Genomic DNA, 576,716 nt, shown 5'->3' with positions numbered 1-576,716 from the left:
CTGTGCACCTGAAGCTGTCACCCACTCTTCTTCAGCTATACTCAAATATAAAGTAAAAGGTTTAAAAATTTTTTATAAAAGGTAATCCTGAACAGCAGTGGAGTGTGGGGAGCTGAGCCCTCTGCTCCAGCGTGTGACTCAGGGATTCAGAATGACTGCCTCTCCACCGTCTTCATCACCAGGCTTCCACGGTTACCGTGGAGATCAACATCCAGGAGGCAGATATAAGAAGGCAGAGCTGTTTGACGGGTCAGGGCTGGAAGTGGCACACACCACTCTGCCCGTGTCGCATGGGCCAGAACTCAGTTTCATGGCCCAGTTCACTGCAATGGAGGCTGAGAAATGTGGATGTCTATGTGCTCTCCGCAGGAAGAGGAAAAAGCCAGCCAACCTCAGCACATTTATGTTTTAAAGTATGCATCCATGGAGTCACCTGCCAGATAAAGCATCAAGCAAACTTGTGTTCCTTCCCTATCACATGCCCTCCCTCTCCCTCCAAAGTAACCAGTCTTCTGATTCTCCAGGTAATCCTGTTTTTCCTTTGTAGTTTCTACCTATATACTCATTCCTGGGTCTTTCATTTGGAAAAGAAAAAAATCAAACTACTTCGATATTTTAGGTTTCTCATTAAAACACAAACAAACAAAAAAAAAACTTTCCGTTGATGACAAGATTCTACCTAGATGCAAACTAATGCATGATAGTTGTAGTTGTTACTAATATCATTTAAAGGGCACTATGCTGAATATTCTACCTGGATTCTCAATTAATCCTCACCACCCCAGGACAGAGGTACTGCTCTTACCTTTGGTTTCCAAATGAAACTCCCAAGCTTGGAAAAGTCACATGGCTAACAATGTCAGGGTATGGATTGTATCCCAGACAGCAATCCAGACTTTCAATCTACATCTTCTTTATCTTGTCACCCCACACCTGTTCTCCCCTCTCCTAGTAAATATACAACAATTTTTCTCTAAAGAATTACTCCATTGCCCCTGCGCATCCACATGGTTAATATGGGATATCACTGTTACTCCAAAAATGGACACATAATGCAGGCCTAGCCAATTTTAACGTTGCATTTGCCTGGACATGGTAACTGATTCAGGAGTGAGTATATGATCCAGCCAGGATCAATGAGTTGCAACAAGACTCTTTGCAGAGCCAAGAAATGGAGAAAAAAAATAACTGGAGCCTGGTGATCTTTCTTGATACTCTGGATCGAGCCATGATCTGAAGCCTGAAGTCTGAACTGCTTTAGTTTACATGAGCCAGTAAACTCCTTATAAGTGCATTTGAGTTGGGCTTCAGACATTTAACTAGAGATAGCCCAAACAATGGCACCCCACTCCAGTACTCTTGCCTGGAAAATCCCATGGACGGAGGAGCCGGTAGGCTGCAGTCCATGGGGTCGCTGAGAGTTGGACATGACTGAATGACTTCACTTTCACGCATTGGAGAAGGAAATGGCAACCCACTCCAGTGCTCTTGCCTGGAGAATCCCAGGGACAGGGGAGCCTGGTGGGCTGCCGTCTATGGGGTCGCACAGAGTCGGACACGACTGAAGCAACTTAGCAGCAGCAGCAGCAGCCCAAACACATACACGGATGCCTGTTCAGAATGTTTCAGGAAATATTATTGAGGAGAAGGCATTCTCAAAATGCCTTAATAGTTTATCATGCTTATCATTTGAAGACTTAGATAATTCCTCCATGAGGGATCTTTCCATATTCTCCTCTCCTAATGGGAAAACACAAGAAAGGTCCCTGTCCAGCTGTAAAATAAGACTTCTCACTGTTCTCCTACTTTCTAAAGAAGGGTTAAGTGAGAAGAGCTTCCCTGGGTGAGAGTGGGCCAGTGTGGTAATTGATCCAGGAGATTCAAGGCTTTCAGTTTAAAGCGAAAATTATTCTGAACTAATATATTTCTTAAGATCAAATATAGATCAAGAAGGACCCCAGTTATAAAAAGAGTAGCTTCCATTCTGTCACTTCAAATCATTTCGATGATCTTTCTCAGCTGCTAAATTCAGAATACGGGAACTGTTTCCCTCTTCAGTTGAGGCCACACCACCCCTTGTCTCTCCTGGAGCTAGGAAAGAAAACATTTCCACTTCCAGTCCCTGGTTACCCACGCGGGAGTCTGCCTATTGGCCCCACCCTACACTCATTGTTACCCTGGGAGCCTCCAGGCCATAAATCTACCCTTCAGCATGAGTGGCCTCAGGCTTAGAGGGGCTCCCTGTGCTCCCTGAGCCAGCCCTGGCCAACTCCTCTGTGCAGTGAGCCTCTGGCCCAGGGTCCAGATGCAGGGAGGAACAGCTTAGCAGCTAGAGATTCCAAGTCCCTGGGCCGGCAGAGCCCAGCTGGCAGAGGGCAGAGGCAAATAATTTAACTCAGTTTTTTAAAAAATATTTTTAATCGAAATGTACTCCCCATACCATAAAATGCACTCGGTTAGAAGCATGCAGTGGTTTTGAGTATACCCACAAGGCTGTGCAACTATCACCATTATCTAATTTCTGGATATTTTCATCACCCCAAAAGAGACCTTGTACCCATTAGCAAGTCAACCCTGAAGGAGAACATGCCACTCACACATGTCTAACTTCGGGGTTTTCCCCTTCCGCTACACGGTAGGGGATATTGAAGAGGATTAGACAAGACACAGAAACTGATGGCTAATTATTCCCTTTCCCTGGCACCCTGGCTTTCAAGCGCAAGAAAAAGAGTCCCAGAGGGCCAAGGCTTTCTAGGGACCAAGGAGACACCTATGACACCCCGCAGGCACAGGAGAGAAATTTCATCCTTAGATAAACTGGGATGGTGCCTGGGAATGCCTTTTTGCCTTTTGAGTGTGGGGACTAGTGGGAGGCAAGCAAGGGGCAGGGTGAAAGTTAAGGAGGTCCTTGCTCTCAGAGTTGTGCCAGGGCAAGATTTATTACAAGATGGCTTGACTTTTATTTCTGACCGTATAAAAACCCCTGGAGATCGTGGGCAGTTCAGGTGGAGGGAGGTTTCCCCAGAGAAAGATCTTGGGCTTCCTGCACATCTATCTTTGAGGACTCAAATTGGTCTTAATTTGAGTTAAAAAATAAAGGTCAAAGCCCAGGTTTGAGAATTCAATCATAATCACTACTCCAGGGAAATGTGAATTGTCTTCTGTGTTCCAAGATATAAATTCCAGGTGTCTGGATGGGGAACTGGGTAGAGTCTAGGGTAGAGGGGAGTGATTTAATGATGGAGTGTGACATTAGCAGAAAAATGGGGTCTACATCTTCCTGATTAAACGTGCTTTCGTTGCCATGACTCAACTTTATAAATTCATTGACCTTTTCCTCTGATACATCGTAAAGCTGACTTTCCTTTTCTGACCTCATTTCCTCATTCATCCAACATTCACTGAATGCCTTCCATGATCCAGGCAGAGAGTCAGGCAATGGGCGTACAAAGGAAAATAAGATTTTTTTGTTTTGTCTTCTTGAAGAAGACAATCTTAGAAACTGACCTTTACAGCCCCAGGTCTATGACAGATGAGTGTACAAAGATGGATGAATGTAAAGAACCAACTTTTTAAAAGTTCATCTCAACACCAGGGTAATAAAAACCTCTTACTTCTTACAGATTTCATGTAGAAGCCTTAGATCCATGGCAGTCCATGGATCAGTGCCCATAGAATGCATACATTGGATTTATCAACATTTTTGAAAGAGTTCATATTTTTTAAAACATAAAATGACCTTCTGGCATCTTTTAAAGCACAAAAAGATGTGACAATGGGCCACCATCCACACAGCAATGCTTGGCCAGAGCTATGTGGAGGGTTGCCCTTGGGGTGGGTCATGTGCTAGCCACCCTGCCCTGTCCCCACCCGCCTGCATCTCCCAACAGAGAAACTGTGGACTTACCGTCCTGTAACCGCTGCACTGGGCTCACTGAGGTCATTTCATGACTGCTGAGTGCATTTTAAATTTGACCTCTTTGAAGAAGAAAGAATTGTCTCTGAGAAAGAAGGTTTGGTGCAGGTAGACAGTGTGTGTGTGTGTGAGAGGGAGAGAGGGCAGGGGTCGATTAGAAGAGAGAGAGAAGAGAGGAAGCAACACACACAGAGGTTCAGCACTTGGCCTATGAATGAGCAGTTGGAAGTAGGTGGGAGAGAAACATGGACACTTGGGTCATGTCCAACTGCTTCTCTCTTGGGAAACAGACTCTTGCATTGAGGGTCACTTTTGTAATAACAAAATAATGGGAAAGAGAGAGACTGAAATACATAGACAGGTAGAGACACTGAGAAAGACAGAGAGGCTCACAATGATGTCCAGAAGGACCCTTGGGAAAAGCCTGTCAAAGATGTTCATGAAGGTGAGTGGGTCTCACGACCACTGAGCCCAGCCAGGATCTGCCTGAGGGGCCGAAGACATGCCTGTCCCCACACAGGAAGATGGACAGGGAGGGCGGAGAAGGCCGGCCGGTGGGGTGCTACATGAGTGGTCCTGAGACTCCGGATATGGCGCGTTGACAATGATGACACAACCCAAATTCCTAGTCATCGCTACAGCTGAAAGTAGTGGAAGCGGGAGCAGTGGGCGGGGCCTGAGTACACTCCCAAGCCCTGTGAGAGTGTGTGTGTGTGAGAGAGAGACAGAGAGAGTGTGTGTGTGCACGCGTACCTCATCCAGGGCTGCCTGGTTGTAGAAGACCAAACTCCAAGCCTTGCGCGCAAGCTCTGCAGATGCCTGCTGACTAGAGGCCCCAGTTACGTGCCGGACACCCCTGGGACACTAGGAATAAAGCAGCGAGGCGGTCAGACACGTACCTGCCCTCACGGAGCTCACATTCTAGTGGGGGAGAGACAACAACCAAGTAAATCATCCAGCGTATGAGGAAATACATCAGGTGGTAACAAAACAGAATCAGGGGGTGTGACAGCTAGCTGTAGGGCTGGGAGATATTTCCAACTGCAGGGCCAGGATGGGCTGGCCAGATGACCGGTGTGAAGAGCTTCAAGCAGAGACACCTGCTGCCACGGAGGACCTGGGGTGTCTGGGGATGGCCAGGGGGCCCGAGTGGGGGGAGCAGTGTGTGAGGTGGAGGGCCCAGGTGAGACTGGAGGAGGAGGCAGGAGCCAGGCCAGCAAGGCCCTTGTGGAAAGTTCCGAGTTCACTCTCAGGGCTGTGGGAAGCCGTTGGAAGGTTGTAAACAGGGGAGGGACATGATCAGAATTATTTTTCTTAAGCTCCCCTGGCTGCTCTGTGGCAAGTGGATCACAGAGGGCAGGAGTGGAAAGCTGAGGGCCAGGGTGGGGCCAGCCCAGCCATGCAGGCAGCGAAGGTGGAGGGCGGAGGTCAGCCTCGTTCCCAGCCCTGCCCCAGGCTCCCCGGGTGCCTGTGGCTTACCCCGCTTTGCACCTCTGGTAAGGCATGGCACAAGCCTGGGCACACACTCGGTTATCCTGTGAGTTAGAACGCTGGGCTTCGGTGTCAGACACTGGCCAGCTCTGGGGCCTTGGGTTAGTGATACACGTTCTCTGAGCCTCTGTTTTCTCACCTGTAAAATGGGGAAAACAAACTTTCCTCAGAGTAGGCTGTAGCTCCATGTTCTCCCTCCCAAGTCCAGGGCCCCACTTGATGCTTCAAGGCTTTGGTGAGCCCCAGAGGAAACCAGAGCCTGTGTCCCTGCCTAAGGAGGGGCGAGCTGCAGGGCCCATTGGATTACCCAGGCTGAACCTCAAGGTCCCCTGGGCCACCTGGAGGTCTCACCAGACCTCTTTCTCTGAGCAAGGAAACAGGAGAAAGCGGGCAGGACCCGGGTGAGGACCAGCCCCTCTCTGAGCGACTATGAGAGGGCCAGGTTAGGGGGAGGCGGAGGACATGACTCACTGGGTCGGACACAGAAGATCCCAGGAGGAGACGTTCAGGAAGTGGACCCACCCTCCCCAACCCGCCTGCTGTTTCAGGGAGCACATCTCACTCACATCCCCAAGCTCCTGGACAGGAGGCAGGAGGGAGGGGAGTGGAGCAAAGGGAACAGGGGTCATTGGAAGGTTAAATGGGGACATAAAGGATCCTGGGGAGTCAGGGGGTAGGGTGGACAAGTATTCCAGGGTTGATGGGCCAGCGAACAGCCATCACCAGGGATTCATGAGAGGTCCTTGGGACGAGGGGGCCGTGGACAATCAGTGGGAGCCCTAGGGGTGGTAGGAGAGACCACCAAGGGGGCTGGGGTGGTGGGTGGAGTAGCAGATGCCCTGCCAACAAGCCCTCAGCACTGACCATTCCCCTGAGCACTGGCCCAAAGAGGGCAAACCAGAAGCTCCTACAAGGCAGACTGAGGGCTCCCTGCAGACAGGCCAGGCCAGAGGGCTGGGAGTTCACACTCACTGCGGGACCCCTCAGCCAACGGCTTCCGTCCCTCTGGTGGGCTCAACACCACCTCACAGGGCCGGAGCCAGAGAGATCCTTCACTATTAACGTACCCACTCTGGGGCCCCTGCCCCCACCTGTCTCATGGCCCCATTCCCCTTGCCAGCACTTTCGGGAATCACTTTCCAAATAAACCACTTGTATTCACATCCTCATTTCAAGGTCTTCAGGGAGGGAGCCAGCTGACAAGAAAGGAGACAGAGGAGGGTTTCTAGGAAGTTGCAGGAGGTCAGTGAGGGAGGAGAATGGCCAAGAATGGGGAAGAAAATGATGGGAAGTAGGGTCAGCCTTTGTGCAGGGGCAGAAACCAAGACACGCCCCTGGCCAGGCCCTGCCCTTATTAGCCCTCTCCATTTCTCTGTCAGGGCTCATCACCCTGAGAATGAGGACGATGAAGAGGGTGAGGCGAAGCCTTTGCTCAGGCCCTGAGGAGACATCTCTCCCAGGACAAGTACAGAAGTCTGGGGACAGAGCTAGACCTCTAAGCCCAAGCCCGTTCCCCCTTCCAACTTAATAGACCTGGTTGGAAGAGTCTCGGACGATAGGATGGTTGAGGTCCCACCCGAGTTTTCCAGGTACTGTAGGTCTGAGTGGTGGCCGGCTCACCACAGCCTTTGAACTGGGCTATGGGAGGGGTTCTCATCAGGGGGCTCAGGATTCAGGCAGCTGCCAAGTGACAGTGCTCAACCTCAGCAAATTGTCTGAGAACAATTCGTTCTGAGGTCTGTCAGAGAGCAAACCTCAGACACTGTCCGAGAAGTCCACCCCTCTGGTGTGAGACTGCCACGACTTCCCTTCTGCACGTCTGCATCCTCTCATCCCCTGATGCAGCAGATACTGGTGATTGTCTACTGGGTACCAGATACCCTGCATATCAGGAGGGTGCATCAGAGAACAAAACAGGCACACTCCTTTGCCCTTTCAGCCGTGGGCAAAACCAGACTGTAAACGAGAAGACAAGAGGAGAGACGTTGTTTACAAACTTTCAAAGAGTCCTAAATACGTCCTAGAGAGCTCAGGAATGGTAGAGTGAATATAGACGGCAACATTGTATTGGAATCATCAAACTTGCTAAGAGATTGGTGCTGCTGCTGCTGCTGCTAAGTCGCTTCAGTCGTGTCTGACTCTGTGCGACCCCATAGACGGCTAAGAAACTAGATCTTAATTATTCCAACCCCTAAAAAAATGATTATGGGGCATGATCCAGGTCTTAACCAACACTACAGTGTTGATCTTGTTGCAATATAGGAATGTATCAAATTAACATGTTGTACACCTTAAATTTACACAATGTTAAATGTCAAGTATATTTCAATTTCAATAAGAAAGACAAACCAAATAACTGCAAATTGAGAAAAGTTCTGTGAGGGAAATAAGATGATATATTAGCAGTCAAAGGCAAACCCAGGGCTTCCCTGATAGCTCAGCTGGTAAAGAATCCACCTGCAATGCAGGAGACCCCAGTTAGATTCCTGGGTTGGGAAGATCTGCTGGAGAAAGGATAGGCTCCAATACTCTTGGACTTTACTTGTGGCTCAGCTGGTAAAGAATCCACCTTCAATGCAGAAGACTTGGGTTTGATCCCTGGGTTGGGAAGATCCCCTAGAGAAGGGAAAGGCTACCCACTCCAGTATTCTGGCCTGGAGAACTCCATGGACTGTATAGTCCATTGGGTCGCAAAGAGTCAGACACGACTGAGAGACTTTCACTTTCACTTTCAAAGGCAAGCCCACTTGGAAGAATGATTAGGGAGGGCCTCTTGAATGAGAAGAGTCAACTGACACACACTGAGCAACGCTCATGACCGGCATTACTTAAGACATAGTCTCACTCAATCCTCATAGTTTTCTAGGATTCCCATCTACAGATGAGAAGCTGAGGCTCAGAGAGTGACACGACTTGCCCAAGTCCAGCGCAGCTGGGAATGGCAGTTCCAGGCCTCTACCCCAGGAGACCTGGGTCTTGCCTTGAAGTCTTTGCCTGTTCCAATCTCTTAACAACCTTCTCCATCCTTCCTTCTCACATCCTGGCTAAATCTCATTCACCCAGCATGGAGCTCACCTCTTCCAGGAAGACTTCCCTAACTTGTGGTGCCTGGGTCAAGGTCTTTTCTTTGTTTCCACAGGCCACTAGCAGAGCCACAGTTGCAAAGTGTTAAAACTATACCTTTACCTCTGGGAACATCTCGTCCTCCTGCTGTTCACATTGCTACAGCAGAGTTCACCATGCTAGTAAACGGCCCTTCCCTAGATGGCATTGATTTGTTGAAGAGTGGGCACCTGGTGCAAGCTAGGACAACCAGAAGCCTTCCCTGGGACTTTGGAGTTGGAGCCCAGAAAGAGGAGTCTCTGTGCACATGGCTGGAACCGTATGCAACAGTAGTCATGTTCTGCCACATGGCCCGAGCAGCAGAAAGGCCAGTAGGCAGTGAGCGAAGAGTGGACATTGTTGCTGGGAGAGAAGTAGAGGCGAGAGACAGAGAGAAAGCACTTCCTGGGCTCCCCATCACCATGCTCAGTCTGAATCAGCTAGTCCATGGCACATATCCAGCTCTCGGCGGCCAAGTGTGCCCGCAGTGTCCTTCTCCTTACGGTTCCTCACAACCGAGAGGCTCCAAATACAAGCTGCTCAATAAGCATTTATTAAGTGAATGAATTGGTCCAAACGTCGTGCTGATTCCACCAAGTCTCTCCTTGATGGTATATTAACACGTGTGTGTCGGTTGCTCAGTCATGTCTGACTCTTTGTAACCCCATGGACTGTAGCCCTCCAGGATCCTCTGTCCATGGGATTTCCCAGGCAAGAATATTGGAGCCGGTTGCCAATTCCTACTCCAGGGGATCTTCCTAACTCAGGGATTGAAATCACATCTCTTGCATCTTCTGCATTGGCAGGCAGGCTCCCCACCACTGTGCCACCTGGGAAGCCCCATACTAATGTGGAGAATAATAATAACAAAACTATTTTTGTCCAAGACGGAAAGTCCTGAATGGGAGGTTCCTTGAGTCTAGAGAAGAGAGAAACAGTAGGACACATCCCAGCAAGAAGTCCCATCACAGGGCTGGGGTGACACTCCTCTTCCCAGGCTGCCTTTCCTCTCTGGGGTATCACCCTCAGACAGAAGGTTCCGGGTCTGAAATGGGTCCCTCCCAGTGACCTGACCAGCTCTCGGGTGTGAGCTGGAGGAGGAGGCATGGGTTTGCCTGGGAAGCAGAGGTCACCAGTCAGAGCGGATGCTTTGAATTTAGACCCGGGTTTATGAGCCGCAGCAGCCGCCAGCCGAGGACAGGGCCCAGCCCTTCCCAGGCCAGGGGCCGCTGGGAGGAAGGCTCACTTTTAATGGTGTGCCTGTTTCTCCCAAATATTACGCTAGGCAGGGAGTTTGGACCAGAATGAAAGCGGAGGGTCTAATTTTAGACAGTACCTATGAATGAAACTTGACCCAAGCTGGGGAGGAAATACCTTCCACCAGCCCATGCCAGGACCAGTGTGTGTGATTTTCTGCTAAATTAGGCAGCTCCGGCAAACAGGTTACTGCAGGGCTTGGGACGTTTTTCTCTTTTCTCTCCACTAAGTTGGTCAGACTCTTTGTTTCTAAATATACATCCCTCCTCCCCTCAGCCCCCTTCTTTTACGAAAGCTCCTGGTCACCACGTCCCTGCATGTTCTGGCTGGTTAACTATCTGTTCTTCCTCTTTTTTTTTCCTGCCCTGCCCTTCCTGGTGTGGCCCTGCTTAAGACCAGCAGTTCATGACATTAGGTCAAGTGCATGGGACTCCAGAGTCCTGGATATCACACTACCAGAGGCAAGCGTCAGCTTGATTTGGGGTCAGACAGAAGCCAGACCTAGACCGTGGGATGGATGAAGGCGGGCATCTGGTCTGTCCCAAGTGCCTGGCAGGAATCTAGGCTCAGTCAACACCCGGCAACTCTCTGTCCTCTCGGTGGCTACATTTGAGCCCACTTTGATTAGAGCAGAGTTCATTTCTTTTTGCTTTTTTTCTCAGAAATGATTCAGCAGTATCACTCAGGAACAAAAGAAGAATATGACCTGCCGTCACCGTAGGCATTACAGTGGCAGAGAGGGAAAAGGCAGCGCTTAGGAGCCAATGGGTCAGGACACCCATGCAGCCCCATCTCTTCCTGCCTGTGTGATCTTTGGGGAGCCTCTTGTGCTGATAAACCTCGGTTTCCTTATCTGTGAAATGGAGATGGCCATCCCTACTTTAAGAGTGGCCCGTGCCGGTGACTCTCTCCTCGGGACATTCCCAGCTCCAGCCCCACCCAGGGCCTGGCCAGACTTGGGGGCGAAGGCGGAACCGAGTCAGCCAAGCAGGACAGAGGCTGGAGCAGGACAGCGGCTGGAACGCAGCTCCGTTCCCAGTCTGGGGCGCGGCCCTGGCCCCGCTCAGGATCCGGTTCATCTGTAGCTGGGCTCTGTGGCTTTGGAGCAAAGCTCTGTGGGGCGTCCTAGGAAGCCTTGCCAACTGAGCAGGTCTGGGGGGTGGGAGAGTATGCAAGTTTCTTGGTGGAGACCATGGTCCTTGCCGAGATAAGCTGGGACCTGTGGGCTCCCTCCCCAGCAGACCCTGACCATTTGCTTGGCATATGTCAAATGACTCAGCCATTTGGGACCCATTTTTCCTTCTCTAGAATTCTTCCCACAATGTTCCTGGGAAGAGGAAAAGAAACTTCCCTAGGAGATGTGTTTATCCCTGAGCATTTATTTTCTTTGGGGGTTTGGGTTGGGTGCTTAGTGGGGAAAAGGGAACCATTAGCAGAATCTTCGTCTCTCTTGGCCACTCTTCTCAAAACACCTACCCTAATAAACCATTTCTCTGTGAACAGAGATTCTTGATTTTTTTTTTCATTTTCTTCCTTATTTCTCCTTTTTCCCCTTCCCTTTCTCTCCTTCCTTCCTTAAATGTTTCTTTCAAGAGCAATCCAGCAGACCCGGTTTGCTAACTGTGGGTAGAGATGGAGTGGAGTGGTTACACGTGGGTGGAGTGGTCTTGGCGGGCTCCCCCTGCTAGTACAAATCCACTTAACCACCGTTAGTGGGTTCACACAGCACCCGCAGGGTATCCTAAGGACTATTGTAGGTGCACGCCCATGGGAGAGGGGAGAAGAAGCATGGATGCAAAGGAGGACAGAGGAGGCTGTGATTTGCTCTGCTGACGTGGTCAAGAAAGGGGTCCTCAGGGAAATGATGTCTGGGCAAGGCTTTGCAGGTTGAAGAGGAGTTTGCCAGGTGGACAGGAGGGGTCTAAGCACCCCAAGCAGGGCACAGAGTGCACAGTGGCAGGGAGTGTGACCAAGTCTGGCATGCAGCAAGTCACATAGGGGAATCAGGGTGGACACTGGGCTTTACAGCCTCTGAGGACACAAGACACAGGGGAGTCCAACACAATATAGGCTGAATCGAGGCCTCTAAGGGCAGTTCAGGGAGTCACAGAGGGCTAGAGGTGGCTTTGAGGGGCTCTCGGGGAAGACAGTCTAAAGGAAGGGCTTCTGAGGGGTCCATCAGTAATGACAGCATCTCCCCAGTAAGGGAAGAGGACACTATAGCACAGAGCTCACTGGGGTCACCCCAGGGCACTTTTAAAATACAGACTCAGCGCCTCACTCCAAGAGAGTCTGATTCCATTGACTGGGGTGTGGCCTGAGAAATCTGTAGTTTTTTAAGCTCCCTGGGAATTTCATTGCACTCAGCATTGAGATCCGCTGCTCCCAAGGGAGGAGACAATATGAACAGAGGGGGCAGAATGAGGCAGGGAAATAGGGAGGCATTTTAGAAGAAGGGCAGCCAGACCTGCATGTGGAAAGAACCAGGACGGCACACTGACTTACTCACAAAGGGCCACAAATCTCAGGTTCAGAGGCCTGATCTCCACTCTGTCTGTAGATGGAAGACACTGAAATTTTAAACAGGGGTGTAATCAAACCAAAGACTGGAAGCAGGGGGAGGCTGGAGTCGGGGCAGCTGTTATGGACTGTTGGTCAAGGGAGAGCTACTCAGCCATGAGACCAAGTGCATTTCTGAGCATCTGTCTGCTGGGTGCCTATCAAGTTCACTCTTGTTATTATAGTAGATGCGATGGTTAATTTCATGTGTCAACTTGGTTTGGTCCCAGTACCAAGATAGGTAGTCAAACATTTCTCTGGATACACTTATGAGGATGTTTTGTGTTTGTCTTTTTAAACATTTCTTTGTGTACTTGGCTCCAACAGATCTCAGCTGTGGCGTGTGAGCTCTTGGTCACGGTGCCCAGGCTTCTCCAGCTGTGGCAGCCGGCCTCTCTAGTTGTGCTGCACAGGCTTAGTTGCCATGTGGCATGAGGAATCCTAGCTCCCCACCAGGGATTGAACCCACATCACCTGCATTGGAAGGTGGATTCTTAATCACTGAACCACCAGGGAAGTCCCATGGGATGTCTTTGAATGAATTTAACGGTTTAAGTCAGTGAACTCCGAGCAAAGCAGATTGACCTCCGCAATGTGGGTGGGCCTTATTCAATCCATTGAAGACCTGAATAAAACCAAAAGACTGACTTCCTCTGAGCAACAAGGAATTCTACAGCAAATGGCTTTCATATCTGAACTGAAACACTGGCTGTCTTCTGGGACTTAAGCCTAACTGATAACTGATAGCCTAACTGATAGCCTTTCAAACTATAATGTCAGCTTGTCCCTTGGTGTGCAGTTTGCCAGACCACTCTGCAAATTTTCAACTTGCCAATTTCTACAATCGTGTGAGCTAGTTCCATAAAATGCATCTCTCTCTTTCTCTACCTCTTGTTTTTCTGGAGAGCCCTGACTAATACCTCAATTCCCTTACCAGTCTGCAGCGTCAGCAGAGCTGAACTCTCTTGCTAGCAGGGGCACAGGGATGCCTCTTGGCCAATCCATAACAATCAATGTAGCACAACCTTCCTCACTTCCTGCAAGAGCTTGCTTCTGTAAAATTGGGCGTACATCTGGGTTTTCTTTGTGTAAACTAAAATCTCTTAAACTCAGAGTATCAGGCAAGATGCTTTCAGCAACAAAACCCCAAAACCTCAACTCATAAACCATAAGTAAATATTTAGCTCATGTTTAGCTCATGAAAAGTCCAGGTGCAGGGCAGTTTCCAGAACTGGCTAGCTTAGCAGTTCAGGGCTGTCATCAGAGTGGACTCCTTCCAGTCATCCTCTGGGTCTTCGTGTTGGTTTCATCCTCAGCTGGGTAGTAACAGCCACAGTGGTTCCAGATGTCTCAACCCCACACCGCAGCATCAGGGGAAAGTAGGAGACCCTCACTTTCTGTGGCTTTCTCTTAAAAGAGAGGAAACTCTTCTGGAGAGCCTCCCGCAGCTTCCTCTCTCATCTAATAAGCCAGAATTGCTCTTCATGGCCACTCCTGAACCTAGGTGGGTGACATCATATTAACTGACTCAGACTAACCCCCTTGGGGGCTTCCCAGGTGTGTGCGTGCATGCTAAGTCACTCCGGTCACGTCTGACTCTTTGAGACCCTATGGACTGTAGCCTTCCAGGTTTCTCTGTCCATGGGATTCTCCAAGGAAGAATTCTGGAGTGGGTTTCCATGCCCTCCTCCAGGGGATCTTCCCCACCCAGGGATCAAAACCGTGTCTCTTACCCGCTCCTGCATTGGCAGGCAGGTTCTTTACCACTAGCAACACCTGGGAATCCCAGTGGTAAAGAATCCACCTGCCAATGCAAGAGGCATAAGAGATGAGGGTTCGATCCCTGGGTCAGGAAGATCCCCTGAAGTAGGAAATGGCAACGCACTCCAGTATTATTGCCTGGAAAATTTTATGGACAGAGGAGCCTGGTGGGGTCACAAAAGAGTCAGACATGACTTAGTAACCCACCAAACCCCCTTGGATGCACTGGACGTTGGAATGAATGATGACACCTACTTGAGTGTGCCCCACACCTGCAGAAGCCTCTATTAAAAGAACCCCTCTGAATTACACATCTGTTTGGTAAATGTGCCGTTAAAGAGGTGGGTTCTGACAGGTCTAAAGGTGACGCACATTGACAGTTATTCTGAATTATATTTTACTGTATTTTCCCCCTCTGAGTGTTTCTAGAGGCCATCAATTGTCCACATACGACACTGCCAACAGGTCACTCTCTTCCAAGGTGGCTTTCTCAAGGCTTGTGTAAGAGATCACACTGTATATAATGAGGATCTGGGAAGAGAATGATGACAATATGCCAAGAGCAGTACATACAATATGTCATTTAATTCCTGTAGGAACTCTGGAAAATAGCTCTCATTATCTCTTGTGTCAGTTAAGGATGCTTCAGGTTCGAGTAACAGAGAACCTGAAGACTAACATTGACTTAATTACCTTCTGTAACAATGAGTCCCAAATGCAATAGTTCAGTGTCATCATCAAGGAACTTTCTATCCTTCCCCTGATTATCCCCAGTGCCTGGGCTTTTATTTATAGGCTCATCATATCATGGTTGTAAAATGATTACTTCGGCTACAATCAGCACACCTTTGCACAAAGGAATTCAAGGCAGGAAAGAAAGGGAAGGAAAATGTTTTGCATAAACCTCCAATCAGATTTCCGTTTGGTCAGACTTGGTCACATGCCCTCTCCCCAGCCAATCACTAGCTTAGATCAAATATGTTGTATCCACATGGTAAGCACATTCCCACATGGATGAATTCTCTGATAGCAAAGAAAATGGGTAAATAGCTATGTGGTGGGTTATTAGCAGTGTTTTATTGTTCAGTCTCCAAGTCATGTCTGACTCTTCTCAACCCCATGAATTGCAGCACGCCAGGCTTCCCTGTCCTTCACCATCTCCCAGAGTTTGCCCAAGTTCATATCCAATGGATTGGTGATGCTATCCAACCATCTCATCCGCTGCCACCCTCTTACCCTTTGGCCGTCAATCTTTCCCACCACCAGGGTCTTTTCCAATGAGTTGGCTATTTGCATCAGGTGGCCAAAGTATTGGAGCTTTTCACCTATTTGTCACATGCCTATTTTACAAATGGGCTCCCCTGATAGCTCAGTTGGTAAAGAATCTGCCTGTAATGCAGTAGACCCTGGTTCAATTCCTGGGTCAGGAAGATGCACTGGAAAAGGGATAGGCTACCCACTCCAGTATTCTTGGGCTTTCCTTGTGGCTCAACTGGTAAAGAATCCACCTGCAATACAGGAGACCTGGGTTCAATCCCTGGGTTAGGAAGATCCCCTGGAGAGGGGAACAGCTACCCACTCCAGTACTCTGGTCTAGAGGATTCCATGGACTGTGTAGTCCAAGGGGTCACAAAGAGTCAGACACGACTGAGCGACTTTTACTTTCACTTTATTTTACAAATGATGAAACAGCAGTTCCAGGAGGTTAAGCAAAATGCCCAAAGTCACCCAGGCTTCAAGAGGCAGAAGTAAGATTTAAATTCAGGTCAAGGTATTCCAGATCAAGGGTCTTTCCATAGTCAGATGATAGCAGGTGAGGATATATGTCCTGAAGTTCTTGTTATTCACATTCCTGAACCTTCCATTGGCCAATTGCACTTCATGCTGGCTGTCCACGATCACCCCAAGTGTGGATGGTACCCCATGCTCACCGACCACTGGCCCCATCACATATGCAACCAATCCAACAAGGACTTCCAGTTTGTTATTTGGAGGGTATTAAGACACAGCTCTGCTGGCAAGTACAGTCATTAACATCCAGCTGTTAAAGGCAATGGTTCCGTTTGTGCTGAGACATTTTTATGACATCCAGTGAACATGAGAGAACTGTGAGCAGAACCATTTATAGACTTAATCCTAAGGCCGGCAATGATATAAATGTAATGCTTTTTCCAGGTGTGGATGGGGGGAAGCTGCATGCATAAACTTTGAGTTGACAAAGGACTTATGTAGAAAAGGAGAGGGTCACAGGAAAACACAGCGTACAAAACTCTGGTTAGAAATCAGGACGTCTCCTTCTCCTTCTAGTCCCATCTCTGACGTTTGCCAGCTGTGGGACCCTGGGCTGGCTACCTCTTCTCTTTGGTTGAACCTTCTTCCCATCCTTGTTTTTGCCCACACACACACACACACACACAAACCTAATTCCAGAGAAGAACTAATTCTTATTCACCTTTGTTTTCTTTTTATTGTCTAAGGTCTAGCCCATGATAGGTCCTCAGAAAGTGTTTGAATCAGTGAATGAATGAGTAAATAAATGAAGTTAAAAGATGACTCTCTCCCTTGAGGGAGGAGTAGTAACTGATTTCCACATTCTTATCTACAATAGAGGAGGAACTCAATCCAAGCTAAGTGAACATGTGAATGAATGAAATGTTCCCAGTCATCTATTATGTTTACCGACTCCACCTGGCCTTTGCACTTGCTGGTTCTTCTGCCTAGAACTTTCCTCACCTTATTCATTCTCATCACAGCTCAAATATCTCCTTCTCAGAGATGCTGGACCCGCTCACCTTGTCCAAGATTCACACTCCCACTTCTGGCACCTCTGTGTGTTTCACCACATTGCCTTATTCATTTTCCTTCCTAGTACTTTTCTCAATGTGCGACGGTTTTATTTATTTGTGATCTTCCCGCTCCCCCAGCCTACAATACAACGAGTTGCAGCCAGAGACTCAAGGTTCCTCTCGAGTTTCGGCGGAGGACTTGGGGTTCCTCTCAAGTTGTGTTGGGGCAACTCCTCTCTACCAGTGATGTGCAGGGTGGCTCCTGTCCAGTTGCCACGTGTGGGTGGCTACTCGATAGTTGCAGCATGGGGCTCCTCACTAACTCCTTGAAAGTCAGGCAATTCAAGAGTCTATCTTGTTCACTGTGGTATCACCATCAGAATGTCTGGCACAATTCAGAAGCTAAATAAATAATTATTGAGTGAATGAGCAAATGACTATGACTTCCAACCTCTTATAAGCCTTCCAATCTGGTTCCCTTTCCAGAGCCAGAGGCTCTTTCTCATCCACCCAAATCCCTCCAGGACCTCTCACAATATAAAGCATCTCAAAAGTTTTTCCAACTGAAGCCCACATGCCCTAGACGCTGCGCTCTGCAACAAGAGAAGCCACTGCGATGACAGAGTACCCCTGCTTGCTGCAACTAGAGAAAGTCCATGCTCAGCAATGAAGACCCAGCACAACCACACATTAAATAAATAAATATTTTTTTAAGTCTTTCCAGCCTTGGTGTCAGTAATTTCATACCGCCTTGGACCTCCTACTCCAACCTTCTCCTATCCCCAGCCCTACCCTTCATCCTTGGCATTACTGGCTATGTTTAATTATGGTCCAACCACGCAATGGAAAATGATAAAGCTACTAAAAATAATTTGCACGTCATCCTTGTGCAGGGGCCATGCTAATCTTCTCGGCATTGTTCCAATTTTAGTATATGTGCTGCTGAAGCCAGGGAAGCCTGGTGTGCTGCAGTCCATGGGGTCGCAGAGAGTCAGACATGACTGAGCAACTGAACATCAACAACTAAAAATAATAAAGAAGTGCTTTATTGACATGGGAAGTTGCTCATAATACATTGTTAATTAGATTAAGATGTTTCATATAGATTCTATTTCTATTTCTACTAAATCTCTGTGTGTAGGAGTACTTATATGTGCATGAACCATATGGAAGCAATTGGAAGATTATGCAACAAAATATTACCAGGGATAGTATTTGTGTATTTCCTTTATGTTTTCCAATTTTCTTATCATGTTTCTATATCCCTTATATAATTTCTGAAAATATTAAAATGAACCATGTGACATTGCTATTTTGATAAACTAAAAACGGCCAATTGTCTTCTGTTTCATACGACTGGATGAAACAAACTATAAGATCACCTAGCATTTAGGCTGAGTTGAATTTTAGAAAGCATTAGAAAGAATATAAAGACTTAAGAAATCCCAATGGGATTAAGTGATACAAACTGCCATGTATAAAACAGATAAGCTATATTTTGTATAGCATGGGGAATTATACCCATTATCTAGTAATAACTTTTAATGGAATTTAATCTGTAAAAATACTAAATCACAGTGCTGTACACCTGAAACTAATATAATGTTAAAAATCAACTCTACTTTCACTAAAACTAAGAGCCCCAAAATTGTGTGCTGGGTGGGACCGCCATGTAAAGAACCACCCCATCAGGAGAACCAGGTTTAAGGACCAGGTCTTTTAAAGCTAAAAGGCTGTGACCCATCTATGTCCCATAATAGGGCACTAAAGTCCCCATCACTGCAGACCGACAGGTGACACCTGACAGAACTGATCAGGTAAGAACTGGGAGGTGATTTCTGTTGTGGTTGTGGATTTCAGGCTACCTTGCCTGGGCTCCATACATAGAGTGCCTGATTTGAGAATCATTTCGCCTGTTATCACTTGAGCAGAAGTCAGCTCTGCACCCTGGGAGGCTGTCAAGATTCACCAAAGGAAGGACAGGAGGAGGGAGGAGAGGAGAAAGGGAAGGAAGAGAGGATATTTATGTTTCCCAAGCGCAAAAGTCAGCAGCTGGAGCTTTCCCTAATGTGCTAAGCATAGTTTCTGAAAGGGGAAGTGACGTCCATATCTATGACGATCATTTGTAAAAACTCAATGGTCAACACTGAAGGAAAATCCCTAATTTAGACACTCAAAAGAACCTTTTGTGAAGTAATGACCCTGATGGGCTGTGGCATTTGTCAAAAGGTTTTGTCATAGATAAGCACCTAGCTCAGAAGCAGGAAGTCAGAGTAAGGGAGATGGCAAGAGCTGTGGAAGGTTCTGGGAAAGGTCATAACCAGCCTTAGTCACTGTGCTCAAACCACAAATCAATAGGCTTTGAATATTTAGTGTAGACATTCACCCTTGGCAAGAAAGGGAGCTTCACCCAGTCTCTGGAAGGCAAGGACGGTGTATGCTTAAATGCATTTGAGGAAATAACAGCAGGAAAGGCAAATATAATATAACTACATGAAAAAAAAAAAAAGGCAAGTATCAGAATTTGAAAAAAAAATTCACCCAAAAATGACAAATAGCTAAAAAATTTCTATTTATTTAAAAATAAACAACAGTGGGAATTCCACTTTACTGGAAATCAAACAAAGGCAAATTAAAGCAAGAAGATGTCTATTCTCTGTTGTAAAACTAACAGCAGTTTTAAAGGTTAAAAGTATATAAGATCCCACGCTGATGAGCATAATATGAGTGTCCTCAATAACTAGATGTGGAACTGTGAATTTTTATATATATATATATATATATATACACATATATGTATGTATGTATATATGCATATATATAATATATACATGAGATTTGGGCTTCCCTGGTGGCTGAGACAGTAAAGAATCTGCCTGCAATACAGGAGACCTGGGTTCAATCCCTGGATAGGGAGATCCCCTGGAGAATGGAATGGCAACCCACTCCAGTATTCTTGCCTGGAGAATCCCCTGGACAGAGGAGCCTGGAGGGCTACAGTCCATGGGACTGCAGAGTCAGACACAACTGAGCAACTAACACATTCATTCATTCAACAATATGTAACAGAAATTTCAAGAGCTTTGGCCTAGTAATTCTATTTCTGAACATCTATCTTAGAAAAACAATCCTTAAATTTTTAACTTTGATTTAATTATTTATAATAGTTTGAAAGTTGAAACAACTTAAACCTTCAATAATATTGGGATGATTAGGTAGATGATTAGTAACATATTTACTTAATATAGTACTATAAACATTTACAATAGTATTTATAAAAACCTTATTAATAAGGACAATCAGTTCAGTTCAGTTTAGTCATTCAGTTGTGTCCAACTCTTTGCAACCCTATGGACTGCAGCATGCCAGGCATCCCTGTCCATCACCAACTCCCAGAGTTTACTTAAACTCATCTCCATTGAGTCAGTGATACCATCCAACCATCTCATCTTCTGTCATCCCCTTCTCCTCCTGCCTTCAATCCTTCCCAGCATCAGGGTGTTTTCCAATGAGTCATCTGTTCGCATCAGGTGGCCAAAGTATTGGAGTTTCAGCTTCAACATCAGTCCTTCAAATGAACACTCAGGACTAATATCCTTTCCTTAAAAAACTGGAAATAGAACTGCCACGCTGCTAAGTTGCTTCAGTCGTGTCCAACTCTGTGTGACCACATAGACGGCAGCCCATCAGGCTCCCCCGTCCCTGGGATTCTCCAGGCATGAACACTGGAGTGGGTTGCCATTTCCTTCTCCAATGCATGAAAGTGAAAAGTGAAAGTGAAGTCATGCAGTCGTGTCCAACCCTCAGCAACCCCATGGACTTCAGCCTTCCAGGCTCCTCCATCCATGAGATTTTCCAGGCAAGAGTACTGGAGTGGGGTGCCATTGCCTTCTCTGAGAACTGCCATACAACCCAGCAATCCCACTGCTGGGCATACACACTGAAGAAACCAGAATTCAAAGAGACATGTGTACCCCAATGTTCATTGCAGCACTGTTTACAATGGCCAGAACATGGAAGCAACCTTGATGTCCATCGGCAGACGAATGGATAAGAAAGCTGTGGTACATATACACAATGGAATATTACTCAGCCATTAAAAAGAATGCATCTGAATCAGTTCTAATGAGGTGGATGAAACTGGAGCCTATTATACAGAGTGAAGTAAGCCAGAAAGAAAAACACCAATACAGTATACATGCATATATATGGAATTTAGAAAGATAGTAACAATGACCCTATATGTGAGATAGCAAAAGAGACACAGATGTAAAGAACAGTCTTTTGGATTCTATGGGAGAAAGCTAGGGTGGGATGATTTGAAAAAATATCATTGAAACATGTATATTACCATATGTGAAATAGATTGCCAGCCCAGGTTCGATGAGACATGATGCTCAGGGCTGTTTCACTGGGATGACCCTGAGGGATAGGATGAGGAGGGGCAGATGGGAAGGGGTTCAGGATGGGGAACACATGTACACCCATGCTGATTCATGTCAATGTACGGCAAAACCCACTACAATATTGTAATCAGCCTCCAATCAAAATAGATAAATTAATTTTAAAAAAGAATAAAAAGGACTTCTTTCCTTTAGGATGGACTGGTTGGATCTCCTTGAAGTTCAAAGGACTCTCAAGAGTCTTCTCCAACACCACAGTTCAAAAGCATCAATTCTTTGGTGCTCAGCTTTCTTTATGATCCAACTCTCACATCCATACATGACTACTGGAAAAACTATAGCCTTGACAAGATGGACCTTTGTTGGCAAAGTAATGTCTTTGCTTTTTAATATGCTGTCTAGGTTGGTCATAGCTTTTCTTCCAAGGAACAAGTGTCTTTCAATTTCATGACTGCAGTCACCATCTGCAGTGATTTTGGAGCCCCAAAATGTAAAGTCTCTCACTGTTTCCACTGTTTCCCCATCTATTTGCCATGAAGTGATGGGACCAGATGCCATGATCTTTGTTTTCTGAATGTTGAGTTTTAAGTCAGCTTTTTCACTCTCCTTGTCCACTTTCATCAAAAGACTCTTTAGTTCTTCTTCACTTTCTTCCATAAAGGTGGTGTCATCTGAGTATCTGAAGTTATTGATATTTCTCCTGGCAATCTTGATTCCAGCTTGTGCTTCATCCAGCCTGGCATTTCACATGATGTACTCTGCATATAAGTTAAATAAACAGGATGACAATATACAGCCTTAACATACTCCCATTCCCAATTTGGAACCAGTCTGTTGTTCCATGTCCAGTTCTAACTGTTGCTTTAGTCTTAGTCTGTTTTAAATGCTAGTATTGGCTTCGGTATTAGGATCAGAATTAGCTTTAGGATTAGGAATGAAAGTGAACGAAGATCATGGCATCTGGTCCCATCACTTCATGGGAAATAGATGGGGAAACAGTGGAAACAGTGTCAGACTTTATTTTTCTGGGCTCCAAAATCACTGCAGATGGTGACTGCAGCCATGAAATTTAGAGACGCTTACTCCTTGGAAGGAAAGTTATGACCAACCTAGATAGCATATTCAAAAGCAGAGACATTACTTTGCCAACAAAGGTTCGTCTAGTCAAGGCTATGGTTTTTCCTGTGGTCATGTATGGATGTGAGAGTTGGACTGTGAAGAAGGCTGAGCGCCGAAGAATTGATGCTTTTGAACTGTGGTGTTGGAAAAGACTCTTAAGAGTCCCTTGGACTGCAAGGAGATCCAACCAGTCCATTCTGAAGGAGATCAGCCCTGGGATTTCTTTGGAAGGAATGATGCTAAAGCTGAAACTCCAGTACTTTGGCCACCTGATGCAAAGAGTTGACTCATTGGAAAAGACTCTGATGCTGGGAGAGATTGGGGGCAAGAGGAGAAGGGGACGACAGAGGATGAGATGGCTGGATGGCATCACTGACTAGATGGATGTGAGTCTGAGTGAACTCTGGGAGTTGGTGATGGACAGGGAGGCCTGGCGTGCTGCGATTCATGGGGTCACAAAGAGTCAGACATGACTGAGCAACTGAACTGATCTGATGAAAGTGAAAGTGTTAGTTGCTCAGTCATGTTGGACTCTTTGTGATCCCAGGGACTGTAGCCTGCCAGGCTCCTCTGTCCATGGGATTCTCCAGGCAAGAATACTGGAGTGGATTGCCATTTCCTTCTCCAGGGGATCTTCCTGACCTAGGGATCGAACTCAGGTCTTCAACACTGCAGGCACATTCTTTATCATCTGAGCCACACTGTAAACTAAACACTGGAGATACAGAATAAAGACACCTAATCCAGCAGATGGGAGTGGGTGTGGAAGACTTCCTGAAGGAACTGGCATTTAAGCTGAGCCCTGAGGAATAACTAGGAGTTCACTTGGTGAATGCGACGGTGGAGACATATTCTAGGAAGGGAGAACCATGTGTGCAAAGGCCCAGAGCTGAGAGAAAGCAGAGGGCACACAGTTAAGTTAAAGACTTCCGGCATAGAGGACACACTCAGGTGGAGAGAAACTTATGAGATCAAGTTGTTGAGGGCAAGAGCAGAGGCCAAAAGGCCTCTGAGCCAGCATGGGACGCTAGGACGCCATCGTGAGGTCACAAGGGCTTTCGGCAGGGAAGCTGCAGGAGCAGATTTGTGTTTTAGAAAGCCCTTTCAGCAGGCCCTGCGCAGAAGAACTGAAGGAGGCTGGAGGCAGGGAGTCCGGGAGGAGGCGGTGGGCATCATCCATGGATGGGAAAATGGTGACCCAAACTGGTAGCCAGGTGGAGACGGAGCGGGGCCGAGAAGGGGGCGGGGCGGCAGGCTCCTGGCTTGAGTGACAAGCACTTGGGCTGAAGGTCTGTTTTTAGCTTCTCCTGTTTCGAGTTTGTATCCATAATAAGATAATGAGATTCTTGGAGGGCAGGGACAGTTTTAAGCATCTGTGACTCCCTGGGGCCTGGTACACAGTGGGCGCTCAATGAATGTCTCCTCCATCCGGGCCCCTCCCAGCCACCAGCCGTTCCACTGGGCTGAGCCCCTGCCAAGGCCTTTACCACAGCAAACCAAACCGCAGTGGGTTTCCAGAAATGTGGAAAACATCCCCTCAGGAATCCAGACGTCCCCACGGCTCTCCTGTGCAGCAGAGGGAGGGAGGAGCTGGGCTCCGGGGGAAGGCTGGGGGCTGAAGGCCACTGCTGCCCAGGGCTGGCATAAGTGGCCCATGGGGACTGCCCGCAAGAGGAGTCAGGAAGGGAAAGGCATCCTTCAGGGCAAGTGTGAGGGGCACACGGGCCCTCCAGCACTCAGCGGCTACTGAGTAAAGCCAAGACAGGCAATAAAATCTCACCCAACCCCACCCCCAACATACACACACAGACCATCTCCTCACCGCCTGTCATGGAGCATCTGCGAGGACCCAATAGTGGCCTAGGCACCCTGTACACAGTGTCTCCCGGGACCCCCCACAACCCGACTCAGCGATGACTGATGGAGGCGGAAATGAAAAGCCAGAGAGGTGAACTGTCTTGCTCAAGATCACACAGCCCGTAAGGGAGGGTTTGGAGATTTCAACCCAGGCCCTTGTGGTCCTAAAGCCCTTACTTTTCAGCCACCCAGTCAGAAAGGCCAAAGCTTGGAGCCGGTGGCCCATGAGGTCAACTCAGCATGCAGACATGTTTTGCTTGGACCCAAGTCTGCTTTAAAAAGTGGGAAATTTCACATAAAAGACGAGGTTTCCGGCTTCTGGTTAGAAATCAGATCTGGCAACCCTGGACCCACCTTTCCATGGGACCACAACTGGCTGAGCTGAGGAGTGGCTGCCCCTCAGTCCAGGCTTGTGGTTGCCACACCCCGCCCCAGCCCACATTCCTCATAGATGTCCCCTGCCTGGCCCCTGAGAGTACCTGCCTTTGCATCCTGGCAGGCCTGCAGGCACCCTCTCAGGAGAGAGACCCAGACCATAGTGTGAAGGTTCTGAGCCCCTTCCTCAGCATCCATCTCTGTGTGTTAAGTGCATATTCTTTAAAGTCAGGCCTGGGGCCCATGGGATTTCTCTTTCTGAGCTTCAGTTTTCTCATCTTTAAAACAAGGATGTTAGTACTTATCTAGGACTATGGAGAGAATGACTTGCATTTTCAATCCCTGGGTTTGGGCCACTCACAACTCCTCGTTCCCCCTTTTGTGGAACAGGATAAGTTCAGGGGGTCTAGCAATCACTCAGGCCCAGGCAACACCCATCAGAGTGGAATGAGAACAGGCCAGGTTTGTGGGTGTTCCATGGGCTAGATGAGGCACTGCCTCTAGGCTGTCACAGACCTTGGGCCCTTTCCTAAACCAAATTGAGTGGACCCGCTGATTCCTTCTGTGTCTGTTGCCCTCTTTAGAATGCACACTCTGCAAGGCCTATAACCACATTTTATTCCCATCTGTATCCTGCAAGCTCACCATGTACTAATAAAATCTCTTAGTGATGGAGGCCCCAAGGCTCAGTCCTTGGTCCTTTTCTCTCCTCTGTCTCTTCTCTTTGCTTTGTGATCTTTCCAATCTTAAGGCTTTAAACATCATTCATACACCAATGACTCCCAGATCTATACCTCCACCCAGACCTGCTCCTGACCCAGAGGTGTACCTAACTGCCTATTCAACATCGACACTTAGATAACTACTGCTCATCTCAGACTCAGCATGTCCAGGCATGAACTCCTGATCTCCCCGCAAGTGACTCCACCTGTCACCTCTCAGGTGATGGCAACTCCATCCTTCCAGCTGTTCAGCCATAAAGCCACAATGCCATCCATCCTCTCTTGCCTAGATTATTACAATAGCTTCCTAGCTCGTCATCACCCTGCTTGGACTCTTACCTTTGCCAGGGTATTCTGTACACAAGAGTCACAGCAGTCCTTTTAAAACTGAAATTAACTGTGTCTCTACCTTGGTCAAAACCCTGCAATGATGCCCTCTTCCTTGCAGTAGATGCTAGAGTTCTTAACAATGGCCTACAAAACCTTGCATAACCTGGAGCCCTCTCTGACCTCACTTACTGCTCTCCTCTGCACTCAGAGTTTCAGTTACTTGCACAAAATCAAGTTCTAGCAGGGCAAAGAGGACTAGAACTCAAGTCTGCTTTGTCTTCAAGGTTCTCAAGCTTCTGCTGCAAAGCACAAGTTCCTGGCAAGTCTCATTGTTTTCCCTGGACTGCGGTTTCCTCATCTATAAAATAAAGATATTCCTTCCTATCTGAATTACAGAGAAGATGGGATTAGATACTTTCTAAAGTTATATTCCACCTCCAATATTTGATAAACTTGAATGGGACTTGAGCAGGAGCTGTGTTCTAATCATTTCTATATCTCCGGTGCCTGGCACTTAACAAACGTGAGATGGATGAGTGCATAAATATATGGGTAGAAGGATGGACGGATGGGTGGATGGATGGAAAGTGGGTTGATGGATGGAAGAGTATAGAATGTGGGTGGATGGATAGATAAACAGATGATTGAATACCGGAATAAATTCTTTGGTCACCTGATGCAAAGAGCTGACTCATTTGAAAAGACCCCGATAATGGGAGGGATTGAGGGCAGGAGGAGAAGGGGACAACAGAGGATGAGATGGTTGGATGGCATCACCTACTCGGTGGACATGAGTTTGGGTGGACTCTGGGAGTTGGTGATGGACAGGGAGGCCTGGCGTGCTGCGGTTCATGGGGTCGCAAAGAGTCGGACACAACTGAGTGACTCAGCTGAACTGAAGGGAAATACAGAGAGTTGAGAAGAGGAGAAAATATGGCTGACAGGCTGCTCCCTAGACTTCTGATTTGGTGTTGGAAGACTGCGATAATACCAAACACAGGAGAGCCTCACTTCCTTACCAAATACTCGATAGAAGAACAAATCTGGGGATGCCAAGGGGATGGAAGCCAATGAACCATCAAGAGACAGGTTGTGACAGAGGACAGAGCACAGACCATAGGATTGGAAGGATCTGGCTTCCAATTTTGTCCCTGCAGCCTAATTGCTGTGTGACACCAAGCCCAGTTTTCTCAGGGGCGCTGGGGACACAGTAATCCCCGGCCCTCTTGTATTCATTGTGAGGACTAAAGGAGGTACTGTATTGATATATATGTTACAGTGCCTGACACATAAGAGGTGTGCAGAAATGGTGGTGCCATCACGGTTAGGAAAGGCCTCAGCCAAGGAGAGGGGCCAGGCCAGACCTGGCCCTCCAGAGTAGACTCCCTGTCTTGACGCTGCCTGAGACGCTTAGCTGAGAGATGCCAGAGGCAGAGGCCAAGCGCTCTGTCTGTATCTGCCCATCTTAGCTCCGTAGTCCAACTGGCCGGGCTTGGTAGGTTACAGGTCTACCTCGATGCCCGGCAGTCCTGGCCGCATCCCTCCCTGACAGGTTCTTAAGGGGCCAGCCACCTGCCCTGTCCCACCTGACATAGGGGGAGAACTCAGCCTCAGGACCCAGGGCCCCAACTTCTCAGGGAGCGCTCAGACATGAGGAACTTTCCATCCACATTGCAGGAATTTTTTTTGCAGGAAAAAAAAAAAAAAAACTAAAAACCTTCATCCTTTGGCCTCTGGGAGAATATTCCTTTTATGTGAAACTGGCTGGGAGGAAAATTCAAGATTCCTTCTCCTTTGCCTAATTGATATCAACATGAAATATTCTGGTGTTGTTTTAATAAGACTTTGGTTTTCCAGCAAGAGTAGGGGAAAAAAAGAAAAAAGATCTTCTCCTGGACCAGAATATTTTTAGCGAAAATATTTTGCTTGCATCCTCCGCGCCCCCTCCCCTCCCTGTTCCTGCCCTGGCTTCAAAGGCACAGCAGTGCCGTTCTGGGGTGCTGAGCGGCCCACACTCAGCAGCCCCTCCGCCCCTCGCATGGCAGGCAGGCCGGCCAGAGAGTGCCAAGCCAGGAAGATATTTTTTCCAGAAGCGGCATCTGGCTCCTTGGCAGGCGCACAACAGTTGTGCTGGCAGCCGGGGCTGGCCGGGGTCTGCCGTGTGTTTAGGCTGCTGCCTCTTCGGACTCTCTCCCGCAGACACGGCGTTCTCTCTGCTGGGCCGGCCCCTCCCTCCTCACCCCTCAAGAGGGCGAGGGCGGGGCTGGGGGGACCTCAGAGCTCCTGAGGGCTCTGCCCCCTGCCTCTCACTGGGGTCTGACGCTGCAGACCCACCTGGGCACCATCTCTTGCCAACTTGCATTTGGGCAGGTGGGTTAACCTTTCCGAGTCCTCAGTTTCCTCAGTTGGGAAATATGAGTCATCACCATCTCCATAAACTTTTCTGCCGTCTGATCTGGCCTGGATCTGACTTTCCAGCTGAGTATCTTACCCTCTTCCCTTCATGCATGAACCCTCCACCCCTCTCCATGGGCACGGCCTCCTTTGCATTCTCAAACCTCCAAAATCTTTGCAACCCTAGAGCTTTGGCACTTGTTCTAGCCTCTTTGTCCAACTTTTGAACAGCTGGTTCCTCCTTGCCCTTCTAGTCGCTACTCAAAGGCCTCCTCCTCTGAGAGGCTTTCCCTGACTTCTCCATCTCAAGCAGCCACTTGAACTGCCAGCACGTCTCCCCGGAGCTTTCCCTCAGATCAATTCCCGCAGCCTGCTCTGTATATTTGGTATTGTTCACCCCTCTCCCACCCCCAGCCTAGGGGCTCCGTGAGAACTAGAATCTGGTCTGTTCCATCCATTCCTCCATCCTGACTGTGCCACTCAGGGATTTCCCAGGAGCTTTTCAGGGACTCCCGGCCCCACTGGAGACGCCTCCTGATTCTCTCTTCAACAGCCCTCAGGACTCATAACACCCCCAGCCCAGCCCATCGGAGATGAGCAACGGGAAGGAGGCTAGCCTTCATTATTTGCCCCCAACTTAATGCATCAAGACTGCCCATCGTGTCCTGTTCCTCTTCATCCCAACCCTGCAAGGTAGGACTGATTATCACTGATTTACAAATGAGGATTCTGATAAGCTGAAGGGCCGACCCGCTGTGACACAGCTAGGAGATGCCCAGCTCAGCCTAACCCCATTGCCCCCTTTCTTCCAGTCCCCACAGCTGGTCCTGCCACCATGCTAGCTGGAGGCTCAGGCAGGAGGCCACAGTCAGTCTAAGGACAGTTCCACCGTGCTAGCTGGGGGCTCAGGCATGAGGCCACATCAATCTAAGGACAGCTCCACCGTGCTAGCTGGGGGCTCGGGCAGGAGGCCACATCAGTCTAAGGACAGCCCCCACGCAGAGTCCCTTGTGCCCTGCCCAGGTGTTCTCCAGCCTTCACCTTGTGAAACTCACAATGGCACTGTGGGTGGGGATTGTGAAACCCCACCACGTAGAGGAGGACACTGAGGCTCATGGGATTGAAGGGGCTCCCCTGAGTGCACACAGGAAGCAAGGAGTTCCCGAGGTGCTCAGTGGAATGGCCCCACTGCCAGAGAGAGATCCTTCTAGCATTGGCGCCGTGATTTCTAAGCATCTTCAGTGACCATTATTGACCACACAGTTGGAATGGGTCTGTGCTCAGTCACTGAATGCATGGATGGGCGGATGAATGGATCCCAGAGCGAAATGTGAATTTTGGTCTCCCTGGATAACAGGACCCAAGGTCCACAGCCTGCGTCTGTTCCCTATCCCAGGCCTAGTGTTGTTGTTCAGTCACTAAGTCATGTCCAACACTTTGTGACCCCGTGGACTGCAGCACGCCAGGCTCCTCTGTCCTCCACTATCTCCCTCAGTGTTCTCAAATCCATGTTCATTGAGTCAATGACGCTACCTAATCATTTCATCCTCTGCTGCCCCCTTCTCCTTTTGCCTCCAGTCTTTCCCAGCATCAGGGTCTTTTCCAATGAGCTGACACTTCACATCAGGAGGCCAAAGTATTGGAGCTTCAGCTTTAGCATCAGTCCTTCCAACGAATACTCAGGGTCTAAACATCATGGATGTCCAGGTGTCAGCTTCAAGCTGCATGGCTTTCCTCAGGGGCTGGGCCCACAGTGAAACCATTACAACCAGCCCTCAGGGCTCTCAATCTCCCTCCCCTCCCCACCCTCACCCCCCATAGGAGCTAGAGATGAGAAACGACAGCCACAATTAATTAAATTAGTTCTGCAGCAACCTTCTATGCGGCCACCCAACTCTACCTGCTTTGGGACATCAGAATGACGATGTTGAAGGGCACTCCTGAGCCTGCAGAGAACCTGAGGCACAGACAGGGGAAGAAACGTGTTGAGGTTACTCAGTCTTGGTCCTGGGGCTAAGCTGTCTGGGTAGGGAGGGCTTCAGGGGCAGCTTTGTGCCCAAGCAGGTGTGACCCAGCAGCCACCTGGACGCCCTGCCACAGGCACGTTATTATAGCTTCCTTTTTACAGGTGGTGGTGTTTGTGGCCTAGACTCAACCCTAGTGTCGATGGAGGGGCAGGCAGGTCAGCTTCAAGACCTCGTCCTTCATCGTGGGCAGCCCTGATCTGTTCACCAGACACAAGAAGACACATGTGAATGGTTGCCTGGGTGGGGGCCAAGGCTGGACTATTCCTCGAGTCAAGCAGAGAGTGTCCTTGCTTGGCCACACCCACCTCCCCCCTGAGTTTAGGCCCACCTTCCAACCTCAGGTGCCCTGCCTGCATTCCAGTGGTGCTATAGCACCCTGCCAGGCTTTCAAAGCTGCCATTCCTTTACCCAAAAGGCCCTGCTCTGCTTTATCCCTTGAGGAATACTTACTCCTCCTCCAATGCCCAGTTCCCACCTCTGACCCTTTTCCTACCTGACCCCTCCCTGCTCCTGCTCCTTGACAACCTGGCTGTGAGCTCTGTGCTGCAGAAACCTTGTCCAGCAATCTTGAAACCTGCCTGCTCCCTGCACCAGTCCCAGGAACTGGCACATCTGAGAGCCCCGATGTCCCAGTTCTCTGGAGGTTTATTTCTCCTGAAGTTGCAGGGGTCCATCTTGAGATGTGATTCATTTATAAACGCTCTTGCTAATTTGGAGGAGTCTTCTGAACTGTAGAGGAACACAGCCTTGACCAGCCTTTTCAGATGAACCACTGGGGTCAGAGATGACTAAGGAGCATTGTTTCACATCAGATGATTCTTTTCCTCTCCGGTCCCAAAAACCTCCCCTGCCTGCTCACAGCTGAATCCTCCGCACCCAACACCAGCCTGGCACATACATCTTTGCAGGATAAAGAAATGAACAAATGCAGCTCTCAGCTCAGCAGCCTCTGAGCTGTCCAAATTTGCAGTTCCTCCATCCCCTACAGCAACAGAGAGTAAATATCACAGATTTGGAGCTGAAGACGACAGGAGTGGAATCTCAGTTCAGCCTCTTCCCAGAGTGGGAAAGCAGACTCCGGGAGTTTGTTTGAGATTTTGAGGTGTGACTGGGGCCTTGGGAGGGTCTGTCCCGCCCCAGGTTGCCCTGCCTGCCGGGGCAGGTGGGTCTGGGAGAGCCTGGCAGGCCTTTCCTCCCTTCCCACCCCACCCGGCCTCTGCAGCCAGCTGTGTGGCAGACATTCCTGGGCCAGCTCATTGATATTCAGGAATGGAACTTGAGCTGCTTTGGAGAGCGGGCAGGCACTAGGCCCTCTGCCTGGGCCCTTCTGCCCCATATTGGGAGGGTCTGAACACCCTCACCAGCCAGAGGGAGCATCCCAAGCCCTGGACACCCGAAGCTGGATGGCCAGGGAAACTGAGGCCTCCAGTGGGGACCGCTCACCCCAGGGTGCTCAGGGGTGGCGGGGGTCTGCGGCACCCCGCACAGAGCTCATTCTCAGGCCGCCCTCTGCTGAGAATCCCAAGCTGCCTGCTCTTCCAGGTGCTTCCGAGGCCCTCCCAGCTCCACGCTGCTCTCCAGAGGCCCTGCGAGGCCCCACGGAGGGAGGGGCGCCAGGTTGCAGGCTGGAGGCTGGCCGGCCTTCCCACACCGTCTCAGCGGGAGCACTGACGGGGAGCCTCCTCATTCACAGCCTGTTTGCCAAGCCCCCAGCTCACACCTCTGGGTTTTTGCAGATGGGCCTTGTTTTTCCTTGGGGTATAAAAGAGCCGGTCATTGCAGGGGCCTCCTCCCTTTCAGGCAGCTGGCTCAGGCTGGCCACTAACTCCCAGCTCCCAAGGAGATGGGCCCCTGACCCAGGGGTCAGAGGCTGACAAGGGGGTGGCACCCTTTCAGAGACAGCTGGGACTGGTCCTAGCGGACCCAGCCCTGGGACACAAGCCCTCTGCCCAGAAGGAGGCATAAAAGTCCCTCTTCCTCCTCTCTGGAGCACCACTAAGCTACCCACCACCACCGTCACCAGCACCCTGGAGCTTCTGGTCCCACCTCCGGGCCTCAGTCGAATCCCTCTGAGCCCAGGTGTCCACCCTTCTCCAAGACACCTGAGGGCAAAGCGCCACGTCCTGAAGGATGGCCCGTCCCTCTGAATCCTCACCCCCGTAGGCTGCACAGTCTCTCCCCGGGCCCAGCGTGCCAGCTGTCCTCCGTTTAGAGCCTTTTTGGGGTGCCCTCCAGATCGAGCGCTCCGTTAGCAGCGCACTCCCTCACACCCGGAGAGCCTCAGGCCCCTCACTCCGGCAGAGCTGGCCCTTCCTTGAGGGTGTCCTCCCACCACGCCCCCCAGGGGAGGCTGGGTTTCCTTTCACACCTCAGAGAAAGGAAGTGGAGGTGGCGCCGCCTTGCTCCCCATGGCCATTTTCTGAACTTCCTGCTCCCTCCTTCCTCAATCACCCACTCCTTGGGGTTCAGGCTGATAGGTTACACCTCACCCCCATCACGATAGTCCACCAGCCTCTCCTTTGCTCTTCACTCACTGAGGGCTCCCTTCTCAACCTGTGTCTTGCTCCTGCCCTGGTCCCTTGGACACCCCCACAGACGTCCCAACCGAGTCCTTGGCCTCCCTGACCATGGACATCCTCGTCACCAATGCCCCTCTGCTCCAAATCAGCTGTCATAATTTGTTACCAGAAATACAAGAAGTCAAACCTTGCATTCTCCAACTACATCCGTCTGTCTTTGAGGTTCATTTGCCCCCCGTCTGCTCCCTCTGAGCAGTTCTCAACTCATCCATTGATTCTAGCAGCTCTGTCCCCCACTTAGCTGAGTTCCTGCACCTCTTCTCCAGCCCAGATCCCACGGCACATCTGTGTCATCACGACATACTCTCCCCTTCCAGCCTTCTCCGCCTCCATCACCCTGAGCCATGAGCCTGGATTAGGTCCACCCACCCTACACACCCCACTGCTCCTGCTTTGAACTCATCTGAAGGAGCTCACCCAGCCAGGCAGATGGTCTCTGGAGCCACAGTCCCTCCCCTGCACCAGGTGCCCCGCTGCCAGCAGGCTGACCCTCCACTCCAGCCTGCTTGCCCTCCCTCCTTCCACAACAGCTATTTCATCACTCCTTCCTGCTCCTCCACCCTCTGATCACCCTTCCTCCTTCAGCCTCACCCTTGCCCAAGCCCTATCCTGTTTCCCGCAAGATATGAGAGTGTCTTGATCTTCATAAGGGAGATGGAAGCCTACAGATGGGAGTCCCTGCCTCCCCCAGCCACGCCCCTGTATTCCTCACTCTCCTTCTCTCCCCTCACCATGGAGATGATGGTCCAGCTGCTCCCAAAGGCTGGTCTCCCCAGCTGGGCTCTCCCATCCCGTCTCCCCTGGTGATCTGACACCCATCAATGCACTGTGTCCTGAATCTCTATTTTCTCCTTTGCTGGGTTCTTTGTTGTCAGCATTTTTAAATGTTCCTGTCTTGGATTTCATTCCCTTTCTCAACTAACTGTTTCAGAAATTTTCAGTTGTCTATCCTCTCACCTCCACACCACGCTTTCACTCTCAACTTGCTTCAACCAAACTTTCAGCCCTGGCTTCCCAGCAGCTGCTCTCATTTAGTCCCCTGATGATGACTGCGTCACCAAATCCAGGGGGCTCACAGCATAAGTGCTGGTCACCCATCTCCCTCTCACTGTCCTGGTTTTCTCCTACCTCTGGCCACAGCTTCGGTCTCCTCTGGGGCTAGGGTGACCAGATGTCCTAGTTTGCCTGCGACTGCAGGATAGTTGGTCATTTTATTTGGGGTGCTGTCTTCTCTGCCTGGATTGAACTCCATGAGCTTGATCATCCACAGCTTTTCTTCCTACTCTGCTCTCTTGCCCCAAGTGTTGTCTCACATCCGTGTAAATTAAATAGAATCCACCTGCCAGGGCTCCTCAGTGGTAAAGAATCTGCCTGTTATTGCAGGAGACACGGGTTCAAACCCTGATATAGAAAGATCCCACATGTTGTGAAGCAACTGAGCCTGTGTGCCACAACCACTGAGCCTCTGCTCTAGAGCCCAGGAGCCACGACCACTGAGCCTCTGCTCTAGAGCCCAGGAGCCACAACCACTGAGCCTCTGCTCTAGAGCCCAGGAGCCACAACCACTGAGCCTCTGCTCTAGAGCCCAGGAGCCACAACCACTGAGCCTCTGCTCTAGAGCCCAGGAGCCACAACCACTGAGCCTCTCTCTAGAGCCCAGGAACCACAACCACTGAGCCTCTGTTCTAGAGCCCAGGAGCCACAACCACTGAGCCTCTGCTCTAGAGCCCAGGAGCCACAACCACTGAGCCTCTCTCTAGAGCCCAGGAGCCACAACCACTGAGCCTCTCTCTAGAGCCCAGGAACCACAACCACTGAGCCTCTGTTCTAGAGCCCAGGAGCCACAACCACTGAGCCTCTCTCTAGAGCCCAGGAACCACAACCACTGAGCCTCTGTTCTAGAGCCCAGGAGCCACGACCACTGAGCCTGTGCTCTAGAGCCCAGGAGCCACGACCACTGAGCCTGTGCTCTAGAGCCCAGGAGCCTCAACCACTGAGCCTCTCTCTAGAGCCCAGGAACCACAACCACTGAGCCTCTGCTCTAGAGCCCAGGAGCCTCAACCACTGAGCCTCTGCTCTAGAGCCCAGGAGCCTCAACCACTGAGCCCACGTGTTGCCATTACTGAAGCCTGTGTACCTGAAAGCCTGTGCTCTACAGCACTAGAAGCCACCACAGTGAGAAACTTGATGTGGCAACTGGAGAGTAGCCCCGGATCTCTGCAACTAGAGAAAAGCCCAAGCAGCAATGAAGGCCCAGCACAGCCAAAAATAAATACATAAATAAATAAAAATTTTAAAGAAAAGCACACCTGCCATTGACTCCTAAAGGTGGGTCCTCCACTTCTCTGAGCTGTTGTTCCTGTCCCCTGAGCTCCTCCAGGGCAGGGTCACATGTTATTCCATCCTGTGTCCATGCTGTCTGATGCCCACATGGGATCTGGGGCTCTGCAATGATAAGTGAAGTGAAAGTCATTCAGTCGTGTCCGACTCTTGGCGACCCCATGGACTATACAGTCCACGGAATTCTCCAGGCAAGAATACTGGAGGGGGTAGCCTTTCCCTTCTCCAGGAGATCTTTCCTACTCAGAGATCAAACCCAGGTCTCCCGGATTGCAGGCAGATTCTTTACCAGCTGAGCCACCAGGAAGCCTATAATGATAAAATTTGCTATAAGAACAGCTAGCATACCCTGAGGGCTCACCACGTGCCCTGACTGCTCCAAGTGCCTTATATGAGCCAACTCACTTAATCCCCCATTGTGGAGGAGGGGAAACCGAGGCTACAGAGGATCAGTGGCAAGCCCAGGGCCACACTGCCAGGAAGCATGGAGCCAGGGTGGGAACACAAGCAGCCTGGCTGTACCGCTTACCTGTCTTCCCAGTGCAAGGCCGCCCAGTGGAGCAGGGAGCGACTCTTGTTTATTGAGTTGAGCTGAGCAGAGGTAGCTCCCCACCAGAGTAAATGCAGAGATCCCAGAGTTCAGCCAACCTCCTCCTGTTCTTAGAACTGGAGCCAGAGATGCCATTTGCCAAATGCTAAAGAAATATGTAAGGGAGCGGTTAAAGCTTAACCAGGGGGCAGGGGAGGGGGCAGACACTCCTTGGTTTTAAATGCCCGCATTTCACCTACCAGCTCTTGGACCTTGTTCAAGCAACGTGTTTATTTCATACCTCAATTTCCTCATCTTTAAAATGGGAGATAGTCAAAGTAAAGATTTTTAAAGTGATGTTTTTGTTCATTTGAAATAGTTATTTTAAATAGTTTTAACTTATTTATTTGACTGTGCGGGGTCTTAGTTGCAGTGTGTGGGATCTCCCAGTTAGAGGCATGCAGGGTTTTTTTTTAAGTTGCAGCAAAAGGGATCTTTCATTGCAGCATGAAGGATCTTTCGTTGAGGCATGTGAACTCTTAGTTGCGGCATGGGGGATCTAGTTTCCTGACAAGGGATCGAACCGGGGGTCCCTGCATTGGGAGTGCAGAATCTTAGCCACCGGACCACCAGGGATGTCCCCGAAGTAAAGATTAAATGAGAAGAATACACACGATGCCCTTAACACAGCAGCAGGTACAAAGCCGACGAGCAGTAAGTATTTGCTGCACACATCCTATATACCAGGTGCTGCGTCGCCTGCTGGGGCACCCATTGGAGAAGGCCAGGCAGGGGGAGGCCCATCTGCAGCCGTGGGCGGAGGAGAATCTCTGCAGAAACCGATCTCTGCGGGATTTGGTTGCTTTGGTAACAGAGTTGCTGAGCTGTGTCTAAACAGCTTGTGCCTGGGGTGAAACAACTTGCTTGGTTGCTCTCACACCTCTGTGCCTTTGCACAGGCTACTCTGCTGGCATTCTTTCCCTCACCCTTGTTTAACTGGAAAACTCCTGCCCAACCTGTGATACCCAGCCTGCACACTACCTTCGCTGTGAGGCTGCCTCTGATTCCTGCTAAATAGAATCAGTCTGCCTTTCACTGGGCTTCCCCAAATGTGTTGTGTACACTCTTGCATTCACTTACAAATTAAGTAAATAGAAGATCAATCGATCCATAGATAGATAGACCAATCAAACAAACATTCGCTGAGTACCTACTTGGGGCACTAATGTTACAAATTATTCCCAAATACTAGCATCTATTGAGTATTTATTATTAGTCGGGCAGTTTTTAGTGCTCTATGTATAATTTTCACAACAACACTAAGAGATAGGAACTGTAATTATCTCCATTGTACAGATGGATGCACTGAGAAACTGTTAGCCAGGTCTCACAGCTAGGAATCGCTGATGTCAGGGCTGCGGCTGGGCTCTTAGTCACTCTCATACTGCCTCTTCTGGGCTGAGTAAGTCAGTCCTTGCCCTTGACTTTCAGCCGCATCCACTGTTTATTTCTACAGTGGTTTGCCTGGGACTGAAGGGTTTCACAGGATGTCAGACTCTCAGTGCTAAATGTAGGAAAATCCTGCCTAACCCTGGACAAGTCAGTCGCCTTGGTCTTCCCTCAGAAATCTCCTAGAATCAGGTTCACACCATCTGTAGACTCCACACCCACCTTCCCGAGCAGTCTCCGAAGGAAAGAAAAAGCTGTGTCCAAGTGAGATCTTGTCCAAAGACAGGGAAGCCCCCCGCCCTGGCTGCTTGTCCAGACCCTCCCAGTCCCCAAGGCCTGCAGGCTGGCGGAAGCGGACTTGAGGAGGGGCTGGCCCGAGGCCTGTGGGCAGGGCGGTGACCTCAGAGCAGGTGCCGGGCTCGCTTCATCCCCGGAGTGAGGCCGAGTGACCGCAGAGGGGCTCGCTTCCTGCCTCAGCCCATTCCCAGGCCCAGGCCTCCCTCAGCAGGGCCGAGGGGATGCTTTTCCCAGTTCAGCCAGGAGCTGGGGAGACTTGGCCTGCACTCTCCTTGGTGCCAGCAGGCCCTTCCGAGGTGAAGGAGGAGAAAGCCATCCAGGCAAGCGGGGATCTTTCCCCTCTGCCCATCTCCTCTTCTTCCCAGCCCACGCTCTGGCCCTTGGGATCCACTCAGACACCCCTCTCCTCCATATAAAGCAGTTACTTAAAACTGAGGGAGGGACAACATTCTAGAAAAAATTGAGAAAAATAGGGTATGTAGCATCAGGCCTGAAAAGAAAAAGTCTTCAGTAAATAGCAACTCCATTCATTAGTGTAAAACTATGTCACATAGTCCCTAGCTTAAAAACAATAAACTCGTTGACTCCCACAGCCCCAGCAGCGATCACCCTACTTTCCTTCTCCCCTCCCGGTAGAATGCCTCAAAAGACTGTGCTTACTCTTTCCATCTCCTCGCGTCCCTTTCTCCCAACCCTGCCTGCACCATCCCCACCTTCCATGAGCACTGCATTTCGGTAACACAAAGGCCTCCCGTGGGCAACGTGCAGCCCCCCTTTCCTCCACCTCTTCCCCCTGCTTCTCCTCCCCCTCCTCCTCCACCTCAATCCCCCAGCTGCCCTGTGCCCAAGGGATGCTCTCTCTCCTTCTTCACACCTCCTTTGCACTTAGCTTTTGGACTCACTTTCCCTGGTTCCACTCCTGCCCTCTGGCCACTCTTTGTCTGCTGCCTCGGCTGATTACCCTTCATCCTGCTGCCTCTAAATATCAGAGCACCTCGAGTTTCTGTCTTCTCTCTACAAAACTTTCTTTGGGGTGGATCTCATCAGTGTCCCTCCTCTAAATATGCTCTCTGGATGTCAACTACTTCCAACACCGGTCTTTGGTCCAGACAGTAGATTTGCTTCTCTTTAATATCCCAGATACGTATGTATGCAAACACCTCTGCCCTTCTGACTCCCCTTCTCCATATCCCCAAATCTACAGAGCTGCCTCCAAAGCAGCTGCTCCAACCACTTTACGAAAAGTAGCTCACACCTCCGTAAACACCTGCCTCCAAAACTTGCTTTGTTTCTCTTCATATCATTTACCACAGCCTGTTGTTTTGTATATTTATTTGCTTATATTAAAAAATATAATCTCCTTCTCTCAGTACAGGTCCTCTCTGCTGTAGCTCCAATTCCTCTAATAAATATACATTGTAATTATAAGTATATATAATAGATACCTTTAACATAGACACATTCTATTAATATGCTCCCGTGCTATACCAGAGGAACACCTGGCACGGAGTAGGCACACTGTACATATTTGTGGAATGAATTAATGAATGAATGGACAAAGTAGTAGTAATAAATAAGCATTTGAATGAGTGAGTAAATTAATTAAACATTAAGTAATTAAAACATTAACATAATTAAAACATTATGTTAATGACAAATAAAAAGTGGCATACTATGGAGAACAAGTCAACAATGTAAAGGAATGGATTACTGATATATGCAACTACGTGGACACACCCCCAAATCATTAATCAAAGTGAAAGGAGTCAGACATACAGAGGACACATGTGGGGTTCCATTTATATAAAATCCTAGAGAATGCAAGTTAATCCACAGAAGCAGAAAGCAGACCCGCGGTTGCCTGGGAATGGAGCTGGGGGAGGCACGGGCTGCAGAGGCGGTTATGAAGGTGTTTCGTGTTTTGATTGTGGCGAAGGTTTCACTTGTGCATGTGTGTGTGCTAAGTCGCTCTGTCGTGTCCGGCTCTTTGTGACCTTGTGGACTGTAGCCCTCCAGGCTCCTCTGTCCATGGGATTCTCTAGGCAAGAGTACTGGAGCGGGTTGCCATGCCCTCGTCCAGGGGATCTTCCCGACCCAGGGATTGAACCTGTGTCTCTTAAGTCTCCTGCATCGGCAAGTGGGTTATTTGCCACTAGCACCACCTGGGAAGGCCTCACTGGTGCACATATTTGTCAAAACTCAAATTATTCACTTTAAATGGATGCAGTTTATGGTACATAAATTACACCTAGGGCTCTAAATACACAGATGGAACTCAAATCGGCACAACTTAGGTCTTTCTTTCCCAACCAGACTTTTCCCAGTGAGGATGGAAATGGGAACTTGTGTTTATGTAATGCTTATTATATTCCAGACAACTTGTCATAATTATTTCACTGCTTTACACAAAGGACTTGAGCAATATTATTCCCATTTTATAGAGAAGGGCTCTGAGTTTCAATAAAGGAAAGTGACATCTCCAAAATCATACAGCCCAAAAGATGGCAGAGCCAAGATTCAAACCTGGGTTTCTCAGACTCCCAAGCTATATCCTGAACTTCATCCCACCCCGATAGAAACTTGGTGTGTTTGTGTGTGCGTGTGTGTGACTGTGTGTGTGGCCTTGGACATGCCTCTCATCTGTCCTGAAGAAAGCATGGATTGCCACTGCAAGGGGACCAAATGTGTTTCTCATCATTTTGAAGTATCATGAGAAGATTCAGGGAGAAGCAGTAGCCAGGCCCAGATGTTGTCTTGGTCCATTGAGGACAAAGAAATCATTCCAGTTGGAGCAAGAGACTCAGCCAGGGGTGTCCCTTTTGAGCCGAGAGAGGTCGAAGTCTATTCAGTGCCTCAGTGTGGGGCTCAGGGGGTCACATCAGCAGTGTCAGGGAGGTGTGTATGTTGAAGCTGGGGTGGGAGGATTCGGAAGAGACCCCAGTATGAATCTGCCCTGTAAATCATAACCTACCACCCATAAGGGAGAAAGACGGGGAGAAGCAGAGGAATGCATTAAACTGACACATTTGAAAGCTTAACAATATTCAGGGCACTGTGCCAGACACTTGCACACACACCTCACTTGAGCCTCACAGCACCCTGCCAGGTAGATAGAATTTTATTTCTCTTTTTTAAGATAAAGAAACAGAGGCTCAGAGGAATGAAGGAGCTCATATAAATCACACAAATGGCACGTGATATGTTGCTTTCCTTCTACCAAGTCTTTCTTCCATAATAAAGGTCTTGTCACCTCTAGATTTTCCCAATTTAACATTTGCCCAAAGAACCCTACTGTCCAATACATCTATTCACATATACATCCACTCACTTATCCACCCTTCCACCCATTTATACTTATATCTAATCTATATACTTTACCATTCAATTATCCGTTAATTCAATCATCCGTTCATACATGCATTCACCCAGCCGTCCATCAGTGCATGTATATATGCGTCCAGCGACAGATTCACTATATAACGTCCAACTAGTCAATCAACCATTTGACCACCTATGGCCCACACCCAGACTCAGTCAATTACACATCCACCTGTCTGTCTGTCCCCTACCTATTAATTTAACCAACCACCCCATTATTCATTCATTAATTCATCCTCCCATCCAAACACATAACAAACCACATACTATCCATCATCTCATCCACATGTCCAATCACCCACTCTCAGCCACCCACTTTCCACATATACAAAACTATATACATGCTGCAATGGTTAATTTCATGTGTCAAGTTGGCTAGGCCATGGTGCCCAGGTATTTTGTCAAACAGTAGTCAAGATGCAGTGTGAAGATGTTTTTAAATGAGATTAACATTTAGATTAATGGTAAATTTTCAGTAAAGCAGGTTACCTTCCATAATATGGGTGAGCCTCATCCAATGAGTTCCTTAAGAGGAAAAAATGTTGAGCTCCCTGAGGAAGAGGGGATTCTGAAGCTTATGGATTTGAGAGATGTTTTAAAGCAGCATTGGCAGAACTTGGTGACTGAAAGATAATGGCATCAGAGAGAACCCCATGTTTCTGGCTTGAGAGCAGAGATAAGCGGAGGTATCACGGCTGAGAACAAGGAGATGGGAGACGGGGAAGGGAAGTCGACAGTTCAAGCTTGGTTACCGTGGCTTGGTGGTTCCGGGGGCCTCTGTGGGGCACAGTGAGAAGAAGGGGAGATAGGATCAGCTGAAGATTAAGGAACCAAAAACCGAGGGTAGAGGATTGAGTCGGAAGGACTGAGCAGGTGACAATTGCTTTGAACTGAGGGGTCTCAGGGCCATAAACAGACTTCTATCAGGGAACAGCAAGGGGATCCCAAAAGACTCGTTTCTCCCCTGGCTGGGATCCTGACCTCCCCCTACTCTGAGCTCCTGGGTGGAGTTTGGCTCTGACCAGGGGACCCTCCAAGCCGCTCCTTCTTTCCCTGGGGTTCATGGAGGGTTCACAGGAGCAGACAGACCCCATAGGGCTCCTGCACAGATGGGAAATGGGGCCATCTCAGGCTCCAGCCCAGGGGTGGGCCCCAGAGCTCCAGCTGGAAACCCCATTTGGGGGCTGCAGGGATGTGTGTAAAACTGCTCCCTGGGTGGCTCAGGCTGTGCAGCTCAGAGAACAAACTGTTGTCTCTGCCATAAATCCCCTCAGCCATAAAGCCCCTTCCCCCCTGACCCCTTGGTTGGGGTGAGCAACTGAGGGCAGGGCAGGGCAGGGTGATGACCTCCTGACTCCAGGGCCACTGGCCTCCCGGCCCACCAGGCCGCTCCTTTCAAGGCCTCCTGAGCCCGCACAGGGCCCTGACTCTGTGGGACGCAGGCCTGGCCTGGGAGTCAGAAACGCTGGTTCAAGGCCCGGCTGTACCTTGGCTTCCCCTCAGGTCATTCTCCCCGTTCATATCTCAGTCTCCTCTTAGCAAATCGTCTTTGAGAACCCCAGTCTAGCCTCTGGAGGGGACAGTGGGGACAGATGAAGGGGCAGTTTCATTAGCAAGCTCCACCGTCACTGAACCTCTCTGGGCCTCAGGCTCCCTACCTAGAAAACCGGGGTAAGGTTAAGACCTACGTCACGGTGTTGCGTGGACAAAACGAGACACTAAACTAGGTCCTGCCAGCAAAGTACAGAATCCGAGGCTTTTGAGCAAAGTCTTTTGAAAGAAAAGAGTATCCTTTGGTAAAAATATTAAAGGAGCTAGAATTGTTATTTAACACTTTGACGACTAGGAAAAATGTGATTCATGATGATTTTGTGAACTGCCTTGGAAATGACATCATATGTTTTGTAGTGCTTCATTTTCCTAGGATTTTTATTAATTTATTTCATAAATGTGTGTACTATATAAAAATTAATGCATGTGGTACAACACTAAGAATGTATACATGAGAAGTCAACCATCTTCACACCCAAATTTCCCAGTGACCTAGATCCCAACCACTATTACAATTTTCTTTATTCTTCCAGAGAACTTCATCTATCTATATCTATATCTATCTATATATATATGGCGGAAGGGGCTTGCCAGGTGGTACTAGTGGTAAAGAACCCACCTGACAATGCAGGAAACATAAAAAGACATGGGTTCGATCTCTGGGTGGGGAAGATCCCCTGGAGGAGGGCATGGCAAACCACTCCAGTATTCTTGCCTGGAGAATCCCATGGCCAGAGGAGCCTAGTGGGCTACGGTCTGTGGGGTCACAGAGTCCGACACGACTGAAGTGACTTAGCATGCACATACATATATAGAAAGATAAGGGAGGAAGCCAAACACACTGAGGAATAACGTGAACGGCAGGGACCTTGAGAAGCGTGGAAGGTTGAGAATGCTCAGAGGAATCCGTGATGCACCGTGGAGATCTCCCCCTTCAGCCCCACGGTGCTCACTCCCCAGCTGCCCACAGGGCCACCTGAGGAGGGCACAGAACCGAGCCCCTCCCCAGGACCAGCCCTCAGACTCGCCAAAGGCTACACTCCTCTCGGGGCAGCCCCCATCCAAACACCGGCCTCCTTGGTTCAATTCCAAGTGCCCCAGAGATGGCCATGGGATTGGGAGGCCTTCGAGTCCAGTGCAAGGCCACCCGTTTCCCCTCTGCCCAGGCCCGCTCTCACCCCCTCAGAGGACTCCCAGCCACGCAGCAGTGGGGCGAGCCCAGAAACCTCACTGGTGTTTTGAGAGGTTGGGGAAAGCAGTCACTACAGCAACCCTGACGCAGATGGCGTGGCCAAGCATCAGACCATGGTATCAGAAAGTTACCGGCCATTCATCAGACCAGGCAAAGGAGAAGTGGTGAGTATACTGGAGACTTTGGTGAGAAACCTGCTAAACAGAGAGCGGAAGAGAAACTGTATGAAGATGTGGGGACCCGCCATGTGAGTGCTAGTTTAAGGGCCCAGTCGTCTGGGAGCATGCTGAGTCAACGCCCTTGAGACTAAAGAACCACTTATGCATCTCACAGCTCCCACCGTGAAGATGGGAGTTCAGCGCCTGGTAAGACCCTTTAGGTTCTAGAGGCAGCAGGTTTCACGCTGGGAAATACTGTTCTGATCCATTTACCAAGTGAACACGGAAGCTGGGCTGTGTGGGGGGTGGGCAAGGAAGCAAATTAATTAATACAATTATTTTTTTTTAAGTGGGGGAAAGGACAATATAGGTGTAGGGGAGTAAGCAGTACAAACTATTAGGTATAAAATAAGCTACAAGTATGTATTGTGCAACTCGGGGAATATAACCAATATTTTACAATAACCACAAATGAAGTATAACTTTAAAAAATAATGGCTCACTCTATGGTATACCTGTACATGTAATATTGTGTGGCAACTATACTTCAGGAAAAATAATAAAATAAAATTTAAAATAAAAATAACACATAAAAAGCCCCCAAATGGCCTATGGCTTAACCAAAGACAAACTTATTTCTCATGCACGTTAAGTCCCATGATAGTGAGGGGTTGATGGTTCTGCTTCACGGAGTCACCCAGGGACCCAGGATTTTCCATCCTGTGGCTCTAGCATCTCCTAGGGCTTGAGTCTTTTGAGTCATCTGCAAATGGCCAGGAAATAAAAGAAGCCAGAGACACAAAGGATCCTGCAGGGCGCTGCACGGCTGTGGCCCCGTCTCCCACACGCTCCAGGACCTGCACCTCTTCACGGCCTCACTTAGCTGCAAGGGAGTGTGGAAATGTAGTCCAGCTGTGAGTTCGGGGGACAAGAGGAGACAGATTTGGAGCACACTTCACCAGTCTCTGCCCCAGGCTTTGAGCAGGGAGGCCACCACTATGCTTGGCACACAGCTAAGGGCTTGGAAGGCCTCACTGGTGCCTGCCTCCCTGTAGAGCTAATATTTAGCTAGGACTTCCAGTTCAGGGGGCTGTTGGCACCCAATGGCTGCTCTGCTAGGCCAGACTCTGTCCTGTCACTCACCGTACTGAACACCGCCCTGCATCCCCTGGCTTAGACTGCTTCCCATAATCGCTCAGCATCTGATGTCAGAATCAGACCCTCAGAGGTGAACCCAGGCTCTGCCCTTTGCTGGGTGACTTTGCCCAAGTCACTTAACCTTGATTTTGTCTTGCTTAGCCAGGCGCTGTGAATCAGTGGAATCCGAGAGGAGACCATGCGTGTTGAGCCAGTGCCTGGTGCGTACCAAGGACTCAATTTGGTGTCATTCTCCCTTTTTTCTACAAAACCAGTGTTTACTCTTGGAGTCTTTCTGAGTTAAGATGTATTTGGATATTAATTTAGTCCTGATATAAGTACACTAGGTTGAATTTCACAATAGGGAGACCAGTAAAAGTCTTCCAGGATATGGACTAGCTCAAAGCTGTGTGTAGAATCACCTGGGGGGCTTTTAACTTGGCATCTCCCTTCTTCTAACTCTGGCCAACCAGTTCAGGCATCCTAACCCAGAAATATCAGCAAAGGAAAGATCTGGAAAGAATCTGAGGCAGAGCTGAGGGGCAGGCAGGGAAATGGGATCTGGAACCATTACCTGTTCTATCAAAGGAGTGAGAGTGTGTTGCTCAAGCCTCAGCAGAGAGAAGGGGGTCAGTAGGGCTTGAGGAAGCTCCCTCTTGACCTCCACTCAGCTCCTCCCAGGCATGGGGCGGGAGGCTTGCTCTGCCCCTTCCTCTGGAAGCCCCACTCCCTAGTTGTCCTGCTTCCAACCAGCCCCCTGTGATCCATTCTTCACAATTCCTGTCCAGGGGGAATCCTTCTAAAGCGCAGCCTTGACTTTCGACCCTACCTGCAGTCCTGCCGTGGCCCTCACCATGTTCGGAGTGGACCTAAGCCCTTGCAGGCCTGCACAATTCACCTTGACCTTGAGCCCTGTCTCCCTCTGTACCCCTCAGTACACTCCTCGCCTCCCACACACACACACCACTCGCTGTTTATGCTCCACTCTGAGCTTCTTTGGGTTTCCAGAAAACACCAGGCATTCGCTTTCTCTCTCACTCTGAGGTTTAGCACATCCTGGTCCTTTGGGCTGAAATGCTGTTTCCCCACCCCCACCCAGTTAATTCCGACTCATTCTGCAGAGCCCGACCTTAAATTTCATCTCTGCCAGGAAGTATATCCATGCTTACCAGAGATTTTGTGTTAAGTGACCTCCACTCATCAACTTCTACAGCCCTCTGTCCCCTTCCCAATTCCACATTCCAGTTTATTCTGAATGAATGCAGTGGTACTATAATGGTACTCTGTGTTATAATTTGAGATGCCTCAACATTCAACTTCGGCCTCAGAATTCAACCCAAATGTACTATTTGGCTTCAGCCTTGGTCTCTGCTTTGTAAAGCCAGTAACCAAATGCCAACTTCACGGTCACTTTTGGCATCCCTAAATTGTGTGTGACAAATGGTCATGTAATCATGTAGGTTTCCCAACGTGTCCAATCACTGTAACGACATCAGTAATACTTAGAAGACACACCATTGTTAATATCTAAACCTTTGCTTCCGAACATAGGCAATGATTCTAAATATAACTCCGAGTGAAAATTGCCTTGGAGGATTAATGTCTTATTGGTCAAAGAGCGATGTATTATTACCAGCTTAAAAGCCTGCAATAACTCGTGACAGTTATGAGCACTGTTCATTTTATGCACAAAAGCAATCATTAGGAAAGCTCACATAGTTAGTTAGGGTTAACAAATTGGCAGCAGATGGGAATCAACTCCCACTTTTCTGCATATCTTGGGAGGCGAGGCTCTGAACTATGTTTTCAGTCCTGGAAGATAGATGGTCCCTCCACAGCAGTGGACGCTTGTCTACTATCCAGTAGAACAAAGAAAATGTCTTCCTCCAGGGCAAAAGTCAGGCAAGATTTCTGCCCACTAAAACAATCTAATTCCCCCTACTTCAGGCTGCTCAGCTGTGGCACAAACCGACTGCATGTACAGCATTCGCCTGGCCTTTCCACATCTGCCCACATCAGTGAAATTCACGCTGCCTGCTGCATCAATGTACTTTGATTGTTCTTTGACCCGGGAGGCCTGTGTCTTCTGCCAGCCTCCATGAAGCCCTGCAGGCCAATCTGTTAACTTACAAGTAGGTAACATCTCAGACCCTTTACAGGTCTTGACAACGGTTTATTTGAATTTTTTTATAATGTCAGATTTTTAAAATTCTATTTATTTATTTATTTTTGGTGGTGCTGAGTCTTCGTTGCTGCACTCAGGCTCTCCTCTCCTTGCAGCGAGTGGGGTCTCCTCTGTCGTGGTGTGTGGGCTTCTCACTGCCTGCTTCTCTTGTCGCACAGGCTCCACAGCTGTGCTGCACAAGCTTAGCTGCTCTGAGGCATGTGCGATCTTTCCAGACCAGAGAGGGGATCTGTGTCCCCCACATTGGCAAGATTCCTACCCACTGTACCGCCAGGGAAGTCCTATTTGAATATGAAGATAGAGTTTGTCTTTGGTCAATGTCCCTGGGAAACTGGCTCTGAGATGGACACATGGATGGAGAGATGGAGGAAGAAAGGAAGAATTCCTCTCAGGTGTTCAGACAGGAGAGGTGACTTATCGTCCCTGCAGGTCTGGGGAAGAGAGGCAGGTATGAAGCAGTAGACAGTGGATGAACTCTCACATGCGGCTGCCGGACCCAGCACTTCTCCTGTTTCCAATCTGGCACTGGCCCTCTCCAAAGAGGGCTGCGATTAAACCCAGCTGAACCCTAAGCCCCGAGGATGCGAACTTGACAAATTCTGCACCCCAACTGACAGGCAGATGGGGTTGTCAACCATAGAGAAGGAGGGCTGCAAAAAATCAGGGTACAGACCTCCCCCCTGGGCTGAACACTTGAATCAGGGGATTAGGCACATGACTATTTTTGGCCAGGTGAAATTTGTGAAAAGCAGACAGGGCTCAAAATGCAGAAGAAACCTGCTTTGAATTTGCAGAGCAGACCTCCATGAGAGTGGAGGGGGGCTTACTAGGGAGCTCCCTTTCTAAGAGAAGGAGGTGGAGGAAATTTGAGGGAAAAGGTGGGGGAGGGCTCACCCCCACTGGACTCCCACCATGGGTCAGGCAAGATGTCGAGAGGCTCAGAAATGACATCTCCAAACTCCAGTCACCCCTCCACCGCCTCCACATGCAAGGACCACCTGTATGTTGCTCCTGCTGAGGATGCAAACTCTCAATAGGAATAATAACAGCAAAGGGATCAGCAAATTTCTATAAAGGGGCAGATAATGATGTATGGCAAAACCAATACAATATTGTAAAGTAAAAAAATAATAATAATAATAAAAAATGTAAAAATAAATAAATAAATATCTTGGGTTTGTGGCCCTATGGTCTTGTCCCATAGTTCTGCTCTGCCATTGCGGTGTGACAATAGACAATCTGTAAACAAATGCATGGGGTTGTGTGCCAATAAAACTTTATTTGTATAAATAAAATATATTTTATTTTGGACTGGTTTTGGCACACAGGCCGTAGTTTGCCCACCCAAATATCAACTTAAGTTTACAAAATATTGCGTAGCATGTTTTATTCTTTATGTGCTTTATTGAAGTATAATTGACTTAAATGTGTTAATTTCTGTACAAGAAAGTGATTCAGATATACATATGTTATATGTATGTTACATATGTTCTTTTTCATATTCTTTTGCATTATGGTTTATCACAGCATATTGAATATAGCTCCCTGTTATTCAGTAGGACCTTATTGTTAATCTGTAGGCTGCTTTAAATATAAGCATTGAACAAACTGAAGATTTTTAAGCCCACAAAATGCAAGATAGCCTCAAGATAATTTAAGGACTTTTAAAAATTATCAGTCCATATAGTATTATAGGCAAGGCAGTGCAATAAATGGTGAGATGAAACCTCTTTTCTTTTAATCCCATCAGGGTGGTTCTGGGGCAGTATATAGGGTGACCAGATTGAATACAGGATACCCAGTAAAATTCAAGTTTCAGATAAACAGCAAACAACGTTTTAGTATAGATATATCCATGCTTAACAGTTAGAAGAAACTAGAATATTTGGAACATATTTACACTAAAAAAATATTTGTTGTGTTTCTTTTTTTGTGGGTGTGTGTGTTTCTAAAGACATCTTTATTTCCTAAATCTGGCAATCCTAACAGTATGTGTAATCATATTTGAAGAGACTGTTGAACCTCTGTCTATGTTTAAGGCCCTACACGATTACGAGGCCAAGGCCAAATGGAACTGATGTCTCCAAATTGCCAGCACCACCCTGCAGAAACTCTGAAGTCAGAATAGAGAAGCCACCTCTGAAGCCAGCAGATCTAGATCTGTGCACAAATTGCCTGGCGCCTAGAAGGGGCCCTGTAAACTGTAGTTGCAGTCTCCGCTCATTTGCAGTATCCTGCTGTGTTTTACTCTTCCTTCATAGACAAGATCACAGTTCTGTGATCTTGACCAAGTTCCCCAACTTTTCCTGAGCTTTTGTCTCCCCATCTGTAACATGGGGATAACAAAGGCACCTTTTGCAGGAGTTTGTGATGTGGAATTAAATGAACTTGTCAAATAGTACAAGCTGGAAACTAATATGCTGTCAAGAGATTTTTAGTAAAATATGATAACAGCTCATTCATTCTCCCTTCAAATCCTCAAAAACAGAGAGGTGGCTATTAAGGTCTCCATTTCATAAATCAGGTAAACTGAGGCTCCATGAAGTGAGGTCATTCACAGGAAATAAACACCAGAGATAGATTTGAACCAGTGGCCTGACTCCAGTCATCTCAACAATAGGCAGGACTAGGCCAGATCCACCAGCCAGGCCATAAGAGGCAGGCCCGACTATGCTTCGGCCTCCATAGACCTCAGACACCAGTCCCCACCCCTGGTCTGCTGAGCAAGCTCCCAGCTGCAGGCAGCTGATGCTTGCCTGTAGAACTGGGACATTTTCAGCTGGGTCAGTTTGAACTTCTAGAACCAGACCACCCAGGGCTTACCTGACTGCTGCAGAGAAGCTGGAGGAGAATCCCTCTGCCCCTCCAGTATTCTCTCTGCTCAACCCTGAGGACTTTTGTAGTGCCCTGGGGCATAGAGACTTCCCGACCTTAGTTGCCCAGGCGTCGTCCTCCTGCATTTCCAGGCCTTACCTGATGCGTTTCTCTGGCAGCACGGGGCACACTTGAAATCATCTCATCAATTATGTGTCGTGATTTGCTTACTGCTTGTCTTCACCACAGACCTCGCAGCTCCAGAAAGCAGCAAGACTTCACCTGTGTGTTCCTGGCTCAGGTAGGAACCCACTCAACACTTGTTGAAGGACTGACAAATTGAGGCAACTATCTTTTGGGCACCCCTTATGTTTTAAATGGGCTTCCCAGGTGGCTCAGTGGTAAAGAATCTGCCTGCCAATGCAAGAGACACAGGTTCAATCCCTGGGTCAGAAAGACCCCCTGGAAAAGAAAATGGCAACCCACATCAGTATTCTTGCATGGGAAATCCCATGGACAGGGGAGCCTGACAGGCTACAGTCCACAGGGTCGCAAAGAGTTGGACACACTTAGCAACTAAACAAAAACAGCAAAATACATATCCTAAACATTTTGCCTTAATTTGCTCATTGCATCATCACACCAGTTCTTTAAGATTGGAATTGGCAGACCCATTTTACAGATGAAGGAACTGAGGCTAAGAGCCAAAGTCCTAGAAAGCACTATGACAGGGCCATTAAGAATGGGGCCTCTGCCACTTGCTGGCTGTGTAATTTGTAATGACAAATCCCAAATCTGTATGATGGGAACAATAATCTTGGCTACTTCAAAGGACCATTTGAGAATTCTCAGAGAGTAGCAGAAAGTATTCAGCCATCTGTGAACATAATAAATATCCTGCAATTACTAGTTATGCTTTTTTCTGAGTTATTAGAGCAATTTTGAGGTTTAGTGGCTTAGTCATGTCCAACTCTTTGTGACCTCATGGACTGTAGCCTGCCAGGCTCCCCTGTCCATAGGATTTTCCCAGCAAGAATACCATAGTGGGTTGCCATTTCCTTCCCCAGGGGGTCTTCCTGACCCAGGGATTGAACCAGAGTATCTGGTGTATCCTGCATTGGCAGGCAGGCTCTTTACCAAGGAGCCATGAGGAAGCCCGTTAGCACAATACCACATACTTGTTAGAGTTATAATTGTGCAGCTAGAACACACAGTGCTATGATCTGACTTCACTGTCCATCCCGCTACTTCAGAGAGAAGCCAGACAAGAGGGGCAGAGGCGGGGGCCTGGAGATCAGAGTCCTTTCACGGCTTCAGCTAGGCACGGTTCCACACTGGACCTTTCCCTAAAAAGGGACACCTGGCTTTGCAGTTCCTGACTCAGTAGGCCCTGAGGGGCTGGCAGGCAGCAGGCTGGCTGAAAGCTCCACCTTTAACTGCACGGCTGAGTCATGCCACCACCCCAGGCTGAGGAGGGGGCAGACTGCTAAGGAGAGAATGGGAAAGGGGAAGAAAGGGCCAGCTCAAGGTCTGGGCTTTCCTGCCCTGAGCATAGTCATTCATCTCTATTCTCCCCTGAACCTGGAGTGAAAGCTTGCTCGGCCCCTGGAAAAGGTGAGTCCTCCCGAGCAAGCAGCATTTCCGGGTGCAAGCATCCTGGGAAAGACCCAGGCGCTGGGGCAGGACCCAGCCGAGGTGAAATCCAGGCTCACCCACCCTGGATGTGTGACCTTGGACAGGTAGCTTCAGACATTGGGCCTCAGTTTTATGCACAGAATGAGCACAGAAAACACACCATACTGGGAGGCTGTGGAAATCAACTAAAACTAATGTTAAAAATACTCTTGGTAAACCGTAGGAGCTCCCTAAATGTCAGGTGGCTTTCCCTCCCCTCTCTGCTCCTACATCTGTCTCCCAGCCCCCCATCTCCCTCTAGGTCTCTTTCTCTCTCTTCCCTGCTCATTTCAGGGCAGGAGTTGGAAGGAACTTGAAGACCATCTTGGAGTCAAGCCTTAGGCCCTGCAGAAGGGATCTAGGGCCAAGTATAACATCAGATTATTAAAAATGTGGATTGTAAACACCAGCATAACTGGCCAGAACACAGTGGCCACCAGACCACAGCCCAGCTGCTCCCCATGCCCAAGGCCACACCTCCTGCTGCCCCTGGATCTGGGATGGATCCAGCTCCACAGGCACCAGCACAGGCTGGTGTGTTTTCCCTGAGCTGAGCCCAGGGGCCCTGGCCAAACACTGTCCTCCTAGTCAGAAGGCCTGGAGAACAGCTGCAGGGTCTGTCCTCAGAGGGGTGAGGGCCTCCCACCCCGGCCTCTGAGCCTGGCCATCCATCAGGCCTGGAGGAGGTAGCCAGAGACCAGGCCCACGGGGACTCTGCCCAACAGCGTGGTGCTTGGTGCAACCCACAGACCAGGATGGAACCCCATACCCCCACAGAGCAGCTGTGTGAGACTGAGTGAGTCACTTTACTTACTTCTCTGAGCCCCAGGGTCCTCATCTAAAAAACTGAGGACGTTCAGGGTGACCCCATCTCCAAATTGTGGAGTGAAGATTAAATGAGACCGTGCTTCTTAAACTCAGGATCTGGGGACTTCCCTACTGGTCCAGTGGTTAAGGCTCTGCTTTCAACGCAGGGGTGCAGGTTCGATTCCTGATCAGGGGGACTAAGATTCCATATGCCATGTGGCCTGGCCAACACAATAAATAAATAAAGCACAGTGTCTGACAGAATTAAAGCATACCCTTGGTTAAGCCCCAGGCTCAACAAGATTGAGGCTGGAGATAAAGATGCCATCATAACTGGGGGCCCTGTGGTTACTAGAGTGGTCACTTTCATTAGCGTCCAAAGGTGAGCAGCCTGTGTGGGAGTGAGTGAATGGGCTATGGAGCCAAACAGCTGCACTGGAACCCCAGCCCCGTGATATTATGGTTGTCACCGTCCCAGCCGAGCTCCAGGAACCCCACCTACAAACAGCGATGCGACCTAGCTTCCTGCCCTCACTTGCTCATCTGGGAAATTACTGAAATGTTTACTGAGCACCTGCTGTGTGTGCACACTTCTAGAGCCCATGGGAGCACCAGGCTGGGTTCTCATCCTCCAGGTTACTGTAAAGACTCAGGGAGATACTGTATGGACAATGCCTGGCCTTCAGCAAATGCCCATCTGTCCTACACTGATGCCTGCCTGCCCCTTCCCTCTTTTTCTCCCTCCTCCCCTCTCCCTCCCTCCTTCCTTCTGTCCTTCCTTCTTTCCCTCCTTCCTACCAGTAAGACGTGAGTCAGACATTGGCCCTCTGGGAATAATTACACCAACTATAGGGGCAGGGGGTCCAACCCTCCCTTCCCCAAACAGGTGCCAAGACCTCCCTGGCAGGTGCAGACCATGGGGGCTGGAAGGAAAAGACAGAGTCGGTGGCTGCACCAGGAGAGAAGGTTTAGGAAAACAACCCACTTGAGTTACCTTCTAAATGATTAAAGCCTTGGCCCGGAGCTTCCTCGTCGTGCAGAAGCTCTCTGACCCTCTGGTCTGGGAGGGAAGGAGAGCGGCACCGGATGCCTCAGCGGCCCTCTCAGCACTCCGGTCCAGCCCAGGCGCCCGGGGAAGCCCCTTTCGGGGAGGAGACGATGTGGCTCATGCACAGGGACTGGCCCGAGGACTCCCACAGTCACGCCAGGGTCGTGACCCCACGGAGAACGGGGCTGCGGGGTCTTCCACGGCCAAGGCCTCGCGGGCCTGCGGGCCTGTCTCATCACCGCCCAGCCTGGCTGAAACCCGAGCCCGAGAGATAGAGCCCCAGCGGAGCCAGCCAGCTCTGTCCTAACGTAATTTAGCTGTAATCGCAGCGTGTTTTCCTTCGCTATAATTAGTAAAATGTGGTTGTTTTCTGTGTTCCTGGAAGATGTCTGAACTGGAGCCAGCTCCCCGTAGTTTTTCTGACAAGCTCTCCCCAATGGGCCCATCAGCACCACCATGGATTTCCTGACACTTTAACCCCTTCACCTGAGTCCTCCTGATTCCTCAGTCGGAGCCTCTCCCTCCTGGGGCCCCCAAGGACAGGCCCCTGGCTCAGCACAGTGCAGGGCACACCGTAGGTACCCAGTAAATGTGAGTGGGCGACCAGGCCATCACACCATCAACAATAACAAAAGGCATGTAGGAATGCATTCCTTGTTTAGGAATTCTACAGGATCCTCAAAGAAGTGTGTGTTGTATGTGCAGCTGTCCACATATGGGTGTATCCATGACAACCAGCGGAGCCAGCTCTGTGTGGGACACCGGCTGTGATTCTAGGTTCCTGTGCCCACCTGATGGAGCTGGAGCCCCTGTATGTAAATATGAGCCCCCTCTGTCTTGGGGCCACCCAGAGGGTACCAGAACTGATCCTGAACGTTTTGAAGACCATGTGGGAGGTGGGGACAGGCCAAACGATGTGGCATGCCCAAGTCCTACAGTCCCCCAATCCATTTATCACGTCTTCTGCCTTGGATTATAATTAGGCACAGTCCTCGTTTGTCCTTTCCTTCAGGCATCCAGCCAATGTTTATCTGATCCTACTGTGCCTTGTCATCTATCATTCTTGGTGGCTCTCCGTTGGGTCTTCTGTAATTGGGTCTCGGTCCCCCACTTATTCATTCCGTCAATGAACATTTGTTAAGTAATTACATGGACTAGACTTTGGGTTTGGGCTTTTGGTTTTTTGGTTTAATTTTTACACAAAGAATTCAGATTCACATTTTCCACCTTTGTCAAAGTCTCTCCCAACAGGAGATGTATTTAAGATAGGTTTGAGATTTTTTTTATTATTATTTGATCAGTCATACAGAAAATGAAGTGGTAAGAGTACCCATCTCATAGAGTTCTTCTGTGCATTTCACGTCTAAAGGCTCAATAGGTGGCACACAGGAAGTAATCATTAAATATCAGCGATGATAATTATTATTGCACAGAGTGGTGGAGCAGTCAGGGACACAGACTTAACACTACTTCCTGACCTTAGGCAGGCTACTTAACCTCCCTGAGGGCATTTTGAACCTGACTGATGTGTAAGGGCTCAGTAAATGTTAATTATTATGTGAGTAATTATGTGGACTTTACTTTTTCAATTGACTTGTAATTCTTGAAAATTTCCCCCCACCCCATCAACCACTTCTCCAGTCAGACGGCTAAATTTCTGTCACTGGCAGAAATCAACTAGCTGGGCCCCCGGACACTGCATCAGAGAATGCTGCTCTCTGGTTGGCTGAATTAGCCTGGACCCTGAACATTCTGAATGGCTTGAACACTAGTGGGTGTGGCCTATTCTCCATACCGCTGCTGCTGCTGCTAAGTCATTTCAGTTGTGTCCAACTCTGTGCAACCCCATAGACGGCAGCCCACCAGGCTCCCCCGTCCCTGGGATTCTCTAGGCAAGAATATTGGAGTGGGTTGCCATTTCCTTCTCCAATGCATGAAAGTGAAAAGTGAAAGTGAAGTCGCTCAGTCGTGTCCGACTTTTAGCGACCCCATGGACTGCAGCCTACCAGGCTCCTCCATCCATGGGATTTTCCAGGCAAGAGTACTGGAGTGGGGTGCCATTGCCTTCTCCATACCGCACCCAGCAGTAATTGGAGAGTAATATCCAACCCAACTCAGTCGTGTCCGACTCTTTGCGACCCCATGAATCACAGCACGCCAGGCCTCCCTGTCCATCACCAACTCCCAGAGTTCACCCAGACCCACGTCCGTCGAGTCAGTGATGCCATCCAGCCATCTCATCCTCTGTCGTCCCCTTCTCCTCCTGCCCTCAATCCCTCCCAGCATCAGAGTCTTTTCCAATGAGTCAACTCTTCGCATGAGGTGGCCAAAGTACTGGAGTTTCAGCTTTAGCATCATTCCTTCCAAAGAAATCCCAGGGCTGATCTTCTTCAGAATGGACTGGTTGGATCTCCTTGCAGACATAGTAAATGTATATATAATATAGACAGACATTTTGTAAAATACTCCAAAAGGATATGTTGCTCTTGATAGTTGTTCTTTTCATGGGATGATTTTTTTTTAATCAACAAACTTTATTTTAATAGCAATTTTAGGTTTACAGCAAAACTGAGTGGAAAATACAGAGTTCTTATATGTGCCTGTGCCCACACAGGCACAAGCTCCCCCACTACTAACATCCTACTCTAGAGCCACCAATTTGTTAAAATAACGGACCTATATTGACACATCATTACCACCCAAAGTCCATAATTTACATTAGGTTCACTTTTGGTGAACTCTATGGGTTTGTATGTATAATGACATGTCCTGGAGGAGGGCATGGCAACCCACTCCAGTATTCTTGCCTGGAGAATCCCCATGGACAGAGGAGCCTGGTGGGCTACAGTCCATGGGGTCGCAAAGAGTCAGACACGACTGAGTGACTAAGCACAACACAGCCCATAATGACATGTAGTGGCTCAGCTGGTAAAGAACCCGCCTGCCATTGCAGGAGATGCAAGAGACGTGGGTTCAATCCCTGGGTCGGGAAGACTTGAGGAAGGAAATGGCAACTTGCACCAGTATTCTTGCCTGGAAAATTCCACGGACAGAGGAGCCTGGCGGGCTACAGTCCATGGGGTTGCAAAGAGTTGGACACAACTGATCATAAACACACACACACAATGACACGTATCCACCACTATAGCATCATAAAAAATAGCTTCACTGCCCTGAAAATCCTCTGTGCTCCACCTATTCATCCCTCTCATCCTAACTCATGGAAATCACTAAGTTTTTTATTGTTTTATTAGTTTTGCCTTTCCGGTATGCCATATAGTTGGGATAACACGGTGTATAGCCTTTTCAGATTAACTCCTTTCATCTAGTAATATACGTGTAAGGTTCCTCCCTGTCTTTTCATGGCCTGATAGCCCATTTCTCTTTAGAAAGTGTCTGGATGTAGCACAGTGTATTCATTCATCCATTCACCTACTGAAGGACATCTCGGTCACCTTCAAGTCTCGGCCATCACAAATCAAGTTTCTGTAAACATCCATATGCAGGTTTACACGTGAGCACAGTTTTCCATTCGTTTGGGTAAATATCAAGGAGCAGGACTGCTGGCTCACATGGGAAGAGTACGGTTAGTTTTATAAGAAACTGCCAAACTGTGTCCCACTGCGGCTGTACCAGTTTGCATTCTTACCAGCGATGAAATAGGTTTCCTGCTGCATTACATCCTCAGCGGTATTTGGTAATGTCAGTATTTTGGACTCTGCCATTCTCATAGGTGTGTAGCGTTATCTCATTGTCATCTTAATTTGCAATATGTGATGTTGAACATGCATTCATGTTCAACAGCATGTGATGCTGAATATCTTTTCATCTGCTTTCATATGTTTACTTGCCATCTGTATATCCTCCATGGTGAGATGTCTGTTCAGTAGGTCTTTTGCTCATTTTTTAATTAGGTTGTTCATTTTCTTGTCATTGACTTTGAAGAGTCCTTCATTCACTGGGTTGGCCAAAGAGTTCATTTGATTTTTCCAGGAGATGGCTCAAATAGCACTTAGTTATCTTTAACTTCATTCAGAACAATTTTGTTAGATTGTATTGTGGCAGCTGTCATAGCAGCGTGAATTTTTTTAAAAACTTGCCAAAACCAGTAAATTTTTGTATATTGAAGATGGAAGAAAAAAGCAACATTTTCAACATATTATTCTTCATTATTTCAAGAAAGGTAAAAATGCAACTGAAATGCAAAAAAAAAAAAAAAAAGATTTGTGTGTTGTGTGGAGAAAGTGCCGTGACTGATTGAACATGTCAAAAGTTTGTGAAGTTCCCTGCTGGAGATTTCTCGCTGGACGATGCGCCACAGTTGGGTAGACCAGCTGAAGCTGATAGCCATCAAATTGAGACATTAATTGAGAACAAACAACATTATACCACATGGGCGATAGCCAACATACCCAAAATATCCAAAGGAAGCACTGAAAATCATTTGCACCAGCTTGGATATGCTAATTGCTTGATGTTTGGGTTTCACATAAGTTAAGTGAAAAAAAACCTTCTTGACCATATTTCTGTATGTGATTCTCTACTGAAACAAAATAAAAATGTTCTATTTTAAAAACAAATTGTGACAGGCAGTGAAAAGTGGATACTGTGCAATAATGTGGAACAGAAGAATTTGTGGGGCAAGTGAATCGAACCACCAGCAACCACACCAAAGGCCAGCTTTCATCCAAAGAAGGTGATGTTGTGTATACAGTGGGATTGGAAGGGAATCCTCTATTATGAGCTCCTTCTGGAAAACAAGTGATCAATTCCAACAAGTACTGCTCCCAATTAGACCAATTGAAGGTAGCACTCGACTGATGAAAAGCATCCAGAATTAGTCAACAGAAAATGTATAATCATTAGGATAGCGCAAGACTACATGTTTCTTTGATGACCAGGCAAAAACTGCTGCAGCTTGGCTGGGAAGTTCTGATTCATCTACCATATTCACCAGACATTGCACCTTCAGATTTCCATTTATTTTGGTCTTTATAAAATTCTCTTAATGGAAAAAATTTCCATTCTCTAGAAGACTGTAAAAGGCACCTGGAATAGTTCTTTGCTCAAAAAGATAGAACGTTTTGGAAAGAATTATGAAGTTGCCTGAAAAATGGCAGAAGGTAGTGGAACAAAACGATGAATATGTTGTTCAATAAAGTGCTTGGTGGAAATGAAAAATGTGTTTTTATTTCTACTTAAAAACCAAAGGAACTTTTTGACCAACCCGGTATTTTGGCTAACAGTCCTTTATCAGATGTGGTTTTACAAAGATTTTCTCCCAGACTGTGACTTGTCTTCTCATTCTGTTGACATTGTCCCATAGCAGAAGTTCTTAATTTTAATGAAGTTGAACTTAACAATTATTTCTATCATACATCATACATTGGTGTTGTACCTAAAAAGACATCACCCTGTCCAAGGTCATCTATGTATCCTCAAAATCTGCAGGATGGGACAGCAGGCTGGAGGCCCAGATAAGAGCAAATGTCACAGTTCAAGCCCAAAGGCCATTTACTGCAGAATTCCCTCTTGCTCTGGATAGGTCAGTCTTTTCAGACCTATTCAGCCCTTCAAATGATTGAGTGAGGCTCACCTGCATTACGGAGGGCACTCTGCTTTACTCAAAGTCCACCAATTTAAAAGGACAAAGAGGGAAGGACATTCACTACACAATGAAAAAGGGGTCAGTACTCCAAAAATAAATAACAATCCTTAATGTGTATGTGCCTCAGAATATAACACCAAAGTATGTGAGACAAAAGCGGATAGGATGGCAAGAGAACTAGATGAATTCACCACTGCAGTTGGGAGCTTTAGCAATCCTCTATCAGCACCACACGGATCCTGCGGGCAGAAAGTCAGAAGGGACAGAGTGGAACTCAAGACCACCATCAATCACCTGGATATAATTTAAATGCTAACCTCCAAAACACCCTCAAAGAAACATCCAAAATAATATTTGGCACTGTGGCCAAACCAAGTTGACAAAATTAACCATCTCATCATCTTTTACAAGTCTGCATTTTCTCAGAATATTTACAGTGTGTCTGTTGTGTTTAAAATCAGAAAAAATAACAATACGAAAAAATAAATGAAGAGCATAAAATGTGGTAAATGGTGAGTAATGATATATTAAAATTCTAGGAGGCACTAGTAATGTGTTGCTTCAAAATGTGATATTAGGAAACTTGGTAAGGAATAATGTTGGAATCATGTGTAAAGGAAGAGTTCAGCACTCAGTGAGAATCCCGAGTGGGCAGAATCACCAGCGTGTAGGGACGATGACCTTGATGACTTCTATTTTGGCTGCTCAGATGTCTTTTGTTTTTGCCTCCATCCAAGTTGTCCTCATGTGTCCAAATACATGAGGTGGCGTTTTTAAGGGAAAATGAAGCTGGAAAATGTTGTTGGTGAAGCTTTGTCAGGACCAGGCAACAGGACCCAAAAGGGGGGAGGGTGGTGTAAACGGGAGGCAGAAAGCAAGAGAAGGAGCGAGGAGGGAGGAGGGGCCGAGGGGAGAAGGAGGCGGAGCAGATGAGCGGCCGCAGAGAGGACCCCAAGGCTGGTGCGGAAGCGGGCCGCGCCAAAGGGCGTCCAGAGGGAGTTTCCGCAAGGGTCTCCCTAAAGGTCTCGTTTCCCCAACACAGCTCTCACCAGGTGTCAGCCTCCCTCTGTGCCTTTTATGACTTTTTTACTGACTCCCCATTACCCTCAGAATAAGCCCTAAGTCACCTAGCCTGACGCTCCAAGTGTACATGTGTACAGGGGTCCCCAAACTTGTCTTCGGATGCAGCTGCTCTGGCCACGCCCAACTTCTGGAATGCACTCAGCTTTCTCATCACCTCCTTCTGCCTGGAAGTCTTGCCAGCGCTCTGGCCACCCTGCAGGGTGTCATCCGTCTGTCTGAACAGACGGAACCTTCTACCAGTCTGTACAGTGACTAGGGTGTTGTGTCCGCCTCCTCCTGACACTGTGGCCCCAGAAATCAGAGACATATGTCATTTATTCTGATGTCCTAGATGGCAGCCTGTGCCACAGACCTGTGCTGTGTAGTCTGGAGTCAGTCACCAGCTCCTGGCTTCTCCAGGTACCACCTGCACACGAGCCCCACCCTTGGCCATCGTCACCACACATGGACCACAGCAGGCTTGGGCAGGTGGCAGAGGGGAAAGGCCACAGCCGATGACAGGAACGCTAGCTCTCGGCTACTGCATGCTTGCCACAGGCCGGGCGATACTGCCCACGGACTATTTAATCATCGGTAAAAACTGATGAAGTTGGTACCACTATGAGCCCCATTCACAAATGACGACATGGAAGCTAGACAGGATAAGTCTTTGCCCCAAATCGCCAAACATGAGGCCAGGATTTGCACCCCAACTGTTAGCTTTCACAGCCCACACACTCTTAAGCATCAGACTCCATAAAAATTATAGAAAAACCGAAGACAATCTTACCTCTTATCACAACTTTATGAAATGATCCTAGAGTTTGTTTGGAAGGGTAATGGTGAGAGAAAAGCCATGAAATAGTTGGCAAAAGAAAAAAATAATCGGGGGAACTTTTATGGCAGTACAGTGGTTAAGACTCCACAGTTCAATACGGGAGGTGCAGGTCCAATCCCTGGTTGGGGAACTAAGAGCTCACACGCGGCATAGCATGAAAAAAAATTAAAAAGAAATGATTAGGATAAGAGAGGTCTTACTCTACCAGATATTAAAATGCATTATAAAGTCACAATACTTAAAACTGGGGAATTGAGTCTAACCTCGTAGACAAGGATTTACGAGAATGAAATCATATAACGAAGAGGTTGTTTCACTTTTACAGCATCTTGCAAGATCCGTAGGGTGGGTACTGTTACCACTACCCGCATTGCATTGCCCTCTTACAGACATGGAAGCCAGGTTCCAGAGGGGAGGAAGTCACATGAGACCATCTGAGCAGAAGTGCCTCAAGCCATGAAGGGAGGGGAACAGAGTCAAGAAAACAAAGATAAGAACTTTTTCTCCTTTGGAAGTGCATGAGCAACAAGCCAGGAATAGAAACTGTTCCCTCTTCTGAACCCTGGACAGGCATCATTAATCTATCTTCGTATTCTTCCTGGCGGAACCAACACAGCCTGAAATTCTTATTAATGCAAAGCCGCAGCCAATCAGTGAGGATTGACTCATGAGATGAAAATATTTGCCATCTTAATCTGGGTCAAACCACTTCCTTGCAGATGTTGGACTGGGGCATAGAGTGGCGCTCTGTTGCAGCACACTGTTTGGAGCCCTTCCAACAGCTTCAACCAAATCCCATTCTCACCGTGTGTGACCTGGGTCAGGGGCGCCCCTCCCCACGATCTCAGATGCCGTCAGCCCAGCCCCACCCCAGGCGCGGCTGCCGGAAACACGGTGCCCTTCCGATGGCTTCAGAGGAGATCCCCCCTCAATGTTTTCTGTCTCCTCCTCCAAAAGCCCGCCGCCAGCTGTCCTGTGGCCCCTCTCCACCCTATTTTCCCCAAGTGTGGACACAGTCCCCTCTCCTTTGTTCCCCAAAGTGCCTCGAATATAGGGCTTCGACCCATGCCTGAAGGATATCCCTTCAAAGAACAAAACTCAGTTTAAATATAAGGACAGGGACTTCCCTGGTGGCCCAGTGGTTAAGACTTCAAGCTCCCAATGCAGGGGACCCGGGTTGGATCCCTGGTTGGGGAACTAAGATCCCTCATGCCACACAGCATGGCCCCCCAAAATAAATAGGATGACAGGAAATCTTGTATCCTTAGGGTTTGTTGACCCTGTGCCCCAATGAAAGTAATCTCTTGCATGCTTCTCCTTCTGCTTTTGGGAGCTGCAGAGATGGCAGCTTCCCTCGGAAGATGTGTGGAGTGGCTCAGCACACGGTGGCGACTCTCGGCGTCTCCTTCCTCCACCCTTTCTCGGGCCATCCCACTGCCCAAGTTTCCCTTTCTCCTCGACTGTTACCCTTCCCTGATCTCTCCTCACCCTCAGTTCAGCTTTTCTTTCTGTAGGGGACATCCTGGGCTGACTTAGGGGTCCTGCCTCAAGGATCCCACAGACCCCTCTAACATTTTACCAGGTTGGATTTGATCTCCAGGCTTGTTTGGCCTGCCCAGGTTTTTTTAAAACACACACACAAACTTTTAACAATCTGATTCATGCTTTCCCCCCTCCCCAGATGTGTAAAAATTAGTTTTAAAACATTTTTCCAAGTTTGAGAAAATGGAAGAATTGACACACATATCAAAATATCTGCTTTGGTTTTAAAAACTAGGGACTGTGACCACATCGGGTCCACATGGCAACAAGTGACTCGTGCTGAGAGCAGCCACCACCACCCCACTCGGGTGTGTCTCTGAAGTTCACCACAGTCCCCACCATTCCCTATTGCCTCACCCTTGGCCCCATCACGGATTAACCCTGCCCATCTGGCCTGCGTGACGTGGATTGGTGACCCCTGCGCTGCTCTGCATTGTTCTTCCCTGATCTGCCTTCGCATCTCTAACTAGACTGAGCTCTACATTCTCATCTGCATAAACGGGGTGAAAGCGCAACTGTTCCTCCCTCCCAGGGTTGCTGTAAGGGTTCACTGTGATCATGCTCAGCACCAGCCTGGTCCCCAGCAGTGCACACATGATTAGTTCTGATGCCCACAGCCCCAGCCTGACCCACCAAACAAGTACCCCCAGCTGCAGGGAGGTGAGGTCCACACTGCAGCTGAACTTGGTTACTCCAGCATCACGGCAGAAGTCAGAAAGTTCCAAAGGTCCAATTCGTACATGTAATAAGGTGGACCAAGGTGGGGCCTGGTATTGGGAAGTTATCCCATTATGCAGAAAGAAAGCCTCACACACAGCAGGGACCATATCCCACCCTGGTGCTTTTGTGCTGGACAAACTGCTGTAAGACCATTAAGTCGACGCACATGACCACAAGTTGCTCCAGCATCTTACCCAGGAGAACTTCCAGGCTGCACTCAGGTTAGAGGTGGGATGGGGGCTGCTTGTTTGGGATGGCTTAGGGGAAAACTGCTGGAGCTTATAGGGGCCCAGTATCTACCTTACAAGCCACCTCTTGGCTGCCATGACCTATAACAGCCTATGGGACCCAGAGGTCTCTACCAGGGCCGGGGTCTCCTCACCAGGAGGAAGACCCATTGATTGCCCAGTCACTGGGGTCAAGGTCGGAAGCACCACCCCCAGTCATCCCAGGCCTGGACCTACACAGATTCTTCTACTTGTCTTAACGTCAGGGCAGCGCATAGAATGAGAATTGGACTGGGGCCCAGGAGGCCTGAAGTCTTCTCTTCATCTGCCCTTAACCAGCTCTCTGCCCTCAGCCACCCCTGCTCCTCTTTGGGACCAGAAAGGGATCCATCTGACCAGGATCTTCCAGCTGTGACCTGGGGGGCCTCAGGCTTCTGGGTCCTTGCTTCCTCTGTTTCTACTCACTTATATCTCTTAAATATTGAGATTCTGGGTAAAATTCATTCTAGACAAATTTCTAAACTACACTTTTACAGCACTGTGTGGAAGCTGAGTCACAAACTCGGCCAAGAGGTCTGAGTTCAAATGAGTAAGCTTGGGCAAGACAGTTGCTTTCATCAAGCCTCAGTTTCCCCATCCATAAAATGGGAATCACACTAGAACACATCCCATGGGATAATTTTAAGTACTGGGCAAGCTTATGTATGTAGAACACTTGACACTTGTGTCTGGCTCATGGCAGACGCTTCAAAGATGTTGTCTCTGCTGCTGCTCCTGCTGCTGCTAAGTCGCTTCAGTTGTGTCCAACTCTGTGTGACCCCACAGACGGCAGCCCACCAGGCTCCCTGTCCCTGGGATTCTTCAGGCAAGAACACTGGAGTGGGTTGCCATTTCCTTCTCCAATGCATAAAAGTGAAAAGTGAAAGTGAAGTCGCTCAGTCGTCTCCAACTCTTCGCGACCCCGTGGACTGCAGCCTACCAGGCTCTTCCGTCCATGGGATTTTCCAGGCAAGAGTACTGGAGTGGGGTGCCATGGCCTTCTCCGTGTTATCTCTAGTACAATTATTAAAAGATCTGCTGGATGTTTTTTTCTTCAAGTTTCTTCAAACCATTCCTTTTGGTGGTCTCTGAGCACCTCATCCTAGCTCCCATCTCTAGTTCCCATTCCAGTCATCATCCTTCACCCTGGACTGACTCTAAGGGTTACTGAGCCTTCAGCTTTGGGCCTGAGATCGATGCCAGTTGGATATGGATACAGGTCCTAGTTTCGTTGGGGCTTCCAAGGTGGTGCAGGGGCAAAGACTCTGCTTGCCAATTCAGGAAATGCAAGAGATGTAGGTTTAATCTCGGTCCAAAAGGTTACCAGGAGTAGAGAATGGCCGCCCAGTCCAGTATTCTTCCCTGGAAAATTCCATGGGCAGAGGAGCCTGGCGGGCTACAGTCCACGGGGTCTCAAAGAGTTGGACACAGCTGAGCTGGGTGACCTTGGGTCAGTCACTCTACTTTTCCAGAGCACAGTTCACCATCTGTTAAGTGGTGATGATGGCACTATCCGCCTCCTAGGGGTCTGTCGGGACTGGCGCAACACCTGACACGGGTAAATCCTCAATGAGCATTGGCTGTTATCGTTACGTTCCATTGGGGTAAGCATTTTGGTTTGGTTTTAATCGGTTTGGGGAGTGGTGGGCGCCCTCTAGCGGTGGAGCCCCACATGGAGGGGTGCCTTAGCCTCTAGCCTGGGGGTTGGAGGGTAAGGAAGGCAGGACAGTTGGGACCTAGATCTTAGATGTGTACCTTCTTGGGACTGCAGATGAGTCTCAACCCAACGCTGCCATAGCTGGGCCTGGGACCTGTAAGCTACTTTGGTGGGGAGGGCAGAGTAGAGAAGTCCAACTTGGACCCCTGCGTAAACCTCTCTACAAAGAAAGCACAGTGCCCGCCAGGGTGCCAGGGGACAGACAGGGGAGGGCACAAAGGCAGTTCTTCTGTGGCTAGATTCACCCTCACCACCATCCTCCAGGCCCATTTTACAGATGGAAACATTGAGGTTCGCAGAAGGGAAGGGACTCTCCCAAGGCCACACAGGGCAGCCAAGGCAGAACAGACCAGAGCTCAGACTCCAGATCCAGGGCTCTCTACCCTACGAGGTCAACTGGCCAAGCCAGGCAGTGGGGAGCAGAGGACATTTTCACTGAATCAGAGAGGGAAGTTTCGAAGGAGAAGGAAGAAAAAAAGAAGCAGCAGGCAAAGTTTCCAGGGCTGGAGCCCTGCCCAGCCAGTCCCAGGGCTCAGGGAGGGTGGGAATGACGCAGCCTGGGCCCGTGGCAGTCTCAGGAGCACCATTCACCGGGAATCTGCCTGCGGGGGCAGCCAGGACTGCAGAGGCTCCGGGAAGGATGGCTGAGCTGATGGCCCAGGCTGACTCCGCAGGAGCTGTGTGCATGGAGCCAAGCATGAGCTCAGGAGCGGGTCCATCTCAGCACCTGCGAGAACCCGGCCACGTTCACACACAGGCACCCAGGCATGGCAGTTCCTGGGTGGGCAGCAGAGGCGTTCTCAGCCGGGAAGGGGTCAGCCTGGAGCAGGGAAATCCCTCAAGGCCAGTGAGAGGGGGTGGCCACGAGCAGGCGTCCAAGCCCAGCTGCCGGCTGAGGCCAAGGCCCGAGGCTGTGGACCCAGCCAGCTCACTTTCCTGGCTCCGAAGGCCTGCTTCTTGTCCTCCAACCTGGGGAGGCCTCACCCACTGTGCGTCCTAAAGCCTTTCTCATACATTAGAGCTCAACTGAGACTCATGCTGTCTTGTCACCTGCAGACAGGGACGCTGAGCCCTGGGGAGGGGAAGGGGCCGTGGGGTTTCAGGGTCATTCTACCCCGCATGGCTGTCCATCATTCTTGGAATCCATGAAGTCAGACTAGAGGGATGGAGGAGGAGACTAGCCCCGAGCCCAGCTCTCCCCAGCCACAGGCTCCCAGGGAGCGTGAGACCCCGAGGCACACGGTGACAGAGAGAAAGCAGGCTTTGACACCTGCTGAACCCAAGTTCAGTCCTGGCTACTATCTGTTGTACCTGTTCTCATCCCTTTAGCTGTGTTAACTGAGCGAATCCTTTCCACAGGCCTCTGACACAGTGCTACTGATGGTTCCACTTATGGATGAAGAACCTGAGAGCTGGGAATGGACAGAGTGCAGATTTGCACTCAGCCTGTCTGGGCCCTTAAACACTGAGCTATGATATCCACTTAGGAAGCATGGAAAGCACATCATGGACATTAGATGTGCTGTGGGGCTGGGAGCTTAGGAGTTGAGTGGAGGTGACATCACCAGAAGGGAAGGAGCTCTCGGGGTGGGGGGCGCGGGGAGATGCTGGAATCTCTTTGGACCACGTGGATAAAGTGGGCCTGGGAGACGCAGAAGAAACTGAGTCAGGGACGGGCCCTAGTGGGCCTCTGGGGTCCCAGCTCACAGCTCCCTTCGCGGAGTCGTCTGCTCCTTACTGATTGCTGAGGCATTTCTCTGGACCTGGCCCAGGACTGGCTTCAAAGGGCAAGGTAAATGAGGGCCCCAGGCCCCTGGCCCCTCAAATGGGAACAGGCCCAGCTGGACGCCATTACAGGGAGGAAGCAGGAAGCCAAGACATCTCTAAGAGGACGTCACTGCCCAAGGGAGGACACTGCGCTCTGACCCCAGGGCTGAGGCCTCCCGTCGACCCTGCCCAGCCCAGCATGCTGCTTTAAGAGATCTGGCCCCTTTAAGAAGAGAGCCAGGGGCAAGGCAATTTCCCACTGTGTGCCCCTCTGGCTACAAGACTCCTGAGTCTCATGCCAAGGCTGAGCTGGGGATAGAGAGCCCCCCTGCTTCCCCCTTGACCTCCAGGCCACCCACCCCCACTCCCGGCTGCAGCCCCAGGCCCCCTGTGCCTTGGTCCCGGCCCCTCGGCGGCCCCAGCCATCCCCTCCGCTCTTGACCCCGTTCCCTGGCTGGGACTCCTGGCTGGGCTGCCGCAGCTCGGCCCTTCCCATTCCGTGTTTGGCAGAGAGGTGTCTGTTCTCAAGCCGGGGCCCAGGGGGCCAGCCAGGGCCAGTGATGGAGGGGGAGATGGAGGGCAGGGTTGTCTAGAGGGAACCCCCTTTCCGGAGGAGCTGGCTCCACACACCGCAGGGCTGGAGGGCCAAAGCAGGCAGAAGGGAGACCGGCCCAAACGCGTGGGCTGGAGAGCATCTATCTCCATGGAAGACCAAAGACAGTGCTTAAGCTTCTGGAGGAACTGATCGAGCAAGGAGAGTCCAAACCCGTGCAAGAAGAGAAAGAATCCATCTGCCTGGGCAAGCTTGGCCTTCAGTCACAGGAAAGCATGACGCCAGGAGCTGGGTGAGCCCTGCTCTGGGCCTAGCACTCTGTAGTCCACACCGGTACCTGTCCCCCTTCCCACCTCAAGCTCTCACCCAACCAGGAGCACACGTTAGACCCTGGCTTTGGGGTCTGACAAATGCTGGGTTCAAATCCTGTCTCCACCACTTCCCCCTGCATTATCTGGGACAAGGCATGTCACTTCTATGGCCTTGGTTTCCTCACCTGCAGAATGGTGATAATCATACCCAGGGTGTGTGTGCTGAGTCACTTCAGTCTTGTCTGACTCTTTGCGGCCCTATGGACCATAGCCCGCTAGGATCTTCTGTCCATGGGATTCTCCAGGCAAGAATACTGGAGCAGGTTGCCATTTCCTTCTCCAGGGGATCTTCGCGACCCAGGGATTCAAACCTGTGTCTCTTACATCTCCAGTACTGGCAGGTGGATTCTTCACCACCAGCGCCACCTGGGAAGGCCCACCCAGCATACGGCCTACTATAATAAACGCCTGGCATAGCAAGTGTGCTAAGTCAATTTGCATTCCTCCCCATGGGTCTGCCTGCCCCACGCACCCACCCAGGTCTCATCCATCCTTGTGGAACCCCAGGTGGGATTCCCAGCCCACGTCTCAGTCAGTCCTGCCACCCTCCTGCCTGTGTGGGGCAGACGTTCAGCAGGGATGCCCAGAGCTACGTGGCAGCCTCTTGCAGAGAGAACTGCGGACCCTCAGTGCAGAAGATGCCTAGCACCCAGCCAGCTGACATCGCTGGAATCAAAGTGAGACAGAGGTGGCTGCCTGAGAGGGGGATGACTCTCCCCTGAGCTGAGTCATAAGGTTCCAGGTCAAGTCTCCGCAAGCTGCTCTTGATCCTTCTGAGCCTTGCTTTCCCATCTGGGAAGTGGAGTGCATGGGAGGGTCCCCAGAGACTCCAGCGTGGAGGTGGTTTGCGAGCCCGGGCCGAGCGAAGCCAAGGGTTGCAGATTCAGGGCTCAAGGCTGCTCTCGCCTTTGTTTGTTTTATTGAGTAAAAGAAAATACTTTGAACATTTTATGGGGACTTGGGGAGGGGAGGAGGGGCCAGAGAGAGGCTTCATCCAAAAGAAACAGCCTCCAAGGAGGATCTTGCCAAGAAAACACAAGGGCGGGGGCCAGGAGGGTTCTCCTCTGAGCGTGGCCAGAGATGGGAGCCTAAGGGGGCATCACAGCCCGGAGAGAAGACAGAGGGCTGTGCGAGGGGAAGGGACTTCTTGGCCAACTGGGTCCTCCCTGGATACTGAACAGCGGCAGCCCCCTTCCCTGGCCATCAAGGCTTCCTTCCCTGTAACTGCTGCCTCTTCCCCTGGGGTCACGCCAGAAACCCCTAGCTCCCCACTCACTCCCACTGGGGCAAGTTCATTCAGCCCTTGGTGATCTCACTGACTCATTCATTCAGTAGCACAGGCAGCCATTTTCTGTTCATTCATTCATTCCTTTGTTCTCACTCATTCATTCATCCATCCTCACTGATTCATTCATTCACTGATATACTCGCTTGAAGGTGAAGAGTCACAGATGCTGTCTAGAGGCATTCTGGGGTTAGGACAAGACACGCTCCCCACAGGCAGTCGCTGAGAGAGAGCCCACATAAGGCTGTCGGAGGCCAATGGGTCAGCTGTGAGAACCTCACAGACAAGAGGGGGATCTGCAAAGGCAAGTAGAGGGCACCAGGTGGTAAAAGGAAGGCAAATGGCAGAGGTGAGCAAGAGCATGGTGCATCAGACGGGGGAGGGAGACCAGGAAAGGGACTGAGCTCAGCACACACAGCACAGGCCGCCTCTGGCCCCGCAGCCCCCAGGACAGCCGGGGGCCCGCACCCCTGGGGGCCAGGCTCCCCTGGAACTCCTCAGCCTTCCACGTGGGCCTTCTCGCTCCAGCTGGGCCAGGCCGGGCCTCCAGCTGGGGCCCCTCCCGTTCAGCCCGGGGAAACCCTGGCGTGCCCCTCCCCCGCCCCGCCCTCAGGAAACCCCCGCGCTTCCTGCCGTCTGGGTCTCACAGAGCTAAAAACCTTCCTCTGGGCTCCCATCCTCGGAGGCCGCAGGTCTTGAAATTCAAGCTCAGAGACTGCCAAAGCAGCTCGAAAACTGCTGAGTATTTTTCTGGAGGAGGAGAGAGAGAAGTTGAAAGGAGAAGGGCGAAGGGCCTGGAAAATGGAGGAAGCTGGCGGCCGGTCGGCTCCGGAGTAAACCCATGCCTGTCTCTCGCAATAAGGGACGCCCAGGTGCACCCCGGCTCCTCCAGTAGGGGCCCTGGTCCCAGGCCACATCTCCACCCTGAGGGGTCTTTCATCCAAGGGCATGATTCTCTCCAGGGAAGTCACTCAGGCCCTTTGCCTGAAGATGTTAAAACCCCCCAGGTCACCACTCCTGTTGGGGACACTGGCTGCCACCCAAGACTTCAGGAGAAAAGCCCAAGATGACAGGCAAGCTCCCCACTTACTCCTCAAAGCATAGCAGAAAGAGGAATGTCTGAATGCAAGGACCATTTCTGCCCCTCACTTGGGTCGCTCAAACCACCTTTCTGAATTTCAATGTCATTGGGGGTAATAGCTATGGTAATACTTACGGCCTGCTTACTACTTGCCAGGCTCTGGCTAAACACATGCCCACATTTAATCCTCATGACAATTCTGTGAAGTAGGTACTAATATTACCACCACTTTACGGATTAGGAAGCTAAGATCCAAGAGGGTATCGCCCAAGGTGATCCAAGCAACAAAAGGGAGGATTCCAACCCAGCCGCTGTGACTCTGGATTCTACAGACTAGACTTATGCTTCATGCAGTCATTGGACAAACACATCTGGAAACTCTTCTTGTCCTGGGCACTGTGGATGGAGAGGTGAATCTTGTATCTGCTCTCAAGGAGCTTCCAACCCATTCAGTGAGACAGATAAGCAGTCGGTTATAAGATAGCATGATTGTTGTCACAAGAGATGAGTTACAGGAGGCTGGGTGAATTAGTCAGGACGTTCAATGCAAGCTGCTTTAACAAACAATCCCTGCATCTTAGTGACTTAAAAAGACATCACATGTTGCAATACATTGGCAGGGGCTTCTGCTCCGTGTAATTATTAGGAGAGCCAGGCCTCCTTGGAGCCTTCTACTGGAATCCTCTACTGGATGTTAGCCAATAAGCAGGAGAGAGGCGTTGTGGAGGACTGCATGGAACATTTTATGACCTGGCCCGGAATTCATGTACCTGGCTTGTCCTTGTTCCATCGGCTAGAACTAGTCACACTGCCCCACTTAACTGCACGAGAGGCTGGAAAGTGAGGAGCCAGGATTGATGTGTATCTAGCGGGTCTCCGCCACAGGGGAGACAAAGGAGAACATCACCCCATGCAGCTGAGCAGAGAAGCTTCCTAGAGAAAATGAGGACCAAACTGGGTCCAGCAATGAAGTGGGCAGTGGGAGGGCATTCCAGGCAGAGAGAACTATGTAAGATCATCTCTCAAAAATGCTTTGCAATGAATTCTATAAATCTCAGTTATGATGATTGAGTAATATCCTAAGAAATGGAGGGAAGGAAGGTATCTGAGGTCAGGTTGCCCAAAGCAGACTTTGAGTTGAGTATTTGAAAGCAAGTGATTTATTAAAGCACTACTTTCAGTCAGAGAGTTGGAGAAGGTCAACAGGGAAGGGAAGGCAGCCAAGCAAGGGTGCAAGCTGGTGCAATGGTGTGGCTGAGGCTTCAGCCTGATCCTGCAGTGAGACTCTGGGGTGGACATTACCCCTCTGAGTTTGCACAGATTTCAGACATGGGCACTGGGCTTTCAGACTGCAATATCAGCCAGTCACTGGCCAAAAGGCAGAGTGGAAGGAGAATGGAAGTCCTCAGGCATGGCCCTCCCTGGGCACCTCTGTGGAGCTTCTCCAGTTCTGGGCAGCCCTCCAGAGAGAGTGCAGACATAGGCCAATAGGCCCAGGGAACACGACGCCAGGAGAGATGGGGAGCTGGGCAGAGCGCCAGCACTGGGTGCACAGACAGAGTGCCCCCCAGGGGAGCCGGACCAGGGTGGGTGCTGGGCCTGGCAAAGCCCCCAAAGGACTACAAATCACACCCTTAGGGCCTCTCCAGCTGGAAGAAGGTGGAACTGGTGAAAGAGCAATGGACACAGAACCTGAGCTCTAATCCTGACTTTGCCACTGGGGGAGTGTGTTACTCTCAGAGATCAGCACTCTTGACTGTAAGATAAGAATGACAATATATTAAAAAAAAAAAAAAATCCAATCAGAAAGTGGGCAGAGGACATTTCTCCATAAAAGACACAGATAATGGCCAATCAGCACATGAAAAAATTCTCAACATGGCTAATTATTAAAGAAATGCAAATCAAAACCACAGTAAGGTATCATGTCACACAATGGTCAGAATGGCCCATCATCACAAAGTCTACAAACAAAGAAAGGATGTGGATTCCCACCTATGTTGTTGGTGATTAGTGCAGCCACTATGGAGAATAATAGCATGAAGGGCCCTTAAAAAACTAAAAACAGACCTACCATATGATCCTACAATCCAAATTCTGGGCATTTATCTGGAGAAAAGCTCTAATTTGAAAATATACACACACCTTAATGTTCATAGCAACACTATTTACAATGGCTAAGACATGGAAACAACCCAAGTGCCCATCAACAGAAGAGTGACCTAAGAAGATGTGGGATGCAACGTTCCTCAGTCCAAAAAAGAATAAACTAGGGCCATTTGCAGCAACACAGATGGGCCTAAAGAATATTATACTTAGTGAAGCAAGTCAGACAAATGTTATATGACATATAAATCGATCTAAACAACACAAATCAATCCATTTATAAAATAAAGGGCTCACCACCACAGATACAAACTACTATACATAACATAGATAAGCACGACGATTTACTCTATAATACAGGGAACAATATTCAGTATCTTGTAAAAACCTATAATGGAAATAATCTGAAAAAAAAAATGAATTGCTTTGCTGTACAGCTGAAACAAACACAGCATTGTAGATCAACTACACGCTAGTAAAAACTAAAATAAAAAAGAGGGATAACATTAACTCGGAAGGCTGTGCTGGAAATTAGAGGTGGGGCCAGGAATACACAGTAGGTGCTCAATAAATGGTGACCATTCTTGCCGATTTGCTCCTTGACTCCACATCCCTGAGTCTCAGGTGTTCTCCAGCAGCATTACATGCATCGACCGTGAGGGAAATCTTTAGTCTGTGTCCCAGCACATGATATGATTCTCACTCGCTTCTCAGTCCTGAAGGTGCCAGGAGGATGAGGAAAGAGAGGGGCGAACTTCACCTGGAGCCTGGAGGCCTGCCCTATGGAAATGACTCCCCACTGGGAAGAACTCCCACCCCTCGCTGTCAGAATCGGGAGGCACCTGACAGTCATTGAAACAGATGGGGAAACTGAGGTGCCGGGAAAGGGATTTTCCCGAGGTCCCATAGTCTCCAAAACAGGACTGGCAGATAGGTGTCACCACATGACTCTGGTCAGTTGGTTGTGGGTACAGTAAGATTCCTGGGGTTTATCTAGCTAGGCTCAGTGAGAAAGAATGCCAGGCTCAATTAGTCATGTCTGCCTTGGGTTGAGAAAGTACATAGGAGGTATTTACATTACGGCAGAAGAAGATTTTAAAAATGCATTGGCCCTGCTCACCAACCTCTACCTTCTCCCTACAGGGCTTAACAACACTTTTATTCATAGAAGATGGTTCCAAAATAAGTCAAAAGAACTTAAGGGGAAAAAAACCCTAGTGTCCCAAATTGGGAAATCACTTACTAAAAGCCAGGACATGGCAATGGTAACTCTTGACCATCACTCAGGCACCTTGGAATCCAGTGACTCAAGCGTCCTGAATTTTAGCAGACATTTCTTGTTCCTATTTCCCCTTCCTTTTAGTGTCTCAGTTTTCTCTTGCAGAATCGCCTGTTCCCCATTGTACACAGTCTATTGTGTCTCTTCTACCCGACTCCATCTAAGCCTGGAGTTTGAACTTTACCCAGGGAAACAAAGAGATTGGATATGATAGAGGCTTGTCCCCTCCAGTGGTGGCTTGTTGATCAGCCATTCAGGCTCAGAATAGAGAGGTGCCCCATCACAGATCACTGCTACCGTCTGTGTCTCTTGCTAGTCAGGAAGTTCCTCAAGGACAAGGACCCTGTCTCGTTCACTGGTGTATTTCCAAAGTCTAGCACAATCTCTGACATAGTCATTTTTGATCTGATGTCTGGCATTCAGTGATTTTTGTTGTTCTTGAATGAATGAATGAATGAACAGGTATAAGAAAACATGCAAGTTCTGAATCAGCGGACAAGATTTTAAAGCTAGCCCTGCTTCTCACTAACCATGTGAGCTTGGACGAGCCTGTTACTTCTCTGAACCTCAGTTCTCTCATCTGTAAATTGGATACATATGGTAAACAATCTGCCTGCCATGCAGGAGACCCAGGTTCAGTCCCCATGTTGGGAAGATCCCCTGGAGAAGGGAATGGCTACCCATTCCAGTATTCTTGCCTGTAAAATCCCATGGACAGAGGAGCCTGGCAGGCTACAGTTCAAGGGGTCGCAAAGAGTCGGACATGACTGAGTGATTAACACTTTCTTTCACTCTCACACACATACCTCCCAGGATCGTGGGCATGTTTAAATGAGACAATGGACGTGAAAATGCTTTACAAACTGTAAGTGATGTGCAGAGGGTAATCACACCAAGGAAGAAAAGAGACTGATAATAGGCCTGGCTAATACAAAGTCCACCTAGCAAATAATGAGAGTCGGGATGAAGCAGGCATCATCCCGTCCAAAAATAGCTTGTAATTCAATGTCTGTGTCAAGTTGAAAGCTACGGAAATTTTGATTCAAATATAAGGAGAATCTGTTGACTAAAAAACTAAGAGCGGAATTCCCCTGTGGTCCAGTGGTTGGGAATCAGCACTTTCACTGTCTGGCCTGAGTTCAATCCCTGGTGTGGGAACTAAGATCCTGCAAGCTGCATGGCATGGCCAAAACAAAACAAAAACAAAACTGGGAAATGTTTGGCACCGGCTTCAGGTCAGGTTCAATCCAGTAGTTTAAATGATGTCATTAAAAATTTAGTTGCTAAATACCAATCAGAGGCCCAGTTACGGAGCACATGGTAAGGACAGAGAACATTTTTGTTGAAAAAATATTAACAAAATTGCCCTTCATCTGACATACAGAACAAATATAAACTTTGATGATTCAGGAGTCCTGGTCTGTGGTTGCGTACAGAAGAAATTAACTTAGGCCAAAAAAAGCTTACTGGAAGAACTTTAGAGAGGCTGGAGAATAAGGCTTGAAAATAGTCAGGAGTCAGTGATTGGCAGGGCCAGGTCAGGAAAGGCCTTGTAAGCCATCACAAAGAATCCCAAGGTCAATGAGAAGCGTGGAGGAATGGGAACAGAGGAGTGATATGCTATGTACATCATAGAAACTCCCTCTGGCTGCAGCCTGCAGTAAAGATGGAAGCAAGAGACAGGGAAAAAGGAAGCAGAGACAGGGCTGTTGCTGTGGTCCCAATGAGAGGTGATGGGAGCCCAGATGGAGCAGTGGTGAGATAGTGCTGAAGCCCAGGGACCTGAGAAGGGGAATAAAGGGAATGAACAGGATGTGGGGGGAGACTGGATATGGCAGAAGAGTCAGGAATTATCTGCAAGTTCTGAGCCTGGCAGCTGGCACTTGCTGAAATGGGGGACATGGAGAAAGGACATCTTCCCCCACCATGCCTTAAGTGGGGGTGGTATGCCCGGTACCCTTTGTCCTGCAGAAGGCTTAGCGCAGGCAGCCTGCCTAGAGAACTGGCCAGAGAGGGGTGGGCTAGCAGAGGGTGCCCAATCTGGTATCGGACATCAGGGTAATACCAGACTCCTTTTGGGTACAGAGATGGGCCTCCAGAGCCAAGTTCTGGGATGCTCTCTGCCTCTGGCTTCCCGCCATGGGCATCATCTGCAGAGAATATTCAAAGATGTAAACATGATGATTTCATCAAGGTCCGCGTGTCAGGGGACACATGTGCAGGCGATGGCAGCCCATCAAACCGTGGAAATTCTGACCCGGGAGGTTCAGACACAACAATGTGGAGGCCTCCCTCCCCTGCATCCCCTCTGGCCTGTGCCCAGTTCTCAAACGTGGTTAATTAATGTAATGAATTATGACAAACGTGTATGGCGCCTCTGATTTGCTGACAGCTGATACAAACAGAGGCTGTGGCCAAGAATCCCAATGCGTACATTATACACACACACACACACACCACAACTCCACCAAAAATAGCTTGCAACTGGGTTTGTAATTCGGTGACTTTTCCATCTGTACTGGAACATGGCAAGAAGTGACTGCTGCTGGTAGGGATAAAGGGAAGAGCTGGAAATATGTCACTCTCAATTTTTTGTTATTATTATAAAGCCTTTTTTTCTTAACCACTGTTGCTCCCTACGACATACACTCATTGGTTACCTTTAGTCAACCCTGTATTCCATGAGGGAAGGACTCACATTCACTGAGGACCTACTATGTGCCAAGAGCTTTATATACTAACTCTGAACTCTTGGTTGGAAGCAACAGAACTCCAACTGCATCAGCTTCAGTTAAAACAAAAAGGGGGGGAGGATATAGAAAGGATCCCGAAATATCTCATTGTTATTACTGCTGCTGTTTAGTCACTAAGTCATGCCTGACTCTTTTGTGACCCCATGGACTGTAGCCCACCAAGCTCCTCTGTCCATGGGATTTCCCAGGCAAGAATACTGGAATGGGTTGCCATTTCCTTCTCCAAGGGATCTTCATGACCAAGGGATCAAATTCATGTCTCCTGCATTGGCAGGCGGGTTCTTTACCCCTGAACCACCAGGGAAGCTTGAAATATCTCACACAAACAAAACTGAACATTCAAACCATAAGAAGAGCAGAGAAGGAGCTAAAGCCTGTGACTCAAATCCCAGCAGAGAAAGAAAAGCAGTCTCTCTCTCCCCCACTCTCCCTCCCCCTCTCTCTCATCTCTGTCTCTCTCTGTCTCTCTCTCTCTCTGTGTGTTATAGTAAATCTCATTTTTCATGGGTTCTGTGTTTGAAAATTTGTTTACTTGTTAAATTTATTTGCAACCCAGATCAATATTTGTAGCATTTCATAGTCATTTGTGGACATGCACAGAGTGGTGAGAAATTTGAGTCATGTGTTCCTAAGGTTTGCTAAGGTCAAACTAGATGACATTCTGCCTTCTGGTCTCAGCTCTCATATTATGAAAAATCATCTTTCTTTTAAGTCTATTTAATGCCATATTTTTTCTCATTTTAGTGATTTTTGTTGACGATTTCACTGTTGAAAATGACTCCAAGCACATGAAGTGCTCTCTAGGGATCCTAAGTGCAAGAACGCTGTGATGTGTCTTATGGAGAAAACATGTGTGTTAGATAAGGTTCCTTCAGAAGTGAGTTAGAGCGTTGCTGGCTGTGAGCTTAATGTTAGTGAGTCAACAATGTACGTTAAGTAAATTGTCTTTAAACAGGAACACAAGTAACACAAGGTCCAGATCACCTTATCTGTCTCCTCAGAAACCTGCATACAGGACAAGAAGCAACAGTTAGACCTTACGTGGAACAATGGACCGGTTCCAGATTGGGAAAGGCGTACGTCAAGGCTGTGTACTGTCATCCTGCTTATTTAACTTACATGCAGAATATATCATGTGAAATACAGGGGTGGTGAATCACAAGCTGGAATCAAGATTGTTGGGAGAAATATCAACAACCTCAGATACATAGATGATACCACCCTAAAAGCAGAAAGTGAAGAAGAACTAAAGAGTCTCTTGATGAAGGTGAAAGAGGAGAGTGAAATAGTTGGCTTAAAACTCAACATTCAAAAAACTAAGATCATGGCATCCGGGTCCATCACTTTCATAGCAAATAGATGAGGAAAAAGTGGAACGAGTGACAAGTTTACTTCCTTGGCTCCAAACACTGCAGATGGTGCCTGCAGCCATGAAATTAGAGGACACTTGCTCCTTGGAAGAAAAGCTATGACCAACCTAGACAGCATATTCAAAAGCAGAGACATTACTTTGCCAACAAAGGTCCATCTAGTCAAAGCTATGTTTTTTCCAGTAGTCATGTACGGATGTGAGAATTGGACCGTAAAGAAGGCTGAGTGTGAAGAATTGATGCTTTTGAACTGTGGTGCTGGAGAAGACTCTTGAGAGTCCCTTGGACTGCAAAGAGATCCAACCAGTCCATCCTAAAGGAAATCAGTCCTGACTGTTCATTGGAGGGACTGATGCTGAAGCTGAATCTCTAATACTCTGGCCACCTGATTCGAAGAGATGACTCATTGGAAAAGACCGTGATGCTGGGAAACATTGAGGGCAGGAGGAGAAGGGGATGACAGAGAATCAGATGGTTGGCTGGCATTACTGACTCAATGGACATGAATTTGATCCAACTCCAGGAGATGGTGAGGGGCAGCAAAGCCTGGCATGCCTCAGTTCATGGGATCTCAAAGACTTGGACATGACTGAGTGACTGAACAACAACACTGCATTGATCAGTTGATGAGAATGTGACCAGGGGCTCACAGGAACCTAAACCTGTATTTCCCCGAGGAGCAATAGTTGGATATTTACTAGTTCAGTTTGTGGTTACTTACAGAACATAACTACCATGAACAATAAGAATGAACTGTATCTCCTATTTCTCCTTCTCTTTGCCTGCCTCCCTCACTCCAGGTCAGGGTCCTTGGCAGGGCAAGGAATAGCCAACAGTTCTCAAGTCACACGCCTCATAACTTCTGCCACTATAGAGAGGCTTTTCTTGCTTTGACAAATTCTCAGAGAAGATACTGGACTAATTGAATATGGTATGGTACAAATAGGGATACATGTCATACATGTATATGGCATCTCCCAGTAGAACTACATAAATTACAGAAACAGAAGTTTCTGAAAGAATAAAAGTCTATTCTCAAATGACTGGGGAAAAAACTGAGCAGACGAACACATGCACATGCACACACACATACAGGTTTTATCCCTGCACAAGTTTTATCAGAGGCACGTACCACCTATAACATCACCAACTAGCTTTCCTTAAATGAACTCTTTTTCCCTATGCTTAGATACATTTGAAAGGAAAATGTAAATTTCTGCCATGTATAGAATTTGATCATTAAAATAAACTCATAGCTGTTCAAATAAAAAACAAACATTAGCCCACAAATCATCTAAAACTAACCACATGTTTAGAAACAGGTTTACATTTTTGTCTCTATCCCAAGACTAGATACCTGTTTCAGAGGGAACCATTCAGCCCAGCACAAGGTCTGGGGCAGAGTGAATACTCAGTAAACTTTGTATATAGGCTAAGATTACAGCTACCTGCATCTCACTCCTATGTACCTTTGGAGAGAAGACTAGCTGAAGAAGAGGAAGGAAGCATGAGGGAACAGAGGGAGGCAGAGAGAGGGAAATGTGCTGCTGCCTAACCTGGCTAAACCCTATCTGACTTTACCTCTCAGAACTGGGCCATCCGTGCACTTACAATGTACGTTTCCTATTTTCTCAGTATCTTTGTCTGGGCAGTGTCACCTTCCTGAAATGCTTTTTTCTTTCTCATGACCCGTTCTTCAAATTCTACCTTCTCTTCTGTGTTATTAGTTGGGAAACTTTCAGCAACACATAACAGAAGACCCAACTGAAAGAGACTTATATGTAAGAAAATTTTGTTATCTCAGACAGTGAGAATCTCAAGGCAGAAAGGACTCATGTTGCTTTATTTAGGAGCTTAACTGGCATTGAGGATCCAGGTTCCTTTCTTCTTTGTTCTATTGCCCTCAGTATAACAACTGGTTCTCCTCATGGTTGCAAAAAGGCTACAATTGCTCCAACCATCACGTCCTCACCAAAATCTAGACCCAGAGAGGGGATTATGATTTCCCTGTGTCTGTTTTTAAGGTTAAGAAACTTCCATAGAAATATGTCCAACCACCACCACCACCGCCGCCGCCACCACAGACCATCCCTCATAGCTCATTGGTCAGAATAGAATCATATACCCCTGTCTTAAGCCAATCACTGGATAGGGGAATATGATTAGTATGACAAGCATTGATGAATCAAGACTCACCCCATTGAGGATAAGACTGGCATAAGACTTCTGTGAAGTACGTGACCCCATAGGCAAGCAGGGAACCCAAACCAAATCTGTGATCTGTAATGAGAAATCTGCCACATTCTATTAAATAACTACCTTCAAATCACTTGGATAAAATCCCTCTTGGGTCCATGGAAGCCTCATGTCTAATGATTCAGATGTCTCTAGTCTCGTCTCCCTTCTCAACTCTTCTGCACAAGGTCCCCTCCACATCATCTATCTTCCTTGTCTAGACTTGCTGAATTAATTTAAAGTTACCATACCAGAGTATAATTTATAATTTATCTGTTTATGTGTCTGTCTTTGCCAATAGGCTGTCAGATCCATCTGGGGTGGCCCAGACCCGGACTGAGATCTAAGGGCCTGGCCTGTCTAATGCCTAAATCTAAGTGTGAATGCTAGTTACATTGAATTTACTCAATTGAATTGTGAGGGACAAGGGGAGGAGCAGGGGAGAGAAGCAAGAAAGCAGGAGGAAAGAAGACAAAGCCATCAGTGAAATACAGGCTTTGGTTGCAGACAAAACATAGGCTGCCTAGAAGAGCCAATTCACTAACTAGCATGGAGGTTCTATTGTGGGAAATAATCATTTGTTAGCTTAAATAAGCCCCTTCGCCTCAATTACATGTAATGGAATACAAAGGTATTGACTCAGCCTGAGGAGGGAGGCAGAAGTTCAAACCTACCACCACTCTCTTGCAGGCACTAATTGCCCCAAGGCTTAGGTCAAAGGTTATGGCAGGATTACAATTGACAGTGAAAACAAAAGCCAGGGCTTGACTCCTTGAATTAGCTAATTTGCCCCTCTCTTCTGCCCATTTGCCCTAGCTTCTAATCGACGTGCTCTCTTGGCTGGCAAGTCCCTCTGCCCAACAAAGCCACTGTTTGCAACCCTCTCTGGCTAACCTGAATCTTCATCACACTCAGGACCTGCCCCAAACTGCCTGGAGGTACAGAAAGCAAGTGTTAGAAATCACTGGGGGTTGTGAGGAAGCAATTTGGAGGAACTGATTTCTGTCCTTACAATAATCACTGAGCTAGATGAACACTCACAAGTCCCAGGCACTGTTCTAAGAACTTAAAAATGTACGAGATAACCCAGGGACACCTTGTCATACCCAGAAGCAAAACAGCGATCAGAACAGTAAGGCAATGACAGAAAGACGCAGGAGTCACCCCAAGGAGTCCTCACTGGCCAAAGATGAAGGGATCTGCCCTTCACAAAGACTGATCATGGCCATGCATTGAAAGACATTCAGTTTCTTGGGACTTTCCTGGTGATGCGGTGGCTAAGACTCCATGCTCCCAATGCAGGGGGTCTGGATTCGATCCCCGGTCAGGAAACTAGATCCCACATGCTGCAACTGAGTTCACATGTTGCAACTAAGACACAGCACAGCCAAATAATAAATATTTTTTAAAAACAAGGAAAGAAAGACATTAAGTTTCTTAAAATTCTCACAGCGGTACTGAAAAAAAAATGCTTTGGTCATCTTTGGAGAATGCTAGTTAATGAAGTATTCTGAAAGCTGGTAAATGAAAAATCAGGTACTTGTCTTTCTGTGTGAATCTCTTGGGGTAACTGAATAGCTGATGGAGAAAAGTTCCTGTTTACAGAAGAATCCCAGTCAATCACTGCAGAAGAATTGATAGCACTAGAAAAATAACCATTTTGCCACTTTCCTGAAAAAAATGGATCTGGGCCAAGGTTTTCCAATCTCAGTACAACTGACATTTTGTCCAGATGACTCTTCGTTGTGGGGTCTGTTCTGTACATTGTATGATGTTTAGCAACATCCTTGGTCTCTACCCACTAGAGGCCCATAGCTGCCGTCCAATTGTGACAACCAAAAGTGTCCCCACACACTTGTCCTGAAGTCACCCTGGTTGGGAATGATCCTCAGTGACTGCTTTCCCATGAGGAACAGAATCATATGTGAATCTAAAGCAGCCCCCTGGGGGTTCTTGAGGAAGGTGTGGTACCCAACACCTTCATCCTTGTCCATCAGCCCAGGGCCCCGCCTCCCCAGCAAAACAGAAACCTGAGGAGAGTCCTGGAGTAACATCCCCTCCCCCATTTTTTCCAACCAAGTTGAAATAACGAATCCTCCCTGGGGATCCTCTCTGTGTTTTCCTGGAGGCTTTGCTCTCTTAGCCAGATCTTTGCACATGCTGCTTCTTCTACCTAGAAGGTTCCACCCCTCCCACCCCCTTCTATTCTTGCCGGCGCTTCCTCCTTTTTTCAGCTCTCAGCTTCCAGGCCTCCTCCTCCAGGACATCCTCGCTGACTGACTCCCTCTTTGTACTCTCCTCGCCTGTTGTGTCCTAACCACAGTGTGTGGTCACTGTTAACTGTCTCCTCAATAAGACTGGGGGCAGAGATCACAGTTCTCATCTCCAAGGAGCCCAGTATAGAGTAGGTACTCAGAAAAGGAAGGAAGCGGGAAGGAAGAAGCGGGGAAGGCAGCAGGGAGGCATGGCCTTGTGCCAACTTAGTGGTGTGCATTTGGCAGAGTGTTGGAGTGTGACTGTTCCTGTGTGTACAGACCAGGGTGTGTGTGAACTTGGAGACACGCGCACCGTGCAAGAGTGCTGTGCCAAATGGGGGCTGTGGGGCTGTCCCCGGTGATCCAGTGGTTAAGAATCTGCCTGCCAATGCAGGGGACACCAGCTCAGCCCCCGTCGGGGATCTAAGATTCCACAAGCCATGGACAACTAAGTCCCCACACCACAGCTAAGGAGCTCTTGCGCCACAACCAAAGATCCTGCAGGATGCAACTGAGACCCGAGGCAGCCAAATAGAGAAACCTTTTATATATATACATATATATGCACACACATAGACACGCACATGTGTATATACATAGATACACACACAGATACATATATATATACATGTACATATATATAGCTTCCCAGGTGGTGCTAGTGGTAAAGAACCCACCTGCCGATGCAGGAGACACAAAAGTCATGGGTTCAATCCCTGGGTCCGGAAGAGCACAGCAACCCACTCCAGTTTCCTTGCTGGCAGAATCCTATTGACAGAGGAGCTTGGTGGGCTACAGTCAATAGAGTTGCAAAGAGTCGGACACAACTGAAGTGCCTTAGTATACATGCATATATGTGTATATATATATATGAGTGGACATTTTTTTTAATGGGGGCTATGAAAGCCATGGCCTTGACTGTCTCTCCCCTTCCCAGCTGCATCTCCCATCACTCTACCTCACACTCCCTAGTTTCGGCCAGGTTATATTCCATATATCTTTATATCTTTTTGCTTCTCTCTGCTGTCACATTGATGTTCCTTTTGCCTGGACTGCCCTTCCCCACTTTCTCCTTGCAGTTAAATCTCCATTTACTGTTTTAGAGTCCAGCTGTTCACTTCAACTGTGAGCTCCCCAAAGGTTGCCTGTTGAGGTCCCCCCTCATGAGACCATGCTGAGGCACCTTTGTGCTCCCAGCTGCAGAAGGCAAGCAGGCAACCAGTGTCCTGGGGAGTTTTCAGAATGAGACTATACACCTATGCCTCAGTATAGCAAGCACAGATGCACAAATTGAACTGGATCAGGGTCTTCACACTTTTTTGTTATGAATTCCCTTAAATAACTTTGAGAAGATATCTTTTCAGTAAAAACCATGTCTTACAAATTACATTCATCTAATTCTAATAAATACACAAGAAGAATGAATAAATGAGTAGTGACAAGTGACAGCAAATAGAAGATTTACACCCAAGTGAACAAGTGAAAAATGATGGGTTTATGGTAGCCAGTCATCTTTATTCAAAAGTTAAATGAAAATATTTCCCCTGCAAGTCTTAGTAAATGTTCAAGAAAGACAAAACACTAACTTTCCTCTGCTGCATTTTACTCAGATATGACCTGTAGGAAGTAATTTTGGAACATTTCGGCTACTTCGTCTTGAAATTGGCAAAACATCCCACAGAAACGTGAACCAAAGGAGAAGATGAGAAACGTTCCTGGCTCCTTCTCATCTCAGAGAATGGTGACGATGCAGCAGGACCCAGACTGGCATTTCAAAGAACGTTCTTTTCAAAGACTTGAATATTGCCATTCCAAGACGGTTTGATAGGTAGGTAGGTAGGTAGACAGATGGAGAGGTAAAGCACGGAATTTAGCTGTGAGCTGGTGTCCCTTAAGTCAAATAAATTACTCTCACCACCACTGATACATCTTTTGTTTTCAGAAGACCATCGCTTAGTAGTGAATGCATTATAGATAATATTTGGGGAATAAAAGAAGCAAGGTAATTGAAGAAAATTGTCAGTACTCCCACCACCCCACAGTACCTGAATTCAGAATAATCCAATCTGGACCGAAACAGGATACACATTTTGCCCTTACAGAATAGGGCAAAGACAAGGGAAAGCCGGAGGCCTTAGATTCACGGCACCATGATTAAGGGGAGCTCCCCACACTGATGGCATCCCTTCATTCCATGAGCTGGAACTTTCTACACCCCAGGCAACGCCTGCAATGCCGGGAGGGTGAGAGGTGCACCTCTCTACAGTAAAGTTGAGGAGGGGCAGGAAGGGAGCCAGGGACCGTGGGGAAGTTCTCCGGCAGATCAGTTTAGGAAAGAGCACTTGGGAAAGTTGCGTGTTGTGTGTGCTAAGCTGCGTCAGTCGTGTCTGACTCTGTGCGACCCCATGGACTGTAGCCCGCCAGGCTCCTCTGTCCAGGGATTCTCCAGGCAAGAATACTGGAGCGGGTTGCCATTTCCTCCTCCAGGGGAGATGCCAACTCAGGGATCGAACCTTCACTTCCTCCATCTCTGCATTGGTAGGTGGGTTGTTTACCACTAGCTCCACCTGGGAGAGTTGATTCCCATAAGATTATTGTACCCATGGGCCTCTCAGAAAGCCTTCACATAGCACAGTTGTATACATCCCCATTCTGAAGGCCTGGATGGGTACACACGCCCTTACGCACTCGGATAAGACGGGATCAGAGCGAGGGTAAGAGAAAGGTGCAGACCAGTGATTCCCTAAGTGCAGCTCCAAGACCAGCAGCAGTGCCAGCTGGGAACTTGCCCGTTCTTGGGCCTACCCCGCACCTCTCACAGCAGAACACGTAGGGGTGAAGACTGGCTGAACAAGCCCTTCTGCGGACTCTGATGCACACCCAAACAGAGAACACTGGAGCAAACCGTTCTTGCTTTTGCCCCTTTCTTCTGATATTAATAACAACATTTCCATATTCCTTTGGGAAACCACCCCTCTGCTCCTTTCAGATGATACTGTTGATAGAACTGGCCGATGGCTTCCCCACCCCAGGTCCAAGGACTTGCCCATGACTAGACCTTGTCACTCAAATATTCTCTCTCCCTGATCACAGTGGTTGGTTCAAGAACATGCAAGAGAGAGAACTGATCCAGAATCAACCCTGGGACTTTTACAAAGCCCCTGAAAAAGGTAGGGCTTCCCAGGTGGCTCAGCGGTAAAGAACCTGCCTGCAACGGAGGAGATGCAGAGTTCGATCCCTGGTTACTGTGTGGACTGGAAGGGCTGGAGTGAAGCAGGGAGAAGAACCTGGAGGGGGACGTGGCAACCGACTCCAGTATTTTCGCCTGGCGAACCCCATGGACTGAGGGGCCTGGAGGGCTACAGTCAATAGGGTAGCAAAGAGTCAGACATGACTGAGTGACTGAGCATGCGCACACACAAAAAGGTATGTTCCCTCTTCCCTGAAGTCATTAAGCCAATTAGATATAAGTAACTACAGGAAAAATCTTCTTGAGAATGAAGCCAACGTTGCAGAAACTGGGAAAGGAGACTGAGCACCAGCTTTACCTGAAGCCAGTCCCTGTGCATTTTTCTGTTACACCAGCCAAGAAATTTCCTTATAAGCTTAAGTCAGATTTCATGTGTTTCTGTCAGTTCTAGCCAAAGAACCCAGAATAACACAGAGACAGAAGTAGAGATTCAGCAGGAGAGAGAGGTAAGATTCTAAAACCCAGTGGACCTACTTTCAAACCCTGGCTTCACTGCTTAATAACTGAGTGACTTTGAGCATGTCACTTTGCCTCTTTGATTTGCTGTCTGTGGATAGAACAGGTTAAGACCAGCTCCCTGGGGGACTGTTATATGGTAACAAGAGTCATGTGCAGGATTCCAGCAGTCTGATGGATGACCTTAACCAAGCTTTGACTTCCTGACCTTGACCTTCTCAGGGTCTCAGTTTTCTCATCTGTAGGAAGCAGATAAAATTAACTATCTCAGAGGACTCGGATGAGACTTAAGAGAATTGGGGTAATCAATAGGTGATCAATATTGGTGATCAGTAGGTGACAATCAGCCCCATATGATTGAAACATCAGTCTATGAGAGTCATTTAAAATCAGCAGCACCTCTGATCCACCCTAGGGGCCACAGTGGGGCCTGCAGCTGCAGTGGTCAGTCTGGTAGATTGGAATATTCACTGAGTGGAGGAGCTGGGGAGAAATTCTTACAGGTGCTCATTAGGTCCGTGAAGCTGCCCTCAGGAGGGGAGGAATGCCTGGTTCATTACTGGCCCACTCTGCAGGAGGCCAGTCACCAGCAGGCTACCTGCCGTCTCCTCTCCTTGCCAGAGCTGGGAGTTTCAGCCAGGGGCCAGGCTGTCCCGGGGCAGGGTGGCAAGGGTGAGCCTCGCCGCCGTCTGGTCCCCAACTCCTCACCTAATGCTTGTAACAGACCCACTGCTAATTGCATGGTTGGGGGGCAGCCTTCACATCTTTGGCATTAGACTCACTACTGTTTCTTTGGAAGCCCCAATCTTGGGGCTGTGCAGGAAGGGCTCTGCCTGTTCACGGGCTTTCGAGCCCCCAGCATCCTAACCCAGGTTTGTTAGGCTCCATCCTGGACAGGTAGTCAGGAGAGCATCTCATTCCTGTGCTCAGCTGGGGCTTCACCCCCTGCCCCCTCCTCAGCCCACCTGGGCGGCAGGAAGACTCCAGACCCAGCCTCTCCTGTGTTCATGTCGTCCCCACTCACCCAGTAGGAACACTTTACTTTTCTTGCCCCAAGTTTTGGTGCCTTATTCCCCTCTCCATCCCCAACAAAAGCAAGGAGAGGAGGAATGGTGGGGAAGTGGAAAGTAGGAACAGAGAAGCCTGGATTCAAATCTGGCTCTGTCACTTTCTACCATTAAACTTGAGGCCAATGGCATTTTTCTAGGGGCCTCAGTTTCCCTATCTACAAAAGGGGCCTCCTAATATCTGTCTTGCAAGGTCTTTGTGCCAGTCAAATGTGATGATAGTAACAGCTAAGGTACCAAGAGCTTACTCTGCACCAGGAACCATCCTGAACAGTCTGTGTGCACGTCACTGTGATCATAAGCACTGGTCCAGAGTAGGTGCCTGACAGACATCACTTCCCCCTCCCATCCCAGTAGTCAGGGGAGGGGTGGCCACAGGGGGAGGAGACTGAATCCAAACAATGCCTAGCGTGGTTTTTCCAGCAGTCATGCATGGATGGAGAGTTGGACCATACAGAAAGCTGAGCACCAAAGAACTGATGCGTTCAAATGGTGATGCTGGAGAGGACTCTTGACTGTCCCTTGGACTGCAACAAGATCAAACCAGTCAATCCTAAAGGAAATCAGTCCTGAATATTCATTGGAAGGACTGATGCTAAAGCTGAAGCTCCAATACTTTGGCCACCTGATGCAAAGAGCTGACTCACTGGAAAAGACCCTGATGCTAGGAAAAGATTGAAGGCAAAAGGAGAAGAGGGCAGCAGAGGATGGGATGGTTAAGATAGCATCACCGACTCAATGGGCATGAATTTGAGCAAACTCTGGGAGACAGTGGAGGACAGAGGAGCCTGGTGTGCTACATCCATGGGGTTGCAAAGAGCTGGACATGACTTCAGAGACTGAACAACAACAAAAATCAAAGGGTGGGGCCGGCAGGCAGAGAGCACACTGCCATCCCCAAACCCGCTTCCCTCCCTATGTGGGGACTGAGCCCACTGTTACTGCCCCTACCGGCCTCCTGAAACACCAGGCAAGGGTCCATCTGTATTCACTTCTGGTGCTCAGGTGCACAGTACCACTGGAGGGGTGAGGACCAGAGGGTGAGGGTCTGGGATCAAGAGACCTCAGCCCTTTCCTTCTGCCCTCTTCTTCTCTGGGTCAGAGAAGCAAATTTTGAAAGGATGCTAAGGGGGACCTGACTGGCCACTGAAGGAGCCCTTGAGCGTCAAGCTCCCTGGAAGAGCTCTGACTCACGTCCCTTTGCTACAACTCATGAGGTTCACCATCAGCATCATCACTATTCTAATGGGCTCTCTCATTAACTTGTTGGGTGCTCTGGAGCAAGTCACTTCCTCTGCCTGAGTCATGGTTCTTTCCTCTCTAAAGTGATGAGGTTGGGACTTTGCAGACGGTTCAGTGGTTAAAACTCCATCCTTCCACTGGGGGCACAGGTTTGATTCCCGGTCAGGGAACTAAGATCCCACATATTCCCTGGGTCTTGACCAAAGGGAAAAACAGTGGTGATGAGGCTGAAGAGAGACAGAGAGAAAAGACTGAGGATAAAGCACTTGCATGGGTGCCTTCCAGCTCTTATTACAGGAATAATCCCCAATTATTTGCTCTCCTATCTCTTTTGAACATCACATGGGCCCTGCCAGGTAAGAACGGTTGGATTAATGAAGGACACTGCTCATGGAAGACATGACATGCCCAGGATCACACAGCTGGCAAAGTAGCCAAGTGAAAACCAACTCTGGTACCTTAGGTCCCCCACCCTCGTGACCTCTGGGACACTGGCATCCTGGGGAGGATCCAGAGGGCCAGGGACAGGCTGTCATTAGGCACCTGGAAATGTTGTTTATATCTGCCTCCACCCTCTGGGAGCTGGAAGATGATGGACACCCAGGCAGGATCAGGGAGCTGAGAGGAGAGTGCTCCAGCCACTCAGGCTGTCATCAAACCATAGAAACAGATGGCCCTGGGTTCAAATCCTAGCTCCTCTACTCACTGTCTGTGTGCCCTCAGGCAAGTGACTTCACCTCTCTGAGCCTGCTTTATAAAGTGAGGCTAAAAATGCCCACCCCAAAGGCTGGTTGGGTAGATTCAATAAGCTCGTGCTTGGTACATAGACGATGCTTCAGAAGTGGTGGTTATTATTACTCAGAAGTGGTGGGCTCTGTGCAGCTGGACTGTGGAAATACTCATTCAACGCTTTCCTCAGGGAAGCATCCTAAGACATCCTCTTTGGCTGAGGAATCTTCTCAGCAGCCCTCTGCACTGATTAGCATGTTTCTCACAGCTCGGGAAATATCCAGAAATCTCTGTCTGCATCTTCCAAAGTCAGGCCCAGACAGGGGGTGTGACTCAATCCAGGGCTCCAGATCCTCCAAGTCTCTGGAGGACTAAGGAGGGGAAATCACCACCAGCCCTGGGCAACTGGGATGGAGTCAAGGCAAGTTGGTGGATGTGGGTGGTGTGGGCAGCCTGTGGGATGAGGATGGAGGCCTGAGGATGCGCTGGGAGGGCAGACAGGCCACAGTCAGCAGCAGAAGGATGCGCTTGGGGGGAGGCAGGCCACAGTCAGCAGCAGAAGGCAGTGCAGTGCAGGGTCATCCTGGCCTCAGGCACCCCTGGCTGCAGTCTGCCTGTCCTTCCCCACACAGGAGCCAGAGCAGACCCTTGACAGTGTCAGACACATCACACGTCGCTCCCCATCTCACGCCAAATAAAAAAGCCCAAGGGGCGGTTTTGTTGTTGCTGTTCAGTTGCTGAGTCATGTCCGACTCTTTTGTGACCTGCAGTCCACCAGACTCCTCTGTCCATGGGATTTCCCAGGCAAGAATACTGGAGTGGGATCTTCCCAACCTAGAGATCGAACCCAGGTCTCCTGCATTGGCAGGTAGATTCTTCATTGCTGAGCCACCAGGGAAGGAGTGGTGGTTTAGCCCCTGCAACACTCAGCTTCTCCCCTCCATTGATTCTGCAATGAGCCCACGGGCCCCTCAAATTATTTCCCTGACAGGCTTCTAGCCCTGAGCCCTCTCTGTTGCCTCTGCCTGGCTCGTTCTTACCCTCGGTGCCTGCACGGGACTCCTCCGCCAGAGACCTTCCCTTCCCTTTCCTTTCTATCTAAAATAGCAGCTCCATCACATCTATCTCCTCACCCTATTCTCTTTTTCCTTATGTTTTACTATCACCTGAAATCGTTTATATTTATTCAGTTTGCTGTATCTTCCCCCAAGGGACCGTAAGCTCTGTGAGGCGGGGACTCTGCTCAGCTAACTACGGTATCTCCAGACCCTGAGACAGCATCTGGCTCACAGTAAACAGTATGTATTTATCAGATGCATGAGTGATTGATTCAATGGACTGATTGAATACCCATGGCACTATTTTCTAGCTTGGATTGCTTTGGGCAGGTCATTTCACTTCTCTGAAACTTCCGACACAAAAGACAGGACATGTTCAACTCACAGGGTTATGGCTTCAGTGAAATAAAATAGTAGAGGGTGAAGGGAACTGGCACATAATAGGTGCCCAATAAATGACCACCACAGTCACCATTATCATCATCAAGGATCTCAGATTCATCACTTGCTCACGGAGGCCTTGGGCATGTCAAGAGTTCTCTCTGAGCCCCAGTCTGTTCATCAGTCCAATTGTCCAACACAAGATTTTGCTGGATGCCAGGGAAGTGGACACGAAGCACCCAGCAGGGGGTCTGACATCCAGTAAGCTCTCACCAAGTAGCAAGTACTGCAATCGAAGAGTGTCTAGGGTTTGGATACCCACTCCACCTCTTATTCTGTGACCTTGGGAAAGCAGCTAAACTTCTCTGAGTCTCCTCACCCGTACCCTGAGGATAATGATAGTCCCTTCCTCACAAATCATCCTGAAGTCACAGTGCGATAAGGCCCCTGAAAGGGCTTCACAAAGCCCTCAGGAAGATGCACTGTGAAGGGCAGGAAGGCGAGGGCGCAGGGGTGAAGAGACAGAACCAAGAGCGGTGTTTGGCCTGAGTTCTGAGGGGGTCACAGAGGGAGCTAAAAGAAGCCTGGCTCCCTCTGTCCAGGAGGCCTCTGCAGGTGGTGCTCCCCGCACCCACCTCACCCCCTGCCCCTGCCCCTGCCCTCTCCGTAGGGCCTCACTGGGGACCTCTTCTGGCCGTTCCTGGCAAGGGGCATTTTCAACGGAGGCAGGTGACAGCAGCAGGACCCTAGAAGAGACCCTCAGTCAACCTGAAGCCCAATCCACTTTCCACCCCAGGACCAAGGCGGCCTCTCCCCCACATCCTAGGGCAGGCCCTGGGGAAAAAAGACCTTGAAGCCAAAGTCCCCAGAGGTTTCTTAGGCCAGACACACTCCTCACGCTCCAGCCCGTGAGGGTCTGCGGAAGAAACACCAGGTCCCCTCCCAACCTGGGCATCTGACCCCCTCCACCACCGAAAGGAGAGTAGGGACCACCCGTGCCTTGTTTAGTCTGTGCCTGGCAAAACCCAGGGGTCAGCTCCCCAAATGACTCAATCAATAAGCCTTACTGCATATTCATGATTTTTTTTTTTTTTTTTTTTGGATCTGTTTTGATGAATTCTCAGTACCTAAGAGTGGCTGGCACTTAGTAAGGGTTTAATAAATATATGTTGAATCAGTGATTCAATTAATCAATGCATGAAGCAATGAATCATTGCTATCAAGAGAATTACTGTAAGTGAAGTTACCAGCAGGCTGTGATTTTTTTATGTTTTTTTATAAATCCCCAGGGCCTTGAAAAAAGACCCTGATGCTGGGGAAGATTGAGGGCAGGAGGAGAAGGGGGTGACAGAGGATGAGATGGTTGAATGGCATCACCAATTCAATGGTCATGAGTTTGCACAAACTCTGGGAGACAGGGAAGGACAGGGAAGTCTGGCATGCTGCAGTCCATGGGTCGCAAAGAGTCCAACATGACTTAGTGCCTGAACAACAACAAGGCCTTGAATACCCTTGGGACATAAATGTGCGTGAGAGCACATGTATGTGAACGTATGACTGAGTCAACCACTGAATCATGACTCACTAGAATGTAATCTTTCTGGAAGCAAGGGTTACCATCTGCTTTGTTTAAGGCTGCATCCTCAGTGCTTAGACCAGTGCCTGGAGCACGGCCGTGTGGAATGAATGAATGATAAATGAATGAGCAAGGCCCCAGCTCTCAGCCCAACGACCTCAGACCAAGAACAAACATGGAAGGGCACCTGAGCCCTGCCCCCGGCCACCACTCGCCTCTTGATTTTTTAAATAATTTGTCAATTGTTTTTAATTGTTGAGGCAGTAATACTTGGTTCATGAAACTGCAATATACAGAGAGGTGAAATAAATAGCTTATATATATATAATATATATAATATAGCTGGTTTTAAAATATTCCCTTATTCATTGGTGTACTAGGTCACGTGAGTCACGGAAGGTCGATAGCAGCATCCTCCAGAACTGTGAGTAATGCAGGGTCACCGTGATTGGACGAGGCCGTCTGTCGTCGAAAGTCGAGGCGCCGAGAATTCTGAGGGGCACGCCTTCCCTGCGCGGTGTCTCAGGGCAGCTTGCAGCGGACAATAAATAAATGACTGCAAACCAGAGAGCGATTTTTGTTGGACTCTGGGGCAGGGACAGGGGATTGGGAAAGAGGGGGAGTTGGCTGGGTGGGGGGAACACTACTTTCTCTTTGTTTTTCTTTTTTGTGTTTTTGCCTTTTTTTTTTTTTTTTTTTTTGCTTTAAGAACCTTTGGGAAAAAGGACTTTGGTTTCTCAGAGTGTCGTTTTCCTCATTCAAGTCCTCCTCTGGGGACGAGTTTCGAGTTGTCTGTTCCTAGAGAGACACAAGCACCTGTGCATTGACAACAGTCCCTTGGCGTGAGTCTTTTGTCAGCGGGTTTCAAGTCAACAATAAAATCCTTATCGCTCCCCTTCCCCCAAGAATTTTGGTTCAGTTTTTGTCTTCTCTTAAACACAATGTACAAAAATAGAAATTCTTCCTTATTTTTCATGTAAAAATATTCCTCTGATTGCAGTTCTCCGTGAGTGTGAGTGTGGGCTGGGGCGGCCTGGGGGGGCGCGGCAGGGCCGCCTAGCCGGGGTGCGTGGGGCGGATCCGCCGGGACCGCTTGGTCACCGTGGTGTACTTGAAGGGCTTCTGCAGTTCGGCCTGTCCCTTGGGGTAGCGTTTCATGAAGTGCACATCCTGCTGGTTCTCGCGGGTCTTGGGGCCCTTCCGCGGCCGCCCCTTCTTGGTGAAGCCCACGTACCAGCCGGAGTACTTGGCCGACATCAGGGCTGTGTAGTTGTTCTCCAGGACCTTCTCAATGAACACACACTCTTTGCTGGTGCCATCAGGCTGCAGGAAGAGAGGGAAGGAGCAGGTGAGAGAGGAAGGGCAGATGCAAGGGGCAGAGCTGTGTAGAGAAGGCAGGGACGGGGGCCAAGGCTTGAGACGGCAAAGTAGAAAGGGCCTGGCCCCAGGCATTGGCCTCAGCAGTTTCACTCCCCGGATCCCTAGAGTGGACTTGACTTGGCGGCCCCTGCATCCTTCCCTGCTCACCAATTAGGTACCAGCCTCCCATTACCATTCAGGGATCCCTTTCTTTTCCACTCCCACGATGGAGCCAGGGGCTTCCACCTCAGCTCTACTAGAACAAAAGATTCAGATCTGACCAATCAAAATATAATTTCCTGTGATTGGTGCAGAGCACAGCACATGGCCTGAGTCATCCAATCAGCAGCCCTCAAGATCCTGTTATAAATAATCCCCCCAAACATAGGCCAGTTTAAACTTGGGAAATAGGTAAGGCTGAAGCAAAGGCAGTCACTGTACCCCCATGAGGGGAAATGCTGCCTAACAACAAGGTCAGCTTGGAGGAAGAAAGCCAAGAGGAAGAGAATGAAAGAAACCAAGTCCTCCTCACATCTTTCAGTTTTTGGACCTACCCAGCTATATCTGAAGCTCAAGTTACCTCACTGTTATGTGGGCCAATAATATCTCATTTCCTTTAAAACAGTTGAGACTGTGTTCTATCACATGCAACAGAAAGAAGTCCCAACTCATGTGCACGAAACCGGGGACCAAGTTAACTGCCTACTCAACAGCCATTCAACTCCACTGTTACAGAGTTAAACATAAATTACATTTAATGTGGTACATCTTAATGTTTGTTGTGAAGAGGGGTGGAAGCCTCTGAAAATAAGGGCTTTGGCATGACCAAACTTCAAAGCCTATACCCATGGTTCTAAGATTTTAGGGTCCCAGGTGAACTCCCTGGGAGACTATGCCAGGCAAGGAGCACTAGATTCATAGTCAGACGCTGAATCAACTCACACTTCCTTATGTGACCTCAGGCTAGTTAATTTCATTCTCTAAACTTTGGATTCCTTGCCTAGACCAAACACGGAAAATGACTCCTGCGTCATAGAGATGTTATGAGGAATGATGCTTATAAATGAGCCAGGCACACAGTAGGAACTTTTCACATTATTTCTGAAGAGCAGGTGGTTCCGAAGGTCTGACCTCCCTCCTTGGATCTGAACAAAAGGTGGTGGAAAGCGGACTTTGAATCTCCTCCTTGAAAAAGCCGAATTGCTCGGTGTGGCAGAGTGGGAAACACACAGAGTTGGAAGGCCTGAATTAGCAGCACTCGAGTTTCCAACTAACATCTCCAAATTTAGGCCGGGCCCACTCCTCGTTACAGACGGGTGCCCAGCCAAGTTGGAAGCCCAGCGGTCTGGCTGTGTGTGGAGACTGAGGTGCAAGTTCCAGCCTTTTGTTTGAAGTGGAAAACGGGCTGGAGCTTCCAGGAACGTTCACCTTTGAGCGGAGGGCAAGCTTGGGCCCTGCAGACAAAGTGCTGAACTTTGCAGAAAGGGACAGGCAGGGTAAGAAAACATTCTCTGGAGGAGAGATCTTTCGAGGAGGCTGCAGAGTATACAGGGGGTGGGCCTGGGAGAAGCACGCAGGACCCAGAGGACATTATGGGTTGAGTGAGCAGAGAGGGCCTATTGTGAGGGAAGCTGGGGCATATGTGCAAGGGAGATAAAAAGGAGTGGGCTCTGGGCTCCCCATGGATAATTCTAGAAGCTGCCTATCCAACTTGAATCCAGGTCCCTTGGATGGTTTTGATGGAACAGTCAGAGAAAACTGAATAAAGCCTATACCATGGCTGGTTCCCCATCTTAGAATATCTGCCTAGAAAACTGCTTTCAACATTCAAGAGTCAGTTCAGTAACCACCTCCTCCAGGAAGCCTTCCCTGACTGCCGTCTAGCTCCCTGGGTATTTCCTCCTCTTCCTTCAAGACTCCATTTGAGCATTGTGTGTGTTCGTTGCTCAGTTGTGTCCAACTCTTTGCGACCCCATGTAGCCTACCAGGCTGCTCTGTCCATGGGATTTTCCAGGCAAGAATACTGGAGAGGGTTGCCATTCCTTTCTCCCATTTAGCAGCATGCTTTATTCAACTCACATACTCCATCTTCTGAATCCCCTCCACACCCACTCCTTCTCCTGCCTGCCCAACAGAGTAGTTCTGTATCTGCCTGCTCCTCATCAGCCCAGGAGCTTCAGGAGGTCAAGACTGCTTCTCGCTTGCTCTCATGGCTTCGACATAGGTCTTAGCCCAGGACAGGGGCACCTGGAGAATTTGTGGTTAAATGGATGAGAGTTCTGCTGGGACACAGATGGAGGGAGTGACACATTAATTGGTTTTCCTCCAAAAGAAAATGGACTCTGCCTCCTGGATCCCTTACGAATGTCCCAGAGGCAGCTGTGAGTTGTGAGAGGCCCCTCCTGGGGGATGTGCTGAGAACAGTGAGGGCCCAAGCTCTCAGCCTGCCCACCTTGGTGTCCCTACTCATCCATCTACTCATTCATTCAGCATTTACTGATTGCCAACTAGAGCCCACATATTTCCACATCCACTGTCTCATTTAATCCTCTTAACTTGCCAAGGGAGACTACCTGGTAGGAGAAAACAATTCAAATACACAAGAATGGCTTTCCCAAGATCATGGAGCTGTTAGGCGGCAAAGCCAGGATTTGAAGCTGCACTTGCCACTGCAGCTCACTTCTCTGCTGTCTAATCCCAGACAGGCCCATGGGAGAAAGGGTATGGAAGAGTGGGTGCTGCCCATCAAAACACCTCAGGTCCCCCAGGACCACAGAGCTGCCATGCTCAGGAAGCAGTGATTGGAGGTTCAAGGGCCAGCACAGGGCCTGGCACATATGCTCTTGCCTGGGTTGAGGATCTGGGGTTCAGGCTGAGGTTCTGACACCCCAGAGGTCAGGAGCCCTTGGGAGGAGCCATAGGCCCTATAACCATCACGAGTTCCCACCTGAACTCAGACTCCGTGGATAAGAAGCTCACAGGTAGGCCACCCTGGAGCCTGACCCTTGCCTTTCTCCTCACCACCTCTATGACCCTGCTTATGGCCTGCAGAGATTTTTTAAAAAACACATGTGCATGGGCCTCACCCCCCAAAATGCTGACTCAATTGGTTCAGGCAAGGCAGATCACCAATATTTAGAGAGTAACGGAACAGCCCATCCCAGAACCTTGGTGATTTAGTAGAATTTGATCATCTCTGGAAATCTACCACCTCCAACCTCCTTCTTTCCAAACTGGAGTCCTATTCCTTCTGTTTGATCTGAAGACTGAATCCTGATGACATCACTTGGCCCCTAGATCTAGTCTTCCTTGAAATCAGAACTACCCCCTGGATGTTTTTAGTGACCTAGACAAAAAAAAAAAAACAAGACTTTTGCTTAAAGGCATTTTGAATTAGGTTTCAGTCACATTCAACCAAAGCAGTCTTCATAAACATGCAGTGTACAAGGGACCCCCTGCTCTGAATGGGTTTGGGGCCCCATGTTGCCCCAAAGGGGACACACCAATGATCACACAGGAGGAGACAGATGAGAAAAATCCACCTGGGTTGAATCTCCAGAGATGGGGAACAACTGCTTAGCACATAGTGCTTGACATTCAACAACTCTTTTATGGAATGAAAGGAAGTACTATCTCCTGGGTCAGGTGGAGGTGGGGTCCAGAGAGGTGGCAAGGACAAGGGGGCTTCTTCTCTCTCAGGGGCTTGGGAGAAGAGCTCTGGCATGCGATCAGTACGATGCAGCAGAGAGGAGCAAGGCCAAGGGTCTGGAGCATCAGCAGAGGCTCTCTTGGGGGTTCAGTGATGTGTCCAGCTGTGGCCAGATACGTAGAAGATTGACACCCAGGGTCAAAGCCATCCAAGTAAGCTATCCTGTTGAGCCAAAGGAGCCAGAGCCTGAACTGAGGTCAAGTGTTCCCACAGGTGAAGAACCTGACTTTCAAGGGGAATGTAGCTCATGTTTAACAAGTAAGTGCCTACTCAGTGTCAGGATTATCTTCCCATTTTACAGGAGAGGACACTGAGGCTCAGTGTGGTCACAGCACTTAAGATTCCCAGGCCTGACGTGGCTAATTCTGGCTGTAGGTTGAGTCAATTCTCAAAAGGTAAGCACCACATTTCTGTTTCTTTGGTATCCTTTGAGCAGGTATAAGAAGCATGATGGATGGATCCAGAATTGGCCCTCAGAGCCATTAGCCTGGTGGGGGATGCAAGCAGGAAAACAGCCAGTGCCAACCCAGGTGAGCAGACTGCAGAGACAGGGCTGTGTGAGTAGCCGTGGGCTCCAGGGTGGGTGTGCTGACTGGGCAGTCAGGGAAGCCAGAGATCATGAAGGGAGGAGCCAAGACTCAGGGTGGATGGTCGAGGGAAAGGGTGTCCTGGCAGAGGGAACCGCATGCACACAGCCTGAAGGCCGCATCCAAGGAGTGGAGGCTGGCAGTGCCGTGTGTCTGGGACATAGCAACACGAGGGCAGGCAGGCTCTCTCCAAGGAGTGTAGCCTTTCTTGGGTAGAAGGTGAGGGCCTGAGGACTGGTTCTGGTTGAGCTGCCGGTGGAGAGGAGCGGCGAGCTTTAGAAAAAGCTGAGAGTGGGCAGAGGGGAAAGGCCTGGAGGTGGAGCCTGAGGCAGCGGAGGAGCACTATTCTGGAGAAGGTACGAGGGCAGAACAGAGGCAGGAGTTAGGGCAGGACCAGACACAGACCAGCCATCAAGAGTAACCCCAGGTCGGGGTCTGATCGGCTGCCGACCTGTGACAGAACTGCCAGCCAAGGACCCGGGGCTCCCAACTGCAGGACCCAGAGAGTGGGCGCTGGGCTGGGTAGGGGCCAAGAGGGGGACCCGCCCGGCCGAGTCGGGATAGGTGGATGGGTAGCCGGACGCCCGTGGAGCCTCCGTGGCCAGCCCGGGAGCCGGGAGGGGAAACTTGGGGGTGGGGGTGGGGGGGTGGACCCTGCAGCAAGGTGGAGGGACACCTTGCCTGTAGCAAGGGTGGAGGGAAGTGGAGCGCGGGGCGGGCCTCGCCGCCAGCTGAACCGTCCCCAATATTAATGACGGGAGAGAGGGCGAGGGGGCAGGAAATCGGAGCCGGCTCCTGTGGAAGCGGTGACTCAGCGGCCAGCCGGCGGGCGGGCGGGCGGGCGGCGGGCAGCGGTCCGAGGGGACGGGGCTGTTCTTTTGACCCCAGGACGGCCCTCCTGGGGTCAAGATGCCGGGAACCACGCAGACGGGGAGGGAGGGGCACGCGGGCACTGGGCACGGCCCCTCCTTTAAACAGGGGGAAAAAGGGGGTGAGGGGAGAAAGGCGAGCCCACAACTGCAAGCAGGTTCGGCCTGGGAGGCGGCCCAGGCGGGCAGGAGAACAAAGCGCCCGACGCGGGGCTGGCCGCGCCGCCGCGGGAAACGCACAGCCAGGCCAGGGGACCCGGCGCCCGGCCCGCCTGCCGCCCCTGCCCCGGACCCCTCGCTGGCCGGCCGCGGACAGACGCGGTGAGTGAGTCCGCGGAAAGTGAATCACTAATTAAAACCACTCCTAGGCATCCCGGGGCGCGCTACGGATTACTATTCTGTTGCTCTTTGAGAAGCTCCAGCTGGAATCCTTGCCTTCTAAATTGGGCTTTGAAGCCCGCCAAGCTCTAGCCCGTGACCTGGGAAGAGTGCCCGGACACGGCCAAGCCTCAGCTTTTTCATCTATGAAATGGGAATGGTGGAAGTCTGTTCTTCCCCGACCCACCTTATGGTATTATTTTGAAGCATTTTTTGCTTAGTGCCTGGCAGAAAGTAGGTGCTCAATTAACAGAGGCTATTGGTACCCTTGTTATTAACAAATAATCAGAGACACTCTCCTGGCTCAGGTCTCTGGCCTGTCATCCTCTCCCCAGGATATGGAGGGGAGGGGGGAAGAGGGATAAGAATTGGGGGATTCTGGGAGTCAAAGCCATGGCTTAAACAGAAACTGAAGTCATGCTTCCTTCCCCCACCCTAACAAGGTGTAATAAATGCAGGTCGTCACAGAGGGCCTTGCCTCAAGGAGAAGAAGCCATCCTCTTTGGAATCTGGGTCTACCCTCTACCCTCCACTCCAACTGACCAGCAGAAGCCACCCCCTCATTATACAAGTTGGACAGGGGGTGAGTAGGGTCCCTGCAGAGAGAAGGGAACTTGGAGCATGAATCCACTATAGAGCTACTGCCTGTAACACCTTCCACAGGAGCACCCAAAGGAAGCAAGTGTGTGAACTTCACAAACAAGGACACTCCGGCCAAAAGGGGCAGCAGCATCAAAATGCAGCATCAGTGGAGGCTCAGAATCCCTGGCACGTGGGTCCACCCCACCCATATCCTACCCCCGCCCTAATATGTTACATGCCTGTTCCAAAGTAATAAAACCTTTCTGAAATGCTAGAATCACAAGGCCGAAGAGGCTGCTGGGTTCCAGAGGTGTGGCTGTGGGGAGTCATAAACCCCCTGTGATTATTAAAACAGCGCTGCAGCCCCAGGCCCTGGCCCGCTGGTTCCCTGCTGCCAGACGTCAGGTACATTCAGACTGGGAGCCTCAGACCCCCTGGGGGCTCTCCCACTGCCAAGCAAGCCAGAGCTCCACGTCCACTAGGAGAGATCGGGGCCCCATGTGCTCCCCAAAGTCACAGCCGCAATCTGGCAGGCTACAGGTGAGGGGACAGAGAAGTGGGGGTGATGAAGAGATCTCACAATGGGAATCTCTGTCTCACACACACATACACATTCATGGGACCTCTTTCCCGTTTAGGGCTGATGGGGCCCAGGAGGCACTGCTCCAGCTGCCCTGGGTTGCTGGGGGACCCACCCAAGTCCCAGACCACCACTTACCTTCCCCACAAGCTTGCCTTTCCGGTTCATACACAGGTAGAACTCCGTCTCCTTGCCCTTGATCCGGACTTGACTACCGAAGGTATCTGTCTCCACTAGGAGCTGGGCTTCGAAAGGCAGAAGGAGAACAAGACACATTTTTTTACCAGGGCAGTGGCTGGCCTGGAGACTCAGCAACATGACCCCTGACCCTGACCTTGCCCTTGGACCTCCCACTGCCCCCAGAATCAAGTATGGGGGCGGGGGGTGCTTCCCACAGGTCTCTCTGGAGCATGTGCCCCTCAGGCAGGGAGAAAGGCTCTCTGACACCTGTTCCCAACTTCTGGACTCTCTGGACTCCACTGGGGACCCAGATCGCTCCTGGTGCTAAATACCAGTGTGACTTCTCCTGCCCTCCTCACCCACCTTCCCCTGCCCCTCAATTCCCTTCCCCAATTCAGGACACACAACCACACAAATAACCCCAAAGAAGAGCAGTCTCTGGACTGAAGGGTCAGACATTCAGATGCCTATGAGCTCACACAGGCATTACAATGTGCACGTGCACGCGCGCACACACACACACACACACACACACACACACAATACATACACATGCGTCTTGCCTTGTGGAATGCTAAGCTACTTCCTCCAAAATTTAGGTCAGAAGCCCCTTCCTCCAGGGCAAGCATCTGGGTGTCCCCTTCCTGATGGGGATATGAGAGAGGGAGTGCCCTGGCCACTTGAAATGGGGAAACGTCTGGAAAGGGTAATTCAAGGCCCCAGGGAAAGGAGGCTATCAATATAATATTTCACTTTCCTCAGTCAAAGCCATTAAGACTTGGGGACTTCCCTAGCGGTTCGGTGGTTAACACTCCATGCTTCCAATGAGGGGGCTACGGGTTCAATCCCTGGTTGGGGAACTAAGATCCCACATGTCACATGCCACACAGTGTGGATAGGAAAAAAAAGGCCACCAAGGCTAAAGGATAACTAACTCTCAGGAGCCCGGAAGTCCCAATCAGAACCCAGTACCCTCTGGTCTGGAATGGGAGACCTCATGTTAAATCCCCATACTCCACAAAAACATGGGGTGTCCAGATGATCCTGGATGGGGTAGTCAGAGCTGACCCCCAAAGCCTGACTGAACAAGAACATCTAGTGGCCGAAGGGTGACTGTCTCTTGATTAGGCATACTGTAAGACCCCTCCCTGTCCCTTGGCCACTTCACATTTTCTCCCTGGTAGGATGCTGTGTGACTTTGGCAGGTCACATGCCCTCTCTGAATTTGAATCCCAGAGCCTGGATTTCCCTACCACCTCCATCCCCCTTCTTTGCCTCTGACTCCCTATTCTCACCCTCCCTCCCCTGACCCTTTGCTTCCCAACACCTGCCCCTCCCTCACCCACAAAATTTTAATTTCAGTGACAAGGGACTTGCTTCTCCATAACAAAATCATAGTTCTAAATACAGTATCCTTGGAGCCACAAACAGTGTACCTCAGTGCCCCTAAAATACAAGAGGTATGATTTTAATAAAAAAAATTTTTAAATATATACCCTGGTGCCCTGCTGTGAAAATTAAAACCATCTGGAACTCAGGATTTCCAATAATTAATCTAGCCCTCCTTTGACACCACTACTAATTAAAATGTGATACCCACCTTTCCAAGGAAAAAAAGAAGAATTTACATAAAATTTAAAGATCTAACAAGAATTTAGTAATTCTAGGAACAAAGGTGGGGGCACATTCTTCTCTCTACCTTCCCCCATCCCTAGTAAACACTGAGTTGAGAATATTAGTGAACACTCTTCATGCTCCCTGCTTCCCTAAATCCAAACTCCCTGTAACTCTCTTGTTAGCTTAGTCCCTGGGAACCAAGGGTCAATCACCACAGCACTTCTGAGACTTGCTTTCAGCATCTCCTCACAAACTCAGGCCCCACCTGGGATGGGGGTTGTTAGGGGTCAGGAGAGTCCCCGACCCCCAGGAGCTTCTGACAAAGGCAGCGTGTGTAAGGGGAAAGGTGAGAGCTTTGAAATGCACATGTATGGATAGGACTCCCTAGCTCCACTTGCCAGTGTGTGACCCTGGGCCTCAGTTTCTTAATCTGTAAAATGGGGGTGGTTACCCCTCATCTTTAACAGCCAATGTGAGGGTTAAATAAAATGATGCTGTTCTCAGAGGCTGGGTAGGAGAAACTCAGTAACTGTTCCTTAAGTTTTTTGATAACTGCAAAATAAACCCATTTACCCAAAAAAAAACCCCAAAAAGTAGTGGAAAAGAAATCTGGTATGGCTCTTTCCGCCATCTTTCCGTGCCACCAGAATGGTGCGCATGAATGTCCTGGCCGATGCTCTCAAGAGTATCAACAATACCGAAAAGAGAGGCAAACGCCGGGTCCTTATTAGGCCGTGCTCCAAAGTCATCGTCAGGTTTCTAACAGTGATGATGAAGCATGGTTACATTGGCGAATTTGAAATCATTGATGATCACAGGGCTGGGAAAATTGTTGTGAACCTCACAGGCAGGCTAAATAATTGTGGAGTGATCAGCCCTAGATTTGATGTGCAACTCAAAGATCTAGAAAAATGGCAGAATAACCTGCTCCCATCCCGTCAGTTTGGTTTCATTGTACTGACAACCTCAGCTGGCATCATGGACCATGAAGAAGCAAGACGAAAACATACAGGAGGGAAAATCCTTGGATTCTTTTTCTAGGGATGTAATACATACAAATAAAATGCCTCAGAGGACTCTGATGCTTCCTTAAAAAAAAAAAAAAAAGAAATCTGGTATGTATAAAAGGGCACAGGGGAAGCAGAACTTGCTTCCCCAAGGCAGGCCTTCTGTCCTGAACTTTCTCAGCATCCTCCAGGGTCTCCGGTACCCCACACTGTGAGTGCATCAGAAAATGCCCTAGGCAGGGATTTACAGAGCCTTACCATCCTGGAGGGGTGACCTGGAGTAAGCCACACACCTATCTGAGCCCCTAGTTTCCTTACCTATGCAATAGGAGTGGGGCCTGACTGTTCTGATTGTCTCTGGGATTGGAGAGGGGTAGGGATTGGAAATCATAAAAAGCGGGTGAGGCCACAGGGCTGAGGCCAGGCAGCCCCAAGCACATCCGAGAGGACTCTGTCTGCCCTCTCCCGGCTCCAGCCTGGGGCCCTGTCTTCAGAACACCTCTGCACCCTGGATCCAACTCCCCTGTGACCCTGCCAAAGTCACACATCCCCCGTAAGGTTAGGTACCTTCATCCCCCTTTTACAGGGTAGGAAACTGAGGTTCAGAGAAGCAACCCTTCCCAGGTTGGGGGGGTGGGGGCGGGCTGACATCCAGTCTGGCTGGCTCTCTTCCTGTTGGGGCCTGGGTCCCAGAGGAGGGCCCCCAGCTCCAGGGAGACTTGGCTTAAAACACAGCCCCCGCTTCTCATTAGCCACAGCCCATCTGAGGAAGCCCTGGCCTCTGCGTGAGCCATCCAGGGGCCTGGGGCTGGGGCTGGATGGCACCCCACCCCCGCCAGCCCAGCTGCCCCCACCCCAGCAAGGGGATGGTCTGCACCAGCCGCTGCGCCCTGGGGAGCCAGAAGTCTGTTCTTCCCCGACCGTAGCAAGCCACGGAGTGACCTAGACTCCACTCAGCACATGACATAATGAGGAGGGAGCCGGGCCAAGATTATGTAAAGTCTTTGGGGAGTAATAGCAGCAGCAGTTCTCAGAAAAAGAGAAAGAGAGACTCCACCCACCCAGACCAGGTTTGCCCCAGAGCCTGCCTGGTCCTCAGCATCACACTTCCCCGTCTCATGACCCAAGACCTAAGCCCACAAGACGCACCTCTCAGGAGCCAGAAAACTCGTCTCCACTCAGTTTGATTCTCAGGTCGGTCCCAGGCCAGGCAGGAGGCATCAATGATATCATCTTGCCACTCACCAGCCTGGCATCCCCTCCTCCACTCTCTGCTACGCTTGCCCCCAGCAGTCTCTCCTCTACAGATCAGCCAGAAGGATACTTACAAAATGCACAGAGAACTGTGCCTCTCCCCTGCTAAAGCCTCCTATGGAACTCCATGCGTGCGTGCTCAGTCGTGTCCCACTCTTTGCAGCCCCAGGGACTGCAGCCCACCAGGCTCCTCTCTCCATGGGATTTTCCAGGCAAGAATACTAGAATGGATTGTCATTTCCTCCTCCAGGGGCTCTTCCCGACCCAGGGATCAAAACCGTGTCTCTCGCATTGCCAGGCGGATTCTTCACCACTGTGCCACCTCACTAACAATCCAGACTCTGCAAGGGGACCCCTAAGAGGCACCCGGTCTGGCCGCTACTGTCCGCCCCCGTCTCCCACTCTCCCTCACAGTCCTCCAGCCACAAAAGCCTCCTTGCTCCTCCTGCTCTGACTCACCCAGCACACTCCTGCCTCAGGGCCTTCTGCCTGGTGATCGCTTTGCCCAGAGTTTCCCACAGCGGCTCCTCATCTCCTAGATTGACATCTCAACTCAGAGGTCACCTCCTCAGAGAGGAGGCTACAGTCCATGGGGTCACAAAAAGCCAGACATGACTGAGCGACTAACACTCTCACACACTATTCATACTTACCTCATCAAGCCCTTTATATACTTACTAAAGTTAACTTATTGGTCATTTACCATAAGCCAAGTGTAGGCTAGGTGCCGGAAACCACAGTGGTGGATGAGACTGGTAAGGGCCTGCCCTCATGGAGCTTACCTTCTGGTGGACAGAGACAGACACAGAAAAGGTAGCAAATATGAGGAGACCACTTGGAGGAGAGCTTGGAGGAGAATGGAGCAGGGGATGGCAGGAGCTGGACTGGGAGGGTGGTGTGACCAGGGAAGGAGGTGACATCTCAGGTCCTGTGCAGTGCAAGCAGATTCTTTACCATCTGGGCCCCAGGGAAGCCCCAAGTATGCATAATGCCATTTAAAAGTTAAAGCAAACAAGATTCAGGGTGGTAAAGAGACTTGCTCAAGGGCATACAGCTGGTAAAAGCAGAGTAGAAGTTCAAATTCAGTGTCTGATCCCACGATCAATGCCTTTAGCAACTCTGCTCCCCACCAGTGTTACTCCTGCCTCTCACTAGAACTCTGAGCTCCCCCACTAACCCACCCCCAGCCTCAGAGTTACTATCAGATATTTTGACAAAGGGAGAACGTCCTATCCCTCTCTGGGCCAGGACTAGATGACTTCCTTTCAGTACTGCCCCTCTGGGAAGCAACGGTAACTTATATTTATTTACAGCCTATCAGATGTTGGTCACCATTCTACCCTATACACGTTATCTCAGTCCTTATGACAATCCCAGGAGATTAGAACTATTTTTTTTATTTCCCCATTTTACAGGTGAGAAAATGGAGCCCCAAGATCACACAGTGGTGGAGTTAAAACCCAGGCAGGCTAACCTAGAAGTCTGGGTCTTAGCCTGTCTCCCCCTTAGGTCAAACTTTTCCTCCATGGCAGTCCCTTTCCTGGGGAAGTTAGTGAACGAACAAGGAGGGTCTCTGCCTTGACTTCACCTTCCTGGGGCAGAAGTCTGTGGGTCGAGACGCCCAAAGAGCCAAAGGTTGGGGCCCATCCCTCGGCAGCTCCATTTCCAAATGACCTCGAGGCAGGGAAGGGTACCAGCAGTCACCCTGAGGAAGATAGCTTCTAGCTGATTCTGGGAGATGGCCCATAGGAGCACCCAAGTCTGGGTTCAAGCCACAGCCAGAGAGGCAGCAAATGGCTTCTGACCTCATTCTGACCAGAAGGAGAGTCTGTATGCGCCAGGAGCCAAGCGACTGAGGGATCTCTCCTGCAGAGGAGGCCACAGAGTCAGTCTCGGCTCAGAGCAGGAGCCCAGCGCCTGCCCATACAGGCCAGGAGCTTGAAGAGCCCAATCCCTTCTCCAGCATCCAGATAGGAACGCAGAAAAGGAAAAAGAGAAAGTGGAATAAAAAGGAGCTGGAGAGAAAGCCCTTTCTATTAAAAAAAAAACAAAAAGCTGTCTTTTTCTCCCAGTTTTGTTGAAATGCATGGAGTAACAATGATGGTTTTAAAAAGCTAATACTTATTTGAGCATTTACCATCCATCAGGCACTGTGCTTAGAGTCTGAATATGGAAAGTCTCATTAGATCCTCACAACAACCTTATGAGGTAGGAACTATTACACCCATTTTACTGATGAAGAAACTGAGGCTCTGAGCAGAGCTTCAGAGGTTACTTGCCAAAGTCATTCAGTAGGACCAGGATTTGAACACAGGCAGAGTAACTCCGGAGCTGGTCTGACACAGACAGAGAAATTCTGATTCAGGCAGAGCAGACAGACACCAGGCAGGCTGGCGACGGCAGAGAGATGAGAAGTGACTTTGGTAGGTGGATGGATTGACTGATTCCAGAGTGATTTCCCAGCTGGGCTTCCCTGCGGGCGATCCAGGACCTCTTTTGGAAGCCTTTTGTTTGGAAGGGTTGGAAACAGCAGGGAAAGACAGAGATCCAGAGAGACATACACAGAGGGACACAGGAGACCCAGAAAAATGTAACTGGAGGACACCAGGCAGGAGACTTGGTTTCCTTCCCCCTCTCCCACAGGTTTCAGAGTTAAACCTCCAAGACCTGAGAAAGCAAGCAGGGAGCCGGGAGCCGATGAGAGGCTGGGCAGAGCAGCGCCCCCGGGCCTGCACAGGTTGACCCGCCGCCGCTGGCTGCTGCAGTGCCAGGGCAGGTGCCACGGGCCCCTCTCCAGGAATCACCCTCCGGCAAGGAAACATCCTTGCCACAGAAGGCGCTGGGAGGTCACACTGAACCAGTACCCCCTTCCTCCCCTCTGAACCAGGTGGAGGGGAAGGGAAAGAAGCGGGGCAGGAGGAAGGATTCCTCTCTGGAGAGGTTTCAGTATCGCTATTCACACACACACACGCGCGCACACACGCACACACGTTATGGTTTTTCTCCAAAGGTGCCCATGGCTCCCCTTCTCCTAAAGTCACCCAAGGAGGCTCGCAGGCCATGTGGGTTTGCCAGAAAGGAAGAGGGAGAGAATCAATAGGATCGATCAGGAGCTATATTTAATCCTAGCTGTAGCTCTCATGTGGCTGGTTGAGATGCAGAGTCACCAAGGTGTGGGTGGCCACTCCTCACTGAGGACAGAAGTCGTGGGACATAAGCTCAGAGGGCAGGGGTATTAGACGGATATATTAATGCTCCTTCCAGCTGGGAACATCTCTCAGAAAAGCTGGTTCTGTTGCTCATGGTATCCTGGCTGCAAGATGCAAGGCTGGCTGGAAGGGAGGACAGGAGAGGAGAATGAGGGGACCACCGATTCCCCAAGTACCTACACTGTGCCAGGCGCTTGCCCCAGAGGAGTGGTCTCATCCACACTCCTGGAGGCTCACGGGTCACCCATGCACTCACTGGCTCAAACATGTATTGCACACTGGTTTGTGGTTGGCTGTGTGCAAGGGGGATGCTTCCCAGGTGGGTCTGTGGTAAAGCATCCGCCTGCAATGTGGGAGACGTGGCTTCCATTCCTGGGTCGGGAAGATCCCCTGGAGAAGGAAATGGCAACCCACTCCAGTATTCTTGCCTGGAGAATCCCATGGACAGAGGAGCCTGGCGGGCTACAGTCCATGGGGTTGCAAAGAGTCTGACATGACGGAGCGACTAACACAGTTTCACTGCGCAAGGGGATACAGTGAGGACAGTAGACAGAAGCCACCTGGCCTCAGAGTGTGCACTGGAGCAGGGGACATGGAGAGCGAATAACTACACACGCAGCAGAACCACAGGCAGCAATAAGTGCTAGGAAGAGAAATACAGGCACACGAGGACACAGACAGGAATTCTCTGATAAGGTGACGACTGAATGAACGAGGTGAGGGAGCAAACGCCATGGGAACATCTGGAAGAAGGGCAGCCCCAGGCTGAGGGCCCAGCAAAGGCCCTTAAATGCAGACACGCGTGGCACATGCGAGGGGCAGCAGGAAGCTGGGGCTGGAGCGGAGCCAGCAAGGACTGGGGTGATGGAGCCTGCGGTCAGGGAGGAGCCAGGTCAGGCCTTCCTGCTGAGGGTGTGGATTTCTAAACAACATGACCACCTTTGAATGAGTGACCGAGGCTCACATTTTGGACCACAGTATGGAGAATGGACTATGAGGTGTCAAACTCAGAGAGAAGGGGGTCACTGCTGCCTTGCCCACACCAGCCAGGCCAAAGGACCTGGATCCTCGCTCAAGCCCAGCCCTGCAGCAGGTACCAGGAGGAGGGAAACGGGGACCAGAGGGCCCCCGCCCACTTCCATCACCCACTCGGCAAAAGTCCTGCAAGACCCCACATGCTTTCCCAGATGAGTCACGCATGTCAGCCCCTGACTGGGCTCTGTGCTGCCCCGTAATTATTTTAGTCACTCATCCAGGAACCTTTAAAGGGGGCCTGCTTTCTGCCAGGCCATGTAGTAGACACGAGGACAGGAAGAAAGGTCACTGCTTTCAAGGAGCTCACATTCTTGGAGGGGAGTAGGGGAACTCAGGAAGGCTGCCCAGTGGGGCAGAACCCGTGCTGAGCAGGCTGAGCCCCCGTGACCCTGGGCAGCGGTGACACAGCTGGAAGCACTGATCCATGCCAAGCTGGAACCAATCCACAGCGTACCAACTCCATGCCCTGCCCTCTGCCACCCTGCAATGCAGGGAGGGGGTGGGAAGGGCCTGAGGGACACAGAGAGCAAGAGGCCCCGGCTCTTAGAGCCCCTAGGAAGGAGCAGGGGCTTTGGAGCTCGTTGAAGGCTAAGACCAGGTAGTCTCACTCACGGCCGTACTGCCACCCAAGTGAGGGAGGGGCCCAGGTGTGAACCGAGAGACCAGACCACACCCAACAGAAGGGTCCAAATACGCTTCCACCTGAGACAACCAGCAGAGCACGGCCAGCCCCCGCTGCTGCTTGGAGCCACACTGCGGGAGCCTCTTCTATCTGCAGCAGACATGCCAGGGCCCACTGAGGGGAGAGAGGCAGCACCCCTTCCGGAAGCCCATGAACCGTTCCCCGGAGGGGAGCCTTCACCCGAGCCCACAACGGCATCCCCCTGCCCCCAGACAACCATACTGAGTGTTCTGGCTTAAATAATTGTGACATCTTTGAGCAGAAGATACCCTTTCATTTCAACAACCCCATTTTACAAAAGAATAAATGGGCTCAGAAAGGCTTACTCCCACCTAAGGCCTCCAGCTCCTAAGTGGTGGCGCTGAGATTCCAGTTCCCTCCGATTCCAGAGTCCACATGCTCACCCTCTCAGAAGACCACCTCCCTGGCTTTCACAGGCCCTCCAGAGGCCTTCTCAGGGCTGCTCTGAGTACTGTCTGTCCTGGGAGTCTGGCCTCCTGCAAAGCCTACGGCTGATTCGTGGTGATGTATGGCAGACACCAACACACTATTGTAAAGCAATTAACCTCCAATTAAAAACAAATTTTAAAAAAGAAAACTTGGGCGTTTGAGGTGTTTTTTCTTAATCAGGTGGAAAAGCCACCTTTATCACAGGAAAGTAGGCAACCACAAGCCTTACAGAAGCAGAGTGGCTCCTATACCACCGTAACCAACGCTGGGGCTCCTACCCTTCCCTGCGGGCTGGCTCAGCTGACCCCGGGTGCTCCTCTGCGAAGTCTCAGGTCGCACCACCCAGCAGTCCTGCTTCCTGCAGCTAGTGTGCCTTGACGCCTCCACGTTCCAGCTTAAGGGCATCGACCTTGGAGGCAGCGGGGCCTTCTCATCTTTGCTTGGCTGGTGAAGGAACTCAGCCCAGAGCCAGCCAGACATGCTTGCCCCGGGCACTGGAGGCTGCTCAGTGACAGAGCTGCCACTAGAACCCAGGGGTCCTGTCTCCTGACGACTGGCCGGACTGAGGTGACCAGGACCAAAGGCAGGAAGGGTTGGGACTGACACAATAACCCTAGGTGGGCAGGACGGCGCTTGCCCAGTTCCTGGCTGGCCAGGCGTCACCACACGACCTATGTCACTAGCCCCCGGCCCACATACTTCTCCCTCCAGAGCGGAACCCAAAGCTATGAAAGCCCCGCATTCCTGGAACAGCCACGCTTGGGGCCTCCGGTGCTCTGGGAGAGTTTCAGGGAGCCATGGGGAGACCCTCCTGCAGAACAGCCTGGTGTAGAAGCCCGGGTCATCTGTGAGGATTTCACCAAAGACTGCTCACTGTGGTAAAGCTGCCCAAGAGCTCTGGGGTAGGCGTCCACGCAAAGGGAGGCCAGCGTCTTGACCTGCCTAAGGGGTCTAGCACCTCAGGATGCCATCGAATCTGAGATTCTGAGTGTTTCAGAGACTCCAATCTGAGATTCCGAGGGTCTGCAGGGATCCCAGATTCCACGCATTTATAGGGATTGTTTATAATTGGTGTTTGCTGGAACTCCCAGACTCTATTCTAACTGTGTATGAATGCAAGTCTCAGAAGACACCATCCTTTCAGCTGGACGGAGCCCTGAGGAGGAGAGAGCAGGTTCTGTGACATCCTGGGCCGCCTAGCCTGACTGAGGACCACTGGCTACCCCTCCCCCACAGGCAGGACAGGCTAATGTAGCCCCATCCTCCTCCTCGACCTGGCCACATAAATCACCCTCCCAATAATATTTGTATTGATTATCTAGATTGGAAGCCTCAATTGGCTCCATTGTCTCACTTCCTCTCTCAGGGCTCACAGATGGGGTCCCAGCCCCTCATCTGCGTTACTAATGCGACATTTAAATGGAGCAGTCTCGGCGGCCAGCAAGGCCCCTTGCTGCCCTGGGTGCTGGGAGACTGCAGGAGTGATAAACATGTTCCTTGACAGAATCATTAAATCTAGACTTTGTGGAGCTGGAGGAGAAGCCAGGATGGGCAAGGCCCTGTGTGCACCAGGTGTGGCCCCCCAGCACCTCCAGGCTACTTGTCAGACACCCAGAGTTCAGGCCAGACCCTCCACATCAACACGAGCCTTTCAACAAGACCTCTCAGCGATTCGGGTGCACACGAATGTTTAAGAGGCGAGGCGAGTCCATCCCTTGTAATGCACAGAAGGGAGACCGCTGAGCCCCACAGATGCTCAGGCCACACTGGTGAGACCACTGAGCCTCAGGTTCAGGCGGAGGAAACAAGAGGGCAAGTGGCTTCTGGAGAGAGGGGCCGGCCATTGCCTACCTCCTCTCCCTCCCGAGCTCCGGACCCCGATCTCAGAGCCTGGACAGATGGCTCAGACCAGAGTCTGACCCCCCTGTACTCTCCCAGCCTGGAGGGGCCAGAGAGAACTCCGGGGACTCCCCAGGAGGACACCTCCCTCCCGCCCCAGCCAGCCAGCTGCCCCTTCCCTGGCAGCAACTGGACGGCAGATCCCAGGGAAAACCAGCACCTGGGTCTGCCCAGCACAGCCAGGCGTCCACAGAGTGGGGGGGAGCAGAGAGCCGAGGCTGCAGAGAGGCGGCCAGCAGAGGGCCTGGGAGAGGTGGGGAGGAGGGCGAGGACCCTGGTCAGAGGGAGGGAAGCAGGGAGAGAGCCTGAAATGGTGGGGATGGGGGAGACAGAGTGATGGACAGGAGCAGCCAGGGGGAGGGGGGTGGACTCAAGAGACAGAGATGCCAGATGAAAGGAGAAGCAGCCAGACCGAGAAAGGAAGCAGGGGGAAGAGAGAGGAGGGAGACGAGGCAGTAACGAGCGATGGGGCAGGAGAGGGAGGAGGCAGCTGGCCTGGAGGAGCCGGAGCCCAGCACGGCCCAGCCCGGCCGGCCAGCCCAGCCCCCAGTGACAGCGCAGCTGCCAGACTCGGGCCCACCACGAGGTCAGTCCTGCCCCGGGGCACAGGGAGAATAAATGGTGTCCAAGATAAAGAGATCCAAGAAATTATTTGTCTTGTTGTCATGTCTTGACTGCAATGGGCAGGGACCGGCGGGCAGGCAGAGCCTCGTCTCAGAACAGCCCAGGCTGGCAGGCGCGGCCGCCCACAGCCCCCGGGCCCGTGGCTGGGACCTGGGACACCTTCCAGAACCCAGGCCCGGGAAGGTAGGAAGCGGTGAGGGCGCGGTCGGCACTCGCTCAGGGGCCGGGTGGGAGCAGTCTTGGGTGCCTCCCTCACGGCTGAGGATCTCTGCGGGCTAGGGGCCTGTGGACGGAAGGGAGTCGGGGTGCTTCACTCCTTCCGGCCCCCTGCAGAGGCAGCCTGGGGCAGGTGACGGTTTCTGAACACCTCAGGGGAGCTGGGTCGTTCCAGGGTCAAAGGCAGGTCAAGGGCAGCCCCAGGTGGTATGAGCATCCATGTTTCATAAGAGAGCAAACTTGAGCCCACAGAGCACACACGCACATACCTCTCCACGCAAATACGTACACTCTCACACACATATGCACACACACGCTCGCACCAGGCCGATGTCCATCACCACCACAAACCTCCAAAAAGCATTCCCCAGAGGCTCCCACCCAAGCATCTGAACGTGGACAGGTGAAATGACACTTGGGGAGCAGCAGCAACCTGTTAGACGCCAGCCCCAGGCAAGCCACAGTCACCCATGACAGCTCATATCTATGGGGCATTGACCAGCAAGAGTAGGCTTTACTCATGTCTTCAGTTACTACTCCCAACAAGGCTCTCAGGGATGTGCTTCTGCATCCCTGTTCCACAGATGAGAAAACTGAGGCCCAGAAAGACTCAGCACTGGGGGCAGGACCACACAGCCAGGATCTGGGAGCGCTGGGATTCGAACCTGAGGTCTCGGCGAGCAGGAAGGATGTGCACACAGTGGGACAGGAAGGGGCCGACACTTACCATACTTGTCCCCGTCCTCGCCGCGGGCACTGATCCTGCGGCCCAGGACCTGGATGTGCTTCCCGCTGGTCCGGCTGTAGAGCTGGTACAGCCGCAGCTGCTTGCGGCTCACATCGTCCCGAGCCCGCGTCTGGTTCTCCACGTGGATGCGGAAGTCCACGTTCTCCTCGGCCGCCAGCACCTGGGCGGGGAAAGGGGTGACAGTGAGCCACCCTGGAAGCCCAGACCCCCTGCGTGCAGGAGCCAGTTCACAGCAGAGAGCGAGGGCCTCCGTGATGGCAGCTGTGGGCCGCGCCAGCACATGCTCGTAACTGCCCTGTTTGTCGTCGCTCCGTCGCTCCGTCGTGGCTGACTCTTTGCGACCCCAAGGACTATAATCCATCAGGCTCCTCTGTCCATGGGATTTCCCAGGCAGGAATAGTGGAGTGGGTTGCCATTTCCTTCTCCAGGGGATCTTCCTGACCCAGGAAATCAAACCTGTGTCTCCTACGTTGGCAGGTGGATTCTTTATTGCTGAGCCACCAGAGAAGCTCAGTTGCCCTGTTATCCCCCATTTCATAGATGGGGCAACTGAGGCTCAGAGAGCTGAGGCAAGTTGTCCGAGGTGGCCCAGCCAGGAAGTTGCAAACCTAAGAATCAGGTCTAGGTCTATTTGAAAACACATTTGTTTGACAGCAAGCAAAGTTTGCTTTCTTTCTGCCACAGCCCCAAATTAAAGTAAGAAATATTGACCAGAGTTGCCCATGTGACCTTGAGAACACAGTTTGTTCTGCCTCAGATATCTCCCCAGTAAAAGAGTGGAGCAGAGCCCCCATCCTGACTGCAACCCAGGATGGCCGTGAGGGTAAAGTGAGCCAACGGGAAGAAAAGTACCAAAATGACCACAGAGATGGGACAGGGATTAGGGGCATGTCATTGCTGTTTAGGTCCTCAGTGGGAAAGGAGAGAGACCTGGCAAGTGGCTTCCCGGGAATGAATGAGCTACACCCCACTGCCACTTCTCCCCCCAGGAGCTGATGCGGGAGGGGTTCTCCTCTTCACACTGTAATGGTCCTTATGCTTGGCCCTACCACCAAGCATTTGCCCACACCCCGAACCCCCGTAGAGAAGCTTTTGCTTAGCATCTCCCATCAAATTCCCTGTACCCTAGAAGTTTAGGGCTTCCCTGTTAGCTCAGATGATAAAGAATCTGCCTGCAATGCAGGAGACCCCAGTTTGATCCTTGGGTCGGGAAGATCCCCAGGAGAAGCAAATGGCAACCCACTCCAGAAGTCTTGCCTGGAGAATTCCATGGACAGACCATGGGGTCACAGAGTCAGACAAGACTGAACGACTGATACTTTGCAGAGATAGCCTATGCATACACACACACATAAAAAAATCCATCCACTTTTATAGGCTTCCCTGGTGGCTCAGTGGTAAAGAATGCTCCTGCCAATGCAGGAGACATGCATTCGATCCCTGGGTCAGGAAGATCTCCTGGAAGAGAAAATGGCCACCCACTCCAGAATTCTTGCCTGAGAAATACGATAGACAGAGGAGCCCAGTGAGTTGCAAACAGTCAGACGTGATTTAGCAACTAAACAACAACTAGAAGTTTAGTTCACGTCTGACCACACTCTCCAGGAATCCACCTCTGGCTGAGCCAACAGTGTCTCTCCCGTCTTCCTTTCCTGAACGTGGTCCAGGTGAGACCTGAACAACTTGCACCCACCTCCTCACCAGCTTTCTGCTTCCACTCTCTCCCGCCTGAAGTCCATCTCCCAGCAAATCCAATCACCTTGTGTAATCCTCTCCTAAACTCTCCAGGGCTTCCCATCAAGCTTAGATTTTTTTTTTTTGGACTATTTTTTAAAAGCCTTTCATTGAATTTGTTATAATATTGCTTCTGTTTTATGTTTTTATTTTTTTGGCTATGAGGCATAGAGGATCTTAGCTCCCTAACTAGGGATGGAACGCTCACCCTCTGCCTTGGAAGGCAAAGCCTTAACCACTGGGCTGCCAGGGAAGTCCCTTCCCATCACATTTTTATAAAGGTCCCCATCGTGGCCTCAAGGCCCTGCAAGATGAGCCCCTGACCACTTTTCCACCTCCATCATCCCCCCAGTTACACTGGCTGCCTGAGTTTGCCTCTGAGCATTCCACACAGAAAACCCAACAGGTGCCTCAGGGCCTTTGCACTTGCTCTTCCCTCTGCTTCACTGCTCTCGCCCAGATTTTTGTCCTCTGGTTCCTCTAATTCACTGGAGTCTCTGCTCAAATGTCACAGCCTGAGACAGGACTTCCGTGACTGCTTCTGGGGCAGCCCCCACTTTAGCCGCTCTTCATCTTTCTATCATGCTTCGTTTTTCTTTCTATTCATCAACCTGACATGACATCTACTTCTCTGGTTTTTGTCTGTCTCCCTGACTTGTTTGCTGCCATATCCCCAGCACTCAGCACAGTAGAAACTCAAACATTTGTCAAATGAATGAATGAATGAACAAGTTAACACTGAAAAGATCTGGGGTCCTGTCATCCCACGTAACATTGAATGAGGTTTCCGTGCATGCCTGCTAAGTGACTTCAGCCATGTCCGACTCTTTGTGACCCTATGAACTGTAGCCCATCAGGCTCCCCTGTCCACGGGATTCTCCGGGCAAGAATACTGGAATGGGTTGCCATGCCCTTCTCCAGGGATTTTCCCAACCCAGGGATCAAGCTTACATTCTCTTACATCTGCATCGGCAGGCAGGTTTTTTTTTACCACCAGCGCCATTAGATTTCCCTGTGCCCTGATAATTGTATGCCTGTCCCAGCCCATTAACCAGAAAGCTGAGTAATTCTTAAAGTCCAGACAGCATTCCAGGTTTGTTCTAGGCATGCTAGGCTTTCAGGATCCCATTCCTATGTGAGCAGGACGCCATTCAGCCCATGGAAGAGCTCTTGGAGTCAGGACTGCATGAGCGTGTCCTCAGCTGTGGAGCTCCTCAGGGCAGGAGCTGGGTTTTCCTTATCTCTACACCCCAGCCCAGGCTCCCCAGGTGGCTCAGATGGTAAAGAATTTGTCTGCAATGCAGGAGACCTGGGTTCAATCGCTGAGTCAGGAAGATGCCTGGAGAAGGGAATGGCTACCCACTCCAGTATTCTTGCCTGGAGAACTCCATGGACAGAGGAATTCTGTGGGCTACATTCCATGGGGTCGCAAAGAGTCAGACACGACTGAGTGACTAACACACTTACTTGCTCGTGCCCAAGCCAAGGTCTCTGTGCCCTGGCTAACCTGTACTCGTCCTCCCACCCCAGCCTGAGCCTCGCACGCACTTCAGCTGAACCACGTCATTTAACCTTCACTATCCTCCTCATGGTGGAAACACTATCCCACATGACACGTGAGGACACTGAGGCTCTGAAGCTGGACCAACACGGGCACAGAGCAGGCCTTGGCAGAGGCAGCCCCAAGTTGTACGGTCCCCAGACTGCTGCTTTCAGCTCCCCCTTACTGGGCCCCGCCTGCCCCACCAGTGCCGTCGGGAGCAGGACCCAGGTTCAAAACGCAGGGCTAACCACTCCTGAGCTAGGGGTCCCCAGGCAAGTTACTGAGAGGTGCCAACGATACCCACCTCATGGGCTGCCATGAATAGTTGCCTGGTACAGAGTAAAGTGCTCAGCAGGCATAGATAATTACTGAGGGGGGCCTCCCTGGTGGCCTAGTGGCTGAGACTCACGTTCCCAATACAGGAGGCCTGAGTTTGATCCCTGCTCAGGGAACTAGACCCCACAAGCCGTAACTAAAGATGCCATATGCTGCAGTGAAGACCAAAGATCACCTGTGCCACAACTAAGACCCAGCATAGCCCAGGAAATAGATATTAGAATAAAAAACTACTGGGAGGATACCAGGGATACCTTCAAGAGGCTCTTGGTGAAACCCCGCAGACACAAGAAGGTCACACTCTCATGTCCTTAGGGACAAGGCACTTGAGCTGCTCAGATGACAGTCTGGGAAGATGTCAGTGCTTTTGATCGTCCCTTCAGCCCTAGGACACGGGAATGCTTATCACCCCATTTAGCACATGTGGAAACCAAGGCTCAGAAAACGTGAGTTGGTTGCTCTGAACTGCACTGCCCAGGGGCGCAGGGTCTGTTCGCCGGCACACCACGCGTGCACACGATTCACTTGCACAACCTTCAGTGGCCAGCCCATTCAGAGCCAGTTCTCATACCTGGGACCCGCTTCCTGTGACACCCTGGTGCTCAGGGAGGACAGAGCTTGTGTGCCCCCGAGGCCCACACCTGAGGGGCCTGCGGAATGACGTTCCAAGGTGGGCCGGCCCTGTCCCCTCCCCCAGGGCCAGGCCTCCTCCCCTCTTCTCCAGATCTCCTCCTGCTCACAGGAGACCTTATTGACCAGAGGTCAAACCAATCTCCTCACCCCCGGTCCCTGAGGGGCGCTGTCCCGCCCGGAAGCAGCCTCCAGTTAACGATTTTCCTCCTGGCCCACTGGGCAGAGGCGGCCGGCTGACCCAGGGTCAGCAAGGCTATGCGGGGGCCATTCCCAGGGTGTGGGGACAATCCATCTTGCCCAGCTCCCACCATTTGCACCGCACTCTGGGGCCAGGTCAATCCCGAGGGAGGTCACCGGGTGGCCTCCGACATGGAGACAGAGTCCGTCCGTTTGGAAAGGTGGGGAGCGCCCTGGGCTTCCTGGGTGGGACCTCTGGGGGCTGCAGGTCTTTGCACGGGCCAGATCCTTCATGGCTGAGTCCCTTTGCTGTCCACCCGAAACTATCACAGCGCTGTCAATCAGATACACTCCAACACAAAACAAAAGCCCTGGATAAAGCCTTGTGTGTGCGCTCAGTCGTGTCCGACTCTTTCGCGATCCCATGGACTGTAGCCCACCAGGCTCTTCTGTCCATGGGATTCTCCAGGCAAGAATACTAGAGGGGGTTGCCATTTCCTTTTCCAGAGGATCTTCCCGACCCATGGATCCAACCTGTGTCTCCTGCATTGCAGGCAGATTCTCTACCGCTGTGCCACCTGGGTCTACAATACAAAATAAAAAGTAAAAAAAAAAAGGCACCCAGTGCCCTCTGCCTGGCTGGCCCCTGCCCTCAGGTACCTCCTCTGGAAGGTACCGGTTTCCTCTCCTCTGGCCTCAGGTTGGGTTATGGCCTGTGGGCACTACTATAACGCACTGTTCATCGTCCTCAGAGTCCAGTTTACCAGGTGTACCCCTGAATCTCCACCTTTGCACCTGGCAAACGTTTGCCATACAACTGCGGCTAGGATGAGGGGGTCCTGGCAGCCAAAATCAGCCCACCACTTACTAACCAGATGAGCTGAGTGCCAAGAGAAGGTTTTTGAAGCCATCAATTGCTAAGCTCTCCTCTGTTCCAGGCTCTTTGCTAAGAAGACCTCAAGACACGGTACCTCATCACACTTCTTCAGCCTCCTGTGGAGGAGGGCCCAGCACCTGTCCACCTCTCCGGGTCTCCCTGGGAGCTCAGCAGAGCAGCATGGCTCAGGAGCGTCCTCTCCCTCCCCTTTCCTGCTACTTGGCCTCACCGCCCAAGGGGGGCCCATCTTCCAGGCCTTCCTAGAGCAGTCCGAGCTGCTCTCTGCCTGGCTAACACCTGTCCAGGTGCATAACCGCCAGGGGTGCTGAAAGGCTGCAGTGTGACAGGAATCAAAAGGCCACAGCTCTCACGAGGTGAGCAGGGCTGGACAGGCAGGGGTCTCCTGGAGCAGAGAATGGTGCCTTACAAGAGACTCTCCTTCTCCCGCCCACCACATACCTGCCTTCTGGGTCAAGGCGGCTTTTCCCACAACAGGGGAGCCTGCGGTGGGGGTCCCCCTGAAGCCTGACCGAGACCACGATTGCCTCCTGGGGGCCCCCTCACTCACCTGAGGGCTTGGGCTGTGATGGGAATACTCACGCCCAGACCCAAGAACTGCATGGGGCAGCAATGGCCAAATGGGTTCAATTGTCCCCCCGCGGCTGTGCCCCAGAACCTGGCATGGACACGGGGGTGCTTGGTGGAACAGAGCTTGCTATCTGTGCCTGCAGTCTCACGGTGGGCAGCTCCCCTATTCCAGAATCCACCTGGCTCCCCCCTACCCATAGCACAGCACCCACACGTAGTCCTTCACCATCCAGCCCCCACCCACCTTCCAAGCCTCCTCCCTTAGGCACCTTGGAGGGAAAGTAACATGCGTGAACAGATGTTGGCGTGAGCCCCCCACACCAGGCCAGCTTCCGGGTTTCCATCTCCCCAATCCCTCATGGCTCTGAAGGCATGTTTGCAGCAATGTCCTATTTTTTCCTGGGCCCACCTCCCACCCATATCGGCCACGTGTCCTATATACACATGTGACATCTGGACACCCACACCATACACGTTTACCAAGGAAACTAACACTCACTGACCTCAAGTGTGACCTGGCTCCATCGCAAATCACCAACTTATTCCATTTCTTTAACCCTCAGTTTTCTCATCAGCAGAATGAGACTGCTTATAATTATTTATCTCAGAAAAACACCAGTAATCATTAGGTACCTTTTTTCTTTTTCTTTTGTCTAAACAGCCACAACTTATGGAGCATGTCCTCTGTGCTAAGAACAACTTTAAGTAAATTATCTCATGTTGTCCCCAGAGCAGCCCTATGAGTTGGTATGATCATTATCCCCATTTCCCAGATTAGGAAACTGAGGCTCACATAGGTTACGTTGCACAGAATTGGTGCAAAAAAGGATCAAGATTTGGATCCAGCTCAGCTTAGGATGCACGCTCCCCTCCTCTTCAGCCTGGCCTGCTTCTCTCTGCTTTTCCCTTCTCTCTGTCACCCACCTCTCCCCCATTCAAGAAAGCAGTTGACTCTTGCCACAAGCCAGTGGGGCAGGGACTGAGGTGGAGGATTAAACATGGAAGCACCGAAGGCCTTGAGCTCCCCATCCTACCTAAGAGAGGAGGATGGGCTCAGACTGCCCCCTCCCGCCCAGGTCCCCATTCCTGAGGCCTCACAAAACCCATGCCCCTGTCTCCAGGCAGCCTGCCCAGAAAGGGAGGGTCTCCCCGGTCCCAGGAGAGGCAGCCCCCAGACTTCCGGCCACATTCCACCACCGCCTGCCTCCTGCTCTAGGAGCAGTGTCGGGCCGGCCGTGCTGAGGGCTTTCAGAGCTTCTCCAAATTCTGGATTCAACCCCAAGCCCTGCACTCCCCTCCAGGAGTGGTCCCTGGTAGAGTCAGCACCCTCTCCAAGCTGAAAGGCAGCTCCCAAACTCTTCCTCGAGAGCAAGCCAGGCCTCCTGCCCAGGATCTGATGCCAGTCATAGAGCTCTGTGGATTATTGTTGTCCTTGAGAGCGAAGCAAATGCTGGCACCCACCTAGTGGGCACATGCCCAGGGCCAGGGCCTGAGCTAAGCACTTTGCAGGTCCCGCTTCCTCACTGCTCACAGGACCTGAGCCGGTTAGCGTGATCACCATCCCCATGATGCAGGGAGACACAGAGAGGCCGAGGGATCTGCCCCAGGTGGACCAACACGGACGTGCCAAGACCAGGTCCTGTCTCTGCTTCAGAGCCCATCAGGTTCCCCGGTGGCCACCCCTGGACAGGAAGCGGAGGAGAAAGGCCGGGCCACCCCTGAAGCTCAGCGTGGCTCACTCAGACCCAGGCCCCACCCACCCTGCAGCTCTGGGCTCCTCCCTCTCTGCCGTCACACTCACCACATCCATCCCAGTCAGGACAGAGTGACCCTCCAAAGGGTACTTCCCCACCCCCAGCCTGTCCATTAAGCTCCCGGGGTTGTCAATGTATTGATTGGCAGGGCTGAGCATCACCACGGGAGGGGGTGCTGCCACCCAAGGCGCTGACCGGGGGCGCCTCCTCCCCATACATCAGCCTCTCTGTACAGATCATCAATATGGGTGCCACAGCCAGTCAACCCTGGAGCCAGCTTGTGGGAGGGGGCAGGACTCCTACGGACCCACGCTCTCTTCTTTCCTCCCTTTCTCGTTCCTTCCAGTCCCTTTTCCTGGAAGCCCTTGGGTGGGGAGAATGGTCCTGCATGTCAAAGAGGTAATAAATAAGCCCTTTATTCCGGCATTCAAGGCCCATCATGGCCTTTTCCATCAGCCCCATTCCTGAACTTGATGCACCAGCCACTCCAACCAGTGTGGAGTCCCCTGAGCACAGCAGGCTGTTCCCTGCCCCTTGCAGAAATGCTCCACGTTCCTGCAAAGGCTGTTCTGTGTGTACACGGATGCACACACACACACACACACACACACACACACACATACACAGGCAGGCTCAGACTCTTCACCCAGCTTGTTCTTTTTTCAAGATTCAAATGGAATTCCTTCCCTGGCCAGATTATCCCTTTACCCTGAGTCTAGTTTCAAGGCCCTTCATCAGAACACCCTCTGCACAGATTTCGCTCAAGTCCCTGAGTGTTGGGACAGGTCCTGAATACCCTGTGGCCCCCAGCTGGTACAGGGTTGAGGGGTTCAATCCAGGTGCCCGGCCCTCAGGGAAGCTGCTCCCCACAGCCCTCTACTCGCTGACCTGACTTAGTGCCACATGGTCGGTCTGTGCCAGGCCTCCTCTGCCTTCGGGAACCAGGGCTGGCAGACAGGCAGGACTCGGGGCACACCAGAGTCAAACGCGTCACCGCAGCTCGCAGTCACTGAGCGCTGGCAACAAGCTGGGTGCTGCAGCAAGAGCTTCCCCCAGGGGACCACAATGCACCCGACAGCAACCCCAGGGAGGCTCCCACCCTGATGCTCATATTTAAGCTGAGCCACAAAGAAGCCAAGAATTCCCTCAATCATGCAGCTTCCAAGTGGCCAAGGTGGGGTATGACCCAGGTAGGTTGAGTCCAGAGCCTGAGCTCCTATTCATCCCTGTGAGCCCCCGCAGAGAATGCACTGGTCATAGAGCAGGGACAAAGCGCGAAGGGGTTCTGGGGCAGAGGTGGGACGGCAAGAGTGGTAAAAAGCCACTCTGCCCAAGGCACCTGCCGTCTCTTCACAGAGAACATTCAGGAAAAATGCCGAAGCCTTAGATATCTTCTTCATCCTGCTCAAAACCCAGTCCAGGGTCAGCCATGATTGCTAATGAGAAGCACCATAATTGAATGCCCACTGCATACCAGGTTCATGATATGGCTTCAATGACTATTCCCAAGGAGTGGTATTACTATTCCTATTTCTCAACTGAGGAGATAAGAGCCTCCAGTGAGAGATGCAATGAGGATACAATTCAGACCTAAACAAGAGGGGGCCTGATATCACCGATGCAAGGAGCAGGTCCTTCTGGCTTTCTCCAGCACTGTGCAGCATGTCAGCACACACAGAGCATATAATCCATGGAACAATTACAATGACTCAGTTATTTACTGAGTGTAGCTGCTCTGTGTGCACTGTCCTAGTTAGTCCTCCTCACCATGACCCTTAGGAAGCAGGTACCTTCCATGGCTCCATTACACAGATGGGGAAAACTGAGTGCCAAGGGTGGAAGGCTAAGAAATTCGCCAAAGAGCTGCTCAGCAGCACAGATAGGATTCAAACCAAGACTTCTCCTATGTCAAGGCCCACATATTCAAGCTTCACAGAAGCTGCCTAGCTCAATTCACTGACACCCAGGTGGATAAACTGAGGCACAGTGAGGGAGGTCCGCCAGTGAGCCAGGGACGGAGCCAGGACTGCAATCCAAGCATCCTCAGCACGTTTCTGCTCTGTGGCCCATGGGGGGCTTTTCTCTGGTCCCATCCTCAGCAAAGCAGTATTTTAAATGGACTTGAGGCCTTATGCCATTTGGATGTCAGAGCAAACAAGAGCCAGTCACCTCCCAGCCACAATCAGCAAGTCTGCCTAAAGCCTGAGTGCCCGCTTACCCTTCGATGTTCCCGAACAAATCCCAGTGCTCAGACCCAAGGAGGCTCTCCTCAGCCTCACTGGCAGGGCCCGTGGCGTTACCCTCCTCTAAGTGCTTGGCCATGGGTTCCTGTGAGTGAGGGGCAAGCGCAACCCAGCACAAGATAGGGAGCACACAGATGTCCATCAGACAACTCCTGCCCTCAGAAAGAAAACAATCAACCCCTTCCTTCTCCCCAGTCACCAGGAGCTAGAGTGACGTGGGCAAGTGGAGCTTACGCCACTCACAGGGCAGTGGAGGGAGTCCTCCAGAGCAAAGTTGTGAAATGCAGGTAAGATTTCAGAGCCCTGGGCTCTGCACTACCCCCTGCTCCACATCCTTAGGGAGGAGGAACTGTTTTACTGGTTGTTTCCTTCCCATTTTATGCACGCAAAAGCTGAGACCCAGAGAGGTTAAGTAACTTGCCCAAGAGCACACAGCAAAGACAAGGCAGAGCGACTCTCTGAACCTGGCAGACTCGGAGCCTCTAAAGTGCTGTTTCATAAGCCTGGGTCCTAGAGTGGCCAAGCTAGAGGTGAATCCCACTCTGCCTCACTCTCCTACCATGCAACCGAGGGCAGGTTACTTCATGCCCCTGAGCCTCACTCCCTTCATCTGAGAATTCCTAATCTCAGGCTACCTGTGAGGCACAGCCTAGGTGCTGTGAGAAACCGTCCTTCACATAACGAGTCCGTAGCTCCCAGTCAGGTGTCAGCCTGACGTGCCTGCACCCTGCTTTCCCACACCAAGAACATCTCTGATCAGGGCCAGCTGAGGGCAGAAAGTCTCCTCCCTGTCCCCTCCCACCTCCTTCTGGGGCCCCACTGTGCCCTCACAGTCTCCAGGGCAGGGAAGAGGCAATGCTGTGGCCCTGACATGCTACCCAGAGCTTGCTGGACCCTGGCGGTGCCAACCACAGGAAATTTTAAAAATCCACCTCCTTGCCTCAGAGCAGGTGACACTCCTGGGCTGCAGGAAGGCTGGCAGGGTGCCCCTCTCCCCTTCCATGTGGGGAAAGGGCTGAACCCACCAGCCCTGTGCCCCCTACAAAACTCCCACCTCTAGCTTAGAAACCCTTTCAGACCAGAACATTCCAGGACAAACAGGGCCTGAAGACACCAGATCAGATGCTCTCAACCACAGACAGCCCCCAGGCCCCCACCAGCTCTGATCCCAACTACAGGGATCCTATCATGGAGATCCAACCCATCACCAGATCTCTCATTAAGGACCCCTAGCATGTCTTTGGAGACTCAGTGTCCCCATCAGCATTCTTTCAGTATTTCTCGAAAAGTCTGCCTGGTATGCTGGAAAGAATATGAGATCCTGATTTCAGAGAGTTGAAGCTTAGCCGTGGCCTTGAACAAACTGCTTCCCCACTCTGGGCCTCAGTTTCTCCATCTGGGAGATGGGAATATCATTCTCACCTACTTCGGTCTCCCTTGTCACATGGTAGCAAGAATGAAACAAACTTCCTGATGCAAGAGCCACTTGGAAATTCTTATAAGCAAAACTTGCTCAACAAAGGCAGGTCATTTCTCCCCCGCCTTGGTTTCCCCCTCTGTCAGCCAGGAGGCCACTCCCTGACTCTCAGCACTTCACATCCTAGAAAGGAGGGCGCTGAAGGAGCTCCTATGAATCTGGTACACTCCCTCTCTAGACCAGGGGCTCCATGAGGCCAGGAAGCGACTGGTCTTGCTCCAGGGCCAGCAAGAACCAGGCTTGCGGCCAACATGTGAGGAAGGGACACCTGACTGGTCAGACGAACGGATGCATGAGGCTGCTTCTTGAGAAATTGAAAGTGCAACCCAACAGGACTGCTTTCCATTCTTTCGAGGTTCCAGAGAACTCTGTCTCTGGCTTCGCCATCCTAGTGAACTGGAAGAAAGCTTCTAAACCGCACTGAGGGGGCCAGGTGTAGGGGTGGTCAGGCCAAGGCCTGGAAGGACACTTCCAGACTTGAACGAGCGTGGTGAGGGAGGAAGCAGCGCTGTGGGAGGCGGGACCGGGGGCTCCGGCCTCACGGCCTGTCTGGGGAAGGCCAGGACCTAGCGGAGCCCAGCGGCAGGAACAATGTCAGGCAGGTGCCAGCCGAGCTGCGTGAAAGGCCCAGCCCGGTGTCATTGTCAGCGCTCAGCCAAGTGCAGAAAAGCAATTTACTGGTCACGCCGCTTGCTCCCCTTGGAAATTTTTAAAATTCTTCCGATTTGAGCTATCCATGGTGTCCCAAGTCGTGTGGAGAAAGGATTTTATTAAATTCCCAGCTTCTAGCTCCTGGGGGTTGCCGGTGGGGGAGGGTGGGGCTCACCACGTCGCAGGGTGGGGGCAGTGTCTGGCATTGACTGTGCTCACGGAAATGTGGCTGGGGGCAGGGGGCCCGCTGGGGGCTTGGTGGCTAATAGATGGGAAGAGGCAGGAGCCCAGAAACTCCATTGCTAATAAAGGACCAGTTCTCCAAAACACTAGGGCTGGGAGGGAAGGGCGTTAAGTATATAGAGTTTCCGACAGAGCCACGTGCCCTCCTGGGTGATGAGAATTTGCAAAACCTCTTCCACGCCTTATCATAGGCCATCTCATCCTCAGGGCCCCCCACGATAAAACTAAGTCTCACAAAGGTCCATGTGTAGGGAAAGATGGAGCTGGGGTTCAGGCCCATCCACAGGGTGGCAGATTCCTGAGCCTTCCCACCATGCGGGGAGCCTCACTGGGTCCTGCTCACCAAGGGTACACTCACAACCACCCTCCAAATGCCCACTGTCCAGGAAATAGCTGCTCTCTTGGTGGTGGCCAACACTGCAGCGGGGAGCAGCCTCCAGACTCCTGCAGGCTCCTGTGGGGGACCCACCCTCAACTTCACCTCTAAGACCACTCCGTCTTGGCCCTAGAGCATACAGGAGGATTTGCACCTGCCAACCTTGTCTGTAACTCCCTAGGGTAGTGTTGCTTTATCTTTCAGCCATCATGGGTGCTTTCCAAAATCCATGGGGAGCTGAGAACACTCTCTCAGACACTGCATATTTGGGCACCATTTTGAACACTGTTTCAAACCCCTTCCCCATAATCCCATCCTTAGACATCCCAAGGGTACATGGACCACGAGTTAAAAACATTAGTCAGACCTAAGGCAGTTTAGAAAGGGAAAGACTGCAAAGGGGAGAGGTAGGGCAGTGAGGGGAGGGGAGAGGAGGAAGGCTCCCTCACCTGCTTGAAGACTTAACCCAGACGGGCCACCCCAGCTTCTTCCCCGCAAAGGCTGGCTCTAGCTCTAGCCAGGACGTGAAGGCGGGATGCAGAGTACAGCTTCCCTCCCTTACATTCTCCCAGCAAACACAAAGACCACAGAGCATCCCCTCCTGGACCCCGCTTCAAGGACCAAGAGGCAGCAGACAAGAGGCTTGGGCAACAAGGTCTGAAACCATCTCTCTCTACTTCACGCCCATTTCATTGTCCCCGCCCCCAGGCTCAGGACACTGGGGAAGGGCTCTCACCCAGGTCGGACAAGCAGTTCCCTGCAGTGACCCTGGGGCTTGCCCTCTGCCTGGGGACTCAGCTGCAAACCAGGCAGGCCATGCCAGGCACTGGCCTCTCTCTCTGACACCAGCTATTCCCCACCCCGCCCCCGCCACCACATAGGGTCACATCTGCTTGGCAAACAGCCAGTCTTAAGTTACTGACTCCAGTTGTATTGATTCAAAGAGTCACCGGGGACCCCAGCCTGGCCAACAGAAGGAAAGAACCCATCAGTCTGTCCATCCATGCTTCCTGCCTGCAGTCCCAACTAGCTGCCCGCAGCTCAAAGTCCATCTTGATGGTAACAACTCTCTCCTGGGGGGGAGGGGAGACAAGCAGACCCTTCACCACAGCCACTACAGCTACGGCCACCACCCTCTGCAAGAGACCGCTGGCCCAAGGGCACAGAACACCCACACCTGGAAGAACCACCGTTTTCCCTGCTCGGGGCTTCCCCAGGGCACCTCAAGAATCCAGAAAACCACGGCCTAAGCATACTCTCTAGCCCTAGGAGGACACCTGCCTTCAGGCCAGAGGGGACAGGGGCAGACAGTCTCTTCTGGCCCCAGGCCAGCTCCTTCGAGGGCTCCTCCCTCAGAGCTCAGGTGGGTGGGGGGCTAGGGCAGCTGGCACTTCCTAGTCCCTTTTCCTCCGCGCACCCCCACCCCAAGCTAAAGCAGCCTGGTCTGGTTCTAATCGGCTGAAGTCGGCTCCTTCAGTCCCTCTTCTCTTTCCCTCCCGCCACCCCCCCACCCCAACCCTCTTCCTTCATTTCCACGGCTTTGGAAGCACCAGCGTTCCAACTGTCTGCGTGCCAAGACCTTCCCGAGTCTGAAAGCTGCTGAAGTAACAGATCAGATTTTAGCAAGTGCTTTCCAGGCTGAGCGCCAAGCCCTCTTCTGATTCAGGAGAGTGAGCGAGCGGGGAGCGAGGCGAGGAAGCAGCCGAGGGCTGCACCACCTTGGGCGAGGGTGTGCGAAGCGCGGCCCGTTCCGGAGCCGCCTAGCAGGCAAGGGTCCCTCGGCTCAGGTGCCCCGCTCTGCGCCCTCTCCCCCGTCTCCCCTCCTAGCTCCACATCTCTCTCTCTCAATGCTGCAAACGCCTCTGAAACCACAGAGTAATTTACAACTGAAGCTTTCTCCCTGGACTCGGAATCTACTCGGTTGAAAGGAGGCTTTTTGTTTGGAAGAGCGAGCGGAGATGGTGAAGGGACGGTTGGCAGAGAAAATCCCTCCGTCCTAACTCCTCACCGGGGCCGAGGGGCTCGGAGCCCGGCACACTGTGGCGACTAAGCCCTCCGGCTACGAGGGTCTCCTCCCAGCCGAAGCGGACTGGGTCCGCGCCAGCCTGAGTCCAGCAACAGAACCCCTTGCCCTTGGCCGGTTCCCCGCCCGCGCTGGGCGCACGCGGAGCCGCCCTTCGGGGCCCTGGGAACAGGTGCACCGTTCCACGCCCAGGAGGGGTGGGGCCCAGGGAGGGGGCGCGGCCCGGGGGAAGGGGACCGACGCGTACCGAGACGCAGGGGCAGGTGGGTGCAGAGGGAAGGTCAGAGTCAGGAGCCCACGTACCTGTACCTGGAAGCACAGCAGCAGGAAGTGTAAACACCTGCGGGGGAGAGAGAGGGAGAGGAGGTCATTGGGACTGGAGGGAGGGAAACGCGCGCACAGACAGACAGATACGCAGCCGCAAAGTCAAAAGAACGGCGGGGCGGGCAGAGCCACAGGCACACGGACAGACGTCCGGTCAGGGTGGGCAGCCCCGAGCGCGGGCGCTTACAGGCAAGTGCAGGCGGAGGGCGCTGAATACATCGCTGGGCGGGGGGGGAGGCGGCGGCTCCTAGCCCAGCCTGCACATGTCCCCTTCGCGCGGCCGGGACCGGGCGCCTCCGCCGCCGCCGCCGCCGCCGCCGCCGCTGCTGCTGCTCCCTCCTCGCCGGCTGCTGCTGCTGCAGACTCTGCTGCTCCGGGGCGCTCCGCGGCGCGCCCTGCGGCATCAGCGCCCCGCGCGGCTCCTCCCGAGCGCTGCGCCCTCCGGGCTGGCGCGGGGGCTGCGAGGCGGCCGCCGCTGGGCAGGAGGCACCCGCCGGTGCGAGGAACCTGGCTCTCTGCCGGCCGGCCGGCCGTCCGGGCGTCCGCGGGAGGCTGGCTGCCCGACTCACTCCGGGGGCAGCATGCGCGGAGGGTCTGGAAGCTGGGGCGCACTCTCCAGGCGGGGCGTGGGGCTGCGCGGGGCCAGGGGTCAGCGCTCCGGGGCCGGGGCGCGCGGCGGCAGCACGAACGCGTCACGGCCGCTCCGTCTGGGCGCCTGCCGGCTCATGTCTCCTCCTCCGCGTCTCTCCGGCCGTGCGCATCGCCGCCTCCCACCACTGGCGGCGGCCGGGGCGTTTTCTACGCGCGGGCGGCGAGGGGGCGGGGGGCCGGGGGCGGGCCCGGGCCCGAGCCGGCACAATGAGGATGCGGGGCCCAGGGGCTCCCCCCTCGGGGCGCGGCCGGACGGGCGCTCAGCTCGCCTGGGTGCGCCGCGCCCACATCAAAGGCGGCCCTGCCGGCTTGCGGGCCTGCCGCGGCCTCTCCACTGCCGCCTCCTCTTCTCCTGGCGCTCCGGCTTGGAGGGAGGCGCTCAGACTCTCGGCGACGGCACCAGCAGCTCCGAAGGGGCAGAGCCCGCGAGGCTGGAGCTGATGAGCGCTGGGAGCCGTCGAAATTCCGCGCCTGGGCGCAATGACCCGCGCCACGGGGCAAAGGCTGCCAGAACTGCCAGGGCTGCGGTCCCCCAGAACTCAGTTAGGTGCAGAATGTCCTTCCTCACCCACATTCGTCCTACCACTCAAACCCACCAGCGCCTGAGTGGGGAGCAGGGAGAGGGCGGGTCAGGCCCAACCCTCGGGGCGGCTCCACGTAAGGGGGGGTCTCTTTTACCCACCCTGTGAGTCCACAGAGGATCGTGGCGTGTCCCAGATCCCTCTGGGAAGGCTGGCCATCCTGAGTGAACTCCCTTCTAATCTCCGTCCCTGCCGTTGAAAGGGAGGGGGCATTGAGGGTTTCTCTTACGCCCCCCACCCACCCCCTTCCAGGGCTCCGGGGTTGGTTCGGAGCTGGGCTCTCTGATGGGCGAGCCACCTTTGGAAACACACGGCTGCCACCTAGCGTCCCCAAGGCTTCACTGCAGCCCAGCCCGGGCAGGCTATACAGGCCCGGGAGGAGCCAGCAGGACTCTGGTCAGCGACCACTCCAGGCCCTCTTCTGGCCTCTAGGCTGAGATTTGCTATTCTTTGCATACTAAGCAGTTTGACTCTCTTAACCAGGTCCCTTCTGAGAGCATCTCTTCTTAGCCCCTCTGCTTCCTCAGAGGCATCACTCATGTCCTTCCCAACCTCAGAAAGTAGATGTTCTTATCACACACAAGTGCCTCGCACGGTCTGAAGCTCCAGACAGCCAGGCTCTACTAAGTCATAGTAGGAAAGCAACTGAATAAGCCCAAAAATCCAGACTATTTGGTTAAAAATTTCCTTGTGTCATTGATTATGTGCCATGGTTGATGGTTTTCTATGTTCACTGTGGTTTTCACTTACAGTGAAACTGAGGTGTGCTAATCACTCAGTAATGTCCTACTCTTTGCAACCCCATGGACTGTAGCCTGCCAAGCTCCTCTGTCCAAGGGATTCTCCAGGCAATAACACTGGAGGGGGTTGCCACAGGTGCTGTCCAACAGTAATACTTCCTATATAAATATCAACAGTTGTTCTGGCTATCAGGCCTCCCTGCCTCCCTGCAAGCTGCTTTAAGTTCCCTTTCAAAGCTGAGGCTTTTTTTTTTTTTTAAGATACTCTGTTTTTTTTTTTATATGGGTTTCTTTTTGGCTCAGCTGGGTCTTTGCTGCTGCTGCGGCTTTCTCTTGTAGCAGCACACAGGGGCTACTCTCTAGTTGAGGTGTGCAGGCTCCTCACAGCAGCGTCTTCTCTTGTTGCAGAGCTCAGGGTCTAGGCACACAGGCTCAGCAGCTGCAGCTCCCCAGCTCTAGAGCACAGGCTCAGTCGTTGTGGCACAAGGGCTTAATTGCTCCAAAACATCTGGGATCTTCCCAGATCAGGGATCAAACCCGTGTCTCCTACACTGGCAGGCGGATTCTTCACCACTGAGCCACCAGGGAAGCCCAAAGCTGAGGCTATCTTAAACAGCCTCTGCTTCAGCACTGAACACAAGTGCAGAAAACCCTTTCAAAGCCAGATGATGAGTGATGCAGAAAGTTCTTGTTTGAAGCACTGGGCTGAATTTACTTAAGACATTCTCATTGCTAGAGCTGGTAAATCCCAAGATAGCATGCGATGACCAACCACAAAAGAGACGGACAGAAATGGGTCCTGTGACATCACCATGTGCTTGATCTTACTTTATTAAGACCTCTGAGAGACCAGTTAAGAGGTAGTTTTGGCCTACTGCCTGTTGAAGTGGGGTGTTTGAAGCATCTCCTGGCTAAGAATCGACACTTCGATACTATTTTCTATTACTTTTGAATGAAATGAGTACATCATCACTCATATTCTAAAATGCTTGCAGTTTTTTTTTAAGGCTCACATAGTGTTTGTTGATTTCACAAAGTTGTCACCCAAATAGGATTGGGCTTCCCTTGTGGCTCAGTCAGTAAAGAATCTGCCTGCAGTGCAGATCTGGGTTCGATCCCTGGGTTGGGACGATCCCCTGGAGGAAATGGAAACCCACCCCAGTATGTCCTTACCTGGAAAATCTCATGGACAGAGGAGCCTGGTGGGCTGCAGTCCATGGGGTCGGAAAGAGCCAGGCACGACTGAGCAACTAACACTTACAAATAGGACTGACTTGAAGAGACGTTCTGAGTAAGAGCATAAACTCAAGAGTTAGAGGTCCTGGCTTTGAGTATTGCCTCCAACACTTATAAATTCCTACAAGCTTCCTCATCTACAAGCCACATCTTCCACATCTAAGAACAGCAACAAGTGTTGGGTTGCTGTGAGTTACCAAATGAGATCACTTGGTCTGGCTCACAATGAAGGTTTCAAAGGTTTTAGTTATTATTTAATAATCCTGATCAGGGTTTTCAGGTTACTATCTCATTATTTTTTGTTCACGAAGCAGGAAAGCAGGATCATTCTCAATTTATTGAAAAGAATTTTCCTACTCCAGATCATATTTTTACATTCTTCCCTTTCCCCATCATTCACACCTTCAAACCTACTGATTTACCATACAAATGAATCTTAAATGAGCTTTTTCTATTCAAATTTGACATGTTCATGTAGCAATATGGGTCACTAGTTAGGTAGTCACTTCTCTCCAATTTATTCAATCACTATTTATTGCATCAGGCCCTGGGAGAAGGCAGACAAAGCCTTTGCTTTAAAAAGGACTTCACTTCTACCAAGACAAGCAATAAGCAAATAAGCCAAGAGATAAATTCAAGCTTAACAGCACTTTGAAGGAAAACAATGGGATAGAGAGCACCAATTAGCAATACTTCGGCTAAGACCCAAAGGTGGGAAAGCCAGCCATGCAAAGTATTCCAGGGAAACTTCAAGTGGGAAAAGGATGGGTGCAAGTTAGCCAAGAGTTCCAAGAGGGTGAAAAGGGGGTAGGTACCTATCAGAAGCCTGAGAAGTGGAGTATTTCCTGCCCGATCAGTAAACCAGGATGTCACAGTGATGAGCGACTTTGGCCCTCCAAATGTGAATTTGAGCCCCTTAAGCAACCACGAAGAACAACACTTACGATCCAGCAGCCATCAGGCTGTAGCCAACTCCCTACAGTGAGCTTGAAAAAGGCAGGTTACTGGCCCCAGATAGCCCAGATGTGTATGTAAGGCATGATTTCAATGAGCCCAGACTCTTGCATTTCCCCATATATAGAAAAGCGCTAAATTCCTTGAGGTATCTGGTTTTAATTCACAGAAACACTTTTGACTTTCAGACTACCTGCTTTGTTGCAAACTTCTGTATAACCTGACTCCTCCACCCACCTCCTCCTAACAGTTCTGTCACTTGAGACGCTGTCTCCCAGGCTTGAAGTCCTAAAAATTCCCAACGAATGTAACATCTCTCAACTTTTAGGCAGTGGCTTTAAGTCGACAAGCCTTCAAAAGGCCTTTTAAGGCACTATTTATGTACAACTTTTAAATGCTTGGAGTTCAACAGATGTTTATACATCTGTAAACACCTTTCTTGAGCAATCTCCCCACACCCATCCCTAGTCTCAAGTTACCATTCATCTGCTGGCACTAGATTCCAGTTTCACATAAATGCATCCATACACAGTACCTGCTCTTCTGTGTCTGGCTGTCTGGCTTCTTTTGCTCAGCATGCCTGAGATTCATCCTCACTCCTGTCTTTTTTGGCTGCACCGTGCAGCTGTGGTACCCCAGTTCCCTGACCAGTCATCAAACCCGGGCCCTCTGCATTGCAAAGTAGAGTCTTAGCCTCTGAACTACTTGCAAGTCCCATCTGGTCGCTGTTATTAGTACTGTTCCTTTTTATTGCCAGCTAGGACTCGGTGGCTTCCCTGGTGGCTCAGATGGTAAAGAATCTGCCTGCAATGTGGGGGACCAGGGTTCAATCCCTGGGTCAGTAAGATCCCCTGGAGAAGAAAAGGGCATCCCACTCCAGTTTCTTGCCTGGAGAACTCCATGGACAGAGAAGCCTGGCAGGCTACAGTCCATAAAGTTGCAGAGTTGGACACAACTAACATTTTCAGTACTCAATGTGGATATGCCCATTTGTTTGTCAATTTAACAAAGGCTTGGTAAGTAAGGGCCAAAGTCCAGTCTGTTCTTAACAAGCTTAATGCAGCACGGATACATCGTAATGACAGTGGCCTTAAGGAGGCCAATGAAAGTGCTGTTACTAGTCCAGCTAGTTACGGTAGCTGAGACCAGGTGGCCGTGTGCTGGTTTGGTGTTGGGGAGTTGGACACACACACGTACATTCAAATTCCCAGCTCTAGGCTAGCAAGTTTGCAACTTTCTGAGCAGATCTCATCGGCAAAACTTCACTGGTTGTCTCAAGGGTAGCTGATGGAAAGGAACCCCTGGAGGGCAGTTAAGTGTTCTGCCTGCTGTTTAATCGTAAGCACTTAGATGCTTTGGGACAGAGAATTCATTTTCCACCTTTCCAAACCTAAGAATCAAAAAATTCAGGGAGTCTATAGAATATATTTTGGAGACAAAGATGAGAGAACTTTCAGCCTAAGAAAATAGGACAAATACAGCCTCAAGTCTTCAAGAGGATCAAGTAGCTCAGTGAGAAAAGTAGACCCTTAGCACAGATGCAGCTGTAAAATTTTCTCTAGATCAGCTCTTGGAACTTTCACAGCATTAAAATGGGATGTCTACTGCCAAGTTCATGAGTCAGGGAGCAACTGGTTCTTTTGTTAAGATCTGGCTAGAAGGTAGCCTTAGACTTTCTGCAGTAACTTTAACCCTGTATCTCCACAGCCCAGACCACTAACCTTTAATTTTGTGACTCTTAACCTTTTCTTAGATAATTTCAAACAAAAACAGCCCTATCCTGACAATGTATACACAACCCCCTCCCCATTAACGAAATAGCTTTTGTAAGTTTTACACAGGACTATAAACCTCATTTTATTATCATATGTATGATCCAGTAATTTGGACAGGTCTTGAATAGCCTCCCTTATTAACCTATTTTGTCCTCTGGTTCAGGTTTGAAGGTAACTGTAGAGTTCTCACCCATGACCTAAAGATATAAAAATGAAAAGGTATCAAAAAGAGAAGCTTCCTGCAGACAAGTGTTATCTTTGCCCTCCTAATACTCAAAAATGTTCTTTTTGCAAAGGGTCTGATCTGATCATCCAGGTTAGGTCTGCTATACAATATCAGCTCAGTATTAATGAACCATCAACTCCCACCCAGGCTGTGATCTCTAAATGCCACTTTTAAGATAAGGAACCAAAGCTCTGTGGAAGAGATAAAGGTCTGAGATAAAGAAAAAGTATTTAAACCTGAATTCAGTAGACATCATTAAAGTCTATAAACACTGGAGAGGGTGAGGAGAGAATTGGGCATTACTCAGCCATTTAAAAAAAAGAATGAAATAATGCCATTTGCACTAACATGGACCCAACTACAGATTACCATACTAAGTCAGAAAGAGAAAGACAAATGCCATGTAGCACTTCTATGTGGAATCTAAAATACAGCACAAATGGTCCTATCTGTGAAACAGAAGCAGAACAGCCGTGGTTGCTTGGAAGGCAGGTAGGGGAGGGATGGACTAGGAATTTGGTGTTAGAAAATGCAAAATACACATAGAATGTATAAACAAGGTCCTATATTTACTATATTCCTGGGATTAATCATAATGGAAACATGTTTTAAAAGAATTGTCTATATGTGTATAAACGCAATCATTCTGCTGTACAGCAGAGTAACAACATTCTAAATCAACTATACGTCAACAAAACATTTTTTTAAAGTTTTTCAAAATACTCAAGTTACAAAAAATTTGAATTCAGAACACTTGTTACTTTCAGGTACACTAAGACATCAACCATCATTCTCCAAATTGATAAATGAAAACATTAAATGTTTTTCAAAATTAGGTAGAGGCAGTACAATAGAGATTTAAAAGTAAAAAAATTAAGTTGTTTTCTATAGTTGGCTGCATGTACTCAGCTGTGTCTGACTCTGCGACCCCATGGACAAAGGAGCCCACCAAACTCTTGTCCATAGGATTTCCCTCAACTATACTTATTTTTAGCATTTATACCAATAATGATTTATGACCAATTTCACTGAGTAGTTTATACAGAACAAAGGGAAGTCAGTGTCTTTAAAAGAGATTTCCTAAGCCTGGGAGGAGCAGTAATTTAACTTCCAGATTACTATTATGTTTAATTGGCTGATATCTAATAGCACTATCAGACTTCTGAGGCACAGGGAATCTTTAATTCCTGTCCTTTCAAAAAAAAGCAGCCTTCTAGATCTGATTAGCTGTATTTAATAAGCTAAGAACAGAACAATAAGGCCAACTGCTTTCCCTCAGAATAAGCTAAGAACAGAACAATCAGTAAGGCCAATCGCTTTCCCTCAGAATGGCGGGAAGTTCTTTAGGTTCCCTGCCACAGAAGTGCCCATCAGGTAAACCAAATGTTCAACTTCTACACAACATAACTCAATAAAAATTTCAGACATTACTATCAGCAAGCATACTTCTACTTCTGAACATGTTAACTAATACCAGTAATTACCTAACACTCCTATAAACAGTAATAAAAAAACACTACACCAGCAATTTTTCAACATAGGATGGCTAAGTGATTTGGGATTTTACTATCAATTTAAAGCAGACCATCTTTTAAATCTGAAGTACCTAAACATCTTTTAAAATGGATGTGACTTCAGTAGAGAACACTGAACACTTACCATCTCATGCCTCCATTAAAATAAAGACAGAGAGGAGCTACAAGGGCAGACACGGCTTATTCGGATATAATTGAATAACTGATGAAGAAAATCACAACGTAAATGACTAGAAGAGAAACCTAACACTTGGAAACAGATTAGACAAGACAGTACTACCCCAGTATTTTTTCCCACCCTCCAAAATTAATCTACTCTGGAAAACTACCAAAAGCTAGTATCTTCAGACCTCCACCAAAATAATCTGGAACTAGAACCCAGTCATCAAGTACCACCCTTCTAATCAATATAAAATATAAAATTAATAGGCTGGGAGTGAGCGGGGTAATGAGTAAACAATGCATGGATAAGAAAGGTCTTTTTCAGACTCTAGATACTACATCGCAAGAACCAAGGAAGAACATTTGGAAATTAAAAAAAGAAAACACAAATTTGAAGACAGAAAATAAAGTCTCTCTCCAAGTTTAAACAAAAAGGAATGAGGATAAACAAAGAATCATACGGAAGGCCTAAGAATGGATGGGAGTTTAGTAGGAGGCTTAAACCTCCCAAGAAAACACCTGAGTCTCGAGACTAGACCCACAGTCCACCCAGGGTCCAGAAGACTGCAAGACATAAAACTCCAGAACAGCATCAATAAAGCAATCTTAGAAGCTATTGGAGGATACACGACGGCAAAACAGGTAGAAGGGGAATCCCGCCCTGTCATGCAACTGAATCTTGCTAAGACAGTTAAAGGGGTTCTAAGGATTAGTCCCAAAATGCTCTAGTGTAACCACTACATGCAATAAATTATCCTCCCCCAAGAATCTCAAATATGTTATGTACTATTTTGGATAAACTGAAAAGATAGCCACAGAAAGCATTTTCTGTTCCGGTTCACACAGGAGAAGCCAGGCTGAGAAGGCCGCTGCAGGCTATTTAACATGCCAGATTTTCTTTGGGAGTGAAAGGCTAGGTTGGGTGGTAGGAAGGTCTGAGGAACATTTGATTATGTAAATGTATTTCTTTAACAAAGTATAAAGAGGATAATAGAAAGAGAAACAGGGCTACTTTATTAAAATACTGAGTTTATTTCACATGTATATTTTTGTCTCCCCACCATTTCCATCTGTCTGACCACCACTACTACTATTCCTATCATAACATTCCATACATACTTAAAACCAAGCAAAGGGTGGAGTTCCATCTTTAAAAACTAAACAGGCATTTTGGACAACACATTCTTGGCAATGGAACGTGGACAACATTTATCAGACACGGTAGGGAAAGTTCTCACTCTGCATTATAAAAAGGACAGCCAGATATCAACTGTTACAGAAATGAAATAAGACGGAAAATTTTTAACAAACTGTTTAAACTATTTTCTTAAAGAGACTTCCTCCACTGCCAGAGATCTTGAATAGCCTGGAAAAAAAAAAAAAGAAATGTGGTTGAAAAACCACAACACTTCATAGACACCAATAAATTAAACTTCGTCTCTTTGTACAATTCAAAATAGCTATTTTTCATTCCACCACCAAAAAGGTTCACTCTAGTTAATTAATAACTGATTTCAAGGAAACTTATAATTTAATTTCAAATACTTCAATTTGAACATAAAATCTTATGATTCTTGTAGGCAAAGTCACTTTCATACTAATATACACTTAACAGCTTAGACATTTAGCTAAGGAAATCAAGACTAGTTTGGTCAATGTTGCCTCAATGCCACCTGCTTTAGAGCCAAATTCAGAGAAAAACATGCACCCATACATGGGACACATACTAAAAAATTACATTTACCTGAAATAAGCTATATAAATATACCAATTATAGCCTCCTTTATCTCTATGTATCTTAATAGTTCCTTGTTTTACAGAATTTGCTTACAAATTCCTTAGTTAGGCTTTTATCTTGGTACACTGGAAGTTTCTAGAGTGGTCACATCCAATTTTATTAATGAGAAGGCATATGAGGCAGTATATATAACATGTTCTGCCTTATTAGTTACTCAGACAAGCTCTTCCAGTTTAAACACATAAAACCATCTTCCATGACTTGTCTTTCCATTCCTAAAAACTAATACTGCAGTGCTTCAAATCAACAGGAACTGAATATCATGTCATTCTCTAATCATTAAGTTAAACACAAATATCAAACTATTTCATAGTATTTGAAAAAGTCAAAAGGTTATCAGATGTTCCCTGACCTGCTTTATAGAGAATACTGACCTCTGAATAATTCATGCTTCAACTTTGACCAAACATTGTTTGCACCTTTATACAAACATTCAGCAAAACTTTTATCTGCAATTATTTCCTCAAAAGGTAGTACATTTTCTTAAGTCTAATTCAAGAGTTTCTGCAAAAGGTTGCTATTTCTCAGGTCCCATCTAGATTTTATTAGCTTAATTCTCACAAACAACTCGAAAGAAAAACTGCACAAGCAATGGAAGGTATTTTATACACTGATTATTCGTATCTGCAACTATGCAATAAAAATGTGATGCCATCAGTGTTTTGGTAATTTCCATTAATAGTGAAGTGAGTTATATTTTTCATTATTACAGGATTTCATCTTGGCACTTCAAAATATGCTTTCAGTTTTGAAGTCAGAAAATACTTCTGATAGCAGTGAGTTCAGTCATTTCAGCTACAAGACTGGTATTATACTATTTGGAAGGCCTTTGCGATTTCAACTCTTATCTTCATGTGCATTTTTCTTAATCAAAAATTGTATTTTACCACTTCCTTTGGTATTAAATTATGTATTTCTTATGCTTACCAGTTACAGATGATAATTTATATATCTCACTTGCCATGATTTTCAACACTGAATTAATAATTATCTACTGCACCATTTTAAAAGGGCTTTTATTTTTACTAAAATGCCCGCTATTCAGAATATACACTGGCATTCTGGAATTCAAATATACATAAAGACAGAATAGCAACCAAAAGAATCAAAAAGATTCAATCTGATTATCTCAAGGCCATGGCAATGAAGGCTCAACTCACGTAAAGTGTTGCCATTAAGTGATCTAAGTACTAAATATTATGGCAGAAAAAGAGCTCTATTAACAAATTTCTTAATTTACCGAATAAAGCTGAACACAGGAGATTTAGGGAGTCCTGACAAAAACAACACAGACCATGTCCTGTATGTACACAATGCCTAGCAACCCTAACAGCTTTTACATTTTCCTTTACAACCTGAGTCGTCAACCAGATGACAGTAAAAATAAATGCATGATTTTTCTTTTACTGAGAAAATACCTTTATATTAAGAAATACAAAATCTAAATCAATATATTGAGTACAATTTGGCTTCCTGCTTCCAGATTTTACACTTAGGTCTATTTCAGCAACATGTACTTCCCATAACATCTATGGAGAAAATCATCTCTGCCAACTCGTAAGAAAGCAAAAAGACCAGACTGCCCCAAGGAGCCAAACGGAGCAGCAAGGAAAACCACAGCTCATTCCTTAGCCAACACAGTACCAAAAGCAAACCGAGTTCAGTAACCAAGAAATAATTTACCAACTATATAAAAGCTGGGAAAAATGCACTAAAAAAGTTATCTTTTCAGTTTTTGCCAACTAAATTCTTAAGAGTTTCCATGTATTTAATCTGAAGTGTTGTCTGTGGTTAGGAACCTTTTAAAAGAAGCCAATACCTAAAGAGACTAAACAACCATAATAAATCACAATAAAAATTCTGGATTTGGTCATGTCTCCAGAAAGTTCAGTTACCTCCTGGTCAGTCATCCGGAAACAATTCTTCACATAATTGATAAACTTGGCTTCCACTTTGGGAAGGGAACCACCCTATGGAGACAAAAGCATTAAGGCTAAGTATAGAAGCATTTTTTGAGGGAGATCATTATGAAATTCCTCAAAGATTTGCGTGCTATTTATTACATGGGATTATTTGTGATCATTCCTTGTCCTTTCAAATCTTTTAATACTGAATAAATCCTTTTTTAAAAAAGCCTAGAAAGACACTTGCAGAGCGTATTAGGACCTAGGTCTTCCATACAGAATAAGTTTCGGACTTCCACCCACCCACTCCCAGCCACTCTAAAAACATACAGCCCCTGTGAGTATCATACACAAGTGACAACAGCTGTTAACCTGAAATCTTCTGTGCAGTTTAGAAAGATAAAGGAGTTTCAGGTGCGGTGAATTCTTAACTGCCTCATCACCTATAAAATAAACCTCACTTTAATTTACACTTTTAAATTACTGCCACATCTGTTATTTGATTCAAATATTTATTGAGCAGCTAGGGAAATACATGGTCAGAGGTGAGGCAACTGCACAAATAGAAAGCAAAGTATAAGGTTCACTGAATCACAGCAGGCAAAGTGTTTTAGGAGATCAATTGATTGCTTCCAGCCTGGAAGGGGTGTTGGAAGGGGTGTGGGTGGGCGGCCAATCAGGAAAGGGGATTGAGATTAAAATAGAAGACTTCAGTCTGGATTGTTGATGATACTCAGTTTGGACTATATGTGTCTCTCCTTTTCCTCTCCCCATCTTTGGGCTTAATTTATCAGTAGTGCCCAGGGCTGTTCAATGAGCCTGCAATTAAACCAAGGAGATAGGACCATATTAAAATTGAGGGGGAGGATATCTAAATTGTCAGTCTAGCACTGTATGCAAAGGATAAAAACACAGCAGTGATACCAGGAAGGCTAAAAGGTTTACAGCAGTACTGAAACAAAGTCAAGAAATACATTCTGGTTCTAAAATGTTAGTTTTCCAACTGACTCATAACTGCATAAGGAAAGGAAATCTACCGAAGCCTTGCAGAACCTAGAAGGCATAGAGAAATCAAGGGAAAAGGAGTCATTAACTTTTCCTCTCAATTCTACATTTATTTTCAATAACTGAGGTCTAAGAATATTAATATTGTTCATAGAATTTTAAAGGTTCCTCTCAAATGTTTCAAGGCATTTAAATCAATTACGCCATACTCCAGAGTTCACTAAACTCCATGAAATGTAGATTCGCCCAACTCCAAATCAAGCAAGTAGAACAAAAGCTAATCTTTTTCTCACATGTGGCCACTATTTAAGACAAAAGATAACTAAATGTAAACATGTTTGTCATTCAAATATTCAAGTATCATATGTACTGACTGGTGACACCTTGGTGCAAAAGGCAAAAAGAAATAATTCATTTGTTGAAGAATGTTTCTGACTAGTCAAAAGTGAGTAATTGAAAAAAAAAAAAAAAAAACAGTAACAGCCAGACTACATTCCCAGCTGTTCGCAATTTTAGAAGACTCATACGCCCTCTGCTGGTACTGTGGCATGTTATGAACAGAACAGGAATGGGACATGGTCTAATTTAACATCTAAAGTCAGAATATATCTTACAATCAACTTACTTGTATTTCTTTTATAATGGAAAATAAAGCATATGTAAATTTAAATATACAAAAAAAAAAATCACCAGAGATTATAAACTAGTAAGCCATTTTTGAGAAAATTTCACACCACAAAAGGGCAGGTATATTAGGATTAAAAAATGAGAAACAGTTGTGTTCGAATCCCCAGAAAGTTTAAGGAATATTATTTTACTCACTTTTTCTATACTTGCTTGCATTTTTGCTTTAATGTCTTCTACAGAGCTAGGTCCTTTAGGTGTTTTCGGTGTTTTTTCCTGTTTTTTGAAGGATTCTTGACCCTGGAAGAAAAAGTAAATTTCAACACAGTATCTGGATTTTCTCAATAAATAAAATTCTTAAATCCTTTACTGTAAAAAAGTGTGTATACACCAGAGTTGAGTTACCAGTATAAATTATTTCATCTGAACAATTATTTTTGCCCTTAAATTATTCCTTACGAAACGAATAAGAAACTAGAAGGCACCCAAGAATGAATAGAAGGTATTACAGTTTTATGCCTGGGGCCCATTCCACAGAACTTAAGAGAAAATCTCCCAATATGCAGCCAGCTGTGAGAAACTGCCTTATGTGATAAATATACCTTTTATATATAAGCAAGAACCCTTAAAAAACACAGTATCACAGAAATCTTTGTTGGCTTTCTCCCTTCTGAGAAAGCCAGCCGCAATATACAGTTGACCTGTGAATGTCAACAGATGACCCCAGCACTCAGCACGGTCAGAAATATGCGTATTACTAGCTTACTGTCAGCCCTCCACACCTGCGATCCCTCTGCGTCCAGGCTGAACCAACCACGGGTGTGCACTACTGTAGTGTTTACCACTTAAATCCGTGATAAATGGACCCATGCGGTTTAAAACTGTTGTTCAAGGGTCAACTGTCCAGTATAGGATGAATGCCAACAAAATAAGCACATTTTAGCTCTCTTGACACCCTAAAGTCCTTCTCCAAAGACCTACCAAATTTTATGAGAGCAGTAGAACCTAACTACTTCAATGAAGCTTGCATCAGTATGTATGTTACCACTTACTTTTGATCTTGGTGTTGACGGTTTTGAGTCTTTTCCATTTTGGTTCGATTTTTGTGCATTTTTGGCTGGAGTATCTCGTACAGACTGCAATTAATTAAATTCATCACATTAATCTTAATCAATGCCCCTCCCTTCAGAACAAACTTACTGCAAATTAAACTGCCCAAACCATGTAAAAGCAGCAGTCGGGTTAAGATAAAATAATCATTTTCACAAAAGGGCTAATGGGGAGAAGGCTACTATTACACAAAGAAAACAAGTTAATTCTTCACTATTAGGAATGTTTCCAAAATAGCCCTACTCAAGAGCAATTTTAAGTAGGAGATCAACATCTTCTATGACAACTTTTGATAACCATCAAACAATGGCATCAAAAAATCCCCACCTTTTGTTATTAACTATTTCAAACAATCTTAAATTACTGTATCTTACTTACTTTCTTTACTGGAGCTTTTTCTTCAACTTCCTCATCAAAATCGTCATCATCATCACTACAAATGAAGTAAGTGCTTATTACTTATTCAATGTACTCAACAAATCTAGAAAGCTTATCTAGAAAGTGGATGAACCTACAAGTTTAGTCAATCAAAGCAAATCAAACTTTTGAGGGTCGACAAAAGAACTAAAAGCACAATCCTTAAGGCAAATCCTGTCAAACGCAGCACATGGATGAACCTTACGGACATTACACTCAGTGAGACAGTCAAGACAGTCACAAGACAAATACTCTGTGATTCCACTAATTTGAGGTTTACCTAAAGCAATCACTCTACAGAAACCAAAAGATGGGTGGCTGCCAGGGGAAAGGTGGAAATGGGGACTTTTTATTCAGCGGTTACAGTTTTTAGTATTACAAGATGAGCTGAAGCTGTTAAACAAAATGTCATTGTGATTAAAACTACTAAACTGCACACTTAAAATAGTTAAGATGGTAGAGTGTTATTTTTTACAACTGAAAACAGATTTTGAAAAATGAAAATAGGGTTAAAGAAATTAAAATAGCAACATCCCACATTCATGGACCAGTAAATACTAAGATGGCAACTCCCCAAATTAATTTACAGATTTAACACAATCCCTAAAAGAATCCTAGGTGGCTTCTCCATAGAAACTGATCTTAAAACTAACATTGAAGCTCAAGGAAGCCAAAATGAACCTGACAAAGAACAATGTTGAAGCATTCATGTTAAGTAATTACAAACTAAGGTATAAAAAGCACAAAGCAACAGAAATCAGAATGTTTTACTAGTGGTAGGACAGACATGGAGCTGAAGGGTCCAGAAGCAAAACTATGTAAGCACAGTTAACTATTTTCAAAAAGGGGGGAAAGACCAGTCAGTGGGGTAAGACCTTTCACGAATGGTGCTAGGACTGCTGGGTATTCACAGTAACTGGCCCCTGCCTTACAGTACATACAAAATTCAAAATGGATAAAAGATCAAACATGGGCCAAAACTATAAAACTGGAATGGTTTCTTAGGTTTGACACCAAAATCACAAATAATAAAATTAACTGGACTTCATGAAAGTAAAAAACTTGTCTGTAAAGGACTGTCACACAGAGAAGACAATACATGGGATGGGAGAAAACATTTGTAAATTCTAAGGGATTGTTTCCAAAACATACAAAAGTTCTTATAGCTCAATAATATAAAACAAGTACTGGCACAGCTACAAAGGTGAATCTTAAAAATATTGAGGCTCAGTGAAACCAACCAGCAGAAAAGGGCACATATTATGATTCTACTTATATGAAATATCCAAAACAGACAAATCTAAAAAAAAAAAAGTGTATTAGTGGTTGACTAGAGCTGGAGAAAATGAGGGGTTATACCATCCTGAGGTGATGAAATGTTCTGAAACTGGCTGCCCAACTGGGCATATACCATAAACTACCGAATTGTACACTCTAAATGTGCAAACTAGGGGGTGGGGGGTGGAATCCAATTATTAGAGAAGTCCACAAGTCTGAAACAGGAAATAGTGGAATTGCTTGAAATTTTAATTACCTCACAAACTGCGTATTATATATATAGTCTCAAAAATAAGACTACTTTATCTACGTTCAACCAAAGAAACACCTCTTTTCCAATACCAGAGAAAAACATCTGCTGTGTTAACTGCATGAAGTACCATTTTACACTAAAAGCATATAAAATCTTTTAAGTGACTTTTATCAGTGATTTTTATCAATTTAGGCCCTAGCACACAAAAACTACATGGGCTACCCCATAATGAAAAGTAAGATGACAATGATTTGTCTACAGCTACTACCAGTACTGTAAGCAGTTTCACTTATCAGAATATTGCCTAATAAAACAGGTGGAGACAGTGTTTTTTTCTGGAGAACCCCACTTTTCCCATTGCCACCTCAATGCAGAACCAGAACAGTCTCCACCACCCGCTCACTTGACCTGGCTCCTGTGGGAAAACCCAAAACTTGGAAGTACAGCCCAAGGAGCATCAGGACCCAGCCCTAAGCACGGGCCACTTGGAGAATGGCCACTCTTGCCCAACCTGGGCCCCTGGTTGACCAGGCTTGAGTACCTAACACTTTCCGGGCCCCAAAAACTGTCCTTAGAGTAGTGTTACCCGTTACAGTTCCCTGGGCCTTTAAAAGTTTAACTTTTAAACTTTTTATACTGGAATATAGTTAACAGTGTTGTGTTGGCCATATTAAACTTTTAATGTACTAAATGGTCTTCAGCTTTTCTTGCTTACATCAACAGCAAGTCAACCAACCCCACACCATACCCTTTCCACCCCCAAAACAGGACCCATTGATCACTGTCTCCTAACCAACAGAATCTAAAACTTAGTACCCTCAATGGATCTATTAACTGCCTCTACTTACTCATGTATCTGACTATATACTTTTTCCCCCTTTTACTAAAAATCTTCCTGATTTGGACCTGGTTACCATCTACACTATTCATTCCTCCCTGATCAACTAACTAAGGAAAACTTAAAGGAGACATGGAAGACAAGAAGACCAACTACTTACACGGTAGTTACATCAGGAATTACCCCTTTTAAAGACAGGAAGTCCTGAAAGCCCAAGAATAATCAAGTAACAACAAACACCAACTATACTGTGTTTGTTGTGTGATATGCAGGTAACTTAGAACTTAAGCATTTAATTTAAAATTTCCTATTTTCTGCTTTCATTATCATGCTCAAAGACCTTTTTAAATAACTACCAGCTTGGCTAGTTGAGGTTACTGAAAATCTGATTTGCAGATATAATTTTTCATTAGTGCATGTTCTCTCAGGGTCTGTCTTAGATTCCAATTTCAGTTGGTTTCAGTATATATGCATCAACATGAGAACTCAAGAACAAAGCTGACAGGCAATTAAACATACAATAGTAACAAGTTTTTATATTGCTATTAGGAAAGACTGATTATGACTAGCATTTTATTCCATAGCATGTTTGTAACTTTACCATAGTCCAACCTAGTTAACAAACATATCAAATGTTTACAATCATTAAACTCTCCAATAAAACCCTTCTCCCTTTTAGAATCTAATTCTCTCCTAAGGACCAGACAACCATGGGCCAAAATACTTTATGGAGAAAAAAAATCATCATGTGACAACTTACAAAATGTATACAGCTGGAGCTATTCAGATTCTTTTTAGGCCTAACCCATTTATTACTGTACAATAATAAAATACAGCAGACTCAGCATATAGTAATGTATCCACTAAATCCTCCTCAGGGAAAAAAAAGGAACCTAGTCAAATATATTTAGAAAATGCTACATACCTCATCCTTTAACACAAACTGACAACCACTGACCATTCACCTCTTGTGTAGAACAGTTACTTAATCCCACATGATTTTGATAAATGGTTTTCATAACCACTCCCATACGACTAGGTCAAGTTTCTAAGGGCTTACTACTTACTCTTCATCATCATCATCATCGTCATCGTCGTCATCATCTTCATCTTCATCAGCAGCAAGCTTCACTTTTTTCTTTAAAAAACAATTGGACATACACTCATAAGTGTTTATCCAAACTACTGAACTAAAGGAAAGAATACATTCTGTGTAGTAAATTACATCCATACCTGGGGAACCTTGCTACCACTTCCAGGGGCAGAACGCTTTCCAGATATACTCAGGAGTTTCACCTCCTCCTCCTCCTCTTCTTCTGACTCTGCATCTTCCTCCACGGCTAAAATAAATTTCTTTATTAGCCACTACTAAAACTCAACAGCAAGAACTCAGGGAAAAAAACACTGCTTTTCTAGTTATAAATTACTAGGTTCCCACTTGAACCTATTACAGACAGTAGCACCAGAACTAAACATACTTTATAAAGTCCAAATTGGGAACAAAGCAACTGCATTAAAAAGAATAAATAGTGTAACATACCTACTAAGTGCTGTCCACTGATATGCACAGGCCCTGAACCACACTTCAACCGTAAGACCACAGGTGGTGTAATTTCAAAGCCCCCAAGAGAAACCTAAAAAGAAATTATAAACCATTAAATATTGTGGGAAAAAAATAAAAGGTTACATGTTTGGTATGAAATCTGTTCATAACTTTAAAATGTTTCTGAACAAGCAAACCCATCAGCCAAATGAACAAATCAATGAGCCTGTTTTTTCATGAACAAGCAGCTACCATCATGTTCAAGAGTTATCAGTCACCCCAGTGACAGAAGAGTAACCTAAATGATATCCACCTTAATGTGGCAGAATTGGAATAAAATCTAATCAGACAAAATTAGACTAAAAGTCCTAACGCGCCCTTACCGTTGGCTGTACAGACATTTTCAAAGTTGCCAGTGTTACTTTAATTGGACTGCCTTCATAATTCATCGCCTCTGCTTCAACAACGTGTAACTCATCCTTTGCTCCAGCCCCTAAACTGACCTGTAAAGAGAAAAACAGTGCTTCAGCTTTCTATAAGCCCCTCAAGCTAGTTGTTTTTAAAAGCAGACAATTACAACCTTTCATTATTACCACTGACCAGAGAAACTGACTTGGGCACAATGCTGTCTTCAAGTTTTATGTGACTAAGATTCAGTAAATCTAAACAGAAAAACACATTTGATAACACAGATATTTATGTCATCACACATGCAAAGTATAAGTCACCTAACACTTACTAGACACTTACAAGTTAGGTTTAGGCTGTCTGTGGGGAACAAAGTAATATCTGTATCTATCACTCTCTTAAAAGGCTTTTTAATCCAACTGAAGAAGCGAAGTACACAAATAAGCAAAGCTGAACAGTGTGACTGGACTTTACAATTGCCAAGTAAGTGGTAAATAGGCCAAGTTTCCTGTCACACACATTTAGAAAATCAAGTATGTACAATAACTCAGAAAAACACTATTATAAAGTATTAAGGCACACTTAAGTAATAACAACTAAGAGGCTGAAATCAAGAAAGGTTATGTAATTTATTTTTAAAAGTTTAAGTACCGTTCTTAAAGATAACTGGTGCTCATTTTCATCATTATCCACCTTGAAGTGATAATCTCTGTCAGCCTTTAGTTCACAACCTGTAAATTAAGAACAAAACCAACTGTAACAAGGAGAAAAATAACACTGAAACTTCAGTGTGTGTAACTAAAGAATTAACTTATAAAGGAATTTTTACTATTCTAGCTACCAAAAGGGAAGAGGTACCACTCCCTGGATTTCTTGAACACAAGTTTATCAACATCAAACAAAATCCATACAGAGCGTTATAAATTTCACTTTCCCCCTACACTATTTAATTCTCAACTACATAGTCTCAGAAATAGGATCAAAAATTTAGTAAAGCTGGAATTGAAACCCATCCTAACAATGCTGATAAAATCCCACTATTTAAAAAAGTTGATTACCTACCAAAATTCCCAAGAAAAGTGCCAACCAAATTTAGAAGTGCCAAGAGTTACACAAACACCTACATCCACAGCTTGTATTTGTAGCATAAAAACTACAAATGTAGAATTAAACTCCTTATAGGGGTCAACATTCCACTTTTGAGGTGTCAGAAATTATGTACATTAAATTCTGCTTAGAAGTTAAAACATGGAAATATGTTAAGGATATTTCCAATAGAGTTTACATAAAAATTTTGATAGAAATAGATCCGAAAAGCTAGTTTTTCAAAATGCTAGGAATAAAAGCCTTAACGTATATAGTGCATGTTACTACTACCATTCATGAATAGGCAGTTATTTGAAATACCATCAGAATTAAATAATTACCATCTAATAGTTACTGGAAGAGATGCCTCAAAGCCTGACACAAGGAAATGGCTTCAACAATTAAGTTTAGTGAGACTGAAAAACCAAGACCCTTAGTATGCTACACTGTGCATGAGAGGGAAATACCCAAAACCTTACAGAAGGCTGCCTTCGCTGGTCTCCCTCTACCGCCCCAAATCATTTGTAATGCAATAGTTCTGGAAGCAAGGGTCGTCTAATTTTCCTTAAGCCGCTTCTAAGTTCAGTACCACATCTGTAAAGTGGGCGCGGTGAAATTAGAAAAATGATTCTCTCAACGAGTACTACCAACATAGATGTTAAGCACTGAACAAAGACCTCCAGAGTCCTGGCGGTACCAACCACTTCACCTAACATTTCCCGCCCACCAGCCTCAATTAAGCCCTGAGTCGCCTGGCTCGGGGGCGACAAGACACCAGAAAGCCCCGGATGTAGCTCCCACACCCCCTCCTCCCAACCACGTGGCAACCACGTGCTCCCCGCGGTCGCGGCCTCCTCAAGCCCGGCCGGGCCGCGCCTCCCCTCCCCGTGCAACCGGCCGAGGCAACGGGACCGAGTCTTGGCCCCACAGCTCCTGACCCTGAGGCCCGATGACAACGCCATGCTCAATCCATCTTCTCGTTAGGAAAGGAGGCTCAGGCCTCACACCCCGAAAGCACACAACCTCCTGCACCACAAACCCGGAGACCAGCATCAGGCACCCGCCCGGAATCAGAAGCCTATCAACTCACAAAGCCCCCAGAATAACTGTAGCCGGAGTTCTACCATGCCAGCTAACGCCAAACTCTCAACCGGTCGCTCCCAAGTTACTTCAGGCCCTAGGCCCCGACCGCTCATGCCCCAGCCTTCAGGCCGCTCCTCCTTCCCACCCTCTCCGTGCTGCCGGCTCGACTCTCCTGGATCCCCATCCCTCAGGCTGAAGGATCCTGGCAGCTCGCTTCCGACTCCCTCAGACCTCCAGCCTGCTTAATTTTCTCCGCCAACCCAGGCCTCAACATGATTCCACCCCCCCATCAAAGCCTCCAGGCCCTCCGCGGCCTCGCTCCAAGCCCCCAGCAGTTACCGAAAAGATAGTTCTGGGGCCTCAAGGGGCTCATGTCCATGTCCATTGAATCCTCCATGGGTTGGCTGCACGCACTTATGTGGGAGAGAAGCCGGACGGAATTAAACGACTACTATTGGAACCAGCAGCCGCGCAGGACGGAATCACACCAGGGAAAGGACGCGGGCTCCCCGCGTACATATATAGCACCCAGGAGATCTCGCGAGAGTTCCTCAAGTCCCGTTTCCGCGCGCGTGCTCCGATGCACCCGCCCCTCCCGGTCGCTCTCGCGCGCAAGCGCTCTTCAACTTCACTCCTTTCTACCTCGCCCCCCACCTCCTTCAGGTACTCCGCGGGCTCCCACCGAGCAGGCGCACTTGTACCCCGGCCCCACCCCTCCGCAGCAGCTGCGGCCGGTGCGCAGGCGTGCTTCCCCGGGTAGTGCGCGATCCCCTCCTTCAAGCCTTCCACGTCCTCTCCCGCTCTGGCGCGCGGGCCTTGCGCCAAAAGCCTGCGCAGCCCACCCAGCAAAATGGCGCCGGCAACGCTGAGCTGTGTTAGGTACTGGAGGGCGAGAAGTATTGGACGGCTAGCTGGTTGTGGGTCGGAGAGCGGCTCCATTCACCTTTCTCCATCCCCTCGTGCCTCGTAGGCCTCCACACAGGCATAACCACTGCGGGTTTTTATTTGACTTGCCTGAAGACCTGGGCTCAGAATTCATTGTTTCCCCAAAGTTAAAGCTTGCGGTTCCACATACAGTAAACTATGGAATATTATCTGTTGGAGAGAAAAGATGTAGCTGCTGGTCACTCTTATTCAACTGTTTTTAATCGCCCTGTCCTTTCTGAAGAAACATCTCCTTAGTTGTCCTTCCTCATTATGTCCTTTGGAGGCAAAAAGGGACAAATCGGCCTATTCCTCACGAGCAGGGCAGGAACCAAGCCTGAGTGATTTCTCCAGATGGAAGGTTTTAAACTGCTATTCCCTGAAGGCCCAGGGTTAAGAATCTGCCTGCAACTCAGGAGACGCCGGAACGATCCCTTGGCGTAGGAAATGGAAACCCATTCTAGTGCTTTTCTGTGGGAAATCCCAGGGATAAAGGAGCCTGGCGAGCTGCAGTCCAAAGGGTCGCAAAGACTCGGACACGTCGAGTCTGTAAGGTTCTGTGAGATATGTGTGACTATCCCCACTTCTCAAACAAGGAAACCAGCCGGTGCCCAAACAAGTGAGGGTTCTCTAGCTCCAAGTTCGATAGTAACATCCATCTAAAACAGCTCGCAAGATTATATGAGGGTGCATATATGAGACCCTCATTGTATGAGGGTCTGAGGCAGTGCACTTGTTAGTCTTTAACATTCCTGAGAAGATTCTGACCTGTAAAGAAGGCATCAGACTTGTAAGAAATGCCTATTAATTAGTCTCTTTGGAAGTAAGCCTGGATATGAGCATCTCAAGCTACGCTTTGACAAACTGAGGACCACCACTCCCGCAACCGCAGCCCCTGGACACTTGCCTAGGATTCCCCTAGTTATCTTTTTTATGTCAACAGATCAAATAATAAAGAAGTGCTGTAAGGAATAAAAGCAGTGGCAGTAATTCCCTACCCTCTTTTTTTCTGAATACAATCTACTTGAGATAAACTATGATGCACATAAACCAATTACTAACAGAAGAACATTTCTAAATTTGGAGAAATCAATGCTTACACTATGTGAATGGACTAAGCTGTTCCCCTCCTTTTCCCTGCCCCCACTTGAAGAAAAGTCTTTGCCAGCCTGCTTCTTGGGTCTTTTAAAATGCAGAGTGTGAGCAATTGCTAGAGAAAAAACTGAGAAAGGCTGATAAAAGAGAGGACAGGCCTGTGACTGAGGAGGATTTAGACGTTTAGAATGAGGACTTCTCAAAAGAGGAGCTACAGGATGGTGGAGAAGGGATTAATGTCTTTTAAGCCTTCGAAAATAAAAGTTGGAACCACTTCGTAATTTCTTTCTGGATTCTGGACCATGATTATTCAATACACCTCTGGACAGAGCCCATACATTTGGGAGCCATAGCTCATGTTATATAAATACATTTTCTCTTTCAATATTGTAGGCGCTTAGTCTAGATATGATCTCATGGAATCAACTGAATTTAAAAAAAAAAACACTTTTTGCATTTCTCAGACTTAAAAATGTAATGAATACTCATTATCTTTTAAATAAATTAGAAGTATTTAAACTTAAGCAAGTGAAAAACTAAACTGCCCTTCTTCTCATATCCCCATTCCTAGTCCCTAAGGGTTAATCAGTGTTAGTAGTTGAGTGACTGTACTTCCAGACTATATCTGGGGAGAAGGGAAGGATTACATAGTTGTGTGTGTTGGGGGGGGGGGAGGGATTTGGTATATTTTAACATATATGATCCATATATTGCTCAACTTGGTTTTTTTAATATTTATTTTTGGCTGTGCTGGGTCTTTGTAACTGTGCTGACTTCTCTCTCTTGTGGCGAGTGGGAGACACTCTAGCTGAGATGCATGGTCTTCTCATTGCCGTGACTTCTCTTGTTGCAAGGAATGGGCTCTTAGGGCACAGGGGCTTCTGTAGCTGCAGCCCGTGGGCTTGGTAGTTTTGGATCCCAGGTTCTAGAACACAGGCTTAATAGAGTGCGTGGGCTTAGTTGCTCCATAGCACATGGGCTGTTTGCAGGTGTATTCTTTACCACTGAGCCACCAGGGGTTTCCCATATATATTCTTACGGATATCTGAAAAGAACATGGGGTGGATACTGGGGAGGCCACTGCAGAGTACGTCTTGTCTCAGTGCACGTGTGCCTGCTAAATTGCTTTAATCGTGTCTGACTCTTTGCAACCCTATGGATCGTTGCCTGCCAGGCTCCTCTGTCCATGGGATTCTCCAGGCAAGAATACTGGAGTGGGTTGCCATGCCCTCCTCCTGGGGATCTTCCCTACCCAGGAACCTGCATCTATTAAGATACACTCATTGTTGGCTGAGTCTATTAATCTAAACAATAACAATAGCAACCAGTTTTTAAGTACTTTCTATGTTCCAATCACCATATTAAACACTTCCTGTGCATCATATAATGCATATGATCTTACAGTTCTTTGAGGCTGTAACTATTTTAATCTATGTATTCGTTTGTAAGGAGTGCTTTAACAATACAACGCAGACTGGGTGCTTCAACAAGAAAAATTCAGTGTCTCAAGGTTCTGGAGGCTGAGATCAGGGTGTTGGCAGAGCTGGTCCCTTGGTTTTTATAAGCATCATTCTGATCTCTGCCTTCATCTTCACATGGTATTCTCCCTTTGTATTCTCTTTGTTTCTATGTCCAAATTTCCCCTTTTAATAAGACTACTGTTTGTACTGGATTAGAGACCCACCCTACTCCAGTATGACCTCATTTTAACTTAATTTACTATATCTGCAACAATTATATTCCCAAACAAGGTCCCATTCTGAAGTACTGGGGGCTAACACTTGGACATGTGAGTTCTGGGAGGACACAATTCAACTCATAACTCTTCTCATTTTGCAGATGTGAAAACAGGGTTAAATATGTTAAGTAACTTTTCCAAAACCCAAAACTAATGAAAGGGAGAGAGAAACCTCTGCTTGCCTCCTATGTCTGTGTGTTTACCTCTCCACTGGACAAATAATCATCGCCCAAGAGACTATGCTTTCTATGTAGGAAGTGGGACTGTTTAACTCAGCACATATTTCTTTATACATTCACCTGTTAGACATGAAGACAGATGATTTCTTATAAATTCACAGAGTAGAGATACATATAATTGAGTTATTGGCATTCACTGCCTCTCTCCCACCTTCCTCCTATGGTCCTAGTCCACCTGCCCAAAGATTTTGAGAAATTTGTCTTTGAACTAAGAAATTTACTTCTTACTATGTCACTCTAGCATTATCTGAAAACTTAATAAAGATTTGACTTCCCTGGTGGCTCAGATGGTAAAGCGTCTGTCTACAATGCAGGAGACCTGGGTTCGATCCCTGGGTCGGGAAGATTCCCTGGAGAAGGAAATGGCAACCCACTCCAGTACTCTTGCCCAGAAAATCCCATGGACGGAGGAGCCTGGTGCACCTACTGTCCATGGGATCTCAAAGAGTCGGACACGACTGAGCGACTTCACTTTCATTTATATATTTTGTTGAACTGCTGCTGCTGCTGCTGCTAAGTCGCTTCAGTCGTGTTCAACTCTGTGCGACCCCAGAGATGGCAGCCCACCAGGCTCCCCCGTCCCTGGGATTCTCCAGGCAAGAACACTGGAGTGGGTTGCCATTTCCTTCTCCAATGCATGAAAGTGAAAAGTGAAAGTGAAGTCGCTCAGTCGTTTCCAGCTCTTTGGGACCCCATAGTCTGCAGCCCACCAGGCTCCCCCATCCCTGGGATTCTCCAGGCAAGAACACTGGAATGGGTTGTCATTTCCTTCTCCAATGCATGAAAGTGAAAAGTGAAAGTGAAGTCGCTCAGTCGTTTCCAGCTCTTTGGGACCCCATAGTCTGCAGCCTACCAGGCTCCCCATCCCTGGGATTTTCCAGGCAAGAACACTGGAATGGGTTGTCATTTCCTTCTCCAATGGGAAAAGTGAAAGTCTGCAGCTCTTTGGGACCCCATAGTCTGCAGCCTACCAGGCTCCTCCGTCCATGGGATTTTCCAGGCAAGAGTACTGGAGTGGGGTGCCATTGCCTTCTCCATTTGTTGAACTATGTTTCATCAAAAAAGACACCATGCAAAAACTGCAATATAAAATTGGAGACTGATCTAGGAATGGGCCTAAACTGCCATCTCTCCCTCTAACTTTCTATTATCAGATATTTTAAATCCATCCTCTCATTATGTCCTCAGAGAAGGCAATGGCACCCCACTCCAGTGCTCTTGCCTGGAAAATCCCATGGACGGAGGAGCCATGGGGTCGCACAGAGTCAGACACAACTGAAGCGACTTAGCAGCAGTAGCAGCAGCATTATGTCCTTACTTGAAACACCCACCTTTGGAGAGGAGAGGGGCAGAGTTTCATCATAGATAATGTAAGAACCGTTCCAGGTAGGGATGATGATAGCACCAAACTGTGCTACGGGTTTCAAGATGTGCCCAAACAGTCCTGAATGAGGAAATTTTGCTGCAGCCGAGGCTCATGTGCTTTAGAAGAAGGGATTTTCCTTTCACTGACTGCCACTATTAAACGTTACCATGTTTCATTGTGTTTACATGTGAGTTCCTTGTAGGTAGGGAATTAATTTTAATTTTGTGTGCACCCCCAATCTAATGGCTAAAATGAAGGAAGAGAAGGAAGGACTAGGAAATACTAATGCCGCTACCCTAAGGTTGCCCTAAAGCAGCTCATGATATTTGAGTCCTCTATCTGTTTCCTAGGTATGATTATTTTTTCCTGGTTTTTTTTTTCCTTTTTCCTGGCATATCATATGACAATAATTAGAATTATTAATAATAACATCCACAAACTAATCCCTTTTCAAGAATGTTGTTGTTGTTGAGTCACTAAGTCCTTCCTGTCCAACTCTTATCAGATCTTCCTGTCTCTGGTCTTTTAATCCTGTTCCTTCTAGTTCCTGGGCAATCAGCCTGTGAGTATTTGTATTTCCTTGCATGAGACCTTTTTGTTGTCCACATAAATTGGGTGACTAAAAGCACCATCCAGAGATCTGCCCATTGGGAGGATTCTCCCTCCCCACTGTCTTTCAGGGTCACCTCTGAGTGGAGGTGTTGTGTGACAGCCATCCATTTCCAGCTTGCACTAACATTCTGACTTGACCCATCTATAAACCAGCCCAGGGTTTTCTCTCTTAGTCAGCTGGTTTTAGGGAGCCTCCCAAGAAACCACAGTTACAAGCACTGGTGCACTGGAAGTAGGTGGTATGGAGTCTGGGCCATCTGTTCAAATAACTTGCTTGTGCGCCTTGAACCCACTTCACCCCAATCCTGGATGTATTAACTTTCATTGTGCAGTGGAGTGCGGTGGCTCAGATGATAAAAAATCCACCTGCAATGCAGGATGCCTGGGTTCGATCCCTGGGTTGGGAAGATCCCCTGGAGGAGGGCATGGCAACCCACTCCAGTATTCTTGCCTGGAGAATCCCCATGGACAGTGGAGCCTGGCAGGCTACAGTCCATGGGGTCGCAAAGAGTCAGACACGACTGAATGACTAAGCACACAGCAAGCTGTGTCTCCCAAGTTTTATGGTTTGGTGGGTCTAACAGTGATTTGACCCTGCAATCAGATGTTGTTCAGACACTCAGTTGTGTCTCACTCTTTGCAACCCCATGGACTGCAGCACAACAGGCTTCCCTATCCTTCACCATGTTCCCATAATGGGACTTCACCATCATGGGAGTTTGCTTAAATTCATGTCCATTGGGTCAGTGATGCCACCCAGCCATCCCATCCTCTGTCATCGCCTCTCCTCCTGCCTTCAATCTTTCCCAGCATCAAGGGCTTTTCCAATGAGTCAGTTCTTCACATCAGGTGCCCAAAGTATTGGAGCTTCAGCTTCAGCATCAGTCCTTCAAATGAATATTCAGAACTGATTTCCTTTAGGGCCGATTAGTTTTATCTCCTTGCAGTCCAAGGGACTCTCAAGAGTCTTCTCCAACACCACAGTTCAAAAGCATCAGTTCTTCAGCCCTCAGCTTTCTTTATAGCCCAACTCTCACATCCATACATGACGACTGGAAAAACCATAGGTTGACTATGTAGACCTTTGTCGGCCAAGTAATGTCTCTGCTTTTTAATACCCTGTCTAGGTTGATCATAGCTTTTCTTCCAAGGAATAAGCGTCTTTTAATTTCATGGCTGCTGTCACCATCTGCAGTGATATTGGAGCCCAAGAAAAGAAAGTCTGTCACTGTTTCCATTGTTTCCCCATCTATTTGCCACGATGATGGTGAAAAAGGATAGTGAAAAAGCTGGCTTAAAACTCAACATTCAGATACTCAGTCTTTACCAGGACACAGTAACACTGCAGATGCCATTCTTTGAGTGGTTCTCTACTGCAGACTGCTTGCCCTTGCTCCAGCACCCTAGGGGTCTGCACCATGGTTCTCCCATAAAGCTTGTCAGAAACTTCTCATCTGTACCACAGATGATACTCCAGGCTTAGTGCCCATTCGGGTAATTCCATCCACCTTGCCTTTGCATCACCACCTGGTCCAGGAAAAGAGCCAGTCCTGAGTTTCTTAGTGATTACAATGTCTCCCTTACTAATACATCTGTGTCACCTAATGAAAGGAAGAACCTCTGCCCTCCCTTTCATCTGATCATCTGGTGTCTTACATAATGAGTTTTGCTATCTCTTCCTCAGTATCATCCTTTAACACAACTGCATTTATGTAAGCCATAATTTTTTCCCCCAAAGTTTCAGGAGTCACCCCAGCTGGAGCTGCTCCAGGAACCTTGCTGAGGTACTGATTTCTAGGCTGTGAAAAGATCCTCTTTATCAACAAACTTTATATTCACCTCTCATTCCTTAAAATCCATTGCCAGTGCGTTTTTCTTCCCAGTTCTAGGCCATGTAACTTCTTCAGGGAATAATCCCTTTTCTTTCCTATCAGATCTGGACCATGCTGTGACTTGACTCTAGTCACTGGTCTATTAGCCAGTGGGGGAGCTGAAGACAGATGTTGGGGAGGGCAAGTATCACCTTGAAAGGCATCCACCTTGGTCAGAACCCATGTAATCTTCAGGCAAGGGGATTCCAGCAAGGGGCAGTGGGCTACTCCTGCACACCCATGGCTTCAGAGGAAGCTGGAGTTCCTATGAGGTCAAACATAGTCCCCTCAGATATCACCACTCCAGGTCTTGGAGGCCCATTTTCTCCCTCTCATGACTCAAGAGATTTAGAGAGTCTACAAATATGGGCTCCTCATAGTTCTGTTACTACTAAGGCCTAGACCCAGTTTTTTAGCATGGTATGCCCATGGTTGAAGTTGCATTTAAACCTCACCACGAAGGCTTCTGGCTCTCCCCATGTCCTTAATCGGTAATTGGCCAACCTGAGGTTGTCATCTTCTTCCTTCAGAGTGCATAACTGGCATAGACATATTCATCAGCTGACAGAGTCCCCCGACTGGTTCTCTAATCTGTGGAACGAAAGCTATTATGGAAGAAAAAGCCAAGTGGAAGTCACCAAAACTGCCTCTACTTAGGGTGACCTACAAAAATAGCAAACCAAAAGCAAAACCACGTTCCTGGAGGGATTGTAGAGATTAGTGCCACTATCAAGGACTTGGAAGAAGATGAAGAGGTGGTGATTCCTACTCCATCCCCCTTCATCTTGCCTTTTGGGACTTGCAGAAGACAGATGGGTCTTGGACAATGACAGTGGCTTATCATAAACTTATTCAGTAGCGACTTCTATTGCATTATTGTTCCAGATAGAGTTTAATTCTAGAGTAAATCAACACAGCCCCAGGACCTGCTATTAAGCTGTTGATCTAGAGAATGCTTCTTCGTCCCCATATCTATTAATTAGGATCATCAGACACAGTTTATTTTCAGCTGATAAGGCACCTTCAGTGTCCTACCTCAGGGCTATATCAACTTTCAGGACCTCTGTCATGATCTAGTCTGAAAGGACCTTGATTACCTTTCCACAGGATATTAAGCTGATTTGTTACATTGGTGATATCATGCTAACTGGGTCTGGTGAATAGGAAATAGAAACTACTATAGATATTTTGGTGAAATTTTTAGGGGTCCAGTGGTCTGGGACATCTTGATATGTACATTCCAGGATGAAAGACACGTTTCAGTCCCTTTCTACCATTAAGAAAGAAGCACAGTGCTTAGTGAGCCTCTTTGGATCTGGGAGGCAAGGTATATCTCATTTGGCCATGAGTTACCAGTTAACTCTAGCAACTAGTGTTCTAACTTATTTACTGAGTGACCCAAAAGGCTACCAGGTTTCAGTAGGTCCTGGAAAAGTGAAAGCTCTGTAGGAAGTCCAGGTACCGATGCTGTTCCACCATTTGGGCCATGTGACCCAGAAGATCCAGTGGGTCTTGACGTGTCTGTGGAACATAGGGATCTATGTGGAGACTTTGGCAGGCCCCCACAGATGATTCTCTGCTCAGACAAATAGGATCTAAGTTATATCATCCTCTGCTGATATAACTCCTCTTGAGTCTCCTTTTGAGTCTGACTCCTTTTGAGTCTCCCTTTGAGATGACTTCCTAATGGACACAGGTGGTAACTACACGCCTGACTATGGGTCATCAAGTTACTGTGTGAATTGAGCGGCCATCATGAGCTGAATGTTGTCCTACTCATCCAGTGATAAAGTTAGGCATGCACAGCAGCACTTTGTTTTCAGGTGGAAGTGATCTATATCTGAAATTAGGTTCAGATAAATCCAGAAGACACAAGTAAGTCTCTTGGGCAAGGGGCTTGGGTGCCTATGGTCCCTAACGCCACTTTCTTGTTCCTTTCTCTCAATCTGCTTTATGGACACTATATTTCTGAAGAAGACCACAGTCATATCTCTTGCCCCATCTGTTCTTCTATAACCTTGACACTCCCTCATGAAGAAGCAGAATCTATGTACTCTGCCCCTTTTTGAACCTTGACCAATAGAGTAAGGCAGAGTGATGTTATGTGACTTCCAAGGCTCTTGAGGCTCTCACTCTTGGAATCTGCCACCTTACTTTGGGAAAGCTCAGGGGCCTGTGGAATGGCCTACATGGAGAAGAGCAGAGAACTGGATATGCTCCAGCCAACAGCCAGCACCAACTTGCCAGCCATGTGAATGAACCAAACTGAAAGTTCCTCCTTCAGGCCCCAGTCAAGTTTCTCAACTGACTCTTCCAACATGAGACGAGCCATTGTTACTGAGCCTGGCCCAAAGAGTAAATCATGAGCAAAATAAAGTTATTGTTATTCTAAGCCATGAAGTTTTGGTGTGGTTAGTTACATAGCAGTAGATAACTGCTCTACTCATCCATGGCCCTGAAAGGTCATGGAGAAGAGACATCCTCTTAGCACACACAAGTCTAAGTAGTGTACCTGGTTGTACATTCTGCCTAGAAAAAGAAATGGTCAGGAGTACAGACCTGCAATGATTCGTGATTTGGACTTGGAGTGGGGGCAACTAGAAAATTGGTGCTAAGGAAATCTGAGGAATAGATATGTGGTCAGCCCTCTCTGAACAGGCACAGGATATGACGATAATTGTATTTTAGGTGAATACTTACTACCGAGCAACCTAAGGAAGAAAGAATCTTAATTATCATATGAGTCTGCCAAAGTCAGTCAGCCTCTTTCTCCAGTGACCCCATCCCTGCCGGAAAAGCTCATTAAAAAAACAAAAAAGGCCAAACTGGCAGAAACAGAGGCTGTGCCTGGGCTTGGCAACATGGAATTCTACACCCCAAACTGCCAATAGCAAAGATCAGCAATGAGCTTCTTACAACTTATTCCCCAGAGGAATGAACAAGATATATGATGTTAGAAATAATTTACATTGTTTTTATGGGTCACTCCATATTGCAAGGGATAGCACTTTTTTCTCACTGGACTGGACTCTTAACTTTCTATGTAGATTTGCCTTCCTTGCCCACAATGCTTCTTCCCCAATCAAACTCGGACTTACCCCAATCAAATTAGGACTTCCCTGGTGGCTCAGACAGTAAAGCATCAGCCTACAATGTGGGAGACCAGGGTTCAATCCAGGAAGATCTCCTGGAGAAGGAAATGGCAACCCACTCCAGTAGTCTTGCCTGGGAAATCCCATGGACAGAGGAGCCTGGTAGGCTACAGTCCATGGGGTTGCAAAGAGTTGGACACGACTGAGTGACTTCACTTGCCTTCCCTGCCCACAATGCTTCTGCCCCAATCAAATTCAATAAATGTAATAGACATTTTCACTGTCATAGCATTCCACAGTGCATTGCTTCAGACCAAGGAACTTACATTATAGCAAATGAAGTGTGACAGTCGATTCATGTACCTAGAACTCATTGGTCACTCATCTGGTCTTGTGAAGATTCAGTTACATCCTCAGTAGATGGTAACATCTTGTGGGGCTGGAGTAGTGTCCTCCATGATGTGTCCAATGAGTGGTTAACGTGTAGCCAGGATTCATGGAAATCCAGAGTGAAAATGATAATCACAAGAAAAGCTACTGCCTGGACTTCCCTTGTAGTCCAGTGGCTAAGACTCTGGTCTCTGAAGGCAGGGGGCCTGGGTTCGATCCCTGATCAGGGAACTAGATTCCACATGCTGCAACTGTGCATTTGCAAGCTGCAGCTAGAAGATCGTCCATGCCATGAGGAAGAGCGAAGGGCCCAAGTGCTGCAATGAAGACTGGTGTGGTCAAATAAATAAATATTTTTAAACATTATAAAAGATTTAAAGAAAAGAAAAAACCACTCCTATTTCTACCCCTAGGGCTTCCCTGGTAGCTCGATGGTAATGAATCCGACTGCAAATGCAGGAGATGCAGATTCAATCCTGGGTCAGGAAGATCACCTGAAGAAGGAAATGGCAACCCATGCTAGTATTCTTGCCTGGGAAATGCCATGAAGAGAGGAACCTGGCGTGCTGCAGTCTATGAGGCTGCAAAAGAGTTGGACGTGACTTAGTGATTGAACAACAACAAATTTCTACCCCTAGTGATCTCTAATAATAAAGGACAGAAATGGTATGGATCTAACAGAAGCAGAAGATATTAAGAAAAGGTGGAAAGAATACACAGAAGAATTATACAAAAAAAAAAATCTTCATGACCTGGATAATCACAATGGTATGATCACTCACCTAGAGCCAGAAATCTTGAAGTCTGAAGTCAAGTGGGGTTAGAAAGCATCACCACGAACAAAGCTAGAGGGGGTGATGGAATTCCAGTTGAGCTATTTCAAATCCTGAAAGATGATGCTGTGAAAGTGCTGCACTCAATATGCCAGCAAATTTGGAAAACTCAGCAGTGGCCACAGAACTGGAAAAGGTCAGTGTTCATTCCAATCCCAAAGAAAGACAATGCCAAAGAATGTTCAAACTACTGCACAATTGCACTCATCTCACACGCTAGCAAAGTAATGCTCAAAATTCTCCAAGAGAGGCTTCAACAGTACGTGAACTGAGAACGTCCAGATGTTCAAGCTGTATTCAGAAAAGGCAGAGGAATCAGAGGTCAAATTGCCAACATCCATTGGATCATAGAAAAAGCAAGAGAGTTCCAGAAAAACATCTACTTCTGCTTTATTGACTATACCAAAGCCTTTGACTGTGTGGATGACAATAAACTGTGGAAAATTCTTCAAGAGATAGGAATACCAGACCACCTGACCTGCCTCCTGAGAAATCTGTCTGCAGGTCAAGAAGCAACATTTAGAGCTGGACATGGAACAACAGAATGGTTTCAAATTGGGGAAAGAAGTACATCAAGGATGTATATTGTTACCCTACTTATTTAACTTATATGCTTATTTAACTTAACTTATATGTGAAATGCTATGTTGGATGAAGTACAAGCTGGAATCAAGATTGCAGAGAGAAATATCAATAACCTCAGATACGCAGATGACACCGCCCTTACGGCAGAAAGTGAAGAACTAAAAAGCCTCTTGATAAGAGTGAAAGAGGAAAGTGAAAAAGCTGGCTTAAAATTTAACATTCAAAAAACTAAGATCATGGCATCCAGTCCCATTACTTCATGGCAAATAGATGGGGAAACAATGGAAACAGTGACAGGCTTTCTTTTCTTGGGCTCCAAAATCACTGCAGATGGTGACAGCAGCCATGAAATAAAAAGACGCTTGTTCCTTGGAAGACAGGTTATGACCAACCTAGACAGCATATCAAAAAGCAGAGACATAACTTTGCCAACAAGGGTCCATCTAGTCAAAGCTATGATTTTTCCATTAGTCATGTATGGATGTGAGAGTTGGGCTATAAAGAAAGCTGAGCACCGAAGAATTGATGCTTTTAAACTGTGGTGTTGGAGAAGACTCTTGAGAGTCCTTTGGACTTCTAGAAGATCAAACCAATCAGTCCTAAAGGAATCAGTTCTGAATATTCATTTGAAGGACTGATGCTGAAGCTGAAGCTCCAACACTTTGGCCACTTGATGCAAAGAACTGACTCATTGGAAAAGCCAATGCTGGGAAAGATTGAAGGCAGGAGGAGAAGGGGATGACAGAGGATGAGATGATTGGATGGCATCACAGACTTGATGGACATGAGTTTGAGCAAGCTCTGGGAGTTAGTGATGGACAGGGAAGCCCATTGGCTATAGTCCATGGGGTCTCAAAGAGTCAGACAGGACTGAGTGACTGAACTAAACTGAACTGAGTGATCCCTAACAAATTTTTTGCTTCTCATTCCCTTAACTTTGGGTTTTGCTGGTCTAGAGTTCTCAGTTCCTAAGGAAGGAATGCTTCCCCCAGGGTTTATAGCAGTGATTCCATTAAACTGGAAATTGAGACTGCTGCCTGGCCACTGAGGGCTCTTCAGGCAAAACAGGATTTTCTGTACTGGCTAGGGTGATTGATCTGGACTATCAAAGCGAAATTGGGTTGCTGGTACACAATAAAGTAAGGAGGACTATGTCTGGAATGCAGTCATTCCCCTGGGAAGCATCTTAGTTCTCTCATGTCCTGTGAAAACTACCTCAACTCAGGAACTCAGTACCTACATTACAGGATATCAAAGGCAGAGCATGACTTAGCTGGTAACCCAAAATATGGGCCTTGGTATCTCCTTTTTGATGGAGGGTTGCTGCTGCTGCCGCTAAGTCGCTTCAGTCGTGTCCGACTCTGTGCGACCCCATAGACGGCAGCCCACCAGGCCCCAACGTCCCTGGGATTCTCCAGGCAAGAACACTGGAGTGGGTTGCCATTTCCTCCTCCAATGCATGAAAGTGAAAAGTGAAAGTGAAGTCGCCCAGTCGTGTCCGACTCTTAGCCACCCCATGGACTGCAGCCTACCAGGCTCCTCCATCCATGGGATTTTCTAGGCAAGAGTACTGGAGTGGGGTGCCATTGCCTTCTCCGGATTGAGGGTTACCGTGCTTTTATTGTCTAAGGGGTAATTGCGATATGTTAGCCAGAAGTATGGTTTTACTGTTGTCTTTACTCGGATGGTGAATATGGTTAATAGACATCGGTGAGCTGCAGTAGTTTTTAATATGATTCAGTTTATCTTTTACTATTTCAAGCACACACATTAAAAAATTTATTTAGTGTTTCTGAAATTTAAATTTAACTGGATGTCCTGGAAATTCCCCTGGCAGTCCATTGGTTAGAACTCTGTGTTCCCATTACACGGGGCCTGGGTTCAATCCCTGGTCAGGGAACAAAGATCCCATAAACCACAAGGGGTGGCCTAAAAAAACAACCAAGAAACCAAAACCAAAGAAAAAAAATGTATTTCCTGTATTTTTATTTGCAAAATCTGGCAGTTTTAATTGAGGAATAACAAATAGTGATGTCAATTAGATTAGATATTGTAAGTAACTGGTCGTTCATCCTGCCTAGAGAAAGACATGACCTGGGATACAGACCTACAGGGATTCGTGGATAGCTAATTGTTTAGTAGAATTAGAAAAGTCATCAATTTTGATCTCTAATGAAATAACAGGTCCAGATCATGATCTCAAGGGCCGCTTAAATCATTAGGTGAAATGTTAGTGAGAATCTTTATAATGGAGGGACCAGGGCTGCATCACCTGAACGCACTGATCTATCTTAGAGTCTCTGAAAGTAGACAGCGGACGCTCGATGCATCACCGTGTGATGCAACAGAAGTGCATGAAGAGGCCCATGAGCTCCCTCCCGTTGCCAGCACACAAGCAGAACCTGAATCTAACCAGGTCTTTAGAATACCTACTGGTTTTCAGGAAATACTGGAGAGGGAATAATAGGACAAGTCAGAGAATTTCAAAGGAAGGCAATCAAGCAAATCCATAATGTGAAGCATTTTACACTTAAAAAATAATTTGGTTTCTCCAATAAATCAAAGCATGAAAAAGAAAAGTAGGGGCTGTATTGAAATAAAATAAGAGACTTGTGAGACCAAAGAACCAAACATGTGGGCTTTGTTTGGATTCTGAATCAAATAAACCAGCTCTAAAAGAGCATCTCTGACTACTGATTAGTATTGGCTACCTGATGACCAATTGAAGAAATGAGGTCTGTAATCACAAGTTTTATGCATATTACTATTTCTTTTTTTCTCCTTCTCTTTTTTACTTACTATATTACATAGAGCAAGTTAAGATATCTGATACAGAGCTATCGTAAACTTTATAATTTAGCCCTTAGATAACAGGATACCAATACGTGGTTATACCAGAAGAAGAATAAACATCACTTAGAGATGAATGCAGTGAGATTTGGCTTTTCTTTTTAGGATAAGCTGAGTTTTGTTTGTATGGGTGTAAGTCCATTGGGAGAGTATATTGGTTTTCATTATTATTTTTGTTTGGATGCTGTATTACCAAAGGGGTGGACTGTAGCAGGTATTAGAGTGTGGCCCATTCAGCTCCATTCTAATCACTTTGTGTTATGTCTTGCTGCCGGGTGAAAGCTGGAAAGTAAAACACTACATTTCCCAGACTCCCTGACAATTGGAATGTTTCAGATGACCAATCTTCTATCTAGCAGCATGTCCATATGAAATTTGAACTGTAGAAATATTATGAGGCACAAGTCATAATTCTGCTGTTTCTGCTAGCAAGCAAAGTCATAGAGGCATTGGAGTTTCCATGGCATTTGTAGTACAAGACCAGGATCCAGTCCCAGTTTCCTGGGGAGTAGGAGGCATCCATTTTGGCAGTGTAAGTCACGAAAAAGGCACTGTGAGCTTAGAGCATGTAATTATGGTGGCAGCTTTCTTATTCCCAGCTTTCCCACTGTGCCAGAGGCTGCTCCCTTTGTGAGCCAGCTCTGAAGTGTGTTCAGAATTCATTCCTGGGAGCTCAAACAGCTCTTTCAAATATTCTAGTGGTTTCATAATCAGTTCAGTTCAGTTCAGTCGCTCAGTTGTGTCCCACTCTTTGCGACCCCATGAATCACAGAACGCCAGGCCTCCCTGTCCATCACCACCTCCCGGAGTTCACTCAGAGTCATGTCCATCGAGTCAGTGATGCCGTCCAGCCATCTCATCCTCTGTCGTCCCCTTCTCCTCCTGCCCTCAATCCTTCCCAGCATCAGAGTCTTTTCCAATGAGTCATAATAACTGGTAATAAATCTGCTGCTTCCAGCTAGAGTAGATTCTGTTATCTGCAATGGAAGCTTGACCCATACAATTGGTAATACCCAGAGTCAGTGAAGTTTCAAAGAAACAGACCCTTTCACATCCTCCTGATGGAGTATAAATAGATTAATGATTTATGATTGTTTTTGTATCTTTAAAATTCTTATCCTTTGATCCTATAATTTACTTCTAGAGATGTTTCCTAAGGAAATAATCAGAGATGCACTCAGGGGGTTATAGTAAACATAAACAATGACAATATTTGGCAGTTGTTAAAAACAATGTTTCAAACCATAGTGAATGATATGGAAAGTATTCATGATGTCATGTTAATTGAAAAAGTCAGTTTATATGCATGCATATTTCTGTATTATTGATGAAAAGACATGATACCTTGAATTTGTTGAAGATACTTCAGCCAAAAAAAAAAAAAAGAGTAGTTGGAGGAGATAGATGATGAAACACAATTGGCAAAAATGTTGGTAATTACTGAAGCCAGATGTTGGGTACATGGAGATTCATTATAGTTTTCTCTCTACTTCTTATGTATATTTGAGAATTTCTGTAAAATGAACATTTTAATCTTTAAAAAGAAAACAAAACAAAATTATGTGTATAGTATGTTCCAAGTTTTATAATATTAATATACATATACATAGACTAGAGACTAAGAAATACATCAGTATGAAAAGATTAGTGGTTTCTAGGCATTAGTAGGGAGGCAGGGATCACTAGGCTGACCACAGAGGGTTTTAGGGTAGTGAAACCATTCTGTCTGGGATAGAATAATGGCAGACACTTGGCATTATACATTTGTCCAAACTTATACAAGGTACGACACCAAGAGTGAGCCATAATGTAAATTGTGGATGTGCCAGTGTAGGGTCATTGATTATAGAAATACCCAACTCTGGACGTGATGATGGGGGAGGCTGTGGTGTTGGACTGGGTATATTGGGGGCAGGGTATACACGGGACGTCTCTACATTTCTCAATTTTGCTGTGAACCTAAAACTTTTCAAAAAAATAAATTCTAGTTTACTTATTTATTTGGCTGTGCCATGTAGCATGTGGAATCTTAGTTCCCTGACCAGAGATCAAACCTGTGCTCCCTGTGGTGAAAGTGCAGAGTCTTAACCATTAGACTGACAGGGATATCCCAATAAACCTTATTTTAAAAATACATCTAAATGTTAATAGAAGATACTTCTGGACTGCGGTATTAGCCTGATGTTAATTTTTTGAATTGTATGAAGGTGAAAGTCGCTCCGTCATGTCTGACTCTTTGCAACCCCATGGTAGCCTACCAGGCTCCTCTGTCCATGGGATTCTCCAGGCCAGTATACTGGAGTGGGTAGCCATTCGCTTCTCCAGGGGATCTTCCCAACCCAGAGATCGAACCTCGGTCTTCGGCATTGCTGGTGGATTTTCTACTGTCTGAGCCACCAGGGAAGTCTTATGTGTTATTAAATTGTGTATTATGAGTGTATTTTTTAAAATAAAAGGTGTCAATTTAAATCCAACTAACTAACTTGGTTGCTTCTAGGAAGGAAAGCTACAACAAACCTGGATAGTGTATTGAAAAGCGAAGACATCACTTTGCTGACAAAGGTCCATATAGTCAAAGCTATGGTCTTTCCAGTAGTCGTGTACAGATGTGAGAGTTGAACAATAAGCAGAACACTGAAGAACTAATACTTTTAAACTGTGGTGCTGGAGGAGACTCTCAAGCGTCCCTTGGACAGCAAGGAGATCAAACCCGTCAATCCTAAAGGAAATCAATCCTGAAAACTCATTGGAAGGACAGATGATGAAGCTGAAGCTCCAATATTTTGGCCACCTGATGAGAAGAGCTGACTCATTGGAAAAGATGCTGGTGCTGGAAAAGACTGAAGGCAGAAGAAGGGAGTGACAGAGGATGAAATGTGTGGATGGCACCACTGATTCAGTGGATATAAACTTGGGCAAACTCCGGGAGATGGTGGGGGACAGGGAGGCCTGGCGTGCTGCCGTCCATGGTGTTGCAAAGAGGTGGACACGACTTAGCAACTGAACAATAACAACAACTAAGATAATTTAGAAAATTGACTGATAAAGATCAGTGGTCAAAGGAGCCACACCAGGTGTCCAGAACAACAAAAAAGTTATTCTCAGCAAGTGATTCCACACATCATGGTGCAGATGAGTTATCTAAGGATGAGAAACCCATGAAATCGAGTGTTAACAGATTGGCAGATTTAGCAGCAATCCAGTTCCACTCTGATGAAACTATAACCTTATTCAGAGAATAAGGAAGGAATGTGATTATAACCTAGAGACGTAAAGTCAGATCCTTTGTTCCCTGCCCTACCTGATGGGTGCTATGGGAATCAAAAAGTGTCTTATCATGGCCACGTAGGGATGACCAGGACATATAAACTGGCGTCAGCCTCTCTCCATATAGGGAGACCAGGAAATAACATGTTGATCCTATTCCTGTTTTCACAGATGCTTTTCTCTAAATTAATATGTTGAAATTTTGCTTCCTTATTCAATTAATTCAGCAGATATTTATGAAGGGCTTACTATGGTCTACGTGCTGGGTGAGAAGGAGAGAGAAATAACAGACAACTCCTATGTTTGAGGGCTGAGTGACTTGTGGTCCACAGGCAGAGATGAGAAGATCTGGGGGTAAGTCACGTTTTGACTGAGAGTGCTGCAACAAGAGCTCTGTTTGGAGGTGCAAAATGTGCAATGCCTATTTGATGTTGTCCAGAGGCAACCAGATAAAGGAGCCTCGGAGCTTGGGGGAGAAGATGGGGATGCAAAGAGAATTCCTGGGGGTTCAGGAATTGCTAGGGCACATTAGTCCCCCACGTTTGCTTGGATTTGGGTTCACCATCAATATACACTTTTTAAAACCCAAAGACTGAGGCTGTGACTCGGACCTGCAATGACCCTTCTGCTCTCAGTGAGTTAGAAGACTGATAAACTGACAGTAACAGCAGAGGGTGCTGTGAAATTAAACTGCTCCCTAAGCCCAGGAAATGCTTATCCACGGGTCAATTTCAGCTTACAACATACTAACATAACTGAGAAAGGGTCTCTGCCATTTCTTGGCTTGTAAACTAAAATAAATCAGAATATGTAATTGTTAACTTTGAAACAGCACCAGCTCTGTCCTGAAATGCAAATACAATTAACAAATATTAAAGAACAAATTGATATACATGATGTAGTTTATCTTAGATTTCTTTAAATTCACCATGATTAGTAAAGAGCTGGTATTTCAGGAAGGATCCATTTTATGCCTAACTGTACACAGAGTAAAATTCTGATCAACTATTCTGATGAGAGCTGAGAAGAAAATATGGGCACTAATTGCAGTAAACATGTTCATTGACAAGTAATATTAGCAACCTTTCCCTCCCAACCTAGAGGTTAGGTTGTTCTGATGATACAAGTTACCTGCAGGGCTTCAGTGACATTAAGCCAAAGGAAAACAAAGGACAAATAGCAAATACATGTGCAATTCAAAATTTAAAAATAAACTTATTTCTTATTCATTGTAGCTTTTGGTAGAATTAAATGAGATAGCCTGCTAATATTTGTGAAACACTTAACACAGAGCCTGGCACACAGCAGGCACTCAGTAAATCCTAGTTCCTTCTTCCTTTGCTCCCTTTATTGATTCTCTTCTCGATGTACTTCTTATAAAAATATTGTTTCCCACATAGATTACTAACATTGAATATGCTCTTTATTGATCTGGTATGTTAGGGATGCAAAAGATAAGGTGCGGTGGCTCATGGCAGACAGAAAGGAAAGTCACAGTTGAGAAATCATTCTGCGGGTTTGTTGTTGCTGCGTGTTTTTATAATGTGCAATTTACCAAGACCCTTTCACGCGGGCAATGTCCTGCTTTCAGAGCCAGTTTGCTCAGGCATAGATCAACTCAGAGACTGACTATCGCCTTGTTATTGAATTAGAGCTATGTTTTTGACAAGTATGGCAGCCACATCATCACTTTAATCACCCGATAATCCACTGTGTCTCTTTATGCTAATAAATAAAACATCTTTCGTTAAATATTTCCTAGTAAGCAATAGCAGACCTGTAATCTCCACTCCTATATGTTACAAAGTAAAATGATAAAACAGTAATCAAATCAAATCCTGTCTAGGAGTTTTATAGACAACTAATAGCTGCAATTGCAAAGTGCACATCAGATAGCATTGCGGTGTGCTTTTTTCTTTAATATAATGGACTATGCATATTTCACTAACTGTCTCATGATATCAAATGAATTTAACAAGATGATTATGTAGGTCAAATTACTTAGTAAGTTCTTTTAAGAATGGCTTTTAGACCCTATTATGACTTTTAATGGTGCAATTTGTTAGATGATTGGAATTTCTAGAATCCTGCCTGCAAGTGCCTGTCACAGACACTTGCTCTGCCCTGGTGATGTATTTTTAAAACCTACTTCTCGCTTGTGGCGATTGAAACAAAAATGACCACCAAAGAGCGACTTCCTACCAGCTCTATTCCTCAATTTCAATTATTTAAACTACTTCCTTATTGCCAACTTATAATTTGAATATTCTACTTTCAAATAGCCTTCTGACCGAATTTCTTTAGACTTCATATGAAGATGTCCTGAGAGTTCTTTTCCCCTTCAAATATTAAATGTGACTCTGCTTAATTTATGTCAGGAACTATAGACCAACTGCCAAGGTTTAAACTTTTTAAAATGGTGGGTTAGTTCTTTAATTGTACATCTGTGATGATAAACTGAAAGGGAAAACTAATAAAATATGATGGAAATATTCAGTCTTTGCACTGGGAGTATTGTCTTTGTAGGTATTTCTATTTTACTCAGTTTAAGAAAGCTTGCTATTCAAGTTAAGTTTTAGAAAATGGCTGACCAGAAGTCACATAGTATTCTTTTAATTTCCTCTCTTTAAAAATTATTTTATAAAATAATTTGGAAATGCCTTCATGTAATAATTAGTCTTAGACGTCACCATCCTTTTAAAACTGGTTTTCCATGTCTGATTCCTTCACACTTTACATTGATATTCCCCTATAACTTCAAGCAGCCTTTAAGACCTTGGTGCTTTCTCATACTTCTGCCAATATCGGAAGCTTCCACATTCCGAAGTTTGATATTCTTCTTGCTATACAGCAGAGAGTATTCTGGGGTGGAAGAAGTTCTGGATGCAGGTGGAAGATGGCGATTCTGCTCTTTCTCCACCCCTGGACTTGCAAGATGACCCTGTGAGAGTCCCTCAGCCCCTCAGAGCCTCCAGTTGCAGCTTGGAAATGAGGCTAACAACCCTTGATTCCTGCACCTTGGGGTCATTACAAGGCTTAGTGAGCTCAGGGCGCACATTCTCATTTTCTTTTTCATGTTGTCAGTGAGTCCTAGGTAGGGGGCAGAGTAAAAGTGGAATATGGAAGTCTGCTCGTATGTCTGGGTGAAAGTCACTATAGAACAGTGTTACTTAATTTTTCTACTTCTTTCAGTTCAATGGATGCAACATTCACAATCCTCTCTAAGCCCATCAACCACAAAAACTTAATTAGATATTATATCTCCTTGGTTTAAAATAGTATTTAATTTTACATAATGTGTTCAGCCAAAATATTAGGATTCCCTAAACAGAAATGTTCCCTCTATTTTTTCCCCTCGGGCTTTTATTTCAATTTTTTGGTAGCTTTTAAAAAAAAACTATTCTCCTTAAAGTATGATTTCGGCAGTTTCCCTCTGTGAAACATCACAAACTCCCCCGCTAGCACTGCTTAATTGAAGATGTAATCCCCACTTAGTGGCTGTGGAGCCTCGCAGATACCAAGTGCGGCAACGGGTAAATATTAACATTCCGGTTAAGTGTGCGCTGCCTCTTATTCCTTTCCCCCACAAATTGTCTTCCTGCTCCTCTGAGTGTCATCTAAAGTGAGATGATATTAACTGAGACTTACATGGTGCTTGGAGTCCTGGAGTTGAAATTAATGGGCAAATATCCTTCTCGCTTTACAGAGTAAATGAACATTCAATCTTTGGGCCATAGGCAGGTGTTACAGAGAGGCTCAGAAAAGAGGGGGCACCGCCAATGAATAATGCCACATTTCAGGCCAAATTCAAGTCCTTTCCTTGCTTGATGGACACAAAATACAAGTAGAGGGAACTTTTAAAGGAATAAACAACCCTCAGAACACAACAGCCTGGGGCTGCGTCATCCGGTGCATATTGGCCCCTTACTGATCCCTCCAAAACTCTTTAGCTCTCTGTTTTACTCCCTGGGAATCCTTGTGTTTGGTCAGTTTGCTTTTCAGGTCCAATTTTGCTTTCCGAGTTCCAGCTTTGGAGTGAACACCCGAGGCTGGCGGAATAAGACACCCCGGGCTCCGTGGGGGGCCTCGCCTCCAACGCAAACAACTCTTAGAGTCAAATTCAGGAGGAAACTTTTGACCAGGCAAGAGCAGCTGGTCTTCCTTCCTTGTGGTAGGCACGGATGGCTCCCTGAAGAAACCTTCGTTTCCCGAATGACAGCAGAGGGCACCAGAGTCTACCACAAGGCCGAGTCAGCCTGTCTCACCATCCTGAAGGTGAGAAATCTAGTTAAGAAAAAAAAAAATTTTTTTTATTTTTTAAGAGATTTTTGTTCCCATTTTGTCTGTGAAACCTGGTGCTATGAGGGAGCCTGGCTGGGGGACAGCCCCCTGCATTCTGATCAGTGTGAAGGGAACCTGGGTTTGCGTGTCCCATTAGCACCTGACACATTTGTGTACATGATACACATGTATCATTTTTTAATCAAAACTAGAAGGAAAAATTATTACATAACAGCAACCTCAATTCTACTGAGGGCCCTATCCCGCGATCCTAAGGGGCTTTGTAAACATCTGCTCAGCATCAGTTTCCCACCAAGAAATAATTCTTACGCTCATTCAAAAGACAAGTAAACTAACGGTCAGACTGCCAAGACGACTTACTCCAGATGACAAAAGCAGTCTCCATCAGCTCAATAATACAGCAAGGGAGCACACTTAGAAAAGGCTTTCAGAATCAGACAAGCATCCATTTGTTATTCCGAACAGCATTTAAGGGTGACATTAGTTATGAAGGCCAAAAACCGTGGTTAAAAGGCCGCTTCTTTCCTGAAGCACCTGGAAGCTTCCAGGCCATTAACCGTGCTCAGTGGCAGCTCCAGTTCATTCCGAAAGCATTTGTTATGGAGGAAGACATGGGAAGTGAGTCAGATCCCTTCCTGGTCCATCAAAATGTGGGAGATGGATCTAGTTCTGTCCCAAGCATGAAAACTCTATCCTTATCAAAAGGGTCATTCCAGGGCTCCTGACAGTCTGTCCTGGGGTTCCTCTTATAGAAGGGTCTGGAAAGAATTAACTTTAGGATAAGGTTCTTTACTGCTTTCTTCATTTGTTTCTCCTTTGCATTCCACTGAGGGGCTTGGAGTATGGACATTTTGCTAACTCAGGTTTCAAAGGGAAAGTGAAGTCTCTCAGTTGTGTCTGACTTTGCAAGCCCATCGACTGTAGCCTACTAGGCTTCTCTGTCCGTGGGATTCTCCAGGCAAGAATACCAGAGTGGGTTGCCATTTCCTTCTCCAGGGGATCTTCCCGACCCAAGGATCGAACCCGGGTCTCCTGCATTGCAGGCAGACGCTTACCTTCTGAGCCACCAGGGAAGCCCAACTCAGGTTTATAAGATGTATAACTGTTTCTTTATAAGGCAACTCCATTTCTTTTATAAGCAACATTTTGCCATAAGGCAGAAAGTCCATCTCAGTCAAGTCAAGGTTTCTGTGGGTGGATCTCAATTTGGGGATGCTGTAGAGCATCAAGGCAAGGAGGACACTGTCCTCAGCCACTGTCCATGCATGCTGGCACCTGCATGATGACCCTCACCTGACTTTAGTCCTGGGTCCATGACGGATGCCACCACAGCATCATTCTCAACCCCAGGCCCCTCGGGATATCTCTCTGAGCTCTGCCAGACGCGCCCCCTCCCGCGGTGTACGGGAGTCACCTTACATGAGTCCTGTGCCCTCTGGGGGCAGCACACTCTGGGAGGTGGTCTCCGGCCCATCTATCTACTACACGGCCGCTGCCGCCACAGGGCTTGTAGTCTCTCTACCCTTTGAACGGGCAGCAGGGCACAAGTTTCCCCCGGGAGTTTTCTCCAGCAATCTGGCTTTTCTGCTGTCCCCTTCTTGTCAATTTCCTCCGGCTCCCTTCTTCTCCAGCCTGAGAACCTTCAGCCAGCTTTGCTCTGTGTGACTGGTCATTGCTTCTCCCAAATTACTACTCAGGCCCATTGTCCCTCAGAGTCTGGGCTCTGAAAGTTGAAAAAGTCTTTTCATCCTTCTACTGTGACATCCCTCCTCTGAGGTGAGGATGCCACCTGGTCTTGTTGACTGAATGAAGGAGACAGTGGGGGGAAGACAGGGTACAAAGAAATACAGGGAGGAAGAAAAACCTCAGTTGAAAATTCAAATTATTCAATATTATCTTAGCTCATGTGCAATAAAATCATTAAAATATAAATAGAGAATAAAGGACAAAGAAAATGTAATAGATGTAGAAAATCAAGTCCAGAGGAAAGAAAGAATTTAGCCTGCAGCTCACATGGATAATATATTGTTGAGCTTAGAATTTGTCTCTGAGCTTCCTGGCAGCAAAAGGGGAAAAAAAGAAGACATAGTCACTTTATATATTCTTATTTTCAAAACAGAAACAATATGCAAATTCATCAAGAAAATAAAGAGGTTTTCTGGGACTTCCCTGGTAGTCCAGGGAATCCACCTTCCAACACAGGGGACATGGGTTCGATCTCTGATGGAGGAATTATTAATAAGATCCAATTGCCAAGGGGCAGCCAAGGCCACACGCCACCAACCACTGACCTGCTTGGTCTGGAGCCTGCACTCCGCAGCAGGAGGAGCCTGAATGCCGCAGTGAAGAGGGTCCACGCTCTGCAAGGAAAACCCAGCATGGCCAAGGATTTTTAAAAATACATAAAATAATTTTTAAAAATTTTTTAAAGAAAAGAGGTTTTCTTTTGCTTCAGATTTTAAAAGAATTGTTACTTGGGACCTTGCAATGGTAGCCCGAGGAAAAAGATGAGGAAGTTGACATCTGGGCAATCCAGAGACCAGCTGCAGACTTTTCTGTAGTCCTGGTTGCTCCAGACCTGAAGTTGGAATCAGAGCAGAAGGGCTGCGTGACTAGGTTGGCACTCTGTCAGCTAGCTTGTTCTTCTTCCCTTCCTACCTCCCTCCCTCCCTCCCTTCTTTTGTTTGTTTCTTTCTCTTTCTTCCTTTCTTTCTCTCTACTGATTCCCTTTTAAAGAAATATTTTAAAGTATTAAATGTTTGGAATTGATTTTAAAATATATATATACAGGGGAAGAAAAAAAAGTCAAACACCAAAAGAGTATGGCGGTGAGAAACCGTCGCCCCCATCCTCGTCTCAGCTCAGCTCAGCCGCTCAGTCGTGACCGACTCTTTGCAACCCCATGGACTGCAGCATGCCCAGCCTCCCTGTCCATCACCAACCATCATCCTTGTCTCCCAACCTCCACCTCCACTCCCTAACTCCAGCTCCCCTCCCTACAGCAGTCTTGAAGTCAGTTCTTCCATTCCCTCTCCCAGAATTGATCTGTGCATAAGTCAAGAGTATTTATATAGAGTGAAGTAAGCCAGAAAGAAAAACACCAATACAGTATACTAACGCATATATATGGAATTTAGAAAGATGGTAACAATAACCCTGTATACGAGACAGCAAAAGAGTCACTGATGTATAGAAGAGTCTTTTGGACTCTGTGGGAGAGGGAGAGGGTGGGATGATTTGGGAGAAAGGCACTGAAACATGTATAATATCATATATGAAACGAGTTGCCAGTCCACGTTCGATGCACGATACTGGATACTTGGGGCTGGTGCACTGGGACGACCCAGAGGGATGGTATGGGGAGGGAGGAGGGAGGAGGGTTCAGGATGGGGAACACATGTATACCTGTGGCGGATTCATGTTGATATATGGCAAAACCAATAAAATATTGTAAAGTTAAAAATAAAATTTTATATATATATATATAAACAAAAACAAAAAAAAGAGTATTTAGCCCATCTCATTTTTTTTTAATTTTATAGAAATGCACCTTGTTTTTCACTTTGCAATCCATATGAAGATTGTTACCTATCAGTCTATTTTTAGTATTCCATGACATAGTTATTCTCTACATTATTGAAGGTCCCCTATTGACTAGGTTATTCATTTAGGTTATTTAAAATTGGTTGTTTTTTTAAGTGGTACTGAAATGAATTACCTTGATGGCAACAGCAGATCATTAAGCCAAGTGCAGGACTCTTTCGAATGTGGGGCCCTGTGCCCCACAAGTTACACACCCACAGACCGGGTCCTACATGTAGACAGAACAGAGCAATGGAATACAGGTGATCACTGAAAAGCAACAAGCCTGAGACATCCATCAGGACAGGGGAGCTTACATGAAAATAAAATATCCAACTGTTCCTGCACGTAGCCTGCCGCTTCAGACATGGATATGCCTGAGTTTACAGAGACCAGAGATATGTTGTTTTGGCATCTTAGGAAATAGAGTTAAACCATATGAACTTGCTCCGGTTATAGATGGCGATTTCATAGGGTTCTGTGCAGCTAAGCCCACCTCGTTCTTTCCAGGTTTCTCCAAACAGCAGACACTGAGACTAGGATTTGGGCAGAAGTGGTTATTTGGCAGTGATCCCAGGAGGCAATGGCTTGAGGGTAGGTGAGGGAGACAGGAAGAGAAAGCAGCCAATAAAAGGTGTGTTTCCAAGCTAGTTCCCCTGTGGGCAGCTGGAGTTCATTGTCAAGGAGATGTGAGAACACACCCCCCACCCAGGACCGGAGTGGAGTACTGACCCGCCGCTCCCTGCCTGTCAGGCATCGAGGGCAATGAGCAATACCTCTCTGCTTGGAGGGCAGGGGCATGGGCTGGGAGGCACAGGTGTGGACCGCAGAGGAGGAGCCTGCGGGAGCGCCGCTGTCGGGCTCCCCACGCCATGTCCAGTCTCCTGGGTACTCACCACCCTGCGCCCACAGCCAGTCACCTGCAAGGGTGGGCCACTGTGGGTACAGACGATCTCACACGGGCGACAGCTCCCACGTCAGCACTGACACAAGCAACAGAAGCTATCACGCGTTGTTAATCAACTCCGCTTCAATACAAAAGAAAACGTTCAGTTACGAAAATGAAGAAGCGCAGTGCCGTAAGGCATCACAGTAAGCATCCTAGACCTCTCTGGCTGCAACTACTGAGCCCTTGTGCCCTAGAGGCCGTGCTCCAAAACCAGAGAAGCGCGCTGGCCGCAACTGGAGAAAGCCCACTACGGCAGCGAAGACCCAACACAGCCAAAGATAAATAAATGAATAAATTGAAAAAGGGAAGAAACTTACAGAATGAGCATCCTTTGGGTTGGCTGCTCCCGAAGCTAAGTTTATGGTAAACACAGCTGGCCCTGCTTTATGAAGGGAACACTCAGAACGTGCCTGTTGCTGGCTGAGGCAGTAGAAACTCGTGCTGGATGTGACTGTACACAGGACCAAGGAAGGCAGGAGCATCTTGGGGACCGGGGGCTCTGGGCGTCTTGGCCAGATTTCTTGCAGGGTATTTTGCAAGTAGGCCAACACACAACTTGGTAGGTGCAGACAGGAAGGTTTCCCCCTTTCTAACTGTTAAGTTAAAACAAGGTGCCTTAGTCTCTCACTCACTCAGAGCCCCTGTTTCTCAGAGTGTTAGTCAACTGACCTCCCCGTGAGTATTCTGCCCGTAACAGTGGACTCTCCACCGTGCCTGCAGGCTTACCCAGGGGTAGTGTATCAGCCCTCCACAAGCCCCCACAACTCCCCACTTCTGGCAGAAAGCAAGAAATTCTTTGGCTTTTTTCCTCAAAGGAAGTATCAGATTCTGGAATTTTTTTTTTAATTGGGAAAAAATCTTTCTAAGAACCTTTGAACATTGAGCCGTGTTTTAAATAAATCAAATGGAGACACATCTTTAAGGAGTCAGCAGTGCTGCTTAAAAAAATTTTTTTTTAAAGTTTGGATCCACGTTAGCCCTCTTTGTTCTTGGGAGCTGAGAACTTGCTACCTTTCAAGAATGGGTGCCCTTTTCCCGAGTTATCCACTGGCTCCCTCCCCAATGGCGACCTGCTCCTGGTGTCCTGTGGCCTCTCTGGAGTCAGCTGGCAGTATCCAAGCCAAGACGGTACGAAGGAGGCCAGAGGGAGGCAGACAGAGGGAACAGCGGGGGCAGGCGGGCACATACATCTGTGGTCTTGGGTGTTCCTGCCAGGACCCACACTCTGCCACCTTTTTTTTTTTCCTTGACAAGAGTCTGCTTGGAAATGAATGCACCGGCACGGGTCTGTGGCTCGCTTCTCCTTGTTTAAAGGCGTCCTCGTTCGGGGGGCTCAGTGATGAACCCCCAGGGCCCCCGCCCACATCAGCTCTTGTGCCCAGGGGTGTGTGTGGGTGCACCTCCGGGTGGGGTCCTCTTGTGAGGACACTTGTGGACGGCCCATTCCACCCCCAGCTAATCGTCAGCCCCGCTATTACTGAGCAGCTAGGATGTGGAGTGTAGATAAACGAGTGAACCAGGTACCACCATGTCCAAACTGCAGGGACGGCGTCTGTCTCAGAAAGGTTGAGCAACTGACCCAAGGTCAAGGGCTGCCAGCAGGCACACAGGGACTTGAGCTTGCCAGGTCTCATTCTCCCCTCTGCCCCCCGTCAGGGGGTGACTGTGGCATCCTGGGTGGCACAGCGGCCTCTTCAGCCCTCCGGTCTCTGTCACCCAGGCCCGCTGCCCCTCCCTTTTCCCTGCCTTGCTTTGGAGGAGTTTCCTAAAGCCCAGGCCCAGCCTCTCCTCACCCTTCTGGGAGCCCCCTTTTATACCTTGAGTCTTTAGTCCCACTGCTTTCTGTCCCACTCAGGCCCCTCTTCCTTCCTGACCACCGGTGGGCCTCCCGAAAATTCAGCCTCACCCCACCACTGGCTTGTGTAAAGCCTCTCAGTTCCTGGCCTCATCACAGGATGACGGCTGAGCTCCTGGACAAGGAATTGCGCCCTTAGGAAGTGGGCCCTCCTCCACGTGGCTGCTCTGCCATCTGCTGAGCCTCTCATGCGCTGTGCTCCCCGCCACCCCGGCGTCCATCCCTCTCCCCACGCTCCTCCCAGCCCTTACCCAGCCCCGTCTTCAAGTCAGCACAGGCCCCCAACAGGGGCCGTTCTGCCCCGCCCCAGCCCCCAGTGCCCAGGCCCTGCCCCTGCCTCCCTGCTGGTAGGTGCCCAACCCACTCTGTGAGCTCCTCCAGGACGGGCGGCCTTTTACTACAGTGCCCACAGCACCAGCCCTGGAGTAGGGCCCATGGTAGGTGGCGAGGACAAGTCTGCTGAACCCAAAGGTGAGTGAACTGACTCTGAGGTTTGTAAGAAGGTCACCCCACCTGGAAGCATTCCAATGACCCCTCTCCCCCGGGCAGGAAAGGCTTCGACAGTCGGTTTTCATCAAGGAAAGAAGCATCTGGGAGATGGTGAAAGACTGAGAGGGCATGAGGGCTGGAAGAAAAGACAAAGGGCACCAAGGATGTCCGGATGCCCAGACTGCCTCCCTATGTTGACCTCTGTGGTTGGCTCACCTGTTTGTCTGGGGTCCACCTCGGGGCTTTGGTGCAGGTAACCCCCAGGCTTCTGTCCTTCCTGATCTCTCGTCACCTCCAGTGAGAGAGGCCTGTGTCTCCTGCCAGCCCCCAGTCACCCCATCCACACACTCTGCACTGCAACCTGTCCAGGGGTGGGGGTGGGTTGGTAAATATAGCCTGTACTTAACGTGTATCTAAATTCACTCATTACTGGAAAAGCTATCAGTGTTGACATGTCAGGACATCCATTTTAATTACGGAAAGGGACCTCCTTATCAATTATTTAGAACCCACAGAAAATAATCCACTGAAAATAAGAAAGAAAAATTATCTCTGTCTTCCACCTTGAAAATTTGACACAGAGCCTATCACAGAACATGCACACTCACACACAAATACAAAATCACATGCATACTCATAAACACACATACACACATACTCACAAACACTCAGGTCCACTCATCACTTTGATTCCATCCTTCCAGTTCTAAGAATGCTCCCTTTTGAAAAGGGATGCAACAGCAGAAATTTAAATGTTGGCTGTGTTTGAGAAAAACTAACATACAACAAATAAAAATCTCATGGGTTGACATTATGAATTTGAAAGAATATTTAGTTGAAGTAACTGATACCCCTCCTGAACTCAAACCAGTCTGCAGAGCTAGTCAAAACAAAGTGAAAGATTGAGATAATTATCCAGATCATTCAGGCTAAAAATACCTTCCAAAGCATCTCAATAATCGAGATCAAAAAGTTTCCCTGAGCATTAGCCCTCCAGAGTCGCTTAGCCAAAAAGGGCCGTGATAGTTTGCACATAAACAGCCATTTTGTCTGCAAATCTATTAGGTTCAGTGTTTCCACACTGGATACTGAAAACTACAGAAAAATGCAGTAAGTTTAATAATTAATCTGTAAGAAAGTAGGGGTGAAACAGTGTGTGTGCTAAGTTGTTTCACTCCTGCGACCCCACAGACTGCAGCCTGCCAGGCTCCTCTGTCCCTGGAATTCTGCAGGCACAAATACTGGAGTGGGTTGCCATGCCCTCCTCCAGATCTTCCCAACCCAGGGATCGAACTCGCATTTCCTGCATGGGCAGGTAGGTTCTTTATCACTAGCACCAGCTGGGAAACTCTGAAACTTAGTGAGCTCCTGTCATTTTCAAGGTATGGTGCTCAGCATCAGAAGAAACAGAAGGCAGTCCAAGCAAGGACCTGCTTAGTCTAAAGCGTAATCTTTTGATGTCCCTCGGAGTATTTTAGTGTTGTTTCCTTTTAATCTTGCTGTCCAATGTGTTTTAAAAAATTTTTTGAGCCATTTAAACTAAATTGGTGATAGGACTGTGGATCACTACCACTCCCTACCACATCTTAAATGATATTATAACTTTTGACTTAATTCAAAACATATCCATTTATTTTCAAAAGATCTTTAATTTTTGCCAATGACCACACGGCACAGTAAAAAGTGAAAGCCTCCATCCACTCCAGGATTCTTCCGCAGTAGTAACCTGAGCAAGTCATTTGGTTGGTGTCTGTTGTTTCCATGTCTTGTCCTACGACAATACAAGGCACACCTGTGTGTGTGTGTGTGTGTGTGTGTGTTTAAATGGGCTATGATAAATATATATTATTTTGCAAGTAAATTATTTTACTCACTAATGCATCAGGGACATCTTTCCATGTCATTATCTATCAGCTTCCCCCTTTCTTTTTTATTTTCCATATCATGAAGGCAATGGCACCCCACTCCAGTACTCTTGCCTGGAAAATTCCATGAACGGAGGAGCCTGGTGGGCTGCAGTCCATGGGGTCGCGAAGAGTCAGACACGACTGAGCTACCTCACTTTCACTTTTCACTTTCATGCATTGGAAGGAAATGGCAACCCACTCCAGTGTTCTTGCCTGGAGAATCCCAGGGACGGGGGAGCCTGGTGGGCTGCCGTCTATGAGGTTGCACAGAGTCGGACACGACTGAAGCGACTTAGCAGCAGCAGCATGCAGCTTGAAGGATCTCAGTTCCCTGACCAGGGATTGAACCTGGGAGTCAGCAGTAAAAGTGCTGAGTCCTGCCACTGGACCCCCAGGGAATCCCCACCTCCATTCTTTGTATTTATTTATTTTTACTGGAGTATACTTGCTTTACAGTGTCGTGCTAGTCTCTGCTGCGCAGCACAGTGAATCAGCTGCGTGTACACTATACCCCTCCCTATTGAGCCTCCTGCCACCAGCCCCATCCCGCCCGCTAGGTCATCACAGAGCACTGAGGTGAGTTCCGTGTGCTGCACAGCGACTTCCCACCTTTCTTTTGATGGTACCTTTCATTCCACTGTATGAATGGTTTTGCTTTCTGTGATCAATCTCTAAATGTTGTTTAGATAATTATTTCCAATTTCTCTTTCTTACACCTACTGCTGTGATGAACACCCAGGTACATGTAGGTTTGGACACTTATACTTGTATTCCTAAAAGGCCTTTTTAAAAAATTGAGGTGAAATTCACATAACATATAATTAATTAGCTGTTTGTTTTAATGTATACAACTCAGTGACATTCAGTGCATTCACGATGTACAACCACCAGATCTCTCTAGTTTTGAAACTTTTTCATCACCCCAGAAAAACATCCCCTACTTATTAACTAATCACTCCAAATTCCTCCTTTCCCTTGTTCCTTGGGACCACTGATCTCTCTTGCATCTCTATAGATTTACCTTTCCTGGATATTTCATATAAATGGAATCAAAACACTCTGTGGCCTTTCGGCCTGGCTCCTCTCACTTAGCATAATGTTTCTGAGGCTCATCCAAGTTGTGTGTAGGTGTGGGTACTTCCTTTTTATGGCTGAGTAATATTCCATTGTATGTACAGACCACAATTTGTTCATCCATTCATCCACTGAAGAACTAAAATTCCTCTGCAGAGGGCATCAGTCAGGAAGAGCACAGTTTTCAGAGAGCCTCAAAGGCGACCCTGGTCTCAGGCTCTACTTTTCTTTAAGAAGCACCCTTGCCATTCTGTCATATCCTGGAGAACTTTGGTCCAAGAACTTTTGTTAGTTTTATTTTCTTTCTTTTATCTTTTAATCAAGGGTAGGATAAAAGAGTCATCAGCCCTCAAGTGCCTCATGATATGGAGTTTCTCAAATTGGAGAGAAATTGAGAAAGTAACTGGCTTGGTCAGCTTTTATTACACATGCCAGGAGAGAATAAACTCATGTTACGAAGGGTTCCTGCTGCTCCTAAGACCTGGCCCTTGGGGGCTAGAAAAGATGGCAACAATAATAACCCTTATACTTCAGCCAGGGTTGTGTAGCCTTGGTGGTGGGGAGGGAGATGACTTCCTACAAACAAAATATACCCACCTAGGGTCAGTATTTCTTGCAAACGCTGCAAATGTAAGCGGTGTTTGTCTTTCCTTTTCACTTCCTTTTTCCTTGGCCCTTTAAGTCGTTTCGAAAGGGCCTACTATTTGTCAAGTGGGCTTCCCTCGTGGCTCAGGGGTAAAGAATCTGCCTGCCAATGCAGGCAGATGTGATTTGATCCCTGGTCTAGGAAGATCCCTTGGAAAAGGAAATGGCAACCCACTCCAGTGTTCTTGCCTAGAGAATCCCAAGGACAGGGGAGCCTAGAGGACTATAGTCCATGGGGTAGCAAAGAGTTAGACATGACTTAGCAACAGACCACCACCAACAATGTGCCAAGCACATTATTACATTATTATTACACTATTTCTAAAGAAATAGTCCCTGCCCTTGTGAGCTCATGTCACAGAGGAGAGATGGACACAGAAAGAAAGAACACTGCCCCTTTGGGGCAAGCAGGACAGTGGGAAGGCACCAACCCATCCAGATGAGAATGGAAGCACCCAAAGGCTTGTCTGGAGGCCTACTTGGCTGACATCATGGACAAGGGTGCAGGTCAACAACAGGGTTGCTGGCTTTCTCCCCACAGTGGATGCCACTTTGCAGGAGACAATGCTCTGAGGTTTCTACTGACCTGGGTTCAAATTCTGCTTCTTTCACTAGCTGCATAACCTCAGGGGAGGGCTTCACCCTCCCAAGGGCTTCACTTCCCAAAAGGAAGATACTGCTAGCTCTCAGCTGTGCAAATTAAAATAAGCGTGCATAAGCAAAGGGCTTCCCTGGTGGCTCAGTGGTAAAGAATTCGCCTGCTAATGCAGGAGACTTAGGTTCTATCCCTGGCTTGGGAAGATCCTCTGGAGAAGGAAATGGCAACCTACTCCAGTATTCTTGCCTGAAAAGTTCCATGGATAGAGTAGGCTGGAGGTCTACAGTCCATGGGGTCACAAAGAGTTGGACCTGACTTAGTGACTGAGCACGTACACATGTGTAAACAAATGGCACATAATAAATACTCAGTGAATATGCATTCTTTTCCCAGCTCCCTGCCAATTCATTGTCCCCATAGCTTTTGAGCTTACAGCAGTGGAGACTCTCAAAAGTCTTGTTCGCAGCTGGGGCTGAAGACTAGTGTTGCCTCCAGAAACATCTCGGGGAGGAGGGGGCCGGTGTTCCTCTCCTACTTTGCAGAAACCTTGGTATCTTTCGAGTTAGATTTGGCATTCTACATCCACGTTCCAAATTCCTCTTCCCTGTTGTGAACGCTCTATTCCCAAACTTCTCCTAGAGGCAGAGCCTCTGACCTCCAGCCTGTGCTCCTCGAGCCCCAGCAGCTCCTGAGAATCACCTCACTCTGGCCTCCCACAAAAGGCACAGCCACGGACGTCCCCTCCTGAAAAACCGAGCCTGAAGCTGTTAAGATCTCTTCTGTTAGAACTTTTTAACGGTGTCATAAATCTTTTATTAACATTCAGTATTATACTAATTAAAACTGTTCTCTGTATGTATTATTAATTTCCCTAGCACTTCTTGCTGGGGTGACGTTTTTAGCCAGCTAAGCAGAATGTAGCACAGTAAATAAGAAGAAACTCATTTCCAGACAATTAGCCTTGCAGAAAAATAAGTTGGTTAATGGAAGGCATGATGATTACAAATTTTACCTAAATAAACAGGGTATCTTAATGGTAACTCTTCAAGCTAAGTAAACAGATTGGGGTGATAATGTCCTAAGCAATACTTAAATGTAACTGTTTAATAAATTGGTAAATTACTCATTTCATCTTAGAACAAAATGGTAATACTGTAGTAATAACCTAGTATATATTCCGTAAATATGAAGCATTATCACTTTAGCTCTGTAGAAATCACCACAGTGATATGTCAGCATTGATCTAAAACTGCAGCATTTTATCTCAAGTTTATTACCCATTTTTGAGAATCGCTGAGATTTTCAGAGCATAATGGCAATAAAAGAAGAATTTAAAAAGCGCTTTAATGTGCATAAGTTAATCAGAGGTATCCTCCGGGGAAAAAGGAAATTTGGTAAAACATGAATTATAAGCATCATTTAAACTTACTTTGGACACTAGAGATAATAAATGGCACCATAATTTAGAAATAGCTTTTAACATCAATGACGGTAAGTACCACTTTACTGTTCATAAGAATTGCAGAGCAATGGTGCTGAGGCCAATTTTATTAGCCATTTTTTTCTTTATAAAAGCAATCCAGCCCTTTCCACAACTGAGGAGACAGGAACAAGAGTTACGTGCTAATATGCAAAATGCATTTAAGTTTTTTGAAATAGAGAATAATAAATTGTGCCAAAAGATAGAGTCTGGAGACAAATGAATGATCATTTAAAAAGAATAAGGCGCTCTCAGACTTTACATATTTGGGGAAACTTGATAAAAAAAAAAAAGAAGCCAACAAATCGTTCATACATTTTCTCATTTGCCAGAGCATGCGGATGCGCTTTCAAATCCGAGAGATGAAGCCATAAATCCCAGCGATTGGAAGATGCCGCAACAGAAATATGTTTTTGTAAACTGTCGCCATTGACAAATCATTTATAAACTATACAGAGCACAGGTTCAATCTGCTCTTCAGGGTGTCCAAGCAACCTGCCTACAGAGAAGCCTCAGACTCTGACCTCTACTCGGCGAGCACAGCCCGACAGGCAGGGCGGCTGGCAGCTGCACTGTTCAAGCGGAGCAGCCCAAGCTGTAGGTAGGACCATCGCCAGGACTCACTGAGCCACCTACTAAGCACCCAGCGTGCTGAGCATCACGGGCCCCCGCAGAAGGTTGTCTGGTGCAGCGCGTGGCCAGGCTGGCAAAACCTGGCTTCCGTGGAGGAAACAAATCCAAGACGTCATCCCCCACTCTGCCCTTCAGGATTCAGTAGCTCCAGGTTCAAGGTCTTTTGCTTTTCATCTGATGGATTTGAGGCCAAACCAGACAATCTACCTTACTTCATCTTGATGTCTTCAATGCAGCTGAGTAACACAGAGGTCCACCCTCTTTTATTTTTGAACGTGAATGTATAATAGGTGTAGGGTTTTCGTCTAAAGCACTACCTCTGCCGGTGGGTGGGGACGGTGGGTGGGGACGGACTCACCCAGCCCAGAGGGAAGCGAGGGGAGATGTCTCCTGGGCTCTCCAGAGGAGGGAGGTGAGGCTCCTTCCCGTGTGCTTGCCGGCAGGCCTTCGGACCATCTCGACCCTGTTTTTCTCTTTGTGTTCATCTTACCTCCAGTCCCTAAGTATCACTGATATTCCCTGCCTCACAGAGACCAGGAGCGATCAATGTTGCCTGGCCTACTTGTGGGCAGGTCACACTCTGTGTGAGAACTTACCTCCCGTAACCTGAATGTCCCACTGCCATAGAGCAGCCCCCAGCCCCACCCTGGCTGAAGAGCTCAGCACTGGAGATAGATGGGAACAGCCGGGCCGGCAGATTGAGAACTGTTGCCTTCAGGCAGCTAGGCCATCTTGGGCGAATACACTTTAAAGTGGCCAAGGCTTAGTGTTTTCATCTGTAAAATGGGTTTCAAAACAGTTTTATAAGGTGGAGAGGACTGAGTGAGAGAGTATACATAATGTCTCAAGTACCGTGTTCAGCTCCTATAGGTTTTCCCCTCTCTGGAGTCAGAAATCTAGGTTCCAATTCATACTGTGTTGCTATTATTTAACATCCCGAAACCTCAAATTTCTCATCATCAAAATGAGATCTACTTCCTAGGATTGTTTTAGGGTTAAACGCAATCTCTTGAGTAAAATGCTTCGTCCACTGTCACTGTCTAGCCCAGAGCAGCTGTTCCAGGAACACTACTTACCATTATTTTTATTTAATAAGCAGATACTTAGCAGTTGCAGTGTGCAACCAAGGTAAATGGAAGCCCTAGAAGGCAGCAGAGCACCTGGTGCCTTTGACTTAGAAAAATCTAGATTTTCCACAACCAGTCCACAACCAGTTCTAGAAGATTCTGTACTGGGGAGACTTTGCAGACTGAGGTAAGTCAGGACTCTGAACTCTGACATAACTGGGTTTGAATTTCTGCTCCACCGTTTAACGTCTGACCATGAGCAACTTACTCATATTCTCCGGGTTTGCTTCCTACTCTCTCTGAGGAGAACAAGAACAATCTATCTTGTGAGAATTAATCTACCACTAATAACAACATAAACGTATCACAGAGCTTCTCTTGCGTCAGGCTCCTGGTGAAGTGCACGGTGAGTTCTGTCATTAAATCCTTCAACAATCCTGTAGGAAGACCTATCCTTACCGAGTACAAAAGAGGACAGGCTCAGAGAGGCAAAGTGACTTTTCCACGGCCACATAGCTGGTGGGTGGTGCAGCTGGATTTTAACCCAGGCCTCTTTACGCTCCATGCACGCTGTGGGCATTTTGGCAAGGAGACAAGCAGCATTTAGGTACTATTTTCCTTCCCTGAGCTGAAAATACTCAGGGTCCAGCGGCTGAGGGCTGCACGATGGCTCATCAGTACCCACTGGGGCTCACTAACCTACTCGTAAGCTTGGGCTGGGAGAGAGGGCAGTAGAAGACCCCTAAATCCATTAGATATAAGAACACAAGACCGAGTGCCTCCTGACCACCTTCAGGAGGCTCAGAAGAGAAGTAACAGGGGTTAGTAAGGGTAGCAGCACCAAGAGCAAGACCGCCGTAAACACAACCCAGGCTGTTCTGGCTTGTGTGTGAGGTTGTTAGAGAATGACAATCTCCAGGGTATTCAGCAAACATGCAAAGACATTGACTTTAATAATAAGGCAGTTCGAGGAGCCGCAGTGGGTAAAAACCCACGAGGCAGTCAGTGCCCTTGGGTTGATGTCCTGGTCTTTCAAGTTAGATGGCCTTAGGGATGTTGTGTCACTTCTCAGAGCCTCAGTTTCCTCATCTGTAAGATAGGGGGAAATGCAACGGTACCTGTCTCGGAGCTGTTGGGAGGGTTACATAGATTGTGCAGATGCTCTCAACACCCGGTGGCCAGAGCTGCGCTCCAGACCCCCTGGGAGCTGGGGGCTGGGGGTCCAGCCCCATCCCTGCTCATGAGGCTCCTCCAGCAAACAAACTGGAAACTGTAGGTGCCAATAAGCAGGATACCCTCCCAGGGCCCTCTCCCTCTGGCTTCTCGGGGTTGGGTTCCCCTCTGCTCCCCTCACTCCCCTCCTCCACGGTCCCAGTACTTCTGAAGAACAAAAGTGTCCCAGCTGTGGCAGCCCAGACAGCAGATGCACATGCGCTGTTTAGCATGCAGGCTATTCACCGGCTCCCCTCTGCGCCCAGCACCACCTTCTCTAGCCCCAGGGTCTCAGCGGGCCTCGCCCACTGGTGCCACCGAGGGCAGGCCTTCCTGAGAGAGCGTCTTTTGCTTCAGCACAGCTCAGCGCCTCCTCCAGCAGGCTAAGTTTCCCTGGGGCAGTCTATGCAAGCCGGAGGGAGTGGACTTTTCCTGGATGAGGGATGAAGCAGGGGCAAAGGGTGTGCTGCCAAGCCAGGTTGCAGGCCTTAGAGAGTTTCAGCGCGTCCCAGATAAATCCATCCGTCAATAGGGCTTGATAGCAAAGCCCGGACATTCCAGGTAGCCGACCAGCACAGGAGCTGGGCAGGGTCTGCAGGCTTTTAAAGCCAATCTAAGACTCTGCTCCATTTAAAGATTTGGTTTCTTTGAAATTGGGTGAGTCTGGGTCAGCACAAATCTCTCTAATGACCCAGAGGTCGGTAGAGCTTTTCCAGTCTGCACTCTGTGGTCAGGTGGGGACACAGCCCAGCTTGGACCCGACGGCCAGCCGAGCCAGCAGACCCGGAGTTTGAGTCGAGCCCTTTTAAGGCATAGGTTGAACCTCGGCAGGTCAGCTGCCTTTTCTGCTCCTCAACCTTGTCATTTAGAACGGGAACGTGAGACTGTTCCGGGATTCAGTGGGACGGGGGACTGTGTGAAAGCCTCTGAACAAAAATTCAGTTTGAATACGGGTTTTCTCTCCCCTGCCCCTTATCTCCTCTCCATACCAGCTGGGAACACATTAAAAGGGTTTAATAAGCAACTCATTAATTGGCAGCCAGTCTGACGCTTCTAAGAAGGACTTTGTCCAATCATTTCAACCACGGATCTCAGGGCAACACCAATATACTGCAGCCTCTGACCAGATCAACCCAGACCCAGTCTACCAGATGACTTCTCCAGGGTCTCTCCACCTTCAGTGACTGCAGGAGAACTGACCTCAGTGGGGGACACTGCCCTGTTCCTGCCCTTTCCTCCCAAAGAGCAATACCTCTGATTGAGCCTCTATGCAATTAGTCATTTAATTAGATTTCTCGTCCATAAGTACATTTTTTAATGCTTCTATTCTCACAATAAATTAAAGATCGGCTGTACCGTAAGCCATACTTTATTTTTCACTTTCCCTGGAAGACTCCTTAATGACTATGTGGCCCTAATTGTATAGATGCAGAAACCAAAGCCACTCTCGCAGGGCCACACGGCAAGAGAGTGACAAAACTGAGCAGAGAACTCCCTGCCACAGCGGGCGGGTGGCACGAGGGAAAGCACGGATCACTGTGGCGATTCCGGGAGGATTTTGCGAGCGTCTGAACCAAGAAAGTGCGTGACCTGTCTAGGCTTCGCTGAGAGGAGACGCTCACAACCTAGCAGGTGCTTGGAAACCTAGGGAGTCTCGCCGCCGCCGCAAGCCCGAAGATTTCGTAAAAGGGAAATCGCCTTCGGCGTTGAGAAACCCTCGCTCTCCAGAAAGCGGGCGCTTGGGCCACGCCGGCCTTTCTCCGGCCTCGTTCAGTTTGCTTTTCAGTTGCGCTGAGGCTGAGACTGGGATTTTGGCGAAAGTCCCCTTTAGAGCTCTGGAAACCTAGGCTCGGCCCGAGGCTCCTTACCCTGGAGGTCTCGACGGACAGTCCGAGGCCACGCTCCTCACCCGGAGCGCCCAGCCGGACGGCGAACAGGTGCGCATCGCTTGCTGCAGCCCGGGCCCGGCCGCTGACAACGAGCAGCTGGTGGCCGGATCTTCCTGGGCCAGGCCGCGCGGCCTTAGGCCGCGAGTCCGAGAGAAGGGCCCCAACTGCTGGACGGACTGCTGAGGCGGCCGGGCTCGGCTGCCCCGCCCGAGGGTGCAGTGTGGCCTCCGAATGAGCTGGAGCGGCGGCTCCTCTTCCCACTCCCGCACCGACGGCAAACGCGGGGAAGCTCTCAAGCCTGGGAAGCAATAGGTGTTGGCGATCTTGGAACTCAGAGCCCGAGTCCACCACCCAAGCTGGAGCAGGAAGGCCCTTCCGCCTCACTCTGACCACCGGCCTGGTGTCAGATGGCTGCAGGTGTCCCCTAGCCTCCTCCCTAGCCTCCCCTAGACAAAGTCCCCCTTTTCTCCCAAGCATTAGAGCGCTTTGCTGGGGCGGTGGGGTGGTGCTGTTAAAGCTGGTCCACTGGTGATGGCGATTCAGAATTAATTTCTGAATTTTCAACTGCAAAACGAGGAAGGGCATTCAAACCTTGCAGAGACTTGGCGCGAGTCATTATAAACCGCACGCTGCGCGCAAAGCTCGTGGTCCACGGCCGGTTTGTACTGGGAACTGCTGAAGGGGAAATCACTCAAGCGAGCGGCCAGTCCCCTCTCCCCGCCCCCCAAGTTTGTCTCTCTCTCTCTGGCTCCGATCCTCCTGGGTCCCCCCTGCATCGCCCAACCCCGGACTCCCCGGCCGCGGAGCCTGCCAGAAAGAGCTGAGCTTCGGCCTAACTGCGAGGCCTTGGGCGGGGCGCCTCGCCCTTCTCAGGGTAGCCGGGCGCCCAACCTGCACCGGCGGAGCCCAGAAACCAGCGCTCAGGGAGAGCTCCTGAGACCAGTCCGCCTGGGTCACAAGGCTGCCTCTTGCCTCATTGTCCTGAATCTGTAAAATGGGCGCGGCTTCAGACAATCTCCAAACGAGATTAGGGAAGGCCGCGCGGAAGGGCGAGGAGGCGAAATGTTCAGCCCTTGCCCAGAGTTCGGCTGCTGCTTGTTCTCAACTCCGTCTGGAGACTAGGCCTGCTGAGCGTCCACACTCACCTGCCTGCCTCTAGAGCCTCGGCCGTTTCCTAGGGCCGAGGTGGGGCCTAATGGGAGACGATCCAGAGAGAGGAGCCCAGACTACTGCAGATTCTCTTTCCCCTAAATTCAGCTTCAGGGGCGCCCGCCTGATCCGGAAATCTCCACGCCCCAGCTCTGCCTCACAGCCCTCCTGGGGTGGGGACTCAGAGTGTGTTCCTTAACCCGGCGCTCTCGGTTCTCATCCGGCGCAGCCACCGGACAGGGCGGCGGCCTCCAGGCTTTGTACAGCGGGAGGAGGGCGTCAGGCTCTGAATGCCCAGCCGCGGCTCAGCGATCCCCGCCGCCCGCCGAAGGCGCCCACACTGCCTTGGGTGAGCGCGGCTCGGAGAGAGTCGCCACCCGGCCCCACACTAGTGGGTTCAGGCCCCCTAACTTGAAGAGACTTCTAGCAGTTTGGTCTCTGGCTAGACAAGGTTTGACTGGGACAAAGCGCTTAGAGAGAGCAAACAACATGGAGTCACTGGTGGGGGAAAAACTGCCCTCTTTCCCCACCAGTGACTCCGTGGCGTTTGCTCTCTCTAAGCGTTCTTCCCACCGAGGGTCGCAGCGGGACTAGGCCCCTTTCCCTGGGCCTGCCTAAAAGCCCACCCTGGTGGGCTTCTTCTTCAGAGACCTTCTGCACAAAGTGAGACACCAGAAGGGGAAAAAGATGTGTGTGTGTGTCCTCCAAAAGCCCCGAGAATCGAGGGTCATCCTAACAAAACAACAAAAATCATTTAGAAGAAACAAAAACCATTTAGCCTTGTTATGGAGGAATAGAATAAAAGAGAGAAAATAGAAAGCGACCCCAGTGCCCGAGGGAGGAGCTGCTGGGTCATCGAAGGCAAAGAAAGTCATTCTGGTTTTTAGATATTCAAGTTCCCAACCGAAGAGCCCTCATTTCCTATCCCGAGGAGGGCATTCTCTATGCTTTTGTGGCAGAGAAAATAGAAGCATTTCAGGAAAACATCCAAGGAAGAGACCCAAAGCTCTGAGTCACCCTAGTTCTTCTCTGGGATGTCTTTAAATTCCCAGGGCTTGGAGGTGGGGCTGAGGGCACAAATGCTGGAGCTCCAGCTCTTGCTTAGACTCCCTCCCTTTCCTAGAGGCCTGCCAGTGCAGCCAATTCCTCATCCCGCCTACAACGAAGGCACCCGAATACACGAGCCGGCAGGGTGGCCGGCGGCAGGCGGGGCTGCTACAGGGCCTCTGGGACCGCGCCCAGAAGGGTTCTCCTTAAGGAGCTCTTGGGAGCCCCACTTGGAGGAGGGAAGAGAGAGACAGAGATCGAGATGGAGAGAAGCGAAGGCTACGAGAATGCAAGAAAGGGAAAACAATAAGGACAAAACCAGAAGAGGAAAGTAGGAGAGAGGGCGGACTGGAGAGAGGAGTCGGAAATGGGCCGAAGAGAATACTACAAAGAAAGACGAGAAAATAAATGCAACAGAGAATGAAGCATATGAGAAACACAGAACTGTACAGGAAGGGATAAAAGGTATATATAACTGCACGCAGATTCTCTACCATCTGAGATACCTGGGAATCCCCGAAGACAGAGACCCCGAGTTACCAAGAGAGGAAGAAACAGAACATTGTAGAAGAAAGAAATGGAGAGTCTGGAAAATAAGTTTTTAAAAGACTGAAAAGGAGAATGTATTCAAGGGGGAAAAAATCAACCAGCCAGACGAAATGTTCACCGACTCTGCGAGTGTTATCCTAAGGAGCCAGTCGCTCCAGAGCTCGTGGTCCCGAAACCTCCAGCTTCTGAGCCGAGGTGAAGCCGGGGGGCGGGGGGTGGGGGGGCTGGGCCACACCGCTTCCACACCTGGTCTTGGGGTCCGGGGCCTTCCGGGCGCCCCGCCCCCTCCTATCTAGTGACGACACCTGGGCTGCAGTGAAGTCACGTGACATCACGCTCCGTCCGCGGCCCCACGCGACGCAGAAGGGCGAGGGTGTCCCGGGGCAGTGCGCTACGCTCGCACCCCAGACGCGGAGAGTCTGGAGAACCGGGAAGCGCGCCTGCTCCCTGCTCTGCGCTCACAGCCCGCGCACACTGCGCCCAGACCCCGGAGCCAGCTGGAGCGGCCGCCCCGGCCTCTCTGGGGCCTCGCTGGAGGAAGACAGAGGCCTGTGGGTGTGGGCGGAGGGTGAGGGGAGCGAGTTTCGCGTCCCGGGAAGTTCGAGGTCACGGTGCCGCCCGCCCCCTGGGTGGGTTAGACTCGGGACAGCCTAAGTACCCTCCTAGGCAGGCCCTTTCACGCCCCCTCCTCTTCCTGGCGCTGCTCTGCGACCTCTGAGCCTAGGGTGCCCTTCCCACGTCCACCCACCCCGCCGGCACCCGGTCTGGGGGCGGCCGGCGCGCACTGACCTGCACCGCGGATCCTCCGCGGGGCCCCTGGCCAGGCTTCGAGCTGAGGCGAATGCCGACGAGGCTCGGAGAAGTGGGCGCTGGCCCTCATGCCGCCGCTCGGCCTCTACTGCCGCAGGGGTGGGGCACAGGGTCGGGGGTCGCCGAGCATTATTGGAAACGAAAACGAAATAAAAGCGGCGTTAAGTGAAATAGCTAACTTTTTATTAAATAAAACGACTTAAATAAACGGAACGGAAAAGGAGAAGGGTGGACCCAGCCTCCAAGCAGGGTGCCCCAGCCCCTGGCGCTTCCCCCAGGCGCCTAGTCGGCCGCCCCTCCTCCAGCGGCCCCCGCGGGGGAAGCAGGTGGCCGGTTTCTAAAGAAAAAAGCCAAAACTTTTATTATGTACACGTTTGGGCAAAAGTACAAAGTATAATACAGGCGCCCGGCCCGGGGGAGGGGGGCTGCGGGCGAGGGGCGGAGAAACGTAAGGCGCTTTCTTTGTCAGGCCCCGGCCTGGGGCGGGACTGGGCGCGGGGCGGGGGCTCGGATTGTCCAGCCGCGCGGAGCCCGGGCCCAGCCCCCTCCGCAGACGGCGGGGATGCAGCCGCGCCCCGGGGCCTACTTGAGCTTGGCCGGCCCTTCCCCTCTCGGCCACGACTCCCCCCCACCCCCAGCCCGGCTGGGGGCCTGGGGCGCCCCGCCGGGTCGGGGCGGAGATGCTCGGCGACGGTGCGCGCTGGTGGTTCACACCAGAGAGGTGACTGCAGGGACCTTGGAGCTATCCTCCTCCCAGGGCTGCAGATTCTGCAGAGCAAAGAGCGACGAGTTGTGCAGACAGAGCGGGTCGGGCTGGATAGAGTCGTTGAGGCTCTTTTGGAAGGCGTCGTGTTGCAGCTGCAGCATGAGCCGGCTCGCCTGCTGCCGCTCCGCCTCCCGCTCCTCCGCCGTCTGCCGCCTGCACCGGGGGAGGGAGAGGGACAGCACCGTCAGGCACCCGGCACCGCGGGGCCGCCGGCGGGGCCCTAACCCGCCCTGGAGCCGAGGCCAGCCGAGAGCCTTGAGGCGCGGAGTCCGTCCGCCTCCCGGCCCGCGCTGTGCGCCAGGCACTCGCGGGTTCGAGGAGTGGGTTGGGATCGCTTGTTTTTGTTATGCGCCAGGAGATCGCCGGGAGGGGACTCCGCCGGCCTCCCACTTGCACACCCGGGTATTGTGGCTTCGCCAACAACAAAGATTGTTTCTTTGTGGGGTAACAAGGACAGGGAGTGTGTGGAACTGACTAGGCCCTGCAGGCAGCCGGGTCACTGGGGTCCGCGGGTGGGCGGGCTGGCTCTGCACCTCGCGGGGTCCCCCGGCCGGGTCAGCCTCATCCACTTCTCCCAGGTTGTCTCAAACCCTTCTTGCAGGAGGCGATCGCTTCGCAGTTAGCGGGTTAGATGGAAACAGGGATCGGATTAAGACAGGGCTGAAGTCGGGATGGGGAACTAGAGGCGGAACCTGGAGCTCCGCGCGCATTGTTGGGAATCCGAGAGAACAGGGGGCAAGCCAGACGGTTTAGGGGAGCGCGAGAGACCCGGGTAGTGTGGGGTGTTGGCGGGGCGGGGGTGGGCAGGTGAGAGGAAACCAAGCAGTGCAGGAGATGGAATAAAACAACGAGAGAGTTGGAGAGGCTCAGGAAAGTGACACAGGGATGGGAATGGAGAAGTCCAGGAGGCGAGGGAGAGTGAGGACAGGCGGACGCGAGGGCGAGCTGGGAGATAAAACCTGGGAAGCCTGGGAAGAAGGGAGAGGCGCAGCCCTAGGAGGGCGGTAGTGGGTAGCACAGGGTAGGGGGAACGCGAGGCTGCGGCACGAGGCGGGCAAAGGGCCGGTGCAAGGTGGGCCGGGCCGGGCCTCTCTCACCGCCACTTGGTCCTCCGGTTTTGGAACCAGGTCTTGACCTGCGCGTCCGTCATTTTGAGGGACTTAGCGAGCGCCGCCCTCTCGGCCGAAGCCAGGTACTTCTGGCGGTGGAAGCGCTTTTCCAGCTCGCAAATCTGCACCCGAGAAAAGGACGTGCGCGGCTTCTTACGCTTGGGCGGCGTCCTGTTCTGGTAAGGGTGGCCGATGCGCCGGGTCACGGTGAAGGGCGTGAGCGCCGCCGCCGCTGCGGAGACACACGAGGCCCCCTGAAGCCCAGCCCAGCTCTACTGCCGTTCAGGCCCCATGCGGACCCCGTGCCGCCCGGTGGGGCGCAGAATACTACGCTATTTTCGTTGGTTCCGCGCGTCCCCAGCAGCACCAAGCCGTTTGGGGGATGCCCCCCTCTTCCCCCGGGCACAGGCTTATTTTCCCCAAACTCCCTGATTTTCCTCCCATCTGTGGTTGCCCGGGGCCCTGGGTACTCAGGCCTCTACCGCACTTGGGCCTCGGAAATCTTTTCCCGGAGTGGAGCACGTAGGGCGCGGCGCCTCTGGCCCCGGGAGGCCCGAGGCCCGGCGCCTGTTTGGACACCCTGCTCACCTGTGAAACGGTCTTTTACGAAGCGGCGGCTGCTCTCCATCCAGGGGAAATTGAGGCCGCCCAGGCTGGAGACCGTGGGCACGGAGGGCATGGCAGGCAGCGCGCTAGGCAGAGGCGGCGGCACGGCCCCGGGCAGCGGCCTGTGCGCTGGCACCCGAATCACGCCGGCGGGCGCCAGGCTCAGGTTGACACTGTAAGATCCCGCGTCCTCGAAGGGCGCGCCGAGGCCGGCAAAGGAGGTGGGCAGAGACGGGTATGTGGCGCCCGGGCGGCCCCCGGGGGGCCCTCCTAGGTAGCTGGCGCCGTCGGGGCCCCGTGGGGCCGATGCGCTGTCCTGGTCGGGGCTGTTGAGGATCTGGTCGATGCCGAAGCTGATGGGCTCGTGCGGGTGCGGGGTCTGCGCGCTGGCGGACGCCTCCATCCTGGGCGGGCGGAAGGGCTGGGCTGGGCTGGGCGGGGAGGCGGCTGGGTCCCCGTTACGGCGCGGCCATGGAGTGCCCGGCGCCTCTCGTCGCACTGAAACTTTGCCAAGAGTGCGCGGGCCCGACAGGCTCTGTGTCATCTTTCTTGAACCGAACCTGGAGTTTCCGCTGCTAATTCCTCTCCCGCTGCAGCCATTGGCTGCGATCAACAAGCCTCTCTCCTCCCATTGGTTCCTGGCTTTCAATAGAGGCCTAATTCATGGAAATAGGAGCTTAGGGACTGTTCCAAGGTGACATCATTTTAACAAACGAACAATAGGTCAAATTTATTAGCCGGGATAATGGGCGGCGGATATTAGCGCCCGAACCGCAGCCTCCCAAACCCGAAATCTAACGAAGCTGCAATTAGCAGACGTTCCCCTCTCCTCCCGGCCGGGGCTGCTTCCCTGCAGCCGAGCGGGGCTGTGAGGGCGCGCTGCTGGTGAAACTGTCATTTGCCGAGGGGCTTGGGGGGGGGGGGTTCGTTTTCTTCCAAATTTTCTGCATCTGAACAAAACCCAAACCATGTGAATCCTTTCTATTACAATGGAGTTGCAACCGCGGGACGAACCTGCGGGATCCTGGACACCCCACCGCCGCGGGAGCAACGAAAGGGGTGCACAGTGGGGCGCAAGCTCTGCGCTACCTGAGCACTGGGTGAGGACAGCACCGGAGCGGACCCCGCGCTCCCAAGAACCACGACCCGCGTGGGGAGAATCCGCCCCGCCTGGGCTTCGGCCGCAGCGTCGCGGCCACTTTGGAGACACTCCCTGGCACCGGCCAGAAGGACCGAGGCGCGACTCTCAGGTGCCCATGCGTGCCGGGCCGGGCTGAACGGGACCCGAGGTTGCCCGGTGAGGAGCGAGATCTGGTCCCTCGAAATTCGTTGCAGGATGGACTGGACTGTGGACCCGCGGGGGAACCTGCCCTTGGTGCGGCAGGTGTTGGTGTCCTTGCGTTCCCGAGGGCCGAGGGGCGAGGGGCAAGGGCAGAGGGCGTGGGGGGTGGGGTGCGGGTTCCTATTTAGAGCAAATAGAGTAACGCTGGGCGCTGAGATCACTGCCTGTTCTGGCTGCGCCCTCGGAGGTTGTGTAGGCGGGCCGAGCGGCACCGATGACAGGACGACTCGAAGGGTGGTCAGCGTCCCCCAAGCCCGCCAGCCTCAGCTGTCTCTCCAGGGGATGCTTACAGATCGTTTTTCACCTGCTGATTCTAAAATCGTTAGGTGCTAACTGACTGCTGCCCCCTTGGCTGGGCCTCTTCCTGGGCTCCCGGTCTTGCCAACGCGGTCGGAGCTGGGACGCTCCATTGGCCAGAAGGGTGTTTCTGTTTGGGCCAGGTCACATCCTAGCTGGGTGACCTTGAGCAAGGGACTCGGTATTTTCAGGCTTTGGTTTCCTTATTTGTAAAACGGAATGTGTGAATTGCGGGACGGTTGTGCGCTGTGAGTGAAGTGTAGAGAGGGCACGGTGTCAGGGCCTGCAGTGATGTAGGCAAGGAGAAGCCTTGGCTGCCTCGCACACCCGCTCCCCAGCCTGACAGCTGATGTATTATTCTTACGATTCCTGTTTATTTGTTTGCTGTTTTATTTGTGGAGGTTCAGTATCTTGGAGGGAAATGTGTATTTGTCTACCATAGGGTCAGTCCCAGAGGGCCAGGAAGGGCAGGGGGTGGCAAGTAGGAGGTTCTTTCTGGGAGTCTGCCCCCCAGAATGAGAGGCCTCAGGAATTACAATCTTAAGGCCTGGGTCCCTGGGTTAACACCTGCTCTATGACCTTGCAAGTTTCTTGCCCTGGCAGAATCCCAGTGTTGGTGGGGAGAATGAGGTAGGCAGAGAGGGGTGAAGCAAGCAGGATGCCTGGGCCCTGGGCAAGCCCTCCTCCACTGCTCTCTGCAGACCACAACGTTCAGATGGCATATTGCCATTGCTCTGGGCCTGGGGCCTCCTGCTTCTAATTCAGGCTCTGCCATTGGAGGAGGGGGTTGGGGGTTATAGGGTCTCTCATTGCCTCTCCTGGAACCTCATTTTCCTTATTTGTAAAACAGAAAGGGTAATAGCTACCCCCAGGGTGGCTGTGAGAAGTAAATGAGAGAAGGTCTGTGGAATTGCCTATGAGAAACTCTGGTGGTTACATAATAATAACTTTTAACTGCAACAGTGAAGCAACTGTGAGTTGAGAACTTAGTGTGTGCCAGGCAAGGGTGGGGGCATTTATTTATTCCTCACGACAACCCTCTGCGGAAAGAGACTCACACCGACTCAGAGGCTAGCTAAGGCTCTACACCAGCAGCTCCACTTCCTTCCTGGTTTCCAGAGCCCTGGATCCAGGCCTGTCTTCGCCACTTCCTGGCTCTGTTACACTGAGTAGCAAGGTCCACTCTGCACAGATATGTGGGCATGGAGTTAGGGAGGTGTGGGTGATGTGGCCAACATTGCCCCCAGGGCATGGTGAGTGGCCCAGTGCCTAAGAATCGGATTCCCACCTCTGTTTGTCGGCTGTGGACTCATGGAGCCCTCTTTGTGCCTCAGTTTCCTCATCTGGTCAAGCACCCATACCAATCTTGTGTGATTGAATGAGGTTGTCTGGGTAAGCATTCAGCACAGTGCCCCACTGCTTAGGACCCCGGACTTCTCAGGCAACGGGTGCTTTGGGCCACTGAGCACAAACTCCTTGTCATTCTCAACCCAGACAGAACAGAGCTGGTAGGCAGCTCAAGAAGAGGAGTAAATGGAGAGGGTGGTAGTCCCTGGACAGCGTTCTCCAAGTCTGTTTTCCCCGACCTGCGGCAGCATCAGCATCACCTGGGAATTTGTTAGGAATGTGCATTCTTTGACCCTAGCGCAGACCTGCAGAATTCAAAACCCTGGGGTTGGGTTCAGCATTCTGTGTTTAAGAATCCCTTCAGGTGATTCAGAGGCCTGCTCAAATTCCGAAGCCAGTGTCTAGAGTATTGCCCAGTTCATCCAAGTTTTCAAAGTCACAGTTACATTAATGACATTATGGGAAGATTCCCTCCTGTTTTGAAGCGCTCATGTTGGATCTGTGTTAACATCCTTTGCGTTTCATCCTCAGTGTTACTCAGTTGTGACTTTTCATCATGTTTGCCATCAGTTTATCTGAAAGAAGAGGATATTTCATTATCCTTTTTTAAAATGTCATCTCCTTCAGGAATGGTTTGTTTTATTTTTATTAATTCATTTCTGCTTTGATTGTTGAGGTGAAATTTTAGTTCACTTTGGTCAATCTTCCCTGTTTTTTATTAAATACATCTAAGGCCAAACATTTTCCTCTGGGCACTGTTTTTGGCCAAATATTGTTTGATGTGTATTTTGTGTTCCTGAAATTGTAATTTTTTTTTTACTGTCCATTCTTACCTTTTATCAACTGAACAGTGACAGATGGACAGACACACACACACACACACACACACACACACACACACAGAATCTCTAAGAACTGGGAGCTGGTGACCTGGACTCCTGAGGCCAGAAAGACTTCCCGGTTGCAGTGCATTCTCTCCTTGTCCTGATGGAGAAGCTGGGAGAAGGCATAGGGCTGCTGGGCCTTGCTGGGTGTTATATAGGAGAGAGAGGGGCTTCAGGGATGAGAGGCAGGATGTTGGTATTTCTAGGGGCCCTTCTATTTCTCATGATGGAAAGCTTTAGACACCTGCCCAAACTTATTCACTCATTCATTAAGTATTTACTGAGCACCTATTCAAATCTTCTGGACCACGTCCCGACTTTGGGCTTCCGTTTCCCCAGCTGATAGTGGGAGTAATGCAGTTTGAGCTCTTCATCACCGCCCTCCCCACTCCCCGGCCCCCCTCCATCAATGGGGAGGACTAGGGAAGAACCTTCCTCAGGAGGCCTGAAAGACCTCTGCCAGCAGGAGGAAGGCAGAAGCCACCTGGTGCTGCTCAGGAACCGTTGAACACCCCCTTGCTTCCCTGTCGTGGGACTTATAAAACATTTGGCTTAGGATATGACATCCCTTGCCCAGGGGCATGTGGGGGGAAGGGCTGGAGCTGGGGTTTGAACCCAGGAGTCTCTTGACTACAAAGCCCTTTCCTGTATACCCCGTGTTTCCTCTGCGAGCAGGTAGTCAAGATTCTAAGCCATAGGAAAGGAATGGGCAGTCTAGGAAAGGAGCCCAGGAGCAGGGTGAGAGCTGCTGTGGTGGCTCACTTCTGTCTCCCCCACTGGCCCGGGAGTGCTTCCACAGCAGAGTGGTGTTGGCGTTCAAGTTCATGTTGCAGGGCTGGCCCAGGGCCCACTGGAGGGTCATGACGAGTTTGTGGTATTAAACCGAATAGCACACTGCAAGGTCAGATGAGGGGTGAGGACGGAGGGGTCAGAGTGTGTGCAGGAGCTCGCATGCACTCAGTTCAGCGCCCTCTCTCCCAGCCCCGCCCACGCCCGCTGCCTTTCCACCTCTGAGGACCCAGGTCCCCTACTGCCTCTCTGCCCATCCTTTAAAGCAGCTCCCTCCCCCAGCCATCATTTATCCGTGCTTATTTTCATCATTGCCTCGTTGTCTTTGGAACTGATCTTATTCACCCTGCTCCCCAGCCTCATTCGCTGCTTTACCTGTGGAAGGTGAATGAGTGAGTGAACGAATGCTCCAGGAGCCTTGTGCTGAGTCAGACTGAGAGCCTGGCAGGGAGGCTGGGCGGCCTGAGGGCGCTGCCGACGCGCGGGGTTGGGAGAGGGGGGTAAGGCCGAGCGGGGGAGGGGAGGGGAGCGTCCTTCCCGCTGCGGGTCCGGCGGCGGGGTGTGCGGCCGGGGGTGAGGGCAGGCGGCGGCGGGAGCCTTCAGAGGCGCCTCCACACCTCCTCTCATGCCCTTGTTTCCTCCCTGCCCCCCGTCAGCCATTTTTCCCATTTTGTGTTTTACAACTTTCCTTTCTTCCTGACAGATTTCTCTACTAAATTTGACTCCGTTTCAACACTTTTGTTGGGCAAATTACATTAAGATGGATGTTGCAGGTACCCTTTATGGTTTATTTATCGTGATACTGTTTGTATCTCACGCTTATAAATAACTTATGTTATAGCTTTTGTTTGTGGAAATGTAACTTACATATTTTATTACGCTTTCTGTAAACCTCAAAGAGAATCTTGTCAGGGAAGCGCTCTTATCAGCAATCCCAACTATGGGACATAAAAACCGACGCTGACATTATTTTTTAATATGCCAAGGAGGCAGGTTACTCTTGCTGTAGTTTGAAAGGTTTGCTGTCATCGTAAACTTACACCTCAATAAAACATTAAAAAGTCTCAAGAATGATTTTATAAAGGAGGGAGGAGGCTGAATTGGTGGCAGAACCCATAGACACAGCACTGGGAGGCCCAGGTATTGGACTGGGCTTTCTTGGGGAGTGACCAGCCCATCTGGGGGTCCCAGTGGGTCAGTGTTCACCTCCCCACCCAACTGTCTCCAAAGCCTGGTGGTGAAGAATCTAGCTTAAGGGACATTAGTGGAAAAGAAACATGAGTTTTGGAGTCAGGCTGACCCGACTTTGATCCCGGCTCGTCAACTTTTTGGCTGTGTGGCCAGGTTAGGCTTTTGGTCTCAGTTTTGTCACCTCTAAAATGGGGATAATGCTTACTTGACTCTCTTACCGGAAGGCATTACCTTTAAATGAGATCTTGATTTGCAGCGCGTGGTGGCTGCTCATTAAATGATAGTGGTTCCCGTTATTTAGTGTCCATCTTGCGATCTTCACTCTCTCCCTCGCTGCTCTGCCTCGCTCTGCTCTTCAGGCGCTCTTTCCCTCCTCACCGTAAGGTGCCGGCTCTCTCAAATGCTGCCGCCTCTACGCTGCTGCACTGCTCCGTCTCTCACTTTGCCCAGTTTCTCTCACCGCACCACCCCGCTTTATCCTCGCACTCAGCTCTCCAGCTCACTCCGTCCCTGAGCGCAGCTTGCAGCTATGCCAGCTCAGCTGCATGTGTTGAAAGGGGCTCCCAGCACCGTAACACAAAGGCCCGTCTAGGTTGCAGGGCCAGTGGGAGGCCCTGGGGAGGGGCCAAGAGGGCTTTTCTGGCTGCTCCCATCACCAGACAGTGCAGCACCCGCATCCCCTGTTCTAGAGAAGCCTGATGGGGAAGCACGGAAAAGACAGAACACCTAGAACACAAGCAGGACACAGCTGTCAGGGGGCAGGCTCTCAAGGCAGTGCAGAAAGCGAAAGCCTTGCAGTCATGACAGCGTCAAACTCTTTCCTGCTTGGCTATCAGCTGAAGCTGCTGGCTTGACCTAGCGCCCCACGCTGCATGCACAAGACATATTAGCCCCCTAGGAGCTCATCAGAAGGGCCAGGTATGCCGCAGTGGCTCACGCCTTCCTTGCCTCCTCACTCTGGGTGAGGCTGGTTGGATGGTAGACCCTGAGGACCTGCTGGAGTCATTTGTTTTTTTCCTGTTGCTGAGTGTGAGTTAGGTATACCTGTGACCTGATTAGAGCAGGTAACATATCAACTGTAATAGTTCTCTTTTGTGTGGGCTCTGCAAGATGGGGTGTGCCCTTGAGTGCTGGCTTCATGGATGGGATGACCCTGCAGAACTCCCACATGGAACTCCAAGTGGCCTCAAGAGTCCTCCCTATGATCCCTGACCAAGGCTGACTTGGCAAGGCTCGGGGAAGGGGTGGGTGGTGCGGTTCCTGGGGAATGTGTGTGTGGAAACATCTGGAAACGTCCCAGCTTCCCCACTCTCCTTTCCTCCCTCAGAAAGGGCACAGAATGGAACTTAGCCTTCCTAGGAAGATCAGGATTCTGTTCCAGATTTCTGGGGAGAAACCTTTAGCCAAACCTTTCCAGTGAAGGCCAGGTAAGAGCCGAGGCTGGAAGATCCCTGCCTGTGTATAACTCCTCCCCCTGGGCGTGGTCTGGTCCTGGTGACTGGACTTCAATGAAGAGAATACAGAAGTGACTGGTGCCCCTCTGCGGTTAGGTTATGAGAGGCTGTGACTTCCAGGGTGCTGTGTTCTTCCTTGCTCTGGTAAAACAAGATGCTGTGCTGTGAGCCACCCTATGGAGAGGCCATTTGGCTAGGAGCTGAGGCTCAGTCCACCAACCCATGAGGGGCGGACTCCTGCCCACAGCCACGAGGACGTGTGGAAGCAGGTCCTTCCCAGCGAGCCTCGTGGTGAACAGGGCCTATGAGACCCACCACAGCCTGGGAGACCCAGAGGCAGAGCATCCGCAGGAACTGAGAGATAAGCAGTGCTGTTTAAGCCACTGTGAAAGCACTAGTTGCTCAGCTGTGTCTGACTCTTTGCCACCGTATGGACTGTCGTCCGCCAGGCTCCTCTTTCCATGGAATTCTCCAGGCAGTAATACTGGAGTGGGTTGCCATTCCCTTCTCCAGGGGATCTTCCCTACCCAGGGATCGAACGTGGGTCTTCTGCATTGCAGGCAGTTTCTTTACCATTTGAGCCACTGGAGAAGCCTCTATGTTTTGGGGTAATTTGTTATCTAGCAATAGAGTTCTGAAAAACACATGGAAATTGATACAAACATTAACTGGTTTCAACTTACCATTCTCAAATATAGGTTTTGGAAGAGATCTCAAGAATGCCTGTGAGGTGACACAGACCTGGGATCAAATATTGCCTGTGTAACCTGGTACCACCTCTGAGCCTCAGTTTCCTCATCTGACACGGGGGCTGAGGGCACAGTCCCCTAGCTGAGTGTGCCTGCCTGGCACAGGTGCTCTGCACACCCAGCGCTGTGAGCAGGCCCTGCTGAGGTGGGGTGGGCGGGCCTGACAAGTCCTCCTCCCCAGCGGGCCTCCAAGGCTGTGACAGAGCCCCGGGCTGCTGAGAAGCCACCAGGCAGCCTCTGGGGGCGTGGTCAAGAAAAGCAAGCGCACACGGTGATTCTCTTGTGACCGTTTTAATGCAAATGACATGGTGCTTTTAGGTCTTGGAACATTTTATTGTTTATTTATTTAGGCCACGCCCCACAGCTTGTGGGATCACAGCTCCCTGACCAGGGATTGAACCTGGGCCATGGCAGTGGAAGCCCAGAATCCTAACAACTAGGCCACCAGGGAACTCCCAGGTCTTGAACTTAAAAAAAAAAAGTCCCAGAATGGGACAGGCTTTCTATGAAGGATTTTTTTGGGATGGGTAGTATGCAGTAATTAGCCCCCGAGAAAGAGAAAATTCTCAAATCAGATTTCTCTAAAAAGTTAAGTTTTATGAAGTTCAGAATTTGCCTTCTCATGGAAAATTATTTATCCTACTGATAATGAAACACAGTGTAAGGCTGAGGCTTACTTCTCTCTTAGATACCAGAAATAACCCTACTTAGAACACACTTTTCCCTGACTTCCTGAGTTCACATATGGAAGACAAATTTTTAGATACACTTGGGTAACTTTGCTTTTATGTGACAAGCCTGTTATAAAACTCAACTATCAAGAAAAATTTCAAGAAATAACTAGTCTGAGAAATGAGATTATAAAAGGAGCCTGCGGATTTACCTCTTCAACAGTAAGGCCAACCTTTCATGTCTTATCAGAAATAAAGGGAATAATATTTATTATAAGCCTGAACCATGAAGACAGAGCAGTGAGATACCAAAGCCATCTGACAGTGACAATCTCAAATTAATAGCCTAGTTACCATCCATCACAAGTTGCAAAGGCCTTCTCCTTGTCCTGAGTTTGCGTTGAGTTGCAGCCCCCACAGTAAAAGGAGTTTCTATGGCAAGATGAAAACCAGCTGCTCCTCACCCTCTGAAAATCTATAGTTTAGCATCTAGAACCGTTTTGGGTGGCTCAAGAAGGCAAGTGGCTTTGAATCTACATTTTAATTGGATGCCTCTGCTTCTCTTAACGGAGAAGGCAATGGCACCCCACTCCAGTACTTTTGCCTGGAAATCCCATGGATGGAGGAGGCTGGTGGGCTGTAGTCCATGGGGTTGTGAAGAGTTGAAAACGACTGAGCGACTTCACTTTCACTCTTCACTTTCATGCATTGGAGAAGGAAATGGCAACCCACTCCAGTGTTCTTGCCTGGAGGATCCCAGGGACGGGGGAGCCTGGTGGGCTGCCGTCTATGGGGTCGCACAGAGTTGGACATGACCGAAGCGACTTAGCAGCAGCAGCAGCAGCAGCAGCTTCTCTTAAAAATTAAACGGAGGCAGAAGGACTGGGTGCTAGCAGCGCCCGGAACTGCTTGCTGGGGCTACCTACTCCTTCTGAAGGAATAGCTCTGCAGGCAGTAATTGCACAGCTTAATTCTTCTAGACTAAACCACTTCAGATTTATGCCAGTGAAAAGCAAACGTTGTTTGTAAGTCATTTAATTGTGTTACTGTCTCTCAACTTTATCAGACGCTGCTGAGGCAGAGAGGTCTATGTGCAGTCCTGTGGGATGCTTCACAGAGCTCCCAGGCTCGTTTGAAATGCCCACAGCTCAGAGCTCCAACACTGCTTTTCCAGACAAGACTAATAACAAACTACTAATTTAACAGGTTCAAATGGTATTTGTCTCAATCCGGGATCCACATTGAAGGCTGCATCTCCCACAAATTCACCACCTTGATCGCAGAGCCATTAACTAGTCAACACTGAGCCGCAAACCTGGTTTATTATGTTCTTTGGTTAAATATTGTTTCTACACCCTTTCAGAGCATTATAAGAACAAAGATAATAATATTATATAGAAAGACTGAAAACACATCTTTTGCTTTTTTCAGTGAAAAGGCTGAATTTACATTGTTTGTGCACTATTATAAATTCTTATAATTAGGCCAGACTTATAAAAAGGTAGGGTTTTTGTTGTTGTTTGTTTGTTTTGAAAAATAGATTCTCCTGGGCTAGCCAACATCACTCTCCTGGGATCCAGACCCACGAGTCTCTGGATGAAGGCCTCTCGGCACTTGGGCAGAAGTCCAGTCAGCTCATCATGTCCAGCGGCTCGGTGCTGCCGTCACTACGCAGGGCCTCGGCCATGTCTCTTCTGAAGACGGAGAGGTTCTGGGTGAACCTGTGGGAAGAGGAAGAAGGGCTTGAGTGCAGTGGCAAAGCTGAAGCTGTGTGAGCCCCTGGTGGCGGGGTTCAGGACCCAGGAGGGGCCCTGGCTGAGCTCCCTCCTCCCATGCCACGGCCACTATAGCTCCTCCCCTTCCCCTTCCAGAGAACGAGGGCTATCAGCAAAGACACTAATCATTCTGAGGGGTGTGTTCTGCGGTTATACCATTTAAGAATTGTTTTTAAAAGTTGAATTACACATAGGTAGTAACGAATATAAAGAAAAGAACCAAAGCTTATGTTGTGTTTACATATAAATTCATTTAATCATCATAAGACTTCCCCAGAGCAAGTGATTAGGATCGTCATTTGTGGGTGAGAAAACCAAACTCAGTGCTGCCAAAAGAGGGGGCACTGGGTAAGACCGCCTGGGCTCAGATCCTGACTCTATTACTTCTTAACTGGGTGGTCTCAGACGAACACTTAACCTCGGTCTTGGTACCCCATGTGACAGCTACCTTATGGGACTGTGAGAAGTAAGAATTGACTGAGTTAAGAGAGACAGTGCCTAAGCACTCAGCATCCTGCCTGGCATGTGGAGAACACCGTCCTTGCTGGCTAGTACTCTCACTAAACAAGGGACTCACAGAGCCGCTCAGGAGGTGGTACTCAAACTCCCAAGCCTCGGGCGAAACAACTTCCCCCTTGGGGCATCTAGCAAGGCACCTCCCCTTCCTTCACTAAGTCTCTTCTCCTCCTAACCTGGAGGCTGCCCCTATTTGCCTGACAGAGGATCTTGGCGCAGAACAAGCAGTGAAGGGAACATGTCCACAGAGTCCATCTGACTTGGCCTTGTATTATCAAAGCCCAGGTTCTGGCCTGTGGCTATGGGGCAATTAATAATTTGCATTTCAATTGCATACCATTTGAATGCTACCACATTTTATAAAAGGATGGGGCAAGAATTTTTTTTTCCCCTGAAAACATTTTTCTCTCTCCATCATTCATTATGTCTGTCTCTGCCACTAGAAGCTCCATGAGGGCAAAAAAACCTGGAACTGTTAGTTCCCCACTGGTATCCCCAGTGCCTGGCACATAGCAGATTCGCAACAAACTTTTGTGAACAAATGAATGAATGAATGAATTCAAGCACAGGTGACATCTGTGTTCCTCATCAAGACCTCACGGGCAGCCTACCTGTCTCTGTTCTTGCCAAACCAACCGCATAACTAAAGGTCAGACAGAGGAAGGAACTACTTACTCACTCACTGTTTATTCTATGTCCTAGGCACCACGTTGACTATATTCTGTCATTTAAATGTCACAACCAATTATCACCATCTTTCTTTTACTGGTGAGAAAACTGAGGATCAGAGAAGTCGACTGCCTTACTCACTGCCACACAGCTTATAAAGGAATAAAATTTAAATTGGAATCTGTCTGACCTCAAAGTCCATGTTTGTTCAAATGTCAGGAAGCCTTTCTTTGTCCTTCATAGCAGTTATAACTCTTTCTTTCTTTTAACCTTTCAATAAGTTATTTTTTCTGTGGGATTATAAAATGCTTAAGGGCAAAAGTTGCACTTTATTCCCCAGTGGCTCAGTGGTGAAGAATCTGCCTGCAATGCAGGAGACACAGGAGATGTGGTTCAATCCCTTGGTCGGGAGGATTCCCTGGAGGAGGGCATGGCAACCCACTCCAGTATTCTTGCCTGGAGAATCCCATGGACAGAGGAGCCTGGCGGGCTATCGTCCATGGGGTGGCAAAGAGTTGGACACGACTGAAACAACTTAGCACGGACGCGTGCATGCACCCTTTACAGTGCCTAGCATGCTGCTTGGAAGAAAGCAAATACCCATACTGGATGGAACTAAACTGAGCCGAGGATTACAAGGTGTAATAGAAAAGCCACATCAGTGCGTGAGCTGTGTTCAGTGCAATCCTGGAACATCCATCTCCCTGAGACGCTGACTACTGGGCGTCGCTCACCTGTCTCTGTTCTTGACAGACAGGTTCTGCTCCACTCCTTCCATCAGGTTCCTGAAGCACTGGGCAAGGACCTCCTGCTTGGGGAGAGGCTGGCTGTTTATCAGACCTGCCCTCAGTTCACCGAAATACTGTTGGGAGACAGAACAAGTGTCAGAGGTCTGGCTCCAAACTGGGCCTGAAGAAAGCTGTGGGGGCGGGGCCAGACCAGCTCTGAAGGGCTCAGGGCTCCTAACTCTCAAACGGGCTTTGGTCTGGGTCCACTGTGAACATTAAGCCTCGAGAGAAAACCAGAGCAATAGAGATGCTCCTGACTATAAACTGTATTATCCCCTCTCATAAAATCTCTTGCTATAATTGTTTTATTGCCACAGAACAATTTAGGCTGATGGAGTCCTCGCCTCCTGGGTGGGGGATCAAGCACATAAAGGCCTTCCTCTTCTCAACACTCAGAAAGGCTGAAAGAGGAACGGCCTCTTAGGGTGAGGAAAGAACTTAGCCAGGGAGCACCTGGGTAGCTGAGGCCAGGCCCCAGGTCCTGCCTCCTGCTTCTCCGCCCCCCAAGGCTTCAGTGAGCTGCCTCTCAAACCGCCTCAGGCTCTGTGCACCCAAGCTTCTGTACTCCTGGGTCAGGGCGGGTCTGTTCGGCTGAGGAAGGGCACCTCAGGTGCTCACTTAGTTCTGGGAGAGCTGTCTGCCACCAAGAAAAACCCGTCACGCCTGGCCACAAAGAACCGCACAGCCCTTTTCTCTCCGCTGACGACTGTGGGCTTTTACACACACACTCTCACACTAACAGCAGCCCCTAATCATCGGAAACAGCCTAATTTCAGCACAAAGACGACATTTTGCTAGTCATGTGTTTATCCTTCCAGGCCCAAACAGCATGATATTTAATTTTCATCATACATTAAAACAGCTCACATCAAAAACACACATAATTAATATGTAGTCAGACTAATACTTAAATACTATATATCAGAAGCATTATACTTAAACCACAATGTCTTCCTGAACAAGATTGGGAATGCACAAAACTACTTATTTTTCCCTTTTATAATGATGCAGTGACTCACACCAAATAGAAAATTATTAGTTTTTCATCCCAAACCATGAAATATTGCCTCCATCAGTAAAGTATAATATTGTGATGTCATAAGCTTTTTCTAAACACTGAATTTGCCCTTATTCCCTCTCAATCATTTTAAAAGAACTGCTCTCTTTTATAGAGCTTGGATTTAAATCACAATAACACCGAGGGAAGATGAATGACAGTGCTATTGAATGTGGCTAAAATTGGATACTTCAGCACAGGTGAATGATGAGACAGCTCTTCTCTTTTTGATATATTTTCTTCTTCTATTAGTTTCCTTCCAAGGCTGGGATTTCAGTTTGAATTTTAATGTATGCGGCTGTCTCTAATCTCACTGTCTTTTCCCCAGTACTCTCTGATTGTATAGACAATTCATTCTCCCGAGCAGTAATGCACTGTTCCTACTGACTGCTGGGGAGCCAGGGGTGGGTTCAAGGGGAAGCTGGAGAACCTGGGAGGCAGCCCAGAGTGGTGCGTGCACTCAAGGGCTAGAGACGCACGTCCTGGATAGAGGGTGCTGCCTCTGTATTCGGGGGACTGCTACCATTGAGGGCAGTGGTCAATGGGCATCAGGAAGGAGGCCCAGGAAAGGGCAAAAGAGATTGTTGCCCAGCATCTCCTGGAGCAGGGAAGGGAGTGAGGGTGAGCTGGAAGCACTGCTGAGCTAACCACCTGCCCAGTGTGGGGGCTCTGGGTTCCAGAAAAGCTAGCCTGAGGTGTCCACTTAGCTGAAGGAGATCTGAGGGCCCTGGGGAAGGGCCTTCTGGGGGAATACGGCCTTGTCCTGGGTGCTCAAGGTGCCCGCTCACGCTCAGCTGGCCCCCGTCTCTCTCACAGCCTGGCCTGGTGTCTGGCTGCACCCTCCTCCTGCGGTTGCCTCCTGGGGACCTCCCGGCAGCCACACTCACCTTCTCATTGAGCAGGATGAGCCCCAGGAGAGGCCTGGACACTGACCACTGGTTCCGACAGTCTTCAAAGACAATGGTGTTCATGAGGACGGACATCATCTATAAGAGAGTCACATGATGACACTGGCGCCCTGGCTTGAGATCGCCCCAACCCCAGGCCTTCTGTGTGCTCACCTGCTGCCCACCACATCCGGCCACCAGCCATGAGGGCACTTGCTGGACAAACAGCTTTGACTCTGGAAGCCTATACTGCTGCCTATGGGAACTCTTGGCAAAGACTCTCAGCTCCCTGAGGAAGAGTTGCCCCTACTGAAACATGTGGTGAGAACCTTCTGGGTGGGAGAAGTCAGAGGCCACAGGCCCAAGGGGATCAGTTCCTGCCTCTCAACCCAGACGTGCTTTCCTCTCTACTGGGTCACCAAGCAAGAAGCTCAGCTCACTGTTGAGGCTCCCATTTCACCAAAGACACGGTCAAATTATAGAGGGGCCACATCTCTCCATGACCCCTTCACGCAGATGGAGAAAGGGAACCCAGCCCATGTCACCCTGGGAGTCACGGTTCCTGCTGGCTCAGGCTGTTAAAAATCTTTTCATTCGTTCCTCATACACTAAACTTACTCATTTACTCACTTCACTCCTACATCGCTTATTTTTTTAAAATCTTTATTGAATTTGTTACAATATTATTTGTTTGCTGTTTTGGTTTTAGGCCACAAGGCACGAGGGATTTAGCTCCCTGACCAGGGATTGAACCTACACCCTCTATATTGGAAGGCGAAGTCTTAACCACTGAACCACCAAGAAAGTCCTACTCCTGTATGTCATACTCATCCATTTTCTTAAATTCCAAGTCTGCAAGATGCCTGGGAGGAGGTAAGAGAACACAGACATCTACCACAACCTCTGTTCTTGAGGAGCTAAAAGCTTCCTGGGACAGACTACTCCTTAGAGGTAACAGGAACCAGGGCTGGGCAAAGATGCTGTGGGTCAGCGGCGGGAAGATGGACACTTCTGGGTCCTTGAGAATCAGGGAAGACTCCATAGAGAAGGCCACGGTTATGGAGTTCATCATAAATGTGTTCTAAGCAGAGACAGCAGCAAAAAGGGAGACTGGGCAAGAACACAGAGGGTTTTGCAGTGGTAAGGAATGCAGTGTGGTAGAGAGAAGAGAGGTGGGCCAGAAGCAAGACCTCAGTACAGGCTGGGAGACCTCGATGGAGAATCTGGCCATTTGCACCTAAAGAGAGACATGCTCAGATCTGTACTTAGGAAAGCTCCCTCTGGGACACATGGACTGTGCAGGTGAAAGAACAGGAGGGAGGCCAGAGATGAGGCTGCTGCAGCAGTCCTGGCAGAGAGCGATGAAGCAAGCTCTGGTCGCCCATGTGAAGCGGATGCTACAGGTCCTGCTTCTTGGACACTAGACCCCTCATCTCCAGTCCTTCCTGTTTCACTGCTTCAGAGCTCCTTTCCCTGAAGGAAGGCAGGGGAGACAGCAATTATGTGGCAGAGTCTACTACACACAACACCCCTGACTAGGCTTTGGTGACATCTGGCTTTGTCCTCTGGCCTTTTTGCAACCCAGTTTACCCTGTGATCTTGGGCAAGGCACGGAACCTCTCTCTCTCTGTGTCTTAGTTTCATTACCCATAAAGAGGGAAATGATAATCCAGTACAAGGAAGCTCAGGGAATCAAATGAGATGGTAGATATAAAAAGTGCTGCAAAGAGTGAAAAGTGTTATAAACATTTAAGGTGTGTGTGAGTGTGTGCTCAGTCATGTCTGACTCTTTGTGACTCCATGGACTGTAGCCTGCCAGGCTCCTCTGTCTATAGGGATTCTCCAGGCAAGAATACTGGAGTGGGTTGCCATGCCCTCCTCCAGGGAATCTTCTCAACCCAGGAATCGAACCCAGGAGTCTCCTGCAATACAGGAGGATTCTTTACCGCCTGAGCCACCAGGGAAGCCCATTTAAGGTATATATGTACAAACAACACTGATGGGCTCTAAGCAGCTGCTGTCCCACACGTCATCGTCATCATCCTGACAGGCCGACTGTGAATGAAAGCTGCCATTGCACATTTATGGTGTGTCCAGTGTCCTGAGGAGAGGCTGGGTCTTATGCTGGCATGTTGGACATCATTTGCAGATCACGTGTTTCTGTATACAATCTAACAAGCCACCCAAAGTCATAGAGCCACAAATTAAATTGACAAGCAAAACTAACAGATCTGCGGAGACAGCCTAAAATATTACGGGCTTCACAATCTGAAGGCGGAATGGGTATGTTAATGGAAAAGATGGAAGTTAGAGGCACCAAAGTCCTCCGGTAACTGACAAAGCATGCTGAAGTGATGTGCCAATTACTTTATACGGTTCTCCCGTGGATTCATTTGTCTGAATGCATGTATTTATGTCTGTAATAAGTAAGGGGATGTTTGAATAAAATACTTTTCTAAAAATAAAGTTGGCTAAAACAGATGACTTTTTTTTCTTTTTTACTCTTCTGGAAAAATGGAAATTAGTGAGCAAATCCACTCAAAGGGTATTGACATGGCAACTCATTTCCACAGTTCTTTTTTCTAATAATCTGAGAGGATATGGGGAAACAATTCAATCAGTGTAGCAAATCCCTTTGGAGAAAGGTCCCCCACCCCCATATGGAAGAGTCCTGGGTGAAATGCTTAAGTACCTGCTCCAGGTACTGTGGAATCTCTCATGGTTATGGATGGAACAAGTCAAGACTGAAAGGACAGAGCTCTTGCCTGCTCTGCCGCAGCCCACCCCAGCCTGCGCTGAGTCCAAAGCACCATCAGCGCTGAGTATGTGGAGGCCGCAGGAGCGGGCCTCACTCTGCCAGCCTCTGCTCACCACCTACAGGCATGGCTGGAATGGCCATCTCAAACTGGCCCATCCCAGGCTACATTCTCCAGAGCCTGTGTCCAAAGAGCATACACATTGTCCACTGTATTATCCTAAGCAGCTAGTCTGCCCAACCAGGGAATGGACCACTTGGGAAAAGCAGACAACTCACTGTCTCAGGTGCTGCCCTTCCCAAGAGGCTTGGGCTAAGTTTGTAGAAAATTTCTATCAGTGAAGCAAAACCAACATTGGTTTGGTAGGGACAGACAGGAGCCAGTCAGAACTAAGGCCAAATCTGGCCTGCCACGTATGTAACCTGGGATGCTGGTCAAGTTGTTTGTCTTTTCTGAGGCTTTATTTCTTTACATATAAAACGAGAGATTATGACAACTGCTTTGCAGGGCCACGGTGAAGACTGACTTCCTTCACAGGTTCTCAGTCATCGCTGGTGCTCCTTCGCTCCCACCATGGTTGCCCCGCCCGGCCTGACCCAGTGGAATCTCATGGCTCCAGGAAGCACCCAATTTCATGTCTTGATTATGGACAGATAACCCAGATTATATTCTCCTCACAATTATCTGACCTCACTGGGAGTTGCAATAAAAGTAAAAACAATATCCTCTACCTCCTGCAGCCAAAAAAAAGCTAAAATAGAAAACAGTACAAAAATCAGTTCTGTTTGGTCTGGCACATGTATTAGTATGGATTTTGAGTGATAGTGCTTCTGAAAACTTGTAACCTTCTAAATAAAACATGAAGCTACTCGACGAATATCTGACCTGGAAAAATAAAACAAAGCAGTGCTGTGTTACCTGGACCTCTGTTCACCCCTCAGCTCTCCTACGTTTCTGCCCTAAAACAGGAAGTAAAGCACAAGCGCAAGGCACAGTGGACTTGCCTGTTCACACGCGCGGGCCCACTCTCCCCCTCCAGCAGGCTCTCACTGCAGACGCTGACGAGGTGTCAGCACAGATGTGGCTTGTGCTGGACGTACTCTAAGGACATTGGAGGTTCAATGGGTCTAGAAGCTAGGAGGAGAAGGATGGCTGAGAGCTGTGGCTCGAGTGGGTACTGGGTGATGACTGCAAGGGGGTGTTAGGGAGATTGGTCTGCGACCTCCTACCATTCTGGGACCATGGGGGACATTTCTCTGTACCCCTCCTGCTTTGTGTGGCATCTGGCACCTACCAGAAGCTCAGGAAAATAGCTACTGGGTGACAGAATGAATGCACAGATGAATAAATGAAAGAATGGGAAAGGATGAGTGAAATATCAACTAAAATATAAAGAGCTAAAGAGCTGAAAGGGAACTGTACAGAAAACAGAGAAGTTCTGGCCTCAGCCCATGGCTAAAACTGAAATTGGTGTATATCTAAATCAATACACTGTTCGTCTCCAAGGCTCTTCTTTTGTGTGCAGAGCCTGAGAGTGCTTCTAAGTCACTGTTGCTTCTCTAGCCAGCGGCTGCCTGGACGAGATCTCTAGGGCCTTTTAGGTCACCGAGGCTAAAGGCTGAGGCACCATCTTTCTTACTGACAGCCATTTCCACCTAAGAGTAAGCTGTGCCTGATGAGGTTTCTCTCTGCCCGACAGGAACAGATATGTTTGCAGAAAGCCCCTGGGTGCTCAGCACTCTGTGAGGCACAGGTACACACTGTCTGCAACCCCCAGCTAACCCTGAGGGAGACATTATCCCCGTTTCATAGTCTAAGGAGCTGAAGTCCTGAGCAAGTCAGGGACTTGCTCCAGGCATCACAGCTATCAGCTGCCATGATGTGACGTGGAACCAGGGCCCGTGCACAGGTCTGCCCAAGTCCAGAGGCTGCTGCCTGCCACTCTGAGGCTGCCCGTGGGCAGGGCCAGGCCTGTATGAGTGGCCATGGCTCCTTCGCCCACCCTCAGAGGGCCTCCCAGACGTGCTGCCCACGTGTGTGTCCTGTTTGGCCACTCGACCACTTGCTCAGGAGTCAGACAGCTACTGAAGCCCCTGTGATTAGAATCCAGGGAAGGGGTTCCTGGTGAGTCGGCAGGAGACCTTCTTGCCTCCCACCTAGCGTTTTTATAAGTCTGGATACCATAACTTCAGCCTCTCAAGATGAACAGCAGTAGACATAATTAATAGATTGTCTCTGGAAAATGGTCCATTGAACCATTGGTTTCACTCCTACCCAGGTATATAGCAATTTAAATAAACATAGGAGAAAGGATTAGGAAATTAAACTAATTTTCTTCAATTTAAAATACTCTCTATAGAGTGAACATTTTTCATTGTTAATATTCTTTGGGTATATTGATAAAACTAAAAAATATTCCACAAAATCTAAGAAACTCCTCTCAAACTCCTCTCTCTTACTCCCCATCCAATTCAGAAAGAGCACTGAACGTGCAGTGATGATAGGAACTCTGACCGACAGGGATCAAATCCTTCTGTATTCAGGGAGCCTCAGCTTTCCCCCTCTCTCTTGGTTCAGGGCTGCATGACATTTTACTTACACTGCAACTTTGCTGCCTGTTGATCAGGGAAATGGGAATGGGACAAGAGTAATTTATTTGTCTTTTCCAAAAGGTGGTGGAAGGAGGGCCTGAGAAGGCAGCTTTGGTTTAGACAAAAGAAAGTGAAAGTGTTGTGTCTGACTCTTTGCGACCCCATGGACTGTAGCCCTCCGGGCTCTCTGTCCATGGGGATTTCCCAGGCAAGAATGCTCAAGTGGGTTGCCCTTCCCTTCCCCAAGGGATCTTCCCTACCCAGGGATGGAACCCGAGTCTCCCGCATTGCAGGCAGATTCTTTACCATCTGAGCCACCAGGGAAGCCCTTAAGACAAAAGGACAGACCAAAGGAAAGAGAGAGCAAGACGAAGCATCTCTGTACTGAGACTAGGCAGGGCCAGAGAGAGGAGGACAAGGCCAGGCTGATCAGGGCTGTGCCCAGGAGGGTGTGTCTGTAGAACAGGGTGCCTTAATCTGCTGGGTGGGGGGCAATAATAAGCAGGGGGGTAGGATATGAAATTACGTGTACTGCAGGCCAAGCTAGGTTGCCTTTGATTTTGAGGTAATGAGTTGCTGACATTTTGAGGAACACCTGATAAATGCAGCGAACACTTGAGGGAAGCTCCTGACTCTCGGGAATCCTCCGGCACCTGTAACTTCGGGAAGGCCAGGTGGGAGAGGAGGAGGACGGCTGGCCGCAGCAACAGCAATAACCACAGAACAAAAACGACAGTGCAGCAGAACCGGAAAAAGCAGAGAAGCCCTTGGCCTCTCTCCCACAGCCCCATGCCCTGGCTGAAGACCCAGGGTCTGGAAGAATCTGAATGTTCTGAAGGGGGAAACGCTTCCAGTTTTTCAGGGCTTGTGGAAGTAAGGGAGTTGCTGTCATTACCAAGTGCTGTTATTGAGGCCATGTGCGCAGCAAATATTGAAATGTGATCCTCCTCAAATTAGATACTAGTCATCTTTAGGGAAAAGGAATCAATTGTTTCTTCATTTGCTGTCTACCAATGTGACATTAGTGGAATGTTATGAGAAATGAAAGTAATGGACAAACAAGCAAATGTTCTTCTGCCTGGATTAACGAAGCCCAACCACCCAAAGATTTACATTAAATCTTTTAGTATGTGTACACATTAAGCACGTTCCTAAGTTCTCTTAGGGTCTTTGCAGCCTCATAATAGAAACAACTGTTGAGCACTTTAAATGAAAAAAAAAAAAAAAAAAGCAAATGAAATGTATGAGCTAAGTCTCTTTTTCAAAGCAACAAGATTGCAATCAATTACATAGGTGACCCATTCTCCTCTGAAAAATCATTTGGGAGTTCTGCCTCTTGGCCTTTGTACAATGCTAGCTTGCCTTTTTTTTTTTTTTTTTTTAACTACAGGACTGGTTAGCTCAGCTGGCTTTGGTCACATTAGCATTGCATGGTTCTGAATCCAAATGCAGAGCACCTCCTCCTCCACCCCCTCCTTACAGAAAGTTCAGGGATGTATTTTCTCCAAGTGATAAATTGCCTAGAATATTAAAAAACCCCTTCCGTCCACAGTAAAATCTAAGGACATACACAACCTAGTTTTGCTGTTGTTTCCATTTTCCCCATTACCAACATCACCCTTGGTTCTCAAAACATTCGTTTTAATCATAGTTTATTGGGGAAAGAATTATCTGCCAGTCTCCTAGCTTATAAGAAAGAAGATAAAGTTGGAATCAAACTTCAGGATGAATTAATTGAGAGTACTGCCTGCGATGTGTCTATTCTGAATGTTACAGTGCACATCACAATGAAAAGAGTTTTATTTTCCATGGTTGAAATAAATTACAATAAATAATTCAGTTCAATGGCAGAGATGTACTGGAGAGCAAGAGCAACAAAATTGACTACACTACACTGTGAGTCTCATTCTTGAATCTTCATTATCCATTTGAAACTTTTTACTGGTAGTAAATCATATTTCAAGTAGCTGCAGATCTCATAAAGCAGCTTGCTGCATTAAAATAAAACCAGAAAACCTGGGGCACTGGGAGGCTGCAGGGTTTGCCACTCAGCACTATTTGGGAAACTCTTTCTCACTCTTCTCTTGCCAACATCAAACAGAAAATTTTTTGATTTGATGTAAAAATTAAGCATCATTTGTCAAAAACATCCTCTAGGTAGGAATGCTTGGAGGATCTGTATGGAGAGGAATAGCTTTCAAATCCAGAGCCATTTTCCTCTAGTTTTTTCCAAGTGCCACTGTCATTTCCAGTTCATGGTATACTGTTTGAATGACTGCCTTACAATCATAGAACCTCAAACGTCCTACACAAGCCTCTGGGGGTCTCCAAATGAGCAAACGTGTAAGCTCAAGAGAGACTAACAAAGGCGTACGTGCTATGTTTCCTGTCTAAAAAGATGAGCCTGTCTTCACAGGAGAGCTAATTATTTAACTGGACTCTTAAAAGATACATATAGCATCATTGGGAAAGAAGGATACCTCAGGAAGAGAAAATAAAACGAGCAAAGGCAGAGGAGACAGGGCTTGGTGTATCTGAGGAATAATCAGGCTCTGTGTAGCAGGCTTTTCAGAGAGACCTTCTTTCGAGTGGAAAGGAACACAACTGGGGGTAGGAGAAGACTGGGCTGAGTCCAGGCTGCGAAAGGCCTTCGGTGTCATGCTGCATGAAGAAGCCAGTTTGGGCCAGTATGAACAGGGTAGTCTTCAAAGGACTTCTGAATAATGCTTAGGTCTGTGATTTAGAACAAAACTGATGGGAAACTGCGGGACAGCAATGCTGGGGAGCTGCTGGAGGCAGGGCAACGTGTTTAGACACTACTGCGCAAGCCCAGAGGAGAAAGGAGGAGGGCCTCGGAGATGGAGAGAAGCGGTCAGAATCCTCGACTGCTTATCCCATTTTCTGCCCAGCTAAAGAAATCTTTCCAAGAAATACAACCTGATACTGAAGCCACAGGTTGATTCAGAGCTTTGAGAACATGGCCTCGGATTCCAGACTGCCTGTGAGAGAAGGGGCTGGACACTGGAGTGCCCCGGCAGGGCTGTGTGTGGTGCAGGGTGGCAGACCCATGGTCCCACAGGGAGCTCGTGGGGTTAGGAGCAGTGACACGAACTCCACCCAGCGCCCACACCACACGGCAGAGATGACAACAAGCACGTTTATATTTAATATTCAGTGGTAAAATACTCTAACTGAGGCCATGCAAAATCAAAAAAAAGGGAGCGGGAAACAGCATGCTGCTTTATTGAACAGTCATCACAACATTTCCCAATGAATATCATATTTCACAACAGAACAGCATAAGGCATAATGACATGAGGGCATCTCAAGCCGTCCTCCAAGCAGAGTGCAGGGAATATTGTGCTTCATAATGAACACACTGTCCTTACAGGACAGTGCACAGTGTGAACAGTGTTCACAGTTGCATTGCCTTTCATCTGCCACTATATCCTCCCTGACTTCCTGAAGGGATCTGGTTACATGGACCTAAGAATCTCTATAACCAACAGTGGAGGGTTATTTTACCAACATGTTCAAATGATTTTGTGTGAGGAGAAAACAGTCTTTTTTGGGAAAATTCACTTGGCCCACAGAAGCATTTTCCATTAGAGTTTAATGTTTAAACCATCGAGGATGGCATGCTGTCTTTCAGATTTGAAGTTTTTATTTATAGATGTTGAACTGGCATAGAGACTGCTGGCCAAGCGTTTGGAGAGATGATTTAGAGATGTTACTGAAATTTGGAAGCTCTTTTATCCTAATAATTACACAGGGAGGCTAAAGGACGACAGTGACTGACAGTGCTGGGAAGAGAACCTCGTTCCTTGATGCAGTCAGACTTCACTGCCACCGGCTTCATGCCAGGCTCTGTCAGACCCTGAGGACGCACAGGTGAACGAGGCACAGTCCTAGCCTCCAAAGGGCCCAGGGAGGCGAGGCAACATGCTGTTTGTGACAGCGCAGTATAGCAAGTGCCACAGACAGACGCCTGCACAGGAGGCTCTCAGAGGCCAGAAGAGGGGGCGAACCCTGCCGAGGCAGGGAAGGCTTCACCGAGGACATTTCAACCTGCTGTAGAGAATAAGGTAGTCAAGCGGGAAGAAGGGCGAGCAGGTGCAAAGGCTTGCAGAAGTGTCTGGGGAATGACGAGCAGCTCTGTGGGAGGGCCACTGAGAGGGTGTGTGTGGAGTGGTGGTGGCAGAGGAGGCTGGTGAGGTAGGCAGGGGTCTGATGTGAAGGGCCTTGTCCTGTGTGCTAGAGAATGTGGGCTTTAGCTTGCAGGAAATGGGGTACTCTTTAAGTTGACTGACCCTTCCACGCACTCATGTGGAAGGGAAAATGGTGCGGCCCTTTAGGAGGCTGAGCCATCTGAGGTCTCCCAAGAAGATGCAGTTCTTTCCTCTTCTAGGATCGGGGGGCCACAGACACAGAAGGCTACCTGCTTGGCCCCAGTAAGGACACATCTCGGCCCCAGTCCTGTTGGCTCTGTTGCCAGCATCCTGAGAAATGGCACTGCCATTACTTCCCTTGGCCCACAGCACATAACTTAATAGTGTCCCCTGTCAGGAATGGTTCTCCTTGTCAGGAAGCTTTTTATTGATGTTCAGCCTTCATCTTCTCTTTCTTAATATTATCCCATTATGCCAATACTCCATTGTGCCATGCTAAGTAATTCCCTTTCCTCCTTGGCATTTACATCTTCCGAGTATTTATAGACTTATCAAATGCCCCATTTAGTTGTCACTTAGGCAGGCTATACATATTTAGCTTCTTTAATCTGGCCCCATAAGCCAGACTTTCCATTCTCCTAAATCACTTGAGTTACTTTCCTTCAGGTTTCTGTCAATTTGCTTCCAGCCTCTTGGTAATGCAGGGGGCTTGGGAGGAAGACGGGGTCGGGGAGGGAGGGCTTGCTCCCTTGGTGGGATAAGAACAGTTCACCATCTGCTGAGGGTGGAACTTCTCCCTTAAAGTACAAACTCCAAAACAAGCCAGGCCTCTAGAGAAGCTCTAAATGCCTCGTTATCTGCTTGTTTCACCTGCATACATTTCCAGCCAGGAACATTCTATTATTGACTCTTACGTGCTAGGTGCCCACATGCAACACATCTGTGAGGGGTACTTATTATGTGTCAGGTACTGTGCTGGAGACCTCTCCTTCCTTCTTTTCTCCCCTCCTCTTCATTTCTTAGACTTATTCATTGCTCAAAGAATTACTGAACTCCTACTGTGTGTCAAGCACTGTGGTACAGAACTGAATAAAACGTGGTCCCTGTGGCCGTAGAGAGCTCATGCAGCCTAAGTATTTATTCATCTCGTATTGCCCACCCATCAAGTTGTTTCCTTCCCATCTTAAGGGTCACAGAGAAATCAGTGCACTCAGCTCTCACTGGCGCTCTTGGTTGCCTGAGAGGATCCTCCTTGTCCTGTCTAAGCGAGCTGCCACATGACACACGGGCGTCAACGGAGCCCCTGCTTAGTGCTCTCCTGTGCTGGGTCTCTCTGGGGCCTAAGAGATTCCTCTTCAGGCCTGGTACTTCTATCACTCCTCCTTCTTGGCATTCGATATTCACGTGACTGCAACTAAATATGTGCTTGAATGTTTTTGTTTTTCCTTTCCATGATACTGATGTTCCAGGTTATGGAGTAACAGATGGCTGAAGGAGCGATGCAGTGGGAGACATCTGAGTTCTGGGGAGTCTGGGGAGTCTGGGCATGAGACCACAGCAAGGAGCACTTCAGCCACTTGATCCAGGGGCTACTCCACACAAGGTATAGAATCCCCCTGGCTGCGGTGCTGCTATCCTCAAAGAGGTGAGGAAGCTATTGCAAGGACACAGTTCAGTTCAGTTCAGTTCAGTCACTCAGTCGTGTCCGACTCCTTGCAACCCCATGAATCACAGCACACCAGGCCTCCCTGTCCATCACCAACTCCTGGAGTTCACTCAGACTCACGTCCATCGAGTCAGTGATGCCATCCAGCCATCTCATCCTCTGTCGTCCCCTTCTCCTCCTGCCCCCAATCTCTCCCAGCATCAGAGTCTTTTCCAAGACTCTTCGCAAGAGATGGCCAAAGTACTGGAGTTTCAGCTTCAGCATCATTCCTTCCAAAGAAATCCCAGGGCTGATCTCCTTCAGAATGGACTGGCTGGATCTCCTTGCAGTCCAAGGGACTCTCAAGAGTCTTCTCCAACAACACAGTTCAAAAGCATCAATTCTTCAGCGCTCAGCTTTCTTCACAGTCCAACTTTCACATCCATACATGACCACTGGAAAAACCATAGCCTTGCCTAGGCAAAGTAATGTCTCTGCTTTTGAATATGCTATCTAGGTTGGTCATAACTTTTCTTCCAAGGAGTAAGCATCTTTTAATTTCATGGCTGCAGTCACCACCTGCAGTGATTTTGGAGCCCCTCAAAATAAAATCTGACACTGTTTCCACTGTTTCCCCATCTATTTCCTATGAAGTGATGGGACCAGATGCCATGATCTTCGTTTTCTGAATGTTGAGTTTTAAGCCAACTTTTTCACTCTCTTCTTTCACTTTCATCAAGAGACTTTTTATAGTTCCTCTTCACTTTCTGCCATAAGGGTGGTGTCATCTGCATATCTGAGGTTATTGATATTTCTCCTGGCAATCTTGATTTCAGCTTGTGCTTCTTCCAGCCCAGGATTTCTCATGATATACTCTGCATAGAAGTTGAATAAGCAGGGTGACAATATATAGCCTTGAGGTACTCCTTTTCCTATTTGGAACCAGTCTGTTGTTCCATGTCCAGTTCTAACTGTTGCTTCCTGACCTGCATACAGATTTCTCAAGAGGCAGGTCAGGTGGTCTGGTATTCCCATCTCTTTCAGAATTTTCCACAGTTTATTGTGATCCACACAGTCAAAGGCTATGGCATAGTAAATAAAGCAGAAATAGATGTTTTTCTGGAACGCTCTTGCTTTTTTTTAGGAAGTAGGAAAACTGATATTCAAAACCAGGTCTACTGACTACAAAATCTTTCTGCTTTGATTGTTGTAAAGTAGAAAGTCCTCAACAAATACAGAATTTACAATTAAACAGCTCTGAAAGGAGGATGGATTTTCATTGGTCTGAAAGCAGTTACATCTGTATTTTCCTAAGCATGGCAAGGGATACAGAATTAACATGCAAGAGTTCTTCTGGGTTGCAAAGCACACAAAGCCACATTATCTCATGAAGGGCCAGAGAAGCAGGTTACCTTTACCTTGTTCTTCAAGTCAACCAAATAAGTCTTCCTTGACATACCATATGAACTCACTGCTGCAAAAATGGCCACTGATAGTTAAAAGTTTCCAAGAGTTAAAGACAAATGAATACGAAGGTTGAAGTCACCGCTCCAGCACATTAATATACTTTGAGAAAATTTCACATAATTTACCCTTCAAGTGCTATGTGAAAAATCGGCAATAACTGTAAAATGAATAAATTATGCCATCATTAAACATCATACTGTGCCATTCTTTCAAGAAATTCAAAAGAGTTTCTCGTAGCATGCACAGTGCCACTAAGAGGAATGAAGGCGGGGGAAGCTCTGTTACCCTTGAATAAGGCTGAAGGAGTAACAAGAAATGCCAGGGATGAGAGGAGGTTAAGGCCCCGGGAGGTTCTCGTACGGCGGAAACCGTAAAACCTAGAGACAAAAAAGCCTTGTGTTCTGTGTGTGCGTGAGTGCTACGTGGCTTCAGTCAGGGCCAACCCTTTGAGACCCTATAGACTATAGCCCTCCAGGCTCCTCTATCCATGGGGATTCTCCAGGCAAGAATACTGGAGTGGGTTGCCATGCCCTCCTTCAGGGGGTCTTCCTGACCCAGGGATCAAACCTATGTCTCTTACATCTCCTGTATTGGTAGTTGGGTTCTTTACTACCAGAGCCAGTGGGAAGCCCCAAGTTATATTCCAAGCACTGTTATTTAGTGGCTCTGTCTTTGGGCAAGTTATTTTGTCCCTCTGTTTTGTTATGTTCGTACTTTTTGTCCACATCCCATGGCATGTGGGTCCCTGACTAGGGACCAAACCCGTACCCCCTGCATTGAAAGGTGGAGTCTTAACCACTGGACTGATGGGGATGACTCCATTTCACCTCTCTGAACCAATGCATACTTTATCCATACAGGTACTGTGGGATTGAATTTGTTCATGTATCTATCCCTCTCAAATTAAAAAGTATTCGTATTGGCCCTATCTACCCATTAGTCCATCCTAAAGGAAATCAGTCCTGAATACTCACTGGAAGGACTGATGCTGAAGCTGAAACTCCAATACTTTGGCCACCTGATGCGAAGAGCTGACTCATTGGAAAAGACCCTGATGCTGGGAAAGACTGGAGGCGGGAGGAGAAGGGGACGACAGAGGATGAGATGGTTGGATGGCATCACTGATGCAATGGACATGAGTTTGAGCAAACTCTGGGAGTTGGTGATGGACAGGGAAGCCTGGCGTGCTGCTGTCCATGGGGTTGCAAAGAGTCGGACACAACTGAGTGACTGAACTGAACTGAACACATTAGGGTTGTTGTGAGAATCCGGAGAGACATTAGGTATGAAGACAATATACACATGGAAAGAGTTACGGAGTTTCTTTTCATTCTTGCCATTGCAAGGTAAGGCTTGGAGCTTACAGAAAGAACAAGTGAGAAAAAGTCAGATTGGACCCATGAGTAAAATCCACATCACACCATGCCCCCATCCAGTCCAGTGAGTCTGGAACTCTCATTCACAGAAAGAACTCTAACAAAAGCAGAACACAGATGGGACTAGGAAGATGCAGGTACTCTGGCTTAAGTCATGGCCTTAAAATCAAATCATCTTGTGAAATGAAGTCTTGGGCTTGGGATTTCTTGGAAAGGATATTTTTCACATTTATAATTATGAACACTAGGGAAATGGACAAGGATGGGAACATTAAAAAGTAGTATCTATGTATTATTTTTCAAAATGAAGCTACTTTTACACATTTATTGAATACCTTCTCTGTGCTAGGTGAGTCTGTACTCATGGGTTCATTCTGCCCTCACAACTTCCAAGTCAAGGGCCCTTTCACTATGCAGATAGTGACTACTTCAGATAAAAGGGGTGACTTCCGGGCCCTACACTAGGCAGTGCAGTCAGGCCTCTCAAGGGCTTGGGACTGGGACAAGCACTCTGGGGGGTTCTCTCTCAGTCTCTCTCTGTGGGCCTGCCTGGCTTCTGCAGATCCTTCCGTCATGTTGGCGGCTCTTTTCTCTTGCTGCAGACTGGCTACCTCCATGAGCATACGGCAGGGAATGGCTGCCCCACGGCTCTTGAATTTTCAAGTTTTCAATTCAGCTGAGGCTGACCATTATCTTTTAAATGCTAGTTTCTAAATCCAGGGAAGATGAGCCAGTTTGGGTCAAGTGTTTCCCTCTCGTCCAATCAGTACTCAAAGAAAGGAGCCCTTGGCTCAGTTAAGAATTTATGAATGAACGTGTGTGCCTCCCCTTGCTTATCCTACATCCCTCTCAAGCCTGTTTCCAGGCCATTTAAAAGTTATATGGTATAGTGGTTAAGAGCAGAGGTTCTGCTACTTATTCGTTGTGTGGTATTGGGTGAACTGCTAGAGCTGCAATTACAGTATTTTGAACATAAAGTGGAGATAAAAATATACGCCTCACAGAGTAATGAGACAAACAGAAACACACACACACACACACTGGAATATATATGTGTATATATGTGTGTGTGTATATATTAATATATATATAAAGCACTTAACATAAAAACCAAGCATATAAAAAAAAAAAAACCAAGCATATAATAATTATTTCTACTTCTTTTTCATCATAATCATTAAACTTTTCTTTGAATCTGAGGTTGCCCTTCTATGGTGACCTCTCTGGTTCTAGCAACCCTGCAGTAAATAAGACTTCTGTTACATGATGGAGGAGAAGGCTAAATCTTTAAGGAGTGGGTGTAAAGATTCTTCTGCTTTGGAGTGGAAGGATGTGGAAATAATCCTAACCCAATCTTTTTTGGCCAAGGGAGTCTGCTCCTCTGTGATGCCCATACAAGTTTAGGATCCTTCTGGTGAGCCCTGGGTTGGCCTGGATGTGACACAGTAAGACGACCTCAGGTGTCATCTTCACATGTCATAGAAACACAGCTCAGAGCAGGAAGATTGAACTTGTGTCAAAACTTGGGAGTTACAAATGAAATCCAAAATTTCTTCCATTTGTGAAATATGGATAAATGTTACTACCTGTGCTGTATTCGCATAAAAAAGACAGATGTCATCTGCTATGCTCTCTTTTCCTATGAATTCTTCAAAATACAAAACAAAACAAAAAATCACTGAGAGTTAGAAGAAAAAGAATCATCCTTTTAGAAATAGATTGTTAAACGCTTTTCCAGAGTTAGTGTCAGTATTTAATCTATGAATTAAGAAATTTTCCTTGGAGAGGCTTTAAAAAAGAATGCATTTCAGTGAACTCTTTTTTGTGTTAATTTACAATAAGAGATAATTATGCCAATCACTATTAATGGAGGGGCTAAAAACTATCTTGTCTGCCATTTGCCATGCCGAGTGAGAGATCTTACAAAGCATATCTAATAATCACTGGGCTAAACCTGTTTTCCTCATGAAATGCTATCTGCTTTCCATGGGTGTGAAGGAAAAGGAATGGTGGTTGTTCATTTTTTACTACATTTCTGCTATTCTGAGAACATTTGCTGCAGAATACTAGTAAAACTGCACTAAACTGTAGATAAAAGAACACTGACAGATTGCAGTCACTTCAATTCATAAAGAAAACACTTGGAGCCCCTGGGAATGCCAAATCAAGCCACTGGCACCCAATGACTCTATGTTAAGTCACAAAGTACATCATATTTTTTTCAGTTTAAACACAAAGGCTAATGGATGTGTAACTTATTTATTTCAAATTCTTCTTTGTGAAGCTGGCTCTTCTTTTTTTAGCTCCTTGGAAAACACTGTAATTCCCCTATTCTATAAACACACAAATATAATTGTAAAATGACATCGTTCTGTTTTCATTTAATTACCCCTGAAAATGCTTTCTATTTAATATTCATTACTCAAAAGCTAATTTAAAAGAGAAAGAGATGCGACTTATTCAAAAAGATGTACTGTCATTCATAGCAATAGTTATCTAATATACAGAAGTTAATAAAGCAGATTAATCTGCAAGTCCCCTCAAGCCATTCTTGAGTTTTGGGCAACTGCCTCCTTGACCTTTCACCTTCCCGCTGCGCACCAGCAGCAGGTGCCAGCTGTGCAGCAAGCGCGGCCGGCACTGAACGCACAGTCTGCCCTTACTCTGCTTCTGACCAGCAGCTGACCCTGCAGGAGTGATTGTCTCTGGTGCCGGCCTAAAGGCTACATAAACCAGCAGCAGATAAACAAAAGACTACACACACCAGCTGCCTCGCCTAAGGGTACCATCCTGGGCGGACACCTCCACTCCTTCTCCAGCGTACCAAATCGCTCCTTGTTTGTTTCCATACATGCATTTCACCCTTGTTATTTTGTGCAAGAGGCAGGCATAGGAGAAAACCCCCCAAAACAACGACGACAAAAAAACCCCATCCCTTCCCTCGAACTTGACTTTTGAGTACTCCATGTCAAACTGTGCCATTATGATGCTAATCCAGGCCTGATTTAGCAACTTTAATAAGAGGCTAAACCCTCTTGTAATTAGATAATAAAATTTTATTATGTATTTTAATATTAAAAGTCTTAAAATCAAACTCTTCAAATCATACACTGGTACAGAACTAAGGTACTTAAATATCACAGCCCCAGAAAATGGGAGCTTGAAAAAGCACATTGTAGCTAATTTTTCATTCTCAGAAATGTAAACATGGAATTCCTATGTGGTAGCAGTGAAGCTCCAACACTCTTAATTACGTGCAGGGAAGAATGAATCTATTCAAGTATGAAGCACACTGTACCATTTCCAGCAACAGCATGAGATGGTTTTGACAGTTATTTCTTGGATACAAATTACACAAGTATAAAAACAATCCCCATAATGATTAAATGCGGTTATGTACATAGGAGAATACCAGTGCAAATGGTAACATATTTAAATGGTTTTCCTTCATTAAAAAAATTATATATGATATTAAACCATCAATCACTGCTGAAGCACTGGAGTTTAGACGCATTGTCACTGGTTGAAATAAATGACCTGGAGACAGAATTCTGGCTCACTCAATATGGTGTCTTTGCCGTTGCTTAGTCACCCAACTCTCTGCTGGTTTGGCTACATCTGGTGGATTCTATCCTTTTCAATTAATAAGGCAAGTTACGCTATCAGTGGGTTACATCTTTGAACTGTGCTTAGAGGTAGACAAACACATGTCCTAGAGAAAAAAACAAACCCACAAATGCTCTCTGTTCTGTCAGCCATTTAGAACAATATTTGAAGTACCTTTTTTTTAAACCCATGTTTAAAATTTTCCTATGTAATTTCAGCAGTTATTATATAGTATACAACAATATACTCTTAGCATTACTATTTATTTTGTTAAGTAGTAGTTTATAACCATATTAGATTTGATGTCTAAAGTCACTGTCTGCAGACTGCACTTCTAAACATATTTTTTTGGGTTTGCTGTGCAGACATTCACTGACCATCACAAGGCTTCAGGCTCTGCCAGGTGTGAGGTCAAGTATCAGGACAGAGGTGATTTGGGGGAAAAAAGGTACTGTGTAAAGGCAACAGGATTATAAGCAGGTTTCTATTTTAAAATACCATTTTTTTGTTACAGGTGAAATAGTCATTCAACAAATATTTCTATAACAAAGATTACACAAAAAAGGCAAAGAAATGGTATATAACAAAGGATTTGGACCAGAATTATCCTTTTAAAGATGAACAGAGAAATGAGTTCAGAGTATCAAAGATAAAAGCCATTTTAATTAAAAATTAGTGTTCTATTTTTAAAATCATTAACTTCAACTTTCTACACTGATCTTTAGGGATAGTGATCACAAATTCATCATTCTTAAAGAGTTTTAGTGCCTTTTGGACTTTTGCTCCCTGGCTATTAACTATGTACTTCCGTGCAGCCCTGCTCCTCTTTCATTTCAGTTCAGTTGCTCAGTCGTGTCCAGCTCTTGGCGAGCCCATGGACTACAGCACAGCAGGCTTCCCTGACCATCACCAACCCCCAGAGCTTGCTCAAACTCACATCTGTCGAGTGGGTGATGCCATCCAACCATCTCATCCTCTGTCGTCCCCTTCTCCTCCTGCCTTCACTCTTTCCCAACATCAGGGTCTTTTCCAATGAGTCAGTTCTTCGTATCAGGCAGTCAAAGTATTGGAGTTTCAGTTTCAGCATTAGTCCTTCCAATGAATATTCAGAACTGATTTCTTTTAGGACGGACTGGTTGGATATCCCTGCAGTCCAAGGGACTCGCAAGAGTCTTCTCCAACACCACACAATTCAAAAGCATCAATTCTTCAGCACTCAGCCTTCTTTATGGTCCAACTCTCACATCCATACATGACTACTGGAAAAATCATAGCTTTGACTAGATGGACCTTTGTTGGCAAAGTAATATCTCTGTTTTTTTAATATGCTCTCTAGGTTGGTCATCGCTTTTCTTTCAAGGAGCAAGTACCTTTTAATTTCATGGCTGCAGTCACCATCTGCAGTGATTTTGGAGCCCCCTAAAATAGTCTCTCACTGTTTCCATTGTTTCCCCATCTATTTGCCTTGAAGTGATGGGACCAGATGCCATGATCTTAGTTTTCTGAAAGTTGAGTTTTAAGTCAGCTTTTAAACTCTCCTCTTTCACATTCATTAAGAGGCTCTTTAGTTCCTCTTTGCTTTCTGCCATAAGGGTAGCGTCATCCACATATCTGAGGTTACTGATAATTTTTCCTGGCAATCCTGATTTCAGCTTGTGCTTCATCCAGCCCAGCATTTCACATGATGTCTTCTGCATATAAGTTAAACAAACAGGGTGTCAGTATACAGCCTTGATGTACTCCTTCCCCAATTTGGAACCAGTCTGTTGTTCCATGTCCAGTTATAACTGTTGCTTCCTGACCTGCATACAGGTTTCTCAAGAGGCAGGTCAGGTGGTCTGGTATTCCCATCTCTGTAAGAATTTTCCACAGTTTGTTGTGATCCACACAGTCAAAGGCTTTGGTATAGTCAATTAAGAAGTAGATGTTTTTCTGGAACTCTCTTGCTTTTTCTGTGATCCAATGGATGTTGGCAATTTGATCTCTGGTTCCTCTGCCTTTTCTAAATCCAGCTTGAACATCTGGAAGTTCATGGTCCATGGTCCATGTTGAAGTCTGGTTTGGAGAATTTTGAGCATTACTTTGCTAGCGTGTGAAATGAGTGCAATTGTGCGGTAGTTTTGGGATTGAAATAAAAACTGACCTTTTCCAGTCTTGTGGCCACTGATGAGTTTTCCAAATTTGCTGGCATGTTGAGTGCAACACTTTAACAATATCATCTTTTAGGATTTGAAATAGCTCAACTGGAATTCCATCACTCCCACTAGCTTTGTTCATAGTGATGCTTCCTAAGGCCTACTTGACTTCACATTCCAGGATGTCTGGCTCTAGGTAAGTAATCATACCACCATGGTTATATGGGTCTTGAAGATCTTTTTGTATAGTTCTTCTGTGTATTCTTTTTTTTTTTTTCATATTTCTTAATGACAAATTTCTTAAGATTTAATTTGTGCTTCTGTGTATTCTTGCCACCTCATCTTAATGTTCTGCTTTGGTTAGGTCCATACCTTTTCTATTCTTTATTGAGCCCATCTTTGCATGAAATGTTCCCTTGGTATTTCTCATTTTCTTGAAGAGATCTCTAGTCTTTCCTATTTTATTGTTTTCCTCTATTTCTTTGCATTGATCACTGAGGAAGGCTTTCTTATCTCTCCTTGCTATTCTTTGGAACTCTGCATTCAGATGGATGTATCTTTCCTTTTCTCCTTTGCCTTTCACTTCTCTTCTTTTCTCAGCTATTTGTAAGACCTCCTCAGACAACCATTTTGCCTTTTTGCATGTCTTTTTCATGGAGATGTCTTGATCACCACCTCCTGTACAATGTCACGAACCTGCATCCATAGTTCTTCAGGCACTCTGTCTATCAGATCTAATCTCTTGAATCTATTTGTCACTTCTACTGTATAATCGTAAGGGATTTGATTTAGGTAATACCTGAGTGGTCTAGTGTGGTTTTCCCTACTTTCTTTTAAGTCTGAATTTTGCAATAAGGAGTTCATGATCTGAGCCACAGTCAGCTCCCAGTCTGTTCCTCTTAGATACTTTGATTTGATCCTAAGTAATTAGATTACACACACACACACACACACTTGACCAAAGTTAACTTTATTTTTGCCTCAAACTATCTTGCTATTTTGAAAATTAAAAAAATATATATTTGGGGGATGTTAGATGAGTTTAATTGCCCCTTATTGAATGCTTTCTACATGCAAAGATACAACTCAAATGTGATAAAATTTCCTCTTTAAGTTTCAGTAAAGACCTAAGTATAGGGTCATATATAAAAGCAAAATAATGGCATCTTTTTAAAACAACAAATTTTAAAAGTATGCTTTAAGAATTATTAAAACATCAGAGAGAAGCAAAAATATCACTGTTGCAAGGCCTCATAAGAGGGCTGAGAGAAATGTAAGGGGTCGTGCATGAAGAGATCTTAGTTCTGAAATTCTCTAAGATTACAGAATACAGAGGTGAAAAAAATGGAAGCCAAACATACAGTGTTGGCCTGCAGAGTAATATTATTTTTCAATCAGTGACCAACATTTTTAAAACTAGATTTCTGGCTTCTCCTTGGGAGGGAATCTCTATACATCTGGCAACACTGGGTCTTACCACCTTACAGGGCAACAATTAGCTAGAAGCTGTTTGGAGACTGCCCCCTTTAAACAGGGATGTACACTGAACATAGCTTTCATTACTGTCTACCTCCATCAAGTTTCCTACTTGGCTCTATAGCACCTTAGTCTACGGTACCTTATCTTAACACAGTGAAAAGTAGGAGAGGGATGCTCAAAAGAGTCGTTTCAGATGTGCCAGTGTGAGAGACTTTCAGCAGACCTGCTGGTACTCAGTGGTAGAAGCCTCCTTTAGAGAAGAGAGGCTGCTTACAATCAGAAAGAGGTGAAAAATGGCATTCAATACTGATGAATCAGTGGTAAGAGTCAGGACAGAGCCCAGAGATGTGCAGGCGATGCAAAGCACTTGTTGCTTCCCCAGCTTCATCTCACAGCTGCCATACTGATTCCACCCTAGAGAAATCGGGTTAGAGTAAACCTCAAGAGCTGCCCCGGAGGCAGTAAAGGAAAGGAACAAAGGGACATCCTGAGACAGTTATGCTGTCAGACTCTGGCCTTCGCAAGGATACACATCTTACTAACTTGTTCACCTTCCGTGTCTGGCTACAGAATTAATGAGTGGGTGTGGGCATGGAGTAAAAGATGAAGCTCTGCCAGCTCTACCTCAGTGAAGGTGAAGCCACAGGACTTCTCTACACCAGCTGGCAAAGCAACTTCCCTCTGTCTTGCCCACTGTCTCTTTGGGTCACTGCCCATCTGTTTCATTTCAGCTGCAGTGCAAAGTTGGGGTATAAGATGACTGCTCTGAATCATTCTACCTTAAGGATGACCCCTGGGACTTATTGGAAGCTCAACTTGCCTCACTGTAAATGCTTAAAACACACATATTACTTCAAGTTAGAAGCTACCAACAAACTATAGCTTTGTGGTTAAGCTGTATGTGAACTGTGAATGAAACATATCAAGGTAAAATTTTAGTTTTTCCATTTATTGACTACATGATCTTATTGACTACTAGTAACTTAGGAAATTACTTAATCTTTTTATGCCTTAGTTATCTATAAAATGGTGCTCATAATATGACAGCTTCACAGATACTGTGGTGATGGAATCAGACTAACTGCTTATATGTAAAAAGCTTAAGCTTGTCTGAAATATTGGCCAGTATTATTATTTTCCTTGAAATAAATACAAAGTACATACATATATTGCTGTGAAGAAGACCATGATTGCAGCAGCATGTGCAAAAAACAATTTTATTATTCTGATTTTTTTACTTGTCATGCCTAATAACTTATCCCTGGCTTCTCTTTAAATCCATGTTATCCTCTGATCCAGTTGTAAATATTCTTTCTGCATGTTTTTTTTTGACATCAATCTGCTGTTATATTTTTGATAATAGCTGCAAATTAACCAGACTGAGCTAGTGGGCCATGAACATACTTTCTAATTAGGATTCACTAGGAATGTCTATAACAACATTAGAAAATTTGGTTAATTTTTTAGGAGCATAAGAGACATGAATATATTTCATCTGCCTAAGTATTTCCCACTGTAAGAGTCTTGCTGAGGTTCTATAGGCCAAAATCTCAACATCAGTTAAATATGTGACTGCACTTTCTCCTACTTAGTATTATGGAATGGAATCTTAAGTATGAAAGATGTCTTGTATAGTATGTCAAAATGTTGAGCAATATCGTTTCAATCTAAACACAGAAATGAAAAAAGAGCAGATGATTTCCCTTCTGCTATAATTCACTTTGGGATGTATGTCACGAAGAGCACTATACAAAAGCAATTTTCATTGATTGACTGACTGACTGAGGAAAAGGGTGACTGTTCTCTCCAGCTTACGTTCCTACTGAAGAATCTGAAGTATGATTCTTATAACTCCTGACAGCTCTTCACAATTTGTAGTTAAATGCTAGGTTAGCACAAAGGGGGAGGGAGGGTGAGAAAGAAAGGATTATAATTAGAACTTTTTCTGGTTTTTAGTACAGCTCACTTGAGTCAGATAGTTAAACAGAAGAGGTTAAGATAAATTCAAACCTAAATGTTCTAATTACTCCATTCAGCCTATTTAAATTTTAGAGAACATAATTGCCAAAAATACACTGTTAATAAGTTAATGGTATAATCGAATAATGGTATAATGGTATATATATATACCATTATATATATATATATATACTGACCATTATATAATTCTTGTTCTATTTCTACGTAAGTTGCTACTCTTTCTAGAATATTTAGTTTTAAAAGAAGTTCTGATTTAGAGAAGCATTCAACATCAGTGTCCTATTCTTATAATCTGAAAGAGAATGAGTCACATCTTTGAAATGCCTCTCTAATTTGTATAAAACATGCTCTTTCATTTACCTAATTTGGATAGATCTTTCTTTCACTTTGTGATATAACTAAATGAACGCTGACCTCTGAGTTATATATGCAAATACTTAACACGACCAGGGATAAAACTGAAAACACTTCACACAGAAATCTTACATTCCAGATTATTGTAATAGATCCATGTGTAATCCCTGTTACTACTGACCTGTTCTTCAAATTTTAGTTTATCTTTCTAATGACATAAAATCATGGGGAACTTTTTTTGCTAATATACATAAACTAGGTTTTTCTCAGTTGTTAAGGTAAAGCAATGCTGGTTAGACAATAATTCTTACTTGAAATAGATTCACTTAATTATAATAGATCTTTATTCTAATAATGGACTAAATTTAATGCTTGAAAATTTAGATTTGTTTGCAAAATATGGAAGATGGCTTATTTGGAGAATGTTTTTTTAAAAACACTGAAGATCTAAAGCCATGTAGCAGGTCATAATAAACACATTTTCAGGTGAGAGGCACTTAAAATGTCTTTCCCAAGCAGCTGCATACAAATGGAAAGGCCTATAAGAATGTCAGAAAATCCTTTATGTAGGTTCATGCTTCATTTGCTGTGGAAGCTTGAGGAGATAACTTTTGCAATTTAGAATTCACACTCTTCATGCAATTATGCTTCCAGCAACATAGGTCCAGGTTTGGGGGGGAGGGGAAACAGTTCAAACTAGTAAATAATTGCAGTATCATTGCATCAGTTTAGTTTAAAGAGCTGACAAACTCTCTCTAAACTCTAAGCACAATTAGTCATTAGGGTCTAGTTTTTCAGCACTGTTAAGCAATTTGTAACCCATTCCTTTTAATAGGGTTAGGCATTACTTAACCGACACAGATGCCTTGAAAACCGAAACCTTGAGTTATGAAGCAGCAACCTTGTTCATTACCTTCTCTGATAGGCAAATCATCTATAAAAACAGCATTTAATGGGCAACCAATGAATAATCAATGGCTCACTTTTCATCTGAGTGTGAAAATGAGAATAATCTAATATAAATTCCCTCTGGTAAGAGGCTGAATCTTGGATTCTGCTGCTCTTCAGGGTTGATTTATAAGGTCTTGGAAAGCTGATGTAAACAGATGATCAATGGGACCCATCCTTGCTCATAATAACCCCCAACTGGCCCACTCCCTCTTTTCCAAGTCTATCCCTTCAGGCTATTAGCTCTGTCCAGCTAATTCTTCCCACTACTTCTGCCTGCTGCTTTTACTCTGGCCATCCGTTCAGTCCAGCCGACTCAGAAGTAATTTTATACGCAGCAGAGAGCGGGTGGAATTGATTTTTCACTCAGTGCTCAGTTCCCATCTGAATAATTATCAATTTTACTGCCTCATAAAGGGAAGAGTCAAAATTTCAAATCAATTCAAAAGAGCTTTTGAGACGACAGAAACTGTGCATAAGAATAGAGGTCAAAGTTGTCAGTGACCTAAGGAGATGATGTCAGATACTACTATACCCAATAGCTGACATCAGAGGCACTCAAGATGATATAACCTAGTGCTAATGCAAATCATATTTATGCTGACTACCAGAAACCAGTCATTAATATTTAAAATGCTATCTGAGAGCCTACATTCCAAATAAATAGAATGCATTCCACTGTTAATAAAGATATATCACTACTTAGTCAAATGCTGTAAAGTAAAGGATTACCAAGTATTATTAACACATAGGAATTACTTAAACCAACAAACACAGGATAATTCTGAGTAAAGACAAACATGATTGTCCTTTGCACAACAATATTACTTGTTCTGCACAGTCTGATGGCATTTGTCCAGGACCATGGCCTATTGATTTTTGCTAAAATTTTCTACTCACTTAAAAGTTCCTGCCAAAGTTTATGGGACAATATTACGATCATGGTTGAATACTGGCAGGTGGTAGACTTGTCACTTGCCATGGTGGGGTTGGGGGTGGGCTTGATTCCTGGCCAATCCATGGGTATTTATTTTCTCCACTAGCTGGCTACATGCTTTAATTCTGTGGTTCTCAGCCTTCTCATAAAACACCTGAGCACTATGACACACTCCCAGCAGAACCAATGGCTACTGCAGATGGATGGATGAGGAGAGGTGTATCCAAATCTTGATAGGATGTATATTTTGAAGAAGCATTCTGGCTGAATCTGAGATCTTATCCCTACCAACTAGTTCCCTGAGAATAAATGGTGTAAGTAAGTTGTAAGGACTTCGGTTTTTGAGCCAAACAGACCTTGGTTCACATTCCACTTTCCAGTTGATCTCTCTGTGCTTCAATTTATTCAACTGTAAAATGGGGATGATTATATCCACATTTCATGGTTGTTGTGGAGATCTAAATGAGGAGACGTCCCTGAAAGTACTCTCCTACTGTCATCACTGTACTAATCCAATAGCATATAATTAGTTACTGGTCTCTCCTTCCCATCTGGCAGGAAAAACTTAAGAAGAGAAATTAATGTCTTCTGGATCTTAACAGCTCTTGCACCTTGTACATAGGAGGTCCTCAATAAAGGAGTTACCTTCCTCCTGTTTAATCACCAACATGTTTTGTAACAATTTCAGGATCATACCAAATAGTTGCAGCCCTTTGCTTATTTATGTAAAATCTTCATCCACACCTTCTTGCCAGGAAATTAACTGGTTAACTGAAACATCACCACAGATAAAGTTTACATAACTTCATTTAAGTATTAGCAAAAAATGACAGCTAGGAAGAAAACCTCTTCTTTGGCTTTCTTATTCATTTTCATCATTTATTTACTCAGACTGACATTTTCTGCTGATTGCAGGCGACTTATTTGCTGGCTAATGACCATGTTAAAGTATTTACATTTGCAAACCACAGACTATTATGGAGATAGTTTGGCAAAATAAGACAACTGGAAGCAGTATAAAGATATCATTTCCCAAATTTAGTAGAATGGGAATATATCATAGTGATGCTATCTCCATAGCAAAATGATATTACTCTCTTTGAAATGTTTCTGGCATATATATTATGTTTATCTTTATGCATGCTGTTACTGTGATTTGTAGAAGTGACTTTTTAAAGAACATTAAACTTAGACCTAATTCATATTAGCTAGTCAGAAAACATTTGAAAATTAACAAGTCGTGGCTTTATCACTTATTATGGTTTTGGGAATATGACCCCTCTGAACCTTGATTTCTCGTCTACAAATGGGGAAAATGACCCAGCAGGTCACCTGGCACAGCCGAGGAGCCCAGCAAATGGCAGTTTCTCAGCACACTAGAGTATTTACAAGGCAAACCTAAGATGACGTTATTAGAGGCTCCAGGAAACAAATAGGAGGTTGACTGTTTCTAGTTCCAGCTTTGACTTTTATTCAGTATTTCTCTCGTCTCTGAAAGTGCTATCCTCTTTCCGAATACTAGCTTCACTGCGTGAGATGCATGAGTTAGAGATTTGCTGAGGGCAGGTAATCCTGAGGCCAACTATCCTACTTACATGGAAAATGCTTCTAGAGGAGAACCAGGAAAGGGTCTTGGCAAGACCAGTTGCTCTAAGGTATTCAGAGACTAAACTGGCTTCGGGAAAACTCTTATCTCTTAAGCTCGGTGAACAACCACTATTTACCTGCTGCAGGACCTCTGGATTTTGCTGCATAAAATGTAATAGTCTCTGACCAGCCTGGGTAGCCTCTCGGCATCGAAGTGATTTCTTGCCCTCTTTTGCTATGTGCTTGAAGAGGTAGGTGACGATGTAGTCTAAACTGGTACAGCAGCTGGAGGAGACGACTGTATCTGTGTGAACAACCAATGAGAATTCACTTGATGACTAACGTGTTTGTTTCATCTCACTCTAATGCCTAAATTAAAAAAAAAAAAAAATTTCTGGTTTCAAAGCACTTTTATCAAACTGTAAATTCTTTGAGGATTTTTGCTTTGCTTATCTCTTTAAACCCAATATCAACTACAGGACTTCACAGAGAGACACATTAGTAAGTAAATGATTCCTGGATTGCATTGGACAGAATTTTCCATATGTGACCTTAATGACCTTCTGTTCAATTTAAGTGTCTTTATTAAATATCTACATGGCGCAAAGTGCTCTGCTTCAGGGGAAACTGTAAACTTGGCACAAAGTACTTTGCTTCAGGGAAACCCTCGCCCTTGTGTCAAAGAGACCATGATTAGACATAAGCACTGGAGCACAGTGCTGTGTAGAAATGAGGAGCACACTGCTGTGAATATTTTGAGAGAGATATTGCCTTTGGATGAGGATCAAGGAGGGTTTGGTGGAGGCAGCACCTGAGATGGACTGGGGAAAGTTATTTCAGTTAAACATAAGGAAGGACATTTTTCAGATGGAGAGATTAGCACAGTATACATAATATGGTGAGAAGGTATGGATTTTCAAGACAGAATTTCAACCTAGTTTCAAATTCCATCTTTTCCAGCTACTTGCTGTGTGTTATTGTGAAGGAGCCAATTAAGCTTTCTCATCATTTGTAAAATATGTTGCAGAGCTGAATGAGGAGAAAAATAACTAGAAATTCTCACAGTAAAAATAACTGATATTTATTGAGAGCTTACTATGTTTAATTAACAACATGAGTACCTAGAGGGTATTATGCTAAGTGAAATAAGTCAGACAGAGAAAGCTAAATACCATGAGTTCACTTATATGTGAAACCTAAAGGGAAAGAAACCAAATGAACAAACATGACGAAAGAGATACAGAGAGCCAGCAGGCGGCTGCCAGAGGAGAGGGCGCGGGAGGAACGAGAGAAACAGGCGAGGGAGAGTAAGGGGCACAAACTTTGAGTAAAAAATGAGGCTCGGGTACAAACTGTACAGTGTGGGGAACACAGCCAATAATATCTGGGTAGACTGACAGATGGTAACTAGACTCCTCAGCATTTTACCACCATGTAATGTTTAGAAATATTGAATGACTATGTTGGGCACCAGACACTCTTTACAAACAAAAACAAACTCACAGAAGAAGAAATCAGATCTGTGGTTCTCAGGTGGCTGGGCAGCAGGAGGGGGAACTGGATGAAGGTGGTCAAGCGGTATAAATGACACTGCTGTGTATTATATATAAAAGTTAGAGTATATCCTATGAATACCCATCACAAGGATGAGCATTCTTATATTTTTAACTATATGTGATGATAAATGTGATAAATGATAGATGATAAATATCAAACTTATCGTGGTAATCATTTTGGGATGTATATAAGTCAAATCATTATGTTATACACCTTAAATGTGTACAGTGTCAACTATATCTCAAAAAAACTGGAAGGAGAAAAATATGGTAGTTCTTACTAATTTCCCTCATGGTATATTTAGGGAGTAGGACTTATGGTTTGAGTAAATGAATGTGTAGAAGAATCATAAGAGAGTAGGCTGACAAAATAGTTTGGGATCTTCCTTGAGGGTATCCAGCAGTGAGTCACACATTTACACATAATCTGAAAGGCAACAGAGGTGTTAGTGAAGGTTTATATTTTTTTGGCAAGTAAGTGTCACTATTTAACTTATATGCAGAGTACATCATGAGAAACGCTGGGCTGGAGGAAGCACAAACCGGAATCAAGATTGCTGGGAGAAATATCAATAACCTCAGATATGCAGATGACACCACCCTTATGGCAGAAAGTGAAGAGGAACCAAAAAGGCTCTTGATGAAAGTGAAAGAGGAGAGTGAAAAAGTTGGCTTAGAGCTCAACATTCAGAAAACTAAGATCATGGCATCTAGTCCCATCACTTCATGGGAAATAGATGGGGAAACAGTGGAAACAGTGTCAGAATTTATTTTTTGGGGCTCCAAAATCACTGCAGATAGTGATTGCAGCCATGAAATTAAAAGACGCTTGCTCCTTGGAAGGAAAGTTATGACCAACCTAGATAGCATATTCAAAAGCAGAGACATTACTTTGCCAACAAAGGTCCATCTAGTCAAGGCTATGGTTTTTCCAGTGGTCACGTATGGATGTGAGTGTTGGACTGTGAAGAAAGCTGAGCACCGAAGAATTGATGCTTTTGAACTGTGGTGTTGGAGAAGACTCTTGAGAGTCCCTTGGACTGCCAGGAGGTCCAACCAGTCTATCCTAAAGGGATCAGTCCTGGGTGTTCATTGGAAGGACTGATGCTAAAGCTGAAACTCCAATACTTTGGCCACCTCATGCAAAGAGTTGACTCATTGGAAAAGACTCTGATGCTGGGAGGGATTGGGGGCAGGAGGAGAAGGGGACGACAGAGGATGAGATGGCTGGATGGCATCACTGACTCGATGGACGTGAGTCTGAGTGAACTCCAGGAGTTGGTGATGGACAGGGAGGCCTGGCGTGCTGCGATTCATGCGGTTGCAAGGAGTCGGACATGACTGAGCGACTGAACTGAACTGAACTGAACTGCTGCTGCTACTGCTGCTAAGTTGCTTCAGTCATGTCTGACTCTGTGCGACACCATAGATGGCAGCCCACAAGGCTCCCCTGTCGCTAGGATTCTCCAGGCCAGAATACTGGAATGGGTTGCCATTTCCTTCTCCAATGCATGAAAGTGAAAAGTGAAAGTGAAGTCACTCAGTCCTGTCCGACTCTTAGCGACCCCATGGACTGTGGCCCACTAGGCTCCTCCGTCCATGGGATTTTTCCAGGCAAGAGTGCTGGAGTGCGGTGCCATTGCCTTCTCCCGAACTGAACTGAAGTGTCACCAAATAACACCAAATAACATGTACAGCAAATAACATTTCATATACCTCTAACAACCACCTCTGTATATATATATTTTTTGCAAGTGACACTGCTGCTGCTGCTGCTAAGTCGCTTCAGTCGTGTCCGACTCTGTGCAACCCCACAGACGGCAGCCCACGAGGCTCCCCCGTCCCTGGGATTCTCCAGGCAAGAACACTGGAGTGGGCCGCCATTTCCTTCTCCAATGCATGAAAGTGAAAAGTGAAAGTGAAATCGCTCAGTCGTTAGTGATCCCATGGACTGCAGCCTACCAGGCTCCTCTGCCCATAGGATTTTCTAGGCAAAAGTACTGGAGTGGGGTGCCATTATGTACACTAAATACCATTTCATATACCTCTAACAACCACCTCTGTATATATATATTTTTTGGCAAGTGACACTAAATAACATTTCATATACTCTAACAACCACTTCTGTATATAGTAGGTACTGTTATTTGCATTTTTCTAATGAGAAAAATGAAGCTCAGAGATAGCTTATCCAAAGGTCATGGTTTTGATTTAGAGCAAGACGCTGCCCCAATTTTTTTTTGGCTAATAGTAATGTATGGACACAATTCTGGGGAGTTTGTGATTAGTAACAAAAACAGCAAGACAAACAATTAAAAACATGATGGGCCTCAAAAAAATGGTAAATACAGTAGATTCAGAATAGAAGTAGATTGGGAGAGTAGGGCTGGAAGTAGCAGATTATAAACTCCTAAGGCATTAGTTACTTTCTTATTCATTTTACTCATCTCTAAAATTCTGAGACACGTGTGCTTTTCACAGATGAGAAGTGAGACATCAGTTGATTTAACTAAAGAATGGGTAGCAGTAGTACTTGGTCATGTCCAACTCTGCAACCCCTCAGACTGTAGCCCACCAGGGTCCTCTGTCCATGGAATTCTCCAGGCAAGAATACTGGAGTGGGTTGCTATGCCCTTCTCCAAAGAATGGGTAGACAAAGCTACTCTGAGAAAGCTTTTTGTTTTTAGGTCTTGAGTTCTGTTTAGTAATAATACTAGAATCAATGTAACACTACAGTGTAAAAATTCTTTCACATACATTGTTTTAAGTGAAATGACATAGTAAATAGAGGTAAGTTTGGGGGCAAGTTCTGAAATATAGACAGAAGTACATGTTTCAAATAGGACAATGGTAGCTGATACAGAATCATGAGGGGTGAATGAAGGTCTAAAAGATGGGCATGGACTATAATTTTGGGAAGCTATGGAGCTATAGGCTTTTAAGAAAGGAGCTTTTATTTCCTCCTATAGTTATGGCATTTGATTGATTGTTTTTCTCTCCCCACTAACTGGGTTACTTTGCAGAAAAGGAAGTTTGGTTTTATTAATATAACCCTGGGAAGTAGTATATAATGTAGTAGAAAATTTTTAGGCCTAAAAGTCAGGCACAGACTTGTTGAACCTGTTTGCTTTTCTCTTTTCCTTCATATTTCTGCCTTTTGAAGTCCCAATCATGAAAGTAAATGGATTAAGTAACTTAACATCTACAAAAGGAAGCAAGCAGGAAATAGATTTGCTTCCCCTCACCGGTGGAGAGCGATATGCTATCAATCATACAAAAATTATCAAGACTTCACATAGATTTGGTGACCACATGCCATGCAGGTTGCATTAAAAGGTTCCAATCTACTGAGTCAGCTATGAAAAAGCCAGGTAAACACTTCAGACATGAAGGCTGGGGCATATATCCATGCAATAAAAGCAAGAAGAAGAGCTTCCATTATGGCTGATTTATTGTTGGGGGCTTTGAAAAGGATAAATGATTTCAGGGTAGATTGAAAAGTGTGGAATCATAAGGACCATGGACCATTTTATCAAAGAAAGAATGAACAGTGCTGAGGATTATGTATTATTATTGGTCTTCTTTATTTGCAGCTGAAGCTGTTGTGTGAGATTCAAATAATGAAACTCTCATGAAATACAAGAATGGGCAGACGTCATGAATTTTCATATTTCGTCCTAGCTCTTGGTGTTTATAATCCATGATTTAGGCAATTTTGGACAGAATTTTTAAGCCCGACAGGCACTTTGTCCTCTCCAGCAACTTGCTGTCTAGTGCTGAAACCACCACAGGCCCCTTCTCTTTTGCAACTGGCTGCCACAGGAAGAACAGGCATCAGCAGCAGCCCTCCTGATCACCAAGGCCTACCGCAGGAAGCTGCTCTGAAAAGTTAACTAACTCTATAGGAAAGAGTTGCTTAACTGAGAGTCGGAAGAATGATAATGGGGTTGAACTGAAATTTGCCTTTGACTCAAAATTTCTCATCATAGCAGAGCGGGATATGAAGTGAAGTGAAGTCGCTCAGTTGTGTCTGACTCTTTCAACCCTGTGGACTGTAGCCCACCATGCTCCTCCATCCATGGGATTCTCCAGGCAAGAATACTGGAGTGGGTTGCCATTTCCTTCTCCAGGGGATCTTCCCAACCCAGGGATTGAACCTGGGTCTCCCGCATTGTAGGCAGACACTTTACCATCTGAGCCACCAGGGAAAATATGGTGTGAGAGGCAAATTCAAAAACAAAAGGTCTACTTCGGTGATGCAGCAGTTTAGAGTTGACTCCACCTTCTAGACTGACGACTGAAGATTCAATTTGACTATATGAAGATTCAATTTCACCTCTGTAAAACGTGCTTACTACCACCTACTTTGTTTTGAGAAATTAAAGATTAGAGAGAGAAAGTGTGTAAAGTCTGTAACATAGTACCCAACTCTAGTAGTTCTCCCTTTTCACTCCCCCTTTATTTTCCTGGCTATTTCAACTCCTGAAACACCAAGCCTGTCATTCGATTTAGCTAATCTGTATCTTTCTTCTCTTTTTAGCATGTTTTTGGTGAGAGAGACTAAAGAACAAGGCCTGGAAGTTTCTAAACATTCTCGGAATGCTTTACTTCTTTATTACATTTATAACATTAACTCCAACTCAAGAACATGCTCGTAACAACATATATTCTTTATTAATAATGAAAATTTTAATAATAATCAACTTGATTAAGGTAATTTCTGATGGTTTCTAGTTGGTTTTCGCTTGCCCCCACCTTTTCCTGTTTTGCCTTCTGTGCCATCTTTTGCTTTCTTGGAATGCAACCTCATCCCTGTCACAGCTCATCTTCAGAGGCTTTCCCTGATCACTTCTAAAAAAGCCATAGAATCTTTCCCTATTCACTATTTTAAGTCTTGTTTAGCACTTATGATGATTTGATATTTTACATGTGTGTGTTTACTGTTCTCCCTCATCCCTAGAATATAAACTTCACGTTAGCAGAGACCTTGCCTATCTTATTCTTTTCAGTACTATCAGGATCTAGAATGGAGCCTGGCACATAGCATGTGCACAGTCGATATTTATTAAATGAATGAGTTGAGAGCCATTATTAAGAGCGGACTTTTGTAAGCCCTGTGCTGGCCTCTATATATAAGAGTATGGGGGTAGGTAATGGTGGTTTCCCCCGCAGCCAGTCTCTCCCAGCAGGAAGCTTCCATAAGCCTCCTATACTTCTCCATCAGAGGGCAGACAGAATGAAGACCACAATCACAGAAAACTAACCAAACTGATCACACGGACCACATCCTTGTCTAACTCAATGAAACTGTGAGCCATGCTGTGTAGGGCCACCCAAGACGGACAGGTCATAGTGGAGAGTTCTGACAAAATGTGGTCCGCTGGAGACGGGAATGGCAAACCACTTCAGCTTTCTTGCCTTGAGAACATCATGAACAGTATAAAAAGGCAAAAAACCAGGACACTGAAAGATGAACTCCCCAGCATATAGGTGCCCAAATATGCTACTGGAGAAGAGCAGAGAAATAACTCCAGAAAGAATGAAGAGACGGAGCCAAAGAGAAAACAACACCTAGTTGTGGATGTGATTGATGACGGAAGTAAAGTCCGATGCTGTAAAGAGCAATACTGCATAGGAACCTGGAATGGTAGGTCCACGAATCAAGGTAAATTGGAAGTGATCAAACAGGAGATGGCAAGAGTGAACATTGGAATTTTAGGAATCAGTGAACTAAAATGGAGTGGAATGGGTGAATTTAATTCTGATGACCATTGTATCTACTACAGTGGGCAAGAATCCCTTAGAAGAAATGGAGCAGCCCTCATAGTCAACAGAGTCGGAAATGCAGTACTTGGGTGCAATCTCAAAAATGACAGAATGATCTCTGTTCGTTCCCAAGGCAAAACATCCAATATAACAGTAATGCAAGCCTATGCCCCAAGAACTAACGCCGAAGAAGTTGAAGTTGAATGGTTCTATGAAGGCCTACAAGGCCTTTTAGAGCTAATACCAAAAAAAGGTGTCCTTTTCATCATTGGGGACTGGAACACAAAAGTAGTAAGTCAGGAAATACCTGGAGTAACACGCAAGTTTGGCCTTGGAGTACAAAATGAAGCAGGGTAAAAGCTAACAGAGTTTTGCCAAGAGAACGCACTGGTCATAGCAAACACCCCTTTCCCACAACACAAGAGACAACTCTACACAAGGACATCACCAGAAGGTCAATACCGAAATCAGACTGATTATATTCTTTGCAGCCGAAGATGGAGAAACTCTATACGGTCAGGAAAAACAAGACTGGGAGCTGATGGTGGCTCAGATCATGAACTCCTTATTGCAAAATTCAGACTTAAATTGAAGAAAGTAGGGAAAACCACACTAGACCATTCAGGTATTACCTAATCAAATCCCTTGTGATTATACAGTGGAAGTGACAGATAGACTCAAGGGATTAGATCTGATAGACAGAGTGCCTAAAGAACTATGGATGGAGGTTCGTGACATTGTACTGAAGGTGGTGATCAAGACATCTCCAAGAAAAAGAAATGCAAAAAGGCAAAATGGTTGTCTGAGGAGGCCTTACAAATAGCTGAAAAAAGAAGAGAAGTGAAAGGCAAAGGAGAAAAGGAAAGATATACCCATCTGAATGCAGAGTTCCAAAGAATAGCAAGGAGAGATAAGAAAGCCTTCCTAAGTGATTAACGCAAAGAAATGGAGGAAAACAATAAAATGGGAAAGACTAGAGATCTCTTCAAGAAAATTAGAGATACCAAGGGAACATTTCATGCAAAGATGGGCACAGTGAAGGACCAAAATGGTATGGACCTAACAGAAGCAGAACATTAAGATGAGGTGGCAAGAATACACAGAAGAACTGTACAAAAAAGATCTTCATGACCTAGCTAACCATGATGGTGTGATCACTCACCTAGAGCCAGACATCCAGGAATGTGAAGTCAAGTGGGCCTTAGAAAGCATCACTACGAACAAAGCTAGTGGAGAGGATGGAATTCCAGTTGAGCTATTTCAAATTCTAATGATGTTGTTAAAATGTTACACTCAACATGCCAGCAAATTTGGAAAACTCAGCAGTGGCCACAGGACTGGAAAAGGTCAGTTTTCATTCCAATCCCAAAGAAATGCAATGCTAAAGAATGTTCAAACTACCACACGATTACATTCAAGTTACACGATAGCAAAGTAATGCTGAAAATTCTCCAAGTGAGGCTTCAACAATACGTGAACTGTGAACTTCCAGATGTTCAAGCTGGATTTAGAAAAGGCAGAGGAACCCGAGATCAAATTGCCAACATCCCCTGGATCACAGAAAAAGCAAGAGAGTTCCAGAAAAACATCTACTTCTGCTTTATTGACTATACCAAAACCTTTGATTGTGTGGATCAAAACAAACTGTGGAAAATTCAAGAGACAGGAATACCAGAGCACCTTACCTGCTTCCTGAGAAATCTGTATGCAGGTCAAGAAGCAACAGTTAGAACCAGACATGGAACAACAGATTTGTTCCAAATTGGGAAAGGAGTATGTCAAAGCTGTATACTGACACCCTGCTTACTTAAATTATATGCAGAGCACATCATGTGAAATGCTGGGCTGGATGAAGCACAAGCTGGAATCAAGATTTCCGGGAGAAATATCAATAACCTCAGATATGCAGATGATACCACCCTTATGGTAGAAAGTGAAGAGGAACTAAAGAGCCTTTTGATGAAAATGAAAGAGGAGAGTGAAAAAGTTGGCTTAAAACTCAACATTCAAAAAACTAAGATCATGGCATCTGGTCCCATCACTTCAAGGCAAATAGATGGGGAAGCAATGGAAACAGTAGACTTTCTTTTCTTTGGCTCCAAAATCACTGCAGATGATGACTGCAGCCATGAAATTAAAAGGTGCTTGCTCCTTGGAAGAAAAGCTATGACCAACCTAGAGAGCATATTAAAAAGCAGAGACATTACTTTGCCAACAAAGGTCCATCTAGTCAAAGCCATGGTTTTTCCAATAGTCAAGTATGAATGTGAGAGTTGGATCACAAATAAAGCTGAGCGCTGAAGAATTGATGCTTTTGAACTGTGGTACTGGAGAAGACTCTTGAGGGTCCCTTGGACAGCGGGGAGATCCAACCAGTCCATCCTAAAAGAAATCAGTTCTGAATATCCAATGGAAGGACTGATGCCAAAACGGAAATTCCAATACTTTGGCCATCTGATACAAAGAACTGATTCATTGGAAAAGACCCTGATGCTGGATTGAAGGCAGGAGGAGAATGGGACGACAGAGGAGGAGATGGTTGGATGGCATCACCGACTCAATGGACATGAGTTTGAGTAAGCTCCAGGAGTTGGTGATGGACAGGGAAGTCTGGTGTGCTGCAGTCTATGGGGCTGCAAAAAGTTGGACACGATTGAGCAACTGAACTGAACTGAACTGAATAGTGGTGGTGGATGGGCAATTTAAAACAGGAAAAATATAATCACTTTTGTCATTTATCTTTCTCTCTTCCCATATGAGAGCTGGCCCCAAACTAAGAATGCTAGTGAATGATTAAGAAAAAAATTTAATACCATGTCAAGCATTTTAGGCAAGTCACTATTCTATCACTGGTTCAACTGTTTTGTACCTCCCTCTCATTTTTCTCACTGAGGCTACAGTGGAACTGAAGTTTGCTTATAACTCAAATAATACCTGTAAATGTCTTTTTGAACATTTTTCACTGTTGGAAAAGAAGAAACACAAGTAATTACTTTCAACAGTCTAATCCTCTTTCTTGAAGACAGAGGGCACAATTCACCTGCCAAACTGTGACCTGTATCAGGCGGACCCAGCAGGGTGGTAAGGTGAAGAGGAATGGGTTTTAAAGACTCCTAGAGCAGGCAGTTACTAGTTGTATGACCTTAGGCAAGTTGTTTTACCTCTCTGGGCAGCAGCTTACTCATCTGTATAGTGAAAACAATATTACCTAATTAATTCATTCAATATATACTTATTGAGCACTTACTATATGTTAGTAACTGGGAAAAAAGTAGTGATCAACACAGTCAAGGAGGAAGCTTACAACAAGTAGGAAATAAGGACAAACAATACTATTAACATCTCTGATCTAGTTTTAGTATGCAGAGTGCTTCTGAGAATGAAATGAATGAAGAACACATATGAAAGAAGAATCAATATAGTGAAAATGAGTATACTACCCAAAGCAATTTATAGATTCAACGCAATCCCTATCAAGCTACCAACAGTATTCTTCACAGAGCTAGAACAAATAATTTCACAATTTGTATGGAAATACAAAAAACCTCGAATAGCCAAAGCGATCTTGAGAAAGAAGAATGGAACTGGAGGAATCAACCTACCTGACTTCAGGCTCTACTACAAAGCCACAGTTATCAAGACAGTATGGTACTGGCACAAAGACAGAATTATTGATCAATGGAATAAAATAGAAAGCCCAGAGATAAATCCACGCACATATGGACACCTTATCTTCGACAAAGGAGGCAAGAATATACAATGGATTAAAGACAATCTCTTTAACAAGTGGTGCTGGGAAATCTGGTCAACCACTTGTAAAAGAATGAAACTGGACCACTTTCTAACACCATACACAAAAATAAACTCAAAATGGATTAAAGATCTAAACGTAAGACCAGAAACTATAAAACTCCTAGAGGAGAACATAGGCAAAACACTCTCCGACATACATCACAGCAGGATCCTCTATGACCCACCTCCCAGAATATTGGAAATAAAAGCAAAAATAAACAAATGGGACCTAATTAACCTTAAAAGCTTCTGCACATCAAAGGAAACTATTAGCAAGGTGAAAAGACAGCCTTCAGAATGGGAGAAAATAATAGCAAATGAAGCAACCGACAAACAACTAATCTCAAAAATATACAAGCAACTCCTACAGCTCAACTCCAGAAAAATAAACGACCCAATCAAAAAATGGGCCAAAGAACTAAATAGACATTTCTCCAAAAAGACATACAGATGGCTAACAAACACATGAAAAGATGCTCAACATCACTCATTATCAGAGAAATGCAAATCAAAACCACTATGAGGTACCATTTCACACCAGTCAGAATGGCTGCGATCCAAAAGTCTACAAATAATAAATGCTGGAGAGGGTGTGGAGAAAAGGGAACTCTCTTACACTGTTGGTGGGAATGCAAACTAGTACAGCCACTATGGAGAACAGTGTGGAGATTCCTTAAAAACTGGAAATAGAACTGCCTTATGATCCAGCAACCCCACTGCTGGGCATACACACTGAGGAAACCAGAAGGGAAAGAGACACGTGTACCCCAATGTTCATCGCAGCACTGTTTATAATAGCCAAGACATGGAAGCAACCTAGATGTCCATCAGCAGATGAATGGATAAGAAAGCTGTGGTACATATACACAATGGAGTATTACTCAGCCATTAAAAAGAATACATTTGAATCAGTTCTAATGAGGTGGATGAAACTGGAGCCTATTATACAGAGTGAAGTAAGCCAGAAGGAAAAACATAAATACAGTATACTAACGCATATATATGGAATTTAGAAAGATGGTAACAATAACCCGTGTACGAGACAGCAAAAAAGAGACACTGATGTATAGAGCAGTCTTATGGACTCTGTGGGAGAGGAAGAGGGTGGGAAGATTTGGGAGAATGGCAATGAAACATGTAAAATATCATGTAGGAAACGAGTTGCCAGTCCAGGTTCGATGCATGATGCTGGATGCTTGGGGCTGGTGCACTGGGACGGCCCAGAGGGATGGTATGGGGAGGGAGGAGGAGGAGGGTTCGGGATGGGGAACACATGTATACCTGTGGCAGATTCATTTTGATATTTGGCAAAACTAATACAATTATGTAAAGTTTAAAAATAAAATAAAATTGGAAGAATAAAAAAAAAAAAAATAAATTCCATAAAAAAAAAAAAAAAAAAAAAAATACTTATGACTGCATCATGTACAGAGTCCACATCTATGCTCAGTACATTCGTAAGTGGCAGCGCTGGAACTTAAATTCAAGTTCAGTATTCCCTCCATTATGCCACTTTGTCAAGATTCCTTTGAGAGACTTGTTAAAATGCAGATTTCAGGCCGAAGATCACAGTTTGTGAGTACAACATAGCCATCTGCAAGTAATTCAAAACCTTCAAGTACTGCTATGAGATGAGATAAAAGAATGTTAAGACAAACTGTAATAAAAAAAGACAAGACTTCAGTTTCTGTCCATGAAGGATTAACTGCTATGAGAATTTTTTCCTTCTGCCATAAACAACTAGAAAACAGGACAAAATATATGAAACAACATTTTTCAATTACTGCACAAGAAGCAGTATAGGACTATTAAACCAGAGAGGAGGGAGACAAATGAGGTAATACCTACACAACTGCTCAAGCCTATTGCCCAAAGCAGCTTCCAGGCTGCTGGCCAGGAAAGGGGAACCCAAACAAAGCCAAGTGGTCTCAGTGAGTTGAATCTGGGGAGGCTGAGGCAGCTGGAACTTCTGCGACTGAGTATCAGAGAGTGGGAACTATGTGAGAAGAGAGCTCTGAAGATCTGTAGAGGAGTTCTCTCCAGTCTTTGAACAATGTAACAGAGACACATAACACGTGTAATTGGAGTTCCAGAAGGAATAGAGACAGAGAGAGAGGTAGACTGTAATTATTTGAATGCAAACTGATTACATCATTTGATGGTGTAGATTATAAACCTTAGAGTACCACTAAAAATTAAGAAGTATGGCTAATAAGCTCATAGGGGATATAGAATGGAGTCATAAAAAACATTTAATTAATCCAAACTAAAAGAAGGGAGGAAAAAGAGACAAAGCAAGAAAAAACAAATAGCAGTATTGTAGATTTAAACTCAAATATACTGGTAGTTATATTACATGTTAATGGCTGAAACACTTTATTAATAGAAGGCAGAGATAGTCAGATTTCATATAAAAATATGACCCAACTATATGCTATATGTTAGGCAAATATGTCCATATCCTAATCCCTGAAACTTGTGAATGTGTTAGGTTACACAGCAGAGAATAAAGTTGCAGATGGGTTAAGGTTGCTAGTCAGTTGAACTAAAAATAGGGGGATTATCCCTGATTATATGGGTAGCTGCTGCTGCTAAGTCACTTCAGTCGTGTCCGACTCTGTGGATCCCCACAGACGGCAGCCCACCAGGCCCCGCCGTCCCTGGGATTCTCCAGGCAAGAACACTGGAGTGGGTCACCATTTCTTCCTCCAATGCATGAAAGTGAAAAGTGAAAGTGAAGTCGCTCAGTCGTTAGCGATCCCATGGACTGCAGCCTACCAGGCTCCTCCGTCCATGGGATTTTCCAGGCAAGAGTACTGGAGTGGGATGCCATTGCCTTCTCCCGATTATATGGGTAGGCCCAAGGTAATTCCAAGGGTCCTTGAAAGTGAAAGAGAGGCAGAAGACATCAGAATCAACTGGAGACGCACCTGTGGGAGAATGCTCAGATATTCAGTGCTGCTGGCTTTGCAGACGGAGGACAGGAGCCAGGACAAGGCATGCAGGCAATCTCTAGAGGCTGAAGAAGGCAGGAAACAGCTCTGCTGACACTTTGATTTTAGTCTGGTGAGACCCACGCCAGATTTATGAAGCAAAGAACTACAGAACAAATTTATGTTGTTTTAAGTCATCAGGTTTGTAAAAAGGTGTTGCAACAGAAAATACCTCATGTCGATAAGAAACCAACTTTAAATACAGAGACACACAGAAAGATTAAAAGTGAAATGATGGAAAAAGAGGCTAACTGTAATCAAAAGAATGCTGGAGAGGCTAGTAATACCAGACAAAGTAGATTTCTGAGGAAAGAATATTGCCAGAAATAAACCGTGTCATTTCATAAGGATAAAGGGGTAAATTAATCAAGGGGACATAACACTCCTAAATATATATACACGCACTTGATAACAGAGCTTCAAAATACTTCATACAAAAACTGATAGCAGTAAAAGGAGAAATGGACAAATTGATAATTATGGTTAGAGGCTTTACCACTTATCTTTTGGTAACTCAAAGGACAAGTAGAAAACAGACAAACAGACAAAAAAATAACCGGTAAAAATACAGAAAATGTGAACATTATCAAGCAATTAGATCTGACGGTTAGAGAACATTCTTCCCAACAACAATGGAATACACACCCATTTCAAGTGCTCCTGAAACATTCACTGTACTTTGGACCATAAAAAAGATCCAATAACAACAACTGAGTATATTCTATGACTAAAATAAAATTAAACTAGAATTAATAACAGAACTATCAGAAATTAAACAATGTGCTTCTAAGTAATACCTCATTGGTAAAAGAAGAAATCACTAGGGTAATTAGAAAATACTTTTAACTGAATAGAAAAAGTCCCCAAATAAATAAAAATTTTATGAGCGATAGCCACAGCAGTGCTTAAAGCACTAGATCTGTATATGAGAAAAGAAAAAAGGTCTAAGATCAGCAATGTAAGCTTCTACTTGAAAAACTAGAAAAGGAAAAGCAAATAAACTGAAGGAAGGAAATTATAAAGATCATACATGAAGTCAATGAAATAAAAAACAGAACAATAGAGAAATCAGTGAAAAATGAAAACTGGTTCTCTGTACAAAATTAATAAACCTAGAGCCAGTATTCCCAAGAAAAAAAACACACAGATTGCCAATGTTAGGGATTAAAGAGGGAACATTACTAGAGATCTTACAGAAATCAAACTGTATAACAAGAGGATGGTGGTGGTAGTTTAGTCACTAAGTCATGTCCTACTCTTGCAACCCCAGGGACTGTAGCCTGACAGACTACTCCGTCCATGGGATTTCCCAGGCAAGACTACTGGATTGGGTTGCCATTTCCTTCTCTAGGGTGTCTTTCCTACCCAGGGATTGATCTGTCTCCTGCATTGCAGGCGGATTCTTTACCACTGAGCCACCACGGAAGCCATAACAAGAGGGTAACATGAACAATTTTATGCCAATAATGTCAGATAAACTTCAGATGAAATGAATAATTTCCCTTAAAGATATAGGTATCAAATGCTACTCAAGATATAATAGGAGACTGGAATAGTCCTATATCCATTAAAGAAATTTAATTTATAGTTAAAAACCTTCTAACAAAGAAAAATCTAGGGCTAGTGCTTTCAGTAGGGAATTCTATTAAACATTTAAGGAAGAACTGATAACAATTCTACACAAACTCTTTAAGAAAATGAGAGGAGGGGACATTTCTCAATTCATTTCTGAGAGCCCTATATCAATACCAAAACAAGGCAAAGATACGAGAAGAACAGAAAATTATTAACGAAGAACTACAGAAGAATCCATCATAGCTGTCGTGAACCTATTATAGATGTAAAAATATGTATCTAAATTTTAGAAAGTTTTATCTATTAATTTATAAGCAGGACAATATGTCGTAACCCAGTGTGGAATGCAAGGTTGCTTTAACATTCAAATACCCATCAATATGATGGCTAATACCATGCAATGTATTAACAGACACAACGAAAACCCTAAGATTGTCTTAGTATACGCAGGAAAAATGTGATAAAATTCAACACCCATTCATGGTAATACTCTCAGAAAACTACAAAAGAAAGACATTTTCCTAACAAGATAAAGAAGCTCTACAAAAAAACCTAGTAAATGAAGTAAAAGTCTCTCAGTCTTGTCTGACTCTTTGTGGCCCCATGGACTGTATAGTCTATGGAATTCTCCAGGCCAGAAAGCTGGAGTGGGAAGCCGTTCCCTTCTCCAGGGGATCTTCCCACTCAGGAATCGAACCCAGGTCTCCCACACCACAAGTGAATTCTTTACCAGCTGAGCCACAAGGGAAGCCCAAGAATACTGGAGTGGGTAGCCTATCCCTTCTCCAGCGGATCTGCCTGTCCCAGGAATCGAACCTAGAGCTAGCTAATCTTATACTGAATGGTGAAATAATATATCTTTCTCCATAACATTGAAGACAAGGGAAAAGTGTTTGCTACCATCACTTCCATTCAACATTTTACTATAGGCTCTAGCCAGTGTAATAAGGTATGAAGAAAAGCCATACAGATTCAAAGAGGTAAAACTATCTTTATTTGCAGACATAACTATGTAGAAAGACACATCTATCATGAAGAAATCGTAACAGATGCTACCAGAATTAATAAGTCAGTTTAGCAAGGTTACAGAGTACATGGTCAACATATAAAGAAATCAACTGCAATTCTACATGGTAGCAAAAACAACAGATATTGAAATCAATACCATTTACAAAAGCATAAAAACATAAAATACTTAGTTGGATAAGACTTAATATTCAAAACTTCAAAAATGCTGTTGAGAAAATATAAAGAAGATCCAAATAAATGGAAAGATATGCCATTTTCAAGAACTGAACACTCAATATTGCTAAGACGTCAGTTCTCCCCAAATTGGGCTACAGATTCAATGTAACCCAATAAAAATTCTCCTGCTCATTTTTTAATCTAACAAGAGAAATTGACAAGTTGACTCTAATATTTATTAAAAAAAAAAAAAAAAGGCCAGAATAGTCAAGACAATTTATAATGAAAAAAAAAAAAAAAATTAGAAGGCCACACTATCTGATTTTGAGACTTACTATAAAATTAGGATAGTACAGAAATGGCACAAAGTAGTCTAATAGATAAAGAATGTTCTTCAACAATGTGCTAGAACAATTGAATATCCATGTTAAAAAAAGAATTCTAGCTTTTACCCATAATAGTGAGTGAAAGTTGCTTAGTCGCGTCCAATTCTTTGTGACTGCAAGAATTAATACAATCCATGGAATTCTCCAGGCCAGAATACTGGAGTGGGTAGCCTTTCCGTTCTCCAGGGGATCTTCCCAACCCAGGGATTGAACCCAGGTCTCCCGCATTGCAGGCGGATTCTTTACCAGCTGAGCCACAAGGGAAGCCTCTTATAATATGATGTACAAAAATAAATTGGATGGAACATAGACCTAAACATAAAAGCTAAAACTATAAAACTTTTAGAAGAAAACACAGAAAAAAACCTTTATGGCCTCAGGTTAATAAGCAAAGATTTCTTAGGATAGGACACAAAAGACATGATCTCTAACAGAAAAAAATAATTGGACTTCCTCAAAATTGAAAACTTTTACTCTTCAGAAGATACTGTTAAGAAAATAAAAAAAGACAAGACAAAGTTGAAAAAATATTTGCAAAACATGTATTTGAGAAAAGGTTTGTATCCACAATATATAACAAACACTTTCAAGATAAAATAACTCAGAAAAACTGGGTAGAAGATTGGAACAACTACTTTACCAAGAAGACAGATAAATGGCAAATAAGCATGAAAAGATGCCCAAATTAACATCCATTAGTGAGATGCAAAATAAAAACACAAAGAGAGTCCACTTCATGCCCATTAAAATGACTGATAATCGGGACTTCCTTGGCAGTCCAGTGGTTAAGAATCTGCCTTGCAATGCAGGCAACGTGGGTTCAATCCCTGGTTGGGGAACGAAGTGCCTACATGCCATGGAGCAGCTAAGCCCAAGTGCCTCAACTACTTGAGACTGAGCAGGGAAACTACAATGAAAGATCTTGCATGAAACAAAAATGGTAGCTCTTGCATGCCGTGTCTAAGATCCAAAGCAGCCTCTGTCTCCTACCCCCCAAAAGACTGAAAATAGCAAGGGTTAGGGAAAGTAGAGGGCAACTGGAGCCCTTATACATTGCTGCAGGGAGCAAAATGGTACAGTCACTTTGGAATAGTTTGGTAGATTTCAACAATGTTAAATATACATCTAGCATACAACCCAGAAATTTCACTTTGGTATTTACTCAAGAGAAATATTTGTCCATAGAAAGACTTGTGCGTGAATGTTCATAGTAGCATTATCAAAACAACCAAATAATGGAAACAACCCAAATGTTATCAGTTGGTGAAAATATATTAACAAATTAACAAATGTGGTAACGTATACCATGGAATAATACTGAGCAACAGAAAGATAAAAACTGATTCGCAAAATAAGGCATTATGCTAAATGGAAGCAGCCAGACACAAAGGACTGTATGTTACATGATTCCACTTATATGAAATTCTGGAAAAAGCAAACTACCGTGAGAGAAAGTAGACAGTAGTTGCTTGGGGCTGGAACTAGGGGGAGGGATTGATTAGAAGGGGTCATGAGGGAGCTTTTGTGGTGATGAAAATGTTCTGTATCTTGGCTGTGGTGGTTCATGACTATGTACAGACATTTGTCAAGATGCACTGAACTGTTCATTTAAAATCAATAATTTTTACATTGTGTAAATTGTACTTTAATAAAGCTGATTAAAAATAAACTGTACATCAAAATATGAAAAAGGGTATTTTCTGTCTTTTAAGTAATAGTTACAATCTTTCACTTTGGTTAAACAGTCTTCCCCCATGATCATCTCAAAAGCACCTACTCTAAGAGACCACAACCAAATTCTTCCTCTGAAAACAATGCTCTCTCTGATACTCACCAAGAGCAGTGAGTCCCTCTGAGATGGATGTGAGGACATACAGGAGTACAGGAGGATCTAAGCTGGTGATGAAGCTCATGTGGTCCTGGGTGAGACATTCCAAGAGTGGATAATACGACTGGCTCAGTTTCCGATATTGCTATAATAGAAATACTAAATGTCAAGCCACAGGGAAGCAAAAGACATGCTACAGTCAGTGAAAACTGACATGTATAAGACTGGAAATTGTGACCTTATTTACATATAAATATATAAATAAACACAAACATAAAGATATATAAAATAATTAGGTTGGTGCAAACATAATTGCAGTTTCAGACTGTGAATTTTAAATAATTATGAAAATGAAAGTGTGAAACTGTTAGTCGCCCAATCACGTCTGACTCTTTGTAATCCCGTGGACTGCAGTCCGCCAGGCTTCTCTGTCCATGGGATTCTCCAGGCAAGAATGCTGGAGTGGGTTGCCATGCCCTTCTTCAGGGGATCTTCCCGACCCAGGGATTGAACCCAGGTCTCCAACATTGCCGGTAGACTCTTTACCATTTGAGCTAGCCAGGAAGCCTGGGTATAAATCATTTTAAACTAGGCTCAAATGCATTTTTTTTAAATCAAAATAGGAACCATTACAATCAACACATTTTTGCCAATGAGAAATAAGTTTGTTTATTCCTACAGCATAAAAATCCACGCTTTGGGATTCGATGAACTCATGAAAAGCATTTTCTGCTTCCCGCTGGTTGTGGAAGCATTTTCCCTGAACAAAGTTGATATGCTTGAAGACGTGGTGGTCGGTTGGTGAGAGGTCAGGTGAATATGGCAGACGAGGCAAAACTTCACAGCCCAATTCATTCCATCTTTGAAGCATCGGTCGTGCGATATGCAGTCGGGCGTTGTTGTAGAAAAGAACTGGGCCTTTTCTGTTGATCAATGCTGGCTGCAGGCACTGCAGTTTTTGATGCATCTCTTCAATTTGCTGAGCATACTTCTCAGATGTAATGGTTTCACGGGGATTCAGAAAGCTGGAGTAAGATCAGACCGGCAGCGGACCATCAGTGACCATGACCTTTTTTTGGGTTCAAGTTTGGCTTTGGGAAGTGCTTTAGAGCTTCTTCTTGGTCCGACCACTGAGCTGGCCATCTTCAATTGTATAAAATCCACTTTTCATCACAAGTCACAATCTGATTGAGAAATGGCTCGTTGTTGTTGTTGCGGAGAATAAGAGAAGACGCCACTTCAAAGTGACAGTTTTTAAAATTTTTGGTCAGCTTATGAAACATGTATTTATCAACCTTTTTCACCTTTCCAATTTGCTTCAAATGCCAAATGACTAGAATGGTCGACATTGAGTTCTTCAGCAACTTCTTGTGCAGTTGTAAGAGGACCAGTTTCAATGCCGGCTCTCAGTTGGTCATTGTCAACTTCCAATAGCCAGCTACTGTGCTCATTTTCAAGGCTCTCATCGTCTCCTTTGCAAAACTTCTTGAGCCACTACTGCACTGTACTGTGTGCTGTGCCTAGTCACTCAGTTGTGTCTGACTCTGTGCAACTCCATGGATTGTAGCCCGTCAGGCTCCTCTGTCCATGGGGATGCTCTAGGCCAGAACACTGGAGTGGGTTGCCATGCCCTCCTCCAGGGGATCTTCCCAATCCAGGGATTGAACCCAGGTGTCCCACGCCGCAGGTGGATTCTTTACTGTCTCAGCCGCCAGGGAAGCCTGACTACAATGTTCATTAGCAGTTTCTGGGCCAAATGTGTTGTTGTTATGAGCTGTCTCTGCCGTTTTACAACACATTAGAACTCAAATAAGAAAATTACTTGAATTTGCTTTTTAATATAATTTCCCTAGTCTAAAATAAATATAAAATAAACAGCAAGTAATAAGTCATTAGCAAAAAATATAAAGTGATAAATGTGTATTAAAACGATGTATAACATAACCACATTTATTTAAGAATGTATGGCAAAATCAAAGTGCAAATGGCAAAGTTCAACAGTGCAAAACCACAATTTCTTTTGCACCAACCTAACATGGAACAAATGACGTAATGATTCTCAATTCAGTATTTAAAGGAATTCTAATAAAAATATCTTGATCTCTAGAGTCCTAATTTGAAGCTATAGTATAGCATAGTACGTAATTTCAATTTGCCTTATATGGTTAACGGTTAAGCGCAAGCAACACTGCTGTAGTATGGAATTTAGAAGACTGAATTATTTTTCTGGGCTGGAATAATATAACACAGAACAGTGCTTAACAGGGGCTAGGGAACCTTTTTTTTAACACAAAGAAATCTGCTGTTATAATAGGATTTGGTATCATCATCTGCTGTATTCACACAATGTCAACCCATATAACTAAATCATAACTGGGTAAATGGCTTAATATTTACCATACACAACAGGCAAAAGATAAGTGCATGAGAAATACACCTGGAAAACCTCAAATGAAACTCAAACCAGTATCAAAGAAGCACAACACTCATAAGAGAAATAAACCATAGCAATATTTATTAAAGTGAGATTAAGACTACCTCCATAAAAATCACATAGGGGTGCTTGTTAAAAACACAGTTTTCTGATCCCCAGATCAGACTTAACAAAATGAAAACCTCTGGAATGAGGTCCTGAAAAGGGCATTTAAGAAGTATATTCTAAGGGAGTCCTCTGCATCCTCAATTTTGAAATTACTGAGATAAAGGTTTGCTTGTCTACTAGAAAAAAGATCAGAAAATCCTGGAGCCATATCAGGTTTGCTTCTTCTTCTTTTTTTTTTTTTTTGGTGGGCTTCAAGTGCTAAATGAAGAGTTCCCTCAATGAGGCTGTAGCACATGGCTGATCTGACTCAAGTCTCTATTCCACAATTTCTGTTGCACAGGCAGCCTTCAATGAGCATTCCATTCTACTGCAAAGAGGCTGGACACCTTTGGCTCAAGATGCATTTTTTTGTTTGGTTTTTGGGTTTTTTGGGCCATGCTGTGTTACTTACAGGATCTTAGTTCCCTGACTAGGGACTGAACCTGGGTCCTTGGCAGTAAAACTGCAGAGTCTTAATCACTGAACTGCTAGGGAATTCCCAAGATGTGGTTTTATGAAGACTAGCTTAGAAAGGCGGAAGAGGGTACCACTAGTCCATTAGAATGTCAAGAAGCATGTCTTGTACAGGCTGACTAACGCAGGCCCCGGATCTCGTAGTCTGGGGCAGGTGGGAAAGCCTGAGCGTAAGTTTGGCTGTGCTACTGAAGCAACTACTGCAACCACGCTGGGCATATATTAGCTTTTGTGTAATCAGGCAGAGAGATTTAAAAAAAAACGTCTGATAACGACACAGCTCAGTGGAGGAGCCTGGAAATTTGAATTCCAGCAAGCACCCCAGGTGATTCTGATGGGCTTCAAAGTTTGAAAACTACTGACATAAATCACTAAAACTAGACAGTAGGGTAGAAAAGGGACCTAGAGATCACTTTGTTTAATTTACTCGTTTTAGAGGTGAGGAAATTGAAGCCTGGAGAAATAGAGAAGGTGATTTATTCGAGGTAAATGGCCAGTGAGTGGCAGAGTTGAGACTATATACCAGGTTGCTCAACTTCTAGTTCAGCACTCTGTCCACCATATCAGAGTGTTAAGGGAAAGGAAAGCCAAACAGCATGGGAAGCAGACAGAGTAGAAGTGAAGGAAGGAGAAGATCCTGAAGTCATCCTGCATTTCCGCCCCAGGAAACACAGACCTTTTCTGAATTGTGAGTACAGTTGTAAGCAGTTAGTTGAAATTGCTAATTACACTTTCTGTAGACACAGAACTCGGAACACTCTGGATGACCAATTTGTCAGAAGATGCAGTTTTCAAAGCTACACATTTAATTATATAAAGACAGCCACTAAAGTTGTTCTAATTCTGTAAGCTAAATTAAATGCTGTCCTAAAACATAAAATGATATAGTGCTGTTCTAACTTCTCGGGCTTCATTGTAACAATTCTAAGCCTGTGGTGGTGTGACTTCACATTTCATACAAAGACTCCCATGATATAGGATTGCTTACGAGCAAGTCACTGTGGGACACCGACAGCAGCATTTTGACAAAGGCTTGGAGTACATTGTCAAAGTGGTTGTCCCCATACAACTTGAAGACGCCAAAGCTGACATAATTTCCACACAAGGCAGATTTGAGAGCTGAATAGCAGATGGAGATGCCCTTGAGTTTCATTGGATAAATCTGATCTTTTGAGAGGCTCCCAAGGGACAGGATCTGAGTCCCTGTTTCAGGGTAAAAGCAGAATGAGAAAGTGGCATAAGCAGATGTAATTCAAAGCAGTTACGAGGCACATGATCGACATTTTCACTTTATTGCTATTGTTCATTTTCCCCTACTGTTGTTCCAAGAGTCACACCATCATATAATGAAAAATATAAATACACAAGGCAGTTTATATGGGAAGTACAAATGGCCCAGTGAAAATCAATCAAAGGTACTGGAGAAGTTTGATATTTTTGTCTGGATGGTGATTACACGAATATATATGTAGATACATGAAAACTCATTGAGTTGTACTAAAGATTAGTTTATATACTTTAATATTTGCATTATCTCTTCTTCAATAAGAAGTGAAAAAAAGTAGGAATAAATAACCAACTAAGTCAAGAAAAGATAACTTAGATACATAAGTTACTCTAAATTGTGGGGTGAATTTTCGCATTTTCACCTTTTTCACATGAACTTGATACTGAGCTACTTTACTTTTTGGAGGATCACAGGTTTGGTACATGAAGTAAATGAAATAAGACACACAAGTTCTTGGCATAGTACACAATAAATGGTACTTCCCTTTTCTCCTTAGATCCTTTTTCAGAAGACCTAAAGAGATGGTCATTTAAAAACTGTACTTAAATTCTATGTTTGACCATCAAAAACAAAGTAATGTTTATATAATCACCTTACAGTTTTTTTCTAGTTAGCATTTACAACCACAATTTCTCTTTCTGAAATGTGTGCTAGTAAGGCATATTACTAGACAATATCCAAGAATGCTTTGTAAAAAATTATAAAGTCATATATGTTTCTTAGCTCTGCTTTTTCCTGTTCAAGTAAGTAACACTTCTAAAATTGAAACTAAATTCAATTTACAAAATTTAGAGGCATACTGTTGTGGTTCTGTACTGTGTCTATTGGGCTAAATAAGAATTAAGTTTCCCAGAACTCATTTCCCTGTACAGTTGTGGCCTAGAATTGAGCAAAAGAGAAATCTATATGAGATTTGGAAGATGAAAGTGAGGTAGCAGCTAGGACTTTCTGAAGGTTGTGTGATTAGAGGCTGTGAGAACAAGACGCAGAAATGCCTTTGGGTTTTAGTTTGTCCCTGCTTTTCCCTGCTCTGTGTGAAGCACTGCAAGCCCTGCTGACCAATGACCCCAAGCCCACCACGTGCTTGGCAGTAAACGTGCAGAGCGGCAGCCACACAGAAGCAACAGCCTTCCACTGCGCCCACACCACTACACCAGTCCCCCTCACTCCGCTGTCTTTCATGGTCTCACCCTAGCAGCTGGGTGTCTCCAGCTTTTAGATATCCTTGCCAGCTCCAACTTGTCCACCATGCCATTATTTCAGGAGGCCTGATTAGTGATTTTTCTCCTGAACTTCCAACCACCCCCTTGGAGGTCCATTTTGCCATCTTTGCCCAAGATAGTACAACGCCTAATTCCTAAAATAAACTCCCTATTCCATCAGTGTCACAGTGTCTGCTTTTCCCTGTTTGAATCTCGACTGATACGAATATTATGAAAACTGTATGCTTACTAAGAGGTTAAGAAGGACCAATCATTCTAGCAGAGTAAGAAACAGGACCAGGCCAAGGTGAAGGTTTCCTGCCCTTTATCTGCCTTTCTGAAACAGTTTCATACACTTTTTTTTTCTTTTTCTTTCTATGAATCCTTGGAAGCCCAGTGGCTTTGCTTATAATTTATACATTTGAATGATACCACCACTGTGTTGGCTGAAGCATATCTTGGAATTTACTCCATACCACATTCTGTACCCTCTCTCATGATCTCATCCTAACTTCTCTTAGAAAGATATGCTAAGTTTTAACTCAATATGATAGTATTTCCTTAATAGCTACTGGTGGGAGAATAGATTTGTAAACAAATAATTTCATACAATGTGACAAACACTATCAGAGACATATGTCAAGATTTTATGGGAATAGAAGAGACTGGCTTTGCTTGGACACGACAGCAGGGTGGGTAAGGCTTCACAGAACAGGTTGCTTCTCAGTGACCAATCACAAACTCTCAGATGGACTTGAGGGAGAGAAGAGTATTCCAGAGATTATGTGCACGGGCATGAAGGCCTTTAAAAGCAGGGAGCTGCAGGAGAGGGCAGTTCTCAACCACTGGTTTACTACCTTCGCCTCCAATTCAATCTAAATCAACATACACATTCCCTGTCCCCTTCCCTTTCCCAGGAAAGAAAAGCACTGCTTGCATGTGATGGAAAAAGCTGGATAATTTGGTGGTAGTGGTGGTTTACACATTTTGAGTTAAGGAGGCTAGGGCCAAACAGAGAAAAGTAGGCCATCTTCTGGGGACTTCCTATGCTGAGGTCCTTATGGGGAAAGTAAAGATCCTATTTTCTTCAGCGCAAGATGGAAAAGGCAGACTAAGAACTGTGTTGGGAGAAAATTTTTGATTCTAAAAGACTGGATAACCTATAATCAAGAAGGATTAATTATTTAGAATCACAACTTTTATCTTGTATTAAAGTTGCAATCTGGCATACATGTCTTTCGGACTATTTCAGACACACCTGTGTGAATTAAAACAGTAACTAGCATACCATTATGACCTTGAAAAAGTAGAATGAGTAATACTTTTGAAAGAGGAAACTATATTTCATCATGCTCCAGTGGTTCTGCATTCCATGGTGGCTATAAATGACTATGGAAGAGAAGGCATGTCCACATCATTTATTCACCCCATCAGCGTTATTCAATTTATATTATTCAACAATCCTTACTGAAACTGGAGTCTCTGCCCTCAAAAAGCTTAAAATCTAGCAGTTAGACTCACACTGCTCTAAACAAAAGTGATCACGTGCAGATTTTGTTTTAATGTTCCTCTATAGGTATGACAAACCTCTTTGCCTTCCCTATTCCACCCCACGCCTATAAAGTCCCATCTCCTTCCTTCCTAAGAGGGAGGTCTTTATTGCACTGATGGACTGCTGGGTGACGAAGGCAGCCACTGAAGCCAGTAACAGTCGCCACTTGTAAAAAAGAAATGATACATTTTCTGTAATGAAATTAGAGACTTCCGAAGTTTAGAATCAAAAGGGAAACCTTTAACTGTTTCCCACTGACCATATCTGTCATAACTGGGAGCAGTTACAATAACAGCACTTATAACTCACAAGGCTCTTATGTGGAGTGAAGGAGACAGCATATATAAAATGCTTACCCCAGTAACCGGCACAGTGCTCATGTAAACTATAGCCAGACACAGTAGTAAGGGCTCTTTTCTCTCTCCAGTCTACTAGCCTGTTAGGTCAGACATGGGGAGCTAAGGCCTGAAAAAGAGGAGGCGGTAAAGCTGAGTGTGTCTGGTGTAGAATAATGTCACTTGCTTCTAATACATAATTCAAAGTAAGGACAGTTCTATGTATTTGACCACGTTCCCTCTATTCCTTCAAAGAGAACTGGCTGTAGGGTATCACAGTGTGGATCTTTGGCCCACACTCTACCATTTCTCTGTGCCCTCAGAAGAACACAATGTAAAACACTATTCATTTGACTGCATCAGGTCTTGGCTGTGGGACACGCACGGCAGCTCTTCATTCTGTCATCAGGCTTCTATCTAGTTACTGCTTTCGGGCTCAGTAGTAGTGGCGCGGGCTCAGGAGTTGTGGCGCAGGCTCGGTAGTTGTGGTACGGGCTCAGGAGTTGTGGCGCGGGCTCTCTAGCTGCAGTGCAGGCTCAGGAGTTGCGCTGCAGGCTCTCTAGTTGTGGCGTGGGCTCTCTAGTTGCGGTGCGGGCTCAGGAGTTGCGGTGCGGGCTCTCTAGTTGTGGCATGGGCTCTCTAGTTGCGGTGCAGGCTCAGGAGTTGCGGTGCAGGCTCAGGAGTTGCGGTGCGGGCTCAGGAATTGCGGTGCAGGCTCAGGAGTTGTGGTGTGGGCTCTCTAGTTGTGGCGTGGGCTCTCTAGTTGCGGTGCAGGCTCAGGAGCTGCAGTGCGGGCTCTCTAGTTGCGGTGCAGGTTCAGGAGTTGTGGTGCGGGCTCAGGAGTTGTGGCGCGGGCTCTCTAGTTGTGGTGCAGGCTCAGGAGTTGCGGTGCAGGCTCAGGAGTTGTGGCGCGGGCTCTCTAGTTGCGGTGCAGGCTCGGGAGTTGTGGCGCGGGCTCTCTAGTTGTGGTGCAGGCTCAGGAGTTGCGGTGCGGGCTCAGGAGTTGTGGCGCGGGCTCTCTAGTTGTGGTGCAGGCTCAGGAGTTGCGGTGCGGGCTCAGGAGTTGTGGCGCGGGCTCTCTAGTTGTGGTGCAGGCTCAGGAGTTGCGGTGCGGGCTCAGGAGTTGTGGCGCGGGCTCTCTAGTTGTGGTGCAGGCTCAGGAGTTGCGGTGCGGGCTCAGGAGTTGCGGTGCGGGCTCTCTAGTTGCGGTGCAGGCTCAGGAGTTGTGGCGCGGGCTCTCTAGTTGTGGTGCAGGCTCAGGAGTTGCAGTGTGGGCTCAGGAGTTGCGGTGCGGGCTCTCTAGTTGCGGTGCAGGCTCAGGAGTTGTGGTGTGGGCTCAGGAGTTGCAGTGCGGGCTTTCTACTTGCGGTGCAGGCTCAGGAGTTGCGGTGTGGGCTCTCTAGTTGTGGCGCGGGCTCTGTAGTTGTGGTGCAGGCTCAGGAGTTGTGGTGCGGGCTCAGGAGTTGTGGCGCGGGCTCAGTAGTTGTGCTGCGGGCTCAGGAGTTGTGGCGCGGGCTCTCTAGTTGATGTGTGGGCTCTCTAGTTGCGGTGCGGGCTCAGTAGTTGTGGTGTGGGCTCAGTGGTAGAGGCATATGGGCTTAGTTGCCCTGTGGCATGTGGGATCTTAGTTCCCCAATCAGAGATCAAATCTGCATCCCCTGTGTTGGAAGGCAGATTCTTAACCACTGGACTACTATGGAAGTCCCAGTAATAGTTTTAAAAAAAGGTGCAAGGGCTAAGATATATGGTAGTTGTATCTTATACCAGGAAGAACTAACAGTATGAACAATGTTACTTCCTGGTTTATAAAGCAATCTGTTACACTGATTTACTTTTTATTTTTCCCCTTTAATCTCTAAAATTTTAAAGTTAATTTGATACTTAGCTGACAGCTCTATAGGTTGAATGTCTTCATTTAGCATCAGAACAGTTATGTGAGCAAGCTTGCTGACATTATTTCAGGTCGCTCAACCCACTCTGTCTCTGCAAACCAGCCAAATCCCCTGGATATAAGTGGTTTGAGACAGAAACGAGCTGTGGATATGGAAAGGAATATAGTATTTCCCTTTCAGGTTGAAAAAGATTAAAACAATGCAGCATTGATAAGCATGTGGGAAATTAAGAAAATTGTTGGGAATGTGAATTAGTATAACCACTGTAGAGGGCAATTTGGTTAAATTTATTAAAACTGTGTAAATCCACTTTTGGGAATACATTCCAAAACGAATGTTCACTACCATATCTCACCATCTCCTAGCATTTGCACTTATGCACAGTCTCTGTGAAAGCCAGCTTCTCAATCTGTTGAACTAGCTCCCCTCTCCTTTTATGGGCTTGAGACAAAGCACAGCAATTCCCCCTTTCTCTCCTATGCAGTCTTTCTTTTTTGAAACAAAACCTTCTCTTGGCCCTACTTCCCTGCTTGATATTACTTCCTTCTGTTAATGAAACTCCTTAAAAGAATTGTTTCTTCTTAAAAGAACTGTGTCTTCAGTTTTCCTCTTTTACACCTACTCCTCTAAAAGTGCTCTTTTCAAGGTTCCTAATAACCTTTTCCCTAAATGTAATGATCAACTCTTAGTCCTCACCTTCTTCAATTCACTGGCAGCTTTTGACACAGCTGACTAGACACACTCTCTCCTGATTATTCTCTTACTTCAGTACCTGCTCATTCTCTCCTTTGCTGGTTCCTTCTCTTCTCCCTTCCCTCCTAACACAGAATACTCTAAAACTTAAACCTAAATCTTTTATATTTAAATCCACACCCCATGCCCTGGCGAACCTCTCCTGTTTTGCAGCTTTAAATCCCACCTAGAGAGTTAATGACTCCCATATTTGTTTTTCTAGACCAGACCTCTTCTGATCCTCAGACTTGTATATCCGACTCTGTATTCAACACTTCCACCTGAATGTCTAAATCAACATTTCAAGCTCAATGAAGTCAAAAGGGAACTTCTGATTTCCCCCTCGTACCCAGTTTTGGCCTTTACTCTCTCAGTTAATGGTAACTTCATCCTTCCAGTTGTTTATGACAAAATCCCTTGTCATAAACATATTATGACAAAAATATCCAATCCATCAAGAAATTTGGTTTTACTTTCAGATATATACAGAATCCAACCACTTTTCACTACTCCCACTGCTATCACCGTGGTCAAAGCGAATATAAAATCATGTCAGCCCTCTGCTCAAAACATTCTAAAGTCCTTCTCTTTCACTTGGATTTAAAGTCCTGATAATGTCTACAGGATATGGCATTACATGACATTGCTTTTGTTATTACTCTCTCTTGTTCACTCTGTTCCAGCTACCGATATTCTGTTATTCAGACATGCCAGATACACTTCTGCCTCAGGACCCTAAAACTTGGTGTTCCTTCAGCCTAGAACACTCTTCCCTGAGATAGCTGCATAATTAACCCCCTCACTGACTGCAAGTCTTGGCTCAAATGTCATTTTTTCAAATGATGCCTATTTTGATCACTGTACTTAATATTGCAACATGTTTCCCAATCCCTAGCACTTCTAACACTTTCTTTGCTTTCTTCTTCTTCTTTTTTTTTTCCATAGCACTTACTACTTTCTGACATACTATTTTTTTTTTCAGTTTTACTCACTGAGTCTCAACCATACCCGCTACTCTCAATACATATACTTACTGAATAGTGATGCTCACGAAGCTGAAGGTACACAGTTGCTTGCTAGTGCATGATAGTGAAAGATTGCATGTTTATAAAAATTACATTTACCAAAAGGTGAGTAGTTAAATAAATTATAGTATGACCATAAGATGGAATACTTTGCAGCTATTTTAAAAGATAAGGCAGAAAAAATAATGAAAAACCGAAGGAAAAAAGAGATATGGTAGATTTTATATATATGTTAGTATGAAGTAATGGCCATCATATAAGTAAAAAATAGCAAATTACAGATTAGCAAGTATACTATAATAGCACTTCTGGAATAATACATGTATATGTACACATAAAAAAGTATGAAAGACTGCACACTAAATTGTTAAAAGATTTTGAGTGATGAGATAATCAGGAATTTTCACTTTCTACTTCATACAGCAATTCTGAGATCCTTCATTTTAGTAATAGACTATTTTAATATTTTACATTTATATGCTTTTATAAAAGCTATCACCTGCTTGAAATGCCCTCCTCAAACTTCTGGGCACTATTCCTATTTCCTTGTCTGGCCGCTCAGTCTGAGTTAGAAACTTCTGGGCTCCCACAGCACTCGGTATGCTTCTTAAGCATGAAAGTGAACACAGTCCGTTATAACCCTTTATGGACTTGACTGAGTCCACTGTTGGACTCAACTAGGAGAAGAATCAGTAAGGGTCTTTTTTGTGTATGTCTTCCTCTCTAATTCTCACAATATCAAACATATAGTAAACGCTTGATAAACATTAGCAGCATGGCTGAAAGATCTATTGAACTCTAAGTACTTGTTTGGAGAGCACCCTTACTTATTTAACAACTTGCTTAGCATTTTTTGCTTGTGTGCTGCTGCTGTTGCTGCTGCTAAGTCGCTTCAGTCGTGCCCAACTCTGTGCGACCCCAGAGATGGCAGCCCACCAGGCTCCCCCGTCCCTGGGATTCTTCAGGCAAGAACACTGGAGTGGGTTGCCATTTCTTTCTCCTATGCATGAAAGTGAAAAGTGAAAGTGAAGTCACTCAGTCGTGTCCGACTCTTTGCGATCCCATGGACTGCAGCCTACCAGGCTCCTCCGCCCATGGGATTTGTCAGGCAAGAGTACTGGAGTAGGTTGCCATTGCCTTCTCCTTGCTTGTGTCCAGGAGTGGCCAAGTCCAACACACATGGATTCACTGTGAAATGTACTCCTCAAGGCCTGGCACCCTCAGGGTACTGATCATTCCACCTCCTTCATAAAACTTTGGTGAGCTTATTACTCTACTACTCTGTTGTTCTATGTCCCTGACCATGATTCTGAGAGAACGTAAGGTTATATCCATGTTCCTGGATTATCTGTTTTTCAGAACTGTTATTTCCTGGTAACATTTTATCAAGTCTCTAATTATTTCAAGGCCAATACATCCTTCAGCTAAATTTTTATAATCATTTAAACATAAATATTGGAGAAGGCAATGGCAATCCACTCCAGTACTCTTGCCTGGAAAATCCCATGGACGGAGGAGCCTGGTAGGCTGCAGTCCATGGGGTCGTGAAGAGTCGGGCACGACTGAGTGACTTCACTTTCACGCATTGGAGAAGGAAATGGCAACCCACTCCAGTGTTCTTGCCTGGAGAATCCCAGGGATGGGGGAGCCTGGTGGGCTGCCGTCTCTGGGGTCGAATGGAGTCGGACACGACTGAAGCGACTTAGCAGCAGCAGCAAACATAAATATAAGTCATAACCCTTCTAGTAGTACATACCAGTAATTTTCAAGCTCTTTTTATCAAAAAGTATCTTTAAGCAGGTGACTCCTATTGCAAATAAGTCTAGTGTAACAATAAATAGCTGCAGTTCTGGTTGAAGTGGCAGTAGAGTCCTCTCCTCCTCCACCTCTGCAGGGTCTCTGTGTATTATCACAGATCTCTAGGGCTCTGAAAAACCCAGTTGGAAAACCACTGGCCTGTTTTCTAGGTCAGAGCAAATGACAGTGGCTTGTATAACACTTTGCAAATTCAATTTAAGCATAGTATTAAGTCATACCTTAAATGTACCTGCAACATATATTGCTCAAAGAACCCTGATGTAAATTCTTAGGTACAGTGAATAATTATAGCTGTTCTATCCATTTTTTGTTTAGATTTTTTACACATTGAGCTTCCTTAAATCAGGTACCTAAGGAAGGAATGGAGAAGGCAATGGCAACCCACTCCAGTACTCTTGCCTGGAAAATCCCATGGATGGAGGAGCCTGGTAGGCTGCAGTCCATGGGGTTGAGAAGAGTCGGACACAACTGAGCGACTTCACTTTCACTTTCATGCATTGGAGAAGGAAATGGCAACCCACTCCAGTGTTCTTGCCTGGAGAATCCCAGGGACGGCGGAGCCTGGTGGGCTGCCGTCTCTGGGGTCGCACGGAGTCGGACACGACTGAAGCGATTTAGCAGCAGCAGCAGCAGCAAGGAAGGAATAAGAGCAGTTCATTCTTGCCAGTCTTATAAAGACAATCACTATTTTTCCCTTCTGTGCACTCTTCAACCAATAGATGTCACTAAAGATACCATTACCCAGAGGCAAAGGGAAGAAAAGATCGGACAAATGGAAATTGAGCATAAAAAACACCCAGTTCTTAAAACTGAGAAGTAGATTTCCAAAGTAATAACATTTATTACACTGCATGCAACATTTTAACCAAAAATTTAAGAAAGAAATTTCTTTTATTAAGTTGCTCGGGCTGAATGGATCATAGCACTAAATTTTGAAATACATGTTCTTGAAGCAATTTAAAACTCATTAGAAATAATAGGCTTGGGCTAGTAGAAAATGTGGTAAAATCTAATCCTCATCCAAATGTTACCTGGGCTGCACAAACAGGAAATTGTTTTGTGCTACTGTGGCTAACCTCATTGCTGACCCTGAGCTGTAACGGCAAGAGCAGCTGAGAGCTGAAGCAAAATTAAAAACTTACATCAAAGTATATCATGACAGAATGTAGATAAATAAAACAGCATATCGAAAGTATTATTTTTCTGCCAGTCTCATTGAGCAGCGAGGTGGAGGTATTCTACAAAACAGGTAACAAATCAGGCGCAAATGAGTCCTTCCCCCCACACTGCCTCAATCACCAAAGGCACAGACACTGCCCGCGGCAGGCTAGCAGAGAGGAACCCAGTGAGGACGGGCGGGAGGGACCCCAGAGTGTCCTGGCCTCCTTCCTCCATAGGTTTTCCCTTCCTTCACCTTGGCTTACCCAGAAAATAAGTAATGCTGGTTCTTCTGCACCCTTCTAGCCATTTTTTTCCCCCTCACTTTCCAGACTCCTGGATGGCAGCCATAGGATCTCCCTTCAATGAGCATATCAGAATCTCCAGAGGTAAAAGCATGAGTAATAAAACATTACTCAAGATGAAGACAGACAAAATCAGCTTGGCTGATTGGGGCAGGCATGTGGAATCAGTGAAAGCTGAAAAAGATTTTTCTGCTACTCTGTGTAATAAAGTGCCTGGGTCAAAGTCACTGGTAACAAAGTTGAAGGTCATTTTTCTATTGAGCCTTCATTTCCTTTCAGTTTTAGGATAAAAATCACCATACTCTAAAGAATAGCGCTTCATCAAAAATACCCTAGGTACAATCTTCATGTGGCAACTCCCAAGCAGCAGAAAGGACTATGGGAAGACGACCGTCTGAAGTCACACAGACTGTGAATGAAATCCCCATTTGCCTATTTGCTAACTATGTATTACTTGGCAAATCTTTAACCCCTATGAGCTTCAATTTCTTCATAACAGTAAGCACAGTAGTTAACTTATCTAAGGCCTTTCCATGCACCATGTAACTGAATCCTCAGAAGCACCTTATAGACTTCCCTCGTGGAGCAGACAGTAATGAATCCACCTGCAACGCAGGAGACCAGCATTTGATCCCTGGAATGGGAAGATGCCCTGGAGAAGGGAATGGGCAACCCAGTCCAGTATTCTTGCCTGGAGAATTCAATGGACAGAGGAGCCTGGCAAGCCACAGTCCATGGGGTCACAAAGAGTCGAACGTGACTGACTAATGTAACAATCCTAACTAGACAGAGAGGTCAGTAGGTATTCATTATTTCTAATTTTATATACGAGAAAACTAGGACAAGGAGTGTCTTAGCTGTGTGTCTTAACTGAAGGTCATGGAATTATACGTGTTGGTACTAGAACTGGTACTCAGATCTTTTAATCTCCCCAAACTGTGTTTTTTCTAAGATATCATGCTTTTGGAAAAAGGTCCAGGCACATATCTTTGTATGATAAGACACTAAAAGGAATTAGATATACCCTGAAAACACAACAGAAGCTTTACAAAATTCTGTAGAATCTGTTTCTAGGTATTCAAAAAGAAGTATGAGAATCACAGGCAACTTCTGAGGCCGAACATAGAGTTGGCTGTTGATTTGGGAAAGGAAGGACAGACAGGCAAAAAAGAAGAGGACAAAGAAAAGGAGGACCCAGGAAAACATCTCTCAAGGAGAAGAATACTGCAAGGAGTCCAGCTTGTAGTCAGTTTTCAGTCAGTGTGTGGAACGCTAACTGAAGATTCTTATCTATTGTGGCATTTCCTGGCTACATAAAGGTCTCAGAGAGTTGAGAATTCCATTGATGAAGCTGTCAGAGTTGGGAAGCAGAAAAATAATTACCAATTTTTTTTTTTACTATAATTGAATAGGACAATCATTTCTGTAGAAGGCTGATTCTAAGGGTACAGTGCCCTCAAATTCCCTATAATAAAATATTTACTGCTCTTTACCAGGATATTTCCCCCAAATTCAGTGTCAGTGACACACTGGTTTAAGCATTCCTTGACCCAATATACTAAACTCCCTAATCTAAATTTTAGCAATTTTCAATATGCTGTAACTTTTCAATATCCTACTTCAATATTATATTTATAGTGTATTCCCTTTGCTTCTGACACTAAAGTTTTAGCTAAAAGAAATTCATCAGGTTTGTCAGGCAAGATCTGTAGTCAAAGGCATACTGCTTATTTTTCCTGATGTCAATATGATAGCTACCCAGCTTTTTGCACCCCTGTTATCTACTTCACAAATTCATACAGATATGAAGTTTCAAAAGAACAAAATAACTAACATCTTTCTTTCCTCCAAAGAGATAAAAGTTATATTGCAGAGACAAATATGGAAAAGGATACTCACCATAAGTGCAAATCATTTTACTAGCTTCTCTGAAGAGAAGAATTCCATTAGGAGATGATACATCAAAATTCAAACGCTGGGATCTGAGAAATACAGCAAAAATTTAGACTACATGTACAGATAAATAAACAAAATATAGGATGAAAATACCCAGAATTCTCATTTATTAGAAGTAGCAACAGTACAATCATCCTTTCTTAAAAGTATCATTCCATTAAACAAGTGGTGACAAAATGTATGTGCTAATTTTTTACTAAAGATACTAGGACAATACAATTATTTTCATTTATTTGCTCATTCAAATAATTCATCTTTTATCTGTCAAAACGATATCCTGACATCCTACATTACAGACCTCTTAGCCCCCTGTCCTTTCATGCAAACGTCTGATAGATAATAATTAAAAAAAACCCAAGTATGTAAGTTTATATAGATACTTGTATAGAGATTTATATTTGAGATCTCCTGTAGTGCCTAATATACATCTTTAAAACAATGACAATATAACAGGAAATCTAAGTACCTTTAATACTGCTCATATTCATAATGGATCATCTGATACTTCAAGCATATTTCAAACACATTAAATTACATACGGGGCTATAGTTTCCACTGCACATAGCTCAAGTAAAGAGAAACAAATTCCAGAAGTTCTAAATGAGAACAATTTTACTTCCCTAGTTTCTGACAGGTCGGGGGACAGTCTGAAAAGGCAAAGGACTGATATGCCATCCTGGCATAATATTTGCTTTTTAAACATCACTTTGACTTTAGTTGGCTCTAATATGCCTTGCTGCTCTGCTTTCAACAAATAACCATATACTTCTAAAAGAATCAGTAAAAATATGAAACACATCATAGCAAAGAAACACCAGGAAGCAAAGATACTTTGCTAAGGAACAGAATACATTGCTGGTTCTCTCTGTGTTTTCAAAATGCTTTAGAATTAAGTGCAGTTATAACTTATTAGAAGTGCTATTAGAAACATTTGATGGCTGACATACAATTCTGATTAAAGAAATGTATGTACACAATTCACATTAGGTTTCAGAGAAATATAAACAAGATAACATCTTCTGATATTATAGATTTTTGCCAAGTAGTTCTGAGAACAATTGTGCTAGATATGAATTATCCATCTATGGCAGATATAAAATATATAATGTAATTATTTTTTTCCTTTAGTATTAAGTGTTTTATCAGTAATGTACTATTAATTATCTTGCTGAAAAACAGTAATTTAATAAAAACTAAATTTCTAATATAAAATATATAGCTACCCTTCCTTTAGTCTTTAAGGTACCTAGAGAACAGTTTTTAAAAACCCTAACAGCTTTCAAAAGAATAATACTCACATTTATTTATTTGCCAGGTCTTTTTCCACCTCTGGTTTTAAAATTTTTAAATTATTGCTGTGAAACACTCAGCACCAGAGATTAGAGATGCAATCCATACTCCTTCCCTGTCTGGATAGCTCCCTTCCAACACGCAGTTTACAAAGAGGAACTGATGAAACAGGATCGCTACGTGACAGGTAATCTGGTGCTAAGCCATATTCATAATGACACATTTAAAGTGGTAAAACCAATTAGCTTATTACAGTGTTTCTCTTTTAGGTACACCTTTGTTAATATTTATATGAGGAGAACCTGAATCTCTGCTTCTCTGTGTAAATCATAGGCTTAACTAGGCTATTCCTGAGAAGTGTTGTAGTTGCTATTTAAATAAAAATTGTGAGTGCATAAATCAACCACATACATGCGTTTTAGCACAAAGGAAGAAGGATACCTTAAAAGTCAAAGCAGGGACAATCCCCAGGGCTTTTTGAGACAAACTGTATGTCCATGAATTGCCCTTGGTGCCTCATCCACAAAATAAAGCATCTCAACTCAGAGACCTCTCAGCTCCTTTTCTCCTCTACAGAAAGCAGTGAAACGGTTAAAACCACCTTTCCTCCATTTCATGCTTTTGAATCTTTTAAATAATGATGGCTGTGGCCTTCCAACTTTTTCCCCAGTTGCCAGAGTCCCCATATACACCTAATTCTTTCTCCCCAAAGGTTTCAACCTTGTATCTTTAATTCTATTGCCTTCACTGATCATCTTAAGTTTTGGTTCCTGGGTTCTTGCTAAGCCTTAAATACACACACACTAGGCAGGAAAGTCTGATCTCTGATGTGTGCTACCAAATAGTAGATTACTTTTCCACCTGCCTAACACACCTCTTACCTGTTTTGCATTAGTTCTGCCATAAGTTTTAAGATGGGAGTTGTACATGCTGGCTCTCCATACCACTGCTCAATAGCCCTCTGAAGAATAGGAAGATATGTTGGGTACCTGTTATGAAGCTTGTTAAAGAATTTAAGGGTCAAAAGAAATACTGTTCCTGAAAATTGGTGCCACTGAAAAAGAAAAAAAAAAAAAGGAATCCGCATTTCTTTTATGTGTAGCATACTTACGAAGTACCATGTAAGCAACGTATGATATTTACAGCATATTATACTTAATATTGTAGGAAAGGAAAATAAATTTAGTTCATGAAGGTAAAAACATTTGAACTGCTATTATCCGAGTTTCTTGCACATCAAATTACTGAAGAAAAGAATAGTGTTTATTATATAACTTTTATCAATAAAATACATAAAATTAGAAAGTGAAAGTGTTAGTAGCTCATTCATATACGACTTTTTGTGACCCCAAGGACTGTAGTCAGCCAGGCTCCTCTGTCCATGGAATTCTCCAGGCAACAATACTGGAGTGGGTTGTTAGTCCCTGCTCCAGGGATCTTCCCAACCCAGGGATGGAACCTGGGTCTCCCACATTGCAGGCAGATTCTTTACCACTGTGCCAGAAGGGCACTGTAAATAGTAAACCCCATGTATTTCTCTCTCGGCTTAGAAATTATCTACATACATTCTTTTCCTTTAAAAAAAAAAACTGTTAACTTAATCAGCTGTTTAGTTTCACTGTAGCCCCAAGGAACATTCGGGATGATAGCTTGAAGAAAAGCTTTCAGTTCAGTTCAGTCACTCAGTCATGTCCAACTCTTTGCAATCCCATGGACTGCAGCACGCCAGGCCTCCCTGTCCATCAGCAACTCCTGGAGCCTACTCAAACTCATGTCCACTGAGTCGGTGATGCCGTCCAACCGTCTCATCCTCTGTCAGCCCCTTGTCCTCCCGCCTTCAATCTTTCCCAGCATCAGGGTCTTTTCAAATGAATCAGTTCTTTGCATCAGGTGGCCAAAGTATTGGCGTTCAGCTTCCGCATCAGTCCTTCCAATGAATATTCAGGACTGATCTCCTTTAGGATGGACTGGTTGGATCTCCCTGCAGTCCAAGGGACTCTCAAGAGTCTTCTCCAACACCACAGTTAAAAAGCATCAATTCTTTAGTGCTCAGCTTTCTTTATAGTCCGACTCTCACATTCATACATGACCACTGGAAAAACCATAGCTTTGACTAGACGTGCCTTTCTTGGTAAAGTAATGTCTCTGCTTTTTAATATGCTGTCTAGGTTGGTCATAATTTTTCTTTCAAGGAGCAAGCATCTTTTAATTTCATGGCTGCAGTCACCATCTGCAGTGATTTTGAAGATCAAAAAATAAAGTCTGTCACTGTTTTCATTATTTTCCCATCTATTTGCCATGACGTAATGCGACCAGATGCAGTGATCTTAAGTGTTCTGAATGTTGAGTTTTAAGTGAACTTTTTCACTCTCCTCTTTCACTTTCATCAAGAAGCTCTTTAGTTCTTCTTCGCTTTCTGCCGTAAGGGTGGTGTCATCTGCATATCTGAGGTTATTGATATTTCTCCCGGCAATCTTGATTCCAGCTTGTGCTTCATCCAGCCCAACATTTCTCATGATGTGCTCTGCATTTAAGTTAAATAAGCAGGGTGACAATATACAGCTTTGATGTACTCCTTTCCCTCTTTGAAACCAGTCTGTTGTTCCATGACTAGTTCTAACTGTTGCTTCTTGACCTGCATACACATTTCTCAGGAGGCAGGTCAGGTGGTCTGATATTCCCATCTCTTTAAGAATTTTCCACAGTTTGTTGTTGGCATAGTCAATAAGGCAGAAGTAGATGTTTTTCCGGAGCTCTCTTGCTTTTTCGATGATCCAGTGGATGTTGGCAATTTGATCTCTGGTTCCTCTGCCTTTTCTAAATTCAGCTTGAACATTTAGAAGTTCATGGTTCACGTACTGTTGAAAGAAAAGCTTTGGGTAGCTTTAATCTACTCTAGGTCAGTTTGCTAAAAGTAGGCCCATGTACACTAAAGGAGAAATTGTCAAACATCCTCATCAATAATGAGTGCATGCCTTGCATGCCTCTGATAAGTTCATGCCTGAGACCACCAGATTCTGGAAAACTCTGACTCAGCTCCACTGGTCCTTTACCCACAACTGGCCTCCTCTTCACCAAATGCACACAGAATATAAAATTAAGCCCTAAAACTTCAGCAGAAAAAACCCTTCCTACGCTACTAGCTTCATTTTTCTTTTCCTATCCCTAACGCTGTCTCTTTCTGATGTTTTCTAATACACTTGTCTTTGTTTCAGATGAAAGTGCTGAACTGAATCACTTCATGTTGTTCCCTTCCTGTGTGTTACGGGTAGTGACCTCCATGGTGAGGAAGACCACGATTTTCTTCCCTGCTCTTGGAATAAATTTCAAGTTCCTTGGCATGGCAAACAAGGTCCTTATCTGGTCCCTGCCTACCTGTGGTCTCATCTCTTAGTGCTCCTGCCCTTATCTATGGTTCAGCCATTCTTAATTCTCAGCAAATCCACTGATGCGGACTCTCCCTTGCCTCCATTCCTCTATATGATGTTTTTTCTGCCTAATACATTCCAAACTGTATTTCAATATCTAGCTCAAGTTTTACTTCCCCTGGGATGGTGAAATTTTCTTTTTTTTTGTCAAAGGGCATCAATCTCTTCCTCATCTAAGTTCACTCGAGCACTTTGACCACCACTCTTATAACAAACTGTATTACGGTTGACTGCTTGTATTACATGGAACAACAGACTGGTTCCAAATAGGAAAAGGAGTACGTCAAGGCTGTGTATTGTCACCCTGCTTATTTAACTTATATGCAGAGTACATCAAAAGGAACTCTGGGCTGGAAGAAGCACAAGCTGGGATCAAGATTGCCGGGAGAAATATCAAGAACTTCAGATACGCAGATGACACCACCCTTATGGCAGAAAGTGAAGAGGAACTCAAAAGCCTCTTGATGAAAGTGAAAGTGGAGAGTGAAAAAGTTGGCTTAAAGCTCAACATTCAGAAAACGAAGATCACGGCATCTGGTCCCATCACTTCATGGCAAATAGATGGGGAAACAGTGGAAACAGTGTCAAACTTTATTTTTGGGGGCTCCAAAATCACTGCAGATGGTGACTGCAGCCATGAAATTAAAAGACACTTACTCCTTGGAAGGAAAGTTATGACTAACCTAGATAGCATATTGAAAAGCAGAGACATTAGGCTATGGTTTTTCCAGTGGTCATGTATGGATGTGAGAGTTGGACTATGAAGAAAGCCGAGTGCCGAAGAATTGATGCTTTTGAACTGTGGTGTTGGAGAAGACTCTTGAGAGTCCCTTGGACTTCAAGGAGATCCAACCAGTCCATTCTGAAGGAGATCAGCCCTGAGATTTCTTTGGAAGGAATGATGCTAAAGCTGAAACGCCAGTATTTTGGCCACCTCATGCGAAGAGTTGACTCATTGGAAAAGACTCTGAAGCTGGGAGGGATTAGGGGCAGGAGGAGAAGGGGACGACAGAGGATGAGATGGCTGGATGGCATCACTGACTTGATGGATTTGAGTCTGAGTGAACTCCGGGAGTTGGTGATGGACAGGGAGGCCTGGTGTGCTGCGATTCATGGGGTTGCAAGGAGTCGGACACGACTGAGTGACTGAAGTGAACTGATTACCCATCTGTTCCATTAGACAGTGAATTTCTAAAGAGCAAAGACCTGTGTTTGCCCAGTATGTTCCTGCTGATTGCTGTCTGTCCGTCATATTTCATTAGAGATGTCAATTATTCCAAGAAGCCTCCATGACACCACCCTAACCCCTCCCACCTAAGAGTGTCTCCTGTACATGGCTCTGGTGCCCCAGTACCCTTTGTGCCAGTACTATCTCGGTGCCTCATCTCTCCTATCATACGGTTTTTGAGAGCAGTGCATAGGCAGTTATTGCACACATGTACCTGGCACAAAATGGATTTCAAAAAACATTTGTTGTGATAAATATGAGGTGTAGCGTACTTGATTAGACCTACCTATTCGATTCTTTTAAGCTGTGCATTTCACTTTGAAGCTTCAGGAAATACTTCACATAACATTCAATGAAAATAAGCCCTCAAATACCTTAAGAGTGTCATGCTCCCTAAAAATGCAAAAAGCAATACTTTTGACCCCCTAGATATACCATATTAAGGCTGTATTTGAATATATAGAAACAATTTACTTAAGTATTTATTGAAGGCCTGGTCTATAAATGTCTTATGACTGTTAGACTCTCTAGAGACATCAATGAACCAAACATTAGAACAATCCCTGCCCTCATGGAATTTATATTCTAGTAAGATAGAAAATTAAACATATATATGACACATTAAAAAGTACTACAAAGAAAATAAGGCAGAGATGGGAGATTATAAGTGTGTGTGTGTCTGAGATTTCAGTTGGATGAAAATGAAAAATACAAAATTAGTAAACTTGATTATTAACTCTATTTTGGTTACTGTCAGATAACTTAGTTTTATCTTTTCTATGGATTAGAAATCTGTTGCCTTTTTTTTTTTTTTTACAGATGGTAAATGCTATGTGCTGTGTACTGTGCTAGGGGCCAGGGATCCAGAGATAGTAATACATGGCTTTTATTCCTGTGAATCCACGCTTCAGTATGGGTGGTAAACACGAAATAGGAATGCTCTGAGTACCAAGATTCTGAAGCAGTGCTGGCGGAGTACAAATGGGAAAATGCTCCACCAAGAGAGCTGAGCACAAAGTCCGTGCTCATGAGTGGGAAGGACCTGGAGCCTCACCAGGAGACTGAAGAGGCCCAAATCTCAGAACCTAAGAATATCGTAAGCACCAGAAGTCCCTTTGCAAAGCATTCTTAAGACATTAGGGTCATCATATTTTTCAGAGCACACTGTATTCACTATGGGATCAGGCCTGGGGATATGAGAGGATGTTCCCTTTTCTGTGTGGAATGAGAGTGGGGCCAATTCTAATATGCTTCTGACAGAGGTGACTGCCACAGAGAAAATGAGTGATTACTGGAAGGCGGAGTTGAGTTCTACCAAGCAGGGAGGTTAAAGGGCTTCAGAGTGAGGGTCCCAGACTCAGATTATAGGGTGAGAATCAGAACCCATTCGAGGAGATTAATTTTCCAGTGGCCTTGTGAGAACTACATATATATGGATAGGAGGAAGACAGTGGGGAGCCCTTTGGTAGAAGTGGCACTGATCTAATTGCTTTCACCTAGAAAGATCTGTTCAATGAATTCTGAAGGTCAACACCAGATAAATAAAAAATAAAAAAGATTAATGATTTGTTACTGCCTTACAAGATGTTAAACATGAAAAACTGAAAAGCATGAGGTTTGCTTATTGACGACACCCATCCATCCATCCATCCAACCAACCATTCAATAGTTACTTACTATGTGCTGGACCCCAACAAAGTATAAATTAGTAAAAATGTAATTCTTTTTCTCTGAGATTTCACAGTAGAGAAGGCATTCTAGTATACTAGAAGGCAACAAAAGAGCTTTTGTTAAAACTTTTAGGAGATAAGAGTGTGAGGAGGTGGTTCCAGAACAGAAATAGGCTGTCAGTTCAGAGCTTATTGTTAAAGTATTCCCTGAATGTGAACCATCTATATCTTTGTTCATGGAGGCAAGTGCTGCTGGGACGCCTTCTGGCAGATGCCTATCTATCTTTCAACAGCTAGCTCAACTTTTACCTCCCTGGGGAACCTACTTCTTGCCCCAAACACCAACCTCTTTTTCTTCAAAGTTCATATGGTCCTTGGCATGTGTCTTTGTTACAATACATTGATGGTTTATTAGTTATTTATTACAGCTATTTATTACACTAGATTATGAGCTTCTAATGAGCAATCCACTTTACTCATTCTTATAAAAAGCAAACATTTTATTAATTTCTCATGCTTAGCACAATGTACTAAAAAAATCCTGCGGAATAGCACATTCTCAGGATTACTTTCTTCCCTACTTCAGTTTGTGCAACACACTGCTGACTATTTTCTTCTTGAAATACAATTCTGTTAGTCAATCAAAACTATTAATTACTTTATACCATCTATGGAGTAAGTTTTTCAGTTCCTTAGCCTCATAGTCAAGGATCCCAGACAACCTGTGTCCAACCATAAAATAAGCAGTATCTTTGACAAAACATCTTTTCCACTACTCTCCTTCCTAAGTCTGTACTTAGACCAACAAAAAACCTCTTGCTTCACAATTCCAATAGTCCAATCCTACTTATTTGCTAAGATTCAGAGAAATATCTTCACCTTTATAGAGCCTTTCCTGATGCCCCAGATAAATGCAATCACTTTTATATCTTTTTTATGGCACTTACCATCTTCTATATTTTATTACAGTCATTTAGATAGTTACCTAACTGATTCTATTAAACCGTAAGCTCATTTTGGGGTAGGATCTAAGACAAATCCCTCATGAATTTTAGCATAGTTAGAGAAATATGCTGGATAGGTGAGCAAATCGGATTCCTTTGTCTCATTCCATATTAGGGAAAGGAACTCGCAACAGTGGTGGGGTGTATTTACTTTGTGCCAGACACTGTACTAAGCCCATATATGCACATATATATATATATGCATATATATGTGTGTGTATATATATATATATATACGTTAGTTCACTCACTTCTTATAACATACCTGAGAAATAAATATTATTTGCCCTGTTTTATGGAGCAGAAAACTGTGATTCTGAGACATTAAGTAATTTACCCCAAACCCCACAGGTTGTTAAGTGGTAAAATCAGGACTGGAACTGTTCTAAGTTGTTTTCTGCCCCCCTTACAAATCTCATGGTCTTGACTTATCTTTGTATAATACGTTATGCATATTAATCAACAGCACTGATTGCATGACTGAAAACAGTGTACTCAAAGATCAGAATTATGACAATTAAAAGAATGAGTGTGAGGAAATCACATCATACACATTCCTTCATTTTTTTTTTTCAATTTCCTGCTGGATTTTTGACACTTCGGTCTGTGTATGATCTGGGAAAAGTTGAAACAAGGCGACTAAGTACACTGCAAGGTGAGATGCTTTTCACTGCTACGCTCTCACTACAGGGGTAAAGAAGCAGCAGCGACTCGTCTTCAGTCCTCTAGTAGTGGCACAGTCTACCAACATGGTTGCTGTGTAGTTCCAGGCGAGCTAGGCTTGGAAGGACACAGTGATAAGCAATGCAGTTTGTGTACCAGTTAATGCAGTCAGTGTTTATAGAAATGCTTGTAAATTAAACAGCTAACCACTAAAATACCATTTTATCAAATAATCACCATAAATAAAATGCATTTGACTCTAAGATGACATGCGCTCTTACAGGATGTTTCTTCTGCATGCTAAGGACTATTCAGAAAATTAAAGAACACACATTTTTTTTGTGGATAAAAGGCAAATAAACTTTCCCCAGCAGTAATGTGAGAACCATCACTGACGGTTTGACATATCAATATTTCAGGAAGAATAAATGACTTTCATATCTATGTTTTTTTTAAATCATATACTTACTCATTTTTATATTACTAGAATACTTTGGAAAGAATCTGTACTTTATCACCTGAAACTGCTTAAAGTATTTCAAAATATTTTAATAAAGCTCTTTGAATTATCAAATAATGTAACTTTTAAGCAAATTTTACTATTATTATAAATATTTGCTCTTCATCCCTTGCCCAAAGGAAAACTATAAATCTTGCCTCAACTGAATGAACACCATTTATCATATTCATTTTGTTGTCAATACAATTATGAAAAGCCTTTGGCCTTTTCCCAAGGAAGCTGATTTGCTACTGAAACTCAATTATTATAAGCAAGGCCGGTACCAAGCCACCTCGTGTGGCAATCTAACATAACTTCCTGCATAACTGACACTTGGCCCTCCGCCCCTGACCCTAATAACACCGATGTCTCTGGGCAGAAGGAGTAGACAGTGGTTTCTAGTCCAAAACAAAACAGTAAGTCTCAAGGTTTTCGCGTTTGTTATTTTCTGCCATCTGCTGGACAAAAGTTTCATTTCTGATAGGTGCCCAAAAGAAGGAGCTAAGTGAGGAAATGAAAAGGGCTTAATTAAAAAGTTAAATTATAGTATGTTCTATAAATTTTAGGCAGTACCAATTATGACAGATATTTCTATTCTTTGATGGTTAAGGGGAACATTCTTATCTTAACGTTTGGTTAAGATTGTTGATGAGGAAAATGTGAAGCATTAATTGCTGGATATCCTAGAATTGTAGTTGGTTTCAAGACAATCATCAATTTTAAGGTGCCAAAATGAAGTTTTAGTAATTTTTTAAATAAATTAAGAGTTTTTGCTTTGTGAGCTTCTATTTGTGTTTAGAGAAACGGAAGAGTCACATGTAACACTTTCTACGTTAAAGTCTGCAGTCTGCACGTGTACTTTATACTGGTACAAACACATATACGACTTCTCAGTGGGAGGAAATTCTTATCTCCAACCCTTCTATGGACACACAAATCTGATGAGGTAGGTTTTAACAGTACGTAAAAATATAAGTCAGTATTCAAATTAATGTCAAACAATTTCTTTAACATGTGGAGATGTCCCTAAACTGTGCCCAGATCCTGTTATGTTTTTGCCATAAATGTGCCATCAGTTGAAGACTATCTTTAACAAGTTTCTTTTGCAATTTATGAGGGAGGTTTGATAAAAAGGGTTTGAAAAGAGCAACTGAGAAATAATGTAACTTAAAAAGGAAGTTGTTTAAGGTTACAGAATTTCTCTTATGCACTGATGGTTTCCTGTACTGAACACAAAGGCATGATAACATTATGTTACTTATATAACTTGCATAAACTATCACTTTCTGTTAAGATCAAACAGGATTCATGTAATACTGTTAAAACAATATTAATAGTAACATCTATGATTACCTGTTATGTTCCAGACATTATATTAATACAAAGTGCACTGCCTATTTCTATGGTTACAATAAGCCATGATACTGGATGTCTCTTTTTTTAGATGAGGAAATTCAGAGAGGTGAAAAAAATTGCCAAAGTTTACACAGCAAATGGAGACCTAGGAATTCAACCCAGGTCTGCCTAACACCAAATCCATGCTCTTTTTATTCATAATGATGAGGCATTTCTGTGGGGGGATTTCATTTCCTTAATTTTTTTGCTGTCTGTACTAAGCCTTGGCAGTGGTAAATTCAAATTTTATATCAAGTGAAAAATTCTAACCATTTATTTCCCCCTTTTCTTGTCCATTAATGTTTTCATGATGATGAAACACTATAGCGTGATGAATTAATAAGCCTCAAAGAGAAAAAATGAAATCAGCTCTGCTATTTGAGATACAGTAAAAATCCAAGTCCCTTAGAAAATGCCAAATGGTAGGCTTCATTGATCTTGATTCAAAGATGTTAGCCCAAGAACCCTGCAACCCTCACATAAACAAATCATTTGGGGATGTGATTTTCAAGTTGTCAATATTTAATGGCACCAAAAAAGTGACCTCTCAGAGCTGGGTCTCCAAGTGCTGTGCTCAGTTGTCTGTGCTGCTGCCACTGTGCTGTAATTTTTAGCTGATTACACATTAGTTCATTTAGCTTTGTTTCCTCTTCCCTACTGTGCCATACTATTAAACGAAAGCCAGGGGCCTGGCATCCCTCTGTGCACAGAGCTGGTATTGTCACAGTGTAATAAGGATACATCCAGTCAAACAGCATGGTGTAGCTGGTCTTTGTGTTCAGTGCAAAGGCAATCCCTCGAAGATCTCTTGCCAGCCCGATCAACATACGCTGTCAGTGGGAAAGAGACACAGTAATTGATTTTCACGTTAGCACAGAGCAGATGGAGTAATAATCAGGCAATAATGACCACATATCTGATTTTGATTCATTAGCTAAAATGTCTCGCTCAGATCTCTTTCTATAGAAAGCCATAGACTTTTTAAGCAAACAGACCATCAGATCTGCTGACCAACTCTGCTTCTTATAAATTGAGCTAAGTCATAATTCCAGTGGCATAGAAACATTTAGATTAACATATTTTTTCCTGAATAATGCCAAATTAGAAAAAAAAAGAGGACTGATAATTCCACAAAACAGAAATGTAAAGGATCCAGACATTATAAAAACAATTCTTAACCACAGTGGCTTGTAAGAAATCCATCCCACTATGCAGTATGGAGTCTAACCTGAAAGCACACTGGCATTTAAAGATCCCTAAGGAATACTCTCAGTAACTTCGGACAACATAAAACTGGCCAGATAACCTACTGGCACTGTGACATACCCAGAATGGAACTCACATTCCCCAAGCAAGGAAAAGAGTTCTTCAATATCAGAAGACTTGCATTTAAACCCAGCTTTACTTCTTAACTGTAAGACTTTAAAGCAAGGCAATTTATCAGTCTCAGTTTTCTCATCTTTAAAAGGGGCTAATAATGTCTTTCTTACAGAAGTAGAGTCAGGAATAAATTTATATAAAAATGCCTAACAAGAGACTGAAACATACATAAGTGTTCCATAAATATTTAGCTTTAGAGAAAACAAAACAAAAATTTGACTCTTAAACAAAAGAGATTTGATTTTACTCTGGACTCTTAATTAAGCTGTCATTAGGATGATGGTTGGGCAGAGAGAAAGAAAACCCATGAACAGATGCTAGAATGTCAGAACAAAGAGTACAAATAAACATAACTGCAAAACAAGGGGGTGTGATAACTGAGATATGTAACTGTGACTTCTGAAGATACTGTTTTCAGTGGAAATACTCTGCTAGAAAATGGTCTCTGAACTTTTTTTTAGTCAGATTTTCTTTTCCCTCATACTTTGGTAATAAATGAAAATCTCTACAGGAGGGCATTTAAATTAGCATTAAGGATCTGGAAGCCATTAAATCCTGACCATCATTTAATGGCTAAAAAATTTCAAAATCAGAAATAGTTTATCTGTCACAAAGATCTGTAATTTTTGATTCCCTGCCCTCCCATGCCCCATACCTAAAAGGTGACTCAATATAACTGGAAGTTTTTTTAATAGGAATATTCAGTTTCTATACTGCGTAACAGTTTATAGAATGATGGTAATCTGAATTTCTGAATCTGTAAACCCTGAATGTTTGTTTCTGCTTCTTTAAATAACTTATTCCTTTTCCTTTCATAAGCTTACCAGTACTTATTTTTCTATAATCGGCTAGTCTCTCTGTAGCTGTCTCATATGATTGCTACTTTAAAAACAAAACAAAACATACTTTGCCTCTTATGGAACCCATTTTCATCACCTGGAACCTTTCTTCTCTTTCTCAGCTTTCCATGTTTCTTGCAGCTTCCAGAACAAAATATGTCTTCTAAGAAGTCTTCTTTGAGCAACTCTATTCTAATTCTCTTTGCAGTCTTCCTATCAAAGTGGCCTTTTTGGGTTCTATTTTTATTACAGGTTACAGGCTACTCTTCAAATAATCTTAAGTTTTCACATATACATAAGGTACTCACCATTCAACTCTAAACTGGTCAATAGGAAAAATGAGTTTTAGTTTGTGTCTAGTGTAAAAGGCTCTAAAAATATTTTAGACTATCCTTATTACACAAAAAGGTTAATGTTTATTTTATCACAAATTTTTCTTGCTTAAAAGATCCAAGTTAATAAAAGGGCTCAAATCTATGAAATTATATCAATGTTTAATATTAGAAAACATTACTACAAAGCAAAGAAAGCATATGACAATATAGTAACTATGTTTTCAATAGATTCAATTGAGCAGGAAAATGCAATGTTAATGTAAGAAACAGATTTATTATGCTCAATTTTTTATCTCAAAGCAGCAATAGTACTGAAATAATCTATACAGATGCTCAAACAACACTAAAGAAGTACTTTCTTGATAGTCAAAACATACCCAGTTTTGGTATGAGACAAGGAAAACTGTTAACTAGTTCAACCAGGCTACCAAACAATCTCAGAGAGCAAAGGGTGGATCTGGCTGAAATTTAGGGGAGGAAGAGGCACGATTTACCATCTCATTTAAAACAGTGGATAGAGGTTTATTTCAAAAGTTACCTTTCTCCTATAGCTAGTCATACTTGACTAGTCTGAAAAATGAGAGGTCCTTATAAAGTGAGGCTGCTTTGGGGAGTGGGCAGGTCTGGGGTGCCTAATCCTCAGGATCCTTTCTGGGATAGTTCAAGGAGAAACTGCTTGGCGTTTCAGCCTCCTGCATGGTGAACGGTTGTCTGTGTGCCAAGTGTGAGATGGATGGGCTGGGAAACAGCTGAAATGCGACTCCTTCCACCCTGACCCCCAAAACAGGGTTTCTAATGGAAAGTCTGACAGACCCTTTACTGTAGTGGCACTACTGGGGGCAGCTATAATATTATCCTCATAATTCTACTATATAATAACAACAAAGAAAAAGAAGGTGAAGGGTCATTGTGCTTTGTCTTTAGAATTAAGATGGCTGTCTTCATCCTTACAGCATACTCTTAATTCTGGAGACACATCTTAATAACCTCTAAATAGTTCCAACAAAAGAGCCGTGTCAGAGGAATGAGCAGGCCCCAAGGTGTTTCAACTGGAGTGTTTTCATCTGCCTTTATTGCTCTATCCCTCTCCAGAATTAAGGCAATAACCTGTGATAAATTATTCAGGAACTGCTACAGGGATCAAAGCAAAATCATTCTGTTAAAGTGCTGTTTGCAACATTTGGCACTTAGTGCGAAAACTTTTAATGTGCGCATGCTGAAAATCTAGGATTTTAAATAATTTAACATTGTGGAGTTTTTACGAAGGGACTAAAGATAGCAGGTTCCTATTTAACTGCTCCTTTATCCTCCTAGAAGTTTTCATTCATTTTCCTTAAAACCGATGACGTCATGGCCAAATCAAAAATGATGCATGGGAAGTCAGGGTATTGGACTGTATTTTACTAAGGGTACAATTATAGGGGGAAACATTTACTGTGAACTAATGCTTTAGAGCCAGGGTTGTCATGGCAGTTTCTTCCTTTTTCCCTTTACTTGGAAAAGAAAAACCCAAGACAAAAATTCAATGTTCTCTTCAATTTTATTAGGACTAAGTAAGAAAACAAAGCTATAAATTTAGGAGTTTTACAGCATTTCCTCCTCTCACAACCATATTTCAATTTGGCAATGTAGGTCCTTAATGTTTGTGCTCATCCTGAAATCTGCATTTGAAAAATATCTATAAACAGGGAGTTAGAAAATCCTGGTAAGGATTGCAAATTAAATGAATTTGGCAGTCCTGCGGCATTTTCATAGAGATATTTTAACAGCATCACCTCCTGTGGACTGGAATACTAAATACTTTATTGAAGAACAAAACAGTACTGTTTTTATCTTTAGTACTTGCAAAATGAAGTACCTGAAAGCACTTTTGCATGTATTATTTATTCATCATGATAGAAAAATAGCCTTAACCTAATAAATTACATTTAAAAGCATTTAGTGCAAAAGTTTTGTTTATGATAAAGCAACAGATTTACTTCTTTATCGGTAGCTTAAAGCACCAAGTTTTCTTTATACAAATTAGACAGATGGTGCTTACAGTAGAATTTACTAAAGGTCTGTCACAACAAATGCAGCCAAGCTGCATATTTAATCACTGCAGAATCTTGTCTACCTGCAGCTGCCAACTGCTAATCCAATTTCCCTGATAAATGTGGCAAGAGACACGATCAGCAATAAAGAGCATCTAACTCCATTTTCCTGCAGGGCGTCTTTTGATGAACATTTAGGACGGAAGCGCGGAGTGCACTGTGTGGCCTTGGTTCGTGGCAGCTGCATGCATTCTGAGGCACAGTTCTCAGGTTACTCACTTAATTCTGCCACTATCATTACGTTGCTATTGATCTCAGTAGCTGTTGCCTACACAGCATTACTCTAGATGAAGCTGAATCAGGCAGTTATCATGCATCAAACTTGCTCAAAAGCCTGGAGATTTCCCCTTAATTACTTGTGATTTTATTTGCAAATACCGTTAAAGTGTAATCAAGCAGTCACTTTCCAGGGTCGTTAAGAACTTGCTGGTTTAGGGATATATCACTGGAACTCCATTAAAAATGACTCTGGGAAGATGGTTTCTATCAAACTAGATGGGATTACATCAAAATGGGCTTGGAGTATAATGAAATCTTCAAATGAGACAAATGTAATTTTTAAAAAGATACTCTTTTTCAATCTTACTGCTTCTTTTCTGATATAAAGGGCAGCAATAGCCACCTTAAAGTTGCCAAGATTTACTTTCGGTCATTAAAAATATTTGGAAGACAACTGAAAATAAAGCTAACCTGAGTAGAAACTCTGGTGAAGAATTTCAGCAACATTACAAACACACAGAAAATCACTAAGATCTTTTTTTAGTTTTAAAATTCTATGACAATTGCATATTGATAAACATTCATTTCAAAAACTCTACTTCAAAATAAAAGGTACAGTGTTTGGTTAATTATTTCTTAGTAGATGAACTACGCTAAATAATCACCAAAGGCCATCATTCTTCTATTTGGCTTCTTAGTGCTAATATTTCTTTTTGGTAGAGAGAAGAGCTGTGCAAAATGATGGTCAGTATTTTCACCGTATCTCAAATAACAGTAAACATGATTCAAGTATCATCAGCAAAGGTGCCTACATTATTGGTATATATTCATTAGTCTTTTAAGAATATTAACCAGTGTCAGTCTATTTAATATAGCCCTGATGCATGAGAATTTCAGAAGGTGTTACTCCTATTTAGCAAATCTCATGTTCCCCATCCCCCATATTAAAATATGGGGCTGTGTTGTCACAAACAGCTTGCTACACACTTAAGGATTTTACTAATAAAACATAATGTTGTCTTAGATATTATGACTGTTGCCACAGCTGAACTGACTTGTCAAATCAATCCTAATATGGCTCCCACAGGCACATAAAAACCTTATTTAGCTATCAGTTATCCTAATCACTTTGTTCAGTTTAAGAACGCAATACTTCAAGACCAGCTCCTATTTATACATATATGCCTAGCCATTTAATAAAGTCTTGATTTATATAAATTCTTGTTTTAAAAATATTTAGAGATGTGGTATTTTAGCATGTGTACATTTGCGCATTCCTCCATATAAATATGTTGAAACATACAGTGCGGGGTGGATGAGGGAATAGGGACGTTTATTTAAAGTGGTGTACTCATGAGAAATGTTCTTTTAAAAGATACTGCCATGGGAGACAAATATGTCATCTAATCATAAGCTGACTATCTGCAATCATTTGATAACCTCAAAGTCCATTTGTATAAGAAACTAGAAAAGCACTTATATGAAAAGTACACCTCGAAGACACATGTAAGTGGGAAATTAAGACTGATGGGGCACGAAGCACACACAAATATGCAGACCTTTTTCTGAATTTATACCTAGATTTTGTCCTAGAATGAACAAAATCACCTTTTCTCATGTTTGGAAACAAACCCACCTTTACATCTTCTTGTTTAAAGTTGTTATTGAATATCTGTAATACTGTTTCGAAAGAGACTGTAAGAGGCAGCATGAAATTTTCAAATTCATCCTCATCTTCGCCTAGCAGAAAAACAAAAGGTCATCATGGTTTAAAATGCATGCTACTGTCCATTAGCCTTCACAGTGAGCGCTTTATTCAGGCTCAGAAACGTTCTCGAGAAGGGGTCAGCCTGCATTCACATCCGTATCACATTCTGTGCTTTGGCTCATTGAATATTCTGGTGTTTTGCCTTCTCTTTTGCACCAAATGAAATAGCAAAATTACTTACCAGCCATTTTTTTCTCTGGCTCTTTATTGGATCAAACAGACTCATGCCCCAGGCACCTCAGCCTTTCAGCTCTTAGGGCCCCCAGAGCTTCCCTAATGCCTCAAGGAAAGCCCCTTTCAAAGCCTCAGAGAACACGGTCTGTTTTCCTTTTCTCTTTAGGTGCCAAGGCCCTAAAGGACTCACAGACTCAGGTGCCCAGATAGTGCTAAGTTATTATTCTCTTTTATTTATGTTCTTTTTTATTAATTTGTTAAATAGATGTCAGGGAAACAGGATGGGGTCCTGCCAAAACAGGATGAGGTCCCTCATGGGTCATTATGATTTTAAGGACATTCTCCGTGAGTACACTTCTTTTTGCAATAAGCTTCTTTTTCTTTTTATAAAAGTGGGAAGAGACATCTTCTACTGTTTTTCACTATGAAGGTAGAATCTTCACTTAACATATGGATACGCACAATTGACAATTTACATTCTATCCTTCACAAGAGTGGGTTCCTTCAAATGAGAAAGTTTACTCATTCATCCTATGCCACAGGGAATTGTGAGCCCCACTTTACAGATGAAGAAACAAGCAGAGAAATGTTAAGTGACTTGCTCAAGGTCGCATACTTAGCTGGAGGTGGAACTATACTGTCTAGATCTTGTGATTTCTGTGCTATCATTTTTTAAATAGAGAATTAGAGAGGAAACAAGATCTCAGAGAAGAAGCCAGTGGTTCTCAAAGTTTGGTCCCTGCCCTAGCAGCATCAGCATCACCTGGGAATTCGTTAGATATAAAATTTCAGGTTCCGTCCCAGATCCAGCAATTTTTGTTTTAAGCAGCCCTCCAGGTAATTTCAGTTCAGTTCAGTTCAGTCGCTCAGTCATGTCCGACTCTTTGTGACCCCATGAACCGCAGCACACCAGGCCTCACTGTCCATCACCAACTCCCGGAGTACACCCAAACCTATGTCCATTGAGTCGGTGATGCCATCCAAACATCTCATCTTCTGTCGTCCCCTTCTCCTCCTGCCCTCAATCTTTCCCAGCATCAGGGTCTTTTCAAATGAGTCAGCTCTTTGCATCAGGTGGCCAAAGTAACTGGGAGTTTCAGCTTCAAAATCAGTCCTACCAATGAACACCCAGGACTGACCTCCTTTAGGATGGACTGGTTGGATCTCCTTGCAGGTAATTTAGATGCATGCAAATGTTTGAGAAACACTGGCCTACATGTTATTCTACAGATATGGAGGGTGGACATGAGTTTGAGCAAGCTCTGGGAGACAGTGAAGGACAGGGAAGCTTGGCATGCTGCAGTCCATGGAGTTGCAGAGAGCTGGACATGACTGAGTGCCTGAACAACAACAACAGGAGGGTGTGGTCCAAGGCGACATACAGAGAAAATCAATGGCAGAATCAGGACCTTTTGACTCTTAAGGAGTGGCTGATCTGGCTTGATCCTGATCTTTGGTGACTTCTCTTTTCCCTTTAAATGTATACACTTTGTTTCTGGAGTCCAACAGATTCAGGGACTTCGCTTTGCTGACAAAGAGATGTCAAAAGGCCAATGATTCTTTCCTAGTATGCTGTTTAACACAAGGATCAGGGTACTAGGTGAAGGGAAACCAAAGTACAGTGACCTCGTGGTGCAATGGCAGCGCGTCTGACTTGAGATTAAAATCTCCGCTCTGCAAAGTTGACTACGCAACCAAGTTACTCCTCTTAGACACACCCTCTGTCAACTGGTGCTAACATTAGAGATCTTTACAGGAGCCAGTTTTATTTTTCAAAGCCTAGGTTAAATGATAGCTTTCCCAATGTCTGAATCAAACTCCCCTTCAAATACTCTCTAAGATTCTACTACAAGCTTTCCCATCTCCCTCTGGGTTTCCACAGCATTTTGTTTGATTCTTTAGATGGCCTTTGTCAGTCTGATGGGAATGGCAGATATTTTGGCAGATAGCTAACCCTAACACTAAAAATACCACCTACATCATTCCACCACTACCAGCATTAGATGAAGGTTATGTGGGGATTAAATGAGATAAAATTTATAACATGTGTATGTAAATGATTACATCTATCAGCCTACAATGACAGTATCTCTGGCTTTGCTCCTGGAGAGCTGAAACTGCATCTTTTTGCTTCTGTGTGAAGGAGAATGATGTAGTAAGACCCAGCGATAAACAGACCCAGAGTCTGGCTCCACTATGTATTTTTCAAGTATGGATATTTGCACTTTGAGTCTCAGTTTTCTCATCTATAAAATAAGAAAGAATACCTATCTTTGAAGATTACTGTGTTTATTAAATGTTTTAACACCCACACAAAATAGATGATGCACTTAGAACAGTGCCTGGTATGTATTAGGGAAATAGTGTATGTGAATGAAAAGTAGTTGCTCAATTAAAGGTAAATTTTTAAAACATCTTATTTTCTTAACACCAAAGACAGAAAAATTACTAACTGAAGTAAACATCAATTCCCTACATATATAATGCATTATATATGTATATGTATATATGTATACATATGTATATATGTATATTTAAACTATGTAATCTCACTCTTTTAAAGATGGGATTAATGAGAACAGTGATAATGATCACTGCAGGCAGATAGGGTTCTAAAAAGAATGGATGCTTGGAAAGTTCTATGCTTGAATCCTGGTTCTCTCAGTATTAGCTGTCTGGTTTTGGGTAAATTCCCTTCACTCATCTGTAATTAAGAGACATAATATTTACTTCTTAAAGGTAGCTGTGAGGATTAAATGACAAAACACCCGTATGCCCTGTTGCTTAGTGTCTGGCACTTAAAAATGATAGCCAGGAACATTTTTGTTGTTTTGAGCGTAACGTGAACTTAAGAGAGGTGATTATGGTGGTCAAATAAAGTGTGACAATGAGGTCGCCAGCCCAATATCTTTCCTCTGGGAGCAAGGTAAGGATGTTTACTCAGAACAAAGATAAACTCAGAACTTGGAACATTTAAACCCTTCACTTAGTAAACTGAGTTATAGATTTAAAAAATTCCTGACTATCTCTTTCCTCAATCAAAGTTTGAGACAAACAAGGACGTTAGGAGCGTAAGAGAAAGCCACCAAATTGTGAAGGAAAAAGTCAAGATGCAAATACTAAAGAAAGCAATGTGAGCAGCAATTCTACTTAATGTCACTTCCTCAGAAAGGATTTCCCAGACCGCTCTACCCAAACAGCACCCCAGGCAGTCCTCCACCCTCACCCACCTTCCAACCGCATAGACTACTTCGCTTTTCTTATGAGACTTACTATGATTGGCTATTAATTTGCTTATTTATTCACTGTCTTTCCTACTAGAATGTAAGCTTCTTGGGGAAGGAACCCAGTCTGTTTTCATCATGACTGTATTTCCAGTGCCTAGAAAAGGGTCAAGAATTTGTGTAGTGACTGGATAACAATAGCTATTTCTTGAGTACGTATCATGTGCAGCCAATGAATCTGGTACTTAATCTACTTAACAAACACCTATGTAGCCTTTACTACCTTCAAAGCACAGTTACGCCAATAATGGTCACAACAATCCTATAAAGTGGTATGATTATTTCCTTCAATTTAATGTGAACAGAGAGGTTGAAGGAGTTAAGCAGTTTGTCCAACATCTTCTGGCTGGTAAATGTCAGTGAACCATGGTCTCCAATTAGTTCTGCTTTACTCCCCAACTCTACTTCATGTTCTTCCCTTCTATGTCTCCGACAGGGTGGAAGGGGTCCGAGGTAGGGACTGAAGTCAGGGTCACAAAATCTTAACTTTGCAGTTGCATGAAATTAGAAGAAGGTGAAGAGCAATTAGCTTGGTTCTGGTGAGAAAAAGGGACTCCTCCACAATGACTTGAGTTTAAGGTGGGCAAATGAGGAATATTGGTGCATTATTCCCATAGAAACATTTATGTGCCAATTAGCACTGTTCCTATTACTGCAATGATATGTTGTATCATCTCAGCTGGAAAACTGGTCATTTTTGTTTACTCATGTGAAACACTTTATACATCTATTAAAGATTTTTCCCCATTGTGTTACCGACAAAGGTATCATTTACTGTTGTACATAAGAAAAAAGAAAATGTGTTCTTACAACTTCATATTCAAGTATGTAGTCATATATTCAGTATGCCAAATCTACATGTGAACATTTTATGAATAATAATGGAAGCTGCCAGTTTCTTTTTTCTAACAAGACAAGGGCTCAGACACCAGTATAATGTGAGAGGCTGAAGTGTCAATTTATAGGCTACTATTTTCACTGGCATCAGGAAAAGTAAATATTAACATAACACTCTAAGTTCTCAGTCATGCATAGATAAAAACAATATTCTTCAGGTTTTAGGGAGATACCCAAAGCTAAATTCCCTCTACTGGATTTCCAATGACCTGATTCAACGGAAAGTTACTCATTTTTGAATTTCAATTTTTTTTCCTTTGGCGAAGTCACATTAAAATACAAATAGTAACTATTTTAGTATGTTGGCTCTTAGATATTTTATTTATAGGATATTTCATTTGTTATTTTGTATAATTTAAAATCTAGATTGGTGGGAATGTAAAATGGTGAAGCAAATATAATATGATTTAGTGACTGTGGAAAACAGTTTGGTAAGTACTCAAAAAGTTAAAAACAGAGTTGTTATATGACCCAGCAATTTTATTCCTAGGCATATGCCCTAGAGAACTGAAAGCATATGTCCCTACCAAAACTTAACATATGAATGTTCAGAGCAGCATTATCAAAATAGCCAAAAGGTGGAAACAACCTTACTGCTTATCAACTGATAAATGGATAAACAAAATGTGGTATATCTGCACAATGGAATATTAGCCAAAAAAAGGAATAAAGTGCTATATATGCTAAACATAGATGAGCCTCAAAAACATCATGGTACATGAAAGAAGCCAGATACAAAGGCCACATATATGACTCCACCCATATTAAATGTCTAGAATAGGCAAATCCATAGAGATAGACAGTAGATGAGTGGCTCCCAGGAGCCAGGGATAATGAGGGGATGCTATTTTACAGGTACAGGGTTTCTTTCTAGGGTGATGAACATATTCTGGAATCAGATAATGGTAATAGTTGCACACTAAGTGAACATTCTAAATACTACTGAATTATATACTTTAACAGGATGAATTCTGTGGTATGAGAATCTTAACATGCACCACCCCCCAAAAAAAAACTACCACCACCAAATACCTGGGTTCCCCCCTCTTACCTGTAAACAGTGAAACTTCTCATTTCCTCAAATTCAAATAGCAGATAGATTACTGGGGAGCTGAGGGAGTGACCAAGGAGAAGCAAGTAATACGAATACTTATGGTAATAGTAAATGATGGTAGCCAACAGTTACTACCTGTTGTACTACCAGAGGATTTATTGTATAATATGTATTGTCTTGGAGAAGGCAATGGCACCCCACTCCAGTACTCTTGCCTGGAAAATCCCATGGATGGAGGAGCCTGGTAGGCTGCAGTCCATGGGGTCGCTAAGAGTCGGACACGACTGCGCGACTTCACTTTCACTTTTCACTTTCATGCATTGGAGAAGGAAATGGCAACCCACTCCAGTGTTCTTCCCTGGAGAATCCCAGGAACCGGGGAGCACGATGGGCTGCCGTCTATGGGGACTCACAGAGTCAGACACGACTGAAGCGACTTAGCAGCAGCAGCAGCAGCAGCATGTATTGTCTAACTCAATGAAACTAAGCCATGCCCATGGGGCAACCCAAGATGGGCGGGTCATGGTGGAGAGAGTATGAAAAGGCAAAATGATAGGATACTGAAAGAGGAGCTCCCCAGGTCAGTAGGTGCCCAATATGCTACCCAGTTGTGGATGTGACTGGTGATAGGAGCAAGGTCCGATGCTGTAAAGAGCAATATTGCATAGGAACCTGGAATGTCAGGTCCATGAATCAAGCCAAATTGGAAGTGGTCAAACAAGAGATGGCAAGAGTGAATGTAGACATTCTAGGAATCAGCGAACTAAAATGGACTGGAATGGATGAATTTAACTCAGATGACCATTATATCTACTACTGCAGGCAGGAATCCCTCAGAAGAAATGGAGTAGCCATCATGGTCAACAAAAGAGTCCGAAATGCAGTACTTGGATGCAATCTCAAAAACGACAGAATGATCTCTCTTCATTTCCAAGGCAAACCATTCAATATCACAGTAATCCAAGTCTATGCCCCAACCAGTAACGCTGAAGAAGCTGAAGTTGAATGGGTCTATGAAGACCTACAAGACCTTTTAGAAATAACACCCCAAAAAAGATGTCCTTTTCATTATAGGGGACTGGAATGCAAAAGTAGAAGTCAAGAAACACCTGGAGTAATAGGCAAATTTGGCCTTGGAATATGGAATGAAGCAGGGCAAAGACTAATAGAGTTTTATCAAGAAAATGCACTGGTTATAGCAAACACCCTCTTCCAACAACACAAGAGAAGATTCTACACATGGACATCACCAGATGGTCAACACCGAAATCAGATTGATTATGTTCTTCGCAGCCAAAGATGGAGAAGCTCTATACAGTCAACAAAAACAAGACCAGGAGTTGACTGTGGCTCAGATCATGAACTCCTTATTGCCAAACTCAGACTGAAATTGAAGAAAGTAGGGAAAACCACTAGACCATTCAGGTATGACCTAAATCAAATCCCTTATGATTATACAGTGGAAGTGAGAAATAGATTTAAGGGACTAGATCTGACAGATAGAGTGCCTGATGAACTATGGACTGAGGTTCGTGACATTGTACAGGAGACAGGGATCAAGACCATCCCCAAGAAAAAGAAATGCAAAAAAGCAAAATGGCTGTCAGGGGAGGCCTTACAAATAGCTGTGAAAAGAAGAACTTCTCTGAAGTGAAAAGCAAAGGAGAAAAGGAAAGATATAAGCATCTGAATGCAGAGTTCCAAAGAATAGCAAGAAGAGTTCAGAAAGCCTTCCTCAGAGATCAATGCAAAGAAATAGAGGAAAACACCAGAATGGTAAAGACTAGAGATCTCTTCAAGAAAATTAGAGATACCAAGGGACCATTTCATGCAAAGATGGGCTCGATAAAGGACAGAAATGGTACGGACCTAACAGAAGCAGAAGATATCAAGAAGAGGTGGCAAGAATACACAGAAGAACTGTACAAAAAAGATCTTCACGACCCAGATAATCACGATGGTGTGATCACTCACCTAGAGCCAGACATCCTGGAATGTGAAGTCAAGTGGGCCTTGGAAAGCATCACTACGAACAAAGCTAGTGGAGGTGATGGAATTCCAGTTGAGCTATTTCAAATCCTGAAAGATGATGCTATTGAAAGTGCTGCACTCAATATGCCAGCAGATTTGGAAAACTCAGCAGTGGCCACAGGACTGGAAAAGGTCAGTTTTCATCCTGATCCCAAAGAAAGGCAATGCCAAAGAATGCTCAAACTACCGCACAATTGCACTCATCTCATATGCTAGTAAAGTAATGCTCAAAATTCTCCAAGCCAGGCTTCAGCAATATGTGAACTGTGAACTTCCTGATGTTCAAGCTGGTTTTAGAAAAGGCAGAAGAACCAGAGATCAAATTGCCAACATCCACTGGATCATCAAAAAAGCAAGAGAGTTCCAGAAAAACATCTATTTCTGCTTTATTGACTATGCCAAAGCCTTTGACTGTGTGCATCACAATAAACTGTGGAAAATTCTGAAAGAGATGGGAATATCAGACCACCTGACCTGCCTCTTGAGAAATCTGTATGCAGGTCAGGAAGCAACAGTTAGAACTGGACATGGCACAACAGACTGGTTCCACATTGGAAAAGGAGTAAGTCAAGGCTGTATATTGTCACCCTGCTTATTTAACTTATATGCAGAGTACATCATGAGAAATGCTGGACTGGAAGAAACACAAGCTGGCATCAAGATTGCTGGGAGAAGTATCAATAACCTCAGATATGCAGATGACACCACCCTTATGGCAGAAAGTGAAGAGGAACTAAAAAGCCTCCTGATGAAAGTGAAAGAGGAGAGTGAAAAAGCTGGCTTAAAGCTCAACATTCAGAAAACGAAGATCATGGCATCTGGTCCCATCACTTCATGGGAAATAGATGGGGAAACTGGAAACAGTGTCAGACTTTATTTTTGGGGGGCTCCAAAATCACTGCAGATGGTGACTGCAGCCATGAAATTAAAAGACGCTTACTCCTTGGAAGGAAAGTTATGACCAACCTAGATAGCATATTCAAAAGCAGAGATATCACTTTGTCAACAAAGGTCCGTCTAGTCAAGGCTATGGTTTTTCCTGTGATCATGTATGGATGTGAGAGTTGGACTGTGAAGAAGGCTGAGTGCCGAAGAATTGATGCTTCTGAGCTGTGGTGTTGGAGAAGACTCTTGAGAGTCCCTTGGACTGCAAGGACATCCAACCAGTCCATTCTGAAGGAGATCAGCCCTGGGATTTCTTTGGAAGGAATGATGCTAAAGCTGAAACGCCAGTACTTTGGCCACCTCATGCAAAGAGTTGACTCATTGGAAAAGACTCTGATGCTGGGAGGGATTGGGGGCAGGAGAAGGGGACGACAGAGGATGAGATGGCTGGATGGCATCACTGACTCGATGGACGTGAGTCTGGGTGAACTCTGGGAGTTGGTGATGGACAGGGAGGCCTGGCGTGCTGCGATTCATGGGGTCACAAAGAGTCAGACACGACTGAGCGACTGATGAACTGATGTATTGTGTGAAATACTTTGGTATTAGTGATAAGTAGGAATGGTAGGCTGAATAATGGCCCTCCAGAGATGTCTACACCCTAATCCTTGGAATCTGTGAGTATGTGACAAAAGAGAATTAAAAGGCTGCTAATCAACTGACTTTAAAATAGAAGATTATCCTGGGTTATCCAGGTGGGTTTCATGTAATTGCAAAGGTCCATAAATGTTTTGGAAGCAGAAGGGGGAAAACCAGAGAGACGACAGAATGAGAAGAATTTGATGGACCTTGGAAAAGGAGATCATGGACCAAGGACTTAGGTAGCCTCTAAGTTGAAAAAGTCAAGGGAACATAATCTTTCTTAGAGCCTACAGAGAGGAACACTGCCCTGCTAACACTGATGGTAGCCCGCTGAGACCCATATCGGACTTCTGATCTTCAAAGTTATAAAATAAATTTTTATAATCTTTAAGCCATTAAATTTGTGGTAATTTGTTAAAATCGCCCAGTAGGCTCCTTTGTTCATGGAATTCTCCAGGCCCGAATACTTGAGTAGGTAGCCATTCCCTTCTCCAGGGGATCTTCCCAACCCAGGGATTGAACTTGGGTCTCCTGCATTGCAGATGGATTCTTCCATCTGAGCCACCAGGGAAGCCCCAAAACAGTAATAGGAAACTAATATATCAGTAAAGATCAGGTCTAATGCCATGAAGCTCTTAATAAGGATTAAGAGGAGAGGCACAGAATGAGACACAAAGGCAGTGAGTGAAGAAGAAAACAACTGATCCTCCATATCCATAAGTTCCACATCCTTGGATTCAACCTACCAGAGATTAGGAATATTCAGGAAAAAAAAATTCTACAACGGTCCAAAAAGTAAAACTTGAATCTGCCATGGCTGGCAACTATTTATACAGCATTTAGATCATATTAGGTATTACAAGTAATCTAGAGATGATTTAAAGTATACAGGAGGATGTGTACACATTATTTGCAAAACTATGACAATTTGTTTTAGGGACTTTAGCAAATGCAGATTTTGGTACTGGTGGGGGATGGTAGTCCGGGAACCAAGGCCCTGTGTATACTGAAGGATAACTGCAATCTGTTTAAAACCAAGGACCAGCTTCCCTGGTGGTCCAGTGGTTGAGAATCCGCCTTGAAATGTAGGGTACCACCTGTTGGATCCCTGGCCGGGGAAGATCACACATGCTGTGGGGCAACTAAGCCCGTGTGCTACAGCAGCTGAAGTCAACATGCCTAGAGCCAGTGCTCTGCAACAGCAGAAGCCATGCAATGAGAAGCCCCAGTGTAGCAACCAAGATGCATGTGTGCGTGCTCAGTCATGTTCAACTCTTTGCAACCCCATGGACTGTAGCTCAACAAGCTCCTCTGTCCATGGAGAGTGGGCTGCTATTTACTTCTCCAGGGGATCTTCCCAACCCAGGGATCAAACCCACATCTCCTGCATTGGCAGGTGGATTCTTTACCACTGAGCCGCCTGGGAAGCCTGGCAATGAAGACCCAGTGCAGCCAAAAAATAAAAAAATTCAAAACCCCAAGCACCAAGAGTAATATCATAAAAGAGCCAGTGACTTCTACAGATCTAGGCCCACATTTTCTGCTGTGCCCCAGTACTTTATGACGATAGCACTTCTAAAGTTATTAGAAAAAGGCTTGAGAAATGTGCATAGCTAGATTTAACTTGGGCCCAAACTTGGTTTGTCAGTTTCCCTCTAAACTACCAAGGAATTTTAGTTGGCTGTGAGATGACTTAGGGTTTTGGGCAGGATGTTCTAGTATCAGTCAGGAGAAGTCATCAGCTGCACTGATGTAGAACAGCTGAATTACGGGTGTGGATTCGCCTCATTTTGAGGTCCCAGTGTCTGTCCGTGAATGCCCCTAACATTGCATTCAATAAAATATTTGTCATAATTAATTAATATATACTGAGTGCTTGTTTTGTGAAAGGAATTGTTCCAGGCCCTTTCACACATGCTTATCTTATTTAAACCACATGCCAGTTCTTCAGAGTAGGTATCTCCATTTAATAGATGAGAAAATTGAGGCACACCTTAATTCTTCTCCCTAGGGAACCAGAATGTTTATTTTAGTTCCCAGGAGAAAAATACATTGTCCTACAGAAGATTACTTATTTCTTGTCTAAGAAACCTTTCCTAAAAATTTCTCCCCTGAAGCATCTCATTCCCTGGGGTACTCTGGACTCTACCCTCAAAACCAGGTAAGTTATTAAAACTGGATCTGAATTTAATGGGCTGCTTTCTGCCTACAGGGCCAGCTAATTAGTCTTAATTATCTCATTATAGATTCTAAGTATTTCCAGCTGCTTTTTTATCCATTATTGCCCACTCCCTCCTCAACCCCAACAAATGTCTATTTCCCAGATAGTCTCTGCCAAGTCGTGGACACAAGTGATAGACGTTGAGGTATCCTTCCTATCTGTCAGAACACTGACTATTTCGGATCAAGCTTCTCACTCACTAAATCCTCCTGGGATATCTATCTACTTCTGTGTCCTTTTTTCCATGAGAAGAAATATGCTTTAGCCAATTATTAGACCTAAGAAAAAATTTTAAAACTACATTTGACTTTCACTGACCACAGAACTGTAATATACCAATATAGGACAAATAATAAACATGAATATTATCTGTTTAGATAGAAGTTTGGAAAGTAATCCCTTCTTCCCTCCAGCCTCAAATCATTCATTCAGTCCAAGTAGTTCAAATAAAAATGAAGAAAAAGTTACATTCCCTAATTGATTTGAGAAAGTGACAGGCAAAGGAACAGCAAAAGTGAATATATGGTCAGAGGGCTACAAATTATATGACTGACCTTGGGCAAGTCATTGAATCTCACTTTCTTAACAGATAAACAATGCAATGATACCCATTTCATGTAGGCTGTGGTGAAGATCAAATAGGAAAATGTATGTCAAAGTGGTCTGCAAACTATAAATTTGTAAGCAAATGTTAGTTATTATTAATAAAGAAAAGGAGTTTCCTCTGTATTTTCACTTCTTTCTTTAGCAGCTACTTCTAGAATACTCTTCCAATCCCAAAGAAAGGCAATGCCAAAGAACGCTCAAACTACTGCACAATTGCACTCATCTCACACACTAGTAAAGTAATGCTCAAAATTCTCCAAGCCAGGCTTCAGTAATTCGTGAACCGTGAACTTCCAGATGTTCAAGCTGGTTTTAGAAAAGGCAAAGGAACCAGAGATCAAATTGCCAACATCTGCTGGATCACGGAAAAAGCAAGAGAGTTCCAGAAAAACATCTATTTCTGCTTTGTTGACTATGCCAAAGCCTTTGACTGTGTGGATCACAATAAACTGTGGAAAATTCTGAAAGAGATGGGAATACCAGACCACCTGACCTGCCTCTTGAGAAACCTATATGCAGGTCAGGAAGCAACAGTTAGAACTGGACATGGAACAACAGACTGGTTCCAAATAGGAAAAGGAGTACGTCAAGGCTGTATATTGTCACCCTCCTTATTTAACTTATATGCAGAGTAAGTACATCATGAGAAACACTGGACTGGGAGAAACGCTGGACTGGAAGAAACACAAGCTGGAATCAAGATTGCTGGGAGAAGTATCAATAACCTCAGATATGCAGATGACACCACCCTTATGGCAGAAAGTGAAGAGGAACTCAAAAGCCTCTTGATGAAAGTGAAAGTGGAGAGTGAAAAAGTTGGCTTAAAGCTCAACATTCAGAAAACTAAGATCATGGCATCTGGTCCCATCACTTCATGGGAAATAGATGGGGAAACAGTGGAGACAGTGTCAGACTTTATTTTTTGGGGCTCCAAAATCACTGCAGATGGTGACTGCAGCCATGAAATTAAAAGACGCTTACTCCTTGGAAGGAAAGTTATGACCACCCTAGATAGCATATTCAAAAGCAGAGACATTACTTTGCCAACAAAGGTCCTTCTAGTCAAGGCTATGGTTTTTCCAGTGGTCATGTATGGATGTGAGAGTTGGACTGTGAAGAAGGCTGAGCGCCGAAGAATTGATGCTTTTGAACTGTGGTGTTGGAGAAGACTCTTGAGAGTCCCTTGGACTGCAATGAGATCCACCAGTCCATTCTAAAGGAGATCGGTCGTGGGTGTTCTTTGGAAGGAGTGATGCTAAACCTGAAACGCCAGTACTTTGGCCACCTCATGCAAAGAGTTGACTCATTGGAAAAGACTCTGAAGCTGGGAGGGATTGGGGGCAGGAGGAGAAGGGGATGACAGAGGATGAGATGGCTGGATGGCATCACCGACTCGACAGACACGAGTTTGGGTAGACTCCGGGAGTTGGTGATGGACAGGGAGGCCTGGCGTGCTGCATGCAATTCATGGGGTCGCAAAGAGTCGGACATGACTGAGTGACTGAACTGAACTGAACTGAACTTCCCTTTTTATTCAAGTCGTTTACTTGCTATTTCAGATTTTTCAAATTTAAGCTAGAGATATCTTCAGGTGCCAATTACCTATTAGAAGCCACAAAGGTACATGGATATTATGCTACCTTCATCCCTAAAGAGAGAACCCTCTCTTAAAGTCCATAAACATCATTTTAATATTAGTACCCCTGTGATCATGAAAAGTATGACTGCTTGTAAGAGTCTGGATATCTGAGGAAAGCACTGCTCACTCAGATCCCATCAACATGCTTCTCATCGGAGTAGTTCAAGATAAAGAACAATCATAAAGTGTCCAAGGAAAATCAACTATGACACTGAGCAATTCTAAATTTGTGGTTGGTAAAAAACTTAATCTGCAACTAACAATATTTAGTTCTCTGCAAAACAAAAAGGTGTATTGTAGCTCGCTCCCACACTTCCCCTCTTTAATATTTGTCAACTGAATTCACCTCCACTCAAATTAAACAAAATAGAAGGTTTTTATTTATTCAAGTATTTTACACTGAACAGCTCCCTGGAGGTTCTCCATTTACTGGCTTGGGTAATATTATCTTTCCTTTAGTTTATTAGATTGACAAAGTTAATTTAAAAATAACCTTGGGAACTTTAAGTGATTCTTGGAAGGGCTAACATGCATGCACATATGGTTGGTCACTATTTTTTTCTGTATGTATGTTGTCTCATGAAGGGTTTTTCTTACATTAATTTTTATAATTTCTTAAAATAAAAAAAAATGTTGCCAACATAAAAATCGTCTTTCTGATGATGAAATGCTTTCAATTCTGTTCTTCATACAAGTGAACATTTTGTCTAGTTTAGCCAAAGAGCAATTTGATAAAGTGGTACAACTGTTTACTGTCAACACCCCACCCCCAACATTTTAATCTGAAATACAACCTGGGGCACATAGCATCTAATTAAATTCATACAAAGTACAAATTACTGAATAGAAACCAAAATGCATTTCAAAGTAAATACCAATTAATGTGACACCCAATTTCTTCCCCCTTTTAAATCACTCCAGTGTGCATGGCTTATACACAAAGACTATTCAATTTCTTTGTAAGATTCAATTAGAATATGCTTTATATTTCAATCCACGAATCATGTCCAATGCTCTGCAAGCAGGTTGGCTAGGCATTTTTTCTATGCTGTTTTTTTTTAAATCACTGATATAAAATGTTCGTCTTTAATTTTTTTGTTTAATTTGAGAAGAATTCTCATTATCTAATATTTCCCTCATTTAATACATGGATCTTTGAATTTGACAACATCACTATCTCTTTTTTCCTTGTTTTCATGAAAGTGAACACCCAACAGAAAACTATAAAGCCATATATATAGGGATTCTGATAGCAACATCTAGTCAATCTAGCTTGTGAGACAGGCTTCAAATAATAAAACTGTGTTCAACAACACTCAACAAATGCTTGTCTATAAAGTAATAACTTGAACAGAGAGCAACAAGTGACTCATTGAGCACAAAAGTGGCCAAGTGTCGATAAACACTTGCAAAAGCTATCAGCCACTTGATTTGTTTTGTCTTCGAGAGCCCAGTGATCAAACGACTCCCAGAGAGAGACCATGGCAGGCGGAGCTGAACTCAGGAGCCAGGACGATGGCATGGTGTGTCCTTTACTCACCAAATACTAACTGAGCACCTACAATGTAGAGACGCTGAGACTGGTACGAGAAAAGATGAAGAAGGCAATATTTATACTCTAAAGAAGGTCAACACACTTGGGGAAGAAAAGGAACTCTGGTTTGTAACAAGGGAAGGAAGCTCTGGCAATATTTACTACAAATCATCACTTGATGCTTATAATATATGCTTAATTATTTTTAAAAGTGAAAAAACCCTATTAAATAAAAAATTTCTTTTCAAACAATGCACAAGTTCCCTGAGTGCAGCTGATATTGTTTTTAATTTTTATCTACTCTCAGATTTAGTTTACTTACATTGAGTATTGTTTAACTTTGGTCTCCCTGCTTCTTTCAGTCTGTTTGACAGGTCATTAAGAGCATTTTTAAGGCTTAGGAAACAAATTAAGTCTAGACAAGGGTTTCACTATCTCCTTTACTGCTTGGACAATTGGGAAGGCAAGGAGGCTAGCTCCGTGAGGGCAGGGGCCAGTGTGTCTGCCTGGTCCTTGTCTTGTCCTCAGAGCTCAGGACAGGGTGCTCTCTAAATGATTATGGAGGATGGTGACAAAGAGTCTGGACTGCTCTTCTGCTCTCCGAGGCAGCCGCTGAGAGGTAACGCAGGCCAGTGTGCAGTATGCGAGGCTGTCGCTCGGATCTCCCATTTGCCTAAGGTAGCAGATGATTGGGTTTTGCATGCCTGGTTTACACTCTTCAAATATTTATAGACAGTTTTCTTTGCCTCAAGCCCTACTTGTCACTTAGCCAAGTTATACATACATGGTTCTTTTAATCTTTCTTTAGAAATCAATCCCACTAAGCTCCTTAATCATTCCAGTTGCATTTTCCTCAACTTTTGGCTGTTTGTCTTTCTGGTAATATATTCTGTTGAAATGCATGAAAATAACATAGATGTGGAGCAAAGAAGGATTTAGTTATCTTTCTATTACAAAAGGATCAATGCCTTTTATGTGCAAAATGAAATTATTTATCCCTTTTCTTTACATATGATCATGTTTTTAAAAATTCATATTTAAATAGATGGATCAATCAATACATTGCAAGAGAACAGAAGAAAAAGTATCATCAGTATTCTTTTCTCTAAAGGTGACACTGTCATTGATTTAAGTCTCTCATGTGTCTATACACTGATTAATTTAACCTGAAGTATCCAAACATGGGGGAAAATGGGATTCCAGATGACATGGTCAACACAGGGAGGCTTAAGTACCCATTCTAAGGTAGCTATCTACTTGTGGATACTTCTAACTTTTAGCTTTTCAAAGCTAATAGAACAAAATAGAACAAAACCAAGTTAATTCTTCCCATTAGGAAAATAATATAGTAAGGAAAATTTCAAATTACCAGAAAAGAGGAAGTTATTTATAGTACCCTACTCAAAGACAACATTTAACATTTTTGAAGAATTTCAAGACTTTTTTTGAGGCATTGTTTCTTTTCCCTCCCAATGAGCATGCTCAACATCATTTGCACAGCTTAATACCTTACTTTTTTGCTTGATATTGTAACAAAATTTCACATATTACTTTGTCTTCGAATCAAAATTTCTAATGACCACAGACTATTCCATGAAGTTAAGTAGATCTGGCTAACTTTATAATTCCCTGTTGTTGGACATTTACATCATTGCCACATTTCTCTAGATTAAATGCCATTACAAAGAAAATCTTTTTTATTGAGCTTTTCTGTGTTTAAGATTACACTTTGATTTGTATAGCAGTAAAATTAATGGATCAAAGCGAAAGTCTTAGTCACTCAGTCGTGTCTGACTCTGTGCGATCCCATGGACTGTGGCCTGCCATGGTTCCTCTGTCCGTGGAACTGTCCAGGCAAGAATACTGGAGTGGATTGCCATTCCCTTCTCTAGGGGATCTTCCCGACCCAAGGAGAGAATCCAGGTCTCCTGCATTGCAGGCAGATTCTTTACCATCTGAGCTACTAGCGAAGTCCCAAAGGATCAAAGGATACTCAGAAAATAAATTTTGAAGTAAAGAATTAACACAAGTACTAAGTGGAGTGAAAAATACCACCTTCTATACAAAAATTTGTCTTTTGGCTCCAAAGCTAATGAGTCAATGCTCAAATATTAGAAAGCTGTAAAAAATTGTCAAAGATGGCAAATTCCAATTAGTTAAATATGGTACCCACAAGTATGACACTCCTTCATTCACACAAATATACTGTCGATCCCTTATTAATTAAGCTTAAATTCTTAACCTTACCTAGATCTACCATCAGAAGACGAGTGAGGGCTGTGTAGAAGGCTGTTCGGCATCTGAAGTCACTGAGACTGTAACTGCCACTGATGCCAAGAAAGGGGAAGTGTTCACTCTAATGAAAGCAAAAGAGCATCCAAAGTTACTAATGGTTGACCTAAACTACCGAGAAAACTCTAGTCATCAATTCAAGGAAATAAGACTCACCGTGTGATTTTTTAGCATGAATTTCACAGCATCTATCTTCACAAGTTTTTTTAAAAGGATATAGGTAATAGACGTTAAGGCATCTGGGGAAATATGATTGTCTTACCAATAAGTAACAGATCACAAAATAACACTGAACTATAATGGCATCAATTTATATTTATGATGAATAAATATTATTTCTAAAGAGTTTTACTCCTATAGAAATGCCTTCCACTCTGTTAAGAATGATAATCCATTATTAACCAGTGCAATTACTTTTCCTATCTTATACATATTCTAGTTATGGAAAGAAAGAATGAATTTTATAATTAAGACAAAAACTTTTTTTACTATTAGAGCCTTGATAGTGGAAAATTAAAATTGACCCTTTTTACATTTGGGGTATAACTTGAGAACTTCTTTTCACTTAATATTATTTCATAAAAAATAATTATGAAAGACTATATATAGGCTATCAAGAAAGAGAAAATTATTCAATTCTAAGAAACATGAGCTTAGTTAGTAGAAACCTAAGGAAATTCTGCTTTAGATGAAGAAAATCAGAATACAATTAGGAGGATGTAGCGACTGCAACTGCAGGTCCTTAAATGTTGAAGTACAGGTTTAAAGGACCTAAAATTTCTTACATTCCTACTAGGTATAAGGCATTATATATCTGTTAACCCACCTAATTTTCATAATTACACTGTTAAATATTATTTATTATGTTTAATCCGTAGATAGATAACAGAAGCTCTGAGAAATTAAGTTACTTGTCCAAGATTACATTGCTATGGACTGAGACTGCTGACATTTGACCTGAGATTTGACTATAAAGGCCACGTACTTTCTACTGTACCACATTATCCCCTGAACAGTTCAACTCAGAATGAGAATAGAGTTGAAAAACATCACAAACATGATCCCAAAGCCTATACTTCTGGTTAATGCCATCATCAAAGAAAGGCTGAAGTGGGGTCTAAGAACACCAATTCAGTACACAAACACCCTCTGCTCTTACTTAGGGTTTATCCTAGTCCTGTGCTTTCCGGTCTAGCTAGGGCACCTGTGGGGCATTCCCTACATACTTACACATACCTTTCTTCAAACCATAATGATCTTATATGCTTCCAAAAAAAAAATAATAATCTTACATGGTTCCACTTATGTCCCAATGAAAACACTGGCTCTTTTCCTTCACATCATCTCCAAATGCAGACGTCTATTAACTCTATACACTGGCACTGATGAGCCTAATTTTAAATGTTAGTCACTCAAGTGTGGGTATAAGAATAGAAAACAAAAGTTAGGAAACCTGGGCTTTCAGTTTGACTATACCATTCAATCAGCTGGATGAGCCTGAGTATTACACTCTGTGTCTCTCAGCCTTAGTTTTCCTCAACAAATGAGGATACATGCAAGCTATCCTGGGTTGTGAGGATCAGTTGATGCACCTGTCTTTGCCAATTATAAATCATGGAGATGACACAAAGAGGCAGAGCATGAACATTTATAGAATGCTTACGACTTTCAAGGTTAATTCTCTCAATCCCATGAGATAGACTCTAGTTCTCAAATGAGGAAACAAACTATAAAAATGAAGTTAAACTTTCCAAAAGACAGGCAATTAGTATGATTTAGATTCAAGCCCCTCTGACTCAAGGCAGCCCATTCCAGTTGCAGGTTAAGCAACTGCATATTTTGCTTATCTCCAGACTAGACTGTAAGCTTTCTAAGTGTAGTGGCAGCACGTACGTGTTTTCCTCAGTACACTGCTCTCAGCGGGTGCTCGACGCACTGTGTGTTTCTGGCAGGATGAAACGAGATCAAGGCTGATAGGCAGCAAGTCTCTCCTTGCTTACAAAGGGCACACTTGATTTTTTCCAGTGTAAGTCACTGAGCAGAAGAACTGCCACTCAAACTCCACTCAGTTAAACAGGGGTAGGGATCAATAAGCTAAGAAATATCTTAAGTAATTACCAAATGCAATTCTCTTAGAATTGCAAAGTTAAAAGTGACAGTGTCTATGGGTAATAAGAATGCTGCCATTAATAGGAATCTTCCTGTCAGTGCTGCTAATAAACAGCAAGTCATGTTTTGACAATAGAATATTTATGGTAGCAATAAACAGAACATTCACAGGAAGAATCTCATCTGCCAAAGACACATTTTCTGCAGAATTGCATCTGTGCACTTTGTACCCAGGCCAGACTCACTGCCTTTTAATTACATTGTGAAGAAGAAGATTAAGAATGATTTTTAGAAACTTTTTTCAATAAAGAAAAAATGAAAGTTCATCTGAATACTTATATTTCCCTATAGGAATTCAATTCAAAGCTAGCCATGGCCCTTACAAAAATACATAATTTTTTAAAAAAGGTAAATAGATACGTCTTCATAATTTTCATTCTTCCCTAAGAGACTAGGATTCTTGTAAGCTGCACCATTTTGGTTGGGTGGTAGTACCAGGTTAGATTTCAGAGGCCTGTTGACAACAGTTCATAATAGTACATGTGGTTAATGGTGGTTAACAGTAACAGCAGTAGAAGTCTAGAAGAGTAAGAGAATTTAATAAAAGTTACACATGGAATATACAAATGGCAGAACTTCTGGATTCAAATCCAAACTTCAAAGGTCTGTGTGACTTGAAACTATAAGCTCTTCTCACTAGGCTGAATCATATCCATTCGATTTGAAATATGCCAAATGATTCTACAGAGATCACTAGCTTTTTGAGGTACAAGTGAAACTGGAACTAGGCCCCAGAAGGGACAGGGAAACTTCTTTTAGGAGGCATCAATTCATTAATGAGCCTTCATCACAGTCAGGACTGAGCAAACTCCACAGACTGGCTGATATTAACTTAACAAACAAAATGCTCAGAAAACCTGTCTATATCCATGTGGTTACGAAAACACTGATGGCAGTGAAGATGGTCTCACTGATAGTTAGCTTGGGCAAGAAAAAGTTGAAAGAATGGTGTATCTTAGAGATGGTCAAAAGTTTGAAAAAAATCTGTATCTTCAGAAGAGAAGAATAACCTAACTGACAAAGCCCTGGTTTCTTAAGTTACAGGTACCACACACTTTAGCAGCTAGTGGGCAAAGCAGCACCAAGTATTACTTCAATTCATGGCAGCAAGTATTTACTGAGTAATACTGTATTTCATTAATCCTAAAACATCATTGATTATAAAGAATATCATTATTATATGCACTACTAAGAAAGTTTTAAAATATAAAATTATAAAACTAAGAAGTGTTAAAATGTGATGAAATTTCTCTTTTAAAATCAAAGTAGCGTATTAGATGCATGATATTCACTAAGAACAAGAGGGTGGATAACGGTACTGATCCAGGCAATTATGTAAAAGCCATACATGTTTACAAACATTATAGATAGAATTAGATCCTGATGATAGAAGAAAGTTCACAGATAAAAAATTACCCGATGGAAATTACTGTAGGTGTGATAGGTATATAGTATAATTACTGAAATATTAGTGATTTCAAAAGTAGAATTATGCTCATGAACTGTACTAGACTAAAAAAACCCCAAACAGGTATAACCAAAATGAAGCATCTTAAGGGTACTAATTACTGCATGTAAGGAATAAGAGTTCAGTCACTTACTGTTTAGTCACACAACAGGAGAGGCAACAATATGGTCTCCTGTCTGCTGTGATGAAGTTCTGAAACTATAGGGAAAGGAAACAAAACAGTCCTAATAGCTAGTAACTTACAGTTTAATAGGAGAGAGAACTAGCCAATACTAGGCTATATTATATTTATCCCCAGAAATACAGAAAAGAACTAGGTGTCCAAGAACACTAAGTAAAAAGAAAAGGAACAAAATTGAAGCATTTAGTAGCATCTACCATGTGACTGGGTCAGTAATACCAGTTGCTTTATTACTGTTAGATAACACAGATATATTGTTACATATTTATTATATTATTTGAAAGTGAAAGTCACTCAGTTGTGTCCGACTCTTTGAGACCCCATGTACTATATGGTCCCTGGAATTTTCCAGGCCAGAATACTGGAGTGGGTAGCCTTTCCCTTCTCCAGGGGATCTTCCCAACCCAGGAATCAAACCAGGGTCTCCTGTACTACAGGTGGATTCTTTACCAACTGAGCTACCAGGGAAGCCCTATTATTTAATCTTTACAAAATCCTAAGAGATAGATGATATTCCCTTTCTACAAATGAAGAAACTGAGCCTTAGAGAAATTAAATGACTCCTTCGAGTTCTTTCAGTTAACACAGTGACTAAGGATTATAATTAATAATTACTTCAGGATGGCTCTACCAAGTTTTTAGCGAAACCTGAAAATTTAAGAGACCTAAGTGAGTTATAATGGGTCAAACGAAGAGAATAGCATATGTGGTGATTCAGTGAAAGATAATGAAGGGTATCAAAAAGAGTGAAAATCGCTCTGTCGTGTCTAGACTCTCTGTGGCGCCATGGACCGTAGGCTGCCAGGTTCCTCTGTTCATGGGATTTTCCAGGCAAGAATACTGAAGTGGGTAGCCACTTCCTTCTCCAGGGGATCTTCCCAACCCAAGGATCGAACCCATGTCTCCCGCATTACAGGAAGACTCTTTATTGTCTGAGCCACCAGGGAAGCCTGAAGGATATCAAGGGGAAGGCAAAACAAATTTCTTTGGCCCAAGTATAAAGTATAAATTGGGGTTGAGTTGTGGATCAGGAAATTAGTTTTGGGAACTCAATAAGTTAGGTACCGTTAAAGAACTCAAGTTTAAATCAATAATTTTACTTTGACCCAAGAAGCATGTGATTCTGGGCTTTTGGGAAGTGAAATGATCAGATCAAAATAATACTCAAGGAAGGTAAGCTTGTAAAGCATGAATCTATAAAGAACTGACAGAAGGCCTGCATAAGTGGGCTATAGAGGAGAAACAGAAGATTCTCACAGTTGATGCTAGTATACAAACAAATAGAGCAGATTAATTATGGGATGACTTTTCCAAAGATGATAGAGACAGCAAACAAAGAAATACATCAACATTTCTTTTGATAAGAAATGTTAATAGAAGTATGCCTGAGGGATGTAGCTGAAACTAGTTTTATTTAACATTCTGAAAACCATCTGAAGATGGTGATATTCATTGAAATAAAATGATACATTTTAATACTGTTTCACAAAAGCACAATTACTACTGTTTATTACTAAATATCTCCTGTAACAGACATATCCAGTTTTACTTCCAGCCTTTCCCCTTACTTCATACTAGACTTTCATCTTCTACTCTTTCCTGATGCTCCACCTCATTCAGGATTCACCGAATCCTGGTGTACAGGAACTATGGGAGATAGTCTTAGAAAGTTAGTCTGAAGCCAAATGGAAGGAATTCTTTTTACAGCAGATAACCTGAGCCAGATTCATGGTTTCTCAGTTTAGACTATGCACTTGCACAGAGTTCTGTGGTTATAAAGGCCTCTGCTTGGTTCAGTGTGCTGCTGCTGAAGACTTTAAATTCTTAATCATTTATGAACAACACACACCACATTTTCATTTTGTACTGGGCCCAGTGGATGATGTATGCGGTCTTGCAATAACATGAAGAAGTTATTAATTCTAAGAATTGTTGAAGTTCACATTATCAATAGGGTAAAATAAGTTTGGATAAATTCATGAATTAATGTAGAATTCTTAATGAGGTCTGTTTTTAAGAAGCTGAAGACTATCTTTTGGGTTTTCTCAAACCTTTGAGGATGATGTAATAAGGGCAGCTACCAACAGAGGGCCTAACAGAAAATGAAATTTCCTTTCTCATTATGATCTATCTGAAACTCAGAGACATGCATGCAACTGCTATAAATCTGAGTAAACAATGAATTACAATAGAAATGTTGATCAACTACTTTTCAAAGGAAGAAAAACTTGAAATAATGATTAAAAACCAAACAGAATTATGAATGAAATGTGACACTTCCCTCTCTCTCAGCATTTAAAAAAGTAAGTTTCTTTGATGGCTCTCTATGACCCTTATTCTCACTCTAGTTTCCCCGGCAGCTTCCTTGTCCTAATCACTTAAACAATCTTACATCTTCCCCAATTAGACAGAAACCAGAATTTACGACTGGAAAACATATCAAAGCAGGAAAAGGATACCCAAGTATTAAAACTAACTGTGAAGGGCTGCCCCAGGACAGAGTCATTTCAATCCTGTGTCTGTTAGAAAAAGCTATTTAGAATCTGGAATTATTGAAATTTAACCTTAGATAATTAAAAAGTACATTAAAAAGTTACTAGATATGTTTGCTAAATTTGCCGTATATGCCACATATAATGAATCTGCTGGGAGAACAAACTTTCTCTCAAAAAGGCCAATGGATTTTAAAGTTACGATAGACTTGCCAATTTAGAAAGCTTCAAATTCACCAACAGAAACCTTGGAATAAATGCAACAAGGGCTTTCCAGTTAAAATCTGGGGACTTAACACAATGGTAGCCTCCTCACACACATTATTATTATTTAGAAAACTAGACTATTTCTAAAAATGTCAAATCTGCCTTTTCTAAGTGAAGACAAATTTCCTCAGAGAAGATTCTGTAGGAGAAATATTCAGATTTTCTGTTGAGGACATTAAGTTCTATTTTCCAATTAACTTAAGGCAGAAGTCTTCAAAATATGGTCTGTGAGCCACCAGCATCAGCTGAGAACTAATGAAAATGCAAATTCTCAGGCCTCGGTCTAAATTTTAAAACAGAATTTTAAACCTCTTAAAACAGAAGCTCTGGGGGTAGTGGGGCCCAGTAATTTGTATTTTAACAAGAACTCCAGAAATTCTGACTATCACTAAAGTTTGAGATGACTGCCTTAGGTAAATAAACATGAGGCTTTTTAGTACTTCCTAAAAATTAGGACCTTTGTGATTTTAATTCCTAAGCAAGCAGTCAGATAGAAGAACACCAAAATTCAGAGACTGGCTTTGAGGACCATAAATAATAAGTAAGATTCACGCTGAAGAAGATAAAAATACAAAAAACAAAACAATAATTATTTGAAAACATGCATTATAAAAGTAATAAGGGACATTAAAAATTTTACAGTAAGATAACATGCTTTTCATTTATTTGTTACTAGCATTTTCAATATAAATATTTTGAATATTAATATATAAACAGATTTCCATTTATAAAGGTCAGTTGGTGATGATTTTTATCTTGCATAACTGCTTCTATCGCTGAGCCATCTTACTTTTAACACAGAAATAACGTATTGCTTTAAAATCAGGATTTAAAAACACATTACAATAAAGAAATCGATTAGAAACAACAAAACATGCATTAGGTAACCAGCAACTGTACTGAAATAGATACACCACTCACATATTCCATTATGTAAATGAATTCAAAGATGTTTCATGACTGATCAGCTAGAAGGGACATAATGATTTATAATTCAAATAACTGAGCACTGAAATCAAATTGAGTTAATATATATTTCTAAATATGCAAACCTGAAATAATTGTTAAAAAATATAAATCAATGTACCCAAGTTGAAATTATGCCCATCCCTTGGTTTAAAATGTTACAGCTTTTAAACTTTTATCTAATAAGCTTTTGGAAAATATGATTTTTTATTAACTTCAAAAAGGAATGCTCAAAAGCAATAAGTGACTTGTAAAATAAAAGATTATAGTCAGGATTAAAGAATATATAAAAGATGTAAATGATAGGAAAGGATCTTAAATAGCAGATACAAATAAATTAGGCTTTATGTAAATTAAACAAAAAAGAATACAAATCAAATTAATTTTATATTAGATTTCAATTTCAACCTAAAAAATAGGGTAAATCTAAACACAGATATGTGCTATAAAATAACATAGGCTTCTTTTCAGATAATATGTTCTCAAAGTAATACATTGTGAAAAGGCCAGAGTTTGCAATACTAGGAAGTACTTATAAACCACTTCATATGTTAGAAATAAAGAGTATTTCAGCATTATTATTAAAAAAATACAGGTTGAGCTTTTTTTTTAATAAGAAAAAATACATATCTTAAAAAGCCAAAATGACCACTGGAATTGGGTTGTACATCACTTTCCAGTAAAAAGGAAAAACAGCCTGGACAGGTGTAATTTATCATTTTTCTGATTTAATATCAAAGAAATATATTAAAATAATAAAAAGAATCCTGAAATCCTCAAAATTTGTAGTGATAAATAGCCCTCCCTGTCTTTATTGCATTATACCTACTAACAGAAATATTGCATGGTGGATTTTGCCAGACAAGGACGATTATTTTCCAATAAAAAGTTGCATATTAAATTCCAGCACAAAAGTGGGTGTCTAATACTTTGGAAATCTTTTATGGTTTGCCAAGGAACACAATTTTAAACTTAACTAATACAAACATATTCCTGGAGTGAACCCACGTTAAAGATTTCTATCCAGTGCCACCCATTTTCAGAATGCTGTCTTCATATTAAAATATCAGCTAATCTTAGTGGTTAACTAAACTAACACTTATTTTTCACAACTCCTATATATTTGATAGCTAACATATAAAACATAATCAACATGCTTCTCTCTCATTGGTAGAAACACTACAATGCTATCAACTATGATGTAGTAAGAAAGGATGATTCTGGTTTTAGATTTTAAAAATCTGGTAAAGAGAGACCTAACCATTTAATGTGTAATGGGAAATCTTATTCTAGAGTAAACAAGATGTTGATTTGGTAGAGGAAATAATCAAGGAAGTGGTCAAAACCCTTATAATTCTCTTTCTGTTACTCCTTTGTGCCTATTAACTAGAGAAAATAATACTCATTTCAATTGAAATGAACACTGAAGAAATACTGACTCTTAGGAATTCAGTTTTTATAAAATAACAGTTTTTAGAATATACTGACCTTCTTAAGATTAGTTATATGTGTTCTTTTAAAACACCACCATCCTGACAGTTATGAAAAATCATGGATTAAAACATATGTGGTTGCCTACTTTTTTATGTATCCATTTATAAACCTGGGTGGATATAAACGTAACTTTTGCTAGTTAGAAATCTATATATCCATATAAATTCAATTGTGACTCTGAATAAAATGTTTCATATTATGTAGCTAATATAAATCTTTCAAAATTATGCATTTATAGATAAAGCTAAATGAAATGCTTTTTACTTAAGAAAACCACTTGAAAAATTATAAATAAGGAAAATACCTGGCCAACAGAATGCACTTGTTAGGTTTGTTTATATACATTATCAGATACAGTAAAAAGGATATCCAACAGAAAGGTCATTTAGGAACTGCAGCGTCCTTGAAATTACAGGCTCACATCTTCCCCAGTATTTAAGGTTTGTAACACTAAACATGAAAAAAAAGTTTTTAATTATAATTAAGGTATTTGCTTGTGTAGGGAGAACATGGAAATACACATCATTCATGTAAGCTGACCTACATCACAAATACCTCACGAAGTGGGTTTAAATACCAATGGAACATTTTCTCTTCTTTTTATTTCATGTTCAAAATTACACACAATCGATGCACAAGCAACATTATTCTCCAAATGGTCTATTATTCTATAAATTTCTTTTTGTAAATTAAACTTGCCTAAGTGTTTCACAAAAGAAACATTAAGTTTGTATCCAAAACAAACACAGTAGGGAGTGACAATAGGAGTTTCAAAGGAAGTCAAGTAGAGACTTACACTTACTGCCAAGAAATGAACCATCAAATTTGGGGTTCCAAAACTTACTTCTTAGGATCATGTTTGTTTATCTTGCTTTGTTCTCTGCAAATAAGGCAGTGCTACCTATCTTTTACACAGAGGAAGTAAGGTGTCAAGTGGAGGCACAGAACCTTAGGCTAAGTGTACAGCGCTATTTCTTGACCAGAAACTAGTTAATTCTACTAATATTACAAGGATAATTTAAGGACAGGTTCCAAGAACATGTCTCTGATAGCCATAGGTTTCTACTGGAATCAATGAATGCCCTGTTTGAAGGCAACCAAATCTCTCTCAATGATTCCAATTTGTAATAATCTCTTGAGTTGGTCTTTAAAACTGAGCACTTTGTTTTTAATTTAAAAAGGCTGCCCACTGAACTGAAGTTCAGCAAAGTGTGTAAACTTCTCAAAACTACGTTTTGATACTGTATACTGCAGTTGCATGGATACCTTGACAAATAACAATGCCTTTTGGATGGTGAATTTTAAACATGTAAAATTAAATTTCAGATAAGAACAATGCTACCATTCTAAAATTAAAGCATAATTTTAAAAGTCTGTTATTAAAAATTAATATATATGAAGATATTTAAGCACAGTAAGAAGATCAAATCAATACAACAAAAGAAAAATCAAAGAACCAAAGCAGGGACTCACATTTTCGTCATGAATGTTTCTAGAACATGGTTGTCATCTGTTATTCCTAAGACTTCTGACATACGGGCATATACCTGCATGAAAACATTTAATTGTCAAAAACTTTATCATTAATGTATATTTTCTACAGACTATTCAAACTGAATAAATGTAAAGATTTAATATGCTGTTGTATCCACAATGATGCAGGGAACAAGTGGGGAGAACAGAGTAAGAAGTTTTAAAAATTTTTTCTAACTCCTCTTTTTCTTCCAGGAAGCACTTCCCTTATTTGAAATACATATATACCCACAAAAACCCACATTCACCTACTAATTTTAGTCCCAGCATACCACATGATTTCTTTTTTTTCAAAGTGGTAACAAACTCATCTCATAGATGGGCTGGAAAGTAGAGTGCCTCAATAAAAGATTCCAACATTTAAAAAATTTCCATCTATTCCAGGTTTTGGCAAGCCGTCAAATAATTCAGGATTATGTTAGGCACTTATAAAAATAAGAATTAAAAAAATAAGAGGAAGTTAAAGAATTTATAGAAATTTTCCTCAAATCTCTCTCAACAAGTTCCCCCAAATATAGAGATAGGTCTTACTTTCCATGCTGAGACTGAAATCCCAGACTCAGGGATTCTCTGCTGAATACACCGGGGCCTGAGAATCCACTAAGCTTTCCATTAGGGTGTGCTGGTTGCAGAGTTTGGGGTGTAACATTTCAGTCCCAACCCCAGCCACCTTGAGCTTATAAATACATATCCCATTACAAGTGGGAAAATGCCACTGGCAGCCAATGGAATATTCCCTAATAGCCTGGCAAAGCTGAGAGGTGGGTTGACACCTTCACACTCCCTGATGCTCTGGTGTGATTCCAGGTTATCTCTGCCAGACACCAGCTGTATGGGATTTCTCATCTCTGATTTGATCCCCTGTGATTCTGTTCTCTTACTTTCTCCTGATCTGCCTGTTTCCTATGGTATGGCAACTTAGCGTTCACTTATTCTGCCTTTTGTTTTTCGTATGTAAACACTACCTTGATATAATGCCATTGGTTGTGAAGGTGAGATGGAAATCACAGGATACCACACATCATCCAGAGTCACATGGTAATAGAGGGGAGAAAAGTGGTCCAATTGCAGAGATCTCATGTTTGGCTTTTAAACATTATTTAAAGAGAAGTTTGTGTTCCAAGCTTTTGACTTAAGTTCTATGACCAGAAGCTCCTCAGGCCAGTAGAGTGAATCAGGGGGAGAAAAAGAGGGAGAGGGGGGAGTCAGAGGGGGCAGAAAGATGGAGAGGAGAAGCTGGGGGAGAGAGAAAGAAAGGAAGATGGAGTTTCAAACTCCTGTTAACTTCTGCTAACTTCTGAGCCTAAATTAAAAAGCATTTCAATAATAATATCTGTGACTTTGCTCATGAGAAAGGCCTTCATCTCTTGTACCATCAAAGCTATCACTGTTTTGAAAGATGTTTGATGGAAAGAGGGAGCTAGGGAGAAAGAACTTACAGAAGTTAGTTACCATCAAATCCTCAATCATCAGAAACCTTTCAGCACATAGAAGGCTCCAAGGAAGAATGGTTGTAAAAAGGGAAGTGTCCCTTATCTCAACGTGATCTAAAATCTCTCATGAATGGGAATAAATTGGGTCCCTTGGAAAATCTGATATCGATATGATTATGGCACACAGGGCCCTTCACAACTTCGCCCCAACCTACTTCATCTTCTATCATTTCCCTCAACTTAAAGTCACAATGAAAAACTTATGAAATGCTGAGGCTTGTCATGCAATTACAGAGCTCTATATGTTCACAAGCTGTTTATTTTTTCTGAATCATCCTTCTTCTTTGTCTTCCTCTGATTCTCACTCAGAAGTCATCTCTGAATCCTCCTTCCATTTCCAGGTTGCACTCTCCTTTATGTTCTTATAGTTTCTGGTCCATTTCTCTAGCATGGTGCTTTTCACACTGTAATTGCTTGGGTGTTCATATCTCCTGCTACTGCTAAGTCGCTTCAGTCGTGTCCAACTCTGTGCGACCCCATAGACGGCAGCCCACCAGGCTCCCCGTCCCTAGGATTCTCCAGGCAAGAACACTGGAGTGGGTTGCCATTTCCTTCTCCAATGCATGAAGGTGAAAAGTGAAAGAGAAGTCGCTCAGTCAAGTCCGACTCTAGCGACCCCATGGACTGCAGCCCGCCAGGCTCCTCCGTCCATGGGATTTTCCAGGCGAGAGCACTGGAGTGATGTGCCATCGCCTTCTCCAGTCCATATCTCCTACTACCCTCTATTTTTGTAAAATAAAATTTTACATTTTCAAGATTTTACAAATGCTATTTTTTATGGCAAAGATCAAATTAATTTGATTTTGCCCCATGCTACACTGAATAATAAAAATAACAAAAATGTGATTTTTAAACATTTAAACATATTAAAAATATTTTTAAATTGATAGTTCCTATAAGGAAGTTTTCTGTTGTGTCTCTGGCATTCAAGAAAGAAAGAATCTAAGCAGGCAGGTCTATTGTGCTCTGTTGTCAAAACAGCTTCTCAAAGCATCAGATATGACCCAATAAGATGCTAAAAAAACAGTCAACATTGACACATGGCAGTGCTTTAATCCACAATTATCCTTGTAACTTGCACCATTCCTTTTATCATCCATTAGCTTTGATTCCCATTATCCCATCTAGAACTGTGTCAACGCTTTTGTCCCTAGGGATTTCTCTCCACTACTAGGATCTGACAGTCAAGCTTGAGTACTAAACAGGATCATTACCTCTTAAATCCACTTATCTGATCTACTGAATAGTAAATTGAAAAGCTCATTAAGAGCAACAATCTGATTTGTTTTCACGTGTGACAGGGTCATTTAAAATCAATGTATGATTACTGCATTTCTGTTAAAAGACCATCTCACATTTTCCAAGGTACCTTATCATGAATTCAGAGAGCATGCAGATAATATGAAAATGTCTTTAAACATTTGAAATGCAGTTATACCATACATACACATAATTTGGGGGTGAGGACTAATTTGTCCAGTGAGCAAATATCTATAAAATTGTTTATCATAAAGCACAATTCAATGAAAGTTTTCTACTGAAAAAATTCTAACACAGTATTTAGGGGTTTTCAACATTTTCTAAAACTTCTATCACTTCACCCAAAATAATTTTTATAACAGCAAGAAGAAACTATATCACAATACATACTCATTATAAGGAAAAATACAGGAGTTGGCATAGGAATGAAAGAAAAGGGAAAAAAGCTCACTTTCAGTTCATAGAGTCCTAATCTTTTCTTTCATTATCAATTAAGATAATTTGATCCTAGTGAAAACTAAGCAAATATCTAAGAAACAAAAGACTAATGAGCCCATTTGTGTTGCTATCTCTCTCTGAAGGACACGGTGAAGCCGCATAAACCGTGGTGCCTTTGGCTGCATGTTTCGCAGAGTCAGAGGCGCACACACTGTCCTCTAGTTTTGCCGTCCATCGTGCCTGCCTTCCTCTCTTCTTTAAACATGCAGGTTTTCCTATTAGACTACAAACTCCCTGAGGACAGAGATGATACTCTTTCATCTTGCATCCCTATTACTCAATAACTGTTGAATGTATAACAAAAATGCACATTTTGGCTGATTCCATTTCATTCATAATTATTTTGACAAAAGGAAAAAACAAAAAAAAAGTGTCTTTTTATACAAAGAACTTTTTTGTGTGTAAAAATAACATATTCCAAATTCCACTCACTCAGGTGACCACTTGCAAAATTTCATTATTTTAAAAGATGTAGTTTTTAAAAATCATTATCATTTTTCAATTGAGGTATACTTGATTTACAATGCTGTGTTAGTTTCAGGTATACAGCAATGTGATCCAGTTATACACACATACACATATATATATATATATTCTTTTTCAGATTCTTTTATAGATAATTACAAGATATTGAACATGGTTCCCTATGCTATATAGAAGGTCCTTGTTGTTTACTATAGAAAGAAGTAATTTCAGTGCTTACATAATACTTCAGGAAGAAGCCCTCCTTGTAGATTCACTAAGAAGAGCTCTCTCCCCTCCTCTGGATGCTCAGAGCATCCACTGTTGCAGGCCGGTTAGCGGCACTTTTCACATAACAGAACATCATCCTGCTGTACTAATAATTTTCCATGTTAATATGTATTTCCTCCATTACTTCATGCTGCCTGAGGCCAGGAAAAATGTCTGTTTCTTTTTACAGTTCCAGAAGTACTTAGTACACTGTCTTGATAAACTTAGCAACACAGAAAGGCATAGGTTTTGGTCCCAAAGATAACTGGATTTGAGTTCTGCCACTAATTAGGTGTTAAAGTCTCTGAACCTTGGTTTCCTGTTTTTCTGAGAAAACAAGAATGATAAAAAGACCTACCTTATGGGCTTTGGGGAAGATTAAATGATGGTACCTAACAGAGCCTGGCATTGAGTACTATCCAACAAATGCGGCTTCCCTCCCCAACCCCTTTCAGGGACCCCTTCTAATGTAGATGTGCTCAATCGAGTCCGACTCTGTGCAACCCCATGGACTGTAGCCCACCAGGCTCCTCTGTCCATGGAATTTTCCAGGCAAGAATACTGGAGTGGGTGGCCATTTCCTTCTCCAAACCCTTTCTAGTATTTGCTAGTACTGCCAGCTACTACCTTTCCAAGAGAAAAGCGATTACATAAAAAGTAGCAGAATGGTTAAGTGCTTACCTTGAAGACTTTCACACAGAAAAAAGGTGAAAACAAACAAAAAAACCCCGTAAAATGTGTATTAACTTTGAAATCTTTGTGTATGTTCAATCAATTAACACACTCTTGTCTTCATATCTATTTATCTGGCTGCTTCAGGTCTTGGTTGCAGCACAGGGCATCTCTGCTGCGGTACACGGGCTTAGTTGCTTCGCAGCATGTGTAATCTTAGTTCCCAGATCAGGGATTGAACCTGGGTCCTCTGCATTGCAAGGCAGATTATTAACCACTGGACCACCAGGGAAGTCCCAATTAACACAATCTAATCATGGTTAGAAATGGCATTTGTTAAGAGCATAAAGCTTCAAATTTTCATGATACAAAACCAAATTCTTTCTACTTCTAGATAGTCATTGTCTTAGAAGCTAGGAATATCACACATTTTAACCAGTCATCCATTTCTCTGGTTCTTGAAATACAGGAAGTCATTAGAAATGTAAGAAATTACCATTATTAAAGACATAAGAAGGTATGCTCCTAAGACACTGTCTTAATATGTTTTATTATCTCTATTCATTTTACTGTAGAGCTTCTTTTAAACTCCAGAAAAGAGCATTGGATACAAGTATAATGCTTCAGTGACCCAATACGTTCTTTAATTTCTAAACTAACCAAGTGACAAATATTGCCTGAGCATATGCAGGTACTTGAAATGATCTTAATCTGGTTTTTAAAAAAGAAGCCAGACAAGATAAGAAAACCAGACAAGGGAATACACACACAAACAGCAATAAGATTTTGAGCTATAAATTTAATAAAGAACAAAAGCATGCGCTGTGATAATTTTTTAAATTGCCTTTTTTTCCAATCCTAATCCTTGGTCTTGGGTATCTGCAGTGTTGTCTCTAACATTCTGGTTATAACTTTGAAGAAACTAATTATGTCAATCCTTAAATTTGAAGTAGATTACAGGACTGGGAAACCCAGAATATTAGTTCCTAAAGGTTGTATGGATATATAATGACAGTCACAGAAATTCAATAACAGCCCTCTATGAAATGTACTCAAAAGCACCACATGAAACAAATTAAACAGAACAATGAATCTCTCATTCTGCACAAATAAGAAAATAAGAGAAAACACTGGTTCTATAGGTTTTCATAAGAGTTGTTATAATGAATTAAGATTCTGGATAATGAATCTTCAGAAAATTACAATAAGTTAATACCCCTGGGCCTTCTATAAATGTTTAAGATGTTATAACTTCTCAAAGAGCTTTTATAAGCAGGCTCAGTGTAGAAAATTAGTAGTGCTGTGGAAATCAACAAAATATTTTGCCACCAAATGATATATTTCCTGAACCAATTCAGTATAAAAGAATTCACATCCAATAATACAAAATTGATACCATAAAATTTTAAAAACTCAACAGTTATAAATTTTAAAGTATTGTTTTAATCTACTGAAATGACTTATAAATCAAGATTTTTAACTGAATCTAATTTGGTAAAACAAAATCCGTCACTGGAGAGGATTCAATATAATAAAAACATTAACGTTCCTTAGAAAATAATTTTGGAACTGAGTATGAACTCACTTCTTATGAGTAAGAAACCAATTTCCACATTTTTTCTCAGGCTTCAAAGTGCCCTTGAGGCTAATGCAGTGCTCTCTATATGAGACCCATTAAACAGAAGGGGAAGGGAGGGAATAAAGGGAAAGGTATAAGAGGAAACTAATAGAGTATTTAATGACCTGGACCTAAGCAGTTTGGAACTAAAGATATTGAGCTCTCTTGTTAATGTCTGAAGCAGAATAAAACATAACCATCACAAGTAACTTGTGACCAAGAGAATTAATGGTACAAGAATCACTGCTGTATATTAAATACATACACTTAGTGATACTGAATAGAGCCACATTAATCTTGGCTAATTTTTCCATATCATTTAAGCAACAGCACAAAATACAGGACCAAAATTAAGTAAAGCAATCTTTTGCCAAAAGTTAATTTTAAAACCATACTTTATATTGGAAACCAAGCAGTAAAAGATTAGGAATCTGCTTGCCTCATTCAGTTTGAATACAGAATGACATCTGATAAACAAAAGCTGGTTATGGAAAAATAAAATAAATATGAATGTTAAGAATTTATTTCAGTTAGAATATCTGAACCTACCATCTGTGGTGGCCATCTTGCTAAGGGGACATGTACCTAACAAATCTCTTAAGAGGCGTTCCCAATCTGCTTGAATAAGCTATTGTATAAGAAAACTTGGAGCGATCACTTTGGCCTCACATTTCCTTCGCTCCACATCCTGTAGCACAAAGCATGAACCCAGCAGGCTGGGGTGCAGGGCTGCCTGCTGCCCTGTGATAATCCCCTCTCCCAGTAGGGGCCTCCACTGATGCATGGCTAAGAACATGCTTCCTCTTTTGCTTGCACCCCAGTGGGGTTTCCATTCCTAACTTGGGCCCAAATCCAGACAGCTAAGGAAGGGCTCCAGATGCTGCCAGAGAGCATTTTGGATTAGTTTCTAAACATTCATTTATTACAAGGAGGGGTTCAGGTACAGTGCGAAAGCCAGTTAATACTGGTAATTTTGGAGAGATTCTTTTCTTCCCACCCATGACCAGATCTAAGGTCTAACTACCACCTGTTCAGCAGAAGCTGGCTGTTTGCCTCATTTTCCTTCAGGGAGCCACTGACTAAGGATCTCCACCAGCATGAACCTAATGTCTCCCGACAGGCCTTCACTAGCCAAGAGGGAGCTGGGTCGAGAGCACCAGCTATTGGTCACAGGACACACAGTCCACAGAAAGGCTCCTGTGGTGCAACCAGCTGAAAGCCAACTAGAGAAGATGGGGAGTGTACATTTGTCCTGACACAGCTTTGCTCCTGCTGGCTGCCAACTCACTCCATATCTGGGGCCAAGCTTCTGTTAAACTAGTCTTCTGTGGCTAAAGCCATGGTAAAGTCTAGGGTAAATATATTATCTTTCCAAGTTCATACAATAAGAGGCTAACTATGCCTATGGCACAAGGCTATGAGAAGAAAGCTTGATTAATTTTGGTAGAAGGTTCTGAGATCATAGTTTAAAGGGAGCATTTCAGGTATTTGATTTATAATTCTTGGCAATAGCAAATTTATAAGATGACATGATTACATTTTGGAGCAAAGAACTGATGCTAGATAAAGTCTGTTAGAGGGTGGGGAATTGGGAAGTAAATGATTTTGTTTAGTCCTTTATACCTTTCAAAGGTGGTGTTCAGGAACATATTCTGGCACGGCAGATACATATGCTCTAATTACCATTCAATTAAGAGATACTATTCAGTGTAAACTAGTACAACTTTCTCCTTTCAGGTATGAATAGAAAGTGTGTCTTAGTTGCTTAGTCGTGTCCGATTCTTTGTGACCCCATGGACTGTAGCTGACCAGGCTCCTCTGTCCATGGATAACTGGTTAGAATTGGCCACTTGAGAAGTGTTATAATCAAGAAACCTAGGCTGCTTTCACACTATACAATCACCCCAAACAGAGGTGTCACAGTTAATACTGCTTATTACCTGACTATTGAACATTTGGTTATAAAACATGCACACTGTAGGATTACACAGTGCAAAAAAAAAAAAAAAAAGGAATCAAGAAAATGTTCCCTTACACTTGTCACTGTGAAGGTGCCTATTTTAACAGTAAGAATCTAGGGCTGTGGTGAGATAAGCATAAAGACTGGTGATCCACCACAATAACCAGCAACTCAACTCACCTTAACTACTTTCCAAGCCTTCTCTGGAACTCTGGACACATCACTCCTCAGGCGTACAACCTAAAAAGCACAGAGTTTAGGGACCTGCCACCTGATTTCAGGGATAAGGGAAGAGCAGAAGGCCTTCCCAACTTTAGATACAAGGAGAATGTGGCTCAGGATCTTTGTGGCTGTCACTTAAAATATTCATGGGACTTTGATTTTATTCTGGAGGCTATGAGCAGAGGCATAGAGCTGTTCAAAGCCTGGATGTGGTTATATGGATTACAATGGATTTGCTTCTATGAAATAATTCAAGAAACCAATTATTAAAGCATAGCCCTAAAGAAGAACAAATTATAAATAATAACTGACAGAACTATTTTTAAGGATCTCTTAGTACTGTTGTTTCCCACAAGGCACTCTCATTATGCAAGTGTGGCAATGGGGCTAATGATGTAAGTAGGCCAAGTCACCTTCTGATGGGTAAAAGTACATGTTTAATAAATGAAACTCATTTCAGTAGTCATTTAAATCATACTGAGTTTTCTACCACTAATCCAACTCTTGCACACACACACACTGCTTCCATATTGCCTCTCTGAAACATGTCCCATTTCCTACATTCAGAACAACTTCTGTACTTTCCTCCCACTCAGCTCTCTATCCCTCAGGAAGGACAACTGACACAAAGAGTAAAGGAGTAACAGCTCAAAGAATAAAAAAGGCTACCAATGACTGTACTTTTTATTATTCTTCAAATCAGCCATTTTCATCTTTTTATTACATTCTCAAACTTTACTCAGAAACATTGATCCTATTGTCATTTGTATCTTTTACTTTCTGTCTCTCTCACTAGCCTAGTTAGTGAAAACTTTAGCTTACCCTAAATGCAACGGATCAGAGTTCACCTTCTGATGGACTTCTGATGTCTTCAAACACTAATATCAGGGTTTCCCTGAAGAGGCAGTATCTGCAGCAACAGGCTAACTACTGCTTTCATCCTAGCCTTCCTACTGAATACTTTTATGTTGAAAATTAGCTACAGTGTATGCAGAAGTCTAACTGGTGAACCAAGAACCAACCAACCAAGCAGCTGCCCAGGAAGAATATTATTCTCTCAGTAAGAAGACAGAAATGAACATGCTAACCCAGTACATATTTTAGGTAACTTCAACCAGGAGGAAACACAGAATGCATATGTAGTGCAATGCATGTGGGATTCTGCATGAGACTGCTCCTTGCGAGTCTAGCACAGTGCCTGGCAGGTAAAAGGCATTCAATAAATATTTTGATTTAATGAATCAAGTCTATGATTCTAGTAAAATTAGTTAGTCTCTAAGAGTCTGTTTCTTTATCTATAAACGGAAAGAATATCACAATGAAAATATCACAAATTAGAAAGCAGTCCAATAAAGTGGTTAAAGAGCGATTCTGAAGGCCAAGACTAGTTGGAGTCTACCAATTACTGAATGATTTTGAACAAGTTGCTTACCCTCTACACCTCAGTTTTCTCAAATATAAAAAAAGGATGATACAGTAGGACCTAATTTACAGAATTTTTGAGAGAGTTTAAGTACTTAACTTATGTAAAGCACTTACAACAGTGTGGGCACATGGTAAAATTTCCATAAAGAAGTGGCCATTATTACTATTGTCACCAAATGCTATATCATATACAGCACTGGCAGTGCATTGGCAGGAGCACTTAGAAAATTTTTAGCACACAGTACACACCAAATAAACATTAGCTACTAGCCATCAGACTAGGTGGTCAGTAAACGGCCTCTACTATTAAATAAGATACAGTCAGACATTAGTCTAACATTAAGGTTATGAGCCATACACCAAGATGACAGTCCCTTTTATTTGTGCTTTATCTAGACTAGCTGCTGGAAAATAGATATTTGTTCTAAACTAGTACATGAGCAGCTTTAGTAGTGTATAAAGAAGAGGGATTACAGGGAAGAGAGTCCCAGTGAAAGACAGCCTAACTCCTACTCTTGTGTCTTCTCCCTATAACGTCTACTTTACAGAGAAGGAAAAGGAAATGTGACGAGAAAGGAGACAGGAGGAAAACAGAATGCTCTGTGGCAGCAGGTGATGTTCTGTCCCAAGGGTTCATCTGTGCAACTTAGGCTCCTAATTTCAAAGCCCATATCTTCCTTTTTTGAATCATTACAAGTTCCTGTTTGCTGTCTCCAGGGTAAGTTCCCATCTAAAGGGCTAAGTGATGATTTACATCCCTGTGCCCAATAAATTATCAAAGTCTTCCCAATTCAGGTAAACAAATTCATCCAATTCTCTGAGTTTTCTTTGTTAAATTAAATGTACACAGACAAGGGGTTCCAGAACATCATCATTAGTTTTAAATTAGCAAAAAAGTTTTTGTGTGATAGGCCCCGTAAGAACAGAAAGGGTCTGCCATTCATATATGAATATAATATTGACCTCTCACACTAGACCATGGATTGAATTGCTGATGGACGGCTAGCCAGAACTAGAGGTACAATCTGTGGTTGTCGAGATGAGATTTTTCCTTGGGAAGTAAAACAGCAAATATGGGGATGAAATTTCTGATAATGGTCTCATCAATCATTACACTTAAATCTGATCATGCCTAGTGCATGCATGCTAAGTCACTTCAGTCGTGTCCGACTCTTTGCGACCCTATGGACTGTAGCCCACCAGGCTCCTCTGTCCATGGGATTCTCCAGACAAGAATACTGGAGTGGGTTGCCATGCCCTCCTCCAGGGGATCTTCCCAATCCAGGGATGGAACCTGCATCTCTTACATCTCCCGCACTGGCAGGCGAGCTCTTTACCACTAGCGCCTCCTCACGCCTAAAGGCAATGGGATGCACTGGAGAGCAAACTTGAGTCTAGAGTATAATGATTTGCTTGAAAACTCAGGATCTGACACAGAACAAGTTTTTAACCTTTCTGAAACCTTTTTTAAATTCTGTAAAATGAAGATAATCCTACCTATTAAAGGGAATTTTGCTGAGAAGACTAAAGGAGAAAATGTAACAAATAATGCCACATAGTGGAGTTAAGCAGAAAGGAGAAAACCCAATAAAGGTTAGATTAAGGTTGGAGATAAACAAAGAAAACTCAGATAAACTCAAATGCTATTTCCTAGGTATTTCTCAGTCTACTTTACCTGAAAATACAGGTATTATCAGGGTAATGTTTTAATACCCAGTGTCATGATCTTTAGGAACCTCAGCAATGTAAAGGTTGGAGGGTATTGTGTAAGGATGCAGCTGTATCTGCTGGAGACCGTGGTATTAGAGTGTCTTGTCTGTGTCTCAGAAATGCAAATAACCAGGAAAAAAATAGATGGCTGGGAATTGGGACCGTCAGGCATGAAAACATTTCTAACGAATCATGGAAGTGGGCTAAGTGGTAGCTTGGAAGGAAGTGGTCGTGTGGGGACAGGAGAGGACAACAAGTGGCTGAAGGCTTAAAAAAAAGGATTCAAACAAAAACTGAGAACTGTAATTTCTCAGTAAAGACACCAGGGCACTAAGGTATTTTTGTACATTTCAGCACTGTCTATCCTTTTGCAATTCTTATCAAAAGGTGTGGGAGATTGTCCATAGAAATGTATTTCCAATTTTGTAAAGGGAGTCAGTTAAAAAAATGTAATTCACATTGGAGAAAGTTGTTCAAAACCAACTTTGCTTAAACAAATCTATTCAGCAAAGCAAGGGATACTGGCACTTGGGAGATACAGAGGCCTAAGGGAAAACAAAATCCCAATAAGTAGCCAAATGTGCTTCTGTTATTTCAAGATTCCTTCAACAGAAACATTATGGGAAGATAAAAATTAGGAAAACACTGAACTGAACTAATTCAAAATGTTAAAAAAATATTTTCCATTTACGTTTTATAACCAAGTGCTTTTCCCACATTTGTCCCAAGGCAGCAGATGAAGCGCTATATTCACCATTTCTAATACTAGCAATTGGAACATGCTCTTTGGCAAGGCAGAAATAAGATAATTGTTCAACATAGGCTGGCTTTTCAGAAATACTGGAAGCATTGCCTGTAATTATAGACATCTGTCACTGCTAGCCACTCAGTACTAACCCTGACATCAATATACAACCATAGCACTAAACTGCCTGCAGGCATAGCAATGCAGACCAGATACGCTAGGCAGGCAATCATCTGCTTCATCCAAACGATCTGTCAAAGGTTCCCGACCACAAATAGCTCTTACATTTTGTATCCTTAGGATAATATGTTGATTTATTTTAGATTCTCTAATATTTACAGCCTAGGCCATCTACTAAAATAAAGAAACAAAACTTATGGCTAATGGAGGCAGTTACTGTTCACAGTCATCATAAAAGGTCATAGCTCAACCCTCAAATGTTAAAAATTGATGGCAGCTTTAACCACGTGCTATCATACAGATGTTTCCTTTTGTAGAGGCAATTATTTTCAATAGCAATTCAAAATGGTAACTACAATCTTTCATCAGCAAGTATGTTGCCACATTGATCTAATAGAAATGCTCATATTTTAAAACCTTTTTTGAGAAGTAAAGTAAGTTTTAGTGATGAGTACTGAAGAATCCAGACTGTCAGTTTGGGTTTAGCTGTACACATAATATCATCGTATCTGAAAACACTTGTTTCTACATACACAAATGATGTAATGTCTAAAAACTAGGAAATGATATTGAAGGATAAAATACTTGGTTAATGAATGAGTCAACTGACATATAATTTTGCTGAGAGTAAAGCTTATTGAAACATACATGCACACCTACATTCATATTTTTAAAAGCCCAAAGACACACTGTAGCTTTAAAAGTCACTCTCTTTTTTTAAGCAGCCAGAGACACAAGCTGAAAATTATTAGACATTTAGACTAATTAGGAATAAACACTCACAATTATCATAATGTATTACTAAAAACTCAGATATTTCTTGGTTTGATCACAACAGCCTATGCTGAAGAAAAACTATTAATTACTGACAGACAGTGAGCTTACAAGTGAGCTGCATCTTAAAAACCTCTTTTAAAATACAATTGCTAAATGCCTTACAGTGCTGTAATGTGAGACAGGTTCAAATCTTATTACTTCACTGAAATTAAAACCTAAGTTTTAATACTGTTCAAGTCGAACAATGATTCCACACTTTATTGCTTTTGAAATCCCTTGATGATCATAGGAAAAAATGCCCCCGAGAAAAAAAGACTGTTTTCGATAAACAGAAAATACAGTTTGCACTCTTAGCCTCTTTGTCATCACAAAAAAAGGATTTAATGCCAATTCTTTAAAAAAAGACTTTTTTTTCCCACAAAATGTGCACCTTGTGTGCCATTTGTAAAATCAGTTCACTTTCTTTTATTTATTACTGCAGCGCGGCAAGGCAATAAAGAAGCTACCGATAGCTAATAAATTACGTGCCTTTTAAAACAATTCTCTTGCTACAAAAACATGTAACTACAAAGGTGTACATTTACATGGTACATCACATGGAACGTCTATATTTGTGTCCTATTAACCATTTTGGCAAATCGTGGACTTTTACCAAATAGCTGATAGGAAAAAACAGTGACTCACAAATGTTGACTTGATATAAAATAAAAGCCTACCCAGTAAACTACTCTTTTGCTATTTATACTTTCTAAAAATTCTCCAAAATTTATTTTAAAATGTTTAGATACACTATTTTATGCATCAAAAAGGTATTCAAAGATGTTCTAATTAAAGTTAACTTAAATCTTACTGAATATGAATAGAGAGACCTATTTAAAGTACCCTCCCCTCCCCTCCAATCTATGTACCCAGTGATCATGCAGTTTTAAAAATCATAGCTCCTATGAGTTACTTAGGACAAGTTATAAAAAGCAAGATCAAGATCACTGGATATAAGGCAAAAATGCCCCCAATCTCTTTGTTCCTTAATATATTTTCTTAAAAAAAGATACAGAAACTTGGTTATTTAAGAAATATTCACATCAAATATGTCTTGCTAAGTAATAATTTTTAAGAGAATATTATCTTCGTATACCTACAAGAACTGCATAAAAACCCTACTTTATGAAAGTAAAGCTGTTTTCTGGTTGGTACAAATGAATTTTGAACTATCTGTACTCTAATTCCAGGATTAAATTGTTAAATTAATCAGGGTATTAGCTTAATGCTTTCACCCTCTAAATCTCATGATGAGCATGTATTTATGAGATAGTGTATTGTCTTTTATTATTAATTTCCTCCATTTCCTGTAATAGCTATCATAGCTGTGGCTTTTTTTTCTGGTTTGTTTCATACCTACAAAATTTCAACTTTGTTCAATTATGTATGATGAACACTGTTTCAATTTTCAAAGCACAAACAACTTTGATCCATTTCATATATACTTCAAGATGATGCTCTACTATACAAATGAAGTAAAATTCTATATTTTCTAGCACTCATTTCTCCATTCAAATCTACTTTTTCTCCCTTTCTTTTGAAATTTGATAATGATGATTAACAATTAGGAATCCATGGAAGATACCTTTTCTGAAAGGTTCAATGAGATAATTTTATCTCAGTTCATAGGCATTTTAGAGGGGAATCATTATCACCATAAATAACAGTATTCTCTAAACCATATTATCTTTACAGGGAGAGAACCTAGGTATAACATAGGTATGGACAGAAATGGTATGGACCTAACAGAAGCAGAAGATATTAAGAAGAGGTGGCAAGAATCCACAGAAGAACTATATAAAATAGATCTTCACTACCCAAATAATCATGATGGTGCGATCACTCACTTAGAGCCAGACATACTGGAATGTGAAGTCAAGTGGGGCTTAGGAAGCAAAACTACGAATAAAGCTAGTGGAGGTGATGGAATTCCAGTTGAGCTATCTCAAATCCTAAAAGATGATGCTGTGAACGTGCTGCACTCAATATGCCAGCAAATTTGGAAAACTCAGCAGTGGCCACAGGACTGGAAAAGGTGAGTTTTCATTCCAATCCCAAAGAAAGGCAATGCCAAACAATAAACTACTGCACAACTGCATTCATCTCACACTCTAGTAATGCTCAAAATTCTCCAAGCCAGGCTTCAACAATACATGAACCATGAACTTCCAGATGTTCAAGCTGGATTTAGAAAAGGCAGAAGAACCAGAGATCAAATTGCCAACATCTGTTGGAACATCCAAAAAGCAAGAGAGTTCTAGAAAAACACCTACTTCTGTTTTACTAACTACGCCAAAGCCTTTGACTGTGTGGATCACAACGAACTATGGAAAATTCTTAAAGAGATGGGAATACCAGACCGTTTTACCTGCCTCCTGAGAAATCTGTATGCAGGTCAAGAAGCAACAGTTAGAACTGGACTTGGAACAATAGACTGGTTCCAAATCGGACAAAGGCTGTATATTGTCACCCTGCTTATTTAACTTCTATGCAGAGTACATCGTGAAAAATGCTGGGCTGGAAGAAGCACAAGCTGGAATCAAGATTGCCAGGAGAAATATCAATAACCTCAGATATGCAGATGACACCACACTTATGGCAGAAAGTGAAGAACTAAAGAGCCTCTTGATCAAAGTGAAAGAGGAAAGTGAAAAAGTTGGCTTAAAGCTCAACATTCAGAAAACTAAGATCATGGCATCTGGTCCCATTACTTCATGGCAAATAAATGGGGAAACAGTGGAAACAGTGGCAGACTTCATTTTTTGGGGCTCCAAAATCACTGCAGATGGTGACTTCAGCCATGAAATAAAAAGATGCTTGCTTCTTGGAAGAAAAGTTATGACCAACCTAGACAGCATATTAAAAAGCAGAGATATTACTTTGCCAACAAAGGTCTGTCTAGTCAAAGCTATGGTTTTTCCACTAGCCATATGTGGATGTGAGAGTTGGACTATAAAGAAAGCTGAGCACTGAAGAACTGATGCTTTTGAACTGTGGTGTTGGAGAAGACTCTTGAGAGTCCCTTGGACAGCAAGGAGATCCAACCAGTCCATCCTATACGAAATCAGTCCTGAATATTCATTGGAAGGACTGATGCTGAAGCTGAAACTCCAATATTTTGGCTACCTGATGCGAAGAACTGATCGTTGGAAAAGACCCTGACGTTGGGAAAGATTGAAGGCGGGAGGAGAAGGGGCCGACAGATGATGAGATGGTTGGAAGGCATCACCAACTCAATGGACATGAGTCTGATTAAACTCCGGGAGGTGGTGATGGACAGGGAGGCCTGGCGTGTTGCTGTCCACGGAGTCGCAAAGAGTTGGACGTGACTGAGTGACTGAACTGAACTGAACTGAACCTAGGTATATTTCCTAATTTACCTTTTGCTTCTTTTTAGTAGTAGTATTCACATTTACTGAAATCATGAGCTTTCTCCACACTGTAGCTGACTTAAAATGATAAAATCCTTAATTAGCAACCAAGAAAAATAGCTGACAAAATTGAACTTTATTTCTCTATGGCCCTATTCTCTCCCTCCTATATCTCACTGACAATATTTTATTTTTAATCTTTAGTTACTTGAATTGCTTCCGTTAGATCACTAAAATTGTGCATTCAAAGAAGGTAGCACAGGTGTATCATGAATTCCATTTCTTTTAGATGGAGTTTAGAAGACTGCTCAAGATTACACAGTCAAATGGTTTACCAATCACAGTTTTCACTATTTGACAACACTGCTTCCTAGCCACTAGGAAAAAAAATATGTATTAACAGACATTTATTATAGAATATCCAAATTAAGCTTTCTCTCAGGTGCTATTTTATTCAATGCATGGAAAATAACCTTGCCTTATATCTGGCACCTATCTGACAAGAGTAGGAGTGGTCAGTGTTTAATGGCGCCAACTGAGAGGGGTAGAGGAATTCATTTGTTTTACTAGCTACCATCTTATAAAGGATGGAACATTCATAGTGTCACCAATTTGTTAAACAAACTGCAGTGTACTGATACTTAGATTTCTTGGTTTTGTTATGCAGTCTTGAACAGGAAAGTGGAAAATACAAAGTTGGACACTTCTGGCCTCTTTTTGTACCAGGATTTTGAAGCTGAAACTCCAATACTTTGGCCACCTGATGTGAAGAGCTGGCTCATTTGAAAAGACCCTGAGGCTGGGAAAGATTTGAGGGCAGGAAGAGAAGGGGATGATAGAGGATGAGATGGTTTAATGGCATCACCGCCTCAATGGACATGAGTTTGGGTGGACTCCGGGAGTTGGTGATAGACAGGGAGGCCTGGCGTGCTGCGGTTCATGGGGTCACAAAGAGTTAGATACGACTGAGCGACTGAACTGAATTGAACTGATGCAACTCCTAGTTCTAGTTTACTGACCTGCTTATGTAATACACAGTACTGAATGACACTGAAGTAAATCCCAAGTACCCCAAGCCCCACCCTCAAGAATCCTTCCTGGACTTGCCCAAGATTACACCAGGTGTCTTCCTATATGTTCCCACTGTTGTTCTGCATACCAAACATGGCTTTATCATATCAAATGACGATGCATATCTGCCTTCTCTGTGCTATCTACCTGACTATGATGGCAGGACTATCTTTCTTTTAGTCAATATTATGTCCCATTGTTTAGCACACAGTAGGCAGCTACATGTGTTTCTAATGTCTACATGTTTTTTCCCAATACCACCAAGCAATTCTCAGCTCAGATCAGTTCAGTTGCTCAGTGTGTCCAACTCTTGATGACCCCGTGGACTGCAGCATGACAGGACTTCCCTGTCCATCACCAACTCCCGGAGTTTACTCAAACTCATGTCCATCAAGTTGATGATGCCAGCCAACCATCTTATCCTCTGTCGGCCCCTTTTCCTCCTGCCTTCCATCTTTCCCAGCATCAGGGTCTTTTTCAAGTTCTTCGCATCAAGTGGACAAAGTACTGGAGCTTCAGCTTCAGCATCAGTCCTTCCAATGACTATTCAGGACTGATCTCATTTAGGATGGACTGGTTGGATCTCCTTGTAGTCCAAGGGACTTTCAAGAGTCTTCTCCAACAGTTCAAAAGCATCAACTCTTCGGGGCTCAGCTTTCTTTATGGTCCAGCTCTCACATCCATACATGACTACTGGAAAAACTATAGCTTTGACTATATGGCCCTTTGTCGGCAAAGTAATGGCTCTGTTATCTTCTCAGGGGACACTAATTGGATGTCTCACATCCAATTAAGGGCCTAGTCACTAAAGCCTGCCCCTAATTTCAAACACCAATTGAAAGACCCCCTCAAAAAGCAAGTCAATTCAGGCTGTCACCTGTGCTTCTGACCAACCAGCTATAGATGGAAGGTTCCAGTGGCCTTTCTCTTTGGGTTTAATTTGCTAGAGTGGCTCACAGAACTCAGAGAAACATTTTACTTTCTAGATTACTGGTATAGTTTAAAGGAAGTAACTCAGGAAAATCCAGGTGGAAAGTGATGCTTAGAGCAAGGTATGTGGGTAGGGGTGCATATCCTTTTCTAATTCAGTCTTTAAAAAGTGACCATTAGCTAGTTACAATGCACTCTCTCTTTAGAAAACCCTGCTCTAATGAACAATTCTACCTGAAAAATATGACTAGAATCAGAATAGAATTTCTCTGTTTTTTTCACCATGAAATCGGATCATCTCACTCTACCTAGCCCGTATTCAATCAATAGTGACAGATAGACGACACATATAGCTAGGATAGTGATTCTGTCCTAAAGAATCTCTAATTGTGTTAAGAAAATAAGTGGACAGAGCAGAACAACACTTAGGATCAAGACTAGGAGTTAAGGTTAGCCATTTAGCGAATTTAGACAGATTTAAAGGTCAAATCTTGTGCAAGTCACTTCCTACCACTGTGTTCTTAGCCAAGTTACTTTATGGCAGAACAGGTTAAGAACACTTTTATCATAAGAGTATTTTGAGGCCTATAAGATATAATGTATTGTAAATGCATATTATCACAGTGCATGGCATAAAATAAACAATGAATGAGTGTTAGAATTGCCATTATCCTTATTATTTAACTAGGTTTTAATGAATATGATCCAGGTATTAAGAACTGTAAGAGTGCAAACTGGAATAGAATACTGAAGGATGGAGATTGCTGCAGGGGTAGGGGAGGAGGGGGAACCAGCAAAGGAAAAAGAGAACAATGTAACCTAAGATAAAGATGGAGAGAGATCTCTTGATAGAGGCGGTCTGTAGAGACTAAAGTTGGCTAGTAGGTGGAGCTAGAGCCTGGGGGACCTGAGGAGCTGAGGACTGTGGCTGGATGAAGGCAACAGAGAGGTCTCTGAATGGGCAGGGCCCTATGAAGAAAGGGGTATTGAAGATCCGCCTGACTGCAGTCTGTGTGATGGACCGCAGCCAGGGAAGTAAAGCTTTTACTCTTCTTTAACTTTTCCGTTGTGTTGTTGTGTTCCCTCTTCTTGATATTTTTACCTTCATGGGCACAGTATTCTTGGGTTTCTCAGTTTTTCAATTCTTTATTTTCAGTCAGAAATTTTTATTTCCAACATCTTTGAGCTGAGAATATCCTTCATCCTTATACACCTAGTTCCTTGGGGGAGGTCCATATGCTCATAAGATTTCAATTAAACATGTATCCCTCAAAACTAAATCCATAGTTCCAAAAGTATAGCTATATTACTAAAAAATGTAGCCAGGGTTGGGAATTGAAAAGAAATGCCAAGACGGCAAAATTGTGACAGTTTAGGCTCCATTTCCTTGAACAAGATGAAAGTCTGAGGTAGGCCAGAAAGGAGATTACTGCCTTTGTTAATTATATAAGAACACATGTCAGCTGAAAGCTCATTTTGTTCCCTACTGATTATGACTCCAATGACCTACCCTCCAATCTTGACCATTAACCTCAAATGGTTAGAGATGTAGCTCAGATATTTCTATCTTTCCTTAAGTACTTGAGAATCTTTCATTCATGGACTTATCAATTTATTTGTATTCTCATTTTGTGGCACTTCTTAGAAAAATAAGACCCATAAGTTTCATTATCCACCAAAGAAAGCAGAATTTGTTCTTATTTTCCCTGAACTTAATGTAAGGCTAAAGGTACTCCTGAATTTAAATATTCAAGACATTTTCAAGCTCTACCAATATCCTGATTTAAAAACCCCAAAATATGATCTTTTCTCTTAAGTGTTTAACTTTCTTGGATGAAGAGGCCAAATATCCATACTGATGATTTCTACTGTGTAGATCTGAGCTGTGGTCTAAAAAAATTGAAACATAAACAGAGATTATATCTATTAACTGTGCTTTTAAATCATTTGAACTATTGCATCTTTGGGGTCTGTTATACACAGACCACATTTTTGGGTAGTGACAAAGGTCGAAAAACATGTAAAGACATAGCCATTCAGTTCTGACCGCCTTCTTGAAAGGCTACTAGACGACGTAGTGTTGACAGGCAGAAAGCTCAAGGAAAAAACAAATGAGCTATTGTCAAATTTTCTACAAATAATAAATGCTGGAAGGGTGGGAGAAAAGGGAACTTGTGTTGGTTCTTTGCAAAGTAAAAAACATTTTTCATTTCAAATCCCAATCCAGCAACCCCAATACACACTGAGGAAACCAGAAGGAAAGAGACACGTCAAACTAATGTTCATGCACACTGTTTATAATACTCAAGACTCAAGCAACCGATGTCCATCAGCAGATGAATGGATAAGAAAGCAAAATATACACAATGGAGTATTACTCAGCCCTTAAAAAGAATACATTTGAATCAGTTCTAATGAACCGGTGGATGAAACTGGAGCCTATTATACAGAGATGTTCAGAAGGAAAAACATAAATACAGTTTACTAAAGGCAGAATTTAGAAAGATGGTAAGATAACAAATTACCAACAGCAAAAGAGACAAGATCATCAAAACTCTGTGGGAGAGGGAGAAGAGGAAGTTTGGGAGAAAAAACATCTAAAATTCATGCTTTGAGTTGCCAGTCCAGGTTCGATGCATGATGCTGGATGTGGATATCAACAAACTGTGGAAAATTCTTCAGGGAGGAGGGGGAATGGGGAACACCTGTATACCTGCCTCTTTTGATATTTGGAAAACTAATACAATTATGTAAAGTTTAAAAATAAAATAAAACTGGAAGAATAGAAAAAAAAAAAAAAAAACAACAGACTGGTTTGTTCCTTTTCTTTCTAAATAAAAATATTTTCATTTCAATCCCAAAGAAAGTCAACGCCTTGCTCAAACTACTGCACAATTGCACTCATCTCACACGCTATATGCAGAGTACAAGCCAGGCCTCAGCAACACGAACCGTGAACGTTCAAGGGTTTTGGAAAAGAAGCAGAGGAACAGAGATGGAATCAACATTGTCATCAGAAATAGTTCAGAAAACATCTATTTCTGCTTTGCAGATGGCACCAACAAACTGTGGAAAATTCTTCAAGCAGAAGAGAAATCTGTAACTAAAGCAACAGTTAGATGAAAGTGAGATTCCAAATAGTGAAAGGAGTACGCTTAAATTGTCACCTCATTTAACTTATATGCATTCAGAAAACTAAGATCATGGCTGGAATCAAGATTGTCCCAAATATCATTTCATGGCAAATAGATGAGGAACTAAAGAGCCTCTTGATGAAAGTGAAATACAGTGAAAAGTGGCTCAACATTCAGAAAACTAAGATCATTTCTTTGGGCCCATCATTTCAAAATCACTGCAGATGGTAAAATCACTGCAGATGGTAATTGCAGCCATGAAATTAAGACACTTGCTTCTTGGAAGAAAAGTTATGACCAACCTAGACAGCATATTAAAAGGCAGAGACATTACCAACAAAGATACGTCTAGTCAAAGCTATGGTTTTTCCAATGGTCATGTATGGATGTGAGAGTTGGACTATAAAGAAAGCTGAGAGCCAAAGAATTGATGCTTTTGAACTGCAGTGTTGGAGAAGACTCTTGAGAGTCCCTTGCACTGCAAGGAGATCCAACCAGTCCATCCTAAAGGAGATCAGTCCTGAGTATTCATTGGAGGGATTATGCTGAAGCTGAAACTCCAATACTTTGGCTACCTGATGTGAAGAACTGACTCACTGGAAAAGACTCCGATGCTGGGAAAGATTGAGGGCAGGAGGAGAAGGAGTCGACAGAGGATCAGATGGTTGGATGGCATCACCGACTCAATGGACATGAGTCTGAGTAAACTCCAGGAGTTGGTGATGGACAGGGAAGCCTGCTGTGCTGCAATCCATGGGGTCACAAAGAGTCAGACACGACTGAGGGACTGAACTACCCTGAAAAGCATTTTTAAACGATGTTAAAAAAAGAACAGCAGAAGTGGAGGACCCAGTGCCAATAGTACTTCTTAATGACTAGAGAAGAAAATAAAATCCCTACAGACTATCAGAGGCTGGAAGGAGCTTCTAAACTTCACAAACCAAATGCAGTATGCTCACCTGAGGCTAAACAAAATGTGCCACCTATGATTTCTTATGCAGAGACCCTCTGTCACAAACTGCATCACCTCTCCGATAGAACATTTTTGAAAAACGCTGCAGAAGAGTAGAGAAACTAGAGCTCAAACCCCCAGTCTCAAGTATGACCCTAAAGACTTTTCTAAACTTCTCTAAGAATCAATTTCTTTATTCACAAAATGAAGGTAATAATATTTATCTTGTAAGGTTGTTGAGAGGATTAGCACTAATATGAACAAAATGCCTAGCACAGTATCTGGTGCACAATAGGTCCTCTCTAAGTCCTATTTCTAGTGAGAACATTAGTTGCATATTTGAAAACAGCTAATCTTATAAAGAATTATGAATTTTCATTAAATTGCATAATACTTTTTTTTAACGAGAAGGGCTAAGTAAGAATCATTTACATTCAGTTAGTACATATCTGTTGTTGATATGATGGTCAACTATCTGCCTAAAGTAATTTGAATTCTGATGTCTGAGAATAAGTAACTGGGAAGGGAAAAAACATTTTAATTAGACAACATACTAACACACTTGTACCTAAATTAAAAAGCAACTACTGTCTTCAGAATTAAATAGAAATATCCTAAAAGCACAAGTTTTTAAAAGAGTGGTATGGATTCCAGCTTGCTGTGAAAAATTCCCAGTCACTTTTAAAGCTTTTTAAAAAACTCCAAAATGCTTGACAGTAAGTAAACAGAATATAAAAGCAGATGGTTTGGATAGTCTGAATACAAAAAAGCAGGTGCTTAGCAAAACAGAAGCGCTTGCCCGTTTGCCAGCACTGCTGGCTCCTGCTCCCACATCCCGCTCGCGTTCCTCCCCACATCTGCTCACTGGTGTGATACATTCTATTGAGTAAGAGGATAAAGAGCAGCAACTTGTGAATCAAGAGACTACTGAGATCTGTTACATGAAAATGTAATTTCCTTTTCTTAGTAGGTAGGTTTATCTGTTTTAAACTTAGGTGGAAAATTTATCTTTCTTCAAAACAAAGACCCATAGATTTAGGAAAATTCTTTTAACAACAGCACAATAAAGAGGTAGTAAAACCTAGCTTATGGAGCACATTAATATAGATATATGCAATATAACTCAAATCTTAAACCATGCTTGCAGACTATACTTTCTGCTGCCCAAGTACACTAAAAGAAGAAACTGCCATAAATTAGCTTGTAGAAACAGAAAGAAAGCAATCAAAATGTCTTTTTATCACATGCAGACCCAAACTACACATTATTTTTCAGAAAATGTCACTTTGTGCTTTGCTTCTAAACAAACTAGAAACTTCAAAGGAGAATATGATATAATTTAGAAGAAGGCTAAAAACACAGTAAGTTAAAAGAATAAAATGAACAGTCATACTGTGAGAGGACCAAGACAAGAAATACAGTCCTCTCCTTTCAGATTTCCTTAATGGTGTGATGTGGGGTTTGGGATTAAAAAAAAAACCTCAAAACTATGTAACTATTTGGCAGTTTAATAGATACTTGTGAAAAATATTACAATTCAGACGTAAATAAAAAGGAGTAAAGATTCAGAGTATCTCCAAAAGCGGCTAGGGATGCTGGGAATGGAGGTTGGCAGGAATCAGACTAGGAAGGAGACCTCGTTGAGTGGTGAGGGAAATTGAGGGTAATTTTATGGAACTGTTAAAGACAGCAGGTTAAGTTAGATGGCTTGTACATGCTAGTTACGGAAGCCACGGTCACGTTTTCTTTGCTAACAGCCTCCTAGTTGGTCACTCTAGTTTTTACCTCACCACTGGTAGGTACTAAAGTTCCAGGGAGAGGGTTAATGTCAGTGATGATGAAAACAGTATGAGTAGCTGTCACTTACTGAGTGCTTATCATTTATTAGGTACTATGCCAAGTACTTTACATGCTTTATCTCATTTAATCAATAATGATAACTCAATGAAGCTGGTAGTATTAATATCATAATTTCACCAAAGAAGTTAGATGATGTGTCTATTGAGTCAGACAGTTTGTTTATGACAGAGGTGGGATTTGAACCCAAGTAAGAATAATACTAGGAGAAGGCAATGGCACCCCACTCCAGTACTCTTGCCTGGAAAATCCCATGGATGGAGGAGCCTAGTAGGCTGCGGTCCATGGTGTCGCTAAGAGTCAGACATGACTGAGCGACTTCACTTTCACTTTTCACTTTCATGCACTGGAGAAGGAAATGGCAACCCACGCCAGTGTTCTTGCCTGGAGAGTCCCAGGGACGGGGAGCCTGGTGGGCTTCCGTCTCTGGGGTCGCACAGGGTCGGACACGACTGAAGTGACTTAGCAGCAAGAATAATACTAAAGAGGACACTCTTAACCAGTTACTTTTTATACATGATCATGAAATGTGCTAAAAATAGTTACATCAATACCAAATACTAAACTATAAAACTTTTTACACAGAACACATGAGAGCCTCCTACATGTCTTCATATTCACCTATGTTATCATAAAATCACATTCTTTAAGTGGTTTTATCCATATAATACTGAGTTTATGATTGTTAATCGGATAAGACAGTTTACTACCTGACATTAATTTTTTACTTTTCTTTAGCTGCTCAGAAAAGGTGAATGGATCATAATTTCACTTGTTCTTCCATGTTTTTCTTAGATGTTAACACAAAGTAAGAGCAAATATGAATATTTACGGAAATGTATACGTCAGTCACTGTGCTCACTAGGGTTTCTCAACCTCAGCACTACTGACATTTTTGTTGTGGGGACTGGCTTGTGCAGGGTGAAATGTTTAGCAGCATCTCTGGCCTCTGTTTACTAGGTGCCAGTAGCACCTCTCCCGCAAATCGTGACAACATGTTAAAAATGTCTTTAACACTGTCAAACATCCTCTGGGAGATTTTCTAGAGGAACCACTGTGCTAACAAGCGCTTAATATATTATTTAGTAATTTAATTCTCCCACTTACCATGAAGTAGGTATACTTGTACTAAATATTCCAGTTTTCCAATGTGAAATTGAGAAATGATAGAGTTAGTTTAAATTTAAGCAATGTGACTCCAGAACCTGTACTCTTGCCCAGTACCCTATACTACTTCTCTAGCAAAATAGGTTTCTCAGCCCTAAAGAACTGTGAAGCTTTTTTCCTTCTGGTTTAACTTACTACTATCACCTGGGACAATGTTTAAATGGGGAATATATATAAAACAAGGCTCACACAGCTCCAATTTCCTCAATCTGCTCTTTAAGGTGGCATAATTTAGAATAAGTTCTCAACTTGGGGAGAGGGGTATGAATTCCTTTAGGAATCTGTTAAAGATACTGACCATCTCCCAGGAAAATGTACCTGTACAACATTTTACATACTTCATAGTGTTAGAGGACTTTACATATAGAACCTGAGTTTAATCCCTGTCCCAAATTTACTAGCTAAATGGTCTGAATGAAGTTATTTAACCATGCTGCTCCTGAGGTTTCCTTCTGTAAAATGAGGAAAAGATCACTTACCCTACATGATTGTTGTGAGGCTTAAGCTGATGATCTGATTGAAGCAGCCAGCAGAGTACTAGCACCTAGAAGCTATATAATACATGGCATTCCTCCTCTTGATGATTCTAGTTTCTTGTCACGCTCTATCAAAGAAAGCCTCATCCACTTTTCAATATGCTCTAGATTTTGACGTGCATATTGCTCATCATCTATGTCTTCCTTCAATTATTTTACACACATCATACAAATCTCGTCTTTGGTCTTATTTGTTCTTACTGCTTTTTCACCTCACCCCAATGCCCAGGATACAAGTGCTGTGTGTGTGTGTGTGTGTGCTTTACTCACTCAGTTGTGTCTGACACTGTGTGACCCATGGATTGTACCCTGCCAGGCTCCTCCATCCATGGGATTTTCCAGCCAAGAATACTGGAATGCATTGCCATTTTTTTCTCCAGGGGATCTTCCCAACCCAGGGATTGGACCTGGATCTCCAGCATTGCAGGCAGACTCTTTACCATCTGAGCCACCAGGGAACAAGGGAAGAAACAGAAGGAAATCTCTTTGGATGCATTTCCTTACTAATCTTAGAGGCAGAATCTCCTAAGATTGTTGCAAGAAATAAAGACAATCTTTGTGAAATGTTTGGCACTGAATACTACAGGTGACTGATAAATTCTTCCACGTGGGGCCTATTAGACAGTATATGAAGGCTCCTCTGAAATGTTCTTTGAGTACCTAAAAATCCACCTTAGTAACTAAAATAATGCTTTCCCCTACTTTTTTGGTGTTAGTTAGTTTCAGTCTAGAAACACCATTTCTAGGGAATGAAGTAGAGTCCACCATGTGGCTTTCAGAAGAATAAATATGAAAGGCACTTTGGGCCCATCCCTTTACAACTGCATTACTATCATGGGCTTCGCTGTTGGCTCAGACAGTAAAGAATCCGCCTGCAATGCAGCAGACCCTGGTATTTAATGTCCAGCCTTCACAGTACATGCTGAAGCACTTCTTGATAAAACAATAGCCCCTCTGATTTAATACTATGCAAGCACAACAAAAATCACTTAATAGTGTATTTAGTCACAAAAAAGTCAAGTGAAACATGAAGTGTTCTCCCAACAGGCTGCTTCTCCATCTAAGCCTGGAGCCAAAATCCATCACAAGTGAGAATACTCAAGAGAAGTAATAATATAAAAATCATGTGTTCTTCTCATTCTCAGTTTCTATGAACCAACACAGCACTCCATGGTCTGTGACATCCAAAAAAGAAGATGACAAAGAAAACTACCAACTATCCTGTCTCACAGTAAGTCATAATGTCATTTCGAAGTGAAGCAAAAACATAAAAAGTGATTTCACAGAGAGTCAAACACTCAGAAAAGGTCTTCCAAATCTGATCTGTGCTGTGTTGTGGCAGATAGATACTCTAAAGGATAAAACACCTTTAACAAAACATATGAACTCTTGTTGTCACTGGGGAAGGCCAGGGGCACCATTTGTAGACACCAGTAAGTTAAAGAGTCTGAGATGGTTGAAGGGTAACACATAGTTTGTATCTGTTTCTCTCAAGAATTAAAAAACAGCCACGAGAATAACTTTTTTGAAATATATAAATGATCAATCACTCCTATTACCTAATTAAAAGTTTTCAATGGGACATCCTTGTGGCTTGCCAAGGCAGGAGATACAGGTTTGATCCCTGATCTGGGAAGATGCCACATGTTGTGGAACAACTAAGCCCCTGCACCACACCTACTGAGCCCACGGGCTCTAGAGCCTAGGAGCTGCAACTACCAAGCGCATGAGCCCACGTGCCCTGGAACCCACACTCTGCAACAAAAAGAAACTACCACAGTGAGAAGCCCTCACACTGCAACGAGCAGCAGCCCCCACTCGCTGCAACTAGAAAAGAGCCCACCTAGCAACAAAGACCCAGTACAGCCAAAAATAAATAGGTAAATAAAATTATAAACAAGTCTTCAATGGCACCCTTTCCTACAAGAAAAAACTTTCTTTTCTTAACTTGCTGTGGGGCACTCTTCCTCATCTGGCCCTTCCCAACTACAGTAATAACCCTTCCCCTTACTTCAACTATAGGGCTTCCCTGCTGGCTGAGTGGTAAAGAATCTGCCTACCAATGCAGGAGATGTGGGTTTGATCCCTGGATCAGGAAGATTCCCTGGAGAAGGAAATGGCAACCTACTCCAGTATTCATGCAAAGATGGCCACAATATAGGACAGAAACAGCAAGGACCTAAGAGAAACAGAAGAGATTAAGAAGAGGTGGCAAGAAATCACAGAAGAACTATATAAAAAGGGTCTTAACGACCCAGATAACCACGATGGTGTGGTCTCCTACAGCTGGTCAAGTGGCTTAGGAAGCATCACTATGAACAAAGCTAGTGAAGGTGATGGAATTCCAGTTGAGCTATTTAAAATTCTAAAAGATGATGCTTTTAAAGTTCTGCACTCAATATGTCAGCAAATTTGGAAAACTCGACAGAGGCCATAGTACTGGAAAAGGACCATTTTCACTTCAAGTCCAAAGAAGGGCGATGCCAAACTGTGGTGCTGGAGAAGACTCTTGAAGAGTCCCTTGGACAGCAGGGAGATCAAACCAGTCAATTCTAAAGGAAATCAATCCTGAATAGTCACTGGAAGGACTGATGCTGAAGCTCCAATACTTTGGCCACGTGATGGGCAGAGCTGACTCACTGGAAAAGACCTTGATGCTGGGCAAGATTGAAGGCAAAAGGAGAAGAGGGCAGCAGAGGATGAGTTGGTTACACAGCATCAAAGTGTATGTACACAGCATCAAAGACTCAATGAACATGAATTTGAGGACAGAGGAGCCTGGTATGCTGCAGTCCACTTGATCACAAAGAATTGGACACGACTTAGAGACTGAACAACAACAACAACCAGCATTCTTGCCTAGGAAATCCCGTGGACAGAAGAGCCTGGTGATCTTCAGTCCATGGGATCGCAAAGTGAAAGTGAAGTGAAGTCGCTCAGTCGAGTCCGACTCTTTGCGATCCCATGGACTGTAGCCCACCAGGCGTCCTCAGTCCATGGAATTTTCCAGGCAAGAGTACTGGAGTGGGCTGCCATTTCCTTCTCCAGGGGATCTTCCCAACCCAGGGATCAAACCCGGGTCTCCCGCACTGCAGGCAGCCGCTTTACTGTCTGAGCCACCAGGGGATCGTAAAAGAGTCAGACATAACTTAGTGACGGAAAACAACAAAAACAACAGAACCACTTCTACTATACAGCACAGGGTTTTACCCCACCAAGCCTCGCGAAACGGGCCGAACATGCCATGCTCTCATACCTCTGTGGCTCTGGACACACTGTTGCCTCAGTGAGCAACAGTCATCTTCCCCTTTTTCAGCCTGGTAAAATTATCTCCACCTTGAAGACCCAGTCCAAATGTAATTTCTCATGGGATGCCTCCCTTGACTTCTTTCATAGACTTCTTTTGTCACACTGTGCTGTTAATTATTTGTCTATCTCTTTCTTCCACTGTTCTGTGAGTTCTAAGGATAGTGATCGGAATACAGAAGATATTCAATAAATGATTACTGAAGGAATGAATAAACTAGTCTAGCAAGGGAGATTACCTTGGAAAGACAATTTGCACTTCTGGGCCTTAAATTGCCATCTGTAAAATTAGCAAAAGGCAAGAAAAAAAAAAAAGATTTAAAGACGTGAAATAAGAGTCTACCTAGAAGACTACCATGAGAGACAGACTAAAGCAGAGTACTGTTCACGGAAGGGGAAGATGACTTGCCAAGCTTCCCTACCCTTGCTAGAACAGAAACCACAGAGCAAGCTGGAAAACTTATGGACTACACACTTTACATTCTCTTCCAGTTTTAATATGCTATAATTCTATGATGTTATTCAGTATATCAAAGCACTGTATACAAAGATTATTAAGTGGAAAAACTCCATTGTTCTATTCTCCTTTAGCAACAAAACCCAAAATTTGGAACCATATTTTCCCATAGCGAATTATTCTGTAGGTGTATCAAATCTGGACTCACTAGCTGTGCTAAAAAACTGCATTGATTATGGACTCATTTACTCTACTTGGAGAAATAAATGGCGACCAACTCCAGTATTCTTGCCTGGAGAATCCCATGGACAGAAGAGTCTGGTGAACCCCCGTCCATGGGGTGCAAAGAGTAGGACATGGCTGAGCAATAACACTTTACTTCACTTACTCTATTAGCTTATCAGATAAAATCACATTACTTGTGACAATCATCCATTTTAAACCCAAAATGTTGCAACTGATCAAATAGACTTTAAAAATAAACTGTATAATAATGACTGGACATGGAACAACAGACTGGTTCCAAATAGGAAAAGGAGTATGTCAAGGCTGTATACTGCCACCCTGCTTATTTAACTTACACGCAGAGTACATCATGAGAAATGCTGGGCTGGAGGAAGCACAAGCTGGAATCAAGATTGCTGGGAGAAATATCAAGAACCTCAGATATGCAGATGACACCACCCTTATGGCAAAAAGTGAAGAAGAACTATGGCAGAAGTGAAAGAGGAGAGTGAAAAAGTTGGCTTAAAGCTCAACATTCAGAAAACTAAGATCATGGCATCTGGTCCCATCACTTCATGGCAAATAGATGGGGAAACAGTGGAAACAGTGGCTGACTTTATTTTTCTGGGCTCCAAAATCACTGCAGATGGTGATTACAGCCATGAAATTAAAAGATGCTTGCTCCTTGTAAGGAAAGTTTTGACCAATCTAGACAGCACCTTAAAAAGCAGAGACATTACTTTGCCAACAAAGGTCCGTCTAGTCAAGGCTATGGTTTTTCCAGTAGTCATGTATGGATGTGAGAGTTGCACTATAAAGAAGGCTGAGCGCCGAAGAATTGATGTTTTTGAACTGTGGTGTTGGAGAAGACTCTTGAGAGTCCTTGCACTGCAAGATCCAACCAGTCCATCCTAAAGGAGATCAGTCCTGGGTGTTCATTGGCAGGACTGACATTGAAGCTGAAACTCCAATACTTTGGCCACCTGATATGAAGAGCTGACTCATTTGAAAAGACCCTGATGTTGGGAAAGATTGAAGGCAGGAGAAGAAGGGGACGATAGAGGATGAGATGTTTGGATGGCATCATTGACTCAATGGACATGAGCAACTCTGGGAGTTGGTGATGGACAGGGATGCCTGGCATGCTGCAGTTCATGGGGGTGCAAAGAGTCGGATACGACTGAGCGACTGAACTGAAGTGAATGCAGATGACACCACAGTTATGGCAGAAAGTGAAGAACTAAAGAGCCTCTTGATCAAAGTGAAAGAGGAGAGTGAAAAAGTTGGCTTAAAACTCAACATTCATCTTCATACTTTACATATTTTCAAAGAGTAGCTCTACAGACTCAGACATTTTAACTTTGGTATGGCATGCAGTATTTCTTCTAGAAGGTAACTTACATAGAAACCCCATGTTTGGAGTGAGTGTATGCTGAAAGGGAAACTGTTAGTCAATCAGTCATGTCCGATTATTTGCAACCCCATGGATTGTAGCCTGCCGGGCTCCTCTGTCCTTGGGATTCTCCAGGCAAGAATACTGGAGTGGGTAGCCATTCCCTTCTCCAGGACTGAACCCAGGTCTTCCACACTGCAGGCAGATTCTTTACCATCTGAGCCACCAGGGAAGCCCAAGTGTATGGTAGCTCTTCCTTCATCTCCTGCGCTTAGTATAAAACACTCCAGAAGTGATATGAAGATGTGTGTGTGTGTGTGTGTGTGTATATGCATGTATATGAAAACTCTTCTGTAATGAAAGATAAATGGGCCCTTATAACCTAATAGCTTAAACAACTTTCAAAGAAAAAATGCCTATTAAATTTGAATTATGATGTTTAAAAAAAAAAAAACTCAACATTCAGAAATCTAAGACCATGGCATCTGGTCCCATCACTTCATGGCAAATAGATGAGGAAACAATGGAAACAGTGAGAGACTTTATTTTTTTTGGGCTCCAAAATCACTGCAGATGGTGACTGCAGCCATGAAATTAAAAGACACTTGCTCCTTGGAAGAAAAGTTATGACCAACCTAGACAGCACATATTAAAAGGCAGAGACATTACTTTACCAACAAAGGTCTATCTAGTCAAAGCTATGGTTTTTCCAGTGGTCATGTATGGATGTGAGAGTTGGACTATAAAGAAAGCTGAGTGCTGAAGAATTGATGCTTTTGAACTGTGGTGTCGGAGAAGACTCTTGAGAGTCCCTTGGACTGCAAGGAGATCCAGCCAGTCATCCGAAAGGAAATCAGTCCTGAATATTCATTGGAAGGACTGATGCTGAAGCTGAAACTCCAATACTTTGGCCACTTGATGCGAAGAACTGACTCACTAGAAAAGACCCTGATGCTGGGAAAGACTGAAGGTGGGAGAAGGGACCAACAGAGGATGAGATGGTCGGATGGCATCACCGACTCAATGGACATGAGTTTGAGTAAACTCCAGGAGGTGGCAATCGATAGGGAGGCCTGGTGACTGAACTGAACTGAATAATCTTTTAAGAAAGATTTTATTTATACTTTATTACTTATGCATGGAAAGAAAAGGTAAACACCTTTGAAAATTTCAGTCATGGCCCTATTTGTAGTTAAGACACTAGGCCTGAAACACTGCTGTATGGTTCATTAGCTCAGTTCAGTTCAGTCGCTCAGTCGTGTCTGACTCTTTGCGATTCATTAGCTATCAGTCATTTATTCTGAGCCCTAATTTCCCCATCTCTGACACTGGTACAAGACTTGCTTCACCTACTTACTAGAAGGGCCAAAGTAAATAACGTATCCAGCACACTGACTGGCGCATGGCAGCCTCTAGAAACAGCCTATATTTCATTTCCTAATGAATTCTAATAAACTAAAAAAAGGACAAGTATTTCTAGAGTATTACTAAGAAAAAAGGTCACTTATTTGGTCACACTCAGAACCACCCATCTTGTCACTGGCAATTTATTAATATTAAAAGACTATAACTGAATATACCCACAATTTGCATTATAACTGCAAAAGCAAATTCAAAATAATTCCATATCCATGTGAACATAAAACATTATCCTGTTCTATAAAGGACAGATAGAGTATTTGGTTCTGATTCCACCAACAGCAATCATGATTTGGACTCCAAGCCCTTATCACATAATAGAAGCACATATTTGCTAGACATTCAGTTAGTGAATGTATGGCTGACCTCTAACAATATTTTTCCTCAATTACAGTTTGAACACTGGAAACTACTTTTTAACAAAGAATTATATGAAAAAAGAGATCAGTCTTAATTTCAAGAATCACCTATTGCCTTAAAAGAGAGTCTCTACAAACATTCTAATAGAGAGATAGAACAAAGAAACCCAAAATGGAACTTCTATTATCATTAAAAAACAGAAACAAACTAATGGCCATATCAGGGAGGAATTCATCAACTCTATTTCCAATATCAATATGCAAGAAAGATTCTGTACTAATAGTAAGACCTTGTATATTTCAAACAATTTACATTCTTTTGATATTTCACTAATTAATTAGAAACTTTTAGTCTTGATTTTACTTCAAAGCAAAATATATTATACATTTTTATACAATGAATACTAGACAGAAAAGAAACTAAAGAGTTAGCAAAAAAATGGAAGTATATACCTTTGATTGGCCAAAAAGTTAGTTCAGGTTTTTCTGTAACTTTTGGACCAACCCATTAAAATATGATGAATACACCAACTATTTATGACCAGATATTATTCAGCACTAGGTCTTCATTCATAATTAAAACAAATTCTTGAATGAGCAATCTTTAAAAAATTGGGTAACTGGATTCAAGGGTGGCAGTAGCAAAGTTGAAATAGATATTCCTTGCAAATCAGTTCTGCAAAACAATCATTTTGAGTTTAGTCTTCTCTAAATTAATTAAACCAAATCCAAGGTTAGACTTTTTACTAGATCAAAAGATATATCTTTGCACTTTTTGCCTTTATCCTTGATAAATCACCTTTAAACACAACCTTCCTTAGTTGAACTGTGTCTGAATATCTCTTTTCACTGGGAAGGGATCTTGTCTTGGCCTTCATTAAGGAAAACATCAATAAAAGGGACTCTCTGATATACTCATTTTCAGTAAGTAGCTGTTCCAAAAGAGAAAATAAGAGGGAAAGAAAAGAAACACCTTTGGGAGACTCTGCAAATATTTCTTACATGAATGATAGAACGAAGAATCAAGTTGAGATGAGCAAAGACAGTCTGGCATGGGAAGAGAATGGCATCAGAGCTGCCCTAATACAACCAAGTCAAAGTGAAGTTGCTCAGTTGTGTCCGACTCTTTGCAACCCCGTGAACTGTAGCCTACCAGGCTCCTCTGTCCATGGGATTCTCCAGGCAAGAATATCGGAGTGGGTTGCCATTTCCATCTCCAGGGGATCTTCCTGACCCAGGGATTGAACCCGGGTCTCCCACATTGCGGGCAGACGCCAAGTAGCCAACAGTAATTTCTGCTTTTCATTCATTCATTCAGTTTTTATCAAACTAGACTGGGATAGAAGGCAGGGGGAAGACACAGGCAGTGAGGAACATTCTGGACTTGGGTTTTTGTGTTTTTGTGACACAGAATGCAACTTCCACAGTAAGGTAAAGATATGATGAAGAGGTTCTTTTGTACAGAGCAGATACTTTCCTCAAAACAGTCAGGAATTTTTTTCAATGGTGTTTTTTTCAACATAGTTTTATGAATTTTGACAAATGCGACAAACAGTTGCATAACTGCTATCTCAATTGATACGTGTGTGTGTGTGTGTGTGTATGTGTATAGATATATATCAGTATATCTATGTCAATCATTTCCATCACTCCAAAAAATTCTTCTGGCCCTCACTGTAGTCAACCTCCCGCTAACACCTCTGCTGAGGGAGTGTTGAGTCCAACAGGACCTGTATCCAACAGAGGAACAGAGGACTGATCATCAAAAGGGATTTGGATTAGAATTTCTTAACCGAGGACATATGAATCTGCTCTTTATAGCCCACACTCTGCTCACAAAAGAAATAAGTAATATAAAGTTGGCACATGTATTCAGCTACAGTTCCAGTTCCATTACTTAGCATAGCATACATAGCTTATTCTTTTATTCATTTAATAAATGTTCAACTAAATTTGGCAAATATGAGCTTGATAAATATTCCAACATGTGTCAGGCACTGTGCTAGATGCTGGCATAAACAAAATCAAACAGCCCCATCCTCATTGAGGTTACAGTTCTACTGAAAGAGTCACACAATAATTAAATAATCATACATGTAAACATTATTACAAAATGTAAGAGCTGCTTCAATGGAAGTGTAAGATGTTCTGTCAGTACATAAAAAGGTTAAAGAGCTGGTCTTGGAGATGAGGGAGGATTTACATAATGAAGTGATATTTAAGGTGAGAGCTGACGAGTGAGTAAGCATTAACTGGGTGAAAATGAGGTTGGGACAAACAGAGAAGTGTTTCAGAGAAAAGAAGTGACATGTGCAAAGGCTTGGAGTTATATGAGAGTACAGAACTTCTGAGGATCTAAAGAAGGCTATTAGGCTGTCTAGGAAAGTAGGGATTACATGAAGTTAAAAAGGTAGGTTGAATTTCCATGTTGGCTCAGATGGTAAAGAATCTGTCTGCAATGCAGGAAACCTGGGCTTGATCCTTGGGTTGGGAAGATCCTTTGGAGGAGGGCATGGCAATCCGCTCCAGTATTCTTGCCTGGAGAATCCCCATGGACAGAGGAGCCTGGCAGACTGCAGTCCATGGGGTCGCAGAGTCAGACATGACTTAGCAACTAAGCACAAGCAAAGGTAGGCTGGGGCTAGATTAATAAAAGCTTGTAGCAATGTGAAGTTGGTTTTTATCCTGAAAACAATGTGTGTGTGCTCTAAGTCGTGTCAGTCATGTCCAACCCTTTGAGGCCCTATGGACTATAGCCTGCCAGGCTCCTCCATCCATGGGATTCTCCAGCCAAGAATACTGGAGTGGGCTGCCAAGCCCTTCCTCAGGAGATCGTCCCGACCCAGGGATTGAACCCACGTCTCTTATGTCTTCTGCACTGGAAGGCAGGTTCTTTACCACTAGCACCCAGTATGAAGCTATTTGAATAGATGGAAAGATAGAATTTATTTTTTGGAAAAGATTACTCTGGATACAATGTATAAAAAGGGCTGAAAGCATTGGGTGGGAGAACAAGAACAGAGTGAGGATTCAAGTTAGGAGGGTAATATAAGAGCCCAAGTAAACAGATAGATAATAACTTGGATGAAGGCTGCAGGAGACAGAAATGGATAGACTGGTGAGAGATTTATGAGGTTAAAAAAATCAGAATTTGGTGAGAGTGAGTGAGAAAGAAATGAAATAAAAATAATTCCTAACTTTCTGACTTACGGCAGAATGGTGCCAATCACCAAAAAAAGTCTAACAGTGGAAGAAATCAGGTTTATTTCCATAAATATTATTGGATGTCTACCAGGGACGAAGATTCCAATTCAAGATAAGCATGCAAATGAATCTCATACAATGGGATGAAACACCATGACATGGGTAAGCACGGAGAGAAAGGATGCCCAAGTCAACAGTGGGAAGGGTAGGGAAGAGATGACTGGAGACTTTCTGTAGTCAGCAACCACACAAGATTGTTTTAATAAGAATTTTATCTTTCATGCTTTAGCGCTCTAGTATTGCAGTGTTTTGGGCTTCCCTGGCAACTCAGCTGGTAAAGAATCTGTCTGCAATGCAGGAGACCCCAGTTTGATCTCTGGGTGGGGAGGTTCCCCTGGAGAAGGGGTAGGCTACTCACTCCAGTATTCTTGGGCTTCCATGGTGGCTCACCTGGTAAAGAATCAGCCTGCAATGCAGGAGACCTGGGTTTGATCCTTGGGTTGGGAAGATCCCCTGGAGGAGGACATGACAATCCACTCCAGTATTCTTGCCTGGACAGGGGAGACTGACGGGCTGCAAACCATGGGGAAGCAAAGAGATGGACACAACTTGAGTGACTAAGCACTGCACACTGCAGTTTTTCATATAGTTGAGTTTTAAGACTTCTTTATATTTTTTAGATATAAATCATTAGAAATGTAATTTGCAAATTTTTTCCCAATCTGTTACTTGCCTTTGATTTCATTTTGAGTTAACTGTTTAACTCAAAATTTTTGAGTTAAACATAATTTTTGTTTAAGGTGTTAGGTATGGAGAAAAATTCACATTTGACCTAGAACTGTTTGTTGAAAAAGACAAATCTCTTTCTCCAGTGATCTTCCTTTACATCTTTGTAAAAATCAGTGACATACATGATGTAATATGTGTGGTTCTATTTCTGATTTTCCATTATGTTCCACTGATCTACAGAAGTCTATATTTTTGCCTGATCATTGGAGCTTTATGGTAAGTCTTGAAATCAGGTGAGTGTGTCCTCCAATTCTGTTCTTTCCCCAAATTGTTTTCACCATTCTTCCTGAGCATTCCCAGATTTTTAGAGTCACTTTGCTGATATTCACAACAAATTCTGATAGATTACTGACTGGAAATATAAGAAATCTACAGATTAATCTGGGAGAGAATTAACATCTTAATAATATTGAATCTTCTTATCATGAATGCTGTGTGTTTCCCTTATCAATGCTTCATAGTTTTACAATATAGATCCTACATATATGTTGTTAGTTTTTTGGGGGGTATTTTTTAATACAATACTTTTAAAAAATCAAATTTTAATTGTTCACTGCTAGTATATAAAAATGCAATTGAGTTTTGTACACTAACTTTGCTAAACTCATTTTTTAGTTTCAGGACCTTTTTCATAGATTTCTGGGCATTTTTTCCATAACCATGTCATCTGGGAATAGAGACAGTTGTATTTCTTCCTTTCCAATATATGCATTTAAAATTTCCCTGTCTCACTGAACTGGACAATACCTCTGGTATGATTTTGATAAGGAGCAGTGAGAAGGACATCCTTGCTTGTTACTGATCTTAGAGGGAAAGGTAGTCTTTTGTTGTTTAGTTACTAAGTCGTGTCCGACTCTTTCTGACCCCATGGATTGCAGCATGCCAGGCTCCTGTGTCCTCCACTATCTCCTGGAGTTTGCTCAAACTCATGTCTATTGAGTTGGTGATGCTATCTAACCATCTCATTCTTTGTTTCCCAGCATCAGGGTTTTTTCCAATGAGTCAGCTCTTTGCATCAGGAGGCCAAAGTACTGGAGTGTCAGCTTCAGCATCAGTCCTTGCAATGAAAATTCAGGATTGATTTCCTTTAGGATTGACTGATTTGATCTTTTTGCAGTCCAAGGGACACTCAAGGTTTTCTCTAGCACCACAATTTGAAGGCATCAATTCTTGGGCGCTCAGCCTTCTTCATGGTACAACTCTCAGATCTGTACATGACTACTGGAAAAATTCAGTCTTTTAGTATTGAGTATGATATTGGTTTTTCATAGGCTGCCTTAATCAGATTAAGAAAGGTCTCCACTATTCCTGGATTACTGAATTTTCACTAAGAATGAGTGTTAAAAACTTCTTCTGCATCTGCTGAGATGATCATATGGTTTAAGAAGGTGAATTACCTTGACTGATTTTTAAATATTGAACCAGCCGTGAACTCCTGGGATGATTCCATTTAGATATGCTGTATTAACTTTTTAATATACTTTATATATACTATATATATACTTTATATATTGATTTACAAATATTTTGTTGAGAATTTTTGCATTTATGAAGAATATTATTTTCTTTTTTGTAATATCTTACTTAGTCTGATTTTGGAATTGGGCCTCATAAAATACGTTGGTAAATACTTCTTTCCCTTCTATTTTCTGGAAGAGATGCTGTAGAATTATTTTTTTCCTTACATGTTTAGGTAGAATTCTCCAGTAAAACAATCTGTGTTTGGAGTTTTATTTATCAGAAGGTTTTAAGCAATTAATTTAGTTTCTTTAATAGATATAATACTATTCTGGTTATCTATTTCTCCTTGAGTAAATTTCGGTAGCTTATGTGTTTCACAGAAATGGCCCGTTTAATGTAAGTTGTCAAACTGTTTTACTTTATTACTCTTTAAATATCTGTGGAATCTGCATTGATATTCATGCCTTTTTTTTTTTTTTTGCCATGCCTTTCACTTGTGGGATCTTAGTTCCCCAACCAGGGATTGAACCTGGGCCACAACAGTTAAAGTGTCAAGTCCGGACCACCGGACCCTCAGGGCATTCGCTCATGCTTTCATTCTTGATGTGAATTTGTCTTTTTTGCCATCCCCTCAGCCAGCCAGTTTAGATATTTATTAACTTTACCTTTTCAACTAGATTTTGGTTTCAGTGACTTTTCTCTATTGTTTTCAATTTAACTGATTCAAGCTCTTTATTATTTTCTTTCTTCTCCTTGCTTTGAATTTAATTTCCTCATTTTCTAAATCACAGGTATATAATCTATGGTCCAAGGGCCAAATCTAGCCTGTGATCTTTTTTCTTAATGGCCCTCAAACTAAGAATGGCTTTCACATTTTTAAAAAGTTGTAAAAACAAAATAAGAACAAAAAAGAACATGTGTCATAGATCCTATATCAAAGCCTAAAATATTTACTATCTGGATTTCATAGAAAATGTGCTAACCCTTATTCTAGATTACTGATTTGAACCCTTTCTTCTCTTTTTAATGTGATCATTTAGCACTATGAATTTCAGTCCAAGTACTTCTTTAGCAGTACTGTACAAGTTAGAGTATTTTGGACTATATTTTCATTTTTATTCAGTTCAAAATATTTTTTACATTGAGAGTTCCTCTTTGACCTATGGACTACTTAGAAGTGGCTATTTTATTTCTAAATATTTGGTAATCTTCCAGATACCTTTCTGTTATTAACTTCAAGTTTAGTTTTGTTTTATGGTCTGAAAACATACTTTGAGGATTCCAGTGGTCATGTATGGATGTGAAAGTTGGACTGTGAAGAAAGCTGAGTGCCAAAGAATTGATGCTTTTGAACTGTGGTGTTGGAGAAGACTCTTGAGAGTCCCTTGGACTGCAAGGAGATCCAACCAGTTCATTCTGAAGGAGATCAGTCCTGGGTGTTCATTGGAAGGACTGATGCTAAAGCTGAAACTCCAATACTTTGGCACCTCACACGAAGAGTTGACTCACTGGAAAAGACTCTGATGCTGGGAGGGATTGGGGGCAGGAGGAGAAGGTGACGACCGAGGATGAGATGGCTGGATGGCATCATTGACTCAATGGATGTGAGTCTGAGTGAACTCCGGGAGTTGGTGATGGACAGGGAGGCCTGGCATGCTGCAATTCATGGGGTGGCAAAGAGTCAGACATGACTGAGCGACTGAACTGAATCCTTTAAAAGTGTTAACATTTGTTTAATGGCCCCAAATACAATGTTTTGGCAAATGTATCATGTGTAAGTGAAGAGAATGTATAATCAACTGCTGTTAGATGAAGTGTTTTATAAATACGAATTAGGTCAGGTTGGTTGACAGTATTTTTTTTTTTAATTTAAATTTATTTATTTTAATTGGAGGCTAATTACTTTACAATATTGTATTGGTTCTGCCATACATCAACATGAATCCGCCACGGGTGTACACGTGTTCCCCATCCTGAACCCCCCTCCCACCTCCCTCCCCATACCATCCCTCTGGGTCATGCCAGTGCACCAGCCCCAAGCATCCTGTATCAAACCTGGACTGGCGATTCGTTACTTATATGATATTATACGTGTTTCCATGACATTCCCCCAAATCATCCCACCCTCTCCCTCTCCCACAGAGTCCAAAAGACTGTTCTATACATCTGTGTCTCTTTTGCTGTCTCGCATATAGGGTTATCGTTACCATCTTTCTAAATTCCATATATATGCGTTAGTATACTGTATTGGTGTTTTTCTTTCTGGCTTACTTCACTCTGTATAATCGGCTCCAGTTTTATCCACCTCATTAGAACTGATTCAAATGTATTCTTTTTAATGGCTGAGTAATACTCCATTGTGTATATGTACCACAGCTTTCTTATCCATTCGTCTGCTGATGGACATCTAGGTTGCTTCCACGTCCTGGCTATTATAAGCAGTGCTGTGATGAATATTGGGGTACACGTGTCTCTTTCAATTCTGGTTTCCTCAGTGTGTATGCCCAGCAGTGGGACTGCTGGGTCATATGGCAGTTCTATTTCCAGTTTTTTAAGGAATCTCCACACTGTTCTCCATAGTGAATGTACTAGTTTGCATTCCCACCAACAGTGTAAGAGGGTTCCCTTTTCTCCACACCTTCTCCAGCATTCACTGCTTGTAGACTTTTGGATAGCAGCCATTCTGACTGGTGTGAAATGGTACCTCATTGTGGTTTTGATTTGCATTTCTCTGATAATGAGTGATGTTGAGCATCTTTTCATGTGTTTGTTGGCCATCTGTATGTCTTCTTTGGAGAAATGTCTGTTTAGTTCTTTGGCCCATTTTTTTATTGGGTTGTTTATTTTTCTGGAATTGAGCTGCAGGAGTTGCTTGTATATTTTTGAGATTAGCTGTTTGTCAGTTGCTTCATTTGCTATTATTTTCTCCCATTCTGAAGGCTGTCTTTTCATCTTGCTTATAGTTTCCTTTGTTGTGCAGAAGCTTTTAAGTTTAATTAGGTCCCATTTGTTTATTTTTGCTTTTATTTCCAATATTCTGGGAGGTGGGTCATAGAGGATCCTGCTGTGATTTATGTCAGACAGTGTTTTGCCTATGTTCTCCTCTAGGAGTTTTATAGTTTCTGGACTTACGTTTAGTTATTATTCATGAAAAATTTTTTTAAAACACCCACTCAAAAGCTATGACTCATTCTTTTAATTTTTCCCCACTCTTTTTTCTATCTGTGTTTCAGTTTGGGTTATGTCTCTTGACCAGTCTTCATGTTCACTGATTCTTTCCTCCATTGTGTCAAGTATGTTGATGAGGCCTTTGAAGACATTCTTTATCTCTGTTAAAGATTTTTTTCCATTTTTAGCATTTATATTTTTAACTCTTTCTTAAAATTTTTCAGCTCTTCTGAAATTATCCATCTGATCTTGCATGTTGTTCATTTTATCATAGAAACTTTAACACATTAAAAGAACAAGTCATAGCTTTTGAATGGTTGTTCTTTAAATTTTTTGTCATGAATAATACTGTCAACAAACTTGACCTAATTATTTATAGAACACTTCAGTTAACAACAGCAGAAAATACATTCTCTTCACATGCACATGATATGTTTCTTAAGCAAACAGAATCATACCCTAATGCTAAATTTTAAAAGAAACTTCTCTCATGCGCTTTCATACAGGAGCCACTGAGAAATATGATCCTTCGTTTCAACAGCACCCCTAAAGCAAATACAGTTATCAACTTTTATACAAATGCTGAAGTTAGACCATAGCTAACTGTATTCAGTCTTCAAATCTAAATGTTTCTCTTTTTCCATGAAAGACGAGGCTTGTGGGATCTTAGTTCCCCAATGAGGGATCAAACCCCTACTCTTGATAATGAAAGCATGGAGTCTTAACCATTGAACCACTGGGAAATTCACTAAACCTATTTTTACTCTGCTATGGAGTTTATTCTATAGGAATTCACTAGCAGAGTATTATTATACAAACTATTAATGATCATCAGTGACTTAGTTAACATGAAAATAGGTATGTCCTGGGTTACAAAATTCTTTCAAATTAGAAGGGTCCTTGTTACCTTGTCCCATTCTCATTTTAGATATAAAATAGGTCATGATAAATACTTTCTCATAAAAAATCTTAAGTATAGGCAAGTTAAATTCCTACTGAGTTTAAAAAGAAGTTTCAATACTGCTGTATGGCAGAAATCAACACAACACTGTAGAGCAATCATCTTCTAATTACATTTTTTGTTTTAAAAAAGTTTTAAGAAACCCCAATAAGCTGATGAGGTTTTTCTCTTTAGGATACTATTGATATAAAAAAGGAAACTTTATAAATATTTTAAAACAATTCCTAGGAATCAGAAACCAAAGAAAAGAAAAACAAGTTCATTAGTCCCCTTGCACCACCAAGAGTTCATTGGAGTGAAAAAGAATTGAAATTTAGACAGAAAGACTGGGAGAAACCATAAGGAAAAAAAAAATGAAGAGTCATATCAAGAATAAGATTTCCTACAACTGCTCAAATGATATAACTTCACAGATTCAAGTTTCAAGTCTATTTTACATTTCTATGTTATATACATCAAAAGGAAAATTAATAATTTCTTAATTTCTGATTAGTCACTGAACATAGAGTAAGTAGAAAAGATCCAAGGTAGAAAGTGATACTAATATATATCTATTAATACATACACCAAGCTTTAAAGTGACTCCAATTGAACATGACTGTAACTTCTAAAATGATACTCTGAGTCTCACTTTAAGAAGAGTCCTGACAGCCTCTAAATAAAACACAAGATTGGTTTTGGATACCATTCAAAATGCGTTTGCTGAAAGTGCTGGGAAGACCACCTCGTTAATACAATCTTACCTAAAATGGATCCTACATTATGGACCCAGGGGTCAGAATTAAAGAGAGACTCCAGCTCTTTCTCTCTCTCTTTAAAAAAGAAAAGAAAAGGGTGCAGAGATTTGAGCAAAATGAAAATTCTATATAAGTATATAGATATGTTACATACAGATATCTATTATGAACACTCATTAATATTCTTAGGCATCTTGACAAGAAGAATATAATTTCACTTCCCATTTGGCATTAGTTAACTCATGTTTGAAAAAAGTAAACATTTATTAATACTCCTCAGGAGAAAATATTTACACAAATTAAAGAAAAAGAATGTTATTTTGATCTATAATCCTGTGGCCTTTCAGTTGGAATGCAAGTTGATCTTAATGAGAGAAATTATTTGATGCAAGAGTCAACTAAATAGAAATTAAAATGAACATAAAGGCACAAGAACAAAATTAACTGTTTATGGCAAATGCATGCCTCATAGCACCTGTCCTCACATGTAGAAAAGAACATCAGCCTTTGAGTGATTATTTCTTTTTGACATGATTTATCACCCGGTATTCTTTAAACTTGATAAAGCAAATTAATCTTTGATTGCAGGCGGCACTGGAGGTTGCCATTAGTCATGTAGTTTGGTGAGGTTCCTTGTGTTTCATTTACCAGGCACACAGAAAGAGAGCCCAGAAGCAATTGCCTCAGCTTTGACTCCTTTCCCTATCCACCCAGGAGAAATGATCAAAGAATTCAATATACGGTATTTTAAATTACTTCTATAGAACTGACCAACAAGGGGAGGAAAGCAGTTTTCTCTTTACCCGATTTTTATAATTATTTTTTAACCAAGGACAAAGAAACAGTTACAACTTACAATTTTAACATTAACAACTCAAGCAGACTTTTTTGTTGTTTGTCATGGGGACATGGGGTGGGGGTGGGGAGTGATTAAGAATTATAATTTTAAAAACCATAATCTTAAAGAAAGGACAAACATCAGGGATACAGAAAGAGCAAACAGATATTCAATTTGTATTAGTGAACTGAATATATTCAATTCAATAAAAAGAATCTTATATCAAAACCATTATGCTTTTACTGAAAAAGAAATATATTCTAAATTAGTAAATGATCCACCATAAATATTATCCAATTTATGCTTTTTAAAAAAAATAAGTACAAAGTGATGGGAAACCTATCATGACTTTTAAAGCCCATTCTCCTTGGGCTTATTATTTTATTAAAGAACATTTCATTGGCCTAATATACTTACCATTATTCATCCTAACACTTCAGTGTGTAGAAGAAAAAGAGATTTATCTGATGAAATAGCTACTAGGGAAGATCATCTGAGTTGGAAAGAATTTTGGACTTTCTACTTTTGGTCCTTTACTTAAATGTCTATCAGAGACATTTTCCACAACTTCAAAAACACAGATTCCTGTATTATACGAACATTAACAAACCATCTAGCCTTGTTCTTAGTATCTTCTGCTTCTGTTAGGTACATACCATTCCTCTCCTTTACTGTGTCCATCTTTGCATGAAATGTTCCCTTGGTATCTCTAATTTTCTTGAAGAGAACTCTAGTCTTTCCCATTCTATTGTTTTCCTCTATTTCCTTGCACTGATCACTTAGGAAGGCTTTCTTATCTCTCCTTGCTATTCTTCAGAACTCTGTATAAAGATAGGTATAGCTTTCCTTTCCTCCCTTGCCTTTTGCTTCACAGAATCAAAAATTTGATCTTTAAAGGTGATCATCTCTATTAGGCTAAATATTAAATCTTCTAAAATTGAGGGAAAACCAATATGAATAGATGGCTAGAGAACTTAATAAATGCCCAATATTTATGATAGCCTCAATTTCCAATTAGTCTTCATAGAAGCCATTTCTATACCTGAAGGGGAGGAAAGGTTCACTGTTTGGCCAAAATCTACCTTTTAAAAATCATTTATTCTTTTAAAAAGGAATCCAAAGAATACATTACTAATCATTAAAGATATCAAACTCCATTGAAGTATACAATGTCTTTATTTTCAAAAAATAATATTCTATTAAAATTAACTCACTGAAGGAGGCTTAACATCAGTGTTTTAGGAATTTAATTTTAGATGATACCATTTGTTCATAAAATGAAATTCTGCAGATGATCTAAACGTGTAGGCATTAAGTGTATGGATGCTTAAAAGACCTTTTTCTTAAGTGAATTATAAGAATGTTGTTAAAGCACTTCAGGGCATGAGAACATGCTGAAAGCTCAAGAACAACAATGTTCTTTTTAAAAAGAGAACGGTTAATGTTCTTTTCCAATGTATGATAAATCACAGTCCAATCAGATTATGGTCATACATGGAAGCACAAACTATTAAATATAATAACTAGGTTTCCTACCATCTGTATATGAACTGAAGATTAGAGGTAGCCTATGCACACAGATATTCACAGATTAAGCAATTCTACGATGTTTTAAAGCATTTATGAAAATAGTGTCACAAAATATAATTTCCTAAAAACAAATTCTCTTAGTACATTTGAAAGTTTGTTGGAACTATCATTTTGTAAATGAGTTGTAAAGAGTTAGGAATAATTTTTGCAAATTATTATATTAAAATGCATGAATCTGGCATATACTGTCTCTAATTACAAACAAAGGATCAGTTGGCTTGGCATTATCTACAGAAACTTTAAAAGCTGGTAGGATTAATAACTTATGATAATCAGTGTTATGAACACTATACAGCTCCTTACAGTAAATATTGTCAGATATAAACAATTAATATATAACTGTACATTGTCTTTCAAAATACATATGTAACTCCACATTATAGCTTAAATTTATTAAAAGGCAAAATCTGATTAATCCCCTGAGTTATTTAATGAACAATTTAGTTGAGCCATTTTCTTCTAAAATCATTATGGATAATTAGAGTTTAGACAATCAGAGTATGAGAGAAGAGCTGAAAAACTGTCAGAATCGTGTGATTTAAAGAACTTCATATATATTACATTAAAACAAACTTCAGTCTTGCCCCTGCATATATCTCAAACAAAGGAAAAGTTAGAAACAACTTGCTTTGTAACAAAGTTAAATTTAAGCCTGTTTTCTTCTCTCTTCTTTGTTTTTTTTTGGAATAAAGAAAGAATTTCAGTAAAAGTAAACTCGGTACAACAATGAAGGTATCTTTTCCTTTTCTAGTTGTATCTTGCATGCTGATTTAAAGCAAGTTCACATGTAACAATTTACTATTTATATATGAATATACACTTACTGCTTGGCTCCACTGAGAAACTATAAATTTCATCTATTGAACATTAGCAAAAAATTACATGTGTTTATCATCTGGGTTATTCTCAGATTAATAGAGATAAATGACAAAACATAATCAGTAGCAGCTCTGCAACTTAATCATTGCATCTGAGCTATAGGAAGCACTTAATTACTCTCATTTACTAGGTTCAATCTAATGAGAAAGCATTAGCCAAATGAAAAGAATGCAGTACAAACAAACAAAATAGTTATACCATCATTAAAAAGAAACTCTGACAGTGCAGGTGACAGCACAGGCAGGATAAATCACCATAATGTTCCAAATGCTGAGCTGTCAGCATGCTAATGCTGTGATCAGACACCCTGGGAATCTCAGCACTACAGTTGTCAGAAACAGGTATCATAAATCACCTCTCTCTACTGTACTGCTCATTATCACAGCTATGGTATACATGCTTTTCAGCATACTTCGGTATAAATTTGAAGGCAACACTTATAGGTCTGTTTACTCTTGCACACACTGTAGACAATTCTTGCCTAATAAATGGATGCTTTATTTTGCAATAATTAGAGAATCTGAGAACATAACAGACCTCTGTTTTTGATTCATAAACCATCTGAATGAACAGACTGCAAAACCAGCACATTTTCCCAAGGTGTACATGTACAATATATTTAATAGTAGCAATGAGCTAGATAAATTAACATCATTCCACTTAAAGGAGTATTGTTTGAAAGCCATTCCTGGATCTAAAATACAAAAGCATGAGAGACAAATCAGAATCACTTCAAATGCCTAGCGACATTTAAGGAAGCCATCTACAAAATGCAAAGGCAACATACAGAATGGGAGAAAATATTTCCAAATCATATATCTGATGAGGGGTTAATATGCAATATACATAAAGAATTTAGACAAATCAGTAGAAAATAAAATGAAAAATGGCAGAGGATCTAAATAGACATTTTTCCTATATGAAGACATAAAAGTGCTCAACAGGTACAGGAAAAGGTACTCAACATCACTAATCAACTGGCAAGCGCAAACTAAAACTACACTGAGGTATCACTTCATACTTGTTAGAATTACTATTATCAATAAGACTAGAAACAAGCAGCCGTGGTGAGGATGCGGGAAAAAGCTGCACTGCGGTGTTCGTTGTGCACTATGTGGAAACGTAAACTGGCGCAGCCAGCGTGGAAAGCAGTACAGAGGTTCCTCAAAAATCAGGAACAGCACCACCGCGTGACCCAGAAACCCAGGTATCTCTCTGAAGGAAAAAAACTACTATATATGTTCACTGTAGCATTATTCACAATAGCTAAGACATGGAATGGGGAAGGCAATGGCACCCCACTCCAGTACTCTTGCCTGGAAAATCCCATGGACGGAGGAGCCTGGTAGGCTGCGGTCCATGGCGTCGCTAAGAGTCAGACATGACTGAGCGACTTCACTTTTCACTTTCATGCACTGGAGAAGGAAATGGCAACCCACTCCAGTGTTCTTGCCTGGAGAATCCCAGGGACGGGGGAGCCTGGTGGGCTGCCGTCTATGCGGTCACACAGAGTCGGACACGACTGAAGCGACTTAGCAGCAGTAGCAGCAGCAAGACATAGAAACAAGCTAAATGTTCATACAGATGAATGGATAAAGAAAATGTGGTATATACACACAGTGAAATATTCAGTCATAAAGAGAATGAAATTTTGCCATTTGCAGCAACACGGGTGGATCTTGAGGGCACTATGCTAAGTGAAGTAAGTAAAACAGCAAAAGACAAACGCTGTATGCCAGCTCTCACATACATGTAAAATCTAAAACAAAAATCAAAGATGCAGAAAACAAGCTGGTGGCTGCCAGAGGTGGGGGAAGAGGATGAAGGTGGGCAAAATGGGTGAGGGTGGCCAAGAAAAGGACACAATCTTGATATTTTTTAGGCGAATGTTTTGTTTTATAGGGAAGAGATCTAATTTTTTGAAAGCTTATTACATGTAATCTCCTTGAATCTTTACAATAGTCTTACAAATTACCTATCATTATTCTAACTTCAGAGCCAAGAAAGCTGAAGGAGGGTGTAAGAGTGTGAGAAATTTGCCCAAAGACCACTAAATGGTAGATCCCAAGACTATATAGCTGAAAATTGCATGCCCTTATAACCAGAAAAGGAAGAGAAACCACAGATCAAAATTGTCAATGTTCGTTGGATCATAGAAAAAGCAAGGGAATTAGAAAAAAATCACCTGCTTCATTTACTATGATAAAGCCTTGACTGTGTGGATCACAAGAAACTGGAAAATTCTTCAACAGATGGGAATACCAGACCACCTTACCTGTCTCCAGAGAAACCTCTATGCAGGACAAGAAGCAACAGTTAGAACCGGACACGGAACAACAGACTGGTTCCAAATTGGGAAAGGAGTACGTCAAGGCTGTATACTGTTACTCTGCTTATTTAACTTATATACAGAGTCACACTTTCACACTTGCAGAGTCCGAAAGGTTGGACTGAATGAATCACAAACTGAAATCAAGATTGCTGGGAGAAATATCGATAACCTCAGATATGCAAATGATAGATACCACCCTACTGACAGAAAGCAGAGAGGAACTAAAGAGCTTATTGAGGGTGAAAGAAGAGAGTGAAAAAGCTTGCTTAAAACTCAACATTCAAAAAACTAAGATCATGGCATCCAGTCCCATCACTTCATGGCAGATAGATGGGAAAAAGTGGAAACAGTGACAGATTTTATTTTCTTGGGCTCCAAGATCACTGTGGATGGTGACTGCAGCCATGAAATGAAAAGATTTCACTCCTTGGAAGAAAAGCTATGACAAACCAGTGCTGTGCTGTGCGCTTAGTCACTAAGCGTACTAAAAAGCAGATATATCACGTTGTTGACAAAGGTTCATATAGTCAAAGCTATGGCTTTTCAGTAGTCATGCATGAATGTGAGAGTTGGACCATAAAGAAGGCTGAGTGCCAAAGAACTGATGCTTTCAAACTGTGGTGCTGGAGAAGACTCTTAAGAGTCCATTGGACAGCAAGGTCAAACCAGTCAATCTTAAAGGAAATGAACCCTGAATATTCATTGGAAGGACTGATGCTGAAGCTCCAATACTTTGGCCACCTGATGCAAAGAGCTGACTCACTGGAAAAGACCCTGATGCTGGGAAAGACTAAGGGCAGGAGAAGAAGGAGTGACAGAGGATGAGATGGTTAGATGGCATCACCGACTCAATGGGAAGAGTGTGAGCAAGCTCCAGGAGATAGCAGAAGACAGAGGAGCCTGTCTCTGCTGCAGTGCATGGAGTCACAAAGAGTTGGACGTGACTTAGTGACTGAACAATAACTAGTAGAGTTAGGAAAAATATTTTTGAGATAAAAGTCTAAAAACATACGAAACATTATAGATTTCTCAAAAAAGTTGTATGCATAAAAATATGTATACTGTATCTCCAGAGTAAATAAAATGGTTGTTGCTGTTGCTGTTTAGTTGCTAAGTCATGTCTGAGTCTTTGCAACCCCATGGACTATAGCTTGCCAGGCTCCTTCTGTCCAAGGGATTTTCCAGGCAAGAATACTAGACTGGGTTGTCATTTACTTCTCCAGGGAATCTTTCCAACTCAGGGATGACACCTGCATCTCCTGTATTGGCAGGTGGATTCTTTACTCCTGAGCCTTATCAAATTGCAAATTTCCATTCATCAAAAGAAATGGCTAGTAGGGAAACTAGGTTTTCAACTTCACAACATCATTGTAATAAAACTGTGCCAAGGTAACAGTTGCTTATGTTAATGTATCTGTTCTCCCCAACTGGGAATACACAAGATATGTTTAAGTATAAATAAAATGTTTTTTTTTTAAAAAAAAAAAAAACAAACAACAAAAAACAGCATTTTAAAGTATTTTGATTGAGCATAAAAATGCAAGGAAAGCAAAAAAAATTATGGTATATTCAGGAAGAAAAGCACAATTTCTAAAGAAAATGAAAAAGATGAATGATATTTTCCTGTAATTTGTTTGCAGGTTCTCTTGTATTTACTGCAAAAAGGGAATGATGTTTCTTATTGGCTTCTTGTGTTTTGGTGAAAGACAGATGATGAAGAAGTGGAATGTTACAAGAACTGTTGGTTTAATGCTCTTGTGCAAAGGGCAATTTAATTACATATTAAAGCCTCAGTTAGTTTTACTTTGATGAGAATATAGTTCTACTATGTTGTAACCAGAATACTCATTAAGTGATTTGATGATTTAAATATACACCATACACTTTTCCTGATTTAAATATACACTATAACCTGTGATCCTTTTTTTTAAAAATTAGAACCCTGACACAAAATACATTTGCTTAATGTTCATTTTCTTTCCTTATGTTGCATAAAATAGTTTATTTTTGTAGAGCTTGATCTTTCTTTGTGGCTAAATCTAATTCCATTCATATGATTCTGAAACATAATAATATGACTCACTTTTAGGGACCTACTAGATACCAACCACTTTATACATTCTAACAGAAAAAACCTTACAAGACCAGATGGTGGATCTGAACTCAAGGCAGTTTGGAATAAAGCTTGTACGATACTATTCGTGGTATAATGCTGTCTTCTGGCATGTGTGTAAACTTTTTTCTTAGGCTGCCATGGGGAGAAAACTCTATAAATCTCATCTATTTCAGAGACAATTTTACAGAATTTCTAACTGGAAATGGGGAGAAGACCTCTGAAAGTGCTAAAGCTGTAAGCTTTGGGGAATGCTTCCCTGATGGCTCAGTGGTAAAGAATCTGCCTGCCAATGCAGGAAACGCAGGTTCGATCCCTGGGTCAGGAAGATCCCCTGGTAAAGGAAATGGCAATCCACTCCAGTATTTCTGCCTGGGAAATCCCATAGACAGAGAGCCTGGGTGGGGCAATAGTCCAAGGGGTCTCAAAAGAGTAGGACGTAGTGACCAATGCACAGAAACGTTGCTCTCCATCACCTCACCTGACCCCTAGATGGTGCTACGGGCTCAACAGCAGTGCCAGGCTGAAGTAAATGGTGGAGACAGGTCTGGGGCAAGAGGAGGTTGAAGTAGAAGGGAGAGCAACTCTCCTTGAGGTTAAAAGTCCACACAGCTTTCCTTAATTATAATCCAGCTATATAACCCAGGCACAAGCAGAGCTATATCTCATTTTTTCCAGAAATGTGTGGCAAGAGAATTATGAATTGATTTCTACTGACTGATATTGTCATTTCAAAGATGAGATAGATAAAACTCCATTTTCGCTTTATTTTTCAGAAACAAGGACTGCTAGGCTTGTAGCTTTATGTTTCTCTACCGATTCTGCCCTCGTCCCTCTTTCCATCACCATGTGATTAAAAACACACACACTTCAATAACACAGAATAGGTTCTGTGCTAGACAATAGGGATAAAGAGATAGACACATCTGCTTTTGAGACTTCATTCACTTGCGTAAGAATCTAATCTCTTCAAACTAGGTTATAAAGTCACTGAAGGCAGGGCCAGGGCTAATTAATATAAAGATCTAATAAATATATGTTAAGAGACTAAGTCACCAAATATATTCCCTGTTACATTTATGATTTCAGAATGCAGAGTTCTCATTATTATAGTTCACTTTCAACGTTTTTCTTGAAATTCATAGGTTAATGTTTAGGAATAGAATCCACCCTCACCAGTATATTAATGTTATTTTATCAAAACTATATAACCTGAATGATAACTGCCAGGGTTCAGATGGTGTCCTATGTTAGCTGGACATTTATATCTCAAAAGACGTTAGCTAGTCTTAGCTCTCATTTCACTGGATTTCATACCTGTGAAAAATAGGAAAGGACTCCATTGGGGCTGGTCCTCTCATGCTTGTCCCCAAATACTGGAAAAAGCCCTCATGCACCTGTCGCTGGGCACTAGGAAAGGATCCCATCAGGGCTGACCCATGAGTGCCTGGTGGCCAAATGCTAGGGAAGACCCTTGCTGGGGCTGGTCCATGTGCCTGCCACCAGGCCAATAAGAAAGGCCATGGCCATGGCTGACCATTTCTTGAGAGTGGCCAGGAGCTATGAAAAGCTCCCACCAAGGCTGGATCTCTCCCACTCATGGCCACTTCTCTGCAGACCTCATCACCTGACTTCAGTGGATCTACTTTGGTGGCCTGGTGAAAGCAATGTCTAGGAGATACCAGGGCCAATTGCTGACCTACTCACAGTTGAGGTGGGGCCAAGAGCAGTACCAACTTCAGCATAATCTGAAAATTATGCTGATGTGCACCAGGTGAAAGGTGACACAACAGAGCACACCCACAGGTGAACAGCTCCGAAGAAGGAATACCAGTAGCTTCCCTCCAGCGGGAGTGCCCCAACCCTACCTGCCTCGAATCACAGATCAAGAACACAGCTAAGAAGCAGATCTGGGGGCCCTTAATCCAACAAGATTGGAGAAGGAAATGACAACACACTCCAGTATTCTTGCCTGGAAAATTCCATGGACAGAGGAGCCTGGTTGGCTACAGTCTATGGGGTTGCAAAGAGTTGGACATAATTTAGCAACTGAACAACAAATCCAACAACTAGGGAGCAGACCCTGCCCCTGACAGGGCAGTGACTACACAGAGCAAAGCAGAGGCCCTGGTGACTCTCCAGGGCAGGCTCTGGTCACTACAATACCAGACAAACACCCTATCACAAGTCTGGTTTTAGTAGCTGTGGGCTCTGTACGGATGTACAAGTAGGGGTAGGGCCAGACCAGAGTTCAAGCTGCCTACATAGTTACCACAGAGGGTGCAGGTGGACAATTACTGCATTACTGGGACCTAAGCTCAGTGCACTGGGACTGGTGATCGGATGATAACAATATCTGAGAGTCACCAAGGCCAACTGCTGGCATCTTTACAGTTAAGGCAGAACTGAGAACAGTTCCAACAGCAGTATACGTTATGAGCCCACACAATGGGCAAGAGAGGACACAATGGAACACAACCACAGGTGAACAGCTCCAATGGAGGAAAACTCAGTGGCTGATCTCCAAGTGGGAGTGCTCCAATCTCACCTCACAGTACAGACCAGAATCTCAGCTAAGTAACAGATCTGGGGGCCTCAACTGCAACAACTAGGGAGCAGATCCTGCCCCTGACCACGTAGCAATAAGCAGAGAGCAAAGGTGAGGCCCCGCTCAATAGCTAGGGCAGGCTCTGATCAACACAACACCAATTAAACTGCCTATCAAGGGGATGACAGCACAAGCCTCTGGACTAACCTCACCCACCAGCGGGCAGACCCTATAAGCAAGAGGAACTAAGATCTTGCAGCCGGTGGAAAGAAGGCCACGAACTCAAAAAGTTTGACAAAATGAGATGACAAAGAAATACGTTTCAGACAAAGGAACAAGATAAAAACCTATAAGAACAACTAAATGAAGAGGAGATATGCAATCTATCTGAAAAAGAATTCGAAGTAATGCTAGAAAAGATGACCTAAGATCTCCGAAACAGAATAAAGGCATGCATTGAGAAGATACAAGAAAAAGTTAGCAAAGACCTAAAAGAACTAAAGAACAAACAAACAGAAAAGAATAACAACTAAAATGAAAAAATATACTATAAGGAGTCAATAGTAGGATAACTGAGGCAGAAGAATGGATAAGTGACCCGGAGGACACAATGGTGGAAATCTCTGCTGCAGAACAGAATAAAGCAAAAAGAATGAAAAGAAATGAGAACAGTTTCAGAGATATATGGGACAACATCAAACATGCCAACATTCAAATTACAGGGGTTCTAGAAAAAAGAAAAAAGGAAAGGGACTGAAAAATATTTGAAGAGATCATAATTGAGAACTTCCCTAACATGGGAAAGGAAATAGTCACCAAGGTCCAGGAAGTGCAGAGAGTCCCATAGAGGATAAATCCAAGGAGAAATACACAAAGGTACATATTAGTCAAACTAACAAAAGTTAAATACAAAGAAAAAATATTAAAAACAACAAGGGGAAAGCAACAAACAACATACAAGGGAAACCTCATAAAGTTACCAGCTGATTTTTCAGCATAAACTCTGCAGGCCAGAAGGAAGTGGCAGGAAAGTGATGAAAGGGAAAAATCTGCAACCAAGAACACTCTACTCAGCAAGGGTCTCATTCAGATTCAGCAGAGAAATCAAAAATTTTACAGATAAGCAAAAGCTAAGAGAATTTATTTAGCACAATCAAACCAGCTTTCAGCAATTACTAAAGGAACTTCTCTAGGCACGAAACACAAGAAAAGAGAACAAAAGACAAAGGGAAGGAAACAAAACAAAACAATACATATAAAAACAAACCTTCCAAAATTAAGAAGATGGCAATAGGAACATATATCGATAATTATCTTAAATGTAAATGGATTAAATGTTCCAACCAAAAGATACAGACTGACTGAATGGATACAAAAACAAGACCTGTATATATATGTTGTCTACAAGAGACCATCTTCAGACCTATGGATACATACAGATTGAAAGTGAGGGGATGGAAAGATATTCCATGCAAACAGAAATCAAAAGAAAGCTGGAGTAGCTATACTCTTCAGACTTTTAGGAGTAGCTATACGCTTTTTTTTTTTCTTTTCTATTTTATTTTTAAATTATGAAAGTATGATAACACATTTACAGGAGACTTAAAAATACAGAACAAGGTTACATATAGTTTCATGATATATTTATAATACAATTATTTTTACAGTAGATAAATTAAGATTTTTAGATGGAGTCTCAATATCAAATTCTCAAAAATTAATAGAATGAACATACAGAGAAGCAGAACAATCTAGCAGACCTGAAAAACACTGTGAACCAATTCAATATAATTAAGATTTGTACAGTTTTCATACAACAGTAGGATACAAATTCTATTCAAGTTCCCACAGACTGTAAACTAAGACACTGGAATATATCCAGAGACATAAAACAAGGTGCAAACATTTTATTGTCTAAAAGTATTAAAATCATACAGAGTCTGTTCTATCACTGCAATTATGTTAGAAACCAATATCAAAAGATTTTTGAAAATCATCTACATATTTTCAAGTGTAATGTGACATTTACTAAGAGAGATCTTTGATTTGGCCATCAAAAGCCTCAGCAAAGTTAGACTAAAAAACAGAGGGTGATTGCAGAGAAGAAGGAATTTAAATGAGAAATTAGTATATCAAAATGAGAAATTGATATTAAAGACATCTTAAAATAAAATTCCATGTATTTGGAAATTAAATGTCCATTTTTAAATGATGAATGTATCTAAGAAGCCATAACAAAGAAAATTTAAAAAGATTTGTAATAGAATAAATATGAAAAGAGAATTTTCGAGAATTTGTTGCATGTAGCTGAAGTTGATCAATGCAAGTAAATAGAATGTGGAGTCTTGAATAACGTATGAAAACAAATAATGGATGCTAGCATAAAATTTTGTGAAATTTGAACAAAATCTGTACTTTAGTTAATAATACAATGAAGTGAAGTGAAGTCAGTCGTGTCTGACTCTTTGCGACCCCATAGACTGTAGCCTATCAGGCTCCTCTGTCCATGGGATTTTCCGGGCAATAGTACTGGAGTGGATTCCCATTTCCTTCTCCAGGGGATCTTCCTAACCCAGGGCTCAAACCCGGGTCTCCCGCATTGTAGACAGATGCTTTTACTGTCTAAGCCACCAGGGAAGTCCAATAATACTATATCACTTGTTAATTTCCTATTTTTTTAAATAACATGGCATTTCTAATTTATATTCACTCAAAACTTTGATATAGTTTCATGTATTTTGGCATCTAGTATTACTGATAAAAATCTAGAAAATTTATTATCTTAGTGATTTTTAAAAAATTTGAACGAGGCTTGAAACTTCTAATCCAATTCTGAGAATATACAGAAATACAAAATAGACTTTAAAATAAAGACTGCTAAAAGAGACAGGAAGGACACTACATCAAGGGACCAATCCAAGAAGATTTAACAATTGTAAATATTTATGCACCCAACATAGGAGTACTTCAATACACAAAGCAAATGCTAACAGCCATAAAAGGGAATATCAAAAGTAACACAGTTAATAGTGGGGGATTTAACACCCTACTTATACCAATGGCTAGATTATCAAGACAGAAAATAATAAGGAAATACAAGCTTTAAATGAAATATCAGACCAGACAGACTTAATTGATATTTATAGGACATGCCCCGTGAAAGCAGCAGAATACATTTTCTTCTCAAGTTTATACAAAATAGTCTCTAGTATAGATCACATTCTGGGTCACAAATCAAGCCTTAGTAAATTTAAGAAAACTGAAATCGTATCAAGCATCTTTTCTTCCACAATGCTATGAGATTTGAAATCAATTACCAGGAAAAACTGTAAAAAACACAAACACAGGGAGGCTAAACAATATGCTACTAAATAACCAATGGATCACTGAAAAAAATCAAAGAGGAAATCAAAAATACCTAGACACGAATGGCAATGCAACCACGGTGAACCAAACCTATGGGATGCAGCAAAAACATTTCTAAGAGGGAAATGTATAGCAATACAACCTTACCTCATGAAACAAGAAAAATCCCAAATAAAATCCCCCAAATAATCCCCAATCTAACTTTAGACCTACAGCAACTAGAGAAAGAATAAACAAAACCCAAAGTTAGTACAAAAAAAGAAATCATAAAAATCATAAGAGCAGAAATAAATGAATACAAAGAAAACAATAAAAAAGATCAATGAAATTAAAAGCTGATTCTTTGAGAAGATAAACAAAATTGATAAACTTTTACCCAGACTCATAAACAAAAAAAAGGGAGAGGACTCATTAATAAAATTAGAAATGAAAAAGGAGAAGTTACAACTGACATCACAGAAATAAAAAAGGATCTTAAGAGACTACTACAAGCCAATAGTACGCCAATAAAATGGACAACCTGGAAGAAATTGACAAATTCTTAGAAAGGTACAGCCTATCAAGACTGAACCAGGATGAAATAGAAAATATGAACAAACCAATCACAAGTCATGAAATTGAAACTGTGATTAAAAATCTTCCAGAAAATAAAAGTCCAGGACCAAATTGCTTCACAGACAAATTTTATGAAGCATTTAGAGAAGAGCTAACATCTACCCTTCTCAAACTCTTCCAAAATACTGCAAAGAGAGGAAAACACCTAAGCTACTCTGCGAGGCCACCACCACCTTGATACCAAAACTAGGCAAAGATGTCATTAAAAAAAAAAAATTACAAGCTGATAGAAGCAAAAATCCTCAACAAAATAATAGCAAATAGAATCCAACAATACATCAAAAGAATCATACATCATGATCAAGCGGGATTTACGCCAGGAATGCAAAGATTCTTCAATGCACGCAAATCAATCAATGTGATATACCATACTAACAAACTAAAGGATAAAAACCATATGACCATCTCAATAGATGCAGAAAAAGTTTCTGACAAAATTAAACACTTATTTATGAAAAAAACTTTCCAGAAAGTAGGCCTAGACAGAACGAACCTACCTCAACTTAATAAAGATCATCTGTGACAAATCCACAGCAAACATCATTCTCTGTGGTGAAGAACCAAAACATTTCCCCTAAGAACAGGAACAAGAAAAGGATGTCCTCTCTTATCACTATTATTCACCATAGTTTTGGAAGTCCTAGCCATGGCAATCATAGAAGAGAAAGAAATAAAAAGAATACAAATTGGAAAAGTAAAATTGTCACTGCTTGCAGATGACATGATACAAAGAAACGGAAAGAGGCCACCAGAAAACTACTGGTGCTCATCAGTGAATCCGGTACAGCTCCAGAATACAAAATTAATGCACAGGGAAAAAATTAATGCGCATAGATCTCTTGCATTCCTATACACTAACAACAGAGGAGCAGAAGGAGAAATTAAGGAAACAATCTCATCTACCAGTGCAACAAAAAAATAAAGAACCTAGGAATAAACCTACTTAAGGAGGCAAAAGATCTGGACTCAGAAAACTATAGGATACTGATGAAAGAAATCAATGGCAATACACATAGACGGAGATACATATCAAGTTCTTGGACTGGAAGAATCAATATTGTGAAAATTACTATACTACCCAAAGCAATCTACAGATTCAATACAATCCCTATCAAATTACCAATGCATTTTTCATGGAATTGGAACAAAAATTTTTAGTTTGTATGGAAGCACAAAAGACCCTGAATGGCCAAAGCAATCCGGAGAAAGAAAAATGGAGCTAGAGGAATCAGGTTCCCTGACTTCAGGCTATACTACAAAGCTACAGGAATCAAGACAGTATGGTACTGGCACAAAAACATAAATATAGATCAAGAGAATAGGAGAGAAATCCCAGAGATAATAAACCCAGTCATCTATGGTAACCTAATCTATGACAAAGGAGGCAAGAATATACAATGGAGAAAAGACAGTCTTTTCAATAAAGACTGAGAAAACTGGACAGTTACTTGCAGAAGAATGAAATTAGGGCACTTCCTAACAACATAAACAAAATAAACTCAAAATGGATTAAAGACCTAAATGTAAGGCTAGATACTATAAAACTCTTTAGAGGAAAACACAGGCAGAACACTCTCTGACATAAATTGCAATAAGATCTTTTTTGACCTCCTAGAGTAATGAAAATGAAAACAAACAAATGGTACCTAAGTAAACTTAAAAGTTTTTGTACAGCAAAGGAAACCATAAACAAAATGACAATCCTTAGAATGGAAAAAATATTTGCAAATGAAGCAGTTGACAAGGGACTGATCTCTAAAATACATAAACAGCTAATGCAGCTCAATATTTAAAAGCAAACAACCCAGTGAAAAATGGGTGAAAGCTCTAAATAGACATTTGTCCAAAGAAGACATATACATGCCCAACAAACGCATGAAAAGATGCTCAACATCACTGATTATTAGAGAAATGCAAATCAAAACTAAAATGAATTAACACTTCACACTGACCAGTATGGCCATCATCAAAAAAATCTACAAACAATAAAAATGCTGGAGAGGATGCAGACAAAAGGGATCTCTCCTACACTGTTGGTGGGAATGTAAACTAATAGAGCCACTATGGAGAACACCATGGAGAATCCTTAAAATACTAGGAATAAAATTACCATATGACCCAGCAATCCCACTACTGGATATATACCCTGAAAAACCATAAATGAAAAAGACATATGTATCCCATATTCACCACTGTAAACAATAGCCAGGACGAGCAAGCAATTGAAGCGTTGATCAAGAGGAATGGATAAAGAAGATATGCTACACATGTACAATGGAATATTACTCAGTTATAAAGAGGAATGAAATAGTGCCATCTGTAGAGATGTGGATGGACCTAGAGACTGTCATACAGAATCAAGCAAGTCAGAAAAAGAAAAACAAATTTTTCATAATATGGCTTACATGTGGAATCTATAAAAATGGTATAGATGAATATATTTGCAAAGCAGAAATTGAGACACAGATATAGAGAACAAACTACGGATACCAAGGAAGGAAGAGGGGGTAGGATGAAATGGGATTGACACATACATATATATACTACTATATGTATATATACATAGTAGTATAGGAGTGCATCAAGGCTGTATATTGTCACCCTGCCTATTTAACTTATATGCAGAGTACACCATGAGAAATTCTGGGCTGGATGAAGCACAAGCTGGAATCAAGGATGCCGGGAGAAGTATCAATAACCTCAGATATGCAGATGACACCACCCTTTTGGCAGAAAGCAAAGAAGAACTAAAGAACCTCTTGATGAAAGTGAAAGAAAAGAGTGAAAAGGCTAGCTTAAAATTCAACACTCAGAAAATTAAGATCATGGCATCTGGTCCCATCACTTCATGGGAAATAGATGGGGAAACAGTGGAAACAGTGACAGACTTTTTATATTTTTGGGCTCCAAAATCACTGCAGATGGTGACTGCAGCCATGAAATTAAAAGATGCCTGCTCCTTGGAAGAAAAGTTATGACTAACCTAGATAGCATATTAAAAAGCAGAGATATTACTTTGCCAACAAAGGTCCATCTAGTCAAGGCTATGGTTTTTCCAGTGGTCATGTATGGATGTGAGAGTTGGACTATAAAGAAAGCTGAGCACTGAAGAATTGATGGTTTTGAATTCTGGTTGGAGAAGACTCTTGAGAGTCCCTTGGACTGCAAGAAGATTCAACCTGTTAATTGTAAAGGAAATCAGTCCTGAATATTCATTGGAACGACTGATGCTGAAGCTGAAACTCCAATACTTTGGCCACCTGATGCAAAGAACTGACTCACTGGAAAAGGCCCTGATGCTGGGAAAGATTGAAGGCGGGAGGAGAAGGGGTCGACAGAGGATGAGATGTTTGGATGGCATCACCAAAGCAATGGACATGAGTTTCAGCAAGCTCCGCGAGTTGGTGATAGGGAAGCCTGGCGTGCTGCAGTCCATGGGGTCGCAAAGAGTCGGACACGACTGATGTATGTACATATATATATATATACACACACTTATGTATATGTATGTATATACTCTTGAGAGTCCATTGGGCAATAAGATCAAACCAGTCAATCTTAAAGGAAATCAACCCTGAATACTCATTGGAAGCACTGATGCTGAAGCTGAAGCTCCAATACTTTGGCCACCTGATGCAAAGAGCCAACTCAATGGAAAAGGCTGGGAAAGACTGAAGACAGAAGGAAAAGAGGACGCAGAGGATGAGATGGTTGGGCGGCATCACCGACTCGATGGACATGGATGTGGGCAAACTCTGGGAAATGGTGAGGGACAGGGAGGCCTGGCATGCTTCAGTTCATGGACACGACTTGGCAAGTGAACAACAACAGTGTATAACATGGATAACTAACGAGAACCTAGTGTATAGCACAAGAAACTCTACTCAGTGGTCTGTGGTGATCTGAATGGGAAGCAAATCTAAAAGAGAGAGGAAATATGTATATATATAACTGATTCACTTTGCTGTACAGCAGAAATTAACACAACACTGTGAAGCAACTATATTCTAATAAAAATTAAAAATATAAAAATAAACTTTTTAATTAAAACATTCAGCAATTAGAAAAAAGAAGGATATTTGCCTTTTGTGGTTGGATAACCTTCCAGAGGTGATGACATATTAGCTGTAATATCAGTCATATATTAAAATGAAATGGTTAACATTAAAACACAATCTATTTAATGTAATTATTCTATGTATTTCATAAAAGTTAACTCTGTAAATCTGATTCAAATATATCAGAATCATGATATCTTGTTATCTTGTTCTGTAAGCTGTTTGAGAAGGCAAACAGGGACAAAGAATAACAAAAGGTCAAAGAAATATTACTGCTAGCAATTTTGACAACTTATAAGTAAGTATTATTCTTTTAAAAAATTTCTTTCATCCTTTGATTTCTGGATGTGCTGGGTCTCTGTTGCTGTGCGGGCTTCTCTCTAGTTGTCGAGAGTGGAGGCTGCTCTCTGCTCCTGGGGTGAGGGCTGCTCACTGCAGTGGCTCCTCTGGCTGTGGAGCCTGGGCACCGGGGTGTGTGGGCTCAGCAGCTGCAGCACGAGGGCTCAGCAGCCGTGGCTCTGGGCTCTACAGCACAGGCTCAATAGCTGCGGCATGTGGGCTTAGTTGCTCCATGGCTTGGGAGATATTCCTGGATCAGGGATTGAACCCATGTACACTGCATGGGCAGGCAGATTCTTTACCAGTAAGCTACCAGAAAAGTTCCTATTCTTTCTTTTAAGTAAATATTAAAATTTTTTTAAATTATGTAAGTATGATAACATATCTACAGGAGGGGGCCGGGTGCCATGCCGGGGTCACATGGCGGTGGGCACCTGGCACCTCCCATGGGCCCCCGGCGAGGGGTGGTGGGCCAGCCCCTGGCGTGCCCAATGCCCAGTAGGGAGTGGAAAATATAGAACAAAGTTACATATAGTTCTACTATATATTACAATTTTTAAGTAGGTAAATCAAGATTTTTAGTTGGAGTTGCAATATCAAGCTCTCAAAAATTGATAGAATGAATAGACAGAAAAGTAGAAGGATACAGTAGGTCTGAAAGCACTATGAATGAATTCAACACAATTAAGATTCATACAATTTCACACAACAGTAGGATATAAATTCTATTCAAGTTCCCATAAACTAAGAAATTATTCTTCTTGACCAGAATTGCAGGATTCTCTGAAATTGGAAGATCAACTTAAACAACTCAAACCATACACTAAAAAGAAGGTCCTGAAAAATGCGGATAATAGGGTAGGATAATAGTTCTCAAACTTTTTTATAGAAACAACTTCTCAAACATATTAGCATCATGTAACTTTAATAGAAAATTGTTAAAAAAATTATACAATACTGACAACATACAGTGCTTGTCTGGTGGCTCAGTGATAAAGAATCTGACTGCCTATGCAGAAGACAGGTTTGACACCTGATCTGGGAAGATCGCACATGCTGTGAAGCAACAAAGACCATGTACCACAACTATTGAGCCTGTGCTCTAGAGCCTGGGAACCGTGACTACCAAAACCCGCATTCCCTAGAGCCCATGCTTCTCAACAAGAGAAGCCATTGCAGTGAGAAGTCCTCACGCCGCAACTAGAGAATAGCACCTGCTCTCCACAAGTAGAGAAAAATCCACACAGCAACATGACTCAGCACAGCCAACAATAAATACAGAAACAAACATTTTAAAAGTTAAGTCAAAGAAAATATTTTTTAAACGATAATATATAATCAACATAAATGTAGCTAAAAAGCAAACAGCTTTTTAATATGAGCAGTTACCTTTAATCTGTAATAGACAATTTGAAAAACATTAAAATAGTAATGTTTCCTTGATTTGGATTGGCAAATATTATTTTCAGTTTTATTTGATTAACAAATATTCTGTTTAGTTTTTCCAAAGTAAGTGAAACTCTGTCTTTCTGATAATACTATATGACTTGAGTGAAATATTGAAAAAGTATAAGACACAAAATACTTAACATGATTGTACCTGAAATTTTAATCTTTTAAACCTACTTTAAAGTATGATGATAAGCTACCTGAATATTTTCTATTACAATTTGACATACCATGTAATTTTAAAAGTCCCCCTCAGCAGTTACACAGCTTATACTCAAGAAACTAAAAACAATACTGAAAATTGAGACCAAAAAACAAATCAAAACCAAGAAAATTCAAACAGTTACTAATATAATTGCTTATTTGGCACAGCATCTGGCTTATAAAAATTCCTCTCTCCAAAAGTAAAAAAATGGAATACTCTGCCATGTAAATTTTATTTTTTAGTCAAACAATGGGAAATTGGTAGATTATAATATCCATCACCAGTAAGCCTTCTTTGAGTAAGTATCAATTGACTCTGACCATAATTGATAACCTAAGCCAATAGTACATTCTGTTACAATTCCAGGTTCAAAAGGTTAATTATGGCCTGGCCACAGGCTCATCTGGAAATTTGAAACTGATTGCTGTATGTCTTCCTAATGAAGATGTACTGCATGGATTATAGCAGCATACTGACAAGTGACTAGAACCTCCAACATCAATGTTGCAAGCAAGCATTAACCTTCACGTCAATTTAGCTGTCATTCTCACAGTTTATATCCTGCCAGGTCCTTTTATTCTCTGAGAAAGAAAGTGTCTGATAACTGTATTTCCCTTGCAAAGGCAAGATCTCTCTTTTCATTCTAATGAATACAGAAATCAATAGTGGTAAGTCAATTCAAACTATGTTATGAATTAACAATACCCAGGAAAGTTAAGAGATTAGAGTAATGATGAGAGTTATCATTTGTCACCAAAATCTTTAATTTGCATGTAGATTTACTGCCCTAGCACATGGGGCATTAGAAAAATATCAGCATCTCTTCTTTGCAAGAGGTACTTACACTGTCCTTGTATTTGCAGGCAAAGAAAATGGCAGGCTGAATTATGAGCACCTGCTCACAAATAAAGCCAATTCAGCAACCTTCGTTGCCTGCATCCAATATTCACTGCCAGTCTGAAGAAGAACTAGTTCTAGTTCTAAAACAGAGTGTAGGGACTAAGATATCTCTCTATAGCATAGGTTCTGAACAGATCATATGACAACTACTAGGCAAGGAAATCATTCCTTTGATGGGCAATGTAGAAGCAGAGGGCTATAATAAAATGAGCACTAGAATATATGAGGCTGACAGTGCAGTTGTTGTATTTACTATCTATGTGGCCTTTTAACAAAACGTTTAGCTTTTCTGGGTCTCAATTTCTCCTCCTGTAAAATAAGAACAATAATTCCTGCTTAGTTTATCTCATAAAGCAGAGGTTTTTCAACCACAGTTATATACTAGAATCATATTGAACTTAAAAAAACAAAAGAATAAAAGAATGGCATTTGCAGCATCAGGGATGGACTTAAGAGACTTACTATATTAAGGAAGTCAGATAGAGAAAACCGAACATGATATCACTTAAAAGGGGAATTAAAAAGAAACAGTACAAATGAACTTACAAAACAGAAACAGACTCACAGACACAGGAAACAAACTTACGCTTTCCAAAGGGGAGGTAGAGAGAGGGGTAAATTGGGAATGTGGGGTTAACAGGCATACACTGCTATATATAAAATAGATACATACAAAGAATCTAATGCATAGCACATGGAACTATATTCAATATTGTGTGATAAATCTATAACAAAAGAATAAAAAAGGACATAGATATATAATATATACGTATAACTGAAGCACTTTGCTAAACCTGAAACTAACATTGTAAATCAACTATATTTCAGTTAAAAAAAAAAGATATCTTAGTCCTATCCCAATTAATTCTTATTTAATTAGTTTAGGGAGGGGCCCAGGCATGAGTATTTTCTAGTACTAGTTGTGAGAAAAGCTTCTTCTAAATTTACTTTTAAAACCTTTTAGTATGGAAATATTCAAACCAACATAATGAATACTTTAATGAACCCCAGTTACCCATCACCAAGCTTTAATGATTATCAGTACTTTGCTAGTCTTGGATAATCTATTTTCCTATCCCCCAACACTAAAAAATTTCTGTTGGAATCTTCTACGACAAATCTACGTGCTATGTGCTAGGTTGCTTCTGTCGTGTCTGACTCTGCAACGCCATGGACTGTAGCCCACCAAGCTCCTCTGTCTATGGGATTCTCCAGGCAAGAATACTGGAGTGAGTTGTCACGCCCTGCTCCAGAGGATCTTCCTGACCCAGGGATCATACATCTCTTACATCACCTCCATTGGCAGGTGGGTTCTTTACCATTAGCGCCAGCTGGGAAGCCCACAACAAATTTACAAAATTCCCATATTGTACAGCCAGTATTGAGAACTACATGAAAATTCTGAAAATACTTTCCATAATATAAAAGAATGACAATAAAAACAAATCCATGCCCAAATGGGTTGTATTAGGCTCAAGAATTTTTTACTGAAGCTGACTAACTCAACAGTTAGTGAATACCATTTTAATCATTTTCTTCTTTGAACTGACTAGTTCTTTCATAAAACAAACCCTCCAAGGCCACAGCAGAAATGTCTCATTTGTCCCTTCATGCCCTGTATTTTCATCTTTATTCCACCATGTAATATTTCCCCAAACGGGAAATTCACCCTCTCCTGGCCTTTCAGCACCTTCTTACCCAGTCACCTCCCATTTGGCCTCAAAGCCCAAATATAACCATCATGAAGTCTTCCGGCTCCTCTCTTCTGTGTCCTGCCCTCCTCAAGCCCAAGGAAGGTGTCCCTCCAGCCCTGTCTTTACCTCAGTCACAGGTTTATCTCCACGTACCATTTCTTACCAGTCTCATCACTAAACACATGATTCTTAAGGGTTATGATGACCTCTTAACAGATCTGGTCCTCGGCAGGCATTCAATATGTGAATGCTCGAGGATTCAAAACTGCTGGTCAGTCATTTTCTCTAGGAGCCCAATTAGATATGCTCACAGTTTGCTCACCCAACTACTAATGCACCTCAACCGACTGCCTAAAGGGCAACAAGCAGGGTGACCACTTAACAGTCAAAATACTGAAAACATAAGAATTTGTGATGAATCCTAATTACATTTTTTCCAACAATACCTCCAACCTTGGAATGGCTTGCTGCAGAGAACCTAGTTTCTGAATCACGCTATCATTTAGACAGAATGATTCTAAAAAGTACATACAGGTTTTCTGCTATTCTAAGATGTAAAACAGAGGGATGTTTTCAAATAAAGAAAATCGTTCTTTCCTCTCTAAATGTTCTAGTTTAAAGATATTCACAACATGCTAAGAAGCAAAGCTTACTAACCTATAAAATGAATACCTGGCCACCACTTTTATAAACATATATTATTTCTCAATGATTTTCCTTTGACTTAGTAGACCACTAAAAATGACTGTAAAAAATAATTGTATTCAACAATGAAAATAAGAACAGTTGTAAAAATTGTAGCAATAACGACACCAACAATAGAAACATCTAATTCTTAACAAATACTTTCTATGTGTCAGCTATCATGCTAAGAATATTATCTCAATCCTCACACCAACTCTATAAAGTAGGTATTATTATCCACATTTTGTGACAAAACTCAAGCTCAGAGAGCTCAGAAACCTGCCTAAAGAAAAAGCGCTAGCAAATAGTGGTGTAGGAACTTAGTTTCTTGGGTAAGTTTGAGAGGAAAGAAACAGAAACTTAAAAAGGAGTTAACATGATTCAGTAGCGACTTGAAGAAGAGGGCAATAAACTCTTTTATAAAACATCAGTTTACAAAACAAGATATGAGGTCAAGAATCATAATCACAATTAATGTTTCAAAAAATTATTCAAAACCATCATAATACCCTTTGTACAGTACTAGGGTATGAACTTCAAAAAGTTCAACCACATATTTAGAATTTTTAGTAGCTCTCAGAAATTATAATTATTCCTCTTCTCTCTCCTCCACCAGTAACTTTTTTTTGTTGGTAAACTAGCCTTTTAAGATAGACACTGGCCTTGAAAAATTAATTAAGAACTTAGCCTCTTCTTTACAGATCCAGGTCCTATCTTGGTTACATTATTATTTTCCTAAAATTACTCTTTCCCTGTAAGTCAAAATATTTTCTCTAAGTACTCAAAGTGAAATTAATTTATAATTTCTCATCTAATCTGTACCTCTTCTTTTTAAGATTTTACCATTTTACAGAAAATATCTCTCCAGATGTATAGAGTATCACTTCTCTTTTAAAAGTCACTCCTACCTGCCAACAACAACAATCCAATTTATATATTTTATTCTATCTCTGAGGATGTGCTTCCTAAATATTTATTGCCTATGCAGCAAACTAAGTCAACAAATTTATAAAACATTTTCCTCCTCAGATTTCCTTTCATTTCATTCCTCATGCCAATAATAGTATCTTCAATTCAATGACTTTATTAGTGACCTCTGTTTCAAATCCTTTTTGGAAGAAGAGAGGCAAAAACAAGCTAATAAATATATCAACACTTAGTCTATTGCCTCAAAGTATTAAAGGCACTAACACTGTATAGTCATATAGAGTTTAACTTATCATGGATGACCAAATCCTTTCACATGCATTTCACATTATTTCATCTGATCTTTACACAATCTGCTGAAACAGAAAGGACAATTAACATGTCCATTTTGGACTGGAGAAAACTAAGGTTTAGAAAGCTTATGACTAGTGAAAGTAACTGGACTACCAAATCCCTTCTATATTTCTATGTATTTCTTTATAACTGGACTACTGAAACCCATCTCAATTTCTACATATTTCTTTATCAGCATCAACAATGGATTTCCTTTGATGGACTATAAACATACTGGATGAAAAGGACAGTACATTTTATTTACAGCTAGCAATGTCTTAAGTAAACTCAGCTGCAAGATGATAAAATAGAAAAGGCTCACACAAGCATATAAATAAGGTCTATGGTCAGTTCCATTCACAGTCCTCTCTTTTCCATGAACCATTCTAAACATGATTAAGGTCATCAAAACAAGCACATCAAGAGGATATAAAGAACACAAGATGGAGTAAATAACAAACCTCCACAGCATTATAAACTTAGTGAGATTTGGAATTCACACAACTGATCTTAATAGGTGTTAATGAATTTTGAAAAAAATAATAAAGGAACATGAAATTAAATGAAATTATTATGAGGAAAGTAGAGGCAGAATACAAGAAAAAATCACTGAGTAAAATAGAATTGATAATCACATAAAAATTGCACAAACTAAATGTATTTCTCTTTGGTAAATCACAGATTTATACCAGCATCAGCCAGATAGTAAACTTCCATAATTCATCTACAATCAAGACAGCATAGTTCTGAAAGATCAGAAGAATCACTGTTGGAACACAGGCTTAGGCAGAATGGTATAAAGTTCAGAGTCTACAAAATCTAAACTATTTTTACTCTCAGATACCTAGACTAATTAAAGGATTAGTTTCTAAGAAAGAGAAATATTAGGAGGATCCACAAAGGTACACGCCACTTTAAACATATAGATCACTACATAAAGATGACAATGACGTCAATAGCGACGTCTGCGATAATGAGAAAAAAGTGGTCATTCTGGAGAAAAATTTACACAGTGCCAGACACTTGGACTAGTTATTGTTTAGATATAATCACTAATCCTCATCATAACTTTGCAACATAGTCATTATTGGCCTTATTTTCACTAGAGAAAATTTAACAGAAGCTGAATTCAAAAACAAGACCGGGAGCTGACAGTGGCTCAGACCATGAACTCCTTCTTGCCAAATTCAGACTTTAATTGAAGAAAGTAGGGAAAGCCACTAGATCATTCAGGTATGACCTAAATCAAATCCCTTACGATTATACAGTGGAAGTAACAAATAGATTCAAAGGACTAGATCTCATAGAGTGTCTGAAGAACTATGGACGGCGGTTCCTGACATTGTACTGGAGGCAGTGATCAAGAATGAAGAATGGAAAAATGGTTCTCTGAGGAGGCCTTACAAATACCTGTGAAAAGAAGAGAAGCAAAAGGCAAAGGAGAAAAGGAAAGATATACCCATGTAAATGCAGAGTCCAAAGAACAGCAAGGAGAGACAAGAAAGCCTTCCTCAGCGATCAGTGCAAAGAGATAGAGGAAAACCACAGAATGGGAAAGACTAGAGACCTCTCCAAGAAAGTTAGAGATACCTAGTGAACATGAAAAATGCAAAATGGGTATGGTATGGACCCAACAGAAGCAGAAAATATTAAGAAGAGGTGGCAAGAATCCACAGAAGAATTATACAAAAAAGATCTTCATGACCCAGATAATCACGATGGTGTGATCACTGACCTAGAGCTAGACATCCAGGAATGAGAAGTCAAGTGGGCCTTAGGAAGCATCATTAGGGACAAACCTAGTGGAGAGGATGGAATTTCAGCTGAGCTATTTCAAATCCTCAAAGATGATGCCATGAAAGCGCTGAACTCAGAGTGCCAGCAAATTTGGAAAACTCAGCAGTGGCCACAGGATTGGAAAAGGTCAGTTTTCATTCCAATCCCAAAGAAAGGCAATGCTAAAGAATGCTCGAACTACCGCACATTTGCACTCACCTCACACGCTAGCATGGAGAAGGCAATGGCACCCCACTCCAGTACTCTTGCCTGGAAAATCCCATGGACGGAGGAGTCTGGTAGGCTGCAGTCCATAGGGTCGCCAACTTCCATGAGAGTTGGACACGACTCAGTGACTTCACTTTCACTTTTCACTTTCATGCATTGGAGAAGGAAATGGCAACCCACTCCAGTGTTCTTGCCTGGAGAATCCCAGGGATGGCAGAGCCTGGTAGACTGCCATCTATGGGGTTGCACAGAGTCGGACACGACTGAAGCGACTTAGCAGCAGCAGCACACGCTAGCAAAGTAATGCTCGAAATTCTCCAAGCCAGGCTTCAACAGTATGTGAACTGTGAACTTTCAGATGTTCAAGCTGGATTTAGAAAAGGCAAAGGAACCAGAGATCAAAGTGCCAACATCCGCTGGATCACTGAAAAAACAAGAGAGTTCCAGAAAAACATCTACTTCTGCTTTATTGGCTATGCCAAGGCCTTTGACTGTGTGGATCACAACGAACTGTGGAAAATTCTTCAAGAGATGAGAATTCTTAAAGAGATGACCACCAGACTTACCTCCTGAGAAATCTGTATGCAGGTAAAGAAGCAACAGTTAGAACCAGACATGGAACAACAGACTGGTTCCAAATTGGGAAAGAAGTACGTCAAGGCTGCATACTGTCACCCTGCTTATTTAGCTTACATGCAGAATACATCATGAGAAATGCTGGGCTGGATGAAGCACAAGCTAGAATCAAGGTTGCTGGGAGAGATATCAATAGCCTCAGATATGCAGATGACACCACCCTTATGGCAGAAAGCAAAGAAGAACTAAAGAGCCTCTTGATGAAAGTGAAAGAGGAGAGTGAAAAAGCTGGCTTAACATTCAGAAAACATTCAACATTCAGAAAACGAAGATCATGGCATCTGGTCTCATCACTTCATGGCAAATAGATGGGAAAACAGTGGAAACAGTACAGACTATAATTTTCGGCTCCCAAATCACTGAAGATGGTGACTGAAGCCATTAAGTTAAAAGGCGCTTGCTCCTTGGAAGACAAGTTATGGCCAACCTTGACAGCACATTAAAAAACAGAGATATTACTTTGCCAACAAAGGTCCGTCTAGTCAAAGCTATGGTTTTTCCACTAGCCATGTATGGATGTATGAGTTGGATGGTGAAGAAAGCTGAGCACTGAAGAATTGATGCTTTTGAACTGTGGTGTTAGAGAAGACTCTTGAGAGTCCCTTGGACTGCAAGGAGATCCAACCAGTTCATCCTAAAGGAAATCAGTCCTGAATATTCATTGGAAGGACTGATGTTGAAGCTGAAACTCCAATACTTTGGCCACTTGATGCAAAGAACTGACTCATTGGAAAAGACCCTGGTGTTGGGAAACTTTTAATGCAGAAGGACAAGGGGATGACAGAGGAAGAACGGTTGGATGGCATCACCAACTCAACGGACAGGAGTTTGAGTAAACTCCAGGAGTTGGTGATGGACAGGGAGGCCTGGAGAGCTGTAGTCCATGGGGTCAGAAAGAGTGAGACACGACTGAGCTACTGAACTAAACTGAAATCATCTAGTACTCAGTGATCACCTAAGGCAGAATCTCTCATCACCTAATACACACAATTAAAAACTACATACATACTGGTTGCCACCATCTAGATGGGCAACTGCTGATTATCATCTCCCACTTAATAAAAAAGCATAAGGCCTTGCAATAAAGTTGGTCTCTTTCAGAACCTACTATGGAACAAACATATGTCAAGATACACTGCACCCTGTGCTGCGCTTAGTCGCTCAGTGTGCCTGACTCTTTGTGACTGCATGGACTATAGTCTGTCAGGTTCCTCTATCCATGGGGAGTCTCCAGGCAGATACTGGAGTAAGTCGCCATGACCTCTGCCAGGGGGTCTTGCCAACATAAGGACTGAACCCAGGCCTCTCACATTGCAGGTAGATTCTTTCCTGTTTGAGTCACCAAGGAAGCACAAGAATACTGAAGTGGGTAGCCTATCCCTTCTCCATGGGATCTTCCTGACCCAGAAATCCAACCAGGGTCTCCTGCTTGCAGGCAGATTCTTTACCAGCAGAGATACCAGGGAAGCCCCCAAGATACACTGAAGTGAAGTCGCTCAGTCATGTCCGACTCTTTGTGATCCCATGGACTGCAGCCTACCAGGCTCCTCCATCCATGGGATTTTCCAGGCAAGAGTACTGGAGTGGGTTGCCATTTCCTTCTCACTAGTAATCTGTACTTTGAAGGCAGTGAACTTCACATCTTTAAAATAGCTGTCACATCTAATGACTATTTTTAACAATATACTTTTTAAACTAAAATAACATTAGCTATCATTTATGGAGCAACTTATTATGATCCAGTACCATGTTTAGTGTTTTATGCATGGTATACCTCAATACTTCTCAAAATGGAGAAGGAAATGGCAACCCACTCCAGTGTTCTTGCCTGGAGAATCCCAGGGGTGGCAGAGCCTGGTGGGCTGCCGTCTGTGGGGTGGCACAGAGTCGGACACGACTGAAGTGACTTAGCAGCAGTAGCAGCAGCAGCAGCATACCTCAATTAGGGGAGATTCAGGTCTATATGATTTGAAACCAGGAATCATCTTGGCTCAAGCCCAGCTTTGATTTAGTCTGCATTACTTCATTGCCCAAAGCACTAAATTAGACTGATGCAGATAGGTGATTATTGCTACAAGTGAAAAAGTGCATGACACAGACACTTAATCTTATTACATTGCTAGACTGGATAAAAACTAAACTGAAAATAACAAAATAATTTCTATAGTCATATAAAAAATGTAGAACTGTTTAGGCTTCATGAAAAGTATAGCAGCAATTATAACTGTCCTTTATCCCTGAAATAACATAATAGACAATGACAATCAGCAGATGCTTTTCCAGAAGTGCCCCTCTTACATAAGCTATCACACAAAACTGAGTTCTTGGTGTTCCTTTTTGTTGAGAGGGGTCATTACAAAGGCCATGAATTCTTTTCTTCAGTAATAATTCTGAAAATTGTGTATAATTCTGCAATTCTGTACAATCATCAAATTAGTAAACATAATTGACCAGTATGTGCTAAATAGTAATAAACTCTAGAAGGAGATAAAAAAAAATTAATAAAGTAGAGCTTCTGACCTCAAGTAGCTTAATAGTCCTTCGTGGACAAGGCCATATATAAATACATACTGACTGTTTATGATGTTATTAAAAATGTGTTTACATCATTTATAACAAATTTTGGAGATTAAACCTCAGTGGCAAGGACTTAGATGGTGCTTGTGATTAGGGATGGCAGGAAGCTGACATTACAATACACTTGCTTTCCCACTAACTCAAAGACAGAAGTTCAGATATTAAATATAGATGAGTTGCTATTGTTCAGTTGCTCAATCGTGTCTGACTCTTTGCAACCCCATGGACTGCAGCACACCAGGGTCCTCTGTCCTTCACCATCACCTGGAGCTTGCTCAAACTCATGTCTATTGAGTTGGTGATAGCATCCAACCATCTCATCCTTTGTCATCCCCTTCTCCTCCTGCCTTCAATCTTCCCCAGCATCAGAGTCTTTTCTAATGAGTCAGCTCTTCCCATCAGATGGCCAAAGTATTGAAGCTTCAGCTTTAGTATCATTGTCCTTCCAATGACTAGTCAGGATTGATTTGCTTTAGGATGGACTGGTTGGATCTCCTTGCAGTCCAAGCAACTCTCAAGAGTCTTCTCCAACACCACAGTTCAAAAGCATCAGTTCTTTGATGCTCAGCCTTCTTTCTGGTCCAACTCTCACACCCATACAGGACCACTAGAAAAACTGTAGCTTTGACTAAATGGGCCTTTGTTGGCAAAGTGATGTCTCTGCTTTTTAGATGAATACTTTCCATTTTATGGAACCAAACCAAACTAAGCATTAGTAGGCATTCACTGAGTTTAAGGACTGAGATTAAAAGTGAATAATAGTTTTTCTCAGGATATAAGAAGCATCTGGTAGTACACAGTTCAGGTGCCTCAAGTACTCCTAGTAAGAACAAGCTTGGCTTCCTAGGTTTTGGGGAAGCTGGATGAGTTTCAGAATAATTGTGTCACTATTTTGGTAAAAAATCTCCTAGCAAAAACAAATGTAGGTGACTGTTAATACTGTTAAGCTCTTCTGGTTTAGAATTTCTTCAGCTAGTCAGACTTTAGCAATAAACTAGTATAAGCTGTTGTTTTATAAATAAACCTTAACAGGAGAAGGTCACATAGCTAAGAAAAGTAAAACCTTATACATGGTTTATTTTAACGGTTGGGAGAAATTTTTAAATTTTTATTATGGCGACACTAACATGAAAGATGACTATTTATTTTGGAAGTAAATATGACATTACTCATATTTACCATCAGTCACACATTTGGAACATTTTTGTTTTAAGAATCATGGTAACATAACTTGTTTATGCAGTCAGAGATCAATCTGGATAAGTATTTTTGGATCTTTAACAAAATTTGAAGTATCATTCAATATATTATTATTGGGAGTTCACTAAATATCCAACACACAGATTAATGACTAGAAATTAAATATAAATTAGATTTCACAAGGTAAGAAACTCCTGATTGTGTTTGGGTCAGATATATAAATATGTAATTGTTGCAATAACAGAATGTACAACGAATCGTGAAGAGAGAAAAAAATGATACTAATTCTGGGGATAATACCTTTTGTTTTGATGATAGAAATTTATGATTGTTATTAAGTCATTTAATAAAGGGATGAAAACTATTTTTACATAACTTAAGACTGAAATATTAGAAAAGAGGAAACATATATGTTCTTTAAAAGGAACAAATGTATGTAGGCAATGGCACCCCACTCCAGTACTCTTGCCTGGAAAATCCCATGGACAGAGGGGCCTGGTGGGCCTGCGGTCCATGGGGTCGCTAGGAGTCGGACACGACTGAGCGACTTCACTTTTACTTTTCACTTTCATGCATTGGAGCAGGAAATGGCAACTCACTCCAGTGTTCTTGCCTGGAGAAACCTAGGGACGGGGGAGCCTGATGGGCTGCCATCTATGGGGTCGCACAGAGTTGGACACAACTGAAGTGACTTAGCAGTAGGACCAACATAGACGTAATCATGGTTGACCAGTACTAAATATTAAGTAAGACTTTGGAGCAAAAAAATTGGTTTTGCTTTACTTTTTTAGGTAACAAATTATACCTTCCCCACTGACTTCAATAAATTTAAAGCATGTTCTCTTCTTTGGAAAATTTCTGGTCCCCAAAACAAATGTTAAAAAAAAATGACCTCATCAAAATAAAATATTTAAACATAAAAGCCCATAGTAACCAACGTAAACTATCAATGCAAAGTAAATGACTTTAACGAGACGATTAAAAGTTCAAAGACAAACAAGAAAAGTCGGGGGACAAACAGAACACCCTGCACTGAAAAGCCCTCCCTTCATTTGTTTACTCTGTGCTCCTTATCATGTTAAGGAAGTTTTAGGCTTTTAAAAAATGGACATGTTTACTTGATAACAGGGGCAAAGATAAAAACTGTCAGACAGTAAAGTTAAAAATAAACTCAGCAGTAGTTTTTTTTTCTTTTAAAAGTTACATCTATCTGGTCATGCCCCCAAAATTGAAATATAAGAATTTGAGGTTATATATCAAACCCAGGTAATAAGAACTTATATTAGCAAGACACTTAAATGACTGTCCAATAAAGCAGCAACTATTAGGAGTTTAAATGCTCCTGTATATGTTAATTCAAATAATTCCCACATTAATCCTGTTTAGTAGGTCCTTTTATCCCCATGTTGCAGACAAGAAAACTGAGAACTGCAGAATTTATGTGACCAAAAAACTGGGGACAAGAGTCAGACTAGAATGAAGGGTTCCTAATTTCTATTAACAATCTTTTTTGAGATCCCAAATCAGTGTCAACTTGAGCAAAGGGATACACAACCACAACTTTGATTCTGAGATGTATTTGTTTAATACAGACTTTTCAATACTGAGACTGCCTGAGAATCATCCTTTCGTCACTAATTCCTACAAGCTCAGCAGTTACCCAATTAAATTGATCTACCGAACACAGAATTAATCACCACGTACCCAAAATCTTTAGGCTCCCAGAGAACACAAGAAAATAGTTGATCAGTTATTTCTTGATTAGCACCTTTAGGATGCCTGGAATAACAACATTTTATGTTTTTTTCATACGAGAAATAAAGGTTTTAAGTCACTTGGCTTGAGGTAAGCACAAGCCAGGTGAGCAACACAGCATACCAATTCAGAGAAGATCACTGGGTACTAGAAAAAGCTCAGCTTCTAAGGGATGGGAGGTAGAACATTTTAAAATGCCACAGCAAAAATTACTTTTAGGATTGTTAACATCATATATTACTTAAAAATATGTGATAGAAAAAAAAGACTTTAAATCTGTATTTAAACCTAAGGAGTTACAGAACTTTAGAGTTAGATGGATCCTTGAAATTTTTAGTTTATTTCAGCTTCTAAATGAGGAAATGTAGGATTCTAAAAGTTAAGACTGCTGCTTGAAAGTCTAATAAAAGAGTAGAGAATACACACTTCATATGATAGTGTTTGCATTCAATATATCTAACATGCATTACAATAAACTGGTAAAGAGCGATCTCATCTTTTCTTTTTAAAATTCCAGTTAACTAAAGTAGTGTGTCTTTTGGAGAAGGCAATGGCACCCCACTCCAGTACTCTTGCCTGGAAAATCCCATGGACGGAGGAGCCTGGTAGGCTGCAGTCCATGGGGTCTCTAGGAGTCGGACACGACTGAGTGACTTCACTTTCACTTTTCACTTTCATGCATTGGAGAAGGAAATGGCAACCCACTCCAGTGTTCTTGCCTGGAGAATTCCAGGGACAGGGGGGACCTCGTGGGCTGCCGTCTATGGGGTTGCACAGAGTCGGACACGACTGAAGCGACTTAGCAGCAGCAGCAGCAGCAGCAGCAGTGTGTCTTTAAATCTAAATTCAGATCAAATCAGGGAATTTTATGTGAAAATTTTTATTTACTGATATATATTTCATGATTACTTAGTATTAAAAAACTGAGTTGATATTCTTAGTCTGCATTAGAATATTTTCAAATTATAAAATAAATATCTTACTTTCCTGAATACCTGGAAAGTCAACTGTTCTATGATGGCAAGTTTCCCATGTTTTAAAGTATTTAGAATAAAAATATTTAAAAAGTGAAGTTCATAATTCTATACCTTAAAACAAAGGCTACTGCATATCACGTTTGGTTTATATTTGAACACTTGCATTGGATTCTGTTTATTGTGAATATACTGCTAAATGCTACATCAATCTAATATCTTATAAATCATTCATGAAAAACAAATCTACAGAGTATATTGGGAAGCAGTTCTCAACCCATATCTCTTTATTCAATGACCATCGTGTAGCTCTTATCCTCTTATTAAATGATGTGGAGATCTGTCACCTATGTCAGTTTTACTGACTGAGGGAAAAGATGAAAGAAATAAATAAGAGATACCACTGCTAAAGAAATAGAGTCAAAGGTGAGAACACCTACTGAGTGCCTATTCTCAGAGATGCACTTCAAAGAGTGGTAAAAGCATAAGCTTCAAATGCTATGGGCCAGGGCTGTCAATACCAGTTATAACACCAGTTAGATGACCTTAGGCAGAACCTCTGCACCTCAATTTCATCATTTATAAAATGGAATCATATCATCTACCTTAATACATCACACAGTTAATGCCCAGCAGAATGTAGGTGCTCAATAAGTAAAAACTGTTATTATTGTGTTGAGGAAAAAGTTTGGAGTATAAATTACACATAAGACAAAAACCAAAATGGTGAGAAATGGCCCTCTTTTTTCATACAAAAATGCCCCCAAAGGCTCTATATTACCATGGGCAGTCATATACAATTTTTTCCTTATAATAATGATGAAGAGTATGCTATGCAGAATGTTCTATTTGTAGCAGTGATTCACTGTGTACATGGAAAAAATTGCTGACATGTTGAGAAGATATTTTCCCGTAAAAGGTTGAAGTCCTTAAGCAGCAAAAAACACCAACGTCTATCATCTTTAAACCCTATTGATTTCTGGTGAAGATTTAAAAGGCTGTTTACTTATTTCCCATCATTTCTGTCAGAGCTGTAACAGTTCTCTTCCCACTGAATAAACCTCTCATGATCCTCCTGGTGATTAAGGTCAGACAAAATGTCAAACTCCTAATGCTAAGTGCTTTTACATTAAAAATTCATATCAAATCACCAAGTAAAATTCAAACAAGAAGTCAGACATGTAAACAGTTTAAAAAAGGGGTTGCAGTGACCATTACAGAATATAGGTGCAATGTAGACATGAGAAAAAAAGATCTGGCAACAGGTCAGAATACTCCCTCTTCCTCGTGGCATATCCATTGTCATTTCCTATTTGAGAATTAGTGGGCAAGCTGGACATAGCTCTGTGTGTGTGTGTGCGTGTGTGTGTGTGTGTGAGAGAGAGAGACACACACACACACACACACAAACAGCAGAGACAGAGAAGGTGGGAGGGAGGGAGAAAGAGATAGGAAGGAGGGGCAAGAAGGAGGGAGAATGAAGAGAGCAGAAGAGAGATGGGGAGAAGAGAGGTGAAGGGTGTGAGAGAGAGAGAAAGGGAAGGGGAGGGAGAGAGGGAAAAGAGAGACAGAGAAAGAACATTATCAATATCAGATCACTTCAAATCATTAGGAACTAATTGGTTCTGCGTTTCAGCACAGTTGGATTCCTGGATTCAGGGGTTAAAAGAGACAGTGTCAGAATCTGGTCTCTCTCCATCTCTCAGTGTTTCTTTTCACTCCTTTCATTCACTCTCAAATTGGTTTTTTGAACACAGCAGCTCTTAACAGCTTAAGACTTACATTTTCCTAGCTACAAATTCAGTGGAAAGTGAATTTCTCTTTCCAAATAGTTTCAAAAGTTCTCAGAAATTAAACCTCATTGATTTTGGATGGGCCTTGATTCAATATGCTCATATTAAACCCATAATTGTGGCCAGGGGAATAGGGTGATCTGACTGGCCAGGACTATGTCAAGTCTGCATTCCTGAGGCCAGGAAATCAGATCAGCTCCCCATGGACTAAGAGTAGCAGAGACAGCATGGAATTTACTTGATAAAAGAAGCCAGTGTATAACCCTAAAGTTTCTGATGGGAGCAACAGGAGGCTTTAGTTGTCATCCAGCAGTTACTTTGGCAAGATATTTTACTTCTTGGAGCCTCAAGATTCTTCAACTTTAAAGTACGGATGACAGGACCTATTTTCAGAGATTTAAATACTGACAACTACAAATTGGCACTTACCAAGTGGAGTACGTCAAGGCTGTATATTGTCACCCTGCTTATTTAACTTATATGCAGAGTACATCATGAGAAATGCTGGGCTGGATGAAGCACAACCTGGAATCAAGATTGTCGGGAGAAATACCAATAACCTCAGATCCAACTGGGAGATCCAGCCAGTCCATCCTAAAGGAAATCAGTCCTGAATATTCATTGGAAGGACTCATGCTGAAGCTGAAACTCCAATATTTTGGTCACCTGATGCAAAGAAGTGACTCATTGGAAAAGACCCTGATGCTGGGAAAGATTGAAGGCAGGAGGAGAAGGGGATGACAGAGGATGAGATGGTTGGAGGGCATCACCGACTCAATGGACATGAGTTTGAGTAAGCTCCGGGAGTTGGTGATGGACAGGGAAGCCTGGTGTGCTGCAGTCCATGGGGTTGGAAAGAGTCAGACACAACTGAGCGACTGAACTGAACTGAACTCAAGAGCACTGTCAAAGACTGAACAACGAAGGCGTTTGCCATCTGCCTCTATGGAAACTGAACTCCATGCTGCTATAGCCGCTATAACTTCAACAACCCCTGAGGGAGTTCAGGGTGGAGTGAGGCAAACAAAAAGTCAGTAGAGGTGAGTGATGGATTGCAGTATCACAAAATAACCAACGGCACCATTTCAGAAAAATGTACATATACTGACATTTACATATAACATATTGTCAGACATTTAGAACTAAAGTGAAGACAAATTTTATCCTCACAGCATAAAAAGTGATGGTATATCAAATATCCCCTTTTGTAGGGACAGGTCTTTGAAGGAAAAGTTCATTTAGAGAGATGAAATTCCCAGATTTCTTTGATATGTGTTCCACCAACCAAAACTGTTTGCTTACTCAATTGCTAGGTTGCCATAAATTTCCCTTAAACCATATCCTTTTGGGTTAAACAACATTTTACTTTAAAATATAAACACCATCAAGGAAACAGGATATATTGTTTTAAAAAACCATCATAAACAAAGTCAAGACACAAACAAACTAGGAAAAACTGTAACATATGACAAAGAGCTCTTATAAATCAGTACGAAAAAGGACAAAAATCAGATAAAGAAATGGGCAAAGGATACAAATGAGGTAATTTACATAATTTACATATAAAGACAACTACATGGAAAATAAAGATATGAAAGAATATTCATAATTACAGAAGTACAATTAAGTTATCTGTGACATAATATTTTTCACCTGCTTAAGACTGGCAAAATAAACATGACCTGATATTTGGAAGTTGTTTGGGAACAAAAACTGTTGGTGATCATCAACTGTTACATAAATAAACTAAACAGATGAAAGTCTCTAGAATGACATATGAAAAACAGTCCTTAAGTGCTATATTAGGGATAGAAAGGCCAATGTTGGTGAGATTTAATACAATATTTTGGAGAGCAACGTGGCAATTTCTATCAAAATTTTAATTGTACATACTGTTTGACATAGCAATTCCTCTTAAGTAATAGTTATCTTACAGCATGTATGTAATGAGCAAATAGCATAAATATATAAATATAAGGGTGTTTATGCAGAAATATCGGTAAGCAAAAAGAAATAAAGAAACAACTTGATTATCCATTACCCATTAATTAAATGGATAATTAAATATAACTGGTTAAACAGTTTATCTGTACAATGGGAAATAAGTATAGTATATATATACTATTTGACAATTAAGCCAGAATTTGATGGCTGAGAGGCACAGGGAAAAGGGAAATTACTTGCCACCTGAAAACACTATAATGACATATTTAAAATACAGATGCAAACTTTTATTCTGTACTATATGTTAATCAAATCCTACTCTTCCACCCTTGCCTTGACACCAGAGGGCTCAAGGTAATATGTAGGTTCCCTGAAGGAAAAAAAAGTGGGAGGAAAAACTCAGATCTGCTAGAGTGATAGAGGTGGGAAAGAAAAACTACAAACTTGCCCCTTGTATAATTTTGTTTAATGCTAATATGACTTATAATTAAATTTAATCATTTAACAAATATATATTCATTGCCTACTTGGAAATGACAGTATTCTGGGAAATAAACTCTAGCACACACACAAAAAAGCACAATTTCTGCTCTCTATTGGTTTGCAAGCTTTTAGGGACACAGATGCATGAAAAAAGCAATTGTTAGTCAAAATGATAAGTGCCCAATCCATAGCAAAAGGTTCAAAGAAGGCACATAAAAGGGAAGCTGAACCAACCCGGGCACAGAAGGAGTAGTCAAGGCAGGCTTAATGTAAAATGTCACAGGCCACTGAAAATCTACTTTGGTCAAAAGCAGAATGGAAAGCAGCACTCTGTGATCCTGCATTAGCGGCATATTAGACAAGGAACTCACATACACAACCGGCCTCCATATGCCCGTTATGGCATTTAAATCTCTGCCTTTTAAGAGAAACCTTCTGATCATGTAATAATGACATATACACCTCAGAGGTGTCAGGCCTGTTTATCAAGTAATTATATCAACAGATGAATCAATAAACTCCCATCTAAAGCATCCTGGAGAAGGAAATGGCAACCCACTCCAGTATACTTGCCTAGAGAATTCCATGGACAGAGGAGCCTGGTGGGCTATAGTCCATGCGTCACAGATACGACTGAGAGGCTAACACTGTCACTTTCAACTAAAGCATGATGGGTGACACAGGAAGAGTAGGGAGAGGGGAAGAGAATTTATAGTTTGAGCATTTTTGTTCAACTGTTTTGAAGTTGTTTACAAGTACTTTGGTTTACTTTTAGCCATATTTCATTTAAGTTGAAATTTCAAAATAATGTGGAAAACAGACATGAACTTTTTTTTTTAATCAAAGGAGGGTCATGGATTTTATTTTATTTTTTTTCTTTTTTAAATTTTTTTATTCCTTTATTTCTCATGTCATGGATTTTTAAAAGCCTAAGAAACACTAGTACATAATCCCTTCTCTCCCAGGTTCCCCTGGTAAACTAGGCTTTGAAGATGCAAATTATCATTTGTTAAAGCTTTCCCCACCTCCTCCAAGTTGTCTAGCAGCACTTCCTGAACTCTTGGTATTGAAGCGTTAGAAATTCAATGCCTTGGGTTAGGCCTCACAGACTTTTAAAATAAAATACTACCTAAAGGCTCTTCTCAGATAATATTGTAACCTTTTATGTATTTTCTCTTCCTCACTAGACTGTTAGGTCTGGAGGTGCAGCACTGTGTAACTAACCACTGTGTAACTACAGAGTGTGTAGGTAGTACATGCTGAGTGAATGAACCCTCAATCACAGTAACGCCTTCATAGTCATGAAGCAGAAAATCATCCACAGGTGAGCTTTATGGACCACATGGGTAATGTTGCTTAGATATATCTCATCAGCCATATTTTCACAGAGATAGCATCACTATCAGTAGGATTACTTTCAAGGAAAGAAGATTGCTACTTATAAAAATAATAAAAATATAATTTTTATACAATGACTACAATTTACAAAACATGAAATGTTATGCTGGATAGTAAAAGACACAGAGTCTCCTGAGGTACACAGCAATAATAATTATTCTAATATTTTCTTACATTATTATTCAGACAGTCAGCTCTAAAATGGGCTTGAGTGTTTTCATTAGTGCAATGTTATCTCAGCTGGGTCCTTAGAGCAACCTGCAATTTATTTTTTAATCCACTGTAAAGTTGTAAATATAGTAGAATTCCTAGATATCCTTCATCCAGCTTCAAATGGTAGCATCCGATATAACCAAGATACATTTGTCAAAATTAAAAACTTATCACTGTTACAGTAACACTATCAACTAAGCTACAGACTTGATTTCATGAGTGTTCCCACTAATGACAAAAATAATCTGCTACAGGAACCACTCCACGACTCCACTTGCACTGACTTACCATATTTCCTTGGTCTCTCCAGCGTGTGACAGTTTCTCACACTTCCTTTGTTGTTCATGTTGTTGACACTTTTGAAGAGCATTAGTCAGGTATTTTGTAAACTGCCTTCATTTGGGGTTTATCTGATGTTTTCTCATGATTAGACAGGGGTTATGGGCTTTGACAAGAACACCGGAAATGTACTATGACTTGCTTATCACTGTTGATTTCAACCTTGATCATCTGAGTAAGGTAGAGTTGACCCAGTTTTTTAACTGTAAATAAAGTTCACTGGAAAGTATCCATTCTATTCTGGGATCCTCTGACACCTTGGTTGATGTTTTAAATTTATATCAGTTAAACTTCAGTGACTTTTAACAAATGCATCGTCACAAATCCAACATCTTTAGTACCACATACAACAGTTCCATCACTTGAAAAATTCCTCTGTGTATCCCTTTTGTAGTCAACCATCCCTCCTTTTCCATGCCTCTTGGTATTCCTCTGATCTATTTTATATCTTATTAGCTTTACCTTTTTCAGAATGTCATATAAATAGAATCATATTACACAGTCTTTAAGTTCTGGCTTTGTTCTCAGCAAAATGCATGTAATATTCATCCATGTTGCTTCAAGAATAAGCAGTTCATTCCATTTTATTGTTGAGTAAAAAGCAGAGACATTACTTTGTCAACAAAGGTCAGTCTAGTCAGTTCAGTTCAGTTGCTCAGTCGTGTCCGACTCTTTGCGACCCATGAACTGTAGAACGCCAGGCCTCCCTGTCCATCACCTACTCCCAGAGCGCACCCAAACTCATGTCCATCGAGTCGGTGATGCCATCCAGCCATCTCATCCTCTGTTGTCCCCTTCTCCTGCCCCCAATCCCTCCCAGCATCAGAGTCTTTTCCAATGAGTCAACTCTTCGCATGAGGTGGCCAAAGTACTGGAGTTTCAGCCTTAGCATCATTCCTTCCAAAGAAATCACAGGGCTGATCGCCTTCAGAATGGCTATAGTTTTTCCAGTGGTCATGTATGGATGTGAGAGTTGGACTGTGAAGAAAGCTGAGCACTGAAGAATTGATGCTTTTGAACTGTGGTGTTGGAGAACTCTTGAGAGTCCCTTGGACTGCAAGGAGATCCAACCAATCCATTCTAAAGGAGATCAGTCCTGGGTGTTCTTTGGAAGGACTGATGCTAAAGCTGAAACTCCAGTACTTTGGCCACCTCATGTGAAGAGTTGACTCATTGGAAAAGACTCTGATGCTGGGAGGGATTGGGGGCAGGAGGAGAAGGGGATGACAGAGGATGAGATGGCTGGATGGCATCACCGACTCGATGGACATGAGTTTGGGTGAACTCTGGAAGTTGGTGATGGACAGGGAGGCCTGGCGTGCTGCAATTCATGGGTTGCAAAGAGTCGGACACGACTGAGTGACTGAACTGAACTGAACTGAAAGTTGAGTACCATTCCACGGTGGGCTTTCCAGGTGGCAATAGTCTAGGTAAAAAAGTGAAAAGTGAAAGTCGCTCAGATGTGTCCGACTCTTTGTGACCCCATGGACTAGTCCATGGAATTCTCCAGGGCAGAATACTGGAGTGGGTAGCCTTTCCCTTTTCCAGGGGATCTTCCCAACCCAGGGATCAAACCCAGGTCTCCTGCATTGCAGGGGGATTCTTTACCAGCTGAGCCACAAGGGAAGCCCAGTGGTAAAGAACCTGCCTGCCAATTCAGGAGACATAAGAGACAGGTGTTCAATCCCTGGGTCAGGAAGGTTTCCTGGAGGAGGGCATGGCAACCCACTCCAGTATTCTCACCTGGAGAATCCCATGGATAGAGGAGCCTGGTGGGCTACAGTTCATAGTGTTGCAAAGAGTCAGACACCACTGAAGTGACTTAGCACATACACATGCACCATTCCATCATATGAAATCATATATCATATCACTTATGTGTTGTTTATTCATTTACCTAATGAAGAATATCTTGGTCATTCTCAGTTTATAGTGATTATGAAAAAAGCTGCTATAAACATAAGCATACTGGTTTCTACATGAACATAAGTTTTCAGTCTACTTGGATAAAAACCTGGGAGTGATAAATAAGAAATTGTTGAACTATCTTCCAAAGTGGCTATACCATTTTGCATTTCCACTGGCAATGAATGAGAGTTTCTTTTGCTCCAGATCCTTCCCATTTAGTATTATCTTTGTATTTAGTATTATCAATTTTTTGTTTATTTTTAATAATTCTAATAAGTTTGTAGTAGTATCTTATTATGGTTTCAATCTGCTTTCTCTAATGATAAATGATGTTGAGTATCTTTTCATATCCTTATTTGCCATCCATGTATCTTCTCTGGTGAATTATCTATTCAGATCTATTTTTTAACTGATTTTTAAAACTGTATTTGTTTTCTACTGCTGTATCAAAATATCCACACTTGATGGCTTAAATTTCTGTAGAAGTCTAATACAGGTCTCACTGGGCTAAAGTCAAGGAATCACTAGTCCTACATTCCTTTCTGAAGATTCTAGAGAAAAAATTATTTCCTTGCCTCCTGTATATTCTAAGGACCTCATCCCTCATTTTCAAAAGCAGCACCAATGAATTGAGTCCTTTACACATCACATCACTCTATTTCTTCTGCATTATCATTTCACTTTTAAGAACCCAAGAACCCTTATGATTACATTGGGCCCACACAGATAATCTAGGGTCTTCTCCCTATCTTACAGGAGATGATCAAACTTATTTCCATCTGCAATCTTAATTCTCTGTCATATAAAATAATATATTCAAAGGTTTCAGGGATTAGGAATGTAGATCATAGTCGGGGTGGCCATTATTGTCTCCTACACTTATGGTTGAATTTTTAGAGCTCTATATTCTGCATATAAGTCCTTTGTCTGATGTGCAATTTCCAAATATTTTCTATCCTGTGGCTCTCTCTGTATCCTTATAACAGTGTCTTTCACAGAGCAAACATTTTAAAGTACAATTTATTGACTTTCTCTTCTTCTACGGACTGCGTTTTTGGCATCAATTTTAAGCATTCATCACCTAATTCAATGTTACACAAATTTTCTCTGATGTTTTCTTCTAGAAGTTTTATAGTTTAACATTTTACTTTTAGGCCCATGATCGATTCTGAATTAATTATTGTATAAGGTGCGAGGTACATGTCAAGGTTCTTTTTGCATATGGATGTCCAACTGTTCCAGCACCATTTATTGAAAAGACCATCCTTCTGCTATTAAGTTTCTTTTTAAACTGACAAAAAATCAGCTGGCAATATTTATGTGGGTCAATCTCTGGACGCTCTGCTCTATCCCACTGAACTATGTGTTTGTCCTTTAGCCAATATACGCACGCTGGCTTGCCATCTGCAGCTTTACATTAAGTCTTAAAACTGGGTAGCATGAACTCTCAACTTTTTCTCTTAAATTTTTTTGAAACTGAAACAGTTCATTTGCCTTTCCACAAAACTTTAGAATCAGTTTGTCAATAACTACAAAAAACCTTGGGAAGATTTTGACCATGACAGCATTGAATCTAAATGTCACACTGAGGTGTCTGACATATATTGAGTTCCACTGCATTAATAATTAATAAAATATTTATAAGTCAAATATTTTCAATTACTAGATTTGCAAAGATTACAAAGAAGTATAAAAATGGTAGCATTATAGAAAAACAGTCACTGTTTATTTTTTTTGGTGAGGTACAAACTGAAAATATCTTTTTGGAAGGCAAACTGTAGTCCATACAAATTTTTTCATGCTTATTCTTTCATTCAGCAATTTAACATCTAGAAATTGTTAAAGAAATACTTATAGAACAGATAGGCACAAGATTGTTCATTGCAGCAGTGAATGCAATAATAAAAAATTTACCTGTCTATATTAGAGACAGTTGCATGATGTATCCATAAACTAGAATACAACGTATCCATTAAAAAGGCAGAAGTACATGTATTAATAAGAGTGAAAATCAAGTTTTACTTAGGATGGTGATATTCTGAAGAAGTAACTAACTCTCCAAATAGGTACAATAGCATTTGTATGTTCAATTTGTGGGCGGAGATGGGAGACAAAAAGGAAAGAAACTACTATTTCATTAACTTATTACAATTTGAAGAACTTAACTGTGAAAGTGAAGTGAAAGTCACTCAGTCATGTCCAACTCTTTGCGATCCCGTGGACTATACAGTCCATGGAATTCTCCAAGTCAGAATGCTGGAGTAGCCTTTCCCTTCTCCAGGGGATCTTCCCAACCCAGGGATCAAACCCAGGTCTCCCGCACTGCAGGCAGATTCTTTATCAGCTGAGCCACAAGGGAAGCCCAAGAATATTGGAGTGGGTAGCCTATCCCTTCTCCGGCAAATCTTCCTGACCCAGGAATCAAACTGGGGTCTCCAGCATTGCAGGCGGATTCTTTGCCAACTGAGCTATAAGAGAAGCTGATCACTTAACTGTTAGGGGTAATAAATGAGTGGAACATATGAATTTTATCTGCTACTGGCCACTTTGGGATCTTCAAAAAAAATCACCCTGCTTCTGAATCTTGGGTTTCTCCATCTATGTTAGGAATCATTTACACATCTAAGTCCAAGGGCAATGAAGGGATGAATTTTATCCAATATTCAAAATGATTTTTGCTTCTCAAAAGTTTAAGAATAGTTGATCTTTATAACTTTTCCCAGCTTTAACATTATATTTGTCCAGACTACAGATAAAAACAAACAGTAGAGGTAATCCCAAAGAAGAGACTATACTTGGCCTTAATAGGCTTCTTTTGAAATATCCAAGAGAGAGGGATGGTGAGTACATTGAAAAAAGAGCAAAACTGGCAATCAGATTGGTTTTAATTAATCTCTTTGAATCTTGGTTTATTCACCTGCAAAATAAGACTGAACTAGCCAAATTTCATTTAAAGTCACCTACAAATATGAATTTTATAACAATCTATCTTATTGAAATTTGGTTTTCTAATAAATAGAATTTGCCTGCTTTGGCAAGGGCTAAGAAGAGCTAAGTTTTTTTTTTTTTTTGTAAAGACAAAAAGGAGAAATACCAATATGCTTCAGCTTTTCAAGTGATCTTTTAGAAATTTTACCAAGTTGTAAGATTTTTCCTCTTTTATTTAATATCCCTGACAAAAATGTTGTCACTTATCTCTTATAAGGAGGCACAGATACAGGTTCAGCAGGCCCTTTTTGAAAGCTTAAGCTTCAACAGCATCATAGTAAATCTGCCTAGTCTTATCTCTTTTTCTCTCTAATCACTCTATCACCTTAATACTTTTTCAAAATTACTTTATATTTGGCTTTATTTCCATTTTCTTCTGTGGCTTTTCAGAATTTAATTCACAAATCCAAATTTCTACAATTTCCATTTTTTAAATCAACAGAACCTCAGTATTTATATAGCCTTCTCCTAATTTCTCTTAATTTTTTAATCCATGCTTTCTTTTAGTTCTTTGAACATATTTAAGACAGTTAATTTAAGTCTTTATCAAATAAGCCCAAAGAATGGGCTTCCCTCAGGGACTGTTTCTGTCAAGAGAGACAGGGTCAGATTTTTCTGTAATAACTTATGGAAAAACCTGGATGAACTTCTTACCCAACCCAATATTTTAAAAATATTGGGGGGAAAAAAGCTGTCAATCAAGAATTCTATATCCAGCAAAACTGTCTTTCAAAAATTCAGGAAGAATTAAAACATTCCCAGATTTAAAAAAAAAAAAATTAAAGCTAAGAGGGTCCATCACTAGACCTGACCTACAATAAAGACTAAAGGAATTTCTCCAGGCTTAAATGAAAGGATACTAGACCACAATTTAAAGAGATTTAAAGAAATAGAGATCCCTGGTAAAGATAATCACATAGGTATAAGTAAAAGCTACTATTACTTTATTTTCAGTTTGCAACTCTTCTTTTTGTTGCCTATATAAAAGACAAAATCTGAAAAATAATTATAAATCTACATGAATGGGCATATTCTATACAGGTTTTGTGTATTTTATGACAATAACAACATAAAAGGCTGGAACTGATGAACAGGAGAAGAGTTCATGTACTATACTGAAGTTAAAACTTGGTATCAGTTCATACCGATCAGTTCATACATTGTTATAAATTCAGGATGTTAACTATAATCCTCATGGCAATCACTAAGAAAATAAAAATCTTACAGAAAAATAATTGAAGAGAAAGTAAAAATTGACAGTAGAAAAAAATCTGTCAAATGTACAAGAAGGCAGTGTGTAAGGAACCGAGGAACCACAAGAAAAAAATATTTAAGATATGTGGAAAATAAACAGCAAAGTGCCAGAACTAATTCTTTCATTATTAGTAACAACTTTAAATATCAATAGATTAAACTCACCTAAAAGACAGATATTGCCAGAATCAGTTTTAAAAACTGATACAACTACATGCTGCTTACAGGTGATTCACTTCAGACACAAAGACACACAGTGAAAGTGAGAGGATGGAAAAAGGTGTTCCACACCAAATAACCAAGAGAGCACTGGGGTGGCTGTGCCAATATCAGACCACACAGATTTTAATCAAAACACTTACAAGAGACAGAGAGAGACTGTGTACTGATTAAAGAGGTCAAATCAACAAAAAGATATAAAAACCATAAACACATACCTACCATAACAAGAGCTTGAAAATATATAAAGCAAACACTGACAGAATCAAAGGGGAAAATAGTTAACATACTCAATGGCAAAAGGCTAAAATCTTTTGCCCTAAGATCAGGAAAGACTGAAGGATCACAGTTTTACCACTGCTATTGACCACTGTTCCCCACGTCCGAGGTCAGCGGCAGCAGCCAAGAGTGCCAGGCTGCAATGGCGCAGAACGGCCGAGAGGAGCTACCCCGCGTCTGAGGTCAGGGGCAGCGGCCAGGAGGAGCTAACCCGTATCCGAGGTCAGAGGTGGTGGCCAGGAGGAGCTACCCCTCATTGGAGGTCAGGGGCAGCGGCCGAGAGTGCCAGGCTGCGACAGCACAGGAGCAGCCGAGAGGAGCTACCCACGCCTGAGGCCAGGGGTGGCGGCCGGAAGGAGCAACCCCACTTCCAAGGAGCAGTGGTTGCATGGGCGCAGGAGGTCCTAGAGGAGCTATTCCACGTTCAAGGTCAGCAGGGGCAGAGGTGAGGAGATACCCCTCATCCAACGTAAGGAGCAATGGCTGCGCTTTGCTGGAGTAGCCATGAAGAGATACCCCATGTCCAAGGTAAGAGAAACCCAAGTAAGATGGTAGGTGTTGCAAGAGGGCATCAGAGGGCAGACACACTGAAACCATACTCACAGAAAACTAGTCAATCTAATCACACTAGGACCACAGCCTTGTCTAACTCAATGAAACTAAGCCATGCCCGTGGGGCCACGGGTCATAGTGGAGACGGCTGACAGAATGTGGTCCACTGGAGAAGGGAATGGCAAACCACTTCAGTATTCTTGCCTTGAGAACCCCATGAGCAGTATGAAAAGGCAAAATGATAGGATACTGAAAGAGGAACTCCCCAGGTCAGTAGGTGCCCAGTATGCTACTGGAGATCAGTGGAGAAATAACTCCAGAAAGAATGAAGGGATGGAGCCAGAGCAAAACAATACTTAGTTGTGGATGTGACTGGTGATAGAAGCAAGGTCCAATCCTGTAAAGAGCAATATTGCATAGGAACCTGGAATGTCAGGTCCATGAATCAAGGCAAATTGGAAGCGGTCAAACAGGAGATGCCAAGAGTGAACGTTGACATTCTAGGAATCAGAGAACTAAAATGGACTGGAATGGGTGAATTTAACACAGATGACCATTATATCTACTACTGTGGGCAGGAATCCCTTAGAAGAAATGGAGTAGCCATCATGGTCAACAAAAGAGTCCAAAATGCAGTACTTGGATGCAATCTCAAACACAACAGAATGATCTCTCTTCGTTTCCAAGGCAAACCATTCAATATCACAGTAATCCAAGTCTATGGCCCAACCAGTAATGCTGAAGAAACTGAAGCTGAACGGTTCTATGAAGACCTACAAGGCCTTTTAGAACTAACACCCAAAAAAGATGTCCTTTCATTATAGGGGACTGGAATGCAAAAGTAGGAAGTCAACAACACCTGGAGTAACAGGCAAATTTGGCCTTGGAAAACGGAAAGAAGCAGGGCAAAGACTATAGAGTTTTGCCAAGAAAATGCACTGGTCATAGCAAACACCCTCTTCCAACAAGACAAGAGAAGACTCCACACATGGACATCACCAGACGGTCAACACCAAAATCAGATTGATTATATCCTTTGCAGTCAAAGATGGAGAAGCTCTATACAGTCAACAAAAACAAGACCAGGAGTTGACTGTGGCTCAGATCATGAACTCCTTATTGCCAAATTCAGACTGAAATTGAAGAAAGTAGGGAAAACCACTAGACCGTTCAGGTATGACCTAAATCAAATCCCTTATGATTATACAGTGGAAGTGAGAAATAGATTTAAGGGACTAGATCTGATAGACTGCCTGATGAACTATGCACGGAGGTTCGTGACATTGTACAGGAGACAGGGATCAAGACCATCCCCATGAAAAAGAAATGCAAAAAAGAAAATGGCTGTCTGAGGAGGCCTTACAAATAGCTGTGAAAAGAAGAGAAGTGAAAGCAAAGGAGAAAAGGTAAGATATAAGCATCTGAATGCAGAGTTCCAAAGAATAGCAAGAAGAGATAAGAAAGCCTTCCTCAGCGATCAAAGCAAAGAAATAGAGGAAAACAACAGAATGGGAAAGACTAGAGATCTCTTCAAGAAAATTAGAGATACCAAGGGAACATTTCATGCAAAGATGGGCTCGATAAAGGACAGAAATGGTATGGACCTAACAGAAGCAGAAGATATCAAGAAGAGGTGGCAAGAATACACAGAAGAACTGTACAGAAAAGATCTTCACGACCAGATAATCACGATGGGGTGATCACTGACCTAGAGCCAGACATCCTGGAATGCGAAGTCAAGTGGGCCTTAGAAAGCATCACTACGAACAAAGCTAGTGGAGGTGATGGAATTTCAGTTGAGCTATTTCAAATCCTGAAAGATGATGCTGTGAAAGTGCTGCACTCAATATACCAGCAAATTTGGAAAACTCAGCAGTGGCCTCAGGACTGGAAAAGGTCAGTTTTCATTCCAATCCCAAAGAAGGCAATGCCAAAGAATGCTCAAACTACTGCACAATTGCACTCATCTCACACGCTAGTCAAGTAATGCTCAAAATTCTCCAAGCCAGGCTTCAGCAATACGTGAACTGTGAACTTCCTGATGTTTAAGCTGGTTTTAGAAAAGGCAGAGGAACCGGAGATCAAATTGCCAACATCTGCTGGACCATGGAAAAAGCAAGAGAGTTCCAGAAAAACATCTATTTCTGCTTTATTGACTATGCCAAAGCATTTGACTGTGTGGATCACAATAAACTGTGGAAAATTCTGAAAGAGATGGGAATACCAGACCACCTGACCTGCCTCTTGAGAAACCTATATGCAGGTCAGGAAGCAACAGTTAGAACTGGACAACAGATTGGTTCCAAATAGGAAAAGGAGTATGTCAAGGCTGTATATTGTCACCCTGCCTATTTAACTTATATGCAGAGTACATCATGAGAAACGCTGGGCTGGAAGAAGCACAGCTGGCATCAAGATTGCTGGGAAAAATATCAATAACCTCAGATCTGCAGATGACACCACCTTTATGGCAGAAAGTGAAGAGGAACTAAAAAGCCTCTTGATGAAAGTGAAAGTGGAGAGTGAAAAAGTTGGCTTAAAGCTCAACATTCAGAAAACGAAGATCATGGCATCTGGTCCCATCAGTTCATGGGAAATAGATGGGGAAACAATGGAAACAGTGACAGACTTTATTTTCTTGGACTCCAAAATCACTGCAGATGGTGACTGCGTCCATGAAATTAAAAGACGCTTACTCCTTGGAAGAAAAGTTATGAGCAACCTAGATAGCATATTGAAAATCAGAGACATACTTTGCCAGCAATGGTCCATCTAGTCAAGGCTATGGTTTTTCCTGTGGTCATGTATGGATGTGAGAGTTGGACTGTGAAGAAAGCTGAGCGTTGAAGAATTGATGCTTTTGAACTGTGGTGTTGGAGAAGACTCTTGAGAGTCCCTTGGACTTCAAGGATATCCAACCAGTCCATTCTGAAGGAGATCAGCCCTGGGATTTCTTTGGAAGGAATGATGCTAAGGCTGAAACTCCAGTACTTTGGGCATGCAAAGAGCTGACTCATTGGAAAAGACTCTGATGCTGGGAGGGATACGGGGCAAGAGGAGAAGGGGATGACAGAGGATGAGATGGGTGGATGGCATCACTGACTCGATGGACGTGAGTCTGAGTGAACTCTGGGAGTTGGTGATGGACAGGGAGGCCTGGCATGCTGCGATTCATGGGGTCGCAAAGAGTCGGACACGAGTAAGCGACTGAACTGAACTGATTGACCACTGTACTACTAAAAGGTCTACCTAGAGAAATTAGGTGAGAGAAAAAAATATAAAATATACAAATTGCAAAGGAAAAAAATTAAACTATCTCTATAGATGACATGATTCTACACAGAGAATATATTAAAAAGTCCAGAAAACATGCAGTAGCTACTAAACAAATTCAGCAATGTTGTGGGGTACGGAATCAACACACAAAAATCAGTTAAGTTTCTATACACCAAGAATGAACAATGCAAGGAGGAAATAAAGATAATGAGTCCATTTACAAAACAATATAATGTCTCGGAATAAATTTAACCAAGAAGTGAAAGATGTGGACACTGAAAATTAGAAGATAATGCTGAAAGAAATTAGGTACCTAATTCAAGCACCACCAACTCAATGGACATGAGTTTGGGTAAACTCTGGGAGTTGGTGATGGACAGGGAGGCCTGGCATGCTGCGGTTCATGGGGTCGCAAAGAGTCGGACACAACTGAGCGACTGAACTGAATTGAACTGAATTCAATGGAAAGACACTCCATACTAACGGATTCAAAGACTTAATACTGTTATGATGGCAATATTTCCCTCAATGATCTACAGATTCAATACAGTTTTCAATAGCTTTCTTTTGCAGAAATACAAGATAACTTTTAAATTCATATGATATTGCAGAGGACTCTGAATAGCCAAAACAATACTGAAAAACAAATTTGGAGGACTCACACTTCCTGATTTAAAACTTACCCCAAAGCTACAGTAATCAAAACAGTATAGTACTGCCATAGAGACTTACTGACGGTCAAAGTTTGTGGGCTTTCACCACAGGTTGGGTAGCTTATAATCAACAGAACTTTATTTTCCCCAGTTCTGGAGGCTTCCAGGTAGGACCCCAAGATCAGTGGGAAAGAAAGGGTTGGTGAGGCTTCTCTCCCAGATCCTCATTTAGCAGAAGGGACAAAGGGTCTCTGCGGAGGTTGTTTTAGAATCCCATTCATGATGGCTCTGCTTTCATAACCTCAGTACTTTGCAAAAGTCCCACCCACCAAAACTATCACCTTTGGAGATGAGGATTTCAATATATGAAATTGGGAGAGACAAATATTTGGATCATAGCATAGAGCAATGGAATAGAATTTGGAGTCACGAATATAGCCAAAATTCTAAGGATAGGTGATTTTTTGACATGAGTGCTAAGATCATTCAAAGGAGAAAAAATAATACGTGCAACAAATAGTGCTGGGATAAATGATTAATCAACTGCCATTGGATTCCCTACTTCACACCATTAAGTCAAAATGGAGCAACAAGCTAAATATAAGAGCTAAAACTATAAAAGTATTAGAAGAAAATATGGAAATAAATATTCATGACCTCAGAATTTGGCAATGAATTGTTAGATTTCACACAAAAGAAACAACAAAAGAACAAATAAACTGAACGTCAACAAAACTAAGAACTTGTACTTCAAAGGACATCATCAAGAATTTGAAAAGACAATCTACATAAAGAGAAAATATTTGCAAATCATATATTTGATAAGAATTTAGTATCTAAAGAATTTTCACAACTCAACAAGATAAATTAAAAAATAGGCAAAGACTTGAATATTCTTTTCCAAAGAAAATATACAAGCACATTATATCCAATGTGATTTGTCACTAAGAAACTGAAAATCAAAACCACAATGAGATGTCACTTCACACATACTAGGATGGCTATAATTACACACACACACACACACACACACATATATATATGTAATCCAAATATTCATGTCTAAAAAAAAAACACCCCAGAAAGTTAAAAGTGTTAATAAGTATAAGTATATGGAGAAACAGAAACTCTTGTACATTGCTATTGGAAATATAAAATGGTACAGCCATTGTGCAATATAGTTTGGTGGTAAATCAACATTAAACATAAAATTACCATATGACTTAGCAACTCCACATACATATTTATTTTATATTATATATATATATTTTTTAATACTTTATTTCTCTGAGATATCCACAAAAATGTGTACATTTTGTTTATACTAGTGCTATTCAGAAGAGTCAAAAGGAGGACACAATGCAAATGCTTGTCAACTAATAAAAAGATAAATAAAATACAGTATATATATATGTGTGTGTGTGTTATCTCTCCACAAAATGGAATATTATTTAGCCATAAAAAGAAATAAAGTACTGATACTTCCTACAGCTTGGAAGAACCTTGAAAACATTAAGTGAAAGAAGCCAGCTATAAAAGGCTCTTTTCATATGAAATAATCAGAATAGTCAAATCCAGAGACAGAAACCAGATTAGAGCTATCCCCATGGGATGGGAGAGAGGAGAATGCAGAATGATTACTTAAAGGGTACACAGTATTCTTCTAAAGTAATGGAAAATATTTGAAATTACACAAAGTTGGTATTTGCACAACATGGCTCAGATAGTAAAAAATCTGCCTGCAAAGCAGGAGACCTGGGGTCAGTCCCTGGGTTGGGAAGATCCCATGGAGAGGGGAATGGCAACCCACTCCAGTATTCTTGCCTGGAGAATTCCATGGACAGAGGAGCCTGGTGGGTTACAATCCATAAAGTTGTGAAGAGTTGGATATGAATGAGCAACTAACATTTTCTACATTTGAATGCACTAAATGTCACTGAACTGTACACTTTAAAATGCTCAATTCTGAGTCATGTGAATTTTACTTCCATGAAAAAAACAAAGAAAAAAACAAAATAATGGTTGACAACTTCCCAAATTTGGCAAATAACACAGACCTACAGATTCACAAAGAATAAACATAAAGACACCCATGCCTATACATTATAACCAAACTGCAAAAACTGAAGGCCAAGAACAAAATCTTGAAAGCAATCAAAGAAAAAAATAGCACCATAAAATGATGGAAGATGGCAATTTAAATAACTGTGGAATTTTCCTCAGAAATCATGTGGTCTGATGAAAGTGAAACATTTTTAAAATGCTAAAACCATCAACCTAGAATTCTATGTCCAGAAAAAAAAGGTCCTTCATGAATAAAGGTGAAAATGATAGAAAACTAAGAGAATTTATTGTCAGTAGAACTACTCTGTAAGAAAAAGTTAATGTAAGTTCCTCAGATTAAAGGGAAATGATATGAAAGAAACGTGGAGCCTCAAGGACAAAAGAAGAGAAACAGTAAATATCTGGATAAATTAAATTTTCCTCTTCTATTCTATAAAATATATATAATGGTTCAAAGCAAAAATTGTATATTTTCTGAGGGGTTTTTCATGTATACAGATGTAATACATAGTGTAACTACACATAAACAGTGGAGGATAAAAGAATCTGTGTTCAACTTTAAACAATAAAATATTAATTCTAAACAGACTGTGAACTTAAATATGCATATATTATAATCCCTAGAGTAATCATGAAAAAATTTGATAACATACAGTAGAAAACTCATTTTTAGTAAATGTAGTAAAAAAACTATGTTTTCATAATAAAAAAAATAAAATGGAATACTATAATATTTAAATAATCTGAAACGAGATAGGAAAGAAGAAAGAAAGTAAAAGTAGAGGTGTAGACCTAAATCCAAATATCAATCATAATTAAATGTACATGGTTTAAATATACCTATTAGAAGACAGAGCTTCAGAGAATGGGCCAAAAAAAAAATCAAGATTCAAAGATGTTATCTACCAGAAACCCATATTAAGGTAAAATACATTTACATATAGGGTAAAGTAAAAGGATGGAAAAAAGATAGCCTCAAAGACATACAAAGCTATATAACTTCTGGGAGACTATCTTCATGTCCTGGAATTAGGCAAAGAATTCTTACACAAAGCTTACTTAGCGATGCATGACACCAAAAACATAATCTGTAAGAAAATGGTAATTTAGATTTCACCAAAATTTAAAATGTGTGCTCTTTAACGGACAGTTAAAATATGAAAAACAAGCTATATACTAAGACAGAACATTTGTTAATCACATTTCCAACAAAGGACATGTATCCAAAATTTATAAAGTCCCCTCAAAACTTAATAGTATGAAAACAAATAACCCATTTGTTGTAAACGGGCAGAGAGCCTGGACAGACATTTTTCCAAAAAGGACATAGTTCAGTTCAGTTCAGTCGCTCAGTCGCATCTGACTCTGTGACCCCATGAACTGCAGCACTCCAGGCCTCCCTGTCCATCACCAACTCCCCGGAGTTCACTCAAACTCACATCCATCGAGTCAGTGATGCCATCCAGCCATCTCATCCTCTGTCATCCCCTTCTCCTCCTGCCCCCAATCCCTCCCAGCATCAGTCTTTTCCAATGAGTCAACTCTTCACATGAGGTGGCCAAAGTACTATGGAAGACAATAAAGTACAAGAAGTAATTTCAGCATCACTACCGACTAAGGAAACACAAACTGAAACTACAAGGAGGCGCCTCCACGATCCTATTAAAGTGGCGACAATAATACAGACCCTAAAAAACACTACAACCCCAGACAAAAACTACCAAAAACATTTTGCTTTTTAAAATTAGGATCTGACTGGATCAAATACAGATTAAATTGGATACAACTGACATTTAAACAACATTGAGTTCACATGCACTAATATTTAATGAAATACAATTTAAAATAGATATTATTAATTACTAGACTTGCAAACATTAAAAAGAAAGATAATGACAGAGCAAAATGTAAGCATGTACAAACTGGTTCAACATTTTTGGGAAGGCAAACTGTGATCCATACAAATTTCTGTGTTTATTCTTTTACGCAGAAATTTTATTTCTAGGAATTATTGGAAGATACACATGCAGAAAAAATAATCCACAGAAATGCTTACTGCAGCTTTGAATATTTTTAAAAATCTATGTATTTATGTTGGAGACAGGTTAAACAAAATATAACGAATCCATAAAAGGACAATGCAGACATTAAAAAGACAACTATATATGCATGAATAAGGGCAAAAATCAAGTTCTAGTTATGATGGGGATGTTCTGAAGAAAAAAACAAGCTTCCATATTATAGGTAGATCATTTATATTAACTTGACAAACTGATATTAATATTTCTAATATGGGGAGGGGCAGAAAGGAAACAAACTACTGATATTACAAAAACATGAATGAATCTCAAAGGCATTACATTAAGTGAAAGAAACCAGTTTCAAAAGATCAAACACTCTCTCATTTCATTTATATGATATTCTGGGCTTCCCTGGTTGCTCAGATGGTACAGAAGCCACCTTCAATGCAGGAGACTGGGATTCAATCCCTGAGTCGTGGAAAGATCCCCTGGAGAAGGGAATGCGTAGCCCTGCCTGGAGAATTCCATGGACAGAGGGGCCTGACAGGCCACAGTCCATGGCATCACAGAGTCGGACATGACTGAGCAACTAAACACACACATATGACATTCTGGAATGTCACTAACAGTGAGTGAAAACTTCCCAGTAGATGTCAGGGGTCAGGGATGGAGGAGGGTGCGTCAGCATGAGGGAGGTTTTTCTTAGGTGATGGAACTAAATCTGTGTCCTGATTGTGGTAGTTGCTTACTCTCCCAGAAAGACTAAATTGAATGCTACATTTTTCACTACTAAAATCTTTAAAAAAATTCTCACTCACTTCTGATTCAAAAGCAATTAGAATTAGCTTGCTAAGTGGAAATGATTAAGTATATTGTTTTTTGAAAACAAACTTATGGTAAAAGGTAGGAGCAGGGATAAATTAGGAATTTGGGATTAACATACACACTACTATATACAAAATAGATATGATCAACAAGGACTTAATGTATAGCACAGGGAACTCTACTCAATATTCTATAACTTATACGGGAAAAGAATCTGAAAAACAATGGATATGCATAACTGAATCATCTTGCTGCACACCTGAAACATAACACTGTAAATCAATATACTCCAATATAAAATTAAATTAAAAAGCATATTGTTTTTCATATCCATAATGAGTTATTAGTATAAATCTTTCTGAGAATGTGGATAGAGTTCTTCTATGGTAAGATCATGAAGAACATGCTTTTACTTCGTAAAACAATAATCAATCAAATCTCTTACTCTATATTATATCTTCAAGTGCCAAACTAATACCATCTTAAGATAAACTGAGTCACTGGATTCACTGGTTTTATCTTCTCCTGAATGAAATATGCTACTCTTCTCATACATACAATGATGTCAATCACTATATTGGAAATTGAGGGTTTTTTATTCTCTATTTACACATAAACTGCCATTCTTTTGGTCTACATTCGTGCTAAACCCTTATCATCATGTAAACTAGAAATAATGTTTTCTCTTACACAAGAGAAGAGAACATTATAAGCATTACAAAACTGTTCAAATTGTTAAGTTATACATTATAATTAGTTTGGCAGAGCTAATACAAATCACATTTACAGACTAACAATAATAAAATTGAAGTACCAGTTAAATATCCAAAATAATTAAAGGAATCATTTTTAGCCTGGTATAATTAGCTAATTCACTTTACAAGCATTTATTAAAATGAATTCACATGTTATTATTCCATAGGTAGTTACACAATAGTGTTTATACAGGAAAAAATAATGAACCAAACTCTTTGTATCCAGCCCTCCACAATTAAAACGAAGACTCCCCAAGTAATATCAATCTAGGATAGACTAATTAAGTTTGGTTTGATAACCATTCATTTCTTCTATTGCCTCTGAGCAAATTGTTTATTAGAGAAAGTTATTTTACACAAATCAAATCAAACTGGGTAAACCATTATATTTGAAGGAAACTTTAGCCATCAGTCAATTAATCCATCATTTTCTCCAGACACTATTGTTTAACGAGCAGATCATATTATCAACAATTTAGATATCATATGATTCAATTATAACAGTAAATTTATTGACAGTTTCTCTAATACTTTTATTATGAGTAAATTTGGATTTCTCTCTACCTTTGTGAGCAAAGCAAAACCAATTTGGATATTATAGTCAAATATTAAATATAAGAGTCTCTACAAATTTTATAATGGTTTGGAAATACATTATTATTGCAAGGAAAAGTAAAACTTAATGAATTAAAACTTCTAGTAAAGTAAAATAAAATTTCAACATAAAAATTACTAAAATATTTCTTTAATATGCTGAAATATCTCTATGTGATCTTGTAAGAAAAATACATTTTAAGAATAGACTTAGGAAAATACTAATTTATACTCACAATTAGGAAAACTTGTCACTCTAACCTTGATGTTCAAGTCAGATGCCAATCGAATTTATATAAGCTATTTTTTTTTAAATTTTATTTTATTTTTAAACTTTACATAATTGTATTAGTTTTGCCAAATATCAAAATGAATCCACCACAGGTATACATGTGTTCCCCATCCTAAACCCTCCTCCCTCCTCCCTCCCCATACCATCCTTCTGGGTTGTCCCAGTGCACTAGCCCCAAGCATCCAGTATCGTGCATCCGAATTTATATAAGCTATTGACGCTATAGTTTGGACTATACCAGGACTTCCCTGGTGGCTCAGACAGTAAAGCATCTGCCTACCATGCAGGAGACCCAGGTTCAATCCCTGAGTCGAGAAGATTTCCTGGAGAAAGAAAGGGCAACCCACTCTAGTACTCTTGCTTGGAAAATCCCACAGACAGAGGAGCCTGGGAGGCTACAGTCCATGGGTCGAAAAGAGACACGACTTCACTTTCACTTTTGGCTCATTAAAGTCTAAGAATATAGGCTCCTGCTGCTGCTAAGTCGCTTCAGTCGTGTCCAACTCTGTGCGACCCCATAGACGGCAGCCCATTAGGCTCCTCTGTCCCTGGGATTCTCCAGGCAAGAATACTGGAGTGGGTTGCCATTTCCTTCTCCAATGCATGAAAGTAAAAAGGGAAAGTGAAGTCGTTCATTCGTGTCCGACTCCTAGCAACCCCATGGACTGCAGCCTACCAGGCTCCTCCGTCCATGGATTTTCCAGGCAAGAGTACTGGAGTGGGGTGCCATTGCCTTCTCCGATAGGTTCCAGAGGAGGCATTAAAGTAAAAGTGTCATAATATTCATAGACAGTATGAGAAAAAAATAACACCTTTTACACCTGCTTGGAAGACCATATTTAAGATCATAATAGAGAAGTAACATTGATTTCTTAGTAGGCAATTCCTAAGTGTATAATTTGCTAGTTTACCTAAATTACATGAAATCTGAATCAAGCAGAACTTTTTTAATCTACGAATTTTAAAATAGACCTTTTCTATACACATTTGTCTCTATAATTTTGGCTTTTAAAATCCAAAACAATTTATTAACACTTTGTTAACAGATGTCCCTAATTATTGGGATGGATTCACCAGCTCCATGGACATGAGTCTGAGCAAACTCTGGGAGACAGTGAAGGACAGGGAAGCCTGGTGTGCTGCAGTCCACGGGGTCGCAACAGTCGAACATGACTTAGCGACTTAGCGATTGAACAATAACAACAATCATTTTATGTCGCAGTTTTCTCTCACCAATCTAAGTTTAAATCTCTCAGAGGTATGGTCTATGGCTAAGATGTATTTTGTACCTCATGTAAGGGAAGCTCTAGGCTCTCTATCAAATGATAGAAGGGTAGGTGCTTGAAAGGAGCTTCTGATTTGTCCTAATCCAGTTTTCTCTCACTACATACTTGGAAGAAAAGTTATGACCAACCTAGATAGCATATTGAAAAGCAGAGACATTACTTTGCCAACAAAGGTCCCTCTAGTGAAGGCTATGGTTTTTCCAGTGGTCATGTATGGATGTGAGAGTTGGACTGTGAAGAAAGCTGAGCGACGAAGAATTGATGCTTTTGAACTGTGGTGTTGGAGAAGACTCTTGAGTGTCCCTTGGACTGCAAGGAGATCCAACCAGTCCATTCTGAAGGAGATCAGCCCTGGGATTTCTTTGGAAGGAATGATGCTAAAGCTGAAACTCCAGTACTTTGGCCACCTCATGCGAAGAGTTGACTCACTGGAAAAGACTCTGATGCTGGGAGGGATTGGGGTCAGGAGGAGAAGGGGACGACAGAGGATGAGATGGTTGGATGGCATCACTGACTCGATGGACGTGAGTTTGAGTGAACTCCAGGAGATGGTGACGGACACGGAGGCCTGGCGTGCTGCGATTCATGGGGTTGCAAAGAGTCAGACACGACTGAGCGACTGAACTGAACTGAACATACATATAAAGAAACTGAGAATCAGAAATGTCTGATCCCATATGACATACCTAATTATTAGTACTAATTAAGACAAACCTGCTAACAATAACTTGTTTATGCAATATACATATTCTTGTTGAACAATTACAGCTGATAGTTGCTAGCCCATGTAATCTACTAGGTGACACTGAGGTAGAGTCATTCAGTAACCAGAGGGATAACACATGGCCTATGAATTACAAAGTCCTACGTATGTCTATGCTATGCTATGCTAAGTTACTTCAGTCGTGTCCGACTCTGTGTGACCCCATAGACGGCAGCCACCAGGCTCCCCATTCCTGGGATTCTCCAGGCAAGAACACTGGAGTGGGTTGCCATTTCCTTCTTCAATGCATGAAAGTGAAAAGTGAAAGTGAAGTCGCTCAGTCATGTCCGACTCTTAGCAACCCCATGGACTGCAGCCTACCAGGCTCCTCCATCCATGGGATTTTCCAGGCAAAAGTACCGGAGTGGGGTGCCATTTACATATGTCTACAGTTCTCAAAATGTACTCCTTAGGGGCTCAGAATGTCAGAGAGACTCTTCAGGGTCACCACAGACAGAGTAAGAACTGAGCCACTGGAACATCTGGCTCCCTGCAATCACCGTGTTCTCATTTCAGTCCCATTTGCTTCTATGTAAGATTTAAAGAACAGTTGATTATAATGCAATTTGAAACCATTATCTTATCCTATGTATATTCCTGAAATCTTCAGAATAAAATGTTTTAAGTAAGGAAAGAGTGACTTTAGGATTTTTTTTTAAGGAAGAGCAGTATTTTTATATATTTGTTTCAAAAAGATTTACTTATTCCAAAATAATTATAGGAATATCTGCATGAAAAAATTGCAGTCACTCATATGACAGAGGTCAATATTTGCACGGTACAAACTGTTTAATGCTAAGTACAGGAAAGTAGCCATCAGTCAATACATAACATCAGCTACATCTCTTTCTTGCAGTCATCCCATATTCATTCACTTGTACATCCATTAAGTACTGTCTTATTATTAGTTTATTTTAAGCAAAGTACTATATCCTCTTTTAAATACTGCAGAAAACACTTTATGTAACTATTTCTCCAAATAGCTTAATATATACTCCCTTCAAAGTACAAATTTAAGAGTAGGAATCTTTCTGTGACTTTGGTTTCCCTGACAAAATATGATGCCTCCCTCTAGAGTGGATTATTAGAATCATTAAATGGTTCTTAGAAAACATTTCGCTCTCTATAATTTTATGTTTGTGATTTATAGTTATAATTAAGAAAAGCAATGCAAAAAAGGCACTAGTTAGAATCTTTTAATCCAAAGATGACTCAAATGTGAGTGCTACTGAAGTAAAACCATTCCTGATGTTCCTGTTCATCCTCAAAGTATCAGCAATGGGAGAACTCCTTTTTGATCCAAACAACTCACGAGCATTAATTAATCATCTCTTTTACCATAGATATATCAATAATACTTAAAACAACAAATATTTTTAAGCATAGCATCTGTCTGTAATGATGTACTTCAAAAATGATTTCAATTGGGATATACAGGACTTCCTTCAACAATTAAAAATATATTCTCATATTTTAACATAAGTTTAATTATAAAGGAGAGGTGCTAGTTTGGCTTCTTTGTTTTTGGGAAATGCCATACAAAAAATATTAATGGTATTAAATTTATTATTATAAATCTTAAAATTAATAAGCCATTATTTTTAATTTCTCAAGATTTGTTCCTGACTTCGCTGAGCCACACTGGCCTTGCTGTTCTGTAAACAGAGCAAACATGCTTCTATCTTAGAATTTCTGTACTCACTGTCTTGGTGCATTTTATCACATATACCATTATGGCTAGTTCTGTACTTTCCTGAGATTTTGGCCAAAATGTCACCTCATTAGAAAGAAAGAAAAGAAAGAAAGTGAAGTCTGACTCTTTGTGACCCCATGGATTGTAGCTTGCCAGGCTCTCCGTCCATGGGACTTCCAGGCAAGACTACTGGAGTGGGTTGCCTTTTCCCTCTCCAGGGGATCTACCCAACACAGGCATCGAACCTGGGTCTCCTGCACTTCAGGCAGACTCTTTACCGTCTACTGTCCTACCAGGGAAAGGAGGCCTTCTATAAATATTCCATTTTATTAAAACAATCCCACTAGCACCCCTATCCTCCATATCTCACTTTTTCTTCTTAACACTTATTGCTTATTTTTATTGTTTATCATTATTTTTGTAATTGTTAATTTATTAGTATCTCACCAACTAGACAACAAAAAAATAATTTATTTTATTCATGCACCCCCATATTCTCCAAAATATTCTGAAGCAGGTAACAAATTTAATACAACTTCAAATCTTGTTTGAAATTATATTAAGTGTAAAATGAGTCATGGGTAGATGATTTTAAAGATTTGAAACACATCTAACATCTCTAAACTTTACCTCTATTATTTCTGGAGTTTTGTCTTGCTTCTTCTCTTTGTTTTTAACATGGAAAGTGCTCCCAAGAAGTGAAAACATGAATCAATAGAAAGGCACAAAAATATTTATGTAGTTCAAAGTGGCTGTGTAATCTGGCAAGCATGGAATAAAGTCAGTTAGTTAGGAGACTTTACAATTTCTCACATTTTAAGAATGTAGTAGAGTTTAGGTGAAGGCACAGTTTAGGTGAATGTCTCCTTAGCCAATTCTGAACTTTCATGCAGCATCTCTCATTTTGTTAAGACACGCTTTTAAGTGGTCTGGTTTTCTACCACTGCAACCATTGTATGTCTTAAATAAAAACTATGATTTATGAAGAGATAGTAATTACAGCATTATAGGCATAAGAGCAGTGCCTCAATGGCTGTAAGAATATTGTAACCTGAGAGCAGTTAGCTCTCTTGAAAGAATGTGTTGTCTTTTCTAACTCTGAAGGTAGTTATTATTGCTTCAGTTAAGACTTTATATATATATACAGCCCTTTATAATGATGAATATATTTATACCAGCTTTTTTTGTTTTATATTATAATTTGCTATTTAGATTGTCACAGTGCCAAAGCACAATGAAGCTGAGATCAGAAAGCCACTCTGCACTGAGCAGAGCTTTCAATCCAAGCAATGATCTTAGCTCAAAAGTCAATGCACTGGGCTTTTTATTGTTCTAAATAATGCTCTCAATGTTATAACTCATAAACAAGATTCAACAGAGAGAGGATGAACATATGCACAATTTAACTAACAAGTTTTAGTGTCGTGGGATTTTTTTCCTTTAATACAGAGGCAATATATTTCTTCCATTTCCCTCTTTGAGACATCAAAAGTCTTTTACAATCAGGCCCCAGGCAATTGTTCCGTATTTTACCTCTCTTCATGGCTTAGAATATTGTTGCATTCATACATTTATTATTTCAACTGAAGAGCCAGAAGACTGTTGACCTATTCACACTGTTAATATATAGAGTACTGAAAAATAGCCTGAAGTTTAAAGGTATTACCCACCCACAAAAACGTCAAGCTTAGCAGCAGTAAAGTGTCTAATCTCACAAGTGGCAAAATACAGATTCCAAATCCAGCCCTGAGCACTGAAAGTGCATTAGACCACAGACTTCGAAAAGATACATTTGGAAAAAAAAACTTTACAAAATGTTTAACAACTATGATTCATGTAGCATATAAACAATAACATGAGCATAACAAATATATTTGACCTTTAAAGTAATAAAAAATGCAAAAAGAGTCTCCAGTTTTCTATTACTGCTAAGTTTATTTTCCTCATAAGTTTCATCCATTTATTGTACAATAATCCCTCATTACTATAGCACAATAATGCATAGTGTATATCCACCTATAGTTGTCTTGTGTCTATTTAGTTTTATAGCAAGCAAGCAATTTGAGAATATGGTAATAAAGCCTCAATCACAGTAATGATGTATGATGGGCTGTAATTTCTCTGTGCTAATGGGTTACAAACAATATTACAGTGATGACGGGAATCTCATTGATTCATTATATGACTGCAATAATATCAAAATGACTTAATATAGATCACTATTAAGTCATGCACATGCTACTAACAACCTCTATATTTCACTGTATAGATATATAGGGAAATAAAATTAATACTAGTCTTTCTGTGTAAAAGTTCACACAGCACAAAACATTTTGTGTTACATACCCTAAATCAACGTTTAAAGTTGGAATTACTGCATTGAACTGGTTCTTTGAAAAGAAAACCATTGATTTTAATCTGCTTGAAGCAATCAATTACTCCCTGTCCTCTTTATTCCAAACTGTAATGAAAACTAAACTGCGTTGTCTTGAAAACTAAATGTGAAGATGATCATAAACAGAATTTAAACTCCATGGATTATTCATATCTACCCATTTAGATTTGCCATTTCCATTATGAGTACATTTGCCATGAGCATTTAATGGACATCTAAAAGGGAATTCATTAAAGCAGGAGCTGTTGGCAGCACTTATGGGCTTCAGACTGCTTTATGCTTGCCTTTAATAGCTCACTATTATAAAAGTGATATATTGTGTTCATCCCATTAGTAGTTTGCAGAAAGGTCTGCAAGAGATAACAAACCCTTCTGAATATTTTCAGAACTAAAAGTAAATCATAGTTTGTTTGTTTGAAGTATCATATTCTAACAATATACAAATCCAGAGTCTACTAAATTTAGCTGTTTCAAGCCAAATACGATTTTAGCAACCACTGACATTTTATGAAGCAGGCACCACCTATCTGAAATATTCTCTGGTTATTATTATGAGATACTAGTAGCTGACAAGCAATCCAATCAATTACTTGAAGGTACAGTAGAAATAATAGTAAAATATATATTTCTATGAGTTAATAGCAAGATACCACCAAAAGAAAAGCCAGATAGAACATGTGTATATAATTGCATTCTGCCACTCTTAGGAGGCACGAAAGGACTGTTTTTGGCATCTTGGATGTAGTAAAAGGGTTTCTTAGAAGAAAGACATTCATTGGCTTTGCTTGTTTTGTTTGTTTTTGTTTTTTGGCCCTACACAGGACACAGAAAATGGAAACAAAGAAACACAAAACATAATTTTAACATAAAATGTGAGTAATGCAATCAGATCTTGACTGGGAAGGGAGAATGAGGAAAAGAACCCCGATTTCAGTATGTAATCTTTATAATGCTTAGGTCTAAGATATTTTTATTTCAAATTTAATGTACTTTACTTAAAAGATAACTTGAAGCTTATGGTGGAGTCTAGCATGTCTTTTTCTCAGAAACGGCAGAATAACCCTATCAATAATGCATGGAAGAGTTCAAAAGTCACATATATGGTTTTGGAATTCATCAATTACTTATTTTTCATAGCAAGTCTGCCTTTCTGACTTTGTCTTGCTTATAAATGGGAAACTGGCTAACATGTGCCTTATTATACAAACCAAGTGTTTCTGAAATACGTTAACTGGTGTAGATAATGGAAACACTATCACAGGTAATCTAAATATATACACTTAATTCTTTAAATCTCTGTGTAGATAATTAAGAGTTGATCCTACTATGATATTTTGAGGACTAAAAAATCTAATCTTTTAAATCTCTAAATTTCAGATCATTTATTAAAACATGTTACAATGATTTCACTGCTATAAAAATGAAAATGTCTAAAATTTACATATTCATCTACATAAAAAATTACTGGTGACAGAAGAGAGTATCAGAAGGATAAACATAGGAGATATTCAAGTTTGCTTATGTCTTCAAAATTATAATCCCGCAACAACACAGTTCATTACCCCAGCCCAAGAGCATGATGAGAAATCTGTGCTACTTCCTAAGCCTTTGAAATACGGCCACTGAATTCATTACAATGCAGATTCTAATATTTAATAAATATTTTAATGTGCATGACATTCCTGGGTAAGCAATGTAATTCAGACTTCTAAACATGTAAGCTACTTTACAGATTTGTATCTGTACAGATTTATATGCTTGGGTAAGGACATGTTCACAGACTCATATAGTGTGCATACAGGAACCTAATCATATTAAAATAGTTATGATCTAGTGGGAAATAACTTTCTATTACAGTCTGAAGCAGAGTTAAATAAATATCTTTCCTATTCAAGAGAAAGTATCTTTGAAATATTTTTTAGTACCAAATGAACATTTTCAGTTTTTCTATACATGTTACACTAAACATAAGGGAATTAAAAAACAGGATCTATATTCAACAAATTCTGTGTCTAAGTCCATACTAATTTAATTGCACTGATATAGAATCAAGTAAACAACTACTTTATTTTGGTTCTAGTGGTAAAATATCAGGTGATTTCAAATAATAAACACTTGAAAAAGTTGCTTTCCAAGTCAAAACAAGTTCTCTTGCTCAGAACTAATACTGACATTTTTGAATAATAAACACCAAAAAAAAAAATGCATCTCTAAAAGCCAATACTAAAGTGGAAAATACAACCTTAGCTCTATGGTTGGCAAAATTTCAGAAAGAAAGACAACTGCTTTTTCCCATAAGTAGGAGTCATTCTTTACTATAGCAAACTTAAGTATATTAACTTGACTGAAGTATATTAACTTTGGTTCACAACTTATGAGTCATCTGGAGAATTAGCCAATGGAAGGAAATAAAAGCCCAATTTATTCCTATCTATGTGTTGGCAAATGGCAGAGACAAAGTATATCAGAGCAGAACTACTTTTGTTTTCCTCACAATTAAATGCATACACTGTCATTATCAAGATGAAACAAATTAAAGTTTTATAAGATTGATAACTAATTTATTATGGTATACAAAGGATCACCTATAAAGCAAATTACATGTAATGTACAACTGCATTTTAAAGGATAGATTATCAATGTCAGAATATAGGTAAGATTTTTCTCCAATTGAAAAAAGCTTTTGAAAAATAAGTCGTCTTGAAAATAGTCCCATAGCCACAGACCTAATTCACCTAACTTAAAAGGATAGCATCAAAGTATAAAGGCAGACTTCAAATAGCTAAGATGACTTGCTTGAGGAGCAATCATAAATTTCCTCTTATAACTAGCTTATGGAAATTGGGTACAGAACAATTTTGTTGTCTAATCTTGTCTAATCATTGTGACATTAGATGAGATCCAGAGCATTCAGAGTGCTATGGCCATAGACTCACTGTGACATTAAATAAATGAATCCATGGCAAACCAACAAGGACCTTCATGATGACCATGCATGTAAATATTATTAGCTCTAATATTCTGAATCTACCTTTGATTTCAAGACGTCTACAAACACAGCTGCTGCTGCTGCTGCTAAGTCGCTTCAGTCGTGTCCAACTCTGTGCGACCCCATAGATGGCAGGCCACCAGGCTCCCCCGTCCCTGGGATTCTGCAAGCAAGAACACTGGAGTGGGTTGCCATTTCCTTCTCCAGTGCATGAAAGTGAAAAGGGAAAGTGAAGTCGCTCAGTCATATCCGACTCTTCACGACCCCATGGACTGCAGTCTACCAGGCTCCTCCATCTCTGGGATTTTCCAGGCAAGAATACAGGTGTGGGGTGCCATTGCCTTCTCCGACAAACACAGTTAAAACCTATTAAAACTAAAAGGGTACAAGATTATATCTGCTTGATTGATTTTAAGTTGCTCTAAACTCTTACAGGGGATTTTCTGGTGGCTCAAGTAAAGAACCTGCCTGCAATGTGGGAGACCTGGGTTCGATCTGTGGGTTGGGAAGATATGCTGGAGAAGGAAATGGCAACCCACTCCAGTATTCTTATTTGGAAAATTTCATGGACAGAAGAGCCTGGTGGGCTATAGTCCACGAGGTCACAAAAAGTCAGACACAACTGAGCAACTGAACACTTTTACTTTCAAACTCTTACAAGTTCAACAAAAATAAAAACAAGATCAGCACCAAAATTGTAACTATAAATACCTATCTATCTATCTGTTTCAATGTCTTTCTCTCTTACCATAGACACATACTCCTTTCAAGATTTCTAGAATTTAAAATGAATACATATGCTGGAATGATTACAATATTTAGCAAAGAGAATTTTTAAATGATGTGATCAATCATTAATAGTTTATGTGGGTTCTAGAATGAGTGGATAGAGGAATTGCATCTCTCTCTGGGGACTATGAAGCTTTAGAAAACGACGGCCGACTGATACTGTGTGATTCATGCCTGAGTGTGACTTACCTGACCAGAAAAGAAACTGGCTTAACATTGAGACTGACTTGCCCTCACCTGGACCCTTAGAGTGGTTCAGATGATGATGGATCAGATCGTTCTCAAGGAGAAGGAAACCCGAGTTGGACAGGTTTGCCACAAGCCCTTCACAGGAAGATGTCAGTCTTCTGTGCAAGACAAAAAAGAAAAGAAAAAAAAGGTACAGTGGCAGTGGATGAATTCTCCTTTCTTAGGAGAGGAAAAAAAAGTCAGGTATGCATATTCTCTATTTAGCTACCTCGTTTCTGTACACAAGGCAAAGAAAGTCTCTGCAGAAGCTGGGAGAGACAAACATATCAAAGGTCTAAATTTTTGGAATGGCTATTCGAGTAATAAAGATGCTAGTTACTACTGATCATTTTCATGGTCATGTTGAGTTTGATTTTGGGAAGATTAATGATCAAAAGTTTGTTCTTGTGGGCAAAGTACTTAGTCCTAGAATATTTCTTTTTAAAAATGCTTTTTGTTGTTTGGTTGCTAAGTTGTGTCCAACTCTTTTGCGACCCCACGGGCTGCAACCACCCAGGTCTCTCTGTCCGCGGACTTCCCAGGCAAGAATATTGGAATGGGTTGCATTTCCTTCTCCAGGGGATCTTCCTGACCCAGGGACTAAACCCACATTTTCTGCATTGGCAGGTGGGTTCTTAACCACTGAGCCACAAAGGAAGTCCCTAAAAATGCTTAGGAGTAGATAAGAAAGATGTCAACAATGCGGTGTCAATCCAAATGATTAAATTACCTTTAGATATTATATTCTAATGGTGATTTAAAAGAAAATAGCTTTCTAGACTTCAAATTATCTGGCATTCCAAAGACCAGGATTTGATATGTCTCTAACATGCATGGATGTGAAAGTTGGACTGTGAAGAAAGCTGAGCGCCGAAGAATTGATGCTTTTGAACTGTGGTGTTGGAGAAGACTCTTGAGAGTCCCTTGGACTGCAAAGAGATCCAACCAGTCCATTTTAAAGGAGATCAGCCCTGGGATTTCTTTGGAAGGACTGATGCTAAAGCTGAAACTCCAGTACTTTGGCCACCTCATGCGAAGAGTTGACTTATTGGAAAAGACTCTGGTGCTGGGAGGGATTGGGGGCAGGAGGAGAAGGGGATGGCAGAGGATGAGATGGTTGGATGGCATCAACGATTCAATGGACATGAGTTTGAGTGAACTCCGGGAGATAGTGACGGACAGGGAGGCCTGGTGTGCTGCAATTCATGGGGTCACAAAGAGACGGACACGACTGAGCGACTAAACTGAACTGAACATGTTCCAATTAGGTTTTCCATAGGTATAAAAATCTTTATTGAAGTTTTCAAAAAAGAATTCTAAAAATACTGTTTTTTTTTCCTCCAAAACTAATGATTTACTTCTTTTAAGAATCTATAGTTAGAAATATCATGTTAGTCTTTTTTATAGATATAAAAATTTTATTTTAGATAATTAGCAAACTCAGGATTTTACATCTATTTTGCCCTACTAAACACAGTAAATTTTTATTTTTATTTACAAAAGTTTAGTATTTTTCCCATATATATCTATAATAATGCACCATATATGTATGTACCATATACATAATATATGTAGCATATATGTCTAATAATAATTTAACTATCTTTCTTCATGGGAAACTCTAGAATTTCAATATTCTCCATGTATGGATATCACTTAGGTTTTATTTTAATGAAATTAATATGTAAAAAATTTCATTTCACATGAAGGAAATGATATGGTGAGATGATACAGAAGCTAATTAATGCTACCTTAATAAAGTACTCAGAATAAGACTGTTTGTAAAAGTTCAATAGCTACTATAAAAATCTAATAGATTAACTAATTAATAGCTGATAAATTTATACGAAAAATAAAAATCCCTTCCTCAATTCTAGTTCTCACCTCCCATTCTATAAAACAAACAGGAATTACTTAGTAGGTCTAGTAGTCTATACTTCTATATAGTTCAAAAGGTTGATATCTGTAATGAAAATCACTATATGAAGCTACAAAGTTTAGGATTTAAACTTAAGTGTGAAAGAAATTATTATGAAGCAAGGCTTGATGACTAAAACATTATTATTAGTCATAATATGATCTTACTGGGATTAGTTCAAATGCTTTAGATTCATTTTTATTTCAGATTCCAAAGGGTTTTTTCTGCTTTTTAATGTTTTATTTAAAAAATCCTTTATTAAAGTACAGTTGATTTACAAAGTCATGTTAGTTTCAGGTGTACAGCAGTGATTCAGCTACATATATATATATATATATATTCTTTTTAGATTCTTTTCCTTTATAGGTTATTACAAAGTATTGAGTATATTTCCCTGTGCAATACAGTAGGTCCTTGTCGGTTATCTATTTAATGAATACTAGTGGTGTATGTACTAATCCCAACCTACTAATTTATCCCTCCCTCCCTTTCCCCTTTGGTAACCATACATTTGTTTTCTATGTCTGTGGGTCTATTTCTGTTTTGTAAATACGCTATTTGTATATTGTTTCTTAGATCCCATAAATAATTGATGTGATTTTTGTTTTTCTCTGTCATAGACTCATACTGAATGTACAAACAGATGAGTTTTTTTATAAAGGGAATTTTTAAAACATAGAAAATTCCAGAAAAGAGGTACAGTATTTTACAGATGCTTGCTAATCTAAGAAGTACCTGTATTTTCACAATTATCCTGCAAATATTAACTAATAATGAATATATGAGCTAGTATGTATAGATACTAACTTGAATCTCTTAGGAGTAAAAGGGAAAAATCAGTTGGAGGCCTGTGATAAAGTTAGAAATTGCAGTTTTCCCAGTAATAATCTGGAGAGTACAACACAAAGTGTAAGAATATAACAGCCTCTAGAGAAAGATTAATTGGGTTTGAATCATGGCTCTTCCACGTACTAGCTGTATGACTCTTGGCAAGTGAAGTAGCCCTCATGAGCCTCAATTTCCCCACATAAAATTAGGATAAGGCTAAAGACACTGTAGGGTTGCTGTGAGGGTTAAAGTAAGATTGTACATGTAGCACAGTGAGTAGCAAGCACGTGGAAGTTGCTCAATAAATGGTAACTATTATCATTATTCTTTACTAAATTTTTCTCAAGGAATTTAATAGCCTCCCAAAGAGAAATTATGTATTTCAGGGGGTTTGTGATAACTGAAATATACTATACACTCATTTATTATTTCATTTCATTCCACAAACACTGACTGTCAGAAAATATGCCTGGTGCTGGGGACACAATGGTGAACAAGACAGATACATAATTACATTAATTATATTGATAGTTGTGAATAATCACAGTATGATAAGTGCTTTGAAGACTAAAGACTAAATAATATGACTTCATACAACTGGACGCCCTAAGATAGGAAGCAAGGCCATCCACCAAAAACAGTATAGGAATTAGTGAGCCAAAAAAAAGAGAAAGATCATTTCATGTAGAAGAAACAATACTTGCAGAGGCCCTGGTAAAGTATTTGAAGAATTCAGGAACTGAGAATGTACCTAAAGAAAAGGAAAAAAAAAAAAAAAAGGGCATAGGATAGGGCTGGAGAGGGAGACAAAAGAGTTTCTTCAGCAGATGCTATACCATGGAAAAGACATGGTCTTTATCCAAACAGCAATGGGAATCACTCATTTTCACTGTAAAACAATCACTTTAGCTGTGATCTGTGATAAACAATTTTGAGAGGTGCAAGAATGGATATGGGCAGACTTATAGGCCAACTACTCAGCTTTGTCACTGTTGTCCAAAAGGACCTACAGACAACACATAAAGGAATAGGTGTGGCTGTTTGCCAATAAAGCTTTATTTACAAAACATGCAGTGGCCCTCAGACCACAGTATGACAATTCTTTTATCAGTCAAGTTTCACATCAAATATTGATGACCTCAATAAGGCCTTTCATGACCTTTCAATTTAGACTCTTCTTTCCATCTCTCTATCATACCAGCCTGCATGACTATTTTCACAGCACTTAAATTATCTTTTGGATTTGCTTAGTTGTTTATTTCTCTCTGCTTTCTCTGGATTGTAAGTTTCATGAAAATAGAGACCAAGACTGTACAGTTCATGTTTTAAAATCTCTAGTATTCAAAGCAGAGATGTTGTTCTCAATAATTCAATGAACATTTATTTTTTATTTTCTTGGTCTTTCACCTATGATGCAGTAACACACACCCTGCTCACCTTTCTACCTTAAGCAACAAGAGAATTGGATACAATATAGTAAGCAATGGTTTTGAGAAAATGGAAAACAGGCATGCAGGACTGAGATTCCTATAAGAAGGAAACAAACGAGGTAAATATTCTGGACTGTAGAGAAGGAGGGTGTACCCTAAGTATAGTATAGCATTCTCACTGAGTTTAGGAGACAAATATAAGAATTCAGAACCTGAGGTAATCTGAACTTTCAAGGCAGACTTCCAGAAGGAGTTTCAGAATGTTTACAGACTTTATGTCAGAGACCACAATAGCCAGAAGACAATGAAACATATTTTTAAAATGATGTCAAACCAGAATTCTATACCCAGTAAAAATATCTTTCAAAGGCAAAAGCAAAAAAGAATATTTCAACCAAAAGAAAAGAAGCTGAGAGAATTAGTTTCCACCAGACTTGAGCTATAAGAAATGTTAACCAAAAAAGAAAAAGTTTTCATATGGAAAATAAAGATACCATAAAGAAATCTATAACTACACACAAAAAATGAAGTAACAAATAGCATATGTAGGTACATGTAAAAACTTTCCCCTTCATTCTTCAATTCCTCTAAAAGACAACTGACAACTAAAAACCAATAACAATGTATTGAGAGGTTTATAAAACGTAGAAGTTAAATCTATGAAAACGAGGTTTTCATAAAGAACAGAGATTCAAAATATAAGAATATTGTTATAAAGTTCTTATATAACATATGAAGGGCTATAATATCATTTCAGAGTAGAAAAGTTGGAGATGCATTTTATAAACCACAGGAAAAACTGTTAACAAATAAACAAAGAAATACAGCTAACACACCAACAGTAAAGATAAAGTGGAATAATTAAAAATAATCTAAAACTGTTGGGAAAGGGGAAGAAACAAACAAAAGATGGGACAAATAGAAAACAAACAGCAAGATGGCTGCAATATCAATAAATATATTAAAGAGAAATGGTCTAAACTAGGGTCAGTGATCTACAGACCAGAGGCCAAGTCCAGCTTGCCATCTATTGTTTCATGTGAGCTAGGAATGGCATTTACACTTATAAATGGTTGAAAAACATTTTTATTAATAGTATTTCATGACACATGACAATTTTTTAAAATACTAATTTCAATATTCACAAACAGCTTTACTGGAACACAACCATGTCAAATCATTTATATACTGCCTATGGCTGCTTTTGCACTAAATAACACAGTGGAGTAGTTGTGACACAAATTCCCTTCAAGGCCTGGAATATTTACTGTCTGGTGCCTTACAGAAAAGGTTTACTGGTATCTAGTCTAAATGTATCATTATAATGCAATGATTGTGTGACAGGATACTGTCTGTGAGAAAATCACTTTAAATATAAAGAAGTAAGTAGATTAAAAGAAAAAAAAAAGCTGAAAAAAGAAAACCCAGGACTTCTGCCAAAGCAAAGTTATAGGGATTATATTTACCTTCCTACCTGAAATAACTAAAAATCCAGACAATTTAAACATATGGAACAATAACTTTCAAGATATTAGAGTCAGGAAACAAAAAACAGGGATCCCTGGGGCTGGCCCAGGGAGGTGGAAGCTTGGTGAAACCCAGAAGACTCCTCAATTTGAAGGAGAAAATCATAGTCCAGAGCCGAGAGCAGCTATAGTTTGCAGGAAAGAGTACTGGAAAAGAAAAAATTATAAAGAGAGAGAATTTCAGAGATATATAGAGGACTGAATCTTCAGCGGAGTACTTATCAATCCTTAGATGCATTTGAGGAAACTATCTAATGTAAAAAGAAAAAAAAGCACTTAAAAGGACTAGAGAGAACAGTACTTTGGGTTCACAGAGGGCCACCAAGTATTTCCTGTACTCAATAGCCACAGTTGAAAACTTTATAATTCATGCCACATTGAGCAGAATACTCAGAAAGCTTTTGTTTTAGCACTGAGGCAAAATTTGTCCTCGACAACCTTCTTTTCTGACTCCACAGAGCAAAGCTTAAAAGCAATATCTGAAAGAATCACATTGTTTCCAAGTACTTTAATTGCTTCCCAGAACAAAACCCAAGAGTATTCATTGAAATACAAAAAAAAAAAAAAAAAAAAAAAAATTGGCCATGCAATTAAAAATTATTAGGAATGTAAACAAGAAAATTCTATAAATGACAGAATCAGCAAAGACAAAGTGTGTTATGATAACATGAACTCCGTATGTTCAAAGAGATAAAGATGTTAAGTAGAGACAAAAAAAATACACAAAGGGCCCAACCCAGACAGAGAAGACTGAAATGTCTAAGCTGAAAAATACACTGGCTGTGATTAATAACAGATCAGACATTGTGGAAGGAAATATTAGTAAACTTGAAGACAGTAACAGAAATCATTCAAAATAAAATAGAGGGATAAAAGACATCAGTCAAAGCTGTTGGACAACTTTTGGGAACTCTAAGTTCCCAAAAGAGAGAAAGGGGAGAGACAGAAAAATATATCTGAAGAAATAAAAGCTAAAAGTTTTCCCAATTCTAAAAAATTAAAACTTCACAAGTTTAAGATGCTCAATAAATCCCCCAAAACATGAAGAAACAACAGCAAGGCACATAATAATCAAACCAGTGATAAAGATAAAATCTTAAAAGAAGGCAGAGAAAAAGGGCATTGCATACACAGAATAGAGAAAAGGATCACAAATTATTCCTTACTACAAACACAACTGAGATGGCAGTGGTACAACTTCAATGTATTAAAAATAAAAAACTATCAACCTAAAATGATACCTCCAGTGGAAATACCTTTCAAAACAGAAAACAAATAAATGCTTTTTCAAAAATACAAAGGGCTAAAAGAATCTGTAATCATGATTTCTGTGCTACATAAACTTTTATGAGAAATCTTTCAAACAAAAAGAAAACGATGTCACATGGAAATCTGGATTAACACAAAGAAATCAAAAGCACTGAAAACGGCAACTACATGGATAAATACAGAAGACTTTTTTCTTATTATTTAAATCTCTTTAAAAGATAATTTATTGGTTAAAGCAAAGATAATATCGAGGTATTGTGGGGCTTGTAATTTAAGCAGAGGTAAAATGTACGGCAGGGCTTTCCTGGTGGCTCAGTGTAAAGAATCGCCTGCTAATGCAGGGGGTACAGGCTCGATCCCTGGGTTGGAAAGATCCCTGAAGAAGGAAATGGCAACCAACTCCAGTATTCCTGTCTGGGAAATTTCCTGGACAGAGGATCCTGGAGGGCTACAGTCCACAGGGTTGCAGAAGAGTTGAACTGACTTAGCAAGTAAACAACACCAAAACTCTATGACAAACAGCACAAGGCCAAAAGGGGGAGAATGCAAGTACACTGTTGTGTGATAGAACCTGAACGGGGATTACAATGACTAAAGTGTATACTATGTGTACTGTAAAGCCCCAATGAATTACTATCAATAAACAGAAGTTATAGCTAACAAGTCAAAAAAGGAGATAACATGGAATAATAAAAAAGGACTCAATCCAAAACAAGGCCAAAAGAGTAAAACAAAGAAAAAACAAAAGGGGTGAAAAAAATCAGTTGAAGCAAACAGGAAAAACAGCAAGATAACTCAGTAAATCCAAACACATCAACAGTTACATTAAATGTAAATGGTCTTACTATCTGGGATTAAAAAAAAAATTGAACCATATGCTCCCTACAATCCTATTTATATATAAATAAAGACATCATTGTTGTTCTTCAGTTGCTAAGTTGTGTCCCACTCTTTGTGAACCCATGAACTACAGCACATCAGGCTTCCCTGTCCTTCACTATCTCCTGGAGTTTGCTCAAACTCATGTCCACTGAGTCAGTGATGGCATTCAACCATCTCATCCTCTGTTGCCCTCTTCTGTTGCCCTCAGTCTTTATTAGTATCAAGGTCCTTCCCAATGACTCGGCTCTTTGCATCAGGTGGCCAAAGTATTGGTAGCTTCAGCTTGAGCATCAGTTCTTTCAATGAATATTTAGGCTTAAATTTCCTCTAGGATTGACTGGTTTGATCTCCCTGCTGTCCAGGGGACTCTCAAGAGTCTTCTCTAACACCACAGTTGGAAGCATCAATTCTTGAGCATTCAGCTTTCTTTATAGTCCAACTTTCACATCCATACATGAATACTGGAAAAACCATAGCTTTGACTAGATGGACTTTTGTTGGCAAAGTAATGTCTTTGCTCTTTAATGTTCTTTAGGTTTTTCATAGCTTTTCTTCCAAGAAGCAAACGCCTTTTGATTTTGTGGCTGCAGTCACTGTCCACAGTGATTTTGGAGGCCAAGAAAATAAAATCTGTCACTGTTTCCACTTTTCCCCCATCAATCTGGCATGAGGTGACGGGACTGGATGCCATGATCTTAGTTTTTTGAATGTTGAATTTCAAACCAGCTTTTTCACTCTCTTCTTTCACCTTCATCAAGAGGCTCTTTGGTTCCTCTTCGCTTTCTGCCATAAAGGTGGTGTCATCTGCATATCTGAGGTTGTTGATTTTTCTCCCAACAATCTTGATTCCAGCTTGTGCTTCATCCAGGCTGGCATTTCACCTAATATTCTCTGTATGTAAGTTAAATAAGCAGATTGACATACTCCTTTCCCAATTTTGAATCAATCCTTTATTCTATGTCCAGTTCTAACTGTGGCTTCTTGTCCTGCTACAGATTTTTCAGGAGGCAGGTAAGGTGGTCTGGTATTCCCATCTCTTTAAGAATTTTCCACGGGTTGTTGTGATCCACACAGTCAAAGGCTCTATTAGCGTACTCAATGAAGCAAAAGTGGATGCTCTATCTGGAATTACCTTGCTTTTTCTATGATCCAGCAGATGTTGACAATTTGATTTCTGGTTCTAGTGGCTCTTCTAAATCCAGCTTGTACATTGTGAAGTTCTCAGTCCACGTACTACTGAAGCCTACTTGAAAGAGCACGAACCTAATCTTGCTAGCATGTGAAATGAGTATAATTGCATGTTAGTTTGAATTCTTTGGTATTGCTTTTCTTTCCTCTATTCAAATAAAGACATAGTAAGGTTAAAAGTAAAAGAACAGTATTAGTAATCAAAAGAAAGTGAAAGTAACAATATTAATATCAAACTAATTAGATTTCAAAACAATATTTCAATGAACAAAGAGGTCAATAATGAAAAAGGGGTAGTCAATTCATTAATACAACATTACAATTCTAGAAGTTTACAGACTAAATAACAGAATTTCAAAATACATGAAGCCAAAACAGATAGAACTGTAAGAGGAAACAGATATTATGCCAGAGATTCCAACACTTCTCTCTCAATAACCAATAAAACCAAGGAACCAGAAAACCAGGAAGAATATAGAAAATCTTAATATTATTAAAATGTTAGTTTCCTTTGAAAAGATCTATACGTGTTATGTAACTGCAATAGTCTAGTATTTTTTACAATGATAGATAAGCTGATTGTAAAATTTGTAAAGAGAGACAAAAACCAGAACAGCCAAGGTAATTTTTTTTTAAAGAATATAAAATTTAGAGTACTTACACTATATGATTTTAAGACAATAAAAATAACAGTAATCAAAACACTATAATAATGGCATATAATAGTCTTACAGATCACCACAGGACAGAATAGAGATTTCAGAAATAGATGTTACACATATTTTTAGTTTTCTAAAGGGGACAGGAAAATTAGTTTTTCTACTAAGGGAACAAGATTATTCAATGGAAGAAAAGGACAGTCTTTTCAGCAACTGGTGCTGAAATGATCTAATGTCCACATGGGGGAAACAAATGAATCACTATCTCACATCACAGACAAAAATTAACTTAAAATGGATCAGAGATACAAATGCAAAAAACTAAAAATATAGTACTTCTAAAAGAAGACACAGGAGAAAAGAGCTGTGACCTTGTAAAGGTAAAGATTTCTTAGGACACAAAAAGAAACAAAAAAAAAAAAAGAAAGATAGACCGAACTTCACCAGAGTTAAAAAATTTTATTCTTCAAAGAACACCATTAAGAAAATAAATAGTAAATCACAAACACAAATCACAGATAGGAAGAAAATGCAATAAATACATCTGACAAAGGACTGGAATACAGAATTTATACCAGCTATCAGGGAAGCCACACAGAATTTATAAAGAACCCTGTGAAGTTCCAGATGTTCAAGCTAGTTTTAGAAAAGGCAGAGGTACCAGAGATCAAATTGCCAACATCCGCTGGATCATGGAAAAAGCAAGAGAGTTCCAGAACATCTATTTCTGCTTTATTGACTATGCCAAAGCCTTTGACTATGTGGATCACAGTAAACTGTGGAAAATTCTTAAAGAGATGGGAATACCAGACCACCTGACCTGACTCTTGAGAAACCTGTATGCAGGTCAGGAAGCAACAGTTAGAACTGGACATGGAACAGCAGACTGGTTCCAAATAGGAAAAGAAGTATGTCAAGGCTGTATATTGTCACCCTGCTTATTTAACTTCTATGCAGAGTACATCATGAGAAACGCTGGGCTGGAGGAAGCACAAGCTGGCATCAAGATTGCCGGGAGAAATATCAATAACCTCAGATATGCAGATGACACCACCCTTATGGCAGAAAGTGAAGAAGAACTAAAGAGCCTCTTGATGAAAGTGAAAGAGGAGAGCAGAAAAGTTGGCTTAAAGCTCAACATTCAGAAAACTAAGATCATGGCATCCAGTCCCATTACTTCATGGCAGATAGATGGGGAAACAGCGGAAGCAGTGGCTGACTTTATTTTTCTGAGCTCCAAAATCACTGCAGATGGTGACTGAGCCATGAAATTAAAAGAAGCTTACTCCTTGGAAGGAAAGTTATGACTAACCTAGACAGCATATTAAAAAGCAGAGATATTACTTTGCCAACAAAGATCTGTCTAGTCAAGGCTATGGTTTTTCCAGTGGTCATGTATGGATGTGAGAGTTGGACTATAAAGAAAGCTGAGCACAGAATTGATGCTTTTGAACTGTGGTGTTGGAGAAGACTCTTGAGAGTCCCTTGGACTGCAAAGAGATCCAACTAGTCTATCCTAAAGGAGATCAGTCCTGGATGTTCACTGGAAGGACTGATGTTGAAGCTGAAACCCCAATACTTTGGCCACCTGATGCAAAGAGCTGAATCACTGGAAAAGACCCTGATGCTGGGAAAGATTGAGGGCAGGAGGAGAAGGGGACGACAGAGGATGAGATGGTCGGATGGCATCATTGACTCGATGGACATGAGTTTAGGTGGACTCCAGGAGTTGGTGATGGACAGGGAGGCCTAGCGTGCTGTGGTTCATGGGGTTGCAAAGAGTCGGACACGACTGAGCGACTGAACTGAACTGATAATAAAAATAAATATCTCAAATAGATATATGCAAAAGAGGTAAACAAATACTTTACAAAGTGAGATACATGAAAGGCCAACAAGTCCATGAAAAGATGCTCCAAATCATTAGCCATTAGGAAAAAACAAATTTCTACCATAGTAAAATCTCACCATACATTACAATGACTAAAATTTAAAAGGTTGACAATACCAGATTGACTATGTTGGCAAAGATGTGGAGTAAATGGGATATTTATAAGGTAAGTGAAGGCAGGCCATAACACTCTTAATGAACAATTGGTATCTGCAGAAAAATCTTGGAAACTTTGCTGTTTCTATCATTTTATCTATTTGCTCCACAATTCACTGTTGGTCTAACATGCTCTTTTTGCAAATATTCTACTAAGAACTATATTTCTTCAGTTATGCAATATTCTTGGCAATATTATTTAAACAAATCTAAGGCAATAATACGGAGAAGGCAATTGCACCCCACTCCAGTACTCTTGCCTGGAAAATCCCATGGACGGAGGAGCCTGGTAGGCTGCAGTCCATGGGGTCCCTAAGAGTCAGACATGACTGAGCGACTTCACTTTCACTTTTCACTTTCATGCATTGGAGAAGGAAATGGCAACCCACTCCAGTGTTCTTGCCTGGAGAATCCCAGGGACGGGGGAGCCTGGTCGGCTGCCGTCTATGGGGTCACAGAGAGTCAGACATGACTGAAGTGACAGCATAGAACAGCATAAGGCAATAATAAGAAATATACAAATTACAGGACTTTCTAAAAAACAGCTGGCTTGAAGTTATCAAAAATGTCAATATCATGAAAAAAGATGGTAGAAAGATTTTATGTTAAAGAGAAATAAGGAAATTCAATATATGATCATTATTTCTAGCATTAAAAAATTTATTAATATATAGGAAATTATTGGGACAACTGGAAAAACTTAAAATATGGACCATATATTAAATAATGTTGTTGTGATGTTCAAATATATTTTGACTGTTATAATGATATTTTTATATATAAGAACATTTGTGTTCTTAGGAGATACCTGAAAAGTATTCTTAAGGGTTAATCATCATGATGTGTGTAATATTCAAATGGTTCAGCAAAACATCTATATGTAATACATACGTGTAAATGTATTATATGGAAAGAATGAGAGATGAAACAAACGTGACAAAGTGTATGGTACAGAGGTACCTGTTACAGTATCCTTAAAACTTTTTTGTAGATTTGAAATTTTTTAATGTGCAATTAAAAAATAATTTTCCATAATTATCATGAAAAAAATCTGTTGAAATTAAATTCCTTCTTGATGAATTATATAAAAAGAAACAGGAGTCTAACTGCCTATTAGAACAGCAGTAAGGGAGACAACAGAGGCCATAATCTGTACTAAGTAGCTATCCTAATATAACACCCTGGTCATTTCTGATTACAAACTGGATAATAATATCAACAGTTATTCACATTCCTATGTAGCGGCAAATAAAAGAAACAAACATAAGCAGTATATTATCTACTATTTGAATTAACTTTAAACTGATTAAACTCTTTTCTTTCAGGTATAGTAATTGATATGAAGTTTGAAATTACTGGGGGTCTTGTATCCATATTCATGATGCATGCTGGCCAGCGATCTTTTTCTGAAATTTCCTTGTTGGATTTTGAAATTAGAAGTCACAGAAGAAATGGGGAATTTATTCTCCTTCTCTCTTTCTTGAAAGTTTGTGTTTTATTTCCTTCCCCAATGTTTGACAAAGGTCATCATCTGTGCCTGAAATTTCCTTTGTGAATAGATTTTTAATTATAAATTTACTTTATTAGATATTAAGCTATTTAAAATTTACATGTCTTATGTTAGTTTTCTCTCAGCTGTCAATTTTATTGGTGTAAACTTACTTGTAAGGTTTCCTAATTTTCCTTTTTTAAAAAAACTAGAGTACAATGCTTTACAAGGTTGTGTTAGTTTCTGCTGTAAAACAGTTTATCTGCTGTGAATCAGTTACATACGTATCCCCTCCCTCCTGAGCCTCCCTCCCATCCACCCCTTATTAGCTCCCCTCTGGGTCATCAGAGAGCACCTATTTGTTCTTTTAATGTGTGTAGGCTCTGTGATGATGCTTCTTTTTTCATTTCTGATGTTAATATTTTACGGGGTTTTTCTCTTTTTTATACCCATCTGTCTTGCATAATTTACTCATCTTTTCAAATAACCATGTTGTCACGTGACTGGAGACTCACACTGATTATTTTATATTTCAGTGATTTCTACTCACATTTTAACGATTTCTTCTACTTACTTTGGGTATAATTTGCTAACCTAAGGTAAACAAAAATGTTTATCTCTGACAACAAAGGTCTTGAGTAAAAAATTTTTTTCAGAAAGAATTTCCCTAACTCTGGCCACACTGAGGTTGAGTGTGTAGCATATAATCAAAATTTCATCACTAGGAAATAATTTGGAACTCACTTACTTTAATATTTATCCTTTTGGGAGATTCATAAACCACTTTAATAACCTGGTGAATACTATGAACGTTTTCACAACAGTATACAAAATGAAAATATTAGCATATTATTTCAAGGATCTTATATCTTTGGACTCATTTCTCTTAATCTAGTTCAAATCCTTTCATTATAAATGGGCTAAGTTTTAGATTTAGACTGTAAATAACTTACCCAACTACACCAACATTAATAGGTATGACTTCACTTTCACTTTTCACTTTCATGCACTGGAGAAGGAAATGGCAACCCACTCCAGTATTCTTGCCTGGAGAATTCCAGGGACAGAGGAGCCTGGTGGGCTGCCGTCTATGGGGTCGCATAGAGTCGGACACGACTGAAGCGACTTACCAGCAGCAGCAGCAGCAACAGGGAACACCCCTGATGGCTCAGTGGTAAAGAATCCACCTGTCAATGCAGGAGATGCAGGTTTGATCCCTGGGTTGGGAAGATTCCCCTGGAGAAAGAAATGGCAACCCACTCCAATTGATTGGGAAATCTCATGAAGACAGAAGAGCCTGGCAGGCTACAGTCCATGGGGTCACAAAAGAGTCGGACATGACTTAGCAACTTAAACAACAAATTCTGTGTGAACCTCTATTCTTTATCTCTAACCTTCAAAACAACCCTGCAGAATGCTTTCCAGAGTTTTATTTAGGAAAACTGGTATCCAAAGAAGTTAGTAAATTGCTTAAAGGCCACAGACCTCCTAAATGATTAAGACAGGAACAGAAACCAAGTTAATCACATTCTAAAACTATTTTTTACCACAAAATGTGGCATTAATGGTAGAAACAAAACTAGACAGCAAGTCTCTCAACTCCGTCTTCCACACTGTATGACATGACATGAGATTGACATAAGAACTTAGTAGGGCCAAATAAATTATGTTATATTGAAACATACTAATTATACAATTGTAAAGGTACATTGTAGGAAATTGTGAAGCATCTATATGTAACAGCTGTCAAAACACCTTTCTATTAATAAATGTGTTAACAATAAAGAAAAGTGGTACTTATTATTGTAGATACAACTCCAGGCAGATTTCAACAGTAAACATAAATATTCAAATTTAAAAGCAATTTTGCAATGATAAGCTCCCAAAGCACTTCTGAGTTAAAAAGCTTGATTATATAGACATTTCAGTTTTACTATGAATACACTATATAAATTTTTTAATTTCATATGAATAAAAGACTTCAATTAAAAAAAAATAACTAATGTTGGCAAAGATATGGAGAAACTGAAACCCTTGTGCACTGGTGCCAGGACTGTGAGATGGCTGTCAGTCTATGGCCATACCACCCTGAATGCATCCTATCTCATATAAAACGGTAGAGTCCCTGTGGAAAACAGAAGGGCAGTTCCTCGAAAAATTAAAGTAGAATTATCATCTGACCCAGCCATTGCACTTCTGAGTATACACTCAACAGAACTGAAGCAGGTCTAGAAGAGGCATTCGTATACCCATGTGCATAGCAGCAATCTTCAAAACAGCTGAAATGTGGAGCCAATCCAAGTGTCCATTGATAGATGAATACATAAGGAAAATATGATACATAATAATACTCAAATGCCATAGTATTCTGGAGAAGGAAATGGCAACCCACTCCAGTGTTCTTGCCTGGAGAATCCCATGGATGGAGAAGCCTGGTAGGCTGCAGTACGTGGGGTCGCACAGAGTCGGACACGACTGAAGCGACTTAGCAGCAGCAGCAGCAGCCATATTATTCAACCTTAAAAACTAAGGAAATTCTGACACATGCTGTAACATTGATGAACACTGAGGACATTAAGTAAAAATACAGAGGATGAGATGGTTGGATGGCATCACTGAATCAAAGGACATGAATGTGAGCAAACTTCAGGAGATAGTGAAGGACAGAGAAGCCTGGTGTGCTGCAGTCCATGGGGTCATAAAGAATCAGACATGACTTAGCAACTGAAGAACAAGAAGTAAAAATAAGCCAGTTACCCACCCCCCCCAAAAAAATGCTGTATGACTCCACTTATTTGAATAATTAGAACAGCTAAAATCACATGGACAGAAAGTGGAAAAGTTGTTGCCAGGGGTAGGGGTAGAGGATAATGAAAAGTTAGTTTAATGGGTACAGAATTTCAGTTCTGCAAGCTGAGAAAAGATCTGGAGATAGTCTGTTGTGATGTTTGCACAATAATATGAATGTATTTAATATCACTGTACACTTAAAATGGTTAAAATAGTAATTTTATGTTATGTATATTTACTACAAAAAAAAAACCCTGGGAAAAAGACTATTTTCAGGTTACTATAATTATATTAAAATTCACCTATCTAAAGTCACATATTTCAATCATCTTTAACAATACCCATATTTTCCTAAACACACAAGAAACCAATCAAGCTGAATATATATGGTATTCATTTTTATGTTTACAAAAGATGGTATCAATTCTGAATCATTTAAATATTAGTTTACAAATATTGCTTATAGCTTAATAGCATTGTGTAGATGCAGCTTCAGAGATATTGGCTCTAGACAGTAATTATATACTCAGCCTAATGTTTCGGTTAATGGATGTGCATTTCAGTGATAATTGCAATGCCTGAACGTAATGTGCCTTTACTAGCAGTATAAAATAAAGCCGGCTTATTCAACTGAAAAAAATAGGCTATTTATTTTTGTAATTGCTTATTTTTTTATTGAAAAATATTATCAAATGGTAAAAAGTAAACCTACAACAAATACTACCATTTTATTTACAATTATAGAAGTGTATTTAAAAACTTAATTACGGTGAACAATGACATAAGTTAAAGTCATGAAAATGCATCGCTATGCTAGTTATGAGAACTTGGGTAAGTCATTTACTCTCACAGGTCCTCACTATTAAAATAGGGTTAAAAAAAATTAACTGCTTCAAGATGATGCTTCAGATGATTTATCAAGAACCTTTTCAGTTCTAAACTTTACAGTGCTGTTCAGTTCAGTTGCTCAGTCGTGTCCGACTCTTTGTGACCCCATGAATCACAGCACACCAGGCCTCCCTGTCCATCACCAACTCCTGGAGTTCACTCAGACTCACGTCCATCGAGTCAGTGATGCCATCCAGCCATCTCATCCTCTGTTGTCCCCTTTTCCTCCTGCCCCCAATCCCTCCCAGCATCACAGTCTTTTCCAATGAGTCAACTCTTCGCATGAGGTGGCCAAAATACTGGAGTTTCAGCTTTAGCATCATTCCTTCCAAAGAAATCCCAGGGCTTATCTCCTTCAGAATGACTGGTTGGATCTCCTTGCAGTCCAAGGGACTCTCAAGAGTCTTCTCCAACACCACAGTTCAAAAGCATCAATTCTTCGGTGCTCAGCTTTCTTCACAGTCCAACTCTCACATCCATACATGACCACCGAAAAAGCCATAGCCTTGACTAGATGGACCTTTGTTGGCAAAGTAATGTCTCTGCTTTTGAATATGCTATCTAGGTTGGTTGTAACTTTCCTTCCAAGGAGTAAGCGTCTTTTAATTTCATGGCTGCAGTCACCATCTGCAGTGATTTTGGAGCCCCCAAAAAATAAAGTCTGACACTGTTTCCAGTTTCCCCATCTATTTCCCATGAAGTGATGGGACCGGATGCCATGATCTTCGTTTTCTGAATGTTGAGCTTTAAGCCAGCTTTTTCACTCTCCTCTTTCACTTTCATCAGGAGGCTTTTTAGTTCCTCTTCACTTTCTGCCATAAGGGTGGTGTCATCTGCATATCTGAGGTTACTGATATTTCTCCCGGCAGTCTTGATTCCAGCTTGTGCTTCTTCCAGCCCAGCATTTCTCATGATATACTCTGCATGTAAGTTAAATAAGCAGGGTGACAATATACAGCCTTGACATACTCCTTTTCCTATTTGGAACCAGTCTGTTGTGCCATGTCCAGTTCTAACTGTTGCTTCCTGACCTGCCGTACAGATTTCTCAAGAGGCAGGTCAGGTGGTCTGGTATTCCCATCTCTTTCAGAATTTTCCACAGTTTATTGTGATCCACACAGTCAAAAGCTTTGGCATAGTCAATAAAGCAGAAATAGATGTTTTTCTGGAACTCTCTTGCTTTTTCCATGATCCAGCAAATGTTGGCAATTTGATATCTGGGTCCTCTGCCTTTTCTAAAACCAGCTTGAACATGAGGAAGTTCACGGTTCACGTATTGCTGAAGTCTGGCTTGGAGAACTTTGAGCATTACTTTACTAGCATGTGAGATGAGTGCAATTGTGCAGTAGTTTGAGCATTCTTTGGCATTGCCTTTCTTTGGGATTGGAATGAAAACTGACCTTTTCCAGTCCTGTGGCCACTGCTGAGTTTTCCAAATGTGCTGGCATATTGAGGGCAGCACTTTCACAGCATCATCTTTCAGGATTTGAAATAGCTCAACTGGAATTCCATCACCTCCACTAGCTTTGTTCGTAGTGATGCTTTCTAAGGCCCACTTGACTTCACATTCCAGGATGTCTGGCTCTAGGTCAGTGATCACGTCATCATGATTATCTGGGTCGTGAAGATCTTTTTTGTACAGTTCTTCTGTGTATTCTTAATATCTTCTGTTTCTGTTAGGTCCATACCATTTCTGTCCTTTATCAAGCCCATCTTTGCATGAAATGTTCCCTTGGTATCTCTAATTTTCTTGAAGAGATCTCTAGTCTTTCTCAGTGCTGTTACAAGTATATAAATATAAAATAGAAATATGAAAGTGAAGTATTTTAAAATATTATATTCTATCAAGGTTCATAAACATTTCTATATTTGAAAAAATACAAATGATAAATTAAAAAAAAGCCTGGCATGTCAATCCTAAATAAAAATATTTTATTCAAATTAAAAACCACAACCCAAATACCTGTGCCCCTCTGACACTATTTTTTCATTAAAACTGTAATAGATGATTTAATTTCCCATCAGCAAAAGCATCTGGATAGACATCCAAGACACAAGTAAAAGCACAATAAAACAGACCAGTCAGTAGGTCCATTTTTAATTAGTAGCAGTTAAAATGCCTCAAGGACCTCAACAAGACTATTAAACTGTTGAACGAGAAGGGCTTAACACTAAATTAATAATGCTATCAAATGCCTGTACTACTTTTAGTACTGATGCTATTTTTATGTGAATACACACTTTTTACATTATGTGAACACACATACAACATTTAAATACCATGACAATGTAAAGACCAATCATAATCATTTTGGTAATTTTACAAAGATATGCCTAACATAAAAAGGCAAAAAGCTCATGGTTTATACATGGGCTCCATCCCAAAATGGTCTGAGAGTTCCTAATTGTTTGAAATGGCAATTTCTCCAACCTGACAACTATGTTCAAAATTCTATATTCAAAAATATATGCCACAGAGCAATAAAATTCTCCAAAGTAAATGAGGAACGAGGAAATGATAAGCGGAATTAACTTAGCCAAACAGACAAATTGGCAATCTAAATCAAACAAAATAGGACTTCTCTAGAGGTCCAGTGGTAAAGAATATGCCTGCTGGTGCAGGAGACGACCCCTGCAGGGTTTGATTCCTGGTCAGAGAGGACTCTACATGCCACAGGGCATCTAAGCCCCATGCCACAACTACTGGACCTGAGCACCACAGCTACTGAGCCCGTGTGCCTTAGAGCCTGTGCTCCCTAACAAGAAGCCACCTCAACGAGAAGCCTTCGCACTCCCAGAGAGTAGCCCCCATTCACGATGACTAAAGAAAGACTACATGCAGCAATGAAGACCCAGCACAGCCAAAAATAAATGAATAAAATTAATTTAAAAAAACACTTAAAAAAATCACGCACGGCAGAAACATGTCTGTGAGAAGTAATCAAGCAAGCTAGAAATACTTGTGTGTGAAGAGTCATTCCTCACTCTTTGATATTATATCCAGTATATGGACTAGGAGGTAGAACTTTTCGATGAGAGTTGTTTAAAGTGTAGTTCAGGATCACCAACATCAAGATTAGCAGGAGTACTTATTAAAATAGAGATTTCTGGATTCTGCCCCAAGTCTGCTGTATCACAATCTATAAAAGGCAGAGGAATCTACATTTAACAAACTCCTGCAACAGGATTCTTATGTACACCAGAGTCTGAGGAATCACCTTTCCAGAAACATCACATTGAGTATTTGCAGCCATCATAAAGCTTTCTGGACTCAAATGAAATCTTTTTTCTTATGCTTAGCAATTCACTTTTCAGTATTTTTTTTTTTAACAAACCATTGCATTCCAAATAGGAACACAGAGAAATCTTACTCCGTTTAGTAAAGCTAGCAAAAGATAAATTCTCCCTTTCCAATCAGAAAAGTAGTAATAAAGACAAAGTAATTTGAGATACATCTTTTAGTTCCACAATCAGACAGTATGTCTAGGTGGGAATTAGGCTCCTAAACATGATGCTTTTATAGAAAAAGTAATCTGAAGTTAGACCAACCTAGGTCTGAATTCTGTTTTACCACTTTCTATTTGTGAAAACCTTTGACATGTTATAATCATGACATCAAAATCCTCTAGAAATTTTTCTTCATATTCACTTAGTACAGTGGTTGAAAGCTGTTTAGAAGAGCATCAATGGAATAAGTTCCTGATTTCAAATGTTCAAAATAACCAATGTCATGAAACATTCTTTTCTTTTTTTGAAGAAACAGAAAAACTGTTTCTCTTTCCGAAGTCAAGTTCAGGTATTATTACAATCATTCCATCAATTCACATTTCCATAAACAATTTTTCCACTTATCTTTCTTTCATTGTCATCACAACTGCCAGTGATATTCTTTCATTCATTGCCTTGCTTTATAGGAGAAAATAGCTTCAACTAATCAGAAACTCCAGTACTTTGGCCACCTCATGCGAAGAGTTGACTCATTGGAAAAGACCCTGATGCTGGGAAGGATTGGGGGCAGGAGGAAAAGGGGACAACAGAGGATGAGATGGCTGGATGGCATCACCGACTCAATGGACATGAGTTTGAGTGAACCCTGGGAGTTGGTGATGGACAGGGGGTCTTGCATGCTGTAATTCATGAGGTCACAAAGAGTCGGACACGACTGAGCAACTGAACTGAACTGAACATTTAAATTCAGTAAGAATAAGAAAGAGGATCCTTCAAGCATCCTATCTTTCTGAATTTTAGAGTTTCAGCCATTTGAGATAGAAATATTATCCTTTTTTAAAATTTTATTTATTTTAATTGGAGGCTAATTACTTTACAATATTGTGGTGGTTTTGGCCATAGATTGACATGAATCAGCCATGGGTGTACATGTGTGCCCCCATCCCAAACCCCTCTTCCACCGCCCTCCCCATTCCATCCCTCTGGGTTGTCCCAGGGCACTGGCTCTGAATGCCCTGTTTCATGCATCGAACATGGACTGGTCATCTATTTCACATATGGTAATACATAAAAGATTATCCTTTACCCATAAGTTTTAAAAAATTACTTGAGGGGCTTTGGAAGGTAATTGAAAATATAAGATAGACCCAGAGATAAGCAAGGTTCATTAACATTCTTATATCTTTTTCTATACTTCTGGATGAATTTTTAAAATATTTATAATTTGTTGTCTTTTAAAAAATGTAACATTTTATCTAAAGCATCATACCATGTCAATAAAATTTTTCAGAAAAGAAAAAAGTATGGAATGATATGCAGCAGCTATGCCTAGAAAGAGGGAATACAACAGTCTACAAAAACTTTTTACTGTCAGCCTAAATAATTCCATTGTCTGCCCAATACTTTCATCAAATGCCATATCATAACTTATTTAATTAATCTTTGACTCTTTTAAACATTATTTAGATGAACACCTTGTACACAGAATTGTCCCAGCATTTCAAATTGTTTCCTCAATTTCTGTAAGTCCTTAGAGTAATGACTACTAGAGAGTATTTAAAGGAAAAGAACAAATAAACCAGTAACATTCTTCTCAAACAGACACAATGTTAAGATGTAAGGGGTACACATGTGTTCCACACGTATACCTGCGGCGGATTCATTTTGATATTTGGCAAAACTAATACAATTATGTAAAGTTTAAAAATAAAATAAAATTTAAAAAAATAAAATTACAATCTTTTTCCTGATGATAAAAAAAAAAAGATGTAAGGGGGACATGAAATGAGGTTTATGTGCCTTTCTTGTCATAGAATCTGGTCTATTTTTAATCGTCTTTCTGCCAATATAGAAAGATAACACTTAGAATCGGAAGATTCTTACAAATCTGTAAATTTTCATGTCTGGAAATCCTAAATCTATTAATACATGACCTAGCAATGATAACCTACCTCATACCTATAAATCAAAATGCCCAGGAGTATGAGAATCTATATTTTAACAACCATCCTGAATTCCCTTAAAATCAGAGACAAATAGAATTAAGTCTCATTCCTCTTGCCTTGCCACCCTACATAATAGAATCATCTCCAATCTTCTACTCAAAATATGTTCCTTTCCACATCAGAATCTGGTTAGAAAAACAAGTGAAAATGACTAGAAAGAGCTTTGGATTCCAAACTCAATCTATAGCTGTGTGACCTTAGGTAAGTCACCAATTCCTATGAAATGGGGTTGAGGAGATGCTTCTTTGTAAATGATCTAGAAAGCATTTCCCAGATTGTATTTTGTAAAACCTAACTAAGTATTCTCCATAGAAAAGGGTTCTATGGTTTAGTAACTCTGATAAATGCTGAGGATTATTTAAGACAAGGCCTTCATAAAACTTTTAATATGCTAACATGCATTATAAATTTCCAAGAGAGAAATATATAGTACATGGGTTTTTCCAAATTTCTAAATTTATACGGCAAAAATCCTTTGAAGTGCTATTAACTTGTTAAGGTCTATTACCAAGAGCCTTGTGATCTGCAGAAAACATCTTAGAAAGTACTCCTTTAAATTTTATCTGTAGTCTCTTTCAGACTCTTGACATTTTGTAACTCTAAAAAAACTATGTACTGTCTCAATTGAAGCAGAAAATGAGAGTCATCCTGTTGTTACAGGTGTCATCAGCAGCATCGTCACAGCAGTTACTGTTTACTATTCACTGGGCACTATGTGTTAGGCACCACGCACTTTCATTTAATCTCAAAACTTTACTAAGACATAAGTACTACTATCATTTTCTAGATGAAGAAAGAATGACTTAAATTTTATGTATTCAACAAAAATCACAAGAATATTATGAGACAGGACTGGGAATTAAATCCAAACTATGTGATTCTAGAAGCAGAAAAGACTGTGACTTCTGATCTAATCTTGCTACAGTATCTGAAGAACATTTCTTAAAATTAATGAGCCTGTAGATCACCAACAATATAATACATATAAAATGCCAAGAAGAGGGAAGAGTCACAACACTTGAAAGAACTATGTCCAAGCCATTAATTCAGATTGTAGTTTTCTTCTTTTAAAAAATAAGTATATTAAGAGAAATTTTATTTAAAAATAACTTTATCTTTAAAAATATATCCTTTAAGAAAAATGTTCATTTTAGCACTAATTATAATATTAAAAGAAATGCTGAAAATAGGAATAAGATTAGGAATACTCATAGTTTATTACATAAGTACTTTGTACAACAAAGTATACATTTTAGTTCTTAGGAGAGGAGAAAGTAGGTCCTATTGACTTACACACTCCCCTAGATTATTTTAGCACAATGTGTAACAGATAATGGACTAGCGGCCATTTTCCCCTTACCCTTCTTTAGAGCTTGGGTTAAAATAAAAGCAAGAAAAGAGTACATATTTAGGATGAAAGGGGCTGGGATGGGGATGAGTCACAATCTAGGTCCTTATGAAGATAGAAAAATTAGCATCTGTCTTCAAGCAAAGAAGTTCGAGTGGTTCTCAAACTTCAGTGAACATCAGAATCACCCGAAGAGCCTTTGACAACAAAGATTGCTGGAGTCCACCCCCAGAGCGCCACATTCAGTAGGTCAGGCACAGAAAGGCCCCCAAATTTGCATTTCCAACAGGTTTTCAGGTAGACTATTGCTCTTGATTTGGGGTCTCAGTTTGAGACCACTGCTTAATTCCCTATTTTTAACCTCTAAAATTCTTTCCTCTCCTGATGAACATAAAAATCTTACCTCCTTTCTTTCCTTCTGACATTCTTTCTCACTCTCTTAAACCCTGCATGAAAACAAAGCCATCTATTTTCCTCCTCATCACAATCACACTTGATTTTTTTTTTTTTTTTGTTTAGTTTGAAAGCAGGTAAGCAGGCGAAAAGGAGCCTGCTGGACTCCAATCCATGGGGTTGCAAACAGTCAGACACAACTGAGCAAGTGAAAGGTAGTACTGTCATTTTTCATGCAATATGGTGATATATACAATGCTTCACAGTTTACAACTTACTTTCACATATAGTCATTTAGTGACCATTCATAATTCTAAAATATAGGGTGACAGTTCTTAGGTTTTAAGGTAGCACTAGAATCCATATCTTAATCAACTGTAAAATGCTCCTCTTGTTCTTTTCCGGTGATCCATTCTTTTATTCCTATTTGAATTATCTGATTTTTTTTTAACAAAAGAGACAAATAATTGATATTGGCATAACATATTGATATAATTCGTTACCCAAAAGACCAATGAATATTATTTTTTCATTTCACTTACAATGAAAACAAAATTGGAGTTTAGCATCACAGACCTACTTAATGGTCAGTGTACTGAATGACTATGACCCAAAAAGAGGAAAAGCAAAAGAGGGAGGAGGAAACACAAATCCAACACAAGAACAAAAGCAAGAAGATAGAAAATAGAGATTTTTGAACAAATTATAGATTTGATTTAGGCCACAAGTCACACTTTTGTCTTCTTCTAGAGGGTTTCAGAATCAGACCGCTTGGTTTTAGTTCCCAGTTCTGCCCAGCATTAGAAAAAACCATGAACTTAGATTATCTGCCAATATTATAATGACTGTAACAATGTGCCCCAAAGCCAAACTATTTCCAAATCCTCCACACACACAAAATCAATCTGTGATAAATCAGTCGAATTCCAAAAAAAGATCAGAAATTATATATTCTAAAGACTTGATTACATTTCATTCTTTCAAGGAGAATTTTCCCATTACATAGATTTATAGAGATAGCTCTTTAAAAATTTAGTCCTATCTTCTTATATATTACAATAGACATTTTTTCTTTCAAGTATCTGCACTGTATTAAATTCTATCCAAATTCTTCTCACGTATCTTACTTCATCCTCATGATTAGGTGAGGAAACTGATAGGTAGAAAAGTTAATGTGTTTTTCAAGGTAGTAGGAGGGGCACAGATCAGGCTCAAGGTCTATTTGACTAAAATTCTAAGCTGCTTCCCACTACAACACTGCATCTTTATTCTAAATAGAAAAATCCATTCTCGACTGGATTGTTTGATAGCTACCTTATTTTGGGTAAGAAAACAAATCGTAAGTCAAGTTTCTAAAATACATTTAGCTCTATTTCTCTAACACTGACTACCAGAAATAAATAAGGTGACTGACTACCTTATAATTTCGAATTGAGTTGCTTTTTAAAAATTCAAAATAAATAATCATCTTTATCTTATTACAACATGTGACAGAGGACGTATATAGTTCTCATTATGATGCTTTCTTAAACTCTAACTGCTAAACTGAAATGAGAGGCATTTGGTACAATGTGAAAAATATTCAGTTCAATTAAAAGTAATTGATGCATAGTGAAATAATTCTTCCCAAAGCTGCTGTAAAATCTTCAAAAAAATAAAGCTACTTAATAATTTTCATCTCCTACAGGCTAGAGAGAAGCATTATTGCATATTAAAAATTGGAGTGTAGTTTTCCCAGCGGTAAAAGAAAGTTATTAAAACAACCTATTTATTGTTGATATAACTATCCATTTGTGCCACACAAAAAGTAACAAATTTCAGTACATTAAAAGAAAAGCTAATTAAGGTATAATTAGTATTTTCTGTATTTTGATAATTAGGGGTTAGTTGGCTATTCCTTTTCAAATTTCTATTTGATGCACCCCGACAATGCCTTTAATGAGCAACTAACGCTATTGAATCCCTCATGGCAGAGGAGTTTAGTGACCACTACTACATTACTTTCATTTATCACTGCCTCTTTACCTATAAATTAATCTAGCCCTGTAGCTATGTTGATCTACTTTATATCAATTTCTTCATCCATATCAGCTGAATATGTATGGCATTAACCTCATTTGCTAGTTGAGAAAAGCAGAATTAAAATGAGATCTAATTTCTTGTGCACAGCACAATTTCAAAACTGCCTGCTAATTTCCACCACCTGTCAGTGTGAAGAGCCTTTACTTTCTTGTAATTAAATAAAACAGTATATTTTTTTAGCAGCTCTGAAAAATGCTAATCTTTCAAAAGTGTTCAGTGATCATTAATCATGAGGACAGTAAAGGAGCCTTATTCAGAATGCTCATTTATCCTTTGTTTAAGCTAAAAAAATTTTTTTGGCCTTTCCACAGAAAGAAAAAATAAATGTACCAGATGAAATATAAACATTAACTTTTATAATCCATGCTTCTGATGTTTCTATTTATCTGTTTTACTGCCACACAGTAGTAAAAGGCTTAACATTACATAACTTGGAGGTAGCTAGTTTGACAGAATTAAGCAGGAATATAAGCACACATATTCTCTAAAATTAGTAGGAATCCAGTAAATGCACACTCCATCCATCTATATATAGTAGAAACTAAATTTATATGACTTAGAATATATAGAGAGAATAATTTTTGACAAGACATTTAAATAAATTCATCCTATAAACTGCCTATAATGCTCTGCATTAAGTTGCTGCCTAAAACTATCATTTGAAAAAAGACAGTGTCATTCAGACATAGACAAGCATATTTAAGCATGTTCAACTGAACTTTACAAGATTTCCCAAATATATATAATACAACCAGTAGGAAAAATCTGAAACTATTAAAAAAAAATTTTTCCTGTTATTTAAATATTAATAGACAGCCATTTTTATTATATTTCTTCTATCTTTTCTAATATTTATTTTTTATTGTTTTACATTATTTTAATCACACTATACATGTATAAATTAATAAACAGCCTGAAATTCTGGCTTATCATTCATGTATGTTTTTTAATAAGCCTTCCTTGTAAATTTCCCATCCTGTTTATCATATAAGAACATAAATTAGCAGAAACAATATATTTGAGGAAGAAAAATATAAACCACATGTGAATATATTATTAAAAGGCTTAACCACTTAATATTAGGCTCATTCTCAGGCTAAAAATATGTATTCTTCAAATACTAACATGTCTTCAAAATACTTTCTCAGATTTATGCTACCAAAAAAGCATAACATGTCATTAAATAAATGACTAAGTAGTTACTATAAAGAACTTTAAAAAAATTATTAAATAAATGATCAAAAATAATTCACAGTATTCCTCATTTAAATTTGTAGAAAACATCTGACAATATAGAATCACCATCTTAAAGCCTAAGACTCTTTTGGAAATATTTTAAACCATATTTATTTACAAACTTGTAGCTAAGATGACTTTTTTTTATCGTTCCAGTTATCAAGTCATCATATAAAACGTGCTAAGCATTCCTTGGATCTGAAGTTCTGTGTCTCTAGAGGAGGTTTTCTGAGAGACTATATTCTTGTATTTAAGGGCTTCCCTGGTGGTACAGAGGTTAAAGCGTCTGCCTGCAATGTGGGAGACCTAGGTTCGATCCCTGGGTCGGGAAGATCCCCTGGAGAAGGAAATGGCAACCCACTCCAGTATTCTTGCCTGGAGAATCCCATGGACGGAGGAGCTTGGTGGGCTACAGTCCACGGGTCGCAAAGAGTCAGACACGACTGAGCGACTTCACTTTCACTTTCAAGCATTCCTTGAAGGTAAAAGAAACAAAGATGTGGGATGGATGATTTACAAATATTACACAGCTTCAGAATTTATGCATCAGGAGTAGGATGGATCCCCTCTCATTCGGATTCCCTTTAAGCAAGCTGCTGCTGCTGCTGCTAAGTCACTTCAGTCGTGTCCGACTCTGTGCGATCTCATAGACAGCAGCCCACCAGGCTCCCCCGTCCCTGGGATTCTCCAGGCAAGAGTACTGGAGTGGGTTGCCATTGCCTTCTCCATTTAAGCAAGCTACCTGAAGCAATTATCAACAGAAGAAAAGAAGATACTTTCTGGAATGAAGAGGAGATTCCCATTGATAACTACTTTGACACTAAATAATAAAGAACATAACCAATTTTAGCAATATTATCCCAGGTCAATACATTTCTAATATAAATGCAGTAGACTGGCACACCTCACCTTTTGATTTGTAGGAAAAGATCATCTCATGTATGATTTCCACAAGACCTAACGCCTACTTAGAAAAACTACAGACCGATGTGGGGAGAAGAGAAATTTTTGAGTTGTAAAATTTAAAAACTAAAACATTTTTAAACCGAGTGTTCTTTAGTGCTGAAAACTCTTCAAAGATACATCTTAATCACATCCACATATTTCATGTTATTTTTATCACAACAATTTCTTAGAATCACTAGAAGAATTTCAAACATCAAAAGATGAGAGGATAAATGTATCTGAGGCAGAAAAATCAACACCAAAAGAAAGTATTATCTTTTGCCTTACCTGTAAAAATTAATGAGGTGAACAAGCCAAAATAATCTAATTCATAATCCAAATGCACATGGAATCTAACTTTGTGCATTTTGTCCACAAATGTTAAATTCTATAAATGCTTAGAATTTATAACCATTTAAAATAAATGGAAAAAATAAAGATTTAAGATACTCTGTGTATAACTACATACTTTTAATAAGTTTTTACAAATAATCATTGTCTTTGTATTACAGGATGTTGCATAATATACAGCACATAGAAGACAATAAGGATTTATGGAATGTATGTATAAAGAATTACATGATTACATATGTCAAATAATGGTATATTTGATCAGGTATGATAAATAATACATGGCGTGCTAAGTTGCTTCAGTCATGTCTGACCCTTTGCAACCCTACGGACTGTAGCCCGCCAGGCACCTCTGTCCATGGATTCTCCAGGCAAGAATACTGGAGTGGGTTGCCATTTCCTCCTCCAGGGGATCTTCCTGACCCAGGGGCTGAACCCGCGTCTCTTAAACCTCCTGCACTGGCAGTGGGTTCTTTACCACTAGCACCACCCGGGAAGCCTTAAAATAACACACAGGAGTCAGTTTAAAAATAATAAACCAAGCCCATTATTTTTCCAACTTAAATCCTATACTTCTCCAAATTACATCATAATTTCAATTATTAACAGCTGCTAAGATTTTAACTTCAGATTTTTGTGCTGCAAACTTCCTTGTCTGGTACTTAACGCTCTTGAATCAACACTTAAATGCACTTAGGGAGTAGAGTGCCAAGTATAGCTTGGCAAACCCATTTACAAAGCAAAAACATTTAAAAAAATTAAGTAGGCCTTAGGCTACTTTGCTCAACTTTCTGTTAAGCAGAGACACAGGACGTGTTTTTCAATAGTTAAAAAATATTATCATGTAAGTTGAATTAAGTAGAAATGGATGTAGAGAAACCATATTTTTTTAAAGTGTCCATCTGAATTGATATGCACGTATTAGACGTATATGACAATTGAAAGAACAAACCCGTGAGTAGTAAAACAGTCCAGTGTTATAAGCACTAACTATGACTGTAAGTACTAACCATTATCCAAGAAGGAAAGTGTAGCTAGCTCTAATAACACTCTATCACAAGGACAAATTATGATATGTTTATACAGGAAACGTGAAAGTAGCTCAAAATTAAAGTTCAAAAACTTTTTTTAAAGTCTTTTAAAACACTTAACAGAAAAAAAGAGTCCCTTAAGTCAGTGATCATTATTCTCTAACATTCAAACTTCAAAAGACAATCTTAACTTTTGAAGGTACTTTCTCTCCCCTATAACCAGCATGATGATATATCTGATACACTAGAGAATACTTTTTAATGTTAAATGCCTACTATCTAAATGTTTTAAAGCTGCTTCTTATTTTTCACCAAAGTGAAAATCCTATATACAAAACAGTTTTCTGTGATTTCTTAAATACCTTTCCTTAAAATTGTGTTGTTAAATATAAACACAAACACTTTTACAAAAAACTGAAAAATATATCCAAGTTACCTGGAAAAGCAGCAAGTACATTATTTCAACACTGGATTACACTTACAGCAGTCAACTTAACTTACTATTACGATATGTTTTTCTGTTTCATTATTCAAGTGCTTTCCTACTCAATTTACCCTTAGCTGTTAGTAACATTCTACACAGAAGGATCTAACAATTGTAGAGAGAGAATGCCATCTGCTGCTTCATGTGGTACTCAACAGGAAAAAAGCTTGATAACAGGTAGAGCAATTACAAAAAATAATTTCAAAATCCAAAAAGAAAGATAATACCTGAAAGTTGAAATGTTCTTATTTCTATTTTAGATAACTTGAAAATACATCAATAGGTACTTACTGTCTTAGTGCAAATTCCAAATTATTCCATAGAATTACAAGGAGGCAATGTGCTTATATATCACAATGATTATAAAAAAGGCTTTTACTCAGGTATGGAGAGTGAGAGGATCAAAAGAAGAGGATCACTTGCCTGGCCTTAATGAAGTTATTTCCCACTTATGAATTAGTACAATATCTTATCTATGAACATATGACTTATAAATGAAAGTGATCACATAACTTATCCAAACAGGGACACTATCAGTTATGCGAGTGCAACAAGTGTGAGCATTTCTCAGATGGCGACAGTGGTAAAGAATCTGCTTGCCAATGCAGTGAGACATAAGAGAGGGGTTCGATCCCTGGGTCGGGAAGATCCCCTCGAGAAAGGCATGGCAACGCACTCCAGTATTCTTGCCTGGAGAATTCCACGGACAGAGGAGCCTGGCAGGCCACACTCCATAGGGTTGCAAAGAGTCAGACACAACTAAAGCAACTTAGCACGCACACAAGTGTGAACTGGGACAATCCTAGGCAAACCCGAAGTATGGTCACCTATTTATAAATTACTATGCTGCCCTCATTCCCTTTAGCTTCATAACAATGCCCTAAGAACCTTCCTGAAAAGCAATTTGAATTTTAGTAAACCGCTAATTCAGGAGGATGAAGCCAAAAAAGGGAGATGGAGGTAGAGATAACAAGAAAGTGTATTCCAGACCATTTAATGCCTCAGTCTAAGTAACTACCTCAAACAGCCTGATTTTTCACTTACTTCACTTTGTTATACTACTAGAAATTCTTCAGCACTAATAAATATCTTCTTTAGAAATGGCAAATCCTTTCAAGGATAATTCACCCATACAATTAATTGAGATTCTTCCCTCTTGACACCTAGCAGATGCCAAATATCTGGGGAAAAAGCAAATTTGTGAGGTGTGTGCTTGTGTGTTCCTGTGTGCATGTGTGTTGCTGCATGTAGTGTGGTGACGGAGAAAAGAGAGGTACAGATCATTTTAGAGAAGAATATCCCTCTGGTGGTGACTGACTGTATAGGATGTCAAAACTGGGAGTAACAAAAGGGAGAGAAAAACTCTTAAGACTAACTTGCCAATTTGAAAATTTAAATCCAAAGAGGGAAAGGGAACTTGCTCCCTCCTCAATTTCTGGTGTCTTAGTTTAGGAGGCCAGAATTCAGGACTTTTCTATCAAAAATAGAGCTTATCAGTGTCATTGGTTAAATAATAATTCTTTGTAGATCTATTTTTAAAGGAAAATACATTCCAAGATTAAATGACCACATTTTAACTAACATTCTGAATTCAACTTTTGGTGCAATTTTGTAACCAACAAAAGTAAAATTGATGTTTTGGATAGGGATGGCTTGAATAAACTGTTGTTCAGTCACTAAGTCATGTCTGACTCTCTGCAACCTCATGAACTACAGCATGCCAGCCTTCCCTGCCTTCACTATCTCATGGAGTTTGCTTAAACTCATATGTATTGAATCAGTGATACCATACAACCGTCTCATCCTCTGTCGTCCCCTTCTCTTCCTGCCCTCAATCTTTCCCAGCATCAGGGCTTTTCCAATGAGTCGGCTCTTTGCATCACGTGGCCAAAGTATTGGAGCTTCAGCCTCACCATCAGTCCCTCCAATGGATATTCAAGGTTCATTTCCTTTAGGATTGACGGCTTTGATCTCCTTGCTGTCTACGGGGCTCTCAAGAGTCTTCTCCAGCACCACAGTTTGAAAGCATCAATTCTTTGGCACTTAGCCTTCTTTATGGTCCAACTCTCAATCCATACAAGACTGCCTGAAAAACAATAGCTTTGACTATATGGACCCTTGTCAGCAAAGTGATGTCTTTGCTTTTTAAAACGCTGTCTAGGTTTGTCATGGCTTTTCTTCCAAGGAGCGTCTCTTACTTTCATGGATACAATCACTATCCACAGTGATTCTGGAGCCCAAGAAAATAAAATCTGTCACTGCTTCCACTTCTTCTCCCCTCTATTTGCCAGGAAGTGATGGGACCAGATGCCATGATCATAGTTTTCTGAATGTTGAGTTTTAAGCCAGTTTTTTCATTCTCTCATTCACCCTTATCAAGAGGCTCTCTAGTTACTCTTCACTATCTGCCATTGGAGTGGTATCATCTGCACATCTGAGGATGTTGGTATTTCTCCTGGCAATCTTGATTCCAGCTTGTGCTTCATCCAGCCCAGCATTTCGCATAATGTACTGTGCATATAAGTTAAATAAGCAGAGTGACAGTATATAGCCTTGTCACTTCTTTTCCCAATTTGGAAACAGTCCGCTGTTCCACATCTGGTTTTAACTGATGAATCTTGATTGCATACAGATTTCTCAGGAGGCAGGTAAGGAGGTCTGGCATTCCCATCTCTTTTAAGGATTTTCCACAGTTTGTTGTGATCCACACAGTCAAAGGCTTTAACGTAGTCAATGAAGCAGAAGTGGGTGTTTTTTTGAATTGCCTTGCAACCACTCTTGCCTGGAGAATCCCATGGACAGAAAAGCCTGGTAGGCTACAGTCCATGGGGTCGCAAAGAGGTGGACATGACTGAGCGACTTCACTTCACTTCACTTCACTTCTTCTATGATCCGATGGATTTTGGCAATTTGATCTTTGGTTCCTCTATCTATTCTAAAACCAGTTTGTACGTGTGAAGTTCTCAGTTCATGTACTGCTGAAACCTAGCTTGAAAGATTTTGAGCATAATCTTCCTAGCATGCGAAATGAGCACAAATGTATGGTAGTTTGAACATTCTTTGGCACTGTTCTTCTTTGGCATTGGAATGAAAACTGACCTTTTCCAGCCCTGTGGCCACTGATGAGTTTTCCAAATTTGCTGACTTATCGAGTACGGCTCTTTAACAGCATCACCTTTTAGGACTTTAAATAAATAGCTCAAATGGAATTCCATCACCTCAACTAGCTTTGTTTGCAGTAATGCCTCCTAAGGTCCTCTTGACTTCACACTCTAGAAATGTCTGCTCTAGTTGAGTGACTACACCAGTCATTAAGACCTCGTTTCTATAGTTCTGTGTATTCTTGCCATATCTTCTTAATTTCTTCTGTTTCTGTTAGGTCTTTACCATTTCTGTCCCTTATTGTGTCCATCCTTGCATGAAATGTTCCCTTGATATCTCCAGTTTTCTTGAAGAGATCTTTTTTCTTTCCCATTTTATTATTTTCCTCTACTTCTTTGCATTGTTCATTTAAAAAGGCCTTATCTCTCCTTGCTATTCTCTGGAACTCTGCATTCAGTTATTAATATTCTTTGGATAATTAAAATATACGGGTGGAAAATATTCAGCAGCACACATACACCATGCATAGAAGAGAATGTATTATAAAAAAAAAAAGTTGCAAAGGTAAGTGAAGTTTGACCATAGAAGAAATTTATTTTGTAAATAATGGAAAATCATTCATTTTAAGCAGAGAAATGGCACATGAAGAAATATATTTTGTAATGACTGGCAAAATTTAAAGACTGACAAGAGCAAGTATTATGACAATATAGAGCAACATATACCTACTCTGCTGGGGGAGGAAGAATAAACTGTTACGACACTTAGGAGGACGACTTGACATTATCTTGTAAAGCTGAAGATAATGAGCATTCCACAACCTAGCAATTCCACCCCTAGTATTTTTACCTTTGAGAAACTTACACATATGCATGAGGAAACAGGTATTAAGAGTACATACTGCAGTTTTTTGGTAAACATTAAAACTGGAAACACCCAACATATAATAACAGAAAAAATGAATATATAATGGCATAGTAATATATTACAGTACTATATTTAATTATTACAGTAATATATCACAGTACTATACTTAATTATTAATTAAAATAATTAAAACTGTATATATCATCATAGATAAATTTCAAAAACAATGTTGATCAAAAAAGGCAAGTTATTACCTAACAATTTTTCCATAAAGTTAATAATACTATGTTTTATTAACAAATATATAGAAATATGGGAACAAAATCATGCATGAAAGTAACACTAAGTTTAGGGTAGTGGTTATTTCTGAGCAAGAAGTAAGAAGAACAGAATCAGACCAATATGTTTTTAATGTTTAATTTTGAAATATATAGATCTGAAGCAAATGTGACAAAGCATTCATATTTGACAAAACTGGAAGACTCATTACACTATTCTCTCTGTCTTTCTACCAAAGAAAAGATTACTCTGGTGGCAGTATAGAAAATGGACTGGAAGGAGGCAAAAAGGAAACACAGAGTAAAACCAAAAGACTTCTGAAATCTAGTGAGAAATGACAAGCAGTAATAACAAGGATAAAAAATAAGGGGCTTGAGAAAGGAGTGGAGCTGAGAGATATTTAGAAAATAAAACCAGTAAGATTAGGAAACAGAACAAACATAGGAAGTAAGAGCAAAGTAGAAACTTATTGAGTTCAAAGTCAGTTTTCCTCAAAATAGAAAAGCAGGTAGAGAGCATTTTAGAAGACAGTTATTCAGTCGCTAAGTTGTGCCTGACTCTTACGCGACCCCATGGACTGTAGCCCAGCAGGCTCCTCTGTCCATGATTCTCCAGGAAGGAGCACTGAGGTGGGTTGCCATTTTCTTCTCCAAGGGATCTACTTGACTCAGGGACTGAACCAGTGTCCCCTGCTTGGCAGGCAGATTCTTTACTACTGAATTACCTAGGATGCCCCACAGTTTAAATAAGTGCAGTTTATTCCAATTATAAACCAGTAAAGCTGTTAAGAGATAAAATGGTTCTACATAAAAATCTAGATCTCCCATTTCTTTGGGAAAATCAATCAACTGTATATCAACACAACCATCTCCCACTTTTCATGTCTTGCTAAGGTCAATCCTGCCACAGTAGCAGCAAACACTGCGGAACAATTAAGACTGTGCCCACCTAAACACTGGCTGGTTCACAAGACATCCAGGACTACAGAGAGTCTCTCCTCTCTGCCCTGGACTTCCTGACTGTACAGCAGTGGCCACAAAGTTAACAGCCCAGGGAGGTACAGGAATCCAGGAAACTTTCAGATTATTTGTTTTGACACTGACCTTGGTCACAGGACCTTGGTCTGGAGGTCCTGAGAATTCCTGTATGCCTTTAACCCATAAAGCTACAGTCACATGAAATCTGTGTATGCCCTACAGAATCCAGTGAACCAGTGAAGTTGCTCAGTCATGTCTGACTCTTTGCCATCCCATGGACTGTAGCCTACCAGGCTCCTTCATCCATGGAATTTTCCAGACAAGAGTACTGGAGTGGGTTGCCATTTCCTTCTCCAGGGGATCTTCCCTGACCCAGGGATCGAACCCAGGTCTCCTGCATTGCAGGCAGACGCTTTACCGTCTGAGCCACCAGGGAAGCCCCACAATTATTAGAAGGCTTTTCCACTCTATATTACACTGTTTTGATTTAAAACCCAGACCAAATAGATATTGGATAAGTAATATTTCCAGTGTATTCACTTCTGCAAAAGCAAAATACAAACTCTCTGGGTACATTTAAAACCTGACAATTTATCATAATTCCATGTGTATAAATTTCATACCATGTAATTTTTGTCTGATTCTCCTTTGTCTTATTGTCAACCTGAAACAGTTATATCTAGCTACTCCTTTTTCTCCCTAGTGGTCTCATTCAGTATTAGCTTAATTCTAAGAAAATTTTATTAATATTAATCCTGAACAAAAAAAAATCCTGAAACAGCAATAAAATATCACAGTATATTTGACAAAGAAAGTATCAAGCTACATCACTTTTTTGAAAAACGAAGAAAACTTTACCTGAAATAAACTAAAGGATGATCTTAACAAAATCAAATACTTTTCAAACTATTATACAACCACTATTAAGAGAAAACCATAAATGAACTGAAGGTTTAGCTAAATTTTCCAAGAACAAAAAAGCTCAGTCCAATATAAAAAGCTTTTTCTAGAACTTAATCCCTCTACATTACTAATACAAACTACAAATACAAAGGTTACAGGTAAGAATATTCTTAGGACTTGCTACAGAGAAGGATGTGGGGAAGAAAAAAAAAAAAACCTCATGAATCTTACTCAAGTGTCACAGTACTACTAAATATCTAGTTAGGTTCACATAAACGCCTTCAATAACGCCTTACTGCCTTAAGATCAATTTATCCAAATATCAAGCTAAAACTTTCAACTAGCAGAGTACAAGTGTTCCCTTCACTAAGGTGGGTTAATTGTGGCCTCTCAAAGGCTTGTTTTCTTACTCTTCTTGTCCTCATCATTTATCATGTACAAATGCTGAGGAATGAGTGGAAAATATGCTAGAAATCACATAAATAAATATCAAAACAAATACCTCTCAGAACTACTAAAAGAGTAAATTTATGTTTTAAACCTTGAAATACAACACAGTAAGGCAAAATTCAGTACAGTGTTTTACCCTTAACTATTTGATGACTAACTACATAACAAATATTCACTAACTGCCAATCAATCTTCAAAGACAACGGTAAATCTAAGCATAAGGCGAGCAATCTCACATTGCCTTTACTAACAATTAATCGACTTCAATTGATCAATTAATTTTTTATGTAGAAACTGCTCAAATATATCATTCAGCTTAAAGGTGTTACATGTGAACATCTTTTCTTCAATAATACTAGTTTTAATCTCTAGTAAAAACCTACCTTTGAGGTTCTTTGAAGTTGATCACCAACATATGTTTTACGAAACTGATCCAAGAACCACAGAATTGCAAGTTCTATTTTCTCATTAGAACACTGAGGCAATCCGGTATCCATTAAAGATATAAGCTGAAAAACTCTTTTCATGAAGGAAAAAAAAGGCTTCAGTAAAAGTTCTTAGAGAAATAATATTAAAACATTTATCAACAATTTTATATAATATAAAAAGTGAAAAAATACAAATGCTTATAAAGAAAATATTTCAAAAATCATCTGAAATCCCACACTAAGAGATACTACAATCTGGTCAAATTCCTTCTATCCTTTTTTCCTAACACATACATATACATGCCTAGACACCTACATGGACATAACAGTCATTAATTTACTAAATTTTATATATAAATACATGTGATATACATATAAATATATAACATCTATATGGTAAATACCTACCATTATATATCATATAAACATAGATATCAACTTAAAAATGTATAAAAATATATATTTATAAAACATTTTAGTAAACGAGAGTGATATTGAATGTGTAATTTTGTATTTTTTCATTACAACACATTTTCATCAAACCATATATTTTGAGCTCACATGGTTCAAAGTACCAAAAAAAAAAAAAAATTAAGAGGCACATCCATTAAGCTGTATCGCTTTCTTAATGAGTAATAAAAATTTTACCTGAAATAAATTACAAGATTATCTTAACAAAATCAAACATTTTTAATATAAGTGTGCAATTATATCAAAAATCATAAATGAGCTAAAGGCTAAGTTAAAATTTCTAAAGAAAAACTTACTAGAATAAAAAGCTTAGCCTAGGATTTTCCCCCACCCTTCCCCCGAAAAAAAAAAAAAATCCTTCTATTATCTATTTTCATTAAAATTTTCCAAAGAACGGCTGCCAAACGGCTGGTGCTAACAAAATCAGCATACCATAATAAAATTTTTAAGAGACAGAAATAGAACTTCTGGAGGAAATAGTACCTACTTTTATTTCTCATTGTACAAAGGCAACTGGACCCAGCCCTAACCCGTCCACGTCCATCCACGCATGCACACAAGGACATACACACACGCACTGTCAACAGCGCGTGTCGTTCAGAGACTTGGTGAATGTGTGTGCAGGCGAATACGACTCATGATTCTCCTCCCAACGCTTCACACATACGAAGCACACTATGCTGTTATACTGTTAAACCTAGCTTTCTTCATTTACCTTATAGATTTTTCATGTCAGATATAAAGAACTTCCTTATTCTCTTTTTACAGCTGTTTAACATTCCACTATATGACCATGTGTGCTCAGTCACTAAGTCATGTCTGACTCTTTAATGACCCCATAGATTGTAGCCCACCAGGCTCCTCTGTCCATGGGATTTTTCCAGGCAAGAATACTCGAGTGTGCTGCCATTAACCATATTATTTTCAACGTTCCCCTACTGATGGACACTAAAGTTGCTTATGATATTTTGCTGTTACAAAAACACTGCAATTCACAACCTTTAACACATCATTCCACACATTTACAGTTATAATATAAACCTTATAGTAAAAGTCAAATTATTGGCTTAAAGAATATGAATTTATAATTCTGATAGCTATTCCAATGAAGTTGCCTTCCAATGAAATTGAAATAACTTATACTCCTGTCACCAGTAAAGGAGAGTGTCTATACACATAGATAATTCAGAGTGATACTAAACTTTAGAACTTACTGGAATCTGAAAAAATGGTATCTCTAATATTTATTATTTTTTAATCTCATAACAACTAATGTTCTGCATAACAGGAGACCTCCTTGTGTCCATCATCTGTGGTCCTCCTTCAATCCCTTTTATTCCTTAGGGTTTCACTAAGGTGTCTTTTATTAATAATTCATTATAATTTTTAATTACTAAAAGATTACATGCAGAAAACTTCTAAAACTCTAGCCATCAATCACCTTGTTTCCTTTCAGCTAATAAATGAAAAACCTACTGCTCAGACAACTCTTATGGATTTTGCATAAGAACAACATCTTACCCAAATCTGAGGTGCTTTTATATTTCATCTTTTTATATATACTGCTATGATACACTGGAACTTAATCTTGAACATCTCTTGTGAGATATGGCTCAACATTTTTTGCAGATGACTACCCAGCTGCTTCAACACTTCATTTGTTTCTCATATAGTCTATTTTTGCCCACCATTTTGAATTACCCCTTATTATATACATTAGGTCCATTTGTGAATTTGTATTACTTTCTGGATATTTTATTTAATTCCACTGATCTGTCTAACTAAACATCTTGCCCAATTATTTTTTTCATATTATTAATTTTCTAAAACACAGTATAAAATTAAGGCTATGTTAAGTTTTAATAATCTCAATTTTGAATATAAACATATTTCATTGAAATACAACTACTGTCCTTTATCCTACTAGCAAAGAGTTCTAGGAAGAAAATATCTTGTTTACAGCAAATGAACTTCTTTATAAATCTTGATATTTACTGCCAAAGTGTTATGAAATAATATTTTGGCAACCATTTTTATAGTTAAATAGCTAAATTAAGCTACTTATTTAAAAGTAACTTCACTCACTAAATATCTTTAATGCTATTAAAATTTATGAAGGAAAGCTTAATAAAGATCAAATTTAAAAATCATATTATCAACCACGTTTGTTTTTCTAAAGAAGTATTTATTCTTTGATTTGAAAGGAGGAACAAAGCTAGCTTTTAAAGTCTACGTATTGTTCAATGCATAGACTGCTGAAGTAGTTTTAGTTAAATAAATACAGACACCAAGCCTCATCTCTGGATTCAGGTGATTTTAAGTAATGCATATCCTGCTTTTAAATCCTTTATGAGTAGGACCTCCCTTTTCCTACTTTAGTTCTTTGCTGATTCTATGCAATTGCTTGTTTACTTTCATTTCCTTTAAATAGCATACATTCCAAAAATCTGAAGAAGACATGAAACCAAAAGACAAGTTTGCTGGGGTGCCTTTACAACTCATATTAAGCTGGTGATTTGCATTTGCTTAAGAGGCAATGCTATCCCAAGCAGGAGAGTAGGAAAAAGTTCCCAGCGGGGGTACATGACCCTTTTGTCAAATACGCTTTGATAGTTGCATTAATACAGGAAGTTCAGCTGCAAGTAACTGAAATCCAAAATAACAATTGCTTGAACAATACAGATGTTGATTTCTCTCTCAAGCAAAAATCCAAGGCAACGCTCTAGGACTAGCTGGTGAGCCATGGTGTATCCAGACGCAGGTTCCCTCCATCTTGTTGTTATAATTGCCTTCACTCGCCCAGTCACTTCATGGTTTAGGATAGATTCTTCAGATAAACCCATGTGCATATATGTTACACACACCACGTTTACTTACATTCAACTGCCCAGAATATAGTCACTTAACCATACCCAGATGTAAGAAATTATAGTAAATCTAGTCTTTATTCAGGTGGCCAATGCCCAGCAAAACATTTCAGGTATTCTATTACTGCAGAAGAAGGAAAGAAGAGATACAAGACAACTAGTAGTCTCTGCCATAGGACTCTTCAAAGATTTGTGGCCACCTCTAACAAACGCTTAACACCAGAGTTTGTATTGTATATAGGTTAGGTTAGGTTATTGAATATTCACTTGCAGTTTAAATTTAGTGGCCTACATTTATTTTTACCTTTATCTTAAATTATCTTTGGAGCATGAAGGGAATACAAATACAAAATACATTAAATAACTTTGATTCAAGTATATGCACACCATTACAAGTATAAAGAAATGAATTTTTGGATAATTAACTCTTTTATCTCTTTTACATTCTCCTTATATCCAATTACATAAGTAGTTTTTCAGTCAATAAACACTTGAAGGCCTACTATAATGGTAGGTATATGTTAGGAGTTCAGAAAATAACACTGAGCAAAACATATATATTCCCAGTCCTCCAGAAATCTATAATCTATGCTGGGAAAGACAATAAAACAAATAATTAGAATAAGGAATGACAAGTGCTATAATAAACACTATGAAGAAATTAGCAAGAACTCCTGACATTCTTGGATGTAACAGAACAAAGAGAGCATTGAGAGAAAATGGCAAGTGTGTGTAGTTATCTAGACAGGGAAAAAAAAAAGGCATGACTCATTGAAGAGCTGAAAAAAAGTCCAGTATGGCTATAAAGCAGTTAGTGGCAGGAGATAAGAGACAGGTAGGACCTAATGAGACAGGTAGGACCCTGATTATGAAGAGCCTGACAAGCCACATTAATTTTAATCCCAATAGCAATGAAAGTCATTGCAGAGTTTAAGCAAAGCACAGATATAATCAGATCTTTGTTTTTGAAAGCCAGAAAGGAAACAGAGTGTCGATTTCAAATTACAGCATGACTCTAGGTAAATGATGACAGGCGTTAAAACAGCAGGGTGACAGAAATAATTGAAACTAGCTAGGATAAGTAGAAGGTAAAAGTTGATAGACTTTGATGACCACATGGATGCTGGTGAGAGAAAAAAGAAAAAGTTAAGGAGAAGTCCCAGGATTTAGGCCTTGGCAACTGAGTGGACAGTGATGAGACACATGAAGAAAGTCAGGGTTGGGAGTGGATGGAAGAGATGAGTTTAATTTTAGTCACTGAATTAGAGGTACATGTGGGATAAAACTTGCAAGAGAACCAGTTCGATAAGTGTTTGGTAATCAGAAGATAGGAATTACTAAAACAACACAGAATTACTGAGCCATGCTGAGGGCTCAGTTAAGGTTAAAAAAAAAATGTATCTTAGGAGGTTAATACAGTTCATGGGGTCACAAAGAGTCAGACATGATTGAGCAACTGAGCACACACACACACACACACACACACACACACACACACACACACACCGGTACCTATCCACAGAAGACTGTAATATTTTCATACTGCTCAAGAGATTAAGAGAAAACTCTGAGTTTAGGTTCTGCCACACAGAGGAGATAAAAATACAGGGGCAAACAAAGCAGATAAAGCTTATTCCTTCCCTATTCTAGTGAAATAAACAGCTAAACATTAAGAGATAGTAAGTACTGAGAGGAAAAAATAGAGTAGGATAAGGATGTTATTTCGGAAAGGGAGGTCAAAGAGGTAGAGACATCTGGATACAGACCTGACTGAAGTGACAGAGTACTATATAAAATCTGGGAGAAAGCATTCCAAGCACAAGGGAAGCACAAAGCCCCTACAGTGAAAATATATTAGTAATACTCAAAGAATACCAAGGAAGCCAGTGTATGTAGTCGAGCTGAATGACAAAGTATAGGAAATAAGGTCAGAGAAGTAGCACTGTACACTCTGGGCCATGGCCAAGATTTTGGAATTTCTCTCATGTGGGACAGAAAAAGCCACCAGAAGTTTCTGAGTAGAGAAGAGGAAGCAAACGACTGAATGGGAAAGAAGTGACACTTATCTATACCACAGCAGGGTTTGGGACAGAGAGCAAAACACAGCTAGTTGCAAAAGCCTTCAGTGAATAATGAGGAATGAGTGGGAGGCCAGTACATGAGAACGGCATGGAGAAACAGAGGGTGCTCTAACCGAGAGGAGTGTGCCTAAAGGAAGCAATCACTAGCAAAGTAAAGAGGACACAGGGGAAGACAAATCCCTAGGAAATCTCTCAAAATGTTTATATTCTGTTCATGAGTGAAACTAAAATCACTATTAAATTATCTTTATTTAATTAGAATTGTGTGGCATGAGCACAAATATTCTTATTTGCTAAGTCAAAGTAGCATATTTTGAAATTTTAAACATGTCTTAAATGTCGTTATCATAATATTGAAAGTTTTTATGAATATCAACCTTTTCCTGATAAAATAACATAAATTTTTGGCAAGAACTTCTGAACTTCTAATTTTGTAGTGTTTTCCCAGGAGTTACAATGGTTATCACCTAACAATAATACACAGAAGGCGAATAATATTACAGTTCTAGTTACTTGGAATTTCTTCATATGAAATTGATATGTTAAATTTTTACATAAAACATAGTTCTTATCTAATTCAAAATCTATGTATGTTAGAACACATACTTATGTCTTTTTTATAGACAAAATATGTAAGTCCTGGTACATACCCCACCTTGAATCTGCTTGGCTTAAACACTCACCATCCCCACCACCACCTCTTCTCATCCCTGGACTCAACTACTTGCCTTGTAGCCCAGGAAAGATTCATACAGTTTCTGAAGTTATAAGTCCTCACTCAGGGGAGAGGAAAGGCCTACCATAGCTCCAGCCAGCCCCCACCTCCAACCAATAGAACCAACAGAAGCTCTGGCACACGCAGCATCTCCTCAAAGGGGCCAAGGAACAAACCTAAGAAGCACAGAAAAGTTACCCACTCCAGGAGTAGATTTCAGCCACTAAAGAGTGGGCCACAGAAGTAAGTGATGAGAGAAACTGCTTGCCCTTAGTCCCCATTGCCCTGCCACCACCAAGACGGACTGTTTTGAAACATAGCTGTTCCATGTGGTCTCTGGGGAAATCTGTAAAAGTGTGCAACCAGGTGTGGAATGCACCACCTTTTATAATTGACTCTCATTATTTATGGCAGTTATGTGCTATAAAATTGCTGTGAAAACTGAATTAGCAAATACTAACCCACTGCTCCTAGAGGAAATAAAGGAATAGGTTCCTGAGGAACTCTGGTTACAATATTTTCATCAGCTACTCAACACATAACCTGTTTTATGTGTTTCTGTTTAAAGACACCTTATTTAATATATATTTTTGATTCATTAACTTTGAGCTCACAGCCAAGAGCATTAAAATTTGCTCCTGAAGAAAGCCTGCCTAGCAAATGTACTTTCTCTGTAAGGCACATTACAGTCTTCTTGTGCTTAGGGACACCAGAGAGCACCTCAGCACTATAATGGAGGGACATCTTAAACAGTGAGACCACCGACAGAAAGAACAAGGCATGAAAAATATGGCACTAAATCAGAAGGCAAAAAGGACATGTTTATGGTATGAGTGCTGAAACAAGAAGACATACCATCTGTTCAACCTCAGCTGTGAAAATGTACACTGGGCAACTCAAATTTTTAGCCACTTTGCACAGAACCAAGAATGACTACAATGTGTTGTTGTTCAGTCACTAAGTCATGTCCGGTTCCTTGCAACCCCATGGACTGCAGCACACCAGGCTTCCCCATCCTTCACTATCTATTGGGGTTTGCTCAAAACTATGTCCATTGAGTCAGTGATGCCATCCAACAGTTTTATCATCTGTCACCCCCTTTTCCTCCTGCCCACAATCTTTCCCCTCTGATGTAAAAACTGTGGGTAGAACACAAAATGCTGTTCCTGTCATTATCAAGCTCAAAGACCCTCACCTATTTCCACATCAAAAGCAGTACCCACTAAAGCCCTGGGTTAAGGAAGTTTTAAAACCCATCATGGAAAATTTAAAGGAACAAGGGCTATTAATTCCCTATAATAATCCTATATAGTCCATGAACACTCCTATTTTGGGTGTAAAAAGAGTCAAATGATAAATGGAGACTTGTTCAAGATGTATGAATAATAAGTGCCTTATCCTTATACTTTATTGTCTGAAAACCCTGAACGAGCCAAATATTTTTCAGTCATTGATTTGAAGGTTGCTCAGAGGTTAAAGTGTCCTGCCTCCAATGCAGGAGACCCGGGTTCAATCCCAGGGTCAGGAAGAGCCCCTGGAGAAGAAAATGGCAACCCACTCCAGTATTCTTGCCTGGAGAATCCCATGGACAGAGGAGCCTGGTAGGCTAAAGTCCACAGGATCGCAAAGACTCAGACATGACAGAGTGACTTCACTTTCACTTTTCACTTTCTTTCTAGAGTTAAACCTATATTAAATCATCCTTTACCTATGACTTTAAAACAATTGAGAGGATTCTTGGGCATAACAGGCTATTGCCGCATTTGGATTCTGGGTTATGGGGAACTTGCCCGGCCTTTATATAAACTTATAACTGAGAATCAGCAGGCCCAAACTAACAAGCGGGTTTGGTCCCCACAGACTCAAAAGGCTTTTTAAGGCTCTTCAAGCTGCTCTTCTGCAGGCTCCAACTTTGAGCTTGCCCACAGGATTAGAGTTTAGTTCCTTACTGAAAAAAAGGCTAAGGCCACATGCCTTAAGAGTAATTGCTACTATTGTTTCTCTAATGCCTAAAGCTCCTAAGTTTACTAATGGGCAAAATCTTACTATATGGACTTCGCATCATGTAAGTGGGATCTTAAACTCTAAAGTTCAGAGTGACAATGGCTCTGTCTTTAAAGCTGCTGTAATTCAAGGGGTGTTGAAAGCTCTAGGAATAGAATATCACTTACACTGTTCCTGGAGACCCTAATCTTCAGAAGAGGGAGAAAAGACTAATGACATTATTAAGGGACATCTGTGTAAGCTAATTCAAGAAATACAAGACAGCTGGTTTAAAGTTTAACCCATACTTAAACGAGGGCTCAAACTGGCCCCTCAAAAATGGGATTATCTCAATGACAGACAGTTTTTGTGCAGAGATATCATCATAGATCTTGAAGCCTTAGAATTAACTATGTGACTCAGCTCTGAGCTTTTCAACTTCCTCATCAATTGAAGGCTTAACATGGTGGCTTTCTCCACTTCAAGGAAAGGACTTTCTTCAATTCTGCGAATGCCTTCACCAACAATATGTGACGTCTCTTCTTTATCTGATGACATCTAACGATCCTAAGATGGACTGCTGTAACTATTGACATAACATAACTTTTAATTTTGATTATGATTTAACTTGGTTTAATGACTATCTTGCCTTACATCTGTAACTATATAATGGGGATTTGTTTCTAATCATCTGAAAGCTTTTAGGTTATAAATGGTTGTTCAAGCTCCTACGAGTGCCACAGCCTCCTCCAACTATTACTTGGGGCCCCTGGATCAGAGACCCTCAATATGAGAGTTAGGACAATTTAGGGACAACGCCCAATCACAGCAGGAAGTAGTTATGGAATGAAAATGACACCTCTTTCCCTTGACAACATAATTCTCCTAAAAGAAAAGGGAGAAATGAGAGTCAATTCCTAGGCAGGTTGATAAGAAGTCCAGAATCCCCAAGGAGGAGAAAGGGGTCTGGGGCTATCAAAGAGGAGATAAGGGGTTGGGAATTCTCAAGGAGAAGGAAAGGACAAACATTTTTTTCCTACATTCCTTAGTCTTAGTCACATAAAACATTTTTTTCTTTATGCCCAGAGCTAATGATTACATAACAAAAACAACTCAGCTTAAACTCTGTTCAGTTCAGTTCAGTTCAGTCACTCAGTCGTGTCCGACTCTTTGCAACCCCATGAATCGCAGCACGCCAGGCCTCCCTGTGCATCACCAACTCCCGGAGTTCACTCAGACTCACGTCCATCGAGTCAGTGATACCATCCAGCCATCTCATCCTCTGTCGTCCCCTTCTCCTCCTGCCCCCAATCCCTCCCAGCATCAGAGTCTTTTCCAATGAGTCAACTCTTCGCATGAGGTGGCCAAAGTACTGGAGTTTCAGCTTTAGCATCAGTCCTTCCAAAGAACACCCAGGACTGATTTCCTTTAGAATGGACTGGTTGGATCTCCTTGCAGTCCAAGGGACTCTCAAGAGTTCTCCAACACCACAGTTCAAAAGCATCAATTCTTCAGTGCTCAGCTTTCTTCACAGTCCAACTCTCACATCCCTATATGACCATTGGAAAAACCATAGCTTTGACTAGACGGACCTTTGTTGTCCAAGTAATATCTCTGCTTTTGAAGATGCTATCTAGGTTGGTCATAACTTTCCTTCCAAGGAGAAAGCGTCTTTTAATTTCATGGCTGCAATCACCATCTGCAGTGATTTTGGAGCACCAGAAAATAAACTCTAACACTGTTTCCACTGTTTCCCCATCTATTTCCCATGAAGTGATGGGACCAGATGCCATGATCTTCGTTTTCTGAATGTTGAGTTTTAAGCCAACTTTTTCACTCTCCTCTTTCACCTTCATCAAGAAGCTTTTTATAGTTCCTCTTCACTTTGTGCCATAAGGGTGGTGTCATCTGCATATCTGAGGTTACTGATATTTCTTCCAGCAATCTTGATGCCAGCTTGTGCTTCTTCCAGGCCAGCGTTTCTCATGATGTACTCTGCATAGAAGTTAAATAAGCAGGGTGACAATATACAGCCTTGACGTACTCCTTTTCCTATTTAGAACCAGTCTGTTGTTCCATGTCCAGTTCTAACTGTTGCTTCCTGACCTGCATAAAAGTTTCTCAAGAGGAAGGTCAGGTGGTCTGGTATTCCCATCTCTTTCAGAATTTTCCACAGTTTATTGTGATCCACACAGTCAAAGCCTTTGGCACAGTCAATAAAGCAGAAATAGATGTTTATCTGGAACTCTCTTGCTTTTTCCATGATCCAGCGGATGTTGGCAATTTGGTCTATGGTTCCTCTGCCTTTTCTAAAACCAGCTTGAACATCAGGAAGTTCACGGTTCACATATTGCTGAAGCCTGGCTTGGAGAATTTTGAGCATTACTTTGCTAGCATGTGAGATGAGTGCAATTGTGCGGTAGTTTGAGCATTCTTTGGCATTGCCTTTCTTTGGGATTGGAATGAAAACTGACCTTTTCCAGTCCTGTGGCCACTGCTGAGTTTTCCAAATTTGCTGGCATATTGAGTGCAGCACTTTCACAGCATCATCTTTCAGGATTTGAAATAGCTCAACTGGAATTCCATCACCTCCACTAGCTTTGTTCGTAGTGATGCTTTTTTTTTTTTTTTCAGATGGTTTAAATTTTTATTGTAGTATAATTGGTATACACTATATAAGTTTCAGATGCACAATGTTATAATTTAATGGTTATATACATTAAAAAGTGATCACCACAATAACTCTAGTTACCATCTGTCACCATACAGTTTACCCTGTGCTTTCTAAGGCCCACTTGACTTCACATTCCAGGATGTCTGGCTCTAGGTCAGTGATCACACCATTGTGATTATCTGGGTCGTGAAGATCTTTTTTGTAGAGTTCTTCTGTGTATTCTTGCCACCTCTTCTTGATATCTTCTGCTTCTGTTAGGTCCATACCATTTCTGTCCTTTATCGAGCCCATCTTTGCATGAAATGGTCCCTTGGTATCTCTAATTTTCTTGAAGAGATCTCTAGTCTTTCCCATTCTGTTGTTTTCCTCTCTTTCTTTGCATTGATCTCTGAGGAAGGCCTTCTTATCTCTTCTTGCTATTCTTTGGAACTCTGCATTCAGATGCTTATATCTTTCCTTTTCTCCTTTGCTTTTCACTTCTCTTCTTTTCACAGCTATTTGTAAGGCCTCCCCTGACAGCCATTTTGCTTTTTTGCATTTCTTTTTCTTGGGGATGGTCTTGATCCCTGTCTCCTGTACAATGTCACGAACCTCAGTCCATAGTTCATCAGGTACTCTATCTATCAGATCTAGTCCCTTAAATCTCACTTCCACTGTATAATCATAAGGGATTTGATTTAGGTCATACCTGAATGGTCTAGTGGTTTTCCCTACTTTCTTCAATTTAAGTCTGAATTTGGCAATAAGGAGTTCATGATCTGAGCCAGTCAGCTCCTGGTCTTGTTTTTGTTGACTGTATAGAACTTCTCCATCTTTGGCTGCAAAGAATATAATCAGTTTGATTTCAGTGTTGACCATCTGGTGATGTCCATGTGTAGAGTCTTCTCTTGTGTTGTTGGAAGAGGGTGTTTGCTATGACCAGTGCATTTTCTTGGCAAAACTCTATTAGTCTTTGCCCTGCTTCATTCCATATTCCAAGGCCAAATTTGCCTGTTACTCCAGGTGTTTCTTGACTTCCTACTTTTGCATTCCAGGCCCCTATAATGAAAAGGACATCTTTTTTGGGTGTTAGTTCTAAAAGGTCTTGTAGGTCTTCATAGAACCGTTCAACTTCAGCTTCTTCAGCGTTACTGGTTGGGGGCATAGACTTGGATTACTGTGATATTGAATGGTTTGCCTTGGAAACGAACAGAGATCATTCTGTCCTTTTTGAGACTGCATCCAAGAACTGCATTTCGAACTCTTTTGTTGACCATGATGGCTACTCCATTTCTTCTGAGGGATTCCTGCCCGTAGTAGTAGATATAATGGTCATCTGAGTTAAATTCACCCATTCCAGTCCATTTTAGTTTGCTGATTCCTAGAATGTCAACGTTCACTCTTGCTATCTCTTGTCTGACCACTTCCAATTTAGTAAACTCTGTACTAAGGATTATATAACAACAATGTATCCTGCTTGAGGACACGATTCTCCTTCTTGGGAACCTTCTGACTACTTATATTATCTTAAAATGTATATTGTGGGAATGGGTCTGATAAGACCTTTACAACCTTGAGACATTCTTTTGGTTTACTGTAATAACCAATTGAAAAAGTATATAGCTCCCTTGCTTAGACTAGCAAGGGGGCTAGTCCACGTCCCCCCTCTGATGTCTATGTCAGAAGTTTCCACTGTCCCTTTCATACTTTAATAAAACTCTGCTACACGAAAGCTCTTGAGTGACCAAGCCTGGTCCCTGGTCCCAAAGCTAAATCTTCTTCTTTGGAGATTACAAATCTGACACCGTTTACTGTAAGCTATTACCAGCATCAGGGTCTTTTCCAGTGAGAAGAGTTGGCTCTTTGCATCAGTTGGCCAAAGTACTGGAGTCCTCTCAATGAACATCCAGAGTTGATTTCCTTTAGGATGGACTGGTTTGATGTTCTTGCTGTCCAAGGGACTCTCAAGAGTCTTCTCCAGCACCACATTCGAAAGCACCAATTTTTCGGTGCTCATCTTTCTTTATGGTCCAACTCTCATATCCATACATGACTACTAGAAAAACCACAGCTTTGACTATATGGATCTTTGTCAGCAAACTGACGTCTCAGCTTTTTAATACACTGTCCAGGTTTGTCATAGCCTTCCTTCCAATGAGCAAGCGCCTTTTAATTTCATGGCTGCAGTCACTGCCATGAGTATTGATTGGTGGTTAACAAACAAATTTTAGCAAATACACAAATCTGCAAAAATGGAATCTGTGAAAAATGAGTATTAATTCTATTTGTTTTCTCTCATTTTCTCACTCACTTTTCCTTCCTTCTTTCTTCCCTGAAAATGTAGCCTTTTCCCCATTCCCCCCAAAACATTAGCTGATAAAACTTCACCTAAGGCTTTGTTTTCTAGAGAATATACACTAAACACAAAACAAATCTTATTTAAAGCTAAATAAATATGTTTGCTGCCTAAAGAAAAAAATTAAAAATTTATACTTGGCAAATACACACCACTTTTGTTTATTTCCTGTTATATATATATAGTTAGGGAAATAGTACCACTAGGTAACTTTCTGTTTGATGATGAAAACTTTAAAAAATAATCAAAATAATTATGCCAAAATTATACTTAATTCCCACTTTACTAAATATGTTGTGTATACACTAAAAGATGGTACAGAAGCAAATTATTCACTTGGTTTAAAATTAAACAAATCATTTTGAGAATGTCCCTATTCATATTTTAAAGTGGTTTCATATTGGAAATAATGAATCTTAGGAAAAACTTACTTTCTATTCAGATTCAAATTGAGATAGTTTCAAATGAGATAGCTTAAAGGTTATAAATGGTATGAAATGAGAAATTTCTATTTAAAGTGGCAACAAAGGTATTAAAAACTTAAGAATATATAATAAATAATAATGAGAGAGAATATCACATTAAAGACTTCAGTAGGGTAATAATGATATACTATGCAGATGACACCACCCTATGGCAGAAAGTGAAGAGGAGCTAAAGAGCCTCTTGATGAAGGAGAAAGAGGAGAGTGAAAAAGCTGGCTTAAAACTCAACATTCAAAAAACGAAGATCATGGCATCTGGTCCCTTCATGTCATGGCAAATAGATGGGGAAACAGTGGAAACAGTGTCAGTGTTTCATAAAAGTGACTTTATTTTTTGGGGCTCCAAAATCACTGCAGATGGTGACTGCAGCCATGAAATTAAAAGTTGCTTACTCCTTGGAAGGAAAGTTATGACCAACCTAGATAGCATGTTCAAAAGCAGAGACATTACTTTGCCAACAAAGGTCCATCTAGTCAAGGCTATGGTTTTTCCAGTGGTCATGTATGGATGTGAGAGTTGGACTGTGAAGAAAGCTGAGTGCCAAAGAATTGATGCTTTTGAATTGTGGTGTTGGAGAAGACTCTTGAGAGTCCCTTGGACTGCAAGGAGATCCAACCAGTCCATTTTAAAGATCAGACCTGGGATTTCTTTGGAAGGAATGATGCTAAAGCTGAAACTCCAGTACTTTGGCCACCTCATGCCAAGAGTTGACTCATTGGAAAAGACCCTGATGCTGGGAGGGATTGGGGGCAGGAGGAGAAGGGGATGACAGAGGATGAGATGGCTGGATGGCATCACCGACTAGATGGACGTGAGTCTGAGTGAACTCCGGGAGTTGGTGATAGACAGGGAGGCCTGGCGTGCTGCAATTCATGGGGTAACAAAGAGTCGGACATGACTGAGCGACCGAACTGAACTGAACTGAAGGTCAGTGGAAAAGAATGAAACACCTAGAAAAAGACATAAGAATTCTGAGTAACATTTAAGTGGCATTTTAAATTGGTAGAGAGTGGAGTTGACATTGACTAGTTAATACCTTGGAAACATTCAAAATAGCATATAAAATAAAATATATGTTGAATATATTAAAAATTAAATACAAAAAGCTGAAATTGTAAAAGAACCAGGAAAAAATGTAGGTGAATATTTTTATTATCCAGGCATGGAATAACCTTCCTAAATATGAGCATTAAAACTATATGATAGGGACTTCTTCAGTGGCCCAGTGGCCAAGATTCCATGCTTCCAATACAGGGTCTGGGTTTGATCCCTGGTCAGGGAACTTAGACCCCACATGCTACAACTAAGAGTTCGCATGATGCAACTAAAAGTCCCTTATGCCACAACTAAGACCTGACACAGCCAAATTAATGAATTAATGTTTTAAAAATATGAAAGAAAAAAATTCACATTTGAATATATAAATATTTTGTGTACTTAGTCGCTCAGTCGTGTCCAACTCTTTGCGATCCGATGGACTATATCCCACCAGGCTCTCTCTCCTCTGTCCATGGATTCTCTAGGTAAGAATACTGGAGTGGGTAGCCACTGCCTTCTCCAGGAATATAAATATTTTAAAGCCAGTAAAAAAGAAATTTCTAAGACATTAAAATATATACAGAAGACATATTCAAAATGAATAGCAAAATATTACAATCTTTGATATATACTGATATATATTGAATAATTATGAATAAACTAGGAAAGAATCATAAAAGAAAACCAAATGATACAATCTACATATAATAAAAAAGCACAAAGAAAAATAGAAATGACAAGAAAAGGAATGGAAAATGTTTGATACCACTTCTAAACAAGGAAATACAAATAAAAATGAGACATTAGTTGGAAAAGATAATAATCCTACTACCTAGTGTTCAACTGCAGAAAAAAATCATAACCTCTCATAGCCTTTGGGTTCAGAGGAGAAACTGGTACTTTTCCAGAAGGCCCTGTGGTGATGTATACTGAGCCTTTAAAGTGCTATATATATACTATTCAACCAGCTACTCAGCTTTTAGGATATGACTCCAATAAAATTATCTTGATCTACATAAAGATACAGCTAAAAGAATATTCACCTTTGTAATAAGGAAAAACTGAGAAACAACCTAAAATTCCCAAAGCAAAGATACTTAAATTACAGTATAGCTTGAATATTGAGCAACTAACAATTTCTTCTTCATTTTTTACTTAACGTCCAGGTAAAATGTTCATAATATAATGTTTGATTTTTAAAAAAATAATTGTTCTGGAGTTTCTTTTGGTAATACAGTGCTTACTATTTCCCATGTATTGTCCTAAGCACTTTAAAATTATTAACTCATTTAATCCTTCCAATGGCCCAAAATGAATTAGATACTATCATTAGTACTCAGTTCAGTTCAGTTCAGTGTCTGACTCTTTGCTACCCCACAGACCGTAGCACACCAGGCTTCCCTGTCCATCACCAACTCCCAGAGTCTGCTCAAATTTACATCCATCGAGTCGGTGATGCCATCCAACCATCTCATCCTCTCGTCCTCTTCTTCTGCCTTCAATCTTTGAGCATTACTTTGCTAGCATGTGAGATGGGTGCAATTGTGTGGTAGTTTAAGCATTCTTTGGCATTGGCTTTCTTTGGGATTGGAATGAAAACTGACCTTTTCCAGTCCTGTGGCCACTGCTGTGTTTTCCAGATTTCCTGGTATATTGTGCAGTACTTTCACAGCATCATCTTTTAGGATTTGAAATAGCTCAACTGGAATTCCATTACCTCCACTAGCTTTCTTCCTAGTGATGCTTCCTAAGGCCCACTTGACTTCACAATCCAGGATATCTGGCTCAAGGTGAGTGATCACACCATTGTGGTTATCTGGGTCATGAAGATCATTTTTGTATAGTTCTGTGTATTCTTGCCACCTCTTCTTAATATCTTCTGCTTCTGTTAGGTGCATATCGTTTCTGTCCTTTATTGAGCCCATCTTTGCATGAAATGTTCCCTTGGTATCTCTTAATTTTCTTGAAGAGATCTCTAGTCTTTCCCATTCTGTTGTTTTCCTCTATTTCTTTGCACTGATCACTGAGGAAGGCTTTCTTATCTCTCCTTGCTATTCTTTGCAACTCGGCATTCAAATGGGTGTATCTTTCCTTTTCTCCTTTGCCTTTAGCTTCTCTTCTTTTCTCAGCTATTTGTAAGGCCTCCTCAGACACCCATTTTGCCTTTTTGCATTTCTTTTTCTTGGGGATGGTCTTGATCCCTGTCTTCTGTACAATGTCACGAATCTCCATCCATAGTTCATCAGGCACTCTATCAGATCTAGTCCCTTAAATCTATTTCTCACTTTCACTGTACAGTCATAAAGGATTTGATTTAGGTCATACCTGAATGGTCTAGTTTCCCTACTTTCTTCAATTTAAGTCTGAATTTGGCAATAAGGAGTTCATGATCTGAGCCACAGTCAGCTCCCGGTCTTGTTTTTGCTAACTGTATACAGCTTCTCCATCTTTGGCTACAAAGAATATAATCAATCTGATTTCAGTATTGACCATCTGGTGATGTCCATATGTAGAGTCATCTCTTGTGTTGTTGGAAGAGGGTGTTTGCTATGACTAGTGCGTTCTCTTGGCAAAACTCTTGTTAGACTTTGCCCTGCTTAATTTAGTACTCTTAGGCCAAATCTGCCTGTTACTCCAGGTATCTCTTGACTTCCTACTTTTGCACTTCTGTCCTCTATGATGAATAGAACATTTTCTTTGGTTGTTAATTCTAGAAGGTCTCGTAGATTTTCATAGAACCATTTAATTTCAGCTTCTTTTTTTTTAATAACATTTTATATAACTCATTAAACAGTGCTTGTATAAAAATTCACACAGTTGCTAGAGGGCATACAATTTCCAAAAAATGTCCTGGGTTTTTGTTACATTCAGTTTTCTAAGGGTGCAGTCAAATCAATGGTAAAATGCAGACATTATGCAGTGTTTCATTATCTTTGGTAAAACTATTCTCATTATTTTGTCTCCTCACAGTATTAACTCTGATATCCACTTTGTGCAGGGTCTGCTATCACTAGGATGTCAGAAAAACATTAAGGCTGGATCTACAAGAGACAAGTATCTCTGAACGACATTAAGAGTCCCTTGGCCCAGGGGCCCCACTTCTTTTTTGGCCCTATAGCATGTGAGATCTTAGTTCCTTGACCAGGGATAGAAACCGTGCCCCCTGCAGTGGAAGCAGGGAGTGGTAACCACTGGACCACCAGGGAAGTCCCACCACTTCATAGCATCTCTCTCCATGGTGAGGCAGGGTTAAAAGTTCAATGGCCTCCAATCTGAGGCCTTGAGACCCTCCTCCTCAATCAGGCAAGAAGTAAACATTTGGGGCAAAGGTGGAAAATGAAGCCATGTCTGCAGGAACCCAAGTAGCCATACTATGGTGTGCTCAGGCCATAATTTCAGCTTCTTTAGGATTAGTGGTTGGGGCATAGACTTGGGATTACTCTGATACTGAATCATTTGACTTGGAAATGAACAGAGATCATTCTGTCATTTTTGAGATTGCAACCAAGTACTGCATTTCGGACTCGCTTGACTGTGAGCGCTACTCCATTTCTTCTAAGGGATTCTAGCCCATAGTAGTAGATATAATGATCAACTGAATTAAATTCACCCATTCCAGTCCATTTTAGTTCACTGATTTCCTAAAATGTCGATGTTCACTCCTGCTGTCTCCTGTTTGACCACTTCCAATTTACCTTGATTCAAGGACCTAACATTCCAGGTTCCTATGCAGTTTGCTCTTGTATCGAAGTATCGGAGTTTACTTCCATCACCAGTCACACCCACAACTGGGCACTGTTTTCACTTTTGCTCTGTCTGTTTGTTTTTTCTGGAGTTACTTCTCCACTCAATATCCAGTAGCATATTGGGCACCTACCAACCTGGGGAGTTTACCTTTCAGTGAGTGTCATATCTTTTTGCCTCATGGGGTTCTCAAGGCAAGAATACTGAAGTGGTTTCCCATTCCCTTGTCTAATGGACCACATTTCATCAGAACTCTCCACCATGACCCGTCTGTCTTGGGTGGTCCTATATGGCATGGCTCATAGTTTCACTGAGTGAGACAAGGCTGTGGTCCTTGTGATCAATTTGATTAGTTTCCTGTGATTGTGGTTTTAGAGTGCCTGAAGAACTATGGACAGAGGTTCGTGTGATTGTGTGCCGTCTGATGGATAATGGTAAGAGGCTTATGGAAGCTTCCTGATGGGAGAGACTGACTGAGGGGGAAACTGGGTCTTGTTCTAATGGGCGGGGCCATGCTCAGTAAATCTTTAATCCAAATTTCTCTTCATGAGTGGGGCTCTGTTCCCTCCCTTTTGTTTGACCTGAGACCACACTATGGTGGAGGTAATGAAGTCCCTTGAACTGCAAGGAGATCAAACTAGTCAATCCTAAAGGAAATCAGTCCTGAACATTCACTGGAAGGACTGATCTGAAGCTGAAACTCCAATGCTTTGGCCACCTGATGCAAAGAACTGACTCACTGGACAAGACCCTGATGCTGGGAAAAGATTGCAGGAAGGAGGAGAAGGGGACGACAGAGGATGAGATGGTTGGATAGCACCACCGACTAGATGGACATGAGTTTGAGCAAGCTCCGGGAGCTGGTGAAGGATAGGGAAGCCTGGTGCGCTACAGTCCATGGGGTCGCAGAGTTGAACACAACTGAGCAACTGAACTGAACTGAACTGAATGAAGATAACAGCGATCTCCTTCAAAATGTCCCGTGCACGTACTCCTGCACTCAGCACCCCCGACCCTACAGCAGGCCACCGCCAGCCCACGCCTCTGCTGGAGACTCCTAGACACTCACAGCAACATGGGTCAGTCTCTTGTGGGGTCACTACTCCTTTCTCCTGGGTTATTATTAACTATCAGTACTAGTATCCCCATTTTAGTTTACAATATTTAAGTATAATACAATTTTTGTTAAAAAAAAGTTGAAAAATACACATGTAGTATATATAACTTTCAAATATCAATTAAAAAGACTCAAAGATCTTTACCAAATGACAGTAGTTATCTTCAAATTAATATGTAACTTTTTATTTGAAACTATTTTATAAAGCGTTCAGAAAAATACATATTATTTTGTTATACAGAAAGATATTGGGGCTTCCCTGTGGCTCAGTGGTAAAGAATCTGCTTGCCAATGCAGGAGACACAGGTTCAATTCCTGATCCAGGAAGATCCTACATGCTGCAGACCAACTAAGTCTGTGTGCCACAACTATTGAGCCTGTGCTCTAGAGCCAGGAGCTGCAACTGGCCACGTGCCACAATGACTGAAGCGTGTGCACCCCAGAGCCTGTGCTCTGCGGCAAGAGGGGCCACCACCGTGAGAACCCACCCACCACAACTAAAGAGTAGCCCCCTTTTCTGTGACTAGAAACAAGTCCATGCAGCAACAAGCCAAAAACACACAAGTACATCAATTCTAAAAGAAATATATTATTAAAGATGAAGTACAATATATGGAAAACCAGCTCACTCATATTATTCATATGAATATATTTGACTGTACTATTTATCATTGATATGACTCCTACAAATCACTTAAGCTCTAAGCCCTGGTTTTCTCATCAACAGAAAGGAAAATAATACGTTCCCTAAAAGGCCAAGTCCAAAATGCTTGAGCTCATAGTACTAGCTCAATAACTAAATTTCTAAGTACTTAGGAAACTTCTGTAAATTATATGGCTACTACTTACCGACAGGATAATTCTCCATCCATAGCATCATGTTCGTCTGTACTGGTATATGTTAATCTTCCTCCAACAACTGTTCCAACTAAGTATACCAGCCAGGCAAGACGTCCTAATACATAAAAAGAAGAGTTTAGAAAGAAACAAAGGTTAGATAGAAACAAAGCTTATTTTTCAGAATATTCTAAAATGAGCAAAATTTCTTCCAAACTAGTGATAAACTGTGAACTTAGCTCCTAACACAGAGTGAAGAGCTGGTTTTCATCAAGTTCATCAAGGCAGTAGAAGAGTTCAAATGAGATTTAAGAACCTAAAACAAATATGAATCCCAGCTCTACCAATATGCGACGTGATTTTACATAAACTACTTACCTCTTTAAGTTTTAGGATTTTCATTTGCAAAATGCAGAAAGTAATATCTACCATGAAGACTTGATGAACATAAATTTGATAACAAAACACCAAATGTAAAGTCAACATCAAGGGCTGTTAGTAAGTGTAACTATAATCCAATGACCAGTGGTTTTTTTGAACAGTCTATGCCATGATAGTACCAGTCTCATAATTTTTAATACTGCCCAGGCTTGGAAGATAACAGATGGTAATAAATTTACTCCTTTTGTATTTTAAAAATTCAAAATTTTTACTATGCAAATTACATTGTTTAATGACCAAATTAAGTTCATGAGGAGTAGCAGCAAAGGACTAAATAACTTTACAAGAGTGGCACAAATGGCAACACCTACAGCTTTCACAAATCTCTGGGGTAGCCAAAACTGACTTTAGAAATGAAGGTATTTATTGAGTAATTCTTATTTAGACACATTACATCTTTAGAGTCACTCATCTATGTCTCAAATTCTCCAAGATTTTTGAAATCTTTATGAGCAATTAACAACAAATCAATTATTTTTCAAAAAGAAATTAAAAAAAAATCTTACCTGGTAAGATAAGTATCCATATCCCCTTAATCTATCAAAAAACCATGAAATCATAATTGGCTAAGTATGCAGCCTTTATATTAGCAATGTAAAAACAGAACACTACCCTGATCAAGTAATTTATAAAACAAACTCAAGCTTCAAGCAACGTAAAATTAGTGGGCAAAAAAAGTTAACAGAAAAAAGGCCCATGTAGGAAACTGACAACAAGTTACCAATATGCAGTTGAGATGTGTTTTATGAACAGTATTAAAGCCTATTAACAACATAATGCTCTCCTTTGATGACCTCACTTCTGTGGACCCTCTCAAGTGGCAGCTGATTTTTTTTGCACCTCTGGTAACTTGGGCCTCAAATCCAGCTGTTAGGTTGATGTTCCTCATTTTTACCTTTAGAACATTCTCCCTCTCCATTGTAAAAGCACTCAGCTTTACATCTTGTGTCATCATCAGATCAGATTAGATCAGTCGCTCAGTCGTGTCCGACTCTTTGCGACCCCATGAATGACAGCACGCCAGGCCTCCCTGTCCATCACCAACTCCCGGAGTTCACTCAGACCCACGTCCATCAAGTCAGTGATGCCATCCAGCCATCTCATCCTCTGTCGTCCCCTTCTCCTCTTGCCCCCAATCCCTCCCAGCATCACAGTCTTTTCCAATGAGTCAACTCTTCACATGAGGTGGCCAAAGTACTGGAGTTTCAGCTTTAGCATCATTCTTTCCAAAGAAATCCCAGGGCTGATCTCCTTTAAAATGGACTGGTTGGATCTCCTTGCAGTCCAAGGGACTCTCAAGAGTTCTCCAACACCACAGTTCAAAAGCATCAATTCTTTGTCACACAGCCTTCTTCACAGTCCAACTCTCACATCTATATATGACCACAGGAAAAACCATAGCCTTGACTAGATGAACCTTTGTTGGCAAAGTAATGTCTCTGCTTTTGAATATTCTATCCAGGTTGGTCATAACTTTCCTTCCAAGGAGAAAACGTCTTTTAATTTCATGGCTGCAGTCACCATCTGCAGTGATTTTGGAGCCCAGAAAAATAAAGTCTGACACTGTTTCCACTGTTTCCCCAACTATTTCCCATGAAGTGATGGGACCGGATGCCATGATCTTCGTTTTCTGAACGTTGAGCTTTAAGCCAACTTTTTCACTCTCCACTTTCACCTTTATCAAGAGGCTTTTTAGTTCCTCTTCACTTTGTGCCATAAGGGTGGTGTCATCTGCATATCTGAGGTTATTGATATTTCTCCCGGCAATCTTGATTCCAGCTTGTGCTTCTTCCAGTCCAGAGTTTCTCATGATGTACTCTGCATAGAAGTTAAATAAGCAGGGTGACAATATACAGCCTTGACATACTCCCTTTCCTATCTGGAACCAGTCTGCTGTTCCATGTCCAGTACTAACTGTTGCTTCCTGACCTGCATATAGGTTTCTCAAGAGGCAGGTCAGGTGGTCTGGTATTCCCATCTCTTTCAGAATTTTCCACAGTTTATTGTGATCCACACAGTCAAAAACGCTTTGGCATAGTCAATAAAGCAGAAATAGATATTTTTCTGGAACTCTCTTGCTTTTTCCATGGTCCAGCAGATGTTGGCAATTTGATCTCTGGCTCCTCTGCCTTTTCTAAAACCAGCTTGAACATCAGGAAGTTCACGATTCACATATTGCTGAAGCCTGGCTTGGAGAATTTTGAGCATTAATTTACTAGCATGTGAGATGAGTGCAATTGTGCGGTAGTTTGAGCATTCTTTGGCATTGCCTTTCTTTGGGATTGGAATGAAAACTGACCTTTTCCAGTCCTGTGGCCACTGCTGAGTTTTCCAAATTTCCTGGTATATTGAGTGCAGCACTTTCACAGCATCATCTTTCAGGATTTGAAATAGCTCAACTGGAATTCTATCAGACTCCACTAGCTTTGTTCGTAGTGATGCTTTCTAAGGCCCACTTGACTTCACATTCCAGGATGTCTGGCTCTAGGTCAGTGATCACACCATCATGATTATCTGGGACGTGAAGATCTTTTTTGTACAGTTCTTCTGTGTATTCTTGCCATCTCTTCTTAATATCTTCTGCTTCTGTTAGGTCCATACCATTTCTGTCCTTTATCGAGCCCATCTTTGCATGAAATGTTCCTTTGGTATCTCTGATTTTCTTGAAGAGATCTCTAGTCTTTCTCGTTCTATTGTTTTCCTCTATTTCTTTGCATTGATCGCTAAAGAAGGCTTTCTTATCTCTTCTTGCTATTCTTTGGAACTCTGCATTCAGATGCCTATACCTTTTCTTTTCTCCTTTGCTTTTCGCTTCTCTTCTTTTCACAGCTATTTGTAAGGCCTCCCCTGACAGCCATTTTGCTTTTTTGCATTTCTTTTCCATGGGGATGGTCTTGAATCCTGTCTCCTGTACAATGTCACAAACCTCATTCCATAGCTTATCAGGCACTCTATCTATCAGATCTAGGCCCTTAAATCTACTTCTCATTTCCACTGTAAAATCATAAGGGATTTGATTTAGGTCATACCTCAACGGTCTAGTGGTTTTCCCTACTTTTTTCAATTTAAGTCTGAATTTGGCAATAAGAAGTTCATGGTCTGAGCCACAGTCAGCTCCTGGTCTTGTTTTTGCTGACTGTATAGAGCTTCTCCATCTTTGGCTGCAAAGAATATAATCAATCTGATTTCGGTGTTGACCATCTGGTGATGTCCATGTGTAGAGTCTTCTCTTGTGTTGTTGGAAGAGGGTGTTTGCTACGACCAGTGCATTTTCTTGGCAAAACTCTATTAGTCTTTGCCCTACTTCATTCCGTATTCCAAGGCCAAATTTGCCTGTTACTCCAGGTGTTTCTTGACTTCCTACTTTTGCATTCCAGTCCCCTATAATGAAAGGACATCTTTTTTGGGTGTTAGTTCTAAAAGGTCTTGTAGGTCTTCATAGAACCGTTCAACTTCAGCTTCTTCAGCGTTACTGGTTGGGGGCATAGACTTGGATTACTCTGATATTGAATGGTTTGCCTTGGAAATGAACAGAGATCATTCTGTCCTTTTTGAGACTGCATCCAAGTACTGCATTTCGAACTCTTTTGTTGACCATGATGGCTACTCCATTTCTTCTGAGGGATTCCTGCCCGTAGTAGTAGATATAATGGTCATCTGAGTTAAATTCACCCATTCCAGTCCATTTCTGTTCGCTGATTCCTAGAGTGTCACCATAGTACCAAATTATCTTTCTTATTGCAACTATCTACTCTACTTTGAGTTACTTCTTATCTTTTGAATATGTTAGTTGCTGGTCCATTGTCACTCTTTCCAACATTATTTTTATCGTAACTGGTAACAATTCTAATTATCTACAAAGATGAATCTTCCAACTCCCAACAATCCTTTGTTCTATTAGGAAACTACAATCACTTGAACACCTAAACAACTTTACTGAAATATAATTCACATACCACTTAAAGTATATGATTCCATGTTTTTGAATGAATTCACAGGGTCATACAATCACCACCACATTCTAGCTTTAGAACCTATCCATCCCTTTTGAAATCTTATTCTGTACCACTCCGCACCCCCGCAGCCCTAAGAAACCAAGCAACCACTAATCTACTTTATGTCTCCTTAGATTTTTCCCATTCTATTTCATACAGATGAACTCATACAGTGTGATCTTTGTGACTATCTTCTTTCACTTAATATAACATGTAAGGATCAACCATATTATGGCTTCCTGTATTGGGATTTCAATCGTTTTCATGTTCAAATAACATTCCATTTTTGGGGTATATCACATTTTGTTTATCCATTTAAAAGTTGATAGACACCTGGGCTGTTTTCACATTTTTGGCTTTGTAAATAATGCTTCTATGAACATTTGCATAGAGTTTTTAATGTAGATATGTTTTCATTTCTCTTCATATCAAGAGTTGGGATTCATATCAAGAATTGGAATTGGTGGATCATATGAAACCTGTATTTTAACATTTTGAGGAACTACCAAACTACTTTCCAAAGCAACTGTATCATTTTACATTCCCACCAGCAAAGTATGAAAGCCCAACTTCTCCAAATCCTTGCCAATACTTGGTATTATCTATCTTTTTATTGTATCTCTCCTGCTGCTGCTGCTGCTAAGTCGCGTCAGTCGTGTCCATCTCTGTGCGACCCCAGAGACGGCAGCCCAGGAGGCTCCCCCGTCCCTGGGATTCTCCAGGCAAGAACAGTGGAGTGGGTTGCCATTTCCTTCTCCAATGCATGAAAGTGAAAAGTGAAAGTGAAGTCGCTCAGTCGTGTCTGACTCTTAGTGACCCCATGGACTGCAGCCTACCAGGCTCCTCCATCCATGGGATTTTCCAGGCAAGAGTACTGGAGTGGGGTGCCATGCCTTCTCCCATATCTCTCCTAGTGGGTATATAAAGTGGTTATCTTGTAATTCTGATGTGCCTTCCCCTAATGACCAACAATGCTGAGCCTTTCCCATGTGCTTACTGGCCTTTTTTATGTCTTCTTTGAAGAAATGTCTATTTAAATTCTTTGCTCATTTTAAAATTGGGCTATTTATCTTTTTATTTAATGAGTTGCAAGAGTTCTTTACATATTCCTGATACAAGTTCCTTGTCAGATATGTGATTAACAAACATGTTCTCCCATTCTGTGGGTTGTTTTCATTTTCTTGATGGCGTCCTTGGAAGCACAGAAATGTTTAATTTTCATGTGGTACAAAACTGCTAGTTTTTCTTTCGATATTTCAGCTTTTGATATCAAATCTAAAGAACCACTGCCCAATCCAAAGTCATAAAGATTTAGTTCTACATTTTTTCCAAGAGTTTCATAGCTTTAACTCTTACATTTAGGTCTATGATTCATTTCGATTTGTGTACTGTGGGACATAGGGGTCCAACTTCATTCTTTTGCGTGTGGACATTCAGCTGTCCCTGCATCATTTGTTGAAAAGACAATCCCTTTGTTATTGAATTGTCTTCTCATCCCAATCAAAAGTCACCTGATTACAAACTGGAGCATTTATTACCTGAACTCTCAATTATATATCATTGATCTAGTGTCTACCTTTACACCAATACCACATTGTCTTGATTACTGCTGCTCTGTAGTAAATTTTGAAATAACTAAGTATGAGTCTTTCAACTTCATTTATTTTTTTCCAAAATTATTTTGGATATACTGGGTCTCCTGGATTTCCACATCAACTTAAAGATCAGCTTGTCAATTCCTGCAAAGAAGCCAGCTGGGATTTTGACAGAGATTACATTGACTCTAGGTCAATTCCAGGGATGGTTCTAAACAATACCATCTTCTGAATGAACCATGACCATGGATGTCTTCCAACTTATTTAGATCTTTGATTTACTTTAATAACATTTTACAGTGTATAAGATTTAACACTTTTGCAAAGTTTTTACCAAAGTATTTTATTCTTTTTAATGCTATTTTAAGTAGGCTTCACTTAATTTTGATTGTTCACTGTTAATATATAAACCCACTGTTGATTTTTACTTACTGATCTTGTATTCTGCAACTCTGCTACTCTTGTATTAGTTGTAATAGTTTTTTGGGATTTTTTTCACTTTCTTATACCCTTCATGTCTTCTCTAACCTGCTTACCTATATTCAGTTCTGTTGTCAGTCATTATAATCTGTTCTGCATAGGTCAGTTTTTCTCTTCCTCCACATTTTCATCTTACAAAACCGTAATTGTTTAAATCCAATTCCCTACCTACTCTCTGTCTATCCGCATACAGTTTAATATAACTGGAAAAAGACACAACCATGTTGACTAGTTTAACTTAGGAGTCACCTTTTCAGTCAGGCCTTACACAGCTATCCTATAAATCTGCAATACCTGGAGTATGATAGCATGCCTTCAAGATGCTGCTAGTGCTGCTTAGTTGCTCAGTCATGTCCAAATCTTATGTGACCACATCGATTGTAGCCCACCAGGCTCCTCTGCCCATGGGATTTCCCAAGCAAGAATGCTGAAGTGGGTTGCCATTTCCTCCAGGGGATCTTCCAGACCCAGGGATCAAATCCAGGTCTCCTGCTTGGCAGGCAGATTCTTTACTACTGCACCACCTGGGAAGCCCATGACTTCAAGATACCCATCATCAATTCCTTCCCTCCATGTATGCAATTGCCATTAAGAAGTGGGTCTATTTTGCTAATCCTTTGTAAGTCTGGGCTGGACTTTAACTAAAAGAATATTGCAGAAGTGACACTTATTCCAGTACTAGGCTTAGTCTTTTGAGAATTGGCAGCTTCCTCCAGGCTCTCAGGGAATTTTCCCTGAGAGGAAGCCATTTACCATGTAAAAAGACCATATACCCTGAGACTGTCATACTATTAAAAGCCTAGCGATGTAGAGAGACTTCATGGAGACAGAAATGCCCAACTATAGCTCATTCATCAAACATCCCAGCAAAGACAGAAGACTTCAGAATAAAGAGTCATTTAGGTGATGCCGGCCATAGCTGTGACCCAATTACAGAACATAATCTGCTGACATTTCATATTCCCTTTTCCTGATTTAATATTTTTAAAAAATTTTAGCACTTACCACTTTCTAACAAAATATATTTTATTATTTATTTTGCTTTGTTATCTGTCTATTCCAATAGAAAATAAATTGCATGGTTTCTGTTTGGTTGTCTATTGCAGGCTGCTGCTGCTGCTAAGTCACTTCAGTCGTGTCTGACTCTGTGCGACCCAATGGACGGCAGCCCACCAGGCTCCCCCGTCCCTGGGATCCTCCAGGCAAGAACACTGGAGTGGGTTGCCATTTTCTTCTCCAATGCATGAAAGTGAAAAGTGAAAGTGAAGTCGCTCAGTCGTGTCCGACCCTCAGCGACCCCATGGACTGCAGCCTTCCAGGGTCCTCCGTCCATGGGATTTTCCAGGCAAGAGCATTGGAGTGGGGTGCCACTGCCTTATCCAGGGCCTAAAACAGTGCCTGGCATATATAACTTACTAAATAGATATGCATTATTGAACTAAGACATGACTGAGCATGCATACACATCGAATTAAGAAATCATTACCTAGAAACTATAGCATGAAACAAGCAAAAAAAAGTTAACAGCTTATTTATCAATTTAAGTAAACATTAAAATGTAGAGTCATTATTAAAAATGAATGTTAATTGTATTTCTATTTCTATTGCTTAAATAAAAGCAACTTTTCAACACACATTCAATACAAGGTATGATCCATGATCTAGTCTATCCGGTTATTTGCAAATTCATCTTCTTGATAAAATTTACACATTTGTAATTACCCAAATTAATACTTGTGGATCATTCATGGCCAAATGGAGAACAGCAAATAATTTGAGTTTCCCAATGAGCACATTCCAAGATTAGGTAAAACAAAGCAACAATCTGCTTTCTTGTTTCATTCCTTCATTTTCTGAGTATCTGCTCTATGTCATGTTCTGCCCACTGGAATATAAATATGAAGCAGGGTGAAAAGGGACAGAGAGACCCTATCTCCAGCAGACTGAATTTAGTAAGAGGGGAAAAAAAATGAAAAAATGATTTTTTTCAATGCAGTGTGATAAGTGTTGTTGTTGTTCAGTCACTCAGTCATTTCTGACTCTTTGATACCCCATGGACTACAGCATGCCAGGCTTCTCTGTCCTTCATTATCTCCTGGAGTCTGTTCAAACTCATGTCCATTGAATTGGTGGTGCCATCCAACCATCTCATCCTCTATCATTCCCTTCTCCTCATGTGATATTCATGCGATGAGTATCATTATCTAATAATAAATACTAATTATGGGACATGAATTATCAAATTTTAACTTTTTACTCTTCATTTATTCTGTGACCTTGAAATTAAGACTTGATATCAAAAAATGGCATGCAAAGATAGCATATGATCAAGTGTGAACATTCTTTTCTAAAATTATGGTAAATTTTGAATGGAAGTTTGTATACAGAAAAGTAGAATGTACAGTTATTCTTTCCATGTTTTAGCAGTGATTTTTTATTGTATAAGACAGAAAAGCAGATATTTTTAACCCTAAAAATAGACAACTACTAATAAATTAGCATCAGTGTTAGACATGAACAATGAAATATAAAGGTACTTTTATTAATCTATCAAATAAAATTTTCACATTTCACAGACTGGGGAATGATATTTCTCATACACATTAATCCTTCCCTAAAGCTCTAGAATTTTTAGAGGGATGGTCTTTAAATAGATGTTAAAAATTTACACTGGTTATGTAATTATACCCAGAAAGTTTAAAGAACCAAGTAAAACTATAAATCTAAACTGCATTTAGAAATTTAAATATCCTATAGGTAAGTTTCATATCTATAATTTTTTTTTTAAATCTGATCTGAGATTATATTTCCATTATAGCTTTCCATTTTTGTATTTACTCTGAAATGTTCAGGGCACTTGTTTCCACAGCTGTTCAAGAACAGAACATTTTTTCCTCTCACAAAATAATTATTGCTGTAATAATCTGTAATTATGGTTTATAACCTCAATAATCCCAAAGAAATCAGTCATTACCATAGATCACAAGTAATCGTTAACTACTGTTAATGACCTATTTCTTAGGGATTATTGTTTTCCTAAACCATGACCATATCACCACAAATATGGAGGAGCAAGACAATATTATACAAATGAGATCATAATATAATAAAAACTTATTTTGTAACATTAAAAGCCATTAAGCATCTAAATTAAAGCACACATAACAAGAGCATATAATTTTCTTTGTTCAACACTAACTGAAGTCTTTATACAACAGAAATTGAACACTACTACATATAGCAGTACAAACTAGAACTGCATTACGCACTTTTCATAATATAAAATGATTATTTTCGAGCAGACTACAGATATTTTTAAGGAGCAGACAGACTTCTCACTAACCTTTCAAATAGAAGGAAAATACAAATACTAAACATTTTCTATGGAACAGGCAGTATATTAGAAACTCTGAAATGATGTTTTATTAACACTGTAAAAACTTTGAATTGTATTTATCAAGAATCACATCTGACTTATTTTACTCAAAAGACAGATCTACTTAATACCAATAAACTATTACATTTCAGTTAATTTTATTAATGTATCGTAGAACAGCTATACTTCCATTCAATATCCTTTTGTAGGAAAACAAGTCTGATTTTACAAATGAATCTTTTTACATTGTAACATAATATGATACTTATAAAAGAATATATGTAATGTATACGAAGTATAGTCTTCTCTCTCAGTATCCAAAGGGATTATTTCTAGAACCCCCCTGGATAACAAAATCTACAGATCTTCAAGTGAAACTGAAAGAAAGTGAAGTCACTCAGTCGTGTCTGACTCTTCACGTCCCCATGGACTGTTTGTAGCCTACCAGGCTTTCTCTGTCCATCAGATTTTCCAGGCAAGGGTACTGGAGTGGGCTGCCATTTCCTTCTCCAGGAAATCTTCCCGATCCAGGGATTGAACCCAGGTCTCCCGCATTGTAGGCAGACGCTTTACTGTCTGAGCCACCAGGGAAGTCACAGATGCTCAATACCCTTATATAAAATGGCACACACAGTGTTTGCATATAACCTATAACACTCATAGCCTTTAAATCATTTCCAGATTACTTATAAACCTAATAAAATGTAAAGCCTAGGTAAACAGTGGTAAATACAATATAAATGCTAGGTGAATAGTTGTTGCTGCTGCTGCTGCTAAGTCACTTCAGTCGCATCCAACTCCGTGCGACCCCATAGACGGCAGTCCACCAGGCACATGGCTAATTCAAATCTGGCTTTTTGGAACATTCTCGAAGTCTTTTGGAGGGGGGAGGGTATTTTCTGTGGTTGGTTGAATTACTAACTGTGGTAACCTCAGATATACGTGGATGACTACAGAGTAAAACAAATCCAATGAACTCCCTATCCAATTTAACCACAGCTTTACCAATACTGTCGCGTCTATCGCCACACCCCTCCCCTAGCTTGTCCCCTTACCTTGTACCCTAGAAGTTACCATGAATCTGAATTTGGTGCTTAATATTTTGACATTTTTTGTTTTATCACTATTACATATATTCCTACCAATATATTTTTAGTCTCACTTGTTTTGGGGTTCTATTAAGTGTTTCACACAATATATATGTGCGTGCTCAGTTGCATCTGACTCTTTGCACCCCCATAGACCGTAGCCACCAGACTCTTCCGTCCATGGACTATTTCCAGGCAAGATTACTAGATCAGGTTGCCATTTCTTAATCCAGGGGAAGACCTCATACTATTAATATATATAGTTTTCTGAAACTGCTTTTTTTTTCACTAAATATATCTGAAATTAATTTTTAAGTATACTTAAAGTACATTCATTTTTACTATTATATAATATTCTATATTATGTATTATGCATATTATGATCTGTTTATCCATTTTCATGTTGATGGGCATTTGAACTTTTAACATTTTTTGCCTTTAATAACATTTAGGCTACGAACATTCTCAAACATGTCCTCTTGTTTAGAAGAGATTTTCTAAAAGACATACCTAAGAGTAGAAGCTCCAGGTCAGCAGGAATTCAAATGTTTACTTTCCAAGATAACACCAAACTGATTTCCATTTTGTTTCCAACTGACTATACTTTATACTCCTACCAGTAGCATATAAGAATTTTTGATCGACATTCTCCTTTAAGATTTACTTTTGCCAATCTACTGGAAGTAAAATGGTATCTCATGTGCCTTAATTTCCATTTCTCTTATAAGTAGTAACATGTTTGTTTCTGTTTTTCATTTCCCTAAAGAACTACTTGCTTTATTGATTTTTCCAGACTCTTCTAGATGGTGAACCTTGCCTGGGTTAGTGTGTGTATATGTGTTCCAAATATCTTCTCCCACTACTGGTGTTTTTTCTTTTTTTTTTAATCTTGAGTTGACTTTAGGTTATTTTTCTAGGAATTTATTCATCTCAAGTTTTTTAACTTGTTGACCTTAAAAAACTACTATGTATAACTTTTATCTTTTAAAACTTTGTTATATCTGTATTTCCCTTCTTGATCCTAATGTTACTTGTGAATTCACTTTCCTTCTTATCTCATGAGAGGTCTGTCAATTTTATTAGTATTTTTAGAGAATCAACTTTTCATTTTTTTATTTCACTGAATCTTTATCTTTTGGTTCATTAATTTCTGTTGTTTCCTTCTTTCTTCTTTCTCTGGGTTTGATCTGTTGCTTCCTTCTAACATTCAACTAGGAGGCTTAAGTTACAAAATTATGGCCTTTCTTCTTTTTGTGAAATAAATCTCCAGCTGAGTTCCAAACATGTTATATTTCCATTTTCTTCTCTCTTTTTAAATTTTCCCCAAGACGACTTATTTTACTCCATAGTTACTTAGAAGTATGTTTATAAAATTACGAACTACATGTAATTTATACTTTTTGCAGTTCAGTTCAGTCACTCAGTCGTGTCCGACTCTTTGTGACCCCATGAATCGCAGCACGCCAGGCCTCCCTGTCCATCACCAACTCCCAGAGTTTACCCAAACTCATGTCCATCAAGTTGGTGATGCCATCCAGCCATCTCATCCTCTGTTGTCCCCTTCTCTTCCTGCCCCCAATCCCTCCCAGCATCAGGGTCTTTTCCAATGAGTCAAGTCTTTGCATGAGGTGGCCAAAGTATTGGAGTTTCAGCTTCATTATCAGTCCTTCCAATGAATAGTCAGGACTGATCTCCTTTAGTATACAGACTGATTGGATCTCCTTGCAGTCCAAGGGACTCTCAAGCGTCTTCTCCAACACCACAGTTCAAAAGCGGGTTAGTTTTAATTGCAAATTGGAAAGAAAATGTGGGCTCAATGATTATTGAATTTAGTTGAGACTTGTTTTATGAATTTAATAAATTTTAAAAACTGAGATATAATTGAAGTAACATATGTATTAGTTTCAGGTGTACAATACAATGATTTGGTATTTGTATACACTGTGAAATGATCACCACAGTAAGTCTAGCTAACATTTATCACCAGAGAGTCACAAATTTTATTTTCCTGTGGTGAGAATTTTTAAACTCTACTCTCTCAGAACTTCTCAAATATGCAATACAGTATTATTAACTATAGCTGGTGTGCTGTGTATTACATCTCCATGATTTATTTTATAACTGGAAGTTTATAACTTTTGACTATCTCTACTCATTTCAACCATTCCCGAAGTCCCACCTCTAACAACTACCAATCTCTGCTCTGTATCTATGAGTTTGGCTTGTTATTCAGATTTCACATATAATGAGATCATATAGTATCTGTCTTTCTCTGAGTTCATTTAAAATGCCCTAAAGGTCACTACATATTGCTACAAAGGGCAAGATGTCATTCTTTATATATGGTCAAAAAATATTCCTTTTATATATATAATGTATAATTTTACATACATACGTTTATGTATATACACACACAATCACATTTTCTTTACTCACTCCTCTCCATCAAAGGTTGCTTCAATGTCTTGAGTACTATAAACAAGGCTTCAATGAACATGTGGGTGTAGACATTCTTTCAAATTAGTTTTTGTTTTCTTCAAATAAAAACTCAGAAATGGAACTGCTAGGTCATACGGTATTGTTACGTTTTTAACTTTTTGAGGCCCCTCCATATTGTTGTTGTTTAGTCGCTCAGTCATGTAGGGTTCTACATGACCTCACAGACTACATCACACCAGTGTTCCCTGTCCTTCACTATCTCCTGGAGTTTGCTCAAAGTTATGTCTATTGAGTCAGTGATGCCATCCAACCAGCTCATCCTTTGTCACCTTTCTCCTGCCCTCAATCTTGCCCAGCATCAGGGTCTTTTCCAACGAGTCGGCTCTTTGTATCAGGTGGTCAAAGTATTGGAGCTTCAGTTTTAACATCAGTCCTTCCAATGAATAGTTTGGGTTCATTTCCTTTAGGATTAAATGATTTGTCTCCTTGCTGTCCAAGGGACTCTTCAGGCTCTTCTCTAGGACCACAGTTTGAGAGCACCAGTTCTTCGGTGCTCAGCCTTCTTTATGTTCCAACTCTGACATCTGTACATGACTCTGGAAAAAACACAGCTTGGACTATAAGTTGGAAAAGTGATGTCACTTCTTTTGAATAGAAATAGGTTTGTTGTTGCTTTTCTTCCAAGGAGCAAGCATCTTTTAATTTCATGGTTGCAGTCATCATCCACAGTGATTTGGGAGTCCAAGAAAGAAAACATGTCACTGCTTTCAATTTTTCCCTTTCTATTTGCCATGAAGTAATGGAACCGGATACTGTGATTTTTGCTTTTTGAATGTTGAGTTTTAAGCCAGCTTTTTCACTCTCCTCTTTCACTTTCATCAAGAGGCTCTTTAGTTCTTCTTCACTTTCTGCCATAAGGGTGGTATCATCTGCATATCTGAGGTTATTGATATTTCTCCCAGCAATCTTGATTCCAGCTTGTGTTTCGCTTGTGTTTCTTCCAGCACAGCGTTTCTCATGATGGACTCTGCATATAAGTTAAATAAGCAGGTGACAGTATACAACCTTAATGTGCTCCTTTCCCGATTTTCAATCAGTCCATTCTTTCATGATTGGTTCTAACTGCTGCTTCTGCACACAAGTTTCTCAGGAGGCAGGTAAGGTGGTCTGGTATTCCCATCTCTTTAAACGTTTTCCAGTGTGTCGTGATCCACACAGTTTCCCACATGGGCTACAACAATTTACATCCCCACATTCTTGCAAACAATTATTATACTTTGTCTTTAAGATAACAGCCATTCTAACAGGTGTGAGGTGATAGCTCATTGTGATTTTCATTCGCATTTTCCTGACATCAATGACACTGAGCACCTTTTCTCGTACCTAATATCCATTAGTATGTCTTCTTTTGAAATATCTATTCAAATCCTCTGCTCATTTTTACACTGGTTTTTTTTTTTTTTTTGCTAATTAGTTCTATGAGTTCTTTACATATTTTAGATATTAGCCCCTTATCAGATATGTTTACAATTATTTTCTCCCATTCAGTACGCTGTCTTTTCATTTTGTTGATGGTTTCCTGTGCTGTGCAGAAACTTTTTAGTTTGACTCAGTCCCACTTGTTTATTTTTGCTTTTGTTGCCTTTTCTTTTAGTGTCAATCCAAAAATTCATAGTGAAGATCAACGTCAAGGAGCTTATTACCTCTGTTTTCCTCTAGGTGTTTTATGGCTTCAGGTCTTATGTTGAAGTCTTTAATTTATTTTGAGTCACTTTTTGTGTATTGTGAAAGATAGGGGTCCAGTTTCAGTCTTTTGCATGTGACTATACAATTTTGTCAACACCACTTATTGAAGAGACTGTCCTTTCCCCACTGTATATTCTTAGCCTGACAAAATATATTAAATGATTGTGTAAACATGCATTTATTTCCAGCCTTTATATACTATTCCACTAATCTATGTATCTGTTTCTATGCTAAGGCCATACTGCTTTGATCACTATAGCTCTATAATACAGCTCAGGAGCAAGAAGCATGATGCCTCTAGCTTTGTTCTCCTTGGCCAATTTTTTTTAAAACCATGAAATGTGTCTTATTATACTGGAGTACGGAGAAGGCAATGGCACCCCACTCCAGTACTCTTGCCTGGAAAATTCCATGGACGGAGGAGCCTGGTAAGCTGCAGTCCATGGGGTCACTAAGAGTTGGGCATGACTGAGCGACTTCACTTTCACTTTTCACTTTTATGTATTGGAGAAGGAAATGGCAACCCACTCCAGTATTCTTGCCTGGAGAATCCCAGGGACAGAGGAGCCTAGTGGGCTGCCGTCTGTGGGGTCGCACAGAGTCAGACACGACTGAAGCGACTTAGCAGCAGCAGCATATTGGAGTAGGTAGTTAGCTGTTCCCTTCTCCAGGGGATCTTCCCAATCCAGGGATCAAACTCAGGTCTCCTGCACTGCAGGTGGATTTTTACATTTCTGAGTCACCAGGGAAGCCCTAAGTCTTTGCTGCTACTGCTACTGCTGCTAAGTTGCTCAGTTGTGCCTGACTCTGCGCAACCCCATAGATGGCAGCCCACCAGGCTCCCCCGTCCCTGGGATTCTCCAGACAAGAACACTGGAGTGGGTTGCCATTTCCTTCTCCAATGCATGAAAGTAAAAAGTGAAAGTGAAGTCGCTCAGTCATGTCCAACTCTTTGCGACCCTATGGACTGCAGCCTACCAGGTTCCTCTGTCCATGGGATTTTCCAAGCAAGAGTACTGGAGTGGGGTGCCATTGCCTTTCTGCTATGTCCTTGAGGAGATCTAAATCAAATAAACAATTCATTGTTTTTGTTAGTAATCAGTCAATTTATCTTGTTTTCTTATTTGTCTGCTCATTGCTTTTAAAATCATGAAGAATTCTTTGACTGCTCTTAATCTGCAGTATTCTCAAGGCCCTAAAGTATGCTATTCTTTAGAGAAATTTTTAATTTACTTTTCAGCTGGAAGCCAAGGGGATCTACCAGTTTCAGAGTACCATATCACTACTCAAGGTTCCAACTTAATATAAGAATCCCAAGTTCGGTACACTGACTTTGTTACTAGCCTAAAGCTTTGTCACCAATTTAACCATTGATTCTTTGCTACCCACCACTTCATTCTGCTTAACATTCATCTTCTGAGATGGGATAATCAGAGAAGGAGGAACAGAGACATGAAGGGTAGAAGACTGGAGGAGAAAGAACCACAGATTTTTCCCGAACCTATATCAAGCCAAACAATGCAGGATTTGACTGCAGTTCAAAACAAAGGCCTTTCAGAGCATGCAGTTGACCAAACTGAAGTGAAAGTTACTATCAGTTCTTTACTTTGAAAGAACTAAACACTAATTGTGATATAAAAACCAAAACCGTGATTTCATACACAGGTGGATAAACATGAACCAAATTATAACATAATCTGAATTAATGTAAAAAACAAATCTGAAATGATATAAGGCTGCCATTGTGATGACAAAAAAAAAAAAAAAACCACTGTAATACAGGATTACAGGGCAACCATATATCTAAAAAAAAGATACCTAACTGAAGGGACTAACAGGGTCTGAAATCCAACCTGTACTCTGTTCACCATACTAGGCTGCTAGAGAAGGGAACGGCAAACCACTTAAGTATTCTTGCCTTGAGAATCCCATGAACAGTATGAAAGTCAAAAAGATACGCCACTGAAAGATGAACTCCCCAAGTAGGTAGGTGTACAATAAGCTACTGGAGAAGAATAAAAAAATAACTCCAGAAAGAATAAAGAGACGGAGCCAAAGTGAAAACAACTCCCAGTTGTAACTGTGACTGGTGATGGAAGTAAAGTCCAATACCATAAGACCAATATTTATTGCATGGGAACCTGGAATATTTGGTTCATGAATAAAGGTAAATTCAAAGTGCTCAAACAGTAGATGGCAAGAATGAACATCAACATTTTAGGAATCAGTTAACTAAAATGGACTGGAATGGGCGAGTTTAATTCAGATGACCATTATACCTACTACTGTGGGCAAGAATCCCTTAAAAGAAATGGAGTAGCCCTCATAGTCAATAAAAGAGTCCAAAATGCACTTCAGTTCAGTTCAGTCGCTCAGTCGTGTCCGACTCTTTGTGACCCCATGAATCGCAGCACGCCAGGCCTCCCTGTCCATCACCAACTCCCGGAGTTCACTCAGACCCACGTCCATAGAGTCAGTGATGCCATCCAGCCATCTCATCCTCTGTCGTCCCCTTCTCCTCCTGCCCCCAATCCCTCCCAGCATCACAGTCTTTTCCAATGAGTCAACTCTTCGCATGAGGTGGCCAAAGTTCTGGAGTTTCAGCTTTAGCATCATTCCTTCCAAAGAAATCCCAGGGCTGATCTCCTTCAGAATGGACTGGTTGGATCTCCTTGCAGTCCAAGGGACTCTCAAGAGTCTTCTCCAACACCACAGTTCAAAAGCATCAATTCTTCAGTGCCCAGCTTTCTTCACAGTCCAACTCTCACATCCATACGTGACCACTGGAAAAACCATAGCCTTGACTAGACAGACCTTTGTTGGCAAAGTAATGTCTCTGCTTTACAATATGCTATCTAGACTGGTCATAACTTTCCTTCCAGGGAGTAAGTGTCTTTTAATTTCATGGCTGCAGTCACCATCTGCAGTGATTTTGGAGCCCCCCAAAATAAAATCTGACACTGTTTCCACTGTTTCCATCTATTTCCCATGCCAAAATGAAGTACTTGGGTGCAATCACAAAAATGACAGAATGATCTCTATTCATTTCCAAGGCAAAGCACTGAATATCACAATAATCCAAGTCTATGCCCCAACCACTAATCCCGAAGAAGTTGAAGTTGAATGGTCCTATGATGACCTACAAGACCTTCCAGAACACCCAAAAAAGATGTTCTTTTCATCATAGGGGACTGGAACCCAAAAGTAGGAAGTCCAGAGATACCTGGAGTAATAGGCAAGCTTGGTCTTTCAGTACAAAAGAAGCACGGCAAAGGTTAACAGAGTTTTACTAAGAAAACACTACAAGAGATGACTCTACACATGGACATCACCAGATGGTCTATACCAAAATCAGACTGAGTATATTCTTTGTAGCCAAAGATGAAAAAGTTCTATACAGTCAACAAAAACAAGACCAGGATCTGATTGTGGCTCAGATTATGAACTCCTTGTTGCCAAATTCAGTCGTAAATTGAAGAAAATAGGGAAAACCACTAGACCATTCAGGTATGACCTAAATCAAATCCCTTAGGATTATACAGTGGAAGTGACAATAGAGTCAAGGGATTAAGTGATATTAAGATAGAGTGCCTGAAGAACCATGAACAGAGGCTTGTGACATTGCACAGGAGCAGTGATCAAGACCATTACCAAGAAAAACAAAGGCAAAAAGGCAAAACGGTTGTCTGAGGAGGCCTTACAAATAGTTGAGAAAAGAAGAGAAGCCAAAGGCAAAGGAGAAATTTAACCATCTGAATTCAGAGTTCCAAACTAGCAAGGAGAGATAAGAAAGTCTTCCTTGGTGATCAGTGCAAAGAAATAGAAAACAATAGAATGGGAAAGACTAGAGATCTCTTCAAGAAAATTAGAGGGGCAGTCCTAAGACAGCAGAGGAATAGGACAGGCTGACCACTTTCTCCCCCACAAATTCACCGAAAGAACATTTGAACGCTGAGCAAATTCCACAAAACAACTTCTGAATGCTGGCAGAGGACATCAGGCACCCAGAAAGGCAGTTACTGTCTTCGAAAGGAGATAGGACAAAATATAAATGATAAAAAGAGAGACAAAAGAGGTAGGGACAGAGATCCGTCCCGTGAAGGGAGTCTTAAAAAAGAAAAAAAGTTTCCAAACACTAGGAAACACTCTCCTGCAGGTCTGTGGCAAGTCTTGGAATCCCAGAGGGCAACATAACCGGAAAAGTAAATAAACAAATAATTAAAACCCACAGATTACGTGCCTAAAGGCAACTCCCAGCAGAGAAGCAGCCCAGAGGCTCGCATTTGCCACTAGCAAGCAGGAGCTGGACAGGGAGGAACAGGCTGCATTGCTTAGGGTAAGGACAAGGCCTGAATGCCCCGAGGGCAATCTGAGGGAACTTACGTGAGACACCAACCCAGACTGTGGGACAGCCAGAAAGAGAGAGAGAGAGAGAGAAAAGAGAGAGAGAACTATCCAGCGAAGAGCCCTAACCTAAGACACTGCCAGGCCTGCTCACAGAACAAAGGACTGAGCAGAGCTAGCAGATGCGAACCGGCCCATCCCCCCGCCGGAGACAGGCTGGCGGGGGCAGCCAGAGCCCAAAAGGGGCAATCACGGTCCCAGAGAGGCATCCTCTACCAAACTGCAAGGAGGCGTCGTTGCTAACCAACACTTCTTGGGATTCTGGATGGTCAACATCCACCGGGAGTGTCGCAGCCAGAGATCAGCCCCCCAGAAGAGACACACGACAAACCTGAGAAGGCGCACCCGCTGTACACCCAGAAAACCAAGCGGCTGGGATGGGGGAGGCAATAAGACACACACCCCCACCTGGGGGTGACTGTGCTCACCAACTACCTGGTCACCTGAGCTGCTCGGACCTGGGAAGAGCACAAAACGCAGGCCCAACTGAGTCTGTGCCTTTGTGGAGTACCCAAGAACCTGAACCTGAGTGACTTAGACCTGGGAAGTGCATACAACTCAGGGTCTGCCTCAGACAGTTCCCGGCAGAGCAACCTAGAGCCTGAGAAGTGTAGACCATGAAAGCACACACGCCATGAGAGGGGGCAAACCCAGTGCGGCTGAAACACTGTGAGCGCTCCCCACACACGCCAGTGATATTTGTTTGCAGTGTTCCTCCCTCCCCATAGCACGACTGAACAAGTGAGCTAGAAAAGTGACCACCACTGCCGCCTTGTGTCAAGGCGGAAATTAGACACTGAAGAGACCAGGAAAGAGAAGCTAAAATAAACAGAGGGAACCAATTTGGAAATGACAGATGCAACAGATTAACACTCTGTAGTTAGAACCAACTACACAGGAAGGGGCCTATAGATCCTGAGAAGAAGTATAAGTCAGATCAAGAAACTATCTGAAAATGAACTGACCCCACACTGTCGGCAATGGCTCCAGAGAAATTCCTAGACATATTTTTACTATTATCATTTTTTTAATTAAAAAAATTTTAAGTCCTCTATTACTCATTTTTCATTTTCATAACCTACTATTACCCTGCAAAAAAAAAAAGTCCCTATTTTGAAAGTAAACTTCATATATATATTTTATAATTTTTGTGACTTGGTTTTGTTTTTTTAATATTGTATTTTTGAGAATCTAACCTTTACTCTAGATTTTTAATCTTTGATTTTTGGTATTTGTTATCAATTTTGTACCTTTAAGAACCCAATCTTCAGTACCCATTTTCACTTGGGAGTGAGATTACTGGCCTGACTGCTCACTCCCTCTTTGGACTCTCCTTTTTCTCCACCAGGTCGCCTCTATCTCCTCCCTCCCTCTTCTCTTCTCTACCCAACTCTGTGAATCTCTTTGTGTGTTCTGGACGGTGGAGACCACTTAGGGAACTGATTACTGGCTGGATCTGTCTCTCTCCTTTTCATTCCCCCCTTTATCCTCCTGGCCACCTCTGTCTCCTTCCTCCCTCTTCTCTTCTCTGTATAACTCAGTGAACATCTCTGAGTGGCCCAGACTGTGGAGCACACATAAGGAAGTGATTACTGGCTAGCTTACTCTCTCCTCTTTTGATTCCCCCTCTTCTCCTCCTGGTCACCTCTATCTCCCTCCTCCCTCTTCTCTTCTCCATGTAACTCTGTGAACCTCTCCAGGTGTCCCGCACTGTGAAGAAACTTTTCATCATTAACCTAGATGTTTTATCATCGGTGCTGTATAGATGGAGAAGTCTTGAGGCTACTGTAAGAATAAGACTGAAAACCAGAGGCAGGAGGCTTAAGTCTAAAACCTGAGAATACCAGAGAACTCCTGACTCCAGGAAACATTAATCGATAAGAGCTCATCAAAAGCCTCCAAGCCTCCATTGAAACCAAGCACCACCCAAGAGCCAACAAGTTCCAGAGCAAGACATACCATGCAAATTCTCCAGCAAAGCAGGAACATAGGCCTGAGCTTCAATATACAGGCTGCCCAAAGTCATACCAAACCCACTGACATCTCAATACTCACTACTGGACACTTCATTGCACTCCAGAGAAGAAATCCAGCTCCACCCACCAGAACACCAACACAAGCTTCCCTAACCAGGAAACCTTGACAAGCCACCCATCCAACTCCACCCACAGAGAGGAACCTCCACAATAAAGAGGAATGACAAACTGCCAGAATACAGAAAGGCCACCCCAAACACAGCAATATAAACAAGATGAAAAGGCAGAGAAATACTCAGCAGGTAAAGGAACAGGATAAATGCCCACCAAACCAAACAAAAGAGGAAGAGATAAAGAATTCAGAATAATCATAGTGAAAATGATCCAAAATCTTGAAAACAAACTGGAGTTACAGATAAATAGCCTGGAGACAAAGACTGAGAAGATGTAAGAAACGTTTAACAAGGACCTAGAAGAATTTAAAAAGAGTCAATATATAATGAATAAAGCAATAAATGAAATCAAAAACACTCTGGAGGGAACCAACAGTAGAATAACAGAGGCAGAACATAGGATAAGTGAGGTAGAAGATAGAACGTTAGAAATAAATGAAGCAGAGAGGAAAAAAAGAAAAAAGAATTAAAAGAAATGAAGACAACCTCAGAGACCTCTGGGACAATGTTAAATGCCCCAACATTTGAATCATAGGAATCCCAGAAGAAGAAGACAAAAAGAAAGTCCATGAGACAATACTTGAAGAGATAACAGGGAAGGAAATAGTCACCCAAGTCCAAGAAATCCAGAGAGTTCCAAACAGGATAAACCCAAGGCGAAACACCCCAAGACACATATTAATCAAATTAACAAAGGTCAAACACAAAGAACAAACATTAAAAGCAGCAAGGGAAAAACAACAAATAACACACAAGGGGATTCCCATAACGATAACAGCTGATCTTTCAATAGAAACTCTTTAGGCCAGAAGAGAATGGCAGGACATACTTAAAGTGATGAAATAGAAATACCTACAGCCCAGATTACTTGCCGGGGTCCAGCCCCGGTGGATCCAGGGAATTCGAAGCAGGGACGGTGTCGGCGAGGATCAGGAAACAACTGCTTAATTAAACGTTAATTAAGGATATAAAAAGTAATAGAATAAGGATAGCTCAGTGAGGAAATTCAGTGGAGAAAAGAGGCTGAAATAAGGATAGCTCAGTGAGGAAATTCAGTGGAGAAAAGAGGCTGAATAATTCAGCCAGAAGGTGAGAGAAAGAATGACATGGGGAGATCAAGTTTTGGTGAACAAGGCCTGCACTTTATTTTCCAAAATAGTTTTTATACCTTAAGTTATGCATAGAGGATAATGGGGGAAGGGGTAGAGTCATGCAATAAGCCAGGCTTTCTTCCTGCAAACTTATCATATGCAAAAGTTTAGGTGATTTGCATCATCTTCCCGCCCAGAGGCCTGTTAACATTTTAAGACCCTTTCTTCAGAAAACTTATTTTTCTCTAAAGGTGATTTAGTCAAGTGCCACCGTCCAAAAGCATTAAAGTTGCATTCTTATAGGGCAAAGGTGTGGTGGGCTATAACAAGAAAAAGAATTAACTCAAGGGTCCAAGGTTACAAATACTGCCAGGGACACAGCAGGTAAGGGATATGGAGACTTAGCAGCAAACATTGGCCCAACAAGTGAAAAACCCTTCACCAATACAATTTCTAATCAATCTTTTAACTGCTCAAAGGAATCTGTATTTAGACAGTTTAGAACATCTCATGCCTCTCACGGTTGGGAGGCTGTGAACAATCAATCACATGTGGCTGGGAGAACCTGTTTAGGCAGGCTAGAGGACTTCCAAAGGAGTTTGTAGGTTGAAACACTATCACACCCAGAAACTTTATTAACTGGAGCTATAAGTTAACTCTTTGTTCAGAGAGAGGTAGTGGGGGACAGCCCCCCCATAAAGTCAGAGGTGTAGGTGAGAGCACAAAGCAGAAAGTAGGCAGACTCTGGTTTTGGGGGTAGATGCTTGAGAATTTCCAGGGGGACTCCTGAGGCTCGATCCCCTCTTTGCGTATGCCGAGCCTCCTTCCTCATGACCTTTGCCATGGGCGGAGCTCCTGCTCCGGGCAATTACTGTACACAGTAAGGATCTCATTCAAATATGAAGGAGAAATCAAAAGCTTTACAGACAAGCAAAAGCTGATAGAATTCAGCACTATCAAACCAGCTCTCCAACAAATGCTAAAGGATCTTCTCCAGACAGGAAACACAGAAAGGGTGTATAAACTCGAACCCAAAACAACAAAGTAATGGCAACAGGATCATCAGTCAGTCAGTTCAGTCACTCAGTCATGTCCGACTCTTTGCAACCCCATGAATCGCAGCACGCCAGAACTCCCTGTCCATCACTAACTCCTATAGTTCACTCAAACTCATATGCATCGAGTTGGTGATGCCATCCAGCCATCTCATCCTCTGTCATCCCCTTCTCCTCCTGCCCCCAATCCCTCCCAGCATCAGAGTCTTTTCCAATGAGTCAACTCTTCACATGAGGTGGCCAAAGTACTAGAGTTTCAGCCTCAGCATCAGTCCTTCCAATGAACACCCAGGACTGATCTCCTTTAGGATGGACTGGTTGGATATCCTTGTAGTCCAAGGGACTTATCAATAATTACCTTAAATATAAATGGGTTGAATGCCCCAACCAAAAGACAAAGACTGGCTGAATGGATACAAAAACAAGACCCCTATATATATTGTCTACAAGAGACCCACCTCATAACAAGGGACACATAGAGACTGAAAGTGAAAGGCTGGAAAAAGATACTCCACGCAAATAGAGACTCAAAGAAAGAAGGAGCAGCAACACTTATATCAGATAAAATAGACTTTAAAATAAAGGCTGTGAAAAGAGACAAAGAAGGATACTACATAATGATCAAAGGATAAATCCAAGAAGATATAACAATTATATATGCACCCAACATAGGAGCACCGCAATATGTAAGGCAAATGCTAACAAGTAAGAAAGGGGAAATTAACAATAACACAATAATAGTGGGAGACTTTAATATCCCACTCACACCTATGGATAGATAAGCTAAACAGAAATTTAACAAGGAAACACAAACCTTAAATTATACAGTAAACCAGTTAGACCTAATAGATATCTATAGGACATTTCACCCCAAAACAATGAATTTCACCTTTTTCTCAAGTGCACATGGAACGTTCTCCAGGATAGATCACATCCGGGGCCATAAATCTAGCCTTGGTAAATTCAAAAAATTGAAATCATTCCAAGCATCTTTTCTGATCACAATGCAGTAAGATTAGATGTCTACAGGAGAAAATTCCAAATGTTCAAGCTGGTTTTAGAAAAGGCAGAGGATCCAGAGATCAAATTGCCAACATCCATTGGATCATCAATAAAGCAAGAGAGGTCCAGAAAAACATCTATTTCTGCTCTATTGACTATGCAAAAGCCTTTGACTGTGTGAATCACAATAAACTATGGCAAATTCTGAAAGATGGGAATACCAAAACACCTGACTTAAGAAACCTATATGCAGGTCAGGAAGCAACAGTTAGAACTGGACATGGAACGACTGGTTCCAAATTGGAAAAGGAGTATGCCAAGGCTGTATATTGTCACTCTGCTTATTTAACTTATATGCAGAGTATATCATGAGAAACACTGGGCTGGAAGAAACACAAGCTGGAATCAAGATTGCCAGGAGAAATATCAATAACCTCAGATATGCAGATGACACCACCTTTATGGCAGAAAGTGAAGAGGAACTAAAAAGCCTCTTGATGAAAGAGAAAGAGGAGAGTGAAAACGTTGGCTTAAAGCTCAACATTCAGAAAACTAGGATCACAGGCATCTGGTCCCATCACTTCATGGGAAATAGATGGGGAAACAGTGGAAACAGTGTCAGACTTTATTTTGTGGGGCTCCAAAATCACTTCAGATGGTGACTGCAGCCATGAAATTTTAGACACTTACTCCCTGGAAGGAAAGTTATGACCAACCTAGATAGCATATGAAAAAACAGAGATATTACTTGGACAACAAAGGTCCATCTAGTCAAGGCTATGGTTTTTCCTGTGGTCATGTATGGATGTGAAAGTTGGACTGTGAAGAAAACTGAGCACCGAAGAATTGATGCTTTTGAACTGTGGTGTTGGAGAAGACTCTTGAGAGTCCCCTGGACTGCCAGGAGATCCAACCAGTCCATCCTAAAGGAGATCAGTCCTGGGTGTTCAATGGAAGGACTGATGCTAAAGCTGAAACTCCAGTACTTTGGCCACCTCATGCGAAGAGTTGACTCACTGGAAAAGACTCTGATGCTGGAAGGGATTGGGGGCAGGAGGAGAAGGGGACAACAGAAGATGAGAGGGCTGGATGGCATCACTGACTCGATGGACATGAGTTTGGATAGACTCCGGGAGTTGGTGATGGACAGGGAGGCCTGGCGTGCTACGATTCATGGGGTCGCAAAGAGTCAGACTTGACTGAGTGACTGAACTGAACCGAACTGAACAGGAGAAAAACTATTAAAAATTCCAACACATGGAGGCTGAACAACACGCTGTTGAATAACCAACAAATCACAGAAGAAATCACATAAGAAATCAAAATATGCATAGAAACAAATGAAAATGAAAACACAACAACCCAAAACCTATGGGACACTGTAAAAGCAGTGCTAAGGAGGAAAGTTCAATAGTAATACAGGCTTACCTCAAGAAACAAGAAAAAAGTTAAATAAATAACCTAACTCTACCCCTAAGCAACTAGAAAAGGAAGAAATGAAGAACCCCAGGGTTAGGAGAAGGAAAGAAATCTTAAAAATTAGGACAGATATAAATGCAAAAGAAACAAAAGAGACCATAGCAAAAATCAACAAAACCAAAAGCTGATTCTTTGAGAAGATAAATAAAATTGACAAACCATTAGCCAGACTTATCAAGAAACAAAGGGAGAATAATCAAATCAAAAAAATTAGAAATAAAAGTGGAGAAATCACAACAGACAACACAGAAATACAAAGGATCAAAAGATACTACTATCAGCAACTTTATGCCAATAAAATGGACAACTTGGAAGAAATAGAAAATCTTAACAGACCCATCACAAGCACCGAAATTGAAACTGTAATCAGAAATCTTCCAACAAACAAAAGCCCAGGACCAGATGGCTTCACAGCTGAATTCTACCAAAACTTTAGAGAAGAGATAACACCTATTCTATTCAAACTCTTCCAGAAAATTGCAGAGGAAGGTAAACTTCCAAACTCATTCTATGAGGCCACCATCACCTTAATACCAAAACCTGACAAAGATGCCACAAAAAAAGAAAACTACAGGCCAATATCACTGATGAACATAGATGCAAAAATCCTTAACAAAATTCTAGCAATCAGAATCCAACAACACATTAAAAAGATCATACATCATGTCCAAGTGGGCTTTATCCCAGGGATGCAAAGATTCTTCAATATTTGCAAATCAATTAATGTAATACACCACATTAACAAATCGAAATATAAAAAACCATATGATTATCTCAATAGATGCAGAGAAAGCCTTTGACAAAATTCAACATCCACTTATGATAAAAAAACCTCCAGAAAGTAGGAATAGAATAAACATACCTCAACATAATAAAAGCTATATATGATAACCCCACAACAAACATTATCCTCAATGGTGAAAATTTGAAAGCATTTCCCCTAAAGTCAGGAACAAGACAAAGATACCCACTCTCACCACTACTATTCAACATAGTTTTGGAAGTTTTGGCCACAGCAATCAGCAGAAAAAGAAATAAAAGGAATCCAGATTGGAAAAGAAAAAGTAAAACTCTCACTGTTTGCAGATGACATGATCCTCTACACAGAAAACCCTAAATACTCCACCAGAAAATTATTAGAGCTAATCAATGAATATAGTCAAGTTGAAGGATATAAAATTAACACGCAGAAATCCCTTGCATTCCTATACACTAACAATAAGAAAACTGAAAGAGGAATTAAGGAAACAATCCCATTCACCATTGCAACGAAAAGAATAAAATACTTAGGAATATATCTACCTAAAGAAACAAAAGACCTATATATAGAAAATTATAAAAGAATGATGAAAGAAATCAAAGAGGACACAAAGAGATAGAGAAATATACCATGTTCATGTATTGGAAGAATCAATATAGTGAAAATAAGTATACCACCCAAAGCAATCTATAGATTCAATGCAATCCCTATCAGGCTACCAACAGTATTTTTCACAGAGCTAGAACAAATAATTTCACAATTTGTCTGGAAATACAAAAAACCTCGAATGGCCAAAGCGATCTTGAGAAAGAAGAATGGAAGTGGAGGAATCAACTTGCCGACCTCAAAGCTACAGTCATCAAGACAGTATGGTACACAGAAGTATAGATCAATGGAACAAAGCAGAAAGCCCAGAGATAAATCCACACGCATCTATGGACACCTTATCTTTGACAAAGGAGGCAAGAATATACAATGGAGAAAAGCCAATCTCTTTAACAAGTAGTGCTGGGAAAACTGGTCAACCACTTGTAAAAGAATGAAACTTGAACTCTTTCTAACACCATACACAAAAATAAACTCAAAATGGATTAAAGATCTAAATGTAAGATCAGAAACTATAAAATTCCTAGAGGAAAACATAGGCAAAACACTCTGACATAAATCACAGCAGGATCCTCTATGACCCACCTCCCAAAGTAATGGAAATAAAAGCAAAAATAAACAAATGAGACCTAATTAAACTTAAAAGCTTTTGCACAAGAAAGGAAACTATAAGCAAGGTGAAAAGACAGCCTTCAGAATGGGAGAAAATAATAGCAAATGAAGCAAGTGACAAAGAATTAATCTCAAAAATATACAAGCAACACCTGCAGCTCAATTCCAGAAAAATAAACAACCCAATCAAAAAATGGGCCAAAGAACTAAACCGACATTTCTCTAAAGAAGACATGAACAAATACATGAAAAGATGCTCAACATCACTCATTATCAGAGAAATGCAAATCAAAACCACAATGAAGTACCATTTCACGCCAGTCAGAATGGCTGCTATCCAAAAGTCTACAAGCAATAAATGCTGGAGAGGGTGTGGAGAAAAGGGAACCCTCTTACAGGAAATGCAAACTAGTACAGGCACTATGGAGAACAGTGTGGAGATTCCTTAAAAAACTGGAAATAGAACTGCCTTATGACCCAGCAATCCCACTGCTGGGCATACACACTGAGGAAACCAGAACTGAAAGAGACACATGTACCCCAATGTTCATACAACACTGTTTATAATAGCCAGGACATGGAAGCAACCTAGATATCCATCAGCAGACAAATGGAGGAGAAAGCTGTGGTACATATACACAATGGAATATTAAAGAATACATCTGAATCAGTTCTAATGAGGTGGATGAAACTGGAGCCTATTATACAGAGTGAAGTGAGCCAGAAAGAAAAACAGCAATGCGGTATACTAACACATATATATGGAATTTAGAAATGTGGTAACAATAGCCCTACATCAAGACAGCAAAAGAGACACAGAAGTACAGAACAGTCTTTTGGACTCTGTGGGAGAGGGCGAGAGTGGAATGATTTGGGAGAATGGCATTGAAACATGTATATCATCATATGTGAAAGAGATTGCCAGTCCACGTTCAATGCATGAGACAGGGTGCTCAGGGCTTGTGCACTGGGATGACCCAGAGGGATGGGATGGGGGAGCGAGGTGGGAGGGGGGTTCAAGATGGGGAACACATGTACACCCATAGCTGATTCATGTCAATTTATGGCAAAAACCACTACAATATTGTAAAGGAATTAGCTTTCAATTAAAATAAATAAATTTATATTGAAAAAATAAAGCACTATCTCGAAATAGGATAAAAAAAAAAAAAGAAAAGAAAATTAGAGATACCAAGGGAACATTTCATCCAAAGATGGGCACAATAAAGGACAGATATGGTATGAAACTAACAGAAGCAGAAGATATTAAGAAGAGGTGGCAAGAATACACAGAAGAGGGTGTGTTCGTGTGTTCACTCACCTAGAGCCAGGCATCCTGGAGTGCAAAGTCAAGTGGTCCTTAGGAAGCATCACTACAAACAAAGCTAGTGGAGGTGATGGATTCCCGCTGAGCTAATTCAAATCCTAAAAGATGATGCTCTTAAAGTGCTGCACTCAATATGCCAGCAAATTAGGAAAACTCAGCAGTGGCTAGGACTGGAAAAAGTCAGTGTTCATTCCAATCCCAAAGAAAGGCAATGCCAAAGAATGCTAAAACTACCATACAATTGCACTCATCTCACATTCTAATAAAGTAATGCTCAAAATTCTCCAAACCAGGCTTTAATAGTACATGAACTGAGAATTTGCAGATATTTAAGCTGGATTTAGAAAGGCAGAGGAACCAGAGATCAAATTGCCAACATGTTAGATCATAGAAAAACCAAGATAGTTACAGAAACACTTCTGCTCCTGCTTTACTGACTACACCAAAGTCTTTTACTGTGTGGATCACAATAACTGTGGAACATGCTTAAAAGATAGGAATACCAGACCACCTTACCTGCCTCCTGAGAAATCTGTATGTAGGTTAAGAAGCAACAGTTAGAACCAGACATGGAACAATGGACTGGTTCCAAATTGAGAAAGGAGTACGTCAAGGCTGCATATTGTTACACTGCTTATTCAACATCAAGCAAAATGCTGGGCTGGATGAAGCACAAGCTGGAATCAAGACTTCGGGGAGAAATATCAGTAACCTCAGATATGCAGATGACACCACCCTTATGGCAGAAAGCAAAGAGGAACTAAACAGCCTCTTGATGAAAGTGAAAGAGTTGAGTGAAAAATCTGGCTTAAAACTCAACATTCATAAAACTAAGATCATGGCACCCAGTCATGCCTTGATACCAACACTTGATCCCTTGATCCATCTGGTCCCATCACTTCATGGCAAAGAGATGGGGAAATAATGGAAACAATGACAGACTTCATTTTCTCGGGCTCCGAAATTACTGGAGCTAGTGAGTGACTGCTGCCATGAAATTAAAAGACGCTTGCTCCTTGAAGAAAAGCTACGACCAACCAAGACAGCATATTAAAAACCAGAAACATTAGTTTGTTGACTAAAGTCCGTCTAGTAAAAGCGATGGTTTTTTCCAGTAGTCATGTATGGATGTGAGAGTTGGACCATAAAGAATGCTGAGCACCGAAGAACTGGTGCTTTTGAACTGTGGTGTTGGAGAAGACTCTTGAGAGTCCCCTGGACTGCAAGATCAAACTAGTCAATCCTAAAGGAAATCAGTCCTCAATATTCATTGGAAGGACTGTTGCTGATGCTGAAACTCCAATACTTTGGCCACCTGATGAGAAGAACTCACTCACTGGAAAAGATCCTGATGCTGGGAAAGATTGAAGGCAGGAGGAGTAGAGGACAACAAAGGATGAGCTGGTTGGGTGGCATCACCAACTCAATGGACATGAGTTTGAGCAAGCTCCGGGAGTTGGTGACAAACAGGGAAGCCTGGCTGCATGCAGTCCATAGGGTCGCAGAGTCAGACATGACTGAGCGACTGAACTCAACTAAACTAAGGGCGCTACACTTGCGTAGAAGAAAAGCTATTTTGTTTCTTTTTCTACTTTGCACAAAGGCACCAAATATATTACTGAATTGGTAAGAGAGAAACATAAATCCACAAAGGTCAAAAAAGATGTCTAGACCGAAAATGAAAGACATTCAGACTGACAACTAGAGAACCTGAGCTTATTTTGAAGGACCAAGCCTATGATATACCCAATATGAGGACTCCAATAAGAAACTCTTACACCCTTAGAGATAAATTGAACTGGAGGGATTAAAAAAAAACAAAAAACAAAAAACCCTGCTCTAGACAAAGAAAGACCAAACAGGAAGTTGTCTAACTTGACTTCAACGTTAGTCACAGGATAGGGGGAAAACCCTCAAGTCAGACCTCCGATGGTTTGTGGCCTAAATATAGACTACCAGTGTGATATGAAAAACTTCATTCTAAAGAAGCAGTTTAAATGGTATTGAGGTGACAGTCCTCCTCCACTTCATTTTGTAAATGAACTAAACATTTAAATCAAAAGACAGAGATGGTCAGAAGTGATTTTTTTTTTTTAAAGGAATAACTATACCATAATGGCAGAAAGCAAAGAGGGACTAAAGAGCCTCTTGATGAAGGTGAAACAGCAGAGTGAAAAGCTGGCTTAAAACTCAACATTCAAAAAACTAAGATCATGGTATCTGGTTCTACCACTTCATGGCAAATAGATGGAATCTGGTTCTACCACTTCATGGCAAAAGAATGGAAATGGTGACAGAATTTACTTTCTTGGGCTCCAAAATCACTGGATGGTGAGTGACTGCAGCCATGAAATTACAAGATGCTTGCTCCTTGGAAGAAAAGCTATGACAAACCTAGACAGCATATTAAAAAGCAGAACATCTCTTTGCCAACAAAGGTCCATCTGGTCAAGGCTATGGTTTTTCCAGCGGTCATGTATGGATGTGAGAGTTGGACTGTGAAGAAAGCTGAGTGCTGAAGAACTGATGCTTTTGAACTGTGGTATTGGAGAAGATTCTTGAGAGTCCCTTGGACTGCAAGGAGATCAAACCAGTCCATCCTAAAGGAAATCAGTCCTGAATATTCCTTGGAAGGACTGATGCTGAAGTTGAAACTCCAATACTTTAGCCACCTGATGCAAAGAACTGACTCATTGGAAAAAACCCTGATGCTTGGAAAGATCAAAGGCAGGAGGAAAAGGGGATGACAGAAGATGAGGTGGTTGGATGGCACCACTGACTCAATGGACATAAGTTTGAACAAAGTCTGGGAGACAGTGAAGGACCAGGAAGCCTCGTGTGCTGCAGTCCATGGGGTCACAGTCAGACATGACTGAGCAACTGAACAAGAACAACAAATACACCATCTACAAGAGACACACTCTAAAAATAAAGACACAGACAGACTGAAAGTAAATGGATGGTGAAGGATAGCCCATATAAACAGAAAGCATGAGACAGTACTGGATAAAAGGATCAATTAGTAAGGAAGACAATAAAAGTCTAAACGAAGCAAAAATTGAAAATTAAAAGTAATATGGACTATTCCTGGAGAAAGAAATAGCAACCCATTCCAGTATTCCTGCCTGGGAAATCCCTTGGACAGAGGAGCCTGACAGGCTATAGTTCCTGGGGTCACAAAGAGTCAGACATGACTTAGTGCTTAAAAACAATTGACTATTCCACAATCGTATTTGGAGGTTTAATACTTCTCTATAAATAAAAGAAATAAACACAAAGAAAAATGAAAACAAAGAATACCTGCATAATACTATTAATCGTCTTGACTTAATTTCTATTTACTGCTACTGTACCCAATTATGGTAAAGTGTACATGCTTTTCAAGTGTACATGGTATGTTTGCCATGATAGACCATATGCTTCATCATAAAACAAGTCTTAATAAACTTAATATCTGAAATCATATAAAATTATTTTGCCCAAGACAGAATTAAATTTGAAATCAGGAACAATAAGATAACTAGGAAGATCCAAATATTTTATTTAGAATATAAAAGCATACTTCTAATAATCCATAAAGTAACAAAGAAATAAGAGACTAGAAAATATCTTAACTAAATGATAATGAAAATAAAAGATCAAAATTCATGATATACAGCTAAAGCAATGCTTAAACCAGAATTTATAGCTTTAAATGTTTTTAATTAGAAAATTACAAAAAGTCTAAAAATTAAAGAGGTGACACTTCCATCCAAAATTTGAAAAGATGAAGTAAAATCAAAAGTATAGGGTAGAAAATAAGAAATCTTCCTCTCAAAAAACTCAAGAAATAAAAAATAAACAAAAAAAATTTTTTTAATCAGTGAAACTAAGAGCTGATTTCTGGAAATAATTAAGAAAATTGATAAATATCCAGTCAGTCTATCAGGGAAAAAGAGAAAAAGCAAAAATTATCAAATGGATGAAGTTGGGGAAAAGGTACAAACTTTCAGTTATAAAAATAAATGTCATGAGGATGTAATATATAGCATGGTAACACTGTACTGCATATTCAAAAGCTGCTAAAACAGTAGATCTTGCCAAAAGTTCTCATCACACACACAAAAAATGTGTAATCATGTACAGTGATGGATGTTAACTAGACTTTTTCTGGTGATTATTTCCCAATATATACAATACCGAATCATTACATGGTACATCTCAAACTAGTATGTGGCAAGTGTACCTCAATTTTTAAAATAGGAAGAATGGAAGAAAGTACATCACTGCAGATCCCATAGACATTAAAATAATAATAATGGAGTATTAGAAATAACTTTATTAGTAAATTTAAAATTAGAGTCATCCTTGAAAGACATAAATGATTAGATTTGATCCCAAGTGCAAGAGGAAATAGGAACAGTTCCATATCAATTAACAAAATTTCATTCATAATGATAAATCTTCCAGGCCCACTGGTTTCGCTGATGAATTCTATCAAACTCTAAAGAAATAATACCAGTATTACACAGACTCTTTCAGAAAATAAAGGAGGCAGAAACACTTCTTGACTCAATTTATATTTTATGAGGCCAGTATTACCCTGTTACCAAAACCAAAGTCATCATAAAAAAAAAAAAAACTAAAGACAAATGTCCTTCATGAACATCAACATAAGATAAAATTTTTGCAAACTAAATCTAACACTCTATAAGAGAACAATATCATAACCAAGTAGGATTTATCCTAGGAATATAAAGTCTGTTTAACAGGAAAATCAATTAATGTAATTTATTACATTAGTAAAATGAAAAAGAAAACAAAGTTCATTTGAGTAGGTACAAAAAAAGCATTCAAAGAAATGTATGCCCCATTCATTATAAATAATCTAAGAAACAGAAGAGAACTTCACCAAATTTATTATCAATGATAAGAGGGATTAATACTGTCTTTATGTACAAACAGAAACAAGGCCAGAATATCCATTCTTATCACTTTTGTTCAATACTCTACTAAAGGTCCTACCAGTGGAAGGAATAAGGAAAGAAACAGAAATAAACAGCATGAAGATAAGACATAAAACTGTCTTTAGGTGACATTATCATATAAAATAATCCTAGCAAGTCTACCAAAAAAAGCTATTTAAACTATTAAGTAAATTTAGTAGTCACAGGACACAAAGACAAAAATCAATTCTGGACTTACATAGGTATGATAGTAGAGAATAATCAAAATTTATAATAGCATCAAAAATATACAGGAATAAATTCAATAAAAGATTTTTAACAGCTGTGAACTGAATACAGTAAAACAAAAATTTAAAACACCTACATGAGTGTAGCAAGATACCATGTCCATGAACTGGATATTAAGATGGCCCAAACTGATACACAGATTGAGGCAACCTCAATCAAACTGGTGAGTTTTTTAAAGAAATTGACAAGTTGATGCTAAAATTAAGACAATAGCAAAAGATGCAGAACACAAAACTATTCTGAGAAAGAAGAACAAGACTGAAAGACTTAAATTACCTGATTTGAAGACTTATAAAGTTATAGTAAGCAAGACAGCATAATATTGGCATAAGGATAGACATTTAGATCTATGGTACAGAATAGAGTCCAGTAACAGACGCTAGATTTCTATGGTCAACTGATTTTTGACAAAGGCACAGAATAATACAAAAGGGAAAAAAGTCTTTTCAGCAAATGTTGCTAGAATTTGATAGCTATATGTGTTGGGGAGGAGGCCTTATTCTTCTTACCTCACATCATTCACAAAAATTAATTCAAAGTGGATCACAGACCTGAACATAATAGCTAAAATTATTGAACTTTTAGAAGAAAAATATAAAACCTATTTGTAACTTCAGTTACACAGATTTCTTCAATACAAAAACCATAAAGCCATAAATAAAAAACTGAAAATGCAGATAATCAAAATTTACAACTTCTGCTCTCTGAAACAGTTAAAAAGTTTTAACAGTTAAAACTAACTCTTTAAAAGTTTAACTCTTAAGAGTTAAAAAGACAAACGACAGATGGGAAGAAAATATTTGTAAACATGTATGTGAAAAATGGACTGTATACAGAATATAAAAACACTTAGAATTTCAATAAGACTATGTACAAAAGAACAAACAACCCAATATAAAAAGGGGAAAAAATGTGAACAGACATTTCACAAAGGAAGATATAAGAATGGCCTAAAAAAGCACAACTTCATTAATTATCAAGGAAATTCAAAATACAACCACAGTGAGATACTATTCCTATATACCCAGTAGAATGGCTGAAAGTAAGAAGACAATATCAGATGATGATGAAGATGTGAAGCAATCTTAATGGAAATGAAAAATGGTACACTTCATAAAATAGCATAGCAGTATCTTATATTAAACACATATTTCTCACATGACCCCACAATTTGTCTCATGTATTTACCCAAGAAAAAGGAAAATTTAGGTACAAAGACTTGTCTGCAAGTGGTCATAGCACCATTATTCATAAGTCAATAAAAACTGGAAGTGTAACTTAAGAGGTAAACAGCTGAACAAAGTAAAAAGAAAACCATACTACACAATACTACACAGCAATAGAAAGGAACAAAATATTTACATATACAAAATATTTGAATCTCAAAAGCATTATCCTAAGGAAACAAAGTCAAACACAAAAGATCTCCTACTGTATAATTTCATTTATATAGAAATCTAAAAGAAATGAACCATAGTGACAAAAACCAGTGGTTATCTGGACCAAGCATTACGGAATGGAATTGAAGGGCATATGAAAATTATTTACAGAGTGAAAGAAGTGTTTTCAATCTTGAATGTGCTGTTAGTTACATGGCTATGTATCTGCTAAATTCATCAAACTGTACACTCAGGAAAAAAAAAAGGAAAAAGATATTAAAAACTCTTAATACAGACAAGCAAGGGGTTCATTTTTCTAAAACATAAAGAGCTGTGAAAAATCAATTTTAAAAAACCTAACAAAACAAATGAGCCAAAAAATGAGTAATTCTTTTTACAGAAAAAGACCAAACAGTTCTTAAATAATGTTTAACATCACTAATATGAGAATGGTAAATTAGACTGAGAAATCATTTTTCACCTGTAAGACTGCCAGAAATTCAAAAGTTTAGTAATAACTGTTCTGGGAAGACAATAAAATGGAACTCTCATAGACTGCTGATGGACAAGTAAATTGGTATAGTCCTTACAGAGAATAATTTGGAAATATTTATAAAAATTACAAATACATTATTCCTATCTCCCAGAAGTAGTTTTGCTCTTGGAAATTATCCTACAGACACACTTGCATAAATATAAACTGACAAGTACAAAGTTAATCTGTACAAGTACAGGTTAACTTTAGTATACTTTAGTATGCTGTTGCTGCTGCTAAGTTGCTTCAGTCGTGTCTGACTCTGTGCGACCCCACAGACGGCAGCCCACCAGGCTCCCCCATCCCTGGGATTCTCCAGGCAAGAACACTGGAGTGGGTTGCCATTTCCTTCTCCACCGCATGAAAGTGAAAAGTGAAAGTGAAGTTGTGCAGCCGTGTACGACTCTTCTCGACCCCATGGACTACTGCCTACCAGGCTCCTCCGTCCATGGGATTTTCCAGGCAAGAGTACTGGAGTGGGGTGCCATTGCCTTCTCCGACACTTCAGTATGCTTTAGTATTAACTTTAGTATTACTATAAAGTAATTTGTAAAAGTACAAAGTTAAAACTAATAGCATTAGTTTTAATAGCAGAAGATTACAAACAATTCAAATGACTCTCAGCAGTGGAGAGAACAGTTAATTAAATCATGATACATTAAAAAAATAAAATATTGTTCATCTTTAAAAAAGTATTCTCCATTTGAGAATAACTATAAAATACATTGTTAAATGAGAAAAAGCAAGGAGTAGAACATGAGTGTGGTATGCCACATTCCATGTAAGACTGGATAAGAATTCACATATTTATTAACTGTATATGCAAACAGAAAATTTTGAAAGATGCAAAACTAGCAAGAATCATAATTTGTTAGAGTGAAGAATAGGAAGACAGATTACAATACTGAAACAGAACACATTTTAATTTCTTTTTTTCTGGACAATGTAAATATAACATCTCTTCAAAAGTTAGGTGAGTTAATCAAAATTTGATATGAAAACTAAGAGAACAGACACATTAGTTATATGTAAAGACAGGTCACAAACTTGAGGCAATATTCACAATTTAAACAACTAAAAGATTAGTGTTAAAACATTGTAAAGCACTCCATCAGCAAGAGAGAAACCAATAAACCAAATGATGAGGAGAATGAAAAGTCATGAACATATATATCACTGATGATGACAGCAAACAGTCAATAAACATAAAACACTAAACATCATTAATAACCATAGGAGTGAAAAGTAAAATATGTGTGAGGTATATTACCTCAACTAGCCTGACAAAAAGTTTAATATTATGAGCTGTTGGTGAGGAACTGGATCAAAATGGGTGGGATATAAAGTAGTATAATCACTGTTTGTAAAATATAGTTTGGCATGATCTACTGAAGCTATGTAATGAATACATATAACAAGCTTTACCCATTGACAAGAAATGCATCAATAAATTGCAGCACTACAGCAGTACAAATGAAGGAACTATATCTATAGCACCAATATAAACTCTCATACACAACACAGAAAAAATGAAGCAAGTTGTAAAAGAATAAATACATTTTGATTCTATTTGTATAAAGTTCAAAAATATGCAAAACTATGCATTATTTTCAGATTATATATCTATATGCGACTTAGCAGCAGCAGCAGCAGCAGTAAAACTATGAAGAAAAGGCATCAACTGATAAACAGCAAGCATTTTCTGCTGGCAGAAAAAAGGCAACAGCGAAGGTTGGTATTGACCTGCTGTTTAAGTCATGTGACGGTGTTTTTACTGCTACTATATCAATACTTAGATGTATTTGATATTTAATACTTTTCAAAACTCTACTAAAGAAAGAAATCAATCATGAAGATGAAATGCTATGAAACAACATGCTAGTTCTCCCTCGTTTAATTCATAACAAGAGGTATGGAAGAGAACATTTAAAGAAGGCTATTTCTCTATCCAGACCCTCAGCAGTACTATATGATTCAAAAAGCAAAACAGAAAATGAACAAAAGGCATTTTAAGATGACATCTTGTAAACATATACAGGATAATTTTCAAAGAATTTTTTTAAAGAGTTTAGATGGAAAAATCACTGAAAGTTTGACTATCATCACTTACTACTCACTTTCCAAACAAGATAAAATCAACAAACATGAAAGAAAAAGAAAAACATCCTTGCACTATAATTAAACTGCCTTCTATTAGAAATATATACAGCCAGTTCCATTCTCATAAGTCATCTCATATAAAAATCTGAAAAGTGTATTTAATTTCCTATTTTCCAGAAAGGATTTAAGGACATACACAGAAATAAATCTTTCTTCAGTAAAGAATGAAAAATAAAGAGGAAATTGTGAAACTAAAATATAATAATAAAAAAAGCCATGATGAAGGCTAATAAACAAATATAAAACCATGATGAGGTCTTACGTAACTTTTAACTGGCCAACATTGGGCTCAAAATTTTTAGTCAGCTATAGCTAAGAAGGAAACATAATTACTTAAAAGACAGTTATAAGTTAATAAACTCTACTCAAAGATCATCATCAGCTTTTTTTAATACTGATTCCAGAGAGAAATATTCCCTGCAAATCTTCTAAGAATTAAAATCATCAAGCCACCAAAATACCCAGAAGGTTAATAAAATTAATTGATTACTAGAAGAACAGAAATTGGGGAAATAAATAAAAATAAATTACAATAAAATTATTAAATAAATTGATTAATGAAGCTACTTAAAATTCAACATAATACCCTAAATAGTCATATAAAATGTACTGACCTTCCTGAATTGCCATGTCCACAGTTACTCTGGAAGCTGAATGCAGAAGTTTTTGGTAATTCTGTGCATTCTGATCAAACAACTGTACAAGAAGAGTACATGTCTTTTCATATTCACATCTGCTAACAGTGCACAACTGCTCCAGCTGCTGAAATACAGTGGTGGTGTCATCCAGCGGGTCATCTAAATTATCTCTGCAAATACATAATAGGAAGACAGACAACATTAGAATGAGACATACTTCTACTCACCACAAATAAATTCTATTTAAGTTAAATCAAAATTCTATCATGGATAAAGAAATAAAAGACACTGAAGGTAAGATGTAAAATGTCTATAACTGAAAACATGATTACGTATATAAAAGTACCTAAGAAACTATATGAAAGCTACTCGTATTAACAGGTGAGTTTACAAAGTTGCTAACATACAGATCAATATACAGAACTCATTACCATATACTAACATAAACAAATGGAAATGTAAATCTGAAAAATATTACCTTCGAAAGGCACCAGAAAACTTAAAATACTAATTAAATCTTAATTAAAGATATGTAAAGATTTAAAGACTGAATACTATAAAACCCTGACGAAAGAAATAAGAGCTAAATAAAAGATAAACACGCTTATTGCCTGAAGACTCAATATTGCTGAGATGTCAATTCTTCCACCAAATTAATAAATTATACAAATTCAGTGAAATCATAGTCAAAATTCCAGAAGGACATTTTCTGTAGATACTGACAAGATGATCCTAAAATTTAAGCAAAAGAAGAGCCAAAATAATTTTTAAAAGGGAAAAGCAAGGTGGAAGACTCACACTACCTGATCTCAAAGCTTCTTATAAGGCTACAGTACTCAAGGCAGGGTATTAGCAGGAGAAACATACAGATTAATGAGAATAGAGTCCAGAAATAGAACCATACGTATGTGATCAATTAATTTTTGGAAACAATGTAAAGACAATTCAATGGAGAAAGGAGAGTCTTTTCCACAAATGGTGTTAGAGATAACCAGTTTTCAATATACATAAAGGAAAAAAAGGGAAAAAAAGAACATGGAGACTTACCCTGTATCATATACAAAAGTTAACTCAAAATGGATTATGGACCTGAATTTAAATTCTAAAAGTATAAAACTTCTAGAAGAAAAAAATTAAGGATAAATTGGACTTCATCAAACTTTAAAACTCTTGCTCTTCGAAAGGCTCTGTTAAGGAAATGAAGAGGCAAGCAATGGACTGGAAAAAATATTTGCAAAACACATATGATAAAAAGACTTGTGACCAAAGTGGACCAACCTCTCAAATCTCAATGTAAGAAAACAAACAACCCAATCAAAAAATGGGCAACAGATTTGACAGGTATTTTACCAAAGAGTATATAGAAATGGTAAATAAGCACAAAAAGATGCTCACCATTATTAGTCATTGAAAGTGAAGTCGCTTAGTCGTGTCCGACTCTTTGCAACCCCAGGGACTGTGGCCCACCAGGCTCCTCCGTCCGTGGGATTCTCCAGGCAAGAGTACTGGAGTGGGTTGCCATTTCCTTCTCCAGGAGATCTTCCCAACCCAGGGATCGAACCCAGGTCTCCCGTATTGCAGGCAGATGCTTTACCATCTGAGCCACCAGGGAAGCTCTATTAGTCATTAAGGGAATGCAATTTAAACCAACAATGAGGCATCCCATCTATCAGAATGACTAAAAGTTTTTAAAACTGACTGTCAAGTGCTGATGAGGATGCAAAGCAACTGGATCTTTCATAAACTGCTGGTAGGAATGCTGAACGAAATGGGCACTTTTGAAAATGGTTTGGCAATTTTTTTTAAAGTGAAATACACATTTACCTAGCAACCCAGATCTCACACCTAGGTATTTACCCAGGAGAAATAAAAACTTACATTCATACAAAAATCTGTATAGAAACACTTAAACACAAAGAATCCAAAAGATGAATGGATTAATAAGCTATGATATATTCATAAAATGAAATACTATTCAGAATAAAAAGTAAAGAACTACTGACATAAAATGGAAAAATTTCAAATGCATTATGCCAAGGGACAGAAGCCAGACTAAAGGGCTACACACTGTATGATTTCATTTACGAAGCATTCAAAAGAGGCAAAAATTTTAGGGAAACAAAACAGATTAATAATTGCTAGAGGCTAAGGATCGGGAAAGGTCTGACTACAAAGGAACCTAAAAAAACTTTCTAGGGTGACGGAACTATTTTATATTTCGATTGTATCATTAGTTAAACACAAATGTATACATTTGTCAGAATTCACAAAACTGAAAAAGGTCAAATTTTACCACAGGTAAATTATACTTCCATTTGAAAAAAAATTCCAAGATGCAGAAGATGAAAATTCAACAAAAACATTTAGTTTTCAATACCTCACAACTACGGCAACAGATTCCAAGCGAGAAGTGATAAAGGCCTTCGTGATTTCTGGTGCATAAGTGTCTAATAAGTGGGGTTCAGTTGATTTCACAAAAGGAACTGATGCTACCATCCTTTGCCACAGAGTTAATAAATAATGAACACTGTTGGGAGCAAATTCCCAATGCTACAAAAAAATAAAGCAAATGTTATTTAAACTGATACCATATCTTCCTAGAATAAGAACTCCAGAGGCAAAATAACTAAACATACATTTAAAACTAAACTTATTCTGATTATAACACTAATGAACATTTAACATAGCAAATTTTAAATCTTTGTGAACATCCTTCTAATCTTCTTTCCATGAATATTTTTTAAGAGCTGATATCATGTGGAAAATATGGTTTTAAAACTTCTCCCCAAACTTATAAAAAGAATTTTTCCAAAACCTAATCTGTAAAACTTTATTTTATTTCTCCACATAGATTTTTCCACAGTTTCTCAATTCACTCTTTAATTATTAGATAATCAGATGGCCTCTAAATTATTATTATAAAATTTGTTACAAAGAACTTTTTCCTAAAATCTTGCAATGAATATTTTTAGCAAAGTGCTTTAATAGACTTTTTTAAAAATCCCTACCAAATCTTATCAAGAAAGTATTCTATTTACAGTTTAGCATCAACAATGTATTTTTACTTACCTGTAGACTAGTAATGGTAAAATTGGCAATCAATCTGATAACTTCAGGATATTCTTTCACCATAACTAATTCTCCTAGCTGATAATTTGTCTTTAAACGAGCCAAAAATCGACAAAATTCATGATAATTACCTGGATCAGACAAACCCTAAATTATGAGACAAAAAGAAAGGCTATTTTAAAAACTTAAAAATAAACCAAACTAATCACCATCAATAAAATTCCAAGAGTATTTTACTAAGTTTCAGTGTTTTCATGGGTACTTACTGCACTTTGCATCAACTGGGTAGGTATCAATTTAAAAAAAATGATTCCCACTGGGCTTAATGTTGTCATAAATGATTAGTAATAAGGAATTCATAGTAGAGGCTTCGGAGGAAGCTTTGACCATGATGACTAAGTCAAATGTTTGGTAACCATTATATCACCCAAAAACTTTGCATGAGAGAGAATTGAGAGACAGACAGAGCAAATGTGTATGTGTGTATTGTGGGTTAGACAGAAGTCAGTACAAGAGCTGAAAAATATGTAAGATGGAAAACAAGAATGGCTCTTGAAATCCTAGAAAAGAGCAATACCACTACACTTAGATTAAATGTGTACACATAAATAACAGAAATATATTTTAATTCAACAAGTATTTATTGAGTACCCACAGGCATGATGTTCTCAAGCAACTCCCTGTCTCTAAATCATTCATATAAACTGCTGCAATGTACAGCAGAAAGTTTAACAAAAGTACTATAATATATAGACGGAACTCTGGGAGAAGGACAGGTTAAAACGAAAGACCAAGAAAGGTGTCCCCAGGGAGCCCCCTGAAGACAGGATGTGTATTATTATCTTTATAGTTTGAGAAGTTTGTCTCTCCCAAAAGTTATTAACAGCCAAAAGACTTAGATAAACCTCCTTAAATCATCATTTAATCTTTTAAAATCTGTACTTTCACTACAGATATAAACTAAAGTGAAACAAATTTTATCCAGACACCCAAAATCACTAATTAAATAATGGCTTTGCAATTCTCTGAAATGAATATTGCCATTGAAGATTTGCAGTTAACATAGAGTAGATTTAAAAATCTACAAACTCTTACTGCCCACAAGAGGACAAAAAGATATTATTTCATAATTTAAAGCCACTTATTTCAATATTAACATCCAGATTTATACTGTCTTCTAGTTTAGAATACAGATATAACTCTAATCACTTCAGTAATTTAAGAAGTACAAGCAAAACACAATGGTAAAAAAGCAGAAACATAATAAAATATGCAACTTCTATTCCTATGGGAAAAATAAAAACAACACAGACATCAGTCAGGAAAACATGTACTTTTAAAAACTGCCCATTTATACTACAGACGAAAGCTAAGAAAGAAGACTGTGATATGTATTTTCTTCCAGAATCATAACCATGTCATAAGTTTATTATGCACCTTTCAGCAGAAAAACTGTATTTATATATGCTAATGTTAATTAAATTACTTCATAAATACCTGAGGGTTTTCAAGTATCCTTTTTACTCCCTTAATTAAATTACCAAGGTACTTGGCACGTTCAGGACTGCTAAATAAGGACCTTCTTGTAGAAGCAAACTGAACTAAACAGGAAAGTGCCTGAAAACAGGAACAACAATTCATTTCAACTTTAAAAGTAACTGTGGCCACACGACAGGAACACTAGTTTTTACATTAAAATTTTTAAAATTTTAATGATGAAAAAGCATTATAGAATCCAAAAAACAATATAAACTAAATATCATTGATCATTACCACCATCCATAAATCTTCAATCCCACCATTAGAATTTCTGTTTGTATATAAAATTCCTCTAATATTTTTGTATATTTTTGTATATATTAGATATATTAGATACACCAGAGCAGAGCCAGGATCTGAATACACTCAAAAGGCTCCCAATTGCTGTTGCTGCCTAAACCTTTTCAAACTGATGAACCAGGTGCTTCACCAAAATGAAAAAATGAAAACATCGTGTTGTTGCAGAATATGTTTAGGAAATACTACACCAAATGCTCTGCAGTATCCTATAAGTAGGAAAAAATCTGTAACTTTATTTAATCTAGCATGTCCCAAATATATCTGGTGACAGACCATCTTGCCCACACCATTTATTAATATCTTGAGAACAATTTGGAAAATGTTCCTGAAACAGTTAGATAGCCTATAAAAATTCTCACAGATTATCTATCCCTGGCCTAGTTATCTTCTTTAAGTTAATACTTTATTAGACAATTTCACTACTCAGGTTCTTAATTATCCTACTGGAATTCACTGAAGCCTTTCATTTATTAATTGAGAGGCCCCAAACTGGCCCACATATGTTTTGTTTTGGTCCACATATGTGTATCTGCCCACTTATAAAAAAACAGAATTATCTGTCAATATCTAAATATTTCAGTTAGGAGATTTCACACAAAATGTCTGGGTCTCAAGGCAAGGATGAGAATATGGGCAAAAATCAGTTTAGATGTTACTCGGTTTGTCACCGTCCTTAATGTTAAAAGCAAAAAAACACAAGCAAACAAACATCCCAAAAAACAAAACTTCTTTCCAATGTGTAGAATTAGGAACGACTAATACAGTTAAAAATATGTAGAGATTTGGGGCCAAAACCACTGAGTTTGAACCTCAGCTCTAAAATCTAGAAAGTCACTTAGGCCATTCTGGGTCTGTTGACTTGTTTACACAGTGAGGATAACAATACTCACCTTGCAGGGCCACTGTGAGAATGAAGTGAGGTAAGAATCGTATGATACGGCATGCACAGTAAATGGTAGCAACACTCTCTTAAAGCAGTTTTCCATTCTACTTTTTAAGCACCAGTAGCTTGTTTGTTTTATCCCTAAACATAACTGTAAACATAGCATGAAACCATGGTTTTTTTAAACTACAGAAGGCTGAAGTTCTATGGTACCATCTAGAAACATGAGTGTCCTGTGAAAACCAGTTTAAAAACCATCCCCTTAATAAAACCCTCGTTTCAAGAGCAAGCATGTTTTTAAGAAGGAGAGGGGGCAGTGTTTTTGTCAACCTATTCCTCCCTTCTAGGCAATGACATATCTAAACAAACATACCGCTCATATTTAAATCAAACTTTTTTTTTTTTTTTCAGGAAATGACAATATAAGAATCCTCCAATTTTACTTCTACAAGCTTAGATATTAAAGTGACAACTTTTTCTTTTTTTTTCAATCTTGCCTGGTCTCTTTTTTAGATTCCACAAAGATGGAATCCAGAATCTCAAATTTCTATGTAACCAAAGAGTCTGAATTTTTTAGCATACAATAGAACTTGATTCAAAAAAGAAAATGAACAACTGGAGTGATGAACATAAAACCAAGTGAGCAGATACCCCTGGTTTCTCATTTGGAGACATCTGATGGGGGCTGCATGGCAAGCCTGACATGGAGCCACGCAGTGAAGAAAGAGCTGGAGAGAGGTTAAGAGAAGGGAAGGCACCAGGTGGTGTGGCAAACTGCTGGACTGAGTACCAGAAGAAGAGCTGGGGACTGAGTAGGAAAAAAGATCTTTAGAGGTTGATAGGTTGTCTTGGCTATGGGCATGAACTAAATCACCAGTTATGGGTTTTGGGCTCACCAGTGAAATGGCAGGAACTATGGACTATAAGTAGAAATTGACAAATAGGTTAAGCAATACATATCCCAGATTGATGGTGTTAAGAATTTCTTATGAGAGGTAAACTCAATCAAGAATATAAATAAAGTAAATATGTACCACCCTGAGATAAATATCACAGGTACTTTTAAATGAAATAATGAATGAGTTTTACTTACTAACTGAGATAGGAGTGGTGGAAGTGAATGATACAAATTAAAGAAAAGATCCAATGTTTCTGGTTCCAGGAAAACTGAAAAAAAAAGAAAAAATCTAACACCATTACTTTTCATTCAGTGATATTTAGCACAGTAAGACATTATCATACAAACCAAGAACTCTAAGACCTCAGCATGTAGCCAATCTTTATTTCTAGTTAGGCTAATTCCTTTTAAATTTCTAGCTATTTCCCTTTGAAAGATGGAAATAATACGAAGATAGAATTAGATCAGATGCTCCTTATTTCTATGTAGCATTTACAGTTCTCACTGAGAGAACCTTCTCACTGTTTTCATTTATATTAAAATAACATAAACATTTAAAAATTCAAACAATATCAAAAAGTAAACAGTACTAAAAAGTACACAGTAAAAAAGAGCAGTCCCCTACTCCATTCTGACTACTTTTCAACTCTTAGCTATATTTACGGAGAAGGCAATGGCACTCCACTCCAGTACTCCTGCCTGGAAAATCCCATGGATGGAGGAGCCTAGTAGGCTGCAGTCCATGGGGTCGCTAAGAGTCGGACATGACTGAGCGACTTCACTTTCACTTTCATGCATTGGAGAAGGAAATGGCAACCCACTCCAGTGTTCTTGCCTGGAGAATCCCAGGGACGGGGGAGCCTGGTGGGCTGCCATCTATGGGGTTGCACAGAGTCAAACACGACTGAAGCGACTTAGCAGCAGCAGCTATATTTAAATATGTTTCCAAATGACATGCTGTATGTACTGCTGCTGCTGCTAAGTTGCTTCAGTCATGTCTGACTCTTCCTGACCCCGTGGACTGCAGCCCACCAGGCTCCTCCGTCCATAGGACTTTCCAGGCAAGAGTACTGGAGTGCGTTGCCATTGTCTTCTCCGGCTGTATGTACTACATGTTTTTATTTGACTGTTTTTAGATATCAAATGAACTTGTTACAGAGTATGTCTAATCACTCACCCCTCTACTCCCACCACTCTTCCTACAAACCATCTTCTCTCAAAAATACATCTACTATTATAACAATTTGAGATTAAGTCAATTCTATGCATTTATTATGACTACGTAAATAATTCTAACAGCTGAGCCAAGTAAACTATGATTATATCACATTTCTAACATTCCCTGGATTTAATCATACCATCTTTTTTGTACTTAGTTGTATAGACAGATATCTGTCACTAATTCTTTCCAAATGCTCTGACAGATGTGTAAAATGTTCTTCATGCTATTTTCCACATAGTAAATAACATTAAAAAACTTTCATTTCCATTTTCCCACCCTTCCTCCCAGAGCCTTCTTCAACTTAGAATGACTGTTCCCAAATGTGTTACATAATTATCTTATGTCTGCTGACTGTTTTCTTGTGTTAAAGCTTTCCAAAACCCCATATCCTCTATTTTCTTGGCCTGTGTATCAAGTAGATTCCTAAGAGCAGGCACATAAAGGATAAATTTCAGAATAATTTACATGTCTGAAAATATTTTTATTCTCTTATACTTGATAATTTCAGTCTAGTTTGAAAATTATTTTCCCTCAGAAATCTGGGGATATTATTACTCCATTGCCCTCTTGCTTCCAGTGCTACTGTTGAGAAGTCTAATACTATTCTTGATCCCAGTCCGTTATAGGTGACTTTGTTTCTGGTAGATTTTAGGATCTTTATCACTTTTATTCTGAAATGTCATGATTATGAAGTTTAGTATATATTTTTCTCATTCATTATGAAATGATGTAACTGGGTACTTATTGGATCTTTCAATCTGAATATTTATGTGTCTCAGTGCTGAGAAATTTTGGTATTGTTTGCAAATTTCCTTCTGCTTTTCCTGTCCTTTCCTGAACTCCTAATAAATGCCAAGCCTCCTAGTTTCATACTCTAATATTCTTATATTTTTTTCCTCCTATAAATCTCTTCCTGCTTTTTTTCATTCTACTTTCTAGGATATTTCTTTAACTTTATCTTCCAACTCTTCTACTGAATGTTTTATTTTGGCAACTTTTACATTTGGAACAGTCTCTGAACTTCTGTTTTTGAAACAATATTCTATTCATGTTTCAGGAATGCATTACTTTTTCTTAATCTCTCTGAGGATATTAATTAACCCTTTTGGAAATTTATTTCTACTCTTCACTTTGTTTCTACTAACTCTCCCCTTTAAAAATGTTTCTTGAGATAATTAGATTCATATGCAATTGCAAGAAATAATACAGAGAGATCTTATGTTTTATTCACCCAGTTTCCCCAAATGGTAAGTTGCTACAAAACTAAAGCACAATATTACAATCAAGAAAGCACATTGATAAAATCCACCAATCTTATTTGGCTTTCCCAATATTACATGTATTTGTGTGGGTGTTCGTGTGTGTTGGTATCTGTGTATTTAGTCTGCGCAATTTTTACAACATATGTTGGTTCATGCATTCATCACCACTATCAAGATACTAAGTTCCTTTTAATTGTTTTAGTCTCTGATTTCCATATTAGAAGTTTTTACCAAATGTATGGTCCTTCTCTACTGTATCTGATACCCTGGAATATGAAACCTCTCCAGTTTAATTTCTCAAGGAAAAAAAGCTCTGGTCTTGGGAACTGAGAGGGAAGTGCACTTAGAGAAGGGAAAAGGGCAGTCACAGAGCAGCACAGATGGTACAGAAGGCCCCGGGGGTGTCTGTGCAGAACACAGGCTCTTCACCGAGCCTATCAGCCCCACTCCCCGATCTGACTTCAACAGGAAAACCCTACTGTCACCATTTTTCCAGGATGAGTAAGAGCATATGCGTTTGCTCCTTTTTGGTATCCCTCTCTGTAAAAAAGTAAATTGCAATTCTGCTTTGCTAAGTTAGCTACTCTAATTCACTCTCTTCATAACTTTGAAAAAATGATGATATCTCTTGCCAAGTGTTATACCCTCTCCTACTCTGTTTATCTGAAAATTTGAAAACAGAACTCTTCATTTCCCTACCTAAACTTATTTTCCTCCAACGATAGAGCTGTCTTCTCTTTTTTCCAAAATCAAAATATGAGGTAACTATGAATTAAATTGAGGAAAACAGATTTCAACACTGGGTATCAGCAGCTACTTTGGGTTACAATTTTTTAAACTTTTTGATTGCCAAGTAAAAAACAGATAATTGCACATAATGCAACAATATTGCTTAATCCTATGTCTTTTATGTTGACCATTCCTTATACTAAACTTTCTTCTTACTTGCTCTCCAAGTCGTTGGAATCTGTACTGTGCAAAGATCATCGGCAGATTCATCTGCTGAACTGCCAATGAAGTCAAAGTTAAGGCAGTTGAGGACCAGCTTCAAGACTTGCATTACTAGATTTTGTTGATCCTGATCCTGAAGGTTTAAAGGCTTGGCCAATATCTGAAAAAGGTTCAAAGTCAAATAAAATATTATGAAATATATCAATTAAAAATTTTTACTCAATCTAATTTAAATAACTTCAGTGCCAAATTAAAATTAGTTTAAAAAAAGAAAGAAATAAAAAAGAAAAGAAATTGCAAAGGGATGTTGCGGTAATAGACTATTCTCAAACTTAATATTGTAAAATGGGGATAACAACCTTTCATTATTTAAATGCAAAATGGAGGTCACCTTTTACAGTTGTGAGAAGCAACTTTAGGACAAATAGTTTACTCAGCACAAATGTATAAATGTACAGGATTCATTAGCTTAAAGGAGCAATTGGAACAAACTGAAAATACAATATTCTTCAAGAAAAAGTGGGGGACTTCATGAATAAACGATACACGTTCAGCTAACAAAGGTTCTCAGAGGCTGTTTGAATATGGAGGGACAGTCGTAAGCTTCTGGAGAATAATCCCGACCCCTCTCAAAAGTCTCAATTAGTTTCTGCAATAATGTACAGTAAGAAAACAAAGAAACTACTACCCAAAGACAAGTTATCAAACTACCTTTGGATCCTACTTTATTATATCCCTATTAAATAAAAGTGAATTTTTTGGAACTGTTTAGATTTGTGCATACCTACTCTTCATGGGGTTGCAGAGTCCGACACAACTTAGCAACTGAACAACAACTGTACTTAAAAGTATCCACAATAACTCCTCAAAAGGCAGAATGGGGTACCAGGGAATTCATCTGAAATTCTTCTGAAACAGGGTGCTCAATTATTAACTTACCTCTTTTAGAAGAGAGCATGCTAGCACTAAAATGTCCTTGAGAGAAGTATCACGAAATGAGGTAGCTATTTTCCTGTGTTTTGCTGAAGGTCTAGAATAATCAACCTAAAAAGTTCAAGATGAATTTATTTAACCAGACTTACCAAACAGCAAAGAAAAAGTTCACTATGTTACAAAGAGTGACATCAATGATCAAATAATCATAAAGTATAGGGCTAGAAGAGCTTTAAAAATCTGCTAGGGTAAGTTATTTGTTCAAGGTTACTCAAAGAGCTAATAATGGCAGAGCCACAATTAGCATCCCATGTTTCTGGATTGTTTTAGTTCAGTGCTTTTTCTGCAAACTATACTGATCCTAAAATTAAAAACAAGAATAATATTTCAGAGGCATTATAAACACACATTATAAAATAATAGATAGATACTATCAACTCCTGAGACATGTATATTTTGCATTGGGGAAGAAACAACCTCCCTGGTCCTCAGACTCCATCTATAAAAAGAAAAATTTCTAAGATAATCTTAAAATTTTTATCTTCTGTGAATCAGTAAACTGAATCAGCTACAGAAAATTCTTGCATATGAAAGTGATATTCCTATATATACCAGATGCGTATGTCACTGATTCATATATTTTGATATTCTTTAAAAAAATCCCAAGGCATAAATTATAAATAATCAGAAATTTGATTTATTACATAAGCCACAATATATTCCTTCTGAATATTTTACTAGTTAATAATAAGTAATTTTTAAGAATAACTTTACCAAGAATAGTTGTTGAGCCTCTAATCTAAAATATAATATGGCAAAAAGTATGATATTAATACCATTAATATTTCCATTTATCACCAGGAAACAGCAAATAAAACTGAAGTCTGATACTCTAATGATTTGTTAATACCACAGGCAACAGTTGCTATAGCGTTCCTTTTGCTATCTGAAAAATGAAAATAAACCATTTTCCTTACTGATGTTTATATTTGAAAAAAGCAGTGGGATCAAAATTGATTATCTGATACTTTCTAAGCTCCATCATACTATACTTAGATGCCACACTTACTCACAGGAACATGAAACATAACAGAAGTCCAAAGTGACTACAGAAAGCAGTTACTGGGATCTCTATCCATTATGCAATATTTAAATTAGCATTTGCAGCATTTCTCCCTTTTTTAAAATCAAACGTCCATCTGTCTTTTAATAGGTATGTTTCTTCAGTTTCCCTCAATATATAAAAAAATTTCTCAATACAAATTAGTAATAACATATACCATTATTACAATCTCAACTTATGTACCCTTCACATATTATTTCACTAAATCCTCAAAACTAACTTATATTCACATATGAGAAAATTAAAGTTCATAGGCACACCATATCTGTAAATGGGCTTCCCAGTGGCCCAGTGGTCAAGAATCCACCTGCAATGCAGGAGACACAGGAGATCCAGGTTCGATCTCTGGGTCGGGAAGAGCCCCACTCCAGTATTCTTGCCTGGAGAATCCCATGGACAGAGGATCCTGGAGGACAACAGTCAATAAGTTGTGAAGAGTCAAGCATGACTTGAAGCGACTTAGCACAGCATGCACATCTATAATACAGAGGGAAGAACCCTGGGTTTACTGAGCACTTGTACATACTAGGACTTGTGCTACTAATTTACCTAACTAATCACAGTGCGACCTTCAGAAAGTGTCATTCTCACTTTACAGATAATGATACATAAGTTTAAACACACTGAACAAAGTAGTAGGCAACAGAGCTAAACTACAAATCCAGGTCTTATTTCAGAGTTACCTTCTAGGCACATGACTTAGCAGCTACAACAACTATAGCAACAACAACAAATACATTCTACCTGGCTTACTCATTTATAGATGTTCAATGTTTTTGAGAAGAGGGATTATGTATCCATTTTCTACTGTATAACTATGTTTCAAGAATACTGGAGTGGGTTGCCACATCCTCCTCCAGGGGCTCTTCCCGACCCAGGGATTGAACCTGGGTCTCCTGCATCTCCTGCACTGCAGGCAGATTCTTTACCACTGAGCCACCGGGAAGCCCATTTACAGATATGGTGTGCCTATAAACTTTAATTTTCTCATATGTGAATATAGGTTAGTTTTGAGAATTTAGTGAAATAAGTAGTCTTAGCTGTTAAAAAAGCAAGACAACATAAAATTCTAAATTTTTTGGATGTCTCAAGTTTAGATCTTTTTCTTAAAAGACACATGTTACTGATCCTGCATGAATTTACCTGGCTGACATTTGACAACTATAATATTTTATCTTCATTATGGATTGTAGATCTCCCTATTGCCTGGTTCAGAAGTACTTAAGAAATGATAGTTAAAATTGTTAATGCTCTAAAACTAGGCTGAGTAAAATGTCTCTGCAGAAGCCATGTATTTTTTATCAGAAAACCCAATTGCACTTCAGAACTTGAAGCTTCTTCTGAAAAGGTATGTACTTGGTTCTACACAAGATAAGCCTGGAACACCTTGTAACAGGAAGTAAGGAAATGTCCAAAGGACGGTGCTGCTGCTGCTGCTAAGTTGCTTCAGTTGTGTCCGACTCTGTGAGACCTCATAGACGGCAGCCCACCAGGCTCTGCCATCCCTGGGATTCTCCAGGCAAGAACACTGGAGTGGGTTGCCATTTCCTTCTCCAATGCATGAAAGTGAAAAGTAAAAGTGAAGTCGCTCAGTCGTGTCTGACTCTTAGCGACCCCATGGACTGCAGCCTACCAGGCTCCTCCGTCCATGGGATTTTCCAGGCAAGAGTGCTGGAATGGGGTGCCATTGCCTTTTCCTAAAGGATGGTGAGTAAAGGTCAAATGAACAGAGATGCCAGTTTGAAAGGGCTTCTAACAGCCAAATTTGGGAAAATTTGGACATCAAAATATAATGTTACTAACAAACTATAACACATTAAACAAAGTTGGAAACCAGGAATCTGTGCTGATAGAAATAACAAATGAATAAATTAAAAATTTAATGAGGTATTAATAAGGTATTTTCAGAGTATAAGGTAACTCCCCACATAATATTTATTACTTACAAAGGAAAAAAGAATAAATTTACAATTGAAGAAGCCTGGTAGAGGCTATCTTAGTCAAGTGACCAAATGTAAATCAGATCACATGCTCCCTGAGAGGAAACAATGAGAAAACCACAGTATCAGCACATCAGCCTACCTACAGCACTCAAAGCCAGCCCTCTCAGCCAGCTGGGTCAGGACCAGCCCCAAAGCCAGCACCCCCGCGGCAATCCCGGATCAGCCACAAGAGGAGGGCACATGCAGCCCATACAGGGGAGATAGAGCGCCCAGAGCAACTGACTCCAGTGACCAGGGAGACTGTGCCAGAGGGCCCCACAAAACACCTTTTATCTAAGACCAATGTTTCAAAACCAGGAGATGTAGCTGATATATCTACTACATAGAAACAAACACAGACAGAATGAGAAGATGAGGGATTACCTTCCAAATGAAAGAATCAGACAAAACCCCAGAAAAGGAACTAAACAAAATGGAGATAAGCACTTAGCAGATAAAGAGTTCAAAGTAACAGTCAAAAAGATGCTCACCAAAATTAGGAGACAAATGGATGAACTCAGTGAGAGCTTCAACAAAGAAATAGAAAATATAAAAAAACAACCAATCAGAACTGAAGAATACCATATCTGAAATGAAAAATACACTAGAGTGAATCAACAGCAGATTAGAGGAAGCAAAAGAATGGATGAGCAATCTGGAAGTCAGAGTAGTGGAAACAACCCAAGTGGAAGAGTTAAAAGAAAAAAGAATTTTTTAAAAAATGAAATAGTTTAAGGGACCTCTAAGACAACCACAACTATATTAACATTTGCATTATTATAGGGGCCCCAGATGGAGAAGACAGAAAGAAAAGAGCACATAACACACTTGAAGCCATAATTGCTAAAAACTTCCCTACCTTCAGTACCAAAAAACAATCTGAATAAAAAATAGGCTGAGTACATGAAAAGATATTTTTCCAAGGAAGACATACAGATGGCCAACAGACATATGAGAAGATGTTCAACATCACTAATCTTCAGGGAAATGCAAGTCAAAACCACAATGAGATATCACCTCACATTTCTCAGAATGGCTATTATTAAATAGACAACAGATAACAAGTGTTGGCAAGGATGTGAAAAAAGGGGAACCCTTGTGTTATTGGTGGGAATGTTAACTAACACGGCCACTATGGAAAACAATATGGAGGGTCCTCAAAAAATTAAAAATAGAACTACCATATGATCCAGCAATTCCACTTCTGGGTATTTATCCAAAGAAAACATGAGTTACAATAGCCAAGATATGGAAGTGTTTATTAATAGATCAATGAATAAATAGTATGTGGCATATATACATCACAATGGAATATTACCCAGCCATTTAAAAAGAATGAAATCATATTGTATGCAGTAACATGGGTAGACCTAGAGGGTATTATGCTAAGTGAAATAAGTCAGACAGAGAAAGACAAATATTCTATGATTCCACTTACATGGGGAATTTAGAAAACAAAGCAGAAAGACTCATAGACACAGAGAACAAAGTGGTGGTTGCCAGAGATGGGGTATGGGAGTTGGATAAATAGGTAAAGAGGATTAAGAGGTACAAACTTCGAGTAATTAAATAAGTCTCAGGGATATAATGTACAGCATGAGGAATAGTCAATAATATTTTAATAGCTTTGTATGGCAACAGATGCTTACCAGACTTAAGTGGTGATCAGCAATTCATATATATATATATATATATACACACACACATACATCAAATCACTGTATTTTACACCTGAAACTAACATAATGTATGCCAGCTGTACTTCTTAAATATAAACACTTATATAAATTCTTAAATATAAACACTACATTTCCCTCTATTATAACATTATTCCATATAAAACTCATCTCCTCCTTTTGTTCTGTTTGGAACCATGTTAAATACAAAAGCAAACAAAAACAGGTGAGGATGTGCTCAACTGCTGAGCTCATAAAGGCACTGGTGGGGGAAGTGTAGCTTCTGCAAATTCTGCTTTTACAGGGTAAAAACTGAAGCTAGCAAGTGAGTGCCAAGTAGCCTGTTTTTTGATGAGTCCTGCTGTGTATCCTGGAGAAGGCAATGGCACCCCACTCCAGTACTCTTGCCTGGAAAATCCCATGGATGGAGGAGCCTGGTGGGCTGCAGTCCACGGGGTCACAAAGAGTCAGACACGACTGAGCGACTTCACTTTCACTTTTCACTTTCGTGCATTGGAGAAGGAAAAGGCAACCCACTCCAGTGTTCTTGCCTGGAAAATCCCAAAGACGGGGAGCCTGGTGGGCTGCTGTCTATGGGGTTGCACAGAGTCGGACACGACTGAAGTGATTTAGCAGCAGCAGCAGCAGCTGTGTATCCATTATTGAGAAATCAATTCACCAAACTGCTTGTCTTTTATTTGTAAGGGAATAAAGGCTTGTTTTACTTTTGCATACAATTTATTTGTATGATTAATATATTACTATATACATGGAATATAAAAGAACAATTATCCAACTGCCATAGAGGACCATGTCTAATTTCCTGTTCTTTGTAGTACTTTACTTGTTGTTATTATTTTCAATAACAATAAAAGTGTTCCAACACTTAATTATCCCAACAAGAAAATACACCCCCCCAAAAAAAAGACTTGCTTATTCAGAGTTTTATACAATACAAAGTTTTACATCAAAGAAACAGCATTACTTAGCAAACTTCATGTCACCATTAGATGGAAAGGCTTACCAGGTTCATTTCCTGAGTCAATTCTGAAAGGATTATTACTCCTATTATGCAGTGTTCCATAGCACCCTTTGGAAAAAAAAAAAAAAAAAAGTTTAGCCTAAATGGAGACACATGATTGGTTCTTAATGCATAAACCAGTTAATATTTACAAGTAATTAAATTATGAAACATCACATTTTCTTATTTATTAAAATATATAGAAAAATCAATATGAGGTCCACAGATAAAAATAATTTCATGTTCATTCTTTGAAGGATACATGTAGATATATAGCTGAGTGGGAAAAAACTTAGAATTGCATACATTCTATAAAATATCTTCAGCATGCGTGACTTACAATAAACTAAACCTCAAAATATTAATACAAGAGTTTCATTTTCCTAAGACTACAAATAAGGAACAAAAAACCATTTTTAGCTCTATAAATTTGCTTGAAGGTTACTGAGATAGATGCATTCAATAAATAATTAATAAATAGCTTAGAAATTAATTTAAATCCCTTGACCTAATATCAGGTAAGGTCACTTAGGCCCTTTTAATTTTATTTAATAGTGTACATGTATTCATTTACATACGGATCTATAATGAAGGCATGTGAACTGTCCAAAGCACTCGGTAAATAAATACATGACTTTCAATATAGTATGATGTTTTAATATAATCAGTTTCCAATTTAATTTCAATAACTTCCTTCAAATCAAAATTCAGATTTTATATGGATATTACTAACAAATTACCCAACTGCAAAATCATACTGGAGTATGAGAATAACAATGTAACATCCAATTACTGTGTAATAATTTTAAAAAGCAATACAGATCCTTTTCAAGTCTTAATTTTATAGCTGGTCATTCCTTCTATTACAGAATTTCACTAACACTGGGTAGGTATAATTAAATTCAAATTATCTCAGAATAAGAAAATAAAGGAAACATCTTTAATTTTTGCATTAATTCTTTATGGCCCTTTAGGACAATCTTAACTCTATGAACTAAACTACAGATCTCACTACAGAAGCATCCATCTCCTGTGTAAACCAGGCCACTGCTCCTTAAAGTGTCATTCCCTAACCAACTGTTGGCCCATGAATCTACCGGTAGTCTGCAAACTCGATTCTGATCTGAGAATGGTTTGATACTGGTTCATGACAAAAGAATTTGCACCAGAATATAAAACAGATAGTCACTAAGTACACTGTGTAGTTCAGCTGGCACTTTTTTCATAGCAAGTCTCTCTCAACGAGGTAAGGACCATGTTGATTTACTGACATATTTATTCTGACATAAACTCCTTATCTCACTGTGGACCAGCAATCTGAATAGCACTGTCCTAGACGACAGTATTATCTCCTGGATACACACGTAGAACGGAGGGACGGAAATGTTAAAAGTATGGCAGCAAGAAGGTTACAACAGAGAAAAAAGACGTACAAAATTTCAGGCCATTAAAAATTTCACAAACCTAAAATAATTTTTAGTACAAAATTCAAAGAAGCTGTTAATACCCAAAGGAACCATGGGGTACCATTTTGGAGTATCAAAACATTAAGTCAATTGTCTTTCTCATGACTCCAGGTTAAGTGAGGTCATAATACCCAGAAAGCAAGTGTTTTTTTGGTGATACTATAATAAACTTTGAAGATAAAACATTTTCTGTTTCTTCTGGCCTTCCAAAACTGATAAAAGCACACTAAAGCCCAATGCAATAAGCTCAACTTACCAGCCACTGAAAAGGGAGCTTAAAAATTGCTAGCCAACAAGAATGATTTAATTTCATTCAGTTCATTCTTTATTTTAAAAGAAATGTAAAGTCTATTCTTGTTTACACTAATGACTGCTGAAGAACTGTGTACAATCTTAGTAAATGACAAGAGAGGGGTGCTACTGCATTAGTCAAAATTATATGTACAACTATGAAGTGAGAAACACATGTGTTACTGAATAAACTATTCCTCTGTCCTAGAGCAGATCTCCTCAGGGCTAAAAATACACTTACTCCACTGATGTTTTAGATAATCAAATATTTGTTAACCAGGACTTCAACAACATGAATAAAAGAGAAGCAGTACAGTCTAGAGTTTGATATTCTGGGGTTTCTAGTATTACAATGTACGATGGAATTACACCTTACATAGTGACTAAATTTGACAGTTACTGTATAAGCAGTAACATCTCGGAAAGTCCAAATTGCCTCTAATTGCCAATAAGCCAACACCAAACATCTCTCAATCCAAACTGCCAGTTTTTCCTTGAGATTTATAACAGACCACTTCTTCAGTAACACCAGCTAAAGTACTTTTCTTGCGATCAGGGATAAAATTTACATGAAAAAGTGTGTGTGTGCTAGGTTACCTCAGCCATGTCTGACTCTTTGCAACCTTATGGACTGTACCCCATCAGGCACCTCTGTCCATGGGATTCTCCAGGCCAGAATAATGGAGTGGGTCGCCATGTCCTTCTCCAGGCAATTTTACTGACCCAGGGATCAAACCCATGTCTCTTATGTCTCCTGAATTGGCAGGCAGGATCTTTATCACTAGTGCCACCTAGGAAACCCACACATTTAAAAGTATGTTATCTTTAAATCACAACAAACACTGGGAAATTCTTAAAGAGATGGGAATACCAGACCACCTGACCTGCCTCTTAAGAAACCTGTATGCACGTCAGGAAGCAACAGTTAGAAATGGACATGGAATAACAGACTGGTTCCAAATCGGGAAAGGAGTACGTCAAGGCTGTATATTGTCACCCTGCTTATTTAAGTTACATTCAGAGCACATCATGAGAAATGCTGGGCTGGATGAAGCACAAGCTGGAATTAAGACTGCTGGGAGAAATCCCAATAACGTCAGATATGCAGATGACACCACCCTTATGGCAGAAAGCAAAGAAGAACTAAAGAGCCTCTTGATGAAAGTGAAAGAGGACAGTGAAAGAGTTGGCTTAAAACTCAACTTTCAGAAAATGAAGATCATGGCATGTGGTCCCATCACTTCATGGCAAATAGATGGGGAAACAGTGGAAACGGTGTCAGATTTTATTTTTTTGGGCTCCAAAAATCACTGCAGATGGTGACTGCAGCCATGAAATTAAAAGACGCTTACTCCTTGGAAGAAAAGTTATGACCAACCTAGACAGCACATTAAAAAGCAGAGACATTACTTTGCCAACAAAGGTCTGTCTAGTCAAGGCTATGGTTTTTCCAGTATGTATGGATGTGAGAGTTGGACTATAAAGCAAATTGAGTGCTGAAGAATTGATGCTTTTGAACTATGGTGTTGGAGAAGACTCTTGAGAGTTTCTTGGACTGCAAGGAGATCCAACCAGTCAATCCTAAAGGAAATCAGTCCTGAATATACATTGGAAGGACTGATGGTGAAGCTGAAACTCCAATACTTTGGCCACCTGATGCAAAGAACTGACTCATTGGAAAAGGCCCTGATGCTAGGAAAGATTGAAGGCGAGAGGAGAAGGGGACAACAGAGGATGATATGGTTGGATGGCATCACTGACTCAAAGGACATGAGTTTGAGTAAACTCTGAGATTGATGATGGACAGGGAGGCCTGGCATGCTGCAGTCCATGTGGTCGCAGAGTCGGACACGACTGAGCAACTGAACTGAACAAACTATCTTTAAGTATCTGAATCATACCAAACAGGGCATGATGGTCATCCTAAGAGGCACAGAGGAACACAAAAGAGCAGATTTAAGTTCCCCATATCAAACCCTGGAACATACTGTGTGGAATGGCAAATGGAATCACTGGAACAATTTAAATTAGTGTTCCCTAGCTTTTATTTGGGCTTCCCTGATAGCTCAGCTAGTAAAGAATCCAACTGCAATGCAGGAAACCCTGGTTCAATTCCTGGGTTGGGAAGATCCCCTGCAGAAGGGATAGGCTACACACTCCAGTATTCTTGCCTGGAGAATCCCCATGGACAGAGGAGCCTAGTGGGCTACAGTCCACGGGGTTACAAAGAATCAGACACGACTGAGCCACTAAGCACAACACAGCACGGCTTTTCTTTCCTTTTTTTTTTCCAGCCCAAATACCTGAACTTGTGTATGTTATAATTTCAGTCATTTAGGTTAAAAACATTCTTGAGAAACTAGTATGACTCAACATGGTATAAGATAAAAAAATTTTTAATGTGTCTTAAGTTAGAAAACCTGCTGAAGTACTATCACCATGCTTTACAAGGTCACTATGCAACCCTATACAAATTAACTAACTTTTCTAAGCCTCAGTTTCTCATTTATAAAATGTAATTCCCTTCAAAGAGATGTAATAAGCATTAAGTTAGATAAAATACATGAAAATATACACGTGTGCATATATGCAATACACAGACTCACACAGTTAGAAATGACAACATGTATTTTTGAAACTACAAAACATAATTTGCATTCTTCAGGTTTGGAAGTTAATACGACATGATCCTCTTTTCCTGGCAATAAAAAATACAGGCTCTAGAGGATAAATAATAAATCATAATTAATATCGCTCTAGTAGCCACAAAACAAACTATACAGCTTTAAGAAAAGCAGTTTTTCAAACAAACAAACAAAAATTACTTTTGTTCTTATAATGTAATAAGGCCTTCTTACCTGAAGAAACGTCTTCACATCAGCAATAATTTCTCTGAAGACAAATCGGTCTTTCTGAACTTCAAACCACCCTGATTTAGTGATTTTAGCTATGACTTGAATTAAAGCTTGGATAACAAACGGAGCCAGCTTGGGTTGTGATGCCACATAATTAAGAATGTAGTTTCCTGTAAAAATAAAAAAATATTGTTTCATCATTTGGACTTTTCAGTAACATATTATGAATCATCTAAAAACAGGCAGTGATGACCCATTCTTTGACAAAAAGTTAATTCCTTTCTCTAAGATATGTACTTGCTCACATAGTCAGTTTTCCTATAAGGCTTATCTGTATAAAGCAAATTTGTTCCAATTCAACTGATATATTAGGAGACAGTATGAGTATAATGCAGATGTCATTTTTGTTTTTGCATAATTTCATTTAGAAAAAAAAAAAACACTAGATGAATATAGAAGACTGCAACCAAGTCAAATAAACCAAGCCATACTCAAAATGCATGTATCGACTAGCTTTCTCAGTTCATCTCGTGTGTTACCAAATTCACTCATCCCTCCTGGTTTCATAATTTTCCACCCTATATCAGATCACCTTCCTTCTACCACTTTGTAATAACTCACAAATTGCAACCCTTTGAAAGCCCACTTTGACAAACTTCAGTCTTCTTCAAGATAAAACCCCATCTTTATTCTACTATTTAGTATTTCTTAGTCATTTAACATGTGTAAACTCTACTATGCCTTTTGACTTCTATCCTTTTTTATGTGTCACTGACAAAATGTTCCAATTTTATTTCTATAACCCCATTTCTTTAATAAGCTCAGTGGTTTTTACTATATGACACTGCACGGCAGTCACTTTTAGGAATACGTATGTCATGTTATAGCAAGACTGACCACACACTATCTGGCTGTTTAAGTGGCAGAAAAAGTACATATAAAACAATGCAATAAAATAAGTATGTAAGTTAAAGAATGTATGAACAGAATAATAAAGCCTAGAATAAAGTTTATACACCAAAATAATAAACAGTGGGTAGCAAATTCCAGCTACGATGGAGGAGTAACTTAGGCAAAAATAGGCCATAAAGTCTAACAGAAAAACAGAAGAAAAAAATGTTATAAAAGGAAAAGATTCCACTTCTTTGGCCTCAAAGGCCAGCATACAATTTGGGAAAAGAGTGAAGAAAAAGTAAATACTTCACTATTTAACTAAAAATAGCTTTAATGGAAACAACTCCAAAATTTGAGAACACTTTCAACAGCTGTTCTTGACAATTATGATGAGAATCGTGACATAAGAAAAAAAAGTTCTCACAACTGGCACATTTCAACCTTAATTTTTATTAACATTAAAATCACACACTTACACAAATTAGATTAAAAGACAGATTTTCCTAGCATTAAACTGTTTCTCCTATGGATTAAAACAATATGGTTCTTTTAAACTTCATTACATATAATTTTTTATTTCCACGACAAAACTTGAGAAAATGATACTGCCATCTGAATATAAAAGAAAATCGATTTATTTACTTCTGTTAGTTTTATTTTTAATATCCTGAAAAATTTTAACCTGGAAGGGACATAAGGAAACCATATGTTAGTAGCAGTAACCACTGGCAAGGTAATTTCAAAAATAATAAAACCAAATGGGAGACAAACCAAGTTTCACATTTAAGGTAGGTACCAACAAGCACCACTCCCAAACACCTTGAGAAAAGATACCAACTAATACGTTTACTATCCAAGGCAAAAAAAAAAAAAATTAAATAGACTCTATTTCTGTTATGTTAGTTGAATGTTTCACATATTCTCATGTTATGCTTATTATTGGAAAAGTCTGTTTGATTTTAAGTAAAAATAAAAGATACGTTTTTCATTATCACCAAGAACTATAGTGAATAACTAACTTGAATGAACTTTTTGGCCAACCCAATACATGATTTATAATAGTATTCCAGTTTAATAAGCAAGTGCCAATGATAACAATCAAGCAAAACAACAGCAATCTCATCAGCAGCAGCCGAAGATAATAAGGAAAAGTCATACCAAGAAGAAAATGAAATGTTCAGAAATACACATGGGAGAATGAAACAAACAGCTGGAAAAATTCCCAGACAAAAGTTAATAGAAAGTTGGAAAGCTATGCACTAGAGGCTCTTTGCATGTCAAATGCCCATATGATAATAACAACAACACTTAGCATTTATGAAACAAGTTAAAATTAAAAGAGCTGAAAAAAGCTTTATGTAGCTCTCACAACAACGTGAAGATATTGCTATTATTATTCTGTTTCTTAGCAAAAAATATGAAAGTCAAAGAGGTGAAACAACTTGTCATAGAGGCCAGGTTGTTCTGGTTTGAGTTTCTGTTTGTTGTTTTCAAATACCAGCCAAATCATATAGACATGTACACCCATGGCTGATTCACGTCAATGCATGGCAAAACCACCACAAAACTGTAAAGTAATTAGACTCCAATTAAAAAAAAAAAAAACAAAACTCTACTAAGTCCAAACTTGTAGTCACACTTTATGATCATTCAGCTGATACTTTCAGTATTACACATTATAGAAATTTAATATGAAATATTTTTGACTGATTAATTGAAGTCAAGTAAAAAATATGCCACAAAGTCTATTAAAAAACACGCAAAAAGATTATAAAAGAAAGGGGAAAGATCAATCTCTTGATACTTTGGACTTTGAGATTCAGAATCTCTTTGGACTTTGGTCCAAAAGGCTAGCATGTTATTTCAGGGAAAAGGTGAAGAGAATATAAATACCTCAATATTAACTCCAAATGCTTTAAGAGAACAATTCCAGATACTGTGAACACAAACATTTGAGCGCAAGAGCTAGCTTAAGAAGTATTTTGAGAGAGAATACACACAGAAAGAAACTATGAAGAGAGGATCAAGATAAGATTTAGGAGGTGAAGAGGTGGGAAAACTGCAACCTTCACACACTGCTGGTAAAAACACGAAATGGTACAGGCACTTTGAACCACAGTAGTGCAGGTTCTTTAAAAGCTAAGAATAAACTTACCTACGACCCAGCAATTGCACTCCCAGGTATCTATTCAAGAGAAATGAAAACATGTCCACACACAAAACGTGTGTCAATGTTCATGGTAGCATTACTCATTGTGGTCAAAAAAGCAAAAACTACCCAAATGTCCATCAAATGGCAAAACGATAACAGGACATCACATATCTATACAAGGGAATATTATTCTATAATTAAAAATGAAATATCAACACATACTACAACATGGATGAACCTCAAAAACATTTTGTTAAGTGAAAGAAGTCAGATGTAAAAAAACTACACATGGTAAGATTTACATGAAATATCCACAAAAGGTGAACGTTATACAGGCAGAAAACATCTTAGAGGTTGGTGGTATGGGAGCAGGACTAACTGTCAATGAGTATGGGCATTTTGGGGGTATGATGGAAATGTTTACACAAATCTGTAAATTTACCAAAAATAAAAAATTGTACACTTAAATCAACTTTATGATATGTAAATTATACTTCAATAAAGCTGTTTGAAGGGAAGTTAGCAAGGAAGAAAAGAGGGAGGTAGGGATTGAATAAAGGAGGGAGAAAGAGGAGAACTGATTGATTTATATAGGTAATTAAACTAAGCTACATTTTTATTTAAGGATTGACCTGGTGGCTCAGATGGTAAAGGACATGTCTGCCAGGCAGGTTCTATCCCCAGGTTGGGAAGATCCCCTGGAGAAGGGAATAGTTACCCACTCCAGTATTATTGCCTGGAGAAACCCACTGACAGAGAAGTCTATGGGGTCGCAAAGAGTCAGACACGAATGAACAACTAACATTTTTGGGGGAGGCTTTCCTGGTGGTTTTGATGGTAAAGAATCTGCCTGCAGTGCAGGAAACTTGGGTTCAATCCCTGGGTCAGGAAGATCCCCTGAGGAAGCGATCACAAAGAGTCAGACATGACTGAGGGACTAATAGTTTTATTTGAAAAGAAGATTAAAAGGATAACATTCCAGGCTAGAGAAAACTAAGAAAACGCACCAAGGCAGAAATAACATGGTTCTGGAAAAATACCTCTGGTACACCTAACAGGCTAATACCAACGAAGACACAAGACTATGAGGATGATCCACCAGTGTCAAGCTCAAGAAACGACTTTGTGGCCAAGCTGAGAAGAAACGGTATTTTAATTGATGAGCAATAGTAAGATATTGTAAATTATACTGATAAAGGCAGAAAATAGTGTCCTGAACACAGAGAACAGGCAATAGAGTTAAACAATGGAAGTCTGGGACCATATCATGAAAGACTGAAAATTTTGGAGCTGATGTAAGAAAGGCAATGTGACTTTGAGGCAACCTTCACATTTTCCATTTTAACTGACATGCCAATTATTCTACTACACATGTCAGACCGGTCATAACATTCCAATCTACTTGAGGGAGCAGGAGTAGTTAAGTCAAACCAAGAAACTCATAAAGGAAACACATCATTTGTTGCTTGAAACTGTGTTACAGGTTTCTACTTTTCTCTTTTTTCCAAATTTCTTTTGAGTACACTCATTCTTAATAAGTACACTTTTAAGTATCCACTTAAAAAATATAAGTGAAAGAAACAATTTGAATAGGCCCATATCTATTAAATTGAGTCAATAATTAATAACCTTCCAAAACAGAAAACACCAGGCCTGGATGGGTTCACTGATGAATTCTACCAAATATTTAAGAAAGAAATTCTACTAATTCTCTACAATCTCTTCCAGGACAAAAAGAAGCAGAGGGAATTCCTTCTAACTCATTCTATAAGGCCAACATTACCTTAATACCAAAAGTAGACAAAAACAAGACAAGAAAACTTATAGTTGAGCAAAATATCTCTTATCAATATAGAAACAAAAATCCTCAACAAATTACTGGCAAAGCAATTCAACAATGCATAAAAAGAGTTTTATAATAACAACCAAGTGGCATGTATCCTAGGTATGCAAGCATTGTTCAACATCTGAAAATCAATTAATGTAATCCATCATATCAATGGGCTAAAGAAGGAATAGCACATGATCATAATAGATATAAAAAAAGATTTAAAAAAAATCCAACAGACATTCATGACAAAAAAAAAAAAACTTTCAGCAAACAGGAGGAACAGAGGGGGAACTTTCTCAACTTCATAAAGAACATTTATAGAAAAAAAACACAGCTAATGAATAAAATGAAAGAACTAAATAAATGAAGAAATATCCCATGTTCATGAATAGGAAGACTCAATGCTGTCAAGATGTCAGTTCTTCCCAAACTGATCTATAGATTCAATTGCAATTCCAATAAAAATCCAAGCAATTTGGATATTGACAAATTGATTCTAATGTTTATATAAGAGGCAAAAGACCCAGAAGAGCCAACACAATACTAAAGGAGAAAAACAAATGGAGGTCTGACACTACCTAACTTTAAGACTTATTTTTATAAAGCTACAGTAATCAAGACTGTGTGGTACTTGTGAAAGAACAAATAGATCAATAGAGCAGAAGAGAGAACCCAGAAATAGACCCACATACATTCAACTGATCTTTGACAAAGGAGCAAAGGTGATAAAATGGAGTAAAGAGAGTCTTTTCAACAAATGGTAGCAGAAATGGACCTCCACATGTGAAAAAAAAAAATCTAAACACAAAATCTTCACTTTTCACAAAAATTAATTAAAAATGGATCACAACTCTAAACATAAAATGCAAAACTATACAAACTCCTAAAAGATAAAAGGAATAAAATATAGGTGACCTTAGGTTTAGTGATGACATTTTACAAATAACATTAAAAAATAATTGATAATGTGGACTTCATTAAAATTAAAAGCTTCTGACCAAAGGAATGAGAAGACAACCCACAAACTGGGGGGAAATCTTTGCAAAAGACCTGATAAAGGACTATTTACAAGAAAGAAAAACACCGATACGGTATACTAACGCATATATATGGAATTTAGAAAGATGGTAACAATAACCCTGTGTACGAGACAGCAAAAGAGACACTGATGTATAGATCAGTCTTATGGACTCTGTGGGAGAGGGAGAGGGTGGGGAGATTTGGGAGAATGGCATTGAAACATGTATAATATCATGTATCAAACGAGTCACCAGTCCAGGTTCGATGCACGATACTGGATGCTTGGGGCTGGTGCACTGGGACAACCCAGAGGGAGGGTATGGGGAGGGAGGAGGGAGGAGGGTTCAGGATGGGGAACACAGGTATACCTGTGGCGGATTCATTTTGATATTTGGCAAAACTAATACAATACCTGTGGCGGATTCATTTTGATATTTGGCAAAACTAATACAATTATGTAAAGTTTAAAAATAAAATAAAATTAAAAACAAAAAAAAAAAAAAATAAATAAATTAAATTAAATTAAAAAAAAAATACACAAGGAACTCTTAAAACTCAACAATAAGAAAGCAACCTGACTTAAAAATAAGCAAAAGATTTAGACACCTCATCAAAGAAAATATACAGATGACAAATAAGCATATGAAAAGACATTCAACATGACATTTTATTAGCAAGCCATATAAGAATGGTCAAAATCCACAACACTGAAAACGCCGAATGTAGCAAGTATGTGGGAGCATGGAATTCTCACCACTAATAAGAATGTAAAACTGGTACAGCCCCTTTGGAAGGCAGTTTGGTGATTTCTTATAAATCTAAACATACTCTTATCATACATACAATCCAGCACTCTTCTTAGTATTTACCCAAATGAGGTGAGAACTTATATATACACAAAAACCTGCTTTATAGCAGCTTTATTCATAATTGCCAAAACTTGGAAGAAATCAAGGTGTACTTCAACAGGTGAACTGATAAACTGTGGTAGGTGAGCAGATAATCCATGGTGCATTCAGACAATGACATGTCAGTCAATATTAAAAAGAAATGATCTACTAAGCCATGAGAAAACATGGAGAACCTTAAATGCATATTAATAAGTAAAAGATGCCAATCTGAAAAGGTTACACACATAATTTCAACTATATGACATTCTAAAAAGGCAAAACTACGGAAAGAATAAAATCAGTGGTTGCCAGGAGTTAGAAGGAAGGGAGAGATGAATAGTTGGAACACAGGCGTTTTAGGGTAGTAAAATACTATATATAATACAGTAATAGAGGCTATGTGTCATTTACATATTTATCCAACCCCACAGACGATACAACACCAACAATGAACTCTAATGTAAACTACGGAATTTGGGTGATAATGATGTATCAATGTAGGTTATAGCAGCTGTAACGAAGGTACCCACTCTGGTGCAGGATGCTAATAATGGTGGATGCTAATACTGAGGGAGGCTATACAGGTACAGGACCAAAGAGGTATACAGGAATTCTTTGTACTTTTTGCTCAATTTTTCTGTGAAGCTAACAGTGCTCCAAAAGAAAGTCTACCTAAAATATGTTTGTGTATGTGTATAAAGTTAAACAAAATCACGTTATGACAGGTTTATAACATTTGACTTATTTTTTAAATTGCAGATTTCTCTTTTGCTTTCTTAAACACACAACTCCATGAGAGAATGGATAAATTCTCTAGACAGTCTTCAGCCCATAGGTTTTTGGGTAGATGTTCTTTATCAAGTTGAAGAAGTTCCCCTCTGTTCTTAGGTACTTAAAGAGAAATATCAAACATATAAGACAAATGATGAATCATTGTGGGATTTGATCATTCAAAAACTGAGCTTAAAAGAACCATCATACATAATACTATAATTTTTCTGTTACACAAACATGAACTATGTGAACCTTGAGGCTAGAGAGTAGAATGAGTCAACAGTCTACTTCCAATATGAAAAAGATAACCAAAAAAAAAAAACCCCATACCTCAACTATTAGAGCTTTGTCCATACAAAAAACAAACACACACTTAAAATCTTTTTAATATCTTACCTTTGAAAAACATATTGGTATATCATAGAATCAATTTTCCAACTACACTAAGTTTCAAGCACTGTTCTCCCTAAACACATTATTTCCCTAGTAAGAAGGAAACGTCTTTCAATTTTATATGCATCCCACATGATTTTGATACAGTATTCTGAGAATAGAGAGTAGGCTTTTCCCATCATCTAGTTGTATATGAAGTTAAGACAATCGCTAAGAGCATGGACTCCACACAAACTGTGTAAGTTTGAATCAGCTCTATTTCTTCTAGCTGTGTGATCTTGGGTACATTATAGAGCCTATCAAATGAAATTTCCTCATTTATAAAATGAGGATAACAATAGTGCACATCTCAGAAGTTTGGTAAATAAAACGAGATAGTGCAAATCTTAGTATATGGTACAGACGATTGATCCCCATCCTTTGTCACCAGGGACCAGTTTCATGGAAGACAATTTTTCCACGGTGTGCTGGTGGTGAGAGGGATGGTTCAGGCAGTAATCCAAGTGGGGAGCAGCAGGTGAAGCTTTGCTTGCCTGTCTGCCATTCACCTCCTGCTGTGTGACTGGGTTCCTAACAGGTTGAGAATCAGTGCGGATCTGCAATCCAGGGCTTTGGGGCCCCTGGCACAGACAATAAAATGCTACTTCTTATTATTTATTATCAAACTAAACAGATGCTTTTTTGATGACACATTTTTGTATTACACATCATCATTTATCACCACATGTGTAAAGGAGACTTGACTACTCATCTTTAAAAATGACAGAATAACTTGCAAGTCTGTTAACAGTTGAGTATATTTAAAAGAAGTTATTTTTAAAGTGCAATATGATTTTAAAAAGCATAATAAACCACTTACTGATATCTATTCTCTGTTCAACTGGCAAAGGACTGACTCGGCTAACAAGTTTTGAAAGACAAGTTGCTGCAAGGAGTTGAGCATAGGATGTCTGTAAAGAAATATATTTTATTTATTATTATCATATACTATGATAGGAACTTTTCCTAAGCATATTGGTTATTTTTATGGTTTTCCAAATTGGCAGATCTACAAGAGATAAAATATACACAGACATACATACACACACAAACAAAAAATCCCTCATAAGGGTAGCTGAGGAAGCCTTTGCAAACAGCAAGCAGTTTAGAGGGGAAAAAAAAAGATAATGAGCAAGTTCAAACAAAATACACTTATCATGTCTACACAGTACTGCATAATCTGGCCTCTGATTATCTCTTCAAATTCATCTGGTTCTTCTCTTCACTATCCTCTGTCCAGAACAACCCTCTTACAGTTCCTTTCAACGTCTTTCCTATCCTGACCTCTCCCCTCCTTCAGATCCATATTGGCTGTATTCACTCTGGCCACCAACTGCGTGCACTCAAGCTTTCAAAAGCCTGTTCAGTTATTCACTATACCCGCAGCAATCTCTTGTAAAGACAGTCCTTTCTTTTTTATTCTCTAGACCAGAGGTCAGCAAACTAAGCCCTGTGGATCAAATCCTGTCTGTTCTTGCAAGGCCCATGAGCTATGAATGGTTTTTACTATTTTAAACAGTTGGCAAAAAATAAAAATAATAATATTCACACTATTTTGTGACATATGAAAATTACATGACATCTAAATTTCAATCCATAAACAAAATTCAATAGAACATAGCCACACTCACTCATGTACATATTGTCTATGTCTGCTTTCAGACTATGACAGCAGAGTCAAATATGCGGGAGTGTATGTGCCATATAAAACAGTATATGGCACTCGTTGCCTTCTACTGCTGCTCAATGCACTATAAACTTCTATGATGTACTTACTAACTCTCACAAAATATAAAGTACCATGAGTATCAGCACGACATGACATGTACCTTTTATTATTACCAGCACATATCTGTCATGTCAAAACAAGAAAAGATAGGAGTAGACTTCAAATGTCTAACTTTTAAGGCACAGCGAAATGTGGATTATTTTGTTATTGAATTAGAGAGCAAAGCAATGTGCTTTTTATGCAATGGGACTATAGCTGTCCTAAAAGAATACAATATATGCTGACAATATCAGACTGGGTACTCCTGCCAATATTCCTAACTCACAGGGAATCAAGTCAGAAAAAGGAGAAAATTTTAAACAGAATATATATAACACTGAAATTTCTCCACAAAAAAATAAAGACTACAACCAAAGTTAGGTTTTGAAATGGCTTGTTAGCCAAGTAAGAAAAGCCACTTACCGTCAAAGAGTTAATTAAATCACCATTATTTTCAGTAGCCAAAGTTACATATGCAGAAAAAATGAATTTCAGACTACTTGCCTTTCAATGAGAATAAGGCCCGGACAGTTGAAAACAACAGAGCAACATCAAAATTCAATTTCAAACCAGGTGAAAGATTTGGAGGCTCTCCTTAGCTCTTTATGAGTTAACAGATGTTATCAACATGTGCAGCTCATACTGTTACCAATATGATCTGCTTATTCCAGAACCCAATGCTAAGTTTGAAGGGACTAAAGAATTAACCTTCATGAAGACTCTGCATGAAACTACTGGGCAGAATATTTTCAAAGAAGCTGAGAAAATACTAATTTGTACAACCTAAAGTGGTTGCTAAAATGTGTCACAACCAGTGGTAAAAATATATGGAACAGAAAAGGCTTAGTTGGACAAATTTACAAAGCTTGTAAAAACGTAAGCGTCTAGAGTCTGGTTATTCATCTTATTGTCATTGGCAGATATTTTGTAGTAAAGACTTAGCAGCAGCAGCAGTAAAGATTTGAATCTATCATGTGTTAATGAATCAATGGTAGTAACAGCGGATTTAACTCACTTTCATGAATTCATCTTCAGTTCTGACAATTTCTATAGGAAACAGAAGCTTAAAATTCTGACTTGCCCTACATACAGTAGTTGAGTAGCCTGGCAGTGGTGAAGTCTTACTGCAATTTTTTTTTTTTGGGCTCAGGACTAAGACTGAAAATTTTCTGAATGAGAAGAACCATCTTAATCCACTACTGTTAAACATTAAATGGCTTTTGCAATTAGTTTTCGCTGCAAACTTGATAAAAGTCTCTTAATGAATTCAACCTAACATTACAAAATTGTATAAAAGGCAAATAGTGCTTAGTACTAATATGAAACTTAAAATGCAAGAGTCATTCTAATAACAACTAACACTGATTAAATCACAAATAATATCAAGCTGTTTTATACACTTTCCACACTGTCAAATGTTAAAACAAGTAGCCAAATCTCTATTCCTGAGTATATTTTCTGAGTTCAAACTATGTTTGAAACAGCACATTTTTCAGGCCTTGATATAAGTGCAAAGCAAATTTCAAAATCCATTTAACTGAGCAATTCAGGCACCTTCACCTAACCTTCAACTGCAAGTGATTAACTTAGAATATAATCACATCCTAAAAGGCAAATATCAAGAGAAATTTTAATGCAGTTTTATACATGCCATCTAAGTGATGAATATGCTTAATTAAAATCATATGCTCATAAAGTGATATCAATACTTGGCAGTATCTATCTGTGTGAAAAGACATTTTTAAAGATGAAATTTGTAAAATCTCTTTACAAATAAGTATTAACATATGAACATTTAAAATCAATGCTAATGACAGGAAATATCAACTCTGAACATCAATTAAGCAAAATGTTATGGCTAAAAGAATAATTCAATTCTTTTCATCAGTAGACTTATACTACAAAAAACTGTACTCAATTATAATTATTTTAAATTTCATCAATAAAACTTCACGGAAATTTTTTTCTCTCTTCTGATAGGCATATTTACAAAACATCCTTGATTTTTCATCTTGGTCCACAAAGACTAAAATATTTACAATCTGGCCCTTTACAGAAAAAGTCTGCTTTTTTCCAACCTCTGCTCTACAACCTCTTACTATAGTGCTTATCATATCACTCCACAGCTCTTTATTTAAATATCTATGCCTTCTCAGATAAACTATGAGTTACTTTAATGCATGTGGATAAAGCAAGTAGGTAGTACAATGCCTGCTTTTACAATTAAATATTTGCTAAATGATGCTGAATGAATGGATATGAAACTGCATAATACAGGAAGACAAGAAGTAATCAGCATTCCTCTGAATCATTCTTTCACATTTCAGAGTTAATTACAATCTGCTTCTTCCACCTAGACTTTTTTTAATTCCAACTTTTTAAAATACAACTTTTACCACTGATAGAAGACTTAAAAGGGGACCAAGAGGAATCAAGCAAGTATTTCGATTCATGCTATTTCTACCTCCTGGGATCTTTCTTAAATATTCTTTCTAGGCATTCCAATTCTTTGACAGTCAAATAAACCATAGTAAAAAGACATGTAGTAATACCTATCAGTTAACCGACACTGCTAACCTACATGCATTGATTAACACTGACATATACCTACCGATCTTTCATTGTTAATTGCTATTATCAAATACTTACTGTTCCTTGTTCTAATAAAAGTTGACACTTGCTGAGACATTCTGGGCTGTCAATAAGTTCCAGGAGTGCTTTCTCAGCCTCTATTCTTTGTGTAAGATCAGTCCCTATGTAGAGATGAGTACACAATGCTTCCAATTCAGCCAAACTCTTGAGAAGAAAAAAAATTAGCATTTTACTTAAGTGGGAAAAAAATAAGACAAATATGTTAATCACAGGAAATAAGAGATGCAAATATCATGCATGTACTCATCAAGTCAATAAATGCTTACTGAGTTACTTCTACTTACTAGGGGTTACAGTGTTGAAAAAAAGGCAAATCTCCTAGCTCTAAATTATTTAAATTTAAATTGATTGTTCTGTGATGGAAAAGAAGTACAGAGGGGGACTTGCCTAATTCAAGGAGTTTAAGAAGGCATGCTTAAAGTGGTAATATCTACAGTGACCAGAAAGGACCAGTCATATGAAACAGAAAACAGTCCAGAAAAAGAAAACAGCATTTCCTGGGGTCCAGAAGAGAGAGTAATCATCTCAAGGCACTGAAAGATCAGTATGACTGGTAAATGGACAGCAAGGAGGAGATGCCAAATGAAGGTAAAGAGATGGGTGAGGGGAACTACCAGGTACAAGCTGCAGACATTATGTCAATTTACATTATTTTTCAGACTGTAACAATTTCAATGGCTCCATCTATATAAAAAAGATATAAATACACACTGGTGTGGGTCTTCTAAACTAATGACTCATTGAGCTGCAGGTGAACCCTGGCATGATTCTCAGGAACTATGACTTAACCCCATGTTACTTATAGCCAGCTATCATGTTGCAGATTCTATGTTACAGATACAAGGAATAATTCATTGTGCTTAGCATCAGAAAGAACACAAATAACAAATATTGGCAAAAATGTGGAGAAAAGGGAGGCCTCATACACTGTTGGTGGTAAAGTAGTGTAGCCACTTTGGTAACAGTAGGGAGGTTCCTCAAAAAACTAAAATAGAACCATATGACCCAGCAAAAACCAGGATACATATCCAAAAAACCTATAAACACTAATTTGAAAAGCTACATGAACCGCAATGTTCACAGCATGATTTACAACTGCCAAGATATGGAATAAACTTAAGTGTTCACGAACAGAAGAATGAATCAAGAAGATGTGGTACACACACAAACACATGCATCAGTTCAGCCACTCTGTTATGTCCGACTCCTTGCGACCCCATGGACTGCAGCGCTCCAGGCTTCCCTGTCCATCACCAAATCCTGGAGCTTGCTCAAACTCATGTCCATTGAGTTGGTGATGCCATGTAACCATCTTATTCTCTGTTGTCCTGTTCTCCTCCCGCCTTCAATCTTTCCCAGTGTCAGGGTCTTTTCCAATGAGTCAGTTCTTTGCATCAGGTGGCCAAAGTATTGGAGTTTCAGCTTCAACATCAGTCCTTCCAATGAATATTCAGGATTGATTTCCTTTAGGATCGACTGGTTGGATCTCCTTGAAGTTCAACTCTCAAGTCTTCTCCAACACCACAGTTCAAAAGGCATCAATCCTTCAGCACTCAGCTTTCTTTATAGTCAAACTCTTACTTCCATACATGACTACTGGAAGAGCCATAGCTTCGACTAGATGGACCTTGGTTGGCAAAGTAATGTCTCTGCTTTTTAATGTGCTGTCTAGGTTGATCATAACTTTCCTTCCAAGGAGTAAGCGTCTTTTAATTTCATGGCTGAAGTTACCATCTGCAGTGATTTTTGGAGCCCGCCAAAATAAACACTGTCACTGTTTCCACTGTTTCCCCATCTATTTGCCATAAAGTGATGAGACCAGAAGCCATGATCTTAGTTTTCTGAATGCTGAGTTTTAAGTCAGATTTCTCATTCTCCTTTTTCACCTTCATCAAGAGGCTCTTTAGTTCTTCGCTTTCTGCCGTAAGGGTGGTATCATCTGCATATCTGAGGTTATTGATACTTGTCCCGGAAAATTGATTCCAGCTTGTGCTTCATCCAGCCCAGCATTTTGCATGATGCACTCTGCATAGAAGTTAAATAAGCAGGGTGACAACATACAGCCTTGACATATCCTTTGCTGATTTGGAACCAGTCTGTTGTTCCATGTCCAGTTCTGTTGCTTCTTGACCTGCATATAGATTTCTTAGGAGGCAGGTCAGGTGCTCTGGTATTCCCATCTCTTTAAGAACTTTCCAGTTTGTTGTGATCCACAGAGTCAAAGGCGTTGGCATAGTCAATAAAGCAGAAGTAGATGTTTTTTTGGAACTCTTGCTTTTTTGATGATCCAAAGTATGTTGGCAATTTGATCTCTGGTTCCTCTGCCTTTTCTAAATCCAGTTTGAAGATCTGGAAGTTTACGGTTCACATACTGTTGAAGCCTGGCTTGGAGAATTTTGAGCATTGCTTTGCTAGCGTGTGAGATGAGTGCAATCATGCGGTAGTTTGAGCATTCTTTGGCATTGCCTTTCTTTGAGATTGGAATGAAAACTGACCTTTTCCAGTCCTGGCCACTGCTGAGTTTTCCAAATTTGCTGGCATATTGAGTGCAGCGTTTTCACAGCATCATCTTTTAGGATTTGAAATAGCTCAGCTGGAATTCCATCACCTACACTAGTTTTGGTCATAGTGATGCTTCCTAAGGCCCACTTGACTTTGCATTCCAAAATGTCTGGCTCCTGGTGAGTGAATATACCATTGTGATTATCTGGGTCATAAAGATCTTTTTTGTACAGTTCTTCTGTGTATTCTTGCCACCTCTTTAATATCTTCTGCTTCTGTTAGGTCCATACCGTTTTGGTCCTTTATTGTGTGTATCTTTCCATGAAATGTTCCCTTGGTATCTCTAATTTTCTTGAAGAGATCTCTAGTCTTTCCATTCTATTGTTTTCTTCTACTTCTTTGCACTGATCACCAAGGAAGGCTTTCTTATCTCTCCCTGCTAATCTCTGGAACTCTGCATTCAAATGGGTATACCTTTCCTTTTCTCTTTTGCCTTTAGCTTCTCCTCTTTTCTCAGCTATTTGTAAGGCCTCCTCAGACAACCATTTTGCCTTTTTGCATTTCTTTTTCTTGGGGATGGTCTTGAACCTCTGTCCATAGTTCTTCAGGCACTCTGTCTATCAGATCTAATCCCTGGAATTTGTCACTTCTACTGTATAATCGTATGGGATTTGATTTAGATCGTACCTGTATGGTCTAGTGGTTTTCCCTACTTCCTTGAAGTCTGAATTTTGCAATAAGGAGTTCATGATCTGAGCCATAGTCAGCTCCTGGTCTTGTTTTTGCTGACTGTATAGGGCTTCTCCATCTTTGGCTACAAAGAATATAATCATTCTGATTCTGATTTTGACCATCTGGTGATATCCATGTGTAGTCTTCTCTTGTGTTGTTGGAAGAGGGTGTTTGCTATGACCAGTGCATTCTCTTGGCAAAACTCTATTAGTCTTTGCCCTGCTTCATGTTGTACTCCAAAGCCAAATTTGCCTGTTATTCCAGGTATCTCTATCTTTTGCATTCCAGTTCCCTATAACTAAGAAGACAACCTTTTGGGGTGTTAGTTCTAGGTCTTGCAGGTCTTCACAGAACCATTCAACTTCAGATTCTTCAGCATTACTGACTGGGATACAGACTCGGATTACTGTGATATTGAATGGTTTGCCTTGGAAACGAACAGAGATCATTCTGTCATTTTTGAGACTGCATCCAAGTACTGTATTTCAGACTCTTTTGTTGACTATGAGGGCTACTCCATTTCTCCTAAGGGATTCTTGCCCACAGTAGTAGATATAATGGTCATCTGAGTTAAATTTGCCCATTCCAGTCCACTTCAGTTCACTCATTCCTAAAATGTCGATGTTACTCTTGCCATCATCTTCTGTTTGACTTCCAATTTACCATGATTCATGGACCTAACATTCCAGGTTCCTATGTAATATTGTTCTTTACAGCATCAGACTTTACTTCCATCACCAGTCACATCCACAACTGGGCGCTGTTTTTGCTTTGGCTCCATCTCTCCATTCTTTCTGGAATTATTTTTCTACTCTTCTCCAGGAGCATACTGGGCACCTACTGACCTGGGGACCATCTTTCAGTGGCATATCATTTTGACTTTTCATACTGTTCATGGGATTCTCAAGGCAAGAATACTAAAGTGGTTTGCCATACCAACAGAATATCTCAACCACAAAAAAGAATGAAACTGTGCCATTTACAGCAACATGGATGGACCTGGAAGCTGCTCAGTCGTGTCCGACTCTTTGCGACCCCATGGACTATACAGTCCCTGGAATTCCCAGGCCAGAATACTGGAGTGGGTAGCCTTTCCCTTCTCCATGGGATCTTCCTAACCCAGGGATTGAACCCAAGTCTCCCACATTGCAGGCAGATTCTTTACCAGCTGAGCTACAAAGGAAGCCCAAGAACACTGGAGTCAGTAGCCTATTCCCTCTCCAGCAGATCTTCCCAACCCAGGAATCGAACTGGGTCTCCTGCATTACCGGATTCTTTTACCAAATTGGGGGGCATTATGCTAAGTGAAATTAGTCAGAGGAGAGGAAGACAAATAGTGAATGATATCACTTATATATGCAGAATCTAAAAAACACAACAAACTAGTTAATATAACAAAAAAGAAACAGATTCACAGATACAGAAAACAAACTTGTGGTTACCTGTGGAGGGAATGTGGAAAGAGGCAATACAGGGCTTGGGGAGCGGGAGGCACAAACTACCAGGTGTAAGACAGGCTACGACATACTGTAAAACAGAGGCAATACCGGCAACATTTTGTGGTGACTTTAACCTTTAAAAACTGTATAAAAATATAGGTGGAGGATAAACAAGTACATTTTAAAAATAAAAAAAGAACAATTCATTCTGTAATCATTCATTTATAAATATAATCTCATCAGAAGATACAGGATACATGGATAAAATCTGAAAGAAAACTTTTTAAATGAGTTTGGTATTCCTCTCAGCTGTAGAGAATTTTTGCTAAAGGCATCTTACTAAAACTACTTCAGTTTGAACTTAGAGAATTATTCTTTGGAGGTCAAGAAAAATTGGCACAGATTTTAATGTCAGGTAGGCATATCAAAGTAATGGGATATTCAAAAGTAATGCCATTTTTTTATGCTTTCTGGCCTGAATTCATATGTAGCAGTTTATAGCTACACTAGTCTAAGCATTCTCTCAGATGCATATACCTTTGCCAAAGAACAGAAGAGGGCTACAGAGGATGAGAAAGTTGAATAGCGTCACCAACTCAGTGAACATGAATTTGAGCAAACTCGAGAGATGGTGAAGAACAGAGAAGCCTGGCGCACTGCAGTCCATGGGGTCACGGAGTCAGACACAACTAACTGTAACTTAGTGACTAAACAACAACAAATAGGAATACATAAGAAACACTGAAAGGAAACCTCCTCTAACTCCCTTTATTCTTTACAGTTCTCGCTCCTTGTTTTTTTACAGCATTTTCCACTTCTTTATACAGGCCAGAGCACAACATCCCAGACTAGAGAATTTTTTGCTATAGTGAAAATAAAAGTACAAAAGAAAGGTTTCAAAAGGATAATTAAGATAAAGGACCTCAAATGAACCACATTTTAAACATTTCCTCTACCTGGATTGTCCCAACAAGCCCTAATAGTGCTACTACATACTGTTTATAACATTAAAATGTGTAGAAAACGTATGGTTCATGAATACATATGAATTCTCATGTTTCCTCCAAGGGTAAGAAACAAAAATGAAAAGAGCTACCACTTTCCCTCTTGTGACTCATGATCAACCTCAGAAGTATTTTCCTTCATCTAATAAATTTAAAGGGCTGAATTTTCGAGCTGATAATGCCCAGAATAATTTAATGATAAACTGATCCTGCTATCATGCATTCAACTATACATCAATAGGTCTAGACTCCGATGAAGTAGACTCTGAGTGTAAAAAAGTGAAGCCAGAAATAGTGACAAAATCTAACTACTGAAAAACAAAAGGCAGCAATAACTGAGACTAATAATAGCATATACCTTATAGGTTTGCTGGGAGGATTAAATGAGCTAGGGCCACATAACTTCTAGCACACTTTACACCCTATAAAGATTAGTTGTTTATTACTAGTATTACCTAATAATAGTATTGTAATGGATGGAACTGTATCCTCCTAAAAGATATATCCAAGTCCTAACCCCCAATACCTTTGAAATATTTGGGAATAAAGTCTTTGTAAATCCTTAAATTAAGGATGGAGGGATGAGATCAAACCGAGGGATTTAGGGCAGGCTCTAAATCCAGTCATTCATAAAAGAGACAGGGACATTTGAGGTGCAGAGACACAAGTAAATAGGTCTCAGGAAGGATGAGGCAAAGACTGGGGTGATATATCTACAAGCCAAGGACCACCAAGAACTGCAAGCAGCTATCAGAACTTAGGGGCAAAGTATGGAACAGTTTCTCCCTCAAGAGCTCCAAGAAGAGACCAATCCTGTCAACACATTAATTTCAGACTTCTGGCTTCCATACCTATAAAAGAAAAAAATTTCATTTTTTTAACTCACCCAGTTTGTGGTAATTTGTCATAACAGCCCCAGGAAACATAAACATTAATATTAATCAATTCAAGAATATCTAAGTAAATATAGAAAAGTTCTGGAATTTTGTCCTTTTTGCTATATTGATTTAGAGAACTCCAACACAGGCTTGTTTACATCAACAATGTTATCAATGACCCTTTTTTCCCAAATGCCTTTCAAATTATTAACCACTGAAGGGCAGTGCAAGATATAAAGGTAAAGATTTGAACTATCTCCTAAGACTGAAACAAAGGGCAAAAAAAAAAATCAAGTTATTCTTTCTCTGTAATGATAACAATTAAATGCCTGGCAAATGAAATCATTTTTAGAGAAAAAGATACATACACAAAAATCCTTACCCTGTTGGAAAAGCATTATGTGAACATTTCATAGAGTTAAACTCATAATGTGATGATCGCTGAGCGACTAAGCAATCTTCTGATTAGCATTTGATTTCACAGGGATTCTGTCTATAGAGACTTTACTTTTCACGGTGAACTGATAAACTGCATCTTAGTTTTATAGTGATGTCTGAGAATATGGTTAACATAAGCATGCCTCAGAGAAATGGATCCCTTCTAAATGTGTTGACAAATTGGGTTTGAGTTATTAAATTTTCTACTGGGCTTCGTATCAACATTAGAAGCCCATACAAATAAATAACAAGTAGCACTGGACATCACCTAACTCCCATAGATTTACTATCAAGCATTCAAGGACAGTACCCAATTTCCATAGCCTAGGAGACAATGATATAATCCTGCCTACAGTCTAAATAAGGATCTTCAAGTTATTCTGGACTGATTTCTGCCCTTTGTACCTGACATACAATTAACCCCTAGATGATGCAACTTCTTTCTATACAGTAACTCTCATCGTGTATCCATCAAGAGGTAAAAGAAGCAAGACCAAAAAAAGAGTATATATTGTATGATTCTATAGTAAAAGAAAGCAGATCAGTGGTTTCAGGCTGGGGAGGGAGCAGAATGGGAAGATAGGGAAGGATAGGGAAGCAGCAAGGGGGGATTAAGCAAGGGGGATATAAGGAAACTTGGGGAGTGATAGATATGTTCATTATCTTAATTTCAGTGATGGTTTCACAGTTATAAACTATGTCAAAATTCATCCAATATGTGTGGTTTATTATTTGTCAATTAAACTTCAAGAAGGAGAAGGAAATGGTATTCTTGCCTGGGAAATCCCATGGACAGAGAAGCCTATGAGTTACAGTCCACGGAGTCACAAAAGAGTTGGACACAACTTAGCCACTAAACAATAACAAGAAAACCTCAAGAAAGCTGAAAAAATGAAGGGTTTTTTCTTTTGTTCTAGAGAAAAATGTTCCCTCATAATGAAACAATAAATTGATGAACTACAAAAATCCCACCTCAATTAAATTTAAATTCTTTTCAATTACTTCCCTGTATCTTTCCTGCCTTCTGGAATTAAACCTCTTAACTGCCATTAATAAAGTGCCTTTATCTTACAATTACTCATTTCCCACAAACTCTTTGTTTTTTCCTCCCTTTATTAACTTTTCCTAAGCACCCGAAGGTTTATTTCTGGGCCTCTTAGAACTTCTCCTTCTACAATGAATTGGGTCATATTTGTTTTAGTGCTTTACAGTTTACAAAAGTATTTCCATCTTCTATTTTTTAAACGAATCCAAAAAGTAGACTCCTGTAAATTACATATTTTAGCATATCCATTTTACAGACAAAAAAAAAACAACCCTGAGGCTCAGCAATCAAATACATATGTGTGTGTGTGCGCACGTGTGTGTATATACACACATATAGCTCAAATAGAGCAAATGGTCAATTCTGAGCCACATACAAATCTATAGACCCCAACCACACGTTGTCTCAACACCCTGGACTGGTTGGATCTCCTTGCAGTCCAAGGGACTCTCAAGAGTCTTCTCCAACACCACAGTTCAAAAGCATCAATTCTTTGGCACTCAGCTTTCTTTATAGTTCAACTCTCACATCCATACATGACAACTGGAAAAACCATAGCCTTGACGAGACGGGCCTTTGTCGGCAAAGTAATGTCTCTGCTTTTTAATATGCTGTCTAGGTTGGTCATAGTGTCTTTTAATTCCTTCCAAGGAGTAAGCATCTTTTAATTTCATGGCTGCAGTCACCATCTGCAGTGGCCACAGGACTGGAAAAGGTCAGTTTTCATTCCAATCCCAAAGAAAGGCAATGCCAAAGACTGCTCAAACTACCCCACAATTGCACTCATCTCACATGCCAGTAAAGTAATGCTCAAAATTCTCCAAGCCAGGCTTCAGCAATATGTGAACCATGAACTTCCAGATGTTCAAGCTGGTTTTAGAAAAAGCAGAGGTACCAGAGATCAAATTGCCAACACCCGCTGGATCATCGAAAAAGCAAAAACAGAAAAACATCTATTTCTGCTTTACTGACTATGCCAAAGCCTTTGACTGTGTTGATCACAACAAACTGTGGAAAATTCTTAAAGAGATGGGAATACCAGTCCACCTGACCTGCCTCTTGAGAAATCTGTATGCAGGTCAGGAAGCAACAGTGAGAACTGGACATGGAATAACAGACTGGTTCCAAATAGGAAAAGGAGTACCTCAAGGCTGTATATTGTCACCCAGCTTATTTAACGTATATGCAGAGCACATCATGAGAAACACTGAGCCGGAAGAAGCACAAGCTGGAATCGAGATTGCCAGGAGAAATCCCAATAACCTCAGATATGCAGATGACACCACCCTTATGGCAGCAAGTGAAGAAGAACTAAAGAGCCTCTTGATGAAAGTGAAAGAGAAAAGTGAAAAAGCTGGCTTAAAGCTCAACATTCAGAAAACTAAGATCATGGTATCTGGTCCCACCACTTCATGGCAAATAGATGGGGAAACAGTGGAAACAGAGGCTGACCTTTTACTTTAGTCATCATCAACCTGCAGATGATATCCTAGTCCATACTTTCAACCTTGTCTGTTCACCATCTTTATATTTACCTATAAATTTCTTCTTCTTGGCTTTAGCAGTTGTGGCACATGGGCTCAGTAGCTACAGTTCCGGGGCTCTTGTGTACAGCCTCAATAGCTGTGGCACACTGGCTTAGCTGCTCCATCACATAGGGATCCCGGACCAGGGATCCAACCTGCATCTCCGGCACTGGCAGGCAGGTTCTTTACCACTCAGCCACCATGGCATGGTTTCATTTGACCTAAACGCTCAGGTCAATCATGTGGCACCCAACCAATCACAACTACAAAAAGAAGCCCCAAGAAAAGTTCCAGAACTCAAAGCTCAGGTTGTGCTTCCCTGGTTTGCAATATTCAGTGCTTACTGCCACACAAATATGATAGGAGAGTAACATGCCCTGAGGACCAAAAAGCTTTGTTTCAGAATGCGCCCAGATTCTGCTCTATGCACCTCTCTTTCAATCAATCAATCAATTTAGTATGTGTACTTTCCCAATAAGAAACTTGAGTATGATAGCTTTCAGTGAATTGTGTGAGTCCTTCTGTTAATCCTGAGAATGGCACTGGGAAACTCTCAAATATGCAAGTGGCGTCAGTAGTGAGGGTAGTCTTGCAAACTGTGCCCTCAAACATTGCAGTTTAGCTGATGCCAAGTATATAACAATTTATCATAGAGTCCTACCAATTCCTTTAAAATAAAGACTCATACTCAACACCTCTACATGATATTCATAGACAGCAGACCAACAGAACAGTATTTTACAACTGTGGCCTACAGTGCCCTGGATTTCTTTAGGGGTTTCTTCTGGAATCATTGTGGAAGCCTAGAATTTGTCCAGCTATTAAAAAAGTCACTATTATTAAAGTGATCTCAAGCAAATTATCTAACCTTTCTAAACCTCACTTTTGAAACTGCAGGTTTCAAAACCACCTTCCAAAATAATTATGAAGATTAAGATAGAAACGACAAGAGAAAGCTTGATCTAGCTCCTGGCAAATAGCAGATCTACACAAACTGTAAATAGTTTCTTCAGTTAACTATAAAACACCACGTTGCTCTTTTGTCTATAGTTTCACCCATTCAACTCCACAACCCCAGGACCATCTTTGCCAAACCCCTTTCTCCTCATGATTCTAATTGTTAATAATCATATCTAGATCAAATCAGGTATAGTAGCCTGGCTGGGTATTAAGAAGCATATAGTCCCAGGTTCTGGGAAGCTAAAAAGATCAACTAACTGCATCTCCTAAAGTTTTCCTGATGTTACCTCTTAATTCTCTCCAAGATTCCTCTGTGAAATCTAAAGTGCCTACCTCTTCCTTGATCCTAGAAACCTCTTTCCTCTCTTCCTTGCCCACTAACCTGGACTGTCTCCTCTAAGACAATCCAGATTCATTTCTTCCTTTGGGACAGAGTATCCAAACTCACAACTTCCTAATCAGAATGCACGTGCCTTGAATGGATTATAGGAATGTCTAGGATATTGATCCCCTTGCCCTTCAGGCAGCCAGGCTTTTAGTTATGAGTAGTTTACGTCAATGGACCACCCAATTACCATTCTTTATGTGTGCCATAATTTGAAAAAGCTTGTGAAGTAGTAACCTAATCTCACACAAATCCACTTACGCCAAAATGGCATAATTTTTTACTAACTACCTGTTTGGGTAGATGACTGCAAGATATTGGTATGAAAGAATATGGAATTATGAATTACTAGGGTTACTCTCGGAGAAGGCAATGGCAACCCACTCCAGTACTCTTGCCTGGAAAATCCCATGGATGGAGGAGCCTGGTAGGCTGCAGTAAATGGGGTCGCAAAGACTTGGACACGACTGAGGGACTTCACTTTCACTTTTCACTTTCATGCATTGAAGAAGGATATGGCAACCCATTCCAGTGTTCTTGCCTGGAGAATCCCAGGGACAGGGGAGCCTGGTGGGCTGCCGTCTATGGGGTCGCACAGAGTCGGACACAACTGAAGCGACTTAGCAGCAGCAGTAGCAGCAGGGTTACTCTAGTTCTGTAGACTTGGGCAAGTCACAATTGTTCTAAGACTCAGTGTCTTCAGGAATAAAATGTATGTGTGCACATACAGTAGGGGGACTGGTTCCAGGCCACCCTGCAGATAACCAAAACCCAAAGATGCTCATTCCTTATATAAAATGGCACAGTATTTGCATATAATCTCTATCAATTTAAATAATCTCATAATACTTTTACTACCTAATACACGTGTGTGCGTGCTCAGCTGCTCAGTCACATCCTACTCTTTGCGACCCTATAGACTATAGGCCACCAGGCACCTCTGTCCATGGGATTTTCCAAGAACGAATACTAGAGTAGGTTGCCATTTCCTCCTCCAGGGGACCTTCCCCATCCAGGGATTGAACCCAGTGTCTCCTGCAGCTCCTGTGTTGGCAGGCAGATTCTTTACCACTGCTCCACCTGGGGAGCCCATACCTAATACAATATAAATGCTATATAAATAGTTGTAAATTCAATGTAAATGATATGTAAATAGTTGCCAGGGTGTGGCAAATTCAAGTTTTTTTAAACTTTCTGGAATTGTTTAATATGTTCAATCCACAGTTGGTTAAATCCACTGATGCAAAACTCACAGATACAACAAGCCAACTGTATACACACACCTCTCAAGCTAGTTGTACGATTCAAAATCTACAAGCATGGAAAAATTCCAAATGCTAGGTACCAGTTATTATCAGTAATAAATGTTCCTTGAGTTAACTGGGTAACAATATGATCCATATACTGAAAACAATTCAAACTGAAAAGGTTCAGAGCTTTTTTCAGGCCCCTCAAACTGTCACGTCTTTCATTTGTCCAACTTCACTTTTAAGCTGCCCAGAGCTGCTGTGACATAGAGTCTGAAGAAACTAATTTCGGTAGTTCTGCCATTAGGAGCTAATTTTTCCACCATTACCTAAAGTATGAAGAAATCTTCCCGACTGGGTGATTTACTATTATGCATATCTTTCCAATTCTGAAACCGTTCCACCATAGTTTTTAATTGCCCTCAAGATTTACACCTGAACTATGAACAACTGTTCATCTATTTACAATCCCAAAGCCCTCCCTGTGAGATTCTGCCAGTGAAGATTTCCCAAAGGGCATTTTTACTAAAGTGGCAATAAATAACATTATTTTGACCTGGAGACCCTTAGCAATGGCAAGGAATCAAAACAATGTGTCAGGCTTACTATCTCCTGAGCTGTCAATTACCTGATAGGAGAGTGGATGGTTGAAAAGAAAGTACCCTTTGGAAGAATCAATAATTAGGTAATGAATCATTGTAGTCTCAGGGGGCCCAAAGAAGTCTACAAAGGGTTGGGACACTTAGATACACTATCACCATGTTATGAAATTGCCTATCTCTCCAAGGTCATCTCCTGCCTCCACAGCCTCCCCTCCTCCCTTCCCTTTCATAGGAACCTAAGCTCCAGTCAGACTGAACTACCCCAGTGCGCCATGTTCTTCCACAATTCTTTGACTTGACTCACACTGTCCTTTCGCCTCTACCCTTCCCTTTCTCTTTGCTCGGTTCTTTCAAGATCCACTAGACTGCAAGTTCCCTGACTGTACAAATCATAAAGTTTTGAGAGAGTTTTATCTTAAGTACCTAGCAAAGTAGGAACTCAATTAACAAGTGGATGAACGGAAGCTCAAAAAAGCTTGCCTGACAAGCACAGCATCTGTGCCTCACTGCTTCCCAACATACACACCCAGAGTTGAGTGCCCCTTTCAATATTCCCATGATATCCTGTGATTAATTCTATCACATCATTTTTCACATTTATTGTAATTATCTGTGAATTTCATGACGGCAAGGATGCTAATAAGATGATGTAATTCTTTATCCCACAACTCTGCACAGTGCTTGAGACCCGGGGGTGGGGATGGGGGTGGGGGGGTACCGGGGTGGGTGCCGAGGAGGCTCTACAATGTTTGTTGAATAAATAACTGGATGCATATGCCAAAGTGCCCGAGAATATCTGAATATTTGAGCCTTCCTCCAGCCCGCATCCCACCCTGACCGTTTCTGCGCTCCTAGTGCGCGTCCTGCCCCGGTTTCCTCCTCCAATGAGGCTGCTGCAGAGCCCTCCTTCTCAACTCCCCACAAACAGAGCCCCTGCCGACTCCAGCCAATTCAAGTCCAAATGCAGAGCCGCTCCTTCGGCGGACCCAGGCCCCTCTCGAGCTCCCTCCGAACTGTGTGGAGGCTGACGATGGAGCCGCGGCCGGAGACGCGGCGGGAAAGCTGATCGGTACTGCCGGTCTCCCACCTGCTCGGGCGCCGCCGAACCTCGGTGCGCGCCGTGCGGCGGCACCCGGGAGGGCGGGCTCCCGCGCGGCCGGTCCTCAGCATCCGCACCTCTCTCTCGAGGGGCGACCTCCAGCCTAGCCCCTGCCCCTCCACCCGCCATCCCCGAGCTCGGGCCGCCCCTTCCTCGGGCCCGGGCCTGGGGTGGGCAGCCCAGACCAGTGCCTGGTCCCTGGCCAGGAACGGGGCCTAGGGCTCCGACGCACCGGCCGGCGGCCCCGCGGCCTCCGTCGCCGGACTCGGCCCTCAGTCTCCAGACCCCAGCATCCCGCCGGATTCCCGGAGCGGCGGGGCGGGGATCCGCGGCGCAGAGCGCACTGACCTGGAAGTGCAGCGCCATCTTCCCGGGAGGCGGCGCCGGTCAGCGCCCCGAGCGCCCGAGGGGAGGGAGCGTAGGCGGGTGCCACCGAAGCCCCAGCCGGCCGCGGGGTCCCTGCGCCGCTCGCTCGCTCTTTGCTTCAACCTCGCGACTGTCGCGCTCGAAGCTCCGGACGGGGCGGGGCCGGCGGGGCGGGGCGAGCGCGTGCGGGCGGGCCCGACGGGGCGGGGACCGGGGCCAGGAATCTAAACTGCCCCTCCCCCACCGCGCTCACGTTTCAACGGCCGCTGCCTCAGGTGGGTGGCGATGTCAGACCTCTGCCTCTTGACACAACCCCCCAGCGCAACTGCCAGCCGAGGGTCCTGACTACATCTCCCACAGACTCTCTTTGACCCGTAACTCCTAGAGCACAGCTATTGCCTGCAGCTTCTGACTCCCCCATTTCCACAAGTTTTCTTGTCTCCTAACACTCACTTGTTAATTGACTCCTACAGGTCAACTGCTCTCCTTGGTCCCTGACTCCCAGAACCCAGGTTTCAGGTTTTTTAAACTTTTGGTTAAAATTAAACTGACAGTATCTATATATTGTCAAGTTGTAAAATTCTAGTTCACTTACTTGTTGTCTCTATTTCATTTAACATGAACTTACATTTCACACTAAAAAATTCCATTGAAATGAGAATTTATTTGAGAAGTAGGTCAGAGTCACTCCTTTCCAGTGCTTTTCATTTCCTCTTGAAGTTTGATACTTAAAGTTAGGGTCATTGTACTTTAGAGTGAAAAATTCCTATAATACCTCATATAGTTCAGGTTTACTAGTGGCAAATTCAGTTTTAACATGAAAATGTCTTTATTTCACATACATTTTTTAAAGGATAGTTTTGCTGGGTATAGAACTCTATTTTGACATTAAAATTTTTTTCTGCACTTATAAAATGCCTTTCTCTTGATTACTGATTGCCATTATTTCTATTCAGAAATTAGCTGTCAGTCTGATTTTTGCTCCTTTGAAGGTAATATGTCTCCTCCCACCCCTGGCTGCTTTAAAATTTTTCCTCTTTCTTTTGGTCTTTCTTTTTGGTCTTCAGCATTTTGAGTGTGATGTAACTGTGAGTGTGGTGTGTGTGTGTGGGGGGGGGGTGTTCCTGCTTGGGATTCATAAAGCTTCTTAAATGTGATATCCGATTTTTTCTTTCTAATTTCTTAAAATTCTTGGTCAGTATGTCTTTAAATAACTGCTTCTGTCCCATTTTTCTCTTTCTGGCACTCCAATTACATGTATGTTAAACCTTTTATAGAGTTTTCCATGTCTCTTATACTCTTTTTTGTATTTTTGTCTTCTTTTCTTGTCATGGTTTCATCTGCATATTTTTTACTGACCTTTCACCCAAGTCAATAGAAACTCTCTATTCTGCTGTGTCTGAGCTGGTATACAACCCCTCTATTGAATTCTTAATTTTAGTTATAATATTTTCAGTTCCAGAATTTTCATTAGACACCTCCCCTTCAATTCTTTGAATAGATTCAAAGGTTCTGGTGAAATGTATCATTCCTTTATTTTCTTGAATATTT

General features: G+C 41.9%; 5 protein-coding genes, 1 long non-coding RNA gene and 3 other non-coding genes across 17 annotated transcripts; 2 read left to right on the top strand and 7 right to left on the bottom strand.

Moving 5' to 3' along the window:
* Positions 1-17,718: 17,718 nt before the first annotated feature.
* LOC138984274 (U6 spliceosomal RNA) lies at positions 17,719-17,823 on the bottom strand. Its single transcript, XR_011461535.1, has one exon. It is a non-coding gene; the product is annotated as a U6 spliceosomal RNA (small nuclear RNA).
* A 74,199-nt stretch (positions 17,824-92,022) lies between these two features.
* FGF18 (fibroblast growth factor 18) lies at positions 92,023-128,502 on the bottom strand. Its single transcript, XM_005905094.2, has 5 exons — positions 127,956-128,502; positions 127,748-127,784; positions 112,769-112,949; positions 100,007-100,113; positions 92,023-93,127 (listed from the first exon to the last, which is right to left on the bottom strand). The coding sequence occupies exons 1-5, from the start codon at positions 127,985-127,987 to the stop codon at positions 92,861-92,863; spliced, it is 624 nt and encodes a 207-aa protein (XP_005905156.1). The 5' UTR covers positions 127,988-128,502; the 3' UTR covers positions 92,023-92,860.
* On the top strand, positions 98,425-99,565 carry LOC138984172 (uncharacterized). The gene is made up of 3 exons (XR_011461427.1): positions 98,425-98,649; positions 99,150-99,289; positions 99,370-99,565. It is a non-coding gene; the product is annotated as an uncharacterized lncRNA (long non-coding RNA).
* On the top strand, positions 102,299-102,747 carry LOC102286984 (small ribosomal subunit protein uS8-like). Its single transcript, XM_070357817.1, has one exon. It carries the CDS (start codon positions 102,314-102,316, stop codon positions 102,704-102,706), a length of 393 nt encoding a protein of 130 aa, XP_070213918.1. The 5' UTR covers positions 102,299-102,313; the 3' UTR covers positions 102,707-102,747.
* Positions 128,503-136,637: 8,135 nt separating the features above from the next.
* Positions 136,638-149,480, bottom strand: NPM1 (nucleophosmin 1). Of its 3 annotated transcripts, XM_005905095.3 has the most exons (11): positions 149,315-149,480; positions 147,458-147,537; positions 146,782-146,901; positions 146,396-146,489; positions 146,089-146,195; positions 145,923-145,993; positions 142,448-142,502; positions 142,012-142,095; positions 141,158-141,259; positions 139,322-139,396; positions 136,638-136,994 (listed from the first exon to the last, which is right to left on the bottom strand). In XM_005905095.3, exons 1-11 carry the CDS (start codon positions 149,370-149,372, stop codon positions 136,956-136,958), a joined length of 885 nt encoding a protein of 294 aa, XP_005905157.1. In that variant the 5' UTR covers positions 149,373-149,480; the 3' UTR covers positions 136,638-136,955. The 3 variants fall into 3 exon arrangements, with proteins under 3 accessions (XP_005905157.1, XP_070213512.1, XP_070213511.1); XM_070357411.1 differs by lacking the exons at positions 147,458-147,537; positions 149,315-149,480 and adding an exon at positions 146,999-147,021; XM_070357410.1 differs by lacking the exons at positions 136,638-136,994; positions 139,322-139,396 and adding an exon at positions 139,760-140,149.
* Positions 149,481-181,248: 31,768 nt separating this feature from the next.
* Positions 181,249-181,319, bottom strand: TRNAK-UUU (transfer RNA lysine (anticodon UUU)). Its single transcript has one exon. It is a non-coding gene; the product is annotated as a tRNA-Lys (tRNA).
* A 12,463-nt stretch (positions 181,320-193,782) lies between these two features.
* Positions 193,783-195,958, bottom strand: TLX3 (T cell leukemia homeobox 3). Its single transcript, XM_005905097.2, has 3 exons — positions 195,538-195,958; positions 194,938-195,181; positions 193,783-193,993 (listed from the first exon to the last, which is right to left on the bottom strand). Exons 1-3 carry the CDS (start codon positions 195,956-195,958, stop codon positions 193,783-193,785), a joined length of 876 nt encoding a protein of 291 aa, XP_005905159.2.
* A 9,469-nt stretch (positions 195,959-205,427) lies between these two features.
* On the bottom strand, positions 205,428-575,305 carry RANBP17 (RAN binding protein 17). Of its 7 annotated transcripts, none has more exons than XM_070357402.1 (29): positions 575,148-575,305; positions 560,940-561,086; positions 557,343-557,433; positions 548,533-548,699; positions 543,921-543,986; positions 538,122-538,226; positions 537,177-537,342; positions 533,943-534,016; positions 531,625-531,744; positions 530,128-530,274; positions 529,436-529,608; positions 527,035-527,228; positions 487,480-487,585; positions 467,076-467,211; positions 355,203-355,325; positions 317,981-318,054; positions 316,877-316,957; positions 307,627-307,690; positions 307,426-307,534; positions 290,080-290,183; positions 284,319-284,407; positions 274,572-274,679; positions 272,344-272,426; positions 260,126-260,340; positions 256,089-256,227; positions 237,139-237,305; positions 209,972-210,070; positions 207,974-208,101; positions 205,430-206,000 (listed from the first exon to the last, which is right to left on the bottom strand). In XM_070357402.1, exons 1-29 carry the CDS (start codon positions 575,163-575,165, stop codon positions 205,910-205,912), a joined length of 3,384 nt encoding a protein of 1,127 aa, XP_070213503.1. In that variant the 5' UTR covers positions 575,166-575,305; the 3' UTR covers positions 205,430-205,909. The 7 variants fall into 7 exon arrangements, with proteins under 7 accessions (XP_070213506.1, XP_070213503.1, XP_070213504.1 ...); XM_070357403.1 differs by lacking the exon at positions 355,203-355,325 and adding an exon at positions 326,454-326,513; XM_070357405.1 differs by lacking the exon at positions 207,974-208,101 and having other exon boundaries at positions 205,428-206,000.
* TRNAC-GCA (transfer RNA cysteine (anticodon GCA)) lies at positions 465,703-465,775 on the bottom strand. The gene has a single exon. It is a non-coding gene; the product is annotated as a tRNA-Cys (tRNA).
* Positions 575,306-576,716: the final 1,411 nt, after the last annotated feature.

The sequence above is a fragment of the Bos mutus genome, chromosome 20, assembly GCF_027580195.1.
Source record: "Bos mutus isolate GX-2022 chromosome 20, NWIPB_WYAK_1.1, whole genome shotgun sequence".
Classification (NCBI taxonomy): domain Eukaryota; kingdom Metazoa; phylum Chordata; class Mammalia; order Artiodactyla; family Bovidae; genus Bos; species Bos mutus.
Note: the sequence above shows the minus strand (reverse complement) of the source record. Positions and strands in the feature narration are given on the sequence as shown.

Coding starts and splice junctions, on each gene's coding strand:
- LOC102286984 (XM_070357817.1), top strand. CDS start 102,314: ATGGTGCGCATGAATGTCCTGGCCGATGCTCTCAAGAGTATCAACAAT.
- FGF18 (XM_005905094.2), bottom strand. CDS start 127,987: ATGTATTCAGCGCCCTCCGCCTGCACTTGCCT. Junction 127,785..127,955: donor CCCTCCGCCTGCACTTGCCT/GTAAGCGCCCGC, acceptor TCTCCCCCGCAG/GTGTTTACACTTCCTGCTGC. Junction 93,128..100,006: donor AAGGCAAGCTTGTGGGGAAG/GTAAGTGGTGGT, acceptor CTCTTCCTGCAG/CCTGATGGCACCAGCAAAGA.
- NPM1 (XM_005905095.3), bottom strand. CDS start 149,372: ATGGAGGATTCAATGGACATGGACATGAGCCCCTTGAGGCCCCAGAAC. Junction 146,196..146,395: donor CAGTGGACAGCACTTAGTAG/GTATGTTACACT, acceptor AATTTATTTTAG/CCGTGGAGGAAGATGCAGAG. Junction 141,260..142,011: donor CGTCAACACCAAGATCAAAA/GTAAGTGGTAAC, acceptor TTTTTCTTCCAG/GGTCAAGAATCCTTCAAAAA.
- TLX3 (XM_005905097.2), bottom strand. CDS start 195,958: ATGGAGGCGTCCGCCAGCGCGCAGACCCCGCACCCGCACGAGCCCATC. Junction 195,182..195,537: donor CGTAAAAGACCGTTTCACAG/GTGAGCAGGGTG, acceptor GTGTCTCCGCAG/CGGCGGCGGCGCTCACGCCC. Junction 193,994..194,937: donor AACCGGAGGACCAAGTGGCG/GTGAGAGAGGCC, acceptor CCCCCGGTGCAG/GCGGCAGACGGCGGAGGAGC.
- RANBP17 (XM_070357402.1), bottom strand. Junction 260,341..272,343: donor TAAAATGATTTGCACTTATG/GTGAGTATCCTT, acceptor ACCCTGAAACAG/GGACTCAGATCCTGTCCCTT. Junction 206,001..207,973: donor TCTGTCAAGAACAGAGACAG/GTGAGCGACGCC, acceptor CTCTTCCCACAG/GTTCACCCAGAACCTCTCCG.